The sequence below is a fragment of the Phyllostomus hastatus genome, unplaced genomic scaffold, assembly GCF_019186645.2.
Source record: "Phyllostomus hastatus isolate PE091 unplaced genomic scaffold, TTU_PhHast_1.1 phas_scaffold_501, whole genome shotgun sequence".
NCBI classification, from domain to species: domain Eukaryota; kingdom Metazoa; phylum Chordata; class Mammalia; order Chiroptera; family Phyllostomidae; genus Phyllostomus; species Phyllostomus hastatus.
The window spans coordinates 10516186-11071485 of record NW_025334033.1 but is presented as its reverse complement, the minus strand read 5'-3'; the positions used below and the strand labels follow the sequence as shown (position 1 = coordinate 11071485).

General features: G+C 40.1%; 8 protein-coding genes, 2 non-coding genes and 2 pseudogenes across 19 annotated transcripts; 6 read left to right on the top strand and 6 right to left on the bottom strand.

Annotated features, from left to right (window-relative positions):
- Positions 1 to 4431: 4431 nt before the first annotated feature.
- On the top strand, positions 4432 to 30077 carry TGM5 (transglutaminase 5). Of its 2 annotated transcripts, none has more exons than XM_045823096.1 (13): positions 4432 to 4526; positions 9645 to 9824; positions 9930 to 10175; positions 12294 to 12412; positions 14627 to 14755; positions 15567 to 15744; positions 23288 to 23423; positions 23896 to 23999; positions 24112 to 24351; positions 26857 to 27222; positions 27684 to 27844; positions 29245 to 29378; positions 29569 to 30077. In XM_045823096.1, exons 1-13 carry the CDS (start codon positions 4517 to 4519, stop codon positions 29720 to 29722), a joined length of 2157 nt encoding a protein of 718 aa, XP_045679052.1. In that variant the 5' UTR covers positions 4432 to 4516; the 3' UTR covers positions 29723 to 30077. The 2 variants fall into 2 exon arrangements, with proteins under 2 accessions (XP_045679052.1, XP_045679054.1); XM_045823098.1 differs by having other exon boundaries at positions 27684 to 27848; positions 29569 to 29709.
- Positions 30078 to 41572: 11495 nt separating this feature from the next.
- EPB42 (erythrocyte membrane protein band 4.2) lies at positions 41573 to 58436 on the top strand. The gene is made up of 13 exons (XM_045823397.1): positions 41573 to 41664; positions 43614 to 43799; positions 44424 to 44657; positions 46395 to 46513; positions 47374 to 47478; positions 48387 to 48564; positions 49098 to 49236; positions 49517 to 49620; positions 50413 to 50655; positions 51703 to 52002; positions 55097 to 55257; positions 56398 to 56531; positions 58274 to 58436. The coding sequence occupies exons 1-13, from the start codon at positions 41655 to 41657 to the stop codon at positions 58434 to 58436; spliced, it is 2076 nt and encodes a 691-aa protein (XP_045679353.1). The 5' UTR covers positions 41573 to 41654.
- Positions 58437 to 59902: 1466 nt separating this feature from the next.
- CCNDBP1 (cyclin D1 binding protein 1) lies at positions 59903 to 69693 on the bottom strand. Its single transcript, XM_045822755.1, has 11 exons — positions 69483 to 69693; positions 69246 to 69305; positions 68863 to 68948; positions 67614 to 67695; positions 66755 to 66851; positions 66497 to 66570; positions 65846 to 65922; positions 65242 to 65510; positions 64344 to 64404; positions 60622 to 60668; positions 59903 to 60382 (listed from the first exon to the last, which is right to left on the bottom strand). The coding sequence occupies exons 1-11, from the start codon at positions 69583 to 69585 to the stop codon at positions 60268 to 60270; spliced, it is 1071 nt and encodes a 356-aa protein (XP_045678711.1). The 5' UTR covers positions 69586 to 69693; the 3' UTR covers positions 59903 to 60267.
- Positions 69694 to 69845: 152 nt separating this feature from the next.
- TMEM62 (transmembrane protein 62) lies at positions 69846 to 106792 on the bottom strand. 3 transcript variants are annotated; one of them, XM_045822647.1, is made up of 14 exons: positions 106332 to 106792; positions 105938 to 106049; positions 104758 to 104895; positions 96037 to 96082; positions 92126 to 92267; positions 90114 to 90238; positions 89850 to 89972; positions 87434 to 87589; positions 84488 to 84647; positions 80317 to 80430; positions 78135 to 78219; positions 75198 to 75302; positions 73082 to 73200; positions 69846 to 70688 (listed from the first exon to the last, which is right to left on the bottom strand). In XM_045822647.1, the coding sequence occupies exons 1-14, from the start codon at positions 106509 to 106511 to the stop codon at positions 70362 to 70364; spliced, it is 1932 nt and encodes a 643-aa protein (XP_045678603.1). In that variant the 5' UTR covers positions 106512 to 106792; the 3' UTR covers positions 69846 to 70361. The 3 variants fall into 3 exon arrangements, with proteins under 3 accessions (XP_045678603.1, XP_045678604.1, XP_045678605.1); XM_045822648.1 differs by lacking the exon at positions 105938 to 106049 and having other exon boundaries at positions 106530 to 106645; XM_045822649.1 differs by lacking the exons at positions 92126 to 92267; positions 96037 to 96082 and having other exon boundaries at positions 89850 to 89893; positions 106332 to 106672.
- Positions 106793 to 124646: 17854 nt separating this feature from the next.
- Positions 124647 to 251890, top strand: UBR1 (ubiquitin protein ligase E3 component n-recognin 1). Its single transcript, XM_045822463.1, has 47 exons — positions 124647 to 124827; positions 141956 to 142212; positions 144455 to 144533; positions 154489 to 154599; positions 158337 to 158467; positions 160747 to 160885; positions 162180 to 162242; positions 162491 to 162614; positions 162899 to 163006; positions 163646 to 163734; positions 165500 to 165598; positions 166448 to 166605; positions 173237 to 173336; positions 173904 to 174032; positions 175420 to 175600; positions 177796 to 177857; positions 178144 to 178254; positions 179384 to 179449; positions 179709 to 179810; positions 186063 to 186126; positions 188196 to 188320; positions 193427 to 193479; positions 195624 to 195726; positions 196183 to 196231; positions 196617 to 196771; positions 198155 to 198254; positions 198837 to 198946; positions 201678 to 201764; positions 202706 to 202890; positions 206780 to 206985; positions 208485 to 208569; positions 209345 to 209494; positions 212249 to 212346; positions 218293 to 218386; positions 220224 to 220372; positions 225524 to 225579; positions 226584 to 226680; positions 231631 to 231698; positions 232661 to 232811; positions 233233 to 233320; positions 234941 to 235074; positions 236695 to 236803; positions 238519 to 238575; positions 240742 to 240819; positions 244355 to 244525; positions 245953 to 246054; positions 249313 to 251890. Exons 1-47 carry the CDS (start codon positions 124747 to 124749, stop codon positions 249452 to 249454), a joined length of 5256 nt encoding a protein of 1751 aa, XP_045678419.1. The 5' UTR covers positions 124647 to 124746; the 3' UTR covers positions 249455 to 251890.
- On the bottom strand, positions 135477 to 135597 carry LOC123809099. The gene has a single exon (XR_006783957.1). It is a non-coding gene; the product is annotated as a U5 spliceosomal RNA (small nuclear RNA).
- A 4244-nt stretch (positions 251891 to 256134) lies between the features above and the next one.
- On the bottom strand, positions 256135 to 267123 carry LOC123808627 (annotated as a pseudogene).
- TTBK2 (tau tubulin kinase 2) lies at positions 266673 to 402869 on the top strand. 4 transcript variants are annotated; one of them, XM_045822251.1, is made up of 15 exons: positions 266673 to 266804; positions 287216 to 287351; positions 291272 to 291419; positions 326333 to 326406; positions 329999 to 330139; positions 331146 to 331250; positions 348102 to 348167; positions 352293 to 352385; positions 353067 to 353192; positions 371459 to 371616; positions 379337 to 379553; positions 382543 to 382754; positions 384696 to 385284; positions 392260 to 393527; positions 395804 to 402869. In XM_045822251.1, exons 2-15 carry the CDS (start codon positions 287283 to 287285, stop codon positions 396264 to 396266), a joined length of 3729 nt encoding a protein of 1242 aa, XP_045678207.1. In that variant the 5' UTR covers positions 266673 to 266804; positions 287216 to 287282; the 3' UTR covers positions 396267 to 402869. The 4 variants fall into 4 exon arrangements, with proteins under 4 accessions (XP_045678207.1, XP_045678208.1, XP_045678209.1 ...); XM_045822252.1 differs by lacking the exon at positions 331146 to 331250; XM_045822253.1 differs by lacking the exons at positions 266673 to 266804; positions 287216 to 287351 and adding an exon at positions 302833 to 302944 and having other exon boundaries at positions 291284 to 291419.
- Positions 402870 to 404220: 1351 nt separating this feature from the next.
- Positions 404221 to 426990, top strand: CDAN1 (codanin 1). 4 transcript variants are annotated; one of them, XM_045823377.1, is made up of 28 exons: positions 404221 to 404326; positions 404511 to 405004; positions 405228 to 405431; positions 405626 to 405795; positions 405932 to 406045; positions 406128 to 406206; positions 406625 to 406745; positions 406925 to 407034; positions 407461 to 407550; positions 408228 to 408303; positions 409261 to 409466; positions 419729 to 419849; positions 419990 to 420136; positions 420247 to 420413; positions 420772 to 420859; positions 421099 to 421188; positions 421385 to 421439; positions 421672 to 421805; positions 421886 to 421989; positions 422266 to 422424; positions 422763 to 422826; positions 423002 to 423080; positions 423270 to 423418; positions 424554 to 424661; positions 424783 to 424846; positions 425000 to 425181; positions 425467 to 425574; positions 426225 to 426990. In XM_045823377.1, the coding sequence occupies exons 1-28, from the start codon at positions 404237 to 404239 to the stop codon at positions 426348 to 426350; spliced, it is 3699 nt and encodes a 1232-aa protein (XP_045679333.1). In that variant the 5' UTR covers positions 404221 to 404236; the 3' UTR covers positions 426351 to 426990. The 4 variants fall into 4 exon arrangements, 3 of the variants coding, with proteins under 3 accessions (XP_045679333.1, XP_045679334.1, XP_045679332.1); XM_045823378.1 differs by having other exon boundaries at positions 405225 to 405431; positions 425024 to 425181; XM_045823376.1 differs by having other exon boundaries at positions 405225 to 405431.
- A 1851-nt stretch (positions 426991 to 428841) lies between these two features.
- STARD9 (StAR related lipid transfer domain containing 9) lies at positions 428842 to 545471 on the bottom strand. The gene is made up of 33 exons (XM_045822223.1): positions 545351 to 545471; positions 540066 to 540135; positions 538303 to 538419; positions 494794 to 494910; positions 493657 to 493689; positions 493510 to 493571; positions 491750 to 491862; positions 479503 to 479572; positions 478672 to 478744; positions 474176 to 474243; positions 473503 to 473600; positions 472897 to 473103; positions 472666 to 472763; positions 471668 to 471745; positions 471179 to 471241; positions 468516 to 468695; positions 465153 to 465204; positions 464678 to 464815; positions 463872 to 463954; positions 463644 to 463747; positions 458894 to 459102; positions 457969 to 458440; positions 446511 to 456449; positions 446121 to 446318; positions 444517 to 444700; positions 443991 to 444128; positions 432567 to 432684; positions 432296 to 432417; positions 431995 to 432059; positions 431662 to 431864; positions 431360 to 431439; positions 430973 to 431131; positions 428842 to 430188 (listed from the first exon to the last, which is right to left on the bottom strand). The coding sequence occupies exons 1-33, from the start codon at positions 545395 to 545397 to the stop codon at positions 430087 to 430089; spliced, it is 13860 nt and encodes a 4619-aa protein (XP_045678179.1). The 5' UTR covers positions 545398 to 545471; the 3' UTR covers positions 428842 to 430086.
- Positions 498755 to 498832, bottom strand: LOC123809057. The gene has a single exon (XR_006783932.1). It is a non-coding gene; the product is annotated as a small nucleolar RNA SNORD69 (small nucleolar RNA).
- LOC123808303 lies at positions 510791 to 511395 on the top strand (annotated as a pseudogene).
- Positions 545472 to 555300: the final 9829 nt, after the last annotated feature.

Genomic DNA, 555300 nt, shown 5'->3' with positions numbered 1-555300 from the left:
GGAAGGTCTTGCCTTCAATTTGTAAAAAATAGAACATCAGTGAAGCTCAGTCAAACAGAGCACAATAAAATGAGGTATGCCTGTATGTGAAACCTGAAAAAGCTGAACTTGTAGAAACAGAGTGTGGGTGGTTGCCAGGAGCTGGGGATGGGAGACATGAGGAGATGCTGGCTAACAGATACAATCCTCTAGTTAGAAGAGTAAGTTCTGGAGATCTGGTGTACAGCATTGATACTGTCTACACACTAGTTAACAATACTGTACCATACATGTACTTCAAAGTTACTAAGACAGCAGATCTTAAATGTTCTCATCCCAAAAAAGAAAGAATTATGTGACATGACAGGAGTGTTTCTAATGGTGGTCATCATATTGCTGCGAGTGTATCAGATGAACATGTCGTATACCTAAAATTCACACAGTCCTATATGCCAATTGTAACTCAATGAAAATAAAGCAATCATTACAGATTGACACCTCTCCATCATGGAAAATCAAGGCCACCCAGATACACAGAGAGGAGCACATCCGCCTGTGGCTTCTCGGGTATGGCTTCTTCCTCCACTCCTCACTTGCTCAGTGACTCTGTAAGTTCACTTGGCTGCTGTCACCACCCTCTTCCCTCCTCCTCCCCCTTTCTGTTTTGGATTTCTGTTGTGTTCACAGGCTGCTTCAGGCAGAAGGGCAGGCACCTGCACACCCACACTCCACCCTGAGTGCAGCTGCACCTGTCCCCATTAAGTGTCATGGGCATTTCTATGGGGATATGTTACTGTTTTGTCACTGCTGCATTGCAGGTGGCTCCCTGCCCACCCACGGAAGACCTGGAGCCTGGACTGGTTCCTACGGAAATCTGAAATCTTGCTCCATTTACAGAGTGGTGGGTCCTCTTTTGTTCAGTCCCTGCCTCTCCCGCCTGGTGATGCAAAGCTCCTTGGCTGTGTCACTTGTGTCACTGTGGGCTGGCTTTCTACTGGGCTCCCGGGGTCACGGGATATTAGCCATCTCTGCCTTCCAGGTGACCTTTCAAATATTTCCTCTCCCCAACTGAAAAGTGGCTTTAAAAATGTACTCTTCTGTGTTTTCTTCTTTTCTTTTTTTCATGTAGGCAAGCCTGGCTGGCCTCACTTCCCGCCTTGGTCAGAAGAGCTGGACAATCTCAGAGCTCCCCTCCAGCTCTCACATCCCAGGGCCTAGGATGCCAGGGTTTATGCCCACTGCCACCAAGCATCCTGCATTTAGGTTCTGAACAGCTCTGCTTCATTGTCCTCACCCTCCCCCCACATCTCAAAACAAACCCGTGCTGCTACCTGGCCATGCAGTTGTGCCCAAAGACAAACTCTGGCAAAAGAAATTTGCAGGCTGTGGAGCTAGGAGGCACAAACCAGGCCAGCACTCTTGTCAAATGATTGCTGGTCTTTCCATCCCCTGTGGCATTCATGGAGACCTTGTCCTCATATCCTTTCGGCTGATAGTTTTGGGATCTCTCTGCTATTCAGTGTACAGTGACAAAGCAAAGAGCTCTTGACAGAGTTCTGGCTCCCTCATGGTGTGATGTGACCCTGGCTCCCACATTGCAAAATGATATCAATAATAATAGCAGTGCCAGCCCTTCCTTCCCTCAGAGGGCTGCGGTGAGGATCCAGTGAGAAAGTGTGTCCTGAAGAGCTTTGTAAACAGTGAAGTGCATTCATGTGCAGAGGCCCTCTGAGTGGTTTAATCACCTCTCCTAGGTGATTGCCTCCGCTTCAGGGGCTGGGAGGAGGAAGGAGACAAAGAACCTGCCTGGATCTTCCAATTCTGAATTCCCTCTGCAATTGCCAGTGGGAAGCCTCCCCACCCTGTCCTCAGAACTGGCACCCATGGAGCCAAGGACCCTGATTCTACAGACAAGGAAGCTGGAAATGGCCTAATGGTACACCAGGCATTCATGGCAGGGCCAGGATTAGTGTCCTAGCCTCTCTGCATCTTATAAGGGTCTGGAAGCTCCCCACCCCCACCTGCCAGAGATAGCCTGCCTCAGGGATGACAGGTGCCTCCACACCTTCCTCCTTGAATGTCCCAGGGTCTGCTCTGTGCCCCTTCCCTGTGAATCACAGCCTTGCTCCTGTTCAGTCAGAAAGCTACTCATCAACTCTGCTCAGCTTCTCCTCTGCCTCCCTGACTCTGGACCAAGAGACAAGCTGCTCTGATCAGACCTGCCTCTGTCCCCCAGCACACCCCATCCCACTCACTAATGGTTTGTAGGGATCAAATGACAGGCTGAACCTGTAAGTCAGCTCATTAGCCCCAAGCCGTGAAATAGGTACCTCTCCAGACCTGCCTGTCTTAGCTGCACTCACTTCCTTCCTGTCTCCCCTCACAATTAAGCTCACCTGCCCCTGTCTCTTTCTCTTTTCCATCTCAGCTAGTGTGACAATGGGTTTGGGCCTTTACCCATTTGTTCATGCATGGGTCATTTTTTAATTCACTCACTCCATCAGTCAACAAACAGAAACTGGAGCACCAGCCATGCTTCAAGTACTGCATTGAGCACTTCCATAGGACTCCGGAGTCTGACCGTCTTTGTCCAAATCTGGCTCCACCAGTTCTTAGTGGGTGGCTTGGGAAAACTATTTAATGTCTTTAAACCTTGACTTCCTCATTTGTAATATACAAGCAGTAATAGTACCTAACTCATAGGGATGGTGTAAAGATTAGGTGGGATAATGCACGTAAATAACTAAAACAGTGTCTGGAAGGTAAAAGCTGTTACTAGTTCTACTGTTAGCCACTGTCATTATTAAGCACTGGGGGTATATTGGTAAGCCACAGGCCATGCCATTTAGGAGGATTGGGGGAAAGACAGGTAAGTATTTACAATGTGGAGTATGAGTAAGCTGATAGGAAACACAAAAGGGGGAACCCCGAAAGCCTAGTGTGGAAGAGAGAGTCAGGAAGTCTTTCCCAGGGGGCAATGCTTGATCCCAGATACAAAAAAGTAGGCAAGTGAGAGGAGAACATTTCAAAAAGAGAGAGACCAACCCAGGTGAGAAGGCAGAGGTGTGGGAGAACAGGTCTCCATCAAATTTTAACTGACAGGGTTTGCCTGACCGGACTCCAGGTGAGCAGGGAAAGATCCTAAAGGGCTTTGGGGCTGATGTTGACAAATTTGCACTTAACCCAGCTGTTGGATCTTAAGCAGCCTGGCTGAACTAGCACTTCAGAAAAAAACACTTCGGCAACTCATTTGGGAAAAGGATGGGTGGGAAGCTTATTAGGAGCTGTTGTCCAGGCAAGAGGAAGCTTCAGTGAAGGCAGGGCCAAGGGCATGGAAGGGAAGGGCCAGTTTTAGGAGAGAGTCAGGAGTTGGACTGGACAGGGATTAGTGACTGATGTGCTAAGGGAAGTCAGGAAGATAGAGAAGAATGAGGTGGTACCCAGGTTTCTCCTAGAGTGACTGGGTGTGCACTATCCTCACTCACTAAGACCAGAGATGCAGGAAGAAGGAGAAAGGGAAGGAGTTTCATTTTGGAGTGAGTGTAGGTGAGGGTGTGTTAGGCAGTGAACTCTACATTGCACATGTATAAACATATTTTAAAATATGATTGGGGACAGAGAGAGTCAAAAATACAGGAGAGAGGATAGAAGCTGGTGACTGAAGCTCCTGAGAAGAGAGGATAAGGAACCCAGAAAACAAGGGGACGCAGGGAGAAGTGTCCCACAGGAGGGAAAGAGAGGGTGGATGTGGGTGCAGGGTACTTCCCAGCATCCCACCCAGTCCCTGTGAAGAGCCCTCCTCCCTTTTGTCTCTGTTCTTTTTTTCCTTACACACTCACTCCAAGGACTTGTATTTTTGTCACTAGAATCAAGGTTACTCACTGGCAGTTCCACTATTTCATCTGTTTCCAAAACTCTTCCGTGAATCTTCCCAAGTTTTCTTCCTCTATTGCTTTTATTTGAGAGTCACCTCGGACTGGGCAGGTCTCACCCAAGACAATACCTCTGCTGAAAAACAAATACCAAACAAATCATACCGAAGCGATCCAGAACAGGCTGTGCTGTTTGATGTCTTGGAAGTGACTCTTTAGGATTAAAGAGAGGGCCAGGTGCCAAGAAGAGTTCTAGGCTTGGGTTCCCGATACTCCTTCTTGCAGGAGTGCAGCCTCTCTCCATGACCCTAGAATCCCTATCAGCTTACCTCTCCCACCTGGCTCCCACAGTACAGCACCTGCCAGAGAATACCCCATCGCCTAAGAGCTAGTAAAGGCCCACATAGCACAAGGCCCTGACAGATTATTGGCCATGACACTGTCTTAGCCAAGGAACACTGCCAAGAAAAACCTGAGGGCAAGTGAGAAAACCAGTTGGGATCTGCCCAGTAAGCAAGTGGCTGTGTAACAGCCAGCCCCGCCTTCAGTGTCTCCTGGAGTGTTGGGGATGGAAGGGAAAGCAGACATCCCAGGACCAGTTTCCTGAAGCTCCAGGCCATCCTGCTATTGTGTGGGGAGCAGCCGGGGCACCAGAAGCAGCCACCATGGCACAAGGTAGGGCAGGCCCAAGGGGATGCTGGAGGTCAGGGACAAGGAAAATGAGAGACTGTAGAAAGACGAGAGACTCTATGAAGTCAAGAGAGGGTGGATTCGGAGGGAGAAAGGGGTAAATAAAGAACAGAGGCAGAAGGAGTAGAAACTCCAGGAACCCTAGAATTCATCAGCAGTAGCCCAAGAATCAGGAGACAGGTAGGTGGCAGCAGGTAAACACAGCTAGACAGCTGCATGCCAACATGCTTGCTTCCAAAGCCTGGTGGGATGGGGTAGGGCCAGGAATTAGGGGGTTGGGGTTTCTGCCCTTTTCTACTAGCTGACCCCTTGATATTGAGTAAGTCACTTCTCTAGTGCCCAGCCCCCATGCCTGAAAAATGAGGGGGTCGGACCAGACAATCTTGAAGCTGTCTTCCATCTCCAGAAGTCTCTGAATCTTCATCTTTTCTTGTTCTCCTATTTCAGAAGGTCTCTTCCTCATCTTAGCTAATTTTCCCACCACTACCCCTCTATCTGTATCAACTCCCTCTCTCTATAAAGAGTGGTTATAAAGAATAAATGGTTATTTGAAATCATAAGAATAAACTAAAAGCTCTACAAATGTACATAACACCCTTACCTTCATTTATTGTTTTGTATTAAATTTTTATAATTCTTAATTACACAAGAAATATATCAATACATAGTTGAAGCAAAATAAAGCAGTAATTACATTCCCTTACTTACACCCCACCCTCAGACAGATCTCCAGAGAAACCACTGTTACTGGTCTTTTGTTTATATATTTATATTCATATATATATGCTCGATGTAATACATAGTATTTAGCATGTGTGACTTCTTTTTTCATATATCTATGGTGTAATCATATTGTACATATTTTTCTATAACTAGATTATTTTTCACTCAACAGTATGTCCTGGAATTCTATCCATGCCACTCAGTCCCTGTAGGTTTTCGATTTTTTTACATTGCATTGTATTGTGTATTACGGGTATAAGTAACTTATTTATCCAGTCCCCTACTGATGGCTATTCATGCTGATTCGCATTTTCAGTTACACAAGCAATGTGACACTGCATAGTCCTCTCTGTGCCTCTTTGTGCTTGTGTGGGAGTATCTCTCTAGGATGGAGACTGACAATTATTTTAAAAGTTCTTCCTATAATTTTCTTTCTATTTTATTGATCATTTCACCCCATTCTTCCTGCACATCAAGAAGAACAAGTACACCCAAGGTTAGATGTACCTCCTGGTTGAATACCTGGTGTCTGAGCCGAAGATATTAACTTGACCCGGCATGTATCCAGAGAATGAGCTCTGGCCCCAGTGCTTGCTGTCAGGCAGCTGCTACCACTCCTGTTGAGTAGTTTGGGTCATGTGCCCGGCTTGAATTGGGGCCACTTAGCACACTCGGTCTAGTCAACTGGTCTCCAGAAGGAATGAGCATCTTTTCCACAACCAGCAAAAAGCCAGTTGCTTTCCTGACTGGCAGTGGATTGTATGTCCTTTCTGAACACAAATGAAGGCCAGCAATGGACGGAAGCTGTTGGGTAATGGAAAGAGTACAGGACTTGGGCCTGTAACATTAGGTTTCACCTTGAGCAAGACATTTAATTTGCCTAAACCTTGGTTTTCTCATGCCTCCACTGTTGTGGGGAGGATTCAGTAAGATAACTGTCCTAGGATAGTGCACGGTCACAGAGTAAACAGGCCCGCAATAAGCTGTTTATTGAATCTGAAATTTGAAATAAGGACAGGGTAGTTATGCCAAAGACAGAAAACTTTGTTCAATCTAGCAAACATTCTTTAATACCAACCATGTGCTGACCAGTATGCTTGTATTTCTATGATAAGAGATCCATACCTGTGCCCTGGCTAGTATAGGTCACTGGACTGAGTGCTGGCCTGCAAACCAAATAGTCAGCGGTTCAATTCCCAGTCAGGTCACATGCCTGAGTTGCAGGCCAGGTCCCCAGCTGGGGGTTCACAAGAGGCAACTACACCATTGATGTTTCTCTCCCTCCCTTCCTCTTTCTCTAAAAATAAATAAATAAAATCTTCAAAGAAAAAAAGAAATCCATACTTGTTAGCAGTCATGCCTCATTTTCCCCTCCTCCCAGCCCCTGCTAAACCATAATCTACTTTCTGTCTGTATGAATTTGCCTAGGCTGCACATTTCATATAAATTGAATCATATCACTTGTAGCCTTTTTGCCTGGCTTCTTTCACTCTGCATAATGTTTTCAGCTTCCATCCATGTTACAGTACACAAGGTCTGTCCATCCTTGTGTATCCAAGGATACAAAAAAAAGTATCCATCCATTTATTATGCAAAACAGACATTTATTGAAGAAGCTACTAAATACAAGAAACATTGTACATAGGACAATGACACTGTAGTCACCTTCAAAAGAGGCACCTTGGGACCTCACACAGTTCTCCCAATTGCCATCAGCTGCCCTGTCATATTTTCCTGAATTTCATCAATGGTCTGAAATCTCTTCCTTTTCAAAGGAGATTTTAATTTGGGAAAAGCCAGAAGTTGCAGGGTGCCAAATCTGGGTTGTAGGGGTGCTGAGTCACCTGGGTGATTTGATCTTTCACCAAAAAACTTCAGGAGACATGATGCATGAGTGGGTGTATTGTCATGATAAAGCTGCCAATCAACAGTTGTCCATTGTTGTGGCCTTCAGAATCACCTGAATACTTTCTGTGGAGGAATGTTCAAGCTTAACACAAAATTTGATGCAGATTTGTTGCTCTACTCATTTAGTCATTTTGAATGTGATGGCCACACAGTACACATGCTCACTCAATGGCACCTACTGCCCCCGCTCACTAGTACAATAAAGTCATCATTGTTCATACATGAACATTCCAGTCCACTCTCCTTGGCTGCCAGCTTACATCGATGTCATGTAAGCCATTCTTGTTATGTTAACAGTGGCTGGACTTTTTCTGGACAGACCTCATATTCAGCCTTCCTTTTTTTTGGTTGAATAATATTCCATTGTATGGATATACAATATTTAATTAATTCATTAATCAGTTGATGGACATTTTGGGTTATTTTTAGTTTTTGGCTGTTATAAACAATGCTGCTATCAACATTCATGTACAGATTCTATGTGAACATATGTTTTCAATATCTTGGATATAGGAGTAGAATTTCTAGTAGAATTACGGGGTCATATGGTAACTCTATTGTTTAACATTTTGAGGCACTGCTGGACTCTTTCCCAAGCGGCTGCACCATTTTATAATCTCACCAGCAACGTATGAGGGTTTCGGTTTCTCCACATATTCACCAACACTTGTTATCTTCTCTCTTTCTTGTCATAGCCATCTAGTGAGACCTCCAGTATAGTGCTGAATAGACGGGGTGAAAGTGGACATCCTATGTTGTTCTTTGTCTTTGAGGGAGAGTATCTAGTCTTTCACTATTAAGTATAGTGTCAGCTGTGGGTTTTTCACAAATACCTTTTACCAGGTTGAGGAAGTCTCTTCTCTTATTAGCTCATTGAGTATTTTTATTATGAAAGAATGTTAGATTTTTGTCAAATTCTTTGGTTCATATTTCTTAAAATTTAAATAAAGATGAGACAAAAGAGCTAGGTGTCCATCCTCATAGGTTTAATCTAGTGGTGGAAAGACAGACAAAAAAAGTAACCACAAAATATCTGAACATCTCATGCTGAGCCTCAAACTAGTAGTCTCTCAGTAAAAGTTTGTTGATGTAAGTGAACAAATGAGCATATTTCCTTGTCAATTAAGCAGTTAAGGTTCCCTATGAGTGATGTGGTCATATATTACAGATCAGTTGAAGAAGGGAGGAAGGGTGGGCCAACTGGGACAGGATTCATGAAGAGGGTGGGTCTCAAACAGTTGTTGGAGGACAGGCAAAATTTGGTTCAATAGTTAAGGAGTACTCTGAGCTGGGGCCACAGCAGGATAAAAATACATGGCAGGTAAGGCCACCATTTGCTTGAAGACAGACCGGATGCAGAGGACGACCTATGCTGAGAGTGGTGAGAAGTGAGAGTGTGAGTGTAAGTGAAGGCCACGTATGAAGGGTCAAGAGTGTCAGGTTAAGGAGCTTGCCTTTTGAATGGTGGGCTGTAGGGTATCTTGGAGATTTCAAAGCAAAAGAATGGGGTGATCAAATTGTCTTGGGGAAGTTAATCTGGCAATGTGTTAAGGGGTGGGTGGTGTATAACAGACAGAAAGCAGGAGACCTGATGGAGGCTGTTACAGTCACTAGGAGTGAGGAATTGTGTTAATGTGGAAAGGGACAGAGGGACACCACAGATATTTTAATTGAAGGATTGAAAGGATTTATGACATATGAATGGATAGACTGAGAAGATGGGTGAGCCAACTATGATTTAAAGTGTGATCTCAAGTGCCTGGGGACCATGATAGGACCATGGTCAAGCACGGAGAAGTCAGACACAGATCCCTTCTGAGGGAGGTACTCTCAGAGGACGGTGAGGTCAGTCAGTGTCTCAGCAGGAGCTCCAGAAGGCTGGCAGTGGGCCTTTCTGTGACTGCCCTCAGCATCACAGCTCCCAAAGCACTGGGCACATGGCATCAGTGGTGGTCAGAGAGCCAGCAAATTGCTAAAAGCGCAGCAGCTAACTGAGGGACAGTTAACCCTGGAGCAGCTAACCCAGGGACTTTCTCCCAAACTTGGGTGCTGGTACATGGGAAAGTGAAATTCAACTTGTGTTCAAGAAAGTGGATGCTGGCATGAATATGGGGACATACTAGGTTAAATGGAACAACCAAACTTGCCCAGTGCTCCAGAAGCAATTGGATAGAGAGAGAAAACCATGCATCTCCAGGAAGGTGGAAGGAAGGAAGGGATAAAGAATTAGAGAAGCAGAGAAGAAAGGGAGGAAAAACGTGAAAAAGAAGCACTTGTATGCACGGAGCCTCATTTAATCCGCATATCAACCCTGTAAGGCTGGTATTAAGGATTCTATTTTACCGACTTGGAGACTGAGGATCAGAGAGGCTAAGCTTCTTTCTCAAGTTTGCACAACTAGTAAGTGGTGGACAAGATTGGACCAAGCTCCCTAACCCTGCTCTTTTGTCTGCCCCTGCTGCCCCATCACAGGGCTGGAGCTATCTGTCACAGACTTCCAGAGCACCTGGAACAATGTGCAGCACCACACAGAGGAGATCAGCTCTGACTACCTCATTGTTCGCCGGGGCCAGGCATTCAACATCATCCTGTACTTCAGGGGCCGGGGCTTCCAGCCAGGCCTGGACAACATCATCTTTGTGGCAGACACTGGTGAGGACCCTGCTGACACACAGAAGTGTGTAGGTATTGGTGGGGGGATGGTTCTCTGGGGCTGGGAGGTTACCTCAGAGGGCCTCCGCTCTGCTTCACTTCCAGGACCGCTGCCAGACTTGGCCAAGGGGACTCGGGCTGTGTTCAGCCTGGCAGATCATCAGAGCCCCAGCCCCTGGATGGCCTCACTGGAGACCAACAGGGCCACGTCCCTGGAGGTGAGTCTGTGTGCCCCTCCCACAGCGGCTGTGGGTCGTTACCTCTTGAAGGTTCACATTGACTCCTTCGAAGGGTCTATCATGGCCTACCAGCTTGGGGAATTCATTCTGCTCTTCAATCCCTGGTGCCCAGGTAAGGCAGGGTGGCTGTGTGTGTGTGGTGGGGGAGTGGGGGGTCCCTTGTCTCTGTCCCTTTGTCAATGCCACAGAAAGCCAGGATCAAGGATTTCTAAACCCCAGCTCCCTGGGAACCCGCAAACCTCCCTGGTCCCATGTACTCAGCATCCACTCCCAACCAGCAAAAAGCAGGGCAGGGAGAACTTGCTATTTATTTACTTACTTAGAGTTTTAAAATTATGAACCAAGTCATCTTTACTCAAAAGGAAAACTATTACAATTAATTTTGACCACTGTTAGAATTTATCTTTATCATACCTTTTTAGGTTAACTCGAGTTTTTCATTGCAAAATAAAGGACAAAACAAAAAAGAAGAAAGTAGAGGTGAAAAGTCAAACCTTATCCTAATCTCCAAATCTAGTTAGCATTATCTTGTGTAGCCTTACAAAAATGTTCTATGCTTAATCAAATATGTATTTATCGAATATATGTATATGAGTGTGGGATTATACAATACAAACCATAAATGGGATTATTTAATACAAAGAATGCTCTTTCTTTTTTTTAAATTTTATTTTAATCATTGTTCAAGTACAGTTTTCTCCTTTTTACTTCCAATCCAGCCCCCACCCAACCCTCCCCACTTCCCTCCCATTACCACCCTCCCCCTAGTTTTTGTCCATGTGTCCTTTAAGTTTGTTCCCGTGAACCCTTCCCAATGTCCCCTGAAATTCCCTCTTCTCTCCCCTGTGGTCACTGTCAGTCTGTCCTCTATTTCAGTGTCTTTGGTTATATTTTGCTTGTTTCTTTGTTTTGTTGTTTAGGTTCCTGTTAAAGGTGAGATCATATGGTATTTGTCTTTCACTGTCTGGCTTGTTTCGCTTAGCATAATGTTTTCCAGCTCCATCCAAGCTGTTGCGAAGGGTAGGAGCTCCTTCTTTCTCTCTGCTGCATAGAATTCCATTGTGTAAATGTACCATAGTTTTTTGATCCATTCATTTACTGATGGACATCTTGGTTGCAGAATGCTCTTTTTTTTCATTGAAAAATTCAACTCTGGACATATTTTCCTATTAATACATTCTTCTCAACAACTACAATTACCCCATCATTTGGATGCATCAAATGTCTTTAACTGGTTCCTTATTTACGAACATTTGGGCTGTTTCTATTTGTTGTCTTAGACAAACAAAGCTACAGGGAATATCCCAGCACCACCTGTCCCACAATCCCTGTTCTCTAGATCTACCTGGAGGTCGTTACTTAGACCTACTGCATGTTATGGGCAGAATGAAGGACAAGCCGGAAGAGAAGAGTAGGAAGAGTACAGGAAGAGTTAAGAGTAAAAATGGCTCCAGTGGGATTTGGGGCAGAGGCTAAATTTGGCAAATTCTCACTTCTGACTTAGAGGGTGTTCCTCTTCCTTCCTCCCTCTCATTTTACCTGCACCACCAACCTTATATTAAGGGGGCCTGCTGAGTTGTGTCAGAACCCAGAATACTGGCTAGGTTCTAATATCTCTAACCACCTCCCACTGCCCTATTGGCCCTCACACGCGCGCGCACACACACACACACACACGCACACACCCCTACCTCCTGACCTCCAAGACTGGGTTTCAGATTGTACTGAGGGCCCCCTGGGATGTGGGGAAGAAAATTATATTGGTGGATTTTTCTCTTTTAAATCTTGTGCCCTACAAAAGAAATGATGAGGTCAATGCCAACCCCTAAATTCTGGTTTGCTCTTTTCCAAGCAGGATTGAGTATGGCAGAAAGAGCACAGGGGATGGAGCCACTGTGCTCATATTTCACCCTGTACTTATGTGTGATTTGGGGAAGTTATTTATCACTCTGAGACTGTTTTCTCAATCTTAAAATGGGGCTAGGTTGTAAATGTGCTTTGTAAACCAAGAAATTCAACCAAAGATAAATTTTTCCTCTTCCACCACATGCTGACATTGCACTTGTTGCTGGCTTTGAGGAATGGTGGAGAGCAGGTCTTGCTGCCCCTCTTGGTGTTTGTCACCCAGTGTGCTCTTCAGAGCTCAGTTTCCAAGCCTTCTGGGGAGGGCAATGGGGCGGGAAAGGCAAGATGACTTTTCTGCTTTGTGTTCTCCCATTTTGATTCCTAGAGGATGCTGTCTACTTGGAGAGTGAGCCCCAGAGGCAGGAGTATGTCATGAATGATTATGGCTTCATCTACCAAGGGAGCAAGAACTGGATCCGCCCCTGCCCCTGGAACTATGGACAGGTGAGTCTTAGCCCCACTCTTGGCCCATCCAAGGGAGAGGGGAGCAGGAGTGGGGGTGGGAGGGTGCCCCTCATGCAAGGTTCGTCTAGAACTGCTGACAATTGGGACCTAATGGTACCAGGAAGATGTGAGATGTGACTCCAGGGAACTAGAGCAGCAGCTCTAGAGAGAGTTGGGAAGTGTTCTTTGCTGATCATGTCTGATTTGGGCAACGTGGTTAGAAAGGGAAGGGCAGCTAAAGGCACCCTCCCAGGAACTCCACAGAGTTTGAGATTGAGAATGAAGGGACAACAATGACATTGGCCATAATGGTGCCTGTTTTTTTATTTGTTAACTGTGTTTCCAGTGTGTGTTCCTCAATATTTTTTTCCACACATGCTTGAAAACATGTGATTTTATTTGTAAAAATAGCATCATATTAATCTCAATGCTCTACAACTCCTGTCTTGCTAAAAGCATGCCTGTAAAGCTCAGCCTACAGCAGGTGCTCCGGAAAGCCCAGAACCAGAAAGAGGGTTCTTGAGGCTGAATACCAGCAGTGGAACCCTGTCCGAAGAAGACCAGCCCTGCCACCCCGAGGGGTGTTGCCTGGGAAATCCTGGGGGTGCTTGTGGAGCCTTGTTTCAGTTTGATATAGCTTCCTATCCTGGACTTGTTTAGCATATGTGGCCTCAGGCACAGCCTAGGACCCCCAGGTGGGTTTGGTCAAGATGAGACATAGCAGCCTACACTGGACCCAACTGACCTGCCCAACCCCTCACTCGGCATGGTCACATGGAGATCCTAGAGAGTCCCCGCACAGGAGTCCTGTCATCTGTGAGAAACAGAAGTGAAGAGCTGCTGCTTTCTGAGCCCTGGGTCCTCCTCACTTCTCTTTTATTCAGTGAACAGGTTTTGAATGTGTGCTCAGTGCCAGGCAGCACTTTAGGTGCTAGAAATATAAAAATGAAAAATCACTGTCCCTGAGCCCACAGTGAAGTGCGGACTCAGTCAGTCAGCAGGTCAGTTATCATGCAACGTGATATGTAAAGACTGCTGGACAGGCACAGGGTGTTCTGAGAGCCTGGAGCAAGAGCACTGGCTTGGCCATGGGGCTGTCAGGGAAGCTTCCTGGAAGTGGAGATGCTAGAACTAAGTTAACCAAGAGAAGGAAGGTGGGGAGAAAATATCCCAGGCAGCGGGAAGGGGGAGCAAAGATGCCAAGGCGAGAAATGGTTTGGCTTGCTGCTGGGGTTATAAGGAATCTGGCGTTGCCGGAGGGAGAGAGCATTGAGAAGTAGAAGAAAGCCAGATAGATCAGCGAGGGTCTTATATGTCTTGTAGAGGAGGTTAGAGCTCTGATTCTGTAGGCCACGGGGACCTTTGAACATTTTAAAGCAGAAGAGTCAACTGATGAAACTGTCCCTGGGGAAAGTGGATTAGAGAGCCTCCTGGTCCTGTTTATTGCCCGGTGGCACATGGAAATCAATGCATTCACTGACTCTCATTCAACAAAGATGCTTGGAGTCCCTACTATGTGCTGAGCACTGTGCCAGATCTGAGGTGTAGACTTTCCAGAAAAACTGGAAAGAGACAGAGCATATCCTTAGGCAGGGACGACATCCTTGGCCACACCATTATAACTGAGCTTCTTGAGTAGAAATGTAGCCAGAGCTCTGAAGCTGAACTAAGACTGGGTGAGGGGAAGGCCTCAGAAAAAGTGGCATTCACACCAGGCCTGAAGGACAAGGAGCCAGCCTGCCTTGCATGGCAAGTTTCCATAACTCACATGCTATCATCCAGACTGCAGCCCCACTGAATCACAGGGGCCACGGCCTTAGCAGTAACTGCCAACGCTGATCTGGATCAGCAGGTGGGGGTAGAAGATGAAGCAGTGTGGTTTTAGCAAGAACATTCCGTGAGATCCAAGAGTGTGGAAATTGAGGAGAGAAGAGAGAGAAATAGACTTTTCAGCCAGACATGTTAGAAAAAACTCCAGGGGTTTGACTTGCAGGGCATGCAAACTAGGGGAGTTCTGACCCCTGAGCTTTGAGAACCTGCGCCTGCCCGGGAGGCAGTTTGTGGTTGTGCTACTGGACCCAGTTACTTTCCAAATGGGTTTGTATTCCACAGACATACTCCACTGGAGAGTTAGCAGGGGTGGCTCATGTATTTCTTTCCATATCTACATGAGCCAGGAATGGGTGCCTTGCCTCTTTGCATCGTTTCTTGCAGTTTGAAGAGAATATCATAGACGTCTGCCTGGAGTTGCTAGACAAGAGCCTGAACTTCCAGACTGACCCAGCCACAGACTGTGCCCTTCGGGGAAGTCCTGTCTACATCAGCAGGGTGGTGTGTGCCATGGTGAGGCTGGGTCTGGATTTGCTCAACCAGGGCGTGTCTAGAGAGGGAGGAAGCTGTACCACTCACAGTTGCCCTCCCCAACCCCCAGTAATGGGAGAGTGAAGAGTTGAGAGGCACAGACACTCTTTCAAAGCCATTTTGTTTTTTTTTTGTTTGTTTTGTTTTGTTTTGTTTTTAAATATTTTATTTATTTTTAGAGAGGGAAGGGAGGGAGATAGAGAGAGAGAGAAACATCAATGTGCGGTTGCTGGGGGTTATGGCCTGCAACCCAGGAATGTACCCTGGCTGGGAATCGAACCTGGGACAGTTTGGTTCCCAGCCCGCGCTCAATCCACTGAGCTACACCAGCCAGGGCTTCAAAGCCATTTTGGATAAGACTGATGAAAGAACATGGCTACAGGCTTTCTCAGCTGAGCTCTGAAATAGCTGGGTGTGGGCCGTCATATCTATTAATTCCAAATTGTGTGTTTTAGGAAGGCCTGAGTGTAGCTCTCATTTGTGAAATGCTGCTAATATTTCTAAATTTCCTTTGCTCTGAAGTACTTTAAAAACTATCAGAGCCAAGCTCTAGCTTTGCAGAGGATGGGGAGAAAAGGGGTAAGAGAGTGTGCAGAAATAGAACAATAAACTAATTAATAGTGGGGCACAAGTCAGAATAGCCAGCTTCACATCCTGACCCCTTCCCCAGCTGGTCTAGAAGTTCCCAGGTATAAGTGAGACTAATGCCCCCTCTGCGTCTCAGGCCTGTGGGCCTTACATCTTGTGGAGGAAAAGGATGCTCCTAATTCTTCTATTTGTGGCTTCTCTTCAGATCAATAGCAACGATGACAGTGGGGTGCTTAATGGAAAATGGAGTGAGAATTACTCAGACGGCACCAACCCTGCGGAGTGGACCGGCAGTGTGGCCATCCTGAAGCAGTGGCATGCCACGGGCTGCCAGCCAGTGCGCTACGGGCAGTGCTGGGTCTTTGCAGCCGTCATGTGCACAGGTAGGGAGTAGGCGGGTCCTGGTGAAATTATCAGAAAATGCAATGGCTCATGTACAAGCTCTCCAAATAATTTTTGTCCTCCTCACACAATTCTCACCAAGAGACATTTGGAAGGAAGCCTTTTCCAGCAAAAATGCCTCATCACTAACCTCAGGCTTCATATATCTGGGTTTATTTCAGAGGATGGTTTTGAGGTAGAAATCACACACTTCCCAGAACCTGGTGCCCTTCCCTTTTTCTGAGCATGGGCAACCTAACAGAATATTCCTAAAAACCTGGCTGGAAATTGTCCAGTGCAAGATAGGAATGAGATGAGAGGCCGAGTAATTAAAAAACTTACAAACGGTTGAGCACAAAGAATGGTCTTAATGAAGATGTTCCTATGAGAGTGAAATGTGCATCTCTAGCAGTGGTATGGGCCACGGGGCCAGAGCAAGATGGCAGCCAAAGTACAGTGACATTGAATTTGGAGTTGTCACAAGTTCAGAGGGCCTGGAGGCCTGGCTCAGGCCAGGGAGTTAGGGGATGAGGGAAATGGTAGATCAACTTTTCAGATAGGGAGTAGATGTAATATTAGTAGAAGAAAAGCTAAAAAACAGGTACATAGAACAGAAGGCAAATGGAATTTGTTTTCATGTGGCAAGAGGAACAAGCAGAGGAAGTGCGGAGTGAATTTTGAGGAAACTGACACCAGGAAAGGAGTCATACACTGCAGGTAGCAGGAGGGGGCTCTTCCGCCTCACCCAGTGTCAAACTCTTGCTCCTGGCCCTCATCCTCACCCTGCCCTCCATGCCTGTGACAGCTCTTAGCCTCTTGGCATGCCTACTGTGTACCTGACTTGGGTCGCAGTCAGGAAGTTATTTTTGTTACCTGGGGAGAGATGCCAAGTATGGCTTTCACTCACAGCAGTCTCTGTGCAATCCAGGGAGGCCAGATCTCCCTGCAATTTGGTTTTATTGAGGACTGAGGCCTTTTGTGTAGAAATTCCCTATAAGATAAAGCCTGGTGCAGACCGTGTGCATGTGTGGTCTGGGTCTAGCTTCAAGATCTTGGAGGAAGCCTAGAGAGCCCTGGGCTGCCCAACGAAAGCGAGGCCTCTGTCCAGGGACACAAGGAGGTTTCTGTCAACACCCATAGACTGTGACTTCACTCCGGTTGGTGAGGAGGAGATCCCGAGCTACTCCCCCCTGCAGCGGCACAGCCCTATCTTGAGTTGGATGCTTTGATTGCTCAAAGGGTCCTTGAGATTTATTTGTTTGTTTATTTTCAATAGTTCATTTTTATTGTACTTTTTCATTACCATTTATCCCCCCATACCCTCTCCCACCTGCACTCCCCCCCAATCAGCATACTCTTGTCCAGGCCTTCGAGTTCTTTTTCTTTTTGGTTTGATCCCTCCACCCCCAACCCTCCCCATCCCCAGCTGTCAGAAACCGGTAATTTGACAGTTTTGATACCCAGAGTCATAGACATTTGGATAAACTGGAATGTTTGAATCACCCAGGGAGGAGGCACAAAACTGAGAGGCAGAGGACGGATCGATCTTGTTTGTGCACGATAGAGAGGGAGTCTTCCTGTGCGTGGAAAAACCCCGGAGTCCAATGGGCCAGGTGTATGTGCATGTACACGGAAAGGGCGAGGGGTTGAGGTGTGGCTGTCTGGAACTGAGTGAAGACAGAGGTGGAGCCAGTGAATGGAGATTATGCAACAGAGCAGACCAATTAAAATGTTTATGAGAATAATGGCCCTCTAGTGACCTAGGAAGCAAGGGGTTGGGCAAAGTGGGTCAAATGTGGGCTGCAGTGGGTCCAACTGCTGTTCCGTCACCACCAGTCTTTGCCAAAAGGGCTACCATGTCATATATCAATGAATTTATCAGTTTAAAAACTCATTCATTCATCCAACAGTATTTATTTCATCCTTATTATATGCTAGACACTTCAAATACTTTTAGATGCAAAAACAGGCAAGACCTGGTCTCCATCCCAATAAAAGTAAGGGATTATCAAGTTTCTTAACCTGATTCAGCTGCCAAAGCATTATTCTTATTTCACAGTCATAATAGCTGATGCTTATTGAAGACTTCTTTTGTGACAGGACCTGAGCTAAAACTTTGACAGCATAATGGTGAGATATGTGAGCTCTGGAGGTAGACTGCTTGGGTTCAAATACCAGCACTACCATTATCTGACTGAGTAATCTTGGGCAAGTCACTTAACATGTGCCTCAGTTTCCTCAGACATATGATGGGGAAAGTAATAGTACCTACCTTGTAGGGCTATTGAAAGGACTAGTGAGTTCAGACATGGAGAATTCTCAGACTAGAGCCTGGCTACAGTGAGTGTTCAGTATTAGCTAGGATAGTCTCATCCAGTCCTCCAAATGACCTTATGAAGTAGGCCCTAGCATTAATCTCAATTTCACAGATGAGGAAATTGTGTGGTGGAGCTAAGCTCATGTCCAGGCCTGGCGTGCTCTAACCACCAGGCCACACACTGCACAGACATTCCTAGCAGCAGTCATTTATCCAGCATCCCTGTGCTTCAGGCACCTACTGAGCACTTTCACTCTTTCTCATCCCCCCAACCACATGCAAAGTATCTCTCACTACCATCCCTTTACAGGAGAAAAAACTGAGGCCGAGTAGTGACTCTTGTCTGACTCAGAAGTACATTCCCCCCAGCAGCTCCATCTCCCAGCACTGCCTTTCTAAATGTGAACGCACCGACTTCAAGTTCCTAAAGAAAATCAGAGGAACAAGACTTTGGATGCACCAAGGATAGCGTTATAATTTTTGGATGGCTTGTTTTCTTGACATCCGTTTAACTGTCTGTTACCCTGAGAAGTTCAGAGAAACCCATGGCCTACCCTTCCTATGCTCAGGGCTAGCTGCCCGCAGCTCTCAGTCACTAGGTCTTTCCTGTCCTGGCCATCCGCTCCTTGTGACAAGGCCAGGCCCCTCAGCCCTTGGCTGAGGTCTGTGGAGCAGCCTGGAAGCCTTGTGCTGTGACAAAGGAACAGAGGGGACAATGATGTTCTATTGCCTGAAGATTCTCCCCAAAGCCAGGTGTCCAAAAGCTACCTGCTGCACAATTCCATATATGTGAAATGCCCAGAATAGGAAGATTCACAGAGACAGAGCAGATTAGTGATTGCCTGGGGCTGGGGGAGGGGAGAAAGGAAGTGACTGCTAGTGGGCATGGAGTTTCTTTTTGAGGAGATGAAATGGTCTGAGATTAGATAGTGGGATCTGTTGTACAATCTATGAATATACTACCAACCACTGGATTGTACGCTCTAAAAGGGTGAATTTTATGGTATGTGAATACCAACAAAGCTTTTTTTTTTTGAGCCAGGCATCCCGGAAATGTGCCTGGGCTCGGTAGGCTCCTGCCCACAAGTGCATGGGGTAAAGGGGTGAGGGCAGAAGTGAGAGGCTGAGGGTCGGAAGACTTGAACATGTGACTGTGAGCAGGTCTATGTGGCATCATCCCCTCCCCTGTGAAGTAGGGCCCCAGGCCCCAAGCCACGGTGGAAATGGCGTGAAAATGAGGAGGATGAGTGCTTGGGGCTGGACCCTCCTCTCTTCCCTAAAACTAATCTAAGATTTCTTCTCACTGTGAAGTACCTTATGATCTTTGTTGCAGTACAATGACTCTTCCTCATTATTTTTACCGAGCCCTTTCCTCTCAAAGAAGGAACGTCAGCCAAGGCCCGGGCGTGTTATCTTTCCTCAGCCTTCAACTTAAGCACAAATCTACCATTATTCTCCATGGATTTATGGGGCATCGGCGATAGTATGGAATGTTCCCTCACAGGGTTGTGGGTTAATATATGGCAAGCCCTTAGGAAAATGCCTGGCACGTGTTTAGTTTTATGTAAGTATCAGCCATTATAATTAGTCTCATAATGTTTTCATCTCTGCCTCTCAGGCTCCAAAGGTCTGGTGGGCTCCTGTTTAAAAGATATTTATGGCCATCCCCCAAACTCCAGTTCCCTGTGTTCTCTACCACTTTTTTAGTTTCTTTCCTTTGTTCCTTGGAGTGTTTAGGATTCAATTAATCATATTTCTCCTGTCACGGATTTATCATAATAGGTCTGCTTCAGGCCCCTCATTTTAAAAAATGTAACTAATTAATTGATTTCTCCCATTTATCTCATAACCCACTTCCATCACCTCCCCCCAGGATAGGGAAACATTTAGATGTATTTAATATGTAGCATTATATTTGAAAGTGTGCTCGTGAAAAGTATATTATTATCCTTGTGCAATACTTTGTCCAGCATGTTATCTGTCTTATAGATTGTATTTTTCACCTTTATTTTTTAAAGATTTTATTTATTTACTTTTAGAGAGATGGGAAGAGAGGAAGACGGTGGGGGGAAACAGCTGCTTCTCGCATGTCCCCAACTGGGAAACTGGCCCACAACCCAGGCATGTTGGGAATCGAAACAGCGACCTTTTGGTTTGCAGGCTGGTGCTCAGCCCACTGAGCCACGCCAGCCAGGGCATATTTTCCACCTTTACAAGTTCCATTGGGCCTTTTCTTTATCTTCACTTTTCTTATTATATTCATGTTTTCCTTTACTTTCTCTTGAGCATATTTACAGTGTGTAAAATAGCTGTTTGAAAGTCCCTGTCAGCTCATTCCATTATCTCTGTCATTTCTGAATCTAGTTCTATTGATTGAATTTTTTTCTGATTATGATATTTCCCTGGTTCTTTACATGCTTGTAATTTTTTAAATAGTCTTTATTTTTTAGAAAAGTTTTAGGTTTCATTGCCATCTCAGACAAGAGAAAATAGTTCAAATATGACCTTGTGATAACATATGTGAAAAACCAAGCCATCTTGTTGTGGGGAACAGCTAAAGGCATGGGAGAAGGAGCAGAAAGCAGTACTTTTACCATTTGGAAGCTTAATACAACCAGGGAGAAATTAAAAGTTGTTTAAAAATTATCACATTTAAATGCAATTACTTTCCGTCTACTAGCTGGAGCTTTCACTCTATTTTTCAGTGTGAGCTATGAAAGTGTGGTGGCAAAGTTAACCAAATGAATTTCAATGAATAAATAAATCAAACTCTAACTTTCCAGTAATTTCTCTTATAAAATTGGAGCTACCTTTCTCCTTGGGGAGGCCGGGAAAGGGGTGGAGGGGCAGAACTGGGGAGAGGCCTTCGTGGCCCGTCCTAAAACAGACTTCATGGTTTAACGTACCATCAGGACAGCGTCCACCACCAGTCAGAAGGAAGCCACCTCCTGGAGGGCGGGAATGTCTTCCATTTGTGTGTTGTCTGCATCTAACCCACTGCCGGGTTCACAGCAAGGGCCTGATGCTTGTCACCGAATACGTGCTCAGTGGCTGAGTGGAGAGCTATAGTAATTCGTGCTGGGAGCATGGTGTTCTGTGATACACCTTGGGAACTCTTCAGTTCTTTCCCGACTCTGTCCACCTTTGTCCAAGTATCACAGTGTGAGTGTGTATGCCTGTGGGTGCACACACACAAACACACCCCCAATGGATTTCTCTTTTATAAGGAACTCCGCTCCCACAAAATTATCAGTGAGTCACCCAAGGCTCATGCCAAACTGGGAATCCTCAGAAGTGATAGTCTGTAGAAACCTTGTTCGCAGGTTAAAGACAGCACACACCAACATGACTGAGCGTCTGCTTTGTGCCCACCCAGCCACAGCAAGGAGTTGACACCAGCACTGACATTTCAAGTGGCTATTCATGAACTCATCATCAGGGTGAGAATGGAGGCTTGCTCCCTGCTCTCCCTACCCACCTCTCCACGGCACGTTCTCTTATTACCATAAGTGTTATCCACCCATCTGCCTGTAATCTTAGCATAAGTCCTGGCCCACACAATGCTCCTGAGTCACTTGAACGCTCTTGCATCACTCCTGTCTCACATTCCTTCAGCGACAGCTCTGCTAACCTTCACCCTCCCTGCTGAGGCTGTCCTGTGTCACCTCCACCTACAACTTGCTTGTCAGCTCTGCTTACTCCCTGCCCTTGTTCCTTGGCCCTGTGCAGACCTGTCACTCCAAGGAGAACTCCAGGTTCCCCTTCGGGCTTTCCTCCTCCCTGTCCTGGGCTACATCCAGGGGTGTGTCCACACCCTCGCCTGGGAGAGGCTTTGCACCGAAGTATAAGGAGGAGCTCAAACTAAAATCTATAAGCAATTAAATGTTCAATATAAATAAGTATTTAAACTAAATATTATGAACACTTCTAAAAATGACAGTAGTATCTATGAAGATCCCTCAGAAATATCTATTTTTTTACTCAGTCATTTTTACCTGCTGGAATCTGTCCCAAGGGAGGAAAATATATTGCTCTGTAAAGATGTTTATCACAGCATTATTTACAAAGGGGGAAAAATGGAAACCAACAAAATATGTAGAAATAACCAGCAGTAGAAATCTTGGCAAATGTTTGATAACACAGGAAGGTGCTTGGGATGTGAGGTGATGTGAAAATGCTAGAACGCTGAACTGCGTGCACAGTCCTGGAGGCTGGGCGCAGGACTGAGTGCTGGCGTAGCAGTGGAACCAGGATCTGAGGGATGGCTTTGCTACTTCCTGGCTATGTGGCTTTGGTCAGGGCAAGCAAACTTTTCTTAGCCTCTAATTCTTCATCTGTAAAATGGGAATAATAGCAGCTTCTGTGTAGAGTTGCCCTGAGTGTAATGTATGTAAAACAACACTGTGCCTGCTGGTAGACATTACAGTATGATTATGGTTATGGTTGAATTGGATGGGCTGTCACTGTTAGACTTAAGGGGCCAAGGATCCCCAGGGGATTCGGTGGTAGGATGGGCTAGGGGGACACTGCTGTTCTCAGAAGAGTGCAGAGTGGGAGAAATACAGCAGAGGACAAAGAAAAGAAGTTGGCTGGCAAAGGGCAGGGCTGCTCCTACAGGAATGAAGACAACGTTCTACCTCTTATCCAGAATTTCTCCACCAGGTACAGACTCACCTTTCCAGGCTCTTGTTACAGTTTCCTTCCCTTCCTGGCTGAATCGGTGGTGTTTTCCTTGAGAAGCTGCCAATACGAGATAGTCATAGAAAAGGGGGAGTCCAAACCACAGGACTCTGTGCCTAAGGATCTGATGTCCTCAGCCAACAATCCTTACCACAGAAAAGAAAACGTTCCAGCTATTTGGTTTGCAGATGGAAATTTATGGTCAGGAGAAAAGTGAGACTGAGTCAGGCCACTGAGTCTTGCCAAAGGAGGCATGTCTGGCCCGTCCTGCTGGCCCAGGCAGGGGGACCCATGACGAGCTAAACCTTCTGTTGGCACCGGTAGTGCTTGCCAAGCAACCCACAGCATTTGTGTGGAGTGTGCTCTGTGAGCACCGGGAAGAGGAGCTCAGGAAGGTGGTCAGTCTCACCAACCCAGTGCCCCAGACAGCTCTTGCCTGGTCCTTGAGTTGCCAAATGAATGATTTCCCTGGGCCCAGGGACCTAAATCTAGGAACCCATAGATCTCCTGAATCCACAACCCCAAAAGGTTCTCTGCCTTCTTTGCAGTGATGAGGTGCCTGGGGATCCCCACCCGCGTGATCACCAACTTTGACTCCGGTCACGACACAGACGGAAACCTGATCATAGATGAGTATTATGACAGCACGGGCAGGATTCTGGAGAATAAGAAGGACACTGTCTGGTAGGAGACAACTTCTCAGTCTATTTGTAGGGCAAACCCCACCAGCAGGAGTGTGCCCATGAACCTGATGCCCTCTCATACCCCCTGCACCCACTTTTATCAGCCCCAGGGTTTGGTATCCCCAAGCCAAGGACACAAAGACCATAACTGGCTTGTGAGTCAGCAGGACACACAGGAAAGGGCCGCAGGGACCTTTCTGAGAGAGAGCGAGGGTTTTCAACTTCAGTTGGCTCTGGAAGCCTTCGTTCTCTCTTCACAAATAGAAGAAAGCCTTTTGCAGGGCAAATTGAGGCTCACCAGAAGAGCTGTCACCACTCACCCACAGAGGTCGGAAGGCCTGGGGGTGCCAAGTCTGTCCTTCCATCTGGCAGTCCATCTGCTCGTCGTCCCCTGCCTTCCTCCAGAAGGAACATAAGCCCTGCAAACTCTCCCTTAGCTTATTTAACGCTGACTCCCTTGGCTTCTCCCTAAGGAACTTCCATGTCTGGAATGAGTGCTGGATGGCCCGAAAGGACCTCCCTCCTGGATATGGAGGCTGGCAGGTGCTGGATGCCACACCTCAGGAGACCAGCAATGGTGAGGCTCTCCAGAAGAAAGGCAGAACCCACTCCCACGGAAACTGCCCCTGCCCCTGCCCGTCCCCACTGCAATCGCCCTGGCCCACCGTGGCTCTTCTTTTCTCTTTCAGGCCTGTACTGCTGCGGCCCGGCCTCGGTCAGAGCCATCAAAGAGGGAGATGTGGATCTGAGCTACGACACGGCCTTCGTCTTCTCCATGGTGAATGCCGACTGTGTGTCCTGGCTCATCCATGGAGGGAAGGAGCAGAGACTCCACCGAGACACAAATTCTGTTGGCAATTTTATCAGCACCAAGAGCATCCTCAGTGATGAGCGGGATGATGTCACAGAGAACTACAAGTACGAAGAAGGTACGTCTAAGTCAGCCCCCCTCGATGTCTAAATCCTGTGTGCACCACCCCCTACCCCAGGGAAACTCCCAGCTGGCTGGGATAGGCCTCTGGGGATCAGAGGGCATTTGTGGGGCAGGACCCAGTCTACTGTCTCCTCAGCCCTTCCGTGTCAAGTTACCAGCTGAGGTGTCCCTACTACCTCACTTCCTCATGCCCACCATCCCCCACCTCCCACAGGCCATTGAGTGCCCTCCACAGATGTCCACATTGACTAGAGGGCCATGGACAGGCAGCTCACCAACAGTATAAGAATTCCTCATTCCTGTCTTCTCCAAAATTCGGCCTCCCACTGAAGATGGCGGGGATTTAGTAAATGGTTTCTTATTAATTAATTTAATTAATTTTATTTAACTTATTGTTTAATTTACTGTGTTTTGTCAAGTGTTTGGAGGATAGACCAGACCATCAGCCAGCACCAAGGCTAATATGAGGCCTACGTTCACTCTCACGCCCACCCCCTGCAGAGGATGGCATGGAGAGGTGGGAGGCCTGGCGGGAGTTTCTTAGCCAAGCCAGAGGGGCAAGGGGGCAGCTAGGTTAGTCTGCTGTGGACTAATTCCTGAAAATTGAGGGAGACCAACCACCGGATTTGATCACTAGGGAGCCAAACAAATATATTCAGTCCACGAGGGCCAGAAGCAGGGTAAGGGTCAAGATCTGAGCAGAGACAGGCCAGGAATGTGTAAGGGTAGGGGAGGCGAGTAGCTGAGCAAACCACTGAGAATGCTGGCAAGTGGGTGTCTGTGCTTTGTCTGTGTGGACCTTTAGGGCTAACACAGAGAAGTGCCAGACACCAAGCCCAGGAAGGGGCTACACAGCAAGAGACAGGCACTGAACACAGCCCAGAGGTACCGTCCAGGCTCCCCACTCCCATCCACTCTGGAGTTAACTTGGTTGGGGTGCCCAGAAACAGATCCTGAGGCAAGAATTCAACTGCAAGCGGTTTATCTGTAAGGCAATCCAGGAACTCCTGGAAGGAAGGAGAGTAAGCAAGTGAGACAGGGAAGGGGATGAAGCTATGCCGGCTGTCTCATCAAGCCCATTAGCTCTGTGGGCAGACAGAGCTCAGTCCCGCCAGGGAGCTCTGCCAGTGGTGTTGCCAGGGAAAGTACAGGATGAATTGTGCTTTAGTTTAACCATGTCCTGAATTATTTGTTGTTCACCTGGAATTTAACTTGAATGGCCTTGTATTTTTATTTGCTAAATCTGGCCACCCTCTCAGGGATTCATTGTAAAGTGTAGAACAATACCTTAGATTCATCCCACCCAAGAGGCAAGGGGCTATTATTTATCTACCAACTGCTGTTGGTCAGGGATTGAGGGCTGCACCTGGGGGTTGTAAATTCCCTAGCACTTTTTCACTGCCCCATGCAAGGGCAGAGTCCACTCTGATAGCAGGGAAAACCTCAGGCAAATAGTAGCAGATGCTAGAATTTGAAATTGGGGCATGTGGGCACTGAAATGGTAAATGCCAAGGTGGTGTGGGTGGGACATGGATTGCAACTGCTATAAGGTCCATGGGGTTCCCCTGTGAACTTGGAGGTTCTGAAGCTATATTCTTCAGTGTGATGCTCAGCCAGGCAGTGTTCTGTCTCCTCCCACCCAGCCTGACCAGGTCTGAGGGTGGAGCAGACCACAGATGAACTAAATCTGATCCATACCTCCTTGAGTCCATGAAGCCAGTGACTCAAGCTCCTCTTCTGCCTGAAACAGAGCTTAGAACAACCCTCAGAGCAAAGGGACAAAAGCCTGGAAAGGCTGTGGGAATGCACTAGAGGAGTGGAGCGGGCCCTGGAGACACCAAGTGCTCAGTGACGGCAGCTGCTGGTATTATTAGGATAACACGTTAAGTGTTCCTGCAATTCCCGGCAAAATCGCCTCCCTAGGACTAAGGTCAGGGTGCTCTGGAAACTCAGCTTGCCTGAATTTCTTCTTTTTTCCTCCCACTGGCTTCTCAGTCTCTTGGTTTCCAGGAATTAGTCTACACCTGACTGATAATTTGGTGCTGGAACAGGAAATCGCATCATGTTCTGTTGTCTTTAAGTCTCATTTTCCACACTTGTGGGCTTTGTCTTTCCCATGGGGAAGGCACGATAGTCTTTTAGTCACAAGCACAGTGTTTTTTTTTTTCCGAATTGGGCAGATTTGGTTTCCACCTGAACTCTGACCCTTGCAAGTTGTGTAACTTGGGCAACTGACCTTACCTCTCTAAGCCTTTTCCATGTCTGTATCTAGAATAATAATACATCCTTCTCATGGTTGATGTGAGGTTGAAAGGAGTGATGTGCTCAGCAGAACCTGATACTCAGAAAGCACCTGATGAATTGTAGGGAGTGTTTGTTGTTGGAAATGAAGATTTTAACAACCCTGCAGTGTTGGTGGGACTGCTGGGAAAGATGTTCAGCCATGGCTTAGCCCCCGGGTCAGCCTGGCCCACAGCTCGTGCTGTCTCTGCCCTCCCAGGGTCGCCCCAGGAGAGGCAAGTGTTTCTGAAGGCTCTTCAGAAGCTGAAGACTGGAGGGTCCCAAGGCCACTACCAAGCAGACTCACAGCCTTCCAGGCCCAGGCCCCTGAGCCAGGACAGTCCTCGGAGCCTGGATAGGCCTTCCCTTCGGCCCAGTGATGTTATCGAGGTCTCCCTGAAATTCCAGCTGCTTGACGTGCCCAACATGGGCCAGGACATAAGGTTTGTCCTGCTGGCCGTCAACATGTCTCTCCAGTTCAAGGACCTCAAGGTGAACCTGAGTGCTCAGTCCCTGCTGCATGATGGGAGCCCCCTGCCCCCATTCTGGCAGGACACCGCCTTCATCAAGCTCTTTCCTGAAGAAGGTACGGGCTCTGGGTACAGGCGCAGGGGACGCTGTGCACACACAGTGGGGTCAAGTCAGCCAACAAGGGTTGTGGGGCAGACCCCTGTGACACCTTCTTCCTGGTATCCCTTCCAGCACAGATTCCTCTTCTTCCCCCAACTCCTCCCCTCTGCCTCCTGTCTCCTCTTCTTCCTCCTACCCTTCCTTCACTACCCCAAGGAAAGTAGCCTGGCTTAGTGGGGGAAACGTGAGCGCTGGAGACATCCAAACTTTGGTGAGAATTTCAGCTCACCTATTTATCAGCAGGATAACATTGGGCAAGCCGTTTCACTTCTCAGTCTCTTCATCCAAACACCTGGTACCCACTTCACTGGGGCTCAGCACATGTGGGCTTCCTCCTCTCTGTAAAAGGGTCTCCATATCCACCAGACCCAGCTGACTTCCCCAGCAGTCTCACCTCATCCTTGTGTTCTCTCCTAGCAAAGACCCATCCCTGCCAAATCCCCTATTCCCAGTACAGCCAGTACCTGTCAACAGATAAGCTGATTCGCATCAGTGCCCTGGGAGAAGAGAAGAGCAGTCCCGAGAAGATCCTGGTGGACAAGATCATCACCTTAGTGTATCCCACCATCGTGATTAATGTAGGCAAGAGCCCTGCAGGTGGCTTGGGGACTCCTTGAATCAGCTGCAGGAGGTGGAGCCCTCTGAGAGCCTGCCCAGGAGAGCAGCCCTTCCCTCCCTCTGCCTCTTCTGGTGCTCCCAGGCACCTCCCACCTGGGTCAGGAGGTCTGTCTGAAAACTCTGGGTGATGTCTCCATCCTCTTGCACCATTAGATGCCATGGGTGCAATTTAAGCAGCAGCCATGGGGAGGTCCTTCTTTTGTGCCACCTCCCACTGTTGGCCTTCCCCAAGGTCAACATGAGCTCAAATGGGAGGAATCTGAGAAGGGGGAGAATATTGCCTGACTGTGCATCCTTGGACAAACCCCTGGGTCGCTGCTTCTTGAACTGTGAATTGAGAGTATTACACTAGATGGCTTCTGAGGACACCTCCTGCTCTGACATTCTGTAGGTCCCTTCCTTCCAGTGCTGCCTCCCCACAGCCAAGCAGCCTCCCGGAGCCTGCCACAAGAGCCCATGGCGCCCTCTGCTGGCATGCACCGGGCAAGCCCAGCCCCAGGAGTCTGTTTTAGGGAGGGTTTCCAAAAGTGCCTCTAGGTTTGCTGAGGCACTTCCTTATCTCTACAGCCCTGAATAAACTCTACACATGAAAGAAAAGAGCCAGTCATGATAACAGAGAGGGAAGGGATGGTGTGGAATTGCAATAAGAAGAAACAACAAAAGCTGCCAAAGAATATTCTATCTACTCAAATTATGCAGGGACATTCTTTGGAAGCTCTTGATTACTTTACACTTCGAGATAATCCTTGGAACAGAGGAAACATCACTGGAGACTCCCAATTTATTACTTTTCCATATGCAGGATTGAGTGATGTAAAATACTTTACAAACATTCATACATGTATAAGTGAAGCAAAAGTATCACATAACAATATCTTGTGTGATGTACACTGATTCTTTCTTCTCCTCTATTTCATTTTTTTAATATTAATGACAACCCATCACATTGTTTTTTCTCTTTTTTTTTCAACCCTCACCTGAGGACATGCTTATTGACTTTAGAGAGGGGGGAAAAGAGGGGGAGAAAGAGGGAGAGCAACATCGATGTGAAAAAGAAACATCAAACAGTTGCCTCTCTATGTGCCCGGACCGGGTACTGAACCTGCAACCTAGACATGTGCCCTGACCAGGAATCAAACCTGTGACATTTAGGTTTAGAGGACAACACTCCAACCAACTGAGCCACACTGGCCAGGGCCCATTAAGTTGGGTTTAACCCATAGTTGGAAAAACACAGGCCATGGAAGTCCAGTTCTTCAGGAAACAGATCTAGGGAACAGTGCTCTCCATGAGAGTTTGGCGAATTGAAGAATGAGACTAATTCTCTACTCCTTCCTCTCCTCTGGATTTCTCTATTTAGGTCCTAGGAGCAGCCATTGTGAACCAGCCACTCACCATCCAGGTGATATTTTCAAATCCTCTCTCGGAGCCGGTTGCAGACTGTGTGCTGACCGTGGAAGGAAGTGGTCTCTTCAAGAAACAGCAGAGAGTCTTGTGAGTGCTGGGGGTAATCAGCCTTCTCTTCTGTCTTATCCCACAGTCAGCGCTGATCTTTCTGGACATGGGCTCCCAGGCCAGGCTCTCAGAACACTGGGAAAGGGGAGACCAGCTTGCTAAGTGGAAAAGGGATTCAGGGCGATTACAATGCCTACAGTTTTCTGACATTGTCCTTTCTCCGCTGCAGGATTGGAGTCCTTAAACCCCAACACAGAGCCAGCATCACTCTAAAGACGGTCCCCTTCAAGAGTGGCCAAAGGCAGATCCAAGCTAATCTGAGGAGCAACAAGTTTAAGGATATCAAGGGTTACAAGAATGTCTATGTTGACTTGACATTATGAATTATAAGACAAGGAGATGAATGTGTGGATTCTGAGCTTGAGGAAAAGGAGCAAGTTCAAATGCAAGCTGTGCCATTCCCCACCACAACAGAGGCTGTGTAGGGCTCTGATGTGAGAAGCAGAGGAGATGTCAGTGATGGATAGTCCCTTGTGCCATTTGCACAGCTCCCCAGGATTCTGTTCAGACCCCAGGGATTTCATGGTGTCCCACCCAGAACTGTGAGATGGCACAAAGGGCCAATGACACACTGGTTGGATTTGGCCATGACTAAGTGCCCAGATGTCAAGAAAAGAAGAAGACTGGCTGAGCAGCTCACTGTCGTTTTGTCATTGCAATGGCTAATCTCCTAGTACCAATAAACTTCAGTCTTATCCTCATCTCCTTTGCACCCGTGTAATCATCCCTCTCCCTACAACAGCTGCCAGCTATTCCCCAGATGCTGGGAGTATTCCATTGTTTCAATGCCTTAGTCCATTCATTTTTTTTCAAGAAATATCCCTTGGGTGGCCATCTGTGCCAGGCACTGTTCTGAGTGTAGGGGATAAAGCAGTGAACAAAGCAGAGTCCCTGCCCCCATGGAGCTTACATGGGGAGAGGGCACAGGCAATAAGCATGTCAACAAATAAGTAAGGTACTTAACATATGGTGTTAACATATGGTGTATCAGTCATGATCCAGTTAGGAAAACAAAAACCTTTGTAGGTATTTGTACATAGTACCTATCATCTTTGTGTCTTAGAAAAAAGTTTGGGAGATCTCTCACTTGGCCTTCCTTTGAATCCCTTCTCATATCACATCCAAGAGGTCCCTGAGTGCTAACAGTTCTAGCCTCTTGGCTCAAAGTCCATCAGTGCATTGTGGTCCTGGATCGACCTGGGGTGGCTGTGGTGCCGGGGGTAAAGCCAGCTGAGTACTGCAGTAGAGTAGATTTTTCATAGGGAATGAAGTACTCTCAGGCCTTTCAATTGGTTGCAGCCTTGTGTTTAATGGTCCTATGAACACAAAAGAACTCCCACTGTTATCTCCTCTTAGAGGCACCTGCTTTCTCCTGGCACTGAGAGAAGTTCTGCATAGAGAAAGACATGATGCACCTGCCTTCCAGGCACTGGCTACGTGACCGAGAGAGCTATTTAGGACATACATTAAATGTATTACATTAAAAAAGTTAAATACTTCTATTATATATAAACAAAAGGGTAAGTACATGTGATTAACCAGAGGCAGAGAAGAGGGTGTGGTGGAAATTATATAGTAGGTTGCTAGTCCTGTTAAAGGGCTGAGAATGAGGAAAACCCTGGTAGCAGAGAGCTGAAAGCAACCTATTCAGTAGTTTCCCCTTATCTATGGGGGAATATGTTCCAAGACTCACAGTGGGTGACTGAAACTGCAGATTGTACCAAGCCTTATATATACTATGTTTTTCCCTATACATGCATACCTATGATAACATTTCATGTATAAATTAGGAGCAATAGGTATTAAAAATAATAACTAATGATAAAATACAACAATTATAATAATATATATGTGATGTGGTCTCTCAAAATATTTTTTAATTATTTATTTCTGAACTTTTACATTTAATATATTTAAGCTGGGGTTGAACGTGAGTGACTGAAATTGCAGAAAGCATGGCTGAGGAAAGGGATCTGGGACTGCTGTGATTATTTCATTTTGTAATTTTTGCCTAACAATGAAACATGGTTTAAAGAATACATCATGGAGAGGAACATCTTGCAGTGGCAATAACCTCTGAAGTACTTAGAATATTTCAGATACTGCACCCTTGGACTCTTTCATGAATCCTGATTTTAACTCCACATTCATTAACTCTTTCACTCAACAAATATTCTCTATGAGGGGCCAGGCCCTCAGCTAGAAACCAAAGACACAAGAAGGACCAGGGCCTGCTCTCAGGGAGCTCAAGTCTAAGCATGTGGAGAACAAAAAGTAAACAGGAGGTTATAACACAAATTGGCAAGAACGACCACTGGGGTGAATGCAGGGTGTTGTGGGAGCATGAGGAGGGGCAACTAGTCTAGTCTTGGAATTATGATCAAGGAAGGTTTCCTGGAGGGAGCAGCATTTAAGTGGAAAGATAAAGACTAGGAGTTAGACAAATAGACTCGGGGTCGAAGGGACAGGGATGGCGTAAAGCAGTCAAGAACTGCAAGTTATGCAGATGGCTAGAGATCAGAGCAGGAGTGAGCAAGTAGCAGAAAACAATGAGGCAAGAGCCAGTGGGTGAAAGGCTTAGATGGCAGTCTAAGGGGTCTGGACCATGATTATCTTTAGGCATCTGTTTTCTTTAAGTCTTGGATCATAGTCATTGCCTATAATGTCAGTGCTGCAAGTTGATTCTATTTTGCAGAACTGAGCAGACTACATGTGACTTGAGAAGCACTCAAAGGACAAATAGTTCCCCACCTTGGAAGCCATCTTGGGACTGCCACTTTTTCAGGTGTATAGACAAAAAGAATTTGATTGCAGAGTGCCTCCAGCTTGCTTTGCACCCCATGGATTGAGACTTGTCTTAAGGTTGTACAAGAAGAGCAAGGAGCTTCCTACCAGGAGGCCAGCCACGGGCTTGGCACAGAGAGTGTTTAGGACATGTCTGAGCTGGGATCCTGTGTGCATCTGGGGAATGTGAGAAAGAGCTTTGTCTTCTCTCTTCACCAAGGTAGAGGGAGAAGGATCAAGATTAGAAACAGAGGGAAAATGAAAGACTGATTTTAGAAACACGTTGCTTACATTCCACTTGGGGATTTTCTAGTTATCTTATCGGTACTGATTTCTAGCCCAGATACAATGTGGCTCAAGAACATACTCGGCCTGATTTTCATCCTTTGCAATCTGTTGAGACCTGAGTTGTGGCTAACATATGGTCCATTTTGAAAATGTTTCATGTGCTTTTGAGTGTATACTCTGCAGTTCTGTGGCACATTGTTTTATATATGTCCATTATGTAAAGTTTATTAATCAGTTTCTCAAATCTATATCCTTAGTAATTTTTCTGTTTGTTCCATGAGTTACTGAGTGACATGTTAAAATCCTCCATTATGATTGTGATTTTATCTATTTCTCCTTTTTTAAAGGTTTAATTTATTTATTTTTAGAGAGCAAAGGGAGGGAGAAAAAGAGAGAGAGAAACATCAATGTGCAGTTGCTGGGGGTCATGGCCTGCAACCCAGGCATGTACCTTGACTGGGAATCGAACCTGCGACACTTTGGTTCGCAGCCCGCACTCAATCCACTGAGCTATGCCAGCCAGGCCTTATTTCTCCTTTTAATTTTGTCTATGGGTGGGTATTTTGAGGAGAGGGGCTATACACATGGGGTGAGCAGGTGGTCTAGAACCACAGTAACTATGGGGCACTTAGATCTCTAAGCCTGAAGAAGTGAGAGGAAGGAGAGATTGTTGGAAACAGGAGACAGAAAGAGCCATGTGAAAAGGACTGCCTGCCAAGAACTGACTTTTGATGCTGAATCAGGGAGGGAGTCAGAAGAATTAATACCTCAGTGCTTCTCTTCTCCTACCCTCTGATTTTCTGTTGGTGCCCCCGTTAGGCAAAGAACACAACAGGGGGCCAGAGAGCAGGGAGCCCCTGTGTATGATCCACACTGGTCAGCCTCCAGGGCACAGGGCAAAGTGGAGAAGGGTATAGAGTAGATCTGAAGGGGAAGATGGGAAATATCCAATACAGGAAGTAACTAATCCAACCTCCTGACTTTAAGCCCCACAAGAGGATAGGCCTGACCTGGAAAAAACAGTGGGTGAGATGCAGAGCTGGTCTGGGTGCCAGCCTACGCCTTTTTTTTTAAAAGATTTTATTTATTACTTTTAGAGAGAGGGGAAGGGAGGGAGAAAGAGAGGAAGAAAAATATCAATGTGCAAGAGATACATTGATCAGTTGCCTCTCACATGCCCCCAAAAGGGGACCTGGCCTGCAACCCAGGTATGTGCCCTGACTGGGAAGTGAACCAGTGACCTTTTGGTTTTCAGGCCAGTGCTCAGTCCACTGAGCCACACCAGCCAGGGCCACACTAACCCTTCTGATCAAACATTCACCCTTTAAAAAAAAATGTGACTCGAACCTTGAAAAAAATTGGTCTTCAAATCAGCTTCAGATGACCTATTTCTTATTTATAGATGACAGATTCTATAGCTCCTCCTCCACGGTACAATCAGTACACCCAGAAACTGCCTTGTAAATGCTTTCATTGTCCATTACTTTGTGTTGCACACCAGGCAAGGGAGTCAAGGTTATCACAATTTAAAGGAGCTGTATGTAGCTCAATTAAAAATCTTGCAACAAGTACAGGTGTGCAAACACAACTGAACTGCAGAGTATGTCTGCCGTTCTGCAGGGAAGCCCAGCTGCTCACGCACTTTCTCTGGAAGGTGTCCAGCTGTGGCACGATAAGGTAAAGGGAAGCACCCCCACCCAGAAGCCCAGCTCAGCCCCTTGCCTTTAGTGAGCTGACAGATTAAGCTCCCATCTTATTTAATGCAGAAATAGCTGAGCATTGACCCACAAATTGCTCAGGTTGGAAAAATCCTCCAGGAAATTTTAAGTCACATGGTCTTTCAAGACCTTGTAAACTGGACTGAAGAACTGGCTGGCTAAGAACAGAGTGGCTCGCTGCAGCTCTTCTTTGTAGGGTCTCAGACTAAAAAGGTCAGGGATTATGGTAATTGACTCTTTCCATATATATCTTTAAACTTTCCCCCCTTTTTGAAATAAGGAGAGCCATTCAATTCTATGGGTAATGGGCTTCCATCAAAACCATTAAAATGCTATCAATAATTAATCTTATGCAGATATTAGCATTGTCACTATGATTTAAAACTAAAAACTCTAGAGAATACTTATTCCTAATTTTTCATTCATACATTTAGTCAGTCTGTCCATAAATGTGCCTTGAGCCCCCATGTTTGCTGCTGTGGGCAGAAAAAAGGACAGCAAGGCACGTTTGTTGGTCTGGAAACACTGCCTTCATTTGTTGAAAGATAGTTTATCATATACATAATTCTAGATTAGCTGTTTCATTCCTTAACACTTTTCAAGATATCATTTCATTTGTCTTTGGCTTCCATTGTTTTCTCTGAGATGTCATCTATTAACTTTATTTTGCTCCTTAAAAGTAATATGTGTTTTTCTCTGACTACAATTTTTTTAAATCCTTACCTGAGGATATGTTTATTGACTTGAGAGAGAGAGGGATAGAGAGAGACATAGATGTGAGAGAGAAACATCAATTTGTTGCCTCCCTTATGTGCCCCAACCAGAGATTGAACCCATAACCTAGGCATGTGCACTAACTGGGGATCAAACTTACAATCTCTTAATATACGGGAAAACACTTTAACCAACTAAACCACCCAACCAGGGTTTTCTGACCACTTTTAAGATTTAAAAATCCTACTTAGAGTTCTTAGTACTTCTTGAATTGGTGGCTTTAGTTTTTGGAACATTTTTGGAATTCTCTCTCCAAATATTTCTTTTCTAAATTTTAATTATATTTTATTGATTATGCTATTACAGTTCTCCTGATTTTTCCCCTTTTGCCCCCTTCCACCCAGCAGCCCCCACTTCCTCAGGCAGTCCCCCCATCATTGTTCATGTCCTTGGGTCATGCATGGAAGTTCTTTGGCTGCTCCATTTCCTATACTGTACTTTACATCCCCATGGCTATTTTGTAGCTACCTTTTTGTACTTATTAATCCCCTCACCTCTTCACCAATTCTCCCACCTGACAACCATCAAAATGCTTTCTGTATCCACGATTCTGCTTCTGTTCTTCATTTGCTTAGTTTGTTTTTTAGGTTCAATTTTTGATAGATTTGTATTTTTTTGCCATTTTATTGTACTTTTTATCTTCTTTTTCTTAAATAAGTCCCTTTAACATTTCATATAATAAGAGCTTGGTGATGATGAACTCCTTTAGTTTTTTCTTGTCTGGGAAGCTCTCTATCTGCCCTTTGATTCTAAATGATATCTTTGCTGGGTAGAGCAATCTTGGCTGTAGGTCCCTGCTTTTCATGGCTCTGAATAGTTCTTGCCTGTCTCTTCTAGCCAGCAAAGTTTTTCTTTTAAAAAAAATTTACTCAATTAATTTATTTTTAGACAAAGGGGAAAGGAGACAGAAACAGAGGGAGAGAAACATCAATGTGTGGTTGTCTCTCTTGTGCTCCCTATGGGGGCCTGGCCTACAACCCAAGGCATGTGCCCTGCCTGAGAATTGAACCATCAACTCTTTGGTTTGCAAGCCAGCACTCAGTCCACTGAGCTACACCAGCCAGGGCCAAAGCTTTTTTGAGAAATAAGCTGACAGTCTTATTGGAAACTCCCCTGTAGGTAACTAACTTGTTTTCTCTTGCTGCTTGTAAGATTCTCTCTTTATCTTTAAGCTTTTAATTACAATGTGTCTTGGAATGGGCCTCTTTGCATCCATCTTGTTTGGGATTCTCTGCACTTCCGGGACTTCCATATCTATTTCCTTCACAAAATTAGGAAAAATTTCTTTCGTTATTTTTTCAAATAGGTTTCCAATTTCTTTTTTTAATATATTTTATTGATTATGCTATTACATTTGTCCCATTTCCCCCCTTCCCTCCCCTCTACCCTGTACCCCCTCTCCCACCCACGTTCCCCCCCTTTAGTTCACGTCCATGTGTCATTCTTATGAGTTCTTTAGCTTCTACCTTTCCCGTACTATTCTTGCCCTCCCCCTATCTATTTTCAACCTACATTCTATGCTACTTATTCTCTATACCTTTCCCCCCCCCTCCCACCCCCCTGCTGCTAGCCCTCCATGTGCCCTCATTTCTGTGGTTCTGTTCCTGTTCTAGTTGTTTACTTCGTTTCTTTTGGTTTTGCTTTAGGTGTGGTTGTTAATAATTGTGAGTTTGCTGTCCTTTTACTATACATGTCTTTTCTTTATCTTATTTTCTTAGATAAGTCCCTTTAGCATTTCATAAAATAAGGGCTTGGTGATGATGAACTCCTTTAATTTGACCTTATCTGAGAAGCACTTTATCTTCCCTTCCATTCTAAATGAGAGCTTTGCTGGATAGAGCAATCTGGGATGTAGGTCCTTGTCTTTCATGACTTGGAATATTTCTTTCTAGCCCCTTCTTGCCTGTAAGGTCTCTTTGGAGAAATCAGCTGACAATCTGATGGGAACTCCTTTGTAGGTTACTGTCCCCTTATCTCTTGCTGCTTCTAGGATTCTCTCTTTCGTTTTTACCTTGGCTAATGTAAGTATGATGTGCCTTGGTGTGTTTCTTCTTGGGTCCAACTTCTTTGGGGCTCTCTGAGCTTCTTGGATTTCTTGGAAGACTGTTCCCTTTGCCAGATTGGGGAAGTTCTCCTTTATTATTTGTTCAAATAACTTTTCCACTTGTAGCTCCTCCCTTCTGGTACCCCTATAATTCGAATGTTGGAACGTTTAAAGGTGTCCTGGATGCTCCCAAGGCTCTCCTCGATTTTTTTAATTCTTATTTCATCATGCTTTCCTGCTTGGTTGATTCTATCTTCCTTCTGGTCCACTGTATTGTTTTGAAACTCAGATTCCTTTCTTTCTCTATTGGCTCTCCTCCATGTATCTTCCTGCATCTCTTTTATGGTAACCTGCATCCTTTCATCTAAATTGCACCCAAAATCAACGAATTCCGTGAGCTTTCTGATCACCAGCGTTTTGAACTGTGCATCTGATAGATTGGCTATTTCTTGGTCACTCAAAAGGATGAGTCCTGGGGGACTGATCTGCTCTGTTGTACACATGTCTTATGTCTTTCCCTGTCTCTCCTATTTTTTTTTTTCCGGTCTGGTCGCTCTCGTTGTGGTGGGGGCAGAGCCTTAGGTGTTCACAGGGGCTGGGCACCCCAGTCGCTAGATTGTGACGTTATATGTGGGGGCGGGGGCGCACAATGGCGGCAGTTCAGTTCTCCTGGGCCCAGACCCTTCCCCGGGCTCCTGGGCTGCGAGCTCTGCCCTGGTCCACAATCGCTGCCCCACTGGGTCCGGCAGCCGCAGCTTGCGTACTCAGGGATCACCGCTGCGTTCTTGTGCCCCGGATGGCTGTCGCGCCGATTCCGCGCCGAACTTTCCCCAACCTCCATGTGCCGCCGACCCGCGCCAGCCCCGCGCCCGCTCGGCTCATCGTCTCCTACCGGTCTGGATGTACGGGTCTACTTCAACTTCTTGGCTGTCCAACTTCCATTCAGATAAATCCTCTATCAGTTCTGTGTGTTATGCTGACCGTAATTTATTGTTGTTCTAATCTTGGTTGTGCGAGGAGGTACGGTGCGTCCACCTATTCCTCCATCTTGCCGGAAGAGCTCCGGTTTCCAATTTCTTGCTGTTTCTCTTCTCTTTCTGGCACCCCTATGATGAAAATGTTAGACCTCTTGAAGTTGTCCCAGAGGCTGCTTATACTATCCTCATTTTTTTAGATTCTTTTTTCTTCTTGTTGTTCTGATTGGTTGTTTTTTTTCTTCCTTATGTTCCAAATCATTGATTTGATTTTTGGCTTCATCCACTCTACTGTTGTTTCCCTGTAAATTTTCTTTATTTCAATTTGTGGATCATTTGTTTCCAACTGAATCTTTTTTATGCTGCTGAGGTCTTCACTGAGTTCCTTGAGCACCCCTATACCAGTGTTTTGAACTCTACATCTGATAGATTACTTATCTCCATTTTGTTTAGCTCTTTTTCTAGAGTTTTGATCTGTTTTTTCACTTGGGCCATATTTCTTTGTTTCCTCATTTTTGCAGCCTCCCTGTGTTTGTTTCTATGTATTAGGTAGAGCTGCTTTGACTCCGTGTCTTGGTAGTGTGGCCTAATGTAGTAGGTGCCCTGTAGTGTTCAGTGGCATAGCCTCCAATATCACCCAACCTGGGTACTCAAGGTGCACTCAAGATGCATTTATTTGAACCTGGGAGTTCAATATCCTTCTTTGTTCTCTATATCCATCCATTAGTGTGTCTTGCCAACTTAACCCCCTACATTTCTGTCAAATCTGTTTGCCTCTATCTTAACTAAAAATCCTCTCACCAGGCCACCATCATCTCTCACTTAGACCATTATGACAGTCTGTTACTGGTCCTCTCTCACTTTTTTCCCCACTAAATAATTTTCCCTATTTTCCTCAGTTGGTATTTCTAAAATACAAATCTGATTGTGTTACTATCTTGTTTAAAATACCATTCAATAGCTTCCCAGTGACACGAAGCAAAAAAAAAAAATCAAAATCTTTAACTTGACTCTGCAAGATGTAGCCCTTGCCTTACCTCTCCCCCTCACAATCCATGCTCAGTTCCAGGGACTTCCTTTCCGTGGCTCCCTGCCTTAGGGCTTTTGAACACGCTGTTCTCTCTCCTCCCACCCCACCCCACCCTTTGCCCCATTGCCTAACTAATGGCTATTAATTCTTCCAGTTTCTCAGCCTTTCCTTACCTCCACACCTAGGTCCTAGAACTTGAAACCTCTCTTCTATAACAACTAAATAATTAATGGTGTGAATATGTCATTCTGTCTGTTTCCCCTGCTGAAATATAAACTCCTTGTTGGCAGGGACACATCTATCTTATCACTGCATTACCAGTGCCTAATACAGTTCCTGATGCACAATAGTGTCATCAATGAGTAAATGAATCCTTCTTGGGTACACATCAGTTGACTATTTTTCAGCCAGAGCCTGTGGAGTTAAAAAGTGTGGGTGCAGTAGGAAGCAGGACAGACTTTTAGGTCACTCCTCCCTCTATCCTCTTCACATTATGCACTCACCTTCCCCAGCCCAAACAAAACACAGCAGTATCTGCCTCATCATGGGCTCCCTCAAAAGTGCTCCAAGTGAAATACTGTTCGATCATGGGGTTTTGTGAAGCTCCGTGGGAACTGCATCAGGAAGCAAGAGCTTCTCTTTGCTCATACCAGAAGAACAAACCTGCAAAAGGGGAGGCAGCCCATGAGCTCCCCAGTGCCCTTCCAGGGGGAGCTCACAGTGGTGAAAACAGTTCTTCCAGCCAGCCTTTTCCTTCCTTTCCAAGCTTTCATTTTTGGTTTTTGTAAACATATAATATATGCTTGTGATACAAAGATACACAAGGATATACAGAAAAAACAAAAGCTTTACCCCAGGCACTAATTTCCCAGTCCAGAAGCAGTAACTTTCCAGAACTATTCTATATAAACACAAGTGAATTCAGATATATTATCCCACATGCACACCCTGTATACAAAGGTACCTTATTCCACTTGACAACATAGCTTGGAGATTGTTCTGTATCAGTTTATATAGAGCTACTTCATTTTTTTTCATTCTTGTATTCTTTTGAATGCATGTGTCACAATTTATCTGTCTAGTACCTTATTGATGGACATTTAAGCAGTTTCCAATATTTTGCTATTGTAACTACCAATACAATAGGTATACTTGTAAATATTTTATTTTATACACATTTAGTTACTTGCATGATAGAATGTCTAGAAGTGATTCAGATGTATAGACATTTAAAGTTTTGCTAGATATTACTTGGGTATTATTTGCCATATTTAACACATACTTAATGAGTACATTTGGTCTATGTACTTTCTCAATTACAATACCATCATATGTCTTATTATCTAGGAAACTTGGTCATACTGCATTCCCCTTTTAGAGATTTCTTTTTGAACCTTAGAATCAACTTTTCTAGTGTCAGAGAAAAAAACTTGTTGGCATTTTTATTGAGAATGCATTAAACTTAAAATCAGTTATCTTATCTTTTATAGTCATTTTTAATAGATTCATGTTTTCCAGGTAAACATAATGTCATCATCAAATAAAGAAAAATTTACCTCTTAATTTTGCATGAAGAATCTTTTTTGGGGTGTGTAAGAAGGCAGCAACTTCATTTTTTAATATAATAAGATTCTTTAAATAGGTAATAGTTTAAAGTTTTAAAAGTATAAAAGGGCCAACATGTAGAAAAATCGCCTTCTGACTACCATCCCCCAGCTCCCCTCCCCACAAGCAACCAATGTCCTTTGTTGTTTCTTCTGTGTCCTTCTATAGATACCCCAGCACATGCAGGCCAGCACAGCTGCCCCAGGGGTGCTTCTGGTGACAGTCTCAGAAGCTCAATCAAAAGCTGGATTTTAGAAGGTCAAAGACAGCCAAATAGGAGATCCTCTCCTCTGTCTTATCTCCTTGGTGACTGGACAAGTAGAAATAGAAAACAGAGACTCTGGGTCCCATGATCGTTCCAACCCTTCCCTGATAGAGTGTCCCAGAGCCGGCAGGCTTAGAAGAGCTTGGGCCCTGGCTTCTGCTCTTAGGACATTCACTTTTCACCAACAAAGTCTGCCTCCTTATCTCTTTCACACAGATGAGTCCCAGACACACATGTTCTCTCTCTGTATTATCAAAACAGCCCATGAACATCTAGCAACTTGCAGCCCATGATATGTGTAGGGCCTGAGATTTGGGGTTGGATGTGGGCCTACTGTTTGTGGCGTCATCTCTTCCAAAGTCTTTCAAGTGTCATGCAGGTAACATCTCAGAAGGTCTCTTGAGGCCACTGAAGCAACAGGTATAGGGGTTTCTTAGGGGCTTCTCCAGATGGCAGATCTTCTCCACTTCACCCCCGAATCCAGCCTGCCAGGCATACCCCTGCCTGGGCTTCCTAGCATAAGAGATAAAATGAAAAATGGTAACTCCCAACAGCTGGCCCAGGAGATATCAGCAGGGAGGGAATAGGAGAGAAGCAACTTGTCAGGGAGCTCACAAGAGAAGAGGAAGGAAACTCCACTATTTATAGTTCTTAAGCTAACAAAATTACCTTCATCAATTTCTGTCTGGAAGACAGATTCAGAGAGGGAGCCCTGAGCTACTGTTCAAGACAGGCACTTCCTGTGGGCTCCTGGATAAGAGCAACCTGCAGCCATGGGACAGGGTGAGCCAAGCCAGCCCTCCATGGGGCCTGCTGGACTGTCAGCAGCCCTTCCATCATGATGTGTTTTCATTAAAGGAAGCAGGATGGTGGCAGAGGTGATGTGACTATGGCGAGGAATGGTAGTGAGTGCTGGTAGTGGTGGAGGTGATGGCGGTGGGGCCATGCAGTGGCAACAGGGTAGGTTTGGGAAGTAAGTGGTCATAGTTGTGATGATGGTGGTAAGATGATGATGGTGGTGGTTAACATGGGTTTATATTCTTGTCCCAGGATCATCATAACATGACTGTTCTCCCTGGGTTGTGATACTTACAGGAGATGACCCTGGAAACACATGAGGTGTCATATCTTTGAGGCTAAATGGAAAAGAAGGGAAAGTAGGGAGTCAGGGAATCCAACTAAAAGGGGCAAAGGCAGACATGGAGCAAGAGAACAGGCAGACCCAGGTTAGGCAGAAACTTCAGGGGCCTCTGCACAGGTCTGTTAGCACACTGACAGGTCTCATTATAGACGGGGATTGTCTGTTACACTGTATTAATACTCCCAGGCCCCCCTCCTTGTACAGTTCTTCTGGGCTGTGTGGTGCCATAGATTTGGTGAACCTTTAGGGGAAACAGCCAAGTATGATCTTGGGTGAGTTGGTTCTACTCTTTGGGCCTTACTCTTGTCAATATAAAACAAGAGAATTGGATTTAGTGATTTCAAAACCAGCTCTTAAAATTATCTGATTTTGTTCTAAGAGAAAATGAGTAGGGGTGGGCAAAATTCTGGATTTTATTCACTGCTTTTGGATTGGGACCAAAATAGGAGGTCAGCGGTGAGAAAAAGCACTGTTCTTATTATTAATAATAATAACAGTTTCATTTAATGGGACTTACATATCTGACCCTGTGTTAAGTGTATTACAGTAGTCCTCCCTTGTCCCTGTTTTCACTCTTCATGGTTTTGTTACCTGCAGCCAACAGTGATCTGAAAATATGAAATGAAATATTCCAGTAGTAAGCAATTCATAAGTTTTAAGTTGCAGGCTGTTCTGAGTAGCATGATGAAATCTCACCCCATGTGCTTCCCGGGGTGGGAGCCAGCCTGTGTCCAGTGTGTCTGTGCTGTGCACACTGCTGCCCTTTATCGCTTCATAGCCATCTCGGCTTTCATACAGGCTTTCGAGGTATCTCAGTGCTTGCGTTCAAGTAATCCTTATCTTGCTTAATAAGGACCCCCAAAACACTCACAACTTTTATTACAGTACATCGTTATAGCTGTTCTATATTATTAACCGTTACTGCTGTTAATTTCTAGCTGTACCAAATTTGTAAATTAAACTTTATCATAAGTATGTATAGGAGAAAACACAGTAGATAGCAGTGATCTTCAACCCTTCCATCTCATGGCACACGTAAGCTCGTTACGTAAACTAAGATTTTGCAGCACACCAAAAATATATTTGTTGTTGATCTGACAAAAAATAGGTATGATTTTAATGCATTCACACCAGATGGCTATTGTTGTGTTGGCTGTTGTCATATTGCTACTTGACAATCTAAGGGAAAAGAGGTCAGTGTCCCCAATTCAATAGTCAGGTATTGCAAATTTTAAAAATTCTGTGGCACACCTGTTGAAAATCACTAGTATGTAGTGTAGGGTTTGGCACTGTCTACAGTTTCAGGCATCCACCAAGGTCTTGGCATGCATCCCCCGAGGGGAGAGGGTGGGGGAGGACTACTGTATATACATTACTTCATTTAATTTCCACAACCCTGCAGGGAGGAGTGATTATTCCAAGGAAGAGAAAATTGAGGGTCAGAGTAGTTAAGTTACTTGCCTTAGGTGGCACAGCTAGGAAGTAAGTTGAGCCAAGGATTTTGAACAGTGGTCTCTCTGGCTGCAGGGTCTCTGCTTTTTCTTACTTGTCACATTTACTTCTGTCTCAGTGTTCTCTCTCTTCCACACAGCGCTGGGGATCAAGAGCTGTGACTTCCAGGCAGCAAGAAACAATGAGGAGCACCATACCAAGGACATCAGCTCCAGGCGCCTTGTCGTGAGAAGGGGGCAGCCCTTCATCATCACACTGCACTTTCGGGCTCCAGTCCATGCATTTCTGCCCACCCTGAAGAAGGTGGCCCTCATTGCACAAACTGGTAAGTGGGGCAGGCCTAGGGCCCTTTTGTACTGGGACTGGAGGGTTCTTTCCCATCACCCTCCCCTTCCCAGGGAACTAAGGGGCAAATGGCCTACAGGGTACTGGGCCTCAAGAAGTTTTGCCCACCCAGCAGGGCTGTTGTGAGAAGATATTGTGCATAATAAGTATTGTTTATTATGGTTCAGAAATGGCTCAGCAGCAGCATCTCTAGGGGGTTTCTTTTGGTTGCAAATATAATGCCGATTTTGTAGAAAAGCCTGAATAGGATCTAATCCAGGCTAGATCTCATATTTAATTGTTACTATTTATCGAATCTGTACTACATGTCAGATAATGGGCCAAGGTGTTTACCTGCTGTATCTCATGAAGACCTCACACTGATCCCACGAAGCAGGCATTATCGCGATGCCCATTTGTAGACTGCGAAGTCCCCAGACTCGGGTCCATAGGCACCGAGATCCTGTGTGCTCCGGTCACACTTTATCGACTCCCGTTAATGGGTGGGCCCCTCATTCTCCTCCAAAACTAATTTTTTACCTACTCCAACTTTGTGATACTTGACTTCATTACTCAGTTGTGACCAGGAGGTCCAAATGACCAATACATCTGTGTGTGACTGCAGGAGAGCAGCCTTCCAAGGCCAACATGACCCAGGCCACATTCCCAATTTCCAGTCTGGGGGACCAGAAGTGGTGGAGTGCAGAGGTGGAGGAGAGAGATGCCCAGTCCTGGACCATCTCTGTGACCACCCCCTCAGACGCTGTCATCGGCCACTACTCACTCCTGCTGCAGGTCTTGCACAGGAAACCACGCCTCCTGGGCCAGTTCACCTTACTCTTTAACCCCTGGGTTCAAGGTGAGTTTGGACTTGGGTCAGCCTGGGCTGCAAGGATACTCAGCACCCAGGCTCTGAATGCAGCCTGACAGCTTCCTCTAAAGGCAGCGCCAGCCCCAACGCTGGCTCTTGCGGTATCTGCTCCCTAGACCAATGGCTTCTCCCACCCTGGCAGAAACAGCCTGGGGCTTCCCTGGGAAAGCAAAGGCTTATCTCACCACCAAACTCCAGTGTTGGCTCAAGCTATTTGGTCACAAGAGATAACAGTCTGAGAAGACCCTGGCAGAGCTACCCTTTATTGTGACAGTAGAGGGGGCAAGAACTAGAAAGTACTTCAGGAATACAGGTGACCTAAGGGATTAGCTTCTCTGTTTCCTCCTTGGACTCCCATAGATTATCACCAGGTGACTCCAGGTTGTGTGGGACCTGAGGTTTATATAATTTGGGGAACCCTCTTAAAGAAAGAGAAGACAAAATTTTGAATTGCGAAGGCCCCTCCCAAGTCCTGAAGGGGGTCTGCTGAGAGGCCCCCAAACTTCAGATTCATTGGCTTCACAGTAAATCTGTCCTGCTTCTCTCCACATGTTTGATCTGTTCTTACTACTGATGACTGGAGCTGCAAATTCCACCGCAGGCCTCCTGTAGATCAGCAGGGAACTTTATAAAACGGGGGTTGTGCCTAAGCTGAGAAGAGGAGGATGGTGCCACCTGTGCTCTGATAATGTACTTCCCAGAGCCCTGCAGCACCTGGGTCAAATACCTCAGTTTGAAGTGACTGCCAAAGAAGTGATGTCTAGCTGAATTCATAGAAAGTGCTCAGGATGGAGAGGCAAGAGTGTCCTTGATTTTAAAATCAGAGACAAGAGCCCTCTGATTTCAGGCCCCAGGTTTTTCAGGGCTTTCTGAGTTCTAATATCCTTTCCTGCTGTTGCTCTAAGCACCTTCATCCCAAATGGATGCCTGGGGGGATGGTTTGGTTTGGAGACCATTTTCTCCTTCTAGTCCCCAGGTGCCAGCCTAACCATCCCCCACTCCACCCCTAGCACCAGGTGCAGAAAGAGAGGCACTTGACAAGCAGAGGAGGTCGCCTACCACTTCCAGCTTTCTATAGGGGGCCATGGACTCTTCAAAGCCCCCATCCACCTCCCCAGACAAGCCCTTGGATGAGGACAGCAGGGCAGGCATCAGCAGGGGACCATGGGAGTCCCAGACCCACTTGGACACCCCTGGAATGGAAAGTCAATACTTCGGCTTCCACTTCACCAGCCCCACTGCTCCTTCTGACCCTGTCTTGCCAAGTACTACTCTTCCTTTCCTCTCACCCCTGTCAACCTATGTTGTACTGGTTTCTCTGAAACACTACTTTTTAGTTGAACTTATGAGAAAGACATGACAGGCCACCTGGGAATCTCCCTGGGCAATTGCCATATTCTCTTGTGTTGGTAGCACCCTGACTGCACATGTCTTCTGGGACCGTCAGCTTTTTAAGGTTGGTTTGTTGCTGTCTGCCTGGCTGACCATGAAGGTCACCTTGACTGATGCAAAAGCTCTGGCCCCTTTCTCCAATTTCCACCAGAGAAGAAGTTGGGTCCCAGTGGGGGCAGTGAAAAGAGGAAGTTCTTCTTCAGTCCTCATTAGACCTACAGCTGAAGGGGAGACATGTAGCCAAAACTGACCTGGGCGGGGTAGGCAGAGGCCAGGATGTGAAGAGCAGACCCAGCACCCCACAGGCCCTCATCCCTGCCTGCCTCTCACCAGAGGATGCTGTGTTCCTGGAGAATGAGGCGCAACGCTGGGAGTACTTGTTGAACCAGAACGGCCTCATCTACCTGGGTACAGCTGACTGCATCCAGGAAGAGCCCTGGGACTTTGGCCAGGTATGGGGGCCTCCAGGGAAGGTGAGGGGACAGTGAACCTTTAGTGTTCAGGCCAGACAGAGCTGGCAGGTCCAAAAACCCCTGGTCATGAGACAACATGTTTAAGAGATTTCTGCCATGTGGTACCGCTCTTTCCTCAGGGCCATGTCAGACCATCCTGTACAGTTTCCCGAGTTATCTTCTAAAAGACCATACAAATTAAACTCTTCTGTTAAATCCCCACTGTCTATAGGATGACAACCAATGCCCTGGCACCACACACAGGCCCTTTACAGCCAAACTACTGCTTTCCTTTCCCCAAGAGCCACTCAGGCTCCAGTTCCTGGCCAGCCCATCGATGTGCATGCTGAATGTCCCCTCCACCTAGAATAGCTTCCCTTCTTTGTCACCTGGGAAGCTCCTATCCATCTTTTTAAGACCTTCTGAAAGCCTTCCTCAGCCTTGAAAGGCAAAGCGAATCCCTGCTGCACTCTCTGCCCTGGGTTGGCATCTCTGCTACAGCCCTGACCACGTGGCTGAGATCTGTAGTCTAAGTGGCTACGTGTCCCTCTCCACTCCTAAATGTGGGCTCTGCAAGAGCAGGGGCTGTCTTGGTGTCCTCCACACGTGGGTCAGTGCTGGCAGGAGCAGTAGGAGTGCACTAAATGCATAAAGATAAAAATGAAAGGAAATAAGAAGCCCTGGTCTTCAAGAGTTATACCTTATTGGGATTGGACTGCCAGACACCGGGACCAGGGGGCACTGGGAGACGACAAGGCAAGGGAAGGAGGAGGGAAGCGTGAGTCTGGGAAAAGGACAAGGTGATGGGGCTCAGTTGTGCGATGGGAACCCTTCATTACGGCTCTGTGTGGTCCTTACAGTTCGAGGGGGATGTCTTGGACCTCAGCCTGGACCTGCTGAGTGTGGACAAGCAGGTGGAGAAGTGGGGCAACCCTGTGCATGTGGCCTGCATCTTGGGCAGCTTGGTGAGTGAGAAGAGGGAAAGGGGGAGCCCTCTAACAGAGCTTCCCCCCTCTATGGCCCTGGATGTCTTCAGGGTGTGGGGGACAGTTCCTGGAGAAAGGCATGGAGAGGAGGAGAGGACAGCAGCATCCATGGGAGAGAGAAAAGCAAAGGGAGGTATCATTCCTCAAGACTCAAGCCAATGAGGACTAAAACTAGCCTGGACTTCCTCAGAGCACTCCTCTGTCACCTGCCTCCTCCCCGCAGGCCCCTGCAAGGGAGGGGGTAGGGTCCATCTTAGTCAGTGTTTGCAGCTAAGGTGGTCAAAGGGACTTGTTTTTATTTCTAAAGATATGTAGACCATGAAGGTAGCTTGGTACTTTCCCATTGTTCCTAGAAGTCCTTCCCAGGAATAATGTGTTCTCCATCTCCTCTTGTGCCACTAGACTCTCCTCTGAAGAGGTGGTGAGAGACAGAGCCAGCTCATGAGGAGGAGGGTTAGGATAAGTGGGGCCCCAGACCCCAGGTGCAAACACCCTCAAAGGAATTGGGACCAGGCAAGTGGAGGAGCAGAAAACCCAGCCCCCAGCAAGGGGCCACCCGCATGTTCCTCTTGTGGCTTTCTTGGCCAGTGTGGTCCACAAACCCCTGGCTTCTAGAGGACTTGTTTAAAAAGTGGATTCCTGGGCTCCCCTAGGCTCCCAGAGGTTATAACCCAGTGAGCTAAAGTGGAGCTCTGGAACATGTAAGTTTAACATGGTCCAGGTAATCCTGATGCAGATGATCTGTTCACCATACTTGGAGAACTGTGATGAGCTCTCTCCCCACCCCCATCCACCTTCTCACCCCAGCTTACACCCTCATCCCCACCCCACCCCGAGAGCTGTCTCATCCTGGGACTCACATTATGTCCACATGTTTCCCCAAACAGCTGCACGCCCTTAAGAAGAAGAGTGTCCTGCCCACCCCGCAGCCCCAGGCTACCCAGGAAGGGGCCTTGCTGAACAAGCGCCGGGGCAGCGTGCCCATCCTGCGGCAGTGGCTCACAGGCCAAGGGCGACCTGTGTATGAGGGTCAGGCCTGGGTGCTGGCTGCCGTTGCTTGCACAGGTACAGGGCAAGCTCACCTTGGCCACTGTAGTGTCTGCCTTTAGGGTGCCCTGCGGGAGGGACATCTCCAAAAGCAGGTACTGCCTCCACTCTACAGCATTTCCTCTCCATCTGGTTCAGATGCACCATCTGGCAAGAAACCAACTACTTCTTCAGGGCTGCTCCTCCTGACCAGCCTCTGCTCCTCTCTCCCCTCAGCAAAGCTGGGCCTCTCTGGAGAACTCTGCTCCCATCCCACTTTCACCCTGAAACTTCCCTGGCCCTCCACCCATAGACAGAGCAAGCCCCCAGTGCTCTGCCAGCCTGCCTTAGGCTCTGCCAACTGCATAACTTGTGTGGACTTCAGTTCATGACCTTTATATATATGTGCCTGGTGTCAGTTCTAACTTCCTGGTGCCTATGCCCCTCCTCTTTCCATGGTATCACCTGGCATTTAAGACAGTGCCTGCCCAGAGGAGAGACACTGGAGACACTAGCTGCACCCCGCACCCCTGGCCTCTCTGGGGCCCTCTGACTCGGTCCCTTCTACACAGTGCTGCGGTGTCTGGGGATCCCTGCCCGAGTTGTTACCACGTTCGGCTCAGCCCAGACCACCGGTGGACGCCTGTTTGTGGAGGAGTGCTATGATGAGGAGGGGCTTCAGAACGGAAAAGTCCAGAGAGGAAAAATCTGGTGAGGAGCCGGAAAGGGATAGAGACTCTGGCTGGAAGGGCTCCAAACCCAGTGGCAGAACCCCAAGGGAACCCACCATTCTGAGCAGCCCAGGCACTGAGAGAAGGCCTTCAGGACTCTTTGACGCTAGTGGTCAGTTGTAGCATGCAAGCCCCTTCCTGGAGTGTCACAGCCACCTGGACACAGCACCCTCCCACACCCCAGGCAGCAACTGCTATTTCTAGCATCTCTTCAGGACTCCATTTCCCCGACACTTGAACTGTTCCTTTGCCACCTTCAGGATCTTCCAGACTTCCACGGAGTGCTGGATGGCCCGACCTGCTTTGCCCCAGGGTTATGGTGGATGGCAGATTCTGTACCCAAGTGCTTCTGAGGGAGGTGGAGGTAAAATCTGGGGGTGGGCTCAGAACCACCATGGGCTGGACAGAGCTGTGCAGGCTGAAGAAGTCCCTCAGAGAGGAAAGGGGAGTAGCAGGTGGTCCAAAGAGGGTCTGCATCCCCTAAAACAGGAAAAGTGGAAAGAATGATAGTGGCTGGCAGAATGCTGACCCGATGCCAGTGGGCTCAAGGGGACAAGGGTGTTAGCCACCTCAGTCCAAGGCTGTGGGGAGACTGCCCCACCTCTGAGCAATGGGCGTGACCACTGAACCTCTGGGAAAGGTAGAGGGGCTTAGGAGAGCTGGTAGTGGTGCTGGGTCAGGAGCTTGTAATGTGAGGCTTCTGAGATTCTGGATATGGATGAAGAGGGTATTAAAATAGGTTCATGCTCAGGGAAGTAGTCTTCAGGAGCCATGAAATATGGTTCTTTTTCCCCAAGAACAGACCAGCTACAGAGCCTGGCATATATAAGTGCTCAAAAAAGGGGACCTATTCCTATTATATCCAGAGCAAAGCTGGCTTAAAAGCCCTGTGTACTGTGTTCCCCCAAGGTTCTACCTGTCCAGTTCCAGGCCCCTGTCCAGGGCTCCTGCCACAGGCCATTACCAAAATTATTGTCACTGAATGTTGTATTTCACTCTGTATACCCTTTTAGAAACCCCACTGCGTGCCCACCTCCGACCTTGATCCCCAGGGAGGGCAAATAGGGTCTAGGACAGGAACTGAGCTTATGGAGCTCTGACCTGAGCAGAGGTCTGGGTGTGGCTCCTCTTACTCACTGACCCTTCTGTCCCTCAGCCCTGAAGGCCTGTGATCTGGTCCCTGTCAGAGCAGTCAAGGAAGGGACCCTGGGGCTGACCCCTGCAGTGGCAGACCTTTTTGCCACAGTAAACGCCTCATGTGTGGTCTGGAAGTGCTGCGAGGATGGGACACTGGAGCTGACCAACTCCAACACTAAGTATGTCGGCAACAACATCAGCACCAAAGGTGTGGGCAGCGACCGCTGCGAGGACATCACTCAGAACTACAAGTACCCTAAAGGTACTGGGCAGGGGAGGGCCCCAGGCTTCTCAGCCCCTGAAACAGCAAGAGAGGGGAAGGGATAGGTAGACAGACGCAGGCTGCAGGGAGTTGTCATCCTGTCCCCACCATGTAAAACAGGGTCTCTCAACCTGCTTTGACACTCTCGACATTGGGGGCCAGGTGGCCTTGTTGTGGGGGTTGTGCACCACAGGACATTTAGCAGCTTTCCCAGCCTCTGTCCGCTAGATGCCAGCTCCCCTCTACCACTACCTCCACCGGTTGTGACAACCAAAAATGTCCCCAGACATTTCCAAATGTCTCCTGAAGGGCACAGTTGCCCCCATTTGAGAACTATGTATATAAAACAACACACCAAATACTAATTCCAGCTGCCAGAAATGTTCTTGCTCTCCCCCGCCTACCCAGTCCCTCTCAATCTGTTCCTCCCTCCGTATTAGTTCATGGCACCACTGTCCACCTATTTGCTCCAAGTGTGAGGCTTGCACTGTCGTCCCTCCCTGCTTCGTCAGCCCACATCACTCTCACATCCATCTCCTCATTCCCTGTTGCCTGCGGGTGACCCAGGGCCTCATTTCTCTGGTCCCCGGTATTCCGATAGTCCCCTACCTGGGCCCCCGGCCTGCAGTCCCTCTGCCATTATTCCCATTCCAAACTTTGTTTCCTGAATGAGCTTTCTAAGTCACAAGTATAATTATGTTACATCCCTCCTCCAGAGTGTCCTTGGAATAAATTCAAACTCCTTCACTTAGAAAGATTCAACTCTCTAAACTGTCATCAGAGACAGTGTGACTTGTCCAAAAGGTTACTTTTCCAACTGTTCAGGGGCAAATTCATAGCACTTGGAAAAGAACTTGGTCCTTGAGTGACTTGGAAGGGACACTCTGTCCCTTGGTGGTTGTGCTGAGTACAAGCCCCTTTTTCTCTTTTTAACCTAAATATGGCCTTAGAGGTTTGCAAAGCTTTTGTGACTTTGGCATTTGAGCAGCAGTGGGTAAATGAGTCTTATTTGTGAATAAGAGGCCTCTTTGTTTATCCTTTCTTCAGGATCTCTTCAAGAAAAAGAGGTGTTGGCGAGAGTCCAGAACAAGAAACTGGAACATGGGGGATATGATGGCAACCGTCCTCCCAGTCCTGAGACTGCCGATCCTCTGTACTTGTTCTTGGAAGCACCCACCTCCCTCCCCCTGGGAGGGGATGCCCAATTCTCTGTCACCTTGATTAACCCCAGTGACCAGGAGAAGAGTGTGCAGCTGGCAATTGGGGTGCAGGCAGTGTATTACAATGGCGTCCTTGCTGCTGAGCTCTGGAGGAAGAAGATGTTTCTTGAGCTCACTGGCAACCTAGGTAACTCTCTATGGCCCTGCCAGCTGCTCAAACACCCAGCTCCCACCCAGGGCAGATTGCAGCCATAAGGCTCCCCTGGCAGGTCTCAATAGATGGCTTCTAGCTTCTGGTGCATGCTCTCTCTCTCTCTCTCTCTGTCTCACTCAATATATGTTTATTGTGCTTCACATAGAAGGAAAAACACTGATTATTATGATGGCAGTAATATAACTAAACAGACTATAGCAGCAGTGTAAAAAGTGTTTGGTAAGTTAAACAGAATACAATGGCAGAGGAGCATTGCATCCTGGCTGCAGCAGGCTGCCTCTGAGTAAATCAAACGGCACTGGGTCTTAAAGGATGAGCAGGACAGTGATGGACAGAAAAGTGAGGCATGGGCATTCCAGGCAAAAGACATGTGTTCAGGTTCTTCCTCCCAGAGACTGTCTTTAATTGGTCTGGGATGAGGTCCAGGTGTTTCTCTTTTGGGGGGTGGTGGTGGTTGTTGTTTTTAAACTGCCTACATTATTTTGTGGTTGAAATTTCCTGGACAAGAGCAGATGTTTTCTAACTTTCCTGTAATCAGAATCACCTAGGAAAATTTGATGTTCAGCCTACACCCTAGACCAATTAAGTCAGAAATTCCATGGTTGGAGCAAGATAGAATCAGTGTGGAATAGATCTTGTCTATATTATTGCAACAGACTTCTAGTCACCACCCTCCCTCCAGTCTCTCCACCATGTTTCCCTTCTGAGGGGGTGCTAGGGAGGGGAGCAGCGGGGGGAGTGGTATGGGAGCTGGGCAAGGCCAGGCCACACAGGAACTTGTAGGTCATGCTAACAGTTTGAGTTTTGTTCTCTGGGCAACAGGTAACTGGTGAAAGTTGTTACAGGGAGTCATTATGATCAGAAATTCATTTTTTCAGGGGTTTTTTTTAGCCTCACCCGAGAACATGGTTAGTGATTTTAGAGAGAGAGGAAGGGGTGGGAGAGAAACATCAATGTAAAAGAGAAACACCAATTGGTTGCCTCTCATAGGCACCTGACCGGGGACCAAACCCACAACCTAAGCATGTGCCCTGACTGGGAGTCAACCTGAGACCTCTTGGTTGATGGGATGACACTCCAACCAACTGAGATACACTGGCCAGGCAGAAATTCATTTTTAAAAAAGAACTTGGGAGAATGGAATGGAAGGGGTTTTACTAGAGTAGTGGTTCTCTACCTTGGCTGCACATTGAATCGCCTGGGAAACTTTAAAAATACTAATCACCACCCAAGTCTGATATAACTGACCTGAAGTATGGCCTGGCATTGGGATTGTTTTATAAAGCGCCCCATGTGGCTCTAATATGCATCCAATATTGAGAACCACTGGATTAGAGGTTGAAAGTTTTTGTTATAATCAAGAAGTGAAGGAAAACTATCAGCACTTCAATTGAAGATACATTAAGACGGTTATAGACTGGACTTGTGAATATGTATGTGGGGGTGGGGAGAGAGCTTCCAGTTTGAAGGGGCCTCTAGAACAGGGAAAATGAGGAAGAAAAGGTTTGGAGAAAAGATGATGAGTTCTGTTAAAGATGTTGGGTTTGAAAGCCCGTTACTTAGGCAGTATGCAGCTGGAAACCTAAACCTGGTACTCAACATTAAGGCCTGGGTTAGAGACCAGATATAAGAATCCCAGAAGAAAGGTGTGGCCAAGAGTCATGACGTTGAAGAGCTCAATGGAGCAAGGAGGACTGTGAGAAGAGAGGATGAGGAGGGAACATGGGTGACACCAGCATGTAAGGGGCAGTTAGGGAGAGAACAGAGGGTAAGGGAGATGGAGAAGTCAAAGGAAGGAGGGGGCACCCAGCAAGGGCAACAGAGAGGCCATGAGAGGTCAAGGTGGAAAAGTGTCCATTGGCAGAGTAGTCTTACTCAGAAGTGATGGTGAATGCCAGCTTCCTCGGGGTTAAATGGACTGAGAGCTGAGGAGGTAAGACAAGGTGTGCAGTTCTTTCTGGAAGAATGGATGAATAAAGAAGAGAAGCTGGGGGTTAGTCAGCCAGAGACACTGGGTAGATGGAGGGTATTTGTTTTTCATTTAAGATGAGGGAAAGTGAAATCTGCTTACATGTTGAAAAAAATAATCAGCAGAGAAGGAAAGCCTGAAGCCTCAAGAGAGTTTTTTCATCCTTTTTTAAAAATTGAATTTCTTGGGGTGACATTGGCTAACAAAATTACATAGGTTTCGGGTACAGTTCTATAATACATCATCTGTACCTTGTATCGGGTGTCCACCATGCCAAGTCAAGTAGGAAATACAGGTTTTAACTGATGATGCAAACTTTGGGGGAAATGAGAGTCAACTAGAATAATTATAGCTCACATTTACTGAACGCTTATTTGTGGCAAATGTGATATTAAATGTTTTATGTGCATTGTCTCATTTATCCTCACAACAACCCTATGAGGCAGGAACCATTATTATCCCCACTTTCCAGATGAGGAGACCAAGACATAGTTCACAGCTAGGCATTGGCAGGGTCGAAAACGAGCACAGGTTTTAAAAACAGAGGACTAGACTCAAGCCGGGGGGGGGGGCACCTCATCCTCCTGCTGGGACAGTGACAGTGGGGGTAGATGTCAATGTCTGTAGGTTGGGAATGGGAACATGAACTTGGAGGATTCCTTAAGGATGAAGGATGGCCTTATTTTCTCTGACAAAGGGAAAGAGAAGAAACAGAGAATGGGAAGGAACTAGCATATATTCAGCAACAACTGTGTGGCAGGGTCTGAGATGTGCACTCTGTTTGCATACTTCATCCAACTCCAGCCAGGGGGGTGTTATTAGATAAGGCAACTGTGGCCAAGAAAGCTTGACTTGTTCTAGTTCAAAAAGGCTGTTCCACAACCCCACTGAGGTGGCCTGCCAAGAGTGTTATGTTAGTGGAGGTGGGGATGGTGGTGAAGGATGGGTTCTTGAATGAATTCAAGTTTGGAATTGCTGTGCGGACTGAGGCATCTTTCTGGCTTTGGTGAGATCTTGACCTCTTCGCATTGTGCGTGTAACTACTGCTGGGTCCGGGGCACACATGCTAGCACTGATTCCTCCTGTCATGTGTCTCAGTGAAGAAAATCACCACCATCCTGTCCTACTCCTATTTTGAGCAAAGCCCACCCGAGAACAGCTTCCTCAGACTTACCGCGTTGGCAACGTACTCAGAGTCCAGCCTCAGCTGCTTTGCTCAGGAAGACATCGCCATTGGCAGACCATGCCTCACCATTGAGGTAGGCACCAGTGTTCCCCCAAGTCACCCTCATTTACTATTATTCAGGCCCCCATTTCAGAAAGAATCAGGGCCCATCACACTCCAGGGCAGGTGACTCTGCTGCAGGATTACTGGAAAATGCTAGGTTGAGAGCTCCTTGTCTTCACAGAGATGGTTTCTTGCATATGGTGTTCCGGTTTAAATCTTCCACCTTCTTTAGGTGGTTCAGTAAAGGTGTCTAAAGTTGGGCCTTCCCAGTTGCTGCCTCCATACTTACAGGGATAATAGCCTATGTCTATTTAGCACATTATACATAGGCCAATGTATTTTCACCTCCTTCATGTCTTTTAATTCAAAAGCCCCATGAGGTGGAACTGTTTCCATTATTTAGATAAGGAAACTGTCCTAGAGAGTAACATGTACAAGATCATAAAAATGAGGCATTTTAGAGATTTATGGCTCTTGGTCTGGTCATCTTTCCACATGTCTACCTTGGCCAAAATAAATGTGATGTGGTTCATGCCCTCAAAGAGGTTATAGTTGGGTAAGAGAGACACAACTTTTGGTCTTACATGTAAGTGCTTTAATAGAGCCACAAAGTCACTATGGGATAAGTGAAGTAAAGGGGATTAAGTCCATCTGATTAGTTTGAGGAAGACTTCACGGAGGAGGTGGCATTTATACTGGACCTTGAAAAATGGGTAAGCTTCCAGTGCAGAGGTAGGAAAAGGCCACTGCAAACAGAAGGGGCCTGAAGGCAGGGAACCTGATGGGTGTGCTAGGGATGGGAAAATACCAGATGTGGCTTGGATGTCGTTTAGTCAAGGGAAGAACAAATGAGGTTGGAGAGGTGCGTTGGGGTCAGACCATGAGGGGCTTTGAGTGCCAACTGAAGCTATATTCCCAAGACAATGGGAAAACCTCCAAGGTCTCGAAGTGGAGGAGAGGCACCTTCAGAGGCAGTCTGTGATGGATCAAGGATGAGAGTAAATGCAGGAAGACCAGGTAGAGGGGTAAAGAAGTCAGCTGTGGGGTTGGGATTAGGATGCCAGAGATAGGAAGGTAATGGGGAGGGTACAGGGTGGGCACCCAGGAGAGGAAGGAGTGACTGTGGCTCTGTGTCTGTGGCCCCTGCTCCAGGTGTTGTCTCTTCCCGCAGATGCCAGAGGCGGCAGAGCAGTATCGACCTCTTACAGCCTCAGTCAGCATCCATAACTCTCTAGATGCTCCCATGAAGGACTGCATGATTTCCATCCTTGGAAGGGGGCTCATTCACAGAGAGAGGACCTACAAGTAAGAGACCACAAGTTTCCCATCCCTGTGACGTATCTCAGCTGGTCAGAAAGGCTGGGACCCAACATTAGTAACTAACTCGTTTTGCGGTGTCAATGGAGACAGTGCAAATATGCCCTGAAGTAAAACAAAGGGATTAGGGACTGTCTCATCCTGGGGACCATGTGTGCAGGGACAGGAGTGAAGGAGGCTCTATGCCCTTTAGGCACCCACCTGGCCCCTGGTTGCTGCCCTGATCATACAGGAAGAACCTGATATTGGTGGTGAATGCAGGGGAAAGGGTTGGAACTGGGTGCTGGAGAATATCACAGGGAGGGTAGGCTGCCCCTCAAAAGCTGCAATCTACTAGTGCCCACCACAAGAATAAATTCTGTTTATTTGAATATTCTTTTATTCTTATTCCCTACTTCCATTCCTACCACCCTTCATATCCTTTTGTTAGTATGTGTAAAATGTCCACTGTTGCTTCATGAGCCTGTATTTTTAACTTATATAAATGATGCTGTGTCTAATTCTTTTCCTTTTCACTCAGATCTAACCACATATATATAGTCCATTGCTTCTGTTACATAATACATAATGCACATCCCCTGCTTCCTACCACTCCCCTTCACAGTGATGGGCACCCAGAGGGCTTCTAACTTCCGGATGTCACAAATACTGCTGCAAAGAACATCCCCAAACATGTCCCCTTGTGTACTTGTTTGAAACTGGAGGGGGAGGAAAGGAGATACATGCCCAGGAATGGACCTGCCGAGTCATAGGATGTTTGCAGAGTGGTTGTTGGAGCCTCACTCCCTCCATGCAGTCCCTGACCGTTTCTACATTCCTACTCTCCCTCTGCTCACACAATACCCAACTTTCTTTTTACACCTAAAACAAATAAGATACTATCTCATTCTTGTTTTAATTTAATTCTTCATGTGTTTATTAGCCTTTTTCATTTCTTCCCCTATAAAGTTTTTTGACCACTTTTCTTTTGGTGTTCCTGCTTTTTTGCCTTGTTTATTTGCAGGAGTCCCCCATATAGACTAGGCATTAGTCCCTTGTTGGTTTTAAATGTTACAAGTGTCTTCTTTCATGATCTCGCCCCTCATTATGTCCACTGTGTCCTTTAGTGAATATAAACTATCCAGTTTTGAGTTTCTACTTGCACTGCCCCTGAGGTCCCTGACTGGTTGTCTGGTATTGAGCCACTGCTTCAGCCTCATGAAACTCAGTGAGACACTCTTGCCAGTAAGTTCAGAGAAGGGACTGCCAAGATTTAACCAGACATTTGTGATCTCCCAGATCAGCTGTGGGGCAAAGGTCCTCAAAGGATATCTGCACCATCCCCTCAGTCACCGTAAGAGTCTCCAGGCAGGCGTGAAGGCTGCTGATGGGGCTCCGAACACTGCCTATTGACATACAGATATCTCAGTATACCCGCCATGCCCACTGCATTTAGCAGTGCAGTGTCCCGAAGCTAAAGCTTTTCCACACGTACCCCAATACTGTTACCAAGAGTGGAAACAAACTGAAGTCACAGGGGATAAAAGAAACAACACATGCAGCTTGGAAGCCCTTAGAATAGGATTTTTCTTCTCAGCCATGAAATTGTTCACCATAGAGAGGCTCCTGTCTTCTACCCCCTTAAAACCTCCTGTGTCAACCTCTTCAAGTAGGGAAGGATCAGAATCCCTGGGACCAGCAAAGCAATGAACCTGGGATAGAATTAGCACCTGCCTTTTCCTTTATTTCAGATTAGGTCCTGTACGGCCTGGAGACACCTTGTGCACCCAATTCCGGTTCACACCTACGAAGGTGGGGCTCCAGCGGCTCACGGTGGAAATGGACTGCAACACATTCCAGAACCTAACCAACTACAGAAGTGTCACTGTGGTAGCCCCTGAACTTGCAGCTTAAACGACCAGCTCCAGCATCATGTGCCCCAACCACCCCCTTGTATCTGTGATCTGAACTGAATGTGCGGGAAGGGAACGTCCATTCAGGCTGAGCAGAGAGTGACCAAGAACAGAATTAGATTCTCAGAAATCAATAGTAAAGATATTCGTCTCTGTCACTCCAGCTTAAGGCAGCCACAAAGACTAGTCTTAGAATGGAAACTACTGGGCTTGAGTGATAAAACTTTTAAAAAGGCACTCAGATAAGTACATTCAGATTTTCTGGTTCAGGGTTTTCATAACCATTTCGGTGCTAATGCATTTATTAACTTATAGGTAAAGAACCTAACATTTAAATCATTCTTATATTTCTGATGAAGTGGGGCAATATTAACTAAAAATTGAAGTTTTAGGTAATCCTAAGATTATATTGATTGATGCTATCCCTGACCATTACCCTTAAATTTTCAAAGATAACTGAACAAAGTTATAAAATACAAAACGTAAGGCCTGAGAGGAGAAGGGTCTTCTAGATTCAGCTATAGAGAAGTTCCTGTGAGAGCTCTGTATGCATTAAGTATCCCACAATTAAAGTCTGATGTAGCGTGAATTTGGTCTACTAGAGAAATATGAAAATCATTAAGTATATAGGAAATAGGCCCTAAAGGAAAGAATAAAAGAACTGGACTCCTTTTTGTACAAAGTTATGATTTTTTTTGTTTTCATTATTTTGTTGCTTTGACACTTCCTTAGTTTTAGTTCTTTTCCTTTATGATATTTGTTAAAAATCCAGAATGGCACTTTATGAAGGTAAATTAAAACTCTTTTAAGAATTCCAACCCCAAGGATACACTAGTTGCTCAAAAGAATGGCTGCTGTTGCTATTCATGCCTAAAGAGACTAGGGGAACACCGGGAGGGTAGATGTGATGCGTGACACACAACTGCACAAGGAAAAGGGCCCAAGTCACTACATCACTAGGGGTTTACCTTGTTTCCAATATATAATCTTCCAGACTGATGCAAAAATACAGTTAAGTGGTGATGGTTTTGCAAAAGGACTAACTGAAGAGACTCTTAAAGTTATATAAACTCTTATACGTTAAACTTTTTTTGATATATAAAAATTTTGTATTATCTGGGGACACATATAATATACAACAGAAACAATACAGGTATGTATCTAAAAAATCTGGTTCACTGTAGTAAACAAACCTAACAAATGAATTCAATTACAGAAAATAACTTGAGGGACATGGATTGACCTGAAATAATATTCAGAAGGATTTGATAAGAATAAGGGTATGATATAACATGCTCAAGTACTAAGAGGGGCCTTGGAGTCACCTTATTCACATTAAAGTCAAGTGTTCTGTTCTAAGTATACTTTTGATCAGATCAGATCTTTAGACCTACAAATCCAAAGGAAAGCAATGTTCGAGTTACAACCTGAATTTCTGGTAAAAAGAAACTTTGGAAGGGTACTCAGTTAACCACTAGCCACTTTGCATTTTATTAAGACTGTCAACATCTATTACAAAGAAACAACACACTTTATTGCAAATAGGGAGTAAGGCAGCTTCCCCAGGAATCTCTGGGAGGTGATTCAGGAGCACAAATTCATGCTATTATATTTGTATCTAGCACAGAAAAATATATCATACTCATATATTTTATAAATAATTGTCACTCTGGCTTCACCAACAATCTTTGGTAACAGCATCTCTTGATAAGTATAGACAGAAACTCTCTTTCAAACCAGAAAGCATTCTAGCCCCATTTAAAAAGCAGACATCTAAGCCTGGCTCTGACAGTAAGAAACAGAGAGAAGAGAGGACAAAAGAGCCTGGAAACTCATAATTCCAGTTCATTCTGGGTCAGTTCCTTGATTCTATTCATGCAATGATCAACGGCATTAATGAGTAAAGGGATCCAACTGTCTTCTGTCTGTGGGGTCACATGACTTGATCTGTAAATGGAATGGAACACAGAGAAGTGAAATTTATTACACTGTCAAGGGAAAACCCATCCTCAACAGGAAGCACACAGGAAACTCTATTGAGAAAGGCAAGTTTCTTTGCAGAAACCCAGCTGCTCTGCAACTGAAGTTGAAAGAAAGCTCCACCCCCATTCCTTGAAATGGGAACTGAGAATGGCTGGACAGGTTTATTCTCATAAATCTATTTGGGGAGAGATCCTCATACTCACTTTGTAATTTCAAGTGCCTTCTTTATGACAGAAGCAAGTTTTGCAGACTAGAAAAGAAACAGGAAAGTTTTATTTTTATGGTAAGGGCTCACCTGATTTTGGATTCTTTTCTATTTAGCAAAACCTCTTTTAAAATATATTTCATTGATTATGCTAGTACAGTTGTCCCAATTTGTCTCCCTTTGTTCCCCTCCAGCCAGTATCCCTTTTGCCACCAGCAATACCCCCCACTGTAGTTTATGCCCATGGGTGGTGCATGTAAGTTCTTTGGCTTCTCCATTTACTATACTACTCTTAACCGCCCCGTTTATTTTGTACCTACCAATTATGCTTCTTAATCCCTTCACTTTTTCCCCATTCTCCTCCTTCCCCTCCCAGCTGGTAACCTTCCAAATGTTCTCCATATCTATGATTCTGTTCCTCTTCTATTGTTTGCTAAGTTTGTTTTTTTAGATTCAGTTGTTGATCATTGTGAACTTGTTGCCATTTTAATGTTCATAGTTTTCATCTTCTTTTTAAAAAATAAGTCCCTTTAATATTTCATGTACTAATGGCTTCATGAAGATGAACTCCTTTAACTTTACCTTGTCTGGAAAGCACTTTATCTGCCCTTCCACTCTAAATGATAGCTTTGCTGGATAGAGTAATCTAGGCTATAGGTTCCTGCTTTTCATCATTTTGAATACTTCTTGCCAGTCCCTTCTTGCCTATAAAGTTTTTTTGTGGGGGCAGCTGATAGTCTCATGGGAAAGTCTTTGTAGGTAACTCTCTGCTTTCTTGTGCTGCTTTTAAGATTCTCTCTTTATCTTTAACCTTCAGCATTTTAATTATGATGTGTCTTGGTGTGGTCCTCTTTGAGTCCAATTTGTTTGGGACTCTGGGCTTCCTGGACTTCTATGTCTATTTCCTTTGCCAGATTACGGGAGTTTTCTTTCATTATTTTTTCAAATAAGTTTTCCATTTCTTGCTCTTTCTCTTCTCCTTAAGGCATCCCTATGGTTTGGATGTTGGTATGTTTGGAGATGTCCCAGAGCTTTCTTATACTGTCCTCATTGTTTTTTTAATTCTTGTTTCTTCTTTCTGTTCTGGTTGAATGCTTACTTCTTCCTTATGTTCCAAATCATTTATTTAAATCCCAGCTTCCTCCCCTTCACTGTTGGTTCCCTGTAGATTTTTCTTTATTTTACTTAATGTAACCTTAATTTCTTTCTTTATGTTGTTGCCGTACTCAATGAATTCTTTGAGCATCCTGATCACCAGTGTTTTGAACTCTGCATATGATGGGTTAGTTATTTCTGTTTCATTTAGTTCTTTTTCTGGGGTTTTGTTCTATTCTTTCATTTGGGCCATATTTCTTTGTCTTCTCGGTTTGGCAGCCTCCCTGTGTTTGCTTCTGTGTATTAGGTAGAGCTGCTTTGACTCCACCTTAGTAACATGGTGTGTTATAGAAAAGGCATCTTTAAATTGTGTGAAGTGGAGCCTTAGGTAATCACTAGGTGGGGCAACCCACTTCACCACTTGGTGGCTCTGTGTGGGGGGAAGATTTGGAGAGAGGACAGTACTACTACTGGCTTCTGGAGGTTTGCCCAGTATCTGCCCCATTTCCAGTCACTGCACCCACTCCGCATGTGTCACTAGTATCCTTCCAGTTGTTGCCCTGGTGCTGAATCCAGAGTGGGTGGATTTATATACATTCTAAGACCATGCAGGCCCTTTACACAGAGTCTCCTGAAAATCTGGCAGTTTCTTCCACTGCCCCAACCCCCACTGGTTTTTACAGGCAGCAATTATGGAGATTTATCTTTCTGGTACTAGAACCCTTGGCTGTGCAGTCAGGCCTGGGACTGGGATTGCTCGCTCCCAAGGTATCCTTCCTGATTTTCATCCACCACACGTGAATGAGGGACCGCCTATCCACTGCCACCTCTCCACCCTCACATCTCCTCGACTCTCCACTCGTCTCTATGTCTCCGCCACTCCTACCCATCTGGGTGAATGTGGCTTCTTTAAATCTTTGGTTGTTGGACTTCCATACAGAGGTGAAGCATGTCTACTTCTGCCTCCATCTTGACCAGAAGTCCAACAAAATCTTATTAATATTGTTGCTATAATACTTTTCAAAGGTTTTTAATTTAAAATATTTTTAATTTAGAAAAGAGGCAAAAGGAAGAATATAACCTGAATTTATCTGAACTTCTGATAGTTTAGAGTATATGGTAGAAACAACTAATGTTTCTCTTTTTAAAAATCTGTGTAGTCCTGACTGGTGTGGCTCAGTGGATTGAGTGCCAGCCTGCGAAGCAAAGGGTCTCCAGTTCAGTCCCTGACCAGGTCACATGCCTGGGTTGCAGGCCAGGTCCCTGTTTAGGGGTGTGTGAGAGGTAACCAATGGATGTGTTCACTTCAATGTTTCTCTCCCTCTTTCTTTCTCTCTCCCTTACCCTCTCTCTAAAGATGAATAAATAAACTCTTTTTTTAAAAATCTAAAAAAAAAATGTATGTACTCCTGACCAGTGTGGCTCAGTTGGTTGAGCATCATCCCACAAAGCAAAAGGTTGCTAGTTCAACTCCTGGTCAGGGCAGATACCTGGGTTGAGCTGCAGGTTTGATTCCTGGTCAGGGTGCATAAGAGAGGCATCTGATCAATGCTTCTTCCTCACATATGTGTTTCTCTCCTGCTTTCTTCCTCCCTTCCCCCTCACTTATATATGTATGTATGTATGTATGTGTATATATATACACACACACATTTATATATAAATCAATGTACATAATTTTAAAAACAACAATAACAAGAAAATATGAGGATGTATGTATGTCACCAATGTCTAATACATATTTTAAATTTTTGTTTGGGGTCACTGAGAAGGCATATTGCTAAAGATGTTTACTTCTTAGGAGGTCAATTTTTTAAAAGTGAATACAAATTTTAAAAGTTAATGCCCAAAAGGATACTAAACTCCTTCAAATTGTTTGTACATTATGAAGATACATTTGATGAATCTAATTTCCACTATCTAATTTATTAAAAATTATTAGGATTGATGCAATCTGATTGTAGATATAAGCCATTTGGCAATTTTACTTTTTTTTCCAATAACATTAGAGATAAGAACTTGAGTTTATAAAAATAACAGAACACTCTCTAGCACAGAACCCAGGACTTGAAAGAATACAATGAAATCCGATTTTATAAAGAGCTTGACTCTCCATGGTTAAATCATATAATGTGCTTATATTAGAATAGAGGTTTTCTCTGTAACATTTATTTTTGCCTGTAGTAGTAATTAGAAGCATGTGACTTCGGGATGAGAAGATCCAAAAGCACTGTAATAATGAAGACTTTCTTTTCAAAGCAGCATCTGCTAAGGTCTTTGGGTTTGTCTAAATGATTACCCAAGTGGTTATGGAAGAAAGTACTACCAGAGTTCATGGCTTTTATAATTCAGCAAATATTTATCAAGCACAAATATCATAAGAACTATGTAAGAACTATGATATTACTCTTGTACTTATAACCAAGTGCAACACATATATTTCCTACAGCTTTTTCCTACAGGAAATACTAGTGATTAGTAAAATTCCACAGAATTTTACACATTTAGAATTTACCGGAGAATTAGTAAAATTAGTAAAATACTAGTGATTAGTAAAATTTCCTACAGGAAATACTAGTGATTAGTAAAATTCTACCAGTTAGATCTACCAGTGTAGGTACTCACATTGATGCTCACAGTCCGATGGCACATAGGTGGATATATACTCAGAGCCAAATCATCCACACTAAGGACAGAAAGCAAAAATAACCATTAACACAAAAAGAAACAAAGCACATTTAGGTGGCTTCCAGTACACAACTAAGGATGCAACTAGTAAGAAAACGACTGTCACAGAAATGCCTATCAGTTCCTAAACTGGACAACCAATAAAGACTCAACAGATATTTACTAAACACATACATATATACCCTGTTTCACTAAGAGAAGACATGATTAATTCAGTTAGAAATGTGAGGATCTAGCCCTGACCAGGGGCTCCGTTGGTTGGAGCATCTTTCCATACACCAACAGGTCGCAGGTTCAATTCCTGGTCAGGGTACATACCTAGGTTGTGGGTTTGATCTCCTGTTGGGGTGCATACAGGAAGAAACGGATAGATGTGTCTCTCACATCGATGTTTCCCTCCCTCTCTCTCCCTTTCCCCTCTCTAAAAAGAAATAAAATCTTTTTTTTTTTAAAAAGCTACAAGAGACATTTTAGAGATAACTGGGGAAATGTGAATATTAGATAATATTAATTTGCTCAGTGTTAAATTTCTTAAATGTAGTAAGATTAAAAAGCATTTAGAGCTGAAATGTCATTGATGTCTACAACTTACTCTCAAATGGTTCAAGGAGAAAATGGCTCATTTATCTATAGAGAACTAAATCAATACAGAAAATAATATGAATAAATGAATCTCGATGAAGGATGTATGGGTGCATCACTGCAATACTTTTCAACTTTTATGTAGGTTTGAGGATTTTCAAATTAAGAAACTGGGGAAGAAACCTTGGGGTGACAGCATACGCTGAGATCAGAATGTTGCTGCTTGGATATTTCGAGTGAGGTTCATACTTACCTCGGGCTGATCTCATCAGAAATGTCTACAATGTCATCCAGCTGGGCCACCTGGTCCTTCTTTCCATTTTCTGCTACTGCGACCTGGATTTTCTTCAGGCAGGCTTTGGATGCTCTCACCAGGGCAAGGCATGGGCTTATGAGCTCTTGATCTTCCTCTGACCAGTAGGAGTCCTGATTGTTTGGACACCCCAAAACATCATCCTGTTCAGAGTTGTCCTCCACAATGTCATTCGAGAGGCCACAGTAAGGGTCACATTCTTCCACAGCCTAGGACATACCATGATTTATGTGAATGCCAAAAAAAGTAAAGACTATTGTACTTTCAGCATCATGACTGAGTTGTCCCAAAACCTCTGCCAGTTACTTCACTCATGGTGGCAAAGTTGGATCACTGCATATACCCTCTCACTGTCCTACTCCTGCAATGGGCCAGAGAGGAGTGGCACTAAATCACACACCAGCGTGGGGTAGAGGTGGGGGATGGAGGGCAGGAGTGAGGGTGGAACTTATTTGGCTAATGCTCAGGACATCTCTCCTTTTAACCATTTCTCATCTACTAGTCAGAGTTGCCTTCCACTGACCAGCAAAGATGGAAGTCTTACCCGCTCCATTTCCTCATGTGCATCCTTCACTAAATTCACATTCTTTGTCAGCATTAAAAGGGCTGCAGCTTTGTTGTCTGTAAGTAAAAAAATCAGAATCACTAGAATTAGAGAAACCCGACAATTCTCTGAAGTCTGCAAAGGGCAATCAACAGTGTTCCCATTTGAAGGGAATGCCAAAGATCATCAACAAGACCAGCAGTTTAATGTAAAACCCTCACACATCCTCTGGGTACTAACAGACAGGGGGCTAAAAAGCTTTCCGTCATTCACAGGAAGTAAAATGGTCACAAGTGTTTTTCTTCACGGTCCTCTTGCATGACCACAGCTTTTGGCCTAGCTGTCTCTACCTCATAACTGCTTCTGTGTGGCCCATAATACTGACCCTGGGACAGGACCAGGAGAACAAACCACATTTGTTGAACAAGAGACAGTCACAGCAAGAGGAGAGTTTGAATTTAGAAGTATGAGAACTAAAAAGACTGACAGAAAGTATTAATACCTACCTTTTGATGTTGGCGATAAACTATATATATTCTGCTAAAATCTTTGTATGTTAAACTACATACATGGTACAAAACTGGCAGCTGGTATGAAAGGTCTGGCTGCTTTGGCCAGCAGAGTCAATGGCCCACTTCCCCTCTTACCCACCTCTTGGTATCCGAGGCACCTGCTGGCACACAAGCCAGACATTGTTGCAGGAAATAAGGTCATTGTTCTCAGTGCTGAGGAACGGAATCAATAAGGATATATCAATAAGCTAGTTTTCTGTCTCCTAAAGAGCTCCTTCCTGCTCTTTATTATTCTCCATTATTCTCCATTATCAATAACTTTGCTGTTGAAATGAGTTTTTCCCCTCCCTGAAATAAGGAACCCCATTAGCTGATAACCCAACTGTGGCATCACTACCTCTGGGCCGGAGTGATGGAAAGCACTTCCACAAGCTGGGCCATGCCATCCACGATGTCCAAAGTGGTGCTCCGAACCAGCTTTCTCAGGGTGATTCCTGTAGCCAAATCCAAAGACTCAGCAGTCTGGTCTTCTTTCCAGAAGTCACCATTTGCTTTCCTGAGAGAGGATGCACTACAGAACTTAAGGTAATGTGCACCCACATGCTCTAACTGGAGTGCCCACACAAAACTCTGGTCTGACTTATATTCCCATGTCGTTTTCTTGCCCTTCCTACCATTCCTGAGTGCTGCTCTCCATAAGAGACCTAGAACAAAACCTTTCGATGACATAATGTATTCATTCATTAAGGGCAGTGGTCCCTTGATACTTGTGCATAAAAACACTTGAAGTTTAAGCCATCTTTGAATAACCCGAAGATCCATGAGACATGTATTTATTTATAATTTTGGCATGGTTTTAATCAAGGCATGGATCTACAGGCAAAACAGGAGACCATTTAATGTAGAAGGGAATTCAGAAACAGGGAGTGATATAATACGGGTGGAGTCTGGGGATAGCCTGGGCCCGGGTATGGGGCTGAGACCTAGTCAGCGTCTACGGTGGTATAGTGGGTTAGAGAGTGAGGAGTCAGTGAGAATTAAAAACTCTAGAGCCAGACAAGGCAGGGGAGATGGCCACACAGCATCAATTTCTAAAGGCTTATTTTCAGAGGTTGCTTACATTATAAAGTTATCTTTGCATTTTATGAGAAAATTATAATACATGCTCAAACTGAGGAAAAGTTAAAGACATAATCTATCATATTAGCAAAGATCTGCCCCATAAACTGAATGTTCCTGTGTGCACAGCAGCTTACCCTGATCCTTGGGGAGTGAGTAGTATACTGCAATAACAGCCTTGATAGCAGCATGGACTTGTTCACAGACCCTCTGGGTTTCCTGTGAGGAGGTGGACCAATTTCGGAATGAAAAAAGGAAATGGATTAGATCAAGGTGGCCCACCTTCCACTGTGGAAGACAGCAGACATCTATACAGCATCACAAACACTTTCTGAAGCCCAATTATGAGTTGGACCTTGTGCTATTCTCATCACATACCAGAGAGGAGTTAGCTGGACACCAGGTACTGGGCTGATAATTCAATAAGACATTAAGAAACAGCTGGAAAAACATATTCTCGATTTCTGCCATGAAATATTCACCCTATCTTAGGCAGGAAGTTGGCAAACTATAGCCCGTGGGGAAAATCAGGTACACTGCCAGGTTTTTAAAATAGTGTTACTGGGACCCAGCCACGCCCTTTTGTTTACATCTCATCTACAGTTGTATGTGCACTGCAAGAGCAGAGATGGCCTGCAAAGCCAAAGTATTTACTCTCTGATCCTTTACAGAAAATGTTTGCCAATCCTCTTAGAGTATTACCCAGGTGGCAGTCTCTGTTTCTCTAGCAGGACTGCAGTACTCCTACAGGTAATAATGGACTCTACAATGCTCAGTGTTGACTATTTTCCTTCTAAGCATTCACTGGCTTTCTCTTATTTTCCTTGTCCTCACTTTGCTGCTAAATTCTAAGCCAGTGCTATATAAAATGTACCCTACAGAATATCTACTTTACAGAGATATAAACTTTGTAGTACACTTAGCTTTTATATTTTTTGAATTGTGTAGTGTATACATTATATTATGATTAAACATAAAAATTCAATATAAAAGGGATATGATGTAATATAACAAAAAAAGGTGTAGCTGACATCAGATCCTAATTTAAATTCTAATTCCACTGCTTATTTACCTTATTCATCTGTCAGATGGGGTGATATATATGAAAACAAATAGCCAAGTGCTTTAAAAGAATTATCAGAAGGGAAATAAGCACAATGAACTTTAAATCGAACCAATACTTAGAAGACCAGCCTATTCCATGCTAAGTACTGCACTTGGCAATGTGGTCTTTCCAACAATCCTGTGAGATGAGAACAGCAGTCTTATTTGACAGATAAGAATAATAATAAATCCCCTGGCTTGAGTGTAAAAGGTGGAAAGAAAATGAGAGGATTCCTAAGGAATAATGAGGCAGCACAAGGATTCCAGGAAATTAAAGCGCACCTGTGGGGATGGCAGTGGCAGTGGCAGTCGAGAGAAGACTTCGGTCAGAATCGTGGCTTCCCGTGACACTTTCACAGCTGCATCATCTGTGGGGGGCGGGAGGTGACAGGGGAGGAAGCAGGAGCCAACGTTAGAGCCAAAAGGATAAGGCTGAAGCTGCCCCACAGACTTGAAAGATAGTGCCTTACCTCCCTACTCTTACCAACTAACACATCTCAAAAACATCTCCAAAAATCAATGTTTTTATTTCAACCTCTGAGATGCCAAGGGTGGGTATGGTGAGGTACCCCCTCTGAGAGGATGTGGAGGGTGAAGGCGAGAGGGAAAGGGATCGGGTCACTGGAAGAAGAGAGGTGGGAGTACCCAACAGGAGAGGTACTCACTGAGTCTTATCCAAAATGTCTCTGGATTGAACTCCTTGGTGGTCTCCTGGGCTTCACCGACTGCGTGCGTGTAGCGAGTGCACCAGACGGTGGCAGAAGGAAAAGCAGAGGTAAGCGGGGCCACCTTCGGCCCCCCACCTCCCATGCCCGGGTCCCGTCCCCACCCCACTAGATCTTGGCCTCCTCCGGACCCAAAGTCCGCCCCAGGGGTTGCCCGTCCCAACAGCGTCATCTCACCCCGCACTCGGGGCAAGAGCAACCGCAGCTCCCCTGCCAAGTGCCGGAGCTGCTCCAAAGGCGGAGCCAGGGTGGGGCCTGCAGAGGCAGCTGCGCTCGCCATCTCTCAGTTGATGGTCTGAGGGCCGCAGACCAAAGCCGCCACAGCAACTGCCAGTGCCGCAATGCAGTAGCAACTCCACTTCCGGGTGTCACAGGCCCGGGTTCCTTTCCGGCAACAACCCGCCCCACCCAGCCCCAGAAGCCTGGACACGCCTCCTCCCGCCCAGCCACGCCCCCCCACATCCGGCCACACCTCTCCTCCCTGCACTCTACTTCCGAGGCTTGAGGCCCAGCTCCAAACTTCAGGCCCAGACGTTGTGGTTTCTTATTCATCATTCATTTATTTGATTGGTTGAAAACACGACTAAGGAAGTAGAGCCCCTAGCCCTGAGGGAAATGGGGACGGAGAGTTAAGAGTGCAAGGGTAGCCAGAGTCCAGCCCAGTTCACACTGGTTCCCTGCCTCTAAGCGGCACCCTTTTCTGCTGAGTTCCAGGCACTGTGCTAGGTGCTTTACATGAGGTAGTCCTAAAAACACACTGGGCATCAGATACACCCATACACACCCAGTCCCTGTCCTGTGGATCTAGATATAGGACTTTCTCTTCACAAAAGTAAATCAACCCTTTGCCTTCCTGAGGAAGGAAGGAAGGAAGGAATCATGGCATTATTGAGACTTTTCTGCAGTCCATTCTGCAGGAATCAGTAGTAGGTAATCCCCCCCAATTCCGGGGTAGCCAAGCAGCAGCAGCTTCTGAAGCTTGCTACCAATATTGGCCCTTCACCTGCTGCTAGGGCAGAGGCCTGGGCTGCCGAGGTGGATGGTGAGGCATGGCCTTCAGGAGCTCAGGTGGCTTTTTAACTGCGCTGTAAAGGTTCCAAGCTCCTTGGAGTTCAGTGTCCACACACGATAAATGAGAAGAGGTGTCAGCAGTGTCAACCAGGTCCGCAAAGGGGAGAAAAAAAAGGCCAGAGTGCCATATGACATATGAAGAGAGTAGCAGGAATAAATCTGCCAGATGTACAGTAGTAACATAAGGAGGTGAACAGGTATAATTTTCAAATATTTTCCTTGATGGATATGAGACTTGAAGTTGTGACCAAAGCACCGCTGCAGCAAGCTCCAACACAGGTAAGTCATCAAGGGGATGTTAAAAAATGCCAGCTGGAAAGAGGAGCAGAACAGAACCATTAGCTTACTAGTAAGCCCTCAGCGGGGTCAGGATAGGTCTCACTAATGTATTAGATAGTTCCTAAGAATATGTTGCATTCTCTCTTGGGGATTAACACTCTGATTCTTCATGTTTCAATCACACTTGCTTCTAATACAACAGTTTATTTGTAGTTAGTTGTATATTTTGACCTGTATCCTTTTATTCATTTTAAAGGCAAGTATCATTTCATTTATGTTGAAGCCCTCTATAATGTTTAAGGTGGAAATGAACTGAATATGTATTCCTCTACAGGCACAGATACTATTTTGGATTAGTGGGGGAGGGAGAGAGGGACTTAGGTATCAATATTTTTTTTCTTATCTCTATTTTTATTTGAAGTGGCATGATGATTCCTGGAATGTAAATTAGAAGATTTAAGTTACAGTCCAAGTTTAGCTGCTGTATTGTTCATCCATTTATCACCCATTATGCGGGAGACACTGCTATGCTCTAGGCTTGGGACATACTGGTGAACAAGTCAGAAAAGATGCATCACAGAGCTTGTACTCTAACAGGGAGAAACCAAAAAAGAGAGATAATTACATATTTTGAAACATTCAATAAAGGAAATAACTGGGTCATGAGGGTAACTGGCAGATGAACTCTGAGGCCTGAAGCACAGGAATGAGTCAGTGGGGGGAAGTACATTCCAGGCAGAAGAATCAAATGAAAAGCCCAGAGGTGGGTGAGGTCTCGGCCTACTAAGGCCAATGGCCTAGAACATGATGAGCCAGGTAGAAACTGGGGCAGTCAGCAGGACCCAGATCATGTCACTGCTCTGCTTGAAAGGGTTTGAAGCTGAGAAGTAAGTAGGTTGACTAAGGTTTTAAAAGCACCACAGTGGATACTTGGTGGCAAACTGACAGTAAGGAGGCAAACACAGCAGTGAAAGACCAGTTAGGGGGTCCCTGCAGTAGCCCAGGCAAGAAATAATTCTGGCTTAGACTAAGGTGCTGGTAATGAGATGGAGAGAAGTGGTGGATTCAAGATATAGATTGGAGGTAGAGCAAACAAAGTATTACTTGCTGATGAACTAGGTAGAACATGAGGGAAGGGGAAGACTTGAGGATACATCCTAAAGAAACTGGGTGGATTGTGGAGCCATTTGTTAAAATTGAACAAACTACAGAGGAACAAGTTTGGGGTTAGAAATTAAAGGTCCCATATACTATTGAGATGCTTGGTAGATATTTAAGAGAAGATACGAAATGGCAGTTGGCTATATAGACACTTGAAGTGCAGGGAAGAGATCTAGAAGAGAAGAGATGTAGATTTGGAAGTCATGAGCCTAGATAATAGGTAAGATGCATTATTACTGTACTATCTATTCAAATATGACTATATAGCACCCTTCGGTAAGGCTCAGGTTTACCTGGTATAAGAGTGCTCCTGAGACACAACCTCCATTTACAATTGGACCCAGACCTACACACATATGAAATGCTGCTTTACAGAGAATGTTCTGGCCTATGGTCAGTGTTTGCAGGGGTCTTCCCTGTTTATCTCTAACCCTGCTGGTCACATTTTATTACCCTGTTACAAGACTCTGAGCTCATTTTGAACAATGATTTTGGATCTCTTCCAAAACTTCAGGTCATCACCTCCAGATTTTAGTCCATTAGTCCCATTAAATGAGTAAAATAAATTGTTAAGTAAATACCTTTCAAACCTATTTATAAAGATTTACTATGAGTCAGAGTTTTGCTTGTGTGTTTGTTTGTTTTAAAGGTATCTCAGTCAGAATGTAAACCAAATGTATTAGTGTTTCCCAAAGAAGTGCACTACCAACAGAAAGCCCACTCCTGGTTTTGCCCAGTGCAGCTCCCATTGGATAAATGATCCACTTTTCTTGTGTGTCCATTTTTCCTTTCCTCCTTCGGAAATATTTTCCTGCTTCATTATCATAATCAATTTTGGTTTACTCAGAAATCTATCATTTAGTCTACCATAAGTCTCTTATTTTATTTTCTTGTCAATGAAAAGCACCATGAAACAAACAACAAAAACCAAAGCCTCTTTGCCTCTTATAAACCCTGCCTGACAAAAATTTATTTTAGATGTTTACAAGAGAATGGTGGAATAAAGAGCTTAGGAAGTACTCAAAAGGCAAACAAAACACCAGTTATTAAAGACCACCTGCCAGTAAATTAGAAAACATGATTTATGGTGTTTAATTTGGGATTTAAGATTTAATTCCTAAATGTTACACAATTAATCCAAGTCAAGATTTAAAAAAAATTTTTTTAATTTTTATTTTAATTGTTGTTCAAGTACAGTTTTCTGCCTTTTACTCCCATCCCAGCCCACCCCAAGATGTTCTTAAATTGCATTTCTGATTTCTTACCTGGAGAAGTCCAACTATAAACGTTATACTGCCTTGTAGGAAATGCCCATCAACAAAGATCCCAAAGGAAAAGCAGCAACCCATTTTGCCTTCAGTAATTTCACCAAAGAACCATGGCCCTGAAGTGGAAAGGAAGGGGGATGACTAAATAACTGTGACTCTAATTACATACATCATAAGATACAATTACAAGAATAACATAAATATATGAGACTAGTCATCTACACGCATTTTATTTGCATAGCTTTTCTTCTTTGCTAATCTCTATGTTGCACCAGATGTCTTAGCTAACCAACTATTTGCTCCTTTGCTGCATATTTCTCTGGATTATATCATCTGAGTGCATGCTGTACCTGGAATAGATATGTAGCTTGTAGATTCCAGAAACACACAGGAGTACATTCATAAATCTTAGGAGATTTGGTTGCAATAATAACCTCAATCTAATGGTTTAACATTTCCTTTAAGAAGCAAAGAGGTATTCCTCAGAAGTTAATTTTCCAAATAACTGAGGTTTACTCCTTTAAGCTATAAAATTTCAACCACTTTAACCTCTCTAAAATGTATTTTTTCTCTTTATTATTAATATTAATGAATGGATTTTAACCTTTTCCTATTGATCCATAGGCATTGCTTTGTACATCAACTGCATACTCAGGGTGAACATGTACATAGTTTAACTTGCTGCTTTATTTTAATTTTTCACCTGTGATGCCAAGAATGACTTTTCTCTCTTCCCTACTATTATTTACCGCCCCTTCTCAGTATGCGGGTGTCTGGAACCACTAGATTGTTGAGAGTGATTAAGGGACAGTCAGTCTTCCTTTCTCAAAATGCAAATAGCATCATTTGCTGGTAAGAATAGAGTTCAGCTTTAAAAAATTATAGGTAATTTTCCCAGATGTACCTCATATATTATATAAACTCCATTAGATAGATAGCAGTCTAAAAAAGTGTTTTCCCTTCAAGTTCCAACCTTTGAAAATGAAGCAACTTCTGCTCTCTTAAGGTTTTCTTTTATAGCCAGGAACCCAATCACTCACTTTCTTCCTAGTGTAAGATGAGTGTCCAGAACAGCTTCAACCTGTCTGCCGACAAGAAAACTGACTTTCAAAGGGGAGCTTGTTACATAGTGTGGTAAAGTGTCATATCTTTTATTTCAATACTTTTTGTTCTCTGGTGGGATTAGTAATGAGCAAAGAAAAGTCCAAAGGTGGGAAAAAGTGTAAAACAAAGACCAAGCAACAAATAGCCTAATTAACTTTTAATCACCAATGTATATTAGCAAAAGGCTTTAAAAAGGGACCTACAGCGCTTTCTGTTTCTATAAGTGGCTAAGTGACTTTGTAAGTATTGGGGTATAACAGTTAAAAAACAGAGGAGTTCAGATATGCCTGAACTCACTGCTCGTCCCAGCTTCTCTCTTTCTTGAGTTGAGTTTCTAGGAGCCACACATTAATCAATTATTCACTGAACTACATACTAGGCATTGTGCTTTGTGCTGGGCATAGAGGTGAACAAGAGAGATAAGACATCAATGGATATTCTAGTGAGGGGAGAGATGATGAACATAGATGATAACCATAAATTCTGATAAAGGAATGAAGGACATGAAAAGCATGACGAAATAGAGGATAAAACTTAAGGTAAGTCAGAGAAGGCTGCTTTGAGGAGATGGTAATTAAGCTGAACTACTATTAGGTTTCTACACAAATTCTGCTGTAGACTTCTCAGTACTCTTAAGTAAACTAAATGTCCTTTAAAAAAAAGTTTAGTGATTTTAGAGAGAGAGGAAGGAAGAGAGAGAAAAAGAAACATTAATGTGAGAGAGACATTAAGTGGCTGCTCCCATACATGCCCTGACCAGGGATCGAACCTACAACCTTTTGATGTATAAGCTGACTCTCCAACTGAGCTGCCTGACCAGGGCCTAAATGTCCTTTAAATATGTTAAGAAACAACTTTATTTCCCAGGACCATATGCCAGGAAATGACTTATGAAGGAATCATGTGCCATTCGTTATATTCTCAGAAGCCTAAATAACTCTATTGTCAAAATTTTCAATATATTCCTTGGCAGATTTCTCTACAATCTCAGGTTTCTTAACTGACTTACCCAGCACTGTATATAGAGTCAGCAACAACACAGAATAGTAGAAGATGTTTATTTTGCTCAAGACATGAAGGGAAAATGAGGTCAAATTTAAAAATCCTGGAGGTCCTAAAGAGAATAAATTTGAAAAATCCAATGAACACATGCAAAGTTCAATTTCTTTATAACATCTTCTAGAAGATTTCCATGGGCGATCCTATATGTCCAACAAATCTGTTGTTATATAGCAATTATACAGATAACACTACTTTAAATTCGTAAGTTGGCAGGAATCCTGATGAGTCAATTCCCTTAGAATTGCAACGGGCAGGAAATTCAAAGCAATAGTGCAGTGGAGGAGCACATGCACTCACATGCATGCACACAAGTACTTAAAAAAAAGATTTTATTGATTTTTATTTTTAGAGAGAGAGGGAGGGAGGGTGAAGAAGAGGGAGAAAAATATCAATGTGTGGTTGCCTCTCACTCACCCACTACTGGGGACCTGGCCTACACCCCAGGCATGTGCCCTGACTGGGAATCGCACCGGCGACCCTTTGGTCCACAGGCTGCGCTCAATCCACTGAGCTATACCAGCCAGGGCTACTTTTTTAAATGACTGAAAACAATAGAGAAATACCTGCTAGAGGACCATACTATTTTATATTTATGTATGTTTGAAATATAATACTCTACTCAAAGGATGATCAAGTCTTTGTTTTCTAGGGGACTTAGTATAAAAATGTATGGACTTCCCAAAGGAATATCAAAATATAACAAAGGCATGTCAAAATTTCTCCATTCTAATCTTAAGTATGAGTCTGTTCAAATATTCCTTTCCCATGTGATACAACTCTTACCTCCCAGCTATCCTCTTACTACCCTCTTTGGATCCCTCTTACTACCCTCTTTGGATCCCTCTTACTACCACTGAAAGGGATTCAAAAAGCTCTCCAAATGAGCATCTCTTAAAAGAAAGTACCAAAAAGCCCAAGTGTAAGGTTTTCACACAGAGGAGTTCCATTCTGTGGCCACAGATCCTCAACCCCCACCAGCCATTTCACTCATGTAGGTGGCTGGTCATAAACCAGTCAGCAGAAGACATTGATAGAAAGCTTGGTACACACTGAGCAATGCTAGAGGTGAAAACTATTTAAAGAACTGGTCCCAATGATAAGATAGCCTGATGTAAGTTAATTCGTATGTCTTTCTTCATAAGACAGAATATAACATTGCTCAACCTGCTGACAGTCATTTTCATACAAAGCCTGATAATGCGTGGCTTGTCCCACTCCGTGCATTACCTGCTTGCTACTCAGTCCTCTCTCAACTTCTTTCTTGTTCTAGTTTGGTACTCCTCAAAGTATTAATCTACATATCCATCTATAGTAATTATTATTTATTATAAATGAATAATTCTTTAACCTTAGAGGCAGCTATGCTTTAAACTTTAAGCAACATATTGCTCCTTTGGCTGTACACTAGAGTAAACTGGGGGAACTTTTAGAAAATATTCATGCCTAGGTCTCACCCTCCAGAGGTTCTGATTTAATTGGCCAGAGGAGAGGGGGAGCTTAGGCAGCAACCTGGGTGATTTTAAGGAATCACCTGACAGACATGTTGCTTCAGACAGAGCCATGCTTCTCAGCCTCAACTGCACATTGGAACCATCTCAGCCTTCACTGTACATTGGAACCTACTGAGGCTTAGGTCCTATCCCTGTAGAGATTCGAATGTAATTGGTGCTATGTAGACACCAAGCCCCATGGGATTCCAAGTTGTAGTCAAAGTTGAGAAGTGTTGTTTAAAGAAAAGAACTGACCTGGCGTTGGAAGACTTGGGTTTTCAGTCTCTCCTGTGTCTCTTGCTAGCTATGAGACTTTGGACAACCTATATACCCTCCCCAGTCCTTAGTTTTCTAGTGTTGAAAACAGGAACAATGATACCTACCTCACAGGATTGTCATAAGGCTTAAGTAAGATAATGCAGGTAAAAATGTTGTAAATTTTAAATAAGCTCAGAACTACACAAAGATATTGGCATCTGCAGATAATGGGGGTGTGGCCCTCCCACCAACATTTATTTATTTATATTATATGCAGGAAAAGTATGTGTGCAATAATGTTTCTTGAACTTTTTCATAGAAGTTTTAAAATACATATATACAAGCAGGAAAAAATTCAGTAGGATGTGTACCAAAAATGGATAAGAAAAATTTAATTCAACAACTGTTTACTGTCTATTATGCACAAAGTCAGTGCTGGGTGCTGTGGCAAACAAACAAGAAGACAAAAGATCCTATAATGAGGAGCTTACAGTTTGGCTGAGGAGAAAATGTATATACATTTGAAGTGACTATGTAGAGCCAAGTGATTGGCTAATTATGTATCAATTAATTGTCAGTGAGGAAGGACTATAGGGACTCAGAGAAGCAAGCACTAATTATGACCTGGAATGGTTAGAGAAAATGGTATGGAAAAAGTGGGTTTGAGGTGAGCCCTAAAGGAAGCTAAGATTTAAACAAGTTAAGAAAAATAATTTAAATTAGAGATGGTAGCCTGGGTAAAAGCCCAGACGTGGAAATGAGCATGGTCTGAACAGTGAAAAGTACCTGGGCTGAAATACAGGTAACTGGTTGAAAATGTGGCTAGTTAGATAAGACCAGATTGTGGGAAATTTTTAATGTCTGTCGGAGATGTTTGGTCATTTTGAACTACATTGTGATCTTTTTCCCATTTTGGTTGAGTCTCATGAAGCAGCAAATGATTGAGAGTTTCGTTTTGTTTTGTTTTTAAGAGAGAGTACTGTGGAAGACTTATAGTTTGAGGATAGTTTGAGGATGCACCTCGCAGAGCTCAGGCAAAGATAATTTATGTTCACATTTATCACTTGGTAATAGTGAGGACATTATGTGATACCTTAAAATAAAGTCTTCTAGGAATAAAAGGAAGCATGACTAACCTTTAAGCTCTAGGTATCCTCGATGCCTAAAAATAATGAGGATGGAGAGCTGGATCAACACAATCATCACAAAAAGGACTCGGGCCTGCAAAGAAATAGATGTTAATGTGAACTAGATACATGGATACAGCTTTAGTTAAGGTTTTTAAAATGCTCTCATTAACAAAAATGGAAATGACATTAGCAGAAATGACTATGTAAGAAAAATACATGGTCAAACCCCCCAAAAAAGAAAATTGTCAGTTGCTTTAGTATTACTCTTTCAGAATTTGGATACATAGACCAATGTTAAAACTAAGTAATTTTTAAATTTTTTTATTTATTTATTTTTAGAGAGAGGGGAAAGAGGGAGAAAGAGAGGGAGAGAAACATCAGTATGTGGCTGCCTCTCGAGCATCCCGCACTGGGGACCTGGCCTACGACCCAGGCTTGTGCCCTGACAGGGAATCAAGCCGGCAACCCTTTGGTTCGCCGGCCAGCAGTCCATCCTCTGAGCCACACCAGCCAGGGTGAAACTAAGTAATTGTATACAGTTATATAAAATGATCAAATTAAAATAGTCTACTTTTATTGTTCTAAGAGAAGCATAATTTATTCTGTCTTATTTAAAATTGCATAAGAGTGAAGAAAACCAGTATACAGTACACAGTCCACTGCAGCTCAGGGAACAGAGACCACATTTTCTTTTTGCTTTCTCCATCAAGAAATCATTCACTTGGAGACTAACTCACAATAAAGAGACATGTAATCTAGGCCCTTGTTTCTCAAAGTATGGTCCCCAAATTATCACTGGAATCACCTTAAGCTTATTAGGATTGCAGAATGCCAGGCCTATCTCAGCCCTCCTGAATTAGAATATGGCTTTATGAATATTCCCAGATAATCCATAAGAACATCAAAGTTTCCAAAGCCTGATCTAAGTGGCTATTAAAAATCCTCCCCCTCCAAAATCAATGACATACAGATTTCTAAAAATGAGATGCAAATAGCCATTAGTCATAATTTTAAAAACTCAATCACACAAGTAATAAAAGCAAATTAAAATAATAATCAATTTGCCCTGGCCAGTGTGACTCATACTGGTTAAACATTGTCCCATAAACCAAAAGGTTGCAGGTTCAATTCCTGGTCAGGGTACATGCCTAAGTTGTGGCGTCAGTCCCTGGTCTGGTAAGTGTGAGAGGCAACCAATAGCTGTTTCTCTCTCACATTGATGTTTCTCTCCCACCCCTCCCTTCTCTCTGAAAGTAGGTGGGCATGTCCTCAGGTGAGAATTAAAATTAGTGAATTAATAAATAATAATAATAATAATAATAATTAATTCATATTTTAAGTCTGGGAGGATATGCACTAAAGCTATCTCTGGGAGGTGAAATTAAAGGAGGCTTAAATTTTCTTCTTAACATTATAGTATGTACTTTTGTATATTTTATGTTTAGAATAATGTGTCTACTTTTTCACCCAGCAATTCACTTCTAGGAATCCCCAAAACTACCATGCAAAAACTTAGTTACAAGTTGTATTTTTATAGTAGATGGAAAAACTGGAAACAAACACCAAACAATAGGGAAGTGTTTAAGGTGTATCTATGGCAGTATAATACAGTCGATAAACATCATGTTATTAAATAATATAAATTGATATACAACAATAGTCAAAACAAATTCCTCCATGGGGAAAAAAATCAGACAGCAAAAGAAAATTAAAAGTATATTTACCCTTTTATATTAAAAACTAATATACAAATGTGAGAGAAAAACAGAATATCATAGTGACAAATGCAACAGTTATAATGGGCAGTGTGACAAAAGAATAACATGGGAATGGTTTCACTTTCTTTCTAAAATTTCTAGGTTTTCTACATTTAGTATGTACTATTTATGTAGAAATAAATATTATTTTAAAAAGATCTATAATGCAACTTAGCACAGTTCCTATAATTCCCTAAGTTATCCTAGTTTTATAGCATTGGTTACAGCCAGATGCTAAACCAGGTATTACTTGTCCATGCCTTTGTTTCTTATAATTGCTTTTAATGCTTTTAAAAGCATTTTATTCTTCTAGATGAATAACTAAACTTTTCATTTTATAAGGTTCAGCTTTCTCATCACATGATTGTTTATGACTCTGGACCTACCAAAGCCAGGAAGAACACACATAACATTAAGTTGAATTTACTTACCACCGTGCAGTGGTCAGTAAGAAGAACAAATGATGCCAGAAGGTCAAATCTGAGCTGATTATCCTCTTGAAGAGAAAATATGTGGTGAACACTCTTACTTCTTCCAGCAGAATCCTAGTTAGAAGCAGAGCAGAGAAGGAACTCTCATGCTACTTTTTCTTTTCACTTACTTTTGATTCTTTGTAAGCATTTTACATAAAACTTCATTAAAACCTTATAACTCTAGATGTAAATTGGAAATATCACCATATATTCACAATGTATTTTATCTGTTAAAAAATCTATTATTTCCTTATGTTCACTAAAAAAGCCTAGAAATAACAACAAACCCAACAGCAGTGAGCTAGCTGGACTAGTGCCAACTGTGGTCTCAAAATACCATTTTTCACAGGAGCCAGTGGTCTTTAGAAAAATGGCTGATTCCAGTTCTTGAATAAGAAAGGCTTGCACAAGAAGAGCTTGGAATATCTCGTCATACCAGAAAGCAAGAAAACTAACAAAGATTACTAGGACTGTATCAAAGGACTTAGTGGTCAATTTGAGAGGCTCCCACTAGCCAAAGATGGAACAATTTGAGATAAAAAAAAGAACAGTGGATTGAAACATACCATAATTTTTTTAAACATTGAGTTCAAAATGACACTAAGACTAGGAAATTCATTTGGTTATTTTTGGCAGATGCTAGAGAAGAGACTGAAAATCGGTTTAGAAAAGGAAGGGTGGAGAAAGAATTAAGAATGTGTCCTACCTTTCCTATATGAACTCTATATCTGGGTGCCAAATGCTTTTCTATAGGACTATTCTAATTAATAGTCACATAATAAGGAATAGCAATTTGAATATCATCATTTTATAACTCTAATGAAATAATGGATCTAGGCAAAGATCATCAATAGCAGCTAGAAATCCTTGATGAAAAGTTGGTTGGGTACTTCCTAATGCATGGAGAGATAAGCCAGCAGTATGCTGGAGCTGGCTTGACTGACTCACAAGGGCCAAGTGTTAAGTTTTCAGTAATTGTACAAGCTTGCAAGCTGGTTGATATTGTGTTGGTAGGGATATTTATACCATGGAAATTGGTATAAGTCAGGGAAAGGCTACAAAGCAGCCTCCACCCAAAACATCCTCCAAGTTGGTTGTTAAATATTTACCAGCACATCATTGGTAGGGTTGACAATACTTGAATACATTGATCAATCCTAACATTCCTGAAAGACAGACAAGCAGATATTATAGGCTTCCGGTGAAAGTATAAAACACCAAATACTTTTTTAGCAAGAAGTATTGTTGCTAAAAAACAGACTCATATCAAACAGCAGAAGTCTAGAACACAGGAAACTCTACAGGATAAAATATCCAGTTTCCAAAGAAAGTTGCAAAGGGGAAAAATATAGGAAGTGTGAGAGGTGATCTATATTTTAAAAAAGACTGAAAAGACAAATCAACTAAATGCAATGTAGACCCTTGTTTGGATTCTGATTGGAACCAAGCAAATGCAGTGCGTAGAGGGAGACATACACATATGACAAACTGGGAAAGCTGCACACTAGCTGGACAGTTTGATATTAAGGAATTACTGTTAATTTTTCAAGTGTAATACGGTATTATGGTTACATTTAAAAAAACAGTCCTTATCTTTCAGTGATTCATACTGATGTGTTTACATATAAAATGACATGACGCAGGGAGGAGAGATGTGGGTGGGGTATAGATGAAAAAAGACTGGTCATGAGGTGGTAACTGTTAGAGTTGGCTGATGGATACTAAGGAATTCATTATAGTATTATCTCTTTTATGAATCTTTAAAATTTCCCATCATGCAAAAGTTTTTAAACAATCAAAAGAACTTTTACTGGTATTTATCAAACTGTACTCAAAATATTCTTACTTTAAATGATAAGTTCTTAAAGAGATATCAATTAAAGAGATTTTCTTTAATTTTGAGATATAGAAATTTCTAGTCTTTAAATCGGCAAAGTAGACACAACCATCAAGGTACTGGTTCTCAAACATTGGTGCACATTGGAGCCGCCTGAAGGGATTGACTGTTGAGAGATTGCTGGCTACCATCTCCAGATTTTCTGATTCACAGGCTGCAGAAGGGAACTGAGTGTTAGCATCTCTAACAAGTTACCAGGTTGATGCTACTAGTTCAGGAACCACACTGAGAATCAACCTGAGAATGTTTGCTAGTAGGCTGCCCAGAACCTGTATTCAATGAATATAGTAAGTAGATAAAATGCAAGATAATAAGTTGCTATCTTTCACAGATTTTTCTCTGTACATATGCCATATTTAAAAGGACATAATGTTCCCATTGATGAATGAGGGGACCAGGTTCCCTACTTAACATTCGGTAGACCAATTTTTTAAAGTTATACACATATAGACAGAAAACAGAGCATTTTTTTTTTTGCCTGGAACTGAAAGCGGAAAGAAAGGAGTTACAAAAGGGTACTAGAAACCTTCTGAGGGTGATGCATCATGTTGACTGTGGTGATGGTTTCAAGGATGTACATGTGTGTATGTCAGAACATACCAACTTGTATTCGTTAAATACACAGAGTGTTTTCCATGTAAATTATACCTCAATAAAGTTGCAAGAAATGTTAAACATATAAAAAGTATATGTGGTCTCACACTTCTACTAAGGATTCAAATAAATAGCCAGAAATGCCTCAAGGGATGTGAGTAAGATTTTTTTCCTCATAAAACTACAGAAGCTGAGATTCTGAAGCAATCCAAGGGTGTGGGAGTTCCCCATTCCTAAAGTGAGCAGATCTATGGTTGCTCCTACTTCTAACTCATGACTGCAAACACAGGAAGTATGAGGTGCACTTATACCTTCAAACCTTTTTTAAATGACCAGCTTCTAATGTGAAACACAGTAAGATTTCATCTCCAGCCATCCCTCCTTCCACATCTTTTCTTTGTGTTTCTTCCTCCTCCTAAGCAGAACACCTCAAAGATGGTGGCATTGCAAAGTGACTTCTCTTGTTTCCTCTAGCTATTCACCATATAGAATTGTTATATAGATTAAATAAAATATTTAAGTGTCTGGAATCTCTTCAGGGGGAGCTCAGTAAAAATAAACAGCTCCTACCTGCTCAAAATATTTCTCTGTGACCAAAAAAAGTAATGAAAATAATTTCAAGTGTTTTCTAAAGGATTACTTCATTTAAAAAAAGGATTACTTCATGTTTCAAACTGACTTAATACTAGAAGATTAAATAGTTCAAAACTATCATCAAATCATAAAGTTGTAGAAAATGAGATTTTTTTTAGAAACTAATTTCTGAGCATAATCTATCCCTTAAAGCGTTTTATAATGTTCATGAAACTGCTCTATTTTGGTAATAATGTTCACTTTCTACTCTGGCAGGTGCTAGTGAATTAAATGCCCCCCAGGCTGAATCAGAGTAATGCCAGGCAGACTGTTACTGCAACGCCATGAATGCATACTACTCAAACAAAAAAAAATCCTTTGATGCCTAGCAAATTCCGTCCTAGAGCTTTCAAAATAATGACACAATTTTCTTGTACTTGGAGATAGCAACCAAAGGCATGGACACATAAACACATGTTTCCTGACTTATTCTATTATCTTTCGGTATATTGGTGAATTTCCTCCCATATTAAAAGACACTGGCCAGCCCTGACTGGCATAGCTCAGTGGAATGAGCGTGGGCTGTGAACCAGGCATCGTAGGTCCAATTCCCAGTCAGGGCACATGCCTGGGTTTCAGGCCAGGACCCCCAGCAACCGCACGTTGATGTATTGATGTTTCTCTCTCTCTCCCTCTCTTTCTCTCTCTCTCCCCCTTCCCTCTCTAAAAATAAATAAATAAATTCTAAAAAAAAAAAAGACACTGGCCAAAACTGAAACAAAACAAAACAAAACCAAAAGGATGATCTCCTGAGGTTAGAAAAATGTGGGAACTGTGGCCAGTAGCCATACACTTCTTTTCCTCTGGTCAGTTTTTAGTCTAATAGTAGAATTACTCCTGAGTGCCCATTTTCAGAACATACTATGTCCAATGTATGCAATTTTTTAATTAAACCTAGTTTCATCTCTATCAACTGACTGGAAAAAAAACAAACATACCCAAGTCAGAGTTCGGTGTGGTTGTAGCCTAATCATTTACATAGCAAACTGAAAATTACTAACTTACCTGGACAGTTACTTCTATGTTATGTGTACTATCACTGTAGTTTCTTGGGTTCCACTTCAGTGTGAAAATAGGACCAGATGAATGAACAGCTTGTCCTAAATGAACTCCATCAATCTTAACTGTGACAGAAGTAATGGAGGATAATGAAAAAGCCAAAATTCTAAAATGAGAACATATATAAATTATGGTTTTAGTATTTGTCATTGTTTTCATAAAGAAGAATAGCCCTACAATTACCTCAAAATGTGTCATCACATGGGGCAGCTGATGGGACCACTGTTCATATGATCAGGTTTCTTTCTGAATGGAGATTTTTGGTGCAAACCTGAACTGGTGAGATATTAGGAACTATTCTTTTACTTTTTCTAAGAAAGGAAAACCAAATTTTCTTTTAACAAATCAAACTGGAGTAGATTCAAAGTTTTTTCCTGAAGAAACTCCTGAAGTCCTGGTTTTTCCCAGGAAATATAGGTTAATTATCTCACTTTGTTAATCTAATGTAAAGTCTACCATCTACTCATTTGGTTCCCATCCACTCACTGTGCTCTTCTGTCTACCTGGAAGAAGCAATGTCACAAATAAGGTGAAAGCTACCAGGCCCCACAGAATATAACATCTAAATCTGATATCCAGCCCTGGCCGGTATGGCTCAGTGGATTGGATGTAGGGCCTGCTAACCAGGGGTTGGGGGGTGTCATTGGTTTGGTTTCTAGTCGGGGCACATGCCTGGGTTGTGGGCCAGGTCCCGGGTGGGGGTCACATGGTGGAGGTGGCCACACATTGATGTTTCTCTCTCTTTCTCCCTCCCTTCCCCTCTGTCTAAAAATAAAATAAATAAAATTTAAAAAAAAATAAATCTGATATCCAGCTCCTATCAAAAACCCTGACTGAGAGATACATATTTCACTTCACTAGTGGCCAGGAAATATACTGAAACAACTTGACACCATTTTTTCCAGATTAAGTAGTAAATAAATCTTTTTAAAAGTACAATATCAAGTAATGATAAGGGTGCTATGAAATCAGCACTCATATCACCTGGTAACATATAAATTAGTATCTGTTTTAAAAAGTATTTGGGTACCTTAAACACTGGTGGTGAGATTGTAAAATGGTAAAGCCACCATGGAAAACAGTATGGTGGTTCCTCAGAAATGTAAATATATGATTACCACATGACCCAGCAATTCCACTTCTGGATATATCCCCAAAAGAATTAAGAGTTTTCAAAACAGTGACACAATTTTGAAGGCAGGAGTTTGAACAGATATTTGTATGCCCATGTTCTTAGTGGCACTGTTCACAGTTGCTGAAGGGTGAAAGCACAAGTGACTACTGACAGATGCATGGATAAGCGAAGTGTGGCACATCCGTAAAGTGGAATATTACTCAGGACTTAAAAAGAGGGAAATTCTGACACAGTGCTACAACATGGATGAGCCTTGAGGACATTATGCTAAGTGAAATAAGACAGTCACAAAGGGACAAAGAAGTCCACTTAGATGAGGTAACCGGAGTAGTCAAAGACATAGAGACAGACAGTAGAATGTTGAGGCCAGGGGCTGGGGGCAGGTGGGAAGAAGGGAGTTACTGCTGAAGGGGTGCGGTGTCAGTTTTGAAAGATCTAAGCTCTGGCGATGGTGATGGTGGCACAACAATACAAATGCGCTCAATGCCACTGAACCATACACCTAAAATGGTTCAAATGGTAAATTTTATGTATGTGTATTTTACCACAATTTTTAAAAAAGGAATAATGATTTTATTGATAGTTATAAAAAAAGTAATTGGGCAATCTTTACCAACATTCATATAGGAATTCAAATTCTTTCCCTTAGAATACCACTTCTAGAATGCTATCTAAAGGAATTACTCAAATTGAGGAAGATGTTATATGTATTAAATGCTTATCTCCAAATTAGAAAAAAATCTAAAAGTTCACAAAAAGATAGGAAAATGGTCAGATAAATTGTGTATTTTCTCTGTTAAAAGAAAAAAAAGTAGGAATTCTAATAGACTGTGGCCTGATTACAACTATGTAAAAATATGCCTAAAAGAGAATGCCTGCTACCCTGACTGGTGTGGCTCAGTGGGCTGAGTGTCTGTCTTTCTGCAAACTAAAAGGTCGCCAGTTCAATTCCAGGTCAGGGCACATGCCTGGGTTGTGGGCCCGGTCCCCAGTTGGGGGCATGCGGGAGGCAACCGATCAGGCTTCTGTTCTACATCGATGTTTCTCTACCTCTTTTTCCCTCCATTCTCCTCTCTCTAAAAATAAATAAATAAAATCTTTTTTAAAAGAGAGAAAGAGAAAGGAAAACTCAAAATCATTAATAATAGTTCTGTTGGGGGTTGGGAGGAATAGACATATAACCCCACACCCTACTTCCCAAAAGTGGTGGTCATATTATTTTTCAAAATAAAATTTAAAAGAGTATAGAGTATACACAGGTACATTAAAAAGAGTGCCATTGTGTTTAAGAAAGGTTATTAAGTCTCTTTAATTCACATTGTCAAATTCGTATGACAACTGAATGTTCAATTCCATAAGGTTTATATAGCTTTTGCTCTTTTGGAAGGCTATGTAACCAAATGAAAAAAATATATTTCTAGTATATAATATAAATATTTTAAGTAGGATACAAAAGAATAGGTATAGTATGATTATAGCAATATAACAACATGCAAATAAAAAGTTGGGATAAAACACACAAAAGTAATAATGGTAGGATTATAGGGTTCTGGATGGTTTTTAAACTGTCAGCAGCTTAAAATATATGTTTTTAATTGAACTGGTATGAAACAGTAAGCGATTTATCCTTACACAATGTCTAGAGTGTTCGGACAACTAAAGTGGACATCTCACAGCTGTTACATGGGATGCAGTTACAATGATTTAATCTCCATCAACATCAAACTGAAAGTAAATTCTGAAAAATTTTCACATACCTGATGTGTGTTGACTGAAGGAGTCTTTCTAGTGGTTCATGCTTAGGACAACTATAGAGGAGTGACTTAGGATTGGTGATAAGAACCACAGGCCACTCACCAAAGATCAAATCTGCAAAGCTAAAGAGGTCATGATCAAAAGCAAAGATGCGGTACCTGGAGACCAGAGGACAATGAAGCAATTTAGTCACTCCATCTGTGAAGACTATTTATAGAACAAATGTAAAAATATAAAAGTACACTTTTTGAGATCACGAGTTTGAATGCCAAGTAAATAATACTGTTTCTCTGTCTTCTTCCCTTGCCCCTATCACTTTATACTTCACATCTGTCACAACTGGGAACTGACTAAGCAATGAATTTAACTGCCCTAGAGAGTACATAGCATGCACTCTTTAATTTAAAAAAAAAAAAGTTTGTTGAATTAACTCATTTAATTTCTATACTTTAAGACTATTTTGAACCTGAGATATTCATCAAAGCCTAATATCTGACATTCTTCATACCATCAACATTACATAAAATATTAAATATAATCAAAAAACTTTCACTTGTCTTTTAGATCTTTATTTCTATAATTTTAAAGAAATTAACCACAGTTAAGTTGTCTTGATTTTCTAAATGCACAATGAAAGGTATAAATACTAAAAAAAAAGAGGAAAGGTATACTTATTAAAGAATAACCAAAGTTTTATATTTTCTAACTTTTACAACTGAGAAATGATTAACTATGGCAGAAACAACAGTGCTCACCAAATACTCCACGTGCTCCCCTGCATTTCCCAGTCTCCCTGGTATTAGGTTGGGACCATGTGACTAGTTCTGGCCAATGGGCTGTGAACAGAAGTGACATGTATCACACTTCTGGTCCAAAGTACTTAAGAGTGTGTGTGAGTTCTCCACACTCTCTTCCCTGCCTTGGAATTGAGGTGTTGTAATAGTGGCCTTTTAAGATGGAGGAAGTTTCAATCCCTGTCACCCTGTGGAAGAGAGTGGGCCTGACTCATAACAGCTTTACATAAATGAAAATATAGACATCTGTTGTGGTAAGCCATTGATATTTCTAGGTTTACTTGTATCCACAACAAAGCCTAGCCTAATATTACTAATACACTGTTTTTAAAAACTATTTTACTAATGTAACTTGAATGTTTAGTAAGGGCAGGTAAAGATTAGGTTCTTTCAGTAAACCTCCAGATAAAACCCAGGGTTGGAACACAGGGGAGCAGGTGGAAAGAGAAAGAAAAACAAGGGTTTCATAATTAATATCACTTAACTTGTAACTGTAGTATTTATAAGAAATAAGAGGATGACCAAGGATTAAGAAGGCTATCTGGTAAAAGGCAATCCCAGCCCAGCCCACAGCCTCACAGTCAAGGACAGATAGGTCTCAGCTCAAAGTAATTCCCGTAGCCAACTAATTTACAGGCTTCAAGCACAGCTCTTACACAGATTTTAGAAAAGCCAACTGAAATGAGTAAGTACCACCTACAATGTAAAGCTGCCTTTAAATTAATGGAGGTAGTTAAAAGTGGAAAGAAAACATATTCAGCTCAGCAAATATTTACTGGGTACCTAAATATCTCCAGAGCACTGAGTTTCAATAAATTAAACAGCAACAGATAATAGTTAAACAATGAAATGATACTCATCTATACTTAAACTATTTCACTTAAATTGTTTTTTCAAAATATATGACACTCATCTATACTTCAACTATTGTACTTAGTTATCACAATTATAATATATTTAGTTCTCTCTATGCATTTAATTATACTGTATGCTTTTGATAAGTTATATTTCTTCTGAGAAAGACTTTAACCTTAACAAAACCAACTATCATCTATTTGAAGAACTTAAATCACTAACATCTTATAACAATAACTAGAAAAGTAGATATAAAATTCAGGGGGGAAATAACATATTCCTAGTCCCAGTGTTTCTCAAAGTGTGGTCCATAGCACACCTGGTGTGCTTTCAAAATACAGTTTCTTGGGTCCTAACCCAGACCAACATAATCAAAATCTCTAGATCTGATTAATTATCAAATTAAGCAATTTGATAATTATTGATTTAATCAATAATTAAAATTATTAATAAAATCTCTAGATTTTGATTAGAAATTTTTATTTTTAATAAAATCCTCCACAATTCTTATGCATGCTCGAGTTTGAGAACTATTTCCTAATGGTTATGTCTCGAAAATCTAATATAACATAGTGACAGCAAACATAACTGTTGCCACAAGGATTTTACATGTGACAAAGATTACCAGGTACATATATTACTTCAAAAACATAGAGATATCACAGGTTTTTCTTTGACTGGAATCACCCATGTCAGCAACGAGAAAAATATCATTTCTTTAGCATACATAACATGTATTAAGTTTTCCTCTGTGGAGTAGTTCCCTTACCTTCTATTATTCTTCCAGTCTCCCACCTCAAGTTCCAAAGTGCCCTGGACGTGACGAGTGTGCAAAACAGGCATCAGTCCACCAAGTGTATGGAGGTGCCCACAGAAATAGGCTGTAGCTGAACTAAACAATGAAAAATAAATAGAATAATGAACAAAGATAACTTGTAGTACCAAACTAATAAAAATATTTCTTTAGCTGGATAGGTAGAGCAACATAAAATAATTAAAAACAATTAATTTTGATTTTGGAAGCCTGCATCACCTCATTATTGGCCGAATTCCTGGTGACGGAGAAAGAATAGTGGATGTTGGATAGTGTCCAAACCAAATACTGTGATTGCTCCGACCACTTTCCTTTGCCAGTAATAAAAGCTCCTCCATTCGTTTCTGAAATGAAGAAAATAAAAGATCTTTAATTAGGGCTCAGACTGAAATCTAATGTCAACAGATTACCCTTGAAGTATTATAAGAATAAGTATATTATGTTTCTGGCTGAAACCCTGCTATTTAGTGACCTGTGCAGACCTTTGTAAGTTTCAAGCTATTTTCACATACAGTGTAATTCGTTTGATCCTAAAAATATCTCCTTGCTAAGGAGGGAAGGTATTGCAGTATTACTCCCCTTTGATAGATAAGGCAACAGAAACAATCTTTACCTTAACATAAATTTTTTATTTATTTATACATTTCTTTATATAAATAAAGAATCACTAATCTTTTCAGCCCTGTATGCCACACTGCAATTAATAAAGAGGATAGTGATACTAAAACAAGATGTAAATATGTCCACAGAAAGCCTTGTACCTGAATGTTTCTAACAGCTGTACTCATAACAGTCAAAAATTAGAGGCCATCAACAAATTACATATATCCATACAATGGAATACTACTTATCAATAAAAAAGAAAGAACTAATGATATCTACAATAATATGGACCTCAGAAACATTATACTGAACAAAGGAAGGCAGATACAAGATATATTCTGTATGATCTCATTAATATAAAATTCTAGAACAAACAAAACTAATCTGTGCTGACAGAAAACCAAACAGTTGTCCCCTGGGACTGGGGGTGGAGACTGACTTCACTCACAAGAGAACTTCCTGGGGTCATGGGAGTGTTCTGCCTTGACTGTAGTGAGAGTTACACCAGTACAGACACTTCTCAAAACTCTCTAAACAGTTGAAATGAATGCATTTTATTGTATATAAATCACCCTTCAGGAAGTTGATTTCAAAAACAACTTGCACACATATAAATGCACATTAGCATTATCTGTAAGGTGCTTGTAGCAATAAATTCCTGGGCCCCATCCTCAGGTTTGCTAATCTGATACATCTCAGAGAAAGCCTGGAAATCTTTGTTTTATAAGATTCCAGCTGATTTTTATGCAGATGATCCTTGAATTACACATTAAAAAACATTATTATAAGGAGTATTTTTTAAAATAACATGTTATCAACTTTAAGGACCCTGGTAGGTAGGAAACAAAATACACCCGCATTAAACAAAATGAACACTGTAACACAACACATCAGACAATACTCTGTTCCCTCCATTTCAAGCCCCTCTGAACCCACACATCACTTTGAATCTCTCTCAGCATTTAGCAAATTCTGCCTTTTTTAATAGTTACTTCTGTTGGTCTTATGCTCGACCACTAGATTAAGTGTCTTAAGAGGCCAGGGACATGACCTTATCACCTTTGTGTTCCTATACGCAGGCACATATGTCTTGCATATGGGTACATGTTCACTAAACATTTAATGAGTCGACATTTGTTGTACGAAAGAGCAATGAGAGGTTCTCTGATGTGATTTTCCAGGCAGTTTTATCCAGCAACAGTTTTCTCCTATATTACAAAAAAATACTTTAAAAGAAACTTATTTATTTCAATGGTTGTCTTTCTCTTAAAAAAATACAGACCTTTCAATAAAAATAGCAATTGCAGGGTGTTAGGAATACAGCATACCAAACCTTATGCCCTGTACCTTGCTAAGTGTATCTTGCACTTAGCATATATTGAATAAATGTTTACTGAATAAATATAAAAAGTGAGGTACTTCTTTCCCAAATTTTGGGACAATAATAGGGATAGCAATAATAGTGCTGACACTTCAGTAATTTAGCCTGGCCATACTTGTGACCACAGTAAAATTTTTTCTCAAGCATTTCTAGATGAGGTCTTGTTTACCAAGGATAATTTTAAATGAGCTGCATGCATCTAAGGAAAATAGGTTAGCTACAAAAAGAAGTGAGATTTTTACTGTACCTCATCTAAAATTCCAAAGAAATTATAGGGTCTCTTCGGCCCTGGATGTAAGGTGGCATCCACAGAGATGAAAGAATAGTTGCCAAAGGGAGTACTGTGGACATGATGGAAAGAGCCATCCCTACGTATGGCAGAATACTTCCTAAAAAATACAACACAGAAAAGTTTTAGTGCAATCATAAAAGGGCAGAATAAGTTTAACATCACATTATATTTTGCCTCCTTTGAAAAGGAAATTTCCTGACATGAGAGAGAAACAGACTAAACTAGATCTATAATGGATACATATCAAAAGAAATGCAAAAAAATTTTTCCCATTGTCTCCAAGACAGGAACCAAAACATAAAGTCTCCAAGTAAAGCAGAGAAGTAGGGGGGCGAGTTTAAGCAGTCCACTAAACATTCAAAAGGAGACTGTCAGAATCCAATGAAATGGTACTTACCAATCATTAAAAAATATAGTGAGGTTCTACTAAGTACCTAGTAGAATTCTCAGTGCAGTGAGATACAAACAGTGTTTGCAACAGGACTATAGACACAATAAAACCTTTTAAAGAGTAATACAAGCAAGAGAAAAATAACAGTGTAGGTATAGGTCATAAATCTTTTCCAGTTCCTGAAAGTGCACTGATGACATACACCGGGTCCACATCCAGCAACGGATGTGCTCACCAGAGTCGGTGTCAACAGTGTTCCAATGCCCATAAAGCAGGAGAGGGAAGAGTAGAGAGACAGGATGGGCAGGGACTCAAGTATTTGCTGAATAAATGTGAAGGAAAGTACAGGTTTCATTGGCACATGCCTACATTATTCAAATGTCAGGACATTATAAGAAAATATCTAAGTGTCTTATATGACTTTTTACTTAAAAGCATATATGAAAACATACAAATAAACTCCTAAAATTTAATGTGGTATCAGGGAGCTATATTTAAGTCACAACAGCCATCAAATATATCATGAAATAAATATATTATCATAGGTATTACAATTAATAGTCAATTCTATTGCCTCTCTTCTTGGTATTTTTTAAATATCTACTTCAGGATTTTCTCCTCATTAAAAATCTATTTATATTTTCCTGTTTAATTTGTTTTCAGAGTTTTTCTTCAGGGTTTTATAATCTCCCATGTTGTTTCTATTCCTACATTTTTGACACATTAAAATCCAACTATCTAAAAATAAATCCAACTATTTAAAGGCAGAGGTTAAAATACATGATAGTTAATGACATTTTTTGAATTCTGGATTTTGGCATTGTCTGGAGCACTCTTAAGCTCAAGATTTAACTTTAAGATTTTTTTCCCTTCTGGTTGATATTTCCATAATATCTATATATCTCTAGCAAAATGCCACTTGCTAAATTCAGACAGGTTAGGCAGTTAGAAACAAAAAATATAAAGGTAAGAAATTTTAAAGTGACTAACAACTTTACCTTCCCAATAACCAGTTAGATCCTAAGTCTTGCTAATTTTCTTTGAAAATGTTTCTTAACTCCATTTCCATAGTCACAATAAAAAATACAAACAGTTAACAGGAAGTGAAAGATTTTCATCTCTGTCCTTTTCTTTTCTCACATTAACAAAAGAGGACTGACTACCTCCTCTTCCAAGTTACGGTGACTCTAATTATATGTTAACCAATTTTTTTTTAAATTTTACTTATATATTTTTAGGAGAAGGGAGGGAGAAAGAGAGGGAGAGAAACACCAAAGTGCAAGAGATATCTCAGAGATATATCGATCAGTTGCCTCTCACACACCCCCAACTAGGGACCTGCCCCACAACCCAAGCATGTGCCTTGTCTGGAAATCAAACCCATGACCCTTTGGTTTGCAGGCTGGCACCCAATCCACTGAGACACGCCAGCCAGGGCTAACCATTTCTTTTTGACCTAGCATCCTCAAATTGATACCACCAGCCCCATATCCAGGAACTTTGTTCAGATCAGTTCATCTTCTATTCATTTCAGTCCTTTTCCATATTATGACCAGGCTACTGCAGGACTCTCCTATTTGGTATCTATATAACTCCAATATCTCCCTATTTTTTGTTGTTGTGCAATTGTTTTTTATAAAATACTAGTCTTCTTAGAAAGCTACAATGGATTATGAACTATTTACTCATCACATCTAAATCTCCATGGTTCTCACTTAAGACCTCCCTAAACTGGCCCCAAGCCACCAATGCCCTATCAGTCCTCATTATGAACCTTTTGGTGGTAACTAGTTCCCTTACTGCCCTCAAAAGTTCATTCTAGCTTTTAAAGCCTAGGTTTTTGGCTGTTGGGTTTTTGCTTGGGTTTTTTTGGTGCCTAAAATATACCCCTTGAAGTGTCTTACTTTTCCAAATGCTATCCATTTTTTTAAGACTGGACACAATTTTCACTTCTTTTATGTAGGGAACCACTTTGCAAGGCATGGAAATGTAGCTCAGCACCCATGTGGAAAACCAGTGGGGAGCGAGTCGGCAGCAGGACCCTCAGAGAGGTTCTCCCATGAGAAATCAGGCCTGCGTTATAACTAGGCTGCTTTGTGACTTGCTCTTGCTAAAATTCCCTCCTTCTGAGTTCAGGCAGCAAATGCTTACTGCATATCTTTAAAGTGAGTTCCTGAAGTCTGTGCTAATTCTCCCAAGGATTGAAGTGTAACCAGACCTGTTACTCTCATCATTCCCTTGCATTTGTAATATGTTTTCCTTGTTAATCTGTAAGAAGTAATCAGTAACATCCCTTTTGTTGCTATCTGTAAAAAGTAATTACCTAAAGCAAACCTAAGTATAATGAAAATCTTCTTTGATGTATGCTTTTAGAAAGCCAGTAAAAGCCTGTCAAGGCAAGGGTGAGCACCCTTTCCTCTTGAGAGAGTGGCCAGGCCGCTCCAAGGCACTCTTCCCTTGAGAGAGCCGTGCCACCCCTTTTTCTCTACAGGACTCAGGAGTCCATGTGAATTTGTCTCATCTCATCCATAACACCATGGACACTGAGGGCCAGTGTCTATGTCACTTTCATGCAGCCTTCTCTAACTTGCAACTAGTAAACAAGTAAGTTCTAGAAACTTAATGCACAGCATGGTTACTATAGTTAACAACACTATTATAACTTCAAAGATGAAAAGAGACTAGATCTTAATTTTCATCACAAAAAAAGAAATGATAATTATGTTACATGAGAGAGGTGTCAGCTATGGTGGTAATCATACTGCAATATATAAATGCAGCATATGAACATGCTGTCCGCTTAAACATACACAATACTATGTGTCAATTATTGAATTTACAATTTATTTATTTAGTCTATCTTTAGAGAGAGGGGAAGGAAAAGAGAGAGAGAGGGAGAGAAACATCAATGTTTGGTTGCCTTTCACATGCCCCCACACTGGGGACCCAGCCTGAACCCAGGAATGTGCCTTGACTGAGAATAGAACCGGTGACCCTTTGGTTCACAGACCACACTCAATCCACTGAGCCACACCAGCCAGGGCAGACAATTTTAATATTTGCAAGACATACTGGAATGAAAGGACAAAGCAGCCAGGAAAGACTGCTTGGGGTTTTCAGCCACTCCAAAAGCTGAGAAAATCAGTCATCTCAGCATTCCTAAAACCTACAGTACTCTATTTGACAAGCTCTGATCAATATGACTCCGGCTATGCATCAATGGCAAAAAACAAAAAATGTCTCTGTGGAATATTAAAAAGAACTAAGGGGGGAAAATAATTAAAGGAAAGAAAAAGTTCCAAAACAAAAATAAAAAACTGAACCTGTCACACACATTGAAAAAAAAGTTCCCTTTTCTAAATTACCACAGTTTCTGTAAATAGAAATTTTTGTCTGTTAAAAAATGTTTTTACCCATTCATTGACTGTACCCTTCTTGTAACACATCATGTTCTGTCTTCTGTTCATTACAGTACCTGTAATAATTCTCGACACTCTCCAGACTTGGAAGGTTGAATGTATCTAATTAAAAAGAAAAGAGCAAACATCATCTATATTAAAAAGAGAAATGCAAACATGTTAAAGACTAAAGAAAACTAATTCTTTCAGTAATATTTTAAATGGTAGAATTCAATGAATTAGATTGATAATTTTTAAAATTTGAAAATAGAATTCAGATTATCAGGAAACTTATTTAATCTATCTAGTATACTGGAGAATAAGAAATACTTTGAATTATGGGAGTAAAAGGGAGAAAACTGTACTTGAACAATGATTAAAATAAAAGAAAAGAAATACTTTGAATTATGTACTATTTAAAATATACATTGAGAATCCAAGATGGCAGAGGATCAAGTGGAAGTTACACTAACTTCCTCCTGGAACCAGTCTGGAATTACAGTTAAATTGTAGAGAAATCATCCGGAATAAGGAACTGAACACTTGCTGGAGAGAAGCCTTATAACTACAACAGACAGAAGAAATCACTTCACTACAAGAAGACTGGTAGGGAGTGCCCAGGAGGCACAAGAGGGCTAGCTGGCCTCCCATGGGAGGCAGCTGAAGTGCCACAGGGATATTTCAGCAGTCGCAGGGTTACCCCTAAGAAGTGTGGGATCTAAATTCCAAGCTGGTCTCCCTAAACTACAGCACCAGAGCCAGAAAGGAACCCTGATAACACCCAACTGTGAGAAGCAGGGTTTCTGTCTATAGAGAGAGATGGCTGGAGACTCAGAGAGCCTCTTAAGGGGCCAATGCATGAAATTTCATTTGCAGCCTCTTACCCTGGGCTCCAGCAGAGGGAGGGCAGAGTGGACTAGAGATGCTGGAGGAGAGTCTGGGGTTGGTAGCTCTAGGGAGAGAACTAAAGCAACAGCCACCAGGATCCCTGTGCTGAATCATGCCCCATACTGCAGAAGCCATCTTTCTCAAACAGAGCACTCCTCTCGGAGTGGCATCAACCTGAGGAGAAGCAATAACCCCACCTGCAGGAATTACTCTGCTCCACCCTGTGCAGCTTAAGCTGAGCTACTGACTATAGCTTCAGGCCATATCACTGATTACTTTAACAACTAAGGTGGACCTTTAGGAGCCTTTTGAGACTTCAGCTGACCCTTCCAAGGGCCCAGTGCCTGGGTGTACAGCCTGGTTCTTTCTGCACACAAACAGGTCCAGCAGAGGGAGCTAAAAGTGGTGGATCGCTGATAGCGCCAAACAAGTTGACCAGGGCAAGTCACAGACAGTGTCTGACAAAGGCCTATACCAAAGTCTTTGCAGATACACCTAATATGCAAAAACAAATACAAAGAAGCAGCCAAAAAAAAGAAGACAAAGAAACAAATCCCAAATGAAAGAACAAGAGAATTCTCCAAAAAGAGCTAGATGAAATGGAGGCAAGCAATTTATCAGATAGAGAGTTTAGAGTAATGATTATAAGGATACTCAACAGCATGAAAAAAGCCATAGAAACCATAAAAAAGGACCAGTCAGAAATAAAGAATGCAATATCTGAAATAAATAATACACTAGAAGGAATAAACAGTAGGTTAGATGAAGCAGAAGATCGAATCAGTGATTTGGAAGACAGGTAGAAAAAAACACCAAGGCAGAACAGCAAAAAGAAAAAAGAATTTTAAAAAATGAGAAGAGTTTAAGAAACATTTTATGCAACATGAAGTGTAACATCTGTATCGTGGGAATAACCGGAAGGAGAAGAAAGCAAGCAAGTGATCAAGAACCTGTTTGAATAATTAATGACTGAAAACTTCCCTAATCTGGTAAAGGAAACAACACACATGTCCAGGAAGCTCTGAGTCCCAAACAAACTGGACCCAGAGAGGCTGACACTGAGAGACATCATAATTCAAATGACAAGGCTTAAAGACAAGGAAATAATCCTAAAAGCTGCAAGAGAAAAGCAGGTAGTTACATACAAAAGAGCACTAATTAGACTGTCATCTGATTTCTCAACAGAAATATTTTGGGCCAGAAGGGAGTGACATGAAATGTTCTAGGTGATGAAAAAGTAAGGACCTACAACCAAGGCTACTTTACCTAGCAAGACTGGTCACAATTTTCACATCATTTAAAACCAAAGGAGAAATAAGGAGGTTCCCAGACAGAAAAGGCTAAAGCAGTTTGTTAACACCAAACCAGTACTGCAACAAATGTTAAAAGTCTTGCTTTAAGAAGAAGAAAAAAAAAGAAGAAGAAAAAGCAGAGGAAAACAGTCTACTAATAAAATGGCACTAAATGCATATCTATCAATAATCACCTTTAAAATAAATGGCTTAAATGCTCCAACCAAAAGACATAGGGTAGCTGGATGGATAATAAAACAAGACCCATATCTATGCTGCCTCCAAGAAACGCATATCAGATCAAAAGATATACACAGACTGAAAGTAAAGGAATGGGAAAAGATATTTCATGCAAATAGAAAGGAGGGAAAAAAAAGCTGGGATAGCAATACATATATTCCACAAAACAGACTTGAAAACCAAGACTACAGTAAGAGACAAAGAAGGACACAAAGTAATGATAAAAGGAGCAATCCAACAAGAGGATATAACCCTAGAAATCTTTACACACCCAACACAGGAGCACCTAAGTATGAGAAGTAAATCTTGATAGACATAAAAGGAGAGATCAACAGAAAAACAGTCATAGACAGGGGTTTTAACACCCTATTGACTTCAATGGAGAGATCTTCCAAACAAAAAATCAACAAGGAGACAGTAGCCTTAAATGACACACTAGGTCAAATGGATTTAATTGATACCTTCAGAGCATTTCAGCCCCAAAGCAGCATAATATACATACTTTTCAAATGCACATAAAACTTTTCTAGGATAGATCACATGTTAGGGCACAAAACAAGTCTCAATAAATTATAGAAGATTGAAATCATATCAAGCATCTTGTCTGACCACAATGCAATGGAACTAGAAATCAATCACAAGAACACTAAAAAACACATGAAGACATGGAAGCTAAATAACATGTTATTAAACAATGAACAGGTCAACAAAGAGATCAAAGAAGAAGTCAAAAGATACTGTGAAACAAATGAAAATGAGGCCACAACAATCCAAAATCTGTGGGATAATGAGAAAGCAAGCCTAAAAGGGTAATTCATAGCATTACAGGCCTATCTCAAAAACAAACAAACAAACAAACAAACAGGAAAGGCTCAAATAAATCATCTAAATTTACACCTAAAGGAGCTTGAAAAAGAACAACAAACAAAGCTCAAAGTGAGCAGAAGGAAGGAATTAATAAAGATCAGAGCAGAAATATATGAAAGAATAAAAAAAAAGACACAAAAGATTAATGAATATCAGAGCTGGTTCTTGAAAAAAATAAAAAAGATTGACAAACCCTTAACCAGACTCATCAAAAAACAAAGAGAAAGGACCCAAATAAATAAAATCAGAAATGAAAGAGGAGAAATAACAACTGACACCAAAGAAATACAAAAGTTCTAACTGGATAAGCTGGGTAAAATGGTTAAACTCCTAAACATACAGGCTTCCAAAACTAAATCAGAAAGATTTGGAGAATCTAAACAGACAAATTGCACCTAGTGAAATTGAAGCAGTAATCAAAAAACTCCCAACAAACAAAAGCCCTGGACCAGATGGCTTCACAGGTGAATTTTACCACACATTCCGAAAAGAACTAATACCTCTCCTTCTCAAACTATTTCATGAAATTCAAGAGTTGGGAAGGTTCCCAAACTCATTTTATGAGGCTAGCATGACCCTAATTCCAAAACCAGATAAAGACACTACAAAGAAAGAAAATTGTAGGCCAATATCCCTGATGAATATATGCTAAAATCCTCAACAAAATATTAGCAAACCTAATATGGCAATGCATCAGAAAGATCATATACACCATGATCAAGTGGAATTTATTCCAGGAGTGCAAGGTTGGTACAACACTCACAAATCAATAAATGTGATTCACCACATAGACAAAATGAAGGATAAAAACAACATGATCATATCATATCAATATATGCAGAAAAAGCATTTGATAAAATCCAGCCCTATTTATGATCAAAACTCTCAGCAAGATGGGAATAAAGCAAACATAATAAAGGCCATATATGACAAACCCACTGCCAGCATCATACTCAACAGGCAAAAACTACAAGCGTTCCCCTTAAGACTGGGAACAAGACAAGGATATCTACTTTCACCTCTCTTATTTAACAAAGTATTGGAAGTCCTAGCCACAGCAATCAGACAAGAAGAAATAAAAGGCATACACATTGGAAAGGAAAAAGTAAAACCATCATTATTTGCAGATGACATGATACTGTACATAAAAACCCCAAAGATTTAACCAAGAAACTACTAGAACTGATAAATGAATTCAGCAAAGTAGCAGGATACAAAATTAATATCCAGAAATCAGTTGCATTTATATATGCTGATAATGAACTAACAAGAAGGGAAATTAATAAAACTATCCATTCACAATTGCTACAAAAAAAATAAAATACCCAGGAATAAACCTAACTGACAATGTAAAAAACCTATACTCAAAAAATTATAAAACACTGAAGAAAGATATAGAAGATACAAATAAATGGAAGCACATACTGTACTCATGGATAGGAAAAATTAATATCATTAAAATGTCCATACTACCCCAAGCAATCTATAGATTCAACACAATTCCTATCAAGATTCCAATGATGTATTCCACAGAATTAGAACAAATATTTCAAAAATTTATATGGAATCACAAAAGGTCCCACATAGCAACAATGAACCTAAGAAAGAACTAAGTTGGAGGAATCACACTACCTAATTATCAAACTATACTATAAAGCCATAGTAATCAAAACAGCATAATACTGACATAAAAACAGACATATAGATCAATGGAAGAGAACAGAAAGTCCAGAAATAAACCCACATATTTATAATCAATTAATATTTGACATAGGAAGCAAGCACATACAATGGGCTAAAGATAGTTTATTCAATAAATGGTGTTGAGAAAACTGGTCAGGTAGGTGCAGTAATGTGAAACTAGACCACTTCCTTACACCACACACAAGAATAAATTCAAAATGGATCAAAGACTTAAATGTTCGACCCAAAACCATAAAAATCCTAGAGGAAAACTGTGGAGGGTGGTGAAGGCTGGCGTCATACAGCCAGAACCCACAGGGGTTAAGAAGGAGATAATTAAATAGCTAACCACAAGCTTCAGCTGAATGCAACTGTAACTTTTGCAGAAGAAATATTTATCATTTAGATAGCCTGGGAATGGAGCAATTATGCCTGCAGTTTTTCCCTGAGCCTATGAAACATCCTTGAGCTTTATTTAACTAACTCTTATAAAATAAACACAGAGACCATGTTCAGGGTCATTGTCTCTCCATCAGAGGACGATGTCCCACCTGGTCCCCGCTCTTTCTTAAACTGTGTCTGTGTCTTTCTTAATCTCCCATCGCCCCCCTTCAGGGACCTCCTTCCCATGCAGGTCGCAGCGGAAAACATAGGTAATAAAATCTCAGGCATTGCTCATAGCAGTATTTTATAAGATATATCTCCTCAAGCAAGGGAAACTAACTAACTAGCTAAATAAATAAATAAGGCTACATCAAACTAAAAAGTTTTGCACAGCAAAGGAAATCATCAACAAAATAAAAAGTTAACCCACAGAATGGGAGAACATATTCGCCAATACATCTGATAAGGGGTTAATATCCAAAATTTATAAAGAATTTACCAAACTCAACACCAAAAAAAACAAACACCCAAATTAAAAAATGGGCAAAGGATATGAATAGACACTTCTCTAAAGAGGAAACACAGATGGCCAATAGACATATGAATAGATGTTCAATGTCACTAGTCATCAGGAAAATACAAATTAAAACCACGATGAGGTATATCCTTACACCAGTCAGAATGGCTATCATCAATACATCAACAAACAACAAGTGCTGGTGATGATGTAAAACAAGGGGAACCCTTTTGCACTGTTGGTGGGAATACAAATTGGTACAACCACTACAAAAAGCAGTATGGAGATACCTCAAAAAACTAAAATTGGATCTGCCTTTTGACCCAGCTATCCCACTTCTGGAAATAGATCTGAAGGAACCCAAAACACTAATTCAAAAGGACATAAGCACTCCTGTGTTCATTGCAGTGTTATTTATAATCGCCAAGATATGGAAGCAGCCCAAGTGTCCATCAGTAGGTGAGTAGATAAAATAACTATGGGACATTTACACAATGAAATACTACTCATGAAAAAGAAGAAACTTTGCCCTGATTGGTGTGGCTCGGCAGGTTGAGCACCAGCCTGCAAACCAAAGGGTCACCAGTTCAATTCCCAGTCAGGGCACATGCCTGGGTTGTAGGCCAGGTCTTCAGCATGGGGCATGCGAGAGGCAACCACACATAGATGTTTCTCTCCCTCTCTTTCTCCCTCTCTTCTCCTCTCTCTAAAAATAAATAAATGTGTGTGTATATAATATATACACGCATGCGCACACATCAATTGGAAGTTCCAGTATTGGAAGATTGTTGCTGCTTTTTTAATCACATGACTCTGGAAGCCAGCAAGGACTGGATTCATGCCTGATATATGGATCCATGCCCAGTGCCTCTAAACAGACTGAGAAAGAAGAGTAAGAAGATAGGAAAATTCTTGGGCAAGTGGAATGGGGAAACTGAAGCAAGAACAATAAACAAGAACAAACAGTCTGAGCAATTGACAGCCAGCTGGTAAATAGCAAGACCTTACCTCCCCTAACCAAGGACACTGGAGAGTTAAGTGGCTTATACCTGTTCCCCCTAACCAGAGAATACAGAACTTTGCTCTCCATAAACCACAGGTGTCCTGGGAAGACAGGCATTTTAATGCAGGCAGAAAGATAACAGGGGAACAAAGGAGCCAGCTTGGGAAGAAGCTGTGCCAACTCCCCTTTCAGCTCCTCCTCCCGTTACTTGCAAGAGAAACAAAATGTCTGTGCTCCCCCTAGGGATTTCTCCCTCCCAAATTCCCATGTTTACCCAATATAAACTTGCTTCTGAAAGCTCAAAGCAACGTGGATGTTAGGGTTTTTACTGGCCATCTACTCTGACTGCTGGCCTCTGACATTAATAAAAGTGTAATTATAATCTAACCTCTATCTCCGCTTTTTGGCTGAGTGGTGACAGACAACACGAGCCCCTGACTCGGTTGCCCTCCAGTTTCAATATGACTTTGGTAACATGACCAAAGCCCCTCTTGTCTTAAATCTTAAAGAAGATTCAGTAAGAAAGCAATTATATAATGGTAAAGGTTAAGGTTCAGGACATCATAGAACACTTATCTGGAAATAAGTTGCAATGGCTAAAATTGTTTGACTTCAAGGAATCTACAACATTTCTAATAACCTTAGAAATTAAAATGTAAGTCTGATTAATGCCAAAGGAAATATTAATGTGTGTAATCCTCTTGCTAAGAGAAAAACTGTTATTGATTTTAGCAAAGATTAGTTTCTGCTCCTATCTTAGCACAACATGCAAGTACATATACCTATACCATGAGCATTTATGCCTGTGCAACTCCAATAGATTATTATGAATTCCAAAGGACTATCCAAATCATTTAAACAGAAGAGTCTGTTTATATATATTACGTGAAATAAGTCAACACCCTGACTTGGAAAACTTTTTGGAAAATACACAGAGTTGTTATTTATTGCAAAAGCATTTGACGGGTACCACTAATTAGGATCAGGAAAAAAAGAAATGTAAATATAGCAGAGAAAGTTGTAAGCCAGATGTTCTATTTTCAATTTATAATTCCTAGTTGCTTTGTAGGAGGGCACTTTTTGGTCAAACCAATATCTGTGTATTTCACCAGATAGACTTACCTGTTTAAAAAGGTAGGTTTTAAAAATATATATAACTAGGTATTTATCAGAAATGAATCATCAAATGAACCAGACAAATGAAGTAACTAACCAATGAAAAAAATCAATCAAACAAACAAATCTACTATGATAAAGATACTTTTGGAGTTCATTTCCTTACTAACACAACAATGATAATCTAAAAAACAGGAAGTGATTATCCGTTTTCTCCCCCCATGCAGATAGGGATTTATTTGCAATTTTAATTTTTAAATTTATATACAGTAACATTCATTCTTTGTGATTTACAGTTCTATGGGTTTTGAGAAATGTATAGTCATGTATGTACTACAATCAACAGACTGAACAGTTCCATGACCTTCCAAATTCTCATGATGCCTCTTTATAATCAATCTCTCTCCCCCTCCCCAACCTCTGGCAACTGCAGTCTGTTATCTGTCTATAATTTTGCCTTTTATTGAATGTCATATAACTGGAATCATACAATATGTAGCCTGATGGGTTTGGCTTCTTTCATCTAGAAAAATGTATATTTTTTAAAAAATCACCTGCATGGATTTTGCTAGAAGCTTTTCTTCCATATAATAAAGGATGATACCAACTTTCCCCTCAAAGACCAACAGTGACATCTTAAGTTTTAAAATCACATATTACAGTTGTATTTCAGAGTTGTGACCTTCAGTGCCTCTAAATCTATGTATAATGTCCCATTTTATATAATTTTACAATGTAAATTGGAGAATTTAGACTCCTGGAAGAAATAAAAATATAGTTTTAATTAAATGTGTGTTTTGACTCTTACCATGATTTCCTTTGATATCAAGCCACTTGGTTTTTTCCATGACCCTCGTCTTCTTCAGAATACCGTGGTAAGTTTGCCATTCTACCTCCTGCTGCCTGGATCCCCACAGGTGCTTTGTTCTGGCATCTGTCAGGTCTCCTGTAAATTTATGTAAGAACTGAATCACAGTGCAAAATAAACCCAACGAAGTTCAATTTATGTTAATGCACAATGCAAGGACAGATACTTAAAGCACTCAACATGTGTAAGCATAGCCACTTCTGAGTCCCTTTATGTCCAAAACAAGCCATCTAAATTTTCTCAGCAGGGGCTTTATTTGTTCCTTACAGGGTAGCAAGTGTCAATTTAACCTCCTATGATTTTAGAAATGGGTTGTGAACAATATATCTTTAAAGAGAGCATGGGACTCTAATGAAAACTGTTAAGTCCGGCAGTCTGGGCAGGTGCCTAATATCTATGGCAATCATTATAATCTGACTAAGTATTATTTTTATAGCAAGAAGCAACCTGGAAGGTATAGCTTGGACAATGAAATCCCAAAATTTCTAGAAAACTAGACAGACACTTGAAATTGAAGTTTTCCATAAAATGAGGACTGCTACTCCAGCCAGTAGAGGTGTTCTAGTAAGGTGGGTGGGGTGAATCCCTAAGTAGACAAGGTAGATGCCCTTTTTGCTTCTCCAACAGTTCAGGAGCAAATGGTTAGGGGTTTGAAGACCCTAGGAAACCCAAGTCGCAGATGTACCAAAGAATGAGGAAAAAGTGTCCTGAGTCATGTAAGGCTCAAACAACTAACTGTACAAACGGGGAAAAAATTTTAAATAAAAGGTGACTTTTGATTTGTGGTTAAAGGGCTTTCCCTAATTCTCTCTCAAATTCAGGATTGCAACAACAAAAACACACACAAATACAGCAGACCTTAAGATGAGAACACTGAGTCCTGCTTCTCCTGCTTTAACAAAACCTTGCCATGACAAATCTTTTGGCTTGGATCTTGACTCAGTTATCCATAGGCAAATGTAATTATAATGTGTTATCTCCTCTACAGGAGGAGGGCTCACCTGGGGCTGAGGCTATAATGTTCCCAATGTCCCCAAAGTGAAAAGCTGCAGCCCTGGCTAGCATTCTTTTGTACCTTCCTGACCACAGAACACCAGGACAGCACAGCAATCCTCCCTACCTGTTGCTAGGACGAGAGCTGGTTGAATGATGTCAACAGTTTCAGAACAAAACTTCTCTAAGTCTATAGCTCTGCCTGGATCCTGAAACCTGCTCAGGTGAATGTCGGATATCTGCCGAAAACAGGTATTAAACAGAGATATCTGAGTCAGGAAGAGGCAGCATGGACAGAGCGACCCACGGGCTCCCTCGGGGTGGGGGTTAGCACAACTCAAAGATGCAGTGCATCAAAGAATCCTCCAGGCAAGGACCGAAACCCACCCTCACCACCCCACCACCCCCAGCCCATCGTGTGGGGCTCAAGCAGGCACTGGTCGTGCCCCGCGGAAACTGCCCGTGTCTCACCGAGTCGTGCCAGCTCTGCACCCAACCCCGCCAGGCTTCCCCTGCGTCACCTGCAGACCCCAGAAGATATTGGTGGCTCCAGGGCCGGGCGCGGGGTGAGGCCTCCGGGGAACGCGGGGCTGCGGCAGCTGCGAGGTCTGGCCCGCCAGGCCATAATGCTCCAGGAGCACAGCTGTCAACGCCGCGACCGCCAGGCCCGCAACCACCCTTAAAGCCAGCACTGCGGCCATACCGCACCGCGGACGGACCTTGTTCGTCCCGGGCGCGACGGCGCGGCGCACGCAGCCGCGGCTGCGGCGGCACTTCCGGCCTCGGTCGCGAAGCCTGCGGCTCCGCGTTGCCCCGCGGCTGCCGGCACCAGCGCTTTCCCGGGCACCCGCTCCTCGCGGCCGCCCGCAGCTCCGGGTTCGGTTTGCTGGAGTAATGAAGGTGATGAAAAGCAAACCGAGACCCCCAACGCCAATCACGGCCGCCGAGGGACGCCGAGGAAAGAGCAGGTTCCGGGAGGCGGAGTCTAAAATTCTGACCTTTGTCAGTCGGCTTCCTCACCAGTAAAACGGCGTTAGTAATACCTCCCGGGCACACTTCACAGGCTTGTTGTGAGAATCAAAGTATGCAAGAGGACGCCTTTTAAACTGCAGTACAGATGTGACAGCTGGCTTTCTCTGGCCCTCTCCTGATTATTAACAACATGCTTCCAACATGCTTTTCGGGGGAGGGGGGGTTGTAGGTGTAACATGGGTGTTTTGAGAGAGGTTTGTTTTTTTTTTCCTAAACCCGATTACACTAGGTTACATAATATTCCAATACACTATACACCATTCATTTAATACGTTTTAAATGCTTCCTATGGGCCAAGGACAGAAGAAGAATTAGATTCAGGCCAAGGAAAGGATTGAAGAAATAAAATGAAGTCATTTTTGTGAAGCTGATAACTATAAAAATCAAGTAGGCTAAGGCAGAGGAAACACTTCTCTTCTTGCTTTAACTAGCCTGAGCACTAAAACTTCTGAATTTTTCGGTTGTGCGGCAGTGCCTGGAGGTACCTAAATTTTACAGATAACCCCGGGCAGGTCTTAAGAATGTTCAAGTGCTGAAGATGTATTTAACTCTTACAGGTAACTCCTTAGAATCCTTAAAAAAGAATGTTTCATTATCCAGACTACTGGATGTTTGGCACGATTACCATCGTGAACCAATATATGGACTAAGAATGCAGGTCTCACTTTTCTTGGACTTGGACTTTTTACTGTGAAGAATCACCTTTTCTTTCTCCATCAGAACACTCTGGGTATTGCCTAGCTGTGTTGTGGATTTACAAACCCTAAATCCCTTGAATAAAACTTGGTCATTTTTAATTTCAGCAAAGCCTCCTAATTCATTTACTCTTATTCAACAGGGCCCTGTCATTAATTTATCTAACCATTCCCTTACAGTTGAACTTTTAGATTGTTTATTATGTTTTAAAGTTCTGAATAAACATTTTTATACAAAGTGTACCCTTTTAAACCCCTCTTTGAGTTCTTTTCTTGGAGCTATAACAATTTCAATTCATGAAATAATATTTGAGTACCTTTGGAAGCAAGACATTGATCTAAGCAGAAAACATAAAGAAACATAATGATAAGTAGTTAAAGAGCCATAGTTCATTATCTTAGAAGTCTATTTAGGGGAAGGAAATATACAAATAAGTTTACTATAAGACAGAGTTTATATGTGGCTGTCTCATTTGCCACAAGAGAACCACATACAAAAGGCTAGAGGAAGGTTAGAAGTGGGAGAGATCACATCTTTGGAGAGAATCAGGAAAAGTTTAATTCACAAAAGTTTCAAAGTGTAATATGCCATGGTGGCATATGAAGAATGGATAGTATTTTTGAGTGGCAGAGTTTGGGGGTAGGGTGGGGAGAAGTATTTTCTACCATGACCTAACAACGTGAGCTAGAGCATTAAGGTGATAAAATGCAGGACATGATGAGGAGACAGTACTTCATTTGGCTGGACCTGGGTTATGCCTAGGGGAACTGTAATTAGACCAGATTCTTGGTTAGAGCCATATTATAGACGGCCTCTATAAACACCAAGAGTGAAGATATATCTCGCAACAGCATAGGAAACCAATTGGACAGAGGAGAGTTGTAACAGAGAATCCTGTTAGAAGGATATTGGAATAATCCAGTGCAGTGGTCAGAATGTATCCCCACAAAATCCATATGTTGAAATCCCAGTTTCCAAATGTGATGGTATGTAGAGGTAGGGTTTTTGAATCAGCCCTCATGAATGGGATGACTGCCTTATAAAAGAGACCCTAGAAAGATCCCTGCCCCTTCCACCTTTTGAGGACACTGACAAATCAGCAGTCTGCAATCTGGAAGAGTGCTTTGACCATGCTGCACCCTAATCTTAGACTTCCAACTTCCAGAACTGTGAGAAATAAAATTCTGTTGTTTACAAGTGACCCAGTCGGTCACATTTTAACAGCCTGAACAAGCTAAGCTATCCAGGTAGTGAGAGGAAAATAGGAGGGAAAAGGAGGAAGAAGGACGATGGGAGAATGTGACACAGATTAGAAGGGAAAAATCAGATGTAAAATTGTAAAGCCAGAAACTACAGAATTTGACACCTGATTGGATAGTTAGGGAAGGAAAAAAACTGGTAAACATTAGCATCAAAATTCAGAACGCTGGTGATGAAAAAATGAGGGGCTGTGTTAAGTATGTGGAGAGTACTGTCCATATCAATAAAGTTTTTGGTTTTCTCTAACACTGCACCACTAGAAAACAGCTGGATGGATATTTTTAAACCAGATTTGGAAGATACTGTTGAGATGGTCTTGTTTAAAATACAGACAATGTGGCATATTATAAAATACATTCGGAGAAGCTTTTGAGGAACCTCAAAAATAGGAGAATTATTTCCCAGAAATGGAGTGCCACATGAAGCTGTGTGATAGGTGATAGAAACAGACAAACCGGTGACCCTTTGCTTCTCAGGCCAGGGTTCAATCCACTGAGCCACACCAGTCAGGGCTAGAAGAACATGGTTCAAAGTCACACAGGCCAGCAGTCCAAATAGAAGACCTGAATTGTAACCAAGATATTTCACTCACAGTGCTCAAAGTGAGTAGAAACAGGAATTTATTTATTTAAGGGATGGTTAATGATTCTTAGGAAAATACTTTTGACCAGCTAATAACTACAAATCCACACAAAAAGTGGTTTTCAGTTCCTGACAAAAAAGAAAGGTAGATTTCTTGTTATCTCACAAAGAATGCAAGCAGCAATTCACCATGAAAGCAAAACTTCCTAGAAATAAAGTCAAGGGAGAATTTATTACTTGGACATTTCACAAAAAAGTACACTGTCATAAATCATCACAAATTGAACTATGTTACTCTCATAAACATCAAATGTAGAAATTATCTTCAGATCACTATTTCTTATACTAGACTCATCCTAGGTACCTCATATAAGTGGAAACATACAATAGTTGTCCTTTTGTGTCTGGCTTACTTCACTTAACATAATGTTTCCCCAGACACTAATTCAAAAGAACATAAGCACCCCTATGTTCATTGCAGCATTATTTACAATTGCCAAGATATGGAAGCAGCCCAAGTGTTCATCAGTAGATGAGTGGATAAAACAACTATGGGACATTTACACAATGGAATACTACTCAGCCATAAAAAAGAAGAACATTTTATCCTCTGTGACAGCATGGATAGACTTGGAGAACATTATGATAAGTGAAATAAGCCAGTTAGAGAAAAATAAATACCATATGATTTCATTCATATGCGGAATCTGATGAACAAACTGAACAACAAGCAAAATAGAGACAGATTCATAGTAGAGAGCAGGATGACAGCTGGGGGCGGGGAGGTTAGAGGGTGAAGGGATTGAGTAAAAAGGAAAAAGGGCTCACGGACATGAATAGCAGTGTGCTGATTGCTGGGAGAAGGTGGTATAAAGGGGTTAAATGGTAATGGAAAAATACAATAAAAATTTTTTTAAAAAACATAATGTTTCCAAGGTTCATCCATGTTGTAGCATGTGTCAGAATTTCCTTCCCTTTTAAGGCTGAATAGTATTTCATTATATAAATGTGCAACTTTTTAAAAATTCATTTATCTCTTGATTGGCATATGGGTTATTTCCACCTTTTGGCTATTGTGAATAATGCTGCTATGAACATCAGTATGTATCAGACATTTTTTACAGCTTTTTAAGGAACACTCCTTTTACTCCTTAGGAAAACAGAAATTTGAGGAGAATTTCATGTAAGTAGTTAAGACTCTGCACTGTATAGGGCAACTGAAACACCTGCATAAGTAAGAAATCACTGATCAAGAAAACTCTGACACCTGTCACAATGTGGATGAACCTGGAGGACATTATATCAGTAAAATAAGCCAGGCACAAAAGGACAAATACTACATGTTTCACTAATATCAGGTACTGAGAGTAGTCAAATTCACAGAAACAGAAAGAAGAATGGTGGCTGCCAGGGTGAAATGAGGCATTAGTATTTAATAGGTATAGACTTTCAGCTTTGTGCGATGAAAAACATCTAGAGATGGACCACTCTCTGCATATTCTGGTTTTGACCCTATTAACCTGCTTCGTGAAGCCTCTTTCTTCAGTTACAATCTACCCCGACATAGAGTTGACCTGGTCCACAGACTTCCTGAGAGGACAAATGGCCCCAGCCCCTTCCCTCAGCCCAGAAACTAGCACTCTTGGGGCAGGTCCTTGTGAGTGACAGGAGTAGAAACTGAGAAGGAATTAGAGTCGGAAGGTGAGGACAGGGGTATTAGTCTATATTTTCTTTCTTTGTTGTTTGCTTCTTTAACATTTATATTTCCTTTAGTAAGCACAAAACTCAGGTTTATATGCTTTGTTTTCTAAACTAATCATAAAATTAGGAATGTCTCCCTATCAGGAGAGTCGGAATTAACTTTTCCACCAAGCACCCCAAAACAAACATTCATCAAACAAACCAACAAACGTTCTCCATGCTGTGTATACCTTTCCAACTCTGCAGAGGGAACACAGGACTTGTTTCTGGGTTCCATTTTTACCTCTGTTTTCCAACACTGCAACATTCAAGTTGCTGCCATTTTAAAGTCATGCCCAAGGACTTCCCAATATCTACATACCCAACAGGCCCAAGATTAAGGGGAAACAAGTTTCTAATGTTGAAAAGAAAGGAAATATTTCTTGACAAAAAATATGCCAGGCCCAACTAAGACAGTCCAGGAACTCCAGTCAATAAGGACAAAAAAAAAAAAAAAGGGCTATGAATTATCACACATGTAAAATGAAAGAATACCAGGAAACTAGATGATTACTAGAATTGTAAAAATAATATAACAGCTTTTACAAATGGAAAGCTCCAGTTCAACCTAGATGTTCATTTATACAAGTTTTGTCTGCACAGTTTTATTTTTCTCAACAGAATCTGAAATAATTTTTTAAGCAAAAAATATACTTTTCCCATGATGCAGGACAAATTCATCTTATCATCCAAGAATTTTGGATCTGGCCATGATTCTCTTTGGGGGACATTTAAGTCCTGACAGTCTATACTGTGGAGCCAGGAGATGCCCCTTCTTAAACAGGGGAAAACGTCGGCCTGGAGAGCCTAACTTGCCCACGGTGATAGCGGGAGTTCAAGCCAGAGGAGGGACACTAACCAGTGTTCAACAACTTGTTCTTGCTCTGCCTCATTGTGAGCGCCTCCCCTCGGCCCAAAAGTCCCAGGGCTTCAGTGATATTTTGGGAGTGGGGCGGGGTGTCCGGTAACGAAACCCGCCCCTCCGCAGCTACGCCTCTCCCAAAGGTCCACCCAGTAGGTGCTGGGAGTGTTGGCCTCCACAGGTAAACAGTACTGTTTTCTTTTGTCCCTCTGTCGTATCCGTGATGTGATGATACCCCCTGAACACTGATGTCAGATTGTGAGGAGCCGGTGCTGGTGAGGTGGTGCTCGAGCAATGGGGTCTCAAGCTAGTGCCTCGGGTGGAAGTGGTCCTGGGTGGCCCGCAGAGAGACGGAGTTCTGCACTGAATGACCTCAAGCCAAATATCGGGAAACCAAGGACTGTTGGGATTGAACATTAATGCTTAGTGAAAGAGATGGGAGGTGAGTAGGGTGGACAGGGCAGAGCCAGGACTAACAGTAGAAGAACAAGGACCTGATTGGGATTCAGTAGAGGCCGAACATCTTCATATTGTCTCTATTCAGGTATGAATCAGGAGCTCTGGATAAATAACAGTCCCACCCCTAACCCTACCCACCGGACTCGGGAGGTCTGTGGAGAGAGACTTGAGCTTTCCTGTCAGGAATACTGTTAATGGGACTAAAGCATCCAGTGTGAAGGGACTAGGAGGGAAAATTTCATCTACCTTCTTCAGTAAATGGGAAACTGCGAATTTAATGGACAAAAGACAGACTGACAAAGAGAAAAGGAATATGTTTATCAATATTTTTTACATGCACAGGAGTTCACAAAAAAGAAGTAATTAAAAAAAAGCAATTAGGCTAATGAAATCATGTAACCTTAACAAAGGGGTTGGGTTTAAAGGGAGGTCAGTTGTGGGTTTGTTTATGCAGGTTCATTTGGGTGCTGACTCTCTGACTCCCATGATAAGACTCGTTCTCTGCATCCTGGCGCAGGAGGAGGAAGGAAATTTATGGCACCTTCACGAAGAGAAATTTATGCCCTGCTTTAAGGCAGATAAGGACAGAGAACTTTTCCTGTATCTGTTGATTATTGCCTTCAGTTCAAAGTACCATAATCTTTATGCCACGGTGGCATATTTCTGTGGTGGCATATCCTTATCACCGTCATAGCTGTATTTTCTAATAATAACTTTTATTTTACTCAAAATTATACATGTACTCAATTTAAGGAAGCAGTATTTCAACATATTTGCCACTAAAAATGTTTCTGGGTAAAAATACCCAGAAAATGTTGGGTTCCGGGTGCACCCCATTCCTACCTTTCAGAGGAGCCTTTCAATTCTAGAGCTCACTCCTTTGTTATTAACCTCTATATTTCTCTCAACATGCCCATGGTGATAGCTCGGAGCTTTCAGGGTTAAGTGATATCCTCCAACTCTCATTAAGGTACTAGCCCTTTTTTCACAACCACCTGAAGAAATGACCTCATTGACCTTCATTCATAGTTCAGGGCCCCATCCTCCCACAACAATTGTATCACAAGTGTGGTTAGGACAATATTCAGGGTTGACCTCAGTGTGACTATGTCATCTATGCAGAGTAGAATTGTATTGTATTCTAGAATGTAGTAGACAAACCTTTTCTGTGAAGGGCCAGATAGTATACATTTCAGACTTTGTGGACCATCTGGTCTCTGCAGCAAGTACACAGCTAAAAGCAGCTAGAGACAAATGACAGTACTCCAAAAAAATATTTATGAACAATGAAATTTGAATTTCAAAAAACTTTCCCATTTTATAAAACATTGTTATTTATTTTTATTTTTCCAACTATTTACAACCATTCTTAGATTAGGTGGTACAAAAATTAGTGTTGGACCAATCAGTTTGCTGACCTCTAGTGTAAGCTTTTAGCAAATTATTGCTTCAAATCTCTTTATCTTATCAAATTACTGTGAACCACCATGAACAAAAAGGTATATTTTATTATATGGAGGTAAAAATATTCTAAGATAAATTATTTTGAACTGCAAAACATAAAGCCCATATCTGAAATGCAGTATTTTGGGACCTAATTAGTATTCAAACACCATTAGATACAATTAGGAAAAGCCTACAGTGAACATAAAAGATGAAAAATAGTTAAGTTTATTATTATTTTTTTAATCCTTTCCTGAACACATTTTTTCATTGCTTTTAGAGAGGAAGAGACAGAGAGAAACATCTGTTGGTTGATTCCTATACATGGCAGGACCAGGGTTTGTATGTACCCAGACCAGAGATCAAACCCACAACCCCATAGGTATGTACCATGACTGGGAATGGGACCTGCAACCTTTCAGTTCTGGGACAATGTTCCAACCCACTGAGCCACACTGGCCAGGGCAACAGTTTACCCCTAATAGTTACTGTTAGGATGGGTGGTGATACAGGCTGTGAAAGAATTCACAAAGAGAAGAAAGTGTAGAAAGCACAATTTTCATTCACTCTCCGAGAAAGAAGAGGGGCGTGGTGTGGAGAGATACACCAGCATTGCAGGGTGGGGGCTTTGAGCTTTTATTGGATCATAATTGGGTTTTAAAAGTGTGAAGTGTTGCCCCTGAGCTGTTGGTGCATTGCAAGCAAGGCTGCAGTTTCTTCAAATGTTATCCTCTGCCTGTGGCTGTTCTGTTCTTGCTTTCAGTAATTTCCAGTCCTGGGGACAGAAGCTCAGAAGAGTAAAATGGCAGTCAGGTTTAACAAGGTTCTAGGCCTGCTAGGAAAATGGTGCCACAATAGCAAATGGGGCTGACTTTATCCTTTTAAAACTGGAAAAGACACCGGAGTTAGGGCTGCCTGTCACTACCAAACCCAATAAGCAGAGACAGGGATTGAATCTCTATGGGCATTTTATTCAGATGGCCGGCAATCTGAGAAGATGGCAGGTTCATACCCTAACAGACCATCTTGACTTTTCTTTCCAGGCCAAAGTTTTTGTAGCAGGGAATAAACAAGGTGTGGTTAGGGGTTTTGAAATTCAGGGAAATGTTAATAGGACTAAAAAAACGACTTCAGCATTGTAGTTCTGGGCAGTGGTCTTAAGCTGTGTCCTGGGTGGTCGTCATCTCACCCTGGAGTACATTGGCTCACATATCATCTTGAGTTGCTTGCAGTCCCTCTGAGAACAAAGGTGGAATTGCTTATGGTCTTCTGGAGTCAGGGTGGGTCATACCTTCAGTTCCTGGAACAAAAGCTTTTACGTGTATTGATTACTAATCTTACTAGCTATTACTTAAACTAAAATTTTCCAAATCTTAAGTCCCCTATCACTTTCAGTTACTGAAAATGTTGGCAGAGGCAACCAATACAAAAACAAACAAAAAAATACCACCCACACAAAATAACTTTGATTTATGTTAATGAGGTATGGTATAAGACCATTATAATTTAAAACTAATTATCTTAATTTTAAAGCATTTTGTATCCTTAAAACAAGATTTTCATTTATATTGGTTTCTCAGGAAATTGGATGTCTAGAAAAAGACTGTATAAGTTAAATGACATGGTATAAAATAATTATTATAATACCCTTGCCTTTATGATTACCATAGGTTTGGGTGCATAGTTAGTTCCTGGGATTGTTAAACTATGTCACTTAATTTGTTTCAGTTTTGCTACCTTTTTATTAATGTGACAAAAAGTGTATATGTATATGTGTATTTATAACAGGAATAAGACCTTTGAGTAAATTTTCCTAATTGCATCTTTTTTTTTAAGTCTGAAAATAAGTCAGGAATTTTACATTCCTTTTCTTTCTAGCTCAGCATGTTAAGAACTTATCTTTTGTGATTTTTACTACTTTTCCTTTATCCTCTTCTTCCCTTCACTCTCATCTGCTCATTTCCCCTTTCCTTACTTTGTCTCTAGACTGGGAAGGGCATTAGACTCTCCTATGAACCAACTCCACTTGTTCACTGAGGCCACAAATCCTTGTTTTCTTCATGCCTTACCTCCATTTCTTTCAATCAGTTCTTCCTTTATTCTTTGTTCCTCTCCCAAAGTAACTATTGTGTTTTCACTTTTTCCATTCTTGTGACCTCTTTGACCCACTGTTATCTTACCGCTGAAATGGGGATTAGAAGTAGTAGTCTCTGCTTCACAAGATTGTTTCAAGGACTAAAGGAGATAAAAAACCTTATGGGTTAATGGATTTTCTCATGGGCTCACTGTGTAAGCCCTTTCAATCTCCTTCAGTTTGTATTTCTCATTCCCTACATCTCTGCCCTCCTCTTCCTGAACTTCCTTCTGTTCTGAGATCACCAGTTCCCATCTGAAGAAATTAGTGTAAAAGCTGAGAATTATTGATCTCCTTGGAACACGTTAACACAGAATAGCTCATGTATAATTCAAATACATTACAATTCCTCTGGCCTAAGAAAGTACTACCATGTGCACCTTTGGGGAAGAAGCTTACTACATCCAATATAATAAAAAGTTTTTATTTTAAAGTAAAATAAATGTGACAGAGTAGTCATCTTAGCAGCCTCTTGGATCAATGAAGCACATCCAGCAAGAACTAGATAGGAAACTATACAAAAGAGTTGTAATTGGTGATGCTTTGCACAGAGCAGGTAGAATCAGTGTGGAGAATTCTATTTCATCTTCCCTTACCACCACTGTGAAACAAGGACAAGAAAAGCCCAGTTTGGGCTCTAGCCAACCAGACAGCAGTTTTACTATTCCCACCACTACTACCTCTGTTACCTGATAGTTTTTGAATAGAAGAGTACCAGTTAACTTAATCAATAAATTAAGTATGGTAACAGCGCCATATGGCAATTGATAACTGACAAAGAACTTTTCCATACATTTTCTTGTTTAATTCTTGCAACTACCTAATCAGGAAAATTTTTTCATCACAGTTATAGATGAGAAAATTAAGACTCAGAGACTCTATGTAGATTTACCTAATACATTGCAGGTAAGAAGTGGTGAAATTAGGGTTCAAATCCCAGGCATTTTGGGTTCCACAGTCTTTCCCCAATGTCACACAGCTTCCCAAGAGTATAGGCTAAACTAAAAAGGGTAAGATTTGCCATTGGACTTTTTTAGCTGCTTTTTTTTCCTTTCTTTCTAACCATTCCTATGGTGGCAACTATCATGTGCTGTCCTGATTCCCTTTTGAGGATGAAGGACTTACCTCCCCAGCTGTTGGGAATGCAGCTAGCTGCACTGCTTCAGCAGGAATTGCCTCTTCTGAAGAGAGCTGCCTTGCTCAAGGTGACCCCTCTTGCCAGGGCTGCCCACATCTAATGGCTTATCAATGTGAGTGTGTAAAGGCCTGCTCACCCTGGTCCCAACCTGAGGGACTAGTCCAGTGTAGAAATCGCAGTTGGTTGAGGCCTTCATTCAGATTGCAATGCAGCTCAGCTTCTCCCTCAGCTCAATCATGTTTCCTTCTTTTTCTTTCCCCTCTGTAGGTATTGATCCCAAGGACTCTCCCCAACAAACCTGTATGCTAAACTCTGCTTCAGAGTCAGCTTCTTTTGAAACTCAGCCTCTAATACCATGTACAATTCCAGCATCTGTTAAACTAATGCCACTGAAATGTAACCTGATAAGTTATCCTCCCCAAACACAACTTGTATTTTAATGTCTCAAGGTGAAAACTCCCTAGGAAGGGCTCTCTAACAATGAAATAAATGTAAGTGCTAGTTTCTAATGTGGCTTTGGAAATTATTTGGAGAGCAATGCACATTTTGTGAGTTGATTTTTTAAGACTATCTTAAGAACCATTTACAAATTTCAATTACAGTAATTTGTATATGTGTAGTATTTCAATCCTTTGTGAGTTTTTTTTTTTAATATTGAACATCCATGGTCTAGTAGGCAGCCACATTGCTCTATGAGTACAAAGCTGTGACAGGATTCCTGCTCTCATGAAGCTCACAGTCTAGCAGGTTCAACAGGCACCTACATAATTAAATGTGCAATGAAAGCACAGGGGGAGAAATTCTGCCTATTGGAAAATTAGAGAATCTGAAAACTTCTCAGAGGAAGTCATGTATAAACTGATCTCCACACAATAAGCAGAGCCCTGGCAGGGTGGCTCAGTTGGTTGGAGCATGGTCCCATGCTCCAAAGGGTTGTGGGTTCAGTTCCTGCCTGGGGTGCCTACAGAAGGCAGCTAATTAATGTTCCTCTCTCACATGGATGGTTCTCTCTCTCTCTCCCTCCCTCCTCTCCTCCCTCCCTTTTTCCCTCTCCACCTTCCTCTCTCTCTCAAACCAATAAACACTTTCTTGGGTGAGGATTTAAAAAAAATAAAAAAGAATAAGCAGAAATCACCGTATAGAAAGAGGTGTGGTGGTGGGGGAAGGGGCACTCTATGCCAAGGGACTGACAAACCTCTGCAAAAGCACAGAAGTATGGGACTGTACGGTGTGGGTGAGAGAAACAGTGTGGATAGTTTAAGATGAGGGGTGGCAAGGGACATTAGACCAGCAAAAATGGTTTCAAACCAGATTGAGAAGGGCTATGAATGCCATACTTATGGATTACATTTTATCTTATAAAGCAGCCTAATACATTTAGGTAAGAGAGTCACATGACCAGATTTATGTTTAAGAACAATTCTGACAGGAGAATAGAGAATGAATAAGAGCAAGAGAATGGAAATAGAGAAAGCAATAATAAAAAAAAAAGATTGCTTTTTCCTAATCTGAATGAGGAACATCAAGGATTTGTACCAGACAGGAGGAATGATGTAATATCATATAAGAATATATCCCCAAGAAAGAGGTTGGATGAAATGGAATCAGTCACTGGTTCTCAACTCTTGATTATTTATTAGGATCCCTTGGGATCCTATACTTTTCTTTTAAAAAAAGTATACTCAGGTCATGCCCCTTTCTAATCAAATCAGAACCACTAGAATGAGGCCTGGCATAGGAATTTGTAAAAAGTCCTCAGATGATCCTAATGTGTAATCAGGGTTGAAAACCTCCAGCACAACCCATAAATGAGGAGTCTAAGGAAAACACAGTTTTGAGTGTGGCTGTCCCAATGGAGTGTGTCATCCTGGGGTGTCAAGAAAGCCAGTTAATGTATATTAGTTGTTGTTAATACTTTAAATAGTAAATGGCACCTGCAAAGTGACCTTGTAGCACATTTACTCACAAAAGTTACTGTGAACTCGTGCTAATTAAAAACAGAAGTATGTCTTGCATAAGAATCAAACGAATTCATAATCCTTTTCTAAACCAGGCTTCCCCACACCTTGTTCTAAATCAGAAAAGAGCAATAATTCATAAATTTATATCTACTTTATTTGGTTCATGGCCCATAAAATGTCTAATATAAATGTACTCGGATGTTAAATGTATGCCAGATACCTGAGGAATATTTTTTAAATTTAAAAATAGACATTTATACTACAACATACACAGTGGTAAAAAAGACAAAAATTTTTTTATAGTTGGTAGGAGAGTGAAGTGGTTAAAGGCACAAATTTGGAAGCTAGATAGACCTAGGTTTTGAACCTAGATTTTGTCACTTAGTAACTTCAATTCTTTGAACAAGCATCCTCACTTGTTCAAGCTATACTTTCCTTATCTATGCAATGATTATAATAGAAACTACATCACAGGATTGTTCTGAGAGTTATACTTTAAAATGCATCTAAAGTCCTTAACACAGTTAACATTTCTACATATGTCTTGATTCTTGCACTCAAGAAACTAAGATAGGCCATGACAAACTGCAATATAAGGTAGTAAGTATGTTATATGAGGTCTTCCCAGAAGGTATCCAGCCATATATGAAAAATTTATAAAAGACACAAGATACAAGAAACATTGTACGTAGGACAATGGCACCTCAGTCCCCTTCAAAGTAGCTAGCTACCTAGGAACCTCACACAGCTCTCCCAGTTGCCATCAGCTGCCCTGTCATATTTTCTTGAATCTCATCAACGTTCTGAAAATCTTCCCTTCTAAAGGTGATTTTAATTTTAGGAAATGCCAGAAGTTACAAAGCACCAAATCTGGTCTGAAGAGGGCTGAATCAACTGGGTGATCTGATGTTTCGCCAAAAACCTCTGGACAAGATATGATGCCTGAATGAACTCATTGTGTGATGAAGCTGCCAATCACCCGTTGCCCATAGCTGAGGACTTCTAAATCATTGGGATAGTTTCAGTTAAGGAATGTTCAAGCTTAACCCAAAATTTGATGCAGATTTGTTGCTCTACTTGCTCAGTCATTTTGAATGTGATGGCCACACAATACACATGCTCACACAACTGCGTCTACCACCCCCACTGACTGATACAATGAAGTCATCATTGTCATGCACCCACATTCCAGTCCACTCTCCTTGGCAGCCAGGTTATGTCGATGTTGTGCAAACCATTCTCATTATATTAACAATAGTTGGGCTTTTTCTGAACAGACCTCATAAATAACTTAATAGATAGTGCCTCAACTAGGAATCTTTCAGCTTCAAAAAATAAAAACTGCCTCTTGCTATCTTAAGAAAAAAGGATATCTATTGAAAGGATATCAGGGACTCATAGATTCTATAGGAGGTTGGGGACAGGCTTAGAAGCCCAAGGACTGCAGATGACCAAGAAGCTGGAGGCAATTTTTTTTTAAACAAAGAATAGGTTGAATAGACAATGCTGCCTGAGAATTCCAAGGCGGAATGAAATCTAACCACCTGTTTGGGACACTGTCTCTGGAAACATGACTTCCCCAACAGAAAGACCTCCTTCCTTCCCTGCTTAATTAAGAAACTGCCACTGGATGCAGGACAGAAAAATAAAACCGTAATTGTTCATCCTGAATATCAGCAGGCACTGTACTGAACAACACCAGGCATTTAGGACTTTAGGTGGTGTCTCATTAATCTTCACGACCATTCTATGAGGAAAATAGTCTTATTATCACATCTATTTTTTAGACGAGGAAATCAAACTTCAGTGAAGTTCATTCACCTAAGGTCACACAACCAACAAGTGGTAAAAAAGAAATTCAAATCCAGAAAGTTTGATTCCAGAGGATAGGTATATAGCTAATATTTCCTCTAAGAGAAGGACAAGGTCACATCACATCTGGCTAGATAAGAAATTAACAAAAGGCTTTTTGAGCCGGATGGATTGGGGGTATCAACGTATCTACCTAGGGGTGGGTATTTATTTATCTTTAAAAATATGGGTAGATAAAAAATGTTTTACACAAAAGTAACTACTTATTGTAAGAGAAACTAGAAAATACAGGCCCTGGCTGGGTAGCTCAGTTGGTTAGCTCATTTGGTTAGAGCAGCATCCTAATACACCAAAGTTGTGGGTTTGGTTCTAGTCAGGGCACATGCAAGAAGCAATAAATGAACGCATAAGTAGATGGAACAACAAATTGATGTCTCTCTCTAAAACAAACAAACAAACAAACTAGAAAATACAGTCAAGTAGAAAGTAGAAAAAAATTTCCATGATTTTGCAACCTCAGGGATAACTAAGTCATGTGTTGGTGACTAATATTCTTGGACTAGTCTTTGGAATTTTATCCTTTGGTCTATCATGTGTGTTGCAGACACTTCTTTTCAGTTTCAGTTTACTTTTTACCTTTGTGTAGTTTATTTTTAAAAAACTAGGTGCATTTTTGTCTTTCAGAAATTGAACCATACTGTTTTAGTAACTTGCTTCTTCCACCCAACAACAATATATAGTGAGAATCTTCCCAAGTCATTAAGAATGCCTTTACAACAGTGGCTTTCAAACTGTGTGGTCTCAGGATCTTTTATACTCTTAAAAATTATGGGGGCCCCCAAAGATCTTCTGTTTATGTAGGTTTATCCATTGATAATTACTGTATTAGAAATTAAAGCTGATAATCTTAAATCTATCAGTTTGTCTAAAATAATAATAAAACCAATATATGTTAACATAAATAATATGTTTAAATAAAAATAGCTAGTTTCTGAAAGAAAAAATTATTGAGGTGTGGCAATGTATTACATTTTTGCAAATCTCTTTAATGTCTGCCTTAACAGAAGACAGCTGGGTTGTCATATCTGCTTCTGCATTCAGTCTACTGTGTTATATTGTCTCAACTGAAGCATATGAAGAAAATCTGGCCTCACACAGATACATAATTTTCAGCTAATTATGAATATTCTTCTTTGAAACTACACCCAAACTGGGCAAATAGTAAAATCATATAGATTAAGTCAACGTGGAAGCTGAAGCCATACAATGAACTTTTTGTACTCCATAACTCCATTAATTCTATTGGTCTGTTTAGCAATGTGAATGGGTCTTTTCCCCATGCTTGATTTTGTAACATCCTGCTTTTGTCATTTGGAAAATACTGGCTTACTGAGTTACATAGCTTTCCCAAGTGTCAATATATTTCATTATACAATATCCAAAAAAAATCACATATCAATATCACAACCAATTTCATTGGGACTTTGTCAAATTCACAATGGCAGATACGAATTCTCCACAAAATGTTCACTTGAAAGCTCAAATTCTACCACAGAAAAGAAAAACTATTGTTTTTCTTTAAGAGAAAAGCTTCCTGTTCATAGTTAGGAAAATGCCTGCCAAACCTGTCTGAATAACCTTTGGGTATCTGTCAGTTGTTCTTTTAAGTAAAAATGGTCCTCCATGAAAAAAGTGGCTAGTTCAGCTAGCAACTCAATCACAGACATACTTCTCCTCAAGTCAAACATCACACACAGCAGAGAAGCTTTATGTGTGCTTCCCATTTCATCATACAGAATATTTAAAAGACTCATGGGTTGAGATTGAATAAAATTCTTAATTTTTACTGTTTCATCAAGGGCATTTTTAAGGAAAACTGGTTACCTTCCCAACCCCACCCCCACCCTACACCACCGGCTTTTTAACTTCATGAGCATGGTGGTGAAGAAATTACTACTAGTTTTACTTTGGTGATTAGTTGGTTTGATGCCACTGCCTTGATTTTGTGCTAAGAGGCCAGCAGTTTCACCCACCATGACTCCTGTACGATTCAGTATAAACACCAACATGTTTTTTTTATTTTTAAGGGCACGTAACCACTTTGTATTACTATAAAAGTTTTTTACCTCACAGACTTCCTGGGTCTTGGGAACTCACAGAGGGTCTGAGAATACTGTTATACCACATTTTTAATGGCTGCAGAGTATTACATTGTATGAGTGACCATCGTTTATTTGGCCAGTGTTCTTTGTTGTTGAACATTTGAGTTGTTTCTAATTTTTCTCCCTTACTACAATATAGTTGAAACTTCACTTGCATCCTAAAGTATTTCTCCAGGATACATTCTTAAGAATGGAATTGCTAGGCCAAAGAAGATGCATTTTTAAAAAATCCTTCTGAATATTTGCTACATTGCCTCTCTGTAGGTTTACCAATTTACACTTGCATTTTACAAAACAGTAAGTATCCCCTTGGCTTACCAATGATGGTTATTTAAGAAAAACTTAAACAAATTTGCAGGCAGTAAACAATACCCAATTTTTGTTTGATTTGCATCTTTGCTAATTAAAAGCTAATTAAATTCTTTTTCCTGTATTTATAAAAACTGGTAAGTTGCATATTTATGTATTTTGCCCATTTTTCTATGGGAATAATCTCCTTCGGGATTTTATCGTTTGGGATCTCATGCATGTTGCAGGCATTTCTTCACAATTTTTGTTTAATTTCATGTTTGTGTAGTTTTTTAGTTTTAATGTAATTTTATTAGTCCTTTAACATTATCAGCTTTGCCTCTCATAACCTAAAAAGCCTTCTCCATCATAATATCGTACAAATATTTACTTTACTTTTTTAAGTTGTTAACGCTTAAATTCATTAAAATTATTTTAATATACTATTTGAAGATCTGACTTAATATTTTCCCAATTAACTCTTATTATTTCCTAAGTGTTAGAAACTTTTAAGACATTATTTTTCTTTTTGTTAAAAAATACATTGTAAATGATGTTTTGTAACAATTTAAAAAGATACAGGTGAAGCTACAGTTGCTCTTGACCACCTTACTCTTCTCCTTGTTCTCGAAGCTATGTTTTCTTCCCTTTCAGTCTGTTTCCTGCACATTTAAATGTACATAAGCCTAAATATATAGTTCGCGGAAACTTGATGATCCTCCCCAGCCCCTCACTTAATTTACCTGTATCTTTCCACATAGCTCTATCTTGCTCTTTTTAAGAGCGAGGATTATCGTGTTTGTCTCCCCTCTGCAGATGAATGACTAGGTCTCCAATTTTTCGCTATTTCTTCACTACTGCTCCCCAAAAAACTGGGGCCCGAGTTTTACTGTGCGCGCGTAGGGACCACAGGCTACATCCCAAAGAGGTAGTAGCTTTGAGTAGCTTTTTCATTCTGTAGACTCTGGGAAGCCACTGCAGGTACGTTGAGAGACAGAATACATCCAGACGTACAACACGCCGGAACGGGTTCGCACTTGAAGCCCCGGCAGTTTTTCTCCTTCCATAATGGACTCGGAATTTGTTTTTTACCTCGGAGATGCAACAGTTCCTAGCACCGAAAGCAGATATACGCCCGTCAGCCACCGAGCACTACGACTCCGAAATTAGGGAAGGAAAACCTTCCAGCCCCACCGCCACTGACGCTAGCTTCCGGGAAGGGAACCGGAAACCGCTGTTCGATCCTGCGTCAAATGCGAATTCAGAGGTCGTCGTAAAAGTGTCGTCCCTCGTCTCCAGGACAGGCCACAGGTTTCCGCTAGTCTCCGGCCGGGGGTCTGCCCCTGCAAGCGTCAGTTTCCCTCAAGATGGCGGAGAACGAGGCCGGGGCTCCGGAGAGGATGGAAGTCAGCCCGGACTTGCACCAGACGCCGCAGCAACTGGCATGTGTAAGTCCTTGTGGGCAAGTTCCTCTTGTACCCTCCTGTCCTTCCCTACCGCGCTCAATAGGATGTGGGGCTTTTATGGCGGCTTTGGGGAGGGAGAGTCTTATGGATTGGTGTGGAAGGAAGCCACCAAATAAAAAGTTAGTCATCACCCACGTTCCTGCTGGCCAAGTCTACGGAATATAATGACTTTGTCATTTATTAGTGGTGACGAGTTCAAGCATGTCCCTATCCTGAAGTGGAAAGGACTGATGGTGTTGGTAGATGGAATGGTGTGGGGGCTGAGGCGGGCAGAGCCATTTTCCCATAGAGGCAGCGTTAACCCCTCTTGACGACAGGAATCCTGGATGAAACACCTAGTGTTGCAGAGCAAAGCTGGCTGGGTGGGGTCCTGTAGTGTCAGGGTATGGTGCTACTGTCAGCTCATGTCAAGATATGGGGTATAGCAATTGCTGTCCTTCGTTCCAATATCTTCAGAACCCCAGACCTAATCCTCGATGGAGAAACCTGTCTTCTGTCACTGCTTTTTAAAGGTGGAAAAGAGACTTCCAGACACCTCAGGTCAGAGCAATACCACTAATTAATGTGGAAATCTTATGTTGAAAGAAGAAGAAGAAGAAGAAGAAGAAGAAGGCAGAGATAGTGAGCAAATTTGAGTCAATCGTCTGGCTACAGAAAGAAAGCTGATTGGGGAGGATGAGGTAGGGGGTGACACTAGGTAATGTTCTGGATGCCCAGTGGTATGTAAGGAAATATTCAAATATTCATCACTGCACAGTGTTGAGTTTTATCAGTTTGTCTTTTGGGATGTACACCTCTTTCTGAAGTTTCTCTGGCTTGTAGTTTTAGTGAAAGCACTCTAGCACTATTTTAACACTGCAGACACTTGAGCGTTGTTTTATGAGAGAACAGGGTGAGCTCTAGAAATTAGAGTCCACCCCAGGGACTGCTGAGTCTGGCTGGGAGATAGAAACCAGGTAAGAAGGGAGTTGGAATAAGGCTTTGGCCACCAGCTATGGCAGTGCTTGCAGCTATCTTCTATCCCAGATAGGAATTAAATCTTGCTTCACTGCTGGTATTGAAGAAGGAAACATGTATATGAGATGAGAAGAAATTAGAAGATAGGGAAAGTTTAGAAGCAGTGGAAACACCTGGATTTAATGGTAGCACGTGCTACCATTACACCTTAGAAGTGCTTAGAAGTAATGCGGAAATTGTGAGCTCTGGGTAGAAGGTTTACTATAATTTTGTATTGCTAAAGATGACTAGTATTTATTTAAAGCTTTGATATATTCTTTCCAGGAGGTACAGTAAAGCCTCATCAATGTGGACTTATTTGGGATTGACGACAATGGTACAAGAATTGAGCTAGAATTATGTTGCAAACTCTACGTTAAGAAAGACTAGATTTCTCTAGGCAGCACTTTAGGTTTTCGAAGTAGTAGATAGATGCCAAGAGAAGTATAATAGCTTCAGGGAACTCATAGTCCAGTGACACAGATAAGACACGTGTTCAAATAATTTTAATACAAGATAGGGTGATGTTGGTGGATGAAGATCTGTGACTGTTAAGCTTCATGATTGCTTTTTTGGTTTGGATTTATCTACTTGAGGACCCTAGAGAGCATCCTACTTTCTTTTCTTTTTAGTTATCATTTTCAATTTTATCCTGACAATGGAGTAAGATTCTGGCTTTCCAGATTATTTCTTTGCTATTAAGCAAAACAAGTCAGAGGTTTTTTTGACATTTGAATGATTCGTATTTTTAATCACCATTGGGAGGTCGGAAAAACCAAAATAATAAATATGGGACAGTTACAGAGGTTTAAGAATTCTTACCAACTCCATTATAGAGTCTTACCCATGGTTATAGTTTCTGCTATCCTTAAATAACACTACCTTCTTAGTCCCTAGGTCATTTTTCTGTCATATTGCTATAAACAAGTATGAAGGCTCTCAAATTTGTACCATCACCTAACATGATTAGAGTGGAATAATAGGTATGAGTTATGGGACATTTATAATTGCCATTGCTTAAGAAGAATGATTATTAGGGGAATTGATTCTGTAGGTCTGAGGTGGGGTCCAAGAATTTGTATTTTTCACAAGCATGCCCTGCTGATTCTGAAGTCTTGGTTTTGTGGACCACATTTTGAGCAAGACAGTTAGACATTTGGAAGTTCTCAGTACAGAGTTTACAGTTGACATGGTATGGATAGATAAGAACTTTGAAGAGGAAAGTGTGTGTGTGTGTATGTGGTTTGTCCAGAAAGTATCCAGTCATATAATCATGAAAAATAGAGACATTTATTGAAGAAAATACAAGATACAAGAAACATTGTACACAGGACAATGATACCTCAGTTCCCTTCAGAGTAGGCGCCTTGGGACCTCACACAGTTCTCCCAGTTGTCACCAGCTGCCCTGTCATGTTTTCCTGAATCTCATCAGCAGTCTGAAATCTCTTCCCTTTCAAAGGTGATTTTAGTTTTGGGAAAAACCAGATTTCACAGGGTGCCAAATCTGGGCTGTAAGGGAGCTGAGTCACCTGGGTGATTTGATGTTTCACCAAAAAACTCTGGACGAGACATGATGCATGTGTGAACACATTGCATGATGAAGCTGCCAATCACCAGTTGCCCATAGCTGCAGTCTTCTGAATCATCTGAATAGCTTCTGTGAAGGAATGTTCAAGTTTAATGCAAAATTTGATGCAGATTAGTTGTTGTACTTGCTCAGTCATTTTGAATGTGACAGCCACAGAGTGCACATGCTCACTCAGTGGCGTCTACCACCCCCATTGACCAGTACAGTGAAGTCATCATTGCTCACACATGCACATTCCAGTCTACTGTCTTTGGCTGCCAGGTTACACCAATGTTGTGTGAACCGTTCTAATATTAACAATGGTTGGACTTTTTCTGGAGAGACCTGGTATATATGTAGAAGACATAGACACATGTGGAGAGAAAGAGGAGGAGAGGGAACAGGAATGATTGAGTTTCAGGAGCAGAAGATGGAGGAAAAACCAGGGAAGGACCTAGGAAGGGAGTAGCCAAGCAGGTATGTGTGCGGGGGAAGTAGTATAGTACATAGAGTATAGTTTCTAGGAGAGGGTGGTTTATTGGGTCTAGGAAGAGGAGGACTGAGAAAAATTGGGAATTCAGAGTATATGGGATGGTGTGGCAGAACTTTTGCCTTTTGTTTGACTGGATTTTCTTTCTTATGTCTTTCTCAGAAGATTTTTCCTAGTATAGTATTAAGCTCTGTCGTCCCCCCGCCCCGTCTAAACTTTCTGCCTATGTGATTTCATTCAGTCCTGTGGCTTTAAATAGCGTCTATATGCATTCAGTTCCCAAATCTAGGTCATCTTACTTCTGAGCTCCAGAATCAAAAATCCAACTGCCTACTTCACATATCCACTTGGATGTCTATCTGATAAGTGTTTCAAATGGGGGGGGGGGTGGCAATTAGGAAGCTACTGCAGTAGCTTACCAAGCCATAGTAGATGGTGGCTGGTACTAGAGAGATCACTGGATCTGAAGAGAAGAGGATGGGTTTGAGACAGATTTTGGAAGCTTGGTAGAAACAAAAAGATTTGCTTGTGGATTAGGCATGAGGGAAAAGGAAAGAGACAGATGATATCTGGATCCTCAGTTTTTGGCTTACACATTCATGGCTGTGGTTGTGTCATATACTGAGAGGAAGGACCAGATTTTGGGAGGGGGAAAGAGGAAGGCAGATCAAGAGTTTTGTTATTCCTGTCTTAGTAGATGTCACTTCCATAATAGCTCTTGAAACACAAACAACTCTCTGTCTCCATTCCACCTCTCTAGTCCTAGTCACCATCTGTTGCCTAGGAAACTGCAGTGGCCTCTTAACCCATCTCTTTGCTTCCATTTTTGCCACCTTGCAGGCCATTCTCCTCATAGCAACCACAGTAAATCTTTTTAAAGACTAAATCATATTCATGACAATTTCCTGCCTATATTCTTCAGTAGTTTCTCATTGCACTTGGAATGAAATGTAAACTCTGTACAAGTCATTCAGGATTCTGCCTGATCTGGCCTCTACATGTCCCCTAACTTCTTACTTTCTCCTCTTTCAGTTTTAGCCATCATGTCCTGTTAGTTTCTAAAACAGGTTCTTGCTGTATCTTGCTTCAGGGCCTGTGCCTTTGCCTGCTGTTTTTTTTCTTCCCTAGAGTGTTTTTCTTCTGCTTTTTCTCCATGTATAGCCTGTCTAAAAGATGTGTATCTCTTATCCTTTGTCAGAGCACTGTTTTTTCTTCCACTGCACTTATTGTACTCTAATTACTATATTGTCTTTACTTATTTAAATGTCTGTCTCTCCTACCAGAATGTAACCTCCATGAAGGCAAGGATCATATCTGACTTGTTCACTGATATATCCTAGCATACTATGTGCTTGATATAGTAGACATTTACATACTCTTAATGAATAAGTGGGGATCAACATTAATGATTTTTTTTTAGCAAGATTGTTAGTGACTGGGGGATGGAGCTTATGGGTGAAGGAGGGAGGGAAGAAGAGAAGAAGGAGGGAATGAGTAGGCATATTAAAGGTAATGGGTAGGCTTGAGTCCAGACTGAAAAGGGGACTAAGAAAAGCCAGGGGAATTGATGGGATTTAAGGCATTAAAGTTATGATGTTAACATAAGTGGAAAGACTGAACATTATAGTCAGAAAGGGGAATTTAGGAGTTTAGAACATGGAGTTATATCAGGTGTTTCTGATGGTAGAGCCAGGTTAGATGTGCCTCTGTTCCTATATACCTTTTTCATATTCTTGTTGTATATAGCATGTCTCAGGCTATACTCAGCATTGCCTGTTTACTGTCTGTCTCTCCTTCTAGGCAGTAAACTCCTTGATAGTATGAACTGTTTCCTGTTAATATCTGTATCTTCACTACCTAGCATATTGCTTCAAAATCTTTATTGAATACATGAATGAATGAATGAATGAATAAATGACGAAACATTAGCTGAGGTGAGTGGATGTGGTGGTAATAGGAGCTGAGGAGGTTAAAAGGTAATAAAGCTAAAAAGCTTAAAATTGAATAGGGAATATTTTTTTAAAAATCAACATTATTGAGATGTAATTTATGTGTAATAAAATCATCCTTTTAAAGCATTTGGTTAATTAGTTTTGACAGAGTATACACCCCTATAACTACTAACAAATGAGGATTTAAAACATTTATTTCCATTACTCCCAAAAAGTTATCTCATACTCAAATGGGGGGATTTTAGTTTTTTAAAAAAGTTTAATATTGTTATATTTGTGCAAAGTTATGAAAATCAAGCAAAAAAATTACAATTTCATCTGTAGGAGATCTTTAAAAAATAACAATCTTTTGATAGCTGACTTTGAAATATTAAGATAAAGAGAAAGGAGTGACAAATTACATGCCATTTTCAGTGGAGGTGATTTGCCTTATAATTTATAAGTTATAAATTTTAGTATATTATAAATTATAACTTATAAATTATATAATTTTAGGCCAGTGCACAGCTTTCTGCAGTAAGGACCCACTTAGAGTGAGAAAACTGGGTTGAAAACTAAGGTCTTGTGAGTCTTTAACAAAAGTGCTTTGTCACCAGGTCATTGTAGGGCCTAGTGCCTGTTGTTTTACCTTATCACCTCCCAGTTTCTGTTGTGAATAGCTAGGGAAGATTCTGATTTTCAGTGCACTGTGCTCTGGGAAATGAACAATTTTCTTTAAGCTTCTATCCCATTGCCTCCAATGGCTTAAGACAAAATATCAAGACCTCTTTAGTCCCAGGTGGTTTACTATGTGCTCTTCTAAGGTATTTTGAGTTAACATGCCTCTTATTGAAGAAACAATAGTTAATTTGATGAGTATGATTTTTTAAAGCATTTGGTACAGCCTTTTAAAACACTGTTCTACTTTTAAATGTGAAGTTACACCCTTATAATAAGCTAAGTGCTTATGGGAATATGCTCCACCAAATAAAAGTTACTGAAAGATTCCAGAAGAGTTATACTTACCAAAGTGCCTACTTGCTGTCTGGGAATAACATAAGCCTCTTTCAAGTGGAGTTTACTTTCATCACAGTTAAATTTCACCTTATTACTTTCAATGCAACATCAGCCTAAAGAAATTTTTTTTTATCCCTGCCAGCCTTGTATTTATAAATATGATAAGAAAGTTTACTATGTCTTCATGGCATTGATAAAATAGGCTGGGTCAAATACAGAGTCATCTGATAAACAAGGCCCCTCTCTCTTCTTTCCTGTTAAAATGTGTAAATATGCTGTCAGTGTTTGGCTTTCAGAACATATTGTCCTGCTTAAACCATTTTCTTCCTTTTTCTCCTCTGACCATAGGTTCATGCTCCAATTTTCTAAGCTTTCCTTGACATTTTTGGATGAGTGGAATCTGCTTTCCTAACCTCTGGGGTACATGTCTCATATTCTCTCCCTACAGTATTCAGCATATATTTACAACCTGACTGAAATCCTTTCTTAAATTACAAGGCAGAGTATAGAAACAAATGGATAAATTAATAGATTTTTCCTTCTGTGGCTAAAGTTATTTCTAGCTTACCCATGAATACCAAAAGTTCAAAAGCACTTTAAAAGGTAGCCCATAAAGGCACATTAAGGGGTTATAGCCCCACTCTTCCAAACAAGTCAAATAGACTCTGTTCTGAAGAATGGCATTAAGTAAACTGTTACAAGGTGAATTACTTTCAAGTAATTAACAGTAAATTTCATCTTTCATCACAATTATAGGACTAGGTCTCTTATAAGTGATTGATCTACGGCATTTAGTTGTCTGCAAACTCACTTCAGTCATAATGCGATATGGCTGCCAAAAAAAGAACATGAACTTTTAAAGCAGTTTAGTGTTCTGGATAAGGAAGGTAATAAATAGTTCCACTCCTCTGCATGGAAGCATATTGTACATGTTCCATAAAAGAGTAATGAAGTGTGGTCTGGACACCGTGTCATTAGGGATGGCCAAATTTCTTCAGTTTCTGTGTTCCCAGTTTAGCCCCAGAATGAAGAGACTAATGAGAAGCATAACAGGTATTGTAATTTATTTGAAGGGCTGTTGGGTGAAGTAGCAGAGTAAATTGTATTGAATTATTTTAGGCAGTATAAGCTAAAAGTTACAGGAAGGTAGATTTTACTTCAATTGTGAGCTGTAAGAATGGAAGTTGGCCAAGAGGAAGTGTTTCGACAGGCTTAAAGAGCTAACAGATAGGATGGGGCTTCCCTATGGGATAAGTAGTTGAACTATCAGGGTTGTTGTTGTTTTCTTAATTTTTAAACTTTATGAACCTGCCAAATGGTATTACAAGAAAACTTTGTGTAATCAAAAGATTTCTTGGTGCCTAGAGATGTTCCAATTACTAATTCAGTACTTGCCACATAACCAATTCTAGAGCCTCCAAATTTTGTTACCACTTCAAAACAGAAGACTTAGAAAAAGAATTATACACTATACTTAAAAAAGTAAGTTTCTTTTTCAGAATGATGTTCTATAACAGGCATCCAAGTCCTTGGGGATGAGGGAAATGTTTGGAATGTTTGGGAATTTAAATATTGTGAGAATTTGCTTTCAGTGAACAATTAAGACATTTCTTAACTCCAAATGCTGAAGAAAAGTATTTTGTTTTTCTAGACATTTAAATTTAAAAAATTAATTTTATTCTTGTATTAAATCAGAAAAATTACTAAAAGCAGCCAAACAGAAGAAAAGCAATTCTATAATTCCTGAACATGTTACCCAGTGAAATACATCCTGTGTGGTTTTTCTTATCTGGAAAAAAAAGACATTTTAATTTAAAACATTTTTTCATAGTTGTGGCAGTCATTTAGGAAAAATCTTAGTAAAAGAATATAATTTTATCTTTATAAGAATTATATAAACAAAGTTTTAGAAGGCTTAATGCTGTCAAACATTTGCTTTGTTCTCTCTAGCTGGAAGTCTATAGCATTCAGCATTGATTGAGAATTTTTGTTATGTACTTGTGGTAGGCCTATGGCACACAGGGGTTTGGAAGGCAGAGCTCCTGTCCTCAAGGAGCTGACGACTTGGTTGAAGTGGCTAGATGTGTACATTTAAAGGCAACAAATGTTATCTGGCAGAAGTATAGGTACTTAATGAGTACTTTCCTCTGCAAGTGAAATATTGGAGTTAGAGGGGAGAGAAATTTTTTTAGGCTGATCAGTGAAATATTCAGGAGGTGGGTCTAGAGCTAAATGGACCTTGAGAAATAGCTAAGGTTGGATGGGGATGGAAGGGTAGAGGGCCAGTGGTAAGATCAGTGGAGAGGGCAATTAAGGCATCAACACCCAGACATTCTGCCCAAATCAGCCAACAATATAAAGATAACATTTCAAAATGTCAGTTCTTCACACTAAGACATGTGACAAAGATATACAATATTTAGTAGTATCCAGGAATGTTAGGCAGTTGTTAGCTAAGAGCCTTCATTTGGAGGTAAAATTTAAAAGGAGGCAAAGCTCTGTTTTTTGTTTTGTTTTAGTAGTAGAGTGAAACTGAGCAAATCTTAAGAGTAAATTTAAAAGAAGTTTTATTTGTACTTGGTTAAGGAGAATGAGCACTGAACTCTAGGAGTTAGTATACCTAAGTTCTGTTCCTGACTGATGTTAATTGCTTATTTGATCTTGGTAAAGCCACTTTACTTTTTTCCTGTGACTTGGTTTTCTGATCTGTACTTGAAGGACTTGAATCAGAAGATCCCTTAGGGTTTTAACTCTCTTTAGCTTTGACTCTCAAGTTTCTCATGTTCTTGAAAATATTCTTGAAAAACTTAAACTGGTTTTATGCCTTCCATAATTAGGTGGGACATAATTTGTTTTGTTTTGTGTATAGCACTAAATATACAAAAATTTTTTTCCATTTAATACTGTTTGAAGAAAAGAACTAGTTATAGTAATTGCCAGGCACATGGAGAAAACAAGTTGTTGGTCTGTGAGTACCCTGGAGAACTTGGAGTTAGAATACTGGAAGGTGTGTTGTTTTAAAAAAGGTTTTAGTAAAATATTTTAAATTTTATAATAAAAATTATCTCCTTAATATGAAATCACTGTAAGGATATTATTCATATTAGGTAAGCAGACATACAAACAGATTCCATGAAAATATTCTATAATCCCACTACCCATCACTGTTAACATTTTGGTATATATTCCTTCTGTCCCCCTCACCCCCATATAAATATATATAATAATTAAACAAAATGAGACTTGATACATAATACTTTGTAACCTACTTTACTGAACTGTATTTTATTCATGTCTTTTAATGTTAGTAAATAAACATCTTCATGATACTGAAGATTCAGTTTCTTTTCTAACATTTTATTTTGAACGTATTTTAGATTTACAAAAAAACTTGGAAAAATAGCACCAACAGTTCTTTTATATTCCTCACGCCTATATCCACTAATGTTAACATCTTACATAACCTTATTACAATTATTAGGGACAGCAAGTTAATATTGATAAAACTAAACTATAGACCTTTTTGAATTTTGCCAGTTTTCCCACTAATGCCTTTTTTCTGCTCCAGGATCTTATTTAGGATCCCACATTGCGTTTAGTTATTTTTCCTTCGTCTCTTCCAGTCTGTGCCTCAGGTTCTCTCTATAGTCTCTTTCAGTTTGTAACAGTGTCTTGATTTTTCCTTGTTTTTCATGACCTTGACACTTTTGAAGAATATTGCGCAGTTGTTTTGTACAATGTTCTTCAGTTTGAGTTTAATGTTTTTTTATGATTGGTTTGATGCTTTATATTTTGGGGGGAAATACCACAAAAATGGTACTGATTTTTAATGGATTCTCAATATCAATATTTCTTATTATTAGAGATGTTTATCTTAATCATCTCTAATAATGAGACGTTACTTTGGTATTTGCAGGGTCTTTCTACTTTATACTTACTATCTTTTCCCTCTATTTAGTAAGTACATCAGGGAGATACTTTGAAACTATTCGGCATCATTTTAAATGGATGTATTATATCTTAGAGATTTTAAGAGTTTTTTTTTTTCTTAATTGCAAAAGTACTGCACTTGTTATATTGTCTAAGTCAAGCAATATAACATTGTTTAAAATAAAGTAGGAAAATTCCTAGACCCTCCTCCAGTTTCTTCTCTCCATGTAACCACTGTTAACAGTTCGATGTTTCTCCTTTCAGATCTTTATTCTGTGTTTAGGAAAGCATATGCATAGATGTACATGTATATATGTTGAAAACTAAAATTTGTAGAAAATTTGAAAGTATATATAATATAGACTTTTTAAAAGATTTTTTTAAAATTTATTTTTAGACAGGGGAAAAGAGGGAGAAAGAGAGGGAGAGAAACATCAGTGTGTGGTTGCCTCTTGCATGCCCCCTACTGGGGACCTGGCCTGCAACCCAGGCATGTGCCCTGATTGGAAATCAAACTGGTGACCCTTTGGTTAGAAGGCTGGTTCTCAGTCCACTGAACTACACAAGCCAGGACTACAATGCCTAATTTTAACATAATATTTTACATAAAGTTTTATTAGGTCTTATGGAGGTATATTGAGCTTCAAGAGCGGAAACTCAGAAAACTTTATATGTAAACAGGTATCTGTAACTTTCCTTAGTTATTTGTTATGGAACCTTGTAAATTCTTTTTGTTTTTTTCTCCAGAGTTGCTCCTCTCCATAGAAATCTTTAGTAAAAGCCAAAAGATTTATACAATCTGAAGGGAAACCAGAGTATCTTATGTAAATTTTAAATTCTGTGTCATCTTATAAAACTCCCTGGACAAATTTTATGAATTTATCACAGCTAAATAGAAATCTAATTCCTTTTCTTTGCCCTGAAAATTATTTTTAACACTTCAAGGGACACCTGCTAATTTACTCTAAGATACAGTGAACAAATATCTGTTTACCTTATTAAAACTCTTTATATTTAATTAGTATATTTATTTAATAAATGTTAATTTTATAAGCTTTGTAATTTTATAAGCATTATCTAGCCATTGTTTTTACAGACTGAAGAGTTCTTATTTTTCTTCCCTAATACTTCCTTCTCTTGATAATTTTTTGCCTAGGCAACACTTGGTCTAAACAGTCTCACAGCTTGGGACAAGGGTGTTCCTGTGCCAAAATGGCCAGTGCCTTAGTTACATGATAGATTGTGGGTTGGTGCCCAGTGCACTATTGGCAAGATAGGTTAGTGTATGATTAAGTATACTTCTTAGCTGCCTCCTCTTTCTATGTAAATTCATAGAAAGGTGTATAGCTAGACAGGTTCGAGAAGTAGAGACATGTTCATTTGAAAATATATCTATTCCAAAAATTCATCTTCATTATTTAGTTATATGAAAAATTTGAAAACTGCATAAGGAGTAGCATGAAGAACATCTGGAAGTTTTAATTTTCATTAAATTCAGTTATCCTTTTTCTTTTTCATCCTCAGTGCTTTCTGTGTTCTGTTCAAGAAATCTTGGATTGCTCCAAGGATGTCAAAGAATTTTCTCCTGTGTTTTCATCAAGAAGTGTCATAGTTTTAGCTTTTATATTTAGGTCTATGACCTATTTCAACTTAATCTTTGTGTATGGTGTGAAGTTTGAGTTAAAGTTCGTTTATTTTCTCCATGAGGATACCTCATGGCTCCTGCACCAGTTTTTGAAAATACTGTCTTTTTGTCTTTGGTTTGTGTTGGCTCCTTTTCAAAAATCAGTTGAATATGTACAAGAGGAGACCCCCTCCAAAAAAAATAGGATTATCTTCTGGAGGGTGAGCCTTTGTAGTACAGGATTTCCCCACTAAGTGAGTGTTCTAGAAACCCATCTGTATCAGTGTATCAGCTGGTGGGGTTGTGAGAGGCTGTGTTCAGCTTCAGTGAATTTGGTTGGAAAACTTTTTCAGCACATTTGCCCACTTCATGATAGGTGATTTATGGGTGCACCCGCCCACACCATGCTAATTGTTCAGCAGGTTTTGACCAAAAATGGCATGACTCCCCATACCCCACCCTCCCTATTTACCTGCTCTTACCCCTAACCACTTTTTTTTGTTTGTTTCCCTGGATGAAAAATGTCCTCAGATGGAAATGTTTTGCCCATGTGAAGAGGTAAAACAAAAAACAGCAAAGCACTAAAAGGCATCAAAATCGACAGTTCAAAAACTGTTTTTGAGCAGTGGAAAAAATGTCTCGATAGGTGAATTGTATCAAATGGAGAGTACTTTGTAGATGATTGAAGTTTAAACATGTAATAATAAATACACAATTTTTTATAAATTCTGGAATTCTTTGGGGTTCCCCCTTATTTATGTAGATTAATTTTTGGACTCTTCTGTTTCATTGATAAATATGTTTATTTCAATGCTAATATCACTCTGTCTCAATTAGTATAGCTTTATAGAAAGTCCTGAAACCAGGTAGTATAAGTTTCTTCTAAGTCCTTTACATTTCCATATTCATTTTAGAATCAGTTTGTCAATTTCTATAAAAATCTTGTTAGGATTGTGTGGAATCTGTAGATTACTTTGGGAAGAGTAGACATCTTAATCATATTGAATCTTATGATGAGTGAATATGATACAAAGCTCTTCATTTATTTGGATGTTTTAGAAATTTCATGTTTTGTAGTATTCAATGTAGCAGTCTTACACATCATTTATTAAGTTAATGCCCAAATATTTTGTTTTTTGATGCTGTTATAAATGCTATTTTTAAATTTTATTTTCCTTTTTTTTTGTTGCTAGTATGTAGAAATACAGTTACTTTTTATATATTGATCCTATATATAGTGAGCTTGCTCAATTCACTTACAGGCTTTTTTTTTCTGAATTTTTAGAGAGAGAGAAACAATGATTTGTTGTTCCACTTATTTATGTATTCATTTATGTACCCTAACCGGAGGTCAAACCTGCAGCCTTAGCATATCAGGATGATGCTCTAACCAACTGAGCTACCTGGCCAGGGCTCACTTACAATTTTAATGTGTTTTTAAAAAGTTAATTCCTTGAGCCCTGATTGGCATGGCTCAGTAGATTGAGTGCTGGCCTGCAAAACAAAGAGTTACCAGTTTTATTCCCAGTCGGGGCACATGCCTGGGTTGCAGGCCAGGTCCTCAGTAGGGAGTGCAAGAGAGGCAACCACACATTGATGTTTCTCTCCCGCTCTTTTCTCCCTCCCCTACCTTTAAAAATAAATAAATAAAATCTTTAAAAAATACTTAAAAATAAATTCCTTGAGATTTTCTATGAAGATAATCATATCATTTGTAAATAGAGACAATTTTACTTCTTTCTTCTCAGTTGTCATACCTTTTATTATTTTTTTCTTGTCTTATTACACTAGCTAAGAACTTTATTACAATATTGAGAGACTTCTGGCCAAGATGAAGGTGTAGGTATATACACTTTGCCTTCTCACACAAGCAAAAGAGGGACAATAACAAATTTAAAAATATAACCAGAACTGCCATAAAATCAAACTGTATGGAAGCCCAACAACTAAGGATTAAAGAAGAAACATTCATCCAGATATGTAGGAGGGGCAGAGATGATGAGTTGGGGCAGAGATTATGTACAGCAAGGCAGTGGCTGGAGGATAGGCAGCAGCTGGAAGACTGGGTGGTCCCACATTAACATGTGGATAAACCAGGAGGAACAACTGGGGAGCAAGACAGATCATGCAACTTAGGGTTCCAGAGCAGGGAAATAAAGCCTCAAAACCTCTGGCTATAAAAACCAAAAAATTGCAGTGGTGGGAGAAACTTCCATCCTCACAGGAGAGTTCACTGGAGAGACCCACAGCGTCCTAGAACATACACAGGCCCACCTACCTGGGAATCAGCACCAGAAGGGCCCAATTTGCTTGTAGGTAGCGGGGAAAGTGACTGAAAGCCAGCCAAGAGCCAAGCAAGAATCATTGTTCTCCTTTGGACCCCACCCCCACACAGCAAAGTGGCTTGCCCCGCCCTGGAGATTTTCTAAGGCTTTGACCCTTACAACATAACAGGCACACTGAGGCAAAACAATATGGCCTAAATGAAAGAACAGATCAAAGTTTCAAAAATAGAACTAAGCAATAAGGAGATAGTCAACCTATCAGATGTAGAGTTCAAAACACTTGTAATCAGAATGCTCACAAAAATGGTTGAGTATGGTTGCAAAATAGAGGAAAAAGTGAAAGCTATGCAAAGTGAATAAAGCAAAATATACAGGGAACTAACAGTGAAGGGATGGAAACTGGTACTCAAATCAATGATTTGGAGCAGAAAGAAGAAATAAACATTCAACCAGAACAGAATGAAGAAACAATTCAAAAAATGGGGAGAAGCTTAGGAACCTCTAGGAAAACTGTAAACATCCCAACATTCAAATCATAGAGGTGCCAGAAAGAGAAGAGGAAGAGCAAGAAATAAAAACTTATTTCAAAAAATAATGAAGGAGAAGTTCCCCAATCAGCAAAGGAAATAGATTTCCAGGAAGTCCAGGAAGCTCCAAGAGTCCCCAGGAAGTTGGACTTAAGGAAGCACACACCAAGGCACATCATGATTATATTCTTCAAGGTAAAAGATAAGGAGAGAATCTTAAAAGCAACAAGAGAAAAGGAATCAGTTACCTACAAAGGAGTTCCCATAAGGCTATCAGCTGATTTCTCAAAAGGAACCTTACAGTCAAGAAGCGGCTGGAAAGAAGTATTTAAAAACATGAAAGGCAAGGACCTATATCTAAGATTACTCTATCCAGCAAAGCCATCATTTAGAATGGAAAGGCAGATAAAGTGCTTCCCAGATAAGGTCAAGTTAAAGGAGTTCATCATCACCAAGCCCTTGTTGTATGAAATGTTAAAGGGACTTATCTAAGAAAAAGAAGATCATAACCATGAACAGTAAAATGACAACAAACTCAGAACTATCAACAACTGAACCAAAAAAAAAAACCCCCCAAAACAAGAACTAAGCAAACAAGTGGAACAGGAACAGAATCACAGAAATTGAGATCACATGGAGGGTTATCAGCAGCAGGATGGGGAAGGGAGAAAATGTACAGGGAATAAGTAGCATAAATGGTAGGTACAAAATAGACAGAAGGAGGTTAAGAATAGTATAGGAAATGGAGAAGCCAAAGAACTTATATGTACAACCCATGGACATGAACTAGGGGAGGGGAATGCTGGTGGGAGGGGGATACAGGGCAGAGGGGAACAAAAATGAGAAAAAATGGGACAGCTGTATAGCATAATCAATAAACATATTTAAAAAGCAATATTGAATAGGAGAGGATAGATATCCTTGCATTGTTCCTCTTTTGGGGGGAAAGTATTCTGATTATTATTGCAAGTACAGTATTTTCTCTCATTGTTCTTCCTTTTCATCTTTTAATTTATGTCCTTTTTTATTTACTTTAAAAATTTACTTAAAGTGCCCTGGCCCAGCAACTCAGTTGGTTGGAGTGTCCTGCTCCATGCCAAAAAATGCGTTGGGTTTGGTTCCTTATTGGGACACATTCCTGGGTTGTGGGTTTGATATGTGGTAATGAACAATATTAATTTAATTGTAATTAATTTAATTGGACCTAAATTGCCAATGTTGGGTGATAGACAGTTATGCCTTTAATCCTCTTCTGTTTCCTTGCTTCATTTCACTTAAGCCTGCTGTTACTGAGTGGTATTAAAAATGTTAGGCTGGTTGGATGTTTTGGGGTAATTAGACCTCATGTTTAAATTAAGCCCAGATTGCCAGTGAGTAACCCCTGAATGTCTTTCTCAATTGGGCATTTATTGATATTTGGAAAGCTGTTTTGTTTGATTGAAGATAAGGGTGGAATGGTGATGTTACTGAAATCTTGCAGATAATGTCAGTTAAACCCACCCACTTATTATGGAATCAGCTATTTTGCTCAGAAGCTGGCCTTTGTTAAATTCACATAGATGCTTTCAACACAAACTTCATCCCAGCTGCTATGAGGCAGATATAGCCTTTTGAGTTTGACTTCTTTTGATGCATTTTTGATATTGCATATATTGTATGCAATCTGATATTGCCTATTCCTTTTATTACTGAGTAGTACTCCTTGCTTTGGATGTGTTGTAGTTTATATTTCATCATTTTTAGTTTAGTTTTTGGTAGATACCCAGGAGTTTGGCTGCTGGATCATATAGTAAGTGTATGTTTAACTTTATAAGAAGCTGCTAAACTCTTTATGAAGTGGCTGTCCCATTTTGAATTCCTACCACATTTTCCTTTTCCACTTTTCTGCATTGTTGTTGATACTTGGTATTGCCAGTTTTTATTTTATTTTTTGCCTACATTCTGATAGGTTGTGTAGGGTGATCTTATTGTCATTTTAATTTGAATTTTCTTAATGACTAATAATGTTGGGCATGTTTTCATGTGCAAATAAGCATGACACATAAGCCATCCATAACAGTTTCTTTTGAAGAGCAGAAGGTTTTACTTTCCCGTTTTTTCTTTGATGGTTAGTGCTCTTTGTGTTCTAAAAACTCTTTGGCACTCATTCATCTTGCTCTCATTAAATACATGGTTCCCTAAAACAACCTAAGAGTATGGGAAGTGCTTTGTACAACCTTGAACTAATAGTAGAATCACCTTTACACACCAAAAGTTGGCCATTCCAGAAGGGAAGGATCATTCTCATACACTACAGCTACTGTTCTTTATTCTAGATATCTATGGTATATGTGGGCAATCACTTATTTGCAAAGCTTTTATTATTTTATTTATTTACTTTTAGAGAGAGGGGAAGGAAGGGAGAAGGAGAGGGAGAGAAACATCTATGTGTGAGAGAGACATCGATCGGTTGCCTTTTTCACCCCACCAACTGGGGACCTGGCCACAACCCAGGCATGTGCCCTGACTGGGATTCGAACCAGCGACCTTTTGGTTCACAGGCTGGCACTCAGTTTGCTGAGCCACACTAGCAGGGCTCCAAGGCTTTTTTTTTTTATTGCCTTATTTTTGTATTGCCAAGAATAAAATAAGAATAGATTAAAAATCTCTTTCTCTGAAATTACAGAACTGTGCCATTACTGGTGCCCCTAGATTTTTAAGAAGGAACTTGTAACAAAGTTTACTCTTTCCTTTTCTTTCAGTGGTGGGATCAGCAGCTTGACTTTGATACTGCTTTCTTGCACCATTTGGCCCAGTTGGTGCCTGAAATTTATTTGGCTGAAATGGACCCAGACTTGGAAAAGCAGGAGGAAAGTATACAAACGTCAATATTCACTCCAATGGAATGGTGTTTATTTGGAGAAGATCCAGATATTTCTTTAGAGAAACTAAAACATAGTGGAGCATTTCAACTCTGTGGTAAGGTTTTCAAAAGTGGAGAGACAACATATTCTTGTAGGTAAGAATTAGAAATTTACAGGATTAAATTACAATCTTGATATTTTGTACTTGTTTCATGATGTATTAGCTTTCTTTGTTTATTACATGTTTAATTCTACTTAACTTTTATTATGCACTGATAAGTCTGTTTTTGCTAGTATAGCTTGTTTTTTAGTATGACATAACTAAACAGTTCTCTCATTTTTTTCTTCATGTTCTCCAAAAATGTGTGATAGATTTTTGACTTTTTATGTAGTCCACATACCCTTATTTGAAACCCTTGGGGCCAGGTATATTTCAGAATTCTGAATACTTCTCTATTATAATCAAACACAGCATTTCTGTAAGAAATGTATGAATATTCACAGCAAATGGTATAAATAAAGTCTGTAGTCTAATGACATTTCAAGTCATTTTTTTGCCACCAAGTGAGATTTGGTGCCAAAAGATTATGGACCTATAGGAACAGTTAGAATTTTGTTGGGTAAGGGAGGCCAGTGGTACGAAAACTGGAAGCAGCTTTAGGCTTTTTGCCCTTTGTGAGGGCAGTTGATTTAAATGCCATGGTAACACAGAGAACTTTTTTACTCCCTACTTCTGCCTGAAATTTTCAACTTTTAGATCTTAGCAGCACTTTTAGTTTTCCCCCCCCCTTTATTAGAGATAGTTTAGGTTAGGAAGGTGACTTTTTAGACTTTATAAATACAGAGGATTGGTTTTTGCTGCACTATAATTCCAGGTTTGACTGGTTTATGTGTAATTACTAGCTGTTTAGAATATACTGTGTTATTATCCAAATCTTTTTTTAAAGATTTTATTTACTTATTTTTAGAGAGAGGGGAAGGGAGGAAAGAAGAGAGGGAGAGAAACATCAAAGTGTGGTTCCTTTCATGCATCCTTAACAGGGGACCTGGCCCACAACCCAGGCATGTGCCCTGACTGGGAATCAAACCGATGACCCTTTGGTTTGCAGGCCCATGCTCAGTCCACTGAGCCATACCAGCCAGGGCTTATTATCTAATTCTTTTCTTAGAAAAAAAGGCAGTTTATGTATTTTGTGTACTGTTTTGCTGTATAGCATGGGAAGATTCATTTATCTTATGTATTTTTAGCTGAAGCCCAATCAGTTTCAACTAAAGCATAGTAAACATTGGTAGACCTCATTTCTCCAAAAGTGTCATAGAGACATTTTTAATTGTCATAACTTTGGAAATGGTAGCAGTGGGTAGAGGCCAGGGTTGCTGCTTAAACATCCTACAATGCACAGGACAGTCTCCTCTATTCCTAAAAAATAACTGTCTGGTTCAAAATGTCGTTACTGCTAAGGTTTAGAAATCCTGCTCTAAATAAGTCAGTAGATCACACATATATTAGAGAGTATTATTAGACAATCTTTATTTCCTACTAGCATTTTAAGATTCATTTTTAAAACTTCCCAATTCTCTCTCTTCAACCCTTCTCAATATTTTATTAATTTTTTATTTCACACTGATTTATAGCAGGTCCTCAAATAATGTTTTGTTCAATGTTGTTTGTTATAACGTTGGTGAGATGCCATAGGAACTTAACTCTTGTTTATATCAGTTAGCTTATTGTAAAATTGGTTTTGTTATATGTTGTTTCACTTAAAGTCAAAGAACCTATAGATGACATTAAGTGAGGACTTACTGTATATTGATCTTAATGTTTCCAGAAAATGTTAAATAAACTAGTACATTTTAAAAGTAGTTATTAAGGAAGAGATTAAGAGAGATTAAATTTCATTCATTCAATAAGTATTAGTTGAATATCTACCATGTACCAGGCACTGTTCTAGGTGCTTGGGACATATCAACATATGAAATAAATAGAAATTCCTGCCCTTATGATACTTACATTCTAATGAATTTTGTCTTTGTCCAAGCTTCATTTACAGTGAACAGTGTTAATTATATTTAGAAATACAATAGGGTAAGATGATTGCAAATAATTTATAAAGCTGATCATTTTTCACAAAACTAATTTTGAGTTGTAGCTTAACGGTTTGAAACCACTTGCAAGCTCAAAGTAATGAGGGTGAATTAAGAAACAAAACCAAATATCTAAATTTGGATAAATATAGCTAAAACGAGACCAAAATTATTTGGAATTTTGTTTTTGAAGTATTTTCACATTCAGTTTGTAGGCAATGTAAGAGACTTATTCACATTACATTGTAGTCATACCATAAGCATCAGTGGGAATAATCTAAATTTTGGAATCTGTTTTTTAATCTTTTTCAGAGATTGTGCAATTGATCCAACATGTGTACTCTGTATGGACTGCTTCCAGAATAGTGTTCATAAAAATCATCGTTACAAGGTATGAAAATAGAGCCATAAAATATGTAGATCAGCAGGAATCTGTTGGGCCATCTAGTTCATATCCCTGACCAGTTCTTGAATTCCTGCTATTATAGTTCTGACATGTGAACCTTTAGTTCTGATGAAGCATATCATGTGATGGGACATTTGTCTTAAGAAGTAGCCCCATACAGTTTTTATGTGAGTATATCAAATTTACACAAGAAATTGTGTAATGGATATGAACAGCTTAAAGAATATAAAGCAAATACCCATGTAACCACTTTAGGCCAGAAGGTAAGACATTGCCAACTCTCAGAGGCTTGCCATTTGTCCTTACTAGATCACAGCCTTTCATCCCTTGCAACAACCTCTTTTGTGTTTTGTGATAATGATTTTCTTGATTTTCCTTTCAGCCTATCACTGAAATGATATTGGAAAGTTTTATCTGTTTTTGAACTTTATATATATAGGTGAAGTCATACTATATCTTTTTCTTGTTCAGTAACTTCTTTCACTCAGCATTATGAATGTAGCTGTAATTTATACAGTGGCCTTATAATGCTCAGTAATCTATATTGTCTATTTATTGTGCTGTATGTGAATAATATAGATGGCTTCCGATTTGGGGCTATTATGAACAATTCTGCTATGACCATTCTTATTGTGTGTTTTAGTATACATGTACAGGAGTTTTTCTGGGCTGTATATCTGGAATAGAATTGCTGAGTTCTAGAGCACAGGTGGCAAACACAAGGCCCCCAGCTGAATCCAGCCCTCCACTTTGTTTCTACCCTGCGATAGCACGGAGCTCCTTGCTCCTGGTTAAGGAGTAGTTACATTTATACAGTCCTAAAATTATATTCAGCCCTTTGAAGGCAACCTCGAGGCTGATATGGCCCCCAGTGAAAATGAGTTTGACACCCATGTTCTAGAGTGTAAATCTTTAATCATAGTAGATAATGTCCGCCTGTTTTCCAAAGTGGATATACCAATTTATAGGTTCTCCAACAGTATTTGAGAGTTCTCAGTGCTCCACATTTTTGCGAGATTTGGTATCTTTTTCATTTTAGCCCATCTGGTGGTTACATAATAGTATCACATTGTGATCTTAATAATTTTCCTAATTACTAATGAAGTTGAGGGCTTTTTTCTTTCCTGTTACATTTTTAGACAACCTTGTTATTTTGAGCTGAAATGTATTTCTCAGATAATAGTATGGGTTTTGTACTCTGGGCTTAGACAGACGTAATGACTGATGTTTCTTTTTGTATATATAGCATGCCTAAAGTTTTATGTAAATATAAATAATATCTTTGAGTTATGTAGACTGTGTTTTCCATAGAGTTGAAAGTGTTGAAAGCTTTATGTGTTTGTTTTTTTTTTAATTGATTTTAGAGAGAGTGAAGTAAGGAGAAAGAAATATCGACTTGTTGTTCCACCAATTTATGCACCCATTGATCAGTTCTTGTATGTGTCCTGACTGGGGATCAAAGCCACAACCTTGGGGCATGGGGTTGACACTCTAACTAACTGAGCTACCTGGACAGGGCATACTCTTTATGTTTTTAGACTAGCCTTGACATTATTGCTTTTAGCTCTGGATGTGATGGGCTATAAGTATAGGGTGATGGGGCCACTGGCCCACAGTGTCCTTGGCATTATGGATAAGACAAGACAGATTCACATGGACCACCAAAGTCCTGTGGAGGAAAAGGGACAGCATGGCCACTCTCAAGGGGAGAGCGCCCCAACACTTGCCTTGACAGGCTTTTATTGGCTTAATTTGCCTAGGCATATATGAAAAGCTCATCAATCATTGTCAGGCAGTAACGATCAAACAATAGATAACATTCAGAGAACTCTGAGGGCTAATTCTGAGTCAAGGTCAGATAGTTAAAGGACCATAAAACTTTGGGGAACAAACTCACTTCATGCTTGGACCCTTATCATTTAAATTGAGGGCCTTAGCAAAGCAGGTTTCACAGAATTTTATGCATTCTTTCTTAGGCCTGATTGCCCCAGGGGAACACACCCTTTCCAGCACAGGACCATATCCACCTCCAGCATTGTTTCAGGCTTAAATGGAGCAGGGGAAGTAAGGAAGCCAAGAGATTAGGAGACTTCTTGCAGACAGAATGAGGACTCAGGCTATGTCAAAGTCATGGGGCAACGGTGCATCATCCCCTTTCTCCATGGCCCCCCAAGTCCTTCCCTGAGGGCCCCCTCATGACCTTGCCTGTCTTAGGTCATCTCTCCCTTGAGGAATCTTACCCATCATTGGATAACCAGTCATGCACTGGGGGCCAGGCAGGGTGAAGTAAAGTGGTCAGAGGTGGCGCCCCAGCCAAGGAAATAAGTTTTGTCTCCTTAGTGACTTAGGGTCTCAAGGTCTCTCACTCAGTCTTAGCCATGGGGGTTACAGTTTCTGAAACCAGGCAGAGTGGTTCCCAATAATAGGGTATAGGTATTATTATATAGTGCACAAAGAAAAACAGATTGAGAAGCCTATGATACAGTGTGGTTAAAATGTTTTCCCAAGATTACTAAAGTAATCACTAAAGTGATGGAATTTACATGTTCGATCATTGGTTATGTTCCTCATAACCAATTACAATTGTAACAAATGTTCCACACTAATGCAAGATCTTACTAATATGCGAAACATTGTAGGGTCCAGGGAAGATGGGGTTTATATGAACTCTGTGTTTTCTGCTCAGATTTTCTTCAAACAAACTGCTCTAAAAAGTAAAGTCTATTAATTTTTTTAAATGAACATTTAAAAGTCCTTAATACATTTTGCCAAATTGTTTTAGGAAAGAATTATACCAAATGTAGTACAAGTAGCAGTGTAGAAATCTGCAGAACCTGCAGAAACCTTTTTAAAGATTATTTATTTTTTAGAGAGAGGGTAAGGGAAAGGGAAAGAGAGAGAGAAACATCAGTGTGTAAGAGAAACATCAATCAGTTGCCTGTTGTATGCCTCCAACCAGGGACCTGGCCTGCTACCCAGGCCTGTGCCCTGACTGGGAATCAAACATGCTACCTTTCAGTTTTTGGGACGATGCCCAGCCAGTCAGGGCATGCAGAAACCTTTTAACAGAAACTTTTTAACTGAACTGATTTTTTAAGTAATTTTATCATCACTATTAAAATGAAATTTTAAATTGTTCTTAATGTTGTTTCTCTTTTCTTATTTTAGAAAGGTGAATATGGAATAATGGTATATCCTTGCATTGCTACTTAACTTTGCTCTCTTCCTGGATAATGGGACCAAGGTCTTTGGTAGTTTATTTTGCAGTCATTTTTGCTGACAGGACAAAGGTTTTTTTGTTTTTGTTTTTGTTTTTTCCAGGGGAATGATTCATGCCCTGGCTGAGTATCTCAGCTGGTTGGAGTGTTGTCCTGTATACCAAAAGGTTGCATGTTCAATCCTGGGTTGGAGCACGTGCGGGAGGCAACTGATTGGTGTTTCTCTCTCACATCTAAGTTTTTTTTTTTTCTCTTCCTCTCTCTGAAAATCAATGAACATATCCTCTGGTGAGGATAAAAAAAAGATTAGTGCCCAACCATATATATAATATATATTGATTTGAGAGAGAGACAGATTTCTATTTGTTGTTCCATGTACTGACGTATTCATTGGTTGCTTCTTGTATGTACCTTGAGTGGATATTGAGCTCACAATCTTGGCGTATCAAGATGATGTTGCAACCAACTGAACCACCTAGCCAGGACCATGTATATATTTTTTATTGTAAAATATTGCTTGCACTAAAAGGAAATTTAGCCCTGGCTGGTGTGGCTCAGTGGATTGAGTGCTGGCCTGTGAACCAGAGGGTCTTTGGTTTGATTCTCAGTCAGGGCACATGCCTAGGTTATGGGCCAGGTGCCCAGTAGGGGGTGCACAAGAGGCAACTACACACTGATGTTTCTCTCCCTCTCTTTTTCCTTTCTTTCCCTTTTCTCTAAAAATATAAATAAATAAAACATCTTAAATTAAAAAAACATAAAAGAAAGTTTAGAGAAAAATACCACAAATAGCCACCCACCAAAACATCATAAAATATCACAGTGAGAGCTGGGGATATGCATAGGTCCCTCCCACAGGTGTCTTCCTCCCGTCCCCTGGGCATTAAGTGCCATCTGCCTGCTTCTGAAGGTCTATTGTCCAGCATGTGCTGCAGCCTCTGTCACACTTGATGGAATGTATTGAAGCCACCACTTCTGAGATGCTGGCCAATGTCTCCTGAGAGCTCCAGGGTAGGACAGGTTACTCCAGAGTTGCACTGTCTCCTGGGCCTTCTTGGTCAGTGGCTGGGTGGCCAGTGCCCATGGTGAGTGGGGAACGGGCAGGATAGGTTGCTGGTTTCTCTCCTCGAACCCAGTCTGGGTGCCTGTAGGAGGCAACTGATCGATGTTTCTCTCATCCTCTCTCTCAGCTAATATGTTCGCCAGGTGGGCAAAAAAGAGGACCAAGGTTTTTGATTTGAAGAGTAGATTAAATTCTAAAAAGTCAAGATCAGAGTAATATGGCTTTGATTGAATAGAACCAAAATAGTAGCCGGGTTCACCTAACTAGAGTCTTCTTGTGTCTTGGAAGCTGATACTGAAGACCAAACTGGCTTGTAACCTTGGTACTCTTTTTTTGGAACGCATCATAGAGTCAAAATAACTCTGGAGAAGAAAACAAAACTCAACTAACAATGCTCTTTTTCTCTGTTCCATTCCTTTGCATATCTCTGTCTTTATTTACTAAATGGCAATGATGTATTTATATTTGTGTTTTTTATCCCTACCTGACTATAAGCTTTCTCCAGGACAATGTTCAGATCTCATATATTTTATACTTCCTACTGTCTGTTATAGCACCTGGGACATAGAGGCTTTCAACATTTGTTGAAATAAAGTGTTAGGGTCAAAAGCATTAAATCATAGGCAGAACTGATTGATATCTAAGATTTAATTATAAAGGTAACTTATCAATGTCTATTTTAACATCAGATTATTGTAATCTTACATGATGAGAATTTATATACATATATTGTCTTTGAAATACAAAAACATTAAAAAGTGTTTATTTGCCCTGGCTGGATGGCCCAGTTGATTATAGCATCATCCTGTGCACCAAGTTTGTGGGTTTGATCCCGTCAGGGCACATGCCTCAGTTGTGAGTTTGATCCCCAGTTGGTGCGTATATGGGTGGCAACCAATGGATCTCTCTCTCTCTCTCTCTCTCTCTCTCTCTCTCTCTAATCAATAAACATATCCTTGGGTGAGGATTAAATAAATAAAAAATGTTTATTTACTCAGACAATACAATAAAACCAACCTTTTAAAAATTCAAATAATACATAAAAGTCCTGGCAGGAATGGCTCACTTGGTTGGAGTGTCGTCCCATAAACCGAAAGGTTGTGGGTTTGATTGCTGGTCAGGGCACATGCTGGGGTTGCAGGGGTCCCCAGTGAGGGCATGTGCAAGAAGGCAGCCAATCGATGTTTCTCTCCTCTCTCCCTCCCTCCCCTGTCTCTGAAATCAATACGCATGTTCTCAAGGTGAGGATAAAAATAATAATACAGAAGATTATAAATAAAAATTATAGTTGCTATTCTGGCCCATTGTACTTTCTTAAACTAAGCACACTTTAACATATATCCTTACTGATCTTTTTTAAAAATATATTTACAAATATGCACACAAACATACATATATTTATATATTTAGGAGAACTGTTTGTGTGTGTATAAATCGGTTCCTACTATATATTCCTTTTTTGCAACTTATTTTTATCTTAACAGCATATCATGAGGATAATTCTATATTGATAACATACAGTAACTCTTGCCTTATTTAATTGCTTCATGTGTTCCTTTGTGGGACTATATTACCCTATATTTAATCCATCCTGTTTTTCTAGACAATTATATTGGTTCCAGTTTTTCACTGATTAACAAATATTGGAATGTACATCTGTCTTTGTTTTCATATAATTCAGTGTATATGTTCAAGAATACCTAAGGCTAGATTCTTAGAGGTAGATATTCTGTATTGAACAGTATGTGCATTTAAAATTTACATAGATTTTTCCCTAGTGTGGTTCATCTCATTATTTTAATTTGCATTTCTGTTGTTACCAGTAATTAACATCTTTTCATATTTTAATTATATGTTTAATTTCTTCAGTGTATTGCCTATTTCTACTTTTTATTTATTTTTCTATTGTCTTTTCCTTCCTGCTGTGTCAGATACTTTACAGATACTCTCTTAGCATGTTTCTGTTTTAAAACTTTTATTTTTAAAGTTATATTTATTGAGATATAATTTGCATACAATAAAACCTACCCTCAAGATACAAAACATTTACGATATGCCCAAAAGTTCTCTAGTTTTCCTTTGTGGTTCTTTTTCTCCCTACCCCCAGCTTCTGGCAGTCATTGATCTGTTTTCTGTTTGTATATATAGTTTTGCATTTATATGACATTTTCAGAATGTCATATAAATGAAAGCATATAGTATGGAGTAACTAGTTTCTTTTCACTTAGCATAATGCCTTTGAGATCCTCTCATGTATCAGCAGTTTTTTCCTTTTTAATCTGTATGCCATTATATGGGTGTGCAACAGTTTACCTATTCAGCAGTTGATGAACATTTGGGTTGTTACTAGCTTTTAAATAAAGCTGCTATAAGCATTCCAATCCAATTCTTTGTGTGGGCGTGTTTCATTTCTCTTGAGTAACCTAGGAGTGGGATAGCTGGACTATAAGTTAAGTGTATGTTTGGTTTTATAAGATTTGTTTCTGCCTTTTTAACTTGATTTATGCTATCATTTATCTTATTGATGTTCTAAATTTGTATATTATTAAATTTGCCATTTAAAAAATGTTTCTGAATTTTGTGCCTCACTTCTATGGCATTCCCATATATTAAGATTGTATTTTACCTTCTTTAGCTATAGCTTTATTTTTAGTAACTGTGGATGGTCTAGCATCTTTCAGCTTACTATGTATATAAAGGAAGAAATATTGATTTGTATATGCTAATTTTTTGGTACTTTTGTTCTAGCAGTTACCTCTATATAATAATTGTTATACTACCCATAGTTTCTTTTTATCTCTTTTCTTACTTTTTATTGTCAAGTCAGTCAGTTTTAATGGTATCTTTGATTCCCTTCTATTACGTGTAACCTGTATAGTAATTGGTCATCTTATGTTACCTTCTCTTTTCCTTCTCTCATTTCTTAGTTATAGTCTTTCTGTTTGTGAGATTATATGTTTACATTTTTCTGTCCATGTCCTCACTTTTGATTTGTTCTTAACCCTACAATTAAATATATAAAATTCTTCATCTCTCTGTTTTCTGAAGTTTCCGCAGTTACCTCTTTGTCCCATAGGAGTTGATAAACTTCAGTTTGTAGTTCAAATCTGGCTCACTGCCTATTTTTGTATGGTCTGAATGCTAAGCATGGATTTTACATTTTTAGATGGTTGGGATAAAAGACAGAAAAATCGTATTTTATGATGCATTAAAATTATATACCTGGCTGGTGTGTCTCAGTGGGTTGAACACCAGCCTGTGAACCAAAGGGTCTCTGGTTCGATTCCCAGTCAGGGCACATGGCTGAGTTGCAGGCCAGGTCCCCAGTAGGGGGCGCGTGAGAGGCAACCACACATTGCTGTTTCTTTTCCTCCCTCCTTCCCTCCCCCCCTCCCCTTCTGTCTAAAAATAAGTAAATAAAATCTTTAAAAATATTATATGAAAATAAAATTTCAGTGCCCATAAATAAAGTTTAATTGGAACTTAGCCACGCTCCTTTGTTTATTGTCTATGGCTACTTCTCTACTACAACAGAATTGAGTAGTTCAGTAGAGATTTATGACCTGTAAAGCCTAAAATATTTATTGTCCCTTCATACAGAAAGTTTGCTGATCTCTGCTCAGTTGGATTTTTTAGGAAGGGGTCATGTATACATGTTTTTCCTAAGTTCTGACATGTTCAGAATTGTATTTTTATAGCTTGGCTGGAGATAATAACTTTAGCTTACATTTTCTGTTTTGGAAAATGCTGCTCTGCTATTGTCTTGTTTTATATGTTATTGAGAAGTCTGATGTCGGTCTAATTTTCTTGCTGTTATGTTATTTCATCTTTTCGCCTGAAGGCCCCAGGGCTTTTATCTTTAAAGTCTAATTCTTTTTGTAGGATATATTTTGGAGTTAATTATACTGGGTGAGTTTTTCCAGTTACTCATGGGCTCTTTTAATGTGTATATTTAGGTCTTGTTTTTTCCCTTGGAAGCTTAATTAAATTACAGATTTAAATATGTGCTCTGTTGCATCGTCTTGATTTTCTTTTTGGAGACTCCAGTTATACTTATATTGGCTTTCTTAAGCCTGTATTTTATTTCAACCACTTTTTCTCTGACCCTGTATTTCTTTACTTCATCATATTTTAATTCTCTTGTTTTCCTGCTCTGTTTCAATGCTATTTATTAACTTTCATTGAGTCTATTATCTTGGACACCTTGTAATTTAGAATTGATTTCCGATAGGCTTTTCTTCCTAATTTTTCCCCCCTGAGTTCCATCAAATCTCATTTTATTTAACCTTTTTTCTTTTGGGGGGATGCACTCTCTTCTTAGTTTCTCTATTTCTGATAAAAGGTATTTTAATATGACTAAGGATTTTCATATCCCCAAATGCCTGTTTAAGGCTATGTAATTTAGTTTGGAGAATTATGTTACAGTTTCCTTTAGCTTCATGATTAGGTTTTGGCTCTTAGTTGCATTTTTTGCCCTTTTTTTGTAGTAGTTTTGTGTGGATGTGGTGTACTTTTTCTATTTTTTTACTTCATGGACAGGACTCACAAATGCTCTCTCCTGTCATTTTGCCCTCTTCTGCGAACTTTCTTTTAGAGATGCCGGTGGTGGTAGGGGTGAGGGGAGGAGACATTTGGGCATGTGTTGTTTTTCTCACTTCCGTAGGATCCTCAATTTTCCCTTCTTACTTCCTTACCCCATCATTAAGGACTTAGCTTTGTTATAAACGTGTTTGATTTTCTCCCAAAAGCAATGCTCCTCTGAGGTTGCCACTTCTAGTCTCTTGCTTGCTTTCATGCTCTTTCTCTGCAAACCACTAAGTCCCAACCTGTGTTCAGTATATATTCCTTAGCATTGGGCTTTCTCTTCTCGGGTATGATTTTGCCGGTGCTTTATCTAAGTTATCTGTACTCCTCTGCTCTCTTTAATGGAGTCTCTTAAACTTCCCTCTCTTGTCTGCATCCGTAGGCTTGAAGTGATAGGCAATGGGGACTCTGATAGAATGTTACCTGAAAGTTGAAGTGTTTGTTTTTTGTTTCCTTATTTTATTGCTTCCCTTGTTCATTGTATGTTTTAGAGGGGAAGTTCTGGGGAAAATTCAGGATCAAGGCATTGTCATCATTTTCTATCTGGCTTAGTATATTTTAGATGTTTTTTTGCAACAGTCCTCACAGGAAAAATGTAAATAATTTTAGTTCCTGTAGGACACTAAATAGATGAAACTACTTTATACATTTCTTAAGTATAATATAGGTATCATTATAATACTTTTAAAATTTCTGTTTAATTAGAAAATCTCATCACTCAAGCATTCAGGGTATTGTATAGATAGAATCTTTTGCACACTGTACAATCTGTTCTTCTCTATTAGTATATAATTCTAAAAACTACTGTTTAGGCCCTCCCTGCTTCCTCTCTCTAAAATCAGTAAGTGTTAAAAAATATTATTTAAAAATTAGAGTATGTTTCAAAAATTTATCAATTTTGATGGTCCATTTCTGTTGTGGTTAATATTTAGATTTTGATATATCTAGTTTCCATTAAATTAAATGCAACTCAGGTTGAAATATTAGGGAACATTTATTATTTGAATCATCTGTATCAGTCTTCCTTGCTTTGTAATATGTTTTGAAATCAAGACACTCATTTTTCATTTATTAGATGCATACTTCTACTGGAGGAGGGTTTTGTGACTGTGGAGACACAGAGGCCTGGAAAAGTGGCCCTTTTTGTGTAAGTCATGAACCTGGAACAGCAGCTACTACAAAAGAGGTAAGAATATTAGTTTTTTTTTAATGCTAACTACTTTAAGCTTGATGAAATTAGATAGAAATAAATGTTATGTGTGTGGGTTAAACTGAATTTCATTGAGAATCCTGATAATGAATTCATATTGAAAAGATAACTCAGAATATTTTTTGTTAAGCAGTTTCATAAGTAAGAGTAAATGATATCTATTTAAGCATAAAAGAGCAAATGGAAGTAATTATTGACAGAAGCCAAATGTAATATATTAGAAGACAGTAGAACTGACACATAAACTTAATAATTACTTTTCTTTAAAAAAAGTCAACAAATTGATTATCCACTGTATATCCTAATCAAGGAAAAATAGTTAAGCCAGTTCAACTATCTAGAATTAGAAAGGAGAATGAGGAAATAGAACCACAGAAGATATTAAAAAGATTATAAAAGACTCTCATATGACGCTATAGATACATTTGAAAATGGATTATTTCATTAAACACTGTAAAGTGCCATAGTTTACTCAAACACAGAACACTTGAACGATTTATAACCATTGAAGAAATTCAGAAAATTGCCATGAGACAATACTTTCTAAAAAATGCCATGTTCAAATAGTTTCACAGAGGAATTCTTTTCAAAACTTGAAGAACAGATTTCATACTCTTTAAACTGTTTATCCTTAGCAGTGAACATCCCTAGAGTTCAAATTTTAATCTCTTTCTGTATTGCTCCCCACTAAATGAAATCAGGAATTGCTTGAAAATACTAGATTCCAGGTCTGAGGGAATAGGTAAGCTTGTGAGAATGAGTTTATATAAAAAGAACCTAGGACCCAGCTGGATAGGTCTCTCATTGACCTGAGTTAAACAATTGGAACTTAAAAAAATAATAACAAATAACCACTATAATTGACTGACTCATACTAAATATATAAAAATCCATGAGTTCTGTCTTGGCTAGGTGGCTCAGTTGCTTGGATGATCGTCCTCCACATCAAAAGGTTGTGGGTTTGATCCCCAGCCAGGGTGTGTACAGGAGGCAACTGATTGATATTTCTCTCTCACCATAGATGTTTCTCTCCTCCCCCCTTCCTCTCTGTCTAAAAATTAATACATATGTCCTTGGGTAGGAATAAAAAAACCCCTGAGTTCCCAGTGATACTTGAATGAAAGCTAAAATAGATAGAAATTTGTCACCATGGTAGTGGTTATATCAATTCTTTATTCTAAAAATTGGTAGGAATTGTGTTCCATGGTAAACAACTGTTTCCAGTTGGTGAAGTAAAGCTCTTTCTTTATAGGTTAACACTAGCTAATAGAGAAGGGATAGTATAAGAAAAATTAACGTTTGGCAAGCCCTAAGGAAATATACGATAGATAATGATCATTAATGGATGCTTAAACCATTAAGACTTGAATTGATGAAGAACAATATTCACATGGTTCTAAATTGTCATCTCATAGTTTACTTGCTAGTCATAGAGAAAAGAAATGAAACTTGACAATGGAGGTGTCTAGTGATGAATATTAGCATTATCACTAGTAGTAGGGTGATGTGGCATAATGAGCATTATCTGATGTAAAATGCAATACACAGTTTAATGTCTGAAAATCAGTTAATGTAGCAGACCGTGTAAATAGAATAAAAACCAAAACTACACGAAAGCTACACAATTATCCCAATAGACGCAACAAAAACATTTGACTAAATCCAACACACTTTCATGATAAAAAGACTTAATAAACTTAATAGAAGGGAACTTCCTTAACCTGCTCAAGTACATCTATGAAAATTTCACGGCTGTAATTATACTGTATACTGTCTCCCAAACATCAGAAACAGGACAAAGATTCACCTCTTGCCACATTTATTCATTATTGTACTGGAGGTTCTAGCCAGGGCAGTTAGGCAAGAAAAAGAAATAAAAGGCATCCATGTTAGAAAGGAAGAAGTAAAACTAACTCTATTTACAGACGACATGATTTGATACATAGAAAATCCTAAAGAATCTACTAAAAAATTATTAGAACTAATAAGTTCAGCAAGATTATAAGACACAAAGTAATTATACAAAAATTACATGTATTTCTATATACTCTAATGAATCATCTGAAGATGAAATTAATGAAAAATTCAATTTACTATAGTAGCAAAGAATAAAATATTTAGAAATAAATTTAGGAAGACATAAAATTTATATTCTGAAAACTGTAAAACACTATTGAAAGAAATTTTTAAAAGATCTAAATAAATGGAGAAACATCTTGTGTTTCTGGATCAGAAGAGTTACTGTTTGTTAATATGGCAGCTCTTTGTGTTTTTTCCAATACACCAAGGAATTAACTCAGTTCTTCAGCACTGACCAGGTGTCTCACAGATTTATACTGAATTTCTGTTAGATTTTTTTCTCTTGAATAGCTGCTATGATTTTTCCCTGCTTAGTCCTCTGTTTAAATAGCTTATTGTGATATAATTTGCATACCATATAAGAAAATTCACCCATTTAAAGTGTATAGTGTTTTTTAATATATTCACAGAGTTGTGTTACTATCATCACAATTAATTATAGAACATTTTCATCACTCCCAAAGAAACCCTATATTGATTAGCAGTCACTCTTTATTTCTTTCAAACTCCCCACACTTAGATACCTAAATTGTCTCTAAAGATTTGCCTATTCTGGACATTTTATATAAATGGGATCATACAATATATGTTCTTTTGTAATTGGATTCTTTCACTTAGCATGTTTTCAAGGTTCATCTGTGTTGTAACATGTACTTCATTCCTCTTTATGACCAAGTAATAGTCCAGTGTATAGCTATATACCACATTATACTTATCCATTTATCAGTTGATGGATTTTGGGGTGTTTCTACTTTTTGGCTATTATGAATGATGCTGCTATGAACATTTGTATAAGTGTTTGTGCAGACATAATGTTTTCACTTTTCTTGCATAGATAGCGTAGAGTGGAATGGCTGAGTCATATGGTAACTGTGCTTAATGTTTTGAGCATCTGTTAGACTGTTTTCCAGATTGGCTGCCCCATTTTACATTTCTACCAGCAATGCATAAGGGTTAACATTTTTCCACATCCTGGCCAACACTTATTTTCTGCCTTTTTGATTATAGTCACCCTGATAAGTGTGAAGAGGTATTTTATTGTGGTTTTGATTTGCATTTTTATAATGGTTAACGAACCAGAGCATTTGGATGCATTTTTTTAAGCTGATTGGTTTGAACAAGACTTATTAAGGAGGCAATTTTCTGTAATGAACTGTTTTTTTATGGGAGTCAAAAGACCCAGGTTTTAGTCTTCCTTCTACTAGTTATAGGCTCTTTGGCCTTGGATGGGTTTCTTACCCTTTAAGTGTCATTAATTCTCTGCCTTTCTTACAGAGTGGTTTTGAGGATCATTTGAAATAAATTATGACAAAGTTTTTTGTAAGCTATAAGAGATAACCAGTAGTTCTCTGATATTATCATAATGAGGCTACAAAGAAAGGCAGAGACATTCGTATGGGAGAGCATCATTAAAAGGGGGGCATGGTTCTGCCTCCTTTCCTTTCTGTTATCTGTAGCACTAACCTGGCCACAGGGAGTTAAGCTAAACTGGTATGAATAGCAACTTGATTTCATTCCTGGAGGGTCGTGTAATGAACTCATTAAAGTAATTATTATAAATTAATAGCATTATCTTCCTCATCCACTTATTTGTATACAATGTTGGTAGTGTGGTTTTCTCTACTTTCTTACAGAACTTACGTGGTCCATTGAATGAAGAGGTAATTGCCCAAGCCAGGAAAATATTCCCTTCAGTTATAAAATACATTGTAGAAATGACTATATGGGAAGAAGAAAAAGAACTGCCTTCTGAACTCCAGATAAGGTGGGCAAATTTTTAAAAGGTAGAAGTTTTAGTGATGGTTATTTATATTGCAAAATAAGTGTTAGGAAAATGTTTTTGTTATTTATTGCTTAATTTATTATTACTATGAAAATTTTATAGAGAATTATGTCTTGGGAGCACTTCCAAAATGTCCATTTATATGAGATGCTCTACTAATCACTAACAGAAATTAAGCCAAAAAGAAGAGCATAGTCAGGAGCTTCTGGTTTTTACAAAAAAAAAAAATTGGGGGGAGGGTCTTAATTCTGAATGATATAAGTCCCTAGCAGCCACTTATTTCAGTAGGCAAGTACTAACTTGCCTAGTCTGATATTGTCCTGAACCAACCTCCAGGTTTCCCAGAGGTTTGTGAACAAAGGTAGGGACTTAAGCACAGTGTGTCTTCCTTTACCCGGGCCTTTATGATCAAAAAACGTTTGATAACAGGATGAGGAGGTAGCCCTCTGCCCTGTGCTTTGGCATCTAGGATTATTTCAGTTGTAGATATTTAACATTTTTAAGCTCAAATCCAGCAATTCCTGACAGCCATGAATCTTTCAGTGACAATAATATTTGCTTTATAAATAAATAAATAAATAATAATGATTGATTTCTTTATTTAGAGAGAAACATTAATTTGTTCCCCCTATGCATTCATTGGTTGCTTTTTATATGTGCCCTGACTAGGGATCAGAATGATGATCTAACCAACTGAGTTACCTGGCCAAGGCCAATAATATTTGCTCTTAATGAATGCAAAAGGGAATTCCAGACCAGATATAAGATATAATTTGGGCCTTGTGAGAATTTTTTTATCTGTGTAATCTTAGCAGGTTCACAAAATTACATCACAAATCTAAATACCATTTTTTCTTGGAGTTTACTCCAAATGGTTTTTTGGTTGTTTTATTTTAGGAGAGAGAATTAAGAATTTCGGTTTATAAAGACAATAAACATATTGTTTTGACTCTTGTTGGGCTATAAACTGCTAGGGGAAGTAAAGGTCATTGGAAATTGTGTCCATAAAGTTTTTAATTTCAAATATGTGATAACATCAGTTAAACCCTTTAAGAAATTGTGTTGGTCAACATAATACTAGTTAGCAATTTGCCTGCCTAAAAAGGGAAAGTTGCTTGAGTATGGGTGTGTTTGTAGGTGGCATCAGACTTCATATTCACAGATCTGAGTTCTGGTCCTTCTCACTGCTTATTGGCATTGTAACCATGAAGAAGTCTTTTTGAGCTTCTGTAACCTAAGCTATGAGGCTAAGAAAATCTGCCTTTTCGAGTTACGAGAGTCAATAATTGAGTGTGTTTAAAAGCTTATTATAAACTGTTTAAAACTGATAACATCTAATTTTGTGTAGCCCATAATAAGTGTTTTCACATATTTTATAAGATCTTCATAATATAGATCTTCATAACATATAGATCTTCATATTTTATAAGATCTTCATAATAAGATCTTCATAACACTCTCAAATATAAACATGATACTCTTCTTAGAGATGGAAGAGGCATTGTCATCTCAACAAGATCAAAAAGCTTAAGCTACCTACGTGTCTATGCAAGTCCCTCCATCAGTCAAATGATAGTGCTGGCATTTTAAATCTATACACTTAAAAAAAAACTTAAATGTTCTTTGGTTAGGTGGCTTAGTTGTTTGGAATGTCATCCTGTATACCAAAAGGTTGTGAGTTCAATCTCTAATCAGGGGTCAAGGGGCAGCTGATCAGTGTTTCTCTCACTCACTCTCTCTTTCTCTCTCTCTCCCCTCCCATGAAATCAATAAACATCCTCAAGGATTAAAAAATAAATAACTTAAATGTACTATAATACTAGAAATGTAAGATAAAACAAAAATTCAACAAAAACTAAATGCTAATAAATCTTACTATTATTGCCTGCTTTAAGGTTTTGAGTCTGAGGCCTGTCTCCCTTTGTAAGGAGGGGAGACGAGCAAGAGTTAAGAGTGCCATTAAATCCGTACTGCCACTAAACTGAGGGTAATAATTTATTGTATATCTGGGAGTGGTAAAAAAAATTGAAGGAAAACCATGGAAAAGGCAGTACTTTCATTAGGGTTTTAAAAATTCCACAGTACTATTCCACTTAAAATAATTTCCTATATCTGTAATACAGTGGTACTTTCTTATTTAATAACTTACACAGTGCTGCTTCAGTACAGATGTCATATATTATTTTAGCCTGTTTTTCACATTTTCCTTTGTTTATTTGTTGCAGTATCTCAATGTATATATATCTTTTTTTTTGAAACAGGGAGAAAAATGAAAGGTACTATTGTGTCCTTTTTAATGATGAACATCATTCATATGACCATGTCATATACAGTCTACAAAGAGCTCTCGACTGTGAGCTTGCAGAGGCCCAGTTGCACACCACTGCCATAGACAAAGAGGTTTGTGAGCTTCATTTGAATTACTGTGCTGTCCTACATCAGCTTCCCAGGAGTCAGGTGTTGACTGAGGCCTTGCCAAGTGCCTTAGTATGGTGTTAGATACAACTATTCTCTTCACCCATTCTCTATATCCTACATGAACTGTTTAAAACTTGATTTTTCTGTGTGTGTATCATAGTTGTAGAGAACTATAACTTTCCCCTTTTAATCTAAATTAAAGAAAACTGCTGAATGTATTTGGCAAAGAGTAATTAAGCATGTCAGCTCACCTTCAGTTTCTTTCTGTAATTATTTATTGAATGAATGAATAAATGCATGAATTTTAAAAAGATAATTTCTGAGATTTTAACATTTTTTTCAAACTACTTTTAGAATAATATTGATCTATGGCTCAACTTTTTTTTAATATCCATCCAAAGTAAAATGTATTCCTCAGATATATAGAATATTTAATATAATCCTGCCCTTGCAGTGGAAGAAGCAGCATGGCATTAGTTATTGGTAATTAGAGTAGTGATTCTAGGGCTTGAGGAAACAATACCCTGGCCACCCCTCTGCTCTGCTAGTGGACCTTTAATATGTTATGGGACAGATGCTGAGGAACTTTCAGTTCATTCATGAGAAGTATTTTTTTTTAATTCTATTTTAATCATTGTTCAAGTACAGTTTTCTCCTTTTTACTCCCATTCCAGCCCACCCACCCATCCCTCCCTACTTCCCTCCCATTACCACCCACCCCTAGTTTTTGTCCATGTGTCCTTTAAATTTGTTCCTGTAAACCCTACCCATTCCCCCCTGAAATTCCCTCTTCTCTCCCCTCTGGTCACTGTCAGTCTGTCCCCCATTTCAGTGTCTTTTTGTTATATTTTGCTTGTTTCTTTGTTTTGTTCTTTAGGTTCCTGTTAAAGGTGATATCATGTGGTATTTGTCTTTCACTGCCTGGCTTGTTTCATGAGAAGTATTTTAAAATATAATAGGAGTTTAGTAAACCTAAGTTATTATTATCAGATAGAAGTAGAGTATACTATAAAAAGTAAAGAACTGACATTCTTGCTAAGCAGGAAATCTAAAATCCTAAAGTATAGAAACTCTCTACGAGTGGTATTAAAAGTTCTGAAGCTACATAAAGGTGTTAAACATTTGTGTTTATCTTCCAGGATTTGCCCATCTTTTGACTTTTAGACAGTCAACAAATGATTACTAATTAACCTCTCATTAAGTTTTTAGGCTTAACATTACTTGCGCATTGGGATTGTCATTCTGCGGCTTAATTCTCATATTTGTTTATTATTAGGGTCGACGGGCTGTTAAAGCTGGTACTTTTGCTGCTTGCCAAGAAGCAAAAGAAGATATAAAGGTAATTTTCTGAATTAGGGACAAACAGAATTTAAAAGGGATACACATTATAAGAACCCAAGTAAAAGAACAGTATTTTTCAAGTGGTGTGGAATACTAAGTAAAGTAAAGGTGGGGCATTTAAACCCAGAGATTTGGAACTACAAGAGTTACGTAATTTCTCCTTTTAAAGAATAGATTATTTAGTTAAAATAAAAACTTTTTAACTAGATTTTCTTCTTTTTTTTTTAATATGCCTTTTACTTGTAGAGTCATTCAGAAAATGTCTCTCAGCATCCACTGCATGTAGAAGTATTACACTCTGAGGTTATGGCTCATCAGAAATTTGCTTTACGTCTTGGCTCCTGGATGAACAAAATTATGAGCTATTCAAGTAAGCATATGGTCCAATTCTGTTTTTTTTTAAATAGCTATAAATTTTAAAGTATCATTGAGTATAAAATAAAATTTCCTTTTAAAATACCTTTTGATTAATTTTCAGGGATGCATTTTAAGTACTGTAAGTAACAGTTTATTAGCTCTGATTCTTTGATGTTGTCAGAATTGTGCTTTATATCAGGTATGGGAAGATTAATGTTAATTTTTTCACATTATAAGAAACTATACTTTTGGGAGAAATATTATAAGAATAAAAATTATGTGACTTTTTTTTTGTAGGTGATTTTAGACAGATCTTTTGTCAAGCATGCCTTAAAGAAGAACCCAGCTCTGAGAATCCCTGTCTCATAAGCAGGTTAATGCTTTGGGATGCAAAGCTTTATAAGGGTAGGTGGATCTTTGCTTATGCTGCTTGCTATGAGGCAAAGGAAGATTCTGACCTTACAATGGAGCTATGATCTTTTGCTTATTAATATCAGTGATCTTGGTTTATAAGATATTATACCTTAAGGTAAGGTTAACCAATCAATATGTGTTCTTCTGTGTTAAAACCCAGGGATACTGCCTTTTAATTATAGTGCCTTTTTATTTAGTCAGGGCCAGTAAGAGCAGTATGAATATATATTCATGTAGTAGTGACATTAATAAGCTGTGCTAATATTTCATTTAAAAAATCTAAACAAAGAACAAAAAAGGTTAGAAAGGCCAAAGGGAAGAAAAGGGAAGAATATAGAATAAGAGTTGTTTTGAGTGAAAAGAAATGGAAAGGATTGGAGAAAGTTTGGGAGAGGAAGAATGAAATAAGATAAGGTAGTGAAAAGGGTACAGAAAAAGAGGTAAAGGGCCATGTATGTATGTATTTTAACTTCATCTATTAAATATTAATATAATAAATGCTATTCATAGTTGAGTCCTTGAGGTCTACTAGCATGTGAAATATTTTTATAATATTCTGCCACTTCTAATAGCTGGATTTTTTTTTTGCCTTGGTGATGCTCCCCAACTTCCCCCCAAAATGATCTATAGGTGCCCGTAAGATCCTTCACGAATTGATCTTCAGCAGTTTTTTTATGGAGATGGAATACAAAAAATTCTTTGCTATGGAATTTGTAAAGGTAATTGCTCTTTATAAGTAGATATCAATAAATAGAAATAGAAAACCATTTTTGTAAATGAAGTAATAGAAACAAAGGGGATAATTATGACTCAAGAATTTAATTTTACTATTCATTTTTTTGTCAGTTGTTTTTTAAATTTTCACATTTGGTAGTATGGAGAGTAGTCTTGGAGAATAGAAAGGTGGAAAATGACCTATTATTTGCCTAGCTAGAATGATAGGAACACATTCATTCATCCTTCCTAATCATTTGCCTGTTAGTAAAATTATAAAAAGTAGAAATGACTAGTCAAAAGGCATAGCAGGGAAAAGGAACATATATGAATGCTAAAGGGAGGCAGAAATTAGATGGAGCAAGAATTATACTTAACTGTTTGAGGCTAAAATATAAAGACTAAATTTATAACTTTTTAATATTGTTTTATTGATCTATTGTATATCCCTTTCATTGTTACATATATTTTTTGTCGATCCCTAAAGTTAGATTGCAAGATAATACAGAACAGGGACTTCTTTGAATTTTCTACTTTGCCTTGTACAAGATATCCAATAAATACTTGTTGGTTTCCTCTGATTTTGAGTTGCAGGCAGTTCTACAGACAGGACAGAGGTAGGACCCAGGATAGAATTGGAAGCAGAGAAATAATGGTTGTCAAAAGCAAATGATACTGTAGGGTAAGATCTCTCACTCCCTGGATTTTAGAAGCATATCATTAAAAGCAACTTAAGACATTTGGTAACTTAATTACAAAGGTAATTAAGACATTCTTGAAGGATGATGACAACTCAGGTTGTCAATATTCTTGTAAAACTCCTTAGAGATATAATATTGGATCATATGTGTGATCCAAAACGAACTTTTTCTTATACAAAATCAGTTCTCCTTACTAAGATGATAATTTTTGTATGCAATGGTTACCTAGAGAGCTTTGTGGAAATTTTGGTGGTTAAGATTAAGTAAGTAGATCAAGATTCTTAACATTGTGCTTGATTTATGACTGCATGTATTATTATTTTTGTTCTTCCAATATGTGAGGGTTTATTTTCAGCTGACGTGCAACAATATGGATAAGAAGTTATGTACAGCCAGCACCCATTCTGTTTAAGACTGGATTGAATCTGATTGGTTAATTTTCTGGGTCATATTAGTTTATAAAAACTTGGAATGTAGCCCACATTCTTGGGATAGAATTTGCTAATGATTGCCCCAGATTCTGTCTGGAGAAAGGATATACTGCACCATTGCAGTCCTCTGTGATTTTTTTCACCTGTGTTTGTGCATTTTTTTAAAGATTTTATTTACTTATTTTTAGACAGAGGGGAATGGAGGGAGAAAGAGAGGGAGAGAAACAACAGTGTGTGGTTGCCTCTCATGTGCCCCCTACTGGAGCCTTGGCCCACAACCTAGATATGTGCCCTGACTGGGAATGGAACTGACGACACTTTGGTTCACAGGCCAGCACTCAATCCACTGAGCCACACCAGCCAGGGCTTGCCTTTTTTTTTTTTTTTTTTTTAATAGTTCTCACTTTCAGCTCTGTTAGATTGGGCAGCTAAATTCCTGTTTGGTCTTTTGTTTGTTGTTCTCTTTCTACTGTATTTTTGTTTATCATATTATCTACTCTTAAGAAATAGGAATCATACATAATATGTGGCGTTTTATACATAGAAACAAATTTGCAGCAGCTGTTAAAATTGGGATTTTAGGTTTTGGGAAGTCATTTTTAATTGATTCTCCACTTATTATTTGTTATATCTTTCAGTATTATAAACAGCTGCAGAAAGAATATATCAGTGATGATCATGACAGAAGTATCTCTATAACTGCACTTTCAGTTCAGATGTTTACAGTTCCTACTCTGGTATGTGTTAATAATTTGTTTGCAATATTTCTAAGTAAAACTTGTTTTTTAAGGATTTCACATAGTGTTAAAACAATGTTAGAATTACTATGTTGGGCTAATTTCATTTGAAAAATTGAATAATAATACATAAATGGTATCTGCACGTAAATTTTACATTAATAAATATAAAGACTAGGTAACTTGTGAAGTGGGAATGATAGCACTACCTTTGTCCTAAAGTCCCAATACCTGCAGGGAAGTCCAGAGCTGTTTCTCAACTTCAAGAGTAACTTAGGAGCAGTGCGTTTTCAATACCAAACATTTTTTTGTGTGTTTTTTGGGTGTTGGGTGGTTGTGGATAAATTAAGGTAAAGCGAGAGTTGAATATGACTTCAGCATTGCCTGAGATACAGTGCTGCATAGACCTGAGAGGAGAGTGGAGGATTCTGCTGCCTTTTTTGTGCTACTTCTTTTTCTGTTTCTTTTGGACAGTTTGGTTGTTTCTACTTTCCCATTTCAAAATCCAGAGATAGAGAAGAGACATTGGATTGGGAGTTAGGGGGAGTTGCCACAATAAATAATGATGTTATAAAGTATATCTGTGATTGTTGTACTTTTACTCGCTGTGTGATTATTGATGGAGAACATTATACAGATAACCTGAGTAATGGGCTTGGGGTATCCAGGCAGGTGTTTTCCAGTTACTGTGGAGTAGGGAATTTTTACTTTTAGAAAATAACTTCTCCGAAATTGCTGTTCTGTGAGACTGAGGGCTGTGTTTGATGCTTGGTAAACATATTAAAAAATTACTTACTGACCAACCAAGTGAGTTAATACTAAAGACATTATTCTTGAAATATTCTGCAGGCTCGACATCTTATTGAAGAGCAGAATGTTATTTCTGTGATTACTGAAACTCTGCTAGAAGTTTTGCCAGAGTACTTGGATAGGAACAACAAATTCAACTTCCAGGGTTATAGCCAGGACAAACTGGGAAGAGTGTATGCTGTAATATGTGATCTAAAGTAAGTTATTTGTCAGAAGGTGAGGCTGCTTATTAAACGCAGTGAGCTTGTTTGTTCTGTCTTATAAATAAACCTCCCATGGTTATCTAAAATTTGCTTTATAAAGATGAGAAGTATAAAGAACTGTTAGTGTCTCATGTAAGTAAATGTTTTCAGTGAAGGCACAGTACAGAGTTAAAACCAGGTTAATAAAGAAGATACTGAGGAGGAGCCTGTCACAGGAACTTAGGGTCACTCAGTGCATCTCCATGGTGATTACCCTGCCTTCCACTTCCACTCATGCACTTTGGTTCTGTCCCTCTTGTATAGTCTCTTTGGTCATAGTTTCAGATGATCTGGTTGATGTGAATTAACTCCCTTTTTCATACCTATAACCAAGTTATTGAAATTCATCAGTGGTTTCTTAAGTTTTCTCCCTGAAGAGAGTGGAGAGTTTCCTTTTAAACTAAAGTGGGGATCACATAATAGATCTTAGGATTGTTGCACCTAAAAAGGAAATTTATTTTATAAATAAATTTATAAGGTTTATAAGGTATGTGATATCAGCTGTTCAGTAAATAATAACTCCAAAAAATTCTGTCCTTTTAAGAATATATTAAGACAAAATATATTTCCGTTTTCTATTTAAAATGAAGGGCTCTAAGGTATAATTATTTCTAGTCCCTAGAGCAGAAAAAACAAATTTTGTTCACTTCTTCTAGTGACCATGTAGGGTGTAGAGAGGTGGGAACCAATAGGCTTCCAAACCAACCTAGAAATAGCTTAATTTATTTAAAAAATACATTTGATAGGTTTCTGGAAGTATGCATTGGATCCTTGATATTACTGAGGAAAATGCTTTCCTCAAAATTTGACCTTTTCAAATTTCTCTATTTCTAAGTATGATTATGACATAGAAATCTTTCTTTAAAGTTCAGTGAGTTATTATGTTATCATATCTTTAGTACAAGTGGAAATGGTGGAAGAATTCAGTAGTGAATCACCATTTAGCCGTTGTGATTCACAAATTATGTATGAATGATGTGTTATGCAAAACAAAAATACATAAACACTCTAATGGCAGTGCTTAAAGTTATCAGTGTTAAATCAGTGTATTCATCATTTTTTGGTCTGTATAGGGAAAAAATCGCTTTATTGAGTCTCATTATTGTGAAGTCCTCTCATAACTGAGTTATTTTTATATCCAGAGAAGTGAAGTGATACATAATCATATCATTGTTTTTTCATATTATATGGAACACTGACTACAGTGAATAATTTAGAGTCAGCATATCCCTAGATACTTACCCATATGGTAAAACTTTAGAGATCCTGTTTGGAAGGTAACTTTAAAGTTTTCCTACTCTACTGATGCTTACAACTTCTCTCTAACATCCTTATCTAAATAGAAATATCTCTGATGACAAGAAGAAGGGAGAATGAATATATTTTGAGCACCTGTTCAACAAGTACTATGTGAGGTTTCTCATGTAATTCATGCTCATGAGGATCCTGTGTTACTTTTTCAGTAACTGTTATGTGCTAAAGAGCTTAACTTATTTTACCTTATTTTATTCTTGCAAGGTTTTCATGAGGTAGGTGATATAATCTTTATTTATAGATTATAATTGTTTGCCTAAGTTCACAAAACTAGAACTTGGATTTGAGCCTAGCACTATTTATCTGTAAAACCTGAGTTCTTTACATGGCATTATGTAGCCTCACAAAATAAACATCAGCAAAAGTTTCCCTGAAACCTAGCCTAAAACATCAGTCACATATACCCTTCATTTAACAAATAATTATTGAGCCTCATTTTCCGTCATTTACGGTCGAAATTTTGCAGTCGTATCTTATTTTTACTCTTTCCCCGTATACTTATTTATTTACCACTTCTTGAAACCCAGCTTTTAAATCTGTTAGAAATAACCACAGATACTTAATGTCTTTAATTGTTTCCAGAATAAAGTCTGACTTCTTCCAAAATTTGTAGCTCTCTGTAGTCTCACCTTCTGTGCTGCTTATCTGACTGTAACTCAGCATTTAATAAGTTTGCTGGTACTAAGAGAAGCTCTGTTCAGTCTGTCTCGGGAAATTTTCATTTTTTCAAACCAGTGCATTCCAACCTTTGAGTAGCTGCTTCCAACTGCTAAAAGTTTATTTTATATTGAACTCTGCCTTTTAGTAGCTTTCATGCCATAGTTCTGTTTCCTTTTGTCCATTTGGGACAACTCCAGTTCTTACTTAAGTTGAAAACAGCAGGTATACTTGCCAAATCTTCACTATGTGAAATTGTATTAGTTTCTTTACCCGTACTCATTTCACATTTAACGTTCCTTCTAAATCATTGTCCTTCTCTATTGAACGTGTTTTAGTTGAATGTGTACCACTTAAGGTAGATGTCAAGAAATGAACACAGTCTGCCTAGTAGAAGGGTTTATTATACCACAATAAATTTAAATAATAAACCTCTATTAATTTAGTTTCATTTGTTACTCACTCTATGGAAGGTATCTGTTGGGATACCTTGTTTCTCAGTTGCTAATTCACTGTGCAAATGAAACTTAGAAAAGAGATGCAGTTGAAATTTCATTCTGTGAAGTGAATATCATCCTTTCATTACTCCAGCCTCTTCCTACCTATTTCTGAAAGGGATTACTACTCTAAAACCAAATTGCCTCCTTACTCTCCCATCGTATCTTTGCTTTTCTTTTTCCTTCTACTGCTTTCGCCACCTGTTTTTATTTACAGACCCCTTTTCTTTTCTTCATTATTCTTTAAAAATTTTTTTTTATTCAATTACAGTAGTCCTCCTTTTTCCCACATTACTCTCCCCTGCCCTCCCCACCCCCTCCCCACTGGTCACTGTTAGTTTGTTCTTTATTTCCATGTATGGTTCTGTCTTGCTTATTTGTTTGTTTTGTTGATTAGGTTCCACTTATAGGTGACATTATATGGTATTTGTCTTTCACTGTGTGGCTTATTTCACTTAGCATAATACTCTCCAGTTCCATCCATGCTGTCAAGAAGGATAAGAGTTCCTTCTTTCGTCCTGCTGCACAGTATTCCATTGTGTAAATGTACCATAGTTTTTTGATCCACTCATTTACTGATGGGTACTTAGGCTATTTTCAGCACTTGGCTATTGTAAATAATGCTGCTATGAACATTGGGGTGCATAGGTTTTGTATTGGTGTTTCAGGATTCTTAGGGTATAATCCCAGCAGTGGAATTGCCGGGTCAAAAGGCAGTTCCATCTTTAGTTTTTTTGAGGAAGTTCCATACTGATTTTCACAGGGACTGTACCAGTCTGCATTCCCACCAAAAGTGTACTAGGGGTCCCTTTTCTCTACAACCTTGTCAGCACTTTTTGTTTGTTGATTTATTTGTGATGGCCATTCTAACTGGTATGACGTGGTATCTCATTGTGGTTTTAATTTGCATCTCTCTGATGGCTAGTGGTGCTGAACATCCTTTCATATATATATGGGCTCTTTGTATGTCCTCCTTGAAGAAGTGTCTGTTCAGGTCCTTTGCCCATTTTTTCATTGGATTGTTTGTCTTTCTGGTGTGGAGTTGTGTGAGTTCTTTATATATTTTAGAGATTGAATCCTTGTCCAAGGTATCACTGGCAGATATATTTTCCCATATAGTTGTTTCCCTTTTCATTTTGCTAATGTTTGCTTTAGCCATGCAGAAGCTTTTTAATTTGATGTAGTCCCATTTATTTATTTCCTTTATATCCCATGCTTTAGGGGACATAGTGGTGAAAATATTGCTGCATGGAATATCTGAAAATTTCCTGACTATGTTCCTTTTTTCTATCTTATCCCTCACATCTTCTCTACTCACTAGGTCTGCTGCAGTGGTCAGGCATAGACTATGTGAGGTTACTTAAAACTAGAAATGTATATTCTCTAGAATAGTGCTTCTCAAATTTTAGGTCTGCTGCAGTGGTCAGGCATAGACTATGTGAGGTTACTTAAAACTAGAAATGTATATTCTCTAGAACAGTGCTTCTCAAATTTTACTTCGAATGCAAATAATTTGAGGAGTCTGTTAAAATGCAGATTATTTTTCAGTAGGTCTGACTAGATGCTGATGCTTCTCATTTCTGTACTATACTTTGAGTAGCAAGCAGTGCCCTAGAAAAGAGGCACCAGAAAACTTTAATACCATTTGTTCATTGTGACAGATTTTAAACTTTAGTCTTTCTTGTTACTTTTACTTTAAAAGAAAGAGATAGAAAGGTAATTTAGTGTATTTTGAAGTTATTTCTTTTATAAGGTCCCAATAGATTATATTTTTAATGTACTTTCAATATATTAATGGATATCTAAAGAAAGGGAAAATTAAACTACATTCTTACTATCTTTATACAAATAATATTTTTTTCTATCTTTGTCACTTTGTCTTTTATGTTCCTACATTACTTCCATTGTATTGTATTTTGTTTTGCTTTATTTTATGTTAGTGTTTAGCATTGGACTGCAGTGTCTGGTATATGTAGCTGTTTTCCCCACTGCCCTTAAGATCTCAAGGACAGGGTGTCTTTTTCACGTTTATGTTCCCAATGCCTGGTGTTTAACAGATTGATTTGGATTGACTGAGTGCAAAATAATTTGTAATTATTGTTAGATTTCTTCCCGAGAAGTCATTTCATGATAAACATTGTTCTCATTGGATATGAAACCAGTTTGAAATCTCCTGATCCCTTCCTGCCTCCCAATAGTAGTATATTTATTGTGCTGAAATCGGGTAGCAGGAATAACTGCTCTGGAGAATCAGTGTAGATGTTCACAAATTCCTAGTCATTACACATTGAGCAGCAACAACAAAGCTGTTAGACCAAACTATTCTGTTGTAAGTTTTCTATAATTCTCATGACTGCACATCTTTGGGGTGGAAAGTGTGTAATTTTAGTGCACAATAAGTGTTTTATAGTTTATAAAATATTTTGAAATAGTTTGCACAAACAGCATACATTCTCATACACATGAAGTTTTAACATGCATTTTGAGGCTAAACGTGATTTCTTTATTTTTAAAAAACTTTTATTGTATTTTTTCCATTATCATTTAGCCCCACTATACCCTGCCCTCCTTCCTAACCTGGAATCACCACAGTGTTATCCATGTCCATGAGTCCTTTTTCCTTTTTGCTGAATGTCTGTACCCTCTGGCACCACCCCCCAGCTGTCATCCTGCTGTCTATGTATGAGATTGCTTCTATTATGCTTATTAGTTCAGTTTGTTCATTAGATTCCACAGATGAGTGAAATCATATGGTATTTGTCTTTCTCTGACTGGCTTATTTCACTTAGCATAATGTTCTCCAGGTACATCTATACTGTCACAAGTGGTAAAATGTTCCTTTTTTTATGGCTGAGTAGTATTCCATTGTGTAAATGTCCCATCGTTGTTTTATCCACTCACATACTGATGGACACTTGGGCTGTTTCCATATCTTGGCGATTGTAAATAATGCTGCAGTGAACATAAGGGTGCCTATGTTCTGTCGAGTTTTTTGGAAGGAAGGGATTCCTTCAGGTATATTCCCAGAAGCAGGATCTCTGGGTCAAAAGGCAGATCCATTTTAATTTTTTGAGGTATCTCCATACTGGTTTCTGTAGTAGCTGCACCAATCTACATTCCTACCCACTGTGCAAAAGGGTTCCCATTTCACCACATCCTTGCCAACACTTGTTTGTAGGTTTATTGATGATAGCCATTCTAATCAGTGTGAGGTGATATCTCATCATGGTTTTAATTTGCATTACTCTGATGATTAGTGATGTTGAGTATCCTTTCATATTTCTATTGGCCATCTGTATGTCCTCTTTGGAGAAGTGTCTATTCAGCTGCTTTGCCCATTTTTTAATTGGGTGGTGGTTTTTTTTGGTGTTGAGTTTGGCAAATTCTTTATAAATTTTGGATATTAACCCCTAATCAGGTATATTGGCATATATGTTCTCCATTACGTGGGTTGTCTTTTTATTGTGTTGATGGTTTCCTTAATGTGCAAAAATTTTTAGTTTGATGTAGTCCCCTTTGTTTATTTTTTCTGAAGGCAATTTCATCTGGCCTTTTGGATGAAGGGTATAAATAGTCCTAGGAAATCTGTACTGTGGCTATGCGACAGTGATGGGCTAAATTGCTCCTGGATTCATTTAATCAGAACCAGCTTTTTTTTTTTTTTAAGACTTTATTTATTTATTTATTTATTTATTTATTTATTTATTTTAGAGAGAAGGGAAGGGAGGGAGAAAGAGAGGATAAGAAACATTGGTATGGGAGAGAAACATGGATTGGCTGCCTTCCCCAACTGGGGACCCAGCCTGTAACCCAGGCATCAACCCTGACTTGGAACCAAACCAGCAGCCTTTCCGTTCACAGGCTGGCGCCCAATCCATTGGGCCACACCAGCCAGGACAGAACTAATTTCTGAGTGAAGAAGTCAGGCTTAGCTTTGACATCTGCCCCTTGTGGAACATTCACACTTTTCTGGTATATTGCTAGCTCTGCCCAGAGCTTCTAATTATAAGAAATTAGAATACATAATTTTGATGCATCAGCACTGTTTATAGCCCTGAGTACATTAAACTATCTCAAAATAGGGAAGTCAAATATTTCTTTGTCTCTTAAAATTATAGGTATATCCTAATCAGCAAGCCCACAATGTGGACAGAAAGATTAAAAATGCAATTCCTTAAAGGTTTTCGATCTTTTCTGAAGATTCTCACCTGTATGCAGGTATGGTATAGTTCTATACATTAGTAAGATAAATTTATTTTTTTTATTTTTTATTTTTTTTGATAAATTTATTTTTTAAAAATTCAATCCCAGTCTTTAAAAAATTTTGAGCAAATTTTGGATTTTATTTGAGGTATAATGTATCTAGCAAAGTAAACATAAAACATAAACACTACCTCAATGATCATGCTTTAATAGCTCTTTCCATATACCTTAGTTAACTGATACTGCTGTTAATGCTATTGAATGCTCACCATGTGATACAGTAAAAGTACTTTACATGCATTATCTCTTTTGAGCCTCATAGCAATTTCTTGAGGTAGTTATCCCCTTATTTATCCCCTTATTTATATGTAAGAGAATTGAAGCTTAGAAGTAATTTGATATGGATCACACAGCTAGAAGGAGACAGAGCTGAGATTTGAACCCATGCATTCTGATGTAGTAAAACAGCCTTGTTAAAAAGCTATGCATGTATGAATATGAATCCTGACCATTTTATATTTTGCTAGTAGAGTAGCAAAAAAGAGGGCCCATATACATATGTTAGCCACTCTTTTCTTTCAGGGAATGGAAGAAATCAGAAGACAGGTTGGACAGCACATAGAAGTGGATCCTGACTGGGAGGCTGCCATTGCTATACAAATGCAATTGAAGAATATTTTACTCATGTTCCAAGAGTGGTGTGCTTGTGACGTAAGTGAAATTGTTAGTAGGAGCAGTGCCTTTTTAAGTGCTCTAGTGGCTATTAATAGTGTAGTTTCATGTTGCAAGTTCTTTAATGTAAAGTTTTGTTATCTGAGTAGTTTCTTATATATTTGAATTTGTCTTTTTACTTTTAGGAGGAGAATTCAGTTTTTCACTCTTAATTAGAAAATGTTTTCCATGATAGTTTCATTTTCCTTAGGAATAGTGGGGTTTAAAAAATACAATACACATTTATTTATGTATTTATTTATTTCCTTGGACATGAATATAAATAATATGGAAATTGGGACCACATAACAGACTTTTTTAAGATTTTAAAAATAATTTATTTATTTTTTAAGTGAGGTGGGAGAGAGAGAGAAACATTGATTTGTTGTTCTACTTACTTATTTATTGGTTGATTCTTGTATATGCCTGGACTAGGAATCAAACCAACCACCTTTTGCTTTGCCCAACCAACTGAGTCATGCCGGCCAGGTCAATGTGCTAATTTCTAAGAGGGATAGTCCCAAAATTTATTTCATCATAGTATTTGTTTTTTAAGATAGAATCAGTATGAGAAACACTGTGTTTAAAAAGTGACCTTTGACTTGTCTCTCCCTGCCATACTCACCCAGATTTTAATCTTTCTTTTCCTTAATTTATTTTATAATCCTAACTTATTTCTTATGGGTTCATTTTTTTGCCCTGAATTCTCCCACTGTAGCTAAGACCCTTATCACCTTATACTTACACTCTGTAGAAATCTTCCTATTGTTTTCCTTGGTTCCTCACATACTTTCTCTACTCTGTTGACACACATTAATTCTTCTTGAAGCAATGAGTTGACTATGTTATTGTCCTTCAGACACCATCAATGTATTTACATGCTGATGTCAAGGCATATTTTCAATTAAACAATTGCTTATTAATTTCATCCATAAATCCTTTGATTTATCTAGTTTTTATTTCTCTCTACTGCCTGAACAGGAAGTGTACTTCCCTTTATTTCTCTTTGTTCATTCTGTATCTCTGCTTACAATGCCACCTTTTTCTCATCTTTTCCCTGTACTTAAATTCTACATATTCTTTGGACCCCACTCAGAAGCTGCTTTCACAATGTCTTCCCAGTTGTTTTTGATTCTTTTTTTTGCCCTCTTACTGTAGTTAGTTTTTATCATTTGTGTGGTGCTTACAATTTTTTACTTGATTATAAGTGTGTGCATGTGCGTGTGTGTGTGCTTCTTTCTTATATTTCTTCCTGGTCTGCTGATACTGGTTTGTGGGGGAAGCCCTAGTAATACAAAGAACAATTTTGTGCTTTTATTTAGTAAATGTTTATTGAATAATGTGGTGAAGTAGATAATTTGTCAATTTATTTGCATTTTTCTTTTAGGAAGAACTCTTACTAGTGGCTTATAAAGAATGTCACAAAGCTGTAATGAGGTGTAGTATAAGTTTTATGTCTAGCAGCAAGACAGTAGTACAATTGTGTGGTCATACTTTGGAAACTAAGTCCTACAGAGTATCTGAAGATCTTATCAGCATACATCTTCCACTCTCTAGGACTCTTGCTGGTGAGTGAGGGGGGGTTTTTTTTTTTTTCCCTCATGTTTCTATTAGCTTTATTTCCTAGATATTCAGAGTAATAGAATCATTTGTATTTTTGTTTTGTGCTCAGTATGTATAGACATACTTGGATCAGATGCAGCAGTTAGTATCTGTCACTGTCACTGTCTTTTAAAGAGCTGTCACCCAGCATCTAAGGATGCTTGCCTTCATAGGCCTTCTGTGATCTTAGTCCTATAGTGTACAGTTAAGGACTAACTTGATAACTCATTTCCCACCCAGATTTCAATATAGGGAAATCTCATTGCTGGTTTTTAACCTTTTTTCTGCCTAATTGCACAAGTGTATTGTTGTTATCACTGTTTCTTTCACCACTAAAAGAAAAAGGTCATAGATTTTCTTTATTCCTTCTTTGATTTGCATTTACATGTAAACTGGCCCTGTCAGGTTTTTTTAAAACAACTTTATAGAAGTATTTATATTTTAATTGTGATAAAATATACATAACATAAAATTTACCATTTTACCCATTTTAAGCGTTCAGTTCTGTGGCATTAAGTACACTGTTCTGTGTAGCATCACCAATATCCATCTCCAGAATTTTTTCTCTCTCCAAACTCAAATTCTGAATCCTTTCAGCACAACACCTCATTCCCACTTTCTGCAGTCCCTGGCAACCACCATTTAACTTTCTATGATGCAACTACTCTAGGTACCTCATGTGAGTGAAGTCATACAAATATCTTTTTAAAACTGTTTTATTTCACTTAGCATAATGTTCTCAAAGTTTGTCTATGGGGTAGCATGTATCAGAATTTTCTTCCTTTCTAAAGCTGAGTAATGTTCTGTAATATGTGTGTATCACATTTTGTTTATTCATTTATCCGTCAATAGATGTTCCTGTTATTTCCCACCTTTTGGCTTTTTGAATAATGTTGGTGTGAATGTGATGTACAAACACCTGAGTCCCATTTTCAATTCTTTGAGGTATATACAGGGTCTAGCAGAAGTAATACCTGCTTGAGTGCGGTTGGTAGGGTACATGAATGTCTCCCACAAGATGGACAGCAATTTGAACATTTCACCTAAAATGTCATGTGGTGTGCTTGAGTGTGATATTATTATGTTACAGAATTATATGCTTATGATTTTGTAATTTAAAAAAGGGGGCATTATTTGTGCTGGACCCTGTATCTGTAAGTGGTATTGCTGAAATGTAAGGTAATTCTCCTTTTTAATTTTTTGAGGAACTGCCATACTGCTTTTCATGGCAGCTGCACCATTTTACCTTCCTGTCAGCAGTGTACAAGAATTCCAGTTTCTCTACATCATCATCAACACTTATTTTCTGTTGTGCGTTTTTTTAAAATAGCCATCATAATGAGTATGAAATGGTGTCTCATTGTGGTTGTGATTTCCATTTCTCTAGTGATTTATGATATTGAGCATCTGTTCCTGTGCTTATTGGCCATGCGTGTATCTTCTTTGGAGAAATGTCTATTCAAGTTCTTGGTCTGTTTTTCAGTCAGATTTTTTTGTTGTTAATTGGGTTGCTGGAATTCTTTATATATTCTGGATGTTAACTGCTTAATGGATACATGATTTGCAAATATTCCCTCCCATTCTGTGTGTTGCCTTTTCACTCTGTTGTTAGAGTCCTTTGATGTACAAAAGGTTTTAGTTCCAATAGTCTGATTTATTTTTCCTCTAGTTACCCGTGCTCTTGTTGTCATATCTAAGAAATTATTACTGAATCCAATATCATGAAGCCCTTCCCTATGTTTTCTTCTAAGAGTTTTATAATTTTAGCTTCTAAGTTTAAGGTCTTTGATTCACTTTTAGTTGATTTTTGTGTATTGTGTAATTGATTTGTCGTTTTATGTCACTACTATTTTTATAAAAAGAAATGTGTAAGTCTTCATTTCTTTTGATACATCATTAAGAACAAAATAAGCATGTTTTGAGAGGCAGCATGTTATTTTTATATAATGTATAAGCATATCTTGCACAGTGCAGGGTCTTAAATGTATTAGTAACACTGTTTCAAAATTAGAAATCAAAAGTTTACATTCTCAGGTGTCATTTCTAATTGCAGTAAACGTATATTTAAATCTCACAAATTTCTAAACTTGATGAGTTAACTAAGAAACAAGTTTAATTGGATTTATTGCTTTCTCATCTTCCTCCTTTTTTTAACCCTTAGGTCTTCACGTGCGTTTGAGCAGGCTGGGCGCTATTGCAAGACTGCATGAATTTGTGCCTTTTGTAAGTGACTATGTTAAGTGCTGATTTGTTTATATCCTATTCTAAACATCTCTTGGTTAATGAGTGGGAAGAAAAATAATATTGTGAAACTCAGCTGAATAATTTGCACTTAGTAATTTTACATCTATACATAGTACATTGAAATCTGAGTTATGGAGATTTAGAGTCATCTAGTTCAAGCCTTTCCTTTTTACAAATGAAAACACTGGGGAATATATACTGCCATAACTTTGAGATACATCCAAGCCTTCTGAGAAATAATGAACTTGACTTCACTCTGTTTTAGGAGGACTTTCAAGTAGAAGTTTTAGTGGAATATCCATTGCGTTGTCTGGTATTGGTCGCCCAGGTTGTTGCTGAGATGTGGCGAAGAAATGGGCTCTCTCTCATTAGCCAGGTATGGCAAGGACAATTATTCACATTTATGAATGTGTTCATTTTCTAATTTTGTTTAAATACATAATTTTACTGTGTCCCTGGATTTTGCTGAGTATTTGCTTTCTTTTTTCTCATATAAACTCAGAAGTGACCGTTGTAGTGACCATGTAAACATTTCTCCTTTTTTCCTATTGATTAGATAGGTTAGGTGAAAGCCAGTAGTACCACTAGAAACTTTCCCATTAACACAGATCTTTTCTGAAGATTACCTTACTTGGGGACCTGTAGCCTTACCGTCTCCTGCCTTAATGGAAGGTCACCTTGTAATTTTCCCTTCTGTTTTAGAGCAAATAATGAGAAGTGCATTTCCTAAAAGGTGGGAAAGTAGAAATTATAAATATACCACTTGGGAGAAAATAGGTGTTCTGATTGATTGTAGAAATTGGTTTATTTTTCTTTTAAGTGGGTGTTTTAAACATAGGGGAGCCCTGGCTGGTGTGGCTCAGTGGATTGAGTGTCAGCCTGCAAACCAAAGGGTCGCCAGTTCTATTCCCATTTAGGGCACATGCCTTGGGTTGTGGGCTAGGCCCCCAATTGGAGGCGCATGAGTGTGACCACACATCGATGTTTCTCTCCCTCTCTTTCTCTCCTCTTTCTCCTGTGTCTAAAAATAAATAAATAAAATCTTTTTAAAAAACCTTAGGGGAAATAAATATTTTTACTATTCTTATTGAGAGTAATAACTAATATAGAACATTTTAACTGAAATATTTTCATGCCTCATTTTCTTACAAATTTATAACTAACTTTTTTTTTTTTTTGTGCCACTAAGGAGTTCTTAGAGTTTCTAGTTTAGAGGGAGTTTTAAGAATAGTTTCTGTTGAGGCTGACAGTGACCAGATGGAAGAGGGAATGGAATTTCAGGGGAAAAGGGGAAGGGTTTATAGGAACAAGTATAAAGGACACATGGACAAAAACTAGCGGGGTTGGAAATGGGAGAGAGATGTGGAGGGCTGGGGGAGTTGGCTGGGATGGGAATAAAAGACAGAAAACTGTACTTGAACAAATTAAAAAAAATAGTTTCTGTTGAAACTTCTGTTTGAAATAAAATCATTACTGTAGCTTCTATTCTACCTTTTATTTTATAGGTATTTTATTACCAAGATGTTAAGTGCAGAGAAGAAATGTATGATAAAGATATAATCATGCTTCAGGTACCTATTTAAATTACTTCTGATATTTATTTATGTCTTAACTTTTCTTCTTAGATTCCTTGTAATAAAAGAAGATATTGCAATTATTTTTTATTTATTAAGTTTTTCTCACTGGTAAAATATGGTTATCATAAAAACATAAGGATCTACTACATTATCTTCTGCAGACTTACTTTATAATTTTTCTGACAGTATTACTGGAGACAAAAATGTTTCCTACTTAATACGTAAGAACTGTGATGCTGTGTGTCTTTCACAGATTGGGGCGTCTTTAATGGACCCCAACAAGTTCTTATTACTGGTACTTCAGAGGTATGAACTTGCTGATGCTTTTAATAAGACCATATCCACAAAAGACCAGGTAAGCAACAGAAACTGAGAAGTGATTTAATTCCAAATAAAGTTTATTGTTAACAGTTTTCATCATATTTAAGATTTTTATTCTTTATATGAACAAAAATCACACATACATTTAACATGCATATACATCTGCATATACATACACATACTTTTACACATATATACATATATATTTTTTACTCTAAACATTAGAATATATAAAGGGAGAAAAATCACCAGAAACACTGCCTCCTAGAAATTATCACTTTTAAAGTTTTGATTTCTTGTTTGTTTTTAAACCAAAAATTGGATCTTTTCTATATGCTATTTTGTAATCTGCTTCATGTACTTAGTAAAATATTGTGATAGATTTTTTTCTCACTAAATAGATATACAACTGCATCAATTTTTAACCATCATTTTTAATGGCTGTATACCATTGCACTTAGTGAATGCATTATACTTTAGTTTCTTATTGCTGAAGAGGTTTTTTTGAATTTTTGGTCTTATAAACATCTCTGTACCACAAGGTTTAAAGACTTGCCTAACTATTTTGTTAAGATAAATTCTCTGAAGTTGATTGCTGGAGGAAACAATGTGCTTTTTCTTAAGACTCTAAGACTCTTTAATACAGGGTTCAGCACAAATAACACACCTATTTTTTTTTTACAAAATCTTTTATTACAAAATCATAAGCATGTACTTCTGTAACATAACAATATCACACTCAAACACACCATATAACATTTTAGGTGAAATGTTCATATTGTGGTCCATCTCATGCAAGACATTCACGTACCCTACCAACCACACTCAAGCAGTCCTGCCTTCTGCCAGACCCTGTATATGCTGTCAGATTGCTCTCAGAAAAGTTACTCCAATGTAAGCTTTCTCTAGCAGTATATACAACTGTAATGGCACTGGTTTGTTTGTTTGCCTTCTAGATTGTGTTTATTGAAGTATTTATTTATTTACTTTTTAAATTCAATCTATTGGGATGACAGTGGTTAATAAAAATATAGGTTCCAGGTGTACAGATCTATCATATATCATCTGTATATCATACTTGTGTTCACCACCCTGAGTCAAGTCTGTTTCCATCATCATTTATCCCCCTAATCTTCTACAAACCCCCTGGCCCCCTTTCCATCTGGTAATCACCATACTGTTGTCTCAGTCTGTGAGTTTTCTTTTTTTTTCCCCTTAATTCCTTCACCTTTTTTACTCGGTCTTGCAGTGCCCCTCCCTCCTAACAGCTGTCAATCTGTTCTCTATCTGGATGTCTGTTACTATTTTGTTTTTTAGTTTATTTTGTTTATTAGATTCTATATATGAGTGAAATCATATGGTCTTCTCTCTGTCTTGACTGGCTTATTTCATTTCACATAATATTCTCCAGATACATCATGCTGTCACAAAGAATAAGATTCTCCCCACTGTTTACGGCTGAGTAGTATTCCACTGTGTAAATGTACCACAGAGAGAGTGAGCTGTTGTCTCACTTATTTATGCATTCATTGGTTGCTTCTTATATGTGCTCTGACCAGGGATTGAACCCACACACAATCTTGGCATATTGGAATGACACTCTAACCAACTAAGCAACTTGGCCAAGGGCTTTACCACAGTATTTTTATCCACTCACCTACTGATGGGCACTTGGGCTGCTTTCAAATCTTGGCTACAGTAAATAATGCTGCAATAAACATAGTGGTGCATATGTTTTATTTGAATTAGCATTTAGGGTTTCTTTGGATATATTCCCTAAGTGGAATTGCTGTGTCATCAGGCAGTTCCATTTATAATTTTTTGAGGTAACTCCATACTGCTTTCACAGTGGCTGCACCCATCTGCATTTCCACCAGCAGAGCAAAAAGGTTCCCCTTTCTCCACATCCTCACCAATACTTGTTTGTTGATTTATTGATGATAGCCATAATGATAGGCGTGAGGTGATATCTCATTGTGATTGTAATTTGCATTTTTTTTGATGATTGGTGAAATGGAGCATCTTTACATATGTCTGATGGCCTCTCTGGAGAAGTGCCTCTTCAGATTGTTTGCTCATTTTTTAAGTGGACTGTTTGGTTTTATTTTTGGGTTTTTCTCTGTGTGTGTGTGTGTGTGTTGAGTTTGATAAATTCCTTAAATTTTGAATATTTACCCCTTATCAGATGTATCATTAGTGAATATGTTCTTCCATTCATTGGGTATCTTTTTATTTTGTTGATAGCTTCCTTTGCTATGCAAAAACTTTTTAGTTTGATGTAATCCCATTTGTTTACTTTTTCTTTTGTTTCCTTTGCCCAAGGTGATATATCAGAAAAAAATATTGCCATGTCCAAGAGTTTACTGCCTATGTTTTTTTCTAGGATTTTTATGGCTTCAAGTCTAACATTTAAGTTTTTTATCCATTTGAGTTTATTCTTTTGTATGGTGTAAGAAAGTAGTCTGGTTGGGGTTTTTTTGTTGTTGTTTTTTGCATGTATCTGTCCAATTTTCCCAACACTGTTTATTGAATAGATTGTCTTTACTGCATTGTATGTTTTTGCCTCCTTTGTCAGATATTAATTGACCATCAATTAATAAGGCATGAGTTTATTCATGGACTCCCTGTTCTTGTCCATTGATCCGTATGTCTGTTTTTATGCCGGTACTATGCTGTTTTGATTGCCATGGTTTTGTAGTATAGTTTGATATCATGTAGTGTGATTCCTCCAACTTTAACTTTTTTTTTTTCAGGATTGCTGTGGCTATTTAGGGTGTTTTGTGGTTTCATATAAATTTTTGGAATATTTGTTATAGTTCTATGAAATACTTCATTGGTATCTTGATAGGAATTGCACTGAATCTATAGGTTGTTTTGGGTAGTAGGGATGTTTTCATGATGCTAATTATTTCTATTCATGAGCATAGTATATGCTTTCACTTATTTGTATCTTCAGTTTCTTTCTTTAGTGTCTTATAATTTTCTGAATATAGATCTTTTACATCCTTGATTAAATTTATTTTAAGCAATTGTGAATGGGATTTTCTTAATTTCCCTTTCTGATAGTTTGTCATTGGTGTATGAAAATGCAACTGATTTCTGCATATTTTATATTTTGCTACTTTACTGAATTCATTTATGAGTTTTAGTAGTTTTTTGGTGGAGTCTTTAGGATTCTCTCTATATAGTATCATATCATATGCAAATAATGACAGTTTTACTTCTTCCTTTCTAGTTGGATGCCTTTTATTTCTTCTTGTCTGACTGATGTGGCTGGGACTTCCAGTACTATGTTGAATAAGAGAGGTAAAAGTGGAAATCTCTGTCTTGTTCCTGATCTTAAAGGGAACACTTGTAGTTTTTGCCCATTGAGTATTATGTTGCCAATGGGTTTATCATATATGGCCTTTATTGCGTTGAGGTATGTTCCCACTTTTATTATGGCCTTTATTATTACATTGAAGTATGTTCCTGCTTTTCCCTAAGAGTTTTTACCAGAAATTGGTGCTAGATTTTATCAAGTGCTCTGTAGTGTCTTTATCTGGTTTTGGAATTCGGATAATGCTGGCCTTGTAAAATGAACTTGGGAGTCTTCCCTCCTCTTGAATTTCTTCTAATAGTTTGAGAAGGATAAATGGTCATTCTTTTTTGAATGTTTGGTAAAATTAACCTGTGAAGCCATCCATTCCAGGGCTTTTGTTTGTGGAACTTTTTTTATTACTGCTTCAATTTTACTAGTTGTAATGTTTGTCCAGATTCTCTGAGTCACCTTGATTCAGTTTTGGAAAATTGTATGTTTCTAGGAATGTATCCATTTTTCCCAGATTGCCCAATTTGTTGGCATATAGTTGTTCATAATATTTTCTTACAGCCCTTTTTATATTTTTGCTGTCGATTGTTACTTCTCCTTTTTCATTTCTAATTTCATTTATTTGGATCCTCTCTCTTTTTTTTCTTTTTGAGTCTGGTTAAAGGTTTGTCAGACTTCCCTGTCCAGTGTGGCTTAGTTTGTTGTGCGTTGTCCTGCACACTGAGGGGTCCCTGGTTCAATTCCCAGTCAGGGCACATGCCTGGGTTGCGGGTTTGGTCCCAAGTTTTAAGACACATGTGGAAGGCAACTGGTCAATGTTTCTACTTCACATCAATATTTCTCTCCCTCTCTTTCTCCCTCCCATGTCTCTCTCTAAAAAATAAAATAAAATAAATAAAATAAATAAAGGTTTGTCAATCTTATTTATCTTCTAAAAGAAACAGCTCTTAGTTGCATTGATCTTTCATATTTTTTTAGATTCTTTCATTTATTTCTGCTGTGATCTTTATTACTTTCTTTCTTTTACTCACTTTGAACTTTGCTTTTTGTACCTTTTCTAGTTTTTTTAAGTGTCAAGTTAGATTGTTTACTTGGGATTTTTTTTTATTTTTTGAGGTTGGCCTGTAATGCTGTGAATTTCCCCTTAGGACCCCTTTCACTGTATCCCATAGATTTTGAGTTGTTATGTTCTCATTTTTCATTTGTTTCAAAGTACCTTTTGATTTCTTTCTTGATCCAATTGTTAACCCATTCACTGTTTAGTAACATGTTATTTAGCTACCATGTCTTTGTGTGTTTTTCACTTCTTTTTCTTGGGATTGATTTCTCGTTTCACGCCAGTGTGGTTGGAGATACTCGATATGATTTCAGTCTTCTTAATTTTATTGGGAATTATTTTACATTGTAACTTGTGGGCTACTCTAGAAAATGTTTCATGAGCCCTTGCACATAATGGATATTCTCCTGCTTTGGGGTGAAATGCTCTGAAGATATCAATTAAACCCATCTAATCTAGTGTATCATTTAAAGCCATTGTTTCCTTATTGATTTTCTGCCTGGAAGATCTATCCATTCATGTCCATGGGGTGTTAAAATCTCCTATGCTCCTATGTTGGATGTGAAGCATTTATTTGTATGATATGAGTTACCTTTTAATACCACGCTGCACGTAATTTGGCACCCACCAAAAACAAGCTGCCTAACAGCCTAAAAATTGGGCTTCCTTTGAAAATGAAAAATAATAACAACAATCAAAAAAGAGAAAACCTGTGTGTAGTGAGTAAATATGAATTTCAAAAATGATACCGCAAAATAGCATGCTTAAATTACATATAAAGTTAGAATTAGTGAAACAGTAATTGATCCCTCCTTTTTAGCAATAATACCAATTGACCTTCATGGGCCAATTGAATATAATAAGTAGTAGGTACTTGTGTAGAAAATAGTAAATACATTTCTACAATTTTTATTAGTGAAATTAAAAATATAATAATAATTGAGTTCAAGTATTTGTAATACAAGTCCACTAATAAAAAGAATTTTTTGTTGTTGTTGTAAACATGTTACTTCATTGAGGCTTAATACTAGTGTTCCCTGTCATACAATTGATGACATATGTTTTTCTGTAAAAAACATTCCTAGCTTCTAGGGCCATACAAAACAGGCTTTTGGCTAGATTTTGCCCACTGGCTATAAATTGCAGTTATCTGTGAGGTTGACCATGTTGTCATGATTATTGACCTTTCTTTTCCCCTTTTTGTTAGTGAATTATCTGATCCTGTCCTTTGCCCTTTTTCTGTTTTTCTAAATGTTTCTTATTCAGTAAGGAAATTCTTCGTTTATTATATTTGTTACACCCTTCACAGTTTATAATTCGTCTCATGGAGTTTTGTCACATCTTCATTGTTTTAATATTTGATACCAGCTTATAAAGTAGCTCTTGACTACATCGAATTTATGAATCATGGTAATTCTTTCAAATAAGAAGTTACTTGTAAAGGGCTAAAGAGTATGATATAAAATACAAAGTTAATTTTTTATTCATGTTTTATACTTAGTGAAAATAATATCTAATGTACAATAGTGTTTAGTGAGAGGTGTGTTAGGGAAGGGTGCTCTCACATATATGTTTGGTATCTGTTTGAAGTCACTGCCTCACCCACCCAGGTAAGAAGGAAGCCAGTAGTAGAGGAAAAGTTAAAGATTAGAAGTAGTTTGTTGAGTTAAAGCTCTGTGGGGAATAATTAACACAATAATAGTATTTAACAGTTGTCATTAAGTTCTTTTACATGTCAGGTATACAAGCCTTGTTTTAATTTTGATGTCCAAAGGGAATTATTCACCTCCTAATTTTCTGTTGCTGTGATCTGAAAGAAAATACTGGACTGGAGGAACCATGAGTCTGATCCAGAAATGTATGTTGTGTGAAAGTTTCTGGTTCTTATGCAACTAATTTATTGTTTATCGATTCTATAGGATTTGATTAAACAATATAATACTTTAATAGAAGAAATGCTTCAAGTCCTCATCTATATTGTGGGTAAGATTAAAGCATGTTTTGAAGTAGGACATGGGTTACTTCTTAGAGAGAACATTGATAAGAGCTATAATTTACCATTTCACTCTTTTCCCAATATAGCATAGAATTTTTATTAATGTGACTAATGTGATAAATATTTAGAAATGCATCTTTAAAAAAGCACAGCTATTACATTTTTATTTTTCAAAATCTGACTTGCCATTGTTCGGACTTGTTTATAGAGGTCTGGGATATAATTATCATGGAAATGTGGATGAAAATACCTATACAATGAGTGCTAAAATTTTTTTGTATATATGAAATTTCAATGTAACATAGGTCTAAGTGAAATATATGTCATTGCGTCACTGTATTAAATTACTTCATGCAAATATTGGCCACACTTTTACTTTTGTATATCCCTTGTTATGATCTCTATTGATTTACCAGCTAAGTAAAAGCCCTTGACTACTCATTCTGATTCTCATTTCTTACTTTTTCCAGCAAACTCTGCTTTATATTAATAGTTCCTAATGAGCATTCTAGCCATTCGCTAAATCTGAAAACATGGGCTCATTTTACTTGTTTGTCAGAGTTAGGTGCTGGACTAGCTCCTTATCTCAGCTGGAAGTGTGGTAAGCCTCATTGCTAAGTGAGATGTATATCTTCTTGTCCAGAATATTCCATAAGCAACTGATGACAAATATGGACAAATGAAAATTTGTAAAAAATTTTTTAAAGTTGGTGATAAACTTTATGAAGTTATAAAAACTTGAGGGGAATTTTTCTATTTGTTCTTGGAATGTTTGATGAAAAAATTTCTAATCTGTAATTTTTTGTTTTATATTTTTATTACTTTATTCTATTATTTTGCTTTTATTGTGTTTACTCATATTTTATTGGAATTTTTTTTCTCCTATGTTATTTGAGTTTTAGTTAATGCTTGGATATGCCTAAAATAATTTCAGGAGTTCACATTTAAAAAAAATTTTTTTAAATAAAAATGTATGTAATCTCTGACTTTATAATGGAGAAAACATTAAAAAGTAGAAAAAGGTTCAGATTAGGAGTCAGATGATCTAGTCTTGGCCTTACTATCAACTATCAAGAAAATGCCATTTACCTTCTTTGGGTCTCACATTCCTGATTTGTAAAATGTGAAGGTAATCTATGAGATATCTATGATTCCTTCTAACGCTATAGTTCTAAGGGATACTGTTTTGTTACCAAAAAAAAAAAAAAAAGAAAGGAAAGAAAGAAAATTACAAAGTGCTTTGCAAATATACAGAGAAATGAGTCTGTTGGAAATAAATTTGTTTAACAGAAAGTCATTCTCTGGCTAATATATAGAATTAATCAAGTCTGTTGGCAAAGGATTACTGTCTTTGTAATAAACCATAGTAAACCTTTATATATACTATAGGACTTTGTACATATGATGTTAGAGTATTGAAAAGTATAGTAGTTTATACGGCCAGGTATTCTAAGCCTTGAGGCAATGGGAATTAGATGCTATTAACATCAGTGACATTCTCATTAATTTATCTGTTTTCTCTGTCCATTTGGTAGTTTACTGAGATGGAAAATGGGAATCTGATCATGTGGGCATTTTAGCAACACCAGTCATTCCTCATACATAAAGACATTTTTAATTATTTTGTTTTTCCATTTTCACTTTGTTCTTTTTTAAATAACAAGTTAAGACAAAATTGAGGAAGATCTTGAAAGAAAAGCTATTATTCAATGATGGCCACTGCTCATTCAGTGCCATCTGCCTTGTTTTCTGGATTAGAAACACATCCTAATTTAATGGAGGGGCCTTGTTTATAATGTATGAGAGAGAGTGTGTGTGTGTGTGTGTGAAAGAAAGAGAAGGCCTGGGACTTTTAGATTTCTTCATTTTTCTTCTTCCTTTCTGCAAGTAGACATTTGTTGCTCAGTTTTAGGAACATGTCCAATAATTTTTAGGCCCTCTCTCATAGGCTTAATTTAATGCAGTGTTCTGTGCATAATTGCTCCCACCAGGGGTGGGAAGAGATTTAAATGGAAAGCAATTAATTGTTTTACCTTTTTTTCATTATTTGTATTAGGAGAGCGTTATGTACCTGGAGTGGGAAATGTGACCAAAGAAGAGGTCACAATGAGAGAAGTTATTCACTTGCTTTGTATTGAACCCATGCCACACAGTGCCATTGCCAAAAATTTACCTGAGAATGTAAGACCAATTTTCTTTTTTACTCTATTCACTTCAAAATGGGATAGTTTTTTTTTTTTAATTGGAAGCTACTTTGAAGTTTTAGGGAAAGTTGTTTAGCAAATTATGCAGTGAAACTATCACCATTCATTCTATAGTGGTATAAACTTTAACTCTGGGCTTTTGGGCATTAGGAAACATTTTAAAGACATTCTGGCTATTTAGGAGACATATTAGAGCAAAATAACTATAATAAATTTCAGATAGTGGGCGCTATCTGAAATATTGAGATTATTTGGGTCTTCTGAGAAGCAGATACCAAGAAAAAACATTGAAAAATTTATTAGGAACAGTGCTTAGGAGAGGAAGGGGTGAGGAAACATCCAAAGGCTGGGGTATGCGGACCATCAGACTGTGATTTGAGTCTGACTCCAGGTGAAGGAAAGAGGCAAGAAAGGTTAGGTAGATGTGTCCTAGACTGCTGGAGAGCCTAAAGAAGGTTTTTTTGTTTTTGTTTTTAATTATATTTTATTGATTATGCTATTGTGGTTGTCCCAATATTTCCTCCTCTGCCCCCCTCCACGCAGTACCCCCAACTCTCTTAGGCAATCCCCACACCTTTGTCCATGTCCATGGTTCATGTGTATAAGCCCTTTGGCTACTCCATTTCCTATACTGTACTTTACATCCCCATGGCTATTCTGTAACTACCTATTTGTGCTTCTTAATCCCCTCACCTCTTCACCCATTCCCCCATACTCCACTCTCATTTTTTATCATCTTTTTGTTCTTAAATAAGTCATATAATAATGGTTTAGTGATGATGAACTCTGATAGTTTTTTTCTTCTCTGGGAAGCTCTTTAGATGCCTTCTCATTGCTCCCAGAGTGGGCCTAAAATAGTATCCCTTATTTCCTCTAATTGGACATCTGTAGGGTACATTTTCATGGCTGCTATGGATGATATTTATTTTTTTTGTATATACTGGTATTTAAATAATAGTTCTAAAGGCTATGAGTCTCATATTTTTTCCCTTGAAATTTAATTATGAATTAGAACAGTGATTTTTAAAAGGAAATTGAACTTGTCTGTACTATCAGGGCTATCCAGAGAAGTAGAATAGAGATAAGCTTTGACTGTTGGTCTTATCTGTTTCCAGCCTCATTTTAAAAAATTAATTTATTTTTCAGTTATTGGTGACATACAATATTATATTAGTTTCAGGTATACAACATAGTGCTTAGACATTTATATACCTTGCAGAGTGGTCACCCTGATAAGTCTAGTTCCAGTTTCATTGTTAACTAATTCTTAAACTGTAACCATTTGGCATATCACTTGTATAATTACTGCATATCCATTCACCAATTTTATAATTATGAAAACATTTTAAAATCAATTTAACCATATTTTGCTGTCTATAATGATCTCCCATGTGTAATGTGCACCCACTGTTTTTGGCCCAGACTTTTCAAAAAAAAAAATCTTTTGTTTTAATTTTTTAATTCAATTTATTTATTTATTTATATTTAGAAACAAAACCAATGATCATATTCCAGGGTATTATTTTGCATATGGGTATTGTTATTGCTTTCTGGAGTTACACTTTTAACTCATAGGCATAAATAAGAGAATTAAAAACACTTATATAGATATGGAATTAGTGCTACCAATGTATAATGTGCATCCTTATTTTTCCCTCAAAAATTTGAGCAAAAAAGTGCACATTATACAGGGCAAAATATGGTACTTGCATTTTCCTTAGCATCCTTCTGAGCAATAATAGTAGTGAAATAGTAGGCTTGATGTTCTGAATTTTAAAAAATATATATTAAAATAAGTGAATATTTAAAATTTAAAAATATGTAACTATGTAATTTCACATACTGCTAGTAATATACATGCCATACTATGTTAAAAAAAAAAAAGCTTTAAGGTATACCTAACCTTTCACTGCTTACCCCAAGTGTGTGTGTGTGTGTGTGTGTGTGTGTACATGTGTATATATATATATATATTTTAAAGATTTTATTCATTTATTTTTAGAGAGAGGAGAAAGGAGGAAGAGAGGGAGCAAAATATCAATGTGCGGTTACCTCTTGCATGCCCCCTACTGGGGACCTGGGCCACAACCCAGACCTGGGAATCAAACTGGTGACCCTTTGGTTTGCAGGTTGGCTCTCAATCCACTGAGCCACACCAGCCAGAGCCCAAGTATATTGTTTTAATGGAGTCTTTCTTTCTTTTTTTTTTTTATCCTCACTTGAGGATATATTTATTGATTTCGGAGAGAGAAGTAGAGGGGGAAAGTGGGATGGAGGAAGAGAGACAGAAACACTGATGTGAGAGAGAAACATCTATCTGTTGTCTCCCATATGGGACTCAATCAGGGATCGAACCTGCAACATTTTGATATACAGGACAATGCCACCCAACCAGAGCTAAGGAGTCTTTCTTAATTTTTGGAAGACCGTAGGAATCTATAATCTTAGTTTAGTCTTGACTAGGTCCTTATCATGATTTTACATTACTTCATTAAAAAATCCTTGTTCATTTTGGCCAAGATGGAGACATAGGTATATACACTTTGCCTCCTCACACAACCAAAAGAAGGACAACAACAAATTTAAAAACAAAAAACAACCACAACTGCCTGAAAATCGAACTGTATGGAAGTCCAACAACCAAGGAGTTAAAGAAGAAACATTCATCCAGACCAGTAGGATGAGTGGAGAGGGCAGCTGGGACAGAGAGGATATGCAGCAAGGTGGCAGCTGGCAGTCCCACCTTTGCATGTGGATAAACTGGTAGGAACAACTGTGAATCAAGATACACCATGTAACCAAGGGTTCCAACATGGGGAAAAGAAGCCTAAAAACTTCTGGCTGTAAAAATCTGTGGGGGCTGCAGTGGTGGGAGAAACTCCCAGCCTCACAGGAGAGTTTGTTGGACAGACTCACAGGGTCCTAGAACATACATAATCCCACCCACCCAAGAATCAGCACCAGAAGGGCCCAGTTTGCTTGTGGGTTTTAGAGGAAGTGACTGAATGCTGGACAAGAGCAGAGCAAGTGGCATTGTTCCCTCTTGGACCCCTCTCCCAAATATAGTGCTATAACACAACAAAGTGGCTTGTCCCGCCCTGGCGAATACCTAAGGCTTTGCCCCTTATAACATAACAGGTGCCCCAAGACAAAGAAATATGGCCCAAATGAATGAACAGATCCAAGCTCCAGAAAAACAACTAAGGAACGAACAAATAGCCAACCTATTTATTAAATGCAGAGATCAAAACACTGGTAATCAGGGTGCTCACAGAAATGGTTGAGTATGGTTGCAAAATAGAGGAAAAAGTGAAGGCTATGCACAGTGAAATAAAGCAAAATATAACAAAAACCAACAGTGAAGGGAAGGAAACTTGGACTCAAATCAATGATTTGGACCAGAAGGAAGAAATAAGCATTCAACCAGAACAGAATGAAGAAACGAGAATTCAAAAAAATGAGGAGAAGCTTAGGAACTTCTGGGACACCTTTAAATGTTATAACATCGGAATCATAAGGTGCCAGAAGGAGAAGAGGAAAAACAAGAAATGGAAAACCTATTTGAAAAAATAATGAAGGAGAAGTTCCCTAATCTGGCAAAGGAAATAGACTTCTAGGATGTCCAGGAAGCTCATAGAGTCCCAAAGAAGTTGGACCTGGGGAAGCACACACCACGGCACATTGTAATTCTATTACCCAAGATTAAAGATAAGGAGAGAATCTTAAAAGCAGCAAGAAAAAAGGAGAGTTATCTACAAAGGAGTGCCCCATAAGACAGTCAGCTGATTTCTCAGAAGAAACCTTACAGGCAAGAAGGGACTCAAAAGAAGTATTTCAAGTCGTGAAAGGCCAGGACCTACCTCCAAGATTACTCTATCCAGCAGAGCTATCATTTAGAATGGAAGGGCAGATAAAGTGCTTCCTAGGTAAGGTCAAGTTAAAGGAGTTCATCATCACCACACCTTTGTTATATGAAATGTTAAAGGGTCTCTAAGAAAAAGAAGATAAAAAATATGAACAGTAAAATGACAACAAACTCACAGCCATCAATAACTGAACGTAAAAAACAAGAACTAAGGAAACAAGTGGAACAGGAACAGAATCACAGAATTGGAGATCACATGGAGGGTTATCAGTGGTGGGGGCGGAGAACAAGGGGGGAGGAATGGACAGGGAATAAGAAGCACAAACAGTAGGTACAAAATAGACGGGGGGAGGTTAAGACTAGTATGGGAAATGTAGAAGCCAAAGAACTTATATGTATGACCCATGGACATGAACTAAGGTAGGGAATGCTTGTGGTAGTGGGTTACAGGGCAGAGGGGAATAAAGGAAAGGAAAAAAATGGGACAACCTTAATTTCATAATCAATAAAATATAGTAAAAATGTTTAAAGAAATTTTTGTCCAAAGAAAAGCTCAGGCCAATTAGAAAAAATATATGTAATAAAATTGCAGAAGCCAGAGTACATTTGGGCATCTACATAAGTGTTTTGCTATAGACCCTATTTATTTTGTTATCTTAATTTTAGGAATTAGTACATCAAGGGCATGTGCTTAAATGGTTTGGGTTATGAGCATACCATGTAAAGAAAGGTTCTTAGCTTTGAACTATTGATTGTGTATGTGTACATACATTTAAAGGCCAACTTAGACAAAATTTCTAAGCAGTTTATATATAGCTCTTACCTCTGTTAAGAAATTGTTCCCTCCAAAGAAAGCTAATTTGGTTAGAACTAATTTTTTAAAAATTTTTATTTATTTATTTTTAGAGAGGAAGAGAGGGAGAGAAACGTCAATGTGTGGTTGCCTCTTCCATGCCCCATACTGGGACCAGGCCCACAACCCAGGCATGTGCCCTGACTGGGAATCGGATCAGTGACCCTTTGTTTCACAGGCCAGTGCTCAATCCACTGACCCACACCAGCCAGGGCTAGAACTAATTTTTTATATTGGAAATTGATCTTTTATTTATTGTGTATAAAGTACTTCAGGAATATTACTGAAAATGTATTTTTGTTCACAGTAAGGAAAGAAAAAGTCATTACATGAAGGTAAAAATGACAAAAATATTGTTTCAACAGGAAAATAATGAAACTGGCTTAGAGAATGTCATAAACAAAGTGGCCACATTTAAGTAAGTACTTAATGGTTATACTTATTCTGAGAGTAGAGGAACTTTATTCTTGTACTTTGGATACTGTGTAGAAGTTCTGAAGTTCTTGCCTGAACTCCCAAGAACAAAAATACAGATTAGAAGGAGAACAAGCGACAGACAGTAGGCACTTAGTACATATTTGTTGAAAAAGTGAGTATTTGGGGCAGGTGAATGAGAAATACCTGTATGTGTGATATTAAGTGACTTAGTACATCATAAAGAAACCTTTTCCGTAGTCTCTCCCATCAACTAAGTCATGATTTACTTATTCTATAAATGCTTGTTTTTCTTTTTTTAAAATCCTCACTTGAGAATATTTTTTGATTGATTTTTTTTTTTTTTTGAAGAGAGGAAGGGAGAGAGATATACATAGAGAGAAACATCAGTGTGAGAGAGAAACATTGATCGGTTGCCTCCCATATACACCCTGACTAGGGATCAATCCTGCCACCTAGGTATGTGCCCTGACCAGGAATTGAACCCGCAGCCTTTTGGCGCACAGGATGAAGCTCCAACCAACTAACTGAGCCACCTGGCTGGGGCATGATTTATTCTAGAAATTTATTATAGAAATTTTATTCTGTTAAATTTATTTTATAAATTTTCATTTTATGTATTAATTTTAGACTTTAGTAGGTTCATTTTTGTTTTGTTTTGTTTTGTTTGTTTGTTTTTAAAAAGAGTTGTTAGTGAACCTGGAGCAGATTTGATATATAACCAGTTTTAAATTTACATATTTTAATTTAATTTGGAAATGTTGCCTCATACACACGTGCATGTACACACAAAAAATGGCATGTAGCAGTTGTCCTAAAGCAGCAATTTTCAACTGATATGCCACAGGAATTTGTTATGAGTTTTTATTTACTCATGTAGCAAGTGAGTGGGAAAGAGAAAAACATTGATTTGTTGTTTCACTCATTCATGCATTCATTGATTGATTCTTGTATTCTTCTGTGTGCCCTGATTGAGGATCCAGCCTGCAGCCTTGGCATATAAGGATGATGCTCTAACCAACTGAGCTACTGCAGCCAGGGCCATCAAAAATGTTTAAAACATGCAATACCTGGTCACTTAGGGGCACTGATCTGTTTTCCCTGAGATTGTCAAAAACTAGGACACCAGCCAACACAACAACAGCCGTCTAGTGTGAAAAAGTCAAAATTATTCTATTTTTTAGTCAGATGGGCAAAAATATATATATTTTTTAATGTTCCACAGAATTTTATAATTAGTTTATGTGTGGTATGAAAAATGAAAAAGGTTGAAAAATCTCTGTCCTTAAGGTAAAACACAGTCATCTTAAACTGTTGTATTTCCACCTAAGTTTGAAAAATTGTTTATCATGAAAACCCTTAATGGGTTTCAAACAGTATTTTATTATCCTTCAGTTCTTTGAGATCTATAAAATGGAAATAAGATTTTAAGTGGGTAAATTTTTGAAATTTTAAAAAATCAAAACTGGTAGGGAACTTGTAGTTATTATAGTATTGTATTTATAGATAAATTACTAGTTTCATATAACTTTGAAAATATGATACAGCTTTTTTAGTGCTCTAAATATGTTCAATGAAATATTTGAATTAAGAATTAGATAGAAATAAAATGCAGTTTAAATATGCAGAGGAAATATTGTGTACTCCTTTTGGCCTTGATGCTTTTCCTAGTGATGTATAGAGGATTCAGCACTCTATTTTTACCTACTGTTTACTGAGGACATGATGTCTCACTACCATTTTAGATTTGATCTTAAGATAATAAAATATGCTTTAGTTGAACATACAACCTTTAGGCTTCAGAGGCTAAAGAAGAAGCCTTAGGGATTTATAAAGGGTATGGTGTAAGTTCTATGTAGTATAAAATAAACTTCCTCAGCTTTGTTTGAATTCTGTAATTATGAAACACAGCTTAGCTGTTGTCAGGACTTTGAGCATGCAGTGTGAGTTTTTAGTTTTACTGTTGGAATGAAATTTCTCATTTCAATTTTAGCAAGCAGAATGAGATATAATTACATTTTCTTCCTCTAGATTTTGACTTTTAGATTAATTTTTAGGTTCTTATTTTGTCTGTATTCGATACTTCAAGAACACTGCAGTTCATCTCTGTATTTTCTATTTATTTAGGAAACCAGGTGTATCAGGCCATGGAGTTTATGAACTGAAAGATGAATCATTGAAAGACTTCAATATGTACTTTTATCATTACACCAAAACACAGCATAGCAAGGTAGGAAGAGGTGTCCCCTTCAGAAAACAAACTGAAAATGCTTTATGCTCTCTGACTCCACAGAAAGATTTCTAGTTTTTCTGTAGCTTCATACTGGTTCTCATTAATAGCGAGCATTATCTCACCCAAGAAATTAAAATTGAATCATTAATATCAAGAGTATAGGCAATATTCAAATTTTCACGATTATGCCAGAAACAGACTCTAGATGAATAGTATTGACTGAAACAGTAGGCACTAATTCTTGAGGAGGGATATTACCCGTCTATTTTGTAGTGGCCTTCCTTAGGACAGACATTTTGTTTCTAAAACAAGGTAGCATTTTGAATATACACTTCAGTATGTAAAATATTTTGGTAGGTTGATGGATCTTTCCTGCCTGCTTCACAGTATTCCATTTATTTCATGCTTGACAATCAGTATATTTAAAGATAGACTTTTTTTTTAAATATATAGGCTGAACATATGCAGAAGAAAAAGAGAAAACAAGAAAACAAAGATGAAGGTAAAAAGTGAGATTCTGAATTGACTCATTTTGACTCTTTTATGTGGTTTTGTTATCAGCCAAGTGTGTAGTGTTTTGGTGTTTATTTAGAGTGGGTAGTTAATGCAAGTGCGAAGAACCATTTGTTTCTTATTCACAAACTAAGATATGGCTTACATCAGTGGTGATAGAATTTTAAATTTATAGCAAATGGAGTTTATTTTTGGATGATTTACATAGTGACTTTTTTTTGACATTGATGTTTTCAGTGCTTTACACATAACAAATCATGTGTTGTTTTTGCATGTAATGTATGATTTTGACATTTGTAATTTAGCATGTAGAATAACCCCAATGAAAATGTACCTGCTTATCTCTTCTGCCATCCATCTCCCACCCACTGTAGCATTACCACCACCACCACCTCCTGAATTCTGCCCTGCTTTCAGCAAAGTGGTTAACCTTCTAGATTGTGATATCATGATGTACATTCTCAGGACCATATTTGAGCGGGCATTAGACACAGATTCTAACTTGTGGACTGAAGGGATGCTCCAGATGGTATGTATATTCTGAAATATTTTCTCTACTTCAGCTGTTTTCTCTGCTCTACAGAGTTCATGGTGGTCTTTAGAAGATTCCTGGTCTAACTTTCTAACTTGAGTCAGAACCTCAGCTAGTGCACCGGAGACTCAGAAGTCATCATAAACAGCTTAGGTGTGGCAGAGATTTTCTTAGTGACACATTCTTGTATTTTTAGCTTCCTTATTCTTGGGAACCATTTATATATTTTTTAAAAGTCTGCTTCTTCTAATAATAAAGTGGTATGTCACTATTGTATCCTAATTTTCTCTACTTTTTATTTCACTTGTATTATGAAGAGACAGAATAACAGATTTGATGACACACAGGTCTAGGCTTGAATCTTCCATTATCCCATGTCCTGTTAGGAGGAATGGGTAATTTTCTCATTGGTAAAATAGGTATAAGTGTAGTTATTTCATAGAATTTTGAAAATTAGCTCATTAAATGAAAAGCAGGTATTTTTTTCTTGATGCTATTATAGACATATTACTTGATAATGTCACCTTTGGCAGCTGAAATTAGATATTTATTTTAGCACCTACCTAACTAAATTTTCTTTTGTCCTTGGCTGCTGTTGGTCTGGAGGCTCTAAACGCTGTCATACTATATGTGTATCTTAACTTTGGTAATAATAGTAAATAAATGCAGTAAAAAAATTTTTATACTGTATGGCTATATTTGAAGTCAGAAGTTAAAATTTCTCTCCCTGCTTCTCAGTGCTCTACCTGGGAGATAAGCACTCTTAAAGGTTTATATCTTCTGAAAATCATTCTACATTAATGTGTAGAGACCTATCTCAATCTTAATAGCTGCATATTCCATTGTATGGGTATCTATAATACCTTTAACCAGTCTCCTATTAATAGATATTTATGTTGCTTTTAGGTCTTTGTATAATAGAGAACACTAAAATGAGCATCCTTGTGCAAATATCTTTGTATAGTTAAATGAATGTATCTATCATACTGTTTCCTAGTATTGGGTCTATATCTTTACATTTTTGATAGATATTGTCAAATTGGCCTCCAAAAATGTTATACTAATTGACTCTCCCATCACCAGTGTGGTGAAAAATGCCTGCTTCTCAACACATTTGCTATCTTTTATTCTACTAAATGCTAATTATTTTGCCACTCTATAGGTGAAAAATAGGAGATCATGCTTCAACTCACACTTCTTTAATGTTAAGTGAAGTCGAACATATATCATATATGTATTATTTCTCTTTCTATAAATTGCTGGTTTGTAAACTTTACCTATTTTTTACCAACTGGATTGCTTATTTTTGTACCTTCATTTAAAATATATTTACTTGAAGAAGCACAATTTTAAAGATCTTTTCATATATTTCTCCTTTAGGCATTTCATATTCTGGCATTGGGCTTACTAGAAGAAAAACAACAGCTTCAAAAAGCCCCTGAAGAAGAAGTGACATTTGACTTTTACCATAAGGCTTCAAGTATGTTTTAGTCTGAGGAAATGATAATGTGTTCTTCCTGCACTGTCTTCAACATGGAAGAACAGGATAAGTTTAGATTACATTTTTATTAAATGCTACCTGATTAAGACAGTTTTCAGAGCACGTTCCAGGGATATAGATTATAAGACCAAGAAGAGAAAAGCATCTTATTTCTGTTTACACACTGTATTTTTTAGATCCTTGAAGACATCATAAATCTATTCAATTTATGGATATAATTGCTCCCACTTTCATATTTTTGGAGTTTTGGTTCTTATTTAAGTATCTTTTACTCGACAGCCATGTGGAAGAAAGACGAAAGACAGATTACTATGAGTAGCTTTCACTTAGCAGTCCCAGTGGAAAATAAACAAACCTAAAGTAATTCAAGTTTTTAAGTTGTTTAATTCAATACTTAGTACGTCATATAATTGCAGATTCTTCCATTAAAAACTTAATATAGGTAAGGGATTGATTGTAATCTTTGGTTATCAATGTGAATGACAGTAACTGTAAATTATAGTTTATACATAATTATGGAGATATATATTGTGATATGTAATTTTTTGTGTTTTAAAAAAGGATTAGGAAGTTCGGCCATGAATGCTCAGAACATACAAATGCTTTTGGAAAGACTCAAAGGAATTCCTCAGTTAGAAGGCCAGAAGGACATGATAACATGGATACTCCAGGTAAACCTGGAAAATAACTGATTATATCTTGGTTTAATTATTTGAGAATCCTCTGCTTTCCTCCAAAATTAAACCACTATGTTGTTGTGAGATCATTTACTACTGATTTTTTATGATCACTCCTATGTTTTCATGTTAGTAATTATATTTTCACTATGTTTTACTGAAGTGTTTTTCCTTTTTTTTAAAGATGTTATTTATTTATTCTTAGAGAAGAAGGAAGGAAGAAAGGGGGGGAGAGAAACATCAATGTGTGGTTGCCCCTCGTGTGCCCCTCACTGGGGACCTGACCTGAAACCCAGGCATGTGCCCTGACTAGGAATTGAACCAGTGACCCTTTGGTTTGCAGGCCAGTGCTCAGTCCACTGAGCCACACCATCCAGGGCTTAATGAAGTTTTTTTAAAAAAATAAATCAAAATATGTCACTCAGTTAACATACATTGAATCTTACTATGTGCTGTGCTCCTTTCTAGACTCTGAACGAGACAGATAAAGTGCTTGCTGTCATGGAGCACACATACTAATTGAGACACAGACAATGAACAAGAAAATACCAGGATAATGCAGATGAGTAGATGGTAACTTTAGATGGGTAATCAGAAAAGGTCTCTGTTAGGAGGTAACATTGGACCTTAATGACACGAAGCCAGTCTTATAAGAATCTGGAAGAGTACTCTAGAAAGAAAGAACAGTAAAGTGAAAGCTCTAAGGTAGCCAGAAAGGCCAGCATGACTGGCATACAAGGGGGAGAGGGAGAACAACAAGGGAGAGCAACCATTGTAGGCAACAAGGTCATGGGGCAGCCAGCAGCCAGGTCATATAGGACCTTACAGGTCAAGGTAAAGTGGTGGATTTTATTTTTGAGTACAGTGGGAAACCATTGAAGGATTTTAAGTGACAGTATCTGGTCTATATTTTTACAAGATCACTGTCTGCTCTAGGGTAAATGGATTATAAGGGACAAGAGTAAAATCAGGGAAACCATTAGAAGACTATTGCAGTATTCCTGGTAGAAGTGAGCATGACCTAAGTTAGGATGCAGATGGCAAGAAGCTGAACTGATTTAGGTAAAATTCGATGGTAGAATCTATAGAACTTGCTAACAGATTTGATGGAAGGGGATGAGGGAAATCAAGGAGTCAGAGATGACTCCTGGATCTGGAGCGTGAACTGTTGAGTAGATGGCAGTGCCCTTGGGGAGGAGTGCATAAGGGGTAGGGAGGCAGGCCAGGAGTGTTACTTTAATGGAAAACGCTCCATGTGAAAATGTGGAGCCAAGGTTATGGAGTTTCCCCTCACTGCATTTATTAAATATTCTGATGTTATCAGCTAGATAATTGTTCTGGTAATTAAGATATAGAATGGTTATTTTCCACATTCATATCAGTGGAGATCTTTGTACTAATTTGTACTTCAAAAAGTCAGCTCTTTTTATTAATCAGCGACACTCCTTAAGCAAGCTTAATGTAATCAGATATGTAACTATGAAACAATATTATTAAGCCCTGCTGGTGTAGCTCAGTGGATTGAGCACGGGTTTGTGAAACTAAGGGTCATGATTTGATTCCCAGTGAGGGCATATGCCTGGGTTGTAGGCCACGTCCCCAACTGGGGGCCTCCGAGAGGCAACCATACATTGATGTTTCTCTCCCTCTCTACCTTTCCTTTCCTCTTTGTCTAAAAATACATAAATAAACTCTTTAAAAAAATAAAGTAATATTATTAAGATTTCTCTTGAAATAGATTCTATGAGTATTTAGTATTAAATTTACTGACATTTAAAAATCATTTAAAAATATAAAACTAAAACAAAAACAAAAGAAGTATTTGTTAACTACATCTACCTTTATTAAGAAAGTAAATTGAAGGCCCTGGCCAGGTCTCTAGGTAAGTTGGTTAGAGTGTGGTCCTGATACAACACCATGGTTGCAGGTTTGATCCCTGGTGTGGGCACATACAAGAATCAACCAATGAGATAAGTAAGTGGAACAGTAAGTCAGTAGTGTGCTCTCTCTCTCCCCCGCCCCCCTAAAAATCAATCAATCAATAAAAATTTCAAATAATAAAAAAAAGAAAGTAAACTGAACTATCATTTAATTCAACATTTATATTCTACAGACAAGGCGTTATAAACTGAAGATTTATTCCAAGTATCTGCTCTTACAAACATTAGGTATTTTATCCAAATGTTTAATATAAAGTTGTGTTGTAAGTTCCTTATGGAAGAATTTTCCACATGAGATTGAGGCTCCTTCAAAATATTAGTAAGTTTGTGGATATATCATCATAGTACTGAAACCTTGATATTTGGTAAAAAGAATGAGGTAGCTGTTGTGGAAACATCTCCAAAGATAAATGATGAAGTGAAAATGGAACAGAGAAAACAGCAATCCTGTATATAGCAGGATTGCTTTTTATGAGACTATAGTTAAATATAAAGAATTAAATTTTTTTACTTTTCCTGGCAAAAGCAGAGGTATGGTCACACCTAAAGACTAAATCAGTTGATTCTGCTACCTGCATTGCAACCTCCTTCTTAGCTCGATTACTAACAATTAGGGGAGGTGTCTGTCACGGTCAGGAGTCACTTTGTACACATGGGCGTGTATGTGTGTGTGTGCGTGCGCACAGCTTAGGTCAAAGACATTGGAGATTTGGTGGCAAAATCAGATTAGTGCATTTTTCTGTTCCTGGTTAATGTAACCAAATCTTTTAACACTTACTTTTCAGATGTTTGACACAGTGAAGCGATTAAGAGAAAAATCTTGCTTAATTGTAGCAACTACATCAGGATCAGAATCTATTAAGAATGATGAGGTAATAACATAATAATGGTGACATTTGTCTCTCTGTCTTTGAACTTTGCTGATGTCAGGAAGCTGCTGCTTTTTGTTAGAAGGAACCTGTTTGTTGTAAAGTATGTGAGATATCCATCTTCTATCATTCAGCAATTAGTGGTGCTTGACATGTAGGTATCCAATATAACATATGTATCTTTACAAAGGCAGGGGAAATAGATGTGCCATGGAGCTCTGTTGGAAATACTTTATTAATTTAAACAACATTTTAATATCCAGAAGTGAGATATGCCTTACATTCCACAGCCCCTTGTAATTTAATCAGCAGCACTCTTAGTGGAGCATAAAATAATGATACAGCTTAGATTCAGTGAAATGCAATATTATTTAGTTATAAATTTCCTTAATATAATAAATTGAATTTTGATGACTTTAATCTTAAAATTATTAGAATATTATTACTTATAGTTCTTTGCTATCCTTCATTAAAGGAATACACTGGGCTTAAGTTAGACTGCACAATAAAATAATGCCAGCACATCTTAGTAATATTGTTCAAGTTCTCAGTCTTAGCAACATGTCTAAGAATAACTGTTGAACATCATCAGATTGGCTTAAATTGATTAAATGTCAGTGACTAAGTGATTGACAGATGATTTCAAAATTTTGTTTTATTTAATATTTTTCTTAATTTACCTGCATTGAGTTAAAAAGCAATTTATTAAGTATTTAAGGTAGTTCACCTTTATGTTAAATTATTGAAGTACCAAAGGAGCAATTAGTTGCATGATGCTATGGAGACTGTATGCTAATTTTGAGATATAAGATTGAACCTAGGCATAAGGGGTGCAGTAATCAATTTTATCAGACTTTCACTCTGGGAAATTTTGCCTGGCTGAATAGTATATGTAAATTGTAACAATAGGTCTTACCTAATTTTTGTGGTTTTGTCATACCCAGATTATTCATGATAAAGAAAAAGCAGAACGAAAAAGAAAGGCTGAAGCTGCTAGGCTGCATCGCCAGAAGATTATGGCTCAGATGTCTGCCTTACAGAAAAACTTCATTGAAACTCACAAACTCATGTATGATAATAGTGCATCAGAAATGTCTGGGAAAGAAGACTCCATCATGGAGGAAGAGAGGTAAAACAAAGCAAAACTAAAAATTAGCAACTCAGTTTTTTAAGGAAATATTACATATTCACTTCATATAATGTTTTTCCAAAATAAATTTTATAGTAAGAGAAATTATACTTGGTTTGTATTTTCAGTTTGTGTTTTTAAGGTAGAAAAGGGATAGTGAAGATTTTAACGTATGTATTGAATATAACTTTTTTTGAGAAACAGTTTTAAGTCCTCAGTAAAGTTTGTTGGAGATCTTTGCATAAAAATATACAAAGATGTAAACAGAAGAAATAGAAATTGAACCTGCTATGTTATATACATGTGCTTTTTTAGATATACATTTATACATCAGTTCACATATTCCATATAATTTTTATGATTTCTGATAAAAATGACCGCAGTTATTACAGATTTTAAAAAATTCTTCATAAAGAACTGGCTTATATTTTCTTTTTTTCTTAAAAAGAAGAAGATAATGCATATAGTTATAGTCGTGGATAGCCAGCCCATTGGAATGGGAATTTGTAAATCTGCTTTTCTGAGTCCTGACTATGGTATACTCTTTGGAAAATCAGTTAGCTTTCCAAAAGCCATGGTTTGTGGGATGTTATATATACAACATAATGGTAGTTTGAAGAGCATTCCCATTTGAAATATTGAAAATACTTCCTATGCTTATTTTTTTATATTCGATTTCTTTTTAGAGAGAGGGGAAAGGAGGGAGGAAGAGAAACATTGAATCATTGCCCAACTGGGGACCTGGCCTGCAACCCAGGCATGTGCCCTGACCAGGCATCAAACCAATGACCTTTTGGTTTGTGGGATGACACCCAACCCACTGAGCTATACCAGTCAGGACCCTATGCTAAGTTTTTAAAAATAAGCTTTCACTGCTCTTTAAAGCTGTGTGTTGTAGATACTTTTAGTAAATAGTGGTTTTGTGGTAACGGTAGAAACTCTCCTATACATAATATGTCTGTAATCCTCAAGCTGAGTATGCTAACAAAAACTATAAAGAATGATAACTATATATTTTCAAGATATTTTACAAAAATATGAAGGTAAACTATCCTTGGCTGACTATGGTAATAAAACTAGAAATTAATACAAAACTTTAGACAATAAACAGAAAGTCCCAACCCTCTAGTTAGTATCAGTAGTATGTATTAACAATGTCCTATTTATAAAGTAATGGAAAAGAGACTACTGTATCTTTATCCATACAAGAAAATGCAAGCAAAAGTATGCTCAGGGTTAATTAGTGGCTTTAATGCTTTCATTTATTTTTATTGCCTGATTGATTGTACATATAAAATTATGAATGTGTTCTCATTGAAAACAAACTCAGATTAATATAGTAAGTCCCCTTTGACCATCCTCTATATTTCTGATCTTTCTGCACAGATAACCATTGGTATAAATAACTGTTGCTCTAGACCTCTTCCTATGCATTTATAAACAGGTGTATATGAAATAATGAGTCTTGTTTTTTTTTTATTTTATCATACCTTTTTGCAACTTGCTTTTTCTTCACTCAATGTCTTACAGATTTTTCATGTCAATATATATAGATCTATAGTGTAGATTCTACATCATTCTTTATGAGTGTTGCATAGCTTCCCATAGTGTAGATATATATCCAATATTTTATTGATTTTGGACATTTTCCTTTATTACAATGTGCGTGTGTGCAGAACATTTTCGTGTGTGCTCCCTAATGCAATTGTGCGAGTTCTTCTCAGGGGTGGAATCCAATAAGTGAAAGGCTAAGTCATAATTATATAAGATTTGCATAGATACTGCCACATTGCCTAAGTAATGTTACCCGTTTGTACTTTCAGCAGTGTATGAGTGTCTATTTTCTTCATTCTCACCAATACTTATTACTATCAGTACTTGAAAATATTGGATATAATCAAAATTATAAATTAGTGTCAGTCTGAATTTCCCTGATTACTAGTTAGTACTAGGTTGAACATCTTTTCATATGATCATTCACTAGCCTTTTCCATTTTGTCTTCTGAGAATTGCCTGTTGTTATCCTTTGTCCATCTCTGTCGGGTGCTTTGCTTTTGTCTTACTGAATTGTAAAAGTCCTTGAAAATTATGGATGTTAAACTTTGTCACATATTTTTATATCTATTTCTTTAACATGAGTTACAAAGTTTAGCCATAGAGAAGTATTCAGTGTTGATAAAGACAGATTTATTAGTCTTTTTGAGTTTTAAGTTTTGTGTTATGTTTAAGAAGGCTTTTCTTACCCAGAGTCACAGATATATTCTTACATTTTCTAAATAAAATTTTAATTACACAGTTATATTAACTTACTTTTATTTTAAAAAATCAAATGTTAGATAAGCTAAAGTTCTATTTCAGCACTGACCCAAATCCTGGGCCCTCCTTCTGTCCTTTCTCAGAGATATAAATTTTATATAGATGCTGTCATAGGTTTTACTGTGTTATTACATACAAATATATGTAGCCATAGGAATCATACAGTGTCATTCAGCCTTTTGTTTTCTTTGCATAACTGATATGTACATATTCTGCAACTTCACATTTTCACGTGATAATATGTCTTGTAAAATCTATGTGTTCTTACATATGGTAGAATGAGCTCAGTGTTTCTCAGTCTTGGCACTTGGGCAGCAGTTCTTTTTCATGCCCTGTGAATTGCAGTACATTTATCATTTCTGGCCTCTCCTCCACTAAATTCTGGTAGTGTTCTCTAGTCCTCATGACAATCAGAAAGTAAACCTTACCCACATATTGCTGGATGCCTCCTAGGAGGTAGTATCACACCTACCTGACACCTACCTTTTAAAAACTGCGTAGTATTCTGTCTCATGTAATTCCATTTACATTGATGATGAACATTTAAGTTATTCCCAGTTTTTTGAATGATCTGTGACATTTCAGGGTGCTTCCTGCACAGATAGACAGGCAGTATTGCAGAGTGGTTCAGAGTATGGCCTGGGAAGTCAGATTGCCTGGGTTAAATCCTTTCTCTGCTACTTCCTAGTGATAAGTCATTAGGTAAGTCTGTTACCATCTCAAACCTCAGTTTCTTCATCTGACAAATGGAGGTAACAATAGTACCTACCAGATAGGATTCTTGGAAGGATTAAATGAGTTAATATAATGTAAATAATTTGAAAGAGTGCCTCATGTTACAATTAGTGCTTTATAAATATTTACTACTATTTATTATTGTACACATTGACCCTAAGAATTGCTAAATCATTAAAGTGTAGGTTTTTTATATTAATAGCTACCAAAATAGAATAGAAACTTAAATGCCTAATAAGAGAGAATGTATAAAATTATTATAGCACATATAATAAGAGTGTACTGTGTAGTCATTTAAAAATAATGTTTCTAAGTAAATTTTAATGACAGAAAACAACTAAAATACAAGTGAATAAAAGGATGCAAATTTGCATATGTAATATGGTCTTAATTATGTAAAAAAATGTTATAAATAGAAAGACTGTAAAAACACAAGTGATTATCTCTAGGTTGTGAGAGTGTAATGCTTTTTATTTTCTTTATACTTTTCTAGATTTTCTAAAATTTCTTAATAAGCATGTGTTACTTTTATAATGAGAAAAAAAAAAGAGATAACCCAGCTCCTTGGTAGAATAAATTTAATATAATTATACATTCTACTTGGCGATGTGATTTTTTTGTGCACTTAGCAACACAAAATGTCTTTTCCAATAAGCAAATTAACTGATAAATGCCAAAAAAAATCAGGGGGGAAGATTTTAAGCTAATATTGCTAAATATAATTTTTATTTTGCTTTTTATTCTTATGTGCCTGCCCTACAGTTATATAAAATCTACCAAAATACAAAAACAAGTGACCAAAATATGTGTCCTCATTTCTGGTCATTTCTCTCGGTAGCACCCCAGCAGTCAGTGACTACTGTAGAATTGCTTTGGGTCCTAAACGGGGTCCGTCTGTTACTGAAAAGGAGGTGCTGACATGCATCCTCTGCCAAGAAGAACAAGAGGTGAAAATAGAAAATAATGCCATGGTATTATCGGCCTGTGTCCAGAAATCCACCGCCTTAACCCAGCACAGGGGAAAACCCATAGAATTCTCAGGGGGTATGTATTGTTTAATAAGTATCCTTTTGAACATTTCTTTTCATACTTACATAACTAGAAAAAATACTATTGGAAAGAAGTTTGGGAGAGAGATTGTATTTAGCCTTATTTGGTCAAATCACAGTTTACCTATATGTAAAATGGACTCTTGGTTTTTTACATGCCATGTTGGCTCTTTTGTTTTATTTTTTTGTCTTAATTTTTGTTAACACTTGGCTACATTGCTTATTCTCTTTCTCTCTCTCCCCCCCACCTCTCCTTCTCTGCCTCTCCTCCCCTGTTCCCCCTCTTCCTCCTCCATGTCCCCATTTCTCATTACTCTCCCATTTGAAAGTACTATGCACGTATCATAACATTTCATCCCTAAATTTTCCACATGCATTTTCTAAAACTAAAGTCAGTCTATTATTATATCTATCATTCCATTATAACATTTAAGAAAATAACATTTCAGTAATATCACCTAATATATTGATAAAATCTACATTTGAATTTCCTCAAATACCCTCAGAATGTCTAGTTAACTAGACTTTTATCATTTAGGATACAGACATGTTTCATGTGTTGCTTTAGTTGCGTCTCTTATAATTGATTATAATTTAATCTGGAATGGTCCCTTGCCTTCTTTCTTTCTGTGATACCTTATTTTGAAGACTGCAAGCCACTAATTGTGTACAGTGGCTTACAGTGCGGGTGTGTCTGATTGTTGTCTCATGATTAGGTTCATGGTAAGAATTTTCTTGTCAAAATACTAAGTAGCTGATGTATTGCACTTCTTACAGCACACCAGTAGTTTTAAAATTTATTTTTTAATTTGATTTTTAAAATTTATTTTTAAAATACCCTTGGAGTTATAATGTTGATTTTTTTAAAAACTAACATTTATGAATACTTACCATATGTCAGGCACAGATCAAATCTTTCTGTGTATTTACTCACTTAATCCTTATAATAGCCCTATGAATTAGGTATCAATTTTGGCTCCATTTTATAGATGAAGTAACTGAGGTACAGAGAAGCAGCTTGCCCAAGGCCATGAGTTTTAGTGATGAAACCAGATTTTGAATCCTGTAGTCTGCTTTTATCCAGTAGACTTATAATGCCCCTAAATATCCTTTAAAATTACCCAGTCAAGTTACTTGTAAAATTACAAAAGTAAATTTTCTTGAATCATAGAAAATAACTTCAACAACCAAGATAGTGCAACTTAAATCTAATGTTCAAAATAAAAATGTAAATCAAGAGTAGAACTAGTCATAATCCATACTAATTTTAGAATCATACCTGGAAGTCTAGCTTTATATTTTTCTCTTTTTACTTACTATTAAGAATATGAATCTTGCTATCATTGATATTGTGACATTTTTCTTGGACATTCCTTAGAAAGTTGATGACTAGAATTTCAGACCTGAAAATCTCTTTTTTTTTCCTTTTTATGACTGTGGGAGAGATGAATATAATACCTCTTATTTTTGTTTTCCTATACCCAAAATTCCTAGACCCACTTTTCATGGATCCAGATTTGGCATATGGGACTTACACAGGAAGCTGTGGTCATGTAATGCATGCAGTGTGCTGGCAGAAGTAAGTTGTCCTTCTGACATGTTCTTGAAAGAAACTAGGAATATTGAAGTTCAGTAAAGGCCACAAAAAGGCATGTTTTCCCATGTCTTCTTTCCTTGTTATTTAAATAATTGAAGCAGTTTTCATTACTAATTTTGTTTGCATGATACTCACTACATCATCACCCTTAGAAACTGGTATGTAAAGTTATGAACTTAAATTCTTCACTTAATCAATCATCCCTTTTACTTGCTCTTCACAAACTAATTATTTGCTTAATAGTTGTGTAAAAGAAGCAGTAATCTTTATAAAAATCTCATTCCCCTCAAAACATAGCATGAAAAGTACTTCAGAGATAGAATATGACAAGAAATTCTAGATCTACCTCTGGAAGAGAAAGCAATTCAGAAATCTAATTCCTGGGAAATCTTTTGTATAGTGTTCACCCTTTTGGCATTGGAATAAAGTGCATAATTTTTCTATAATAGCCAGTGGCTACTTCAGTTGATCATTGGAAACTGAAGGAAGTAGTGTCTACATTGTATCTCCATGTTGTTGAGGCAGGAGACAAGATTCAGTAAAATTATTTAAAAAAAAAATTTTCTACCCTAATGAGTCTTCCAGTTTTACCCCAATAGAATGGGCATCCTATTTCTTCTGTAATTATAACTGGTGGATTTTTGCATGTGTATTTAAAAGATGTTTATCAAGGCATAATTTTCAGATTTTTCTCACTTGGATTAGAACAAAGATATCTGTATCATTCTGACGGGACCTGTGTCTTGGAATTTTGCAGGTATTTTGAAGCTGTACAGCTGAGCTTTCAGCAGCGTATTCATGTTGACCTTTTCGACTTAGAAAGTGGAGAATATCTTTGCCCTCTCTGCAAGTCTCTGTGCAATACTGTGATCCCCATTATTCCTTTGCAACCTCGAACGATAAACAGGTATATTTTAATTTATGTTTTGGTTAATTTTATAAAAATCTGTCTAATCTTTTCATTATGCCTGTTTAAGTTAGATTACTAACTGAAGATTTGCTTTTTAAAATAATACTTTTTTATTTTATAACATTCTGCTTAAAACCGTGGTTAAAATTAGCTTCCAATCTTTAGTTTCTGAAACAACTGGACTATCAATTTACTCAAATCTATGTGTTTTGTGTAAATTTTCCAACTGCCATTAAAGCAATAGAACTTCAATCTCTAATTTAGCATTCACAGAAAAGATACAAAGAAGATTTATTCTTTTTATATAGTCCTTTGTCACCAGTAGAGGTGCTGTTTGGAGTTTGGTTTCTCTAAATGTCTTTGTAGTGTTAATTTTAATTCTGTTTTTCTGCAGATCTAAATGCTATAATTTTAGAGACATGGGCAAAATGTTAATTATAAAAGTAGAAAAAACATCAGAGTCATCGCATACCTTTGGATACTTTTTGAGCATTTAGACTAAGTTTATATTCTGACCATCTATAAATGCAATTTAATAGAAAATTCATTAGTTTTTAATGGTGACTAGGATACTCAATTATGTATTTTTTTTATTTTCACTGTTCTACATGATGATAACAGTAATATTTATTGTTACTATTTCAATTTCTTTAAAATTCATTGAATTTGTAATAATGACCTAAGTTGGCTAAAGAAGATGATTTTGTTGATAAAATACTTTTAATGTCTTCCTTCAACAAAAGGATTCAAAAGTGATAGGTTTAGCAAGTAAGGTCAATAAGTACTTGCTCTTTCTGTATCACTCAATGTCATCAGAAAACCCAGTTGGAAATTGTCTTCTACTCAACATATTGAAACATAGAATGTCATCCTTTTAGAAGAAGGTAGCATCAGAAAGATTTATCTTTTTTTTTTTGAGTAATTGTTATGTTCTAGGCACTCTACTAAACACTTGCTTTGCTATTTTGTTAAATAATCTAATGAAGAAGGTAGTTTAAAGATAAGGAATTGAAAACTATGAATAGTTTTTACTTATTTCAAGAAAGACTCAGGATTTGAACCCAGACCTGACTCCAAAGCTGTATCTAACTATATGTAGGATGACAAAAATAAACTAAATAAAATAATCATAATAAAACATAGTGACTTTCCAACTTGTTAGCCTGTACAAGCCCTTTTTACAGTGTTTCCCCAAATAAGGATTATTAAACATGCAAATTATTCTCTAAAGAAATATTCAGCACCTCTTTTCTTGATGTCTTTAAGAATAGGATCCTTCAGGACAATCCTTTCTCAAGTTAAATTGATCCTTACTACTGGTTCTCTTTGAGTCCTGTGATGTTTTTAATCTGTAGTAATAATTTTGTTACTTAGGATCTGAAATACATAAGCATACATAACATTTTTATTAGACACTTAAATGTGTATTTAATTATATTTGCCACTTTAATTTTTGGAAAATCAACATCAGTGTAATCTAAGATATTAACGTTATGAGCATATAAAAAGTTTATCAAAATGAATAAGCTAGTATTTTTAAAGAAAATTGGTTATAATCACATAGTACACTTTGTTTCTAAGAACTAAACAAATTCTTAGGTCAAGTTTGTGCCCAGATACGTGAATTTGGGCACAGTTAATTATATATTTTAATTTCACTCAAGACTCTTCTTTAAATAAGCAAATTTCTATTTTAAGTCCTTTTAATAACACCGTTTGTGGTCCCCCTTGGTTATTAATAGTTTAGGTCAAGTCCCTGCCATTATGGAATTTACATTACAGAGAGGAGAGACAAGCAGTAAACATATATATACAAAGTGTTGAGTGAGAAATATGATGAAAAACTAAAGCAGCAGAGTAAAGGGCTAGAGACAGACCAGTGCATGAGACTATTTATAGGCAAAGTTGTTAGGGAGCTTCTTTCTGAGATGGTGGCAATTCAGTAGAGATGTGAGTGAAGTGAAGGACAAGCAGTGCTGCTACTCTGTGGGTGAAGAGAATTTCACACGCAGGCAGTATCAACAGCAAGGGCTCTGAGGTAGGAACACAATCACCGTATTTGAGGCACAGCAAGAAGGCAGTGTGGGTGGAATGAAGCAAGCAAAGAGCCAGATCATAAAGGGGCTTATGAATGAGATAAGATCAGGAGTTGGAATTATATTTTATGTGTGATGGGAAACCATTGAAATGTTTTGAATAGGGGAGTGATACAATTTGATTTACACTTTTAAAACATGCCTCAGTTTCTGCTGTATGATGAGTACATAGATAATGATGAAACCCCATTGTGGAAGCAGGATGAACAGTTAGTTTGCTGAACTAGTACAGGTGGGAGATGAGGTAACTTGGGTTAGGTTAATAATGGTGGAAGGAGAAAGACGTGATCAATTTAGGAGAAATTAACAAGGTAAAACTTGCGAGACTAGCTGGTAAATTAGAGGGAATTAGAGAAATCAGTGGCAACACCTAGTTTTTGACTTGAGAAACAAGAATGGTGATTTTATTTACTGACATTAATTACTTAGAGTTGTAAGGAGTATGGATGGAATCTTAATCCTTGTACTTTCAAAATTCCCTCCCTCCCCAAACTACTTTTTTTAGACATGTGTGTTCTATGACCTAGGCAGTTAATCTAGAGGAAATTTTCATTCAGTCTTTTATCCAGAGAGTTTAGAAAAATCTCCACAAGTTCAGATTTTCAGTTTGACATTGTGGCAATGGCTTTAACAATTTTTAAATATAATTTTTCAGTGAGAATGCAGAAGCTCTTGCTCAACTTTTGACCCTGGCACGATGGATACCGACTGTTTTGGCCAGAATATCAGGTTATAATATAAAACATACTAAAGGTTTGCTTAAAATTATTTTTTTATTTGGCTCTGTGTGATTTAGTGTCAGAATCTTTATTTTTAGAAAATGTACTTATTGCTCTGAAATACGGTTTGCAAATACATCTTTGTTAAATATCCGAAAATAGAGGATTTTGAAGCGCTGGCTAATTTTGGTTTGAATCACTTTACTTGAGTCAATAATTTTTTTATAATGGGAAGCAGTATACACAGTGATTAATCTGGAGTCACACTGCTTGGACTTAAATCTTATATCCATCACTTAATGTTTATGTGATCTTGGACCAGTTAAGCTCTCTGTGCTTCATCTTATTTGTAAAGTGGGAATAATAGTAGTACCTATCTCCTTGACTAAAGGGTTGAGTTATCTTGTGTAAAGTAGCACCATGCATGATACATATTAAGCACTATGTGTTAGTCATTACTATTACTAATATGATTAATACATTGTCATTAATAGTAGTAACAAAGACAACATTTTTAAACTATTACCTCATGTGTGTATTTTTTACAGTTGAGAGATAAGACTACCTAAAGACTCTGAGAAATAAACAATGGCAGGCAGACTAGGAAGGGAAATCAAAATATAGAGATTTTTGTTCCAGAAGGTGACATAGGTTAACACAGCTTGCCTCCTGGCACAACCATGTCAAAATTACAACTAGCCCTGGCTGGTGTGGTTCAGTGGATTGAGTGTCAGACTGCGAAGCGAAGACTTAATGGGTTCAATTCCCAGTCAGGGCACATACCTGGGTTGTCAGCCAGGTCCACAGTAGGGGGCACATGAGAGGCAACCACACATTGATGTTTCTCTCCCTTTCTTTCTCTCTCCCTCCCCCTCTCTCTAAAAATAAATAAATAGAATATCTTTTAAAAAATTACAACTAAACCACAGAACAACCGTTATTCAGAACCACCAGAAATAGAGCTGAATGGAAGTCCTACACTTATAGAATTAAAGAAGAAACCACATAGAGACTGGTAGGAGGGGTGGAGATGTGGAACAGGCTGGTACCACACCCACCTGTGGTGAATAAAAATCTGAAGCATTATCTTGGGAGCAAGGGGTCCCAGCCCTATACCAGGCCACGCCAGCCCAGGGTTCCAGTGCCAGGAAGAAAACTTGCCATATCTTCTGGCAGTAAAAACCAGCAGGGATTGAGGCTGTAGGAGACAAACTGCTGGGATCCCAGGCAATTGCTCTTAAAGGGGCTGCACAGAGACTTAGTCAGACTTACTCCCTCTGAGCTCCAGTTAGGGAGACAGTAGGTAAAGGCACTGGAAACATATGGGGTAGAACTGTAGCACCTGGCATCAGGGCAAGAGCTGGGGAGCAGCCTTCTCACAGACAGAAGAAGTATAGGAAGAGTCCACTGTTCCTTTTCTGAGTCCTCTCCCAACAGAGCAGGCAGGTGGGCACTATGTCTGAGACTCTTATCAACCTGCCTCACACTGTTTGCCTCACCCTGGTGATTCCAAGGCTCTGCTCCACCAAAGCTGTTTCCAGTGGTTTTTCCATAGGAATGGCTGGTCTTGGCTGATGCTTCAGATTTCCCTAAACTCACTCAAACAAGTAGCATCTGGCCTCAATGTCCCCCCTGCCTAATGCTAAGTGTCTCCAGGCCCAGCACTAGCAGCAGCTGGCCTTGGTTCACGGCTTGGACTTGCTTAGCCACCTCCAAGCCCAGCACAAGTACCAGCCAGCTGCAGATCACTTTGCAGCATATGCCAGGTGGCCCTGAACAGAACACTGGCAGTGACTGACTTTGGCCTGTACCTTCTGGGAGGCCCCAGCAACTGACACCCAGTGAACAGCTACAGACCATGTTGGAGCACCACCACCCAACCACCTCCACAAGCAACACACTCAAGGGGCAGATTCAGTGGGCACCAAAGCCTTGTGAAGTAAGTCCTGCATTGTGGAGTGGGCCCCTGCACAGCTGATCCTCCACAGTGGCTGGAGGTTAGTGGTCAGTGGTCACATCCAGTTCTTGCAGCCGGTCAGCCTGAGTAAATCCCTCCCATTGACCTGCTGACAGCAATCAAGGCTCAATTATAAGAGTACGGTGTATATAGCCCACATGTTGGGTACACCTCTAGTACCCAGCTTGGGTGATAGGGGAGGCTATGCCACTGGACCCTACAAGACAATGGCTACATTAGGCCACTCTTCTAAGCCAGCAAGACATAGCAGCTCTACCCAAGCATAGAAACAAACACAGGGAGGCTGCCAAAATGGAGAGACAAAGAAACATGACCCAAATGAAAGAACAGAACAAAACTCCACAAAAAGAACTAAAAATAGAGACAGTCCACAGCTCAAAACACTGGTTATAAGGATGCTCTGTGAACTTAGTGAGAACTTCAACAGCATAAAAAAAGGGCTTGGAAACCATAAAAAATAACCAGTCAGAAATGAAGAATACACTAACTAAAATGAAGAACAATTTATAAGGAATCAACAAGGGTGGAAGAAGCCAAGAATAAAATCAGCAATTTAGAATATAAGGAAGCTAAAAACATCTAAACAGAACAACAAGAAAAAAGAATCCAAAAAATGAGGATAATGTAAGGAGCCTGTGGGACAACTTCAAACATATTAACATTCACAGCATGGAGGTACCAGAAGGAGGAGAGAGACCAAAAACTGAAAACCTATTTGAAAAAATGATAGAAAACTTCTCTAACTTGGTGAGGGAAATAGACATACAAGTCCAGGAAGTGCATAAGAGTCCCAAACAAGACGAACCCAAAGAGGACCACATGGAGACATATACTTAAAATGCCAAAAGTTAAAGGCAAAGAGAGAATCTTAAAAGCAGCAAGAGAAAAGCAGTTAGTTACCTACAGGAGAGCGCCCATAACACTTCCAGATGATTTCTCAAAAGAAACATTTAACGCTAAAAGGGATTGGCAAGATATATTCAAAGTGAAGAAAAGCAAGGCCCTACAACCACAATTATTCCACCCAGCAAAGCTATCATTTAGAATCAAAGGACAGATAAAGAGCTTCCCAGATAATAAAAAGCTAAGAGTTCATCATCATTAAACCAGCATTATATGAAATGTTAAAGGGTCCTCTCAAAGATGAAGAAGAAAAATATGAACAATTAAATGGCAATAAATACATACATATCAATAACTGAATAAAAAAAACAATAAACAAGCAAAACAGAAACAGAATTATAAATACAGAGAATTTTTTGATGGTTGCCAGATGGGAGGGGGGCCTGGGGAGTGGATAAAAAAGGTGAAGGGATTAAGAAGTATAAATTGCTTGTTACAGAATAGTCATGGGGATGTAAAGTACTGCATAGGGAATATAGTACCCAAAGACTGTATTGATATATGCATGACCCATGGACATAGACAGAGGTATGGGGATGGCCTGAGGGAGGAGGGTCTAGGTGGATGGGTAAAGGGGAAAAAATTGGGACAACGGGAAAAGCTTATACAATAAAATACAATTTAAGTTAAAAAATAGAAAATAGAGGCTAAGAGAAAAAAGTCACAATTTAAAGAATGATTGGTATAGGCACTGAGTATCTTGGGTTGTTTTTTTTTCCTCCTTTATTTCCTAGCTTTGACTTATGGTAACCTTAGTCACAGAACTGTGTAACAGGAACAACAGAATCTCCAAAAGAGGTGCTCTCTTTCTGGCCAGAGGACCAGGAAGAGGAAAAGAAACCCCTCAGAGCTGGAGAGCCTAAAGGGAATTCCTGTTGTGGTTTTTACCCCCTCTTCTGGCCCTCTCTGAAGCTAGCCCCCTCAAAGCTGTCGTAGAGCTGCCTTGCTATGGTAGCCATGTAGACACCTAAAGTCACAAGAGAAAACTAATCTCTCCAGCCAGAAGAACTAGGAAAAGGGACCCCAGTCTTCCAAAGAAGGCGGGATGAATCCTTATTTATTTTTTTCTCGTAGCCTCACAGCTTCACATGTAAGGCTAGCTGATGATAGTGCAGGGAACTAAAACTGAGAGAAACTTGTCATTTTAACCAGAAGAACTAGGAGAAAGGGCTTCTTGGAGCTAGAAAGTAGAGGGGGAATTCCAGAGAGGAAAGAGTTATAGAAGGGTAATCTATTTTTGAGACCAACGCAAGTTCTGGGCTCACTTGAAACTCCACGTTGTCCAGGGCAGGGCCCGAGAAGCTTAGCAGCAGCTCTGAGATCAAAGTTTGATTAAATCACCAGTCAAGTCCCAGACTTACACCTGAGTAGATTGTGTCCTGGCAGCTGCTGACAGCAAAGGCACTGAAAACCAACATTAGAACCACCCACAGTGAGACAGAACTTGTGGAACCTAATGCGGTTAATTGCCTAACAAAACATAGCCTAACAAAATTGCCTAACAAAAAATTTCCAGAGAATTTTAATAGGTGCCAGAAGCTCACATGTAATATTCAAAATATTCAAGATACAATCCAAAATTATTTGATATACCTTGAACCAGGAGAATCGGACCAGCTCTCAAGGACAAAAAAACAATCAAATGCCAACCCTGAAATATTTAAATGTTGAACTTTTCAGGCATAAAGTTTAAAGCAGGTATGTAATTATGAAACAAGATAGCCCTAGACAGGTGGCTCGGCTGGTTTGAGCATCGTTCCATACACACCATAAAAGTTGTGGGTTCAATCCCTAGTCAGGACACATACCTAAGGTACAGGTTCGATCCCTAGTCACATGCATACTGGAGGCAACTGATCGATGTTTCTCTCACATCAATTTCTCTCTCTCTCAAATCAATAAATATATCCTTGGGTGAAGATTTTTTTTAAAAAGTAAGGTAAAGGTGAACACTCTTGAAATAAGTGGAAATATAGGAGTTATCAGCAAGAAAAAATAGAACTATAAAAAAATTAAATAGAGATAATAGGATTGAAAAAATGCTACATGAAATAATAATTAACTGGATGATCTCAATAGTAAAGTGGAGATTGGGAGGTAAGAGTTAGTAAATTTGAAATTAGAGTAGTGGAAATTATCCTACTTATAGAATAGACAGAAAAAGCCAAGGAGTAAAAAGAAACGGCTTTAAGAACAGATAGAATAATTTTTCCTTTAATTCAACATTTGTGCCATTGAAGTCCCAAAATGAAAAAGAATGGTAAAGAAAAAAAAATTTGAAGAAATAAATGGCTGGAAACCACTTAAGAAATTTGGTGAAAGACATTAAAAATACAGACTTAAGAAGTTCAATAAACCTCAGATAAACTTAAAGATAACCACACCCAGATAGATCAAATGCAAACTGCCAAAACCAAGGATGAAGACAAAATCTTCAAAGCAACCAGAAAAAAAAACATTCATATAGGGCAACAATAATTCAAATTTGATGAGGAAATGGAGCCACAAAGAGTTTTAATATTTACTCATGGTCTTCATAATAGTTAATATCAGAGCTAGGATTCAAACCCAGACAGTTTGGCTACAAATCCTTTGCTGTTATTTACTGTATGATGCCTTACTATTAGAATGCTATATATCCATTAAAAATGAAAATAGAGATGCAAAGTTACTGATGTGGAAAGGCATTTTCTGATCCTTTGGTGAAAAAAACAAGAGAAGGAACAGTATTATAAAATGTCCTTTTAAAAAAATCTCAAAGTGTCGCAGGTTCAATTCCCAGTCAGGGCACATGCCTGGGTTGCAGGCCATGGCCCCCAGCAACTGCACATTGATGTTTCTCTCTCTCTCTTTCTCCCTCCCTTCCCTCTCTAAAAATAAATAAATAAAATATTTTTTAAAAATCTAATGCGTGAAACAGTCATAGAGAGAACAGAAGAATATCACATAATGTTATCTGTATGGAGAAATTTTGAATGATTTATTGCTTATTATCATTTTCTGAATTTTTAAAAATAATCACATACAATTTTTATAAGCTGCAAAGGTGTGCATCAGACTAAACTTTCATGATTTTTCTTTTTCCTTTTAATTTATAAGGAGAAAACCCAGCAATTCCAGTCCTATTTGATCAAGGAATGGGTGATTCCACTTTTGAGTTCCATTCTATCCTGAGTTATGGAGTTGAGTCTTCGTAAGTATTTAAACTTTTAAATGGTTGTGAAAATACAGTGGAGAACAGTCCTTCCTTGCTTCCATACTTCCTGCTTTGTTTGTAAAATTGTTTCTTTTTCCCATTTTTATCTTTTTTCTTTTTCCCTGGAGTTTTATTTGTATTAATACAATTAAGTGATTTGAGATATTAGAGTAATATATACTAGGGTGGACCACGCCTATCATTAACTATTTTTGAGCAACAAAAGTGCCATTTCTATTTAGTCCAACCTACAGAAAAGCAGAATTTAAGAGACCTCAGTTTAAGTCACATCTGATTTGCTCTGTGACTCCTGAAAATCCTTAAGTCACCTTTCTCCCTCCCTAATTCATTATTCTTGTTTGTAAAATTGAGACATTTCCTTCCTAACTTACCTCATAAGATTATTGGAAAGATATTTATGTGAAGACACATTGAAAAAATATCTAAATCAGGTATTATTTAATACCTGTGGCAAACACAAGGCCCGTGGGCCAAATCTGGCCCTCCACCTTGTTTTATCCGGCCCAGCACCTTGTTTCTACCTGGTGGCTTACCGAGTGCCTTGCCCCTAATTAAGGAGTAGTTACATTTATACAATCCTAAAATTCCATTTGGCCCTTTGAAGGCAACTGTGAGCCTGATGTGGCCCCCGGTGAAAATGAGTTTGACACCCTTGATTTAATGAGTATTATCTGAGGTAAATATTTCTAGTTGTGATCCTTATTTATATTATGTATCCCACTGCTACTGAAAATACATGTTAACTTACTACAGATAGAAGTTCAGGAAACCAGAAATTATCCCTCCAAATACATGGTATTACTACCACCTGCTCCTGCCCCTCCCCACACATACCTTCTTAACACAAAGGTACTTCTTGCTCCTTTTTCCAGACACTAAACTTGTATGTCAGATCTTTTTCCTCTGAATTTTGTTCTTGCACTGTCTAGTCTGTCCCTTTATTTGGGCTGAAGCCTTTTCTGCTGTGATCATTTACTGCATCTTTCCTAGGAAGTGAAGTTATATAGGTCATTACCATTTTGTAAGGGAGATTTTTTTGGTTATAGGAAACACAGTTCGGCTTTTCCCATTTTTCTTCTTTCTTTTTTTTTTTTTTAATCCTTACCCAAGGACATGCTCATTAATTTTAGAGAGAGGGGAAGGGAGGGAACGAGGGAGAGAAACATCTATGTGAAAGAGAGACAGACATCCAATTGCTGCCTCCTGTACTCACCATGACTGGGGACTGAACCTGCAACCTAGGTTCAGTCTGTGACTCCTTGAAAATCCTTAAGTCACCTTTCTGGGAATCCTTAAGTGCCCTGACTGGGAATCAAACCCATGACCTTTCGGTTTATGGGACAATGTTCCAACCAACTAAGCCACACCAGCTAGGGCTCCAGTTTTTTCTTAACGAATAAATTTTCTGCTGAAGTTCTAATCTGTAACTTGATAAAGAACAGCTTACTTTATCAGCGCCCTGGCTGGCGTCATAGCTCAGTGGATTGACCGCGGGCTGTGAACCAAAGTGTTGCAAGTTCGATTCCCAGTCAGGGTACATGCCTGGGTTGCAGGCCACGGCCCCCAGCAACCACACATTAATGTCTCTGTCTCTCTGTCTCTGTCTCTGTCTGTCTCTCTCTCTCTCTCTCCCTCCCTCCCTTCCCTCTCTAAAAATAAATAAATAAAAATCTTAAAGGAAATTAAAAAAAAAAAACAGCTTACTTTATCAAAAGGAGTTAAATTGTTTATTGCTTCAATGCCTAATTAGATTTCTCAGTAGGTAGTCCCTTTTACTAAATCATGTTATATGTTTTTCCTATTTTATTTTTAGGATAAAGTATTCTAATAGCATCAAGGAAATGGTCGTTCTCTTTGCCACAACAATTTATAGAATTGGACTGAAAGTGCCTCCTGATGAAACGGACCCTCGAATCCCTATGATGACCTGGAGTACATGTGCTTTCACTATTCAGGCAATTGGTACAGCCTATAAGAGAACTGGTTGGGAGGTTTTATACGAACAATGAACATTGACTGACTAAAAATTATTCCTTTTTTCCCCTGATGGCTTCAAATAGTTATTTGTTTGAACATACTGTTAATATTTCCGTAGATTAGTGTAGCCTGATGCCATTTAGTCTGAGAATTTTTGTATTGATCTCTTTTTAACAACAATAATGTCCATATGCAACATAAGCAAAAAATATTTGAAATGGACATCATGAGGCAAGCTAGATTCAAAATATGGCAGATTTGCAGTGCTAGAAGGCCAAGAAGAAAAGGCTCAAAGGAAGAAGAACCACTACAGAAAGATTCAGTTAATTATTATTTCTTTTACATGTTAAGAGAAAAAGAAAGGGATCCCCTAAAGAATTTAGAAAGTCACTTAAAAATGGAAAGAAAGACTGACTGAGGTGGTCAGGAGAGACAGATTAGCAGGCAGAAGCTAACCAAATCTGAAAGGAAGCCTACTTTAAAGTTACCTGCTATATTAAAAGCTTTCTATAGAAAATGTAGCAATCAAAGCGGCATATTGTACACCTTAAATTTACATCAGTTTGGCCAAAATGTCTGTTAATGCTTTTTCTGTACAATGACTCTAGTAGTGCTTAGTTGTCCTTAACGTCATTTGAAACTATTTTGTTAGACTGTATTGTGACAGCTGTCAGTCATATCAGTGTGCATTTTTTAAAAACTTATCAAAATTGGTGAATTTTTGTGCAATCATTTAAATATTGAAGATGAATGAAAACACAACATTTTTTTGAGAACATTTTACTATGAATGAGATTCTGTCATAACATAAAGGTACATTTAATACAAAGTAAAGTCCTAGAAACTTATTCTTTATGTACATAATTTTATATATTTTTCTTTTAAATATATTTTATTGATTATGCTATTATAGTTGTCCCAATATTTTCCCCTTTGCCCTCCTCCACCTGGTACCCCCATTCCCTCCAGCAGTCCCTTCCCTTAGTTCACATCCATGGGTCATGCATATAAGTTCTTTGGCTACTCTATTACATATACTGTTCATAACATCCCCTGTCTATTTTGTACTTACCAATTATGCTTCTTATTCCCTGTACTTTTCCCCCTATATTCCCCCTTCCCTCTCCCAAAGGATAACCCTCCAAATGAATTCTGTATCTGTGATTCTGTTTGTGTTCTGCCTGTTTGCTTAGTATATTATTTGGATTCTATTATTGATAGTTGTGAATTTATTGCCATGTTAATATTCATTGTTTTGATCTTCTTTTTCATATATAATTCCCTTTAGCACTTCATATAATAATGGCTTAATGATGAACTTACTTAGTTTTATCTTGTCTGGGAAGCACTTGATGTGCCCTTCAATTCTGATTGCTTTGCTGGATAGAGTAATCTTGGTTGTAGGTCCTTGCTTTTCATCAGTTTGAATACTTCTTGCCAGTCCCTTTTGGCAAGGGACTTCTGCAAAGTTTCTTTTGAGAAATCAACTGACAGTCTTATGGGAACTCCTTTGTAGGTTACTCTTTGCTTTTAAGGTTCTCTCTTTATCTTTAACATTTGGCATTTTCATTATGATGTGTCCTGGTATGGTCCTCTTTAGGTTCATTTTATTTGAGACTCTGTACTTCATGGACTTGGATATCTATTTTCATCACCAAACTTGGGAAGTTTTCTTTCCTTATTTTTTCAAATAACTTTTCAATTTGTTGCTCTTCCTCTTTTCCTTCTGGCACCCCTATGATTTGGATGTTCATATGTTTAAAGATTTCCCAGAGGTTCCTAAGCCTATCCTTGTTTTTTTAAATCCTTTTTTCTTCCTGCTGTTCTGATTGAGTGCATTTTCCTTTCTTGTGTTCCATATCATTGATGTGAATCTCAGCTTCATCTCCTCCACTGTTGGTCCATGTTGATTTTTCTTTATTTCACCTAATGCAGCCTTCATTTCTGTGTGGGTCTTTTTTATGCTGTTAAAGTACCCAGTGAGTTCCTGGAGCATCCTGATACCCAGTGTTTTGAACTGTGCATCTAATAGTTTGCTAACCTCCATTTCATTTAGTTCTTTTTCAGGAGTTTTGTTCTGTTTTTTCACTTGGGCCATATTTCTTTGTCTCCTCATTTTGGCAGCCTCCCTATATTTTTTTCTGTGTATTAGGTAGAGCTGCTTTGACTCCCTGGTGGTTTTTTTAAAAGATTTTATTTATTTATTTTTAGAGAGGGAAAGGAGGGAGAAAGAGAGAGAGAGAGAGAGAAACATCAATGTGCAGTTGCTGGGGGTCATGGCTAGCAACCCAGGCATGTACCCTGACTGGGAATCGAACCTGCGACACTGGTTCGCAGCCCGCACTCAATCCACTGAGCTATGCCAGCCAGGGTGACTCCCTGTTTTAATAGTGTGGCCTACTGTAGAAAAGGCACCTGTAAACTGTGTGGGGTGGGGCCTCAGGTAATCACCAGGGTGGGGCAACCCACATCACCACTCACTTGCTCTGTGTGGAGAAGGGCTTGGAGAGGGGATAATGTCACTGCCTGCACTCTGGAATTTTGCCCAGGAGGAAGATGTCTCCCGGCACTCCACTTCACTTTCTTCCCATATGCCTCCGGTGCCCTTCCAGCTGTTGCCCTGGTGCTGAATCCCAGAGGGTGGCGGTTCTTCGGGAGTCCTAAGTCCTTTGCAGGCCCTTTAAGAGGAGTCTCTTGAGAATCCCACTGTTTCCTCCCTCACTGATTTTACAGCCATAAATTATGGGGACTTAACTTGCTGGCACTGGAACACTGGTCTGGGTGGTCTGGGCTGTGCCTGAGATCCCTTGCTCCCGAGGTATCCCTTCCATTTTTTATCTACCACACGTGGATGTGGGTGTGCCCATTCCTGTCTCTGTGCCTTTCCGAGTCTCCACCCCTCCTACATGTCTGCGTGAATGTGGCTTCTTTACATTGTCAGACTTCCACACAACTCAATTTTCTGACAATTCTGGATGATATTTGTTTTGTAGTCTAGTTGTATTTTTTGCTTTAGTTGTGTGCAGAGGTGAGGCATGTTTACTTATGCCTCCATCTTGACTGGAAGTCCATAATTTTATATTTTTGTATAAATTGGACCAGCCAGTGTTGTTGTTACCCAGGCAAAGCAGCTGTTCCCAGTGGTGGCCAGCTGTCAAAATATCCACCCAAACACGTAACATTTTTTATATATTAATACTTTATTATTTCAAGAAAGGTAAAAACACAATTGAAATGCAAAAGATTTGTGAAGTGTGTGGAGAAGGTGCTGTGAATGATGAAATGTGTCAAAAGTGGTTTGCAAAAATTTCTTAGTACTATTGACATTTTGACCAAAGAATTATTTGCTGTGGGGCTGTCTTATGCAGTGGAACATGTTTAGCAGCACCTCTGGCCTCTACTGACTAGAAGCTAATAGTGAGAAATAATTGACCTACTCCTAATATCCAAATCAATAAAGTTACTGGTAAAAATGAAAAATGTGTATTTTATGGAAAAACCTAAACAGACATTTTGCCCAGCCCAATACAATGCTATAAATCAATTATACTTCATTAAAGGTGGTGGGGAGGGAGGAGAAAAGTATAACAGTGAAGAATGACTTAGATTTTTTAAATTAGCATTGTTGCTCATTACAGTTATGAGATATGCATTACTACATGAAAAAGAACAATAACTTATTCTTTCATAGCGTCTTTATCCATCCAGTTTCTGTCTTTATTTCCAATATATATTTTTGGTGGTTGTTTTTAATGGGGTCTACCACATTTTATTTGTTTAAATATATTTTTGTAACAAGACACTTTCATGATTTGACTTAAATAGCATGAAATCATTTCAACATCAGTCTCTGTGAACAAATTTCAGGAGTTACTTCCAAACCCGCCGAACTTGGGTCATGAGTAAAATATAATATATGGGTTTATATTTACAGGGGTTAAATAAAATGAGAAATAATAACAATAGGTTTAAATAGAACAAAAATCTAACTTTCTCTTGAAGACTTTCAGTGCAGTATAAGCATTAGGAATCAAGAATTTATATTTAGACACTAAACATAAAGAAAGTCAGTTTTGTCATAAAACAAATGAGAAATTCACTGGAGAACAAGACTAAATCTTTATATATGGTTCTGTATCCTAGTAATTGGACCCTGTTTGATTAATATGGTGTTACATTGTTTTCACTATAGTGCTTTTCCATCCAGTGGACATAATGCTTTACTTTATCCTAGTGCATAAGCTGTTAACTAACTTACCTCTTTCCCTGTGAGTGTGGAGAGACAAGGACAAAATGTATTGTCATAGTTGGGAACATTCAAAGATGGAAACAAAAGAAATAAGCCTTCCCCATTCATAGATGTATCTTATGCTAAGAATCTGTGAAAAAAGAAGTAAAAAGTAATTTAGAAATAATACGCTAGCCAACAAGGCAGAATATAGGGAACAGCACAAATAACATCTCTTTTTTTATTATAAAATATTTTATCACAAATCATAAGCATATAATTCTGTAACATAACAATATCATACTCAAGTACACCATATAATATTTTTGGTGAAATGTTCAAATTAAAATTATAAATTTTACACCCATATTATTGCCTACCAACCACACTCAAGCAGGAATTACTTCTGCTAGACCCTGTATATTTCTGAATTCATTTTTTTATTTTTATTTTTATCTTTTTCTCTATTAATCTTTTATAGTTCTTTTTAATACTACCTATAAGAGGAATAAAGTTATTTGCATCTACTTTGTGTATTATTTTTCAGCACAATAAATTGTTACTTATATGTCAACTATAATAAAAAATGGGTTGCAAATCTATTAAAAATTATTTTAAAATTTTTGCATAGAAGAGATGTTAAAAGTAGAAAAATGAACCAGGAAGCTTTGTTTTTCCCAAGTATTCTTTATAGATTGCTTCAGGGAAATTATTGTTTATATTAGCAATTTGTAAGTGATCTGTCTTTGGCTTCTATAATATTCCCTCACTCCAAAATTTAGAAATTTTGGCACAGACTTAAACATGAAACTTTGAATCTGATGAAAAATGTGATTAGTAAAAAGATATCTGATAGAAGGAAACCAAGTATTGAGGACTTATTTTTTTTGTTTTTCTTACTCTTTGAGAAAACCTCTTGGGAGATGAAGGAAAACCTCTGTTTGGAGCACTTCAAAATCGACAGGTATGTATGTTTGTACAGGGTACATGTGACTCATGGTATGCTTTTTTAGGGAGTCCACAGTTGGTTTATCTTTTAAAAAATTCTTTATTCACTGCTTTTTCTGTTAAATTAGCAGAATTCTATGTTTGGTTGTTTTTTAAGGAGCCACTTTGGTCTTATAAAGAGTGAATGGCCACTGTACACTTTAGAGGTTACTCAGTCTTGGTGGTTCAGTGTAATTCAGAGAGATTTCAGATGATACTGGTTGGTTTTTCTCCCGTTCTCTGTTTTTTGCCAAATTAGAAATCTACATTTTCCCTTCTCACTAATTTTGCATTATCATGTAACATTAATTATTAATGCTGGCTTAGCTCTAAATAAATCATCATACTGAATCCAGGAATAAAACTAAGCCATGCTTCCTTGATGGGCATATCCTGACACTACAGGACTAGGCTCAGGCCTAAGCCTCATAACGTATGGGCCCTCAAAACGACACTCAAGAATGTGCTCAGGAGCCCTGTAAGCACAGAATGGGTGACTAAGGATTTCTTAGACCAACACCTTCCTAGCCAATTACCCTCTTATTTTTCTGACAGCTGGCACAGGGACTTGTAATCCACAATGGGCTTCTGATGAGTTTTTTCTGTTCGGGAAATAGGAGCACTGTTCCCTGAATTCAGGGTTTGTTTGTCATAATTTTAGAAGTTCTATTAATATATTTATTTGTACAGGCCTCAATAGAATAAATTCACCAGGCATTTAAGAAATTGACTCTGGAGAAAATGAATACTTAAGTGAGAATTGAAGTGATTATAGCTTTAATACCTCTTTTCCATGGGAGAGCTGTTAAAAATTTGGCAAGGTTATAAAACTTTTCAGAAGTATTAATATTGAAATTTATTTGCAAGAATGTTCAGTATATAATAAGTCTGCAACTAATTCTTACAGACTGGGATTTATTTTTACAGTGAATGACTTAGGTCTATTATTTTTCCCTTTTATATTCCTCTCTTTACAATTAGCATAATGGTCTGAAAGCATTAATGCAGTTTGCCATTGCACAGAGGAGCACCTGTCCTCAAGTCCTGATACAGAAACATCTGATTCGTCTCCTATCAGGTAGAGCCTATACTGAATTACTACTGCTACTGCTGCTACTACTATTATTATTATTATTTTATTATATACATGTCTTTTCCATCACATTTATGGCAGTGTATTTTGTTAGGAAACCACGCACTGCACTCATTTTGAACCCTCACAAAAACAAAAAATAAAATAAAACATACAGTTGTTTCGTAATACCTGATTTTTTAAGTAGCAGATATTTTGCCCTGGCTTGTATAGCTCTGTGGATTGAGCACAGGCCTGTGAAGCAAAGGGTCACGGGTTCAATTCCCAGCCAGGGAACATGCCTGGGTTGCAGACCAGGTCCCTAGTAAGGGGTGTGTGAGAGGCAACCACACATTGATGTTTCTCTCCCTCTCTCCTTCCCTTCCCCTTTCTCTAAAAATAAAGAAATAAAATCTTTTTTAAAAAGTATCAGATATTTTCAACATATGTCCCTTATACCCTCCAAGAGATTTTGTTGAAAAAGCATCCACAACCACTAACATCCTTGTATCCCAATCTAGTTAGAAAGGGGAGCACTGACATGAAAGATCCTTTTACAGTTTTGCTGGTGAATCAAGACAAAGTAAAAATGTAATCTCAGAATGTGGGTTTATGGCTCTGTGCCTTTTTCTTTGAGAGACAGGCTATATAACAGTTGGTTTTCTTAGGTTCTAACAACTAGAAATGAACCTAGTTCATATGATGCTCTCAATTAATAAAAAAATAAAAGAAGAGCTAGAGATTGTATAGTTGTAGAATGATTTGGCTCTCCTTTTGGTTATCTGCATTTCCATTTGGGCATTTGGATTACAGGAGCTCCTCTGCACCTAAAGAGGTCAGGCTTAAAAATGACCGTTTATAAGTCTGCTTGTTCATAAGTTCAGAATATCACTGGTAGGGTGGTTTAAGTTTGCCCTTTCTAAATACATTTCCACAAAATAAGAGTCACTCTGTTTGTTTACATTTTAAAGCCAGGCAGTTTTCTGCCCGCTGATCTACTGATCTAGCAGGGCTTTCTTTTCATTTTTTTTCAAAATTGACCCGCTACTTTACATTTAAAGTCTGTGGAGACAGGCCACTTTCCTCCTTGTTAATTAATCCTCACAGGCCTCTTAAGCAGCTCTCTCTGAGCAGCTTTCTGCTCCCTCTGATGACATAGGGATTCCATAGCTCCGTCCAATGCTGCCACCTGAGTTTCATTAGAATTTTGATATGCTTAGCTTTTATATTTTCGAATTAACTTCCAGCTTTATCCTGAATTAACCTCATGCTAATAAGTATCTAATATTGATGCTTTTCTTCTAACCACACACTTAAAATGTTTTCCCTTTTCTTTTAAATTTACTTTTTTTCTTATTGGTCGGTTGGATAGGCTTATGTTACATGTACCTGCCTTTGCCATGTTGAACAGTTTGTCATATTTGCATAGTACTGTTTTGGTTTTGTTTTGAATTTTTTGGTATCTCTTCATTTCAGTCATAATTTGGATACCTTGTTATCCTAGCACTTCCATATAATCTCTGCTTTTGCACTTATCACACATTACAGGATTTATGATTTTTTAAATGTCTCAAAATAAGGAGCAAACAAGCAGAGTAATTTACATCATTATGGATGGCAGGGACTATAATAGTAGTGCACCATCTCTAATTTGCAGTAACTAATGGAATTGATGTGCTTTTACTCTGTAGTGTATGTGCCTATATATATGTTTGTCACGTGAAAACTTGTTAGCAGGATCATTATTAGCAAGGCATTAGAGCTTTAAACTGTATACAGGTTGAAGCAAAAATATGTTTACAGTTCACTTGGGAAATACAGTAATAAATAATACAAGCATAAACTGTGTTTCACATGCTCACAAGTACAAATACATGAAACACAGTTTATGCTTGTATTATTATTAATTATTGTATTTTCCATGCCAGCAACTTACTTTTGCTCCACCCTGTGTGCAGGTGTAAGACATGGTCCCTGCCCTAGGCTTATGCTTGAATTATAGAAGCAGAACCTCTGTGAAAACACTTTACAAAGTAACCAAATACCAGATACATGCTGCAGATGTGTGGTTCAAGAATTAAGACGTGGAAGGGATCACTATAGGACTCTGCTGTTCTCTAACAGGGTGGGTTTTGAATTGAGTTTTGCAGGGATGGTTCATAAGAATAATTTGAGAGGATCAGAGAAAGCAGTCTAAGCACAGGGCACAGTTTGAACAGAGATCGAGGAGGTAGAGAAGTATGTGGTGCGTTCAAATAGACAAGTTTCATAGGAGTAGTGGTACCTGTAGATAGAGAAATGTGAAGTTGTTTTGATAAAAATAAAAGTCTTAAATGCCCTAGTAAGAAGTTTGAACTTAATTCTTTAGTTTATTAGGAATTTTTGAAATGTTTTGAGCAACAGTATTCTAGGGTTAATTTCATATTATATATGTTGGATTAGAAAAAGAAAAATTAGAGGGATATATGTATGGAGAGATTCATGTGTATACGGATGTAGTTGCAGAAATTAGGGAAGGAGATGTGTTGGATATGCAGGGGCAAGATTTTGAATTTAAAAAAGTAACAATGGTTGAGACCTGACTGGTGTGGGTTGAGCGACATCCCGCAAATTGAAAGGTCACCTGTTTGATTTCCAGTCCCTGGTTGGGGTTCCATTCCCAGGCAGGGCACATGCCTGGGTTGCAGGCCAGGTCCCCAGTTGGGGGCATGGGAGAGGCAACTGATCGATGTTTCTCTCCTTCTCTTTCTCCCTTCCTTCCCCTCTCTCTAAAAATAAATTTTAAAATTTTTTAAAAATTATTTTTAAAAAATAATAATGATTGAGAGATAGGGAAGTCCACAGTAGAGCTGCTTTGTGTGAAAGCTAATGAAAATTGTGTTTTTTTAAAGATTTTATTTATTTATTTTTAGAGAGGGAAGGGAGGGAGATAGAGAGAGAGAGAAACATCAATGTGTGGTTGCTGGGGGTCATGGTCTGCAACCCAGGCATGTACCCTGACTGGGAATCGAACCTGCGACACTTTGGTTCTCAGCCCGTGCTCAATCCACTGAGCTACGCCAGCCAGGGAGTGAAAGTTGTTTTTAATATATTGATTCTGCAGTAGCAATAGGACATACAGTGCTCACAGCCAAGTACATGCTAGGCACCATACAAAGATCTTTTTATATAATCTTATTTCTTCATCCTTCAAAGAAATCATTATCCCCATTTACAGATGAGGAAACTAAGGCCCAGAGAAGTCATATGACTTTGATCAAGGTCATAAAACCAGTAAGGCCGAACAAATATTTGAACCCAACCCTGATTATAAAATCCCAAGCTTTTCCCACTATATCACATAAGCTTTGCTGAGGTTTTTAATTTACTAAAAAGAGAGAGCTTTAGTATAGATAAAATGAAAATATGCATGCCAAAATTAACTTTTCATTTCAGAGGAATTTAAAAGTAATACATTCAGCAGCCAGGAAAAGGAATTTCACAATTGCCTGTAAGAAAAATTGATGGCAACCCTTACCCATGAAGCTCAGTTGTTTGGGCAGCCTCCCCTGAGGCAAGGGGTCTCCCATTTGATTCCTGGTCAGGTCACATGCCTGGGTTGCAGGTTTGGTCCCAACTGGGGCGTGTGCAGGAGGCAACCAATTGATATTTCTCTCTCACATCGATGTTTCTCTTCCTCTCTTTCTCCTTCTCTTTCCCCCCTCTAAAAAAAAATTAAATTAAAAAAAAAAGAAAGAAAAATAGATGGCAGATAAAGTGGCAGAAAAGGTGATAGAATTCAGGAGGAATTAGGAGTTATTAAGCTGTCCCGAGGCCCTGGCTGGTGTGGCTCAGTGGATTGAGCGCTGGCCTGTGAACCAGAAGGTTGCCAGTTCAATACCCAGTCAGGGCACATGCCTGGGTTGCAGGCCAGGTCCCAAGTTGGGGGCAGAGGCAACCACATATTGATGTTTCTCTCCTCTCTCTCCCTTCCCATTTCTCTAACAAACAGCTAGTTAATGACAAAGCCCTGTGATCACTTTAGTTTGTTTTATAAAGCCAATATCAATAACATTTATTGAATGGTTACTATATACCAGGCTTGAGATAAGTGTTATAAGTGCATGTGTTAATTAATGAACCTCACCAGAATTGTGTGTATACTATAAATTTAGTTAAGTCCCTTGCCTATGACAAATAATCACAGCCAGTACTGGAACCCATTCTGACTCCAACACCTATCTATGCTCTTAGCTTGAATGCTTTTGGTTTAAACTCTTGGACCTGGGATTAAGATATTGACCTAATGTAGAAAAAGTCTTCTTACCTTCCTTTGCAAAAATAATAGCTTTATTGAAATACAATTAATCTCTTCATTTTTATATGTACACAACCCTTACTGTTGTTTTAAATTCTTGATTTTACTTGCCTGTCCCTGTTTCCCTCACTCGTGAATTTAGACACTGACCAAATTAGAAAGACAGTATCTGCGTTTCCTCCCAGTCCTCAGTCCGTATAAACCGTTACCTCGTTCAGGAGGATCTTCTCCACCTCATTTCACTGACTCTACTACACTGCATGCTCTGTCTGCTTCCCACCTCAAATTTGTTCACATATTTTATCACAGAACATTTAGAAATTTGTAGTTAAGGAGAAAAAAGTACTAGGGAACATTGTATAAAACTAATTCTTATTCATTTAGCAAACAGTTGTTGAACAGTCTCTATTTGAGTTAATTTATTTACCTTTCCTCCTCTATCTTATTGTTTAATTCTTAAATTGAAACCAAGGCCTTCTAGGAGCCTGTTCTCAGTTTAGTTTATATTTAATTATGGTTTCCATATCTCAAATGTGTAATGTACCATTGTATCAGTTTCTTTATTTTATGAACAATTTTTGTTTTAGATTTTATATTTGGTTTATATTTAACTACATTGCTATTTTACTGACTGAATTATAATCATTTATTTATTTTAGTTGTTCTTCCTAACCTAAAATCAGAAGATACACCTTGCCTTCTATCTGTAGATCTATTTCATGTATTGGTAAGTGTTCAATAAAATTTTATTAGAAGTCACTCAAGTTTATAATTTTATGTGTTTTCCTCATTCAAATTGATGCTCTTTGTTCAATATTATAAATTATTGGTGTTCAAACTATGAATTTGTCTCTTGTGTCCATTTTGTTTACAGATAGATAGAGATTTCACTGAGACTATCAAAATCACTTTAAAAATGAAAGCATATTTATTCTTTACTTTATAATAGGTCCTACCACAGTTGATTATAATTAGCTGGTGTCTATACAAGCAATTTTTTTCTAATAGATAATGCTTTCCCTTTCCCCTTTTTCCTAATTTATTTATAAGAAGTGAATGACACCATTAGCTATCTTAAAACTATTAGTTATTTGGTGCTAGGGACCAGCCATGGACACAGCTAGGCTTCCCCCAAACACCTATGGATGGGTGGCAACTGTTTTGTGAGTTTCTTGAATGTTTTTATCCCTGTAATGATTTCATTCCCTCAAAAAACATCTCTAGGGAGAACAGTGGTGAGATTGAGAGCATGGAGTTTTTGTTAGCCAGTATCCTCATCCCTCATTTTCCAGGCCTCTACCCATGCAGTCACTAAGAGTGCTGGTAAACCGGGCCCTGACTCCTGAAAATTTGACTTGGTTGGACTGGGGTGAGGCCTGTGTATCAGTGTGACTCCCCAAGTGATCGTAATGTTGAATCTCCTGAATCCCACAGGGTTTGAGACCACTACCTAGAACTAGAATAAGTAGACCCAGCAAAGGGATAACCTATTTGGTGATGACTTTTGTCCTTCATTTGTGGTACAATATATTACAAGGTATTCTGTTGAATAATTTGGAAAAATATGATGGTTATTTTAAAAAACCACACAAACACAGTATAGCTTCTAATGCCCTTTACATTTAATTATGAGATTAATTTGTATTGTTTTCTGTTCTTGCGCATGTTGATATCCATTTTCTCTCATAGGTAGGTGCTGTGTTAGCATTCCCATCCTTGTATTGGGATGACACTGTTGATTTGCAGCCTTCATCAGTCAGTTCTTCCTATAACCACCTTTATCTCTTCCATTTGATTACCATGGCACACATGCTTCAGATACTTCTTACCATAGACACAGGTAAAGTTCTCATCATTTGTTAATTGTACATAACATTTGCCCATGATTTATTGGCAAAATTAATTGTGCTTGTGGTTAATCATGTATTGCTAAGTTCTATATTATGTCTGTTGTTGAAGGATGATTCATTTCTTTATGGATGCTATTTAAATATGTATAATTATAAATTCTTATGTAATAATAAATATTAAATATCCATGTTTCACAAGGCTGTGATTTCGCCCTATTTGTTTCTCCACGTAATATACTGATAAAGTTTACCTAATAGTTTTAATATCAGAATCTACTATTTAGATTGAGAATAAGTGAAAGAACCTCACTTAACTAGACATTATTTATTATCCTGAAACCACTAAATTGAGGTGTAATTTTAAATTGAATGGCCAGTTTATAGATTTATCTTTCAAAATTTCTTTTTCAGGCCTCCCCCTTGCTCAGGTTCAAGAAGACAGTGAAGAGGCTCGTTCTGCATCTTCTTTTTTGGCAGAAGTTTCTCAGTATATAAGCGGGTGAGTAGCGGCAGTCCATGCATTTAATCTGCTTCAGTATTGTTTTGATAATTCCACGTCTTTGTTTAGTTGTTTGACAGTATAACTTTGGAACCATTTTAATTCCAATTTTTAAAAAGGACTTAGGGCTTTTGGAATAACAGCTAGCCATTTATTTGTTTCTAAGACTTGAAACAAGTTTTGGCACATCTTTACTCTTATAAACTGCTATGGGGATATAGGCCAAGGATGATAGAATTTTTAACAAATGACAGCATTTTGAATTTAAATAAAGGTAGAAAATAGAAAATAGGTTTTCCTTTTAAAGCAATTCATATAGTTAATGAACTTAACTAGAGGGGGTTTTTTAAGGCCGTTACGAATGATATGTGAAATATATTGGCGATGCAGAAGTTAAAACAAAGTGTGATAGGAGTGATCTGAGCTTCAACTGTTGCCAAGGTCTCCTTTTCGTTCTCCTCTTCCTCATAAGTCTTTTTTTTTTTTTCCTTACTCTGGGTACCAAATGTTAATAGGCCATTTTTTAGAGCTGTTTTAGGTTTACCAAAAAATTGAACAGAAAGTATAGCATTCCCATTTATTTTCTCCCTCTACCAATTTCTCCTATTATTAATGTCTTGCTTTTAGTATTATACATTCGATAAAACGATAGTAATACGTTGTTATTAACTGAAGTCCATAGTTTACGCTGGGGTTCACTCTGTCACACCATTACAATATCATATAAAACAGTTTACTGCCCTACAAACCACCAGTTAATTTTAATACAGAAATCAGGAAGGTATTAATTATTTTTAGCTAATTTAGCTGCTTTGGTTAGTTATGATAAATATATCTGCTGCACATTTCATCATAAGGATTAGGAAAAAGAAGAAAGTAGCTTTTAGTCTTAAAAATCTATATGCTAAGCTCTGGCCAGTGTGGCTCACTTGGTTGGAGCATCATCCTGTAGACCAAAAGGTTGTGGGTTCAACTCCTGGTGACAGTACATAACCCAGGTTGCACGGTCATTGCCTGGTTGGAGTGCATAATGGGAGCAGCCAGTCAGTGTTTCCCTCACATCGATGTCTGTCTGTCTGTCTCTCTGTCTTCCTTTCTCTCTCTCTCTTTCTCCTACTCTCCCCAACCCCCTTCCTCTCTCTAAAAGCAATGGCAAAATGTCCTCAGGTGAGAATTAAAATAAAGTAAAATAAATTAAAAATCTACATGGTAAAAAATGCAAGATTTGTGGTTTTCTTTAGGAAACTATTAGGAGATTTAAAAACTGAAACTATAGCTAGTTAAATATTTTGTTTTAAATGTTTAAAAATTAAAAGAATAAAAAATTATTTAAATTATCAGGGTGTCTAACCTTTTGGTGTCTGGGTACACTGGAAGAAGAGTTGTCTTGGGCCACACATTAAATATATTGTAACATGTAATCACACACACAAAAAAATATCAATGTTTTAAGTAAATTTACGATTTTGTGTTGACTACATTCATAGCCATCCTGACCTGGGGCCGCAGGTTGGACACCCCTGATTTAAAATACTTAGCTATGTTTTTGAAAAGGTTTTTAAAATCTAGGGTTTTAGTCTCATCAGTATTCTCTTCTGTTGTGGAATTATTGCCTCTTAGCTGCATTGGGTGTGATATTCCTGGCTGGTATTTGTGGGTCTCATTGAAGAATGGCATCATCCCTTACCTTCGTTGTGCTGCATTGTTTTTCCACTATTTACTTGGAGTAACTCCACCTGAAGACCTGTTTACCAGTAAGTAGAAAATGAAATCAGAGCAGTAGATGGAAGACTTTTTTCCTTAAGTTCAGCCTCAAGAATACCAGATGAGAGCACGCAGTACCAGCCCTTCATTCCTTCACTCTGAACCTGTGTGCCCCTGCGCCAGTGTAGGAAAGGTCAGGCCAAAACCCAGATTATAATCTATAAAACCTACTTGTGGCTCCTTTCTATGTATAGTTAATGTGCTAGAATTTATAAAATGTCTGCATGCAGAATATAACTGATAGGGTGAGCTATAAAAGAAATTGGAAACATTGGTTGACCTTAAGGAGGGGAACTGTTTGACTAGGCTAAAGGAAACTTTACTGTATACTCTGTTAAATATACAGGGCCTTGGTTTGATACTGCAGTCCTTTCCTGGGAGCATTTTAATTTTTTTAAAAGTGACATATGTTCAAAATTTAAATAACAGAGTCATTTTCTTTCTCCTTCTTTAAATCTAGATGAAAGTAGAGAAGGCTTCCTTGTGGCTTTGTATGGGTAAAAACCAAACACTCATGATTTTGGAAGAGTCACCAAAATGGCTTATAGATTCTTTCTTTTATCCTTTGAGATTATAATGACCAGGTCAGCTTTACTGGCTATCAGTTTTTTTAATCTTGAACTCAATTTAGTAGGGTTTATGGATCTAGGTTTGTCCTAATCCTATATAAAATAGGATGCTACTTTCCAAGTAGCTACTACCATTACAGATCTGTTGTTTGCAGTTTTAAAAAAATCATGTATATATTTATATAGTTGCTGCTGTAATGTGGCAGTTAAAGTTCTTTGTTGTATTAGGAGGAAACCAAATATAAACAGACAGATTAATAGGTATGTCAAATGGTGACAAGTGCTACAAAAAAAAATAAAGCAGATCATGAACATAGCGAATGCTGGAACCAGGGTGGATAATTCTTTTAGGTAGATAGTCATAGAAGGATTTTTCTGTAAGGAGACATTGAAAAAAGAACTGGGTTGAACTGTGTAGGTTGATGGAAGAGTACTCCTAAGCAGAATGAACAATAAATGCAAAGGCTTTGCTTTGATGAGTCAAAGAATAGGAAAGAGAAGAATGTGGCCGAAGCATAATGAACAGGAGGGAGGGGGGTAGGAAATGAGGCTCAGGAGGCATCTGGGGCCAGGTTATGTAGGGCGGGAGCGTCAAACTCATTTTCACGGGGGGCCACATCAGCCTCGCAATTGGCTTCAAAGGGCCAAAATAATGTTAGGACTGTATAAATGTAACTACTCCTTAACTGTTAAGGAGTTGAAATTACATTTGGCCCTCCAAAGGCAACCACAAGGCTGATGTGGCCCCTGGTAAAAATAAGTTTGACACCCCTGATGGAGGGTCTTTATGCCACAATAAGGACTTGGTATTTCATATCATGTGGTGTTTTCACATAGGAGACATCTCATCAGGAGAATGACTCAGTCAGATTTATGTTTTAAAAGGATCCCTTTGGTTTATTTGCTACCTACTGTTTTAGAGAATACAAGATATACTCTATAGAGAGCACAGAAATGAACATAAACAGTGAAGAAACTGTATTAACAGGTTAACCAGGTGAGAACAATGTGCTTATTAAATGTATGTTTATTCTCTTGCAGATTCTGCAGAAGGAGAGTACAGTGCACTCTGTAGCTATCTTTCTTTACCTACAAATTTATTCCTACTTTTCCAGGAATATTGGCATACCGTAAAGCCCCTCCTCCAGAGGTATTGTGGGGACAAAATATCATTGTTGAGTTAATTATGCAGTTTGGAAATTTTAAATTAAAATTACTTGCCAGCTTTTAAACCGATTAGCATTGATTGAAGGGGATGGCAAAAATATAGGAGATTCCCAATTCACCCTCTAAAGGAATTGGGGATAAGACCATGGGCAGCTGGAATTTCTACTTGCTCCACCATGACTAACATTCATTGTACTTATTTTCCCCATAGCTACTGTCTCCTCATCTGTTTTAAATTGGCAAGGGGCCCGGGGATGTGTTGGAGGTCATGTTGTCAGCAGCCACAGTGTTAAAAGAGTCCCGTTTGGGGCTATATCCAAAACCGCAGCACGTCTTCCATGGTAGCACACATCTCAGGAGGGTGCCTGAGGAGGAAAACAGTGTCGTTTGGTAGATCAAAGAGTGTCCGTTAAACTTCCCCCGGAGGAATGTGTCGTTCTTTCAGAAAAAATTTTTTTTACTCCGTTACTTACTGGCCTTCCTGGCCGCTCTTCACCCTCCAATCTCCAGTCTCCTCACCCTAATCTTTGTTGCCACCATTTTCAATCATTTTTATAATCATCCTTGTGTTACTCTTACTTTATTTCCTCCATGACTTTCTTTAGTCTCTTCAATTTGTCTGTCTTTTTCTTTAACCGCTGTTTTTTCCCCTTCCATGCCCAGGTCAGGATTTGTGTGAGTGTCCGCCTGTCTTCTGTCACCCTTCTCTGTGCCCTCATGTCCTCGTTAGGTTCTTTTCTGTTTTCTCCTTTCTCATGAGGTATTCTGATCTCTAGTCTGTTAAAAATGAATCAAAGTGAGTCAGAAAAATTAGTATCATGCTTTGTGTTGAGTATGATAATCACAGTAGGTTATACTAATTTTACTTTTATATTCTTGAAATTGATACATTTTGAACTTGCTATATCTAGTATAGTAAGTGATAAAAGTCTAAACTTTGAAACAGAAAGCCCTTGCCCTTTTTACCATTCCTGGCTCTGCTTGCCTCAAAATTTTTCCTCCTCATCTCATGCTCTGTGTGCAGGGGACTGACTCCGGCAGACCTTCCCAGTCTCCCTTCCCTTGTCAGTTGGCTTCTGCCTGCGTTCAGTCAGTGGGAAGCACTGGAGGGATATGGGAAGCCGGGAGGCTGAGAGAAGCCTTGGGCTGCCTCTCTCTGCCTTGTGGGGCATCTCTGGTAGCGGCTGTAGCTTTTCTCTGGCTCCATTGCCCACCAGACAAGGCTGCTGTGGTTTCAGCATCCATCAGTGACCCTAGCCCCTGGGCTTCAGCAATACCATTATTTCCCTTTTTTTCCTCCAGCCTAGGAAAGGTGGGGGCCTCTGATTATTGGCTCATTTTTGAATTGCCTTGTCTTTTCATCTCCTGGTTGTCTTCTCAGCCCTTCTGTCACTTTTTATTACCAGTCCCTGTTATTAAAGTCCCTCTTGTTGAAGTACTTAGAACGTTTTTTATTTTTCTAGCAGGACCTTGATGGATAAACTCTTTTAAAAAGAAATGAATAAAAAGAGGGGGTAAATAAATAGGAAGATACAAAAAAAAGTAGAGGAGAAAAGGGGCAAGATATAAAATAAAAGAAGTCTAGAAGAAGGAACTCGGAAAGAAGGGACAGAAAGATTTTGAGAGAGTAGTGCGGTGATGAATTTTGTACTAAAGCTGTGATGACCCATTTGCCTTTTCTCTTGGCTCCTCATACAGGTGGTGTGCAGATCCTGCCTTACTGAACTGTTTGAAGCAAAAAAGCGCTGTAGTCAGGTTGGTTTTACTTTTCAGTTCCTTTCCCTGTATCAAGAAGTTGTGCTTCCAAAACTATTTGGCTTTTTGAGCATGCTTTCTAGTTGTCTTCTTCATTCTCGCTCAGTACATTGTTTCCTCCATTTCTGTTATGTTAGTTAGGTCTTTGCCAGAAATCAGATTCTTCCTACATTTGTTCTTTCTTGGAGTGGCTGCCTATTTCCCAAGTAGTTTGATGCCACCAGGTCCTCTTCCTTAAGCTAGTGCAAGCCTATTAAAAGGCAAAAGAAGGGACGGCATCTTGGAGCAGTTGGTATATTAAAATCAGAGGGTACTGACATTATTCCTGTAAAGTATTTTTTCCCTTTGAGAATACAGTAAGATATAAATAGAACTATTTCCCCTCCTCTTCCCTTCCTATCTATGTGCTTTAAGACTACCCAACAAAACTTTTCTTCAGCCCTCCTATCTCCCTTAAGTTATGGCTTGGTCAAAATCCACTTCTTCAAGAACCAATTTAAATATCAGCTCCTCCCAGAAGCCAATCCTTGCATATCGTCCCTCTGCGTGTTGACATGTGAGCATGTGTATCTGCAGACACCCTACATCACTAAGGGTAAACTCAACAAGGGCCAGAACTGCGTGCTTATTATCTTCTGTGTATGCCCTCCAGAGCCTGGCTTACATGATGTACAGTGTCTGATTTTTATTCAGACTGAATTGCATCAATAAACAAGCAGAGGAGTTGACCCCCCCAGCCTTAAATACTAACACCAGTACCATTCTTCTATGGCTAAAGCAAACATTGTGACATAGTCCATGTTTGCCAGCTTCTTTTCTTATCTTTTCTCACCCCTTGAACACGTTTACTGTCCCTGTAAGTGTGCATTTGCTACCCATCCTTTAACCCAGCGTCAGTGATTTAGAGATTATAGATCCAACTCCTGTGCTCGGATATAGTAATATTCACATCACCAAGAAAAGAAAGATCCTGGAGCAGAGAGAAAAGTTTAAAAGATGAGTACATATTTTAGGACTGTTCATGTCATACCATTTTCCTTTATTCCAATTCATTGTGTGCCTTTTAGACATCTGCTATTTCCCCAGTATGGCACTTAATACTCTGGGAGAGTTCAAAGACATAACACATAGAGTTTTTGGTGGTGGGTAGTTTACAAATGAATTATCTACATAAATTTGAGACATAAGATAAAGTATGATAATGCAGAGGTTGGCGAAAGTAGGTTTACAGTTATGAGTATGTGAAACAATTTATTCTTTTATTTATGAATAAATTCTATTATTTGCATCATTTATCTTATTATTATTTTGTAGCCTTACTTATTATTTATCTTTTAGGTAAAGATGGCTGATAACAACCTACTTTTGCACACCCCTAGTTATGTAATATACTGTTAATACTATAGAAATTTAAAGAGTAAAAGATTCTTAATGATACAAAGTTAGTCTTAGAGGAGATAATTTTTAGCTGAACATAGAAGGCATTATAGAGTTTAAATTGCTTGAGGTTTTAGAAAAGAATTTTACATTATTCAGATGACTTTCCCCAAGGCATGCAAGCAAGGTTTTTGTTGTATCTACTGTGGTGACAGTGAATAATAACATTTACAAATATTCATCAAGTACTGGGTATATTATGTTTCACTTCAGTTTCTTACTGAGCCTTCAGCGGCTCCTTGAGGTTCCTTGATATTCATATAAAATTTCTTAAATCATCATGAATCTGTTATGTCTCCCCCAAAATGTGTTATTAAATTAATAGTATGCCTTATGTTTAAGAAAGTATAATATATTAGTTCTCAGTTTCAGACCAGGAAATACAGGCTTAAGTGGCTTCTCAAGTGTTACAGAATTTAGGATTTGTAACTGAGTCTGTCTGATTTCAAAGGTTGTGTTCTTAACCACTACTTTATGTTACCCTCCTAGACAGTATAGAAATCTAGCTGGAACAATTTAGTCTTAAGAAATAGTGGAAGTTGAGTTGGGAAAGGAAGCTAGCTGATGAAGGGCTTGGAATTCTAGGCTGAGAAATTTGGGTTAATCTAGCCAATAGTGGGAATTACTGTGGATTGCAAGTGTAGATCCTTAAGACATTCTTTATTGGTCAATTTTCAATCTGGGCTTATTTCCTGATAAATAAAATTGCCTTTAAAATTACATTTTTAGGTACCCTAGAAAAAGAAATAGATTGATAGAGCTTCCTGATGACTATAGCTGCCTCCTAAATCAAGCTTCTCATTTCAGGTAAGAAGAAATATATATTTTAAATTTTTTGAGCTTGTAGTTGGTATACATCACCACTAGCAAACTTATTTTATTTTTTCCTTTAATTTTATTATTGATGCTATTACAGATGTCCCCATTTTCCTCCCCTTTGCCCACCTGCACCCAGCCCCTGCAATCCCTTTCCTCTGGCCATCACCACACTGTTGTCTGTGTCCATGGGTTGTGCATATATGTTCTTTGGCTAAAGAACCCCTTCTTTCACAGTGTCCCTCCTCCTCCATCCTCTCTGACAGCTGTCAGTGCAAGGGTTTATCTGTACTCCACAGTTCCAAAATAGTTGCTTCAGACAGTTCTTGCCAGATCAATAGTTGTTTCAGGAGAGCAACTGATTACTGAGTTCCCTACTCCACCATCTTCTATGACATCCCTCCTCAATTTTTTTAAAGATTCAAGAACTTTCTCTCTCTCTTTCTCTAGCATTCTAAGAATGATTGTTTATTCATATATCTTTAAACACTGTTTTACATGCATTACAGTATGGTGACCACATTCATTCACTGAAATAACACTGAAGAATCTTTTTTTTCCAAACAAAATCTATATAGACTTCCATTATAACAGTAAAACAGCTCATAGCATTGTAACTCAGGTTCATGTCTGGATAATGGAAAGAGGGAGGACACCCCCTTGGCCTTTTTTGGTACCATGTCCCCTCTACTTCAATCAGTTTAAACACTACTATAAAGCAGTGTTTCTCAAACTGTCCTTTATCTTCCTCTTCCTTTTCACTGATCACTTTCAAATTAAAAAAAAAAAAATAACTGGATAATTGGGACTGATGAGAAGCAAAATAAACAAGTTACATTCTGCTTGTTACTAATACCATGTGTGAATTACCTCTCAGTTACTTTTGTAAGAGAACAGCATGAGCTTAAACACATGATTCTCTATGATAAAATAATGCCCTGTAAAGTTAATGATAATTTTTTTACACTGTCTTGCTGTAAGTTATTTGAGTAGCATAAATTAGTGAGCAGAACACCACCAGTGAAATGTCACTAAGTGAAGAGGTACAATCATACTTCGCATCTGCTTTAGCCATTGGTATGTGAGTACTTCATATTTGAATCACAATGTATCATGCCTTGAAAATAAAAAGTCAAAATTGCTGTTGATGCAATTATGTGTCCTTGATACTCAGGTGGCATCACACTACCACCCATAGCAAACCAGATTGATAATGATGACATGAAACTAGCAGTGACTAATTAAAAGGCAAGAATCTCAGCAGCCTGAAAGTCGAAGCCCATTCAGCACTTTATTGATGATGTACTTGGTAACAGAGCTTCCTTTCCCCAAATTGCAGGAATTCCAAAGCTCAGTTAGGAGTTTTGTAATGCTACAAAGCATTGTCCTGCAGCTAGACTTCTTTGTAAACTTAATTTAATTAGAAATCCCCCCCCAAACACAACTAACTCTTAAACTTTGTTTTAAAGATACCAATTAGTGTACAAGGTAACAATTAGTAGTCCTTAGTCATAGGTTAAATAACCTGCTTTCATTTGAAAGAACCAAAGTAAGGGGTTGCAGTTTAAAATCATTTTGAGGAAAAAGTAAAATAAAATAAAATCATTTTGAGGGCTTAAAGAGGCTTTCTTTGGCCTACTTTGAGAATCTCTGCCCTACCCAAATGACTAAGGAGTGCTTTGAGCCATGTAGCCAGGGGGTTTAAATGGCCTAGTCAGGGCTTGGGCAGCTTTATATCCCAGCCTCTGTTACCAGATAGAATTGATCTTGGTGTTGGCTCCTTGACACCTGTCTCATACAGAATTAAGATCAACCAGCTAAAGAAGTGGTTGAGTCACTTTATTTCTTAGCCCTCAAAAAATTACCTGGCTTATTTCACAGATTGCATCTAGCTCTGGGATCGTGATTGTCCTAATCTTAGGGTTGCATTGCCACTGCCGAAGCCCAGTGAATAGGTGTTATCTCCCAAGCATTGAAAGGTGTCTATCATGCTGTTGGCTCTTAGGAGGATCTGAAAAGAGTGTTAGTCATTAATCACAGTGAAAATCCTCACGGATGATATTACCACTTACTGGTTTCAAGTAAAAATGAAAATAAACCTTATGATCTCTTCCAGTTTTATTGTCACCACTGGTTTACATTAAGACTGCACCATCTCTAGTATAGGGTGGCCGCTCAGTTATTATATTTTAGGTATCACCCCCATTTTCTTCTGTAAGATGGCTAGAGACTCAGACTTAGCCACCCTCTGCTAAAAGTGAAAGAAGATGTTGGCTTTATTTAAAAAAAAAAAAAAGCTATAATTACATTCTGCAGCAACCCCCTGGAAGTGAAAACAGTCCACTCATCTACAGGAGACAGGAAGGGAATGCCTGTGTATAGAGCCCCTTTACTCCTCTGTAGACAATGGTGGTTTTCTTATCTTGCCTAAGAAACTGAGGGTCAGAGAATAGATTGTTAATACTCTATTGGAGAATCTGATCTCACTGTGGGCCTTTCTGGATGTCCACTGTGGTTTCATTTACTTTTTACTGCCCAGATTAAGGAATTCTTGATATTTCCATTATGTCCAATATGCAGCAGAGATAGGAGCATAAGAACCCCCTTTTTAATTTTTATTTTCTTTTAAAGATTTTATTATTTATTTTTAGAGAGAGGGGAAGTGGGGGAGAAAGAGGAAAAAAAAACTGTGTGAGAGAAACATCAATTGGATGCCTCTTGCATACCTGCAGCTGGCAACCTGGTCTGCAACCCAGGCATGAGCCCTGACCAGGAATTGAACTGGCGACCTTTTGGTCTGCAGGATAAATCCACTGAGCCACACCTGTCAGGGTGGGAAGTTAAAAGAATAAACATTATCATTTTCATTCAGAGAGTGGTACCCCCTTTGGAGGGGCATTATAGCAATGCTGTACCATGCCATTATGGAAAATAGTTGGATCTCAACGTACTACTTGGTTCAAGTAAGTTACCTCTATCACTTATTCTTTCCTAAGAATTACTGTGTTTCCAAGTGGAAGGGACATCAACTCAAAGACTGCAGTCTCTCATTTAAACCCTAAAAATTTCAGTACCTCAGATAAATGGGGGAGAAATGTGTTTGAACTCTTACTGCAAATTGTGATTTTAAAAAAATGTACATCTATAGTTCCTCCAACACAGGACACAACCTTGACTAAATCAATCAAGACTAGGCAGTTGACTATAAATTGGTCATGTCAGATGAAGACTGGGCTCTATAAATACATCTCAACCAAGGCATATTTCATTGCCAAACTTTATGAGAATTGTCAGGACACTATATCTAATAATACATTTTCTTACTATGGATTAATCAGAAGGTTTTTTTGTTAAGTCTTTCTAGGGGGGAGCATTAAAGAGGAATCATCCATTCAGTGTTTCCTTGTGTTTTAAGAGCTTTCTTTGCTACAAAGCATCCAGTGATGAAAATATGTTTCACTGCTAGCTGGATATATTATGCTTTTTTTGTTTCTCCATCATACTGAATGTTTTCTTCCCTTTTGAGATGCCCACGGTCTGCAGATGATGAGCGGAAGAACCCCGTTCTTTGCCTTTTCTGTGGGGCCATACTGTGTTCTCAGAACATTTGCTGCCAAGAAACCGTGAATGGGGAAGAGGTTGGAGCTTGCATTTTTCATGCACTTCACTGTGGAGCTGGAGTCTGCATCTTCCTGAAGTGAGTAGTGTGTGATCTGGAAGCCTCATACTAAATTGAGGAAATTTGGATTCAATATGGAGGACAGTGTGTTGGTAGCAAATGATACCAGAAGCTAAGAGACCAGTTGTTCACATGAGATTGCACTTGAGAAGATATCACAGAATAAGTAGTAAAAAATAAAAAATAAAGTAGGATTCTACTCACATTTTCATTATTTATGGAAAATCTTAAATATGATAAACTTTATATTGATTACTCTGATATTATATAATACTCAGATATAGTGAAAGAGCTTAGAGTCCTAAAACTTACATTTTAGAAGAACACAAACTCTGACTGGTGTGGCTCAGTTGGTGGAGCCTCGTCTGTAAACAAAGTGTCATAGGCTCAGTACCCGGTCAAGACACATGCTTAGGTTGTGGTTCAGTCGTCAGATGGGGCACATATTGGAGGCAACCTATTGATGTTTCTCTCTCACATCAGTGTCTCTATCCCCCCCTTCTCTCCTCTCTAAAATCAGTAGGCGTGCCCTTCGGTGAGGATGAAAAATAATAAAATAAAAAATAAAAATGTATGTAAATGGTTACTTTAAGTTGTCCTTTGAATATTTTAATTTTCTTCATTTCCTGTATCAATCAACCATTGTTTTTCCTGGTCTCTCAGAGCAAAAGACTGAGAATAGAACAATAGTCACTTATTTTATGAAAGAAGAATACAGGTTGCTCTTGTGAGAAATTCAGAAGGATTCCTGTGCTTTTCCCCCCCTTCTGCCCATGTAATACACTTTCCGTTTACATAAGCACAGCTGCCCACCGCCTGTGGCGTAGGTAGTCACTGTTAGCGGGCATGCTTTGGAATAACAAGGGGAATGACTACACGGAAGCCAAACCCCAACACCTGTTTTCTTTTTCTAGGGGCCCTACAGCTAGTTCATCTGTTTATTTTATAGTTTCTCTCTTTAGTAATTACCACATCTGTACACAAGCCTTTTTTTTTTAAGATTGTATTTATTTTTAGAGAGAGGGGAAGGTAGGAAGAGAGAGAAACATCAACATGAGAGACAAACATCCATCGGTTGCCTCTCCTATGAGCCCACACTGGGCACCTGACCTGCAACCTTTCACTTGTAAGGCGACACTCAACCTACTGAGCCATGCTGGTCGGGGCCACAAGCGTTATGTTTTTATGTGTACATTTATCTGCTGTAAGTTCCCAAATACCTTCAAAGTGGCAGTGATTCTTTATAATCTATACTATCGGAGGCTGGTTCTAACCAGAAAGCCTTGCCACTTTGCTAGCTGACCTAGACAGGTCATCAGACTGGGAGATGTGGTTCTTCGTTCAGTTGAACCCCTTTTCCTTTCTCTAGATTAACTCTGATGCAGTACCTATTATTTGCACACATGCACTTATTAATATTTCCCGTTGGTTGTTCTGTGCTTCAGAATCAGAGAATGCAGAGTGGTCCTAGTGGAAGGGAAAGCCAGAGGCTGTGCCTATCCAGCTCCTTACTTGGATGAATACGGAGAAACAGATCCTGGCCTGAAGTAAGTTTTGTGTTTTTTTTTTTAAACTTTAGTCACATTATTATATGTAGATGGTAATAGTTCTTTAAACACAAAAGTTAATGCTAAATATTGAGAGAGATTTTTAAATAGCTGCAAATTAAAAATATCAAATATGTCATCCTAAACATAATATATAATTTTCAACAACTTTATGCTTCTCTAAAATTTTTAAAGATACCAACTATTCTAATGTGTTGCATGCTCTATTAGTTTAATCAACTGTTCTTCAGAATACTTAGGAGGTTTAATTGACACTGACATATGAAAGAAAGAAATCTGGAGTGTCCAGCGAGGGACTTCGGTTTAAAATTGATATTCATTGCTTCTACTGCAGTACTTGAAATTTTTTATTGCCAAGCTATATCAGCCTTCTTAGTAGCTTTAGCAAGGCAAAATACTTATAATCTTTATCCTTCCTGGTGTTGGGTACTAGACGACTACTTACTACTTCTGAGAAAGAGGTGTTAAGGGACAATGATCCCAAAAGTACATATAGATAAAGATTAGATCTTCCTATCATAAACTATGTCTTTGTTTAACTGAAATTTTGTTCTTTTGAAATATTAATTGGAATAAATAGGCTTACTTGATGGGACTTGAAACCCCTTTGATCATACAGAGATTTGTTTTTATTGTGACAGCACTCCGCCACCTTTGGAGATACTCTCTGGATTTAGGGAGAAATAATCTGAGTCACAAAAGTTGTTAATGACTAAAGATAAGAGGTCTGAGTTGTTCCAGAAAGGTATAAAGAAGCAGAATTTTAAAATTAATTAGGCAATTTAAAAATACCCAACTAACTGAGACACTTGAGTTCCTCTGTGTCGCAGAACAGACTGCAGGTGGCGGGGGGCCGGGGGGACGATGAATGAATGATACACTATTACCTAATGGACCCACCCTTGTGCTCCAGGGTCCCCACCCACTACTAGGTTCACCTTGCCTGCTGCCAGGGAAAGACGTCTCTCAATGCCAGAGATTGGTGGAAAGGAAAGGGATTATTTATTTTAAAAGTTATACAGACTTAGAGTAATGACGTAATATCTTCATTAAAAATACTAAAGTCCTTTAGAATACCCACAAACACACAGTCCTTTCTTCTCCCTCTACCCAGACCGGGGTACCTTATCTCAGGAAAAGAAGTAGAAGTCCATGGCTCAGGTTCCCGGTGCCACCAGCTGTGTTGCCGCCACATTCTCCAGTTAATCCAAAACCATGTGGCACCTTCTCATGGCCCACCAGCAAGAATCCTTTCACCCCTTTTCTTCCAGGCAAAGTCTCTCCTGCTTCCTAAGCCACGTGGCAAAAGGGAGCACCCCAAAGCCTTGTGGTCCCAACCTTCCTTCTTTTTTCTCTCATGCTGGCAGTGGTGCTATAACCAGGGGGAGTTGCCTCCCAGTTATATTCTGGGTTGAAGTCACTCCCATCCCCCCTGCTCAAAGCATGGCCATAACTATGTAATATATCTATGAAACCAGTTAAAGGTTATAGATATATTCAATGACCATTCTAGAGGTTATCTGCAAAGCTGTTGCTGTACAACACAGTTCTCATTGGCCCTGCTCCATGTGTCCCATCCCCCAGCTCAGACTTGTGGGAGTGAGGACATCCTATATATATATATATGTTTTTTCTAATATTTTCTGGACACCCTGAGTTCTGTACCCCATTACAAATCCCCATTTGGGGCCCCCCCTTGGCTTTACCCTGTTACATCTGGAATGAGAATCTCTCAGTTCTCCATTATTACCAATAGCTAACCTTAGTCATTTTGGATTAGTTGTTACACAGTGTTGCAAACTGTGCAGCCTTAGAATTATTGTGGAATAGTTTGATTGAAATATTTGCTAATCACCACCAAACTTGTTGTGTCATAGTGTTACCAAACAAAAGTGGGGTTTGACTGCCCACTGCCAAGCACAGGTATAAAGCAGAGGTTGGCAGGGACAGAAAAAGGTCTTTATTAAGAGTTTCCACAATTTCTGGGACCGGGGAACTTCCTGACACCAGGTTCCTCTCTTCTGCAAAACACAGAAATCCCCAAAAGACTGAAACCCAAGACCAAACCCAAAAATTCCATTCCATCCTTACATGTGTGCCCTTCTGGAGCACGAGGCTGCTAAGCAGACAGCTATCTGGCTTCAGGTTCCCTCCTGGCAGTCTGCGCATGTGGGGCCAGTTGCCTTGCCGCAGTTTCCCACTCCAGGGCCCAGGGCCATTGCCAACTGCTGCTGCTGGACACGCAGGGGTTCCGTGTGGGGCCTGGCACCTGAGGCTGCCCCAGCACCCAGGGCCTGCAAGTGCCTCAGCCTGTGCATCTGTGCACAGATCTCAGAGGAAGAGAAGGGGTGAGTTTTTGCCTTCCCTCCATTTAAGTCTCCAGGCCCAAAATTCTATTTGCTCCAGAAGTGTCCGGTTTCCACAGGCAATCCCTCCCGCAGGTTAGACTGCACACTCCCCTGCTGCCATGTTAATCTTTTGGTACACCTGCCTCTCGGACCTCTAGTTTCCCCTTCAATCAGGAACTGGAGCAGGATAGGAGGGCTAGCCTCTGTCAGTCACTCTGGCTAGTTGGGGCAAGGCTTCTCCTGCTGAGTCTCAGCTCCTAATGGGAATCTGTGATCTTGTGCCATACTAGCTTTGTTGCCAGGGCAACATGAGCAGCCACACTGGCTTGTTTACCTTTTACCTGGGGAATATAGCCTGTCATGTGCACTGCCTGGAGTTTTCCTGTGGCCCCTCCCTCACTCTGGGCACCACACCATGATTAATAGTAAAACTATAACCAAGTATTTCTGAGGAATAGAATATAATTTGAGGGTTTAGTGTTGCATTTTAGATCTAACCTGTACTATGCAAATTCGGAAATCAAAGCTAGGTAAACTATACGTAAACCCAAAAAGTCATTAATAGCTCCACTCAGACTAACCACCCAGAACAGAATAGAGCTGCTTCAAGTTATCGACCTCGATGGCCATTTAAATGAGGCCCCATAATGCTAATGGTATACTTGACCTATTTTCTGAGTAATCAAGGAGTAAATTTCTGCTACCTTAGCTAAATAATTTATCGAGTTCTTAGTTATCAATGGTGAAGGGAAAATCTTCCTTTTAAAACCCTCTCCTGGTGATTCCTCTCAGTTCCAAGAGCAACTCAGGAGTTCACGCTAACATGGGCAATAAAGTGTGGCAGTTATTTGATCAAACTTACATGTTGTTGTTTTTTTTTTCCCTGAAGGAGGGGCAACCCCCTTCATTTATCTCATGAGAGGTATCGGAAGCTCCATTTGGTGTGGCAACAACACTGCATAATAGAAGAGATTGCTAGGAGCCAGGAAACTAATCAGATGTTGTTTGGATTCAACTGGCAGTCATTATGAGCACCAGCTCTGCCTTGGGACAATCACGAATGAAGACTATGTTGAAGACTGATTAAAAATTATGGAGACCTTTCTGAGGGCTGGGGAAGGGTTGGAGGGTGTTTTGCTCCTTGTCCAGTTGTTTATATTGATAGAAATCAATAAAATATTCCTTAATGGAGTATTGCTTTCAATTAGTGAATATATCCTTAAAAGGAAAAAAGAACATAGACTAATCTATTTTATGTTCTAGAACACTAAAGAAATGCTTCTTTACCCCAAATGTCTGATTCTGCTAATATATACAGAAAACTCATTTCCCTTCCTAATCTTTCCCACTTCATTTCATCTCCCTGATCAATGAAGTTACATCAGGCAGTTGTGGACATTTTTATGTGTTAATTGGATCACCAATAAAATTCTAATAATTTGTGATTTACTTCCTTGCAGCTAAGAGAAATTGCAGAAACCATGCAGTATACTTTGAGAAAGTTCTGTAGCTGAGGAAAATTTTCAAAAAAGTAAATTTTTTAATCATTTCTCTTAAGGAAGTACCCATAATGTGCCATTTATTATTTCAGTCAGAAATTAAACCAAATCTCTATATGGACAGAGTTGCCATTTCTGAGGTAAATTTTTGCCAGCATAAAAAAGGTTTTTTCCCACTGTAGACCTCAGTAAGAGTTAGGATAGTACATTCATTATTCATTCCTCATGAGACAGAGTCTACCTACGATCCTCACCTCTGACCTCAAATAGCTTTGTGGAGTTTTGAAGTTACACTTTCCATTTTCCAAAGGCAAGTTTCCAAAATGAGTTCACTTATCTCATGATGTGGTACCATCCTATTTGGTTCTTAGAAACCTGATGCAGTTCTGATGTAAACTGTCTATAGAGTGAAGAAAATTCCCTCAGTGAATGGAGCATGACTGCTGTAAATTAGAACAATCAGATTTAAGCCAATTCTGCAACCTCCTGTCTTTGTACAAGACTGATTCTTCATTTGTTATCTGTGTACCTTTTCATAAACTCTGGTTTTTATGACTAGTACAAACTACGAAAAAAGCCATGTGATCAATAGCCTGTGTCCTGCTGTAACATGCTGTGGTTGAGCCGTTTTGTTTATAAATAATCAGACTCTCCAAAATCTGTGCAATCTTTAACTTTTATCAAGAACGTGTGATATAAAACAGCAGACAGAAGATAAGGTGAAATCTTCCATTTTAGCTCCTGTTATCTCTGGGGTGACGTTAGGGGTTTGAAAGATGCAAAGACCGTCTTACTTTGCCTTTGGTGACTACTGTCGTGTGTGTGTAAATGTTTTCCTGCCTTCTTTGTGCTCAGCAAAGGCAAGCAAATAAAAATATGTTTGAAGTGACTGATGATGCACATTTGGGGTTAGTTTTTTTTTTTCCTATTACTACATAAAATAAAAAAGAGGTGGATTTTGCAGTAAGGGATTGAATCACGGAATCACAGTCATGATTTTCTACTTGAATAATTATTGAGACAGTATCAGGAAATAGATTCAACTGCACTGAACAATTTGTAACAATTGATGGGTGAGGATCAGGAAATTCAGTATTCAGTTTGCCAAATTTGCCAATATGATTAAGTGATTAGAACATTTCCCTTTATTTCTTAAATAATTTTGTTGGATGGATTGGCTGACTAGGAAGCCTGAGCTAGAGTAGGCAACAGAAGACTCTGGCTTCTGCCCTAATTGATTGCCCCCAGTTTAGCAAAGAAAAACTGACTTTTTATTTCTAGTCTTTTTCTACTCACTTCATAAATTCTGGGGTTAAGCTCTCAAACTGCCAGAGGGACTATCCTGCAATGGCCAGTCAGACCTTTACTGCCAAAGAACCTATTTCATTCTGAGTTCCACTTGTTGAGATTGATTCAGATCTCTGCACTATAGATGAGCATATGTCTCTGTGCTGCCCCCAGCCCAAGGGATTTCTAAGTATGCTCAAATATCCTAGTGGTCTGCCTGCATCATTGCAAGCAATTTAATTATGCTTATGAAGTTTACTGACAGTGAGCAAAAAGTCACTTTACTTTCTTTAAGGTAGAATGTAGAGGAACTAGTTCAACAGGATGGCTCCAAAACTGTGTTTTTTTAATGTTTGATAAGGAGCTGGCAGGAATTTTTATGATAGGGTGAAGAAAAACACATCTGTATAGTTAAATTATTATGTTGGTATATGGGCTGTGAGTTCACCTTTTAGTGGTTATTTGTCATTTCATAACAACTATGCATTTGGTTCACTGTGATGATGATCTATATTTAGTGACTGCAACATGTTTATACCACTGATTCAAGTTCCATCCATGATGAAGTTATACAGATAATGCATATATTGATATCTTTTATTGCAAATGTAAATTTTAAACTTGTATAATGTTCTTGTGCTTTTTGAAATAAAATATCTTATATGTGTATATTTAAAAAGATAAAAAGGAACTTCTCATGTTTGGGGATTGGGTTTTAAGTACTAAAAATCTATACCTAGAAAGGAGCTCTAAACTTCAAAAGTTATTGTCATCAGCCCAGACAAATTCTATTTTTTTAAAGACTTTATTTTTAGAGAAAGGGGAAGGGAGGGAGAAAGAGAGGAAAAGAAACATCAATGTGTGGTTGTCTCTTGAGTGTCCCCTACTGGGGACCTGGTCCACAACCAGGCGTGTGCCCTGACTGGGACTCAAACTGGCAACACTTTGGTTTACAGGCCAGCACTCAATGCACTGAGCCACAGCAGCCAAGGCCAGACAAATTCTTTAAAAGACATAGGTATTTAGTGCAATTGTCTCCAAACTTTTTAACCATACAGTCTATCGGTAAATAATTTTTCAGCGTGCATTATATATTTCTATATTCATGGATTACTGCACTAATACATTAAGTACATTGCCCAAAAATTGAATTTTTAAAAAAAATCAGTTGAAAAATAGAGTATTTCTATTTAAATATTTTCCAAGTAAATTTGTACATCCCTTTGGGTAGCACACCATAAGCGGAGACAATTGTCTAAAGCAGCACTATATACAGAATAACTGCAGTGATGGAAATGTTTGCTGCATTGTGGCACTGTATGTGGGGGAGGGGTCCAAGAGGGAACAATGCCACTTGCTGAGCTCTCAAGCTGCTGCTGCTTTCAGTCACTTGCATCGCTACCCTCAAACAAAGGCCCTTCTGGTGCTGATTCCCAGGCGGGTGGGTTTGTGTACATTCTAGATCCTGTGGGTCTCTCCAATGAACTCTCCTGTGAGGCTGGGAGTTTCCCTCACTGCCGCCTCAACCCCCACAGGTGTTTTCGATGAGAGGAAGGAGCCCTGGAACCCTGGAACCCTGGGTTGCATGGTCTGTCTCGCTCTGCAGTTGTTCCTCCTGGTTTATCCGAACACAGATGTAGGACCGCCCCATCAGCCATCTGCTGCCTCACCCACCTGGTCCTCCAACTGCTGCCTTGGCAGTGTCCTCTCCACCCTGACTGCCCATCTCCACCCCTCCTACCAGTCTGGGTGAATGTTTCTTCTTTAACTCCTTGGTTGTTGGACTTCTACACAGTTCAATTTTCCAGCAGTTCTGGCTATTTTTTTTGTTTTTAAGTTTGTTGTCCTTTTGATTGTGCTAGGAGGCAAAGTGTATCTACCTACACCTCCGTCTTGGCTGAGAGTAATAATAGTCCCCTTTTTAAAAAATATATTTTATTGATCATGCTGTTATAATCTTCCCATTTTTTCCCCTTTATCCCCACTCCACCCTTGCATGCCCCAAACTACCAGCCTCCACCCCCCTTAGTTCATGTCCATGGGTTGTACATATAAGTTCTTTAATTTCTGTTTCCTATACCATTCTTAACCTCTCCCCATCTATTTTATGCCTACCAATTATGCATCTTATTCCCTGTACCTTTCACCCCCCCATTCTTCTCCCCCTCCGCACTGAAATCCCTCCATGTGATGTCCATTTCTCTGATTCCATTCCTGTTCTAGTTGTTTGCTTAGTTTTTGTTTTTGTTTTCTCGATTTTTTGTTTTAGGTTCAGTTGTTGATAGTTGTGAGTTTGTTGTCATTTTTCTGTTCATAGTTTTTTATCTTCTTTTTCTTACATAAGTCCCTTTAACGTTTCACATAATAAGGGCTTGGTAATGACGAACTCCTTTAACTTGACCTTACCTGGGAAGCACTTCATCTGCCCTTCCATTCTAAGTGATAGCTTTGCTGGATAGAGTAATCTAGGATGTAGTTCCTTGCCTTTCATGACTTCAAATATTTCTTTTAGCCTTTTCTTGCCTGTAAGTTTTCTTTTGAGAAATCATCTTAAGGGATCTCCTTTGTAGGTAACTGTCTCCTTTCCTCTTGCTGTTTTTAAGATTCTTTATCTTTAGTCTTGGGTAACTTAATGATAATGTGCCTTGGTGTATTTCTCTTTTGTCCAATTTCTTTGGGACTCTGAGCTTCCTGGACTTCTTTTCCTTCACCAGGTTAGGGAAGTTTTCTTCATTATTTTTTCAAATAAGTTTCCAACTTCTTGCTCTTCTTCTCCTTCTGGCACCCTTATGATTCAGATATTGGAATGTTTCAAGTTGTCCCGAAGATTTCTAAGCCTCATTTTTTTAAAATTCTTGTTTCTTCATTCTGTTCTGGTTGGATGTTCATTTCTTCCTTTTGTTCCAGATAGTTGATGTGAGTCCCAGTTTCCTTCACTTCACTGTTGGTTCCCTGAATATTTTGCTTTACTTCACTTTGCATAGACTTCATTTGTTCCTTCATTTTGTGACCATACTTAATCATTTCTGTGAACATCTTGAATACCAGTGTTTTGAATTCTGCATTATATAGATTGGCTATCTCCTCATCACTTAGATCTTTTTCTGGAGTTTTGATCTGTTCTTTCATCTGGGCCGTATATCTTTGTCTTGGTGTACCTGTTGTGTTGTGGGGGAGGGGGCAGTGCTTAGGCATTCACCAGGGTGAGACAACCCTCTTTGCTGCGTTGTGGCACTGTCTGTGGGGGAAGGGTGAGAGAGGGAACCAATGTGGCTCGCTTGCTCAGCTCTAGCCCCACTTTCCAATGAATTCTGTAGTGTGTGAGACTGGGAGTTTCTCCCGCTGTGGCCACCCCTACAGTAGTTTCCAGCTAGTTTGAGTCTTTAGTATCCTGTTCAGCCAGCCCCGCCTGGCTCACATGGTCCATTGCCTTGCGGATCACCTTGCTGTGGGTCCTCTCCGTGTGCCCAGCTGCCTGTCCCCATCCCTCCTACCAGTTTGGTGAATGTTTCTTTAATTCCTTGGTTGTCAGAGTTTCATGCAGTTTAATTTTCTGGCACTTCTGGTTGTGTATTGTTTTTAGATTGGTTGATATCCTCCTTTTGATTGTGTGAGGAAGCAAAGGGTTTCTACTTAGGCCTCCATCTTGGCTGGAACTCTTTCAATAAGTCTCTTTTTAAAAAGTATTATTTCCAAATGAATATTACATAACATCAAAAAAGAATGAGGCAGATCTTTATGAAGAAAATATTACTAATGAAAAAAAAGGAAGTTGTGAAACTGCATTAAGTGCTGTTTGCTCTTGTGTAAAGATAAAAGGATCACCCAGGCTGGTATGGCTCAGTGGATGGAGTGCTGGCCTGTGAACTGAAAGGCTGTAGATTTGATTCCTAGTGAGGGCACATTCTTGGGTTGTGGGCTGGTCCCTTTCTGGGGGTGTATGGGAGGCAAGTCATAGATTTTTCTCTCATGCATTGATGTTTTGGGAAGGAGGCTTACTCTTTACATTACACCTTTTTGGTGCATGTGCGTTATGTGCCATTGAGTTAGTTCCTGGAGACCCCATTTGGATGAATGATGTCCACAGTGTCCTGTCCTCAACAGCTCTGCCGAGCTTCTGTAGACTCATGCCTATAGCTTTTTTAAAGATCTCGCTCCCTCTTACATTTGGTCTTTCTCTTTTCTGCTTTCTATTGTTCCCAGCATTATTGTCCCATCTAAGGAACCTTGCCTCCTCATGAAGTGACCGAAGTAGAACAGCTTCAGTTTTTTCATTTTTGCCTCTAGCAATGTTTCTGACTTATTTTGCTCTAGGACCCTCTTGTTTGTCTTTCTGGTGGAGTCTGTAGAGCTCCCTGCCAATACCATATTTCAAGGGAATCAGTTTTTTTCTGTTGGAATCATTTTTAATATTTAAATGCAAAAGTGAGCACTGATTTTTTTTACTCTCTTAGATACACACATAGGCCTAACAGCCAAAATGGGAAGAGAAGGTAAGCTCCTGCTCTGCCCTGCACAGTCCCTACCCTGTGGTTTAAGCTGCTGCCAGCCCTGCCTCCTTTCCAACATACATAGAAGTTCACAGTGGCTGCTCATACACTACAGCAGTGATACATTTTATATTTCATATAGTATGAACATCAAAACAAAGCAGTCAATAATAGTCAGGGTGTGCACAATGGTGTGCACAATGAGATGCTGAGGAGATCTGGTCAAGAATCAATTTAGCAAAAGACATGGAATGGCCAGAGCAGGAGTAACACTGCATTGTCGCACTCTGGTTTCAGTGAGGACAGAAGAGGTAAGTCACGATAGCTTGGAGAGCACAGTTACAAAAGGGGAGTCTCTCTGTGAGACAACATGGGGAAAGTTCTCCCAACCAGCTTTAGATAGGTCAATGTACTCAAGGTTTTGTTTTTGTTTTTTTAAATCAGCAGTTCAAACACTATTGAATGTTCAAACTTCTGCCAAGACAGGTCAGATAGAGCAGTAACGATGTAGATCTTTCCAGGAAGTGAAGGTAGAGCCCCTGGCACTCCTCCTGACAGCCCTGTGTTAGGCCCCGGAAGTATCTGTCACTGCTGCTGTTGCTCCATTTGCAACTTAGTCTCAAAAACAACAGGAATAACCAAGATCACGATGGAAGTTGTCCCAATCCACAAGGCAGCCCTGGAAAACCTGTTCATTTTTTGAGCCATAACGAGGGAGAGATCAAAAGTGTCTTGGCTGTGGAATGGTTCCTCTCTGGAAACATCTCCATCAGACCCGAGTCTCTTTAACAGGGTTTCATCTAGTTCCTCGTCATCTTCCTCTTCCAGCTCCTCATCGGTCCTCTCAGCATCACCTTCCCAGCAATTCATCCAGGGACAGGGGAGCCCTACAGCCACAGCAACACCGGTGGCCATGGCTCAGGAATCAATTTTGTTCTATCAGTCTTCTTGTTCAACTTACATTGGTGTGGATGGTATTTGATACCTTTTGAATATTGAACCATGTGTGTTTATTCTCTATTAAACACAAACAAACAAAAGCAGAAATAAAGAAGATGGACTGCCAAATTATCTCTCTGACATTTTAGAGTGGACAAGGGTTTTTTCTGTCAGGAAAGAATAGGTGAGGGGCAGCCAAAAACAAACCAAACTGTGCTGAGATGCTTTCAGGAGGAGCGTTGGGGGAGAAGCAAACAGCGCAGTGAGGGGCGAGGGATAGTGAGCCTGGAGCCCGGGCGGGAGCCCTTTCATGCCCGTCAAGTTGCCCCATCCAGTGGTCTCTCCTGAATCTGTCCCACTATCTGCCTTTTAAATGTTCACTTTTTTCCAGGTTCCTGTCTTGCCCTATTGCTTTCTTGCTCTCTGTGTTCTTCCTTGTGGATTTGGAGATACTAGAACTCAGTTTTATGGTCAGTGAGGGCTTAATACTTGGGTGAATTGGTATAGTTTAAGGCAGGGGACACCCGCAATTGTTTACTTCTGGATTCTTGTCATTTTCTCATTATTGTGTATGCATGACTTTAGAGTAGGCACTATGAAAAGGGTAATAAGTTTACTCCTGCAGGGTAGGGCTTTATAATTTGCAAAAGGCCAACACAGTTACTGTCCAATGTATAAAATGGCATGAGGTCAAAGCAACAATTGAGGGAGCATCAAAATAAGCCTGATTTGATTTTTTAAATTTTTGGTTATAATTCTTAGCAAAGATTATACAAACTATAGGGATTCACAGCTATTTCTTGAAGGAATCCCTAACTTTTAACATAAAATTAAATAATTGACGCTACAAATTTAACAAAAGCAACTGCTGCTGGAACCTGAGTCTTGGCCTCTCGCCTTCCTCCCTAGACAACACAAGCTTCAGTGCTCACTCCAGCTTTTCCACAAACTACCGGACCCTGGGCTCTGTGCAGTTGTTCAGTCACCAAGTTCAGCTGGCCAGCAGTGTAGCCAGTGTTTATGCAGGTGCTGGGGCTTGGGATCCTGGATCTCCATGTCCCACTCCACCAGCATTTGGAGCAGCTGGGGATCCAGTGGTCTGACTGTGGAGATGGTCAAGGATCTGGCAGGCATAGGGGGCATCCAGAGAGAGGAGACTATGCAATGCCTGAATGACCCCTTGGCCTGCTCTCAGGAGAGGGTGAGAATTCTGGAGACTCATAATAGGAGGCTGGAGAGCAAAAGCAGGGAACACTTAGAGAAGAAGGGATCCCAGGTCAGAGACTGGGGGCATTATTTCAAGACCATCGAAGACCTGAGCGCTCAGATCTTTCCAAGTTCTGTGGACAATGCCTGCATCGTAATGCAGATTGGCAGTACCCAGATTGCTGCTGCTGACTCCAGGGTCAAGCATAAGACAAAGCTCGCCAAAACCAGTGTGTGGAAAGTGACATCAATGGGCTCTGAAAGGTCATTGATGACCCTCCAGCTGCTAATTAGGCAGCAGCTGGAGACAGAGATCAAGGCTTTTAAGGAGGAGCTGCTTTTCAGGGCCATGAAGAAGAAGTAAATGGTCTACAAAACCAGACTGCCAACTCTGGGTTGACTGTGGGGTTGGTTAGCTCCAAACCTTAGGTCTTTGGCAAGATCATGGCAGACATCGTGGCCCAGTATGATGAACCAGCTCAGAAGGAGCTATTACGTTGGCCAAAAAGTTCATTTGGTTTTCTATAAGCTGGCTCTAGTAACACTTAATTGTCCTTAACTTCATTTAAAACAATTTAGTTAGATTGTATTGTGACAGCTGTCATATCAGTGTGCATTTTTAAAAAACATCAAAATTGGTGAATTTTTAAAAAATTATATTTTATTGATTAAGTTATTACAGTTGTCCCAATTTTTCCCCCTTGCCCTCCTCCTCCCCCCACAGCCCCCATCCCTGAGGCAGTCCCCACACCGTTGTTCATGCCCATGGGTCATGCACGTAAGTTCTTTGGCTTCTCCATTTCCTGTACTATACTTTACATTCCCATGACTATTCTGTAACTACCTTTGTACTTCTTTTTTAAAAAAATTATATTTTATTGATTATGCTATTACACTTGTCCTGATTTTTCACCTTCCCCCCCCAGTACCCCCCCAGCACCCCCTATGGCCTCAGGCAATCCTCACCTTGTTCACATCCATTGGTCATGGGTATAAGTTCTTTGGCTACTCCATTTCCTACACTGTGTTTTACATCCCCATGGCTATTCTGTAACTACCTATTTGTGCTTCTTAATCCCCTCACCTCTTCACCCATTCCTCCACATATCCTCCCATCTGGCAATCATCAAAAAGATCTCCATATCCATGATTCTGTCTCTGTTCTTGTTTGCTTAGTCTGTTTTTTTTTTTTTAGATTCAATTGTTGCTAGATACATATTTATTGCCATTTTATTGTTCATAGTTTTAATCTTCTTTTTCTTAAATAAGTCTCTTTAACATTTCATATAATAATTAATAGTTTGGTGATGATGAACTCTTAGTTTTTTTCTTGTCTGGGAAGCTCTTTATCCGCCCTTCAATGCTAATGATATCTTTTCTGGGTAGAGCAATCTTGGCTATAGGTTCCTGCTTTTCGTGACTTTGAATATTTTTTGCTCATCCCTTCTAGCTTGCAAAGTTTCTTTTGAGAAATCAGCTGACAGTCTTGTGGGAACTCCCCTGTAGGTAACTAACTGCTTCTCTCTTGCTGCTTGGAAGATTCTCTCTTTATCTTTAAACATTGGCATTTTAATTCTGATGTATCTCAGTGTGGACCTCTTTGCATCCATCTTGTTTGGGACTCTCTGTGCTTCCTAGACTTGCTTGTCTATTTCCTTCACCAAATTAGGGAAGTTTTCTTTCATTATTTTTTTCAAACAGATTTTCAGTTTGTTGCTCTGTCTCTTCTCCTTATGTCACTCCTATGATGCAAATGTTGGAATATTTGAAGTTGTCCCAGAGGCTGCTTACACTATCCTTGTTTTTTTGGATTTTTTTTCTGTTTGTTGTTCTGATTGGTTGTTTTATTTCTTATGTTCCAAATCATTGATTCAATTATTGGCTTCATCTGCTCTACTGTTGTTTCCCTGTAAATTGTTCATTTCAATTAGTGTGTCCTTCATTTCTGACTGGATCTTTTTTATGCTATGGAGGTCCTCACTAAGTCCATTGAGCATTCTTATAACCAGTGTTTTGAACTCTTCGTCTGATAGATTGTTTCTTTCCATTTTGTTTAGTAATTTTTCTGGAGTTTAAATCTGTTCTTGTATTTGGGCCGTCTTTCTTTGTCTCCTCATTTTGACAGCTTCCTTGTGTTTGTCTCTATGTATTAGGTAGAGCTGCTATGACTCCCTGTCTTGATCCATTGCCTCTGCTCCCTTTGCTGTCTGGAAGAAAGCTGTCCCTAGCTTTTGCCTTGATCCAGACACTTCAGTTTCTCCCTGTATGCCACTGGTGCCTTTCAAGATGCTACCCCAGTGCTGGAGCTCAGAGGGAGTGAGTCTGGTTTAGTCTGTGTTTGGATTCTTTAAAAGGAACTGCTTGGAACTCCAGAAGTTTCTTCTACCAACTCAATCCCCACTGGTTTTTGAAGCCAGAAGTTATGCGGACTTACCTTCCTGTCACTGGAACCTTGGTTGGGGCTGAGACTCCTTGCTCCTGATATACCCTTCCTGAATTTTTTGTGTGTTTGACTTATTATTTTATTTTTGGTTGGGAGGTGTCTCAAAACATTCTTTTTTTTCTCTCTATTTTTTATTGTTAGTTCTGTTACAGTTGTCCTAATTTTTTCCTTTTTTCCACCCTCTACCCAGCCCACCCCTCTTGCTCTCAGTCAGTCCCCTCTCCGCTGTCCAGGTCCATGAGTCTTCATACATGTTCTTTGACTAGTCCCTTCCCCTTCCTTTCACCATTCCACCCTTCCTCCAACCCACAGCCATCAGTCTATTCCATGTTTCCATGTCTCTGGTTCTATTTTTCTCATTAGTTTATTTTGTTCATTAGATTCTAGTCATAAGTGAGGTAATATGGATTTGTCTTTTGTGGACTGTCCCTCCCAAATTTTTATCCACCACACATGGATGTGGAACCAACCTCTTCTGTGTCTGTGCCCCTCTTACCAGTCTGATGGATGTGGTTTCTTCAATTTCGTATTTGTCAAACTTCCATTCAACTCTATTTTTGACAGTTCTAAGTGGTGGTGGTTCTATATTTTAGTTGTAATTTTGATGTCATTGTGTGAGGAGGTGAGCCATGTTACCTATGCCACCATCTTGAGAAGTCAAAATTGGTGAATTTTTGTGTAGCCATTTTAATATAGAAGGTAGAAGAAAATAAGCGGCACTTTCAGCATGTTACACTTTATTATTTCAAGAAAGGTAAAAATACAACTGAAATGCAAAAGAAGGTTTATGCAGTATATGGAGAAGGTGCTGTGACTAATCAAATGTATCAAAAGTGGTTTGTGAAGTTTCACACTGGAGATTTCTCACTGGACAATGCTACACAGTCAGGTAAACCACTTGAAGTTGATATCAATCAAATTGAGACATTGAGAATAATCAATATTATACCAGGTGGGATATAGCCAAAATACTCAAACCAATAAACTTACTGGTCAAAATGAAAAATGTGTCATATATTTTATGGGAAAAAACCCATGAACTTTTTGCCAACCCAATAGACAAGGACTTGTCTCAGTAGAGCAAGGAACGAGTGGTCACCTCGCAGACCACTGTGATGGGAGCTGCTGAGATGACACTCACAGAATTGAAATATACTGTCCAGTCCTTGGAGATAGACCTGGGCTCAATGAGAAACCTGAAGGCCAGTTTGGAGAACAGCCTGAGGGAGGAGGAGACACACTGTGCCATGCAAATGGAACAGCTCAGTGGGATCCTGCTGCACCCGGAGTCATCTGGCCCAGAACTGGGCAGAGGGCCAGTGCTAGGCCCAGGAATATGAGGTCCTACTGAACATCCAGGTCAAGCTGGAGGCTGAGACCACTACCTACTACCATCTGTTGGAAGAAGGGGGGAACTTCAATCTTGATGTTGCCCTTGACAACAACCACTCCATAAAATCTACTAAAAAACTCACCACCGGCAGGATTGTGGACTGAAATGTGGTGTCTGAGGACACCACCACCAAAGTTCAGCAGCATTAAAGGCAGTAGAAGTGTGGTACCCATTCAAGGGAGGGCAGGAGGCCAATAAAAAGTTCAGAGATCATTGAAAAAAATTAATAAAAGATAGAATATGTAGAATATGTAAATGAATAATATAATGAATGCAAATTAAAAGTTACAAGAAAATTTGAGAGTGAACTCGTTACTTTTTCTTGAAAGTTTTTCTTAACTCTCCCTGGTGGTGGTAGGCAGAACAATGTTTCCTTCCCTACACAAGATTTCCTTGTAACAACCTGGAACTTACAAATGTGTTACCTTACCTGGCAAAAGAGACTTTGGAAATGTGATTAAGGGTGTGGACTTAGAGTTGGAGAGAGGATCCTGGAATACCCAGGTGGACCCAATCTAATATGAGTCCTTAAAAGTTGAAGAGGGGGGCCAAAGAGTGGGTCAGAGGACTTGGCCCACTGGTGCTGCTGCCTTGGAAGATGCAAAAAGAGGGACAAGAACCAAAGGATATTTATTGGCAGCCTTTAGAAAGTGGACAAACTCTTTTAGTTTTCTAATATATTCAAGATATTTGCTCTTTATCTGTGATATACATTCTAAATATTTTTCTTAGTCACTTTGACTTATTTATGGTGCTTCATGCCATGAAATATCTTTAAAGTTTTTGTAGTTGAGTTAAATTTTTTTTTTCATTACTTCTGAATTTTGGGTCAGAGTTAGAAGAAAGCCTCTTTTCACATCCAGGTTTAAAGGAATTCATCCATGTTTTCTCATAGTAATTGTATGGTTTCATTTTTTACATTTAGATCTCTGATCTATTTGGAATTATTTCTCCCTGTGGTTCAATTTTATATTTATATTTTTTCAAATGACTTGTTATCTGAACACAATTTCTATAAAGGAAGATTTATTTGAGATGCCACTTATATATTAAATGTATTTTAATCTATTTATAAACTTTCTATTCTAGTCAATGGGAATTAAAGGTTTTAAATTTTAGTTTTTTCAGCAATGGAAAAAGCAAAATCTCAGAAGACCCCACAGAGTTGGCCTGCAGGGGCATTTGACCCCTATTCTAGAGCATCTATATATGTTACATAATATGCATATATTAAAGCAGTTATTGCATTGTATTATGATAGAATTTGCATGTTTGCTAATCTATTGTAAAATTCTTAGGCAAAGAGACTGACTTTATTCATATTTGTTTTCCCACTGTCCAGAAGAGTAGTGGCATTAATAGTTTCTAAAATTTTTTGTTTAGGAGATTAAGTAATATTTAAATAGAAACTGGTTAGATTGATAAAAGGTTGAAAAACAGGGCTGTTTGTTGGTTTGTGAAAGCACTGGAGAAGCAGTTTACTATTGAGTTTCATGTTTCAAAGGACTGTGCAGTTTTTATACAGTTTTATTGATCTATAAGTTACCATACAATGCACCCATTTAAAATGTACAATTCTGAGATTTTTTATTGAGCGATAATTGACATATAACATATATCAGTTATAGGTGTACAACATGAGATTTTCTTTTCAAGAGTGAAATGGAAAGATCTAAAGATAGGTGGAGGAGGCCATAAATGGAAGATAAGGGAAAGAAGAAAGGGATTCTCCAGTGTGTTCTTTATTCAGTGCTAGGAGAAAAGCTTTTGAAAGCTTTTCTGTCCCATGTTAGAACTCAGTATAAATCCGAACTTTGCTTATTGTCCTTCAATATGTTCTAAGACTGATCCGAGATCAGAGTATTGCTCTTTCAGATTCAGTTATCCAGGGCACACATCTATAGACTTGAATCATTTCTCCCTTCATCCTCACTTTTTTTTGCAAATCTTACTCTATTATCAATTGCTGGATGACAAACTGCCCCCAAAAGTTAATGCTTAAAGCAACCGTACACATTTTTTATTATCACATAGTTTCTGTATGTCTGGATTTTGGGAGTGGCTTAGCTGGGTGATTCTGGCTTATGATATCTCTTACAAGGTGGCACATGGGATGCTAGTTGGGCCTGCAGTCCTTTGAAGGCTTGGCCAGGGCCGGAGGATCTACTTCTAAGAATGGCTTATTAACATTGCTTGCAAGATGGTGCTGATTACAGTTGTTGTAATGACCGAGGTCCTTGCCAGGTGCCCACTGCAACTGGCTGCTTGAATGTCCTCATGTTATGGCAACTGGCCTCTAAGTCAGTGATCCAAGAGAGAATAAAGCAGAAACTGCAAAGTCTTTTATGACTTAGCTTTGGAATTTACACATCATAATTTGTGAAAGAACATACTGGATACACAAGTCAGCCCTGTCAGTCCGGGAAGGTCTATTGTGTACCAGGATGCATGAATCATTATGGGCCTTAGAGGCTGACTACCACATTTCTCTATTTTTAAATATATTTTAATTCTGGTACCAACTCTTGAATAATATATTACCTTTCTATTTAGCCTAACTAAAAAAAATTATCTATCTGTATCTATCTGTATCTATCTATCTATCTATCTCTATCTGTATATCTATATGTCTATATCTATATCTATATCTGGGAGCACCAGAAAAAAAGAGAGGCCTGGGAAGCTGATTTCCTTGAGCAGTCCACCATCCCAAGAGTCCTACCAATGTGGCATTAACTTTCACGGTATGTTCGTTCTTAAACTTCCCATCCTGCGATACACTGCAGCCCTATTCTCAAAATACTCATGTAGAACACTTCCCTCTTCACGGCACTTTTAAGACTTTTACATATAGCTACTGGACCACTTTCTCACATACTCTATCTTATCCTTCGTGGATTTGCATATGGGAGTTGGTCATAAAATAACAATTATAATAATCATCTTTCCATCATTTAGAGTACCTACCGACTCATTTAAAATAAACAATAATGGTTCTGTGTGTAAATTAATTAAAACCCTTACCTATGATAACATATATTTGGATAGCTTGAAGAGGACACACTATATTTGCTGAGTGAATGTAAAATATTCTCTTCAAGTAGAGAATAGCTATTTGAAATATTGCTGGATATTTACCCCTATAATCTTCTTTAGTTTAAGGAAAAGTATTTACAGAAACTCTAATCCTTTCCAATTCAAATTACTTGCCCAGACAATACTCTGAAGTGATCTATATTCTCTTAGACAAAGTAATGGAAAAAGCAACTGTGGTTTCAATCAGTGGAAAAGCAACAATTTGGCAACTTCTTTAAGCTGTATCAGCAACTGCATTTAATGTACATTTTGTCCTGCTTTTTATCCAAGGATCTAGACCTGACAGACAGTAAAGGTGCCTGCTGTTGTTTTAAAGAATGTCAAGAGGCTGTGGCATTTCCTTAACAAGAAACAGATTCTGTAACCATTCTGAGATTGAATATAGTATTCATATTTAACCCTTTTATATATATATATTTTTTTCAGCGCTAAATTTTATCTACATGCTCAAACCCTTTTATCTTCTTAATCGGTTTTAATTGTAATCTCATTTGAGTGAAGAAAATGATTTAAAGTAAAACAAAGATCATAATTCATTGAATTCTTTCAGTCCACGGTAGACTCCAGGGAGTCATTGTGATAATAAAAACAAACAATTGGACACCAGAGGTTAAAGAGACCTGAGTTTTGGTTCTGCCACAAATTAGTTTTCTAGTCTTGGGAAAGTTTTTTAACCTCTTTGGGGTTTTTTTTCCTCCTCCTGTAACTTGGTGGGTAGGGATGGGAGAGGGGTTTCATTTTAGGGCTTCCTGTTCATACCAAACAGCTTAACACAACACCAGATACAAATGTATCCCACGTAGTCTCATTGATTTGCCCTCTTCACTTTTCTTTGAAATTCTTCAAGGGACTCCCTCATTCTATAGCTTAGAATCCCATACCGGTCCCCAGGGGCTTGCTCATTGAAACTTTGGCAGGCGGTGTCTCAAAAAGGGAATTAAATCTCATTCTTCGTGGGTTGTATAAACCGTAAGAATATTCCGGGGTCCAGGCTGACACTCCTTTCCAGGCTCTTGGTCTCTTTTCCTCCTTACACTTTTAGGCCTTTCCCCAGCACCCACCAGCAATTAGCTTCCCGTGAGGCGGTTCTGGGCACAGCGCCAATTTGCCAGATCCTGGCAGCTCCGGTTCTGAGGAAGACGCACGGTAGAGCCTCGCGATTTGGGGCCCTTCGCGACTGCCTTAGAGTATGTCAATTCGTATCGTGACAAGACATTACCGATTTCTAATCAAAAGCCCAACCCTGCGGTCACAACCACACTTCTACAGAACAACCACGTAAGTTGTAAGACACCACTGTGCGCCAACCACTAGTTTCAGAAACCCTATTTCTCCCCTCTGGACCGGTGCGTAGCTGCGGTTGTGAATGGAACTACGAGGCCCAGAATGCCCGCGCGCATGAGCACAGCTATTGTGATGCTCCTTTCTCGGTAACTTGGCCTCTCAGGCAAACCTGAAGATAGCGACGACTCTCCGGTGGGGGGCGGATACGCTCTCTGCCTGACTCTCCGCCCCCTTCATGATAGGCAATGGGGCCAGCCAAACGACGTGGCAGGCTTGTGCCCCGCTCTCCAATCAGCACCCGTGATGGAGAGGTGGGCGTGCGCACTGGCAGGCCTAGTGGGCTAGGTTGTGCTGGCTTGTGAAGGGGGAGAGTAACGTCGGGTCGGGTCAGCGGGCGCTGCAGTAGTCGCCGCAGCGGCGATGGGAGCGGTGGGGACGAGGCGGCGGCGGCGGCGGCAGAAGGAGGAGCGGGGGCTGGAGCAAGAGCAGCGACGGAGGGTGGCCAGCAGCAACCGTACCAGCAGCAGCCGTCGCCGCCGCCACCAGTAAACGCGGACGGTACCCGAGGGGGGACTGCCCGGACGGCCGGCCGGCCTCGAAGCTGCTCTCGGGTCCCGCCGCAGTTGGCGGCGGGGGATGGGCAGGCGGCGGCGGTCCCTCCAGCGGAGGGTTGATACCTGCGGCTCCCGGTCCTGAGCCGACGCCAGCCCTCCGCCCGAAACCCCTGCGTTCGCCCTGGCCCAGGTAGGACACACCCCCTGGAGCCCCTGGGGCGCGGCCGGTGGAGCCCAGGGCCCCGCCCTCCCCCAGTTCTGACCCCCTCCTCTGGCCGACTCGCTCGCTAAGGGACCGACCCTGGTGGGAAGGGAAAGGGGACGGGCGACTGCTCGGGCGCTGCCCACGCCCCGGACACGTGCCAGACCCAGGCACCTTGGAGATCGTCTCCTTCTCTCCCGTGTCCCCGAAGGCTTGCGTTCCGTTTCCCCAGAGGCTTTGATGTCTTCATTGAACTTGGAGGGTCATGAAGCTTCGTTTTGTTTGTCTCTCTGTGAGTGACCCACATATCACTTGTATTCTTGCTGCTTCTGGTACCAGGACTGAGCACAGGCTTCTCAAGCTATACTGAGCGCTTCTTTCCTACCCCGCCTCCCCAAATGTAACAAGAGGGGGCATGGGCCTGTAAAATGTTTGCTGTGTAGTAGCGGCAACGAAGGCCCTGACTTTGTTACTTAGGGTGCTAAGTATTGACCTGAGGGATTTGCTAGCCATTTGCTTTGATTGACTAAGATTATGTAGAACACCTTGAATTACTGTGGGAGGGACCCCATGCATACCAGAAAAGTAAATAGTCCATTGGGATGCCAGGATAAAGTATCCCATAGCGAAGTTAATTGTGTTCCAGTCGTGGCTGCATTAGAGGTAAAAATGACATTGAGTTGTACTTTGCTTTGAATTAAAGTTGATAGGTGGCAGCAGTCCCGGTATTAACTCCTCTCATCGCTAGCTTTAGAAATTGTTCTTTCTTTGAACATTAAAAGAGGGCAGTTTTATTGTAACCCGTGTATTATGTAAAGATGTTTTGGTATTAAGTAGAAATTGAGTTTTTGTATACATATACGAGGATCACATTATTATGAATGGGCACATGTACACATACACTCGGAGGTTTCCATTCTGTGTTTTGTTAGTGTTTGGTTCTCAGCCATTAATAACAGTTGCATTGGTTTCTAAAACACGGATTTGCCAGGAGAGACCACAAAAATGTGTTTGCTGTTTTCTTTTGACTAAATGTAATAGAATAACGTTCATTTGGAGGGGAGGGGAGATGGGAGGTTTATTTTAAACTATTGAGGTGATTGAGTGCTGTGTTATTTTTTTTTATAAAGAATCAGTAAGGATGACAAATATTACTTAATATGACTAATCTTGAATTCATCTTAACTCTAAAAAATTTTCAGATACTAAGTGCATATACTTGGATGGCAGTTTATGAGCTATTTAAATTGAAAACATACTGAAAGGAATTTCCCTTAATTTAGAAGCTTATGTTTTCCTGTATGGTGCATTTTTATCAAGGCACCAAAAGGATGTTTGAGACATGGCTATAAATGAAAGTTTCTGTAACATTTTCCCTTTTTGATGGAATATTAGGAAACACCTTTTCTTCTTTCAGGAAAAGAGAAAGAATCTGAAGTCCCTAGCTGTCTTATCAGATTGAAACAAATTTGATCTTCAGTAGAGGGCTAAGAATAATATCTCTTGCTCACTTACCTTGTACAATGGTTAATACATAATTTAGTGAATTCTCTATTGTATTATATGACTTAAGATTTTTGTGTCTTTTCACTTTCTTTTAAATACTGATAATTTTAATGCCTCAGGAAATCTTCACGAGATTAGGCTCATTTGCATTAGCAAATTGAACTCAATTATATAGGCCTTCAAATGTCTTTAAGTGTAGTGTTAGAACTGAAGTGGTATAATTTAGACAACTTTTGAGGATATTTAACATTAAAAAATGCCCTAAAATGTGACAATTAGCAATAGAATGCTGGCTTTTCAAAGTAAATGAGTATTCTGGAGCCGAGTTTCCCGATCATGGAATTTAAATCTAACTTTGGTCAGGGGGCAGGCAATTCATTTTAAGTTTTATAACTTTAAAAAGTAATGTATAGACATAACTACCTGATTACAGCTCTTGGGAGACTTTGAGCTGGAACCATCCAACTAAGACACTTATTGACCGTTATTGAATTAGTGGGGGCTGAATTGATTAGCAAAATAGAACGGCCTTTGAGAATTAATGGGGAATATAGTTCACTTCTTTCCCCCACTTAAAAAAAAATCTTCTATAGCCCTAGCTGGTGTGGCTTAGTGAATTGAGCACTGGACTGCAAACTGAAAGATCGCTTGCTCAATTCCCAGTCAGGGCACATGCCTGGGTTGTCAGCCAGGTCCCCAGTTGGGGGTTTTTTGAGAGGCAACTGATTGATGTATCTCTCACCCATTGACGTTTTCTCTCCTCTTTCTGCCTCCCTCCCCCTCACTCTAAAAGGGAGAGTGAGAAACATTGAGAGAAACATCAATGATGAAGAGAAGCACTGATGGGTTGCTTCCCCCCAGACCTTGGGTCAAACCTGCACTATAGATATGTGCCCTGATCTGGATTTGAACCTGCAACCTCTTGGTTATGAAATGACACTCCAGCTTAACTGAGCCACATGTGCCAGGGCTCCAAAATGGTTTTAACAACATTTTTCAATGACATATAAAGCACAGATGAGGGGGCATAAAGTAGGAAAAAATGAGTAACTAAAGAGAAAAATATGAGCCTTACCTCCCATGAAATTTGATTTGAAAAAATCATCTGGAGGCTAAATCACACGGTAGATATAAGTAGATTAGGACTTTGTTTCTGCTCCTTGTCTAACATTTGAAAAAGTCAACAGGTCCAAGGCAAAAGTCAGCTGTCTTTTAATTTCTTTAATTCTATAAATGAAAATATCACTGTTTAATCAGTTATCTTACCTCAAAAATCTCATACCTTTATTTATTTTTTGGCTTTCTGCTCTTGGTTCTACAAGCAGAAAACGTCTCCTTTCCATTTCCACTGCTGCCACCTTAACTTAGCCTTTCTGAACCAGATTATATCACTTTAGAACCATTGCAATAGACTCATCCATTTATTATTAATATTTGTTAAGCATCTGCCATGGAACTGTGCCAGGGGTTAGAGATTTAGCAGTGAGGAAGACAAATGATCTCACTTTTGGAGCTTATCAGACAGTGGGAGCAGACAGTTATAGAAGAAGGAATTATAAGTGTTCCAAGTATTATGAAAACAAAATGCAGACTACCACATGAACATATTAACAGATAGACCTAACAGTCTGGGAGGGAGGTGGGTTCAGGGTGGGTCCCACTTCTTTTTTTATTAACCACAAAAACAGTATTTTTTAAATTTATTCTACCAGATTCAGAGGTTAGTGGATATATTATAAGTAGTTAAATAATTTCAAATAAATATTTTTTTAAAGATTTTATTTATTTATTTTTAGGGAGGGAAGGGAGGGGGAGAGGGGGAGAGAGAGAGGGAGAGGGAGGGAGAGAGAGAGAGAGAGAGATAGAGAGAGAGAGAGAGAGAGAGAGAGAGAGAGAGAGAGAAACATCAATGTGTGGTTGCTGGGGCTTATGGCCTGCAACCCAAGAATGTACCCTGGCTGGGAATCGAACCTGGGACACTTTGGTTCCCAGCCCGTGCTCAATCCACTGAGCTACGCCAGCCAGGGCTCAAATAAATATTTTTAAATAAAAATTTTTTAATAAAAATTAAATGTTCATGGAACTCCTGAAACAGCATTAGACAGATCCTTTTAAAATGCCAGAACACTTTGAAAACTTTTGTCCTAAGCAGTCCACATCTCTCTCCTGTATGGGTCTCTTGGGTTCTCCTAGGCCTCATTGCTTGAGTCCTGACACAGTTCCTATGTTAGCTTTCACACTCTGTTTGAACCTCAGAAGTTAAGACTAGGCATTACCAGTAAGAGGGTATGTGTGGTTACAATAAAGGTCTTCCATGTATGAAGTTAGAGTCTCTGTAGCTCGAATCTGGCATTGTATAGGGGAGTAATTAAATGTAGAAGCAATTAGGATCTAATTTGAATATCTTTGTAAGTTTAAAAATCATAAATGCATTTGTAAATCAGAAAATATATATCCCTTATATGCTGGCATATACTTTTTGGTTTAGAAAATGAGGTTAGTATAGCCACTAACCTCTTAATGTTTACTAAACAAATGAACATGAACTGTTTATTATGCATCAAGATGAGATTTGAATTTATTTTCATCTCTACTATAACATATGATTGGACCTTATTACTTAATCTATCTTTGCCTCAGTTTTGCTGTTTTTTAAAAAGGGAAAATTAAATACTTTAAATCCAGTTACAATGACTGTCATTACAGAGAAGGTTCTGTATTGATTTTTTTCTTTGTCTTAATGGGAGGATCATAGATACATGCTTTGTTTGGTTAAACTGGCCACAGTAGATTTTACCCAAGGAAGGGTCTTATTTATTTAGTATTTTCCTTACAATCTAGACATGTAAATTATACTGTATTTTCTATAAGAGAAGAATTTGTTTATGTGTTGTTAGGATGGTAGCCAGGCAAAGGAGAACTAGATTGTTTGCACTTTTTTCTGTTGTCAGTAATTGTAACCATGCTGACTTATAAAGTTTCTTTGTAATTGCTATTTCATTTTCTTGAATATATTTATTGAGTTCAGAGATACCCTATGCTGATGGAAGTATACTTTACCTCCTGTGAAAGTTTAGAAGGAATAGTGGAAGCGTTCACTAAACACTTTAGTGTTCACTAAATTTTCTCTCTCTTTTGCTATCAGCAACATAGAGTTATTCACAGATCTTCATCTCTTTTTACTAATTCTTTAGAGAAGCTCTTGCTAAAACCTATGGGTTAAAACAAAAACAAAATTCCACAGGGGTTTTTCTATTTTTACCCTTATTTCTGTTGTTTACGTTAGTATTATAATAGATATCTTGAAAAATTTAGCTGGAGTGTACTCTTTGTAAACATGTGTCTGTACCTCAGATTCTTTTATTTTAAATCATAATTTAAATAATTTTTATAATGTGAAAAATGTATTATTTTGACTTTTGAGATATATGAGATAGTCACTCTGCATCTAACTATATTTTAATCTAATTTTGGAATGTGGTTCAGGTATTCCAAAGACTACTTATTTGCATAACAGACCATGGCGACTTTGAAAAGCATCTGATCTTTTACTTTAATGATAGCAGGGTGGGGTGGTATTTGGATAGTATTTAGAATTTTCATCAAATTTGGAAAATTCAAGATATCTTTTTCTTCAGTATGGACTCTCTCTGGGTTCAGTAAGTGTTTCCAGAAATTAAAATGCGTATCTACTAGGAGTGGAGAGAAATTTTATATAACACAGCATGATTACGATAACTGACAACAAAATAAAAGGGTAAACATGTCTCCTTCTGGGACTCTATGTTCATATATATGTACACACACAAATATATGTCAGCTTTTTGATGTTGCCCCATAGCTCATTGATCCTGTTTAGTTTCTGTCTTTTTCTCTTTCATTTTGGATAGCCTTTTTCTGTATCTTTAAGTTCACTAATTCTCTTTTCCACTGGGGTTAATCTGGTGTTAATCTCATACAATGTTTCTTTAATTTCAGAAATATACTGTTCATGTTTAGAAGTTAATTTTTAAGATATCTTCCATTCCTCTCCTTATGCTCATGCTTTTCTGTTTCTTTTTAAAATATTTTATTTATTTATTTTTAGAGAGAGGGGAAGGGAGGGAGAAAGAGAGGGAGAGAAACACCAATGTGTGGTTTGCCTTTTGTGCACCCCCAAATGGGGACCTGGCCCACAACCCAGGCATGTGCCCTGACTTGGAATTGAACCAGCAACCCTTTGGTTTGCAGGTGTTGCTCAATCCACTGAGCCATACTAGCCAAGGATGCTGGTTTTTTTTTTTTTTTAACTGTATTGAATATATTTATAACAGCTATTTAAAGTCCTTGTCTGCCAATTCTATCATCTGTACTATTTCTGGGTCTTTTTTTATTGAGTGATATTTCACCTTGTTTGCAGCCCTGGTAATTTCTGTTTGGATGCTAGACATTTATGATGTTAAATTGCTGTGTGCTGAATATATTTGTTTGTTTTCCTTTAAATATTTTTGGGATTTGTTCTGGGATGCAGTTATTTTTTAAAAACCTTGATTCACTCAAGACTCAATTTTTTAAAAATACATATTTTTTTAAAGATTTTATTTATTTATTTTTAGAGAGGGAAGGGAGAGAGAAAGAGAGAGAGAGAGAAACATCAGCGTGAGGTTGCTGGGGGTCATGGCCTGCAACCTAGGCATGTACCCTGACTGGGAATCGAACCTGCGACACTTTGGTTCTCAGCCCGCGCTCAATCCACTGAGCTATGCCAGCCAGAGCAAAATACATATTTTTTAATCTTCACCAGTGGATATGTTTATTGATTTTGGAGAGGAAGGGAGAAGGAAAGGGAGAGGGATAAAGGGAGGGGGGAAGAGAGAGAGAAAAAAAAACCCCAGAAACATTGATGTGAGAGAAAAATATTGACTGGTTGCCTTCCCTCTGCACCCTGACCGGGGATTGAACCTAGGTATGACCTGGGTATGTTCCCTGACCAGGAATCAAACTGGCAACTTTGGTGCACAGGATGATGTCCAGCGAAGTGAGCCACCCAGCCAGGGAAAGGCCCTTCTTATACTCTGGTGAGCATACAAATTATTCATGGCCCTATGTGAGCATCACAAATTTTCTGTCTGTCTGTTTCTAGTGGTCCTTTCCCTGGCCTTGATCATTTCCTCATATACGTGCACTGATAAGTACTCAGCCAAAACCTTAAGGGGAACCCTCTCTAGATATCTATAGCTCATTCTTTGTGCAGCTCTCCTTTCCAGTGTTCTGCCCTGCCTTGGTCTCCCCCAAAACTTTGAAATCTGTCTCCTAAACTCGTGGAGATTCCAGGGCTCTGGGTTCCCGATTCCTATGCTGTGGCCTGGAAACTCTCTAGGGCCTAGAGTCTAGGCAGTGAGGTGGGGGCAATTACAAGGCTTAGCTCATTTATATCCCTTCCCTTAGGGATCCCTGTTCTGTACTGCCTGTTGCCTCATGCCTAAAATCCATTGTTTCATTTCATATAATTTGTCTTTCTAGTTGTTTGAGGTAGGGGGTAAATCTTATCCCTGTTACACTGTGGAGGCCAGAAGCTGAAATGGTATTGTGGGTATATTAAAATCTCAGAGGAATCATATTTCACAGTTATGGAATCATTAGAAATCTCTATATTATTCTTATGTTCAAATATAGAGTAAAAAATATTTTCTTACCCTTTAGACACGTCATAAGCTTGTCTGATGATTAATTCTAGCACTGTTCCCATTGAGATTAAAATAAATTTTCTATTTTTCAGTTAAAGAGCAGAGTCTTACATAAACTATATGTAGCATTTATAAAGCCATGCTCTTATCTATTTAGTGAATTATCAAGCTTCCCCCCAAATGTAGGAGAATTTTGAATTTTATTGCTTCAGTCTGTCTAGATTATAGTAGTCCTAACTGGACTTCCTTTCCTCTTGCATTATGTCCTATCCTTGCTCTGAAGTCCTTCAGTGGCTCCCCCTTGTCTACTGAAATAGAATAAAATCCATCCTGTTCCTAGCCTGATTTTTAGTCTTAACTCAGTTTTCCTTTCAGGTCTATGTATTCTTTGTCCACAATCAGAACTGTTTTTCCATTTAGACTAATGTATACATTCATTTACCCATACACTTGTATGTTGTGCTCATTTCCTCTTCCGTGGCTTTCCTTACCTCCTCCATCAGTTAGCTTTTGCTTTGAAACAAACCATTCCAAAGTTCAGAGGCTAGAAAATAATAATTTATCAACTATTCCATGGGTTGGCAGTTTGGGCTCAGCAGAATGGCAGTCTTGTCTGGGCTCACTCAAGTGAGGCAGCTTAGATTTCTTCACAATCTGGGTCCCAAAACCAGCAAAAGAGGGCAAATTTCCAGTGCATAAGTGCTTTTCAAGCTTCTGGGTCATGTTTGCTGATGTCTTGTTGGGTAAAGCAAGTCATAGAGCCAACCCCAATTTTCAGGATGGAGAAAGAAACGCTATCTCTTGATGGGATTGCAGCAAGGTCACATTGTAAAGGGAAGTATACCAGGTCTGTTCAGAAGGTATCCAGTCATGTGATATGAAAAATAGAGACATTTATTGAAGAAAATACAATATATAAGAAACATTGTACATAGGACAGTGATGCCTCAGTCCCCATCAAACGCATCTTGGGACCTCACACAGTTCTCTAGTTGCCATCAGCTACTCTGTCGTATTTTCCTGAATCTCATTAACAGTCTGAAATCTCTTCTTGTTCAAAGGTGATTTTATTTTGGGGAAAAGCCGGAAGTCACAGGGTGCCAAATCTGGGCTGTAGGGGGACTGAGTCACCTGGGTGATTTGATGTTTCCCCAAAAAACTCTGAATGAGATGTGATGCATATGTAGGCATGTTGTTTTAATGAAGCTGCCAATCACCAGTTGCCCATAGCTGAATCATTGGAATAGTTTCAGTTGAGGAATGTTCATACTTAATGCAAAATTCAATGCAGATTTGTTGTTCTACTTGCTCAGTCATTTTGAATGCAACAGCCATACAGTACACATGGTCACTCAAGGGCATCTATTGCCCCCACTGACTAGTACAGTGAAGTCATCATTGTTCATGCATGCACATTCCAGCCCACTCTCCTTGGCTGCCAGGTTACATCATGTCACACAAGCTGTTGTCGTTATATTAACAGTGGCTGGACTATTTCTAAACAGACCTGGTATAGAGGAATGGAAGGAATTTGCGGCTATTTTGCAATTTACCAAACCACTGTGAATCATGCCTACCTCTTCTGGGAAACTTTGTATGATCACCCTGTCCAATGCATTATACTTCTATTCTTTAATGTATTAATAACATTTATTGAATGACTATATGTTGAATTTTCAAATTGACACTCAATTATTTGCTCGAGGACTACTTAATTTCATTCAGTCATATAGGAGATGAAAGACATCTCATTCTTCCATTCATTAAAAATTTATTGGAGGTTGTTCTGTAATAAGTATTATGCTAGTACTAAGAATACGAAGATGAGTAGTGTTCTGCTCTTGAGCTAAAAAATTCATAGCCTAATAGGCAGACATTGTAAATTGTGTATGTGATTCTAAGCCTATTTCTTTACTCTCAGCTTAGATTTCTGCCTCATGCTCAAATCACAGGTTAACTGGCTTTTCACCTTTACATAGGTGGGACAGTCTCCTGCTGTCTGTCTCACTGCTAGGTGGTTGTTGCCTATTTGTATCTGCTTTCCCTACCTCTTGTTTATATGATTATGTTACTTGTTACTGTTTTTTTTGTATAAGATATATTACTCATAGAGTACCTAAAACATATCTGAAAGAATAATTGTAAAGCCAAATTGTGAAGAAATTGAACATTACCAGCATCTTAGAAACCCCTTCCTCTGATACCATCCCCCTTTTTTACCCCCAAAGAATTCATTCTTGTGATTTTTGTGAAAAATCATGTTCTTGATTTTTTTATGTAGACTTAACTACTACCTATGTTTGTATCCCTATTTAACATAGTTTAGTTTTGCTTATTTTTTAACTTCATATAAAAGGTCTTGTATGTATATTTTTGTTTTGCTTGATTTTGTTTTCAGTACCCTTTGTGAGAGTCATTCATGTAGTTCAGTGTAGCAGTAGTTTCTTCATTTTCAATTTAGTATATTTTTTTGTGGTGGGTAGGGTAATGGTCCCCCCAAAATATTCATGTTCTTCCTGAAACCTGTGAGTACAATACGTCCTTATATGACAGAAGGGACTCTACAGGTGTGATTAAGGTAAGACTCTTGAGATGGGGATGTTATCTTTGATTATCCAGTGAGTTTCTTTTGTTTTTTTTCTTTTTTCCTTTTAATCATTGTTCAAATACAGTTTTCTCCCTTTTACTCCCAATCCAGCCCATCCACCCAGCCCTCCAAACTTCCCTCCCATTACCACCCTCCCCCTAGTTTTTGTCCATGTGTCCTTTAAATTTGTTCCTGTAGAGGTGAGTTTCATGTAATTACAAGGAACCTTATAAGAAGGAGGCATATATATTTTGTCAGAGAAAAATAAGATGTGATGATGGAAGGAAGCAGAGGTCAGAGAGAGATATTTGAAGATGCTGCAATATTAGCTTGGAGATGGAGGATGGGGCCATGAGTTTAAGAATGCAGGCAGCTTCTAGAAGCTGGAAAAGGCCAGGAAAGGTATTCTCCCCTAGAGCTTCCACAACCTTGCTGACACATTGATTTTAGCCCTAGGGAAGCCAGGACTTCTGATATCCAAAACTGCAAGATTATAAATTTGTGTTGCTGTGCCACTAAATTTATGGTAATTTGTGTGTCAGCAGTAGGAAACTAATACTTTTTTTTTTTTTTACTGTATGAATACACTACAATTTATCCATTCTGCTCTTGCTGGACATTTTGGTTGGCATCTATGGACAGTATGGCTATGAACATTCTTGAATATGTTTTCTGGTACACAAGAGAAAGGAGTGTTGGTAGGATATATACCTAGGAAAAACGTTAGTAGGTCACTGGGTGAACATATTTTCAGCTTTGCTTTATAATATAGAACTGTTTTCCAAAGTATGTTCCTACCAGCAGTATATGAGAGTCTAATTTTTTATTTTTAAAGAATTTCTTGCCTTGGCTGGTGTGGCTCAGTGGATTGAGTGCTGGCCTGCGAACCAAAGCATTGTTAGTTTGATTCCCAGTCAGGGCATATGCCTGGGTTTTGGGCCAGCACTGGCGCCCAGTAGGGGCTCACAAGAGGCAACCACACATTATTGTATCTCTCCCTCTCTTTCTCCCTCCCTTCCCTTCTCTCTAAAAATAAATAAAATAAAACATTAAAATATTTATTTGATGTTCACTATGGTAATGCTTCCTTCCTTTAGGTAGGCAGGTACTCAAAATTTGCCTCAAGCCAAAACACATTTGGGATCTAATTTATACTTTTTCCAATCTAGAAATATAGTAGGTGGCATTGGTTTTTTTATTCCCTTTTTGATCAGCTAATTTTCTATTAACTTTAAAAGCAAAATTATAGTAATACAAATGCTATAACTTAATTTGATATCTCAGTTGTAATTTTTCTCTTGTTGACAGAAACACTTTTATATAAATTTGATAAATAGTAGCTATATAATAGGTTTAAATGCTAAGCCCCCCAATCAAACATGGTAATTTCCTTTCATTAACATTCAGGCAGTACAGTTACTGTTTTAGACAGTATTATGTCTGTAAATGTGACTGTTTTCCCTTCTGCTGGATAAGAAGCATGCAGAATGATGAACTACTACTTATTGAGCACAGTCAGTGTGCCAGGCACTGTGATAAACACTTTACAGATATCATGTACTAGTATTCTCACTTTTAATCTATAGCCACTGTTGTTCTCCCTTTTTTATAGATAAGGAATCTGAGGCACAGAGACAGTAGGTGATGGGCCCTTGGTTATACCGCCAGGATTTGAATCTAGGTAGTCAGGTCTCAGTCACCATTTCACAGAGAGGGCTGGCCCCTGAAGTTAGAAGACAGTAAACACACTGCAGTGTTATGTTAATTTCTCAAATAATATCTTACAAGGGTTTCTCTCCATTAAGTGTAGCTTGGTCTGGTTTATGTTTTTGGAATACTTATACAGTTTTTTATCCATTTGCTTTTTGTGCCTCTTATTATTTTCATTCTCTGTTTATTTCTCATTTTCCTTTCATCTTTTTATTATATTTTTGTATGCGTATCTATGACTTTTAAATTATATACAGTTTGATGTTTCATTCTCAGCTAATTAGTTTACTTCATCAAATATCTATTGATAAAATGTAAAGTTTATAATTTTTATTTTGGCAGAGAATGTAATGATTGTGATATAGTCTTCATCTTGATGGAGTTTGTAATCTAGGGGATTGTCAGTGCTTACTTATTAATTTGCCAGCCATTTTCTTCTCAGTCTTTTTCTACCTAGCAAATGTTTCAAATGATTTTCACCACATGTTATTTTACAAATTGAATCTCCATTTAGTATATTCTTTCCATATTTTGATTTTATTTGGGTCTGTTTTGGCAGCACCTCCAGATTTAGCATCATTGTCTGAATTCATTAGCATGCTCTTTACTCCTTTATTTTAGGTCATTGAGGATATTGCCAAGGAAGAAGATATTTAGTTGCTCTCCTGTAGTATCTGGATTATTGTACCAAGATTGATTAATTTTGTTATTAGCATTATTGAAAAAATGAATCCCAAAGAATTATTTGAAAGCATTGGTGCTGCAGCCAGTTACATCGATTTTTCAGATATACTGTAATTCATGATGTGGAATCAAAAAGAACCTATACTTTAGGTACAACTTTAAGATGCCGTTGCCCATACCAACAAAGCCTATTATTATAATAGTTATCTATTGCTGCATAACAAATTACCCAAGCAGCACTTACTGATTTCACAGTCTTTGGGCCAGAATTTTGGGTGTGACTCATCTAGGTAGTCTGTTTCAGGGTTGGTCACAGGCTGAGATCAAGGTAGACTGTAGTCATCACAAGGCTCAACTGGAGAAGGATCCATTTCCAAGCTCACTCCTTGTGGGTGGTTGGACTGAGGGCTTGGGTTCCCTGCTAGATGTTGATACAATACCTATTAAAAGTGGAATCAGCACTGCCAGCAAAGGCTGCCTTCAGTTCTTTGCCATGTGGGCCTTGCCTTGGCTGCTCACTTCATCAGTGCAAGCAAGTAGGAAGAGTCAAAGAGAATGTGAGGAAGGTAGATGCTACAGTCTTCTATAATACATCTGGGAGGTGACAGCCTATCACTTTTGCTGTATTCTGTTCATTAGAGACAAGGCACTAGATCCACCCACACTCAAGAGAAGAGGATCAATAGCACAAGATGGGGTTCATGGGGAGCCATTTCAGAAGCAGTCTAGTGTACCTTGGTAGCTTAAAGGATTCTGGGCTTTTCCCCTAGGGTTCATTTCCTAGTTGGAATAGGTGTATTCTTAGATTTACTTCAGTGTTCTGAAGGATTCTATGTAAGATACCACTTTGTTCCATGATCTTTTCACTGGTAATTTCAAATGAGATAGATCTTGGAGTCTGTGGAGGCCTGCGGGAACAGGACTTGTATAACGACAAATACTGTATGTCTGGAAGGCTGTGGTCCAAGGCCATTTTTGCTGGCTATGAGTAGGGTCTCTGGAACCAGAGGGAGCACACAGCTCTTCTTAAACTTGAAGATGTTTATGCTCAAGAAGAAACTGAATTCTTTCTATTCCAAGAGATGTGCTTATGTGTACAAAGCAAAGAAAAACACAACAACTCCTAGCGGCACAAAACTGGAGTAATCTGGGGAAAGGTCACTCGTGCTCATAGTAACAGTGGCATGGCTCATGTTAAATCCCAAAAACCTTCTTGCTAAGGCCATTGGACACAGAATCTGTGTAATGTTGTTCCCTTCAAGGACTTAAAATTAATGAAAAGTAAATAAAATGGATTTGTTTTCTTAAGGAAAAGAAAAAGAAATAGAGATAGTGATAGTTATTTGATATTGTACTTATATCTGAGGGGTACCTAGTAATTTTATTTAAAATTTAAATTTTTCTTTGTTAAAAATATACATATTTACCATTTTTAAGTGTATAATTTAGTGGCATTAAGTACATTTACATTGTTGTGCAGCCATCACCACCATCCATCTCCACAACTTGTTCATTTCCCACAATGAAACACTGCATATATTAATCCCTAAATTAAACACTGTTACCCGCTCCTTGCAGTTCCTGGCAACCACAAGACAGAAACTGCTTTCTGTCCCTAAGAATTTGACTAATCTAGGTCCCCATTATAAATGAAATCATATATTTTACAATACTTTTTGTGACTGCCTTATTTCATTTAGCATATCTTCAAAGTTCATTCATGTAGCATGTGTAAGAATTTCCTTTCTTTTTAAGATTGGATAATATTCCATTGTACGTACTACATTTTGTGTATCTATTGATCTGTCACTTGAATAGACATCTTGTATAATTGAAGAGCAATATATACTGAGACAAAAATTTAAAGATCTAGTAAAGAGTTAAATATCAAATAGATAACTTCTAAATTTCACTTTGTTACCCACACTGAGCTGTAATTGAACAATGGCTCTCTCTTCAGGAAGCCCTGTGCTGGAAATTCTGGAAAATTGTAAATTATATTTGGATGAGTTTACAGTTAATGATATTTTCCATATATTTCCTAATGCTGCCTTAATATGAAGTCATATTTGGTCTGCTTCCAAGTAAAATTAACTGTAAATTAATCTATTCTTCCAGATTACAAAAATGCCCCCAGCATTTTGCTGATGCATGTAGATGTGTCAGGATTAAACTACTGTTTAGAGAGTAAAGAGAACTAGAGCAGTAGTGGGAATCCCTTTGCTTTTAGCATAAAAATATCATTAATTTTGAAGTGAATTTATGGTAGAAATCATATTCATCTTGATAATCTTCTCTTCAGTGGTATGTTTAGGCCATTTCTATTTATTCACTTTTTATTGATTTTAATTTCTTAAATTGATCATTTTTAGAGAAAGAGAGGGGAAGAAGGTAGAGAGAGAAAGAAACATTGATTTGTTCTTCCATTTATTTATTCATTAATCGGTTGATTCTTGTATGGAACCTGTAACCTTGGTGTATGGGGATGACGTTCTAATTGACTGAGCTACCCAGCCAGGGCCTTTTTTTTTTATTGATTTGAGAGAGAGAGACAGACAGACATCGATTTGTTGTTCCACTTATTTATATTTTCATTGCTCTTTGCATGTGCCCTGTGTTCAGGGGTTGAACCCCCACAACCTTGGGATATTGGGATGATGCTCTAACCAACTGAGCTTTCCAGCCTGGGACTTACTCATTTTTTATTCAAGTTGATGCACAACATACTAGTTTCAGGTGTATAACACAATAGCTTATCATCTATATACCTTACACAGTGATCACCGTAAGTCCAGTGGCCATTTGTTACTGTACAGTTATTACAGTGTCACTGCTCATATCCCCTTTGCTGTGCATTGCATTTTCGTGACTTATTTATTTTATAACTAGAACTTTGTACTTCTGAATATCCTTAATTTTTTTGTTTTTGCTCTTCCTTCTTACACCTTTCTCTCTGGCAACCATCAGTTTGTTCTCTGTGTCCATGAGTCTGTTTTTGTTTTGTTTCTTTTTTTATATTCCACATATAAGTGAAATAGCATATTATTTGTCTTCCTTTGTCAGACTTATTTAACTTAGTATAATACTCTCTAGGCTTATTCATGTTGTTGCAAATGGCAAGATTTCATTCTTTTTATGGCTTAGTAATATTCCATTATATATTATTTTAGTAACATTCCATTATATATATTTGAGTAATATTCTGTTATATATAATACTGGAATATTTTATATATGTAAAAGAATATTACTCAGCCATAAAAAGAATACACACTTATACCTCACATCTTCTTTATCCATTTATCTATCTGTTGCTTCTGTATCTTGGTTATATTATATATAATGCTGCAGTGAACATAGGGATGCATGTATCTTTTTTAGTCAGTTTTTTTGTTTTCTTGGGATAAATGTCCAAACGTGGAATCACTGAGTCATATGGTAGTTCTGTTTTTAACCATACTGGTTTCCGTAGTGGCTGCACCAGTACAACGCCACCAATAGCACATGATGGTTCCCTTTTCTCAAAAACACTTGTTATTTCTTGTCTTTTTGACAGTAGCCATTTGGCAGATGTGAAATAATATCTCTTTGTGGTTTATTTTGCATTCTCCTGAGATTAGTGATGTTAAATATCTTTTCATGTGTCCGTTGGCCATCTGTATGTCTTTAGAGAAATGTCTATTCAGATCCTCTGCCCATCTTTCAATCAAATGTTTGTGTTTTTTTGATGCTGAGTTATATGTGCTTTTTATATATTTGGATATGAATCCTTTATGGGTTATATCATTTGCAAATACCTCATATCTTCTCCCATTCAGTAGGTTGTCTTTTCATTTTGTTGATGGTTTCCTTCATTGTGCAAAAGCTTTTTAGTTTGATGTAGTTCTATTGGTTTATTTTAGCTTTTGTAGTTCTTGCCAAGGAGTCATATCCAAAAGTGTATTGCTATGACTGCTATCATAGATTTTACTTCCTATGTTTTATTGTAGGAGTTTTATATTTCAGGTATTACATTTAAGTTTTTAATCCATTTTGAATTTATTTTTGTATATGGTATAAGAAGATGATCTAGCTTTTTTTTTTTTTTTTGCATGTATCTCTCCAGTTTCCCTGACACCATTATTGAAAAGACTATCTTTTCTCCATTGTCTACAACTATTCCTGCTTCCTTTGTCATAGAGTAAATTGGCCATATAACTGGATTGATTTCTGGGATTTCTATTTGGTTGATCTATGTTTCTGTTTTTGTGCAAGTACTATACTGTTTTGATTACTATAGCTTTGTAGTGCAGTTTGAAATCTGGTAGTATGCTACCTTCAACTGTGTTGTTCTTTCTCAAGATTGCTTTGTCTATTTGGGGTCTTTTGTGTTTTCATATAAATTTTAGGATTATTCTAGTACTGTGAAAAATATCATTGGTATTTTGATAGGGACTGCATTGAATCTGTAGATTGCTTTAGGTAGAATGGACATCTTAACAATATTAAGCTCAGTCCATGAGCACACTATATCTTTAATTGGGTTGGGGTTTTTTTGGTGTTGAGCTTTATAAGTTCTTTATAAATTTTGGATATTAACCCCTTATCAGTGTATTGGCAAATATGTTCTCCCATTCTGTGGATTGTCTTTTTATTTTGTTGATGATTTCCTTTCCTGTGCAAAAACTTTTAGTGATATAGTCCCATCTGTTTGTTTTTTCTTTTGTTTCCTCTGCCTGAGGAGATGTATCAGATAAATATTGCTGTGAGCAATGTCTGAGATTTTGTTGCCTATGTTTTCTTCTAGGATTTTTATGGTTTCAGGTCCAACAATTAAGTTCTAATTCATTTTGTTCTAATTTATTCTTGGGTGTGGTGTAAGAAGGTGGTCTAGTTTCATTTTTCTGCATTTATCTGTCCAATTTCCTATATTTTCTTATTTTTAGTTTTATAAGCCATTAATAAAAAGGATGATTACAGATATATTTGGATTTAGGTCAAACATTTTATTATTTTTTTTATATTTGTGCCCTCTGTTTTTATTCTTCTATTTCTCCTTTCCTACCTTCTTTTGGATTATTTTAACATGTTTTGGTGTTCTACTTTATCTCATCCGTTTTTGCTTTTCACTATGTCTTATTGAATAGTTGTATTTTAAGTGGTTGATGGAGGGTTTGCAAAATACCTACCTAATTTTTCACACTCTACTAGAATTATTATATTTACCATGGCAAGGGGAATGCAAAAACTTAATCACTATGATATAGGTCTCTTTAACATTCCACCTTTATGTTGTAGTGGTCTTATGAATTATATGTATATACATCGAAAATCCTTTCAGGCATTGTTATAATTTTTGCTCCTAATTAGCAAGCATATTTTGAAGAATGTAAGAGGAGATTGGTCTGTAATATTTATGTAGGTTTCTGTTGTGCTCTTTCTTCATTCCTGTCATCCTGTCATTCTAAGTTTCCCTTTGTACTCTTTTCTCAAAATAAATTTCTTTGGTAATTCTTTCCCAGAAGCTCTGCTGAGATCATGTAATCTTAAATTTTCATTATCTGAGGATGTCCTTTGGGGATTATCCCTCATTACAGAATTCTGGGCTGACAGTGCTTTTTACTTTCAGTACTTTAAAAATGTTGTTCTCTTTCTCTCTAGGTGTTGCCATAGGTTGTCATATATCTTCTTTCTTGTGATGTGTAGTATAAGTATAAGCTCTTTTATTCTCTGTGCCATTTGTTGGAGAAACTGGGACTTCCTGTTCTTTAGGGCCGAGGTCCCCAGCCCCTGGGCCAAAATATTGCTCTGAGGCCTGTTAAGAACTGGCTGTGAAGGAAGCTCTTCTCTCCTCTGCACCCCCTCCCTTATCACCCCCATCCACAGAGATGGAGAGCACTGCTTTAGGATATTGAGCATTATGGATTTAGCTCATTGTATCCTTATGTTGATATTTAACGTATGCTCCTAGTCCCCTTATTTTTATAACCTGATAATTAAATATAGACGTTTGATTTGAGTTAGGTTCTTCTCTTTTTTTGGCAGGATATTTTATAGGTGGTACTGAGAATATTTTGTTGCATCATATCAGGAAGCACTTATGTTCCATTGTCCTGCTTTTTAGTGATGTTAAAATTGATCAATGGGTTCAACTTGATCTTTTTGTATTAAAGATCCCCAACTACCTTATTTACCATATGATTTTAGCAGTGGTTGATGGTTGTTGTGTAGATTCATTATTTAACCAGGGATTGGAATTCTTACCTCTAGGTGATTTCTAATTTTATAATTTCTTATGCATTTATTAGCCATGATTGAATAAGCTGCCCTAATCTATTTGTTTTTTCCAGAAATACTGTTCATATCAGAAAGAAAGGATAAATGCTTATTTCTACCTATTTTCCGATCTTCAGAATAGTTATTCCTTAGCAACCTTCAAAATTTACCAGAGAGGAATTTTTTTTGAGTGTCATTATAAACTTATGGACATTTATATTTTTGATGTTTTCCAATCATTGTAATTACCTTTCTTGTATATGCTCAAATTGTTTCATGCTTGGCAAGTGAGAATTCTGTTAGTTGTCTCTGATTTCCTTTTGAGTTGCCTGTAGTAGTATTGTTAACATTTTTACTTTCTCATTTGACAAGATGTCCTGTATTTAAGGGCATCTTAAGCCATTTCTTTAGGGGACTAAGCCATTTCTTTAAGAAGCCCTGATTTGTTTTAGTGGGAAATGATGTTTAGAGTCTACAATCTAGAAGCGGGGGTGCTCACTGCTACTGGGCAATCATTGCTTTTGGGCTTTTTCAGGCTAATCCTCATGCCAAATCTTCTACCATAATTTCTTGATTGTCTGATACTTGTTATGGAGTTGATTCCTAGGGGCATTTCCTGGGAACAGTATTCTTTAAGTTTTGTGACTGCTTATTTCATTTAGTCTTGAAGGTTAGTTTAGCAGGATATAGCATCCTAGGCTCACATTTTATTTTCTTGGTATTTATATACATATACCATTGTCTACTAACATAAGCTGTGTGTACCAGTGCCTATTGTCAGTCTGATTTTCTTTGTGTTATAAGTAATTAGTACTTTCTGCATGATGCCCAGTGAGTTTCTTCCCCCTTTAAAATCTAGTTTTATTAAGCTGTGTCTTGGTGTTGAACTCCTGAGTTGTGTTCTGAGGTACATGCTATACCACATTTCAACATGCATATTTAGCCTTTTTTATTTCTAGAACATTTTCTTGAACTACAATGGCTAATATTTGTTCTAATTTATAGCTTTGATTTTCTATTTTGGGGCCTTGTAAATATGTATTTTGTATTTACTTTGCCCTTTTAAAATTACTTTTAATGTTTAAATTTTTTAAAAAATGTTTTTTCATTTTTCTCCTTTCTCTTTTTCTCTACTATTTGTGTGGTATCTCCTCTTATGTCTCTTCTAGTTGAGCCTTCATTTCTGATTCTTTTATGGGTTCACTCAGGTTTCCTTTTGTGTTTTCCTGTTGGCTAGCTCTCTCAGTTAAGAGCTGCTCTACTTACGATTTATGTTGCCTTTTTTCTTTTCTATTTAATTTTATTTATTTTCTTATTGTTGTTCAATTAAAGTTGTTTTAAAGCTTTTGTTTCTTACGTTAGTTTGTTCCATAATATTAGGTCACAGTTTTTATCTCCTTTAGGCCATATTTTTCTGCTGTATCTTAATTTTCTGTAGGCTGGCTTTTTATGTTGTTCTCTTTTTCTTACAAAAACATTGTATTAGGTTTGATCAACAGCCCTTTTCTATGGCTCATATTTATTTCCTATGCATTTTAAGTGTGCACTATGTAACATTTTAAAATTTCATTAGCTCTGATGATTATAAGCTCTGCCTTAAAACCTATTAAATTATAAGCTGTTGTAAATTAGGCACTGTATCTTTTTCTTTAGCAGTATGTTGTACTCAGGATAGTGGTCTGTCTGGGTCAACTTCTGCTGACACTGTGCTTTCCCTATAGGTTAGCAATCTCAGGTATTGTAAATTATATGTGTTATAATGTAATGTTTTATAATGTTTAGCTATGTTATTGAGTATCTGTAATGGAAAGGTAAGTACTTTTTAAAAATATGCACTAAACAGCTTTCAGAACTGAATTTATGGGTTCCCCCCTCCTTTCCAACAAAGCAACCTAATTAATGTACAGGATTAGTAGTGCTACTCGGTACTGGAATGTTTGTATTAATTAGGTAGCCCTGATATGCTGTTGCTGTTTCCTTCCTTTCTTCTAGGTTAAATGGAAACCACCCTTGGGAGCTGGATGCTTGTGTAGCCATTCTATCATATCAGTGAATTGCAATGAGTGGAGGAGGAGAACAGCCGGATATTCTCAGTGTTGGAATTCTGGTCAAAGAAAGATGGAAAGTGGTGAGTGTACATATCAGAGGTTGGGGAGAGTGCATTTGGGGGGTAATTTTTAGTGTCTTGATTAAAAATAACATTTCATTATGGAATAATACATACATTGCTTTCTAAAGCAGTTATTTTCAGTTCTTTTTTAACCTATGATTAAGTTTGGTTTATGTTTTAATTCTTACTCTTGCTTTATATAGTAGTAAATTTTTCTAACCTCTGATACCTAATACTGAGTAATGTAAATAATAGTACACTTAGGAAAAGAACAAATTTTTTAAAATATAGTACAATGAACTGCTTTTTCTTTTTAAACCTTTTATTAAGGAAAATTATAAGTATACATAAAAATAGTGACACTGATATAGTGCGCCTCTTATGAACTCATGCTGCAGCTTAAACAGCTATCAGTTTATGGTCAATCTTGTTTTATCTTTTTATCCCTCTCAGAATATTTTTAAGCATATCTTTTCCCTTAGCATTTTTCTATATGTACTTCAGTATGTATCTCTATTGATTTGAGAGAGAGACAGAGAGACATCGATTTGTTGTTCCGCATATAAATAATGCATATTTATGCATTAATTATTTGATTCCTATATATTCCCTGACTGGGGATCAAACCCACAACCATGGCCTATTGGGACAGTGCTCTAACCAACTGAGCTGCTGGGCCAGGGCCCAGTGTACATCTCTAAAACATAAAGATTTCTTTTTAAAATATAATCATAATATTATTATTAGTATACCTAAAAAAGTAATAATGTTTTAATAGCATTAAGTATCTTTCTCGCTTTCACATTCCCAATTGTTTTCTTTTAAGATTTTATTTAGAGAGAGGGCAAGGTAGAGAGGGAGGGAGGGAGAGCAACATCGATGTGAGAGAGAAACATCAGTTAGTTGTTTCTCATATGCACCCCAACTGGGAACCTAACCCGCAACCTTGGCTTGTGCCCCTGACTGGGAATCAAACCAGTGACCTTTGCTTTGCGGATTAATGCCCAGCCAGCTGACCACACTGGTCTAGGATGCCTTGATTGTTTTGTAAATTATTATTGTTTTAAATTGACTGCGTTAGGCTGACATTGCAAGGTAAAATTATATAGGTTTCAGGTGTACAATTCTATAATACATCATCTGTATGTTGTGTTATGCATTTATTGTCCTAAGTCAAGTCTCCTTCCATCACCATTTATTCCCCCTTACCCTTTTCTACCTGCCCGTAGCCCCCTTCTCTTCTGATAATCACTATGCTGTTGTTTGTGTCTATACTGTTGTCTGTCTTTTTTGTTTTGCTTAATCCCTTCACCTTTTCCACTCAGCCCTGCAACTCTCCTCCCCTCTGACAGCTCAGTCTGTTCTCTGTATCTATAGTGTTTCCATTTGTTTGTTTGTTTATTTTGTTCGTTAGATTCTACATGAGTGAAATCATATGGTACTTGTTTTTCTCTGACTAGCTTATTTCACTTAGCATAATGCTGTCCAGATCCATCCAAGCTGTTACAAAGGGAAGATTTCCTTCATTTTCACTTCTGAGTAGTATTCCATTATGTAAATGTTCCATAGCTTTTTTATCCATTTGTTTACTGATGGCCACTTGTGCTACTCCAAATCTTGGCTATTGTAAATAATGCTACTATGAACATAGGAGTACATACATTCTTTCAATGTTTCTGGTTTAATGTTAAATTAAATTAATGTTTCTGGTTTCTTTGGATATATTTCTAGAAGTGGTATTACTGGGTCTTATGGCAGTTCAATTTTTAATTTTTTTGAGGTCACTCCAAACTGATTTAAACAATGGCTGCATGAGTCTGTGTTCTTACTTACAATGCATGAGGGTTCCTTTTTTCCTCATCCTTCACAATACTTGTTGTTTATTGATTTATTGATGATAGCCTTTCTGACAGGTGTGAAGTGATATCTCATTGTGGTTTTAATTTGCATCTCTCTGATGATTGATGATGTTGAGCACTTACCATATGTGTATTGGTCATCTGTAAGTCCTTTCAGGAGAAGTGTCTATTCAGGCTGGTCCTTTGCTTGTTTTAATTGGATTGTTTGTTTTTTTTGGTGTTGAGTTTTACAGATTCTTTATAAATTTTGGATATTAACCCCTGATCAGATGTATCAGTGAATATGTTCTCCCATTCAATGTGTTTTCTTTTCATTTTGTTGATGGTTTTCCTTTTGTGCAAAAACATTTTAGTTTGATATAGTCCCATTTGTTGATTTTGTTTTTTGTTTCCCTTGCCCAAGATGATATATTGGAAAAAGTTTTTAATGATTTGATCAAATTAACAAATGTTTGGATTTTGCAGTTGGTGATATATCACTTAAGTTTTTTTAATTTTTAGGGTTTTTTCATTTTACTTACAATTTATTAGTTGGAGAAATGAGACCATTTGCCTGTACAATTTCCCATGAGTTGGATTTTTCTGATTGCTTCCATGTGGTGTTAACGTGTTTCTCTGTCATGTGGTTTATGTAAATTGTTAATTATATAGAGAGGCTTGATTAAATCTGAGATCAGATCTAATCTGAGGTGGCAGTTTTTCAGAAAAGGTATTGTAAACTTTCAACAGGAGGCACATAATGTTAGATTGCCCATCATTTTGTGGTATTAATACAATGGATCATCATTGTCTAGGTCCGTCAGTTCATTAGAAATTGCAGATTGGTGATACTCTAGCATTCTTTCATTTATTAAAGTACATTTATAAAATACATGATGATAAACATTTCTCATCATCAACTATTTGATTACTTGAGTTACAATTTGATTAGGAAAACAGAATAAGTGCTTGATTCTTTTTATTAACTTACCAATTTTCAAAATAATGAATTGGGCCCAGGCTGGTGTGTCTCATTTGGTTGGAACATCGATGGTCCCATAAACTGAAAGGTAGCGGGTTCGATTCTCAGTCAGGGCACATGCCTAGGTTGTGAATTTGGTCACTGGCCAGAGCATGCGTGAGAGGCAACTGACCAATGTTTCTCTCCCTCCTTTCCCCTCTTCTTAAAAAAAGGAAATCAATAAGCATGACCTTGAGTGAGGATAAAAATATATATAATGAATTGGTTCCCTAGTTCGTCTGAAAATGACCGATGAGATTTTTAAAAATATAATTAAGAATCATGGATTTCAGCCCTGGCTGGCCTAGATCAGTGGATTGAGTGCTGGCTGCGAACCAAAGCATCGCAGGTTCCATTCCTAGTTAGGGCACATGCTTGGGTTGCACGCCACGTCCCCAGTGGGGGCCACGTGAGAGGCAACGACACATTGATGTTTCTCTCTCTCTCTTTCTCCCTCCCTTCCCCTCTCTAAAAATAAATAAATAAAATCTTAAAGAAAAAAAGAATCATGGATTTAAAACAAATTTAATGTGTTCTAGTTCATTGTATTTATTATCCTTATTGTTTGCTCAAATTGTCTCATTTGACTAAGCGGACACTCTTCAGGTTGTCTTCTGAGTTCTCTTAACATGATCCCAACAGTCTTTTGATGGCTTTTTTACCCTAGTCTTGGAAACCAAAGTTTTCTTCCATTAGCAGGTCTAGCAAAGCTATTTTAATTGTTTCCTTAATCTAACAGACTAGAAAAAGAAAATTCTTCCTTTAAAAATAAAAATTTTGTTTTTATGGTACAGTGTTTTGCTGATTGGCCAAATCAATAGGATTTGAAAATTTACTTGAGTAAGTATAAGTAAAGGACCATGTTATCATCATGGACTGGTGCAGAGAGATTCCAAGAATTGGTAGTCTTTTATGTAAATCAGGAATGAGTATTGCTTAGGTGAGAGCTTTTAGTAAGTACTTACCATAAAATAGAAATAGCAAAATTATATATAATTTTCTAAATATCAAAGACTAATTAGTTTCCATTTAGAATTTTCTAGTAATTTTGTGTGTGTTTATTCTTATTTCCTATACAGTTGAGGAAGATTGGGGGTGGGGGCTTCGGAGAAATTTACGATGCCTTGGACATGCTTACCAAGGAAAATGTTGCATTGAAGGTGGAATCAGCTCAACAACCAAAACAAGTTCTGAAAATGGAGGTTGCTGTATTGAAAAAACTACAAGGTAAGTTGCTTTGTATGATATATCAAACAATTTATAATTTCTTGTTATCTTTCTGAACCTAAATTATATTCTTTAATTATTCATTAATATTCTGGTGTCAGATTGGAATAAACATGCTGAGTACTTTTTTCTTAGAAATGTTATCATTAACTAATGATAATAGAAATATTCATTATGTAGAATAATTGGACTTTGAGAATTCATTTTCATGGTAAGTAAGGATGAAAGAGAATGAGTTTCCTGAAACATTTTGTTTTAGAAAGTGTTTTCATAAGTCTGTTGTAGTAAAATATGCCTTAAAAAAACAACCAAACATAAATAACTCTGAGTTGTTTCTACTGGTACCTTTGGGTGTTAAACATGCTTTTGTCACACGAATAAAACTGCCTTCAAATCACACTGCAGAATGGAATGGAAATACTACTGTTTGTTACATGTTGAATTCATTAAATTCAGTTTCATAAAATAACTCTTTCTGGCCCTGTCTTTATTTTTGAAGTCTGTTTTACTATATGTGTTCCTATTTCTTTTTTATTAAAAAGATAAATAATTATTTTTCTGACATCAGTTCAGTGATTTCAACCCTGAATATATTGCTAGTTTGTGTTCAATCTTTGTATTTTCAGTTTAATGACATATGATATGATATTTAAATGTTTTATCTGAACCAAAATTAAATAAAGGTGATTAGCACATTAAGTGATCTTGTTAAGCTCAAGAAGGACTGATATTGTTATGAGACTTTCATCAATATCTAAGAGAATTTAGTACTAACATATAGAGCAAAGGAAGTGGCTGTAATTGGTGGAAGTAACTGTAGATTGTAGAAATATCAAGGGCAAAATACTATGTAGTCTAGACCCTCACATTCATGTATAGTCTTTTGGGTGAATGTGTTCTCTTTGTGAATTCCTGATGTTTGGAATTTTAGTCAGTTAATTTCTATTAAGTTAATGAAATATGTATTATGTATTCTGGCAATGTCTCTTCTTTTAATTTTGCCCTTTGCCTTAAGCTCTCTGATTATCCTTGTTTTTCTATCAGTTGGCTCATTTAATTAGAATGCGATGCTAATAAAATTATAGATTTAATAGTTATTTTTGGTGCAAACTTAGCTCTATTGAAAGATGGGAAATCAGAAAGACAGTGGATAGGCAACCCATTATCACTACAAAAAAAAAAAAGGATAATTGGAGAAGGAAGAATAGGGAAAAAGATGGCATTCTCTTTTTCTCACCTTTTCTCCTTTCTCTCTATTTCTTTTGAGCTGTTCTCAGCTCAGTCACATAGAAACCACAGATGGGTACAGCTGGAGTTACCTCTTCCTGAGGTCACAGATCCTAGGAGATCTGCTTTACTCTCAGCCAAGCCCATGAAGGGTATGTCAGCATCAACTTGTCCTGGACAACTTCACCTGCCTTTCTCCTGCTTGACCCTTCCAGGTGAGGCAGGATAGCTTTGTAGCCCTTTCAGTAGGTTGTCTAGACTGTTTTGACCATGTTTTACTCAAGATTCTAAGTGATAAACCGTGAAGACCAGTTTAATACCTTTTAATAGATGAATTAGAGACCCTTGGATGCTAAGTTTCTCCTTTATATTTTATACTATTACCTAAAAATATTTTTCCTGTCTGCTTATAACCGCATGACATCCTATTTCTCAGAACCCTGCACTTTCCAAAAATTAATAGGTTTTTAATCTGCTGGTAGGTATTTCAGTGAGCAGCCCTTGACTTTCTGTTCGGCTTCCTAACTTATGCCTTCTGTGTACTTATATGCCTCACAACTTCTTTTTGTTGAGCATGCTTTGGAATCTAGACCCTTTTATGAACAATTTTATGGGCCTAACCTGCTTTTTTCTTTCAATGGGTATAATTACTTCTTACTCAGTGACCCCAAGAAAAAGGCTAAGTATTTAAGGGAAGGGTGTGTATATATGTAAACCAGAGGCAAACCCTTTATAGCAGGGGTGTCAAACTCATCTTCACCAGGGGCCACATCAGCCTCTCAGTTGCCTTCAAAGGGCTGAATGGAATTTTAGGGCTGTATAAATGTAACTACTCCTTAACAGTTAAGCGAGAGCTAGGTGCTGCTGCTGGGTAGGAACAAGGTGCGGGGCCTTGTAAAACAAGGTGGAGGGCTGGATTCAGCCAGTGGGTCTTGTGTTCGCCACCTGTGCTTTATAGGATTGGTTGCTTTGAAATTGATACCAATTTTTGATAGCTGGCATAAGGATTTGTTTCTTTATAAGATAAAAAGATACTTCATGATCAATTTAGCCCAAACCCTAAATTTTGTTCCTTTTAATAAATCAATCCCCTTTTCCAAACTTCTCATAATGTCTTTTCCTGGATTCCCTCAGTTCTCAATTTTCTCTCTGTTTTTCCTGTACTTAATAGCTCTAGATTTCTTCAGGTCATACATAACTTTCATCACAAGTATGTTCGTTTCTCATTGGTCCTAAAGTGTGAAAGCCTTAGCATTCTACCCTATCTTGTCTTCTGAATGACCTTTCCTATGCTACTACATCAGATTCTCTTTTCAAAGCTCTCTGAGCTATTCTAGATGTATCTTACAATTCTCTATTGAATCAAGATAGAGATGTGTTTGAATGTTTTAGTCACTTAAAAAAACTAAACCATTTGTCGATAGGCCTGTTAGGTAGTGCTTCTCCTGTACTCAGTTATTCTCTAAAGTATCTCTAGTAAATAAAACCATAAAAGTTATTAGTCTTTTCCTCTTATTAATATCATTATTCATAGATACATTTGGTGTACCCATTTATTTATGTTTCTTCCTTCTCTCCATTTGTGATTACCCTACCTTCAAACCTTTACTTTTCAATTTATTTGCTTTGAACTTTGTGTAAAGGGGAAGGCTAATTGCCTCCATAGTCTGATTCTTGACTCTCTCTTCTCTCCCATCTTAAATAAATGTTTTATAGTGACTTCTTATCTATCTTCTGCGTTTTTACGATCTCTTGAGCTGTATGTCACCATACCACTTTAAAAAATACAGTTTTATGTGTGGTGCTGGTGTAAGAGGAAAAAATACTCTGTTCTATGATTTTAACTCTGATCACTAGTAATTGTGCAGTATGCCAGGAACCTAGTACCATCAATACTTTTAAAAAGTTAGATTTCCATTACAATCTTGATAAAATTTGATACATATTTAGAATCCTGCAAGTGAGATAGGCAAATCTTAAATTTTATTTTTCTCCTGATTTTTTAATTATGAAAAATTTCAAGTATATCAAAAAATGAATTATATGATAAACATTCATATATTTACTACTCAGTGTCAGTAAGTATCAGTATTTGACCAATCTTGTTGCATCCCTGTCCTACTCCTTTAACATTTCCCCCTACCTTGCCTAGAGTATTTAAAAAGTAATTCTAAACAAACACCATCTATAAATACTTCATTATATACCTCTATCTAATAGTTAAGGGCTCCTTTTTTTAAAAAAAAATGAAAATATTCTTTATAGAATTATGAAGTATCAGACAATTAGGGAATTTGAGGGTTTCAGGTGGTGGGTGTTTGGAGACATATTAAAATTTGACAGATATTACAGTGCCTGTGAGAGCTTTGTTGATGATTTTGTGGGTCCATTAAATTTCATCTCTTGGAACATAGGAAGTCTTAGCCACCTACCCTCACACACACAAGAAATGGTTTGAGAATATATTAGATGTAGTTTATGTTATATTTTATTGGTTATGCTATTACATTTGTCCCGTTTTCCCCGATTTATTCCCCCCTGCCCTGCACACCCCCTTCCACCCACATTCCCCCCCTTTAGTTCATGTCCATGGGTCATACATATAAGTTCCTTGGCTTCTCCATTTCCTATACTGTTCTTAACCTCCCCCTGTCTATTTTGTACCTACCATTTATGCTTCTTATTCTCTGTACCTTTTCCCTCCATTCTCCCACTCCCCCAATAACCTTCCATGTGATTTCCATTTCTGTCATTCTGTTCCTGTTCTAGTTGTTTGCTTAGTTCATTTTTGTTTTTGTTCTTTTAGGTTTGGTGGTTGATGGCTGTGAGTTTCTTGTCATTTTACTGTTCATATTTTTGATCTTTTTCTTAGACAAGTCCCTTTAACATTTCATATAATAAGGGCTTGGTGATGATGAACTCCTTTAACTTGACCTTATTTGGGAAGCACTTTATCTGCCCTTCCATTCTAAATGATAGCTTTGCTGGATAGAATAATCTTGGATATAAGTTCTTGCTTTTCTTGCCCTTGAATACTTCTTTGCAGGCCCTTCTTGCCTGTAAGGTTTCTTTTGAGAAATCAGCTGATAGTCTTATGGGAACTCCTTTGTGGGTAACTGTCTCCTTTTCTCTTGCTGCTTTTAAGATTCTCTCCTTTAATCTTGGCTAATGTAATTATGATGTGCTGTGGTGTGTTCCTCCTTGTGTCCAACTTCTTTGAGAGTCTCTGAGCTTCTTGGACTTCCTGGAACTCTATTTCCTTTGCCAGATTGGGGAAGTTCTCCTTCATTATTTTAAGTTTTCAATTTCTTGGTCTTCCTCTTCTCCTTCTGGTACTCCTATGATTTGGATGTTGGACATTTAAAGATGTCCTGGCCTAATCCTCTCCTCATTTTTTCAAATTCTTGTTTCTTCATTCTGTTCTGGTTGAGTGTTTCTTCCTTCTGGTCCACATTGTTGATTTGAGTCCTGATTTCCTTCCCATCACTGTTGGTTCTCCGTACATTTTCCCTTATTTCACTTAGCATAGCCTTCATTTTTCTATCTAATTTGGGACCATATTCAAATAATTCTGTGAGCATCTTGATTACCAGTGTTTTGAACTGTGCATCTGATAGGTTAGCTATCTCTTCATCGCTTAGTTGTTTTTTTCCTGGAGATTTGATCTGTTCTTTTGTTTGGGCCTTTTTTTGGGGGGGTCTTCGTGCCTGATGTGTAGAAGGGGGCAGAGCCTTAGGTATTCACCAGGGCGGGACAACTCTCATTGCTGCGTTGTGATGCCATTTGTGGGGGAGGGGTCTGAGAGGGAACAATGCCGCTTGCTCCGCTCTCTGCTTGTTTTCAGTCACTTCTGCAGCTACCCACAAGCAAATTGGGCCCTTCTGGTGCTGATTCCCTGGGTGGGTGGGTTTGTGTACATTCTAGGACCTTGTGGGTCTCTCCAGTGAACTCTCTTGTGAGGCTGGAAGTTTCTCCCACTGCATCCTCAACCCCCACAGGTGTTTTTGATCAGAGGTTTGAGGCTTTATTTCCCTATGCTGGAACCCTCGGTTGTGTGGTCTGTCTTGCTCCCCAGTTGTTCCAAATGTGGGACTGCCCAGTCCGCAATTGGCTGCCTGACCATGTCCACCAGCGCTGCCTTGCCCAGAGTCCTCTCCGCTTAGCTGCCCACCTCCACCCCTCCTACCTGTCTGGATGGATGTTTCTTCTTTAACTTCTTGGTTGTTGGACTTCCATACAGTTCAATTTTCTGTCAGTTCTGGTTGTTTTTGTTTTTAAATTTGTTGTTGTCCTCCTTTTGGTTGTGCGAGGAAGCAAAGTTTATCTACCTATGCCTCCATCGTGGCTGGAAGTCTTTAGAGGTAGTTTATGTTAAGCTTTGGGAAAATTTGTAGGATCTGTATTATTTTTAAAATTATTGTTATTTTTTTAATCCTCACCCAAGGATATTTTTACTGATTTTGGAGAGGGAGACAGACAGAAAGTGAAACAGAAACAGAGAGATAAACATTGATTGGTTGCCTCCCGTGTGCTCCCCAGCCAGGGATTGAACCCACAACCCTGACCAGGAATCTGACTTCAGCCTTTTGCTGTACAAGGTGATGCTTCAATCAGCTGTGCCATCTAGCCAGGGCAGGATGTGTTACATCTAGCCATGTGTTACTGAAAAAGTGAAGTAGCAAGGCTGTGGAAATGCCTCAGATGACCAATTTTAAGAATGGTTTATAGGGTCTCATTGGAGAGGAAGCCCATGTTCCAGTTTTTCTTTAACTTTAGTTTTTAGAACTATATTAGGTTCACAGAAAAATTGAGCAAAAAGTACACAGTTCTCATATTAACCCCCTCACCTCCAGTTTCCCCTATTATGAACATCTTGCATTAGTATGGTACATCTGTTATAATTGGTGAACCAATATTGATACATTGTTATTAATTAAGTCCATAGTTTACATTAAGGGACTCCTTTTTTAATAACAAACAGTAGTTTTAAACACCTAACAAAATTATTTCTTTTTTTATTTTTTATTTAAAATTTTTTTTAAAAGATTTTATTTATTTATTTTTAGAGAGGGAAGGGAGAGAGAAAGAGAGAGAGAAACATTAATGTGCAGTTGCTGGGGGCCATGGCCTGCAACCCAGGCATGTGCCCTGACTGGGAATCAAACCTGCGATGCTTTGGTTCGCAGCCCGCACTCAATCCACTGAGCTACACCAACAAAATTATTTCTTAGTATCCTCTAAAATCTAGCCATTGTTTAATTTTTCACAATGTCTAAAAATTTTGTAATTGACTTGTTCAAATCAAGATTCACATACACAATAGGCACATTACATTTGATTGGCAGATCTATTAAGCGTCTCTTAATCTATAGTCTCCCTGTCTTTTATTTCTTCTTTGGAGGGGAGGGCAGGGAGCACTACCATTTAGTTGTTGAAGAAATTGTTGAAGTTCTTCCTCCCTGGGTTAATATGGCTCAGATGGTTGGAGCATTCTCCAGTAGACTGAAGGAAGGGTTGTGAATTCAGTCTGTGGTTGGGGCATGTATACGAGAAGGCAACTGATCAAGATTGATCCTCTCTCTCTCTGTCATTCTTTCAGCAATGAAACAATATCGTTGGGTGAGGATTAAAAAAAATTTTTTTTTAGAAGGAGGAAATAGTTGAAGTTCTTAGTTTGATAGAATAGTCCAAATTCTGGATTTGGCCAATTGCATCCTTGTGGTGTCTTTTAGCATGTTCCTCTGTCCTCCATGTTACCCGTGAACTGTGGTAGTCAGATTAGAGGCTTGATGAGATTCACATTATTTGTTGTCAAGACTACATTGCCTAGATCCATTGTTTCCATAGGATTTTTTAGGATTTTTAGGATTTTTTTTCATTCCTTCCAAATTTCAGAACTGGACTTAATTCCACAAAGTAGAATTTTATTTTGTAAGTTCTTTATTCCCTCTGAAATATAGTTACTATAGAAGGGCAGAATGAAGCCTTGATTTGTCTTCTGTATTATTTACCAATTTTCAGAATAATGAATTGTGCCCTTATGTGACCAGTGAGTTGTTTTTGTTTTGAGTATCATTATGAAGTCATGGATTTTTAAATATTTAATTTCAAATCATTGCAGTCATTATTGTTTTGATGCTCAAATTTTCATGTCTTTGGTTAGTGGAAGCCCTTTCAAGTTGGCTGCTGTATCCTTCTGACATAAATCTAGTGTTACTTGATATCATTCTTGTCTTCTGGCAAGAAATGATATCAGGTATTCACATGTTTCAGGTATTCTTTGAACTTTCAAAATTGTAGTTGGGATCAGGATCCCTCTTCTTCTAAGAATCCTGTTCCTTGTGTCGGGAGACAGTTGAGACCACAGTATGGGCACCAGAGCACTAATTGTTATTGGAGCAGCACACTTTTCTCAATAGGTCTTAATAAATTCTAGATTTTGCCTGGTTTATGCTTATGTGGACTTTTCATCTTCCTTGCATTGTTTATATTGCTTCATTTAATTTCATTTCTAATTAATTAATTTTTTCATTCAGGATATTTTTATGGATTTTAGAAAGAGAGCAAGGGGTGGGGAAAGAGAGAGAGATGCACATACACATTGATGTGAGAAAGAAATATTGATAGGTTGCTTCTCATAAGCATGCCATTGAACCTGCAGCCTACACATGTGCTTTGACTGGGAATGGAAGCCTTTTGGTGTACAGGACGATGCTCCAAACAACTGAGCCAGCCACCTGGCCAGGGCTGTTTATTTTACTTTTAAAATACTTTCATGTTCTCCTTTAAATTGCAAGCCTCTTAAGGGCAGGAATTACATACGTATAAATTTGACTTTTATTTTATGCTCAGTGGCAAAATGATAGCACAAAGCACCTTTGTATTTAGTGATAGTACACATTTGTAAATAGAGATGTGGGAGAATAGGATAACATAATTCTTCTATTTCTAATTATTTTTTCAAAAGGTTCATTGTTTTCCTAAGAAAAAGAAATATTGAGGTTCTAGAGTAATCTATTAAAAATGCTATAAATACCAGTCACTTGTGGGTGACTAGGGCTTAGATTCTCAAAACTGTGTTACATAGATGTCAGCTCTTCATTTGTATAAATGATATCATTTGAATCTTCCAGAAAATGATTTCTATTTGGCTCAGAAGTTTTTAAATCTTTGCATATAGGTGGGTCTAATGTTTTGGGAATTCAGAATATTGTAAAATTACTATAATTTACACTTCATGTATCTTTTCATCAAAGGGAGTTGTTCTAAGATCTTTAAAAGTTTATATTTTGTTAACTTGCTTCTAATTGGTTTATAAATACATGCCTAAGCATAAAAAATAGTTCTTCTTTAAAAATGCTCTGTAGATCATATATCTCACTTTCTTATGTGTGTTCTTTCCATAATGTGTTCAATCTAAAGAAGTCTATTGTATTTAAAAATCACTACTTCAAATCATTGAATGACTAGAACGTCGTCCTGCCTTTCTGTTCTGTTTTAGCCCTCTATGTCATGTTGTGAATGATCAGAATATCTTATCTCTTGTGTTCTTTCAAAGCACCAATTCTCAGTCGAAGTAGTTGGGAATTAATTTGTCTTGCCCCATGTAAATGCAGAGAAAAACAACACAGCCCATAAAAAAGTGATTTTGTTTTGACTTTTGAGGACTTTTATTTACTCTGAGTTGTTGGTCTTAGAGAGAGAGAGAGAGAGATGATTTTATTTTATTTTATTTATTCATTTTTATTTTTATTTTATTTAAATTTTTTTTTTTTTTACTTGGAGACTGCAGAACACAAGCCCTCCTTGCTTAAAGTCTCCAGCTACTGCTGGGAAGTATGACTACTCCCTTTCCCTAGTATTAAGAATGTAAGAAATATGTAATTTCTTTCCAGTATAGAAGACTGTCTATGAAAGTTACTCCAAAGTTGCTTGCCTTTGTAAAGGTTCATTTGTTCCATCAAGATCCTTGATTACTCCTTTTGTGAGAGAGCCTAGTTGTCAAACTCTGGGACCTAAAAGGTTAGGGAGAAACCCTTAACCCCCTCTTCATTGTATCCTTTAACCTACCATCTGCCCTTTTGCTTGCTTCATCCTGTGTTTTTATCCCCCAAGGTAATTTTGCTTGCCATAGTTAAGTTTCACCTGTTTTATTAAAGAGTGTTAGGAGATCTCTGAGAACTTTATTTGTTCAATGTATTCATTTTAACATTTGCCTAGCTGGGATATTTAACATTATCTGCCAGCTTGGGGATTTATCTTTTCATTATTCTACTTGGGTTTAGAAAAATGACACATAGGAACCAGAATAGGTCTAGGTTATTTTAAGGAGCAGAGATTCATTTCCTTGAAATAAAATATAATGTATATATGTATCTTTGTGAGTACATATACACATATGTTTATATGGGGTTTATATACACAAAAAAGTATGGAATCATACAGAACTCAGGAAGCCACTGGGAATAGTTTTATTTGGGTATTGGAATTAGAGGTACCAGAAAAGGAAAGAATCTTTTACTTTCTTCTTTTATACTCTTTGGTGCTTAAATTAAAAAGAATAATGCAAACATTTTTATAGTAAAAATAAAATTATAAATATCTCAAAATTTATCCTTATTGTTTATCTTTTCTTTAAATTTCTGAATGTTTGAAAATACATGGTAAATTAGTGTAATGTAATCTAATTTAAAAGTTGTTTTGGGTTGTGAACATACTTTATAAACGATTGGAAATATTTGTGGGAAGATCTATAGCAGTGTTTGCTTACTGTATACTAGGAACAGAGCTATTGAATGGTAAACTCATTCATTCCTGTTTTAATATCTTATATCTATCTTCTATTTAATGCATGTATAAGACTTCCCTCCATTTTGTTTACAACCTTTTTGAAGGCTATAAATGTTCACAGTAAAAATTTAAAAATAAAAAAATGAAAAATCAAACAGAAGAATAAGGTAAAAAATAAAAGTTTTCTTTCTTGCCCTGGCTGGTGTAGCTCAGTGGATTGAGCATGGGCTATGAACCAAAGGGTCACCAGTTCAATTCCCAGTCAGGGCATATGCCTGGGTTGTGGGCCAGGACCCAAATAGGGGCACACGAGAGGCAACCACATGTTGATGTTTCTCTCCCTCTCTTTCTCCTTCTGTTCTCTCTAAAAATAAATAAATAAATGAATGAATGAATAAAATCTTTTTTAAAAAGTTTTCTTTCTCTTAGCTTCTTACTCTCCTCCAAAATTAACCACTGTTACTGGTTTCTTGTGTTTTTTCCAGACACATTCAATGCATATTATAAAACTATTTATTTATTGATTTTGGAGAAAGAGGAGAAGGGAGGAAGGGGAAGAGAGAGACGTTCCACTTATTTATGCATTTGTTGGTTGATTCTTGTATGTTTCTTGACCAGGCATCAAACCTGCAACCTTGGTATATTGGGACAACACTCTAACCAATTGAACTACCCAGCCAGGGCTATTGTAAATCTGTTTATCCGCACGCGCGTGTGTGTGTGTAAAATCTCCCTCCTTTACTTATATCCCCCAACAACATGTGGACTTGTACTTGTATATATACTGTTCTGCAACTTGATGTGACTCCTTAGATTCAGACAGACTCATTTTCTGTGCATCTTTATGTTCTGCAGTAGAACATACAATGATTGGATCATGTCACTCCCCCGACTTTGCTAAAATATTTCAGGGCCTTCCCTTTTCTCAGGTAAAGACTATCCACCTTAACATGGCATGTTTATTTTTAGTTTCTAAACAGTTTATCACCTCTTCAATCTGCGTCTTCTGTCTTATGCTTTGGATAACTCCTACTCTCTTTTCTCCTTTAAAAAATTTTATGACAGGCCTAGTATTTGTAAAAATCCACAGGAAAAATAAGATTTAAAGAAATGAAGCAAAGTGCGATTAAGAGCTTCACTTTTTTCCTAAGCATGCAATATCCAAAAATATATATGCTTAAAAAATGTGATTCCACTAGCTTGCCTATTCTCTTTTCCTAGATAAAGTTATTACAGGATTTACTTATTTTTATTTTTTAATTTATAATCAAAGTTATACAAATAGTTTAAATAGTCAGTTCTACAGAGTTTTTTTTATGAAAAACAGTAGTCCAGGTTCTGGTTCCAGATAAGATGGAGTAAGCATACTTCACCCTGTCTCTCCCACTGAATGCAGCTATAAAACCTGGACAGAATGCTTGGAGTGACTATTTGAGGACTCTGAAAAATAAATAGTAGGAGGCAGATTGAGGAAGAAGACCAGAATTCAAAGTACCAGTGAACCAGTGGTGAGTTTATAATTTTTTTTCTTCCAGTATGCCCTGCCTGAACTTAACGTATCCTGAAACTTGGAAATGAGCCTTGTTAACATGGACAGAAAAATCAACCGACGTCCTCTAGTTCTGACTCAAGGAGCAGGAAAGAGTTTTCCTAATGCTCAGAGAAAATGTGGCAATCCCACATCCTTTTCTTTTTTCTTCCTTTTTTCCTTTTCTTATTCTCTTGCATCCCAGGCCTCAAGCAATCCTTGGCAGTGGCTGTAGTGGCCTTAATGGGGGCAGTTAGGAGCCTGTTCTCAGAGGGAGGGGAACCTTCCTCTAAAATTGGAGGAGCTGTGGTCTCAACAGAGTGGAACAAATTCCATTGCTTTTCTTCTCCCTCTGCTCTTCTGCTGATTAGTCCTTCCTTCTGTCATAGTCCTGGGAAGTATACAGCAGAGTGTGGTTAATGAAGCCCACCTCTCTGTTGGAAGGCTGAAAAAGGGGAGCCCCAGGGAACCGGAAGATTACAGGGAAACCACTTAAAGTTGATGATGGACTGCTGAGTGGACTTCCAAGTTGTGCGTGTGTGAGCCTGATTCTAAACAGCATAAATAACTGTTGAGGGCTGAATTATGGGGTAGACCAACCCTGAGCCCCAAACTGGACACTACGTGGGACAGTTATGGAGCACAAAACTGAATTGAAATTGGAAACACAATCCACAGAAGACAGAACTTGAAATGTGAACCCAGCTGGGTCAATTACTGGCTAAAATAAATATACAAACATTCTAAGATGCAAAGTCTCATACCATAGTATTCAAAATGTCCAGAGTACAATCTAAAATTAATCAGCTTAAAAAGATTCAGAAAAATCTAACTCTTTTGGGAAAAAAACAACACAGATCCTAATGCCAAGATCACAGTGATGTTAAAATTATGGCAAAGACTTTTAAAATCAGCTATAATGACCATGTTCCAGTAATGAGCAGGAAATAAGTTTCAGCAAAGAAACAAAAGAACTAAATGTTCCAGGAATGAGTAAAAAGATTAAAAAAAAACTCAGCAAAAAAAAAAAAATAGAAGGTATTAAGAACTAAATGGAAATTTTAGAACTGAGAAATACAATAATGGAAATAAAAAAACTAAGTAGCGGGCTCAGTAGCAGAGTGGACGTGACAGATTAAAGACTCAGTGAACTTGAAAATAGATCAATAGAAATGATCTAGTTGGAACAATATAAAAAAAAGGTTAAAAATAAGTAACTACCCTGACTGGTGTGGCTCAGTGGATTGAGCACTGGCCTGCGAACCAAAGGATCTCTAGTTTAATTCCCAGTCAGGGCACATGCCTGGGTTTCGGGCCAGGCCCCAGTAGGGGGTGTGCAAGAGGCAACCACACATTGATGTTTCTCTTCCTGTCTTTTTCTCTCCCTCCCCCCTCTCTAAAAAAGTAAATGAATAGAACCTTAACAGGAAAACAAATAACTAGTCTTGAGGACTTACGAGACTATCAATAGTGTCTAACATTTGTGTCATCAGAGACCCAGAATGAGAAGAGACTGTGTGTGGTGTGGCATACAGATTCGAAAGGAAGAAATAAAATTGTCCCTATTCACAGATGGCATGATTGTCTACGTAGACAATCCCAAGGAATACCACAAAAAATTACTAGAATAAATGATTTTAGCAAGTGATTTAAGGTCAGCCCACAAAAGGCAATAATAATATTTCAACGTACTCATGATAAACAATTGAAAACTGAATTTAAAAAAATTGACAATTGCACCCCCAAAATGTAATATTTAGGTTTAAAGTTAATAAAATATGTATTTCTATGCTAAAAATTATAAAACCCTTATTAATAATAATCAAAGGAGATCTAAGTGGAGACATGTCATATTCATGAATTGGAAGATTCACTGTAGTAGAGATGTTCATTCTTCCCAAATTGATCTATAGATTTAAGATATTATCAAAAATATACCAACAGTACTGTTTGTAGTTACTGATAAACTGATTCTAAAATTTCTATAGAACGGCCAACGATCTAGAATAACCAGAATGATTTTGAAAAATAAAAGTGTCGGAAAAATCAAACTATGTGATTTTAAAAATCAGTACAAAGCTACCGTAATCAAGATTGTTGTATGTATTAACAAAGAGATAGACATAAGATTGATGATGTAAAATAGGGGTTCCAGAAGTAGAACCACACCAATATGGCCAATAATATTTTCCAAGTTTCTTAGTGATATAGGAATAGTCTTACTAGTAAGTAGTTTTGTAACATTGGACAACTACATAGAAAAATAATGCATCTTGACTTAAACCACATACATTATACAAAAATGAACTGAAAATCTTTCACACATCTATGTTTGAAATATAAGGAGGTATTAGAAGAAAACAAAATTAAATGATGGCATTTCCTTTGATGGTTATCTAGAATGAAGAGTTTGGAAACTTGCATCTGCCTTTGGCTCCTGGTTAAGCTACTTAGAACCTAGGGGATTGTTAGATGGGCGTTCTCATGAGAGCTGGAAGGATCCTTTGTATTTTAGATTCCTTGGTGGAATTGTTTTTCTTAGGTGCTTTGTGTAGAGGTACTTTGTCTACTGTTCACTTCTTTTTGTATCATCATTAACTCAGTCAAGCTCCAAGCTCTATGATGCATTTTAATCCAACTAATCTATTGAGTTCTCTGTAATGCTTATTCTTTGTTCTTATGAGCTATCTTTATGCTTGTTCTTTGTTCTTATGAGCTATCATTTTATCTTACATTGTCTATCATAGTCTTATAATATGTTCATTTCTTTCAACAAGGCTGTAAATTCTTTGAGAACAGGGCCTAGCTTTATTATGCTTTTCTGTCTCCCATGGTGTGTTGGTATTTCATGAGTTGTTGTTATTCGGGTGGGTGTGGTTTGTTTGTTTTTGGTGAGAAGTAGTTAAATATAAGGAGTCAAGGACAGATGTATAAGGAAACTAATACTGATTTTGTGGTGTCCTTATCAGGATAGTAGTCCATCTCTGCAGAATCTTAGTGTTTGCTAATTTGTAAATGACCTGGAATTTGTTCTTTGAATTCTAGAGCATTCCTGTGAGTAGATTTGGGATTCTTTTAGCTCAGCTTTTCACTTTATTACTAAATGGCTTTATAATTGAAAACAAAATGGTTGATACCCCTTTATGATTGTTTTACTTTCCTCTAGCAGCAAGTGATGTAAAATTACTTGCCTTGTGCATGACATTGTTACTCTTATTAATATTTAATGCTGGGAGGTAGACTACTGTACTCCCACCTGCCATAATTTTAAGCTCTTTTTTAAAATTAATTAATTTATTTTTTAATTGATTATGCTATTACAGTTGTCCGATTCCCCCCTCCCCTCCACCCTGTACCCCCTCTCACACCCATGTTTCCCCCCTTTAGTTCATGTCCGTGTGTCATACTTATGAGTTCTTTAGCTTCTACATTTCCCGTACTATTCTTGCCCTTCCCCTATCTATTTTCAACCTACATTCTATGCTACTTATTCTCTACACCTTTTCCCCCTCTCTCCTCCTCCCACCCCCCTGCTGCTAACCCTCTATGTGCCCTCCATTTCTGTGGTTCTGTTCCTGTTCTAGTTGTTTACTTAGTTTCTTTTGGTTTTGCTTTAGGTGTGGTTGTTAATAATTGTGAGTTTGCTGACCTTTTACTATACATGTCTTTTTCTTTATCTTCTTTTCTTAGATAAGTCCCTTTAGCATTTCATAAAATAAGGGCTTGGTGATGATGAACTCCTTTAACTTGACCTTATCTGAAAAGCACTTTATCTGCCCTTCCATTCTAAATGAGAGCTTTGCTGGATAGAGCAATCTTGGATGTAGGTCCTTGTCTTTCATGACTTGGAATATTTCTTTCCAGCCCCTTCTTGCCTGTAAGGTCTCTTTTGAGAAATCAGCTGACAGTCTGATGGGAACTCCTTTGTAGGTGACTGTCCCTTTATCTCTTGCTGCTTCTAGGATTCTCTCCTTCGTTTTTACCTTGGCTAATGTAATTATGATGTGCCTTGGTGTGCTTCTTCTTGGGTCCAACTTCTTTGGGGCTCTCTGAGCTTCCTGGATTTCCTGGAAGTCTATTTCCTTTGCCAGAATGGGGAAGTTCTCCTTTATTATTTGTTCAAATACATGCTCAATTTGTTGCTTTTCCCCTTCCCATTCTGGTACCCCTATAATTCGGATATTGGAACGTTTAAAGGTGTCCTGGATGCTCTTAAGCTTTTCCTTGATTTTTTTAATTCTTATTTCATCATGCTTTCCTGCTTGGTTGATTCTGTCTTCCTTCTGGTCCACTGTATTGTTTTGAGACTCAGATTCCTTCCTTTCACTATTGGCTCTCCTCCGTGTATTTTCCTGCATCTCTTTTATGGTAACCTGCATCCTTTCATCTAAATTGTGCCCAAAATCAACCAATTCCGTGAGCTTTCTGATCACCAGTGTTTTGAACTGCGCATCTGATAGATTGGCTATTTCTTGGTCGCTCAAAAGGATGAGTTCTGGGGCACTGATTTGTTCTTCTATTTGAGCCATCTCTTTCTCTCTCCCTCTTTTTTTTTTTGGTCTGCTCGCTCCTGTTACAGTGGGGGGCGGAGCCTTAGGTGTTCACCGGGGCTAGGCACCCCAGTCACTAGATTGTGACGTTATATGTGGGTGCTGGGGCGGGAGTGGGGACGGGAGGGAACAATGGCGGTAGTTCTGTTCTCCTGGGCTCAGACCCTTCTCTGGGATCCTGGGCTGCGAGCCCTGCCCTGGTCCACAATCGCTGCCTCACTGGGTCCGCCAGCCGCAGCTTGCATACTCAGGGATCACCACTGCGTTCTCTCGCCCCGGATGGCTGTCGCGCCGATTTCATGCCAAATTTTCCCCAACCTCCGCGTGCCGCCGACCCGCACCAGCCCTGTGCCTGCCCGGCTCGTCTTCTCCTACCAGTCTGGATGTACGGGTCTACTTCAACTTCTTGGCTGTCCGACTTCCATTCAGATAAATCCTCTATCAGTTCTGAGTGTTATTCTGTCTGTAAATTATTGTTGTTCTAATCTTGGTTGTGCGAGGAGGTACGGTGCATCCACCTATTCCTCCATCTTGCCGGAAGTCTAATTTTAAGCTCTTGATTTGAAAGCATTGAGAAGGGAATAGAAGAGTAGGCAGCAGCTCAGTTGTCAGAACCAAAGAATGAGGTCAAGACAAAACTAACAGTAAGGGTGAATGCATGATGGCATCCAGAATATTGTTCTGGATAGAGCTCCATAAATGGTTCCTGCTGAACATAAGGGAGAGAGGGAGGTGGGCTTGAATCTGTAGGTGACAATTAAGTGGCTCCAGTATTATGGAGAGGAAGAATATAGTGGCAAGGGAGTTAGTGAGGCCCTTAAAATATTTGTAGAACACAGAGACAGAATTCCAGTGAAACACTCTGTGAGATATCCTGGGTCTCGTGAGTGATGTCCTGGGTCAAGGTAGTCAGTCACAGGAGTGGACAAAGAAGGGGTAGGCAAAGGATAAGAACTAGTAATTCATAAAAAAAGGAAACCTAAATAATCAACTGATAAAAAGATGCTCATCATCACTGGTAATGAGAGAAATGCAAATTATAGCAAGACACCAATTCATACCCATCAGATTGGGAAAAAAATTGACAGTATTAAGTGTTGAGAAATGCATAGAGAGATGAGAACACCCTTGTGTCCCAATAGTAGAAGTATAAATTAGTACAACCATTTTGGGAAGCAGTTTGTATCTATCATATAATGATGATGTTGGCAACCATTTATTACTATGTATGTGCCAGGTATTGAGTTAAGTGTGGTTTTAAAAAATACTATTTAATTATGGTAAAAGTTACCATAATTTATACATCATTTTATAATGGAGGAAATTGAGCCTAAAAGTGTTAGTTTGTCCATAGTTAAAAAAAAAAAAAGTGAATAGTAGAGCCAGGATTTTTAGCTTAGATCTATCTCATTCCAAAATAGTGCTTATTACCACTAATCTTTAATGGTAATAATATAGAGCATATATTGGAACACTTCCTATATGCTAGACAGTATATTAAGTATTAGACATACTTTGGCTGATTTCTCCTGTACAGTAGCCCTTTCAGTTAAGTGCTATAGTTACTCCTTGTTACTTGTAGAGCTTAAGTAACAAGCTAACAAGTAAAAAAAATCTGTTATTTAACTTAAGCAGTCTTTAGCACGTACAGTTTCCTCCACACCAAACTGAAAGATCAAGAGGTAGATTAGGTTTTATGTATATTTTGATTTGGGTTCTGACTCTTTTCTTCTCAGTTTTATTGAGATACAATTGACATATAACTCTATAGTTGTTAAGGTGTACGATGTAATGATTTGATATATTGCAAAGTGATTACCATAAATTTAGTTAATGTCCATCATCTCACATAGTTACAGTTTTTTCTCTTATGAGAGCTTCTAAGATCCACTCTTTTAGCAGCTTTCAAATATATAATATAGTATTGTTAACTGTAGCCACCATACTGTATATTACATCCCCAGGACTTACACTTATTTTACAACTGGAAGTTTGTACCTTGTAACCACCTTCACCTATTTTCTCCCACTCCTCATCCCCCACTTTTGGCAACCACCAATCATGTTTTTGGGAGCTTATTTTTTTTAGATTCTGTGTATACGTGAGATCATACAATATTTGTCATATCTTATTTTAGCATACCTTCAGGATCCATCCATGATGTCACAAATGGAAAGGTGTTATTATTTTTTATGGCTGTATAATATTGTGTATATATCACGTTTTTCTTTATTTATTCATCTGTCAGTGGACACGTAGGTTGTTTCCATGTCTTGGCTATTGTAAATAATGCTTCATTGAATGTGAGGTGCAGGTCTCTTTGAGATAGTGATTTCATTTCCTCAGGTCTCTACCAGGGGGTACCCCGAAATGGACTACATTTATATAAAATTGTGTATTTATTTTTACATGTTTAAACTTCAGTCACCTTCAAAGTACTCTCCATTTGATGTAATACACCTATCAAGACTTTTTTCCATGCTCAAAACAGTTTTTGAACTCATCGATTTTGATGCCTTTTAAGTGCTGCTTTTGTTTTTTGTTTTACCTCTTCCACATTGGCAAAACATTTCCCTTTGAGGACTTTTTCATCCAGGGAAAGAACAATGAAAAAAAGTTGTTTGGGGCAAGATCAGGTGAACACGGGAGGGTAGGGGTCGGAGGGTCATGTTGTTTTTGGTCAAAAACTGCTGAACGCTCAGCATGGTGGGGGCAGGTGTGCTCATAAATCACCCACATGAAATGGGCAAACATGTTGAAAGAGTCCTCCAAAAAATTCACTGAAGCCAAACAACTGCTCACAACAACACCAGCTGGCACACCGATACAGATGCGTTCCTAGAACACTCACCTAGTGGGGGAAGCCTGTACTACAAGGGGCCTGCCTCCAGTAGATAATTCTGTCTTTTTCTTTTTGGTCTCCCCTTGTATATACTCCAAAGGGTAATTGCTGGATCATATGTTAATTCTATTTTTAATTTTTTAAAATTTTTAAAAGACTTTATTTATTTATTTTTAGAGAGGGAGGGGAGGGAGAAAGAGAGAGAGAGAGAGAATCATCAATGTGCGGTTGCCTGGGGATCATGGCCTGCAACCTAGGCATGTACCCTGACTGGGAATCAAACCTGTGACACTTTGGTTCTCAGCTCGTGATCAGTCCACTGAGCCATGCCAGCCAGGGCCCTATTTTTAATTTTTCAAGGGACCGCGATACTGTCTTCTGTAGTGGCTGCACCAATTTATTTTCCCACCAATAGTGCACAAGGGTTCCCTTTTCTCCACATCCTTCTAATACTTGTTATTCCTTGTCTTTTTTTATATTAGCTGTTTTAACAGGTGTAAGTTGATAATCTCACTGTGGTTTTGATTTGCATTTCCTTGATGATTAGTGGTGCTGAGCACCTTTTCGTGTACCCATTGACCATTTAAAATCCTTAGAAAAATATGAGAGAGGATCCCAAAAAAACCCAGTATTACCAGTATCTTCTGGAGGGCAGGCCTGTTGTAGTACAGGCTTTACCCACTAGGTGAGTGTTCTAGGAACCCATCTATATCAGTGTACCATCTAGTGGTGTTGTGAGAGGCTGCGTTAGGCTTCAGTGAATTTTTTTTGGAAGACTCTTTAAATATGCTTGTCCACTTCATGATGGGTGATTTACAAGTGTACCTGCCCACATATTGCTGAGTTTTCAGTAATTTTTGACCAAAAACAGCATGGCCCCTATGCCCCCATCCTCCATATTCATCTGATCTTACCTGAGGAACTCTTTTTGTTTCCTGGTTAAAAAAAGTTCTCAAAGAGAAATGTTTTGTGTATGTGGAACAAGTGAAACAAAAAATGGCAGAAACACTGAAAAGCATGAAAATCAGTGAGTTCAAAAACTGTTTTAAGCAGTGGAAAAAAACATTTTGATAGGTGTATTGCATCAAATGAAGAGTATTTTGAAGGTGACTGAAGTTTTAACATGTAAAAATAAATGCGCGGTTTTTATAAATCCACTTTTGGGGGATTTTTCCCCTTGTAACTATTCAGGTCCTCTGTTCACTTTTTTGGACTTCTTTCTTTTCTTTGTTATTGAGTTGTGTGAGTTCTTTAAATTTTTGGGTATTAACCTCTTATCAGATACATGATTTGCAAATATTTTCTTTCATTCAGTAGATTGCCTTTCATTTTGTTGGTTTCCTTTGATATGTAGAAGCTTTCTAATTTATTGTAGTCCCACCTGTTTATTTTTGCTTTTGTCGTCTTTGCTTTTGGTGTCAAATGCAAAATGTCATCCTGAAGACCTATGTCAAGTTGCTTACCCCTTATGTTTTCTTTTGAGTTCAATGGTTTCAGGTCTCTGTTTAAGTCTTTAGTCCATTTTGAGTTGATTTTTGTGTATGGTATTAGATAGAGTCTAGTTTTCATTCTTTTGCATGTTGCTGCCCATGTGACTCTTTTTTTTCTGTAGTTACCTTTTTTTAAAGATTTTATTTTATTTATTTATTTTTAGAGAGGAAGGGGAGGGAGAAAGAGAGAGAGAGAGAGAATCATCAATGTGCAGTTGCTGGGGGCCATGGCCTGCAACCCAGGCATGTACCCTGACTGGAAATCAAACCTGCGACACTTTGGTTCACAGCCCACGCTCAATCCACTGAGCTACGCCAGCCAGGGCTGTAATTACCTTTTCATATTGTAGACTTTATCCTCATGCTGGTTTTATTCATGGTTGAAAGGTGGTTGCTGGTAGCAACTAGAAAGGAGCTACATTCTTTTCATTTTTTTAAAATCTCATAATTATCATGGAAAGTATTGAGTTTTGTTCTGATTTGAACATTCCTGAAATATTTATACTTGTTAGAGTAATGTCATACATTGATTGTCTTAGGTCTTAGGTCTTGAGTATCTTGTTTTCTTCCCATTATCAAACTGATCTTCGTGGCAAAAGAAAAATTTCTAGATTACTCTGATTGGTTTAGAGCAGTTAATGCCCAACCTTAGGCTTGGTAGGGGATCAAGTCAATTGAGTCAGTAGATACGTAGCTGAGGAAGATCATTCCTCAAGAGAAATTTAGGTGCTGTTAGTAAGGGAGAATGAATATTGGATAGTTGATCGAGTAAATACTTTGTAAATGTATTATCTCTTTTAATTTTTCCTAGTAGCTCTTCTGACTAAACTGAAACTTACTGAAGGTCCCACAATTATTAAGTGGCAAAGTTGAGATTTAACACTAAGTCAGTGCTTTTTCCCCTTTCTTTTGGGCTTGTGACTCCTTTAAAGAAAAACAGTAGGTTGTCCTGTACGGTGTATGACATTAATGACCCTACCTTTGAGATTCCAAAGTGATTTTATGCAGATTCAAAAGTTATGGGTATAGCTTAAGCAGTGCTTAGAAGGAAATTTGTATCAGTAAGTGCTTATATTAAGAAGCTGGAAAGATCACCAATAAATAATCTAACTGTACAATTTATGACACTAGAAAGAGAAGAGCAAATTAAACATAAGCAAGCAGAGGAAGAAAATAATAAAGATTGCAGAAAATTAATGAAATAAAAAATAGAAGACCAACGGGGAAGACAAAAACAAAAATTGGTCTTAAAAACAAACAAAACACTTAAATGGACAAACCTTTAGTTAGACCAAGAAAAAAAGAAGGCTCAAATTACTAAAATCAGGACTGAGATCATCAGCATCCTGGTGGACTGAAAAGAGTATCTTTTTATCTCATCTTAAATTTACAAGTCAGACATCTGTAATCCAACAAAGTTTCCTGTGTTTAACTCACAAACATGCCCGAGAAATCTATCAGTTGCTACACCTGAAGATGGGTGTTTTTGAATGTGTAGAGGAGTGAAGGGGAAGGGGGAGAAGGGACCTCTGTGCCCTCGAATCCTGCTTCTTTAACCCCTCATATTGAGTCAGAACCTGGTAGTAGCTGTAACACAGTGGTACTGGCAGCCATAAGGAACAAGGTAGTAGTGCTGAGGACTCACAAACCCAGCTCCTCCCCTCCCCCCCAACCAGAGTGATGGTGCCCCAAGACTGAGAGGACTCGAATAGGGGAGACACCCACCACTCCCATCAGCCAGGCTTCATTTTCCACCGCTGAAGAGAACCCCCTCTTCCCCCCACAGAGGCACAAGTAGTGGAGGTAAAACAAAAACATGAGCTGTAGCACCACCTACTGGAAAACAAAAGAAAGACCTGTATCAACCTCCTGAATTGTTAAGATGAAAAGGCTATCTAAACAAGAAAAGAGTTTATTACCTCCAGTGCACAGGTGGAGAAACAGTCCATCAAGTACCATGAAACAACCAAAGTAACATGTAACACAGAAGGAAAAATGACAGGTTTCCAGTAACCAAAGTCATGGAAAACCGTGATTTAAGTGATAGAGAATTCAAGATTTTAGTCATGAAGAAATTCAATGAGTTATAAGAGAACTCAGAAAGGCAGTTCAGTGAGCTCAGGGAAAAAAAAAATTAATGAATAAAAGGAATACTTCACCAAAGAGATTGAAATGATAAAAAAGAACCAAACAAATTCTGGAGCTGAAGGAATTAAAGAGGGGGCATTTCTACTGATCTTACATAAATAAAAAGTATTTTACTATAGAAATATTATGGACTACATGGCGACAAATTAAATAACTTATATGAAATGGATAAACTCCTAGAAAGATGTAAACTATGGAAACTGACCTATAAGGAAATATAAAATCTGAATAGACATATAACAGGTAAAGAGATCAAATGTATAGTAATAATAAAAATTACCTACCCACTGTGGAAAGCCCAGGCCCAGAAGGCTTCACTGGTGAATTCCAACAAACTTTTTTTTAAAGGTTTTATGTATTTATTTTTAGAGAGGGGAAAGGAGGGAGAAAGAAGGAGAGAAACATCAATGTGTGGTTGCCTCTCACACGCCCCCAACTGGAGACCTGGCCCAAAACCCAGGCATGTGCCCTGACTGGGAATCAAAATGACAGCTCTTTGGTTTGCTGGCCGGTGTTCAATCCACTAAGCCATTCCAACCAGGGCCTAATAAACACTTAAAGGAGAATTAATACCAATTTTTTTAAGCAAACTCTTCCAAAAAAAAAAAGGAAGGAATATATCCCAATTTATTCTGAGGCCAATATTGCTCTGATAGAGAATCCAGGTAAAGATGTTAGAAAACTACAACCCAATGTCTCTTACAAGTACAGATGCAAAAATCCTCAGCACAACACTAGCAAACAGAATTCAGCAACATATAATAAAAAGGACTATTCACTGTGACTAAATGGGATTTATCTTTAGAATTCCAAGTTGGCTCAAAATATGAAAATCAGTTAATATAATACACTATATCAACAGAACAAACAATAAAAATCTTGTGATTACGGCAGTAGACAAGACCAATTTAACAAAATTCAGTACCCCTTCATGATAAAAATACTAAACAAACTAAAAAAAGACAGAAACTTCCTCACCCTGATAATGGGCATCTATTTAAAATAGACCCACAGCTAATGTGGTAAAAGACTTACTTTTCCTACCAAAGTTAAGGAACATAACAAGAATTTCTCCTTTGCCACTTCTAGTCAAGAAAATGAATTAAAATGCACCCCAATTGGAAGAAGTAAAATTATCTCTAGTTGCAGATAACATGATCTTATATACAGAAAATCCTAAATAATTATTAGAACTTATAATCAAGTTCAGGAAGATTGCAGGATACAAGATAAATATAAAAAAGTCAGTTACATTATTAGACATTGACAGTGAATAATCCCAAAATGAAATGAACAACAATTCCATTTATAACAGCATCAAAAAATAAAATACGTAGGAATAAATTTAACAAAAGCAATGTAAAACTTATTTCCTGAAGTTTACAAAATATAGTTGAAAAAATAAGGCCTAAATACATGGAAAGATTTGTTTGTAGATTGGAAGATAATATTGTTGAGATGGTAGTATTCCTGAAATAGACCAGCAAATTGAACACAGCCCCTACCAAAACCCCAGCTAGCTTTTAATGGACAAGCTGATTTTAAAATTAATATGGAGGGGGCAGGGGGACATAAGGGGACTGAATGGTAATGGAAAAAATACAATAAAATATTGGAAAATGCTAAAAAAAATACATAGTCTAAATAGATACAACATATTCTAAATAAATTACAGGTTAGAAATAAAAAAAATAAAATTAATAAGGAATTGCAAGAGGCTCTAAATAATCAAAACAGGTTTGAAAAAGAACAACAAAATTAGAGTCTTATACCTCCTGATTTCAAAACTTGTTATAAAGGGGCAGTAATGAAGACATGGTGGTATTGGCATAAGGATAGAATTATAGATGGAATAGAATTGAGAATCCAGAATTAGTTCTCACAAATGGTCAGTTGATTTTTTTTAAGATTTTATTTATTTATTTTTAGGGAGGGAAGGGGGGAGAGAGGGGGAGAGAGAGAGAGAGAGAGAGAGAGAGAGAGAGAGAGAGAGAGGGAGAGAGACATCAATGTGCGGTTGCTGGGGGTTATGGCCTGCAACCCAGGAATGTACCCTAGCTGGGAATCGAACCTGGGACACTTTGGTTCCCAGCCCGTGCTCAATCCACTGAGCTACGCCAGACAGGGCTGGTCAGTTGATTTTTAACAGGGTTGCCAAGTCAACTAAATGGGGGGAAAAAGTCTTTTCAATAAATGGTGCTAAGACATCTGGATTGAGGATTATACAATAATAGAAAATATGCATGCACAGTTTTGGCATAGAGCTCCTAAATTCCTTGAAATTTCCAGTGTTTTTTGTTCTAATGAAGCAACTGTTGGTGGCTTCCTGAATAGTTTCAGCTTGGTGGAAGATCACTAGACAGACAGAGTCATGATTAGAAGTTTGGAACTTTCAGCCCCACCCACTATCTCCTGAGAAGTGTACAAGGGTTGGAAGTTAATTTAATGATCGATCATGCCTATGAGATGAAGCTCCATTAAAGTAAAATAAATAAAATGAAAAAAATCTTTTTCAGATGTATGGAGTTTGGAGTACCTCTAGAATATATAAAGATTCTATCTTTATATATAGTCTATAAAGTCTATAGTCTATATAGTCTATTCTAGATTTTATCTAGAATATATAAAGAACTCTTATAACTCAATATAAAGAGACAATCCAAATGAAAAATCAGCAAAGGATTTGAATAGACATTTCTTCAAAGAAGATATACAAGTGGACAAATAAACTCATGAAAAGGTGCTCAATATTATATAGATAATAAGAGTAGGTGAGAGTGGAGAGAAATTGGAATTCTCATATGTTTTGATTGATTGATTGATACTGTACATAGAAAACCTCAGAGACTCCACCAAGAAACTACTAAACTGGTAAATGAATTCAGCAAAGTAGCAGGACACAAAATTAATATCCAGAAATCAGTTGTATTTTATATGCCTATAATGAAATATCAGAAAGGGAAATTAAGAAAACAGTCTCATTCATGATTGCCTCAAAAGGTTAGAATACCTAGGAATAAATCTAACCAAGGATGTAAAAGACCTGCACTTGGAAAATTACAAGACACTGAAGAAAAATTAAAGAAGATACAAATAAGTGGAAGCACATACCATGTTCATGGATAGAAAGAATTAACATCATTAAAATGTCCATGCTATCCAAAGCAATCTATAGATTCAGTGCAAACCCTGTCAAGATTCCAGTGACATAATTCAAGAACTAGAACAAATATACCAAACATTTATGTGGAACCATAAAAGGCCCCACAGAACAGAGTGATCCTGAGGAAGAACAAAGTTGGAGGAATCATGCTACCTAATATTAAACTATACTACAAGGCCATCATAATCAAAATAGCATAACACTGGCATAAAAACACACATAGATGAATAGAACAGAGTAGAGAGCCCAGAAATAAACCCACACCTTTATAGTCAATCAATATTCAGCAGAGGAAGGAAACACATACAGTGTGCTAAAGATAATTTATTCAGTAAATGGCATTGGGGAAATTGGACAGATACGTGCAGAGAAATGAAACTAGACCAACTTTTCACATGTTGCACAAGAAGAAATTCAAAGTGAATTAAAGACTTAAATGTTAGACCCGAAACCATAAAAATCCTAGAAGAAAACATAGGCAGTAAAAACTAAGACATTGCTCATAGCAGTATTTTACCTGATGTATCTCCTCAGGCAAAGGAAACAAAAGGAAAAATAAGCAAATGGGACTACATCAAACTAAAAACTTTTTGCACAGCAAAGAAAACCATCAACAAAATAAAAGACAACTCTTGGAATGGGAGAACATACCTGCCAATTCATTTGATAAGGGGTTAATATCCAAAATTTATAAAGAACTTACCAGACTCAACACCAAAAAACCAAACAATCCAATTAAAAAATGGGCAAAGGACCTGAATAGGCACTTACCCAAAGAGGACATACAGATGGCCAGTAGACATATGAAAAGATACTCGATGTCACTAATCATCAGAGAAATGCAAATTAAACCACAGTGAGTTATCATCTCACACCAGTCACAATGGCTATCATTTGTAAATAACAAACAAGTGCTAGTAAAGATGTGGAGAAAGGGGAACCCTTTTGCACTGTTGGTGGACATGCAGATTGGTGCAGCCACTGTGGAAAGCACTATGGAGATGATACCTTAAAAAATTAAAAATGGATCTGCCTTTTGACCCAGCAGTCCTGCTCCTGGGAATACACCCAAAGAAATCCAAAACACTAATTCAAAAGAACATAAGCACCCCTGTGTTCATTGTAGCGTTATTTACAATTGCCAAGATGTGGAAGCAGCCCAAGTGTCCATCAGCAGATGAGTGGATAAAATAACTATGGGGCATTTACACAATGAAATACAACTCAGTTGTAGAAAACAAGAAAATTTTACCCTCTTCAATAGCATGGGTAGACCTGGAGAGCATTGTACTAAGTGAAATAAGCCAGTCAGAGAAAGACAAATACCATGTGATTTTGCTCATATGTGAAATATAATGAACAAACTGAACTAGTAAGCAAAATAGAGACAGATGCATAGATAGAGAGCAGGATGACAGCTAGGGAGGCAGTTAGGGGGGTGGAGGGATCGAGCAAAAAAGGAAAAAGGACGCTTGGACATGGACAGCAGTGTGGTGGTTGCAGGGGTAGGGGGGTGCCAGGGAGCTAAATGGTAATGGGAAGTACAATATAAATAAATAAATAAAATAAGAAAAGGTGAGAAGGGAGAGAAATTAGAGCCCTCATTTGTTTTGATTGATTGACTTTAGGGAGGGAGGGAGAAAGGGTAAGGCAAAGAAAAACATCAATTTGTTCTATTTATTTTTTGCATTCATTGGTCACTTCTTATATGTGCCCTGACTGGAGATTGAACCCACAGCCTTGGCCTATTGGGATGGTGCTCTAACCAGCTGAGCTACCTGGCCATGGCAGAACCCTCATATGTTGCTGGTAGGAATATATAAGTTGTACAACTCCTTTAGAAAACACTCCTGAAGTTCCTGTTGTTTGGTTAAGATTAAACATGAAGTTACCATATGACCCAGCAATTCTACTTTCAGTTTTGTAGCCAACAAATGAAAACATATGTCCACACAAAACTTGTACTTGAATGTTTATAGCAGAATTATTCATTATAACCAAAAGTATATACAATGCAAATGGACAGTCAGCTGATCAATGGCTAAACAAAATGTGGTATATCTATACGATGAAATATTATCAACAATGAAAAAGAAATGAAACGCTGAGACATGCTACAACATGGATGAGCTTTGAATACATTATGCTAAGTGAAAGGAGCCAGTCACAAAAGAGCACTTAATTGAATGATTTCATTTATATGAAATGTCCAGAACAAGCAAATAGAATGTAGATTAGTGATTTCATAAGGCTGGGAGAGTGGGGTTGGGGGACAGGAAGAGACTACTAAGGTGTATGGGTTTTTTGGTGGAGTGGGGTTGTGCTGATGGAAATGCTCTAGTATTGATTGTCATTGCAGAAGTTTGTGAATGCACTAAAAAAACATTGAATCTTATAATTTAAATGGGTTATTTTTTTGATATGTTAATAATGTTGCAATAAAGCTGTTTCAAAAACTTGAATTCAATCATCTGTTCATTTAATATGTCCCCTGTGCAGAGCTGGGTACTAGAGTCCCTGCCATTGAAGTACTTACAATCTAGGGAGTTAAACAAGCAAAACACAGACAGCATAGGCTTAAGATGCTGAAATCAAGTTCATTTATCTGTTATATTCTGGTGTCTTTATATATAAGTATGAGAACCTATGGGCATTAAGCAGGTAGACATAAAATGAAGGTTGGCTTGGGTTTGACATTACTTCTGTGTAAGAGAGCCCTCCTTTAGAGTGCCATTGAGATTATTTAGGTGTCTCCTATAGTGAGAGTGACTAAAAGTTTATAAAATTGTTTACCCAAGGACTTTGAATTGTTTCTATAATACTTTTGGCCCTTTCCTACTAGGTCATGATCAGATCTAGTAATGCATAATGTAGGAGTGTTTGCTTTTTGTTTGCTTACCAACTGGTTAGGACTTAGTAGACTGCCTAATTTACCATAAAAGTTGCTATAGTTCTGGTGTCTGGATTCTACTTAGGACTTTTACCTGGTTCTCTTTTTTTTTCTCCATAGCAGTTGTTTTGAATTTGTTAACATTCTCTTCAAGTATAACCTACCCTGCTTCCCTCATTTTTAGAGGCCATTTTGCTTAGTTCTTTACAGGAAATGTGGAAGTTGTGAGGTATAAAACTCCTTGGGCTCCACATATCCTTCTCAGTCTCCTTCATGGGTTCCCATTTTCCCCCAACATGTTGGTGTACTGGCATTGATCAATCCCGTTTTCTTATACTACTCATCTTCTGTGGGCAATCAGCCCTTATCTCAGACAATACACAGGTCTGTTACCTTCTATAGTGGACCTCTCTGTTAAACTCAACACCTACATTTCTTTCTTTCCTTTTTTTAAGATTTTATTTATTTATTTTTAGAGAGGGAAAGGAGGGAGATAGAGAAAAACATCAATGTGCGGTTGCTGGGGGTCATGGCCTGCAACCCAGGCATGTACCCTGACTGGGAATCGAACCTGTGACACTTTGGTTCGCAACCCGCGCTCAATCCACTGAGCTACGCCAGCCAGGGCAACACCTACATTTCTAACATAACTTTCATGTCCTGTAGATAAACCAGTGCAAAATCCCCAAAGTGGAAATTGTTATCCTCTCTCATTTACCACAATTTTTGTCTTTATGTATATTCACATGGTTTATCTTGTCAATTTAGCTTCAGCTAAAAGTCTTCCTTCACTTTCCTCTCTCTTTCCCATAATCTATCTATTCTGTCTTTAAAAGCTTAATTTGAAATCTTTCCTTTTTTTTTAAATTCTCACCTTCTTCGCCTTTTACCTGGAGTATTGTATTAACTTCCTAATTGATTTCTCTGCCTTTCATCTCCTCCACAAATTAGCGTATAATGGTGAATACTGTTACCTTTCCAAAACACAGGCCAAATCGTGTAGCTCTCATGCTTGAAAACCTTTGAACTATCCCCCACCCCTGCCCATTATCTAATAATGAATCAGATGTGAACTCCATTATGTGGCATGCAAAACTTTAGTGTACTTTTTGTGTGGCCACCTTTGAACCCTTATTGAGCCCTCTAGCTTATTAACTCTTTAATCATCTTTGATATATACTTGGCTCCTTCAGACTTTGTGGGTGTCCTGCTCTTAAATGATCTTCTCACCTCATATTTTAAAATCTAGTGATTTAACTCTCATGAAAAGCCTCATAAACAAAATTTTCCAATCCTCTGTGTATCCGTAGTACACAGAGCCCATGATACTGTATTACAGTTTTTTGTTTACATATCTGTGAATTCCTTGAACGTGTGGACCTTACTTAATTTATCTTATATTTCTACTGCCTACTTTAGTGTTTGGCACATAGTAGGTCTTCTTGTCTGTGTTTTGTCACACCTGAAAATCTGTTTCAATTGTTTATGTCATAATATTAAGAAAAAAGATTCTACAATCAAACTGCTCCATCATTTTCCAGCTGTGGGGCCTCGGGCAAAGTATTTAACCTTACTAAGCATCTATTTTTACATCTGAAAAATAGGAAAAATAATAACACTTACATTATTAGGTTGTGAGGGTTAAATGCATGTTAAAGCACTTAATATAATGCCTAGCACAGTACACTTGCCTATTATGCATGCTTTCTTGGCTATTATTATTTTCATGCACAAATAGGTGGAGCAATTCACTATTTGCCACATACTGTGGTAGGTACCAGAATAGAGAGCTATGGTCCCTGTACATGTGGGGTGATACCAAGTTTGTACTAGTTATTACAAAAATTACTTTAATAATTGCTGTAAGTGGTGGTGAAGTTGCTGTTCCAATTAAATTGTAGTTTCTCCGTGCTTCCCAAAATTTGTACATGTTTATTGAACTAACTATATTAAGTAGTTTAATTAATTGCATATATCTGAAATAGAAGAACAGTAGTACACTATGCCATGAAGTATGAGATAAGAACTCATTAAACTCTTACCTAAAGCAATGAAGGTGTATTGGTGATCCATCAAAAATTTGCTACTGTAGACTTTGTGTTCTGGTGACCCAGGAAATGGTTACAGTTTATTGGATGCTTTTTTTCTTTTTAAAAGTAGTGTGGCTTTAGTATCAAGAGATAAATAGTACTTTAGTATAACTTTAATATAAAGATATTTTTTAAAAGAATATTGTAGGAGGAGTTAAATCTAGTGTGGCCTTTTGTTTTTAGATGGTTGAAATGTCTTTGTAGTAGAGATACTGCATTTAAATGTTACATGATAGGAAGGTAGAATCTTGAAGAATAGATAATAAGAAGAAGATATTTTTAAATTGTTTACATGAAGCTGAGGAAAACAGTAAGTTGCTAATTGATTATTTTATCCTTTTATTCTTTTATAATTTACAGCTTTGCAAAATGTAAAGTGTTGAACATGTATTGTATACATTGTGAATTATCGTTCCCATTGTACCTATTCTTTCTTTTTAACAAAGCACAAAGAATGAGAACAATGCGATAACTTAGATGCAAAAGAGAAATGTGGAATTACTAACTAAAGTCTGCATTTCATTTATATTTTACCTCAGTGGACAAATTTTTTTTCTTGTTAAGATGTATTTCTCATCAATCTACCAAATCTTGCTCTCTAGCTATTGATCTGTGACTTCCTCAAGCTTTTTCAAAGGTTGCCTCATTGTCTCACATGCCATTTACTCTTTAACCCATTACAGATTGGCTCCTGCCCCTTCCACTCACTAGTGACCTCCTAATGTTTTATGTTAATGAGCACTTTTCAGCCCTTTTATAGCTCTTGTGTAAGCTACTTTCACCTTAAAATCCTCTTTTCCTCTGGAACCTCTTTCTCATAATTTCTTCGTGTGTCTCAAGCTATTACTCTGTTCCTTTCATGGGCAAATTTTATTTTTGCTCATACTTTAAATGATGCATTTTCTAGAATTCTGCTGTTAGGTTTCTTCTCATTCTGTATTCTTTCAACTTGGCAATCTTCCACCTATGTTTGTAGGTCCATGTATCTTCCATGAACTAATGGTTACCTAATGTTATTTCTGGACCTCAGTTTTTGGTTTCACTACCGGGCTTGAAATTATAATGTCGAGGGACTTCCGGCAAGATGGAGGCATAGGTGGACGCACTGTACCTCCACGCACAACCAAGATTAAAACAACAATTTAGAGGCAGAATAACACCCAGAACTGATAGAGAATTTATCTGAATGGAAGTCGGACAGCCAAGAAGTTGAAGTAGACCCGTTCATCCAGGCCGGTAGGAGGGGCGGAGAGGAGCAGCCGGGTCGTGGCACGGGTCGTGGCACGGGTTGCGGCGTGGAGAGCAGAGAGCAGTGGGTACATAAGGCAACTGGGAGTGCATAAGGCATCTGGGGTGCACAAGATCACAGCGGGTGGACCCTGAGTTCGCAAGCGACAGCTGGCAGACCCAGTGAGGCGGCGATTGTGGACCGGGCAGAGCACGCAACCCAGGATCCCAGAGAAGGGACTGAGGTCCCAGGAGAATGGAGCTACCGCCATTGTTCCCTCCCGCCCCCGCTCCCGCCCCCACATACGTCACAATCTAGGGACTGGGGTGCCCAACCCCAGTGAACGCCTAAGGCTCTGCCCCTCACCATAATAGGAGCGACTGGACCAAATAAAAAAAAAAGAGAGAGAGAGACATGTCTCAAATAGAAGAACAGATCAATGCCCCAGGACTCATCCTTTTGAGCGACCAAGAGATAGCCAATCTATCAGATGCACAGTTCAAAACACTGGTGATCAGGAAGCTCACAGAATTGGTTGATTTTGGGCACAAATTAGATGAAAAATGCAGGTTACCATAAAAGAGATGAAGGAAGATGCACGGAGAACCAATAGTGATGGGAAGGAAACTGGGACTCAAGTCAATGGAGTGGACCAGAAGGAAGAAAAAAACAACCAAACAGGAAAGAATGGAGAGATAAGAATTCAAAAAAATGAGAAGCTTACGAACCTCCAGGACATCTTTAAACGTTCCAACATCCGAATTATAGGGGTACCAGAAGGGGAAGAGGAAAAGCAACAGGTTGAATACGTATTTGAACAAATAATAAAGGAGAACTTCCCCAAACTGGCAAAGGAAATAGACTTCCAGGAAGGCCAGGAAGCTCAGAGAGCCCCAAAGAAGTTGGACCCAAGGAGAAACACACCAAGGCACATCATAATTACATTAGCCAAGGTAAAAACGAAGGAGAGAGTCCTAGAAGCAGCAAGAGATAAGGGGACAGTCACCTACAAAGGAGTTCCCATCAGACCGTCAGCTGATTTCTCAAAAGAGACCTTACAGGCAAGAAGGGGCTGGAAAGAAATATTCCAAGTCATGAAAGACAAGGACCTACATCCCAGATTGCTCTATCCAGCAAAGCTTTCATTTAGAATGGAAGGGCAGATAAAGTGCTTCTCAGATAAGGTCAAGTTAAAGGAGTTCATCATCACCAAGCCCTTATTTTATGAAATGTTAAAGGGACTTATCTAAGAAAAGAAGATACAGAAAAAACATGTATAGTAAAAGGACAGCAAACTCACAATTAATTAACAACCACACCTAAAGCAAAACCAAAAGAAACTAAGCAAACAACTAGAACAGGAACAGAACCACAGAAATGGAGATCACAATGGAGGGTTAGCAACAGGGGAGTGGGAGGAGGGGGAGAGGGGGAAAAAGTACAAAGAATAAGTAGCATAGATTGTAGGTTGAAAATAGATAGGGGGAGGGTAAGAATAGTACGGGAAATGTAGAAGCTAAAGAACTTATAAGTATGACACGTGGACATGACTAAAGGGGGAAACGTGGGTGGGAGAGGGTGTACAGGGTGTAGGGGAGTGAAGGGGGAAAATGGGACAGCTGTAATAGCATATTCAATAAAATATATTAAAAAAGAAATTATAATGTCTACTGAATTCAGCTGGTTATCCTCAAACACCATATTCTAATATCTGTTAACTTCTACTATACCACCTACTGTATTCACTTATTTTGGTACAACTTTTTATTGTACCAATTTCTAGTCAAAAACTACATCTTTGATATCTCTCAGACTTATCCTATTTTTTCTGTCTCTACTGTGATACTTAAGATTCAAACTCTTATTCAGTCCCTTGGAATATTATAATTATTCCCAGGGTGACCTTTCTGCCTCCTGAAATGACCTCTCTCTAGTCTGTCCTTTTTATTGCCACCATACCTATGTTCTAAAATGCAGAGTTTTAAGTACATTTTTCCTTATCTCAAAAATTTTTAGGTGCTTCTCATTACTTAGCAGTAGTTTTCAAACATTCTTTCATGGCCCACCTGCTTTTGGTCATTGAGAGGACTTTTGAGAAGCTCATATTGTATATCTTCCCCCACAGATTCTGGGTCAGTACAGAGTTTAGGAATTTTTTAAAAGTTTTCCTGATTATTTTTAATAAGCAGCCAGGGTTGGAAAACATTGACCTATACATATGGCTCAGATTCTTTATTGTGGAGTCCAGGCCATTCAGGACCTGGTGCCTGCTTGCTTCTTTTGTGCCATCTCTTTTTGGTTCCCTTCTTCTACTCACTGTGCTCCAGCCAGATGCTGTCTTCTGGCTCTGGAACCCACCAGTCTTGATCCTCTTTTAAAAACTTTGTTTGCTTTTGTTGAATCAAGGACATAACCCTAGATTTCTACCTGTTTGGCCTCTGCTTCCCTCGGCATCCTATGCCTAGGCAGCACCTCCTTGGATTTCACATGTGGAACTCAGGTTGAAAACCATTGTACTAATTCAGGTCATTGAGGCCCAGGCAGATTAAGTGACTCACTGAAGTCTTATAATGGTGAATGGCAGACTATATTAAAATTCAGGATTTATATTCCTAACAAAGTTCTTATTTATTGTTCTTCTGTGCTTTCATATGAGTATGTATAATGAATGGGTTGCTTGATCTGAAATGACCTCTTAATTCTTTTCTTTCTAATTAAATTATCATTTATTTCTGTCCATTCATTTGCTTATTTATTCATTGAATAAACATTTATTTGACTACACAAGGAGCTGTAGGATCTGGGAGGAGGTGGATAAAATATTTGAGTAATATAGATTTCCTGTTCTTAAGCTTCTTAAGACAGGTTCTTTGTATTCAATCATAAAATACTATACAAAAAACAAATATTAATTTCTTAGAAGAGAAACTGTATATAACGTTTCCCACTTTTTTTTTTTTTCTTCAGGGAAAGATCATGTTTGTAGATTTATTGGCTGTGGGAGGAACGATCGCTTCAACTATGTGGTCATGCAATTGCAGGTAGGTTATCTTGAAAGTGTATCTTGAAATCTTTCAGGTTTGGTCAAAGTACCTAATTATTGTAGAAAATAATAACAATATCCTTAGTATCATCTCAGAATGTTTGATGTTAATATTATGCAGATGACAGTTTATTTAAACAGACTTGATACAGATATTTCCAAAGATGAAAGAGTTTTCACTGTCAGCTAATTTAGTTGATCCATATCTTCATTGATTGTCATCATTGCAAAGTTTTCAGTCTCCACATGGATTGCTGGATAATGTGAGTCTTGTCCTCTGCCTGTCCCCTCCCTCTCTACCCTTTGTTACCATAAGAACTGTAGTTTTCCATTTATGTGCTCAAGCACTAGCCTTAACTGCTTGAAAATTTAAGCACTAGTTGAAATAGAGGAGAAATGCTACCTTCTTTCTCTTTTCATCCTTTAACACTGCTCTCTCTGTTCCCTATCCTTTATATAGACAGTGGGTTGGAGCAACAAGAGAGGAATTCAGAAGGGGAATATTGGAATAATGACTCCAGCAGGGATGAGAGGGAAACCATCCCCCTCTCTCTGACACTGCCTCTTTCCCTGGACACTCACACACCCCTCTGACTGTAGTCACCCTCATGGACACTCACACACCCCTCTGTCTGTAGTGATTCTCAAAGGGAAAAAGCATGGTTCACCCTGCTGCCTAACTTAGAGATCTCAAGCTTTTCTTTTATCTTTAAAAAAATCTGTCTGGGGTATTTGGTTCTTTTATTTTCTTTCAACTTAACTACATAGCAGGGATTTCACAGACTTAGATCCTGGCCTAAATGCTTCTTCTCCTCAAAAGGCTTTTCTTGTTTCCATCAACTCTCCTTCAGCATTCAATTTAGGTTTAAAGATATTAATCTTTCTGTGGACTATATCCTTAAAGTCTTTGAGTCATATGTTTCATTATCTCTTGAGCCAGCACAATTTTATTTCTCGAAGCAGCTATTCCTAGACCTTTTTGGGTTATTAATATGGACCTTGCTTTCTCTCACTTTGGTCAATGATAATGTAATTTTTATATTTTAAACTATGATGTTAAAATTATAAACTCTGATAGTTTGATTTCAGATTTATAAACATTTTACTTGATTCTTACCATATCCCATGGAGAGGATAGGACAGCTTGGATCCCCATTTTGCAAACGAAAATGTTGAAGCTCAAGGAGGTTTGTGGTTTGCCTGGGACTGGATACTGGATGGGCGTTAGGGATTAGGGGAAGGCTGAAGCCAGTGTTCTTGGCACAATTAGAGAAGACTCTTTAGATTTGTCCTCAGGTTGCTACTAACTGGACAATATGGATAGAAGTCTTTTCAGTCTGCAGAGTGTTTCTCAGTGTTAGAACATACTTGTTTTTATTTTAAATCATTGCAATTACCTAAATCTCACTTTCTGGAAATGAGAAGGCTCTTAGTCTGGGAAAACTAAGGAAATTGGTATATATCAGATAACGATGGCTTTTATGGCCTTTGGCAATGTCATATGAACCCATCCAAGCACTTTTCCATGACTTCTTGCTGTCTTTCTTTCTGTCATAAGAAAATTAACCCAGCATTAACTACTTTCATCTCTACACTTAGGGTTGACTTGATTTGGGGACAAAGCTAAAGTTAGTATAACTACCTATAGCTAAAGGTAGTTTTTTTACATATTAAAGATAAATAGTAGGATTTTCCCATATACTTGAATTAAAATTTACATTCTCAGACCCAGCTTCTTACTGACATTCCTAATTTCTTCAAAAAACCTCAAATTCATTATTTTTTAAAGATGTTATTTATTTATTTTTAGAGAGAGGGGAAGGGAAGGGGAAAGAGAGAAAGAGAAACATCAATGTGCAGTTGTTGGGGGCCGTGGCCTGCAACCCAGGCATGTGCCCTGACTGGGAATCGAACCTGCAATGCTTTGGTTCGCAGCCTGCGCTCAATCCACTGAGCTACGCCAGCCAGGGCCTTATTCTTAGACATTTTAACTTTAGTCACCTTCCAAGTACTCTCCATTTGATGCAGTACACCTCTTGAGATGTTTTTCCATTGCTTAAAACAGTTTTTGAACTAGTCAGTTTTGATGTCTTTTAGTGCTTCTGCCATTTTTTGTTTCACCTCTTTTACGTCAACAAAACGTTTTCCTTTGAGGACTTGTTTCATTTGGGAAGAAAAAGCAGTCACTCGGGGCAAGATCAGGTGAATGGGGAGTGTGGGGCATGGGGGTCATGTCGTTTTTGGTCAAAAACTGCTGAACACTCAGCAGGGTGTAGGCAGGTATGTTCGTAAATCACCCATCATGAAATGGGCAAATGCTTTGAAAGAGTCTTCCAAAAAAATTCACTGAAGCTGAATGCAGCCTCTCTCAACACCACCAGCTGGTACATTGGTACAGATGGTTTACTAGAACACTCACCTAGTGGAGGACCCAGTACTACAAGAGACCCACCCTCCAGAAGATAATTCTGGCTTTTTGGGTCCTCCCTTGTATCCTACAAAATTTGGGGAATAAAGAGATTAGGATATTTAAATGTCCTTGAGATATAGGGGCCAGTTTTCATTCTTTGGAAGGTAGAACTGCAGCATTGTAACCTGTTCTTCTTATCAGATTACTGGTTGTTACCTAGGCAAGAAGGAACCTTCTGGATGGAACAGCACTGTGAAGTGGAAAAAGAACACTTTGGAGTCAGACAGACTTAGATTTGAAAGACAACTTTACCTTAATAGGTTAACGTTATTTAAACTCTCTGAGCCTCAGTTTCCTCATCTGTAAAACAGGAACAACAACTTCTATTTAGGGTGCTGTAATAATTAATACAATCATGAATGTTTTTTATCTGGCACAGACTAGATCATTCATTGCTTTTATCTACTGTTAGAAGTAATTGAGTGTTTCATATCATTTTTTGTTCACAGTAACAGTAATCAGCATTTATTGAGGTACCTACTGTGTGCCAGACAGTATTCTAAACACTTTACATGGACCTTTTTCAGTCCTCACAAAATATTGGCCCCATTTGTAAGGAAACTGTGACACAGAAAAATTAAGTAGTTGTATGGAAATATATGTTAGGCAGTAATGAGGAATTTGATATATAGGGTCCAGCAGAAGTAATGCCTGCCTGAGTGTGGTTGGTAGGTAATAATATGGGAGTAATAATTTATAGTTTTAATTTGAACATTTTACCTAAAATGTCATATAGTGTGCTTGAGTGTGATATTGTTGTTACAGGATTACATGCTTATGATTTTGTAATAAAAAGGGGTGTTATTTGTGCCAGACCCTGTACATATTTACATATAAAAATGTCTTTTTAAATAATCAAGACTATACTTTGTTATGACATCAGAAATAAAGGGAATTAGGACTTGAAAATAGTAGGTTCAATAACTGGTTATTAAAGTTGTCTGAAACATTAATGCATTGTATTAACAGAATCTCTTCTTTTGAGTGAGAGAACCATGATTTGGGTAAAATCCTTGCTATTTCATTCAAAACATTTTAAATAGTAAATGGATAGTTCCCCATCTTTTCTTGTAAAGTAGTTTTAGTACCATATTTGAAACTGTTTATTTGGTTTCCATAGGGTCGGAATCTGGCAGATCTACGCCGTAGCCAGTCCCGGGGCACGTTCACTATTAGCACTACTCTGCGACTGGGTAGACAGATTCTGGAGTCTATTGAGAGCATCCATTCTGTGGGATTCTTGCACCGAGACATCAAACCGGTAGGGGGCCTTTTCCAGCCAGCGCACAGAATGAGTTTGCTTGGTATTCTTAATCTAAAGATGGGACACTATAAATTACAAATGTAACTTTCTATATTTGCTTTGTATATTAAATACGGGTAATATTTTAATATCTGTAGCAAAAATGTAACTAGAAACAGAATGTAACTTGCCTCTGAATTTTTTAAAGTTGTTTTGATAGAGATAGAGAGATTGAGATTGATTTGTTGTTCCACTTATTTATGCATTCATTGATTGATTCTTGTAATTGCCCTGACCAGTGATTGAACCAGCAACCTTAGTGTATTGAGATGACGCTGTAACCAACTGAGTTTACCCTTCCAGGACACCTCTTAATTTTTTAAAAAAATGGTAGTTACAAACTACAACTTATATTCAAGAGGTTTTCACATACAATGAAAATGTTGCTCAGCAGCCAAATTAAAAATGATTAATGCTAATGCTTAACATTATGTGTGTTAATACTGCTAATTACCTAATTGGTACTTATTCTTTAGATTTCTTTTTCCTAATATTACTTAAAATATGTACATATGTTGCTTTAAGATGTTGGTGTGGTGTTCTTTGAACTATTTTTCAAGTGACAAATTATTCTGATAAACTCTCAATTTTGAAAGACTTATTTTTTCCTGGTGAGTGCTACAATGCACTATGTAGTATTTTTTCCTGTTGTTTTCCTTAGAAATTGCCCTTTCCATAACTGTGAAATACATGTTTTAAATTTTTTCTTCTCAGTTTTTTTTTTATTGTTCACAAGGAAAAATTGCTTAAATTGCTTGTTTCTCAAAGTTCACCAGATTTAGGCATTAATGGAACCCACAATGAAATTATGTATTAATTAAAGTAAACATCAATGACTATAATAGTATACTTGGGACATGTGTGTTATATAGAATTTAAGTAGAAGAATTAAAATATGGGAAAGATAAGATGTAAGGACTGGTTATCTATCATAAGAATATGTGTATTTTCTTTATTTTTCTAGTCAAACTTCGCCATGGGCCGCTTTCCTAGTACATGTAGGAAATGCTTCATGCTTGATTTTGGCTTGGCACGACAATTTACCAATTCCTGTGGTGACGTCAGACCAGTAAGATTTTTTATGTTATTAAATATTTGAGAATAAACCTATTATTTATTGTATTACTTTATTTAAAGAAATGCCAATTATGTATCAGAATGGATGTCATTCAAGAAGTAGCATATGGTTTATGATTAAATCACAGAAATTAGTTAATTAATTTTATTACTGAAAGTTGTGGATTTAAAGAAAAACCACATTGGATGTAGACTTAGAGTTATAAGAATACACATGAACTCTCTAGGTTAAGGAGTCTTTTTTGCAGTCCAGGGATCTTTCCACATACTACAGTTCTTTTGTTTCAATTATTGTACTTTTCATATCCATTTGATTCTTTAAAAATTTCTCTTTAGCCCTGACTGGTGTGGCTGAGTTGGTTTGGTGTCATCTCCCAAAGCAAAAGGTCACCAGTTCAATTTCTGGTCAGGGTATATGGTTAGGTTGCAGGTTCGGTCTCCGCCCTTTCTTTCTACCTCCCTTCCCTTCTCTCTAAAAAATAAATAAATAAAATCTTTAAAAGATTATTTTTATTGATATTTTCTATTTGATATGATGTAATTGTTTTCTTCTTTTTATCAGGCATTCCTTTAGTTCTGTGAAGATATTTATAATGGCTCATTTTAAATCTTACTATTAAATCCAACATATGGTCCCCCTTACAGGCAGTTTCTCCTGTCTGCTTTGTTTTTTTCTTTTTAAATTTATTTTTAGAGAGGGAAAGGGAGGGAGACATCAAGGTGTGGTTGCCTCTTGAGCACCCCCTACTTGGAACCTAGCCCACAACCCAGGCATATCCCCTGACTGGGAATCGAACCAGTGGCCTTTTGGTTCTCAGGCTGGCATTCAATCCACTGAGCCATACTAGCCAGGTTGCTTTTCTTTTTTAATGTATGGTTCATACTTCCTGTTTCTTTGTATGACTTATAATTTTTTCATTGGAAACAGGACAGTTTAGATAGTATATTGTAGCAATTCTGGGTACCGGTCCTCCCTTCCAGTGCTTATTATTACGTGCTTGTTTAGTGACTGTATTATTTTCATAAAGTCTGTTTTTCCCTACCCCCAAAACACAGTGTTTATGTCCACTAATTGATTGCTTTATTGTTTACAAAAATGCCCTGGGACACAAATTCCTTTGACAAATTAATAAAATTATGCCTCCTCAAATGGAATAGTTTCTTTTTTTATTGAATTTATTGAGGTGACATTGGTTAATGAAATTATATAGGTTTCAGGTGTACAGTTCTATCTATATACATCATCTGTATGGTATTATCTGGTCACCACCCTGTGACAAGTCTCCTTTCCATCACCATTCACCAATCTACCCTCTTCTACCTGCCCCGCTTTCCCTGTGGTAATCACTACACTGTTGTCTGTGTCTATGAGGGTTTTGTTGTTTTTGGGGTTTTTTGCTTAATCTTTTCACCTTTTCCACTCAGCCCTGCAACCCCACTCCTGTCTGACAGCTGTCAGTCTCTTCTCTATCTATGAGTTTATTTCCGTTTGTTAGTTTATTTTGTTCATTAGATTCCACATATGAGTGAAATCATATGGTACTTGTCTTTCTCTGACTGGCTTATTTCATTTAGCATAATGATCTCCAAGTCACAAAGGGTAAGATTTCATTTTTTACTGCCCAGTAGTATTTCATTATGTACATGTACCACAACTTTTTTCTATCCACTTATCTACTGATGGGCACTTGAGCCACCTCAAAATCTTGGCTATTGTAAGTAACACTGTGGTGAACACAGGGGTGCGCATATATATTCTTTTGAATTAGTTAGTGTTTTGGGTTTCTTTGGATATATTCCCAGAAGTGGAATCACTGGGTCAGAAGGCAGTTCCATTTTTTTAAGGTTTTATTTATTTATTTTTAGAGAGGGGAAGGGAGGGAGAAAGAGAGAAACATCAATGTGTCTTTGTCTCTCACATGGCCCCCACTGGGGACCTGGCCTGCAACCCAGGCATGTGCCCTGACTGGGAATCGAACTTGCGACCCTTTGGTTTACAGCCAGAGCTCAGTCCACTGAACTACACCAGCCAGGGCGGCAGTTCCATTTTTAATTTTCTCAGCTAACTCCATAGTGCTTTCCACAGGGGCTGCCAAAATATGCATTCCCACCATCAGTGTACTAGGGTTCCCTTTTCTCCACATCGTCACTGGTGCTTGTTTGTTCATTTATTGATGATAGTCATTCTGACAGGTGCAAGGTGATATCTCATTGTGGTTTTAATCCGAGATCAGTGTTTAGTATTTGTTCTGACCTCAGGAGAGCTTCTCTCATCTGTCTTACTTTCCTGGTTCTTCCCTGGAGAGCTTGTAGTCTAGGCTATGTCTTTATTAGATCCACCAGTCTCCTCCCAATTTCTTTTACTACATTCTTCACTATTCTTGAGAGGGGTCTTGTGTTTAAACTTAACTGTTAGAAATGAAAGAATTTCCTGTAGGAAGGGATTAAGAATTACCTCTTTTTTTTCCTCCCTTTGGGCCACAGGCAAAATCTCTGAGCCAGGGCTCTGGATTTTTGGATGAGGGCTATTGCTAGCTCTTTTCCAAGTGACTTACTCACTTCAGGAGCTGAGCCTTTTGGTTGAGCTGGGGACAATAGTCTAAGGTCCCTTGGTGTGGAACCACTGCCTCATGAGGCAAGAGAAGGGCAGTTGGGGTCCCAGTATTATCAGCATGCCATGCCCAAGGTAGAGCTTCTGTTTCATAAGAGAACACTGGGAGCCTCCACCTCTCTACCTGCAGGCTTGCTGAGCAACAGACAGCTTGGAGAATATAAGAAATGCTGAAGTCCTGCTCTTACTGGAAAAAAGCCCTTTGTCTGGGGAGTGGGGAAGGAGGGAGCCCTGTGTTTTTGGCTGCAACAGTCTGAAGTGGAGCCACCCTCACTGATCCAGAAGAGAGAAGGGAAAGATCAGTTTTGGTTTAGATACCATAGACTCTAGCCTTTCTTACTAAAGAATTTCATAGGTTTTCTTAAATAGATGTTTCTTCATTTGTTTGCCCTAAGGACCATTTCCAGAGGCTTTTGTGGTTATTGTTGTTTTTTAATTGTATTTTTTTCCATTACTATTTAGCCCCCTTATACCTTCTTCCACCTCAAGCTATTTCCCTCCCTTTGTAGTTGTTTAAAAATAATTTTCACCAGTTTTACAGGGGAGTAGATCTGGTGGAGCTCCTCATGTTGTCATACTGGATGGCATTTGGTCTCCCACTACAGTTCTTACACTTATGTGTACTTTTTACCTTTAGTTTTAACTTGCTATGGATCATGACTTTCAATCCTAGCAAATTGGTTGCACAGAAGTTGAAATACTAGTTTTAAATGAGCTAACTATACAATAATAGAGCTATATATAGAAATGTAAATTGTATTTAAAATATAGGCACATGAGAATTTAAGTACCTAGAAATTATGAGAGAACCTTTTTTGTTTTGGTGAAGGTCTTCCATTATTAATAGGTTGCAAGGTTGTGTTACTAGTCCAAAGTCTGTGTATACTGGTTTTTTTTTTTTTTTTTGAAAGGCTGAGCTCAAAACATCAGACTTTAGAGTAAGGAAAGGCTTATTGATCAAGAAGGTGCCAGCTGAGAAGATGGGAGACGTAGTGGTTCCTTAGGCTTCCTTTGTGTCAAGGGAAGGGGAAATGGCAGGGACATTTGAGGTGATTGACCACTGTAGATATCTGGACACTAGCAGGGGTCTGAGGAAGATAGTGCTAGTTGATTTGAGTCTGGTGACAAGGTTCCTGCAAATCTTTGATAAATAACACATACTTTCCTATCTCCTTAAGCCACAAGCAGAATTCCTCTAATGATTAGCATGTCTATATCCAAAACTAAGCAGAAGTTGTTGGTCCTGAAGGCCATGGGAACAAAGCAGGCTTGATCATGGTTGTGCCAGAGAGACTGGGCATTTCACTGTTACAGAAGGTGATGAATTTAGTTTCTGTTTAGCTTATTAGATTTGAATATTATTCTGGCATTCTATTTCTATTCCAAGTATCTTTTTTTTAAATTTACCAATATTTAAAGATTTTATTTATTCATTTTTAGAGAGAGGGGAAGAGAAGGAGAAAGAGGAGAGAAATATCACTGTGTGGTTGCCTCTCACATGCCCCATACTGGACACCTGGCCTGCAACCCAGGTGTGTGCCCTGACTGGGAATTGAACCTGCGACCCTTTGGTTTGCTGCAGCCCATGCTCAATCCACTGAGCTATACCAGCCAGGGCTCCAAGTATCTTTTTTTAATTTTTAGAATATTATCAGGTTATTTTTATTCTTTCATATAACATACTTAATGAGCACATATTATGTGTGAGGCATGGATGTAGGTGCTGGGTCTACAGTGGTGAACAAGAAGACCAAAACAAGGCTTTCATGGAGATTATGTTTCAGTGGAGAAGATGGATAATACACAATTAATTTACAGTGAAACACAGAGTACTGACATACAGAGTGATGGGAAGTGAGGACAAAAGACTATTTTAGAGGTATTAAGTAGGAAAGACTCTTTGAGGAAGTATTGAGAGGTGAATGAAGCGTGAGAGCAAGTCACATGAGTATTTGTTAAGAAAGTGTTCCAGGCAAAGGAAACAGTGAGTGCAAAGGCTCTGAGGCAGAGTAAATTTAGTGTGTTCAAGAAGAAGTAGGGGGGCCACTGTGGCTATAGCATAGCATAGCTTAATGAGGGGGTTTGTGGAGAGAGACAAGGTTTAAGAGGTTGGTAGGCCCCTCAGGTTGTGTATAATTTTGCAAAGAGATAAATTTTATTTTAAGTGTGATTGGAAGCCTGGAAGCCATTGGAAAATTTTGAGCAGGGTTGTCATATAATTACATGATCTGTCAATAAACTAACTATAGTAGAGTTATATAAAGAAGTAGATTACATTTTTTAAAAAAGCCACATGAGATTTTAAGTGCCCAGAAATTGTGAGGAGACTGTCTTTGGCTTTATTAATGTTCTTGTGTTAATTGGTAGCCAGATAGGTAACGAATTCAGGTTCTATGTAGTTTATTGGATTTGAATATATTTCTAGAATTCCATTTCTATTCCAAGTAACAGTTTTTCAATTTTTAGAACATATTTTTTAAATATGTCACTCTGACTGTAAAGAAGAGACTATTGAGAGCAAGAGTGGAATCAGAAAGATAAGTTAGAAGGCTAACACCATGGTCCAGTGATCACTGATGGTGGCTGGGACATGGGGCATTAGGGTGGTACAATGAGGTTAGTAAGAAGTGACCATATTTTGCATTTATTTCAAATATAGATTTAATAGGACTTCCTTTAGAATTTGATATTGGAATGTGAAGAAAGAAGAAGAGTCAGAAGTGACTCTTCTTCTACTAAATTTTCATCCTGAATGAATGGTCATTCTGTCCAACCATGATGGGGAAAGATGAAGAGCAGATTTGATAAGGGAAAAAACCCCACAAGTTTCATTATCTATAAGTTAAGTTTGAGATGCCTGTTAGATTCGAGATGAAAATAGCAAGAAAGTGATGTGATTTAGTAATCTAGTATTTGGTAGCTCAAAAAAATCAGGGCTGGGGATAATATAAATTTAAGAATCATTCATTCCCAATGTTTAAAACTAAATGGTAATTTTAAAAAGTGGAACTAGATTAGATCAGCTAGGGAGAAGGGATAGCTAGGTAAGAAAAGAGGTTTTGAGTCTGAGCCATTGGGTGACTGTAGCAACTTGATGATGAAGAGAGAAAACTATGAGTTAGCCAAGAAGAGTGAGGTGGAGGATCAGTGAAGTAGGAGAATGTGGTATCTTGGAAACCAAGTAAAGAAAGTGCTCCAAGCATGCGGTGATGGTTGTCACATGAATCAGATACTACTGATACTGGTCAAGTAAGGTGGGAAATTAGAACTGGCCATCTGGATTACCTAATTGGAATAGATTAAAGAGAGAGTTGGGGAGAGGAAGTGAAGAAAGGAAGTGTAGACAGCTCTCTGGATGAGTTTGCTTTGTTCTAAAAAGGAGTGGTAAAATGAGAGAGTGGTTGAAAGGTCAGTAAAATCCATCCTTCCTTCCCGAGTTAACAAAAAAAAAAAAGGTAGTTATTATAGCATTCTTGTATACTAATGGCAATGCTCCAGGAGATGTGGGGGGGAAAAAACCTGATAATGTAGGACAGAATAGGAACAATTATAGGAGCCAAGTTCTTGCATAGCTGACAGGGGAAGTAATCCTGGTACAAATGGTGAGGTTAGTCCATTATATAAGAGCAAAAACACTTTTTCATTGTAACTGAGAAAAAGCAGAATAAGTGTTCACAGATATAGGTAAATAATATTTTGATTTTTTTTGTCTTGCTATATGTATTCCAAAAGAGTTTTAAAAACACATATAAATTTTAAATAAGACTATGAAGACATCCATGGTCTCCATCTAGGTTAAGAAGTAGCTGATTACCACCTTAGAAACATGCTGTGGTCTTTTCCTAATGGCATCCCTTTTCCTTCCTTGAGCAGCACTGTCCAGTGGAACTTACCATGAAGATGGAAACATTTTGTATCTGCACTGATATGGTAGCCACTAACTACATGTCCCTTGTGAGCACTTGAATTGCAACCAGAGCAAACATGGAACTCAATTTCAAATTTCATTTAGTTTGAAGTTGCTATTATATTGGTCTTTACAGCCCTAGACAAACTCTATTCTTACTTTTGCATTAACCAGTCCCTTGCTTTTTCCTCTTATCTGTAGACCTGAGGGGAGTTGTTCTGGAGTATGGAACCGTTTCAGGGAGCTTTGTAAAATTGAGTTGAATTTCTATTTGCTTAAAGATCTCAATCTCCATGCTCTCCTGGTTTAAAGCATGCCCCAGTTTCCCTAGCCCTTCAGCTGGCATCTCACATTGGACCTTTGTGTCTAAGCTCTTGGAATACCATGTTTTCTCCTTCTTGATCATTCAGCTGAAACTTCCAGTGCCTAGGGCTGTAGTGACCTAATTAAGAACAATATTAAAAGTCTTTTTCTCTGTTACCTTTCCAGAATTTCAACTACTTATTTCCACTGGAGGAAATAAGTTTTATTACAAAGTTATCTGTGCTGTTTTTCCCCCCTGGATCCCCTTCCTCTGATTAGCAGTAAATCAGGGCTCATGCCTAGAGTCCTTCCCTTCCCCTTTTAGATTTATTCTTCTAGGAGCTCATTCTATCTCTAATATCCATACCCTTCTTCACATTCATATTGCTTCTGTCTTTGTACAGATCTCCTGATTTCTTGTTTGGATTATTAAAGTAGTTACTCACTGGTCTCCCTACCTTCTCCTTCCAATCTAGCCTTTATACTTACAGCAGAGTAAACCTGTCAAGCACTTTGACAATCATATCACTTTACTACTAAAAATTTTTTTGATGAATTCTATTTGACTGCATATTATAAACTAAACAACTTAATATTCCATTCAAGGCCATCTTTAATCTGATTTCAACCTATTTTTACATTATTTTCTCTTACCATTTACTTCACTCATACCAAATTCTTTTGCCTAACATACTAATTTTCCCCCTTTTAGCATTGTTCATTGTATTCTTTTTACTTAAAATACATTTCCTTCTTGTAATTCTGCCAGTTCTTCCAGGCCCAATATACTTTTTCAAAAGATAATACTGTATTTATATGTTGCAAAAAATAAAAGAATTAAAAATTCATGAAAATTTAACACTTGTACCCTGGACCAGATGGTTTCATGGGCAAATTATACCAAACATTTAAAGAAGAACTAACTCCTGTCTTTCTCAAACTATTCAAAAAAATTCAAAAAGAGGAAAAACTCCCAAACTCTTTTTACAAGGCCAGTATTATTGTAGTTCCAAAACCAGGTAAAGACACAACAAAGAAAGTAAACTACAGACCAGTATCTCCAATGAACATAGATGCTAAAATTTTCAGCCAGATATTGGCAGTCTAGATCCAGTGATATATCAAAAAGATCATACACCATTATCAAGTGGGATTCATCCCAGGGGTGCAAGGATGGTATGATATTTGCAAATCAATAAACACAATACACCACATAAAATTGAGAGAAATGACATGATTATATTAATAGATGCTGAAAAAGCATTTGATAAAATTCAGCACCAATTTATAATAAAAAACACTCAGCAAAGTGGGAATAGAGGGAGCACACCTCAACATAATAAAGGCCATATATGAGAAACCTACTGCCAACATCATACTCAATGGGCAGAAACTGAAAGCTTTTACCTTAAGATTAGGAACAAGACAAGAATGTTCACTTTCACCACTCTGATTCAGCATAGTACTGGGAGTTCTAGACACAGTGATCAGACAAGAAGAAGAAGGAAAAGCCATCCAAATTGGAAGGAGGAAGTAAAACTCATTCTTTGCACATGATATGATAGTGTACATAGAGAACCTTATAGTCTCCACCAGAAAGCTACGTGACCTAATAAGTCAATTTAGCAAAATAAAATAGCAGATAAAAGTCAATATTCAGAAATTGATGGCACTTTAGTGCATTAACAGTGAACTATCAGAAAGAGGAACTAAGAAAAAAAGTCCCCATTTACTATAGCAACAAGAAAGATAAAGTACCTGGGAATAAATTTAACCAAGGAGGTAAAATACCTGTACTCAGAAAACTATAGAACACTGAAGAAAGAAACTGAGGAAGGTACAAATTAATGGAAGCATATACCATGTTCATGGATTGGAAGAATTAATATTTAAATGTCTACACTACCCAAAGCAACCTATAGATTCAACACAATTCTTATTAAAATACCGATGGGACCTGGCCGGTGTAGCTCAGTGGATTGAGCGCAGGCATGGGAAGCAAAGGGCTGCTGGTTTGATTCCCAGTCAGGGAACATGCCTGGGTTGCAACCCAGGTCCCCAGTAGGGGACACAGGAGAGGCAACCACACATTGATGTTTTTCTTCCTCTCTTTCTCTCTCTCTTCCCTTCTCTAAAAAATAAATAAAATCTTTTAAAAAAATACCAGTCGGGTGTTTCACATATCTAGAACAGATATTTCAAAAATGTATATGGAACAAAAAATGACCCTAAATATTCTCAGCAATCTTGAGAAAGAACAAAGTAGGAGGGATCACAATACCTAATATGAAATTATACTACAAGACCACTGTAATCAAAACATTCTGGTACTTGGCATAAGAACAGACATATAAATCAATGGAACAGAATGGAGAGCTCAGAAATAAACCCATGTCTCTATGGTCAATTAATAATTTGAGGACTTCTGGCCAAGATGGAGGCATAGGTGGACGCACCGTGCCTCCATGCACAACCAAGATAGGGACAACAATTTAGAAACAGAATAACATCCAGAACTGACAGAAAATTGTTCTGAATGGAAGTTGGACAACCAAGAAGTTGAAATAGACCTGTTCATCCAGACCAGTAGGAGGGGTAGAGTCAGGTAGCCAGGTGCAGGTCAAGGAGAGGAGAACAGAGAGAGTTGTGACTGGGCGCATAAGGCATCCGGGGCGCGCAAGACCGCGGCGGCTGGACCCTGAGTGCACAAGTGGCAGCTGGCAGACCCTGTCAGAGGAGTGTCAACTGGCAGACCCAGTAAGGTGGTGATTGTAAAGCAAGGCGGCAATTGTAAAGCAAGGCAGTGTGCGCAACCCAGGATTCCAGCGCTGGGAAACAGAGCCTTGGGACACTGATTGAGGATACCTGTGGGAGCTGAGGCACACGGAGAGATACCCAGCCTCACAGGAGAGGTCCTTGGAGGGTCCCATAGCATGCAGAAGCCCACCCACATGGGAATTGGCACCAGAGGGGCCCAGTTTGCTCAGGGGAAGCAGCAGAAGGGACTGAGGTCCCACAGAGAACGGAGCAAACACCATTGTTCCCTCTCAACCCTGCCCCCACATACAATGTCACAACCCAGCAACTGGGGTGCCCCGTCCTGGTGAACACCTAAGGCTCTGCCCCTTACTGTAACAGGTGCGACCAGACCAGAAAAAAAAAAAGAGGGATGGCTCAAACAGAAGAACAAATCAAAGCCCCAGAACCCATCCTTTTAAGTGACTAAGAGATAGCCAATCTATCAGATGCACAGTTAAAAACACTGGTGATCAGGAAGCTCACAGAATTGGTTGATTTTGGTCACAAATTAGATTAATAAATGCAGGCTACAATAAGAGAAATGAAAGAAAATGCACAGGGAACCAATAGTGATAGGAAGGAAACTAGGACTCAAGTCAATGGAGTGGACCAGAAGAAAGAAAAAAACAACCAAACAGGAAAGAATGGAGAAATAAGAATTCAGAAAATGAGGAGAAGCTTAGGAGCTTCCAGGACATCTTTAAACGTTCCAACATCTGAATTATAGGGGTACCAGAAGGGGAAGAGGAAGAGCAACAAGTGGAAAAGTTATTTGAACAAATAGTAAAGGAGAACGTCCCCAATCTGGTAAAGGAAATAGACTTCCAGAAGTCCAGGAAGTGCAGAGAGTCCCAAAGAAGTTGGACCCAAGGAGGAATACACCAAGGCACATCATAATTACATTAGGCAAGGTAAAACTGCAGGGGAGAATCCTAGAAGCAGCAAGAGATAAGGGGACAGTAACCTACAAAGGAGTTCCCATCAGACTGTCAGCTGATTTCTCAAAAGAGACCTTACAAGCAAGAAGGGGCTGGAAAGAAGTATTCCAAGTCATGAAAGGCAAGGACCTACATCCCAGATTGCTCTATCCAGCAAAGCTTTCATTTAGAATGGAAGGGCAGATAAAGTGCTTCTCAGATAAGGTCAAGTTCAAGGAGTTCATCATCACCAAGCCCTTATTTTATGAAATGTTGAAGGGACTTATATAAGAAAAAGAAGATAAAAAACATGTATAGTAAAATGACAGCAAACTCACAATTATTAATAACCACACCTAAAACAAAACCAAAAGAAACTAAGCAAACAACCAGAACAGGAACAGAACCACAGAAATGGATATCACAGGGGAGTGGGAGGAGGAGAGAGGGCGAAAAGGTATGGAGAATAAGTAGCATAGATGGTAGGTAGAAAATAGACGGGGAGGGCAAGAATAGTATGGGAAATGTAGAAGCTAAAGAATTTATGACACATGGACATGAACTAAAGGAGGGGATGTGTGTGGGAGACGGTGTACAGGGTGGAGAGGAGTGAATGGGGGAAATGGGACAACTGTAATAGCATAATCAATAAAACATTAAAAAATAATTTGACAAAGGAAGCATGAACATACAATGAAGTAAAAATAGCCTCTTCAATAAATGATGTTGAGAGAACTTGACTGGTACATGCTCCCCCCCCCAAAAAAAAGAAAGAAACTAGACCACAACTTACATCATACATCAGAATAAACTCAAAATGGATAAAATACTTAAATTTAAGTTGTGACACCATGAAAGTCCTAGAGGAAAACATAGGCAATAAAATATCAGATATCCCATGTAGCAATATTTTTGCCAGTATATCTCCTAGACAAGGGAAATAAAGGAAGAAATAAACAAATGGGACTATGTCAAATTAAAAAACTTCTGCAAAGAAACCATCATCAAAATGAAAAGGGAACTGAGTGTATGGGAGGACATATTTGCCAATGATACATCTGATAAGGATTTAATCTTGAAAATATATAAAGAAAGTGTACAGCTCAACACCAGGAAGACAAACAATTCAATTAAAAAATGGGCAAAGGACCTGAACAGACACTTCTCCAAGGACGACGTACAGATGACCCATAAACATATGAAAAGATGCTCAATATCACTAGCCATCAGAGAGATGCAAATTAAAACCACACTGAGATATCACCTCACACCTGTCAGAATGGACATCGTTAGTAAATCAACAAACAACAAGTGCTGGCAAGGACATGTAGAAAAGGGAACCCTAGAGCACTGTTGGTGAGAATGCAGACTGGTGCAGCTACTGTGGAAAACAGTGTGCAATTTCCTCAAAAAATTAAAAACAGAACTGCCTTTTGACCCAATGCTTCTACTGCTGGGACCATACCCTTAGAGTCCTGAATCACCGACTCAAAATAACTTAAGCACCCCTATGTTCATAGCATTGCTATTTATAATTGCCAAGTTCTGGAAACAGCCTAAGTGTCCATCAGTAAATGAGTATATCAAAAAACATACATTTGTACAGTGAAATATTATGCAGCAGAAAGAAAGAAGGAACTCCTATCATTTGCCATAGCATGGATGGAACTGGAGAGTATTGTGCTAAGTGAAATAAGCCAGTTGGATAAAGATAAATAGCATATGGTCTCACCTATAAGAGGAACCTAATGAACAGAATAATGAGCAAAATAGAACCAGAGGCATGGAAACATGGAACAGACTGAAAGCTGCCAGAGGGGAGTGGGAGAGGGGGATAATAATGGAAAGAAGGGGAAGGGACTAGTCAAAGAACATTGATGAATTACTCATGGACATGGACAACAGTGTTGGGATTGGTTGTGGGGGTGGGGCGTGGGCTGGATTGAGGAGGGCAAAGGGGGGGAAATTGGGACATTGTAACATAATAAAAAATCTGAAAAAAATTAACACTTGCGCTCTTTGAAAGGCACTGTTAAAAAATGGAAAATCAACTAACAGATTTTGAAAAATACTTGCAAAACACACATCTGACAAAGGACTATATCCAGAATCTATAAACAACTCTCACAACTCAATAATTAAAAAAAAAAGGAAATGAGCGAAAGTTTTGAATAGACATTTCATGAAAGAAGAGATGCTACAGATGGCAAATAAGTGTATTAACAAATACTGAGGACTCTTAGTTATCAGGGAAAATGAAAATTAAAACCACAATGAGCTACTACTACACAGAAATTAGAATGGTTAAACCTTTTTTTCTTTAAGATTTTATTTATTTTTAGAAAGAGGGGAAGGGAGAGAGAAAGAGGGAGAGAAACATCGATTAGTTGTTCTCACACACCCCTAACTAGGGACTTGGCCCTAGTATAACCCAGGCATGTGCCCTGATCAGAAATTGAACCTGCAGCCTTCCAGTTCACAGGCTGTTGCTCAAACCACTGAACCACACCAGCCGGTATGTAATAGTCTGTCTATATTTTGATTGCAGAGGTAGGTAGCTACTTGACTATACAAGGTCTGTCCAGAATGTATCCAGACATGTGATATGAAAAATAGAGACATTTATTTAAGAAGATAGATGATACAAGAAACATTGTACATAGGATAGTGATGCCTCATTCCCCTTCAAAGTAGGCACTTTGGGACCTCATATTGTTCTCCCAGTCGCCATCAGCTGCCCCATCATATTTTCCTGAATCTCATCAATGGTATGAAATCTCTTTCCTTTCAAAGGTGATTTTAGTTTTGGGAAAAGCCAGAAGTCACAGGGTGCCAAATCTGGGTTGTAAGGGAGCTGAGTCACCTGGGTGATTTGATGTTTCACCCAAAACTCCACACGAGATGTGATTCATGAGCAGGTGTGTTGTGATGAAGCTGCCAATCACTAGTTGCCCATATCTGCTGCCTTTTGAATCATCTGAATAGTTTCCATGGAGGAATGTTCATACTTAATGCAAAATTTGATGCAGATTCATTGCTTTACTTGCTCAGTCATTTTAAATGCAATGGCCACACAGTACACATGCTCACTCAAGGGCATCTACTGTCCCCACTGACTAATACAGTGAAGTCATCATTGTTCACACATGTGCATTCCAGTCCACTCTCTTTGGCTGTCAGGTTACATCAATGTCACACAAACATTCTTGTTATATTAACAATGGCTGGACTTTTTCCAGATAAACCTTGTATATCTTTGTGAAAACTCAGAGAACTGTGTATACCTAAGTGTGAATTTTACTGTATATAAAATTGTGCTTCAATAAGTTTGACTTTAGAAAACTTAAAAGGTAAACAGTGAAACAAATCTCCATTTCACCTTTATTCCAAATTCCCTTTTTCCTGTCTGCCTTATCCCTCCCTTCTCCTTTAGGGAATTGTATTGTTATTAGTTTCTTAATGAATTCTTCCAGAATTTCTTTATGCATATACAATAAATATGAATGTATATTCTCATTTTTTTCCTTTTTGACTGAAAAGGTAGTATGATGTACATTCTTCACTTTTTATTCACTTATCAGTGTATCTACATCTTTCCATATCAGGATACAGAAATTCTTCCTTTTTTTTTGCAGCCATAAAGTATATTCCATTATATGAATGTACTGTAATTTATCCAATCAGTCCCCTATTGATGAACATTTGGGTTACTTACAGTCTTTTGCTATCACAAACACTAATGTAGTGAATGAATTTGTACATTATTTTTGCATATATAGTATATCTGTAAGATAAATTTCTAGCAGTGAAATTATCTAGCAGTGGGTCAAAAGGAATGTTATTTTGATAGCTATCAGCTGAAGTGCCATCAGTTAGGGAAGTTTCAAGAGATCACCTCTGTCAAGGCCCAGTTAACAGTTGCCTGATTCTTAAAACTTTTCCTTTTTGCATAGAGCTTTTCCTTCCTTTTCACCAAAATGGAACTATTCCTTACCTGCCCTAGGCTTTTGTAGCTCTCTGTTCTTTGCTAATGATATTCAGGTCTAATCTGTTTTGAATTACAGTTACTTGTGTATATAGCTGTTTTCCCCAGTTGATTGAATCGTGTTTCAGCTTTTTCAGTGGTAGAGGTAAGGTCAGAGCCAGGCCAGGGATGCTCCTAACTGGAAAGCCTCCTGGGCTTATATTGGCTAGAACCTATCAGGGGAAAGTCTGGGTGCCCAATTAATCATGGACTTGGATGCAGAGTGTGATAATAGGTCTGGGTATTTAGGTCTGGGTATTTTGATCCTAACAGTTATTGGAATAAAAACACTTGGGCAGTATTACATGCTACAAAATATTTTTATGTTACTGAAGACTCTTATCAACTAATGAATAAAAGTACAACTTCTGAAATGTTATTTAGTGAAAAGGGCTTTGACGTATATCCTCTTACACACTTTTCTTCTAGAAAGAAATCTCCAACCTCAGTTCTGTCAATCAAAGTGAGAATATTAGCTATTCCTGTTAGTCATGATGTTTTAAGAAAATATTGAGATATATGATTTTCCATGAATGGCAGCTAAGAAAAGAAAGGGGATTTAAATAGGTTGCAAAAACTTTTGATTATTGAGACTTGGCATTAAATACAAAAAAAATATTTTTGATACAGTTAAATCTTAAAACAAAAGTTAAAGGGGAAGAGAGAATTTTATGAAAGAAGAAATAGACAACTAATTGGAATAGATTAAACATGGATGAGCAAACAAATAATATACAGAATATTTATCTTACATCATAGCATATGACCAAACAATTCTGGTAACTAAAGATTTTAAAAATATCATTTGTTATACACTTTTTCTGACTATAAAAGTGATGCATGTTAATTGAGGATAATTTAAAATTACTGAAAACAGGTAAATTCTACTAATGAAATTATCAACTGTGATCATTTTCAAATTTGTCAGTTTTCATATTAAGCTATTATTGTGCCATTGATGACTCTTTAGGTTAGTGACTTGGTCCTTGTGAAGCAGTACACTGGGAACAGTGTATGCTTTCCAAAAGACCTCAGCTGATGCCTGATTTTATCATCTGCTAATTCTGTGTCCTCAGACAAGTTCACTTACCTCTCAGAACCTGTTGCTATGTCCATAAAATGAGCAAGACAAAGACCCTGCCATTACAGAGTATATATTCCAATGGAAGAAGATAGGCAGTGAACAAGTGAAAACATAAATAGAATTAATTTTAGGTAGTGAAAGCTGTTACGAGAAAAAATAAAACAGTAAAAGAATAAAGTGGCATCGCATGGGTGGGTAGTATTTTTCATAAGCATAAGTAAGGAATATTTCTCTGAAGAACTGACATTTGAGCAGAAATGTTAGCAATTAGAGACAGTAATTGCACTTGGTAGTCTCTTCATTAGGATAAATCACAAATAAGTCCATTTTGGAATGAGGCCAGTGCCAGGTCATAGAATGTCTTCTAGGCCAAATAAAAGAAGTTTGTACTTTATTCTAAATTGATCTGAGAACTGAGATCATGTGTTTTTCATGTTTGGATTTATTCCCAGTACCTGGCACATAATAAATACTCATTAACTTGAATTTATGAATACATGAATTGAATATATAGGGAGGGATACTAGTTGTCACCATCTTTGAGTTGAGTTTGAATGAAATAACTAAGACATAAAGAGGTTGGCATCTTAGATTACTTAGAGATTTCTCATGATCTTAATATACTTGTAACCAGAGCCTGAATATTGGTGTATATACTGTGACGCCTGGTGTGATTCTGGGTATATGAATGCATTTAATGATTTCTAATATACAGAGTTTGGTATAAATGCCACTTTATTTTAAAATGTAGATAGAACACTAGGACTCATTGATAACTAAAATGCTATTACTGTTTTAACATGCTCTCTGGTTTTCTTTTAATTTTAATTTAAAAATTAAATTTATTTTTTATTTATTGTTAATACTATTCAGATGTCCCCCATTTTTCCCCTTTGCCCCCCTCCTCCCACCTCCCAGTCTTCACCACATTGTTGTCTGCGTCCATGGGCTGTTCGTATATGTTCTTTGGCTATTCTCTTCCAGTCCTCCCTCCCGTACCCCACGCCCCTCTGAGATGTCATTCTGTTCCACTTATCCATGATGTTGAATTTTTATAGTTGCACAGTAAAAAGTTAGAATTTAAATGGTGTTTTATTGTGACAATAATGGACATTTCTCACATCTTTATGGGCTCAAGTATACTGAATCTTTTGCTATTTGAAGCTCATTTATTATTTCTTTCTTGTTTTTGTTGTAGCCTCGAGCTGTGGCAGGTTTTAGAGGGACAGTTCGTTATGCATCAATCAATGCTCATCGGAACAGAGTAGGTATCTGAACCAGAGTCATATCTATGTAAGCATGCTGATGGCTTGAATTAGGTTGACTTTTTAACATTAAAGTGCAAAGATGTGGGAAGTGCCTTGGAGCAGAGGGAGAGCATTAATACTACATGGTAAGATGGATAGTGGGGAACAGATGTGTGCAACTGCATAGAAAATAAAGTTGGATTTGCCAGAAAAGAGAATAATGAAATATGTTTATGGGAATCTTGTGTCCTTAATAGGTGTAAATGTTAATGGATTTAATGTAGAATCTTGAAGAAATAAAACATTTGTATTCTATTTCTAGAGGTTATTTGGGGGTATCAGACTGTCAATACCCAATGAACTGTAGGGGTCATCAATTTGTGAATATTCATCTAATCTGTGATAACTCTTCTCCATCAAATCTTTTGTTTTCATGAATATCTGAAGTGCAGACAACTTTAACATTTTAAAAATCCCCCCTCCTTTTTTTAATTTGGTAATTTTGTTAGTTTTGTCCTTTTGTTCTACTGACTTTTTTTTCCCTTAACCTAAACCTTAATTATGAGTAGAAAAGATGAATATTTTATAGGTTCTCAGTCCTTGAATTTGTTTGGATGGAGTTGAGAAATTTAACAAGTGATTCCTTGATAAAATAAAGGTAAATCTTTTCTGATCTTTTGTTAGCTTATTCTTGTTTTGTGAAGCCAAAATTGCTTTAATGAAAATGTGACCAGTGCTAAATGTATTAGGAAGAGTATGCTGAGGTCTTATATGCTATGCTTCAGTTAATTTGGTTTCTTATGATGTGATTGTAAGTTGAAAATACGAAAAATATTTTTATCAGTGGTAGCACTCTAGCAAGCATTTTAACTCATTTGGTTTGATTCAGTATAGCTTTTTTTTATGGCAACTAACCTTGAAAAGAAAGTACTCTTATTTTCCAGATAGTCTTACAAAATTTTGTAAGTGTTAGGTTTTACAATTAAATCTATTCAAGGTTTATGTCAACTTCAGATCTTTGATATAGGACATTCTTTTTGAAATAACATAAACATGTTCAGAAGTCGTATTAGCTGTGTAAGCATTTCCAAAGTTGCTAATAGAGATTATATATACATAAAATATATGAGATTATATATAAAAAATTATATATATATGTATTTTAATTTGAAGAGTAGAGATTTCTTCTAAAAGCATCTCCAGCACAGAGCACTCTGAAAGTTACTCTGTTAACTTGCCTATTTGTTATCCATGTGATCTTGGAACCAAGAGGAATTTGGTAGTGTATAGCAGTGGTCCCTGCTATACACTATCTTTTTGGCTCCCAACTCACCAGAGGAGTAGAATGCTTAATACCACTTCACAATGATTGTCAGTTTATGTGATGATATGGGAATGCAACTAGTGAAACTTTCACAGGTGCTTGTCTAATTTAAAAAGATTTCCCAGATAATTCTGGTATACTTCTTTGTTCCATACTCTGCAGTCCTGATTTGATAATTTCTAAGTATAATACACTTGATTTCTGGGTGTGGGTTGGTACCTTAAACTTTTAACATAAATAATTCCCAAACAAACAAGGACTCTTTAGAACACTTGAACTCTGTTCATTTCATCTTACTGTTGTCCTACATTTTAATCCTTTGTTCGTACTTGTTTTATCTCAGTACATTGAAGAAATTACTTTACTTTTTTTCTGGTTTTCTGGTTGCTATTGAGAAGATAATTGTCCATTTAATTGTTATCTTTTATTTTTTACTTTTTGCCTACTTTTGATATTTACTTTTGTCTTGGGTGTCCTGCAGATACATTCAGATATGCCTAGGTGTGGACATGTTTGTATTCTGTTTGGGAGTTGTGCTTCTTAGGTCTGAACATTCATGTCTCAGTGATTCTGGAAAATTCTCAGACATTACTTTGTTAAATGCTGCCTTCCCCTTTCTCTCTGTCTTTCTTTCTCTTTTTGTATATTTTATTGATTATGTTATTACAGTTGTTCCATTTTTTCTCCCCTTTATCCTCTTCTGCCTTGCCGCTCCCCCCACCCTCTCACCGCTTAGTTCATGTCCATGGATTGTACATATAAGTTCTTTGGCTTCTCCATTTTCTATACTGTTCTTAAACCTCTGCCTGTCTATTTTGTATCTACCATTTATGCTTCTTATTCCTTGTACCTTTTCCCCCATTCTCCCCCTCCCCACTGAGAACCCTCCATGTGATCTCCATTTTTGTGAATCTGTTCCTATTCTAGTTGTTTGCTTAGTTCGTTTTTGTTTTTGTTTTTTAGGTTTGGTGGTTGATAGCTGTGTATTTGTTGTCATTTTACTGTTCATATTTTTTATCTTCTTTTTCTTAGATAAGTCCCTTTAACATTTCATATAACAAGGGCTTGGTGATGATCAGCTCCTTTAATTTGATCTTATCTGGGAAGCCCTTTATCTGCCCTTCCATTCTAAATGAAAGCTTTGCTGGATAGAGCAATCTTGGATGTAGGTCCTTGTCTCTCATGACTTGGAATACCTCTTTCCAGCCCCTTCTTGCCTGTAAGGTTTCTTTTGAGAAATCAACTGATAGTCTTATGGGCATTCCTTTGTAGGTAACTGTCTCCTTTTCTCTTGCTGCTTTTAAGATTCTCTCCTTATCTTTAATCTCAGGTAACTTAATTATGTTGTGTCTTGGTATGTCTGGCTCTTTTTCATATCTGCAGATTGACATATGTTAGACCTTTTTGTTCTGTCTGTCCTCCATGCCTCTTAAGTTCACTCTCAGATTTTCTAACTCTTTATGTCTCGGTGTTGCATTCTAGATAATTTCTTTAGATCTGTCTTCCATTTCATCAGTTCTTTTTTCTGCTCTTTGATCAGCTTTTCAACCTGTCCATTGAGTTTTTAATTTTTATAATTGTATTATTTATTTCTGGGTTTTTGGGGGGGTCTCTTTCCAAATCTAATTGGTCTTTTTGTTTATTTGGATAAAATATGGTTCCTTTTTCATGACATTTTTGTTTTAACATTCTTATTTCATATTCTGTATCCTATAATTGTATCTCTGAAATTTTTGAGTATCTAATTCTGTTATTATAGTTTGCCTTGTCATTAACTTATGATAGCCTATTTTCTAATGTATTTTATAATTTTACATAATGAGCTTATATTTGCTGGGCCTCATAGAAGTCCTGAATTTAAGGGTATTTTTGTTTTGAGAGGATTTTCATTGGTATCTATCATCAGAATCCCACAGAAAACACTTCATTCCTGGGATTGGTTGCCTAGACCACAAAAGTGGTGTAAATTTAAACACCAAATCTGAGTGAGAGGCAGGCCTGCAGTAACAAATTCTTTTTTAACTACTCTCTTTATTCCTTGATAGTGTTTCAGTTCTACAGAAAGATATTGCAGTATAATGTAGATACCAAATGTTGCACTACAGACAGCCCTCTGAGGGTCTACTTGTATGGTGGTGGTAGGGGGAATTGCTCAGTTACAACTTCTGTCTTGTGTAAGCTCAGTGCTTTTATATTTGTCCCCTTCCTGAGTGATAAAACTCGGGTTGATAAAGCCTATGACAGATAGCTCTACTACAGCCAGACCTGAACTTTAGCATCATCTGGCTTTGTTTCTTTCCAGCTTTCCTTTAATTTTGGCTCTTACTATTTCCCTTACTTTTTGTTTAATTGTGGTAAAAATGCATAATATTAAACTTACCATCTTAAACTTAAGTGTGCAATATGTAGTATTAATTATATTCACATTTTTGTGCAACAAAGTTCTAGAACTTTTTCACTCTGCAACACCGTAACTCTGTATGAACTAAATACTAATTTCCCACCTCCCTTCCCTCTGCCCTTAGCAGCTACCTTCTCTTCTTACTGAATTCATTTATTAAGTAATAGGCTATTGATTATATTTCCAGCATGTTTGGGTTTGGGGGTATTCTTTGTATCAGAAGGTTCTTCAGTATATCTGTTCTGCCATGTACATTGCTATATAGCTGTGTAGATATATAGTTATCAGATAATTTGTTGGAAATATATATAAATTGTAGGCCTTATTATAGGATGAAACATGATGGTTAGGCCTTAGTGTAATAAACGCACACGGAGTGGTAATACAATGTGATTGAATTTTGTTTTGCTCATGAAGGAAATGGGAAGACATGATGACCTTTGGTCCTTATTCTACATGCTGGTGGAGTTTGTGGTTGGTCAACTGCCATGGAGAAAAATAAAGGACAAGGTAATTTTGGAAATGGGAAAGTCAATTTTGGGTAGGGGAAGGAATAAAAATTTCTCCTTGTTAGGAGCTTTTGTTGAAAATATATTTACATGTAAGAATTAAAATTTACAAGCATTCTAACTATATCACAACCAATATATATGTTTTTTCTCTATATAAGCTGTTAGGAATCTAATTAGTTTTTCTTTTTCTGTATATACAGAGAATAGATACTAATTTTAGTACAGTTATTACTTCTGATTTGATTTCTAGTCCTCCCTCTTAGTTTTTATTTTCACTAGTTCTTTCTCCTTTTTTATAAATCAATGAAAGTCTTAATTTTATTTGTCACATTATATTTTATACAGAAAAACTGGTGTTTATAAAACTGTAAACACTTGTGTTGATAATGAACTGTAGACCAGATTTAAGATCAACTTTTTCTTTGGGGGATCTATCAATTTACTGATGTAGAACTCTGTGTCACTCTTTGACTCTGCATTACAGTCCCTCTCTTCTACCCTCCTCCCCAACTTGAAAGCAGTGTGCATTAAGCTGTTAGTATGAACTCTGTTTTAGCCTTATACTTAATTATCCATGATCTCATTCCCCAGTACATACCCTTGAGACTGTTACTGAGAGGCTTTTAAGTGTAGCTGCCAAGAGAAATTGATTTTGGTTCTATTTCCCTTTTCTTCCCAGGAGCAAGTAGGCTCTATTAAGGAGAGGTATGATCACAGGCTTATGTTGAAACATCTCCCTCCAGAATTTAGCATCTTTCTGGACCACATCTCCTCTTTGGATTATTTTACAAAACCAGACTATCAGGTAATCATCTTTGTGAGTTCTGTGGGCTAATTATTCTCATTCATCACTTATTGTAGCTTTTGAGGGTGTTGTAAATGACTATGGGAGGTCCCTAGAATAATACTATTTTAATACATTCTGAGGAATGTGGTGAAATTAACTGATGATGATAGTGTCTGTGTGTGTGTGTTTCCTTCCTTCTGGATAAACATACTTCATTAGAGTTTTAGGTTTGTTCATCATATAACAGATTTTATTGTTCTTACTGTGATTCACTTTATTGTTCCTGCTGGTATAGAACTGCTGATAGTTCAAATTATGTAAATCCTATAGCTAATGTTGACCAGAAGGAAATGTTCAACTAGGTAATGTATCTGCCTAGGGCTTGAGGGCTGCATATAATATATCAGTATACTGTGGGACAACAGTCAGTAAAGATTGTTGGCTTTGTTTGTCTGTCATCAGAGAATCATTTCCTTAGAGCATCAGTTACTGAGGCCATATAAGGGTTGTCTAGGTTTACCACAAATTGCATTCCTAACCCAGCCAGCTATGTTTCAGAAGATTCTAGTGTATTGGACTCAGGGGAAACTTGGTCATGTTTAATGCGAAATACTCACTACCACTGAAAACTTAAATGAAGCCACATATAGATGAAAAATAATAATAATATAACAGTATATCATTTTTATCTACAAAGGACAACACATAGACAGACTTTATTGCCTGTTAATGGAAGTTTTATATTCTAAAGTGTCAATGTTCCCTAGTCAGAATACTAAGACCACCCATAGCACAGTGACCCATTCATTTTCTGAAATGCAGAGAGTTCACATTACTTGCGATAAAATAATGAAATTATACCTGTAAAACTAGATTCTGGAAGAACTGGAAAGTGTTCCAAGTTTCCCATCTTGGGTGTTGATAATTGTTGTATTGACTAAGTTTGTCTAGCAGTTTAAAAGTTTAGCATAGCAAAATTTTTTTTCACATACTCCACTTATGTCTATAATCTTAAGAATGCTATCATATTCACCAGCTAAGCTTGAAACCTCGACCTATAATTAATTTAGTTTAAATTAACATTATTGTTCTCATTGTCCTTTGTTTGTATAATCACATAGTAACATAACGTACAGTGATACCTCAGTACTCATTGTTCAGAACTTGTAACAAGTGCCAAAACTGACAAGTACTAAGCAAGAGACAAGTGGTGAAGCATTTTCTCTTGCAGGATAGCGTCGTGACTCATACGTGTTCTAGGAAATGCAGTGGGTCCCAAACAAGTGCTGAGTGCTGAAACATTTTTTCTCGTCAAATGCAACAAGTATAGGGTTTGATGAGTTCTGAATCTGACGAGTACCGATGCATGACTGTGTAGTGATTTTCCTGTTTTTGGAGGAGAGAGAGCAGGCATAACATTTTCTTTGTTTCAGAGATTCTGTAAATAATATTTCTTGCTCTTTGATCTTTCATAAGCAGTAAGTGAGAGTAGGGCCAGGTGGATGGGAGAAGAATAATTGGAAAAAGGATGTTGGTGTGACTGTGTGTTCTGATGCCTATTAACAATTTGATATCAGGTTCCAAAAAGAGCTGAGTTTTGTAGCTTCTGTCTCTTGCTTTCCTTATAGAGGTCTGGTTTGGTCTTCATTTTAAGTAAAATTACTCTACTTTGAATTTCACTGTTCTTAATGGAATTTATTTCTGGATTTGAGTTTAATTACTGTTTTTTCAAAATTTTAAATTCCTCATTGGACAACCACTACAATTAAAAACGACAACACACATCCTCCAGCAACAAGCAAAAAAATATCAATATTTAATTTGAGTGCTTCCTTAGCTACATCAAAGGGCAAATCATATTTCTCCAACTTTGCATTTTCTGAGCCAAGACCAAAGTGAATATATTTTATAATCAAAATGTTTATGATTCTGTTTTATAGAGTCACTTTCATTTGAATGTCTATATTTTATAAATCTTTTTAAAGTCATAGTTCCTTGCTAGAGAAAATTATCTTAAGTTGTGCACAGTCACTACCTCATCCAGTAGCCTGCTGCTGCTCGCTGTGACAGCAGATTCAGACCTAGAGAGAAGAGCTGTTTTACTCTCTACCAGGAGTCTTTCATGCATGTCTCATATAGAACAAAGGCTGACACTTGCTTTTGGGAAATATTATGGTGTTTTGGGAAATTACGTCCAACAAGCTTATCAATAAATACAGGGTGGTTTAAAACTAGGTTTACAGTTGTTTGTATGGAAAATAATAGAATAATTAATGGATAATATCACAAGAATAAACTCTGTTTCACATACAACTGTAAACCTACATTTGCCCCACCCTGTACTATTATATGCTGTATACTATAAGTATTATTTTCTGTCTGTTAAACTAAAGGTGACAATATTAGAATTATGTTCAAGATTTTTTTATATGTTCAAGATTAAAGAAGGTATCTTCTTATACATATGGCTTTTATTATTAGATGATGAAAGAGTGTAGCGACTGTAAGAGACAAAAGGGGGCTAGGCCATGAATCTCCTTAGGTAGTAGCACTGCATAGATCTCTACACACACACACACAGGAGTACATATAACACTGGTAAAATTTAATAAGCTCTATGGATTGTACCAATGTCATTTTCCTGGTTTTGATATTGTACTCTACTTATTTAAGAGTGACCATTGGGGCTAACTGGGTGAAGGGGACTTTTCTGTAAAGTACTGTACACTTTCCTATGAATCTTTAATTACAAATTGACCCTTGAACAACATGGATTTGAACTCTCAGGTCCACTTATAAATGGTTAGCAATCAGCATATGCGAAAGGCTGACATAAATTACACATGTATTTTTGACTCAGGGTTAGAGTCAGTGCATCTAACCTTGAGTTGTTCAAAGGCTTACTGAATTTCAAATTAAAAGTGAAAAAAGTGTTTAAGCCAACAGTTTCAGAAATGTAGATAGTGATTGTGAAAGTGTGCCTACCATATAATTTAAATAAATCCTTTTAAGGTGCTTTAAGAAAGAAAAACATCTCTTAGGGCTGCCTAGGAAAATCTTTATCAACCTTAACTTCCACCACAGGACTCCACCTGTAGGTGTCACTGTTAATGGAAAACTAGTATAGCAGCGTCAGATTGCATAAAGAAGAGCCCCTGGTGCCTTTACACATTATTGTTACACACAGCAATGTCACAGTAATAATACCCGGGCAGTACTATTACCCCTGTCTTATGGAGACCTAATAACCTGGGAAAACTAGTGGTGCTAAAAGTGATAATCTGAACCCATTTCTGACTTATTCAAAAAGGCCCAAGCTCTTTCCGGTTCGCCATCTGCTTTCCTTGGAGAGGTGCCTGCAAATACAACAGGTACTATAAGGTAAATACTAACATGACAGGTTGAAAATACAGTGAAAGAACTAAAAAATTATATGAAGAATTATCTGAAATTATTGTTGATAGGATCAAATAATTCTGATGTAAGAACACAAAAATAATCAGGAACAAGACAAGGCTGTCCACTTTCACCACTTCTATTCAATATAGTACTGGAAGTTTTAGCCACAGCGATCAGACAAGAAAAAGAAATAAAAGGCATCCAAATCGGAAAGGAGGAAACAAAACTGTCACTGTTTGCAGATGACATGATAGTGTACATAGAAAATCCTATAGATTCCACCAAAAAACTGCTTGACCTAATGAATGAATTTGGCAAAACAGCGGGATACAAAGTCAATATCCAGAAATCAAAGGCATTTCTGTACACCAACAATGAAACAACAGAAGCAGAAATCAAGAAAAAAAATCCCATTTAAAATAGCAAAAAGAAAAATAAAATACCTAGGAATAAACCTAACCAAAGAGGTAAAAGACCTGTATTCAGAAAACTACATAACACTGAGGAAAGAAATCAAGTAAGACACAAACAAATGGAAACATATACTGTGTTCATGAATTGGAAGAATTAATATCATCAAAATGTCCATACTACCCAAAGCAATTTACACATTCAATACAATACCTATTAAAGTACCAATGGCTTATTTCACAGACATAGAACAAACACTTCAAAAATTCATATGGAATTATAAACGACCCCGAATAGCTGCTGCAATTTTGAGAAAGAAGAGTAAAGTAGGAGGGATCACAATACCTGACACTAAACTATACTACAAGACCACTGTAATCAAAACAGCCTGGTACTGGCATAAAACAGGCACATGGACCAATGGAACAGAACAGAGAGCCCAGAAATAAACCCAAGTCTCTACAGTCAATTAATATTTGACAAAGGAAGCAGCAACATAAAATGGAATAAAAATAGCCTCTTCAACAAATGGTGTTGGGAGAACTGGACAGCTACATGCAAAAAAAAAGAAACTCGAGCACCAACTTACACCTTATACAAAAATAAATTCAAGGTGGATAAAAGACTTAAATATAAACTGTGACACCATTAAAGTCCTAGAATAGAATGTAGGTAGGAAAATCTCAGATATTTCACGCAGAAACTTTTTTGCTGACATGTCTTCTAGAGCAAGGGACATAAAGGAAAGAATAAACAAATGGGACCTCATCAAAATAAAAAGCTCTGCACAGCTAAAGAAAACAGTATCAAAATAAAAAGAGAACCAACTGTATGGGAAAACGTATTTGCCAATGATACCTCAGACAAGGGTTTAATCTCCAAAATATATAAAGAACTTACACGACTCCACTCTAAGAAGACAAGTAACCCAATTAAAAAATGGGCAAAGGACTTGAACAGACACTTCTTTAAGGATGACATACAGAAGATCCAAAGACACATGAAATGATGTTCAATATTGCTAGCTATCAGAGAGATGCAAATTAAAAACCACAATGAGATACCACTTCACACCAGTCAGAATGGCCATCATAAACAAAGCAACAAACAACAAGTGTTGGAGAGGTTGTGGAGGAAAGGGGACCCTAGTGCACTGTTAGTGGGACTGCAGACTGGTACAACCACTATGGAAAGCAGTATGGAACTTCCTCAGAAAACTAAAAATGGATCTGCCTTTTGACCCTGCAATTCCACTGCTGGGACTATATCCTAAGAACACTAAAACACCAATACAAAAGAACCTTTGCACCCCGATGTTCATAGCAGCACAATTTACAATAGGTAGGTGCTGGAAGCAACCTCGATGCCCATCAGTAAATGAATGGATCAAAAAACTATGGTACATTTACACAATGGAATTCTATGCAGCAGAAAGAAAGAAGGAGCTCCTGCCCTTTGCAACAGCTTGGATGGAGCTGGAAAGCATTATGCTAAGCTAAATAAGCCAGGCAGTGAAAGACAAATACCATATGATCTCACCTTTAACAGGAGCCTAAATAACAAAACAAAGAAACAAGCAAGATATAACCAAAGACACTGAAATAGAGGACAGACTGACAATGACCAGAGGGGAAAGAAGAGGGAATTTCAGGGGAGAATGGGTAAGGTTTACAGGAACAAATTTAAAGGACACATGGACAAAAGCTAGGGGGAGGGTGGTAATGGGAGGGAAGTGGGGAGGGTTGGGTGGGTGGGCTGGAATGGGAGTAAAAGGGAGAAAACGGTACTTGAACAATGATTAAAATTAAAAAATGGAAAAAAACACAAAAATATCTTTTTAAATATATTTTATTGATTATGCTATTCCAGTTGTCTCATTGTTCCCCCCTTTATTCCACTCCACCCTGTACCCCTTCCCTTCCACCAGCATTCCTACCTTAGTTCATGTCCATGGGTTGCACATGTTAAGTTCTTTGGCTTCTCCACTTCCCATACTGCTCTTAACTTCTGCCTGTCTATTTTGTACCTACCATTTATGCTTATTTCTTGTACCTTTCCCCCTATTTTTCCTCCTACCTCTTCCCACTGATAATCCTCCATGTGATCTCCATTTCTGTGAATCTGTTCCTGTTCTAGTTGTTTGCTTATTAGTTCATTTTTGTTTTTGTTTTTTTTAGGTTCAGTGGTTGATAGCTGTGCATTTGTTGTCATTTTACTGTTCATATTTTTATCTTCTTTTTCTTAGATAAGTCCCTTCAACATTTTATATAACAAGGGCTTGGTGATGATGAACTCCTTTAACTTGACCTTATCTGGCAAGCACTTTATCTGCCCTTCCATTCTAAATGAAAGCTTTGCTGGATAGAGCAATCTTGGATGTAGGTCCTTGCCTTTCATGACTTGTAATACTTTATTTCCAGCCCCTTCTTGCCTGTAAGGTTTCTTTTGAGAAATCAACTGATAGCCTTATGGGAACTCCTTTGCAGGTAACTGATTCCTTTTCTCTTGCTGCTTTTAAGATTCTTTCTTTATCTTTCATCTTGGAGAATATAATCATGATGTGTCTTGGTGTGTTCCTCTTTGGGTCCAGCTTCTTTGGGACTCTCTGAGCTTCCTGGACTTCCTGGAAGTCTATTTCCTTTGCCAGTTTGGGGAAGTTCTCCTTTATTATTTGTTCAAATAAGTTTTCAATCTGTTGTTCTACCTCTTCCCCTTCTGGTACCCCTATAATTCAGATGTTGGAATGTTTAAAGATGTCCTGGAGGTTCCTCAGCTTCTCCTCGTTTTTTTTGAATTCTTATTTCTCCATTCTTTCCTGTTTGGTTGTTTCTTTCTTCCTTCTGGTCCACTCCATTGACTTGAGTCCCAGTTTCCTTCCTATCACTATTGGTTCCCTGTGCATTTTCTTTAATTTCTCTTATTGTAGCCTGCATTTATTAATCTAATTTGTGACCAAAATCAACCAATTCTGTGAGCATCCTGATTACCAGTGTTTTGAACTGTGTGTCTCTGATAAGTTGGCTCTCTCTTCATTGCTTGGTTGTATTTTTTTTTGGAGCTTTGATCTGTTCCTTTGTTTGGGCCATTTTTTTTTTCTCTCTCAACATGCTGGCTACATGCCTATTACATAGTGAAGGTCAGAGCCTAAGGTGTTCACCAGGGCAGGGCAACCCACGTTGCTGGGTTGTGATGCTATATGTGGGGAAGGGGTCCAAGAGGCAACAGTGCTGCTTGCTCCACTCTCTGCCCTGTTTCAGTCACTTCACCCACTACCCACAAGCAGAGTGGGCTCTTCTGATGCTGATTCCCAGTGGATGGGCTTATATAAGTTCTAGAACCCTGTGGGTCTCTCCCATGAACTCTCTCATGAGGCTGGGAATTTCTTCCACTGCCTCAACCCCCACAGCTGTTTTCAGTCAGTGGTTTGAGGCTTTGTTTCCCCACTCTGAGGCCTTGGGGCATGCAGACCATCCTGCTCCTGAATTGTTTCTCCCGGTTTATCTGCACACGAATGTGGGACCGCCCAGTCCTCAATCCGCTGTCTCTCTGGGTCTGCCCGCTGCTGCTTTGCCGGCCAGCCACCACCTTGCATGCTCTGCTCTGCAACCCACCACCTTGCTAGGTCCGCCAGCGGCCGCCTTGCCTGCCCGGGTCCTCTTGCCATAAGTCCTCTTCCCTGGCTGGCCGTCTCCTTCTGGTCTGGAATGTTTCTTCTTTAACTCCTTGGTTGTTGGACTTCCATACAATTCGGTTTTCTGGCAGTTCTGGTTGTTTTTTGTTTTTAAATTGTTTTTGTCTTTCTTTTGGTTGTGTAAGGAAGCACAGTGTGTCTATCTATGCTTCCATCGTGGCCGGAAGTCTGAAAATAATCTTTATTGGAGTATTCAGATTATGTTAAGCATTGTTTAGCAGGTTAAGACTAATGAAACTCATAAATATACACACCACTGGTGAGCCTGAAACTAAAATGTGTATATTAGCCAGTTCACACACTACCACAAAATTGCTAAAATCAGAGGATATGATAGAGAGGAAATCCAAAGCCAACCCCTCTTGCTTTGGGGACTAGCTTTTTGTAAAGCAAATAACAGTTTGAGCTAGAGACTGAAAATGAGAAGCTCTGCCCTGGCTGGCATAGCTCAGTGGATTGAGCGCGGGCTGGGAACCAAAGTGTCCCAGGTTCGATTCCCAGCCAGGGTACTTTCCTGGGTTGCAGGCCAGAACCCCCAGCAACCACACACTGATGTCTCTCTCTCTCTCTCTCTCTCTCTCTCTCTCTCTCTCTCTCTCCCGCCCCCTCCCTCCTTTCCCTCTCTAAAAATAAATAAATAAAATCTTTAAAAAAAAAAAAGAAAATGAGAAGCTCCTATAAAATATAAGGTTAAGGAAGGTTGTTTTCTAAAGCTGCCATTTAAGCCAAGCCCTTTTAGCAAGACTGTGTTGGCCACATTAAGAGCAAAAAATAAGAGGAAGAATATTGTAAGCACCAAGAAAAATAATGTGTAGAAGTTCTAATTCAAGAAAGGAATGAAAAGAAGACACATGGCCAAGACATAGTAACTGAGGGGAGAAAGTGGTTTGTAAAGAAACCTGTAATGGTTTGTAATAAACCATTGTATTTTATTACAAACCAGTGGTTTGTAATAAAACTGTAAAGAAAGGCCGAGACTAGATGATGCAGGGCCTTGTAGTCCTGGTTAAGGAATTTGGATTTTATTCTGTATAGCAGGAAGCCTTGGAAGTCTAACAAACACAGAGCATCGTGATCCAGTTTGTGTTTTAAGAGGATTATTTTTGCAGTTTTGTGCATTCAAATGAGGTAGAAGAGAAATAGAGACTACTTAGGGAAATACTGAGAAAGCCTGACCTCTGCCTTGGAAAGAAAGAACTATAAAAGAATGTTAACATCACAGAGATTTATTTTGGGGTCACAAAGCAGTGTAGTTACTGGGTGGTTCTCTCCTAGGCAACTCTTAAATAGTAACTTGGACTTCCAGGCTCCATTCATATTTTGACACTGCTGTCTATAATCCATAGCCTTTACAGTCATCAGGAAGGGGAAGAGAGGGTGTGGATGATTGCTTAGGGGTTTCCTGACCAAGCATATACCCCTGTGGCTAGAACCCATTGACACTGGCCCAATTCTAAATCCAAGGGGGCTGGGAGATAGGGGCTTCCCTTGTGGGCAGGAACAATGATTATCTTGACTTGGATATAAGTAGTAGAGATGGAGAAAGGTGGATGAATTCTTGCTCTATCCCCCTTTAATTTTCTGCTTTCATTTCCCATTGTACTTGTGTGATTCACCTGTATTCGACCCTAGATGCAGTCAAGTGGGACTACCAGTGCTTCTCCCAGCATGCCCTGCCTGGAATGCCTGCATTTCGTAAACCTGCTTGTCTTGTGAAATGGAAAGCCCTGAGCCATGGTCTTACACATTTATTTCAGTTTCCTCAAGAAATTAGCACAGTACTATAGGCATTTAATAAAACTTTGTCAAATTGAATTCTATCTGCTTAATTTGATTGTTGCTTCTATTGAATGCCAACTCTCTGAAGATAAGACTCTGTTTGTTCACTTTTACATCCTAGCGCCCAGGACAGTAGGCATTCAGTGCATGTCTGAACCAATGAATGGGTATTTGATAAAACTATAGAACAAGTAGTCACAGAACCTCCTTGTTTATTTGATTTGCTTGAATTCAGCTGTATATTCAGGAAATAGAAAATCTTTAACGTGTCTGTGTTTTTGCCTGCCTTTTGGCTCAGTTAGCCATGCCCTAGGATGAGGATGATGGTGATCTTGGTATTCCCTTGGTCTTTCACTCATTGACAGTAGCCCAGTTATCTAGAATCAGGCTGCATTGAGCATGATTCTAGTATTTAAAAGACTAGTAATTTGAGAGGTTCAATATAACCCCCGAATGCAACCAGCTTACTTCATTCACATTCATTTCAAGAAAGAGAAGTCTAAGCCCTGGCTGGTGTAGCTCAGTGGATTGAGCACGGGCTGCAAACCAAAGTGTCACAGGTTCAATTCCCAGCCAGGGTACATGCTTGGGTTGCAGGCCATAACCCCCAGCAACCACACATTGATGTTTCTCTATCTCCATCTCCTTCCCTTCCCTCTCTAAAAGTAAATAAATAAAATCTTTAAAAAAAAAAAAGAAAAGAAAGAGAAGTCTATGCCAATGCTGGAGGAAAAACTAAGTTGCACCTAGTGCAACTACTGTCCTGTACTTTATGGGCATTATAACAGGCTTTCCAGGATGATTCAACTATATGCTGTGTTTGCCTTGCCTGCTAACTAGCTCTGTCCTCTATAGTGGAAATAGCACTGCACTTAAAAGACCTGTTTCATTTGTTGTTTTGCCTTTCACCATTTGTATGACCTTTCTTGTCTGTGAAATGGTAAAAAGAATACCTATCTACAACGTTGTTGCTGAGATTTTAATAACTGTAGGAATGTTTTGTAAATTATAAAGCATTATGTAAATATAAGTGGTATTACATGCACCTCAGTAATACTACATTTGCTTATAATTATCTCACTTTTCTTCATTCTTTTGTTCTACTCAACATTATTTCTGTGATAATAGAACTTCTTTCTATTTTCTTTATGCTGTTTGTCCTATTAAGGCCAAAAGGGGTTGCTTACCTTTTCAAATGACCTAACTAGGAGGCATGGAGAAGCTTATTACAATGAAGTTTACTGTGTGGGCTGACAGCACATTAAAGAGGAGACATTGGTGTCAGGCAGCACTGTTGACTGAGCAACCATGCTGCATCACATTGCCTCAGGTCCTCGAGCCGCTGGCCAGGGCCACTCCTGAGTCCTCCTCTATATCTTTATATAGGTGGTGAAAATAGCTAAAACCTTGGGCTCCTTGAACTCATTCTCTTTATTTAATCTAATTTTCTGGTTCTATTCTCCAAACTGTGGGTGCAATTCAATTTTTTTCTCCTCTACCTCTGCTGCTAAAAAGCCCTGGCATAGGAGAGAAGTCTAGAGCATGTTAATTTCTTTTCCTCTAATGCATCTACTTACCACTGAAGTGAGTCAGTTTCTTTTGCAGTAAATAATGTATCTTTGAATCAGCCAAGCCAGCATTGTCATTTTACTCTGCTGGTTAGTGTTTTATTGATCCATTAATTTACCACTTATTTACTGAGCATTTGGGTATCAGGATTCTTAGTGGGTCCTCATTATCATACTACAAATAATTCTTGTTTTTGTAAAGACTGAACTTAGTCTGCATTCTCTTTGAAAGGACAACTGGGATTTCATGGGGAAGTAAATATCATTAAGCTATTGATTGCTTTTGTGTTAAGGATTAGAGAAGGGAGAGTTGGTGCTTCCCTAAGACATTAGGTCTGTGTCAGATGATCAATTACTATAAGAATAAGGATATTTCATGTGGTGGGAGCTAGCACCAGGCATTTCTGTGGCGTACACATGCTTACATATACAGCTATTTTATTTAATTGTATTTTTGATGGTTATATTATTTCTCATTATTTAATAGTCATTATAAAAATTTGGAAGTTACAGAAAAGTAGATCCAAATTATTAAAATCTCATCACCCAGACATATGTACCTGATCTTTATGTGCTTCTTTTGTGTGTGTCTTTGAATAATTTGCATTAGAAAAGTCATTTTATTGTGGACTACTTCTTTTTTATTCATGAATACAAGTAGAAGGGAAATTGACACAGATAATCCACAACAGTACTAAATAAAAAATAATATTGCATTGTTGCCTGTTCAGGCCTTCCTCGGGTTTTTCCTCCTCTTTTTTTCCATTTCTACTCAAAGTCTTCTTCCCCAACCTCCTCCCCTTTTATACTTTCATTTGAGGAAGATTCACCTTCCTCATAATATTATGCTTCTACAGTTTCTCACACTATTTCACCAGTCTCTCTTATTTCAGCAAAGTATGAGCATATATCTCAAGAGGTCTGGGAATAGTCTTCCAGTATCAGCCATAAATTCAAAATTTCTGTGCATTCTCCTGATTTATCTTAAAGGTTCATATGAATTTTGCTTTTTAACTTCATTTACTGTGTTATAAAATATATTAAATGTCTTACCTCTGAGTAAAATTCTTCAGGAAGCTGTGCCACATTTATTAGGCGACTTGAAACCCTCTCTGACATATAGCTGCATCCCCTGGGAGTACATGTTGCCCTAATTTGAGAAACCTAGATTCTTGAGATGAGTTTGTATTTCTAAGAATATATTATTAAATAAAGTAAGTGAGTTACATGTTTACTAGATTCCCAGTGATTCTTAGTGGAGAGATGTGGGACATGCCTTCCTAGAGGGGAAATGTCAGAATCATCTGGAAAGTTTTGTCAGATTTTGCTCTGTCACCTTCTCAGTTTGAGAATTACTGCCACAGTAACCTCTTGTTCTGATTGGAAAGCGCTTTCTCAATTATATTGGGGTAAAAAAAAGATGAGGACCACAAGTTTATATATATATATAATTTATAAGGTGACTAATTTATATTGTTCTCTATTCTATTTGAGTAACTGAATGGGAGGGGTTTTGTTGTTGTTCTTTTATTATTTATTTTAGCCAAAGGTGATGTAATGAATTCAGTGCCCTCCCTCACCATTCCCCAAAGACTCCTTGACTTGTCCTGTTTCTATATGTCAAACATTAGGATTTAGAGCCACCCTGGTCTCGAATTAGAAACTTATTTTGCTACATTAGAAATGCTTTTTGGGTTGTTTTTTACTTTTATTGTGGACACTATTACAGATGTCCCCATTCTCCCTGACCCCCTTGCCCATCTCTACCCAGCTGCCAATCCTTCTTCCTTCTGGCCATCACCACACTGTTGTCTGTGAGTTATGCATATATACTCTTTGACTAATCCTTTCACCTTCTTTCATTCAGTTTATTTTGTTCATTAGATTCCACATGTAAGTGAGATTATATAGCATTTATCTTTCTCTGACTGCTTTGTTTCACCTAGCATAATAATTTCCAGGTCCATCCATGCTGTCACAAAAGGTAAGATTTCCTTCTTTTTTTATGGCTGTGTAGTATTCTGTTGTGTAAACATACCACATCTTTTTTATCTACTCATTTACTGATGGTCACTTGGGCTGTTCCCACATTTTGGCTATAGTAATTAATGCTGCTATGAAAATAGGGGTACATATAGTCTTTCAAATTGGTATTTTGAGATTCTTAGGATATATTCCCAAAAGTGGAATGCTGGGTAAAAAGGCAGTTCCATTTTTAATTTTTTGAGCAAACTCCATACTGTTTTTCACAGCACCAATCTGCATTCCCATCAGCAGTACACTAGGGTTCCCTTTTCTCCACAACCTCAACAGTATATGTTGTTTTTTGATTTATTGATGATAGACATTCTGATTAGTGTGAGGTCTATCTCATGGTAGTTTTAATTTACATTTCTCTAATGATTAGTGATATTGAGCATCTTTTCATTTATCTTTTGGCTATCTGTATGTCCTCTTTGAAGTAGTATGTATTCAGGTCTTTTGCCATTTTTTAAGTGGATTGTTTGTCTTTCTTGTGTTGTTTTATAAATTCTTTATATATTTTGGAAAGTAACCCTTTATCAGATGTATCATTGGTGAATATGTTCTCCCATACAGTATATTCTTTTTTTATTTTGTTGATGGTTTCTTTTGCTGGCAGAAGCTTTTTAGTTTGATGTAGTCCCGTTTGGTTTTTTCTCTTTCTTTGCTCTAGGAGACATATTGGCAAAAATATTGCTTTGAAAGATATCTGAGATTTTACTGCCTATGTTTTCTTCTAGGATTGTTACGGTTTTGCAGCTTAAGTTTTTTCATCCATGTTGAGTTTATTCTTGTGTACGATGTAAGTTGGTGATCTAGTGTCATTTTCTTTTGCATGTACCTGTCCACTTTCCCCAATGCCACTTATTGAAGAGACTGTCTGTACTCCATTGTAAAGCTCTTGCCTCCTTTGTTAAATATTAATTGACCATATAGGCATGGGTTGATTTCTGGGCTCTCTGTTCTGTTCCATTGATCTGTATGCCTATTCTTACACCAGTACCAGGCTGTTTTGATTACAATGGCCTTGTAATATAGTTTGATATCAGGTATTCTGATTCCTTCTACTTTGTTCTTTCTCAAGATTGCTGAGGCTCTTCGGGTTCTTTTTTGGTTCTGTATACATTTTTGGAATATTTATTCTAGATCTGTGAAGTATGCCATTGGTATTTTAATAGGAATTGCATTGAATCTATAGATTGCTTTGGGTAGTATGCACATTTTAATGATATTAATTCTTTCAGTCCATGAACTTGGTATATGCTTCTACTTACTTGTATCTTCCTCGAGTTCTTCAGTGTCCTGTAGTTTTCTGAGTACAGGTCTTTTACTTCCTTGGTTAAATTTATTCTCAGGGACTTTATTTTTTTGTTGTTGCAATAGTAAATGGAATTGTCTGTAGTTTCTCTTTCTGATAGCTTGTTATTGGTGTATATAAATTCCACTTTTTTCTGAATATTAATTTTGTACCCTGCTATTAATATTTTGTCAAATTTGTTTATTAGATCTATTAGCTTTTTGGTGGAGTCTTTAAGGTTTTTGATGTACAGTGTCACGTCATCTGCAGATAATAACAGTTTTACTTTCTCCTTTCCAATTTTGATGTCTTTTATTTCTTTTTCTTGTCTGATTGCTGTGGCTAGGACTTTCAGAAATGCTTTGTTCTTTAAAGTATCTACAGGGCTGAATCTAATATGACAATTTAGTGCCTCAGTGTTTTTAGCTTTCCTTCTTTTTCTTTTGTTCTGTGCCTTCTATCCTTCTGCCTCCTGCTGGTCTTTCAGTATCACCATCTTAGCGAGAGACTGAGGCCCTTTGGCATATACTACATTCTTATTTGAGGCCCAATGGCATAAACTATATTTTCTAAGACATATAATACTATGACAAGTATAAGAAAGTAATTCCATGATAAAAGAACATCTGACATAGCCCTGGCTGGTGTGGCTCAGTGGATTGAGTTCTGGCCTGTGAACCAAAGGATCACCAGTTCTGTTCCCAGTCAGGGCACATGCATGGGTTGCCAGCCAGGTCCCTAGTAAGGGCACCCTTACAAGAGGCAACCACACTTTGATGTTTCTGTCACTGTCTTTCTCCCTCCCTTCTCCTCTCTAAAAATAAATAAATAAAATGTTTTAAAAAGCAAAAGGATATCTGGCATAAAAACTATTTAGGATTGTTCCTATTGCAGCCAAGTTCATGCAGAGCATTTAGCAGGAGTGGTCTAAGTTCTCACACAACAACACAGTTGTTGCCTCATGTGTAGGAACTCCACTTTTAGGAAGCATACATCTCGCTCTTTGAGAACCTGTGAGAACCTCAATTTCCAGAATCAGAAGAGAGGTCAAAGATCTGCCACTCAATTCCTATATGCTGAATCTCAATCTGTCTTCTTCCTCCTTTGTGTTTTCTACACCCTCTACCTCTGACAATTTGGGAAAGTCTAAGCTATAACATAGGTAAGTTAACAGCAGTGCCCTGGCTGGTGTGGCTTAGTGCATTGAGTGTTGGCCTGTGAACCAAAAGGTCATTGGTATGATTTCTAGTAGGAACACATGCTTGGGTTGCAGTCCAGATCTACAGTTGGGAGTGTGTGAGAGGCAACTGATCAATGTATTGTGCAGTGTATTTCTTGTACATCGATGTCTCTCTCCCTTTCTCCCTTCCCCCTCTCTAAAAATGAAAAAAATATTTTAAAAATTAACAACAAATATATGACCAAAATAAAAATTATCAGGTTTTATAACTATATCTTTTCCAATTTCTTTTATCTTTTTAGTTTCCTTTTGTACATTTATTATTTTTTTTTCCTTTGGGACTAAATTAAAGGTAGGGTTATATGAATCTTTCAATAAATATTATTAGAAATAAACATTTATTCTTGAAATGATTTTAGAGTAACTTAAGGATTCTGTGCCAACAATTCCAAAATGGGTTGTTTTGGTTTGTTTTTCCATACCACCAAGCAATTCTCTGGTATCACCTGGGTATCCTACAATTCAAGTCAATTCTAACTCTGTCCATCTAGAGATAGATAATATCAGATTCCACAGGTTAAGGACTCAGCCCTATTAAGACTGTCCTCCACTTCAGATGCAAGTTGCAAATCCTGGTTGTTACCTAGTCTTCTGATTGATTGGCTGTAAGTCAGAGGTTCCCACAACCCCCTCCTTGGGTTCAGTTAATTTTCTAAAACAGTTCTAGGACTCAGGAAACCAATTTTATCACTAGATTACTGGTTAATTACAAAGGATATAGTTTGGGAACACCGGATGGACAGGATGCATAAGGAATGGGTGCAGAGCTTCCATGCCCTCTGTAAGGGCACCACTCGGTCAGCACTACCATATGTTTACCAACCCAGAAGCTCTGAGAACCCTGTCATTTTGGGGTTTTGTAGAAGCTTTGGTACATAGGCATGATGATTATATTATTGACCATTGGTGATTGATTCAAACTCTAGTCCTCTCTTTCCTTCTCTGGAGGCCAGAGAGGTGAGACTGAAATTGGCAGATTTATAACTACGTCTTTGCCAATCTCTTGAATCACGTTGTGGGTTCTTCTGGTGACCAGCACTCATCTTTCAGTGCTTTATAAAATTCACCTCATTAACATATAAACCCAGTTGTGTAGGAAGGGGGCTTGTTATGAATAAGACACTCATTTCACCTTTATGGTCCTGAGGTGATTTCAGAAACTGAGGACCAGGCCAGATGTTAGACAAAAGATTCTCTTATTGCTCTTATCTCTCAGGAAATTCCAGTGGTTTTGGGGGCTGAAAGCCAGGAACTGTGGACAAAGATCAAATATATATGAGTAATATATTTTGATTATCCAGGTGACCAAATATATATATCTTTCAGATACCAGTGTTACACTCATACATAAGGCATTCTGTTAGATATGATAATGAGCAAGGTCAGACATATACTGACCTATTGGAGCTTACTGTGTGAATGAAAGAGAGACAAATGAATTAAATAACCAGAGATAGTAAAAAATTTACAGTTGATAGCATTTGACCCTTTTCTTGTTGAGACTGTTCAATTGGCATCTAGAACACCACACACTTGGTTTTCCTACCTCACTCACTGGTCATTCTGTGCTTTCCATTGCCGAGTCCTTTTCTTCTTTTCATCTAAATGTTAGAATGCCCTAGGCCTTAGCACTTGGGCCTCTTTGCTACCTACTTCCCTTAGGTTTATCATTCAGTCCTATAGCTTTAAATACTACCTGTTAATATCTGTATGCTGATGACTGTCAACTTGTACCTGTATTCCTTATTCGTCCCTAAACTCCATAAAAATTTCAGTATCCCAATCCTCAAACTCACTACTTTTCATCTCAGTAAATGACACCACCATTTACTTAATGGCTCAGGACAGAAATATAAATTACACTTTTTGCTTTTTTTACCTTCATAGTTTTCATCTCATCAATCAGCAAGTTTTGTTGGCTGTACGCATTATATCCACATCCCACCACTTTTTATCATCACCATGGGTACCTGGCTGGTTCACTTCAGTAACCTCCTAACTGATCATCTGTTCCCAGCACCCTCATCCTCACCCCTGTTTATGGCATCTGTTGTCCACTTAGTAGGCAGAGTAATCTTTATAAAACCTAAAACAGACCTTCACAAAATCCTTCAATGAGGAAATGCTGATTTCAGGTCTGGGGTGGGAAATGTATAAGATAAATCTCTGAGGTTAGGATAACAGAGTAGGAGAAATGGTGATGAGAGAATGAGGCCCTAATCATAAAACTGAAAATGGTTCATACTGTCAGAAACAGTAAAGAAAGATCTTTATCAGATCTTTCTCAAGATAACATCAGACTTTTGGAATTTAAAGGCAAAAACAATTGAATTTATACATATTATCAAATAATAGGGCATTTATCTTTTTGATAATTGTGTGTATACACACACAGTTTAAGAATTTTTAAAACTCACAAAAAAAAGTTGGTAAAAAGCATAGTGAACTGCTGTATATCCCTTAACCTAGACATACTAGCTATTAACACTGGTCACTTAAGTTAAACCATATAAAAATGCCAGTTTTGACAGAAAAATCACATTGATGGTGAAACTGAATACACACATACACATACAACATACATTTTTTGTTGCTAAACCATCTGCAAGTAGGTTTTATACATAATACTTCATTATGTATCTTTCTAGAACAAAGACATTCTACTATGTCACTACAAACCAGTGCCTCACTGAGAAAAAATAATATTAATTCAACATCATCATCTAAATATAGTCCTTATTCATATTCCCCTCTTCATATCATTAGGTTTTAAAAAACCTATAAAAATAATTTCTTAGTCTGGGGTGCTTTCTTTTAAAGAATAAAGTGACTTTGTTTACTGTTGTCTTACTCTAGTTTTTTTTCTTTGTGGTTTAGCTTCTTACATCCGTGTTTGACAACAGCATCAAAACCTTTGGAGTAATTGAGAGTGACCCTTTTGACTGGGAGAAGACCGGAACTGATGGCTCCTTGACAACCACCACTACTTCCACCACCCCTCAGTTGCACACCCGCTTGACCCCTGCGGCAATTGGGTATGTCCTCAGCAGCCCACTTAGTAGCCTTCCCTGGAGGCATTGTATTAGCAAAAATGTTTTCATCCAGATTCCCTCAGATGTAGGTGAAAGCCTGTGGATTTTCTTGAATTAATATAGCTCTCATATATATATGCTTTTGTTCAGGTTTACTTTTCTTAGAAAGTGCTTACAGATCATCCTGTGAGATGGGAGCTTAGAGCTGTGTGACTTGTTGATGTCAGATTTACAGTGGGTTTTCTCATCTTTAAAATAAGAAGGAGTATTTGTTGCATTTACTTCTAAAGAATGTATGGGACCCTGGACAGAATGAGTCACAATTGTATGTAATTATATTGTGTTTAAGTTTAGTGGGAACAAAACATGTAGCTTGTTTCTCTTAAGAGAGTGATTTAATTTTCAGAGTATTAGGAACAGGTTGTGCTGTATTTTCACCTTCTTGGGTTTTTGTTTTATTTTCTCTACCTGCATAAATAGTTGCCTCTGGCGAGCCAGGTTGTCTGTTTTTCTGACCCCTTTTTTTAATCTGCTTTGGTTACTTTTAAACTGTTTGGTTTAAAAAAAAATAGGAAAAATCCTCATACAGTGTGAACTCATAGGAACTTTTTATCACTAATCCATTGCTTTGATTTTATATTGAAAGATGGGATCACTAGAGCTTATTGAACAGAAAAACTTACATGGACTCATAACTGAACACATCCTTGATTAGCTAGTCTAAGAGTTCTTAAATGTGAGACCCTGACTAGCTACATCAGAATCACCACAGATATTTGTTTAATATACCTATTCATAGGACTCTCCCTAGACCTCCTGAGTCAGAATCTAGGGATGTGGCACAGAAGTCCATATGTATAAGATATTTCTCATGCTTACCTGAGTTTGGGACCCCCAGCCACCCCATTTTATAAATGAGGGAAATAATCCTGATACTGAGTGAATCATCCAGCTTTGGATAAATATTTCTATAGATCAAGTTACAGAGCTTGAGCTGTCTAGAAATTTTGATTCTTGTTTTAGTGCATTTGTCCTCCTTCTCCTTTAATTGTTGTTAGAAATTGATAAGCTCCAACTTGGAAAAATCTGGTGATAGGACTTCAAGATAGCTGAAGTCCTTGAAGACAGTATAAGTTCCCATCTTCTAATGTTTTCTCCTAAAATAAGATAGAATAACACAAAAGAAAAAATAAAACTACACCAAAACCATGTCCTTAGCATAATTGGAAGACCAAGGATGACCAAACTTCAAAATAACTAAGTAAAAAGAGAAAAAAATAAAACATTAAGTCCCTGTGTGGTATCTCTTATGGTCCTTCCTTACCCAACCCTACCACAAGGCTTTATAAAGGCAGATCAATAAAAAACTGTGGGGAAGAGAATTAGCAATGGGACTTAAAGTTGATCTAAGACGAACACTAGACTACATCCATCCCAAGAACAGAAATACTAAAAAATGTCCAAGTAGGTCAGATCATGAACTAAAGGGAAATACAAATATGCATGATTCAAAACACATAGCTTTTGGGGAAGAAAAAAGACAAAAAGAAGGGAGAAGTGCCCTTTGTCAGTTGAGTTGAAAGAAAAAACGTGTATTAATTTTGGTTCAATCAGGAAAGAGAAACTACCTAGTAATTTGAACAAGGAAAGATAATATAAAGAATCATTACCTATAACATGGAATTGGAGTAATTGGGATTGAGTAGTAAGAAATAGAGAGAACTGTAAAGAATACAGGAATAGCAAATATAAAGTGCAACTCCTACTCCTAGGGCTGAAACTAAACATCCAAACAAAGAGCTCCCAAGCCGGGACCCCAGGGCTGAGGTACTGATCTTGTTGAAGAATGTATGTCTGTCCCTCTTTGGATGGCAAGGAAGTTGCTCAGATGCCACACTGGTAAAATTTGCTGAAAATCTGCCCCCTGGAACTTGGTGGAAATCTGCCCTCTGGGGTAACATATTTACTGTGGGCATTTCACTAGCCACACACTGTACAAAATTTCTGAGTAGTGGGGATTGCTCGGGAAAGCCATTGGTTGCTGCTATCTGTGTGAGATAGGCCCTAAAGATACTGTGATGCAGCTGGAGCCTTGCACCAGGGAAAGCCACGCAGGCTGGAGAAGCTTGCCAAGCTATATTCACTAGAACCCAAAGCAGAGCACTTTTCTCCTGCAGTTTCTTCCCAGTGCTCTGTACTGACAAAGCTCCCTTGTCAGCAGGCAGAGGGAAATATTTAAAGGGCTCAGATGCACTTTCATGGAACAGGCAAAAAGGATTAATTTGGAGCTGAAAGGCAATAAATCAGTAATTGCAAAGGAGCAAAAGGAGGAAAAAAAGTAGCTATATACAAGAAACAAGAACTATACAGAAGATACATATCTACCCTGACCACAAAACAAATAAAAATCCACTTGCATGTTTGGATTCTGCTATATTGACATAAGTGGGCACTAAATAACTATGAATCTTGTAAAACACTCCAGTAACACAAAAAATGAACAAGAAACAGATTTTAAAGTTCCTTAAAGTATTATAGTAAAAAAATCAGAAAAGAGAATCTAATACATATTAACTATGGAAATTTCCTCTCAAATAGATAACCAAGAAGAAGAAAACTATAAACAAAAACAAAAAAGAAAATGATTAGACAAAACCCAAAATAGAATTAAATATGTTTATTCATATGAAGATATGGATAATAACCTTAAATCAGAAATTTAAAAACTAAGAATAGAAATAGGAACCCCCTCTCTGGGATGGGTGGAAAAGGTGAAAGGGTTTAATAAATTGCTAGTTATAAGAAATAGTCACGAGGATGTAAAGTACAACATAGAGAATAAGTTGATGATCCTGTGGTAACTGTATGATGTCAGGTGGATCATTGAATTATTGGGAAAATCACTTTGTAAGGTATGTAAATGTCTAATCACTATGTTGTACACCCAAAACTAATATAATATTGTATGTCAACTGTAATTGAAAAATAAATTTAAAAACGTTTTTTAAAAGAAAGAAATAGACCACAAATCGGGGTGGGGGAGGGAGAGAAAAAGGGAAAGGAAAACAGGGGAAGAAATGAAATGAGAATTGTTCGAAGTCAGGAAAAAATGGAAGAAAAAGGTATCTCAGAATTGAATAAATTACAATGTGCCCAAAGAAGAGTAGACAAGTGAATAATAAAAGACATTGCATAAAATTAGAGGAAAAGCTTTAAAAGGAAAAAAATACAAAAATCATTTAAAAGAGCTAGAGAAAAGGGTAGTGCAAATGGGAGGGAGACAGAGGAGGACTAGGATTCCTAGTGTAAAAGTTTCTGGAGAAGAAAAACAAAACAATACCAATTAAAACTGAGAAACTCGTTAGCAAAAGGTTAAATAAGAAACAGGGACTAAGCATTTAAAAAGGTGTGTCCACAGGTGACTGTTAGAACAAAAAGGCAAACTTTCTAAAATACCATAAGAAAATTGATAAGTTAAAGTGCAAATATAACAAAATACACATAATTATAAAATACTATGACAATGTTGAGGCAAAATATATCAGTCATAACAATAAATATACATAGATTTACCTCATCTATTAAAAAGATTTTCAGTTTGGTTTCCATAGCTGTAATTATGCTAATACAAGAGACACACCTAAAACTAAAAGTGGTTTAGAAAGGGATGGAAAAAGATATACCAGGAAAAAATGGAAACAGTAAGAAGAGAATAATGATCCTGATGTCAGACAATGTAGAATTCCAGACCAAGACCAAAAAGCATGAAAAGTTGTAAAGATGGAAAGGTACCTTTTAATGCTAAGTGTCAAAGTTCACAAGTGGGATATAGTATTTATTAATATTTAGTCACCAGAACTATAACAGTCACCTTTAGGGAACAACAACTGTAGGAGATTCAAGGAGGCATAGATAGAAACACAGAGTAATGGGAGATTTTAATAGACAGTTGACTCAGTCTGAGACAGATCAAGTGAACAAATAAGAAATAGAAGACAAACAGCATGGTCAATAAGGTAGATATTATGCATATTTTTCAAACTACACCCTGATGATAGAGATTGTAACCATTTGCTCAAATACACCAGTAACATTCACAAAAATTGATCTGTTATTAAGGCCTGGCCAGGTAGCTCACTTGGTTAGAGTGTCATCCCAGTACACCAAGGTTACGGGTTCAATCCCTGGTAGGAGCACATATAAGAATTAACCAATGAATGCATAAATAAGTGGAACAGCAAACTGACATTTCTCTCTTTCTCCCCTCACTTCTTCTCTCTCTATAATCAGTAAATTAGAAATTTGATCAGTTATTAAGTCATTTAGAAAAAATAACAGTTCCGTAATAAAGCAGAAATATTACACTATCTGATCACACTGCAACAGAACTAGAAATTACTGATAAAACTGTCAACGGCCCTTCCACCTGGAAACTTAAAAACCTGTTAAACTACTCGGGTGAAAGGGAAAATACAAACTGGAATTATAGGGAAAATAATGATAATTAATATACTATATCTGTGGGATGTATATTAATTGTCTGTGGGATACACTTAAAGCCAAGATCAGAGAAAAATTGATGACATTAAACATGGAAGTACATAATGTCAATGTGTCTTGTTATTGATAATATTAATGTTGATAATCTGGTTAAGGTCGCGGTAGCCAAATTTCCCCACTGTCAAGTTACCGTTTTTCTCTTTGTAAGCAATAAATGTCTTGTGGGACAATACTTTCAAATTATTCATGATATCTTTCATGAATTTTTTTCATGATATTTTTGCCCACTTATTTATCTATCTGTGAATCATGCCTGCAAAGTATTAGGCCCATACTGTTCAGTGCACAGGTGTTGTCTGGTGGGATATCCCTGTGAGCAGGAAGAGCAAGAAGGCAGAGGCCGAGCTACAGCTGCTGGCCAGAGGCTGAGTAGGAACTTATTGATTGGGTGTTTAACTTGGTCTTATTTCCCCTGCTGGGCCCCTAGCATGGTATTTATAAGTTGAAGTGCCTTTAAAAAGGCAAACCGAGAATTGTATAATACATATTAGCCCACAGCTTAAAGATTGCATGGAATTTAAACCAGCTGAACTAGGGGCAAAAAAGGCCCACAAGCCTACCATTTTCTGTCTGTCCCTTTAAGAAAAAGTTTGCTGACCTCTGAATTCTCTGTAAATGATATGGGGGAATAACTGGAAACCCTTAGAGAGTCAGTGTTAAAAAAAATGATAATGTATGTTCCACAACTCTGAATTTCTTAGTAGGAGAAAGTAAGTCCAGGAGAAGGTAGGAGAATGCTTTCAATCAGGAGTCAGCAAACCTTATCTCTAAAGGGCCAGATAAATATTTGTGGGCTCTGCTATCTCTGTTTCTGTTGTCACTGCTGTTGTAGTGCTAAAGCATCCATACAGGGCAACAATTGAGTGTGGCTGTGTGCCATAACACTGTGTTAATGAAACATAGGTGAGTGGGCCAGATTTGGCTCATAAGCCCTAGTTTGCCAGCCCCTGACTTAGATTATGGGGAAGGGAATACAAAAAGGATGTCCATACTTACTACTTTTCTAGTTCTCCCATACACCTTACCTTTCTCCCTGATCTGCTTCTATAATTTATACCTTGCCTGCAAAAACAGGCCATGTGCTAAAAATACTCCCACATATACTTTCTCACTCATTCTTATTCCTTAACATAATTTATCTGGAAAGGAATTCTTTCTCAAAGTCCAGATTTGGATCAGAGTTTTAAAAGAAAATAATATCAGGAGTGAAAATGAGAAAATAAATGCAGAGATGAACCTGAGATATGTGGAAGACAGTGTGTGTGCTGAAGATGGAAGAATTCCATGTAGTGTGTGGTGTACGGAAGCATGAGATACAAGGGAAACAGTAAAAGGAAAAGCAGTTTCAAGGGTGGAGGTGTGGTTTGTCTCCTGAGGTGTGGAAGAAGAAAATGCCAAAGAATTGTGGTAGTTGTAAAGAAGCAGAGTGGTAGCTGGGCATAAGGAAAAAAGGATTTGGAAGAACACTGAGTGATTAAAATGGGGGGAAATGTGGGGCTAGTAGGCTGAGCTTTCTGAACGCAAATGTTTATCCTTTGGCCAGTCCCTCTCCTCAGGAATAGAGGAAATTCTTTCGATAAACATTTGGGCTACCACGTAACACGTACATGTTAGTATCCATTGTAATTCCTTGCATCAATAAATAAAGAATTTACACCTGAAAAATCTTTTAATAGTCAATTTATTTCTGAACTTTATTTTTATAGTAAATCCTTTCATTTGAATGATTTTAGGCCAAACTACCTTTTAAAGATGTTCTTATAAGGTTCTACTTTACAAAGGCTTTAATTTTTTCTTTCCTGGGAACCATGGTCAGTGCTTTTCTAGATTACTTACCTCTAATCTATTGATAAAGAGGTACATCTTTTAGCCTTGACCTTGATAGGGAGAGGTGGTAGTGAAGGTGGTCATCAAGTCAGGTGAAACAAGTACCTGAAAAATGACTGAGGTTCTCACAGCATGACATATGTATGCCACCTGGGCCAGGACGTAACTGCTGCCAGTAGAGTGGTTCACTGAGGAGATGCCTGTTTCACCACTCATGATAATTGTGTCAGTGTAATCTACTGAAGATTGGTTTTTCTGCTTTTAAATGTTCCAGAACACTTCTAAGAAAAAGTTTCATTGTGTGCTAAATACTGAGTTCAGTCAGAAGTATTAAAAGAAATTGAGTATCGTGTACAGTTCTGGAACATTAGAGCTGTCAGGGGCCTGATCATTTAGTGGGTGATAACAGAACTAGAAAAGCCCTTCATGGGCCAGAAGTCGAAGGGAGAGATGGCCAACCATGTAAACAGGACATGAAGTTACTTTGAAAGAAGTATATAGAGAAAGCGCCAATTTATATTTTCTGTATTGTTCCTGGTCAGTTCATGCAGAATGTACAAACTGTGCAATTGTGAATTTTCTAGTTTCCCATCGAAGGCAAGAATTTCCTTTATCATCTTTATGTTCTTAGGGCCTTGCATGGATTAGTAAAAAGTCTAAATGAAAAAATAAATGCACATTTCACACTATTAAAACATATAACTTATGATTCCTATTTATATCAGTATGATACTTAACACTTTCCTGTCTATAGTTTATGTTATCCTCTAAGGAAATGGGTAAAGAGCCCTGGCTGGTGTGGCTCAGTGGATTGAGCACTGGCCTGCGAACCAAAGGGCTGCTGGTTCAATTCCCAGTCAGGACACATGCCTGGGTTGTGGGCCAGGTAGGTCCCCAGTAGGGGGCACATGAAAGGCAACCACAAACTGATGTTTCTCTCCCTCTTTTTCACTTTCCCTTCCCCTCTGTAAAAATAAATAAATAAAATATTTTAAAAAAAGAAAATGGGTAAAGATTGAGAAAGACTTGTTAGACAATAGACCAAATGTTTCTAACTTTTAAAGTAATTGTTAAATCAGTGAATTATTATATTAGAATTTTTGTTTTTAAATCAGGTTGAAAATTCTGTTGATAAAAATGTAGAAGTTTTATTTTGTAGAATTCTCATGACCTGTTTCTAAGGCTTTTGTTTTTGTTTTTTGTGTTTTCTTTTTATTCTCTTAATGATATATAGACTTCACTGTTTAATTTTAGAAACAAAATGTAAAATAGTCTCACAGTAATTTTTGATTCTGATGTTTTTAATTTCTACCTTTTCTTCACCCCTCATTTTTAGAATTGCCAATGCCACTCCCATCCCAGGGGACTTGCTTAGAGAAAATACAGATGAAGTGTTTCCAGATGAACAGCTTAGTGATGGGGAGAATGGCATCCCTGTTGGTGTGTCACCAGATAAATTGCCTGGATCTCTGGGACACCCTCGTCCCCAGGAGAAGGATGTCTGGGAAGAGATGGATGCCAACAGGAACAAGATAAAGCTTGGGATCTGTAAGGTGTGTATTTCTTACATAGTAAGTGATAACTGTCTGTGTGCTTACTATTGCTCACCTGTTTCTTTAGCAAAGTATAATGATTCTCAGTTTTGAATGAGGAGACAGAACATTATGTTGCTAGTTATTTTTATATTTGTAATTGCAATATTTTAGCTAATTTTGTCCACAACATTGAAGAATGGACACCGAACATCAATCTTCATCTTGTATTTTGTGGACAAGATAAAGGCATTTTAAAAAAATAACCAGACATTGAGACAAAAAGATGAGATCTCTGTAGCAGTTAATAGTCTTTCTAAATAATGTAACAAGACCCTGGGCTCCTCCTTTGGTGTGGATCGATGGAGCTCTGAGAACCCATTCAGAAAATGTTCTCAATGTGGAGGTGGGGAAGTGAGGGTTGGAAGTGGGAAGCATCATACAAACTGTTTATAAATGGACAAAGTGGATGTTGAACAAATGACATGAGTTTTTCTTCATTAGGATTGCAAGCAGGTTCACCTGCAAGTGTGGAGAGAGAGAACAGACTTCTGAATTAAATGATTAATTTTTAGTAATCTGTGGGCAGATTTTTCCTAAATTTCTCTCTGATCTTACTGTTCCTTATCATTTCCATTTTCACACAGAAGATCACATGAAGATAAATAGTATAGAGGGACAACAAATTAGAAATCAGTTAGTGTTTGGTGCTTCCTATGGTTTTATAAAGGTTTAGAGGCAAAGGAGGTTAAGTTTTTAAATGTGTAAAACAAGACTTTGAGCTCATACCTGTTAAGGTGATTGATAGAAGGTTGGCTAGTCACGCTTTAGGAATGGAGAATATATCTTGAAAAGAATCACTTCTGAGGAACTTGGCCCATTGGATAATATATACTACATTATTAAACTGTATAACTAAAAAAATTGACAGTATATCCTTGCAGTCATGGGAGTCATATGCAAAAGCATTCTCTGCATAGATGTGATAAGGTGCACTGTGGTCTGGCTATTGAAAAAGCACTATTTGGGCTAATAGTAATCCAGGACTAACGAATGAAAACGTTGTCAGAAAGTCAATGTCAGATTTTCAGAATGTCAGCTGTGCCATCTTTATGGCAGCAGGAGCACACTGTCCTTATGGGGAAAAACGGTCTAGTTCGAGCCCTTATGGAAGTCTGTGTGTGTGAGAGAATGGCATAGCACAGGAATAGATCTTAGTCACTTAGTTCTCTTTCACCCATCATCACTATTTAATCTCTGTTAATTCTCTTCTGTTTTTTAATTTCTTCTTTTTTAAAAAAGGTACTCAGATTATTGGTGGTGTTGTTTTTTCATATAAGTAATGTTTACATGATTTAAAAAAAATGTTTGCCGTTTTCTTGCATTTTTGGAAGTCCTGGACTCATTTTTTTTCCTCAGATAGTTCCTTTAGAAGTTCTTTTAGTTGAGGTCTTTTGGCGGAGGGCTCTTTGAACTTTTACTTAGCAGTAAATGTGTTTATTTCGGCTTCATTCTTCAAAGATAGTTTATGCTGGATTCAAAGTTTTTGATTGACATCCTCTTCATCTATTGGTCATATTTTTCCTCTTGCTTCCTCTATTGGTATCAGAAGTCTGCTGTTTTAATTTTTTTCTTTGTTGAGGATCATTCCACCTGTCCTCCTTCCCCAACTACTTTTTAGCTTTTCTCCTTGCCTTTAGTGTTCTGCATTTGAACTACAAAATGACTAGGCATATATTTCTTTTGTTTATTCTTCTTGGGATATCTTATGTTTTCTGAATCTTTGATTCATATTTTTTTAATCAATTCTGGGAGATACACAGCCATTCTCAGGCTAAATATTGTCACCTCTTTATTCTTTCTGTTCTCTCTTTCTGGGATTCCAATGAAACATACATTACGCTTCTCTATTCTATCTGTCATATCTCTTAATATCTTTTTTCATATTTTTCTCACTTTGTTGCTGTGCTTCATTTTAGGTAATTTTTCTATGTCTTCTAATATATCAATTCATAACTTTGGCCTTTATGGCTAATTTGTTTAACTTGTTAGTTGAATATTTAATATTAAGTTCATCAGTTAATTCCAGATAATCCTTTGTTGATCTTTGTGATAATGACCTTCATTTATTTAAACATTTTATGCATAGCTGTTCTATATTCTGTATTTGAGCAAATTTGATAGCTGAAGTTTGGGGGCTATTTATATTTTAAAAAATTACCACTTCTGCCGACTCTTAGTCATGGTGGCATGCTTCTCATGTGTTTGTCTTTATTGTTTTACTCTTTAATTAATAATTGGTAGGAGTTCTATAGACCTAAATTGGGGGAGTGAAGAAACCTCCCTTTAGAGAAGATTGCCTTTTGCTTCTGCTGGTAGCCAAAGTGTACCCCTTCTTTAAGACCAATTGGGCATCTTCTTCAGGGCCTTTTCTCAGAAAAGATGTCTCAGCTGCTGCCCTCTCTCATCCCACTAACTGGTGTAAGTCTTAATTTCCCTGATAATTGCACTGCTGTAGGCATCTGTGCTTAGGTGGTTCCACCCCTCTGCGCTGCCTCGTGCTTAGCAGCCCTCTGCTCTACACAGCTTCTTGTTGTTTTTTTAGAGAGGGAATGCAGCAGGGGATATTGAGGCTTGGCAACCTCTCCTACATCTTGTGAAACCACTTGTCTCAAAGAGAATGTCCTTTCCAAGTTTTAGTTTAGTGCATGGGGTCCTAGAAGCTTCTAGTTAGACATCATACAAAAGGCAAAGGTTGTTAAACATTTTTAGACTGTTTATCTTTGTACCAAAAATATAAAAAAAATAATACTGAAACTGGGAATAAATTAATAAAACTCAATAAAGAGTAAATAAACAAGTGTGTAATGACATAAACTAGCCAAAATATCCCAATCTTCTGAGAACACATCCTAATGACTTGCTTGTATTTTATTGAAAGACTCAAATGATTACTACCATGTATAGTAACTGGAATGTTCTTCATGGTTTTCTTTCATATTTTGTCTAGGCCGCTACTGAAGAGGAGAATAGCCATGGTCAAGCAAATGGTATTCTGAATGCTCCAAGCCTAGGTTCACCAATTCGTGTCCGCTCAGAGATTACTCAGGCAGATAGAGATGTCCCGTTGATGCGAAAGTTACGTTCTATCCACAGTTTTGAGCTGGAAAAACATCTGACACTGGAACCAAAGCCAGATACTGACAAGTTTCTTGAGACCTGGTATAAAATAGTTTTTCTTCTTTTTTAAAAAAGTTACTGAGATATTATTATTATTTAAAATGTTTATTTATTTCTAATATGTGAAGTCTTTCAAGTAAGAAATTCTTGTATTTTTGTAGCACTGATTTAAGTTCTCATCTTCACCCATGTTTTAATTATCATCCTGATTTTTTATGTGAATTGTTTCCTAATATTGTTACAACTTCTTTGGAAGCTGAGCAGTGGGAGCTGGTAACTTCATAATACTAGATACAAATCAAATGAACATTTTGAAGTGATTTTGTTTGTAAGGTGATTGCTTTTATTTGGAATAGAGAAGGTGCAGTGTAGAGTTGGAGAAGGCATTAAGCAGGAAAGAGGCTATTCAATTCATTTTAATGGAGGCCTTCTGTGAATAAGTGCCATAGGAAAAATAGACATGAATAAGTTTATCGTTCTACCTAGAAAGGAAAGATATAGAGTTTCAGAGAGCTCACAATCTACACTGAGAGAAGGAAAGGTGGAATTTAGCAAGTCATACATGCTAATAATTGTTTGCAGTTCATGGTTATGAGGCCATTATCCTTAAATTTTGATAACAGAAGATAGACTAAACTTTTAAAATACTTCAGGCTATATTTATGAGTTATAGAAGGCTTCAATAATATTAAGACCTGAGCGACTTTGATAATAGTCACACTCTTCAGTGTACATCCCTGGTGGCTACCGTTGACAACGTACTATTAGGTTAAAAAGGTTGTGTATTTGACACCGTGGTTGCTAGGTCCAAAGACAGTTCAGGGGCTCTGGCCAGGTTCAGTCTGGCTTCCATTTTAAACAGTCCTTCATATACATGTGTTCTTCTCATATGTCAATCATTCTATCTCACAGCTGTGTGATGTAAGCTCATGTCTACATGTTGATGTGCTCAAAAAGGTGTACCAGGGTTGGAGCAGTGTATAAACATTTTGAGTTGTGGCTAAGATTGGGAATAAATATAAAGGTACAATAGGGATAAAAGCTTAGTTTGGTAAAGAATTAGTCTAACCAAAGAATGGGACTTTTTAAAAGAGAGTCCATGCTAAGGGAAGAGCTGAGAGGTAGGACGGAGTTGAAAACAGAAATAATCCAAGAAAACGAACTCAAGCTAGAACCTAGAGTGGACATGGAATTGAAGCATGTAATTACAAACTTAAGGAAAGGAAAGTGTATTGCTTAAACTGCTTCCCTACACATGAGAACAGTTCTCAGAAGCCAGTGCAGCCAAATACCACCAGTCACACTATGTTGCCTGCCCCTCAGGCAGCAGAGAAATTTGTATATACAATGTCAATTGCCTCTTAGTTCAACAAAACTGAAAATGCATCCTGAAGCTTATACCACCTTATACCACCCTTACTACCCCCACCACCATATATGGAGTTCTGGGGGCTTAGTGGGCTGGACGTGTGTGGTTGAAGCAGATACAGCACCTTCTCTGCTTCAAAGCCTGCCTCTGAAAGAGTGTAATCAGATGAGTATACATTTACATACATCTCTAGACACAAACAACTTCATAAAGTATTTTCCTTATTTCCACTAGCTTATTTACTTACCTCTTGTAGGGATTCAGATGAGGCAAAAGTCCCTTGAGTAAGTTGTTCTCAGTCGCTCAGAGAGCAGAGGGCAGTGTGATTCAGTTGACAAAGCAAACATGAAGTGAATCATATAAATCAACCCATTTAGGCTGCTCTCCTGTCCTGCAGCCCAGTAGGGGAGCCATCTTCCTCCCATGGGTTCCATCTTCCAAAACAGGGCTAAGATGAGTGGAGAAGAGTATTACCAAGCTGTGAAACTTTCTTTGTGCTTTATCCATATTTTTCTTCTCTAATCTGTGTGTGAATATTAGTTCTGTATAGAGCTAATAGGGTATGCAGCAAGTATTACCTTTGAGCAATTGAGTAACTTTTCTGTTTTCTTAAGCCTGGAGAAAATGCAGAAAGATTCCAGTGCAGGAAAGGAATCTGTTCTTCCCGCGCTGCTTCATAAGCCTTGTGTTCCTGCTGGGGCCCGTACTGACCACATCTGGAACTATGATGAAGAATATCTTCCAGATGCTTCTAAACCTGCCTCTGCCAATACCCCTGAGCAGGCAGATGGCGGTGGCAGCAATGGATTTATAGCTGTTAACTTGAGTTCTTGCAAACAGGAAGTTGATTCTAAAGAATGGGTGATTGTGGACAAGGAGCAGGATCTTCGGGATTTTAGGACAAATGAGGCTTTAGGCCATAAAACAACGGGGAGCCCTTCTGATGAAGAGCCTGAAGTACTTCAAGTCCTAGAGGAATCACCTCAAGATGAAAAGCTCCAGCTGAGTCCTTGGGCAGAAAATGTTCATTTAAAGAAGGAAACCTCAGGTGTGATCTTAGCACTTTCTGGGGAGTGCCCTGCCACTGCTGCTTTAGAACAATACACAGATAGGCTAGAACTCCAGGCTGGAGCTGCTGGTCAGTTTATTGCAGCAACACCCACAAGTCCAATGGAGGCACAAGCGGAAGGACCCCTTACAGCGGTAAGAGATTTGTTCCTGTCATTCATCTCTGCTGTGCACTCGAGGCGTTATTAGGAAAGGGCTAACAGTTGACCAACTAAGGTTCTTCAGCAGAGGCCTAAGTAGGAAATGGGTATAGGGAGTCACGTCTGGACTAGTCGGTCTTTCAGGATGAAATTTGGAGGTTTCCTGTCAGGATACCAGCTCAATACACAAAATGTCATTATAATGTAATTTCAGAATGACATTTATAATTAGGCCACAAAAACTATCTGTGTGTGTATGTAATATGATTTTTAAAAAGACTTATAATTCTAGATATTTTATATCTACATTAGAAATATGGTGAAGAAGGCATTTATTTAATCATTCATGGGTTGTACTTTATACTGTTGCTAAGTCTAGTTCTTTTTTTCCCTTTCTCTTTTATAACCTCTACTTAGACATTTCTCATGTTTTACATTTCTCTTAAGCAGTTGTTTTACAGCTTTGCTGTCCATTGTTTAAAATACAGTGTCCCAGGCAAACTTCCAGAACTCCTGCTTCAGTAGTTCTGGGATAGAGCAAGCCCAGGAATCTGCATGTTAACGAGCAGTTGAAGGCCATTGTGGTACAGGTCTTCCTCAAGGGAACATTTTGAGGAAACTGCTGTTTACTCTCAGTTTGGGCATCTCTCTGGAGACTCCTGTTATACTGTTGTTTCTAGTAAAGCAGTGTGTTCCCCTGTGAGTGTGTGAGTAGCAGGAGCTCCAGAAATGCCAGATATGGAGACAGAAAGGAACTGTACAGAAATCTTAGGCACCAGCAGGTACATGTGTCCTTACATGGGTGGAAATACCAAGTTTTCTTCCATTCCATCATCACCTAGCAACCCCCTTTTTCAGCTCACCAGAAATAACATTGTTCCCCAGGCTAAAATGTTTTCTTACTAGAACACCATTCCTCATACAGGTGTAAAACACTGAGAAGAGGTAACAAAATTTGGTTTTGTGAATAGTTCTGTACAAATTTACCTGCACTACAAAATAGGAGAATAAATTCCTACTTCTTTTTTAAAAATCAGCTAGTTGGTCTTTCCTTCTTTCCCAAAACAACTTTGTATAGTTACACAGGTTGCTTACTGAATGCCTAGCCAAGGAAATAGGGCAGAAATCCAGCCCAAATTTTGTGAGCAAAACTGTGCATCTTTGTTTAGGGCTACTTTCTCTTTGAAGAGCATTCTTTTCCAAATTGTACAAGGGTACCCTGTGGGCTAGAGACAACCCTATCACGCTATATCCCTTTTCCACCCATCTTTCCTTTTCCATTCAGTCCCTCTTTCTACCTTCCCAGGTTCAATTGCTTCTTTCCTTTGATTCTAGGTGCTACATGCTCACTGTTGCTCAGGTATTTTTCCAATAGCATTTGGATGTACTTCCCTTCAAAGGGCTTTCTAAAGCCTTGGCTTCATTTCTTCTAGTATTTTTGGCTCCCTCCCATCAATGCTGTCTTGTCCACAGAAATTGTTCTCATGGTTCTCTTACACTATCTGCATCACTTTCTCTGTCAAGTTGTTGAAAGACTTGTATTTGTATATTTAATAAGTTTGACCTTAAATATTTTTAAATAAAAATATTTTAAAATATTTTTTTTGAAAATATTTTTTTAACTGAAGGTCTCTAAAGAACTGTCAGCTGCATCACTTTTTTACTTATGTCTAAGGTATTAAACTTACCACTTCCTTCATTTTGGGGGCTTGGTATAAAAATATGTTTATCTTGGTTCTCTTGTTGAGACTTAAATTCAGAGTTTATTTTTACAAAGCAGATGTTACCACTTCCTTAACTTATCACAGGCACATTGGGTACTGCCAAGTAGTTTCTCCAGATCTCTTGCAGCTCTGAGTATATGCTCTAGGCTGGATGTTATGATAAACTATATTACCATTCTATATGAGTATTTTAAATTAAGATATCTTTTGATGGGAAATAGTGTGTTAGTCTGTGTCTTTTTCACTGAGGTTTGTTTCTTTTTTATGATATGAAGGAAAAATGTACTGATATCTTAAAACATGTAGGAACTATAAAATAGACAAAGTACAGAAGGCATATTAAACTAACTGATACGAACTTCAGCGCTCTTTTTTTTTTTTTAATCCTCACCCTGGGACACGCTTATTGATTTTAGAGAGAGGGGAAGGAAAGGAGAAAGAGAGCGGGAGAAAAACATCAATGTGAGAGAGGAACATTGATCAGTTGTCTCTCATATGCCCCAACTGGGGATGCATCCCAACTGGACACTGAACCCGTAGCCTAGGCATGTACCTTAACCAAGAGTGAGCCACACTGGCCAGGGTGAACGTGAGCACTCTTTAGTTCTCTATTTCTTAGTACTTATTTGTGATCCTTGTTTAGAACTTCTCTTATCCATATACATGAAATCACTAATTATCAAATAGTATCTATAAATTTTTTAGAAAATATATTTTGAAAGATAGATAAATTTGTTACATTGAAAAATTGTTTTTTACAAATTAGATTTTCCCCAGGGTAAACAGTGATGAAATTGGCCCATTATCAGTCATTTCTAAAATGATGCTCATCAATATGGTAAAATAAGACCAAGTATTGGCTTATATTAAATTCTGTTTTCATTAGCTAATTGAGAGACAAAATCAGGCTGGCATAAATGAACAAGTACAAAGAAGAAAAAGTAACTTGATCTGCTTCCAAAAGAGATCTAGCCTCTAGTCCAGAACGGCAGGGACTAGAGGAAGAATGTGACCTGTTTTATGTGACATTGGTAATCACTCTTGGTAGGGAAAAGGTTGTACTTGAAGCAGTAATATAGAAATATCCTTACAGAGTATTATGGCAGACTGTACCACATGATCTCTTGGTTCTAGATAGTTCTTTAGAAAGACAATGCTTCATTTTACTATTACCTTTGAAAATAGTATAAATGTGATTGGGAAATAATAATAGCACCTTTGTTACCTACTGCTGTATAACAAATTATCTAAAATTTATCAGCTTTAGACCACAGTTATTATTTTCAGCCCTGTTTCTGAGGGTTGGGAATGCTGCAGTGACTTAATCTAATGGCTCTGGTTCAGGGTCTCTCATGAGTTTCCGGTCAAGCTGTCAGCCAGGGTTGAATTCCTTATAAGGTTTGACTGGGATGGGAAGATCCACTTCCAAGCCTATCACGACTGTTGTCAGACCCTAGTTTCCCACTAGGAAACTAGGGACCAGGCTTCAGTTCCTCAGCATATGGGCCTCTCCACAGTTAACATAGCAGCTGGCTTTCCCAGTGAGTGAGGAGAGAAAGAGACAGATGGGGGAGGGAGAGTTTGGTAGCGAGAACACACCTCCATCAAGGTAGAAGCTGCAGTGTCTTTTTTATAAGCTCATCTCAGATGAGGCATACCATCACTTTTCTCGTATTCTTTGGTCACACAGACCGGTACTGCCACGATGTGGAGAAAGGGACTGTAGAAGGGTATGAATACCAGGGGGCAGAGGTCATGGGGGCAATCTTAGGGGCTGGCCACTGTCTTATCTTACATTTATTCAGGGCTGGGCAAAAGTAGGTTTATAGTTGTGAGTACATGAAACACGGAGTTTATTCTGGTTTTGATTGTATTATTGTCCGTATAAACAACTGTAAACCTACTTCTGCCCAATGCCGTATTTTACAGAGTACTTCCATATTTGATCCTAACTGCAGCTCTTGTGGAGAAAACGGGGGGATATTTTTGTTCCTTTTTACACTGATGGCACCAGGCCTCAGGACAGCGAGATGATCTGTTAAGAGTCAGATGGCAGATAGATTTGACCCTGTTTTGTTCCTCACACCAGGAGATTGTCAACATACTATAAGACTTTCCTCTTTGTCCTGTTTCTCAGACATTGAGAAGAAAGAGAGTATAAAATAATACACAAAGAGAGAGCAGGGCAAAAAGAAAGTCAGGTAAATTTTTTTTAATCTGTCTGTTAGCATCTATTAAGAAGATCCCTCTGACTACATTTACAGGAATACCAATACCAGTACTATAAAATTCATTTTAGCAGTTGATTGTGTTGCCTTAATGCTCTTCTTTTTATTCCTTCAGTTTTAAGTTTCTGCTAAGTTCCAGGCTGTGCTGTATCTCAGGGATACACTGTACCGCAGGGATAAACAGTTGGCAGGAACCTGCCGGGTCGGCAGTGAAGGCCTACATCTAACAACGTGGAGTGGGTAGTAGTGGAGCTGTGTGCACAAACGAGGACACCGACGAATCCGCCTTGGACTGAGGAGTGCGATGTTGGGTGTTTTTATTTTCTAATCTTTTTTTTTTTTTACCGACAGTGAAGATACATTACTTTCATAAGTGGGAAAGAAAGAAAAATTAAAATCTTTCTAGGATGGCTAAAGAGCACTTTAAAAATAAGAGACCTTTGAAGGATAAGTAAATTTGCTGGAGGGAGATGCAGGGGTATGAACACAGCATATGCAAAAGCACAGAAGCTTGAAACACAAGAGTTCAGAGTATTTAAATAAATGGTCAGGAAGGTTAAGGCAAAGAAAAGATGCTGAAGCAAGCCACAAAAGGTGAGGTTTGATAAAGGGCCTTGGCCTGCCATGCTGCCATGCTGCGGTGGGACAAGAAACTGTGCTAAGATTGAAGGTAGAGAGTGACATGCTCTTTGGAAGCCCAGTGGGGGGGAATGGGCTGGGGCAGCAGCCAGTGAGGAGGCTTGATCATTAGTCCATGCAAATATGATGAGGACTTGAAGTGTGACAGTTGCAATGAAGACTTGAGAGCCATTTCAGTGACAGCTTACTTGAAATAGTAGTTTCATATGGCTTTTCCAGAGAGATGTGTTCCACTGAATATTTGGAGCCCTTGTGTAGACAAAAATAACTGCGTGAAAGCTCATGGAGTTACTCAGAGCCTCCCTTGAAAAAGGAATGATCCATGTCATGTATTAATAGATGTATGCTCTAATAATGTGAAAAGGTGAATACTTTTTGGATTGATTTCCACCTAACTCCTTGAATTGGTTTTGGGGAGAGACTTGAATGCATGTATGTTGACAAGAGAGTGATCAGCTGTCCTCTACCTGACCATGGTTTCCTACTTTTGATCTGGAAAATCTGCTCATTGTAATAATAGAAAAGTTTTGTTTCTCTGACATTACATCTCTGGAATTATGTATGATAGCATAATTCAATCTATGAACAGTCAGAAAAGACTGAGATTGAATGGACTGAGTTGGAAAGTGAAGAAAGCCCACTTACGAAGTGTTAAATAATAGATTGGACTGTCACTTGGGAGAGGCTTCATGGAAGGAACCCAACATCCAGTAGTTGATTCACTCAGGTATTCAACATTTACTGAGCATCTGCTCTGTGTCAGATGCTGTGCAAGGCATCAAGAATTCAAGCCCCAGTGCCTTCTCATTGCTTCCAAGGGTCTTCAGTCTAGTAAAGGAACAAATTTGTGTTACAGATGCTGATAGAAATATATAGGTTGTGGAAGCTGGGGATAGTTGGACTAGATTTATGCCTAAAGTACCTTTGAGTATGGCATAAAGGGGCTTGAAAACTATTAAATCCTCTAGCCATGTATATGACCTGTAATTACAGGGCAGCCAAGAAGTATTTTTATTTTAGTCTGTCTTTTTTGGGACTTAATCTTTTGGTGTGAACTGTGGCTTGCTTATAATTTTTAGTACTCACACAAAATCTCTTAAATTAAATATACACTACAGTATTAATAGTGAATGGCTGTCTCTGAGGAGTGGAGTAACAGGGGAAGGAAAAAAGCAACTTTTACTTTTCAATTACTTAGGTCTTGAGGCTTTGGGTTTTCAGTTTTACCCACCTGTGTAGCAAAGATTGCTGCCCTCTCTATTCCTCATCCCCATAAGCCACCATATTAATACACATAAGCTAAACCACAATTTAATAATGTCTTCAGCAAAGTAACCAACATAAATGCAATCAGAGTAAGCAACAGGGATAAAGAGTGAGTGGAAAATTCTCTTAGCATGTTTGTCTCATTAATATTTAGATGTTACTGCTGCTGTGTATTTCTTTAGAAATAAAAATGTGCTACATACAAATATGATTCAATAATAATATTTTAGTTTTATTTATAATTTTGAAGACTTGTATAAAGTATTATATAAAGATGCTTGCAACAAAAGAAGTCTGTAGTAGATTTGTAATGACCCAAAGAAATTTGAATAGTTAAAATTCAGTTTTTTAATAGGCCAGGGATTTGTTTCTATAACTCAGGTTTTCTTGGCTATAGTAGAAACCTGTAAATTATTCTACCTATCACTCTTCTAAATTATTTATTGAAAAAACAACTTGAGGTATAGGTATTTTACATACCACATACCTTTCATTTGGAAGAGAGATTATTATCCTGAATGAGAGAGAAGTAAATGGATTGCTATTCTTGAAAGAAATTATTACCCATGAATGAGAGGAAAGTAAGTGGATAATTTGTAAGTTCAAATGCAAATCATAGTTAGTTTGCAGTATACTATACTATCTCTTGCCACATGGCCAGTTCTAAACATGGAGTAACTATAAATGATGAGGCTGCTTTATATGAACTAAAAATAATGAGACTGTCCTTTCCAGTGTGGCTCAGTTGGTTGGCGTTGTCCTGCAAAGCAATAGGTCTCTGGTTTGATTCCTGGTCAGAGCACATGCCCAGATTGTGGGTTCTGTCACTGGTCGGGGCACATTCAGGGCACATTAATTCTTGGTGTCGTTGGAGTAGAAATGGGCAGGGATGAACCTCGAGTGAGTCTGTGCTTTACAGTTCCTGAGTAGGGGAGCGTGCGTGTCATGCATTTTATTCAGAACTGTTCGTTTTAGGTATGATTAGACAGACCTGGCCAACATCAGTGTCCCTCTTATAAATTAGAATTTGAGGTGTTAAAGCTCAAATCCCACATCTTCATTTATATTCTACATTATTGCATTTTAACTTTTTTTTTAATTCTCTGTCTTCAGATTACAATTCCTCGACCTTCTGTAGCATCTACACAGTCGACATCAGGAAGCTTTCACTATGGTCAGCAGCCAGAGAAGAAAGACCTTCAGCCCATGGAGCCCACTGTGGAACTTTATTCTCCAAGGGAGAACTACTCTGGCTTGGTTGTGACAGAGGGAGAACCTCCTAGTGGAGGAAGCAGAACTGACTTGGGGCTTCAGATAGATTATATTGGTCCTGACATGTTACCCAATATTGGAGAGTGTGACAAATCCCAAGATCTGGGACCAAAAGACCTTCCTGACCATAACAGACTGGCTGTGAGAGAATTTGAGAGTCTCCCTAGGGAAACTGAAGAGAAAAGCCTTCTAGGGTCAGATAATGAAGATGAGAAGTTGAGTAAAGGGCAGCGTTATATTGAGATCTCTCTCCCAGGAGACTTGGCAACTGTGGAAAAGGATCACTCAGCTACTACTGAACCTCTTGATATGACAAAGACACAGACTTTTAGTGTGGTGCCAAATCAAGACAAAAATCATGAGATAATGAAGCTTCTGGCAGTTGGAACTTCAGAAATTTCTCCCCAAGTCATTGACCCACATGAGGAAGGACAGATCGTCCAGGTGGCAACAATGCAGAAAAGTAAGATAGCTAAGGATGATGAAATTAAGAGTGAAGACTTGCTGGATCATCAAGGCGACCTCTCTAATTTTTTGCACCAAGAGGGTAAGAAAGAGAAAATTGCCCCTAGAAATAGAGAACTGTTTCATTGTGTTTCAGAGAGTGAACATTGTCCCCCATCCCGGAAGGATGTCGTCAGGTCATCCTTCGTAACTAGACACAGCCGAATCCCTGTTTTAGCACAAGAGATAGACTCAGCTTTTGAATCATCCTCTCCAGTCTCTGCAAAAGAAAAGCTCCTCCAAAAGAAAGCTTATCAGCCAGACCTAGTCAAGCTTCTGGTGGAAAAAAGGCAACTCAAGTCTTTCCTTGGGGACCTCTCAAGTGCCTCTGATAAACTGCTGGAGGAGAGACTAGCCACAGTTCCCGTTCCCTTTTCTGAAGAGGAAGTGTTCACTCCTTTTTCAAGATTGGCCATAGACTCCCCCCTGAGCAGGTCAGCTGAAGATAGCTTTCTGTCACCCATCATCTCCCAGTCCCGAAAGAGCAAAATTCCAAGGCCAGTGTCATGGGTCAACACAGATCAAGTCAGTAGCTCAACTTCATCTCAGTTCTTGCCTCGGCCACCACCAGGAAAGCCACCCATGAGGCCCGGAGTAGAAGCCAGGTAATGCTGTGTGCTCTCCCTCTGTAAAGTGTGCAGCGCTGTTTCTGTGTCTGCTTGACTGTGATGTGTCGGTGGTTTCATTTCTTGTTGCCTGCTTCTGATTGTCTGCTTCCTTCCCTGCCTTTCCCAAGCCTTATGTAGCAGTGTAGTAGAAGGGGTCAGATCGATCCAGGTTAATTCATAGCTTTCCTACTTTCTTGCAGCATGAACCTCAATTTCCCCACCTATAGAATGGGTTGAGCATTTGCCTCCTGGTTTGGGAGAATGAAATAAGGGAGTGATGTCTAAAGCTTCTTGCAGTACTGATTAGCCTGCAACAAAAGTTACTTCTATTCCAGTCCATTCTAGCCAATTTTCTGTCTTTGGCTAGTCAGAACCCTGCGATAACAGATGTCATTGTGATGTCAGATTCTAGTGAAGAATACTGCATCCATCATTTGATGACTGGACCCTGGTAGCACTGCTGTTTATCTGATTATAATGAATTAAACAAACCCTCCCCCCCCAAAAAAAAATCCTATAGATTTCCCTAGTTGTCTGCTGATAGATAGCAACTATACATAATAAAGTTACTGCTTTAATATTTACTGAATGTATACTTGTTTATTGAATTTCTCATGTATAGTTGACCATCAAATGATTATATTTTGAAGAAGAGGAGAAAATATTAGGAGGTGATGAACCAGTTAAGTGTGCTGTCCTTGGAACCGTTGCTCACTTGCACAGAGTAGAATGGTCTGAACCCTTGGAGAAGAGGAAAAGGACTGTGTTTTAACAAAAATAAAGTGAAAGAGTACATTCACATGAAAATCATAGCCTGTTCTAGATAATACAACAATAGGCCTCCACCTGTTACAGGATTTCTGAAGCATTAAAGTGAGACTCTATCTGTATCGTTGTCTAGCAGAAGTTGCTTACCCCTATCTAATAGTTTTGACTTGCCCTAGGATTTCAGGTTCAAGGGTAACTAAACATTGGATTCAAAGTGCTAGTGGGACTAGACTTCCACAGGAGGAATTGTAAACGATAAACAGCAGTCATTTAACTGAGACTTTTAAAAGGTGACTCCATGAACAATATTCACACATTCCCCTTTTTCTTCTGCTCCGCACCTGTGCGTAACAGAGATGGTGTGTCTGTGGCTTGAGCGACTTTGAACTGCAACAGACAAATCTTAATTATCATCATGTGTTATTTAGCACTTTATGTGTCCCCTAAAATTAACACTTGGTAACTAAGCCAAGCCTGTGGCATTTTGCCAGATATTAGAGCCAACGAGCTTGGAACTCATCTGGAAGCTCAGAGGGAACTCAACTTTCCCACTTAGGTCCTGGAACAAAGGAATTATTTTTTTCCATTTTTCAATTTTTACTATAAGATCCATGAGAGTAGACTTAACTTGAATGAGTTTCATGTCATTTTTCTGAATAAGTAGGTGGTAGGGACAGGGGAGGAGAGAAAATTCAGAGAAAAATGAGTGATTTGTTGTGGACCCATGGTAATGATGATGGCTGTTTACGTCCCTGTGTCCTGCGGGCACCAGTGCCACACTGAAGGCTCTTCTCCCACTTCCTCCGTAAGGGGGCGGGGCATGTCAGCAGTTTTGAGGTTTAAGTTCTTAAACTGAATGGATTTGGGGCTACAATAGAAAGGCATTTAGGGCAAAGAAGACATTGCTATTCATATGAATACTGTCTTCTCGATTTAGAATTCTGAGTTGCCAATCAAGAGGGGCAGTCAGTCCCCAGACTCAGTTTTCCTAAATCTTAGGCTGTTGTTTGGGCTTGAAACTGAGGTCCAGAGAAAGCAGTGACGACTTTTTTTTTAATCATTAAATGAAGCTGAAATATACTTTTATCTGTAGTCCCTGTTGTTGGTGAGTATAATTCATGTTGAAGACTTACATGGTGGGGTTTGATATCTGCATATATGAATGCAGAATTCCTGTCCTAGGAGCCTTAACATGTGCTGACATACTAGAGACATTATATTTTACACTAAAATCAGAAGAGTAAACATGCCATAGAAGGAAGGGGACTAACAACATTTAAGTGCTTCTGAATGGCAGGCATCCAACTAAGCACTTTACTTGGGTTATTGCACTTTAATAAATATCCGCATTAAAAGCTAGAAGAGATAAATCATTTGTCCAGGGTCATATAACTGGTATGTAAAAAAGTAACTCCATTTCCTTTGTTTCCTGATTTGACTTTGTGACATTATAGGCACACTTGAAGTGAATTAAAATGAAAGTAATTCTTCTTTGTACTTTTAAGACTCCGCAGATACAAAGTTCTAGGAAGCAGCAATTCCGACTCAGACCTTTTCTCCCGCCTGGCCCAAATTCTTCAAAATGGATCTCAGAAACCTCGGAGCACTACTCAGTGTAAGAGTCCAGGATCCCCTCACAATCCAAAAACACCACCCAAGAGTCCCGTCATCCCTCGCAGGAGTCCCAGTGCCTCTCCTCGAAGCTCTTCTTTGCCTCGAACATCTAGTTCTTCACCATCTAGGGCCGGACGGCCCCACCATGACCAGAGGAGTTCATCCCCACATCTGGGGAGAAGCAAGTCACCTCCCAGCCACTCGGGATCTTCTTCCTCCAGGAGGTCCTGCCAACAGGAGCATTGCAAACCCAGCAAGAATGGCCTGAAAGGATCCGGTAGCCTCCACCACCACTCGGCCAGCGCTAAATCCCCCCCAGGGAAGAGTAAGTCAGCCAGTAAACTCAGCAGATAGGAGCGAGGCTGCATCTCTGTGAAAGGGTTAAGATCTTCCTCCTAAATCTGATGCATGTGTGTCCTTGTACTGTCAATTTAAAAAAAATCTGTGTTGATTTTTTCTTGCAAAAGAAAGTAACATGATAAATTATTTATAAGGAGACAAATATATGATAAAGAATTAACCTAAGGCAGGCAGCAAGCAGATCAGGATTCAATGCCTTTGCATAGGAAGGGGCAAACTAGCAAATCCAAAAGGGATAAATTGATTAAATGAACTCTCATTATTTTAGCTCTGAAACAAAAAAGTCAAAGGTGGGAGATGGAATGGAATTTTAAAGGGTTCAGCCTACTTATTCTTGAAGGCTCTACTCAAACATACAGCAAAAGTGAAACTTCCTATTTTAATATTTTCACTCAAAACTTCCCAACCTTGGAGAGTCAGAGTTGCTCCAATATTTAAGTGTGTAAGAAGTCTGTGCCTGGGGAGCCAGTGCCGATATACGTATATTTGGCTTGTACGTGTGTCTGTATTGAGAGTTCACACCTTCACGCTGCCTCATTCCTAGTACCCTCTCCCTGGTTTCACATTTTTTAGTTAGTGTTTCTCACCTGACCCAGCCTCTCTTCTTTTATTTTAACAGTACATTCCAATATGCTTTTAGCAGCACACATTGAGAATTTCAAATACAGTAACTTTTTTAGTCCTAATATATTTCTTTGGAGCACTATATTCTCAGTATATTTTTGTGAGAAATAACTGATGAAACTTAGGTAATGGAAGGACAAGTCTAAGAGCTAGAGCTAGCTTGCAGGCTTTAGTACTTTAGGGAGAGAGGGGCAGAATAGGGGGTTCATACCCTTCAAGTTAGAACTTTCTCCCCTGCCCCCCACCCCCCTTTAGTTTCCTCTGTGTGGAAGGGAAACTGATCAGAGTAGACCTTGCTTCCTCAGTTCTTCTAGGTACCAACTATTTCCAATGTCAACCTCCAAGTTGATACCAAGGAAGTACAGTGCTGTGGAATATGACTTTATGCTTTTAGAGATTTAGAAAGAAAAATAGAAAGAAATTAGATATGTTGTTGAGACTTGTAATCCTCAGACTTTGTATTTTATACATTTAGCCAATAAGGAATGAGTATCTGGGGAAATAAATTTAGGTTCAGTATTTATCTTTTAAAGTTTTATTACCTGCTTCTCCTGTGCTTTAGTTTGAACATTTGGGTTTCTTGACCTGATTTCCCTGTAATCTCAATTTATAAAGCTATAAAGAGGATTATATTTGTTCTAATCTTACTCCTCTGCTAACAGGAATCAGGCAAAATTAAATCATAGTAGACTCTGAAAATGGGCTCTTTTTTCTGGTGTTTTTGTGTTGTAAAGACCTTATCAAGGTCAGGTAAATTGGTCTGCTTGCTGTTGAAATTTGCCTTCTAGCAAACATCTGTGCTTTCTCTTTGACCTTGTGTTTGCTGCCAAATCTAATATGAATTGGAAAAAAAATATATTTTCTCACCAAGTGAACATATTCTAATGCTGCATCAAAGTTGCCCTGAAGCTGCACTGAACTATCTTGTTCTCTTTATCTGTGTTGAGCTTTAAAAAACAACAAAACAAACAAACAAAAAAACCCTCAAAACACTATTGAGGCATATTTGGTCTCCCATAAAAAATGTAGCACAGTGTGGAGTCGATTTCTCTCTGGTTTTAAGCACTACAGAGGAATGCAACAGATAAGACATATTTACCATTTACCTAAAGCAGCTCTAATATTGGAAGACCAGTCCTTCTGTATTATATTGTATAATAGTTGCTGTAACACTATTTGCATGTCTTCATGGTAAATTATATAAATATTTATAAATATATAGAGAAACATATGCTTATATGAACTCATTCTTCCTCATTCTCCATTTGTTTAAAGATCACAGATGGTGAAATTTTATTGTGTGCCTCGCGTACACTTGGGCCTTGCCTATCTTCATTTTCTGAAAATATGTTCTTGGCATGTGACACTTAAGATTCTTCTTGCCTTCCTTGTATATAATGCGAGGGTTGGCAGTCCTTAAACAAGCCAAGATAGGTTATTTAATTTTCATTGTAAAAAGATTTTAATAGGGGAAAAATGACTAGGATGTGCTTGTAACACTGGTTAAAAGCTTTGTCATGTCGATCACGTGATGCTGTCGGCGGAGTGAGAGTGGACAGACTGAGATGATAATCATGGGTCCGATGTAAACTGGTTTTTGAAAAAAATCTCTTAAAATTACCATTTTACTTTACTCTTTTAACCTCACCTTTTAAGGGGTGGTGGGAGAGTAATCTACAATTAAGAAATTATCTTTTTTTTCTGTTGTATTACCTAAATTGTGCTAAAAGTAGCCAGCTTTAAATCCTGACCCCTTTAGTCAGAATGTGTTCATGGTAACCCACTGGAAAAGCTGATGAGGCTGCAGTTGTGCTGTATGTGTTATTTTGTATCTTACTGGCATTTCTCTGCTAGCAGTCAAGACAGACAGTGATGGCAACATGGCAACTTACTGTTTTTTCTCTTTCTTCTTAGTTCCTTTCATTTTTCTCCCAACTTTTCCACTGTGTTGCTCCCTTTTCTTAATGATACCAACAAACTCAAGATCCAGAAACAGCCTCGTGTAAAAATATTTTATTTTGCATGTAGAGAAAAGAGTTAACCAAAGATTTTTCTGCTTGATACTTTCAAAAGAACACAGACTAATTATATCTTACGTATCAAGAGGTCCACTTAAAGGACTACTGTCTTATACAGGGTGGGAGACAAAGGTAGTTTTCCTTGTTCGTATGGAAATTAATACAATAATTAATAAATAATAATACAAGAATAAACTCTGTAAGCCCACTTTTGCCCCACCCTCTGTAGAGATTTACTTATGATTTTTAAATGCAGTTTGTGCTTTCAGGTGCTCCATGTCTCAAGCTGAAAAGAGAATTCACAGCCCTAAGCACAGCACTTTGGGCACAGGGATTTTCCTTTTTATTTTTTTATTTTAAAGTATGTTAAAGTATGATACAGAGAACGAGTAGTGTTGTTTTTGGTTCTCTCTCTCTCTCTCTCTGTCTTTTTTTTTTAAGTGATGATATGTTTCAGTGAAAAACATAGATTATCCAATTTTAAACCAGTTTGGTCATTCTACCTAAGATGAGGGACATGGCCATTAATTAACGTCAAGCCAAACTACACTAAAAGTATTTTGGGGCAGAAATTAAAATTAACTTTTGAAAATCAAGTGCCTCATCATTTCTCCTATCATAACAAAATGGCTGGTTACCTAGTCACTTGCTCTTCCCTTCCCTTCTAATCTCTGGAGTATTTGGGTGGAATAGCAGATGGAGTTAGCGACAGTTTAGTCCCTTTTAGGTAGCATTTTCTAAATTATGTTACCAAATCTCCAGGGCATACAGATGGGTTAAAAGATTTAAAAATTCCACATAGTAATCTTTTGCACAGCTTTTAACTTTAACGTATAGTTTAAAAAAAAAAGGAAAATTGGGTCATCAAATTTAACTTTAAAGCACGGTTTATAAACCTCTTTTAAGTGGTAAGTCTTAGGCAGGCACTGTCATTCTTGGTGTGCAGGCTGGTGACATAGCTACATTTACTATTTTTTAAGTTGCATGTTGTGAAGTAAAAGATGCCAAGTCCTAAATAAGTAGCAAAATGGTCATTGAGACCCACTGGTACTATCCACATTATTTATTTATTTATTTATTTATTTATTTTTGCTTTAAAATACTAAGCCGATTTCAGCTGCTTACTAACACAGTGGACTAGTTGTACAGTATCTCTTTCTGTTCAGTTCCTCCTAGCCACAGTGGGAACTTGAGGTTCTTTGGTAATCATCAGAGATTCCTTCTAAGCCACAGATTTTTAAATGAATGTTTTTATGGTTATATTCAACATATAAGGAAAAAGGGTACATTGGTGCATGTTTTATAAACCCAAACACAGATAGTTAAAACAATAATTAGTTTTTCTATGCCCAATAGCTTTGAATTAAAAACAGATGCCTTTTCTCCAACCTTGTTCTAGGAACCACATTGTGTATCTAACATAAGGAACTGGTGGTAGGAGAAACAAGATCGAGAATTCAGAATTTAGGGGGAAATGCATCATACTCTGTCTATTTGAAAATATATTTATTTGTAGATAAGTCTAGATTTAATCTTGGACATCGAGGTTTTCACATTTTAAAACTTTTTCATTCCTTTACATCAGTCAAAATGTGGCATATGTTAAGGGACCATTTCTCCTGTCATGTTCATGTATTTTGGAATTAAGTTGTTTACATTCATTCTCTTAACATCTGCCCATTTCTGCTTATGTGCATTTACCACAGATGTGTTGGGGCTTTGCCTAAAGGGAGAGAGATTTTAGCACCTGTTTTACTGAGGCGAAAGAATGATTGACAATTCCTCCATTGTTTAACCTTGAGTTTGGTTGTATACAGTTTATTTACAATTATGTATCTGTGTTTTAATACAAAAAGTCTATAGGATTAAGGCATGGTAGTCCTCACATGTCAATATTTACCCAAGTTCAGAAACCATAGGTGCATACTTAAACTATAACTTAGAGAAGGGGATAAGATGGTTCTAGTTCTCAGACCACATGGAAGGATGTAGTACATTGCACACCTCAGGTAGTTGTAAGGACATCCTGCTTCCCTGTCTCATCCAGCAGAACTCTGGTGTGGACTTCAAGGATGTGGGAGTAGAACATTTGATTGAGATCTTGCCCCCTAGCAGTTGTCCTCAATTACGGCTCAAATAAACTCTTGAAAAAATTGGGGGAAAAGGGATGTAGGAGTAGTGTGGAAACATCTAACCATAGATATTCTTAGTATTTTGGCTGTCCCTTTAGAATTATGAGAAATTTAATCCAGATAGTTTTGAGAGCCTGAGGAATCTGTTGCCAACCTTGCCAGAGAGAACTACAGGAGGCATATGGGGAATTCCTTCAGTTCTTAGGTAGCTCCAGGACGTGGGATAAAGATCCCCATTCATGCAAAAGAGAACTTGGATGCTGCACACCTCAGTGCCTACATTTCCCTGGCTTGACATGTAATGAGGACATTCAAGTCTTGACCCATGAATACATTTTCTAACTCAGTTGTGATTATCAGCTCTGACATTTTAATTACTCCCCTTAAGCAAATCTGGGTCAGAAAATTAAAGTACATGACACGACCAAGATCATCTTTAGGTTATATGCAATCTCAACACACTGAGTAGCCAGGAGTACCATTTCCTAAGTAATGATTTGAATATTTCCTTAGACTTGGCTGGATCCTTGATCTTAAAAGAAGGGTAGCCGTTTCCTTCACTGTCCTGTAAAACTTGAACTGGGTCTGCCTCTTTAATTGGAAGTGACAGTTACCGGGGATAATGTGTATTCCTGGTGATGCTGATGTCTCTCTCAGATAACCTGGACCAAGAGTTCTTGGTTCCTGGACCTAGAGAATAAGGTACACTGAGGCAGACTTTGAGCCCATGTGACTAGAATTTGCCGATGACATAATTTTACACATTAGTGATGGATGGAATTTTATTTCTTTTCATTTAATATTTCATATTGTGTACAGAAGTGTTCACTCACAGTTAAAAACATTAAGTAAATCACATTTTTGTATAAACTGCTCTTGCCATGGCTTTCCTGCTATAACATACAGTTTAAATCCTTCAAGTTCCGTGTGCAGCACACTCGGCAGACCTGGAATCCATGTGGGTGTTCTCCACTCACCTCCAGGAGTAAACAAGGCTACCAAAGCTTGAATGTGATTTTTTTTAGGGAGCACCCCAGAGAGGGGATGCCCTTCGGACTTTTTCAAAACTATTTTATTTTTACGCTTTTCACACCAGATAGGTAAATCAGTTCACTAAGATAAAAAGCATTCAGAGATACGAATAGGAAGATAAAGGAATTATAACAGTGTGCTACTTGGGGCTCTGAAGTCAGATCGGGTGAACCAAATCAAGAAGAGAACAGGTCTGATGACCCAGGCTTGAGCCTCCTCACCTCTCTCCCCCTGATACACAGGCCCTGGTCCTCCTCCTGACTCCTTTCCTAAAATAGCCAGTGCTGATTTAATTAGGCCATTTACTTACAAATTTACAACTTTTAGGAAAAAAGGAAGGGAAAAATACCTAGTTTTGCGTTAGATATAAATCTTGGAAGTTATGAATTATTGGCAGCTGTTTAATCAGATTGAACCACAAACCAGAATTCACTCTCGTCGAGCAAGACCAATAAGTTAGCATAGAGGACTTTAATAATTCAAGTTTTCTCCCTTTCTTCTCCTCTTCATGAAATCAGAGTGTTGAGAAATTGCTCTTGGAAATGCCTCCAAAGGTATTGTGTCCCTTTGCCCTCCAAGCAGCCCTCTTTATGCATTTTTGCTCAGGCAACCAAGGACATAGAGTATTGGAAGAAATATGGAGTGCTTTTGTATAGGTCATCTGTACATAAAAGTGTAATTATTTATTTAATTTTACCATTTGTATCATATTAAAGCTTTGTACAGTGTTTTAAGTTCTGTTTTAAAATTATTTTGTATTTTATTTTTATAATCTAGTAATAAAATATTCATTCCGCATGCAACTCTAGTTCTGTTTGTATGATGGCTTGGATTTAAAAAGTGGGAAATATTTTTCTAATTTTAATAATGTTATTAAATGCACAGAAGTTCCAAGATCAACAGGGCATAAAGTGTTATATAAATGTAGTACCACATTTAGAAGGCTTAGAAAAGCACTGGACTGAATACAAACTATCAGTATCCCTGCAGATGAAAACCCAGGGTTCAGGGATATGAGATGGATTCCCATGTGATAAAAGTGTTAAAAGCACCCTTTCAGTCCATCATTCTATCTCTGGCTGGAAGTATTTTTCCTTCTGTGCAGGGACCACCCCTCATAGCACTGGAGTGATTCTTGGTCCCCACCACCCTCTCCTTTCCACTTATAATCATTTTTGAAGGAGAGGAACTCTTAGGAGACATTCACATGGGCACTGCTTCACGTCTCCCGGTTTGGGCTGGCCTGGAGTGTTGGTGCTGTATGTCTTTCTCCCCCTGGTTTTCTTCCTTGATTTCCCAGTGAGCAGCAACATCCAAAGTGCTGGCTCTCAGGTTTTCAAAATAAGAGAAATTAAGAAATAACTCAAGCTCCCAAAAGCTAATCATGAATGTGACTATTACCATCTCAATTGCAAAGTAGTTGAAATATTAATCTGGTGTAAACCCATCATTACAACATGTAAGGGATGTAAAGATACAAACTAGCGATTCTGTGTGCAGGGGAGCCTGAGGCACTTCAAGGGTTATGGGTTGAGGATTGTAAAAAGCCTCCCAGCAAGAACTCGGGCTCAAAGTCTTTAATGGTCAACCTGCTGAGTGCAGAAAGCCTATAGGTTCTGCATGGGCAGGGGAGATTGCAAACTTAGCCTCTGAAAAAGGTCAAATGAGGTTAGGCCAACTTTGTCGTAACTTTTTTAGGGTGATGAGGGTCAATCTAGAAAACTTAACTACTGGGAAAAAGAAAAAAAAATGTGCTTATCGAGGAAGGTATAGGCAGGCCCTCTCACGGCAGAATTTTGTTCACCTTTACCGTCTGGCCGGTCTCCGACCCTTCTGTCTTTCCTGCTGCGTCCACGGCAGGTCGGCCCCACCGGCAGGACATCCCGGCCCAGGGCTCACCCAGAGCGGTGCGGATGCACTTTGCAGACTGCAGGGCCAGTGGTCCGGGCCTGCTGACCCAGCCGCAGCCCAGACTGGCGGCCAAAGCAAAGCTTCAGTTCGGGGAAGTCCCGCGGCCCAGCCAGGCCCGGCCCCACCCCTCCGCCCCGTCCTCCCACCCCGAGACCCAACAGCCGCCTTTCGGCGCTAGCCCCGCCCCTCCTTGGCCGCCCGCGGCGCGCTAGCGCCTGCGCAATCGCCCTGGAGCGCCCGGACCGGTATGGCGGCCGTTTTGGAGTCGCTGTTGCGGGAGGAGTTGTCGGTCGCAGCTGCCGTGCGGTGGATCGCGCGCGGCGCCAAGAGTTCGGAGGTAACGATGTCGACACGCCCCCAGACCTGACCAGAATCTACTTTCTGCGGGAGACACCACCTCTTAGGTCCCCTTTCTCTGGGTGACTGGCTGTCAGCCCGGGCCGAGTGCGCTCCAACTGGGGGCCGCTGTGCTGCTCGTGGCCCCGGGCTGGCAGCTGACCCTTTCGCCGCCTTTCCCTCAGGATGACCCCGGAGAGGCGGCCGCGCTGAACTCACTCCTGCCCCTACGGAAAGAATTCGTGCCGTTCCTGCTGAACTTCTTGAGGGAGCAGAGCAGCCGTGTCCTCCCGCAGGGCCCCCCAACCCCCGCTAAGGTCCAGGGCTCCACGGCAGCACTGCCAGGGAGGCCTGGGGGCCCGCCGCGGGGAGGCCGCGGGGCGCGCAGCCAGCTCTTCCCTTCCACCGAGACTTCGAGCGCCGCCGCCGCCGCCGAGGCCTCTTCGGCCCGCCGTGGGGGCAGGAGGCGGGGCCTGGGGCTAGCCCGCGAGCGAGGTGGCCGCGGCCCCGGGAGCCTAGAGGAGGGGGTCAGCGGGGAGAGCCTGTTCTGGGCAGGGGGCCGGAGGCCTAGGGCCTGTGGCAGTCCCGGCAGCCCCAGCCTCTCGCGCTCTCATCCGCCAAACCTCAGCAACCTGGAGGAGTTCCCTCCAGTAGGCTCGGTTCCCACCGGCTCTGCAGGGTGAGAATCAGCCCTCTCATCTAGGAGATGGGTGGTGGGAAGACTGTGCTAGGGGAGTCAATAAATTAGGGCTGGGCGCTCCTCAGAAGAGCGTGGGAATAGCTAGAATGTTGAGGATGAGATAACTACAACGATGGGGGGGGGGGGGTGTTGCAAGGGCTCCAGCTGTTGTGAGGATGTTTGATGATGGGAATTTTAGAAAACCTGTGGCTACTCTTAGCAGAACGAAGCCTTCACGCCGGATCAACCCAACTCCGGTGAGCGAAGAGCGGTCACTCTCCAAGCCCAAGACCTGTTTCACTACACCGCCAATCAACTGTGTCCCCAGTTCCCAACCCTCAGCCCTGGACTCCAGCCCTTGGGGCCATGGCCTTCCCCCAGGGTGCAGAAGTCTGCAAGAAGAGCGGGAGATGCTCAGGAAGGAGCGGTAGGGCCTTGCGGCTCCCTGGGATGTTAGTTTCCTTCCTGTGGGGGTTCTCCAAGGCTTTTCCCTGGGATTAATTGCCCTCTGGGAACCTTGGGTCTGTTCTGGGGTGCGGGTGCCCTCTCTGGAGGAACCTGAGTGTGGCTGTGGAGGGGAAGCCAGGCTGACTGCTCATGACATCTCTTTATCTCCAATAGCTCTAAGCAGCTGCAGCAGTCACCTGCTTCCACCTGTCCCATCCCAGAATTGGGATCTTCGCTTCCCACCAGGACAGGAAACCTCACAGCTGAACCTGCTGACCCTGCTAAAGTGTCTTCCCGCCAGCGCCTGGAACTGGTGGCCCTTGTCTACTCTTCATGCATTGCAGGTGAGTGACAGCAAAGAGCACTGGAGTGGAGGGAAATACTTGTAAAACTATAGGGTAAGGGAATCGATAAGTCATGTAGAACTGAGTTTTGGTTCTGAATGGTGCCCAATGTGCTGCGATTTCTTTTTATATCCAGAAAACCTGGTGCCAAATCTCTTCTTGGAGCTTTTCTTCGTTCTTCAGCTCCTTACTGCCCGGAGGATGGTGGCTGCCAAAGACAGTGAGCCTGAGCCTAGTCCAGGAACCCTAGGTCAGTGAGCAAGCCTCTTTTTGAGAAATGGGGTCTGGAGAGAGAATAATTCTTACCTGACAACTTAATGTTATCCTTCTAGATTCCCTGGAAAGCCCACTATTCCAGAGTGTCCACGATTGTGTCTTCTTTGCAGTGCAGGTTTTGGAGCATCAGTTTCAGTGAGTTTCCTTAGCTGAGGCACATGAGCCTTATCCCCATTTTCCACTTGGTGCTCTGGCCATTTGGGGTATGGGCTTGTGCTTATCACAAGTGTGCAGTGACATGGACCTTTCCCTACATGTAACCCTTTAATTTTGTGTCAGGCCTACGAATTTAGCCCGTGAAAGGATCAGGCTGCCCACTGTGGTCTTGGTGACTGACCTTTGGGTTGATGTCCATGTTCCTGTCGTGTTCTCTTCCACTCTGCTCCAGAAGGTCTCATATCTTCTGCTTTTACCTCCGTTACCTTTAATCCTTGGCCTGTGGTTTTGCCTTTCCGGCCGGCTCCATGCTCCATACTCTGTGTGGTATGCAGGTGCCACTTCTTATTTGAAGTGTGTGTCCCATTCTCAGTCATATGTGCTCTTGACCCTGTAGAGTTCTCTCCTACCTGGACAAAGGGACCTTGAAGTTGTTAGCTGAGAATGAGCGACTGCTGTGCTTCTCACCAGCCCTGCAAGGCCGCCTTCGAGCTGCCTACGAGGGCAGTGTTGCCAAGGTACTGACCCCATCTTAGATGCCTACTGGCCCAGACCTGACCCTTCCCGGTCTCATAATTCAGGCAGCCCAGCTCATACCCCACTACTGTCCTGTGGTCTAACTCTGCACAAGAATATGGGGGTGAAGTTTTCTGAGTATGCAGGCTTCTCTCTTCCTAATGTCACTGCCATATTCTAGGTTTCTCTGGCGATGCCACCCTCTGTTCAAGCTGTCTCCTTTCAGCCAGAAACTGACAATCGTGCAAACTTCTCCAGTGACCGAGCCTTTCATACTTTTAAAAAACAGAGGTGATAAGAAAAGGGAATTTGGAGGGTCGGGGGTGAGGGCACATTTTACTCTGTGATAGGCAACCTATGTCATTTTCATAGAAACCAGAAGTTTGATACTAACAGGTGTTTTATGCCCATAGACTTGAAACTCTGACCTTAGCAGCCTTCTCATAGGTGTTTGATCTTAGTCACAGGGTTCTCAGTCAGGAAAGAGCTGGATCAACTCTCAGACCCTGCAGAAGTACATCCAGCATGTGGTGTGCTGCTGCTTGGTTATAGCATAATCATCCTATAGAGCACATTGGAGAACATAGGAACAGGCTATGGGAAGTCCTGTCCTCAGTTCTTCTGAGCTAGGAAAGGTGCTTGTGTGAATAAGTTAGGTCAGCTGGGAATGAGACCAGCTGTGCCTCAGTGCACCAGGCATTCTTGTGTGTCTGTCAGGGATGTGTTCTACGAGGTGCTTCGAGAGTGGGAAGATCGCCATGAGGAGCCTGGCTGGGATTTTGAGAAGGGCTTGGGCAGCAGGATCAGGTAGGTGCTCAAACGCTGGTCACCTTGTCCTGCTTCCAGCAGCGAGCAGCTCAGTGGTGCTTGTGTAGCTGATGGCAGGAACACTTTTCTCCCACTGCTTCCACCCTGAAGTTGTTATCTTCTTTCCTCCTTAATCTCTCCAGTTATTGCCAACTCTGCCTCTCCTTGAAGGGGTTGTCTTTCCAGCTCCTTCACCTCAGCGATGACTTAGAGTTGTTCTGTGGTGGTGAATGCTTGGAAAAGTGCAAAGCCCTTGCTGTAGGTTGCTTGAGTTTTGGCCCAAGTTACTGTTTAGGCTCTTCCCGACCCCATTTTCTCCATCGTCTAGTTTGGAATTCTGATATCTTTGCATAGCTAGATAATAGGATGCAGAAAGCATATCCTCTGCCCAGTGATCTTCCTCATGGGTCATGATGCTCACTGGCTTTCAGTGTGGACTAAAGATTAGAGGGGTGATATTGTTTCTTGTTTAGCTAAGTGCATCTCTAGCCTTGAAGGGATCTCACTACTGGGGAAAGTGTCCCTTACCGTTTCCTGCATGCTTGTGCTGGCCAGCTGTAGCAGAGGTCTGCTCAAAGGGCCTGGGAAAGGTCTGTAAGGCCCAAGCAGCGGCTTGTTCTGTCAGATCTGCCCCCTGCCTCCTTCCTCACACTCCATTCCTGCCTCTTATTCCTCAGAGCCATGATGGGTCAACTCTCTGCAGCTTGCAGCCACAGTCATTTTGTTCGGCTTTTCCAAAAACAACTTCTCCAGGTAATAGCCCCAGCAGGAGATTAATCTACAGTGACCAGTAGGCGTTATAGACAGCCAGGTAATGGCTGGTGCTGTGGGATAGAGCAGGCAGCCAGGTGGGTCCTGGGCTGGAGTTTGAACAGGAGTTCTCCTTCTTGAGTGGTGGTTGAAACTCAGGCAGCCAGAGAGGAACCAGGGTGCTCTTTCCCACACCCTGCACCCACACCTGCCTGGCCTCCTCTCATGCCGTGTAGCTTCCTGCCTACCTTCAGCCTCTCACTACTTCCTTGCCCTTCTTTTCTGCATGGTAGAAAGAATGTGGGCTTAAGACTCAGGTGGGTCTGGTTTCAGATCCTAGTTCTATTGACCCTAGGCTGCAGGTGGCAAACACAAGGCCCGCGGGCCAAATCCAGTCCTCTACCTTGTTTCTACCCCATGGCAGCACCAAGCTCTTGCTTAACTGTTAAGGAGTAGTTACATTTATACAGTCCTAAAATTACATTTGGCCCTTTGAAGGCAACTGTGAGGCTGATGTGGCCCCCGGCGAAAATGAGTCTGCCAGCCCTGCCCTAGTCAGATGTTTAATCTTTTTTTTTTAATATTTTATTTATTTATTTTTAGGGAGGGAAGGGAGGGAGAAAGAGGGAGAGAGAGAAACATCAATGTGCGGTTGCTGGGGGGCGTGGCCTGCAACTCAGGTATGTGAACTGACTGGGAATCGAACCTGTGACACTTTGGTTTGCATCCTGTGCTCAATCCACTGAGCTACGCCAGCCAGGGCTCAGATGTTTAATCTTGCAGTTTCATTTTCTTTACCTGTAAAACAAGGACATAATCCCTACCTCAAAAATGTATCTATGGCACCTGATAGAGGGTTGGCATTCTATTAATGTTTATTACTTCTTATTTATTTTGTTCAGTCCTTCTTTCCAGAAAACCTTACTGGTATTTTTATTTCTTTTCTCCTCACTGCCCCAGATGTGTCAGAGTCCCGGTGGTGCTGGGGGCACTATCTTGGGTGAGGCTCCAGATGTGTTAAGTATGCTTGGAGCTGACAAGTTGGGCCGGTTGAGGCGCCTACAGGAACGGCTTGCAGCTCCTCAGAGCAGCGGGGGACCCTGTCCACCACCCTCCTTCCCAGGCTGTCAGGGATTCTTCAGGGACTTCATCCTGAGTGCCAGCAGGTAAAGGTTCCTCTCTCTTGCAGGGAGTGGGGCACAGGCCAGGAGAGGTTTGTCTTCCCAGAAGGGCAGACAGTTCTCTCTCCTTTGTCTGCAGTGTACAGAGTGGGACCAAGGGATATACAGGTTCCTTCTAGCTCTCACTTTCTGTCTCCGTTTTCCTTCTTATTCTTTTTTAAAATTAATTTTTATTTCTTTGTTTTTCAACTTTTACATTTGACATTACATATTAGATTAGTTTCAGGTATTCAGCATAGTGGTTAGAAATGTGTGTAACTTACAAAGTGATCACCTGGTTAAGTCTAGTGCCCACCTGAAGCCATACATAGTTATCACAATATTATTGACTGTGTTCCCTGTGCTGTACTTTACATCCCTGTGACTATTTTTATAACTGGCAATTTATACTTCTTAATTCCTTTACCTTTTTTGCCCATATCCCCAACACCCCTCCCATGTAGCAACCATCAATTTGCTCTTTGTATAAGTTCTTTTCAGTTTTATTTATGTTTGTCTGACTTCATTTAGTATAATACCCTCTAGCTGCATCCATGTTGTCACAAATGGCAAGATTTCGTTCTTTTTTTATGACTAATATTCCATCTGTATATCTATCACATCTTTCTTTTTATCCTCACCTGAGAGTATATTTATTAATTTTAGAGAGAGGAAGGGAAGAGAGAGAAATGTGTCTGTGAGAGAGAAACATTTATCAGTTGCCTCTTGCACACACCCTGGCCAGGAATTGAGCCCATGACCCCAGCATGTGTCCCAGCCAGGGACCAAACCCACGCCTTTCTGGTGTGTGGAACAACACTCCAGCCTGGGGCACCGGCTGGGGCTGCAGCGCATCTTCTTTATCCGTTCTTCTATCATGGACACTTAGGTTGCTTTCATACTTGGCATTTGTAAATAATGCTGCAGTGTTTTGGATTTCTTTTTTAATTTTTTTAAGGAACCTCCATATTGTTTTACTTGATGGCTACACCAGTTTACAATCCCACAAGCAGTGTATGAGGGTTCCCTTTTTGCATATCCTTGTCACCACTTGTTTGTGGATTTCATGTTGATAGCCATTCTGAAAGGTGTGAGGTGATATTTCATTTGGGCTTTAAATTTCATTTCCCGCTATAAATGTGAGTTCCGGCTAAGATGGAGGCATAGGTAGAAAGAAACCCTTTGCTTCCTCGCATAACCAAAAGGAGGGTAACAACCAATCTAAAATCAATAGACAACCAGAAGTGCCAGAAAATCAAACTGCATGGAACTCCGACAACCAAGGAATTACAGAAAGTCAACCAGACCAGTAAGACGGGTGGACTGAGAGAACCCACCGCAAGGCAGTGGACCGTGTGGGCAAGGCTGGCTGCTGGGAGGCTATGGACCCCGCCGTCAGGGCTGACTGAACAGGAAAGTGAGACTCAGACCTGGCTGTGGACTATGCAGGGGTTGCTGTGTTGGGAGAAACTCCCAGTCTCACACGAGATTGTTGGAAAGTGGGCTAGAGCCTAGCAGGCAAGCTGCATTCTTCCCTCTCTGGCCCCTCCCCCACAGACAGCCCCACAGCGAAACAAACAGGGTTGCCCTGCCCAGGTGAATACCTAAGGCTCCGCCCCTTTACAATTTAACTGCTGTGCCAAGACAAAGAAATATGGCCCAAATGAAAGAACAAATCAAAATTCCAGAAAGAAAGCTAAGTGATGAGGAGATGGCCAACCTATCTGATGGAGAGTTTAAAGCCCTGGTAATCAAAATGCTTACAGAACTGATTGAACTTGGTCAAAAAACAAAAGAACAAATGAAAGATACCCAAAGTAAAATAAAGCAAAATATTCAGGGAACAACAGTGACAGGAAGGAAACCAGGACTCAGATCAACTATTTGGAACAAAAGGAAGAAATAAACATCCAATTGGAATAGAATGAAGACAGAATTTTAAAAAATGAAGAGAAGCTTAGGAACCTCTGGGACAACTTTAAATATTCCAATACCCAAATTATAGGGATTCCAGAAGAAGAACAACAGCAAGAAATCTGACCAAATAATGGAGGAAAACTTACCCAGTCTGGCAGAGGAAATAGACTTCCAGGAAGTGCAGAGAGTCCCAAAGAAGTTGGACCCAAAGAGGAACACACCAAGGCACATCGTCACTAAGTTACTCGAGATTAAAGATGAGAGAATCTTAAAAGCAGCAAGAGGAAAGGAGAGCATTACCTACCAAGGAGTGCCCAAAAGACTATCAGTTGATTTCTCAAAAGAACCCTTACAGGCAAGAAGGGGCTGGAAAGAAGTATTCCAAGTCATGAAAGGCAAAACCCTACATCCAAGATTACTCTATCCAGCAAAGCTTTCATTTAGAATGGAAGGTCAGATAAAGTGCTTCCCAGATAAGGTCAAGTTGAAGGAGTTCATCATCACCAAGCCCTTATTTTATGAAATGTTAAAGAGACTTATCTAAGAAATTGAAGATCAAAAACTTTGAACAGTAAGATGACAACAAACTCACAACTACCAACAAATGAACCTAAAAAACAGAAAAACAGCATAAACAAAAACTAAGCAAATTACCAGAACAGGAACAGAATCAGAGAAATGGACATCACATGAAGGGTTTTCAGTGGGGAGGGGGAGGGGAGGAATGGGGGGGAAAGGTACAGGGAAGAAGAAGCATAATTGGTAGACATAAAATAGATGGGGAGAGGTAAAAAATGGTATAAGAAACAAAGAATTCAAAGAACTTATATGTACAACCCATGGGCATGAACTAAGGGGAGGAATGCTGGAGGGTTGAGGGGTGCATGGCGGAGCGGGGCTAAAGGAGTACAAATTGGAAGAACTCTAATAGCATAGTCAATGCAATAATACTTTAAAAAATTAAAATAAACAAATTGCATTTCCCTGATAATTAAGTTTGAACATCTTTTCTTGTGTCTATTGGCTGTATGTCCTCTTTGGAGAAAGACCTGATCAGGTCCTTTGCCCATTTTTTAATTGGGTTGTTTGGTTTTTTTGGTGTTCAGTTGTATGAGTTCATTATATATTTCGGGTGTTAACCCTTTGTCAGGTGTGGTGTTGGTGAATGCCTTCTCCCTTTCAGTAGGTTGTCTTTCTGTTTTGCTAATGATTTTCTTCACTATGCAAAAAACCTTTTAGTTTGATGTAGTTTAATTTTTTTCTTTTGTTTCCCTTGCTAAAGGAGACATACCAAAAAAATATTGCTAAAAGTGATGTCAAAGAGTTTATTGCCTGTTTTTTATCTAGGAGTTTGTGGTTTCAGGTCTTACATTTAAATCTTTAATCCATTTTGAGTTTATTTTTGTATGTGGTGTAAGAATGTGATCCAGTTTCTCTTTTATTTATTTATTTGCATGGATCTGTCCAATTTTCTCAATACCATATATTGAAGAAACAGTCATTAACTCATTATATATTCTTGCCTCTTTTGTCATAGATTAATTGACCATAGATGCTTGGATTTAGTTCTGGGCTCTGTTCTGTTCCATTGATCCATATGTTTGTTTTTATGCTAGTACCAACCTGTTTTGACTACTGCAGCCTTGTAGTATAGTTTGATATCAGGTAGCGTGATACCTCCAATTTAGTTCTTCCTCCAGATTACTGTGACTATTTGGGATCTTTTGTGGTTCCATATACATTTTAGAATTACTCTGGTTCTGTGGAAAAATGCCATTGATATTTTGATAGGAATTGCATCGAATCTGTTAGATAGCCGTGGATAGTGTGGACACTTTAATGGTGTTAATTCTCCCTATCCATGAGCATGGTATATACTCCATTTATTTGTATGTTCAGTTTCTTTCTTCACTGTCTTAAACAGTTGTTAGAGTACAGGCAGGTCTCTTACCTCTTTGGTTAAATTTATTCCTAAGTTTCTTCTTCTTCTTTTTTTTTTTTTTAAGAGGGGAAGGGAAGGAGAAAGAGGGAGAGAAACATCAATATGTGGTTGCCTCTTCCGTGTCCCCTACTAGAGACCTGGCCCACAACTCAGGCATGTGTTCGACTGGGAGTCGAACTGGTGACCCTTTGGTTTGCAGGCTGGCGCTCAGTCCACTGAGCCACACCAGCCAGAGCTATTTTATTCTTTTTGATGCAATTGTAAATGGGATTGTTTTTTCAATTCTCTTTTTTTATAGTTTGTTATTGGTGTATAAAAGTCAAACTGATGTCAACATTAATTTTTGTATCCTGATACTTTACTGAGTTCATTTATTCTAATAATTCTTTGATGGAATCTTTAGGATTTTTTTATGTGGAGTATCATGTCATCTGCAAAAAATGACAGTTTTACCTCTTCCTTTCCAATTTGAGTGCCTTTTCTTTCTTTTGTCTCATTGCTGTGGCTAGGACTTCCAATACTGTGTTAAATAAAAGTGGTGAAAGTGGACATCCTTGTCTTTTTCCTGATGTTAAAGAAAGAGCTTTCAGATTTTCACTGTTGAGGATGATGTTAGTTGGGAGTTCATCATATATGGCCTTTATTATGTTGAGGTATGTCCCCTTAATCTCACTTTTCTGAGAGTTTTTATCATAAGTAGATGGTGGATTTTGTCAAATGCTTTTCCTGTTGATATTGATAATACCATATGATTTCTATCCTGACTTTTGTTTTGTGGTGTATCAAATTTATTTATGGATACTTAACTAACCTTGCTTCCAGGAATAACTCCCACTTGATAATGATGTATGATCTTTTTAAGTTATTGCTGAATTTGATTTGCTAATATTTGTTGAGGATTTTTACATCCATGTGCATCAGAGCTATCAGCCTATGATTTTCATTTTTTGTAGTGTCTTTGGTTTTGGTATCAGGATAATGCTGGCCTCACAAAATGAGTTTGGGACCTTCTCCCCTCCACCCCCCACACTCCCCCACCCTCCTGTTTGACTTTTTAGAATAGTTTGAGTATAGGCATTAATTCTTCTTTGAATGGTTGGTAAAACTCGTCTTGTGAAGCCATCTGGTCCAGGGCTTTTGTTTGTTGGAAGTTTCTTGATTACTGATTCGATATTGTTAGTAGTTCAGTCTGTTCAAAATATCTGTTTCTTCCTGATTCAGCCTTGGAAGTTTGTGTGTTTCTAGAAATTCATCTGATTCTTCTAGGTAGTCCAATTTTTTCACACATGATTGTTTGTGGTATTTTCTGACAATCATTGGTATTTCTGTGGTGTTGGTTGTCACTTTTATTTCTGCATTTATTTATTTGACTCCTCCCATTGTTTTTGGTGGTCCAGCTAAAGGTTTATTGATTTTTTTTTTGTCTGTTTTGTGTTTATCTTTTCAAAGAAATACCTCTTGGTTTGATTTTTCTCAATAGTTTTGGAGACTCAATTTCACTTATTTCTGTTATGATCTTTATTATTTCCTTCCTTCTACTCCCTTTGGGTTTTGTTTTCTAGTTCTCCATGTGTGAGGTTAGATTATTTCAGACTTTTCTTGTTTCATAATATAGACTTGTAACGCTCTGAATTTTCCCAATAGATCTGCTTTGTCTGTGTCCCACAGATTTTTGAGTCATTTATGTTTTCATTTTCATTTGTAAAAAGGTGTGTCTTTTGATTTCTTCCTTGATCTCATTTTTAACCCATTAATTTTTTAGTAGCATGTGATTAGCCTCCATGTGTTTGTGTGTTTTTTCAGTTTTCGTCTTGTAATTAATTTATAGTTTCACACCATTGTGGCCAGAGAAGATCTTGGTATGCTTTCACTCTTAAATTTACTGAGACTTGTTTTGTGGCCTTTAGTCTGTCCTGGAAAATGCTCCATGTGCACTTGAAAAGGATGTATATTCTGCTTTGGGTTGAAATGCTCTGAAAATACCAATTAAATCCATCTGGCCTAGTATTTCAGTTAAGGCCACTTTCCTTGTTGATTTTCTGTCCAGAACATATATATCCATTGATGTCTATGGAGTGTTAAAATCCCCTACTATGACTGTATTGCCATCAACACAGTCATATCCATCAATATTTGCTTTATATATTTAGGTGCTCCTACATTAGTTGCATAGATGTTTGCAAGGGTTATACCCTCTGATTGGATTGATCTGCTTATCATGAAATGATAAGCCCTTCTTTGTGTCTTGTTACAGCCCTTGTTTAAAAGTCTATTTTGTCTAAGTATTGCTACCCCAGCTTTTTTCATTGCCATTTCCATGAAAACTTTTCCATCTCAGTTTGTGTATGTCTTTAAATCTGAAGTAGGTCTACTGTAGACAGCATATGTTCTGGTCTTAATTTTATATAGTTATCACAACATTTTATTGTTTCCTGATGGCTTTTGTAGTTATTCTCTGTTCCTTTTTTTAAAGATTTTATTTATTTATTTTTAGACAGAGGGGAAGGGTGGGAGAAAGTGAGGGCAAGAAACATCAAAGTGTGGTTGCCTCTCACAGTGCCCCCCAACTGGGGACCTGGCTTGTAACCCAGGCATGTGCCCTGACTGGGAATTGAACTGGCGACCCTTTGGTTCGTAGGCTAGCGCTCAGTCCATTGAGCCACACTAGCCAGGGCAGTTCCTTTCTTACTCTCTTCCTCTATTATATGTTGATGACTTCCTATAGTGTCATATATGAATTCCTTTCTTTTTATATCTTGTATATCTCGTACAGACTTTTGGATTTTGGTTAACATGTGCTTCATGTATACCAGATAGTGTTTATAGCAGTCTATTTTAAGTTGATGGTCACTTAAGTTTAAACATACTCTAAAATCACCACTAAAATTTTTACTCACCCCATCCTTATTTATTACATTTATGATTTTGTCATTACTTTTTTACTTCTTTTTGTATGTGATTGTATATATTTTTTATTGTTGCAATTACACATGATCTTCCTACTTTTGCCTTTTAACCTTTGTACTAGACTTAGAGTTGGTTGATACACTGCTTTTTTGTCTTTGTCAGTAAGAATTTTTTCTTTCCTGTTTTTTATTCATATTTTTATCTTTTCAGTTTTTCTTAAGTCTTTTTAACATTTCCTGTAATACTAGTTTAGTTGTGATGAATATTTTTTGCTTTTTCTTGTCTAGGGAATTCTTTATCACTTGATTCTAAATGGTAGCCTTGCTGGGTAATATATTTTTAGGTCTTTGATTTTCTTCACTTTGAATATTTCTTGCCAATCTCTTCTGGCCTGCAAAGTTTCTGTTAAGAAATTAGCTGATAGTCTTTGGGGGCTCCCATTAAAAAATGACTAATTAACCATTTTTTTCTTGCTGCTTCTAAGATTCTGTCTTTATCTTTAACCCTTGACATTTTAATTTTGATGTCTTGTGTTGGCCTCTTTGGGTTCATATCATTTGGGCCTCTCTGTGCTTCCTGCACTTGTATGTCTGTTTCCATCACCAGGTTAGGAGAATTTGCAATCATTATTTCTTCAACTGGATTTTTAATTCCTCGCTTGCTCTCTTATCCTTCTGGTACCCTCATGATGTGAATGTTGGTACCCTTGTTGTTGTCCCAGATGTCCCTTAAACTAAAAAAAATTTCTTTATGTTTTCTGTTCTGAATGGGTGTTTTTCTCTACCTTGTCTTCCAGATCACTGATTCAATCTTTGTTTCATTTAGTTGTCTGTTGATTCCCTTTAATATATTGTTTATTTCAGTTATTGTAGTTCTCATTGCTGACTGGCTCTTTTTTATAGTTCTTGTCTCTTTGTTGAGGTTCACCTGTTCTTCCCCAATGTTCATTGAGCATTGTTTTTGCTTGTTTCTTTTTGTTTAAAACAGTCAGTCTCTGCTTGGCCTTCTCTGTTTGGCCTCCTCTGCCATGGCCCTCTTGCCGCATTGAGCTTTCCCATAACCAGTGTTTTGAACTCTGTATCTGGTAAACTGCTTCTCTGTTTTGTTTAGTTCTTTTTTTGTAGCTTTTTCCTGTTATTTCATTTGTTTCATTTGGGATATTTTTTTTGTCTCTTCATTTTGGCTACCTCTTTATGTTTGTTCTTATATATTAGGCAGATTTGCCATGTCTCCCTGTTTTGGCACAGAGGCCATAATTACGCAGGATGCATCCTGTCAGGCCCAGAGGTGCAGTCTCCCCATTAACCTGAGCTGGGTGCTGCAGAGCTGTCCCTCGTGTGGGCTGTGTGTGCCTTCCTGATGTAGTTGAGCCTTGATTGCTGTCGGCCCTTCAGTGGGTTGGGATCAACCCTCACTCTGCTGGCTGTTCGGGCTGGCCTTCACTACAATGGACAGCTTTTTTTGCGAGAGTTGACCCCATGGAGCAAGAGTCACTTTAGCAGGACTCTGGTACCAGTCAAGTTCCCCTTCAAGTGTGTTGTTTGTGGAGCTGGTTGGCCTGTGCTCTGTTGTAATCTGAAGCCAGCCACCTAGTGTGTTAGTTTTGGAACCTCTTAGAAGGGGCTTTGGTTCAGGCCAATGTCAGCTGCCCTTTGTGCTTGGCTTGGGGCTGCCTGGTTGGAGCTACAGAGTGATCTACATTTGGTTACTGCTTATGCTGGGCTTGGCAGTGCTTGGGAGAGGCTATACTATGACCCAAGGTCAGCTGCCCCTAGGGCCCTTTGGTGGGCATCCCAGTGTGTGCTTAGGCTAGCCACCACTTGTTTTAAGCTTTAGCCACTTTGGTGGAGCCATGCTTCCGTTTAAGACTGGCTGCTACCTGGTGAGAGATACAGCACAAGCTCAGACCAGTTGCCGTTTGTGCCAGGCTTGGGATCACTTAGCAAGAGGTACAGGGCACACCAAGGCCAGCCTCTGCATGTTTGGGTTTTGTGGACCTTTGAGAGAGTTTAGGGAAGTTCACAGTGTAAGCCAAGGCAGACACTTGTGTGGAAAACTGCTGGAAGTGGCTCGAGCCAGGTATGTGAGTAGGAGTGGGATGGGGTCTCAGGAATCACCAGGGTGGGTGAGCAGTATTACCCTGAATAATGGAGAGCACAGGTTTCTGGCTGGGTGGGATTGAGCTCAACAAAGGAGCAGTGGTGCCTGCCAGCATTTCCATCCCCAGACAGAGCTGACCAGATCCCCCCACCCTAGCCTTTGCCTTGAAGTTAGTAAAATTCAGTACCTCTCCGAATGCCCTGGAGCTTTTCTACCTGCTGCCCCTGCTCTGGAGTCAGAGCAGGTGAGTTTGTAAGTGAACACGTCTGTGCACTGGCTCCTAAGGAGGAGCACCTGGAACTCCAGTAGCCCTTTGTCTCAATGGGATACAATCCCTGCTAGTTTCCACAGCGGGAGTTACGGGGACTCTTGCCGGCACTGGGAGCCTGGACTGGGGAGCCTGGTGTGGGGAGCCTGGTGTGGGCTGTGATCCCTTATTCCTCACGAGAGAACTCCACAACTGAAATATCTTTCCTGATTCTTTTTTTTCTTTTCTCTTTTCTTTTCTCTTCTTTTCCTTTTTTAACTACTGGTAGTCAATTTATTAAAAAGGTTGATTTAAGCATCTGCAGTGGTGACTTCACACTCAACTCCTGGCTCAATACTGATGGAAGCGATCTGCTTACCAGTCTCAGAAGAGCTGTGCAGGTCAATGAGTCACTTGTGAGTCCTCATCTGACATGGACCCTAAGTCTTAGAACCCTCCCTGCAGGGAGTTTTTCTTGTAGTGATCCTGAGAATCTTGTTAGGTATCCGAACTCGTCCTCTCATTTTGAGATTCTTTTCCTTTGTACCTCTGATCAAGTCAGCATACACCTTCTGCAAAGACTCCACGTTGCAGATGGTTCTAGTAATTCTTATTCAGTGATTGTTTCCTCTGGTCCCATGGTCTTTCCAGTACCTGTAAAAGCCATCGCTACGGCATAGCTTCCTGAGTCAGGAGCAAGAGCAGGCGGGATGGCCCTATACTGTAGCTGCAACTACCTCTTCCTCAAAACGCCCTCCTGAGTCTTAAATATCACACGATGGGGTGGAGTCTGCCCGTTCAGTGTCTCCACCCCTCCTACCAGTCTCAAAGTGGCTTCTTCTTTACATCCTCAGTTACAGAGCTCTTGTTGAGCTAGTTTTCAGGTGGGTCTCAGTGATGGTTATTCTGTAATTTAGTTGTAATTTTGATGTGGTCATGGGAGGAGGTGTGCACAGTGTTTACCTGCCCCACCTTATGTGGTAGGAAAAGAAAGATCTCGTTTTCGTCCCTTCACCCGTGTGAGTAACCTCATTGCTCCTTGGCTTCCCCTCTCAACACCACTGAGCCTTTCTGTCTGGAACATCTCTTATCTATTCTGGTTCTCCTTCCACCTGTTCCAGTGCCATTTTTTTTCTTTCTTGCTCCCCTTCCTAGCTTCCAGTTTAATCAGCATCTCATGGATAGTCTGAGTTTGAAGATCCGGGAGCTCAACAGCCTTGTCCTGCCTCAGCCTGAGCCCAGTGATGAAGATGGGGAGTCGGATGTGGACTGGCAGGTTAGAAAGCAGAACAAGGAAGTTGAAGGGGTTCTGACCTAGGAGAGCAGGGGTATTTTCAAGAGAAACTTTGTAACAGATTTGGATTTTTTAAAGAAATCTTGGGCTTAGGACCTTTTATGTCCCTGATCCCCTTGCAGGGTGAGCGGAGGCAGTTTGCTGTGGTGCTGCTCAGCCTGAGGCTTCTAGCAAAGTTCCTGGGCTTTGTGGCTTTCCTTCCATACCGGGGACCTGAACTGCCCCCAACCCGTGAGCTCCAGGACTCCATTGTGGCCCTGAGGAGCCAGGTGAATAGGGGCTCTGGTAAGGAGGGAGCTGGGAGGAGCCAGAAGACACCGTAGATAGAGGGCACTTTTCAGCCCCTGGGGACCTGCCCACTGATGTCTGGCCCTGCCAGGTGCCCCCAGCCCTGGATGTACGAGCTCTGCTGCAGCAGGGGCTGCGGGCCCACCGAGCGGTGCTCACGGTGCCCTGGCTGGTGGAGTTCCTTTCACTGGCTGACCACATTGTTCCCATGCTGGACTATTACCGCAGCATCTTCACTCTCCTGCTGCACCTACATCGGTGAGTGGAGAAAGGGCACGGCTTAAGAACAGTGTGGGGAGAATGTTGCTGAGGCTGCTGATTGTGAAGAGAGCTTCCTGTGTGGAACCACAGCCATAGTGGACCCTCAGGGGAGAGGCTGGATTTGAGCCACAAAGAAAGACACTGGGTTGTCTTTTGCCCTTTTCTATTCCCACTGTGGCCCAGCCGGGAGGGAGTGTAGATCTGGGAGGGGCAGTGAGGAGACAGATCTGGTCACCTGGATGACAGCAGTCTCTTTTTGGTCTGCTTTTGAGAATTACCTTCTCGGCCATGGCTTTCTTTTACTCCATTTCATTTCTTTGCACAAATTCAGTTGATACCCTCACTGACCTTTTAGGAGCTTGCTTCTGTCGAAGGAAGGTAAAGGGGAGATGTGCTTCCTGAACAAGCTGTTGCTGCTTGCTGTCCTGGGCTGGCTTTTCCAGGTTGGTGGAGTGAGGGTCCAGGCTGGAAAAGGAAGGGAAGGGGGCAACTACTATGGCTGGAGGTGGGGGAAGGGAGAATGTCCGAGTCTGATCAAGGTTGGGGCTGGAAAATGAAGGTGCAGAGGTGGTCTGGGAATTACCACCGTTTCCAAGGAAAGTTGCCTAAAGCCTGGACCACGAAGTAGGTGTGATGAAGCTCTCGAGTGCTGACTGGAGCTTGTACTGCTCAATCTCGTCAGATTCCCACAGTTCCCGAGGACCTGTTCTTTCTGGAAGAGCATCAGTTGGATGCCTTTGAGCTGGATACAAGAACTTCAGAGCAGAGTTTGGTAAGTGCTGGAGTCCAGCCAGGGCCATGGGGTCCGCAGGGACAAAGGAGGCAGGCTGTCTGAGGCCCCGGAGGAGACAAGCCAGGACAGAGACTGAACTCTTTATGGTTCTTGGACCGGACTGTCCCATTTCTGGCACACTGGGAGGGAAGAGAAGCCTGCCTGCCTTCCTAGTTCTGGCCTGTTTCCTCCCCAGGATGGCATGCCTGTGGTGGACCAGCACCTGCTCTACATTTGCTGTCCCTACATCGGTGAGGATACTTGTGTCACCACCCACTCCCCACCAAACAGTCCTTAGTCCTTGACCTGTCCCTTCATGAGGACCCAAAAGGCACCCCATGGGCCTAACACCCTAATGTTGTGTTCTGTTGTCAGGCAATCCCCAGGTTCCTCAGCCTCTTTGCTCCACAAATGCTTCAATGTGTGGTTGCGGGGTTGGGGGGGCGGGTTCTGGAACTAAGCACTTGGTCTTCCCTGATGCAGGAGAGCTCCGCAAATTGCTGGCTTCATGGGTATCAGGCAGCAGTGGGCGGAGTGGGGGCTTCATGAGGAAAATCACCCCTACTACCACCACGGGCCTGGGAGCCCAGCCTCCTCGGACCACCCAGGGGCTGCAGGTGAGGGGCAGGGTGGAAGTAGGGGGCCACCCAGTGGGGAAAAGGGAATCCTTCACTGCATTACTCCCTCCTCCCCATAGGCACAGCTGGCCCAAGCCTTCTTCCATAACCAGCCACCCTCGCTGCGCAGGACTGTGGAGTTTGTGGCAGAGAGGATTGGTTCTAACTGTGTCAAACATATCAAGTGAGTGTGGGTTGCGGGGTTTCTGAATGGAGGTATTGAGGGTCCCTGTCTCATTCCCTTACCATTTTTTTCCCCTTTTAAGTCTTAATACTTTGTTGCTAAACTGAGGAAAGTCAGTTGTGAGGGATTGGCGGGCAGAGCCCAGGGTGGTGTGGGAGGGGGGATGAAATTGCTAACTTTCTTTGAAGTTAGTTCTGACCAGATTTCCTTGAATTTGCAGCCCCTTTTTGATTCAACCCTTCCAACTACCTCCAAACATTGCTGTCCCTGCTACAGGGCCACGCTGGTGGCAGATCTGGTGCGCCAGGCAGAATCGCTTCTTCAGGAGCAGCTGGTGACGAAGGGACAGGAAGGGGGAGATCCAGCCCAGCTGTTGGAGATCTTGTGTTCCCAGCTGTGCCCCCACGGGGCCCAGGCATTGACCCAGGGGCGGGAGTAAGAGACACCAGTCTGTTTGAACCCTCTCCTCTTAGCTTTTACACTCATGTTCCTTATTCCATATCTTCTCCCCACTCTGCTTTTTTTATTTTTTTCTCCTCTTTAAAATGTCTTTGGCTGTAGAATTTTGGGGAACCCAAAGTCCAAGTTATATCGGAAGAGTAGGTGGTTAGGGTTCCTATTCCTCCCAGCGTCTGGGTGGGGCCAGAGGCCTAACAGTGTTCCCCCCTGAGGCAGAGCCCTCCCGCTCACATGATTGGCACACTCAGGACACATCCTTCTGTGAGTCAGGCTGAACTAACTAGACATCACTGACCTCCTCTGTCTTCTTATAGGTTCTGCCAAAAAAAGAGCCCTGGTGCCGTGCGGGCACTGCTCCCTGAGGAGACCCCGGCAGCCGTACGTAGGAGAAGGCCTGGAGCTAGCGGGCTGGGTGGTTGGTATGGGAGAGTTGTGCGCTTGTGAACGTGCATGTGCAGCTGCTGGCACTGGGAGGGTCAGTTGCAGCCTTGGGCATTGGTCATCATCCTCAGCTGTCCCCTAGCCCCTGACTCTGCAGTCCTCTGTGTCACAGGTGCTAAGCAGTGCAGAGAACATTGCTGTGGGGCTTGCAACAGAGAAGGCCTGTACTTGGTTGTCAGCCAACATTACAGGTAAGGTCCAGGCAAGAGGAGTGTCTGGCCAGGTTTTTCAGAAGCTGACTGGCGTGAAGCTGGAAGACATCTGGGGGAGACGGGACTCAGAGCCTGCCGGAAACAGCGAAGGGTGTGCGTGGGTGGGCATGGTGAGCCCATGCAGGGCTGTTCTGGTGACCTCTTTTCTGTTCTTCCTCTGACCTCCAGCGCTGATCAGGCGAGAGGTGAAAGCAGCAGTGAGTCGCATGCTTCGAGCCCAGGGTCCTGAACCGGCTGCCCGGGGGGAGCGGAGGGGCTGCTCCCGTGCCTGTGAGCACCATGCTCCCCTCCCCTCCCACCTCATCTCCGAGATCAAAGTACACAACTCCCTACTCCCTTCGGCTCCTCTCCCCCACTCCCTGCTCTTTTCCTGGCCTCTTCCTTTTTCACATCAGCTCCAGTTTGTGTCGCAGCTTTCTGTGTTGTCCAGCTAGCTCGAGTTCTGTTTGACACTGAATGGGATGAGGTAGGACAGGGCTGAACTGAAGGGCTTTCCTAATGACTACTCTTCTTTGACTTTTGTGCTTGAATCACCTGAGAGGAGGAAAGGGCAGATACGAACATTTTTTACCAGATACTGTTCCACTGATGGCAATGGGGAGGGCTGCGGTTACAGAGTCTTTATGGGGCAGGTGCCTGGTATTGGCATGCGATTTCAGAAGTGTTCTTTGTGAGAGGTGAAACTTGTTTAGTTACAGGCAGTAATAATAATCTATCAGTGCTTTTAACTTGATTTTTTAAAAATCATACTGTCAAGATCCAAGGTCAGCAACAGCTCATAGGCCAAGTCCAACCTGCTCCTTGTTTTGTCGGTGAAGTGTTGTTGGAACACGGCCACCTTTGTTGGCTCACGAGCCGCCCAGGGCAGTGTTAGTGCCGCGGAGCAGAGCTGAGTAGTTGGGACACAGACCTCACGGTCTGCGGAGCCTCAACTATTTACTCGTTTGCCCTGCTCTAGGACAGTAGTGTAGGAGTGAAGGAGTGGACAAGGGACTGAAATCAAAGAGTATATAGGAGAGAGAAATAAAGGTGAAGTGGCCAGTAGCTACTGGTTTTCAATATACAGAGAATTTCTGTACTGAAACCTCAACAAGCATGAAATATAGAAAATATTGTGTGTATGCAGTTGGGTGCTTCCCCTAAATTCTTTCAAAATAAGATGTTCTCTGGAAATTGGCTAGGTGTGGCTTTGTCCCCAAATGAATGGCATCTCAAACTCTGTGGCAGCATGTTCCTCGGCTTACCTGCTCCATCTGTTCCCTCTGTCATCGTCCACTTGGTTGCTTCTCCCAGCCGTGCTGTCCTGCCCCAGCCCCCAGTCCAACGGCACCTCAGCCCGACCACTTTTCCCCCAGCGGTCCTGCCTTCCTTTTCCTTCTGCCTCTCCCCGCTGGCTGATCCCCACTCCAAGCCCCATTCTCTGTGGCCTCACTCTACCCTTGCTTTCTCTAGGATGTGCTCTCTGTGGCCACAGGGCCCCGGGACCCTGAGGAGGCAGTATCCCCAGAACATCTTGAACAGCTCCTCAGCCATCTGGGCCAGACACTGCGGTGCCGCCAGGTAGGCAGTGGCAGGATGCTCTTGTATCTTTGTCTGTGCCCGATAACCAGAGCGGTGTTGGCTCAGGGCTGCTACTCTAAGGATGGTGCTAATGTCCACGGTCTCCATGCTTTTTCCCCAGTTCCTGTGCCCACCTGCCGAACAGCATCTGGCCAAGTGCTCTGTGGAGTTAGCATCCCTCCTTGGTATGTCTTCTGTCACCTCACTCTCTTGCCAGACCCCCCAATCTCGGGGTTGGGTATAAGCAAGATGAGATCTTTTGCTCTTCTTCCTCCCGGGGGCTGGCCAGGTGACCCTGCCTCTATTTCTTTAAGTTTGGCTTTCCTCTCTCCCCATAGTTGCAGACCAAATTCCTGTCCTAGGGCCCCCGGCACAGCACTGGCTGGAGAGAGGGCAGGCTCAAAGGCTCCTGCACATGCTGCTTTCCCTGTGGAAGGACGACTTTCAGGTGCCCGTCCCCCTGCAGCTGCTATTGAGCCCAAGAAATGTGGGGCTTCTGGCGGACACTCGGCCGAGGGAGGTGAGTCAGAGGTGGTTGGATGGATGGATGGATGGATGGATGGGGGCAGGCAGGCTTCTTAGCCCTCTGGGGTCTTGCTAGGGTCATGTTCTGACATGTACCACTCTCACCCCAAACATTATGAGCTCATTTCCTTTGTTTCCCCATTTTCCCTTCCGTGCTGAAATGGACTCCTGTAGAGGCTAACCTTAGGTCTTTTCCCTCCTTGCAGCTCTGTCCTTTGTATCAGTCAGGGTCACTGTGTAGTCCTCCCAGCCACCCTCACCTCCTGCATGTGTGTTGCAGTGGGACCTGCTGCTGTTCTTGCTTCGGGAGCTGGTAGAGAAAGGTCTGATGGGGCGGAGAGAGATAAAGGCCTGCCTGGACAGCCTCCGTGAGGCCCAGTGGCCAGAGGTAAGAAGTCCTCATCTCCCCTTACCTGGAAAAAGAACAGGTATTATATGTCCCTTTTTTCCTGAAAGGGAGCAAGTGGTGGTGCCTGGCATTCTTAGCAGTTTTCCAAAGCTCAGTGGATTTTGTCAGGTGTCTCCAGGACCACCCTAAAATGGAGTGGCTGTCCTGGTATGTGCCTTCTTCACACTTGAGCAGCTGCTGTATGAGGAGCCGTGTCAGTGGAAGAAGGGAAGATGGAAGGCGGGTATAGTGAGAGAGCAGCATGGCAGAGTGAGTGGGTTTTTAAAATCAATAACCTAAATTTGTCTCATCTAGTACTTAATGTTGTGATTTAGGGCAAATAATTCATCAGTTCAACCATAAAATGAGAAAAATTTATATATTCTAAGCTTTGTCAAGATGAAATAATGTGCATATTAAGTACTCAAGTGGTGATTAGTACTCAGCAGATAGTTCTGAGCCTCTGGTCAGTTTACTGTCCCTGCCGGAACTTGGGCTCCCTAGGGTACTTAATGGGGCAAGGTTTCAAGTCCTTTTCAGTGTAGAAGACATTAGGAAATACAAGATACGAAGACATTTGGGATTTTTAGTAGAAAAGATGAACCATCCAGAATTACGTGTCTGCCTTTTCTGTTATCTGCTTGTTGCAGGACTTCTCTGAAGAATTAGCAACACTGTTCAGCCTGTTTCTAGCTGAGCCGCAGGTGCCAGAACCTCAGCTAAAAGCTTGTGAGCTGGTGCAGCCAAACCGGGGGACTCTGCTGGCCCAGAGCTAGGGCTGGGAAGGGGCTCTGCCCTGACGTCTCAGCAGAAGCCTGGAACCCTGCCTGAGTCTGCCTCAGGCAGAGGCCCCAGAGCCTAGTGCCACCAAGTGCCCACTGCCGACCCTTGCTGGTGCAGGAGCAGCTGAATCTGCGACTGGACTTCGTGTGGCTGCGTGGCCTCTCACTGACTGCAGGCTCGGCACCCTGAGTCCTAGGAGGAGGAGGGGGGTTCGCCTGAGTCAGGATTATGGTGGCAAAGTCTAGAGACTCCAGTCCCGGAGCAGAAGAGTTGGCTTTTATTACTTGGACACTCGATGGAATGACGGGAGTGGGCTTAAGCCCCCCTTGCTGCATTCCAGCATCTCTCAAGACTGTGGTTTGGGAAATCATGACAGAGGCAGATGACTTTTGGCCTAACTTGTGAGTAAAGTTAAAACACGAATCTTGGGAGCCTACATTTTCTTCACCAGCAGCTGGACTGCCGTCTCCTTAAAAGTGCGCAACAGATGAGGTGGGGTGCTCCCGACAGAAGCCTTCCACCTCCCTTCCTTCGGCCTCTGCAGGTAACCCTTGACCCTGGCTCCAGCCAGGGGCGGCCAAGCAAGGACCAGAACACTAGAGCTTTTTAAAATAAACTCCTCTTTACTGAGGGCGTCATGTCTTGTTTTCACCCGGTTCTTCCCTGTAGAAGGCTGCAGCGTGTCAGGTGGGCTTGGAGGGGGGCTTGACAGGGCCGAAGGGTACTAGTGGCAAGTGTTCTGGCATATGAGGCCCTGCAGGCTACAGAAGCCAACATACTGGACTCTGTGCAACTCCCTTGAAAGGTTCAGGGTTTTTACTCACTAGGTACTCTGTACTAACCTAGATGGTGGGGCTGGGGGTAAGGGGGAACAATGACCCATTGACTTGACCAAGCCTGCACTGCCTTGGCAATGTGCCAGAGATTCAGGCTTTTGGGGAAGAGGGTTCTCAGCCCTGTTGAAATGGCCTACAAAGTCTCTTCTGTGCCTACTTGTGTATTTCTTGGGAAAAGGTAAGAGTCTTTGAGCCTAGAGTTGTCTGCTGTGTGACCTCAGTAAAGGAGGTGAGGAGAGTCACTCAGTCCATCACATGGGGTTGTCTCTTAATGACCACTTTGTTCTCAGGCTTCTGCCCATGCCTGTGCCTTTCCCTTCCTCTCAGCTCATCCCAGGCACTCCTTTAACAGGTTTCTACATCTGACCCATTTTTCTTAATCTCTTCATTTTCAAAGTCCTTTATCTTTGTCCTTTAAATCCAGTTAATACTATAGAATTTCAGGAAGTTCTGAATGCTTGGGAATCAACTTTCTGCACCTTTACAGTGGCCGAACAAAAGCACTACCTCGGGAAGTGGAGCGCCCAGGGAAGCAGCGGCTGTCCCAGACACCCAGCTCTGAGTGAGGTGAGGTCGGCGGGCAGGTGGAGGAGGAAGCCTGAGGGGCCACGGACGACGGGTTAACGGCCACTCAGTTAACCTTAGCACAAGAAACTGTTTCCCTACTAAATGCTGAGGCCTACTCAGCAGTAAGATAACACTGGAATTAGAGGCACTAATGAGCTGGTGAACTAATTAAGTTCCTTTCTATATATCTGTTCTCCATCAATTATTAGAAACAGTGGTTTTCAATGTGTGGTCCTCAGACCAGCAGCCTCGGGCTCACCTGGAATTTTCTAGAAATACAAATATGTAGGCCGCTCTCCAAGCTCACGGAATCAGAAACTCTGGGTGTGGGGCCTGGCCTGGGGTGTTAACAAATCCTTTGGGTGATTCTGGTGCACAACGAGTGTCTGTCAGTCACTCCTCTAAACCTAAATCTGACTTTATCATGGAAATATAGGTCTGTGGATTATCTTTAACACTTTTGCATTTTGCTGAACTATCAGCCTCAGTTAATATTCTCTAGGTTGTTGACTTACAGGCCTGGGGTGTGGCTTCTCCAGTAAGGGGATAAGGTCCCTTCTGGGCTACTCATGCTCAGGTGCGTGTTGCTGTCTCTGCCGCGGAAGTACCAGAGGCGCACACCTGTTACAGCGCTGCCCTCCAGGGGACTGCGGTCACTGTTAGGTGTGGTAATTATAACTGTTCTGGACTCCTCCCTCGTTGGTATTTGGGCTGCAACTGGCCGTAATTGGGCATCTAATCTGGTTGCTATTTGTGTGCTTTAAAGCAAGTACTGAGCTCATGGAAAGCTCTCAGTCCATCTATGGCAACTGTGTAACTTGAAACCTGGCCGTGAGTAGGTTTTGCCATCATTACCTCCAAGCTAATTCTGAGCTCAGGTGACACGCTCAGGCTATCCCAGGACAGTGGACAGTCTTCACTAATAAAAGTGCACGCCGGGACTTCTCACATGCAAGTGCCCTGACTCGTCAGTCAGCAGTCTCAGTGAGAGATTTATAGGAAAAGAGATGAGAGTCCATAAACAGGGTGTTAAATATAAAAACTGTCACCAAACAGAAAAAAAAACCCAGGAAAATAAAAGTTTAAGGACAATTTTTAAAGTTTCATTCAATAATATATAAATAATTTGAGGTAAGAAGAAAAAATCCTGCAAACAAAATGCTTTTAGAAAAATAAATCTCTGCTGTAATCTACAGACATTTACCTATTTCCCACATCTTGATCCCCCATATGGTCACCTTCTTCCACCAAAGATTCTGAGCAGAACGAAAGCTGGGAATCTCTGCCACCCCCTACCACTTCCAGGTAACTGTACAGAATATTCAAAAGCTTGCGTTCAGCCAGGCTAAGACACGAGAAAACCCATCCTAGAATACGTGTGGCTGCAGCAGCATGAAATGCTAGTGAGCCATCTGAGTGTGGTAAGAAATGGAGCTGAGCTTCCACTTAACAAATCACTTACCTCCTCTAGGAGTTCCAATATGTTCTCTCTCATCTTCAAGAGTTTTTTATCTCTTCAAAATTCCTCTTGCCTTGTCAGCAGCCAGCATCTGGCTACCTACCTCCTAACCGCCCCATCCTCCCTTAGAGAGCTAGGCCCCCACCTTGAGCCCAGATCTGTCCAACCTGCTTCTACAGTGGTCGTCTCATCCTACTGAGCTCTGGAGTGCGGCTCCGTGGCAGAGCACTGGTCAGCACTCCCAACTGAGGCAAAGACCCAAACGTCCTCTCTTGTGAGGAAAAAGAAGAAGGGGGAAAAGTAGAAGTTAATAATAAAGCGCTTGGTCACAATTCAAGGAGAAACAATTCTGAATCACTGTTCTGGTTTGTGCAGCTGTTTTTTTAAACCAGTTTTCCATTTTGGCAACACTCCATACATCCCGCCGTGGAACTGAATGCTGCAGGCAAGTTTCTGAGCAGTCCCAGCCAATGGCTGCCTCCCTACCAGCTCAAGGGATGGGGCACACTAAGGAAGCACCATGTCAGAGACTGCTGCCTCTCAGCTCTGTTGGCTGTGTCCAGTCCTGGTCTTTGCAGGGCCTGTCTGCCATAGGGTCCCAGAGACAAGAAAGAAAGGTGAAAAATCCAAGAAGAGTTGAACTTCATTTGCTCTGGAAGGCCAGGAGCTCAGCTCCCCTTGGTCTGCCGAGGTGACCAAGGGCTGACAGCTTCGCTGGCAAGTCGGGGCTGAGTGCCATCTGCTCAGTTGGCCACAGCGAGTGGCCTTGCCTCCTCTTGCATCAGGGTACAGAGAGTAACAAGAGCTGCCCCAGCGTCCCTGGAGCATCCTGGGCCTGAATCTCAGCAGTATCTTGATGGTGAAATGCTAACTGCCAAGGAAGGAAGCCAGTCTGGCTATAACCAGCGGCTGCTGTTTGGTGAAGGAACCTAAGAGGTGAGGGGGTAAACCTGGAGCACCAAGTTCTATCTGAAATAAAGCAGAAATGGAAGAGTCAAAGGTACAAAAAGGCCCCTGTTGGTGTGGCTCAGTGGCATTGAGCATTGTCCTGCGGAGTGAAGTGTCGCAGGTTGAGTTCCCTGTCAGAGCACACCCCTGGGTTGTGGGCCAGGTCCCCGGTTGGGGGCACGTGAGAGGCAGCCAGTTGTTTCTCTCACATGTGGATGTTTCTCTCCTTCTCTCCCTCCCCTCTAAAAATAAGTAAAATCTTTTTTAAAAGGTACAGACAGACCTAGGAGTGTTCCAGAGCACACACTTCAGCCACAAGTAGCCCCCACCAGGTGTGGTGAGAGAAGCTCCTCAGATGGTGCTCCTAGGACCAAAGGCCGAGCCCTGCTGTTCAGATCTAGGCGTTGGCTTCACCTCCCAATGACAACGGTCAAGTCAGGGCTGGGAGTAGAGAGCCGAATAGAATGGGCCGTGCCCTCTCTGCTCTGCTGAGGCTGCCTCCTTCGCCTCGCAGTGACCAGTGACTCCTGTATCTCCTGAGGGCCCGGGACCAGCCAGAGGAGGTAGCCTGCTGGGCCTCTGGTACTAGCAGCTTCAGAGGAGGTCGATCTGCTATTTTCATTCTTCTGATTCCCCACTGACTGCCCTTACTGTGACCCAAAAAGCCTGAGTCTTCACTCTCAGACCACAGAGCCTGAACACTAAAGGATATTGAGCAGCTAAAGGATATTGAGCAGCTAAACAAAAGAACTCCATGGGGCTGTGAGGCCGGCTGTGGCGGGTGGGGGGTGGGGGGTGGCATCACCTGGGCCAAGTAGATGACTCTGGTGATCTCCTTTCCTTCCACGACGAGGGGCTGCAGGATCCAGGCACTGGGTAGGATCTCCCCTCGGACCATGTCTCTGCTGGGTCTCGGCATGGATGTGTCATATACAGACTGCGCTGCCATGATAGAAAGGTGGCCCTGGGGACAGAGAGCGGTGTGAGTCCTGCCTATGGGATGGGGATCAAACAGGGATGGACTCCAGTGCAGTCAGTACCGGGGAAGGCAGCCGGGGCCAGCCCGTCATCCCCTCCCCCACCCAAATCACCTTCCTTCCCCCAAAGGACCCAGGGCCCACGAAGATTGCCTCTCACAAGACTCCAGCCCAAGTTCTCCCCACAATATCTCTACCACCAGCAAGGCAGGCACCTCTCTGGCTTCCACGCAGACACAACAGAAATCCCGAGGCTGCTTCAGTGCGCAGAGGGCAGGGTTGCACACCAAATACACTGGAGGATCAGGGGTGGGGAGAGTCAGCAGGTGGGTAGGCAAGACCTACTCCTAAATCCTCATCCAGGGCCCCCAACACCCCATCATTCCACAGCCCACCACACAGCTGGACCCAGCCTGAGGGATCTGGAGGTGGTCTGAGTGCCCAACCTTCTGAAAGGGCTGCTTCTGACTGCTGCCTGTCCCCTGGGCAGGGCCCACAGAAGCCTCCCTGGGCTTACCCAAGTTGATGCTGTTGGTTACCCGCTGATGCAGCCTCGCTATCTGGATGGGCTTGTGGTACAGGGGCCACAGGGTGGGGTCACTCACGGCTGCCCACACATGAGACAGCGGCTGTGACACCACACCGGCCCCCAGGAAGCCATGCCGAGTAGAGGAGAATGCCTTGTAGTAGAGCTGCACCTCCTGTTCCTCACCCTGATAGCTGGGGCACCAAGGATAGGGAGGAGGACGTGAAAACAGGCCCCAGCGTCGAGGAGCTCAAGGTGGGGAAGGGAAAGGAGAGGGGCGAGCCGGACAACAGGGTCAAGACAAGACGCCACAAAAGAACTTACCTCCAGCCGGCAGCTGCCTGGCCACTGAAGAGGTTGTGCAGATCGTCTGAGCAAGCCGCCATCACCTGGGAGCACAGCGACCACACCCCATCAGCAGGTGTGGTAGAAACCAGACGCGTGGCTTGGTCACCCAGGCCAGCGTTTACTGAAGTCCCCTTTTGTGAAGATGGATGGCCACCAGAGAAGCCACATAAGCCTTGCTGGCCCCCAGCCTACTTTTTCCCATCTTTCTCTTCCCCTCAGCCAAGATCTGTTAAAGGAACCGTGGGGAACCGTGGGGACAAGTGGAGCAGTTCCTCACGTCAGCCATAGAGATGTCCACGATGTGCTTGGCCAGATCCTGGTAGGAGGAGGAGAAGGAGGTCCCCAGGCTGGACACACTGGATGAAGAACAGCAGCAACTGCCCAGAGAGGCTCTGCGGCCTGCAGGGAAGAGGTGGAGGCTCTGACAGCGTGAGCCTCGGGGCCGCCAGACGGCAACAGCCTCTGAGGGGCAGTGACTCCCTTGGACCCAGTTGACCTCAGCCCCCAGCACCCCCAAATCAGGCAGGTAAGACACCCCCACCACTCACTGTAGGCTACGCTCTTCCAGGCAGACCTGGCCAGATTCGGGTGACTGTTCCTCATTGCAGATCGACCTCGCACGTCCCCCATCCAAGAGTCTCCAGAATCAGGCAAGTTTGTGTCCCCCTACAGAAGGAAGACACTCAAGACTGGAGCAGAGGACGAGAGAACGCAGGCTGCAGAAAGCCAGAGCAGAGGAGTCTCCTCCACCTCCGAAATATACCAGCAGTTTCCATCATAGAGGCTGAATGAACAAGGCCTTCCCTGTTGGGACTGCAGGACCCTGGATGCCCCGAGCTGTCAACAGCAATAGGAACCAGTCCCTAGACAATCTCCCACTCTTCGAGTCACGGGCTTGAATGCTGCCTGTAGGAAAGTTCCACAGGGATCAGAACAAACTGGGGCCTGAGATGACCAAGTATCAGGGGTCAGTGGGTGGGCGACCCTCTGCACCACTGTGGCAACAGGAATGAGGCCGTGGCTGGAGCTGGGTTTAGCATGGGCAGCAAACAAAACCCAAGTGGGAGGTGGGATGGGAGGGAAAAGCAACAGGCTGGGGAAAGCTTGACCCTAGCCCCAGCCCCAGTCCCAGCCCCAGGCACAGGCAGCAGTTAAGGCTAAGGTCCTAATTTGGAAACAGAGGGATAATCCTATAGATCTGAAATACAGTCAACTCATCTTTAACCTCAGCCAGTTCCTCAGTGACATGACCCTTGACCTCTGATGGGTCTACAGGCACCCGCCACAGTACTCATCCGTTCCTAACCTAGCACCACTTTAATAAGAGGTGAACAAAGACAGTTATCTCCTCGTCTCCCTTCTTCCTGCGGCAACATACAAGTGGCCTCTCCAACTTTAGGCTGAATGAGATCTTGTTCCCTTTCAGGAAACTTTCACTACTGACACTTGTTTCTTCACCTCTCCTTCACTAGATTTATCCTGTTAGCATGTAAGCATGCAAATAGTCTCCCACCTTTAAAAATGTTTCTCTATAGGTGTCTGCTCTCCCGCCTTTCACAGATAAAGTTCCTGAAAGGACTGTCACCATTTGCAGCCTCCCACCACTCTCTTCTGAGCCGAATGGAGTCTGGCCTTCACCTCACTGCTCCACCAAGCAGCAAGTGCCAAGTCTCCGGGCGGTCCGTGTGGCCAGATCTAGTGAACAACTCTCAGGCCTCACCTCACTGAGCCTCTCACCGGCCTCTCCCTTTTACTTGAGATAATTATCACTTCCCAAGTCTCCAGGCTTCCCGCTTCCTATCTCTCTGCTCCTTCCCAGTTTCCTTTGCTGGCTTCTCCTCAAACACAAGTTGATATTTGGGGATTTTTTCCAAGGCTCAGGTCTCGCCCCTCTTTTCTCACTCTATAATATTCTACTAGGTGATCCTACCGGCTCACAGTGCTGCATTAATAACTTCCAAAAATAAATCTCTGTTAATCAATAAATGTCGCTGAGTCAATGGAGTCACTATCTGCAGAAAAGGTTATATCCCAGACCCACTTCATACATCATGTCAAAACAAGTTTTTTATGCTTTGTGGCTCAATAAGGGGTAAAAAGTAATGACAAGAAAATAAAATATTTTAAATCTCACAGAGGGTAAATGATTTCCAAAACAGGGCACAGAATCCAGAAGTCATGAAAGAAAAGGTTGATTAAAAACTAGACTATACAAAATCAAAATTTTCCATGTGGTAATAAATGTAAACAAACTAAAAACACACAACTAGGAAAAGCACTGGCCTCTCAAATGACCAAAAAATAAAGTAATTGTCTTACTATAAAGAAGGGCCTCCAAAAACAAAAGGAGAACTGAGCAAAGAAACAGGTGCAGAACACCAGCTGTCAGAGCAAAAAGACCAAAGGGCTTTTAAACACCTGAAAAGGCACTTGATCTCAGACATGAGAAGAGAATTGCAAATTAAAACTAAAATGAAATACTATTTACACCTGTCAGATTGGCAAAGACTGAAGAAAAGCCTTCAGTCTTTCTTGATAGCATTCTGTGCAGCAGAGTGGCGTAAACAGGCACCGTAATGCATTGTTATTGGAGAATGTAAATTGATGTATTTTGGATTTGAAATAGAGAACCTAGAGAACACAGTGCCCTTGAGTCTTTCTTGAAGAACTTACGAGAAGGAGAATTGCTGGGATGGAAAAAAAGAACGTGCAGCAAAGAACTGTGAGCGGAGGCCATTTAACCCAGCGCAAGAACGAAAACTCCAAATGCAAACATCAAACTGTTGAAACACCATAACAAACAGTAAAGAGAAAATGGAAATACACTGATCTAATGTTTTATAGGCAGGATGAAAAGAAAACTGCTAAAACCAGAAATAAGGATATTTAAAGACATACAAGTGATAAGAAAAGAATTTTAAACATAAGATCTCCAATTATAAGACACATATACACCCCCAAAACAAAGGAAACAGACCACATAATGAAGATAAAAACAATTTTTAGATACCCATGGTATATTCACGACCATGAACACCCTCAATATAAAAAATAGAAATCATACTTTCCCTGAAATCATGCATCCTCTTTTCACAGAGCAACTAAACTAAAAATTAATCACAAAATCAGAAAACACAAGGGCCTTTCTACCAAAAACATTTAAAAAAAACTTTTCTAACATTGGATCAAGAAATGAGTACAAACTAAAATGCAAAAATATAAAGCAAAGATAATAAAAATATATATCGCAATTTATACAACTAAAGCAGTGCTCAGGGAAATTTTAACTATAAATAGTACATTGATGAAAAAATAAACAAATTACTGCTATAAACAACCACTTGCCAACAAATTAGATAACTTCGATGAAACAGACACATTCCTAGAAAGACACAACTACTGAAAATTGACTCAAAAAGAAATTAAAAATCTGAGTAAACAATGAACAAAGATATTTAATTATCAAAAAAATTCCAAGGAACATTTCGAGATAACTTCATTAGTGAAATCTACCAAGCACTGAAAGAAGAATTAACACCAATTCTTCATAGTTTTTCAAAAAAATAAAAGAGGGAACACTTCCCAACTTATTCTATGAGGCCAGATCACCCTGATACAAAAACTAGACAAAAACATCACATGTAAACTACAGACCCACACCCCATATGCATATATACACAAAAGTCCTCAATGTCTTGATACTAGTAAACTGACCTGGAAACACATGAGGATGATACACTATGAGCAAGTGGGATGGACGTATCCCAGGAACACAAAGTAAGTTCAACATACAAATATCAATCAATGTAATACACCATAGTAGTAAAATTTTTAAAGATCCTACATTATCATCTCAATAGATGCAGAAAAAATATTTAAATCCAGCACCTTTTCATTAATTCCTCAATAAGCTAGGACTGGAAAGAGATTTCCTCAACCTGATAAAGATTATCCACGAAAAACACACAGCTAACACGCTTAATGGTAAAAGGCTGGATGGCTTTCTCCTGAGGTCAGTAACAGGACAAGGACGTCTGTTCTCGGTGTTTCTGTGTGACACTGTACTGGAGATTCTAACTGGGCAATGAGGCAAGAAGACTACAGCAACAAAGGCAGATGATACAGTCTTATATACAAAATATTCTAAAGAATCTACTAAAAAAGCCATTAGAACTAATAAGTAAGTTAAGCAAGGGTACAGGAGACAAGGTCAATGTATAAAAATCAATTGTGCCCTGGCTGGTGTAGCTCAGTGGATTGAGTGCAGGCTGCAAACCAAAAAGTCCCCAGTTCGATTTGCAGTCAGGGCACACATGCCTGGGTTGTGGACCAGGTCCCCAGTGGAGGCCATGTGAAAGTCAACCACACATTGACATTTCTCTCCCTCTTTCTCCCTCCCTTCCACTCTCTCAAAAAAATAAATAAAATCTTTAAAAACAATTTTAAAAAAAAATCAAGTGCATTTCTGCATAGCAGCAATGAGCAAACTGAAAATAAAATTAAGAAAACAAATCTATTTATAATAACATTGAAAGAAATAAAATAGTTAAGGACAAACTTAACAAAAGAAATGCAAAATTTATACTCTAAAAATTACAAAAACATTGTTGAAAGTAAAGAAGACCTGAATAAGTGGCAGGAAATCCCATACACGTGGATCAAAAAACTTAATAGTAAGATGGCAATCTTCCCCAAATTGAACTACAGGTTCAGTGCAATCCCAGCTCATTTCTTTGCAGAGATTGACAAGATGATCTTAAAATTCATATGGAAGTTCAAGAGACCAAGGATGGCCAAAATACTCTTGAATAAGAACAAAGTTGCAAAACACACACTCAGATTTCAATGAGTGTGAGATTCAATGAGATTCACAAAAATACAATGGGGCAGCTGACAGTGATTCCAACAAAGGATTTTGTAGTGTTTTGAATGGTAGAAGAGACTCTGGGAGAACTGTGTGCGGTCCCAAAGGCACCTACTTTGAAGGGGACTGAGGTGTCACTGTTCTATATACAATGTTTTTTTTTTTATCTCAAAAAAAATTTTTTTACAGTTGTCCCATTCCCCCACCTTTACTCCCCTCCAACCTACTCACCCCCTCCCAGCTGCATTTCCTCCCTTTAGTTCATGTCCATGGGTCGTACATATATGTTTTTTGGCTTCTACATTTCCTACACTATTCTTAACCTCCCCCTGTCTATTTTCCACCTACTATTTATGCTATTTATTTCCTATATCTTTTCTCCCATTCTCCCCCTCCCCCTTTCCGCTAATAACCCTCTGTGTGATCTCCATTTCTGTGGTTCTATTCCTGTTCTAGTTGTTTGCTTAGTTTGTTTTTCTTTTCGTTTTTTTTTTGTTTCGCTTCTCTATAGTTATGAGCTTGTTGTCATTTTATTGTTTATATTTTTTATCTTCTTTTTCTCAGATAAGTCCATTTAACATTTAATATAATAAGGACTGGGTGATGATGAACTCCTTTAACTTGACCTTAGGTGGGAAGCACTTTATCTGCCCTTCCATTCTAAATGAAAGCTTTGCTGGACAGAGAAATCTTGGATGTAGGTCCTTGCCTTTCATGACTTGGAATACTTCTTTCCAGCCCCTTCTTGCCTGTAAGGTCTCTTTTGAGAAATCAGCTGACAGTCTGATGGGGACTCCTTTGCAGGTTACTGTCCCCTTATCTCTTGTTGCTTCTAAGATTCTCCCCTTCATTTTTACCTTGGCTAATGTAATTATGATGTGCCTTGGTGTGTTCCTCTTTGGGTCCAACTTCTTTGGGACTCTCTGAGCTTCCTAGACTTCCTGGAAGTCTATTTCCTCTGCCAGAATGGGGAAATTCTCCTTCATTATTTGTTCAGATGTTTTCAATTTCTTGCTCTTTCTCTTCCCCTTCTGGTACCCCTATAATTCAGATGTTGGAATGTTTCAAGATGTCCTGGAGGTTCCTAAGCCTCTCCTCATTTTTTTGAACTCTTGTTTTTTCATTCTGTTCTGGTTGAATAAACTTTCTTCCTTCTGCTCCAAACCATTGATTTGAGTCCCAGTTTTCTTCCCATCATTGTTGGTTCCCTGTAGATGTTTCTTTATTTCACATAATGCAACCTTCATTGCTACCTGGGTCTTTTTTATGCTGTTGAAGTACCCAGTGAGTTCCTGGAGCATCTTGACAACCAGTATTTTGAACTGTGCATCTGACAGGTTGGCTATCTCTTCATTGCTTAGTTGTATTTTTTCTGGAGCTTTGAACTACTCTTTAATTTGGGCCATTTTTTTTTTTTGTCTTGGCATGCTTGTTACATAGTAAGGGGCAGAGCCGCAGATGTTCACCAGGGCAGGGCAACCCACGTGGCTGTGCTGTGACTCTGTATGTCGGGGAGGGATCCGAGAGGGAACGATATCCCTTGCTCTGCTCTCTGCTGGTTTTCAGTTACTTCCTCCACTTCCCAGAATCAAATTGGGCCCTTCTGGTGATGATTCCGGGGTGTGTGGGCTTGTGTACATTCTAGGATCCTATGGGTCTCTCCCATGAACTCACCTGTGAAGCTGGGAGTTTCTCCTGCTGCCTCAACCCCCACAGGTATTTTTAGTCAGAGGCTTTAGGCTTTATTTCCCATCACTGGAACCCTGGGTTGCATGGTCTGTCTTGCTCCGTAGTTGTTCCTCCCAGTTTATCTGCATGTGAATGTGGGACCACCCAGTCTGCAAGCTGCTGCCTTGCCTCGAGTCCTCTTCACTTCGATGCCCGTCTCCACCCCTCCTACGTGTCTGAATGAATGTTTCTTCTTTAACTCCTTGGTTGTTGGACTTCCATACAGTTCAATTTTCTAGCAGTTCTGGTTATTTTTTGTTTTTAAATTGTTGTTTTCCTTCTTCTGGTTGTGTGAGGAGGCACAGTGTGTCTACCTACCCCTCCATCTTGGCCAGAAGTCCAATGTTTCTTGTATCTTCAATAAATGTCTCTATTTTTCATATTACATAGCTGGATATATAATATACTTAATGTATTTGTGTTATACTATTAATTCCAGGACTATAAGAATAGTTCAATATTAGTTCCAAAATCAATCAATCAAATGATCATCTCCAAAGACTCTGAATAACTATTCTCGATAAGAACACTCTATGAAAAAGGAATAGATGGACGCTTCTTTAATATTACATAAGAGTATCTACCTTAGCTCAAAATTCAGTGTCCAGCTTAAATGGAGAAGCACTAGAAAGATCCCTATAAACCCTAGAATTAAGACAAGGATAGGCTCTGGCTAGTGTGGCTCAGTGGATTGAATGCTGGCCTGCAAACCAAAAGGTTACTAGTTCGATTCCCAGTCAGGGCACATGCCTGGGTTGCAGGCCGGGTCCCCAGTAGAGGGCATGCAGGAGGCAACCACACACTGATATTTCTCTCCCTCTCTTTCTCCTTCCTTTGCCCTCTCTGAAATGAATAAATAAAATCTTAAAAAGACAAGGATGCTCACTGCCATCACTATTATTTTATTTATGTTGGGGATACTATGTAGTTTGATAAGAGGGAAAAAATAGTGGTTCAAAAATTGGGAAAAATGGTAAAATGATCACTTATTTGCAAATAATGTGGTTGTAACACCTAAAAAAAAACAAAACAAAAGCAGAGGCTGTACAATATGGTAGCCACTAGCAACATGTGGTATTGAGCGTGTGAAATGTGGCTCATGTGACTTACAAACAAAAATTTTAATTTACTTTTAATTAATTTAAATTATGAAAGCTACCTCTGTTATGGCTACTGCCTTAGTGTGTATCTAAAGAATTGACCAAAAACAATACAGACACAAAATAAATATACAGCAATCAATAGCTTTCATACATATAAAATAATAACCAGAATATATAAAGGAAAAGAAAACCTATTTACAAAATTAATAAAAAAAATAAAGCATTTAAGAATAAGTCTGACAATAAATCTGAGCAACATATGAAGGAAACTTAAACATAAAAAGAAGGCTTCAACCTACTATGTTCTTGGTTAGGAAATTCCACACATAAGATATGATTTCTCAGTTGATTCATAAACTGAACATGATCTCATTAAAAATACTACCGAATACATTTTTATAGTTGAACTAGATAGACAAGCTGATCCTAAATTTCATATAAAAATAAACAAGAAGGAATTCTAGAAAAATGTCAAAAAAAAAAAAGAGCAATGGGCAGTAGAATGTTTTAGTACAGGAAAAGCTGACACCTTCATCTGGTGAGGCAGAGGCGAGCCGCCCAGAGGAACCACCTCACTAGCATTACAGGCTCAATGGAATAGCCACCCAAAAAGAATAAAGTTGGATCCACACCTCATACTATATAAACTTTCCAAATGGATCAAAAACTTAACTATGAAAAATAAAACCATACAAGTTCTAGAAGAAACCACAGGAGAAATTCAGAATACAGAATATGGGTCTCTAATTATGATTAAGAACACAGACACTAGACTTTCAGCCAAGATGGAGGCATAAGTAGACACGCTTTGCCTCTTCGCACAACCAAGATAGGGATAATAACAATTTAGAAACAGCATAACAACCAGAACTGACATAAAATTGAACTATATAGAAGTTGGACAACCAAGAAGTTAAAATAGACATGTTCATCCAGACTGGTAGGAGGGGCAGAGTCGGGCAGCTAGGCAGAGAGGGGTTGTGGCACAAAGAGCTGTGGGACCGGATGCATAAGGTATCCTGGGTGCTCAAGACCACAGCAGGTGGACCCTGGGTGCGCAGGCGGCAGCTGGCAGACCCTGGCCAAGGGGTGGCAACCGGCAGACCCAGTGAGGCGACGAATGTGAAGCAAGGCACTGCTCGCAACCCAGGATCCCAACGCTGGGAAATAGAGCCTTGGGGCACTGATTGAAAACACCTGTGGGAGTTGAGCTGCAGGGAGAGACTTCCAGCCTCACAGGAGAGTTCACTGGAGAGACCACTGGAGAGACCCACGGGGTCCTAGAACGTGCACAAGCCCACCCACATGGGAATCAACACCAGAAAGGCCCAGTTTGCTTGGGGAAGTGGCTGAAGGGACTGAAGTCCGACAGAGAGCGGAGCAAGCACCATTGTTCCCTCTCAGACCCCACCCCCACATACAGCATCACAACCCAGCAACTGGGTTGCCCCGCCCTGGTGAACACCTAAGGCTCTGCCCCTCATATGTAATCGGCACGACAAGACAAAAAAATGTCCCAAACGAAGAACATATCAAAGCACCACAGCAAATACAACTAGTGACCAAGAGATAGCCAACCTATCAGATGCACAGTTCAAAGCACTGGTGATCAGAAGCAACCAACCTAGCTTCTCAGATAAGGTTGGTTGAAATTGGTTGCAAATTAGATGAAAAAATGAAGGCTACAATAAGTGAAATGAAGGAAAATTCACAGGGAACCAATAGTGAAGGAAAGAAAACTGGGACTCAAATCAATGGAGTGGACCAGAAGGAAGAAAGAAACAATCAAACAGAAAAGAATGAAGAAACAAGAATTCAAAAAAAATGAGGAGAGGCTGAGGAACCTCCAGGACATCTTGAAACATTCCAACATCTGAATTATAGGGGTACCAGAAGGGGAAGAGGAAGAGCAACAAGTGGAAAAGTTATTTGAACAAATAATAAAGGAGAACTTCCCCAATCTGGCAAAGGAAAGAGACTTCCAGGAAGTCCAGGAAGCTCAGAGGGTCCCAAAGAAGTTGGACCCAAAGAGGAACACACCCAAGGCACATCATAATTACATTAGCCAAGGTAAAAATGAAGGGGAGAATCCTAGAAGCAGCAAGAGATAAGGGGACAGTCACCTACAAAGGAGTTCCCATCAGACTGTCAGCTGATTTCTCAAAAGAGACCTTACAGGCAAGAAGGGGCTGGAAAGAAGTATTCCAAGTCATGAAAGGCAAGGACCTACATCCAAGATTTCTCTGTCCAGCAAAGCTTTCATTTAGAATGGAAGGGCAGATAAAGTGCTTCTCAGATAAGGTCAAGTTAAAGGAGTTCAGCATCATCAAGCCCTTATTTTATGAAATGTTGAAGGGACTTATCTAAGAAAAAGAAGATAAAAAACATGTATAGTAAAATGACAGCAAACTCACAATGATTAACAACCACACCTAAAACAAAAAGAAAAACAAACTAAGCAAACAACTAGAACAGGAATAGAACCACAGAAATGGAGATCACATGGAGGGTTAGCAACAGGGGAATGGGAGGAGGGGAGAGGGGGAAAAGGTACAGAGAATAAGTAGCATAGATGGTAGGTGGAAAATAGACAGGGGGAGGGTAAGAATAGTATGGGAAATGTAGAAGCTAAAGAACTTATGACACATGGACACAAACTAAAGGCGGGGAATGCAGGTGGGAGAGAGTGTGCAGAGTGGAGGGGAATGAAGGGGGGGGTAATGGGACAACTGTAATAGCATAATCAATAAAATATATTAAAAAAACACAGGCACTATAAAAGGATAACTGTTTGGAACTAAACACAATTAAAGTCAAGAGAGAATGCAAGACTGGGAAAAAAACAATTGTAATTCACATCAGCCATAGGCACTACCTTGCTAATACATAAAGAACTCCTGCAAACTGGTGAGAACAAAACAGAGAAATGAGCAAAGGATATGAACAGATGGCTCAGCAACAGCCAAACATTTCATAACACGGTGGCGAGAATGTGGGAGGAAGGTGGACTCTCACTTGCTGCTGGTGGGAGTAAAAATCAGTGCATCTGTGAGGGGATATTTGGTAGTATCTGTGGAAGTTTCAAATGCCTTTGCTTGTTGTCCACGTCCACATCTGGGAACAGGCCCCGCAGGTACATTTGCACATGTAAGGAATGATACACACACAAAGCTATTTACTGCAGCATTGCTTATGACAGCAAAAGGCTGAAAGCAATCCCGGTTGGAGGATTAGTTAAATAAATTACAATGCATCCTTATAATGGAATGCTATGCAGCAATCAAAAAGAAAAAATGCTCTACATTCTCATGTAAAGATATACTGATTGGAGAAACTATAGAAAGTACAGAACAGTGACATAATATACTTTATTTTATCTGCATAAAATAAACCTAAGAAGATCCACCCCCCCAAAACGCACCACTGTTTCCTTGGGTTGAGTCAGGGACATGGACAGGTCAGGTGGGGATCAGGATGGGCATTTCCCCACGTACCTTTCTATATGTACGTAATTTCACACTATCTATACAAATCATCACATTTAAGAACATGTAATTAAAGAATAAAATGGAAACACTATACAACTGTTAAAAAGAATGAGTCAGAACTAGATTTACTAATATCTATGGGAAGCTTTTGGAAAGTAATATGACCAGATGGATTAGAAAGGGGCCAGAATTCTCAACAGAGTCTACACGATCTTGACCTTTCTGGTCCTTTTTTACGTCATTCTCCCATCTCACTCTTTACATTCCAACCATGAGTCTTCTTTTAGTTCCTTAAACTCTTCCTCCCCCAGAGCCTTCCTTGCAAGGCCCCCTGGAAGGTTGTCCTCTTGCCCCCACATCCCTGGAGACGCCATCCGCACTGAGCTTTCACTGAGTTAATCATCTCCGCCCCTTACAGTCTCCATTTAAATGCACTTTCTTCAGAGCACCTCTACAGAGCTTCCAGACTAGGTCAGGTCCCCTGTTTTATGCTGGTTTAGCATCCCTTCTTCATAGAACATAATGAAACAATAATTAAATAATTATAAAATAAACTGCTTAATATTTACCCTTCTAATAGTCCATGTAAGGACAAGAATAGTTTTGTTCACTGCTGTATCCCTAATGCCTAAAACACCTACAATATAACCACGTGCTGAATGAATGAACAGGGAGATAGAATGAAAGACAGAACTAGAGGACAGACCAAAGGCCACAGGTCATCAGATGTCAGCAGTGGCCCCCAGGAGGAAGAACTTCCTGCCTTATACTTAGCATCTGCCTACTCACCACACTGCCTGGGGACAGGAGCTGGCCTGACAAGGCTGGGCTGCTGCTGTAGCCAGAGGTGACACCAGAGGAGAGGCTTCCATTGGAGCTGGTGCACAGGGAGCTAGAGGTGGCCAGGGTGTGCAGTTTTTCCTCTTCCTGGGAAGGACAGATCACCATCAACCAGCTTCTGGTGCACCCTCACTACCCTTGACCCCCTGCCCTGAAACCCCTTCTCACCTCCCCAGATCCTATCACCCACCTGTGCCTCCCACCTCCGTCTCACAGCCTCACACCTTCCCACACTCCCACCCAACTATATGCCAAAGCAGCCTCCTCCCAGACTCTGGCCCAGGGACAGGAGCTGGTCTGATGAAGATGACATGTAAAGAGAGAGTGAACACAGCTTTGACCTGGTACCAGGGGTTCAATGCTCTCCTCCAAAGGCTACATCCCATGACTGACAGGCAGCCCCAGTGAAGACTGACTTAGTCTGAGGTCAGCCTCCAGGCCTACCCTGAAGTCAGAGGCTGGCCCTATTCCCCACCTTCAGCAGCTGGGAGATGATCTGCTGGCGGATTCTCAGCTTCTCCTGTTCCGTTCGCTCCCGCAGTCGGTCACGGGCCCGTGAAATCTCCACCTTGGCCTCCTCACGAGCCCGCTGGTATTCTTGTAGCATCAGCTCTATGTCAGAGGGTGGCTGAGCAGACCTCGATGCTGACCCTGGGCTCCTGGAAGGACCGCAGGGACAGAGAAATGCCTTCTAACATGGGTGGGCAGTGGCCCTGGCCGGCTCACCCCAGGCCTGCTCAACATCACTTTTTTTTTTTAAATATTTTTTTTATTTTAAAATTATACTTGGCATACAATATATTAGTTTCTGGTACATAACCCAGTGATTAGACATTTCTATAACTTACAAAGTGATCACCTGATAAAGCTAGCACCCATGTGACACCATACACAATTACTACGATAGTACGGACTGTGTCCCCTGTGCTGTACTCCACATCTCTGTGCTGCACTGTTTCATACTTCTTAATCCCTTCCCCTCTGGCAACTGTCAAAATGTCCTCTGTATCTAGGAGTTTGTTTCTATTCTGCTTCTTCTTTTGTTTTTCAGATTCCACATATAAGTGAAACCATATGGCATTTGTCTTTCTCTGACTTACTCCACTCAGCACAACACCCTCTAGGTCCATGCATGTCTTGCAGAAGGCAAGATTTGATCCTTTTTTATGGCTGAGTCAGATTCTATTGCACATATGCACCACTTCTTCTTTATTCACTCATCTACTGATGGACACTTAGGCTGCTTCCACATCCGGCTGTTGTGAACAGCGCTGCTGTGAACACAGGGCTGTATGTGTCTCTTTGATTTTGTTTTGGATTTCTTTGGGTAAGTGCACAAAGCAGAACTGCTGGGTCCTCCTCTGACTCCTGTTACAGTCTCTGTGTTAAAGTCTGTTCTGTCTGGTGTAAGCAGTGCGAGCCCAGCTTGTTTGTTTGCATTTTCATGAAATGCCTTTCTCCACCCCTTTACTTCATGTGCAACATGACTGTTTTTTATCCTCACCCAAGGACATGATTATTGATTTTAGAGAGAGCGGATGGAAGGGAAAGGGACAGAAACATCCATGTGAGTGAGAAACATCTTTCGGTTGCCTCTCTCATACGTGCCCTTGCCAGGGACGGAATCCGCAGCCTAGGCATGTGTCCTCACCAGGAATTGAACCTGCAACCCTTTGGTTTACGGGGTGACGCTCCAACCAACTTAGCCACACCAGCCAGGGCTGTGCAACACCACTCTTCAATGACCCATCCTTTCTTTGCCTGCAGGGTCTTAAGTTTGGTTTTATATTCATCCTGATACTCAGACCCACAGTCCCATAGTATGTCCCAGCTGTCCTGTTTGTCCTCTCCCAGGACTTCTCTGTGTGCCTCGCCCCCTCCCGTTTGTTCCCTCTGCCCCAGTCTCCCACAGCCGCCACCACTTGTCCGCAGGCACAGTGGACCCTTTTCTGGAGTCAGTCCTGTGGGAGGAAGCCACAGCCTCCAGTCTCCAGGACACTGAGATCCAAGCCCTGCTCCCCACCACCCTCCCGCCCCACATGCAGCCTACTTCCTACAGGGTTCTGGGTCCGCCCATACCTGGTGGTCTCCACAACATCCTTCCTCAGCTGCTGCAGGTATTCTCGGCGCCTGCTGGGTAAGTCAAGGTCGCGGGTGGGGAGATCCCTGTTAGGCTGAAGGCTCAGTTGCTTCTGGGGGCTGAGGCTTCGCGCCCGGCGGAAGTTCTGAAGTCGCTCAGCCCGCTGTCTCTGGAGGGTCTCAATGGTTTGTTTTTGCCTGAGATAAAATGTGAATAATTCACTGAAACTGGCCCTGAGCACCCTTCTCCATCCTACGCTCTATCGCTGACACCCCAGGAGATCCCAGAACTGAGCAAGAGGAAAGAGAACGGCCAGCTTGTAGCCTTCCTCACTGCTCTTTCCTCTCAGGCCACCCCTTGCCCTCCCACTCCAGGCTGGGGGCCCTTACCGGGCGTAGATCTGCCCCCAGGTGGACGGTGCAGGGTCCTCGGCAGCCAGCGCCTCCCCCGTCCCGGTCTGCAGCACCCGGAGCAGGGCATCGGACTCCCCAAAGCCTCGGTGCAGTTTCGCTTCTGTGAGTTCCACGCTGAGTGAGAGGTTCTGGGACCCAACTTGCAGGGGGATCTGCTCTCCCTGGGCCCGCTCAGGGTCCTGGCTCTGGTCGACGACGCGATGTTGGGAGGGGTTCTGTCCCCGCTCTCCACAGCCGAGATCCTGTCTGGACCCCAGCATCTCCACTACCCCTCGCTCCCCAGGAGAGCCCTCCTGAACCCCGCACCAGTTACTGAATTTGTTATGCACTGGGAGGTCCCTCAGGCTGTGATGCTGGGGCTCAGGTGTCACGTACTTCTGGGAACTGGGGCGCGGCAGCCCCCGAGGTTGGCAGGCCTCAGCTGGGCCTGAGGCAGAACCCTGGACAGTGCAGGGGCTGAGGTGCTGGGGGCCTCCCCACGAAGAGGGGCTGTCTGGGGCGGGCTGTGGCTCCCCTGGAGATGCTGAACTCTTAGCCTCATTTTCTGTCCTCTGCCATTTTTTCAGCCCTATGCTACTAAGTGGGCCACACTCCAGGGCAGCCACGTCCTCTGGGACAAAGCTCGGAGCCAGCCTCTGACTCCTGACCTTGAGCGGCAGCAGCGGCATTCTGCTCTGGACCCAGGCAGTGGTCCGGGGCTGAAGCTGCTGATTCGGCCGCTCTAAGAAATGAACTTGGATTTTCGAGCTGTGCTGTAGGCTGCTTGGGGAGCTTGCCTCAAGGATGGACTTGCCCCCATTCCTTTCTAAGGAACTTCTGTCTTCTCCGCATGGAAGCCCCACACTCTGGGCACCACCTGACTCATCAATGGTTTGAGAATAACTATCCATCAGAGGCCTGGGGGCATCCAGGGGAAGGTCTGGGCTGGAGACTAGCTTCTGGTGACCTTCAAGAGGGTGTGCTGAGGGGGCCGAGAGAGGCAAAGAACCTAGGGGGAGCCCCAGCCCTTGAGTGCTAGCACTGAGTGTGAGGATTGGGGAGGAGGCCCTGTCCACCAACAAGGCACCCACGGGGCACAGCTCCTTCTGGGCCCTAGGCTCCCCAACAGACTCTGCAGCACTGGGGCTGGGTCCTGGGGAGTGAGAGTTGCTAAGGTTAGGGCTGCTGCCAGCCAGGCTGGAGGGCTCCTCTGGCTGGGAGCCAGGAGGCAGAGAGGCATCAGGAGAAACCTGAGGGCTCACAGAAGGGAGGTTCTGCCCAGAGGGAGCCTTCTGAAACCCCTGATGGTGCCTTGTTGGTGCCTTCCAGGAGGGTGCTGGAGGGCTCTGCAGCCTGCCATGTGTGCTTTCCTCACGAAGATCTGGGGGTCCTGCCGTTTCCCATGCTGTCTCCTCTGCCTCGCTCTTCTGAAGTGTCTCTGGGACATGTCCCTTTTCTCGAGACATAGTGGAGACATCTGAGCCCGGCATTTCAAGGACCACCCCGACCTCTGGAGGGCTGACCTCTGGGGCCTGGAGGTGTAGAGGTGGGGAGGTCAGGTCAGTCTGGATGCCCTTGTCCACGGTGGTCTGAGTACAGCCATCCATCATAAGGGTCTGGGGTGCCTCTTCTGGAGTCTCCCTCTGGGTGTTTCGCTCCATTTCAACCACATTTGGCTGGGAGAGACTCCCCAGCAGTTCTGAGGTGCTGTGCAGGAGCTGCGAGAGGTGGAGAGACAGGTTGTGCATACTGGTCCAAGAGGCCAGATCAGAGATTGGTGAGGAGCTGGCTTCCGAACGAGCGGAGATGTCAGTGTGGCTGCAGGCCAGGGTCTGTGTGCCCTGTTCCAAGGTGTTCATCCTGGACTGTCCCACAGGGCTGCCCACCTCTGATGAATACAGCAGCACAATCTCACCCACTGGACCTGCGGCACCTCCTTCAGCCCAGGGCGGATCACTCCTCACACAGCCTGCTTCAGCAGGGGTGCCCGGGAACAGGACTCTCTTGTCAGGACCCTTAGTGGGGGCTGCTCCTTCAGGGCCCGTCAGGATATGAGGGTTCCCCAAGGCCAGGGAGGAGTCCCATACTTCCCAGGCCTCATGTGAACCTTGGGCATTTTCAGTGCTGCTACAACGGCTTGCCAGGCCCCGGGCATTGGCATAGATGCTGAGGTGGGAGTGGAACGAGTTCTGGTCCTCTAGGCCATGGTCCATGCTGGAGCACTGGGACATTGTTGATGGTACCAGGCCCTGGGATGTCTGGCTACAGGACACATCGACTGCACTGCCAAACACAGACTGCCTCCAGCCAATGCACACAGGGCCCTCTGGATGGCAGCACAGAACGTGGGGACTGATGTCACTGGAGCCAAAGCATGGTACTCCTTTCTCTGCCTCGGGGAGCCCCTTTTCTGGCCTGGCCTGGCCACTCAGGCTCTCTGCCTTTCCCTGCCGGGCCTGCTCCTCTGTACCAGACATCCAATGGGTCATAAAATCGGGGGCTGGCATGCATGAGGGAGCTGAAGATGATGGGTAAGGAGGGCTGGCAGATTGAAGGGGCCGGTAATCAACAGAGCTACCGTCCAAGTTAGATGAGCCCTCAGCCTTCAGAGATGCTCCCACTGCTGACTTTTCTGAGGAGTGGTCCCTGGAGCGTGAGTTCCACAATTTGTTAGGCTCTTGGGTCTCTTCATCTGTGGGGGAAGGAGGCTCCACACTCAAGTTCAGCTCCTGAAGAGATAAGGAAGAGGTGACTACAGAGAAGTGTGGTCTGGGGGAGGACCTGGAGTGTTTGGGGCTGGAGACGATGGCGATCACAGGAAGCGCAGGCCTGTGGTGGGGAGCCGGCTGCTCCCTGCCCGAAGAGGGCTGGCCAGGGCTCTGGGCCACAGGCCCCAAGGGGACACTGGCTGAGTCATTAAAGCCTGATGAGAATGTCTTGGACACAGGGGCCTTGGCCGCAGCCCCCTCCCCTCCACGTGCATCTCTAATCCGACAGCCATCCAAGCCGCCTTCATTGGAACGTGAGGGACGCGTGCCCTGGGTGGGGTCTTCACCACCACCTGACGCCTGCTCTCTCTCCTGCTTTTCCTCCTCCCAGGGACTGCCAACCTGGGGGCTGGAGATGGGGTTTAACTTCACTCCAAACTTGTCTTGGGGATCCAAGCCACCGTGATCCTTGGACTCAGTGGAAAGTTGTGGCTTTTCTGGAAGGCAACTAACGGCATTTTCTAAATGTCCATGTTGTGGTTCCACCAGCAGCTCACTCTCAGCAGGCTCTTCACTTAAATTCAGGGTGCGCTGTCCCCTGGTTGTTGCGGGTAGTTCTGGCGTGGTTTGAAATTCCTGTGCATTCTGGCCACCTACTGAGCTATCCTGAAACTTCCTCAGTGGCTCCGAGCACACACCTTTAAGAAAAGGGGCAGCCTTGGGCTCTGTACTGGCTTTCTTCTCAGCAACCTTTTTCTCAGGATCCCCCCCAGCAACTGAGTAGCTGGGGGAACTTGTCCTCATAGCAGGGGCAGAAGGGGAGCTGCAGCCTTGAGCCAGAGATAAGACAGCAGCAGCAGAGGGCTCCAGAGTGCTGCTGCCTGTTGGCACAGCTTCCAAATGAAGGCCTTCGGGCTCAAGGCCACGAGCCAAGAACACATCAGGTTCGCTGCAATAGCTCTCTCCTCTCTCATCCATTCCACAGGCCCTAGAAGGCACTATGCAGGGTGGGTGGAGAGTCTGTGCTGCGGTCACAGACGGGGAGGAGCAGGCATGAGAGGCAACAGGTTGAGAGTTACACAGCTGTTGGCAAGGAAGAGTTCTGCTGTCTCCTTGCTCCCCAGACGGGCTGAGAGTCCTACCTTCAGTGATCCCTGAGAAGACAGTACAGTCTGAAGTTTCCTGTGGACACCTGCACAGTGCCTCCTCCCTAACTCCCCCAGGGTCTGGGCCAGGTCTTCGATCTGGCAGTGGAGTTGGCCTGGGATGTTTGCTGCCAGGCCTGCAGGCTTCTGCCAGCCCAGAACCAACAGTCCCCTTCCTCACACACTGCTGCGAGGGGGCTTCCAGGTCCATTCTTCTCAGGACTCCAGCCAGGACTGTACTTTGTTTGGGATTTGTGCTTCCTTTTTCTGAGACCTTGGAAGCCTCGAGGTCTTGGCCATGGTCTTGGTTAGGCCCCGGGAGACAGGCAGAATTCTGAACATCACAGAGCACAAGCTGACTCTCAGAACAGGTTGCTTTTCTGCCCTGTGCAAGCACCATGCAGTTACCTGAATCTCCTCCATAGGTGGGGTCCAGAGTTCTAGGTTCCTGGTGTGCCTGGCTGCTCTCCTGACTGCCAGGGGGCGCACCCTCTGCAGCCTCCCGGGGAACTGACTGATTTTGCCCTGGCCTGCTCACTCCAGGACCTTCAGAAAGGTCCTGAGAAGATAAGGTAGCCATTACTTTCTCTGGTACTACCCTCCTGTCCTTCTCTAAAGCTGTTGAAGGAGGACTGTCTGAGCCTACAGGATCAGCAGAAGATATCCCGGTTGCTGCTCTCTTTTCCTCTATGGTTTCGAAAGGGCCAGAGTAACAAATAAGCTGCTCGCCTGCACTCAGGAAATGCCTCAGTTCTCCAGAATGACGGCCTAGAGCAGGGGCAGCCGGAGGGAAAGCCTGTGAGGGCCGCCGGGGCCCTGCGTTAACATCAGTGTTGGGCAGAGGCTGAAAGCTGTCTGCAGAGAAGGGTGTGGTCTTCAGGACCTTCTCATCAGTCCACAGGCGTCCTGGTCCCACACAGGGAGATGCCCCATGAAGTCCCTGTGCTTTGCTGTCATTCCTGGTCCTGTCTGACACTGGCTGGTTCACTTGTTCACACCGAGGCCTGCTAGGGGCCCCTGAAGAACATTCAGGTTCTAATAAAGTCTCACAGTGAGGAAGGACTGTGCCCTCAGCCACCAAGTCATGAAGCTGCTTTCCATGGGCCCCCATCTCTCTGATCTCCTCCAACACAGCTGGGCCCACGGGCGTATGGGCACAGGGCTCCAGGTGCGGCCCGGGGGACACAGGTGCTGAGACAGTAGCACTGTTAGGACTAAGGTCCTTGACCTTCTTCTCTGCCTTCTGCCTTACCTCCCAGCCTTGGTCGTTACCTTCCTCTAAGGGACAGGTGGCCCTCTTTTCAAGTGGGCTGGAGACCCTGTTTGGGAAATTGGCTCTTTCTGTTCCTTTTTGTACAGCTGCCTCGGCCTCAGCAGCAGAACCCACCCTAGCACTCAAGCTTATCGAGGTATTTCTGGGGCCCCATCCTTGGTCTTGGGGACTGGGGCTTGCTAATCTCCTGCCCTCAGCTCCCACCAAAATGCTCTCCCATGCACTGGAGTGATCCCAAGAGCCCATGGTCGTGAAGCCTGCAGACCCACACCCAGCAGTGTGTGCCCTGGAGGGGTTCCCTCGGACTGTTCCCTGAGGGCTGCGGCTTCTGGGCTTGCCACACTGGCCCTGACATCCGGCTTCAGTTCCCCAGGGACTGCTAGGCATTTTCAACACTGTAGGATCCAGCACGTAGTCAACTGAAGAGATGCCTATAGCACCAGGCGCGTGAAGATAGCTTCTTGGCAGTCTTGGGGAATTTGAGGGCAAGGTGTTACTCAGGTCTTGGTGAGGGGCCATAGAGGAACATGACCAGCTCAGCAATGGGCCAGTCTCCTGGCTGAAAAATGTGCCCATACAACGTTGGCTTGGACCAAGAAACTTCTGAGCCGGTGAGACCATTCTGTATTCCTCTCCTAGGCTCTCTCTTCTTTGCATAGTCATTTCTTTAACTCTGCCTTGAACTTTGGGCCCCTCTGGGTCAACACTATTTATGTGTTTGGCAAGTTGGCTTTCCTGAAAACCTTTCACAGTCTCTGACTCCTCCAGACTTTCCAAGTCACAGGGCTGCCCCCTGGGGCTTACTGATGCATGCACCACCTCGCTTTCCTTTGCAGAAGACCACTCGGGCCTGGCTGGCAATGGTGCAGCTCTAGCCAATGCCTTCATTCTCCATGGACTAACAGAAGTTCTGGGGCACTCACTGTGAGTTGTACATGTCCCTAAATACTCACAAGTGTCCCTGCCGGGCGTGTCTGATGTAGCTGGGGGGCTGTGCTCTCTCACAAACCTCATGTCTTGCGCCCATTCTCTTGACTTGAAGGAACTCAGGGTGACTTTCTGAACCTGGGCATCTTCCCCACTGCTACTGTTAGCCTTCATCTCTCCGGCTTCCCCACCCCTAAGGATAGCATCATCTGTCTGTTTGGGAGAAGACGGCTGATCCTTGAAGGACAAGTGGTTTCTAGAGCTGCCTGGCCCCAGGACATGGTCAGCCATCTCCTGCTCCTGGAACACAAGGTCATTACTGACTCCCAGAGTGTGAGAAGCATATAGCTGCTTATTCTGCTTGGATTCGATTTCTAAGATATCATTTTCTAGCTGCATTACACTCTTAATTAGCCTCGCCATTTCATCAGCATTATTAACTCTTTCATTCTGCTTTTTTCCAGAAGGTGGTTCTTTGGGATTTAACGTTACTTGTGACTTTCCAGGGTCCTTGCATTCAGCGAGGTTTCTTTCCTGCGAGTATCTCACTGACTGGAATCTTTCACATGCAGACGCTGTCCATGGAAGCTCACGCTCTTCTGCACTGTCTTTGGGATGGAGAGAGATGGTTTTATAGAGGAGATCAGACCCGGCCCCAGAAGGGAACCACCTGCTCATATCAGAGGCCAAGGTCGGTCTGAGGATGGCACTCTGACCCCACTCCTCTTCCCCACCTGCCTCAGATGCACCAACAGGAAGAGGCTCCCCAGACCCAGCACTGTCTGAGGAGAGATTGCAATGGGACTGTATAGTGGCCTTCCCTTCCTCCTTGAGTGCTGGAAGACTGTGTTTATTTACATTTCCAACTTGATTTTCATAATCACATAGTTTTGTGCTGGCAGATGTAAGAAAATGTCTGTTCTGAGCAACAAAAAAATACACTGAATTATGGCTTTTTTCTTTAACATTTCCAGGACATGTCCACATTTCTCCACTAACTTCCTTGGTGTTCAGGTCAGCTGGCCTCTCTACTGTGACCTGCTGAGACGAGATCATCTTGGAATGCTGTTTTTGTAATGGCACTGATAAATTATTCTTCAAATAAACATTCTGGAGGACCTGGTAGTCATGGCCAAAGCCCCAGGCTTCCCTGGGGGGCGGGGAAGGCAGTCTCCCTTCTCTGCAAGCCGGGATCTCTAAGGCAGTTTCTGTCAGGGCGTCCCGGCTTTTGGTCACATAGAACGTCTCCAAGGGAGGCGGCTGCAGGGGAGATGGGAATGAACTCCAAGGAGCGGAATGGAGGTGCGGCTCTGGACCTGATGGAAAGGCAAAGGAAAGGTTGGTGTGTCTTCCAACCTCCTCCTTGGAGCTCTCCTGGCAGTCTGCCTCCTCCTCCTGTCGGGGCTGGTGGCTGTTGTGATTTAACTGGCCTGCCTGGCCTACACTGTTCTTCCTGAGAGGAGCCCAGCCGTGGGGCCAATGGTCTTCTTTGGTGGCTCTGGTGACATTACTACAAGGGTCCTCCAGGAAGAACTGTTCATCGGAGGAAGTCCTCAATCCGGGCTTCCTCCTGCCACTCTGAGAGGACTCCTCCAAGCTGTTCTGTTTGACTGATCCTGCTTCTATTATGCAGCTTGCTCCCTTGTTCTCCACTGCAAAGACCTGTGCATTTGCAGTTCCAGAAGTCAGTGATTCTATGTCTGCTGAATAATTTCCGCTGTAACTCACCTCTTTCTCACTAGCTGTACAGAAATCTGAAGTACCTTCCAACTCAACAGTCAGACTGACAAGTTCCTTCTCTGACTTCAAATGCCTACTTTTGGATACAGGGATAGGAAAGCTGTGGAAATTCAAACTGCTAGGTACCCCAGAACCAACTGCCAATAGACTATCTCCTCCTTTGCCAGAAGCTTGGGCCAGGGAACCAGCGTCTTCCTCAAGGGAGGTGAGAGCTGGCCTGGGCTGTCCTGTGGCCTCCAAAACAGGGTGAGATAGTTCAAGGAGGTACTTTTGCTGAACAGCAGCCCAGTCCCTCTCACAGCCACTGCCTACGTGAGTCAGTGAGACTGCAGAGGCAGCCAGCGCACTTGACACACGAGAGCTGTTGGATGTCTCTGAGTTGCCCTGCTGGGCTGTGCCAGGGACACCTGTGGCCTGAAAGGTGCCATCAGCTCCTGGCTGAAGCAGCCTGTAGGACCCCCAGAGTGACAGCCTGGATGTGTCAGAAGCAGGAATTGTGTACACAGCTCTTACACTGCAGGGCAGCTCGGCACCGCCTGGGGGCAGTGTGGAGGTGTAGGGCAGGACGGCTTCTGCACCTGATGGCTCTAGTCCTTCCATCCTTGGCCAGCACCCAGGCCTCTCCCGACCACAGGCCTGAAATTCCTGGACATTGGGACTTGGACATAAAGAACCTACTATTCCTAAGGGGCTGCTGGGGTTGACCTTAGAGTCACAGGAAAACCAGGAATCCAGGGACAACAGCGGGCTCCCCCTTGAAACCTGAATGCCCGGCAGAGTGCTGGCTTGCTCCGAGGAGCTTGCCTCGACCTTTGACTCAGGCCACTCACAGTGAGGCTGGGGCTGGGAATCAAGGCAAAAGGAACTGCTCATTGGCAGGATGGTATCCTGCCTGTCCCCTGCTCTCTGGGTGATGGGATCAGGCCTGCACACTGCCTCCTGGACCACTACGGGCAGGCTGGAGGTCTGCAGGTGCCAAAAAGTCTCTGTGGGCATCTCGTCAGCTGAAGTGAAGAAAGGCTCTTCTTCCCGATCTTCCTCCAGTTCTTCCTCAGCGTCGATCAGGCTGTCCAGCGAAAAGCACCTGTGAGCCAGGGCCGATGGTCCGCTGTTTGAGGATGTGGTGAAGCCCCTCACAGAGGCTGTAGCTCTGGCCCTGTGGTGGCCGTGGCCACTGGTGAGATAACTGCCCCCTGGGCTGTCCTGGGGGCTTTGGTGTCCCTTCTCGGCCAGAGAGTCCTCAGATATTTGGCTGTTGTCACTTTCAGTGTTCTCTGGCTCTGGGAGGTCCCGCTCCTTCCCCTGGCGGGGCCCTGGCTCCAGCGGCTCCAGCGGGGCTTTGGCATAGACACAGGAGAGAGAATCCACTGAGTAACTGCTGTCTGCATCCGACAAATCCCCGTCTTTTTCTGTTGTGTGATCTGCTGCTGGGCTGGAATCAGTGAGTGAGGCCATGGAGTCTGGGTCGCCTGCCCTGTGCTGCCTCTTCAAAGGGCTGCCACAGGGCAAACGAGAGGACTTTTTGATAATGTCTCTGACCCTGGCTGCTGGCACCCTCCGTTGCCCTTTTGATGCCCGACTTGGAGAAGGTGGTTTGGATTCTGCCCAAAAAGTCTTGGCTGCCTTTCCACACCCAGCTACTTGTTTGGGTCCATGGGGATGCGAGGAACTGCAATTGGCTCCTTTAGCAGCCTTGTGGGTCTCAAGATCCCCTTCTTTTCGCCACCTTGCTGGTCCGTGGCCAGAGTCTGACAGTCCCTTAGCCCTCCTGGTCTGGGTGGAAGGGGTGAGGGCCTCTGGTTCATCCCTTGGCTTCAGCTTGTGAGCCAGTGGGCCCACACATGCTAAGCCCTGGGGCACCATCCAGTGGGGCTGCTCACCCACTCTCTCCTGGGTGCTGGACGACCCAGAGCTCATTGTGAAGCCTGGGGCCGCGGCTCTCCTCCTGGCCCAGGCCGCCCTGGCTGTGTAGAGCTGTCCCTCACCTGAGGAACAGAGAACGTTCCTGCCGAACTGCCCTGTCCTTGGAGGGTAAGAAGCAGCCTGGGGCAAATACTCTTCTGACTGGGTCTTCTCTGATGTTTGATCGGTAGAGCCAGGCATAGGAGATAGTGTGGCAGAGGCATCCTGATTCAGGAAAACACTGTGGGGACAAGGAAAGCCATCTCAGAAAAGCAAGCAGCTCCTACTTCCTGCTGACAGAGGGACTAGAAAGTCCCACCTACCTGGTGTTGAAAGAGGATAAAAAGTGGGCAATGTCACTGTCCCCATAGTCTTTGGTGTTGGAGAAAAGCTTTGTAGGTAAACCATGGACTACAGTCGCCCTAGCTCTCAGAGAGGCCTCAGGCATACTGTTTCTCTCTCTCTTTTTTTTTTTTAATCTTATAAAGAGGTTGAGCTATCTGAATCTAATCAGGCCCTTAAAGAAAACTCCCAGTTAATGGGTAATATGAGGAGGATGGGAACAATTTAAGTGACATAAAGGAATCAAACAGACAAATCTAGAACATGGCATATTCTAAAGAACTGACTAACAAATCAATGATATGAAGAAATAAAAATAAAACAAAAAATTTGATTAAAAGAAGCTTAAAAGACATAACCACATGCAGTGTGTGCATCCTATCTAGATTTTAATTTGAACAACTAATTATCAATGAAGCAATGAGAGAAATTTGAACATGGCCAAGGTTTAGATGATATCAAATAGTTAATGTTAATTTTGTTAGGTGTGACAATGACAATGTGGTTATAAGAAGAGTCCTTATGCCCTAGAAGCATACACCTGATGTAGCTTTGACACGACCCGATGTCTCAAGTTGCTCTGAAATACTTCATTGGAAAAGGAAGGAGATAAAGGAAGCATGGTAAATCTTGGTAATAGCTGGATGAGTGTTATTCTTTTTACTTTGTGTGTGCTTAAAATTTTTTAATAAAAAGTTTTTTTTAAAGCTGCCTACTACTCTACAGACCAGAGAGGTGAGCAAACATAATACCAACAGACATTAATTGTGCACCTACTGTGGGCAAGGCCTGTGCTAGGCCCAGAGGATGTAAAGCGGTAGACACAACCCCCTGTTCCAAACAGTCCGGGAGAGAACACAGCCTCACCTTGACTGGCGGTGAGGAGTCAAAGAGAAAAGAAACCGGGATGACCCCAGATTGGACCTGGCAGTCAGAAAGACAGTGCTCCACTCGCTCACCAGTTGGGAGGTGCGGTCAGGAAGCTCACCTGACGTGGCAGGTCAGGTGGGGGGGGGATGTGTGGCAACAGTCTGAGCTGAGGCAAGATGCGGTGGAGGTGAGGCCGGAATACACAAGGAGAGGTAAGTGGATAGTCGGGGTGTAAAGACGAAAATAAAGCTCACACAGAAGATGGCACGAAAGGAGCAAGAACTGCCACTCTAAGTGGGAGAAGGGACAAGCCTGAGTCTTAGGAGATGGTGACTACAGAGAAAGAGGAGGAGAGTCAGACGAGGGAAAAGGTGGCGAGGAGGAGAGGAGTAAACACCTCTTTCCATTTCACAGACTGAGGAAGCTGAGGAAGCTGAGGAAGCTGAGGAAGCTGAGGAAGCTGACGCACTGGGAAGCAAAGAGCCCGGCCTGGGCCACGAGGCCACAAACTTCCGCCAGTGCTCCCAGGGGGCAACTGCTGGCTGTACCTGCGGAGCTGGGGCAAGTACCGGAGGCAGAGCCTTCGGAGGCTCAATGAGCTGCAACTTGTCGATTTGCTTCCACATTGAGGGCCTGGGACCATGGCATCAGAGCTAGGGGCCTGGTGTGGAGACTCCTGGGGACAGTCATCCTGGAGCCAGCACAATGCCTTGAGGTGCTCCAGTCTCCTGTGGGCCTCCAGCAGCTTCTGCTTCTTGATGATTCTCTCTAGCTGGAACCAGACCTTTTTTCGCCGGATATTCCGCTCCGCTGCGCGAAGAGCTGGTCTCCGCAGGAGCTGACGTGGCACCGCCCTCTTCTGGCTTCGGGCCAGAGGGGATGGTTGAGTCACAGGATCTGTCTGAAGCCAAGAATCAATTGGCACAGAGGCCTCAAGTTCTTTCTCTGCCACACAGTCTTTCTGTTGCTGCTGCGGTGAGCTGGCCAGCCAGGTCTCTTCTCTGAGCTGCCACTGCTGGTCTGGGAACAAAAACACCCTGAGAGAAGGCCAGCTCCTCCCTCCCTGCCTGTGGCTCCTGGACTCAGACACCTCCGGCCATGGCTGGACCTGTGCAGAGTGAAAGGGCTGGCCAGGGTGACGTCCCCTTACCACAGGGCAAGGGAATGGAGCCCCAGGCCTTGGCACAGCAGTGGGCACGTGCTAGGGCAGGCAGCAAAGCATGGACAAATGGGCGCATGAGAAGCAGTGAGCAGAGGGCCATCATTGTGGGGGCCAATAGGAAGCTGCTTCCTTATTTTTGTTTCCAGCCCCTTGTAAGAGCCTCTGGTCTCTAAAAGAGAGGAGAGAACGCCTAATACCCAAGATTCCATCATATCACAAAGAAAACAAAGGAGAGAACACAGAAGGCTGAGGAAGCAAGAAAATGAAGAGATGGGACAATGAAGCAGACGTTGTGAGCACAGGGCACCTACTGTCTTTAATCTGCCAGGTGACGTGTGCCTGGTTGAATTCCAGGTCCCGCTTGGCTCTGATGTGTCCCGCTAGGATTTGCTGCCTCGAATCCCCCACGTAGCGCTGCTGCTGCTGCTGCTGCTGCCGCCGCCGAGCCTTGGTCCCAGGCAGCGTCTCTCTGGTCCTGGGTAGCCGGTGGTCCTCGCCACTCTCCTCCCGCAGCTCTCTCCTGTCACAGAGGGGCCGAGGTGACCCAGGGGAAATGCAAACCCAGCTCAGTACAAACCAGTGGCCATCTAAGCCCCTCGGAGAGAGTCCCTGAATTCAACAGGGCAGAGAGGGCTTTGGGCTTCTGGCAACTTGGGACACACAGGCATGGTGTCACAGGCAGTTCATGATGTCACAGTGCAGGAGCAGAGAACAGGCCTGAGACTGACTAGCACATTCTTAGACTGTGGGTTCAGCAGAAACACAAATACATTTTGGTTAAAGAAAATAACGGGGAAAGTAAAGCAGCTTCAAAAAGAACAAAAAAGAAACATTTGAACTAAATCAAGAAACTTTGTCCTTTAAAACAATGGTATCTGCTGGAAACCCAGTAGAGCGGGAGCCCCAGGGACACTGCAGGGATGGGAAGTCTGCGGTAGGCGTGTGTTCACAGCCGCACCCCCAGCCGCAGACAGAAACCCTCTGTGGGCTGGCCGGCCAGCAGCAGTCGGAGGCGCCGTCCAGAGGAGAGGGACTTGACATGCACCACAGCTGTGTGAACCAGCCCTGGACAGGGTTCAAGAGTTTTAGACTCTGGCATACCTTTCAGAGATACTTGCTGAAGCACTTTCTGGTGAAATTGCCTGGGGTTTGTTTAGATTCAGTGGGGAAAAGTAGAGGCGGGGAAGAGTGAGAGGGGATGAATGAAACAAGATTAGCTATGAGTTGATCACTTGTAGTGTTCTTGGAAGTTTCCATAATACAAAGTTTAAAAAGAATTCTAGATTACTGTCATCCTTTATTCTGCCACCAGGTTCCTCCATGAATGAGCATGGATGAGTGAGCCTTCCTCTGAAGATGGACAGCTTCCACCTGCATGCCACCCCCGCCCTGGGTCCCACATAGCCTCCTAGAGCGGGCCTCGTATGCTGTTTTTGCAGTGCACTCCATCCCTGTCATTGCGGTCCCTAGAGGTGCTCCAGGGTGGTGGTGGGAGGGGTCATCGTTGGGAAGGGCTAGCACCCACCAGAGGCTCAGAAAGCCTGAATGCAGCCTCCCTCAGCCCTGACTCCAGCCCAGCACACGGCCACACCATTCGCTTATGCGTTGTCTAGGCGGCTTTTGCGCCACACTGGCAAAGTTGAGTAGCTGCAGCAGAGACTGTTAGTCCTGAAACGCGTAAAGTACTGTCTGGCTCTTTACAGGCCGTTTGCTGCCTCTGTCTTAGAAAAAAATAGGACTTCTTAATATAGCTTCAGGAGGACAGTGAAGGACGGATGGGTGGGAGGGCGCACAGATGGATGGGGAAGTGCGTGGGTGGGAGCTGACACACAGCAGTGCCTTCTCTGAAGGACGCCGTGAGGTGACCCGATACGCAGTGGGTCCAAGGGCCAGGAGAGGCCTGGGTGCTCAAGCGAGTGCGCTCCGGGGAAGGCTTGTGCTGAGTGCTGCAGGCGAAAGGCCAAACACGCACAGTGGAATGTACAGACAAGAGGAGAGACACTCTTTGACGCATGTGAGGCAAAAGGCTAGGGAGAGCAACTGGAATTAAAAAAAAAACAATGCCACACAAATAGAAAAAGCAGTTAATGCGAAACATTTTACACATGTGCCATGTCTGCAGTACTGTGCCAGAATCCGTCTGGCCACAGACATGGCTGAGGTATAAGCTGCCCATCTGAGGGCTTAGACAAACCCAGCAAAGCTCCAGACCGTCAGGTGCAAGGGGGCGGGCAGGGGTCTTCATTCTGAATTCCCTGACAGTATTTACTGTAGCTTCCTCCTCTGCCACCTCAAACCCTCCTTCACAATCTCCGTAAACAGAGGAGAGCGCCCTCTAGCCTTCCTCCTGGAAAGTGGCAGCTGCCAGTCACTTTCTGAGACCCTGATACACTTCCCTTCACAGCAGCATCAGCACCGGCACCCGAGGAGGAAAGGCAGGCGAGGAGAGGCAGTCCGGGAGGACTGCGGCAGACACCGCACCTTCACCCAAGGTGCCACATGCTGTCTGATGGAAAAGGGCTCCTCTGCTAAGTATGTCAGCCAAGGTCCCAAAGAGCAAGTGAAAAAGAAAATACCAACCTTACGCTACATGTCTGGGTAGATTAGCAAGGGTGAGCCTTCGGGCACCTGCCAGCCAAGGACCTCTGTCTCTCTCAGATGGCTGCCCTCCTTCTTGGGTGGCTCCTGCCTCCCCCTGCTGCTGCCCGGTGCCCTCCTTGCCAGCACTCCATGGCCCCGTCCTGGCCACCTCAGGGTCTGGCAGCTTCTGCAGCAGAATGCAGCAGTGTCTACTCACTAGGGCAGCAGGAGCAGTGGCGACAATGACAGTGTCTCCCAGCCACTGGGCACTTAAGGCTAAGCTCCCAAAATTCCAAATGGGAAACTGCAAAGAATACGGGCAACAAATTTCAAGGACAAACTCCTCTCTGGTCCAGATCCCTGCTGCAAGAGGAAAGGGGGCAGACCAGCCAATTTTCCCTGGCTCTGGGGTCAGCTCCAGCTTTGCAGGCTCCCCACAAGTGCTCCTCCAGAGAGAAAAAGGAAGAGGAAAAAAGCTTCGGACAAGGAGAGGCTTGGGGACAGCCCCACCTACGAGCAGAGGAGAGACTGTCTTGGAGATAGAGCCACCAGCCAACTGGGAACCCAGCTGACAGCATGCAGCTTCCTCCACTCTCACGGGACGGCTCTCCAGACCCTCTGCCCAATCACAGGCAGGAGCCAGCACTACCCCACCTCCACCAAGCCTGGCACATGATGCTGGCTCAGGTCTGGGCAGGACCAGCCCAGCCCACAGGCTCCTAAAGCTGCTGCTGAAGAGTGGAGGCAGCGAGTGGGGGAGGCCTCGATTCTCTAATCCCTCCCTGTCTTCACTGAATGAAAGGGTGCATTCTCGGTCTTACTGAAAGGTCACATCAGTGCCCATGGGCCTAGAGAGCCCAAGAGGACCTTAGCAAGGCAGGAGACAGCACTCTCTGGACAGCGGGGGTGAGACGGGGCGGACAGGGAAAGGGAGGCTGCGTTCCTGGACAGTGCCCCACCCCCGCCCTCCCCAAGAGCCTCCCAGAAGCAGAGCTGTGGGCTGTCAGGTACTTGGCAAAGCACTCCACATGTTCTAGCTCCTTTAACCCGTATCACAAGGATCTGGGAGGGAGAGGGCAGTATCCTTACTTAGAGGGGAGCAAACAGGCTCAGAGACTCAATAACTTGCCTAAGGTCACACAGTTTTTCTGTCACAGAGCTAGGAGGGGGAGCAGCTTTACCCAGCCCCATCATCCTCAGCTCTTTAAGCTGCAGAGCCATTCTCTGTAAGCCTCTGACCTCTAGGAAAAACAGATCTTCACTGCGTCCTTCCGATGGAAATCTTACCTAAGGCAAGACCTCCTTTCCCGGATCCACAACTAAAAGGGAGGGCCACACCGGCAAGCCAAGAGCCCCAGCCTCAGTCCTGAGTCCATCTTGGCCTTTGTACACTTCACCCCGTGTTGCCTCTCCCACCTCACCTGTCACCTCCCCGGCCCACTCAGTCTTCAACACCTGGGTCCGTCCGCCCTGAAACTCGGGCGCACCATCCTTCGGCCCTGGGCAGCCCTCCTGTGAGCACCGCCTGCTGTCCGCACTCCCTGCACTAGAGCACCTGTGCGCCCGTGTCCAGCGCCCCTCACCACCAAGGTCAGACCCACAACTATCTCCAGCTGCCATTAAATTCTCCTGGTCTTTGGAAGGAGGAGCTGGATGCCTCTAAGGGACCAGGGGACCCAGAGCCATCACAAGCCTCCCGGAGCCCTGTGCTCCTGGCTCTGGCACCGGATCCCCAGAGGACATTTTCTAAAGGAAGGCGTCAGGCCAGTGGCCACTTTGGCCATGGGAACGGGAGGAGACCAGTGTTCCCAGTACCAGACCCACAGGGATCTGGGTCTGGGAAGGAATTCTATGAAGCCATGGCTGAGGAATGACTGTGAAGAAGGAAATGCATGTGTCAAACTCGACTCCCTGCTTCACAGTCACTACACTGGTGAAGGGGGTGTGAGGGGGCAGAACCCCAAGATATTTTCATATTGTTCTTGGGGTTCTGGCCCTTGTTATGTATAGCTCTGGATACTTGGTTTTAAGGCCGGGAAAGGATTGTCAGTTCCACACCACATTTGAGAACTCAAAGAAGGCCAGAGTCCCGGGAGCCGACTCACACACTGCGCTCACACACAGGCAGCACAGCATTCAAGGAGGTGACAGGAGGCGCCTTCGGGAGCTGTAGCAAAGCTACCTGCAAACACACCACAGCTGAGTCTTGTTGACAGTGGCTGTAGGACAACAAACGCCAAACTTCTCAGCGTTGAAGAGAGTTGCAGTACTGAAGAGGAAATAAATGAGGGCCGAGACCACTTCTCTGCCAACCGCCAGCTGAGCAGCTGGCTCGGTGTCTTCAAGTCCCTCGCCAAGTGGGTTTGGACCAGCTTCATTCAAACCTTGGCTGCTATACTCACCTCCTCCCGGCTCCATGTTGTAATGGCCTAAGAAGAAAAACTAGCAGGTTCTACAGCAGAACAAGAAGCTGTTTCTCACCTTTTTTTCCAAAGCGAAGGGCAGAGACCCAACCTGGAGGCAGTGACATCTCCATCCAGGTTCAGCCACTCCAAAGAGCCACTGCCACCAACAGCCTCACCAACCTGGGAACCAGGGAAGGAGCACAGTGAGGCTGCAATCATCAGCCCTCCCTCCCCTCCCGAGAGAACCAGACCAAGCTCAAACTCCTCCCCCAGAAAGGAGAGCTCGAGCAGCCAGCGTGCTGACCTGCCTTCTCTGCCGAAGGACAGCGGCCTCTGCTGGGTGGCTGAACCGGAACGTCTGTGCTTTCCCCAGAGTTATGACCGCTCCTGTGGCACAGAGACAGATGAGAATCCAGTCCCCAGCGCCTGTTCTGGGTACACACTACGTGCAGGGCGCTGTTCTGCGAGACAGAAGTCCTGCCCTCAACAAGTGGATAATTAGCTCAGTCAAAAAGATATGTATTCATTGGAGACTGCACAGAGTATATATCAAACTAACAAAATGAGCAGGAAGAGTCTAGTACCCCAAGGAGAAGCCAGATGGATTCCAGGTGGAGCAGTCAGGGAATACTTCAGCAGTCAGAGGGGGAATGTAAGCTCAGCCTCAAAGGACAGACAGAATTGGAACAGATTAATACTAACAGTGACAGTGACAGTGCTGCCGACCATGAGTGCTAACTAAGCACCAAGAACCCACTGAGAACAAAAGTACATGGTTAGCTCATCGAACCCTCACGTTTCCTGCTATTCAACCCTATTATTATCCCTATTTTACAGATGGGGAAATTGAGGCTCAGAGACTTTCCCAAGCACATAGAACTAAGAAACACAGGGACAAATTTCAGAGTCATTCTCCATTCTGGGGGCCAGCAATTACGGCTTCTTCGTTTATGGGAAGAAGATGGTTTTAGGAAACCTTCAGATCTCTGGTGCAGGGGCTGGGTGTCCCATCTTTAAAGGCTGCTTCACTGAGCTCTCTGGGCCTGGCCCATGAGACAGGAGCTGGTCCCTCACTCATCCCGGCATAAACAGGGCTGTGGACAGTCCTACCTTGGGTCAGACGGCAGGAGGCAGTGACCTCCCGGCCGTTGACTGTGCAGCGGGCGCCCTGGGCAGGCCGCAGAACGACGACCCCACAGGCACTGGTGATGGTGCAGTGGTCTCTCTCAATCCACTGACCCTGCAAGACTAAGGAAAGGTGGGGGTCACCTGGGTGGAGACACGGACCAGGGAAACACCTCCTCCATTCTACCCATGAGATCAGAATCCACATCTAGGTCTCATATCCTGACAAAAGAGGAAGAGCCACCAGCTGAAACCACCCAGACCTGGGTCCTCCCACGTGTGGGTCCCCTCCTATCGTGTCCCAGACAACAGCTGTAGTCCCCCAGCCTAGCAGCAAAGGGAACAGCCCCTAGGACTCCAGAGATCCTTTCCTCTCAGAGCACCACCGGCATCTTGTGAAAAAACCTGTCAGGCAGGAGTACCTGCCACAAACTGCCAGACCACATGCTCGGTCACTCACCAATGTCCTGTTCCTGTTCTGAGTCAATCCTTCCTATTTTTGTTGTCCCCTCCTACAGGGAAAAACAAAGCCAATTAAATGAGCTTAAAAAGGGAGACTGCCCTGCCCCCAAAGGAGAGTCTGCCCAACTGAGTGTTACCATCGTCACCCCCCAACCCGTCCCAGCTGGTCCACATAGCTTCTCCACTGTGGTCCAGGCTATTCTGACTGCGACGCCCACTCACTCTGCAGCCAGGAAGACCCTGAGAAGGTGGGGGCAAAAAATACGTGACAAAGCAGCATCAGATCTCGGCAAAGTCCAACAAGGTTGGCAAACTCCCACAGCCTGAAGCTAGGGAACAGCCACGGCCGTCAGTCAGAGGTTCTTTGGTCTGAGGAAGCGGGCACACAGAATGGCTTTCTCCCAGGCGCTAAGGTTCGTCTGGCCCAAGTTCGGTCCAGGCAGTCCCAGATACACGTGTTCTATGGAGGTGTATGGGAGCTCAGGATTTTTACCTTCTTGGTCCGCAGATGAAGTTTAGCAGACACCAGATTGTAAGAAGGGTAAAACACGAATAGGAGAAAAGCACATCTAGAATCAAAAAGGACTGGAAGAGAGTACGAGAGAGGAGGGGGAAATGGGAGTTAGTACAAATGAATCACAAGGTTAGTAGAAGACAAGGCCTTCTGGCCTTCGATTGCAGCATTTCGGACCACAAAGCCTTGTCTGGGAAGGTGGCAACGTGGCAACAGAGACGCTGGGTTCAGATGTGTACTTACCACCCAATGAATAACCACTCCCTATGTCCCAGGCACTGCGCCGAGTGCTTTACAGACATCTCTTATTTAATCCTTAACAACCCAAAATGTAGGTGTTATTATCCTCCTTTTATAGACAAGGAATCTAAAGCTGACAGGGGACAAGACGCCCAGGGAACCCACAAACTAAATAGGAGAGCTCTGCCTAGATGTCAGGTCTTTCTGGGTCCTGAGCCTTGCTCTTCCAACGCGCACAGCACCTCCCCACCACCTGAGGTTCACAGGGTGACAGAGTTCCACACTAGGCTTCACTGTTAGCAGCCAGAGGGGTGATCTCTGTAGTGCCCCCAAAACTGCCTGTGAGAAGGAAGACTCCTAAAAGTGATGAATGAGGCTCTGTGCCCCCTGTGCACACATACCCACAGATGGCCAGAGCCCAGCCTTTTCTGCTCAGCCAACAAGGGTCACACCAACCGATGGATACTGGCCTCCAGGCACCACCAGACAGGATCAAGGGAAAGGGGTCAAGACCCCTCATGTGGGTTCAGGGTCAGCCCTGATGAAGAGGCACATTCCTCCCCAAAGGATAAAGGCCACAGCCTATCACAACTTCTAGACCTGCAGTGCAGAAATGACCAAAAAACATGATGGCATCTGTTTAACAGGGACTGAACAGGCGCCTGTGGTTGCTGCCCCTCTGCCTCTTATGCAAGGAAGGTTAGCAGCACACAGGCACTCAGGAGGACCAAGTCCAGGATACCAGTAACCTGTGCTCTATGCATCCTTTCTCCAGGCCCCCTCCCTCCCAAGGTTCCTGCTGAGGTGGCCCAAGGGGAAACAGCTCCCAGCACATTGCCAGGGACTAGTTCCAGGTCTGTAGTCAAGTCAGCAAACAAACAAACAAAACAGAATCTTGAGTATTACTGTTATACTACTACCCAAACCAGGTGTAAACAAATAAAAAGAGGGAAATCAGTACAAAAATGGCAGGATTAGCACCACTTGGAACACCCCCCCAGGTTCACTGGAAATGCGCCAAGCAGGGAGTGCCCTGCATCAGCAAGGAACGCCAGCACTTCTACATTCAGATGAGGCTGGCCATGACCTTTCACCCTCTGCACTTACCCCAAGCTCTACCACTTGATTTCTAGCTTCATCCACTTACTCCACATACAATCAATATATCACCTCAATTCTACTCAAATACTGACCATTTTAATCCACCTGGTCTCTTCCTGACTTCCAACCTTTCTCAGTGGTTCCAACAATCTGAAGGATCCACAGCCTTTGGTATTTAGATCTGTTGATAAGGTAATGGCCCCTTCTGCCTGAGGCATTTTCACTGAGAGTTATACTCTGTGTATCAGAAAATAAGCTTCTTTAGCTTTCTGTCTGAGAGGCTCAGTCTCTGACAGCTCCCTCAGGGCTTATCCTAAGAACAGAGACTTTTTTTTTTAAGATTTTATTTTTTATTTATTTCTAGAGAGAGGGGAAGGGAGGGATAAAGAGAGTGAGAGAAACATCGATGTGTGGTTGCCTCCTGTGTGCCCCCTGCTGGGGACCTGGCCCACAACCCAGGTATATGCCCTGACTGGGAATCGAACCAGCAACCCTTTGGTTTGCAGGCTGGCACTCAATCCACTGAGCTACACCAGCCAGGGTAAGACTTTCTAAACATGGTGGGCTTTTCTAACATCTCACTACCACATGCACTACAGCACTAGGAGTCTAATTTCTCCAAGGATAATAACAGCATTACATATCCCCCATAAATGCTGTTCCTTTTAAATGTCAGCAGGGGACAATTCTGAGAATGAGGACTGGGTTTTCAGTGAGCATAGGGATTTTGGCCATGTAAAGTATATTCTGTCATCTGTAGAGATTGTCCTTCCACAGCAGGACATTCTTGGGGAGGGCAGGATATAAGACTCTATCTACCATGAGTCACTAACTCTCAAACAGTTTCATTTAGAAGTGAGGACCTCGCCTCCAGATGATGAAGAGCCAAGGGAGACAGGTCCTTTGTGGAAGGCCTTAACTTCATTCTGTTTTTTCTAGGTGGCTGCAAGTCATGCTTTGTCCCCAATGCCCCCAGCCCCTCCAGCTCCTCGGACTCTCCCCCACGCTTTCTCTAGGCTTCCTTTACCTGCTTTCTCTCCTCCCTTCTTTCCCCAGTGAGCCTAGTCATGGACAATTCCCCCTTTAGCCATCTGTGAGCAGCCTGTACGGCACGGCTCAGAGGTACTAATGGTGCTTTAAGGTTAGGATTTCACTTCCATGACTGCATTCCTGTGTTTTGGGAAGCCAGAAAAGGAATACAAGCAGCATCATTATCATTTTAAAATGAGAAGATAAGGCTCAGAGAATAAAAGCAAATTATATAAGAGCAATAGTAGCCATAGCTAAAGAAAAATGATTGTTCTGATTTCCAGTTTTCTGCGCTATTCACACAAGAGCGAAACAGCTCACAACTGGTTGGCTGGCCCAGTTTCCTGGGGGCAACCTGAAGGTGGCTCTGCAGCATCTGTCAAGCTCACTGAGGTGTAGCTGCTGCCCCTGGCTTTCCCCTCCTTGACCTCTGCGGCCAGTACCTCAGCAAGAGAGGGAGTGCCCCTGCCTACTTACCTTGAGGTGATAGAGTACGACGCCTGTGCTGAGCACGTCCTCCTCCAAGGCCATCAGGTGTGGCAGGCTGGAGTCGATGACAACCCCAGCCCTCCCCTTGTTGATGTCCACTCTGTAATGCTCCACTAGGGCCTTCCACTCATCCCACTTCTGGACCCAGTCTTGGGTCAGCCGGTCTATCTGCAGAGAGGGAGGAGGCACCCTCAGAGGCTCAGCACGAGAAGCCGACCAAGTTCATACGTCCTCCTGGCCTGCTCCCTCCCTGCGCCCATATCACTTCCTTACCCTCCTCACTGTTACTGTTGAAAGCCCCACAGGAACCCTTGCACCCCCTCTGTGAGAACTCTGTGTTTTTAAAGTTTTCTTTAAGAAGCAAGTGTTACTTTCAAAAATAGAAAATCCCCCAGAAATGTTATTTTCAAAGTTTTCTGCAACAAGCATGTATTGTTTTTTTATTGGAAAAAATGTCATAAATGTTATTTATTTATTTACTTACTTACTTATTTTTAGAGAAGGGAAGAGAGAGAGAAACGGCAATGTGTGGTTGCCTCTCACGTGCCCCCTATTGGGGACCTGGCCCGCAACCCAGGCATGTGCCCTGACTGGGAATCGAACTGGAGACCCTTTGGTTGACAGGCTGGTGCTCAATCTATTGAGCCACACCAGCCAGGGCCATAAATGTTATTTTTAAAAACTGATTGAGATGTTAGACATCTATAATTCCCCTCTCCCCTCTGCCTTCTACAAGAGCCATACTGGGAATCCTTTTGTGACCTAACACTTTTCTCAAGTGCAGCACGTTGAGCTCTAATGTATGAGTGTGTATGTGGTTCAAAGACCACAAAGCACCAGAGGAGTCTCCCCAGGGAGAAATATATGAAGCTGGTCTGAAATACCATACAGTAATAAAATAACAACCACAATAATAAAATCCTGAAGCTTTACAATGCATCAGGATCAGAGTTTTAAAAATAAATATACCAAGACTTAGAAGCCTTAAGACCACCTAGGATATGAAACAAACAATATTGAATGCAGAGTCCCTTTTCCTTCTTATGGTGGAAATTCATGCCTAGGCAGGAAGCTTATTATCCTGGAAATGGAAGAACTGGGAAACCCAGGAAAAGAACCTGGATTCAACTAAATACTGCTCTCACAAATGGAATACTTAAGGAGGAAAAAACTATGCCAAGTTTAGGTACCCTACAAACATTATTTTTAATGTCATAATTATTGAGACTGGGACGCAGCAGAGGTGAGAGGTGGGTCACGCTGACTTACAGACTGACCGACCTGCACAGCAGCCTGGAGGCACTGCTGAACACACCTCCCCTCTGGCTGGCTTTGCTGTCCCCGAGACTGCCTAAGGTCATAAGGCCAGCAAGTGGCAGGTTCCACTCCACCTGAATTCTGCCAGCCTGTGTAATACAACCATAAGCCTGGGATGATTTTGACTTTTCCACTTCATCTCTTATGTATAGAGGTGTGATGTTTTCTGAACGCCAAATCAGAACGTATGGTTAAACACAGAATTGAGAAACTTCTGAATATAGTCCTAGAGTTTAGTTTGGGTAACAAAACGTTGACGTAGCCAGATACTTTAATAACACATAGACTTTAATAACACATAGGATGATATAATAGAAGATTGGAAATCGAGACCTTTGGTTGCAAGATCTAAATCTAACCTGTCACCAAATAATGCCTGCCACTTCTTTCAAGTGTCTCTGGGAATCAGCATTTAATCTAATCTCCCCAAATGCCCCGTCCTTGCTCTCACAGGGTCACGACAGCAGTCCCTTTCCTGGGTGGTCTCTCTGCTTCCAGGTTTCCCTCCCTTCAACCCACCCTGCAGACAACGTCATATTAGTTTCCCCACTGCCCTCCTTTATTATGTCACTGACCTGGTTCAGGAAGCTGTGGTCAATCCTGTTTATGTCAAGTTCAAAACTCCTCACATGGCCCTTGTCTTACCTCCACTACTCTCTACCCAGAGTACCCACTCCAGCCAGCCTAGTCTTCCTCCCACTGTGAGCTGCCCCATGGCCTTCCCACACCAGTTCATTCTCTCAGTCCCATGCCTTCGCTTATGCTCCCCTCTCTCGCCCCGAATTCCTTACCCCTTCCACATACCTAACAAGCTACTATCATCAAGGTCTAGTTCAAGATGTCTAACTTTCCGCTCCAGCAATATAATGCCTGCCCTGAAAATTCCAAGCCATCATGCTTTCTTCCTTCCTTCTCTAAGCTCTTTCATCTAACTCATATGGTTTATTGCATTTAACCATTCTCTAAATGTGTTTCCAACTCTACTGCAAGCCGCTTGCAGACAGGGACTACACTGTGTCTTTTGCAGCATCATGAGCTATCTGGTGCTCAGTGAATGCATGTTGGGCAGTTGATTTACTGATTGGAAAGTATGTTTTATTTTCTAAGCTATTGTCACTATCCAAAGGGAGTTACCATGAATTTTTGAGAAAACAGAATAGTCAGAAGGCTGGTCAACAGCCCTCCAGACAAATGAATCCCCATTCGAAACTCAATGGCGGCAAAAACTGTCTGTAAATTGGACAGAACCCCTCTGTCCTGTCGAGGGAGCAGCCCTGGCCTGGGAATGTCAAAGGGTGGTGTGAAGCACAGCTGGGCCCACCCCACACACCCACCTTCGATTCATTCTGGAGGACCAGCTCCTGCAGGTTTCTGTCCTTCTCCTCATTGAAGTTTCTCTGCACAAAGAGAGAGATGTACTCAGCGGGCCCCACCCTTACTCTTGTGAGGGAAGACAAGGTGCAGACAAGGGGAAGTCTTTATCTTTAAAATCATAAACAAATCAGAAGTCTAAGTGTTTGGGCTCAGAGTGACACAAAGAAGGTGAATTCAAAGAACTTTTTCTGGAGGAGCCCATTCCCATATCTGCCCACACACGGAATAAGGGCCAGATGGGCAAATGCCCTTTGGATGAGAGATAATGTAGTGAGGGGATGTCCACCCCACCTGAAGCTACACAGGAAATCAGAGTAATCCCCTTCCTGCCTTTGCACCTGCCCCTGCTCCACCGGTGTCACTTCACTGAGAATACAGCAAAGCTGGGCTTCGAGTCTACGCAGGAGAAAAGGGGCTCGAACACACACTCATTCTGGCTGCCTGCGTACCAGTTCGAAGCTCAGCAGCAAGGCTTTCAGTCTTCTAATCTCTTCCCTGAGTTCTCGGATCAACTTTACGTTTGCATCCTGAAACACAGAGAACGCAGTCACCACTGACGGATAGCAGGCTCCAAACAGCTATGAGATGCTATGTGCAATTAGCTTGGAAGAAGTAGATCACTCCTTTGGAGTACCTTCTGGGGCAGTCTTCCTAAATGTGGTCCCAGGACTAACAACTTGTCAGAAATACAAGTTCTGTCCCTACCCAGCACCTACTGAGTCAGAAACTCTTGAGGGCTGGGGCCCAGCTGTGGTTTAATGAACCTCCAGGAGGTTCGGCCGCCCACTGAAGTCTGAGTCACTGTCCTACAGCAGGAGGGCAGGCAGGTGACACGAAGGCGGGGCGTGCACAGACAGCAGGTGCTAACCTCTTGGTGTGGTGACTAAGCTTAGTGTCTAATTCCACTGCCTTTTAAAGTAGTCCGTAGATGGGCTAGACCTGTCCAGCCACTGGTTTCAATCCCTGCTCTACAACCAGTCACTGACATTACAAAGCAGGTAAGGAATTTTTGGAATATTCTCATTATTATTGAGCATTCAAAACTAATGAATTTACTACATGCCTCTTTCAGCCCAAAAGAGAGGCATAATGACAATTAGCATAGAAAAAAATATAAGCATACGTCAACATAAACTCGGAATAAAATTAGTAAATACAGAAATTTTAAAATAATTTTGTCTTTGAGTGACAATAGTACACCAAGGATGTTAGGAGGAATGGTCTTAGAGAAATATCTAAAATAAATTATTCATAAAAGGTTATAGATGAAGTCAGTAGAGATATGAGAGAAGAGTATAACACTAGAAGAATTTCACTCCCTTATCATTCAGAAAACAAGTTTGGCAAGTTGGGGCGAGCACAAAAAGAAAGACATCAATGAGGGGAATAAAACAGGGAGAGGTTTGTGTAAAGTATAACAGGTCAGGACTTCAGGCGAAGGTCTCACCTCATTTACCCGTGGCTTGTTGATGATGTTCTTGGCGTTGGAGGCATACCTCAGCGTGCTCATGGTCTCACTGTAGCTAGTGTGTGCAGGAGACACAGCTGAGGTACAAGGAGAAAGTTAAACAACAAGCCAAGCCCTCTAAGAGACCCGTGACGAAATGGGGGGCCACGGCCCTCTCTCTGAGGCACAGTGCCAGTCCCAACACAGAACCAGCCCCAGCACAGCACTCACTGGCAACCATGATGGTTTTGGAGTTGCCTCCAAGGCTGTCCTTCAGCAGCCAGGTCAACACGGAGTCCCGGTACGGGATGTAAGACTGCCTCCGGGAGGGACCCCCTCCACCACTGGTCCCAGGAGCGCCAGGGATCCCGCTGTCACCACCGGTGCTGGTCACACTGTTGAGGCTCTGGCAGCTGCTGAAAACTTGAGAGTTCTGGGCTTAAAAGACAAAACATAATAAAAGTGGAAGAAAAAAGAAATTGACACAAATGCATGAAAAGAAAACAAGGGTTGGAAAGTACAGACTGAAGTACCACACTCCTTAATCTGTTTCTGCATGTGACAGGATGCTTAAGCTTTGCGCCCTGAATTAGACTTTGGACTCAGGACATGGAATATTTGAGCCAATTTTGTAGTCTCCTTTCTCAAATGAGAGTACAGGGATGATGGCCAAGTTGTGTTCTAAAACACAGATAAATATCCATTTTGATGCCCCAAACCAGAAGGTAAACTATATCACAAAGGACCTTGCATCTACCCCATTTCGACAAAAGGAAAATGCATGAGTTACTCTCCAAAGCCCCCTCCCTCTCTGATGGCCCATCACCGGCCAATTACCTAAGGTGGAGATGACGATTCCTAGAGTCACAAGGGACTTGTTGATATTGGCTCCTTCCGTAATCCGGTCCTTACAGTAACTGGGGTCGGCTCTTTCACTAAAACAGTCAGAAAAACGGAAAAACAAAAGCAAACAAGGCAACACTATCCTTACGATATTGCTCAAAGGTACTACCCATTAATGCTACACATCATGGAAAGACCCACATAATAAACTCCTTTCAGACTTGGACTCCAGAAAAAAAAAGTTACCATCTTGTAATGAACTGTCATTCTTCTGCTTCTCAAGCATTAAAAATCAAACAATTCATCACACTTGTTTTTATTTTGGCTGCCAGAGTATTACGTGTAGTGCTTTCAGCTACACGTAATACTCATTTACAATAATTATATTAGCATAGCTTTAGTTTAATGTGCAGCCTAGGCACTGGGAATTTCAAAAGACCCTAGTGATTTTAATGGACAGCTAAGACTGAGAACCCCTGGCATGGAACTTTTGACTCCTAGAAGCTATAATTTCTTAATTTAGCATTCAACGAATGTGTTTCTTTTGTAATTTCCTCAGGATTAATGAAATATGAAAAGGTTGGAACAGGTTTATTTCCTATAAAATGCACAAGAACAAGGTCATTGCCAAGAAGTCATTCCCCCTTGGCTTTGAAATCCTAATTACCTGCCTGCTAGGTCCACAAGGTTGATCTTGCTGGAGATTTCAGAGGGGAGGTTGTTCTCCAGAACTGCCTAAGGTAGAAAATACATTTAAAGCTTACCAGTTGGAAGGACGTAGTTTCTTTCCCCCTTAGACACCCTCCTAACCAAGGTGACATTTTGGACTTTTTAGCCAGCTCATTCAAAAAAATCTGTATTCGGATGTACCAGATGAGATCTCAATATCCGACAGATACAATCAGTAAGTTCAGGGTAGTTACTCCACTAAAAATATGAGCAAGGCTTCCACAGAAAAATGGGGCAAATCCCTGCAATGTCCTCTGAGCACAATTTTCAGGGCACAAAGAATTTCAGTACAATTTAGCAGGCAAATCACCCAGTCCCCTCCAGGGGACTCTGACTCTCACAGCAGGCTGGGCCCCTGTGGAGGTTTGGCTTGTCTCTCGTTAACCCGAGTCACATCAGGCTAACTGGCTAGGGCAGCAATTCTCAACCTTTTTTGTGTCATGGGACACACAAACTAATTACTAAAATTCTGTGGCATACCAAAAAATATTTTTTTTTGCCAACCTGACAAAAAATATAATTTTGATTTATTCACACTGAGTGGCTATTGTTGTGTTAACTGTTGTCACTTTTTAAAAAAAAATCTGACAATCTAAGGGAAAAGAGGTCAGTGCCCCTGACTAAGCACTCAGGTACTGCATGTTTCAAGACTAATATACTAATATACTCTCTAATAGTGTATATCAAAGAACAGAAGTTTTAAATTTTAAACACTTCCAAATTTCAATTTGTTCTTTTGTTCAATTTGTAATGTTAGTGTCATATCTTAAAAAAAAAAAAACTTTGCCTAAGATCACGAAGGTTGTCCCATATTATCCTCTACAAGATTAATAGTGTGTTTTACATTTATGCCAATGATGCAGTTTGAGTTAATTTTTAGGTAAGTACAAAGTATGGATCAAAACTGTCTTGTTTTAGTTTTTTCTTTTAAATATATGGATATTCAATTGTCCTACTGCTATTTGTTGAAAAGGCTAGACATTATTGAATTGTTTTTACCACTTTGTTAAAAGACAGTTGCTTATACGTGTGCGGGTCTGTTTTGGACTCCCTTCTGTCTGTTCCACTGACCTATTTATCTATCTTACTGTTAATGCCAGGCTAGCTTGATTGCTTAGCTTTGTGCTGTGCATGGTTTATCCTAGAGAATGTTCTATGTGCACTTGGAAATGCATGTTCTATGGATGTTAAGTGGAGGAGTCTTTACATGTAAGGTCACGTTGGTTGGTAATGTTGCTCAAATCTATATCCTTACTGATTTTTTTCTAGTTGTTCTACCAATTTTCAAAGTGGATCATTGAAATCTCCAACTATTGTTATTGAATTGCCTGTTTATTTTTCTTTTCAATTCTGTAAATTTTTCCTTTTGCATTTTGGGTCTCTAGTGTTCATAGGACATACATTTAAAATTACTGTATCTTCTTGATGTATAAACCCTTTATCATTATGAAATATCTCTCTCATACTTGTCTTAAAATTTTTTTTGTCTGATACTAATAACGTACTCTTGCTCTCTTATGACTATTATTTATATGGTGTATCTTTTTCCATCCTTTTACTTTCAACCTATTTGTATCTTTGAATCTAAGGAGTGTTTTTTGCAGACAGCATATACTTGGGTCTTGCTTTTACTCTGATAATTTGTACCCTCATCCACTTACACTTAGTGTAATTATTTATCTGGCCAGAATCATATCTGTTGTTTTTCTCTTTATTTTCTGTATGATTCATGATGTTTTGTCTTTGTGTTCTTTCTCTGCCTTCTGAATGTTAAATAAGTATTTTTAGTGTACTATTTTAATTCCTGATTTTAAAATTACAATCTTGAGCTACTTTCTTAGTGCTACTTTTGCTCTCCATATCAGAATATGCATCTTAACTTACCATGATTGACTTCAAAATAATACTAACTTATTTCTAACTAGAATATAGAAACTTTAATCTAATATATCTTCTTTTTCTGCTCACTACTTTATGCTGTTAGTCACAAGTAGGACAATGTGTGTGTGAGTATATATATATGATGTACAGTAATATAGCATTATATTATTGTTGTATACAATTTTATTATTTTAATGACATTAAAGGAAATGAGAAAGACTACACCACTTTATTTCAGTCTGAAATATTTCATTTAGTGTTCTTGTAAGGTAGGGCTGCTCACAATAATTCTGTCTTTTTTTTCTTTATTCAATGTAGGAATGTTCTTATTTCATCTCCACTTTTGAAAGCTAGTTTTGCTGCAATATAAATCTTGGTTGACAGCTTTATTTTTTTCATCAGTCTATTTTCTCGGGTCCAATGTTTCTGATGACAAGTCAGCCATTAATCACATAATTGTTCTCCTGTACATTGTGAGTCATTTTTCTCCAGCTGCTTTCAAGAGTTTCCCTTTCTCATTCAAAAGTTTGACTGTGATGAGTCTGGGCATGGCTCTTTCTTTGGGTTTATTTTACTTGCAGTTCTTAAGCATCTTAGATCTGTAGATTAATGATTTTGAACAAATTTGGGGATTTTTTTGTCCATTATATTTCAAAGTTCTCTTATGACTATTCCCTGTTCTCTCTCTCTGGAATTCCCATTACACTGATGTTGGCAGACCTGACTCTGTTCCCCAGGTCTGAGTGTCTCTGTTCATTCTTCTTCATATTTTACTTGTCTTCTTCAAATTCTTCTGCCATCTCAAATCTGCTGTTGAGTTCTACCATGAATTTTTCATTTCGATTATTGTACATTTGGATTCTAATCCCCATTTAAGAATATAATTTATATCATTTTAGCAAAATTCCCTAAAGTCATTGTCATCATGCTTTCCTTTCATTCTTTTGTTAAGGTTTTATTTACTTTAGAGGCGGGTAGAGGAGGGAGAAAGAGAAGGAGAGAAATGCTGATGTGAGAGAGAAACATCAATTGGTTGCTGCTTGCGTGCACCCCCACAGGATAAGAATCCCAACCCAGGCATGTGCCCCAACTGGGAATTGAACCGGCAACATTTCACTTTGCAGGACAATGCCCAACCCACTGAACCACACCAGTAAGGGCTTTCCTTTAATTATTTAAAATCATTTCTTTCAGTTCTTTAAACGCATTTATATTAGCTGCTTTGGAGTTGTTGTATGCTAAATCCAACATCTGGGGCACTTAGAGTCAGTTTTTATTGGCTGATTTTTTTCTTAAGCATGGTTCACACTTTCATGTTTGCTTTTCTATGTCTAATCATTTTTGGTTGAATACTAAATATTTTAGATAATATACTGTAAAAACTCTGGATTCTGATTTTTTCTTATTGAGGGTGGTAGTGTTGGTTGTTTTGTTTGGTAACTTGCCTGGACTAAATCTTTAAAATCTGTCTCCCCCACAATATGCAGCCAAAGCATTCTCTGCAGTTTTTTTCCATAGTCATTTTCAGTTGTAAGCTTGGCTTCTTAGGGGCCAACCTGTGTCTACACAGCTTAGTGTCCAGCCAAAGATCGGTCAGAAGTTGTAACCAAACACCTTGAGCCAACAAGACTTCTTCTCTGTTGATGGATCTATGTGTGAGCTAGGGAATAAATGAAAAGTTCTAGCAGTTTTTAAGTTCACCCCATCATCCACTAGCCACAGGGCCCTCTTGTGTCTCCTCTGTACACATGTGTAGATTCTGCCAAGTCAGGGCTGCATGGCTGGCTTGAGCCCACTTAGTCTCTACTGTGTGTGCACAGCTTTGGTTCCTCAGGGTATGAGAGGATCTCATCAAAAGCCCCTATGGCTGTGTCATCTCTCTGAACCCCTGTTAAATCCCCAGATAATCTGCCAGTTCATTTCTTGCCTGAAACAGACCCCAATCACAAGCTAACGTAGCCACTGGCCCTCCTCATTCACTTACCACTGAGATGACCATTTTAGCTGACAGTGCTCCAATCAGCACCTCTGGGAGTGGCAGCAACGAAACTGCTGGTTCGCATAACCTTCCCTCCCCTGATCGAACTGCCTCATTGACAGAGATTGGGGGTGAAGAGGGATGGGAGCAGTCCAAGACAATATACTATACATTTGAGCTGTTCTTACTTGCAATTCTGTAGTTTTCTTGAATATAGCCTTCTTAGTTCATTATATGGTTGCTTTGCACAGTTTTGTCCAGCTTTACAGCTGCTTTTTGGGGACAGGATTTATTGACTTTTTAACTCTATCGTAATAGAAGTGAATCTTTTACTCATTCATTTTAATGCTTGTTTTACTTCATTCTTGCTTTTTGTTTTAAATGGCCATACTGATCACATAGATATAAAAGTGCTTTGAAATGTTAAAAGTAAAATGTAAGTAGAAGATATTTTGATTAGTCTTATTAAATGCCTCTACCCTTTCTAGGTACACAGCTTAATAGACCTGTAAATGGATGAAGTCAAAAGGGACAAGGAAAGGAAGAAATCTAACCAAGTATAAGAAGTAACCCACCTGAGTGTAGTGGATAGTGAAGATGGCATGGGATCTGCTGCTGGCCTCATGAACATGGGTGGCTGCTGTGATTCTGTGTATACAAGGCAAGAAAATCAGAATGAGCATTGTTTATGCACGGCAAGTCTCTGAGGATCTAACACAAGAATGTTAGTGCTGAGGATCACAGATGAGAATCATGAAGCATCCGTACTTAGTCCAGTACACCTAGGAGAGCAGCCAATGGGGGCAGCAGCAGTGCTCTAGTTACTGATATCTGAGAGTAAAAGGTAATGTATCTTCATGTTAAACTACATTAGAACTTTTTTTAAGCAACAGAAACAAAAATCACATTTGAAAAGGGAAATACTAAAGAACACTCAGCCTGGAAAGACAGACTTATTAAATAAGACAAAGGGAGGTAAAGAACTTGTTGGAGAAGAAGCCTCGAAGACAGAGAAAGCTGTGATTAAACATAGAATATTAATCTCATGGTCCCAGAAAGACCTTTGAAATGAGATCTGGAATTATGTCAAGGTCAAACTTAAACCAGATGGAATTAACAGTCTCCCTTAGAAATTCATTCCAATGTGAAGTCAGGAGAGCCTTCCCTCCATCTAAATCTAAGTCAATAATTCTTTAGTTTAAGACCATCTCATTATTAGTGAGAAGATTCCTAAATCTTAAATCAGTGCAGCTTACTGTGGGTACATCACTGGTCTGAGAAAGGCCTCCTGACTATGAACGTGGGGAGCTGCAGAGACAGGCACCGCACACATGCCAAAGAGGTAGGAGAACACAGGACTGGAAAATGAGGCTGCAAAGAATGACAGGGACAAACAAATCTGTTACCTGTTTGCTATTCCCTCCTCCAAGAGTTGAATTACTTGCTTATAGTTGGTAACTACATGTTGAGATAAACCTATCAGATTTGTGAAGGAGAAAAAAATCAAATAAAATTTTTTGGTAAAGTTTAACCTTTTCCTGTAGGTCTTTAACTTTATCATTTCCATTTTATATTATTTAATAGATATGAGGAAACTTGCTAAATCCTTCGGATAATAAATTAAATCAACAAATATTTATTGGAAGCCTACTGTTAGGCATTGTGATAGGCTCTGGGAACGTGGGTCTCTGCCCTCACAGAGATCATAGTCTAAGACTAATTCATACCGCTTTTATGCCAACAACAAGTAAACAACAACAAAATCCCTTACAATTTTACTATGTAGGTTATAAAAAAAGTTCTCATATATTACTTCATTTGGCCCTCACTAAATTCTTGAACTATACAGGGACTATCTTCCTACAACATGGCAGACTCAGTTTGTCACACAAAAATACAGCACACGTGACCCTGTCTTCCCCACAGGTTACAAGCATGAGAAGTGACACCATACACGACAGTCTGGCCACATGCCACAGGAGCTAGGTAGTGGATCAGAGAGGTGGTCAGGGGAGGCTTCCTGGGGGAGGGCAGACTTGAATTTGGCAGCTGCAGAATGGGGAAGATTTAGACAGGTGGAGACTTGCCTGAGGACATGAAAGCAAATTTTATGACTGCTCACTGACCAAATCAGAAAGTGTCTTCATAACTGCACTGTAGAATCTCTATAGTAAACATTCAGGAGCAAAGTATCTATACAGGCTCATTGCTGAGTACAATTGCACTAAAAGGTAGCAAAGTAATTTGAACATTGACTAAAGATTTTTTGTTTTAAAGAATTATTGTTATTATTTAGATGTTGATACTAGTTTTGTGGTTATGTTTTATTAAAACATAATCTTTAAACATAATCCTTATCTTTTAGGGCTACATACTAAAATATTTACAAATGAGTTAATGTGATATCTGAAATGTGCTTCACAATAATAGAGGCTGGGGAGAGTGGACAGGAATGTATATGGAGCAGAACTGGCTGAGGGTTGATGGTTATTGTAACTGCATGGTGGATACATGGGGGTTCATTACAGTAGTCTGTTTTGTGTATGTTCAAAACTCTCTATGTTAACAATTTTTTAAATGTGACCAAGGATGGAGACCTTCTGCTTTTGGTAATAACAAATTAGATAATATAAACCAACCCTTCGACCACAGACTGTTTTAAAAAGCTGGACATGGGAATATATCCAAAGGAAATGAAAACACTAACTCAAAAAGATATCTCCACCCCCATGTTTAAAGTAGCATTATTCACAATAGCCAAGACATGGAAACAACCAAAGTATCCATCAAATGGATGAATGAATAAATAAGTTGTGATATACTGGGTCCTGCAGAAGTAAGGCCTGCTTGAATGTGGTTGGTAGGACAATAATATGGGTGTAATACTTTATAGTTTTAATTTGAACATTTCACCTAAAATGTCATATAGTGTGCTTGAGTGTCATATTGTTATGTCATAGAATTACATGCTTTTGATTTTGTAATAAAAGATTTTGTGATTAAAAGGGGCATTATTTGTGCCAGACCCTGTATATATCCCCCCAAAACAGAATTTCCTGGAGGGCAGGCCCCTTGTGGTACAGGCTTCCCCCTCTAGGTGAGTGTTTAGAAGCCCATCTGTATCAGTGTACCAGCTGGCGTTGTGAGAGGCTGCATTCAGCTTCAGCGAGGTTTTTTGCAAGACTCTTTCAATGCATTTGCCCATTTCATGAGGGGTGATTTAAGAGCACACCTGCCCAAACTGGGCTGAGTGTTCAGCAGTTGTAGATCAAAGAAGGTATGACCCCTGTGCCTTACCTCCCTGTTCACCTGATCTTGCCCCAAGCAATGTTTCTTTTCTGTTTCCCCAGATGGAAAAAGTCCTCAAAGGGAAACATTTTGCTGATGTGAAAGAGGTGAAACAAAAAACTAAAAGCACTAAAAAGCATCAAAATTGATGAGTTCAAAAGCTGTTTTGATGAGAGGAGAAGATGGAGACCAGGTAGGTGGAAGCTGAGTCCACGTGCTCTTATCCCAAATTGGATTCTTGGCTGATCTTCTGAAAAAATCAATTGATCTTAGCTGAAAAGAAGTTTGGAAGCCAAGGAGTAGAGAAGACGCTTCACAACAAGTGGTAAGGAGATTTTATAAGGTAAAGGGGAAATGCCCCATATGTGGCACCTGCAGCCATGGAGAGACTAGTCAGAAATCACAGCTTTGTGGATCCCTCCCCTCCCAGGACAGGGAACCCGCAGACCTGGGCCAGGAGTGACTCAGGAGGATATACAAAGTTGGGGAGATCCAGGCTACACACACATACGGGGAGCAGCACGTCCACAGCTGCAGCACCAAATGCCAACAGGGAGAGTGCCAGAGAGAGAGAGAGGGACTTTATCTCCCAAAAGGATCAGGGGCCGCACCTGGGTTGGGTGGAGACAGACTGCAGCCAGCCATGATCATGAGAGACTTCTGGCTTTTTGGAGAGGTGTGCATGGAAAACTGGACAGGGACTCACTACTGCAGTGGGACTGCCACAGAGAGACTATTTAAAAGGAGCTGAAGCATTCGGGGCAGGGACCCCAGCGTAGCTGCCCTGCCAGCAATGGAACGAGACTGAAGCACAGTTTGCTCCCACTGAATACAGCTGAGCAGAGATCAGAAAGTTAGGCAGCAAAGAGGTTTCTGGGCCCAAGCCCAGCGTGGCTAGCAAGCTGGGGTCTGTGCAAAACGGAGAATTAGGTACTGTGTCTACTGCAAGGGCAGTGGTCTGGGAATTAGATGGGCAAGAGTTGAGCACCTGAGATTATTTATAGCCAGGCATAACCCTCTTCCCCTGCAGAGTTCAAACCCCTGGGAAGGGAAGGAGTACCCAGCCCCCACCTCCTGCAGGACTGCAAGCACCGTATCCAATGGGGAAGCTCTGCAGAACAGGCAGGACAGGCTCAAGAACCCCCTGCAGGGTGCACATCCGCAGGAGAAAGGCAGGAAGAGAAATGTCACAAGGGTGCATTTTATACTGCTCTCAGGGAGACAAAATACACTAGTTCCTAGGGCGCTATTCCACTGAGGCCAGCAAGGCAGGGAGATCAGAAATCAGTGCAGCAATGGGAGAATCAGGGCTTTGCCCAGCCTCGGCTGGCACACAGAGCTGCCATCACACCAAGTAGGATGGAGCTGACCCTCTTACACAGATTGGTCCCTCCCTTGAAATGGACAGGTAGATCATCAGAAACTATACATTATTGGAAATAAGCTGAGACAGACCAAGATGGGTGGTGCAGAGGCAGGGGGAACACATCCACAATTTTCCCAGAAGACTGAACAGCGCCTCCCATGACAAACCCAAGGGTCTTCTACCTCAGTTGCAATAGAAGCCCCCTCTAGAGGCAGGTAAAGGTGATACATGCAGTGCTGCCAGAAGCTGGATGACCTTTCAAGGTCCCCCTGGACCTTTAGCTGACAAAAAGCCAAAGGCAGACCCAGAAGGAGAAGACAGAAGACAAACACCAAACTCTGCTGAGACAAATTCCACCTCATTCTTCTTCAGATTTTGCATTATTTTTCTCACATAGCCTTTTAACATTTCTTTTTCTTCAATTGTATTCCAACTAATTCACTATATTTTCTTATTTAGATTCTTATATTTTTTATTTTATTTTTATTTCAAATCCCACATTGTACCCCTCCCTTGTCTTACTCCACTTTGTCTTCTTCCTGCCCTTTCTTATAGAAAAAGTCTTAAACTTTCCCCTCCTTTCTATGCCTGGTGCCCGTTCCTTACTGTCACTGTTCCGCCTCCTGCTTATCCTCTCAAAATCACTTTTTTCCTTCAGTCAGCTCACAGTCTTTTCCCCTTTCTTATAATACTCTTATTGTCTTTCCACCTTTATTAACTGTTGCTTGTTTGGTGTGGATATTGTGGTTTTGCTGTTTTTCTTCAATTTTATTCTTATTTGCTCACTTTTTTTTTTACTTCAAATCTCACAGATTACTTCCTCCCTGTCTTACTCCATTTTGCCTTCCTCCTGCCCTTGCTTATTTAAGTTTGGAATTTTATTTTTTCCCTTCCTTAGCCTTGGATTCTGTTCTTTACTCTTGTTAATTTTCCTCCCTCTAGCCTCTCAAAATCATTTTTCTTTACTGTAGACATCTCTTATTCTCTTTTTATCTCTTATAATATTCTTATTCTCTTTCCACCTTCATTAATCTTTGCTCAGCTGTCATTGTTATAGACCCTGTTGTGGTTTCTCTTCAATTTTGTTCCCATTGGTTCACTATTTTTTAAATTTTATTTCAGACCTCGCATTATATCTTCCCTTTTCTTACTCCATTTTGCCATTGACCTTTCCTTTTCTACTTATGTTTTAAATTTTATTTTCTCCCTCTCTTCACCTTGTTTCTATCCCTACTCTTATTATTTTTCCTCTCTCTTTCCTCTCAAAATCATTTTTCTCCTTTGGTCATTTCATATTCCTTTTTCCTATCTTATACTACTCTTAATTTGTTTCCTGTATTACCTTTATTAGTCTGCTCATTTGCTGTTGATATTTCTGATGTGGTACGGTATTTTTATTGGCATAGGTTTGGTTTTTGGGTAGTTTTGCTTTTTTCTGCCAGTACCTGTACAACAGCATACAAGGCATGGTGGGGATTTTGACTCTCAGTCAGCCAAATGGGAGAACCCACCAATGAATGAGCCATCAATAATCAAAGCCCAAGTATAGCAAGAAAACCCATATAAACTGAATAAATGGTAGCCCCAGGACAACTAGATCAGGTGATCAAAAAGACTGTACCACTGAGTCCCACAAAACTCCTACCACAGAGCTTCACCCCATGAAGACAAGGCAGTCAAAGCAGAGCACTCTGAGAAGCAAAACAAACAAAAAGAATTACTTAAAATGGGGAGACAAAGAAATAACCCCCAATCGAGCTCTGGCTTATGTGGCTCAGTGGGCTGAGTGCTCACCTGTGAACCAAGGGGTCACCCATTTGATTCCCAGTCAGGGCACATGCCTGGGTTGCAGGCCAGGTCACCAGTGGGGGACAGGTGAGAGGCAACCGCACACTGATGTTTCTCTTCCTCTCTTTCTCCCTCCCTTACCTCTCTAAAATTAAATAAATTAAATCTTTAAAAAAATCAGAAACCCCCAATTGAAAGGAAAGGAGGAATCCCCCCAAAAGCTAAGTGAAATTGAGACAAGCAATTTTTCAGACATAGAGTTCAAAATAATGGTTATAAGGATATTTAAGGAACTCAGTGAAAACTACAAGGAAATTTATGGGAGCTACAAGGAACTTAGTGGAAACTACAGTAGCGTGAAAAGGACACAGACACTATGAATAAAAACCAGAAGGAAATGAAGAATACATTAGAAGAAACTAAAATCAGGCTAGACGAAGCAGAGGACTGAACTAGTGAGCTGGAAGACAAGGTAGAAAAAAAATACCCAGTCTGAGCAACAAAACACAAAAAGAGTCAAAAGGAACAAGGACAGTTTAAGACAGCTTCAGGATAGCATGAAATGTAACATTTGCATCACAGGAATACCACAGGAAGAAGAAAAGGAGCAAGGGATAGAAAAGCTATTTGAAAAAATAATGACAGAGGACTTCCCTAACTTGATGAGGCAAAAAGTCACACAAGTTCAGGAAGAACAGAGGGTCCCAATCAAGACGGGCCCAAAGAGGCCCACTCCAAGACATATTATAATTAAAATGGCAAATTTAAAGACACAGGGAGAATCTTAAAGGCAGCAAGGGAGAAACAGCTAGTAACATAAAAGGGAGCTCTAATAAGTCCATCAGCTGTTTTCTCAAAGAAACTCTATAAGCCTGAAAGGACTGGCACAAAATATTCCAGGTAATGAAAAGCACGGAGCTGCAACCAAGACTACTCTATCCTGCAATGCTCTCATTTAAAATGGAAGGTGAAATAAAGAGATTTCCAGACAAAAGAAGGCTAAAAGGGTACACGTTCACCAAAACAGCACTGCAAGAGATGCTAAAGGGACTGCTTTAAGAAGGAGAAGAAAGAGAGAGAGGAAAAAAAAAGGGAGAAATGGCAATGACCAAGTACCTATCAATAATAATCTTAAGTGTAAATGGATTAAATGCTCCAAGCAAAAGGCATAGGGTAGCTGAGTGGATAAGGAAGAATAATCTGCATAAATGCTATCTACAAGAGATCCACTTCAGAACAAAAGATCTTCACAGCCTGGAAGTGAAGGGATAGAAAAAAATATTCCAAGAAAATGGACATGAAAAAAAATCTGGGGTAGCAATACTTATATCAGACAAAATAGACTTCAAAACCAAGGCCATAACAAGAGACAAAGAAGGTCACTACACAGTACTTAAGGGAGTGGTCCAACAAGAGAATATAACCTTGTAAACATACAAGCACCCAATGTAGGAGCACGTAAATACATAAGGAAAATCTGGGAGGACTTTAAGAAAGAGCTCAACAGCAATACAGTCATTGGAGGGGATTTTAACACCCCATTGTCAACAATGGATAGATCTTCCAAAGAATCAACAAGGATATTGTGGCACTGAACAACATTTTAGATCAAATAGCTTAATTAATATTTACTCACAAAGAAACAAGTATACATCCTTTTAAAACACACATGGATCATTTTAAAGATAGATCACATTGTAGGACAGAAAATAAGCCTTAACAAATTCAAGAAAATTGAAATCATATCAAGCATCTTCTCAGATCACAATGGCTTGAAGCTAGAAACCAACCTCAAGGAAAAAACTCAAAAACATTCAAATACATGGAGGTTGAATAACATGTTATTAAATAATGAAAGGGTTAACAATGAGATCAAGAAAGAAATAAAAATGTATCTGGAAACCAATGAAACTGAACATACAACAATCCAAAACCTATGGGACACAGTGAAGGCAGTCCTGAGAGGGAAGTTCAGAGCAATATAGGCCTACCTAAAGAAGATAGAAAGAATATTAAAAAAACAACCTAACCATACATCTACAAGAACTAGAGGAACAACAACAAACAAAGCCCAGAGTGAGTAGAAGGAAGGAAATAATCAAGATTAGAGTAGAATTAAATGACATAGAGACTAAAAAAAAACAATCCAAAGAATCAATTAGTCCAGGAGCTGGTTCTTTGAAAAGATAGACAAAATTGACAAACCTTTAACCAGACTCATCAAGAAAAAAAAAAAAGGAGAGGACCCAAATGAATAAAATCAGAAAGGAAAGAGAAGTAACAACCAAACAATACCACGGAAATACAAAGGACTGTAAGAAATTACTATGAACAATGATATGGCAAGAAACTGTTATCCTAGGCAAAATGGACAAATTTCTATAAACATAACAATCTCCCAAAACTGAATCAAAGAGAAGCAGAAAGCCTGAACAGCCCGATAACAACTAGCAAAATTGAAACAGTAATAAAAAAAACTCCCAGCACACAAAAGCTCTGGACCAGATGGCTTCACAAGTGAATTTTCCCAAACATTCAAAGAAGAATTAACCCCTGTCCTTCTCAAACTATACCAAAAAATTCAAGAAGAGGGAAGACTCCCAAACTCTTTTTACAAGACCAGCATTATTATAATTCTAAAACCAGGTAAAGACACAACAAAGAAAGAAAACTACAGGCCAATATCTCTGATGAACATAGATGCTAACATCCTCAGCGAAACATTGGCAATCCAGATACAGCAATACATTAAAAAGATCATACACCATGACCAAGTGGGATTCATCCCAGGAATGCAAAAATGGTACAATATTCTCAAATCGATAAACATAACACAATGTAAACAAAATGAAAGACAAAAACCACATGATCATATCAATAGATGCGGAAAAAGCATTTGATAAGGTAGAGCATCCATTTGTGATAAAAACACTCAGCAAAGTGGGAATATAGGGAGCACACCTCAACATAATAAAGGCCATACATGAGAAACCTACAGACAACATTACTCAATGGGCAAAAACTAAAAGATTTACCACTAAGATCAGGAATAAGACAAGGTGCTTTCACCACTTCTATTCAACATAGTACTAGAAGTTGTAGCCACAACGATTAGACAAGAAGAAGTAATAAAAGGCATCCATATTGGAAAGGAGGAAGTAAAACTGTTAATATTCACAGATGACATGCTAGTGTGCATAGAAAACCCTATAGTCTCTACCAAAAAAATTACTCTACCTATTAAGTGAATTTGGCAAAGTAGCGGGATACAAAGTCAATATTCAGAAATGGATGGCACTCTTATACACCAAAAATGATTATGAGAAAGAGAAACTAAGAAAAAATCCCAATTAATATAGCAATGAGAAGAATAAAGTACCTAGGAATAAATTTAACCAAGGAGGTAAAAGACCTGTACTTGGAAAACTTTAGAACACTGAACAAAGAGATTAAGGAAGATACAAAATAAATAGAAGCATATACTGTGTTCATGGACTGGAAGAATTAACATCATTAAAATGTACATATTACCCAAAGCAATCTATAGATTCAATACAATTCCTATTAAAATACCAATGGCATATTTCACAGATCTAGGACAAATATTCCAAAAATCTATACGGAACCAAAAAGGACTCTGAATAGCCTCAGTAATCCTGAGAAAAAGGAACAAAGTTGGACAGATCACAATACCTGATATCAAACTATTATAAGGCCACACTAATCAAGACAGTCTGGTGGTACTGGCATAAGGACACATAGATCAATGAAACAGTATAGAGAGCCCAGAAATAAACCTAAGTCTCTATGGTCAATTGATATTAAACAAAGGGGACATAAAGCATAGAATGGAGTAAAACCAGTCTCTTCAATAAATGGTGTTGGGAGAACTAGACTGGTACGTGCAAAAAAAATGAACCTAGACCACCAACTTACACCATATGCCAGAATAAAATGAAAATGGATAAAAGACTTAAATAAAAGTTATTATACTATAAATGTCCTAGTGGAAAACATAGGCAGTAAAATTTCAGACATCTCACATAGCAATATTTTTGCTGATATATCTCTTAGAACAAGGGAAACAAAGGAAAAAAACAAATGGGGTAACATCAAATTAAAGTTCCTGCATGACTAAAGAAATCATCATCAAAATGAAAAGGGAACTGACTGTACAAGAGAACATATTTGCCAATGATACATTGGACCAGGGTTTAATCTCCAATATACATAAAGAACTCATACAACTCAACACCAGGAAGACAAACAACCCAGTTTAAAAATAGGCAAAGGACCTGAATATGCATTTCTCCAAGAAGGACACACAGAGGGCCCAGAGACATATGAAAAGATGCTCAGCATCATTAGCCATAAGAGAGATGCAGATTAAAACCACAATGAGGTATCACCTCACACCTATCAGAATGGCCATCATTAATAAACCAACAAACAAGTGCTGGTGAGGATGTGGGGAAAAGAGAACCCTAGTGCACTGTTGGTGAGAATGCAGACTGGTATGGTCACTGTGGAAAACAGTATAGAATTTCCTCAAAAAATTAAAAATGGAACTGCATTATGATCCAGGGATTCCACTTCTGGGAATATGCCCTAAGAATTCTGAAACACCAATTCAAATGAACTTATGAACCCCTATGTTCATAGCAGCACTATTTATAATAGCTAAGTGTTGGAAATAGTCCAAGGGCCCATCTCTAGATGAGTGGATTAAAAAACTGTGGTACATTTATGCAATGGAATACTACATGGCAGAAAGAAAGAACTCCTACCTTTTGTGCAGCATGATTGGAACTAGAGACTATTACGCTAAGTAAAATAAGCCAGTCAGTGAAAGACAAATACCATATGACATCACTTATAACTGGAATCTAATGAACAAAATAGACTAATGAGAAAAATAGAACCAGAGACATGGAAACATGGAACAGACTGATAGTTGTAGGAGGGTAGGAGGGAGGGAGGATGGTGGAAGGAAGGGGAAGGGACTAGCCAAAAAACATGTACGAAGACTCATGCACCTGGACGATGGACAGGAGAATGACTGTGGGTGAGAGGGGTGGGCTGGGCGGAAGGGGTAAAGGGGGAAAAATTGGATAACAGTAATAAACAATAAAAAATAAAAATAGATCTGAAAGGGAAAAAATGTTTTGAGCAGTAGAAAAACATCTTGATAGATGTATTGCATCAGATGGAGAGTACTCTAAGGTGAATGAATTTTATTTTATTTTTTTTAGATTTTATTTATTTATTTTTACAGAGGGAACAGGGGGAGAAAGAGAGAGAGAGAGAGACATCAATGTGCAGTTGCTGGGGGTTGTGGCCTGCAACCCAGGCATGTACCCTGACTGGGAATCGAACCTGCAACACTTTGGTTAGTAGCCCGTGCTCAATCCACTGAGCTACGCCAGTCAGGGCCAGGTGAATGAATTTTAAACAGAAATATATATGTGTGGTGTGTATGTATATATACATATACATACACACAATGGGATATTATTCAGCCATTAAAAATGAGGAAATCCTGCCACTTGCAACAATATGAATGGAACTTGAGGGCATTACACTAAGTGAAATAAGTCAGACAGAGAAAGACAAATACTGTACAATCTCACTTACATTTGAAATCTAAAAAAAAAACCCTCACAGAAAGAGATCAGATGTGTAGTTTACCAGAGATGGGGTGGGGGATGATTAAAGGAAGGTGGTCAAATGGTACAAACTTCCAGTTATGATTCAGTACCTGGGGTGTAACAAGGTACAACATGATGACGACAGCTAACATTGCTGTGATATGTGTGAAAGTTAAGAGAATAAAACCTAAGAGCACTCATCACAAGGAGAAAATCTTTTTGCTCTTTTAAAAATTATACCTATATGAGATGATAGATATTAACTAAACTTACTGTGGTAATCATTTCACAATATGTGTAAGTCAAACCATTATGCTGTATACCTTAAATTTATATAGTGATATATATCAATTGTATCTCAATAAAACTGGAAAAAATTAAAAAATAAAAGAGGGTCCTGAGACAAACAAAAGAGCTGGATGAAATAAAAAAGACATCAACTTGAAGGCAGAGTGATAAGCAGACAGTAAAAATACTTCCAGGCCACATCCCGGGGGAAGTTGGAAGCCCAGAAAGATAAGGCCAGCATCCGGGGAAAAGGAAACTCCAGCTGGCTCCCAACAAAGTAAATGGTGTGTTTGTTGTTTTCAAGCTGCCATTTATGATGGAACATTTGGGAAAAGACACAGGTAGCAGAATCATGACAGGCACAGCCCCTGAGTCATCCATTAGCCCTGCCCTGTTCAAAGAAGAGATCAGCTCTTAACCTTTCATGTCCCTTACTTTGTCAGGATTTAAATGCATTACTGGGGAAATAAGAGCATAAAATATATATGTTACTTCTTATGAGTGGCCCAAAAGGGTAAAACTTCTTCCATCAAAGAACCAAACTGTTCCTGCTTAATAGCAAGACTGAGCCTAATGCAATAAGACTGATGGCACTAACCAAATACCACGTATGATGAGGAAGCAGCTCAGACCCTTCCCCATGTCTGACACCCCCATCTCCCTGTCACCACCACTGGGAGAGAAGGTACCCTGAAAGGAGACTGACTGGCCTGTGAACCAGTCTAGGCCCTGCTTGGTCCGGCAGCACAGACCCAGCCTTCTGCTACTCTCCCCCTTATTTGCTCTGCTTTAGATGCATGGACCTTCTTGAAACCGCCACACCCTCCTTTCAGGGATCCAGCTCACGCTGCTCCCTGTACCTGAAGCACTATTCCCCTCATGACACCACTCTTCATGTGACTGGCTCCTGTATCCCTGCAGGGTTCAGCTTAAAATGCTACCTCCTCAGAGAAGCTTTTCCTGACGGCCCGTGCAGATGGGTCACCTACAGCACCCAATGTTCTTTCCCATCACTGAGTCTATTTATTTTTTTACAGCCATCCACACAATCTGTAATTGAGTGCTTGTTTTTTGACTCACCCCCCCCCCCACCAAAATTAAGCTTGCCTATGTGGCAGGACTGTCTTTTCTAGTCATTAGTACATATCCAACATCCAGTACAGTAGCTGGTACAGAGTAAGTATTCATTATACATTGCTGAATGAATTAGTGAGCATTGGGAGAGCTTCCTTGGCTCTGATTCAGTCTCAGACCTCCAGGACCACAGTGGCTCACCTTGTACATAGGGCCCCATCTCTGGGTGCTCCCTGACCCGCAGGGTATAAGACTTTTTTTGATCAGACTGCTTCAGCAGATCCCTCACTCGTTCGTTATAGATTTCCAGAAAACTAGAGACATGTGGGAAAAGGTACACAGTTAGCTTTTGAAAAATGGGGACATGTTTTCAAATTAGATTTTGAAAGAAGGCAACATGATTAGATTTTCAAATAAGTAGGAAACACAGCAAACCACCAATCAGAAGGTCCCAGGTCTTGTTCTAGTTCCATCTCTGACAGTCTCAGACCTTGATCACACCAGGGTTCCCCCGTGAGTCTCTTTCTACGTGTGTACAACACGGTTTCAGCATTGGCTATCAAAACTGCAGTTTCAGGGTTAGCACATTTTAGCATAGTGTCAGTACTGATTGAAGTTTCCCCTTCAAGAGGCTATTTCAGCATGGTTTTGGGGCATGCTGCGGCCAGCCTGTGCCGTGATCAGGCCACCGCAGCGTGGAGTCTACAAGCCTACTTGTTGAAGTGGTTTTCAAACATGATATTTGGGCTTTCTTACTCTGTGAAGGCATCTCAAGGGCCACTGCTGAGCAACAAACAAAGCTAAGTGACAAGGGTTTGGTCCCTACCCCTAACTGAAGTAGGACAATTCTCTCTTTGTCTGTTTTACATACTGGGATTCTGTTTAAGATATGCTCCGTTGTATAGAAATCTAAAGTATTTTATTCCTTTTAAAAATAATAACAGGCTTTAATTCATTATTAAAATCAGTAAATGGTGGGGGGTATATGCAGACAACTGTACTTGAACAACAATAAAATAATTAAAATTTTAAAAAATCAGTAAAGATTTTGCTAAATAAGAAAATACACCACCCACAGAAAGGACTTCCTCATCAGAACACGGATGCTTGTCTATGGAGTCAGCAGTCAGAGAAACAGGCTGCAGTGCAAAGCTGTCCTCCATGTGCACCTCGCCCTTCTCACGTCTGGACACAGGAACCCTAGATGTCTCTTGGAATAGTGGTTCTCAGGTTTCATGGGCAATAAAACATTGAATACATATGTATACGTTTATACACACACACATACAAACACACAGGCTTGCACATTTTTACCTTGCAAACTTAAAAAATGTAAAAATATCATTCATAGTTATTTAATTTTAAAAAAGGACATTTACTCTTGGGATGATAAAACTGTTCTGGAATTAGATAGTAATGATGGCTGGACAACCTTGTAATTATCAGGAAAAATCACTAAATTGTATTCTTTAAACGATAAATTTTATGGTTTATGAATTATATCTCAATTTTTTTAAAAAAGGACATTGAACACACACACACACACAAAAGAGCACAGAGAATTAAGGGCATTTAATAACCTTTGGCCAACGTTTTCACTACAGACTGTTTAAAACTTCACCTTGGAGTAGCCACCACCAGTCTGAGGACAGAAGAGCAGGGGGCTGGTAGAGGAATTCTAAAAGCCAGTATGAGGCTACACGGAGAGCGAAGGAAAGGAAACCAGGCAGGCAGGGCAAACTGGACAAAGGAGACACCTGCTTGCTAAGCTTGAGAATGGGAATTATGTTTTCTACAACCCAAAGACCTATGCTTCTCATCTCCCTACACTGCATGATATTGCTGCTATGGCTTTTCTCCATCCTTCTAGATGACTCTGGAAGCAAAGAGAGCGCCTGAACATATTAGAATTTGGAGTGGAAATAGAAACATTTTAGGCCCCAAAGCCTGATTGTTCTTACCTTACTTTTATCCTACAGGAAGAAGGCAGTGGGGCATAGTCTTCCTCCCTGACAAAGAGACCCTGCATAGACCAGAGGGGTGGAATCTCAGTGGAGCATACAAAGGAGACCTACTTTGAGAAGATCCAGTCAAAACAGAGTCTATACCTCACATATCCGCGGCGTCAGCCCAACAGAGGCCTGGAAGACAGAAGAAAGGAAAGCATTACTGTTCACTCACGGTGATACTCTCACCTGGACACCCAGGAACTGTCCTCAGCAGGGGCACAGGCACCCAGGCTCCTTGTGCCAGCCTCTCCACTTCAGGGAGTTTCACTGCTGGCAATGCAGAAGACTCGATTCGCTGACACTTATGGGAGGAGCGCACCGGAGGAGAGGCAGATCACCACCACAAGCCAGCAAACCCAGGTGCTGGCTTTTGTGAATGAAGGCTTCATCCTTCTCGGATAAGCCCACTTTACCAGTGTGGTTCCTCTCAGAGCCTACCTCCTGTTTCTACACACACAGGAGTGTTAGAGCACCAGGGGGTTCAAAAGACACATTTAGAGGAAGTGGTTTAACTTTTTTATGTCAAATTCAGTGCTAACCTGGACTCAGGTTAAAAGCTTTATACCCCTGGTTTTATGGGCATTTTCTTCTTTTACTTTCAAATATGTAAAAATCACACTAAACATGGGCACAGTAAGGAAAAAGCTGGGCCCCAGGCAGCAAGGACCATCTTTCAGGAGGAACAGTGTTCTAGAGAATGTCCCCATGCAGTGTTGTCACCAGTTATCTCACCAGGGAACTTCTGACCCTAAAGTCAAGAGGTTTCCTAAGGAACTCTGCCCTTCTAATTTTCCATGACAAAAGAAGGCTCAGCAAGTCCTACACACTTTTGAAAGGTCCCATCCCAGCAGCTGGTTCTCCTGAGTCTTCCTAACACTCAGGTCTAACACAGCCTCATTTCTGCTCAGCCTTAGCCAGCGCTTAAGATTCAGTCTGAGTCAGATTCAGTCTGAGTCTTATCAGTGATATGAGAAATTTAGAAGGACTGACAAGGTCTGCTTCATCAAGAGGAGTTGTAAAATTCTGCAGGGTTTAATAAAGAGAGCTAATTATTTAAAGTTTACCCTTCATTAAAGTGCTGAAAAACCTATTCTTAATACAGAAGAGGGCCCATTCAAACTTGTTAAAGTTGACTGACTATGAAACTCACATTCTGTCTCTCGGTGGCAAGGATAAGGCAAGATTCAGGCTTGCCGTGGCATTGGGAAGACATCCCATTCCCACACCAGTACTCACTGGGGTCCCCAGCATGGTGTATGTCTTCCCAGAGCCTGTCTGCCCATAGGCAAAAAGGCATATGTTATAGCCTTTGGCAGCTCCAGACAGTACTTCCGTCCCCAAATCCTGGAACACCTGGAACAACACAAGGGAAAAACTCGTCACTGTGCTCCCGTTGCCCAGAGTAGATCTGTTTTTTAATCTACAATTTTTACAAAATGTTTTAAACACACGTGACTGTAAGTTCTCCACCATTTCACAAGAATCAATTCAATTTCAGAAAAAGGTTGCTAAGGAAAATTCATTCAGTCAGTCAATCATTCAAATACTTTTTAAAGTGCTTACTGTGTGTTAGACACAATGCTAGATGCTGAAGGCACAAAATTGATGTGATCCCTAATATGAAGGCAAAAAAAGGACAAGACATGCAAGCAAACTACTGAAGAAAGACCATGAGCATTCATTTTCCTTCCCATTATAAGAAAGTGTTTCATGCAGTTAGTCAGGTAAAGCTATAATGGAATATTGCCCAAAACATACATAGAGTCAGGGTCACCACTGTGGAGAAGTTAAACCCAGGAGTTAGGGGGTATTTTCCCTGCAGATCTCTTTTCCACATGCTCCCTCCTTAGGGTGACCCTGAGGACCCTAACATCTGGCTGGATCTGTTGGTCACTCATTTTTGTGGTGGTCAGTTTTAGTGAATCAGAAGCAGCCATAGGTCCTTAGGTGAAAACCCATAGACAGTATTTCGTGTAGTGCCTGAGAGTTCTGTTGGACTCTGTTAAGGAGACCCTGGTCTCAGGAAAAAAAACAGCCTGGTTACAGGGAGGACACAGCTTCCCAGCTCGACCAGACCTCAGTAGAATGCCACACGGACATCTGGACCCTGCGGCTGTATGTGGGCATCCACCCTTTGTATTACTGTTGCTCAGCACCGAAATACCCTTCCTATTTGGGCGGAGTCTCTGATTGCGTCAGTGTTGGTGGGAAGCAGAGCCCAGCCCTTCACAGCAGAAGCCAGACAGGCCAGAAGCTCCGCTCCACCTCCTGGCAGCGACAACACTAACGTGTGAAATAAGGCCCGCCAACTAGGTGCTCCAACTTGGATTCTAAGAGAATGGCACAAAAACAAAGGAATAGTTGGTAAGTTCTCCATGGTGGCATCAAGAGCCCAACAGTACTGAGCAACCAGTGGTACAAGTGCCAACTGTGGTGACCAAATCAGACTAGTCTGTGATATGCCGTCCCTGCTACCCAGGATCCCACAGTTTTCTACCCATTTTTCAACTTTCCCTTCAATTCTGTGAATGACCTGATATGGTTCCAAACTGGAATGTGGCTCTCATGCTTCATAGCGTGTGATCTTGAGCAAGTTACTTTGTAAGCCTCGGTTTCCTTAGCTGCAAAGGGGATGTTTTATATCTCTATCACAGTCCTTATATCAGGACTGTTATGAAGATTAAGTGAGACGATACACATAACTAGGGGCACCAGGACAAAGACAGAAGTTGCTGACTCAAAACCACACCACCCTGTTCTTTGTTTTAGCAGCTGCAGTTAGGCTTCTTGGCCAGTGAACTGTTTGTTTTGCTTGTTCATTTTTTAATGCTTCTAATCAGAGGCAGGGCCAAAAGAACCCAGGGAGTGGTGAAAGACTGGGGCCTTGCACCGTTCTGCCCGCCCTCCTAGCTCTGGGCTTCTCCCTCCCCGTCTGTTCACTCCTACATTAGCAAAGCTAAAAACCTGGCACGGTTCTCTTTGATTCCTGACATCTGTCTGGGTTAAGTTCCCAAGGACTGAAAGAGGGGTCATTTCTCTTCATCAGACCATTTGGGTTGGCTGTCATCCATTTACTAGCTGGAAAATGTTCCACAAAACTCAACCTTTCTTTCTAGTGCCCCGGGAGGAAGCAGGAATGGAGATGCAGACAGAGCCGGGCCACATCTAGTCCTAATGCCATTTCTTTCCACCGTTCACACACAGCTCAGCAGAGGGAACCAGTGGGTTGTGAAGGAAAACAACAAAATGTTACTCTGCTCATGTCTTTATCCAAATTCAAATAGTTGTGTGGAGGTTTTATGAAAACCATCCTTGAACATACCATTTTCACTGAACAGTAAAAGATGTCAACAGGCAAAACCAGTAGACTCCAAACCTGCAATTGGTGGGAACAGTTCAGATATAGCTACCATCCTTCAAGAACTGGGACACTCAGCTCGTCATAAGTTCTAGGAAAATGCACAGCCCTAGACAGAGTACAACAGGGCCAGATGATACCATGGTTCACTCTCACCATGATCATACAATGTTGCAGTTGCAGTGAACACCAAAAAGAGTTTGGAAGCTAAAATAAGTCACCAAAAGGAATCTAAAGCTAGAGGGTCCAGTTCAGGAGGAGAGATGAGCAGTGTGACTTTTTTCTCTGGAGTTTAAGTAGACGAAAGTGTGAAATAGGCAGATAAGCATATGTCATAGGGTACTTCCAGTCTTCTTAAGTACTAACTAGAGAGGGCACAACCCCTTGAATGCTGCTGTATGGGGACTCCCAACACCTGAAGCCAAAACCAAAAGCCCTGCCGTTACCCATTTCCTAAGGGCATCTGAATCTAAGAATCGGAATTTTGTAAAAAAATAAGTTCTCAAAAGAATGAGAAGACAAACCACATATTAGGAGAAAATATTGGCAAAAGATACAACTCATAAAGGACTTCTATCCAAAACATAAAAAGAACTCTTAAAACTCAACAATAAGAAAATGAACAATTCAATTAAAATATGTGCAAAAGATCTCAACATATATGTCACCCAAGAAGATACACAGATGGCAAATAAGTATATTAAAAGATGTTCAACATCATACATTATTAGGGTTGCAAATTAAAACAAGGAGATACCACTGTGCATTTGTTAGAATGACCAAAATCCAACACACTAACACCACCAAATGTTGGCAAGGATGTGGAGCGACAGGAACTCAAGCGCATTGCTGGTGGGAATGGAACAGTTACTCTGAAAGGCAGTTTAACAGTTTTTTTACAAAACTAACCATACACTAATCATAAAATCCGTCAATCACACTCAGTATTTACCTAAAGGAGCTGAAAACTAAATCCACACAAAAACTTGCATACAATGCTTATAGCAGTTTTATTTATAACTGCCAAAACTTGGAAGCAACCAAGCTGTTCTTCACCAGGTAAATGGATAAGTAAGTGGGGTTATATCCAGACAATGGATATTCATGCTAAAAAGAAGTGAGCTACCAAGCCATGAAACGACACGGAGTAACCTTGAATGTGCATTACTATGTGAAAGAAGCCAATCTGAAAATGCTATATACTGTATGATTCCACATATGTGACATTCTGGAATAGGCAAAACTATGGAGACAATAAAAAGATTAGTGATTGGTGGGGATATGTTGGGTGGAGCACAGAGGGATTTTTAGGGCAGTGAAACTATTCCGTATGATTCTATAATGTTGTATGCATGTCATTATACACTTGTCAAACCCATAGAATGTACAAAACCAAGAATGAACCCTAATGTAAAGTATAGATGTTGGGCGATAATGACGTGTCACCAGTGTAGGTTCATCAATTGTAACAAACGTAACACTTTAGTGTGTGATGGTGGTAGCTGGTGGGCAGAAGGTAAATGAGGTCTCTATACTTTGTACTCAGTTTTGTGGTGAATCTAAAGCTGCTCTAACAAAATCTATTTTTGAAAAGTAAGATCAAAATAAAATAAATCTTAAGGGATAGACTTCCCCCATATCAGCAACATTATCAGATGTACCCTTCTCAAAAACAGCTAGAATCAACCACATCACTGGAGATTTCATGATGACTGTGTAAGGTCCAAGAATAATGGCTGCCCTGAATTTTCCTAAAGACATTTTTCACTGACAGTTTTTTTCTGGAACAAGAGCTGGAAATTGATGGGGGTACTAGTTTATCTGGAGGACAAAAGACAGAACACGAAGCTCAGGACTGGATTGAACAAACTCAGCACAGTCCATCAGATCCAGTTTAACATCATTTGCTGACAGACTTTTGTTGTTGTTTTCAGTAGTTCTGAAGTTCTTTCTATTATGAATTATGTTCTGTAAACCCCAAGTAGACTCATAACAAAAAAAATCTGTGACTTCAATTTACGATAAGAAATTTTTCAAAACAATGAAATAAAGACTGACTTCAAATACAGGTCTCAGGAATTGTCAAATGAATGAGAAGTAGGAGGGACATTTCAACTGCTGGAAACTATTCACACACGTTTTCACTAATGCTGTTTGTTACTTAGGAAAACCTCAAGTAACTCAGAGTTCTACTTACTTACACTTCTCATCACACAGAGGTGCTGAGGGGGTAAGGTTGATAATATTTGTAGATCTATTGACCCCTCCTCTCTCCAAACTTATGGTAGAATGTATAGAAAAGTAGGGTTCAGGATCCACAATTTGAAGAGAGAACATTCATATAAAATACATAACTTAATGGGGCCTGCAGTTGCATAAGGGCTTAGAATGATTTCTCTTCCTCTAAACAGCTACATATAGTTTAGAGGTTAAGAACACAGGCTTTAGAACTTTGTATGTTCAAAAACATACAAAGGCTATTTAGGCAAGTAAACTTACCTCAGTTTTTACATCTATGAAATGGAGATTTTAAAAGCACCTAAAACTCAGAAGGATTTTTGAGAAGATTAACTGCACTAATACATGTAAGGCCTTTAGAACAATGTCTGGCACAAAGTAAGCATTAACTAAATGCAAGCTTTTATTGTAAATATATCCCCCCCTGCATTTTTCTATATAAGGACTACTCAAAAGAGTTACTATCCTCTCTACCCTCACATATTTTAAGGGGAACCATGTATAGTACTTATTTTGGAAAACAGATACCTGAATATGATAGGTGACTTAAGAGTTGGAAATTTTTTAGGTTAAGGTAAATAGTTAATAAGCCTAATAGGTAATGCATATGTTTTTTCTTACTTTTTAAAAGATTTTACTTATTTTTAGAAGAAGGGGGTGAGAAAGACAGAGAGAGAAACATCAACGTGAGAGAGAAACATTGATCAGTTGCAACATGCCCCAGCCAGGGCCAAACCTGCAACCTAGGCACATGCCCTGACTGGGAACTGGACAGGTAACCTTTCACTTTGCCCAACCAACTGAGCCACACCAGTCAGCGCCATCATATTAATTCTAGTTAACACATTTAAAAATATTATTTAAAATATAGTCCACATTTAAATTTCTCTAATTGCATCAAATATCTCTTTTTATGGTTGATTTGACATACATATTATTTGCTTTATTTTAATCTAGACCAGTCTCACTTTTTTCACTTTTTACGTATATTTTATTGATTATGCTATTACAGTTGTCCCATTTTTCCCCCTTTATCTCCTTCTACCCTGTACCTCCCCAGTCTCCAGCATTCTCCCACCTTAGTTCATACCCATGGGTGGTACATATAAGTTCTTTGGTTTCTCCATTTCCTATGTTAAAGCTATTGTTTCAGGAAATGCAGGCACGTCTCACCACTCCCAGGAGAGACAGCCAGCTTCCTGGGGCACAACTAAAGGCCACTGCCTGGGGACAGCTAACCACCCAGGGGGAGGACGATGCAGTTTTTAAATCTAATTTTCCCTGAATTTCAAAATTCCTCACCACACTTTGTTCTCTGTTACAAAAAGGCTGGTTTGGAAGGAAATGTAAGATGGTCTGTTAGGGTACAAACCCACTGTGTTCTTAGATCCCCAGCCATTGCCCATGAAGATTCAATCCCTGTCTCTTCTTATTGGGTTTGGTATGTCACAGGCAGCATGAACACTGGCTTTTCCGATTTCAAATACAGATGCCATAGTTTATGTCCCAACTCCAAACAGATACCCTTTGAACAACTCCTACCTTCTATCCCAGTGATTTTCAACCGGTGTGCTGTGGCAGGCACACTGGTGTGCTGCAAGAATTTTTAAAACAGGCAATACTGGACTATTTAGTCAGGAGCACTGACTTCTTTTCCTTTAGGTTATGAAATTAAAAACTGACAACAGCCAACACAACAATAGCTACAAGGTGTGAATGAATCAAAATTAAACCTATTTTTTGTCATATGAGCAAAAAATATATTTTGGTGTGCCACAGAATTTTAGTTATTAGTTTATATGTTCCATGAGATGAAAAAGGTTGAAAATCACTGTTCTATTGAAAATTTATCTCCAAAAAAACTTTCACAAACATTAATGTAAAATAATAGATTAAAAATTTTCATAGCTTAAAGAATTTCCTAGAGCCTAGGGATTATTCTTTTCCTTTTATAAGGAAATAAGAAAATCATGTCACTGAGAGGGAGGTTATCTATCCAAAAAATATATATAACATTCTTGGCCCTTAATACTTTCCCACAGAAAGGCTCCATACATTTCTTTTTTTTCCTAATACATTTTTTAAAGATTTTATTTATTTATTTATAGAGAAAGGGGATGGGAGGGAGAAAAAGAGGGAGAAAAACATTAATGTGAGACAGAAATATCAATCCTTTGCCTCTTGCATGCACCCAACTGGGGACTAGCCCTGCAACCCAGGCATGTGCCCCAACCAAGAATTGAACTGGAGACCTTTTGCTTTGCAGTACAACGCCCAACCAACTGACCATACCAGTCAGGACCATACATTTATTTTTCTTTTCCTGGCTTTTTTTTTTTTATAAAGAAGGTGAGGGCTTCCGGTCAAGATGGGAAGGTAGGCATGGCTCAGCTCTTTGCACAACCACATCAAAATTACAACTAAAATATAGAGCAACCATCCTCAGGTACATCAGAAATCAAGATGAATGGAAATTGACAATAATGAAATTGAAGAAACCACATCCATCTAGGCTGGGAGGAGGGCCATGGATACAGAACAGGCTAGCCCCACAACCACATGAATAAAAATTTGGGAAGGATATCTTGGGACCGAGGAGTCCCAGACCCACAACAGGGCCCCCAGCCCGGGGTTCCAGTGCCAGGAAGATAAGTCCCCACAACTTTTGGCTGTGAAAACCAGTAGAGATTGAGTCATTAGAGGAAACTGCTGGAGCCTTAAGCAGTTCCTCTTAGGGAAAACCACACATGGACTTACATACTCAGACTTGTTGCCTCTGAGCTCTAGCACCAGGGTGGCAGCATGAAGGGCACCAGTGGTATAAAGGAAGAGGTGAAGGCTATGCAAAGTGAAATAAAGAAAAGTATGCAGGGAACAAACACTGAAGGGAAGGAAACTGGGACTCAAATCAAAGATTTGGAACAACAGGAAGAAATAAACATTCGACCAGAACAGAATGAAGAAACAAGAATTCAAAAAAAATGAACAGAGGCTTAGGAACCACTGGAACAGCTTTACATGTTCCAACATCTGAATCATAGGGGTGCCACAAGGAGAAGAGGAAGACCAAGAAATTAAAAACTCATTTGAAAAAATAATGAAGGAAAACTTCCCCAATCTGGTGAAGGAAATAGACATAGAAGTCCAGGAAGCTCAGAGAGTCCCAAAGAAGTTGGATACAAGGAGGAACACGCCAAGAAACATCATAATTAGATTATCCAAGATTGAAGAGGAGAGAATCTTAAAAGCAGCAAGAGAAAGGAGACAGTTCCCTGCAAAAGAGTTCCCATAAGACTCTTAGCTGATGTCTCAAAAGAAACTTTACAGGCAAGAACATGCTGGAAAGAAGTATTCCAAGTCATGAAAGGCAAAACCCTACATCCAAGATTACTCTATCCAGCAAAGCTTTCATTTAGAATGGAAGGGCAGATAAAGTGCTTCTCAGATAAGGTCAAGTTAAAGGAATTCATCATGACCAAGTCCTTATTATATGAAATGTTGAAGGGACTTATCTGAGAAAAAGAAGATCAAAACTATGAACAGTAAAATGACAACAACCTCACAACCATCAACAACTGAACCTAAAACAAAACAAAAACAAAAACAAACTAAGCAGACAACTAGAACAGGAACAGAATGACAGAAATGGAGGTCACATGGAGGGTTATCAGTGTGGAGGGGTAGAAAAGAGAATGGGGGAAAATGTACAGGGAATAAGAAGCATAAATGGTAGGTACAAAATAGATAAGGTGGGGTTAAGAATAGTATAGGAAATGAAAAAGCCAAAGAACTTATATGTACAACCCATGGACATGAATTAAGGGGGAGGAATGCTGTTGGGGTGAGGGGAGTAAAGGGGAGAAAAAAATGGGACAACTGTTATAGCATAATCAATAAAATACACTTTTAAAAAGGATATACCCAACAGTCCTTCCATACCTTTCTCCATATATACAAGAATATGTAGTTCTTTGTTTGTGTTTGTTTTAACTGAAAGACACATATAATATGTATCAACCTACAACTGCTTTTCATCACATAATATACCATGGAACATACAGGTTATTTGCCATAGATACAACTCTTCCCTTTTTCATGCATATACACACAGCCACAGATACACAAACACAATGTAAAATAAGTTTTAGGCTTACAGAAAAATTGAACAGAAAATACAGAGTTCCCACATACTCTCTCAGTCCCCTCTCCCCTCCCCAGTTTTCCCTATGAACATCTTGAATTATTATGGTACATTTGTTACGATTCATGAGCCAATATTGATACATTATGAACTAAAGTTTACATTGCGGTTCATCCCTTGTGCTTCAAGACTTAAGAAATTTGGGGCTAGAAATGAAGTCTTTATCATTCTAGGTAATCCCTAAACATGTGATTTCCCTGATTCTTCAACCTCTTGGCACATTGTGTCCCAAATGATTTTCCCCACCATCCTGTAAAATACTAAAACTTCTCCCCATTAGGATAACTCATCTGAGTTAGCTGTAACTTCATAGTGCCCCTTATTAAAATGCATGTGATACCAGGGAGGACAAAAGGATACATTATTCTGAATGAAAAGGAACTAAAGAAGTTATGATGAGCTGAATAAGATCTTGATCAGGGATCAGAGAAGTTTAAAACAACAATAATAACAGTTATCCCTTTGTAGTATTTATTATCGGCTAAGCACTATTCTACATGTTTTATATTTATTTATTCACTTATTCCTCACAACAACTCTAAAGTATGTATCATTATCATCCCCATTTTACAGATGAAATAACTGAAGCACCGAGACATAAAGGGACTCGCCTGGGATCAGTCAGTGTTGTAAATCTGAGAAATGAAACATACGTTTAATCACTTCACCTTTCACCTGAGGAGGAGATGGGCTGTCAAGGAGAATAGTCTAGGGACTCTAGTATCAGACCCTAAAAAACCCAGAAATCCACCCCAATAAATTCAATTAAAAAATATATACAAGACACACATGCACATATACACACACACACACACACACACACACACACACACACACATATGGGTATATATATATATATATATATATATATATATATATATATGGTTAATGTTAATTTCTGAATATGCTCATAAAAATATTAAAATATCCAAAAAATCCTGTCTGTCTCTAGGCAGTCCCTCAGTTCATTTGTCTAGGGTTTCTTTTTTTGAAAAATAGAAAAAGAGGGGGACTTCTGGCAAGATGGAGGAATAAGTGGATGCACCGTACCTCCTTGCACAACCAAGAATAGAACAACAATAATTTACAAACAGAATATCACTCAGAACTGATAGAGGATTTATCTGAATGGAAGTTGGACAGCCAGGAAGTTGAAGTAGACCCGTACATCCAGACTGGTAGGAGATGACGAGCCGGGCAGGTGCGGGGCTGGCACGGGTAGGCGGCACGCGGAGGTTGGGGAAAATGTGGCTCAAAATTGGCGCGACAGCCATCCGGGGCGCAAGAACACAGCGGTGATCCCTGAGTACGCAAGCTGCGGCTGGCGGACCCAGTGAGGCAGCGATTGTGGACCAGGGTGGAGCTCGCAGCCCAGGAACCCAAAGAAGGGTCTGAGCCCAGGAGAACGGAACTACCGCCATTGTTCCCTCCCGCTCCTGCCCCCACCCCCACACATAATGTCACAATCTAGCGACCGGGGTGCCCAGCTCTGGTGAACACCTAAGGCTCCACCCCCCACCATAACAAGAGCGACCAGACCGAAAAAAAAAAAAGGAGAGACAGGGAAAGACATAAGACATGTTTCCAACAGAACAGATCAGTCCCCCAGGACTCATCCTTTTGAGTGACCAAGAAATAGCCAATCTGTCAGATGCACAGTTCAAAACACTGGTGATCAGAAAGCTCACGGAATTGGTTGACTTTGGGCGCAATTTAGATGAAAGGATGCAGGTTACCATAAAAGAGATGCAGGAAGATACGCGGAGGAGAGCCAATAGTGAAAGGAAGGAATCTGAGTCTCAAAACAATACAGTGGACCAGAAGGAAGATAGAATCAACCAAGCAGGAAAGCATGATGAAATAAGAATTCAAAAAATCGAGGAAAAGCTTAAGAGCACCCAGGACACCTTTAAACGTCCCAACATCTGAATTATAGGGGTACCAGAATGGGAAGGGGAAAAGCAACAGACTGAGCACGTATTTGAACAAATAATAAAGGAGAACTTCCCCAATCTGGCAAAGGGAACAGACTTCCAAGAAATCCAAGAAGCTCAGAGAGCCCCAAAGAAGTTGGACCCAAGAAGAAACACACCAAGGCACATCGTAATTACATTAGCCAAGGTAAAAACGAAGGAGAGAATCCTAGAAGCAGCAAGAGATAAGGGGACAGTAACCTACAAAGGAGTTCCCATCAGACTGTCAGCTGATTTCTCCAAAGAGACCTTACAGGCAAGAAGGGGCTGGAAAGAAATATTCCAAGTCATGAAAGACAAGGATCTACATCCCAGATTGCTCTATCCAGCAAAGCTCTCATTTAGAATGGAAGGGCAGATAAAGTGCTTCTCAGATAAGGTGAAGTTAAAGGAGTTCATCATCACCAAGCCCTTATTTTATGAAATGCTAAAGGGACTTATCTAAGAAAAGAAGATAAAGAAAAGACATATATAGTAAAAGGACAGCAAACTCACAATTATTAACAACCACACCTAAAGCAAAACCAAAAGAAACTAAGTAAACAAGTAGAACAGGAACAGAACCACAGAAATGGAGGGCACATGGAGGGCTAGCAGCAGGGGGATGGGAGGAGGAGAGAGGGGGAAAAGGTATAGAGAATAAGTAGCATAGATTGTAGGTTGAAAATAGATAGGGGGAGGGCAAGAATAGTACGGAAATGTAGAAGCTAAAGAACTCATAAGTATGACACATGGACATGAACTAAAGGGGGGGAACGTGGGTGGGAGAGGGGGTACAGGGTGGAGGGGAGAGAAGGGGGGAAATGGGACAACTGTAATAGCATAATCAATAAAACACATTAAAAAAAAGATTTTGAAACACACACACAAAAAAATAGAAAAAGAGACAGAATCGTACAAAGCAGCAAGTACTTATATCCAAGTTAACACATACATGTACTTACTTATACAGGCATATATACATTTAAAAAAAAACCATAAATTTGCATTCCCAGTTTAAGCACCAGATTCCTGAAGGAACCAGAAAAACTGAGCTTTGAGATCACCCTAACACATATCTTTGTTTATACAAGATTCTGCTATTGCTAACAATGCTTTTTTTGGTAAAGAATGTTTCCATGGACGACTGTCCAAGTGGCATGTGAGATCTGGTAGGTTCCATATGTGGCTGTCCTACTCTGGGGACACAAGCAAGGAATTCCTAAAACAGAGAGATGGGTATGTAGCCCAAATGTTTCCCTCCTTACAAAATTATGGATTCATTAGGCAGGATCCTGGGAGAAAAAAATGAAAGATGGCTTCATTAAAATAGAATCTAGAGACTCTAAGTTTTTGCCATTCCCATAGCCTCTTCTAAAAAGCTGAGCACAAGTGACTCCTTGATCATAACTTGCCATATTTTATGCCATTTGACCCTACTTTCCAGCCCATCTTACTGAACTCCAAGCAAAAGGAAGCACATTCTATGTGTTAGGATGGGCATAAGAGAGACTGTCAGCCATTATATGACCCAAATGAGAGTGCTAGTAAGAGTGTGCCAAAAGGAAAAAGATTAGCTGACACAATCAACTCTCTTGGGGAGCTCTGACTAGAAAACAGAGCTGCGTTGGCCTCCTGTAGCTCCCGTTGGATTCTGAGCAGTAATGAACAATGCTCCAGGGTCACGTGGCCTGGCTGGGTGCCTGCTGACAGTTTCCAGTTTCCTGTTTTACCCACACAGCCTTACATTCATGACCCTACATGTGAGATAACCTAATCATCTGTCTTCCATGCAGCCTGAAAAATCCCTATCACCATGGCAAATTCAACTGTCAACAGCGACAAACATAAAGCAGAATCGCTGAGCAGCAGTCAGTCGCACAAGAAGTGGACTTGTTAGCAATTTGCCCAGCTGCTGGTCTGGACAAAGACAATGAGAGTGGCAATATGGAAGATGGTTTGAGTATCAAGGTTGAGAAAGTCTTTGCTTTATCATAGGCAGAGTCTAAGAGGCGTGAGCTGTGTCACTGCCTTGAGGATAGTATATAAATAAGAGTACACTGGAGATCCAGGAGAAGGCCTCCATTCCATCAGGTAAAAGTTCTGGGAGCTAGTGTGTCTGCAACAGTTGAGGCAAATCACATGGGAATCTTTCCATTCCTAAGCATTAAGGACCCTACAGGACTGGGATCAGCAATTTTTTCCTATTATGGGCCAGATAGCAAATATATTAGGTTTTGTGGGCCATGTGGTCTCTGTTACAACTACTCAGCTCCACCTTTGAAGTACAAAAGGATCCATAAATATTATATAAACAAAGGGGCATGTCTACATTCCAATAAAACTTTACTAAAACAGGTGGTAGCCAGATTGGCCCACAGGCCATAGTTTGCTCACCCCTGCTATAAGACAAAAGTCCTTTTTAGAGCCAACTTTTTCAAAAATAGAAGTGAGTTTGTAGGTTCCAAAAGGACAAGGGAACAAAGCAAGCCTAAAGAGAGTCCTGCACATGTAAAAGGCATTCTAACCCTTAGAAATACATTAAAACCATTTGTCATAGAAAATAAAATGACAGTACATGTACAGACCACTCTGACCTATTTTCTTACAATGACTGATGCCATACCAAAGTTAAAGTCATTCAATAAGCTTCACATTGAATAGTCTATCAGTCAGGGCAGGCTAAGTTAGGTTACTGTAGTAATCCCCCAAAGCACAGTAGCTTAAAACAACAAAAGTTTACTTATAGCTCATGCTACAAATATGGGTCAGTAGGGAGCTGTGATGGCTGTAGCTCCTCTAGGACTCAACTGATGGAACCACCTCTCTCCAATGGTGCTGATCACAGTGCCAGCAGGAAAGAGGGCTCTGGAGCATCACAGCCCAGCGACAGAATGCTCAGACACACGAGACAGAACTAATCACATGGCCCACCTCACGCTACAGGGCCAGGAAGTGAAGTTCTGTCACACAGCAGAAGATGAAGAATGATGATTATTCAATGAGCAGCGTGAATGATTATTACATAGTAACAGTTAAGCCACTTACCTAAATAATCACAAAATGAGACTCTCTTATTTAAAAAAAAAACCACAACCCATTTCTGATTAATTGGTTAGCCAAAAACCACTGTCAACTTCACTTAAATTAAAACTTCAAATTGTTTCATATATTTTTCCTTAGTGTCTAAGGATTTTGAAATCATGCATCATCATTATGAATATCAATTCTTAATGCCCATATCGGTAGACACAGAGGATATAGGAGACTGAGTGTTTACTGAGCATAGGACATAACCAGAAACTCATGAGGAGCAGGGCTCTTCCAGAAACAGGACAGGACACACAGTGGGGTTTTGCCACATCCCACACTGGCACCAGCAGATATTTCACAACTCTTTGGTTCCCTACTGTAGTCTCCTACTGTGGATCTCCACTGACCGTGCAGCAGGTGCTGTCAGTGTTCCTTCACCATTTCATGCATACCAGGCAGCTGGTGTACTTTCACTCCCAAAAGCCAACAACTGTGTCTCTTTTTTGGAGGACTCCCCTCAGGATACTGGAACTCCATTTGAGAGCCAGATGTCCTGGGAGGCAGCCTTAATCGATGACTGACTGATGCAGCAAGACTCTGATTAGGAAATTCTTGATCAGGAAAACTCTACACACCATCTTCAAAGCAGCTCTGTGGAGCTGCTTGGCAGCCTTCCCTTGCTGGCCTCACCTCCCCACCTCACTTACCACTTCTCTCCTGGCAATACTTCCTAATAACTTATTTTCACACAAGTCCTCATCACAGGGTCTGTTACTGAGGCGGCCAGCAGGGAAACAGCCCTCCCACTGTCTGAGGATAGTGAGCCTACAAGGTGCTACAAGAAAGACCAGGATTTGGACTTGGAAGACTCCAAATGACAAAGTGCTATCTCTACGACTTATTAGATAATGACAGTCTCTATCAGCACTTCCAAACTTAGAAATAATGGTACCTACCACAACACTTTAGTGACAAATACATGTGACTACGATAATATATGTGAAAGCATTTTGTAAGCTAGAGAATGCTACACTATGAAGAAGTCAGTTCATTTAAAGACAGCTGTTTCTCAACTTCAACCTGTAATTGTGACTATGTCCCGCCTGTCCACAAGCAAAAAATTTGTAGAGTGGTAGTTCTCAAATTTTAGCATCACACTCACCTGGAGGGCTGTCAAAACAGTTTGAAAGTCTCCACCCCCAGAAGTTTTGATTCAGTAAGCCTGGGGTAGAGCCCAAGAATCTGCATTTCTAACAAGTTCCCAGTGACTACTGATGCTGCTGATCTGGAGACCTCACTTTGAGAGTCACTGTTGTGAGGAAAACTTTGACCACCTCTGCAGAGTGGAACTGATAAAGGCATTCTACCTTTCTCTAGAAAGATTTTTCTAGGAGACCATTCTGCATGGCATGGGCCCAGCTCCCACTTGGAAGGCCAGTGAAAAGCGAAGTCCGATGCACAGGACCCACGCCCACAGACAGGTTCTCCCATAGGGAATCAGGCCTGCGTTGTACTTAGGCCGCTTTGAGAATTGCTTTTGCTAAAACTCTCTCACCCTGAATTGAGGCAGCAAATGTTTACTGCATATCTTTAAAGTAACTTCCTAAAATCTGTGCTAAACCTTCCAAGGATGAGTGTAACCAGTTCAACCACTTTTCCCTTTGCATTTGCAAATACCCTTCTTCGGTGATGTGATTAGTGGCATCCTCTCCTTTGTTTTCTGTAAAAGGTAACCACCTAAAGCAAACCTGTGCATAGTGAATAAGGACCATCATGTAATGTGCCCAGAAAAGCAATAAAAGCTTGTCAAGGCAAGGGTCAAGGCACTCTCCCCTTGAGAAAGTGGCCCTGCCATCCCTCTTCCTCCACAGGACTCAATAGTCCATGTGAATTTGTCTCATATCTCATCTACAATGTCATGGACCCCACAAGCCGGGGTCTGCATCATACAAAGACTAAGCTTTAAAACACCTGTGAGATTTTGTTTCCCATGTTATGGATATCCTCATTTTATAAAATAAACGTGCAAACAAAGTTGGCTATAAAGACATTTTCTCTAGAGGAAATGCTATATTTAATCTCAATCCCATAATAACTTTCATTTAGTAAAAAAAAAAAAAGAGGTTCAGATAGTTGCCAGTCTGGTGTCATGAATGACAGATGTTAAAGCAACAAGAACAATAATTCATTTACTACTGAAATGTACCAGGTAATGTTCAAAGCATTTTACATGCATTAATAATTGACTTATCACAATAACCCATGAAGCAGATAATATAATTATCATCTTCATTTTATAGATGAGGCAATTGAATCAGAGAGAGATCAAGAAAGCTGCCCAGAGTCATACAGTTGGGAAATGTCAGAACTGAGCCACAGGCAGACAGCCACAGTCTGCGCCAGCCTCGCTGGTCCCCTGGGGGCAGGTGTTCACTTTCTCTCGGCTTCGGGATGATCAGCCAGAAGATGCTCTACTCCTTCTTCTCCTTGAGTCCTGCCAGGAAGCAATGTGTCTGCAGCCCCAAGCCAGGCGACCTGGGCAACCTGGGGACTAGTGTGGTGACCGTAGCTAAGGAGAGCTGGGATGTACTAGGTGGCCCAGCCAAGAAGGCCCAAGTGGAGCAGGAGGAGATGGGCACACTGCCCTCATCACCACCAAGTGCCTGAGCAGTTGGTCTGCATCCAGAAGACCAAGGTTGTAGCCCTGGTGGCTCACAACAGGCCTGTGGGTTTCTGTGAAAGTTGGAACAAGCACCTCAGTGAACAGTTCTGAAAACTGTACTTTATAAAGCTAATGGGATTTGTTGCAGAAGAAAAAAGATATCACACTGTTTATCCATCCCCACACCAAATCTTCACATGGACCCAAGTGTGTGACATGAGACATGAAGGTTGTCATCCTGCGACAGGATCCACACCAGGGGCCCAGTCAAGCTCATGGGCTCTGCTTCTGTGCTCAAAGGCCTGTTCTGCCCCCATCCAGCCTGGAAAACTTTTATAAAGAGCTGTCTGAAGACATAGATGAACTCTACATATTGGGCAGAAGGTTTCGGTAAAGCGCCATGAGCCAGACTGCCCAGGAGTGGCAGGTTTGTCCAGCAAAGACTGTTCCCTGTGACCACATGTCTGTCTTTGCAATGTGGTTTTGGCCTAGAATCTGTGTCAAAGTTCTTGGAAGGGAGAGGAGGTCAAGTACTCGACTCTCCTCCCCTCTGTTTGCTGTATGGTTAAAGATGGGGAGATTGGCACCTTTTTGGTGTATAAGTCTCTGCTACCCGTTTTTATCTGTAGGTCACACTTTAGGTTGTAAAGTGTTGGGTGTTTATATTTACAAAGGCTCCCTTTCCACATCCTGGTGTTCCAGTCTGGGCCAGGTTCATCCTTGAAGAAAATAGGATTTTTTTTTTGCCAGTTCCCAGAAATTAGAGCTTAATTTCCTGATTGTAGCAGAGGTGAAAATTCTTTAAAAAACAACATATATTTTATTGATTATGCTATAACAGTTGTCCCTTTTTTTTCTCCCTTTTATTCCCTTCTGCCCTGCACTGCCCCCACCAGCATTCCCCCCACCCCCTTAGTTCATGTCCATGGGTTGTACATATAAGTTCTTTGGCTTCTCCATTTCCTATATTATTCTTAACCTCCCCTATTTTGTTCTCCCCACTAGCCCTCCACACTGATAACCCTCCATGTGACCTCCATTTCTGTCATTCTGTTCCTGTTCTAGTTGTCTGCTTAGTTCGTTTTTGTTTTTGTTTTGTTTTAGGTTCAGTTGTTGATGGTTGTGAGGTTGTTGTCATTTTACTGTTCATAGTTTTGATCTTCTTTTTCTCAGATAAGTCCCTTCAACATTTCATATAATAAGGACTTGGTCATGATGAATTCCTTTAACTTGACCTTATCTGAGAAGCACTTTATCTGCCCTTCCATTCTAAATGAAAGCTTTGCTGGATAGAGTAATCTTGGATGTAGGGTTTTGCCTTTCATGACTTGGAATACTTCTTTCCAGCATGTTCTTGCCTGTAAAGTTTCTTTTGAGACATCAGCTAAGAGTCTTATGGGAACTCTTTTGCAGGGAACTGTCTCCTTTCTCTTGCTGCTTTTAGGATTCTCTCCTTATCTTTAATCTTGGATAATCTAATTATGATGTTTCTTGGTGTGTTCCTCCTTGTATCCAACTTCTTTGGGACTCTCTGAGCTTCCTGGACTTCTATGTCTATTTCCTTCACCAGATTGGGGAAGTTTTCCTTCTTTATTTTTTCAAATGAGTTTTTAATTTCTTGGTCTTCCTCTTCTCCTTGTGGCACCCCTATGATTCAGATGTTGGAACATGTAAAGCTGTTCCAGTGGTTCCTAAGCCTCTGTTCATTTTTTTTGAATTCTTGTTTCTTCATTCTGTTCTGGTTGAATGTTTATTTCTTCCTGTTGTTCCAAATCTTTGATTTGAGTCCCGGTTTCCTTCCCTTCAGTGTTTGTTCCCTGCATACTTTTCTTTATTTCACTTTGCATAGCCTTCTCTTCTTCCTTTATTTTTCGACCATACTCAATCATATCTGTGAGCATCCTGACTACCAGTGTTTTGAACTCTGCATCTGATAAGTTAGCTATCCCTTCATCACTTAGTTCTGTTTTTGGAGCTTTGATCTATTCTTTCATTTGAGCCATATTTCTTTGTCAGGGTACATCTGTTATGTTGTTAGGGGCAGAGCCTTAGGTATTCTCCAGGGCAGGGCAACCCACTTTGCTGTGTTGTGATGCTGCATATGGAGAGGCATCAGAAAGGGAACAATGCCACTTGCTTGTCTCTCACCCTGCTTTCAGTCACTTCTTCCCACTTCCCACAAGCAAACTGGGCCCTTCTGGTGCTGATTCCCAGTGTGTGGGCCTATGTATGTTCTAGGACCCTGTGGGTCTCTCCAGTGAACTCTCCTGTGAGGCTGGGAGTCTCCGCCACTGCTGCCTCAACTCCCACGGGTTTTTACAGTCAGAGCTTTTGAGGCTTTATTTCCCCACACTGGAACCCTGAGTTGCGTGGTCTGTCTCGCTTCCCAGTTGTTCCTCCCAGTTCATCCACAAGTAAATGTGGGAGCTCCCAGTCTGCCAGCTACCACCTTGCCCACTGGTCCTCTAGCTGCCACCTTGCCATGCATCCTTTCCACTCTGGCTGCCCATCTGCACCCCTCATACCAGCCTGGATGAATGTTACTTCTTTAACTCTTTGGTTGTCAGACTTCCATACAGTTGGATTTTCTGGCAGTTCTGGTTGGTTTTTGTTTTTAAATTTGTCGTTGTCCTTCTTTTGGTTATGCATGGAGGTAAAGTGTATCTATCTACACCTTGATCTTGGTGGGAAGTCCAGAGATGAAAATTCTTAAAGGACAATCCTTGGTTAGCATTCAGACAGGCAGAGGCCAAAGAAGTGAGCTGGATCTTGTTTATACTGGTCTATGAGTGTTTCTAGGAATAAGCAATAGAAGTTGAACAGGAAGGAGGATAAAGGGAAAATTTTTTTAAGAGGAAATAGTTTGCTTTTCTCCCAAGTGTATCCTCAGTTTGGTTTCTAAGGCAGCATAGTGCCAAATGCTGTTTTATATGGACTGAAATCACGTTGGGATATCTTCTGCAATACTGGAGAATTTTGCTTTTTAAAAAATACTCATGCAGACGTATTATATATATTTTTTAATTATTTGGTTAAAAGATGATCTTTAGGTCTACACCTCCATCCTAGATCCTGTTAGAGATGCTGTTTTGCTGTTAGCTGGGTTCAAAATTAAACCTGCTGGAGTTTGGTAATAAAAGGTTTTTGAAGTTTCAAAAGAAAAAGTACCGGGACTCAAACCCAGGCAGTGTAGCTCTACAGTCCACAGTCTTAATTGAAAGCAATATTGCATCATGGATGATTTTTAAAAATTCTGCCCAGTTTACAAAATTTTAACTCTATAATCTCTCTTCTTGCTGGCTCCCCTTTCCAAAGGCACCTTCCAGTCCTATGTGGGCCATGTGAGCAAGTGTGGAGCTACCCCAAAGCATAGACATGGATTCTAGGAAGCTCCAGATGCTTTTCCTGCAGGTGAATAGTAACTCACAGTGCTGGGCTGTAATATAATCCTACAAACAACTACTAAGTATGGCATGCACTCAACATAAACAGTACCAAAACTGAGAAATAACTGAAGAATAAAAATAAATTTTTAAAAAAAAGGAAAAAAAAACTGAGAAGGGGTGATAAACAGCAAACATACTAACGTCACTGATCCACTCTATTTTATATTTTCTCTTATTTTATTGTTTACATTATTACAGTTATCCCAATTTTACCCCTTTACCCACCTCCACCCATCCTGTCCCCCATTCCCACAGTCAATCCCTTCACTGTTGTCCATGTCCATGGGTCTTGCATATACGACGAGTATGTTCTTTGACTACTCCCTTCGCCCACTTTCAGTCAGTCCCCATCTACCTCCGTCCCTCTTACAGTTGTCAGTCTGTTCCATAATTCCATACCTCTGGTTCTATTTTGGTCATTAGTGTGTTTTGTTCATTAGATTCCACCTATAACTGAGATCATATTGTATTTGTCTTTCATTGACTGGCTTATTTCACTTAGCATAATAGACTCCAGTTTTATCCATGCTGTCACAAAAGAATTCCTTTTTTCTACTGCATAGTATTCCCCTGTGTAGATGTACCACAGCTTTTTTATTAACTCATCTACTGATGAGCACTTAGGCTGTTTCCAGATCTTGGCTCTTATAAATAACACTGCTATGAACATAAGGGAGCATATATTCTTTTGAACCAGTGTTTCAAGATTCTTAGGATATATTCCCAGAAGTGGAATCACTGGGTCAAAAGGCAGTACCAGTTTTAATTTTTTGAGGAAATTCCACACTGTTTTCCACAGTGGCTGTACTAGTCTGCATTCCCACCAATAGTGCACTAGGGTTCTCTTTTCTCCATGTCCTTACCAGCACTTGTTTGTTGATTTGTTAATGATGGCCATTTTTGGCAGATGTGAGGTGATATTTCATCATGGTTTTAATTTGCATCTCCCTGATGGCTAATGATGTTGAGCATCTTTTCATATGTTAATGGGCCACCTGTATGTCTTCCTTGGAGAAGTATCTATTCCAGTCCTTTGTCCATTTTTTAATTTGGTTGTTTGTCTTCCTGATGTTGAGTCATATGCGTTCTTTACATATTTTGCAGATTAAACACTTGTCCAATGTTTAATAGGGTCTGAAGAAAGACAGAGACTATTCTCCATCATTTTTACAAAACTCCCTGCTGAGTCTACTGGAAAGCAGCATAATGAGTATCATTCTTAATCTGAGCTGAGAGACCCATTCACAAGCAGCTTGCCTCTCAGCATTTTAGAGCATGCACTGGAAAAACACCCCAGGAAAGAGCTTTAAAATATATTTTAACAGCACATGTGGGGCTTCTGAGGTGTTAGTAATGTTCTGTTTCTTGATCTGGATGCTGATTACATGGGTATGCTCAGCTTGTGAAAATTCAAGTGGAGAGAAAATTTGAGCTGTACGCTTATGTGCATTTTTCTGTATATATATTTCAATAAAATTTTAAAAAGTAGTTCCATTTTCTCTCTAGCAAAAATAATGACACATATCTGTGAAAGAATCTTTTGACCACATAGTTTCTTCTACTACAGAAGCTTGCTCATGGCATCAGTTGAGATAGAGAAGAGATTGTGAACTTGAGCTGGAGCAACAGAGAATGCTTGGGCCATGTTTGCTGAGGGCTTCAGAAGCCTTCCTCAACACTGGTCTACTTAGGCAGAGTGACAATAACATGGGGAAGGAAGGAAAGAAGAGCATTTCTTCTCTACCTTTTACCTTCCTGTTTGTCACCAGTCCCTGCTGCCAAAATGCCCATACCCACCCTCATTAACCTCAGCCTCATATCACGCCAAAGAGCAGCAGTCCCAGGACTTGGGGCCTTAGGTCCAGGGATGCCCTGGGCTACCACAAGCAAACCTGAACATGTCCCTGTGGTACTAAAGAGGAAAGAGTATTACACATCTAAGGCTGCAGCTGGGACATGGTGGCCACACACAACACATAATACGCACTCAGGTAACACTGAATAAAAGAATACATCATCTATGGGCTGATTCCAGAATATGCAAGTAAATGTGTGCTAAATAAAGTTAAATGATGGCAGTTTATCTAAGTCCTGCCTGCATTAATTCTGCATATTTGATCTTCAGCCAATATGAACATCACCAGGTCAGTATCCTCCACATGGCACTGTTTTCCCAGTTTTGAATGTGCCCATGAGGGCTCGTTACCCGCTTTTGTAACGGGTCCCATCAGGTAGCACTCTGAGAGGCAGTCACATAGGACAAAGCTGCTTCAAGTTGTTTGAGTTGCTAACACTTTTATATGAGAAGAAAGCAAGCCTGGAGGATGAAGTTTCTGTTTTTAAATCTCATTCCTGCTTAACTGGAAAAAGTTTTCCTGCAACCATGCTGCTAGGAGCAAATTTCCTGTTTTTAATATTGTTTAGTCTCAAAGGGTCTCTAGAGACCAATCTTAATGCTGGAGAAGCAAAACAGCTGAGCCCCCAAGAAAGTTCCGGTTTCATAGTTGGGCTCAGCTGGCCCAGCCGAAGCCCATAGCATTCTCAGTGTCCAAGGTCTAGGTAAAGAGATTAGTTTTGTGTTGATCTGAACAGCATACCTCTTGCATACTACTGGCAGGGGCCTTCCTCCCCAGAGTCACACTTCCCTCCTCCAACCTTGAAGACAAGTTTGCAGAAGAGAACTGCATGTGGGAATCTTAAAATCTCCACCCACACTGGTCTTGCAGCACTCTTGCACCTCAGACCCTCACATCAACTCACTTCAACCAAATAGACAAAGTGTGACTCCAGTCTCAGCCAATTGCCCTTAAACAAAGTGCACGCAAAAGACAAAAAAAATAAAATGATGGAAAAGAGACTTGACAGTGGTAAGCACTTAGATCAACAATTACCTGCTGGTGACACCCAGGAAATGTACCAACAAAACCTGGACAGTAACTCAGGAATTGGGACTGATTTTCAATGAGGCATAGTTAATAAACCTCTAAAAATCCTAACAGAGCTGATAAATGCCTAAGAGATTCATTCTCTCTGGTGTATAAATGCTTCTATGTGAAAGATACTGAGCAGATGGGGTTCATCTTCACTGAAAAATAAATACTTAGAAATTAAAGCTGGTGGAATTTAGGATAAACCTAGAAAACAATGTAGGGTTTCATTTAATTAAAAAACATATATTAAGATTTTTCTGGATTCGATCCAAAGGTCCTGCCCTCATTCTTTCCCTCCTCAACATGAACCTGGATACTGTAGGACACTTCACAGATGAAAAAGGACCTGCTGGGAAAAAGAGGTTCTGGGAAATGCCGAGTTGTGCTGGGAAAGACGCACACAGGCTGGAAGGGTGAGTGCACAGACCCCTGACTCTTTTCTGGGCATCTCTGCTTACATTTCACTTTTAAAATCCACTTCAACACCTGGCCCCTGGGTCAGAATAGATGAAATGAAGCATCCATTTACTATGAAGTGTGAGTCTTGAGTCCCAGAGAGTGGCTGGGTCAATTAGGGCTATTCAGGGAATTCAGAACAAAACACCCTGACTGCACCTGTAGACAAGCATTTGCTTCAGGTACAAAACTAAAAACAGGTAACGTCCACCATATCTCAGAGAGATGCATCAAGGGAGTCTTGGAAACACATGTTCCTTATTCATGACTCTAGTCCTTTCCTATAGTAAATGCAAAGCTTAACCATACAAATTCTTCCAATTGTCAGCTAATTTATATTCTACTTCAAATACTAGAGGCAAACACATAGGAGGAGTTAGCTCACATAGCAGGGAGTAGTGGAAAGAGCAAGGGCTTTGGAGGCAGCAGATCTGGGTTCCAGTCTAAGCTCTGCCTCTTAGTAGTGTGGCTGTGGACAAGTTACCTAACCTCTCTGAGCCCCAGTTTCCATGTGAGTACAGCAGAGAGGACAATAACCCACTATACAGGGTTGTTGTGAAGGGTGAATAAGTCAGGTACTTAGTTCAGTACCCGGAACAGAGTACATTCTCAAAAAGCCCACTTAAGCAAGTAGGTCATGAGAACATTTTCCAAACCCTGAAATCAAATCTCTAAACTGGGAATGTTTCCAGACACTTATGAAGGAGGAAGTTGCTTCTATTTTCTTAAAACCTCTGCTGTGGGAGACAAGGAAAAACAATACCAGCAAAAGACCACTACATATTTGAATTTTAAACCACAAAACCACCACAAACAAGATGGGGTTATTTTAATGTGGGAAAAATAGTAAAGGGGAAAAAAGTAATTAAGGGTTTCCATTCCTGTCAGATCTCTTCTCATCCTAACAGAATCACTATGCCAACTGTGGGGAAGCTGTATGGATCCACACATGTCCCCAGAACGCACTTGTAGTTTGTCTAATTGCCTAACTACAGAGACAAGAGTTGAGCAATGAAATGACTGACAAAGGAATAATCCTCCATTTCTAGAAAGAAAAGCAAGGAAGAAAAGTTTGAGCACACTCTTCTTTTTACCTCTTCTACTTCTGGGGACCCAACATAAGAAGCTGTTGGTATACAAAAGATGATCTTACGAGAGAGTCCATCTGCTTCTGCTCTGTGACCAACTCCCCAGGGGCTCTGCCTTTTCCAGCTTTTACACACAAACTGAGGGGTACCTAGGCACACCTGGCCACCATTTGATTTCGGGCTTCTAGTGTGTTTGATCTTTGCATGGGAGTGAGTTTATAAATAGCTCATGTTCCTCTGCCTCACACTTGAAAAATGAGAAGCCATCAACTCTGCCTTTCCTGCAGAGAGAAAAGAGGTTTTCACTGAACCCGGCTCCCTCCATAATGATCACACATCACGTTAATGTGCTAAGTAGCCAGTCTCACTCAAATGATTCATATACCTATTTTATTATGACTAAATGGTACCTAGAATGAAACCTAAGAGGGAGCTCCAAGTTAAGATTAGTGAAGGATTTTTAAATGATGCTTTGAGAAGTCTCTGACCTTTTTGGAAACTCCCAAGCTACGTGGTTAAATCTACTTATGCGAAGCACCACTTTCAAGTCGTAAGAAATGTCTTTCCTGCCCTTAGACAAGAACTACAGGCTTAAATCCTATTCAATCCTGAATAAAGCAATCATGTTGTGAACTAGATTTTGACAATTTCCTCTCTCCAGCCCCAACAAAAAAGGCCTAACTCCCTCTTCAAGTTTTTTAAAACACTTGACTAAACTATTTATTATAGTACTTGCCACACTGTGAAGTAATTATCTTTTTATGTCTATCTCCCTCAAGAGCTATGTGTTTTATATGGGTAAGTATGCACAAGGTAAAATAATCACATATTATATGACCCTAATGAATTCTCACAAATAAAAAAACCCATCAAATTTAATGTTGATTTAAGGAAGAGGTGAGAAAAAGGGACCAACCAAGTAGAAGTAGACAGAAAAAAAGATACAAACAGATAGTTTCCTCTTCATCTCCACACCTGTTCAGAATTCTGAAAAGGCTATTGTTGCTGAAAACTGACCATATGTAAATGTATGTACTTCAAAGAATAATTAGAGCCAGTATATGGTGTTGACCACCCCTGACTTCAGGCCAAACTCCTGTCCCAAAAAACGTGGTTCTGAAAGAACAGCAAGCAGCAACAATGATGTAGAATAGCCAAGATCAACAACTTGAAATGCTCTAAAATGTTCCATAGCAAATTATCAATTTCTCATTTTGTTTGGCTTTAAAATATAAGGAAAAATCTCCCATCCATACTCCTGCCCATGGAAACCACAGCACACCGCACGCTGTTACTGTGCCTGGCAAAGGCTTGGCTTGCCTTGGTTTGGGAGACAACGCTAAGTTAAAATTAGCCCTGCTAGCGTCCCTAGAGTACATCACAAGCCAGTGTGGGTCATCTGCTGACACCAGACTTCATGCTATGTGGTTTTTGAGATATAAATCAAATACAGTCTACATTTTGTAGTGTCCAAGCTATGTAGCTGAATTAGAATATACTAACAGCCAGAAGGAAAATGACACCAGATGGAAATATGGATCTACACAAAGAAATGAAGAGCATGAGAACTAGTAACTACATTGGTAAATATATAAGATTTTTTTATTATTTAAAGTCTTTAAAATATAATTTAGTGTATAAACAAAATTATTAATATTATGGAGTTTGTAATATATGTAGACATAAAATATATGACTCGATAGTACAAAGACTGAGAAAAGAGAAACAAAAATATTCTAGTGAATCTTAATTGATGTGGGAAGTAGTATATTATTACTTCCAGGTAGACTGTGATACGTTAGAAATGTATACTTTAAACTCTAACACAAACACTAACAAAACAAAGAGTGGTAGCTAATAAAACAACAAAGATAAAATGAAATCATCAAAAATACTCAGAAGAGCCCTGGCTGGCGTGGCTCAGTGGATTGAGCGCAGGCTGGGAACCAAAGTGTCCCAGGTTTGATTCCCAGCCAGGGTACATTCCCGGGTTGCAGGCCATAACCCCCAGCAACCGCACATTGATGTTTCTCTCTCTCTCTCTCTCCCTCCCTCCCTCCCTCTCTCTCTCTCTCTCTCTCTCTCTCTCTCCCCCTCTCTCTCTCTCTCTCTCTCCCCCCTCCCTTCCCTCTCTAGAAATAGATAAATAAAATCTAAAAAAAAAATACTCAGAAGAGGGCAGAAAAATATTAAAAAGGGAACAAAGAACAGATGACACAAATAGAAAACAAATAGCAAAATGATTTTCATAACTGTATCAGTAATTGCACTAAATATAAGTGGTCTAAATAACCGTAAATAAAAGGCAGAGATGGTCTGATTAGGAAAACAAAACAAGACCCAACTACACATATGATTTGAAATGTCTCCAAGATACATTATCTGAACAGGGAAAAATACAGAATAATATGTGTGCTGCCATTAAAAAAGAATAAATATACAGCTACATGCTTATATTTGCATGAAATTCTCTAGGACTATATATATAAGAAATTGATCACAATGTTTGCCTCAGCATAGGGGAAGGAGATGGGGATAGAAAGATTTAATCTTCACTGTATAATCCTTTTGTACTATTTTTTCTGACATGTGCATATATTACTTATTTTTAATTAATAAGTTACAGTATTTCTAGACAAATATTATTATTAAAGAATTAAGAGAAGATACTTTCATTGGCAACATGAAGAACTCTGTGAAGACGTCTTTCTTAGTACAGAAACAACAGAGAATGTAATACAATAGTAATAATACCAATTGATATTTACTTAATATTTCTTTTTCCAAAGTTCTCTTTGAGCCTAATACTTCATTTTATTCCAACAGCATTCCTGTGATGTTGGTAGGTGGAAAATGATCACTCCCTCTTGAAAGATAAGAAACCCAAGCTATTTAATCCACATAACAGAAAGCTGTTGGGGTTTGCCTGAGATGGCAGTTCTATAAGTGGATGTGTCAGAGTCTAATTCGGCTTCTCCAGCCAGTCAGACAGACACATCTGTCTGTCAATCAGGGAACAATGCACATCTTACAGCCAAAGCAAAAGCACAGTTAAGTGGGCCTTGGGAAAAACTGTCTTAATTCTTCATCAAGGTGGAATCTATCATTTACTCCAGAATCTTATTACTAAAATGTGGTCCTCAGCCCAGCAGCATCTCAAGCTCTACCCCAGATCTCTTGGCTTGAATCTTCTTCACATGCACGTATTGCCTGGTGATCTTTTTAATAAGAAGGCTTTGATTCAGTACATTTGGATGGGGTCTGAAAGTACACATTTGTAACAAGCTGTAGGCAATACCAAGGTCCACACTTTGAGAAGCCAGGCAGAACAACCCCAGGCTCCACCTCCGTGTTCCCAAAGAATAGGAAGCACATCCTCTTCCTTTCACCATAAGGGGGTTTCTGGACATGCACAGACTTAGTAAAGTTCAATGAGCATGCTCATATTGGGTTGGCCAAGAAGTTCACTTAGTTTTTCCCATACAATGGCTCTCCTAATGCTTAGTTGTGTTTTTTAAAATATATTTTATTGATTATGCTATTACAGTGGTCCCATTTCCCCACCCTTCATTCCCCTCCACCCTGCACACCCTCTCCCATCCACAAACTCCCCCTTTAGTTCATGTCCATGTGTCGTAAGTTCTTTAGTTTCTATATTTCCCATATTATTCTTGCCCTCCCCCTGTCTATTTTCTACCTACCATCTATGCTACTTATTCTCATACCTTTTCCCCCTCTCTGTTGCTAACCCTCCATGTGATCTCCATTTCTGTGGTTCTGTTCCTGTTCTAGTTGTTTGCTTAGTTCATTTTTGTTTTTGTTTTTTTTTTTTAGGTTTGGTGGTTGATAGTTGTGCATTTGTTATCATTTTACTGTTCATATATTTTATCTTCCTTTTCTTAAATAAGTCCCTTTAACATTTCATATAATAAGGGCTTGGTGATGATGAACTCCTTTAACATGACCTTATCTGGGAAGCACTTTATCTGCCCTTCCATTCTGGATAAACCAATCTGGGATGTAGGTCCTTGCCTTTCATGACTTGGAATACTTCTTTCCAGCCCCTTCTTGCCTGTAAGGTCTCTTTTGAGAAATCAGCTGACAGTCTGATGGGAAGGCCTTTGTAGGTTACTGTCTTCTTATCTCTTGCTGCTCCTAGGATTCTCCCCTGCATTTTTACCTTGGCTAATGTAATTATGATGCGCCTTGGTGTGTTCCTCCTTGGGTCCAACTTCTTTGGGACTCTCTGAGCTTCCTGGCCTTTCTGAAAGTCTATTTCCTTTGCCAGAATGGGGAAGTTCTCCTTCATTATTTGTTCAAATAAGTTTTCAATTTCTTGGTCTTCCTCTTCCCCTTCTGGTACCCCTATAATTCAGATGTTGGAATGTTTAAAGATGTCCTGGAGGTTCCTAAGCCTCTCCTCATTTTTTTAAATTCTTGTTTCTTCATTCTTTTCTGTATGATTGCTTCTTTCTTCCTTCTGGTCCACTCCATTGATTTGAGTCCCAGTTTTCTTTCCTTCACTATTGGTTTCCTGTGCATTTTCCTTCATTTCTCTTATTGTAGCCTTCATTTTTTCATCTAATTTGCAACCAAATTCAACCAAATCTGTGAGCATTCTGATCACCAGTGTTTTGAACTGTGCATCTGATAGGTTGGCTATCTCTTGGTCGCTAGTTGTATTTGCTGTGGAGCTTTGATCTGTTCTTCTGTTTGGGCCATTTTTTTTTGTCTTGACGCGCCTATTGTGTATAAGGGGCGGAGCCTTAGGTGTTCACCAGGGCGGGGCAACCCAGTTGCTGGGTTGTGATGCTGTATGTGGGGCAGGGGTCCGAGAGGGAACAATGGTGCTTGTTCAGCTCTCTGTCAGATTTCAGTCCCTTCAGCCGCTTCCCCCAAGCAAACTGGGCCTTTCTGATGCTGATTCCCAGGTGGGTGAGCTTTTGTATGTTCTAGGACCCTGTGGGTCTCTCCAGTGAACTCTCCTGTAAGGTTGGGAGTCTCTCTCTGCACCTCAATCCCCACAGGTGTTTTCAATCCATGTTTTGAGGCTTTATTTCCCTGTGCTAGGACCCTGGATTGCACAGTCTGTCTCATTCCCCAGTTTCACCTGGTTTATCTGCAAGCAAATGTGGGACCACCCGGTCAGCCAGCCTCCTTGCACACAGTGCCTCACTTCACAATTGCTGCCTTACTGGGTCTGCCCATTGCCACCCCACTCCTGGGGTCTGCCAGCCTCAGCCTGCAAGCCCAGGGTCCGCCCACTGTGGTCTTGCACACCCTGGATGCCTTACTCGCCTGGTGCCACCACTTTTTATGCTATGACCCCTCTCTACCCAGTTGCCCAACTCCACCCTTCCTACGGGTCTGGATGAATGTGTCTATTTTAACTCCTTGGTTGTCCCACTTCCATACAGTTCAATTTTCTGTCAGTTCTGGTTGTTATTTTGTTTCTAAATTGTTGTTGCCCTTATTTTGGTTGTGCGAGGAGGCACAGTATGTCTACCTACACTTCCATCTTGACTGGAAGTTCGTGCTTAGTTGTCTTTAACTTCATTTGAAACAATTTTGTTAGATTGTATTGTGACAGCTGTCATATCAGCATGAATTTTTTAAAAAATCAAAATTGGTGGATTTTTGTGCAGCCATTTTAATATTGCAGATGGAAGAAAATATACATTTTTGGTGTATTATGCTTTATCATTATTTCAAGAAAGGTAAAAATGCAACAAAAATGAAAAGAAGATTTGTACAGTGTACAGAGAAGGTGCTATAACTGACCAAACATGTCAAAGGTGGTTTGTGAAGTTTCTTGGTACTGTTGACATTTTGGCCAAATAATTCCTTGCTGTGGGGCTGTCTTTATGCATTGAAAGATGTTTAGCTGCACTAGAAGCCAATAGCTGGAGACAGCCAATGTACTCAAAATGTGAAAATGAAAAATATTTCATTTTAGGAAAAAATTAAATGGACTTTTTGGCCAACCAACTACGTAAGGAAAAGCCAGTAATGTGCACCTAGGGCTATTTTTCTACAAGAAAGTGGCTTAAATGTTAAAATAAGCACACTTCTACCATTTGCAACAACAACAGATCTGTAAGATGGCCCATAGGCAGGCTCCTGAGAGAGTAGCAAAGATGAGGTACCATGGCTCCAAGCCCAGGGTATGGAAACAGAAAGACAGTAACATCCAAGCAACAATGGCATGGACAGAAAGATGATACAGGCACTGCAGACTATCAGAACCTCTAGACAAGAAGGAACCTTTTAAAAAGACATTAGATTTGCTTGAAATCTGGTCTGCAGAAAAGGAGATATATCAAGTGAGGTAAAGACACTGAGCAAAACTCTGTCATACATATGCATTCTCTCTCTCTCTCCGCACCGCTCTCTCTCTCTCTCTCACACACACATACATACACACACAGTTCGATTACCCAGCACCTAGCATACTCCTGACATACAATAAGTAATGTTTGTTGAATGTGTAAATGCTGTTTTTATAACCCAGGATATCCTGCCTCCTGTGCTCAGGTTAAAAATCTTCATGGCTTCCAAAATTATCTAAAGTGAAAGTACCCATTTTCCTTTCCTTGCTTCTGGAATGGGAGTGATGATGTGCCTGTATCTGCTAGATTCAGCTAAGTATCAAGGATGCTCCTGAGGCCACTTTGCCACTGTGCCAGAGAAACTGTGTTTAGCTTTCGTGTCCCCCAGGAGTCTGGGCAGCTCAGAGATGGAATGTGGGAGTCTGGACTCCCAGAACAGTTGGAGAGGTGGACATTGTGACTCCATCCTCTTAACTTCACCCTGTACTGGCCCCACCTAACCCCTTGAAAACAGCTTATACATCCATGTCCTGGAATCTTTGCTTATGCGTTTCCCTCTGACTGAAATGGCATCCTTTAAATTCATTCAGTGTGATCTATGGATGGTGTGTTATTCCTCTGCATTCCTGAAGTACTTACTGTAGTTATTAATCATTTAACACTGGAATGCTTGGCACTGTCAATTATTTTATGTGCCTAAAGCCTGGTATTCTCAATAAGATTGTAAACTTTCTGAGGGCAAGGATCATATCTTAAGTTATTCTATATTTCCCACAGCATTCAGGCCCACTGTGTTGCTGATGGTAGTTGCTTCCTAAATGCTTACTGAATGAATGAAATGTCACTGTTCTAGGGAATGGGGGCTATTCAAAGATGGATGAGGCCTAGTCTGCCTTCAAGGATCACTTAGTATAATAAAATAGGTAAGTCATTTACCCAAAGAGCACTAATTTTAGTTAATACCCAGAAAGTGTCACAAGGGTGTAACAGATACTATGAGAATCTAAGGGTGACAACTTCAAGAAGGAAGTCTCATTTTAAATGACTCTTGAAGAACATCTTGAATGGCAGGAACTGGGGAGATGAGATATTTTAATATATTTTAAAAAGAGGAGCAGGCATGAGCAAAAGCAGGGAAGTGCATGGCATTTGGGGGAATAGCGATGACCGAAATAACCAGGGCAGTCTAAGAAAGAAATGGAAAGAATTAATCCTGTCCAACAATAAAAAGCAGTGAAATAGTATGGTATGTACCTTTATGTATATTTGAAAACTTCTGAAACCATGGTTCTGGTACAAGAATACAAATAGATCAATGGAACAAAGTGGAATTTTAAGAGTCCCCACTGGAATATAATACATGATAAAAGTGGCTTTTTACATCAGTGGAGAAAGGAAGGGTGTTCAATAAATGATAATGGGACAACTGGCTAACTATCTGGGGGAAAAATAAAGCCCTGTATCATTTCAAATGGACCAAATATTTAAATATTAAAGAGATAAATCTGATATCATACCAGAAAGAAAAAACATGGTGAATACAAGGGGGAACCCCCTGCAAAAATCCTGGAATTACCTTCTGGATGACAGGCCCCTCATAGTACAGGCCTCCCCAACTAGGTGGGTGTTCTAGAAAACCATCTGTATCAGTGTACCAACTGGTATTGTTGTGAGAGACTATATTCGGCTTCAGTGAATTTTGGGGGAAGATTTGTTCAACACATTTGCCCATTTCATGATTTACAAGTGCACCTGCCCACACCACACTGAGTGTTTAGCAGTTTTGACCAAAAATGGCATGACTCTTGTGTCCCACCCTCCCTATTCACCTGATCTCACTCTGAGAAATTATTTTTCTGTTTCCCCAGATGAAAATAACGTCCTTAAAAGGGAAACACTTTGCCAATGTGGAAGAAGTGGAACAAAAAATGGCAGAAGCACTAAAAGGCAGCAAAATTGACAAGTTCAACTGTTTTGAGCAGTGGAAAAAATGTCTCAATAGATTTATTGCATCAAATGGAGAGTACTTTGAAGGTGACTGAAATTTAAACATGTAAGAATAAATACACAGTTTTTTATAAATAAATTTCAGGATTTTTTGGGTCCCCCCTTGTATTTTTATAATCTCAGAACAGGAGGCTTTTTAGGCTTCACACACCAGGAAGCCATAGAGAAAGGTTGATAAATTCAATTACACCTAAACACACACATGGTGGGAGGATTATCATAAAGAGAATAAAAACAAAAGGAAAAGCAGGGAAAATGTTTGCAGTATGTATGACATATGGATCAAATTACTTAATGTGTTAATTTCTCTTAAAAATAAGAGAAAAAGATAAACAATACAGTAGAAAAATGGGGAAAATACATGAACACATAACTCACAGGAAAGAAAAGATACAAATGGTGAAGAAACAAAAAATGCTCAATTTCAGTTATAATAAAGAAAACGCAACAATAAGATACTATTTCTACATATCAGATAGGCAAAGATGAAGAAGTATGACCTAGTATTGACATGGGATGTGGTAACGTATTCTGATACATTACTGTTAAGGGTGTAAATTGGTACAATCTTTTTGTAAGGCAGACAAAATTTACTGAAATTTCAACTATACATACTCTTAGAATCTGAAGCTGTACTTCTAGCACTTTATCTTCCAGTTATACTTGTAAAAATGCAAAGATGTTCATGCCGGTATTATGTATGATAGCAGAAATCTGGAAATATCCTAACTGTCCATCACAGAAAACTAAACTGTTATACCTTCATACAGTGCAATTCTATGCAGTATTAAAACAGTGAGGTAGAACTACAGGTACCGCAAATGAATTAGGGTCAAGATAAGTGGAGTAGAATAAAGCGAGTTGAAAAACAGTATATACAGTGTAAGGCCCTTTTAAAAAAAAAAGATATATACTATATGCTTACTTATCTTTAGAGAATGCCTGGAAGGGTATCAAAAAAATGTATACAGTGGTTACCGCTAGAGCAACAGGTAGCAAACACAAGGCCCGTGGGCCGAATCCGGCCGTCCACCTTGTTCTATCCAGACCGGTACCTTGTTTCCTAGTTAGGGAGTAGTTACAGTTATACAGTCCTAAAATTACATTCAGCCTTAGAAGGCTGAATGTGGCCCCCAGTGAAAATGAATTTGACACCCCTGCTCTAGAGAATGAGACTGGTGGGGAGGCATAGAAGAGGAAGGTTTTTTCACTTTATTTTTTATCAATTTTTTAATTAATGTTCAAATAGAGTTGTCTCCATTTTCCCACCACCACTTTCCTCCACCCCACCCACCCCTACCTCCCACCCTCAATCCTACCTACCTTTGGCTTTGTCCATGGGTCTTTTATATATGTTCTTTGATGACCCTCTCCCTCCTTTTCCCCGTTATTTCCCACCCCCTCCTCTCTTACTGTCGATTTGTTCTTAATTTCCATGTCTCTGGTTATATTTCGCTTGCTTGTTTGTTTTATTGATTAGGTTCCACTTATAGATGAGATCATATGGTATTTGTCCTTCACTGCCTGGCCTATTTCACTTAGCATAATGCTCTCCAATTCTATCCATGCTGTCACAAAGGGTAAGAGATCTTCCTTTCTGCTGCGTAGTATTTCATTGTGTAAATGTACCACAGTTTTTTGATCCATTCATTTACTAATGGGCTCCTGGGCTGCTTCCAGCACTTGGCTATTGTAAATTGTGCTGCTACAAACATTGGGGTGCATAGGTCCTTTTGAATTAGTGTTTCAGGGTTCTTAGGGAATAATCCCAGCAGTGGAATTGCCGGGTCAAAAGGCAGATCCAGTTTTAGTTTTTTGAGGAAATTCCATATTGTTTTCCACAGTGGCTGCACCAGTCTGCATTCCCACCAATAGTGTACTAGGGTTCCCTTTTCTCCTTTATATATATATATATATATAAAGTTTGAATATATATATATATATATATATATATATAGTTTGAATATTTTACAATTAGTTTGTATTACCTCTATAGCAAAATATTTTAATAAACAAATTAATTTGCTGACACTCGTTGTGCAGTTATCCACTTTCTGCTAAGCACAGAACTACAGAGAAACAAGCCCCATTCCCCCCCACCCCAGTGTCTGAACCCTTTTCAGAACACTGCACTTAGAAGGGTCCTTTTGTTGGCCAGCTGGACTGGCTACCCCAAACAGAGGACCATTGAAATGGTGCTGAGAGGGTACTTGGACACAGGCTTACTGTGCAACTATGTGGGAGAGAATTTAGCACCTAGAGAAGCAGACCAGGTGGCCTCCTCGGGAGAGGCCTACTGTTATCAGTCAGTCAGCGCACAACTGTGGTGAACACAGACCTTTTGTTCAAAGAGCTGCTCTTCATTTTATATCCTCCTGCTTACGTGATTTTGCAAATCAGTTTTTCCAAAGACTCTCAAGGTTATCACCGCCATTATCATACTTCTCTTCTTTAAGGAATTAATTGATAATTCTTTTAAACCCCAGGACAAATTCAAATGTAAAAGGAATGGGAATACAGGAGAAGGTCTCAGCATTGCAGATGCAAGTAAGAAAACTGCTGGGCAATGTGAAGGACAACTGACTCAAGACTCAGGCTGCCCAAGTCTGCAACTGATTACCAAGCTTAGGGCTTGCCTCCCCTACAGACAATCTCTCTTTTTCGCCGAGATCTCAAGGACTCCAGCTATTACCAGAAACTCCTATTACCCTTGTCTCACACAGGAAAAAAAATCCAAACAAGCTTTTTTTGCATTTAAAAAGATTTCTCTAGTTTCTGCTATTCATTTTTGTATAGGCATCCAGCACCAGCAGCAAACAGTAAGTGTTAAGGCTCTCTGTTTTACAGATTTTTCTGTCTTTAAGGGTTCATAATCTATTTTCTAGAGAGGGGAAAAATTAGTTAGATGAAGCCAAAAAAATGACCTTATTCCTTTAAAATCCAGCCCATGGACACGCTTATAGAGCTGAGCAGCTGTGGTGCTGGCAGAGGGACCACACCGAAATGGAATGCTCATGGTGCTCACCCTCCCCCCACTCATGCCTGCAGAGCCCCATCCAGTTATTGCACAAAAAGGCTTTTTCTTATAAAGTTTCTACTTCTGTCTCCATCTTGGTTGGGAAGAAACAGCACCAGCGATGGAATGTACACAGCTCTGCAAATATTCATGAGAAAATGCTTTGACGCCCACATGTTCTCCAGCTCCCTTGCACATACATGCATTAGGGAAAGGGGATGCACAGAACTGAGTCCATGGTTCTCTAACTTAGGCAAACTACAAGGCCCTCTCAAAACAAGCAGCAAGATCAGGAAGGCAGAGTCCCAACTTGTCCCACTGAACCATAAGTTGAATCATTAATTCAATTAGCATTAATTTAAGATTTGTAGCACTGGAAATGCAGAAATAGAGCTGTGTGTGGCTCAGCATTTGAGAGCATGGACTTTGGAGTCACACAGTAAAAGGTTTGAATGCTTGTTTCATCACTTGATTGTGAAACCTTAAGGTGAGCTATTCCACCTAGATGAGCATCTCCATAAAATGGAGATAATATTGATAATGTCTACTGTAAATAGTGATAGGATCCTAATAGCATCTTCCCCTCCGTGAACTCTCAAATTCCTTCTCACCTTCATTTCTTCCTCATGTTTCCCCTCTTCAATTTTAGTAACTATTCTGATTTCTGTATTCTTTCCCTAAAGCCTTCATTCACACTCCAAATTCAGAAGAAGTGAAGGCATAAAAAGAAGTGAGGGTCATATTCCTTCTCTCAAAAGGGCTGGGTGGCTTTTTGTTCCTAGACGTGCTTGCTTTCTGTTGACTCATCCTACTCACTTTCTGAGGCAAGAGGTAATAGAACATTTGTCTTCATCTTATAATGGGTTTGAGTCCCTAGACAGAAACTGCTCCTAACTGCAGCCTGCTCAGATAATAATAATAATAATAATAATAATAATAATAATAATGATGATGATGATGATGATGATGTCTGGAAAAAGTCTAGCCATTGTTAAAATATCAAGAAATGGTTTACACAACATCCATGTTACCTGGCAGCCAAGGAGAGGGGACTGGAATGCACTTGTATGAACAATGACAACTTCACTGTACTAGTCAGTGGGGCTTGTAGATGCCATTGAGTGAGCATGTGTACTGTGTGGACATAGCAGTCAAAAATGACTAAGTGAGTAGGGCAACAAATCTGCATCAAGTTTTCTGTTCAGCTTAAACATTCCTCCAGAGAAACTGTTTGGATGATTGAGAAGGCTGCAGCTATAGGCAACTGGTGATTGGCAGCTTCTTCACCACAGTGTGCCTGCATGTACATCGCACATCATGCAGAGTTTTTTGGCAAAACATCAAATCACGCAGGTGACTCAGCCCTGCTGCAGCCTAGATTTGGTGCCCTGCAAGTTCTGGCTTTTCCCAAAACTAAAACCACCTTAGAAAGGGGAGAGATTTCAGACCACTGATGAGATTTAGGAAAATACAATGGGGCAGCTGATGGTGACTGGGAGAACTGTGTGAGGTCCCAAGGTGCCTACTTTGAAGGGGACTGAGGCATCATTGTCCTATGTACAATGTTTCTTGCATCTTGTATCTTCTTCAATAAATGTCTCTATTTTTCATATTACATGGCTGGATATCTTTGGACAGACCGTGTAGGCACTCAATCCTCCCCCATACTACTAGATGGCAATAGTACAATTGCCTCATCTGACTGAGTACAGGGCCAAGAAGTCCAATCTAAAGAAAAAGATCTTTCCTTGTGATTCTGCTAAGCGGCACATTTCCTGCCGTGCAGGAACCTCCACGGTGCAGTTCATGGTCTCTGTCACTAGAATAAATAACAGGCATTTCCCTGCAACATAAAGCACAATTCTGGACTGGCCAAAAAGAAAAAAAAAATCTGTAACTGTTATTTTTGTTTCTCTAGACTTGCGTCTTTAAAATAAGTGTCTTGAATGTTCTCTAGCATTTCTTCTAATGTCAACACTCTGGAATTCTAAAATCAAACTATTTAGAAACCATGTAACAGGAGTCAAAAATTCTGCACAAGTTACTTTTCATGTCCTAAAAACATATCATCCTCTGCAGTTTAATTCAAAATATCGAAATCCTGTATTTTATCCTAATGGCAATGAAGACCAGCTAGTTCTAATGCTCCATAAACTACTAAAATCATCATGTTCTGTACCTGCAGAGTGTTATTATTGCTTCCCTATCTTCCTACCTCTGGACCAACATTCCTTCATTAAATTATCCCATGTAGAATGCATACGGGTATGCCACGCTGGCAGTGGTTTTCCTCTTGGTTCCTGTGGGGAGCCCTTTAATCATGTGGGGTGGAGGGTGCATTCCTCTGAAGCCTGTCCAAGTTCTTGACATCCTCAAGCTGAAGTTCGGAACTGGAGAAAATATTCACCAAAGAATCTCTCTCTCTCTCTCTCTCTCTCTCTCTCTCTCTCTCTCTCTCTCTCTCTCTCTCACACACACACACACACACACACACACACAGTCTCTCTCTCTCCCCCGCTCTCAGCTCTTTGAGGGTAAAAAATGGATATACTCTGTGTGCCATTTAATGCTCAGTGTATGTGGAGACTAAACATATTAAAACAACAAGCATGAGAATGGTATAGAAAACAGAGAAGCTTAAGAACTTATATGAACAGCCCATAGACAAGGGGCGGGGATGGTTGGAGGGCTGGGGGAGTGCAGGGCAGAGGGGGACAAAGGGGAGAAAAAAACTGGGAAAACTAATAGCATAATCAATAAAGTATACTTAAAAAACAACATGCATAATCACATCGCTGCTATACTTTCAGTTTTGTATTCATTGGTTGTGGGGAAGAAATCTGCTCACTCACATGACTTTTATCTGGAAAAGCTACAAGTGTTTTAGGTATTGTGTTTTAGCTAAATAACAGACCATTTTAAAACAAAGATTCCCAGGAGAATAGGAGCAACTACTTTCCAGAAAGGGCTGGGTGGCTTTTTGTTCCTGGACGTGCTTGCTTTCTGTTGACTCAGTCTGCACTTGTTTTCACAGCCAGTTACAGTCCTTGGTGGGTAAAGCTGAGCTAATGGTCCTCACGGAAAGTTTTACAAACACACAATCACCCAAACACAATACACTTCAGCAGAGGACTCTGGCTCCAACAAATGTTCCTGACCCACAGGAAGGAAGGGAAGCTAATTTTCCAAGTAGAGCATGCTGATCCCAGAAGGGATCACAACCAGATTCAAAGAAGGGATTTTCAAATCTAGTTCAACTCTTAGAAGCATGGGCCTTGATTCTCTCATACTGTGACAGTGGTAATCACACTAGGGACCCAAGGCCTAGCACTCACGTCACTGGTTCGATTCCTGGTCAGGGCACAAGCCCCGGTTCCCTGGCTAGGGAGCATGTAAAAGGCAACCGATTGATGTTCCTCTCACACTCTCTCCCTCCCTTCCCTTCTCTTTAAAAAGAATCAATAAAATCTTTAAAAAATAAAAACACAATTTAGACCAGTAACAACCTGCCTTAAGAATGAGAAGCTGATTACCATTTGCAACAGCATGGATGGACCTGGAGAGTATTATGCTGAGTGAAATAAGTCAGCCAGGGAAAGACAAATATATGATTGCACTTATGTGAAATCTAATGAAAAATATAAATAAATAAACAAAACAGGAAGAGAATAAGAAAGAAAAGACTGAAGTTTGCCAGAGGAAAACAGGGTTCAGGGACTGGGTGAAAAAGGTGAAGAAATTAAGAAGTACAGATTGGTAGGTAGAAGAAATTAAGAAGTACAAAACGGTCACACAAACATAAAGCATAGCATAGAGAATATAGTCAATAATATTGTAATAACTATGTATGGTGCCAGGAGGGTACTGGAAATATTGAGGGGAATATTGTAAAGTATATGATTACCCAACCACTATGCTGTACAGCTGAAACTAATACAAAATAATATTGAATGTAAACTATAATTGACATTTTTTTAATTAAAAAAAAAGAATGAAAGGCCAATGACCCCAGGGTCATGGGGTGATGGACAAGACAGTTGGCATGATTCCCTGCCAGTCCCCACCCACTACACTCTTTTCTCTCTCTCTCCCTTTGCCCTTCACCATCTCTCCTTTCCCCCAGTTTACATTCCCTCCTTTTCCTATAACCCTCTTTTTTCCCCTTTTTACGCTGTAGTATAAAAAGAACATGAACTTTGTATACAGATGATCTTGTGTTCAAATCTAAGACCCATTTCTGACTTTGGGTGGATCATGTAACCTCTCTAAGCCTAAATCTCCTCAACTATAAAAGAAGGATAAAATCTTCTACCTTTTAGGGTGTTGAAAAGATCAAATCAGATAATATTTCCAAAGAAATGGCCAGGTCACTAGTCGAGTAAATGGGATTTTTTCCACTTCGGGAGTCAGTGAGGCTTGGTGGAGGTGGCATGCAATTCCGAGTTGGACAGTCGTGGGTTTGGATCCCTGCACTACCATTTACAGACCAAGTCTTGTGAGCATTCTGTGCCTCAGTTTCCTTATCTATAAAATGGAGAAAATAATACAGACTTAATAGATTTTGGGAGATGATCAAAAGAAAGGATAAATACCTAGAAGACACAGGTATTTAACAAATGAAGCCACCCCTCAGCAGGACCTGCGGTAGCTGAGTGTCTCTGGAGGCCCGTGTGTGCTGGCGCCTGGTCTGTGTGCTCCAGTGCGTCACCACTAAGGACAGGGAAGGGCTAACACACTAAGGAATCTTAATCTTGGACTTACCTTTTGAGGCTGTAAGACATAAAAGAGGGAGGTAGAATGGTACAATACAGTGCAAAGACCAACATAGGAAGCATGGGTCTAGTCCCTCTTATGAATTTACTGCCTGTATAACACCCTGTAAGTCACATGGCTATTTCTAGAACATGAGGGGGTTGGCATAGATTGGTGGGAAGTGTCTGGAAATATTTTTGATTGTCATGACTGGGATTGCTACTGGTATTTAGTGGGTGGAGGCCAGGGACGCTACTATACATCCTACAGTGCACAGGCCAGATCCCACAACAAAGAATTATCTGGCCAGAATATCAATAGTGCTGATGACTGCTAAGTTCCCTTTGAGCTCTCACATTCTAAGAGACTATGATGAGGCAGCACTGATATCAAATAGGTAATGGTCTTGTCAATATCTGTCAAGCAATGGTTTATAATGTTGCTCAAAATTCCTCTAAGGTCAATGGGGGAAATTCTTCCCTCAGATATTTGGCTATTCGGAAATCAATGTTGTATTTCTGAGAGTGATGACAGTCCTTCCTTTACAACAAGAGACTCAGACATGGAGGAGGCACAGACCTGCAGGGACTTAGTCCCTCTCTGCAGTTAGAATCAGTGCTTTCAAAGCCATGAGATTCCTTTTGGGCAAGATGATTTAAATAATTCAGAATCAAGGTCAGAATAAGACATGATATATACAACAGTTGAGATGACTCTTGTCTATATCATATTGAATGAGAAAAGCCAGACTCAAAAGGCTACATACCATTTTATTATACTGATAGACATTCAGGAACAGACAAAACTGTAGGGACAGCAAACAGGTCAGTAGTCACCAGGGGCTAAGAGAGTGGTTTGACTGCAAAGGACAGGAAGGAATTTTGGGGTGATGCACTGTTTTATATATTGATGGTAAACTGCACAACTGTGTTTGTCAAAACTCATAGAACTGTACACTAAAAAGGTGAATTTTACTATATCTAAGTTGTACTTAACAAGACTGATCTCTTTCTCCACCGCCCCCCACCCCACATATGATCACAAATGCTGCAGAGAAGACAGCTATACTTTGGGAGAGGATAAACTCGGTGACCTCTAAATTCTTTCCCACCCCAAGTCCTATGCTTTTATGATAATCTGCTTCTCCTGCCCCTGGTGACCTCAGGGCTGTAGTGATTAGGATTACATCTGGGGTCCAGTTTCTATGATACAGTAATCAGTCCCTCTGACCACATCATATGGATGTGAGTCCTGACACCATTCTGGGACCTCTGGCTCTACTCCAGCCTGTAACAAAGTTTCTTTTCCTTTTCTCTACTGTCCTGACTCCCCTTGGGACCAATGACAGCCTTAGACAATTAATAAACAAGCCAGAATCAACCTCAGGAGATTCTAGTTTTATCTCTCTGCACAGGCTTCCTGTCCAAATCCCATTTGATCTTTCCATTGAACTTCAAATCAGGCAGGAAGAATCATACTTATGAATTCTCCTCATCTATGGTCTTCTGGGCTTCTATCAGATTACTTTTATACACTTAAGCTACATAAATGCAAAATGTGACCCACACACCAAAAATCATATCCAAGCTTGTTGATATAGAGACAGACATGTGGTTTTGTTCTGTTTATACACACATACACCCCTCCCAGATGTTGATCAAATGTTACACAAAATAGTTTCTTTTTCTTAGCTATAGAACAGCCAGCCCTAGGAGTGTGATGACCTGGGAGGACTGAAATAGCCATCAGTATGCTCACAATTTCCGCGAATAGAAAGAGCACTGCCTCCTACACCACAGATACAGTCCCAGCTGCTGGAGATAACCCATCCTCTGATTTGAGAGTCAGTTTCTTTCCTGGCTCTTCTTGGAGGATCTCAGTAAAACAATTACAAACACCAGGCACCAGATACCTCAGAGATACTTGAGTGCTAGGGTAAAAATCAAGGGCCATAAGACAAGCCTGGACCTGCCAGTGCCCTTGAATTCCAAAGGACAGGGGAGGTTCAGGAAGGGCCATCCAGTGCCCACACTGCCTTTTCCTGCTGAGCATTTACAGCAAACGCAGTTTGATGACAAAGTAGGGCGCTTGTATTATAACAGAAGGAGCCCTCAGAGACAACAAATCCCACAGTGGTCTAGGGTCCTGTTTCCACATGTTCCATGCAGAAGGGAAGAATGAGGGAATTCTAGCCCTCTATACTCAGCCTAGGAGCACAAGCCTAAGGCTCAAAGAAGGTACTAGCCTCTAGGATTCCTGGACCCTTAGGTTGCATACAACACAAGGCCAAATTTGAGATGAGGCCATTCACTTACCATAGCAGCAGAGCACTACCTAAACTAACTTGTACACACCTGGATCACGCTGAGGCCCAAGCATAAATAAACAACTAGCCAACTCCCATGCCCTGAGCAAGCAGTCCTTTACTCTTTTTACAAATTGATGCCTCTCACTACCACTTCTCAGATCAAATATCATTGGTTTGTGATTAAACTACCATAAGTAAAAAATAGGCAGGGCCCAGATTCCATGTTAATTTCCCAATATGAGGTCTGTCCAGAAAAAGTCCAGCCATTGTTAAAATATTGAGAAATGGTTTGCGCAACATCCACGTAACCTGGCAGCCAAGGAGAGTGGACTGGAATGCACTTGTATAAACAATGACAACTTCACTGTACTGGTCGGTGGGGGCAGTAGATACCGTTGAGTGAGCATATGTGCTGTGTGGCTATTGCATTCAAAATGAGCAAGTAGAACAACAAATCTGCATCAAATTTTGTGTTCAGCTTAAACATTCCTCCACAGGAACTGTTTGGATGATTCAGAAGGCTGCAGCTATAGGCAACTGGTGATTGGCAGCTTCATCACCACAATGTGCCTGCATATGCATCACATCTCGTGCAGAGTTTTTTGGCGAAATATCATATCACCCAGGTGACTCAGCCACCCTACAGCCTAGATTTGGTACCCTGCAACTTCTGGCTTTTCCCAAAACTAAAATCACCTTAGAAAGGAAAGAGATTTCAGACCACCGATGAGATTCAGAAAAATACAATGGGGCAGCTGATGGTGATTGGGTGAACTGTGTGAGGTCCCAAGATGCCTGCTTTGAAAGGGACTGAGGCATAATCATCCTATGTACAATGTTTCTTGTATCTTGTAACTTCTTCAATAAATGTCTCTATTTTTCATATTATCTGGCTGGACACCTTCTGGATAGACCTCATAATTATACAGTTATAAAAAACTGAGAAGAATGAAGGAAAAATGACATTACCACTTCCTGAGATGCATACTGGGGGTCCTCTGGGTTGACTGACCAGTAGCAGTAATCAAAGCCGAATGCCACAACCTTCTCCCGGGAGTCGCCAAAGCCATCTGATCGACTGTCCACCTAAAATCAAACATAGGATCCAGTGTCCTCTCTATTACAATATCAAAATCTAGCTAGTGGCACTTGATTCCTCTCTGCTGTAGCTAGAGAGACCTGGAATGGTCATGAGAATCTTTTTGATATCTATCTAAAAAAGAAAAAAAATAAGCTCTCTCCTCATTTTGTTAGGTTCAATAAAGCCCCAGAGAATTAATTAAATGTCTATCATACTATCATATATCTACCTACATGTGAACCAACCAAATGAGGTGTAGGACAACTTGAGAGAGAAAACCTTTACCACTTTGGACATCTTTTTATCACTATCATTTTTTCTCTAAGCATTTCTGTAGCAGACACAGAAATGCATGAATACTTTAGTCCCTGGGCCTGACTGGCTCTACCAACCTACGGCTTTCACAGAGGTCCCTGGGGACCCACCCCAGTGAATCAGAAGCATATTGGACAGAAGAGCTAGGATCAACCCCAACTGTCCAAGGTAGATGAGGGCAGAGCCAGAGGCTGGAACTGCACTGACCCCCAGGTACTGTACTGGGGAGAATGGCATACTATTTAAAATTTAGACTCTGGAGAGGAAGAGACAACCCCTAGCACTAGGATCTCACAAACCACAGTAGAATGAGGCTATCAGAATAACTAAGGGATTCTTAGAAGGGAACTGACCTCAGGGAAGTAAGCAGCCAGCAAAGTGTGGGAGGCCTATTAGAGTTTGATCTGGGCCAGAAATTATTAAGAACCAAAAATATGATCTCTCAGAACAAAGCAGCTGAAGTTATTAGGCAAGAGACATAAGTAAGAGACAGCAAAGAATAAAAGGTCTTTTGTCCCCAGGGAGCTTCTGTTGACAGGTGGTGGTTCCTGTTTTCTACCCCAGGAGAGCTACTGACAAAAGGAAACAGATTGCATCACAGAAGTGACACGGGAGTGGGCATGGCTGGGAGGACGGGGGTCCAAATAACCCTCACTCTGGAGGTCACCTGGCCAGCTCCCCTGTTTCCCTTGACTCCCCAAGGCCCAGAAAGAAAGAAACCCTTCCACTTCCACTGGCCTGGTAAAGGAGGAATGTAATGGAGGAAATTAGCCCTAGGAGGGCTAGGGAAGGGATAGGGAAGGAAGTTCCCAGAGTTAGTCCAATTGTGACTCAAAGATCAGTGAAATCTGTGGAAGAGATTTTGTAGCAAGACCCAGACTAGTGACTGACTCCCTCCTGAGATAGGAAGATTCTTTCTTGGTCCTCACTGTGGCCAAAATGAATCCTGCATTAGCAAATGCACACTCCCCTAGACAAAGGGATAGCAAACAAGAGGTTCCGCACAAAGTCTGACTGGGCTCAGGTGAGTTAGGTGTCCACATGGGCTGTCCCCAAAATGATTTAAGCTAGCCACGCCCCACCCACTCAGCCTTTGTGCTTACTTTCAAAGAAGCTACTGACTAGTTTCCCAAATAGCTGCACTCTGTTTGATAGAACTTGAGCTGCAGCAGCAATATCCCCTGTACTTCTTTCCTGCTGTTTTATATTTGCTTAGTGGTCAAAGCTCTTCCACTGCCCCTCTCTAAACACATTCACATACCTACCCCCACCCTAGAAGCCCCTGTAGTAACCAGCTCCTCAGTGGAAAGAAAAAGGGAAACAATTTCAGGCTTACCTTTAAATTCCTGATTTTTGCCAGTTTGCCATCAACTTCCACAATAATTCTTCCTCCTTCTTTGGTTTCTCTAGAAACAAGACCCAAAGCCATATGTGAAGAAACATTGCTTTTTTTTTTTTCCTAATCAAGGAAAGAGAAGCTGAGAACAGTGCTATTGGGACAAAATGTCTCCCTACTCCTGTCTCCAAACCTGGGGTGCCTGAATCCATAAGTTGCTGAAAGCATCACATCAAACAGTCCCCCACCTGGAGTGTTTCTCTGGATCATTAGAATTTGGCTCTGGACAGCAAAGTGTCCCCATTATTGGACGCCCTCTACATGCTGGACACTGTATTAGGTACAGTACCTATAGTACTTCATCTTATGCAACCCTCTTAACACATCCTCCTGAGATACCTTCCTCACATATCTTCATCTTTACAGACTAAAGGCTAAAGCTGAGAAAAATTATGTAAGTTGTCCAAGGTCATACAGCTAGCAGTGGCAGAGCTGGAATTTAAACTCAGATTGGTCTGACCACAAAGCCTGGGCTCTTAGCTATACCTTAGAAATCAAGCTTGGAAACCCTGGAGAGTATCGTTGGTTCAGCACACAACATGGCATCACCTCTTATTTTCTCTGGGATTTTAAACATGAAAAGGGCTTTGGGGTCCTCTCTATTGAGATCCTGAGAAAATACTTCCCCAATCCTTTCCTTATATGAAGATGGGCACCAAGATCTTTAAGAATCTTCCTATGTTGCAGTTATGTGGTAACACTTAACACTTAACCAATCCCTAATTGTGCTTTAAGGGGCTTAAGCCAAGTGACTCGCACACCTGAAGCCTAAAATGAATGTAATATACTAAATATAAAATTCTTTCACAGTACATAAAAAAATTTAGCTAAAGTGCTCACAGCCAAAATGTTAATAGAAGAGAAATTCATTAGCACTTCCTCCAGTATAAGGAAAGTTAATTTAATTACTCCTAGCCTAGGACCTGAAAACTGAGAAAATACGTTCAGTTTCACTTTATCCTTCCTCTGAATTCCCAGGATGCAACCTTGAGGACTAGAGGAGGGTGACAAGTGGAGCTGGTTGGGGGTGGGGATGTCTTTAGATTTAAGATTTTTTTTTAACCTGTCAATGAAATAAAGCCTGGATAGAAATTTTTTCTATCCCAGGTAATGACATTTTTGTTACTTAAATTTCCCCAAGGCCCTGATATAGTTTCTTTCACATTTCATACTGATAATATTTGAATGAGCAGAGATATATTCTTTGTCTCCCAGGGTCATTGAACTGCACTCACCCTCCCCCTTCCCCACCCAAGACAGCCCTCAGCTCTCCTAAAAAAAAAAAATCTTTCATCTTTGGTGTTAACATTTTACAAGATATTTATAAGATTCTTTTCCTTTCTGAGTTCAAAGTAAGTTTTATTATCCCTCCACTCACTATAAAAGTAATACACAGATTATACTTTGTAAATTTGAACAATAAAGAAAATAAGAAAAAAAAGTCACACAATAACTGTGCCAAATCTATTATCTAGGACCCTTTGGCATAAAGCAACCAAAAAAGAAAAAAAACTTGACATCTTAGTAAACAAAATATAACAAACACTACAGGAGGGTGAGATGTTGCTCCTCCCTTACTATTGGTAACCTAGTGGTTCCAAACATTCTAGAACAAAATGAAGATGAATTAAGGTTTGGCACAGCAGAAGGAAAGGGCACCAACCTCAGTGGGGTAGCTGGCAGCACATAGCCCCGAAAAGCGAACCGAGGAGCAGCCTTAAACACAGTAGAGGGGAGTACCTGCCACTCACCTCAGTGTCCTCAGTTCCACCACCAGCCACTCACTCCTTAGGGTTGAAGGGTTTGCGGGGAAAAGTCCTCACTTACACATTACTCCCAGGACAGTGTTTCTCAAAGCAGTCCACGGGCCACTTTCATGAGAAACATGGGAGATGCTGGGGCTAGTTAATTCAAATTCCTGTTAAGAAGTTGCAGTGTAACAAGCTCCCCAGGTGGACTGTATGTATGCCTACCATAATTTCAGAATCACTGTTCTAGAGGAGAAAATAACCAAACCATTACCATTCATTTATTCATTTGTGAAACTTTTTTTTTAAAAGACAGCTAGCTAAGTATAGGGAGAAATAAAAATAGTTGTTAAGAATTAGATAACTAATACTCTATTTGGACACTTAAAATGAGCCAAGCTCTATTCTGTTCTATGTATTTTAAGCACATTCTTTTCCTTAATACTCATAAAAACATTGAAGTAGTTATTCTACTTTACAGATTTTTTAAAGCACAGAAAGGGAATATAGCATAGGAAAAGTAATTTTTGACAGGGCAGTGGGAAGTGTTCCAGGGCCTACAGTATTGGTGGACGAGAACGTGCTGTCTCAGTGATGAAGGATTTTAGATAGACAATGGGCAGCACCTATGCTGAGACACTGACTTGCTGACATGGGAAACAACTATGAGGTAGAGATGAGGGCATCAAACCCATTTTCCATAGTATCATTTTACTGATGGATGGTTGCTTCTAGTGCCACTGAGCAAACAGGCATTTGATGGAGAAGTGCAACTTTTCTGTAATCTCAGGAAGGAACAGTTTAGTCTAGTTAATTGATTTTTGGTTCTACCTACTTTTAGACCTTACACAAGACTATTTCTCACCTGGAAAATCAGAAAGAAAAAAAAATGGAAGCTTAGACCATATGACCTCTAAGATTTTGTCCCAAATACAACATCAGATCCAATGACTTATTGAAGTTTGGAATAAACTATTGGGTTGCCCAAAAAGTCCATTATGTTTTTTCATAAAATAAAAGACTCATTTTCATTTTCACCAATAACTCTATTGACTTGGAGATTTTGAGTATGTCAGCTATCTCCTGCTATTGGCTTCTAGTGGGTAGAGCTCAGGGGTGCTGCTAAACATCTTCCAATGCATAAGACAGCCCCACAGCAAATTTTTTGGCTAAAATGTCAATAGTACCAAGAAACTTCATAAACCACTTTAACATGTTTGATCAGCCACAGCACCTTCTCCATGCACTGCACACACCTTTTTTAGTGTTGCAGTTATGTTTTTACATTTCTTGAAATAGTACAGCATAATATGCCAAAAATATTGTGTATTTTCTTCTATCTTCAATATAAAAATGGCTGCACAAAAATTCACCAATTTTGATAAGTTTTTTTAAACAATTGTCACAATACAATCTAACAAAGTTGATTTGAATGAAGTTAAAAGACAATTAAGCATTACTAGAGTCATGGTACAGAAAAAAATGTAACAGACTTTTTGGCCGACCCAATACATAATCAGCAGGTTCCCTATATTAAGCTGAGCCTCAGTAAAGAAGCTGGAAATTATAACAAACCTTGGCATATAGCTTCATCTTTGCAGGATTCTATGAGAAAAAGGGAGTAGTCTCAGCTTCTTAGTTGGGGCCACCCTGGGTTTCGCCATACCTTCTCCTGAATCTGTGCTCCTGAATCTTCAGCCTGCAATAATCAACTAACACCTGGATATCTGCAGTCTTGGCATTCTACTGCTTGCTGCTCAAGGTTCTTCACATGAGCTCAGTAAATGCCCTTCTTTCCTCTTCACTTTTGTTTAATGAAGTCTTATTGTCTACTGTGCCTGCAAATAACATCTCAATTTCAACAGTCTTTTCTTAATCTAATGTATGCTATTGTAAATTCCTAGTTCCCAGGGAACAGAAAAGTTACTCTGAGGAGTGGTCAACGTTGTTATGCCAAGAACCCTTAACAGAATAGTTTTGCAGGTAAAGGGATTAGACAAAGAACATATGTGCATGGCCCCTAGACATGAATAACATTGTGGGGGTTGACTGCGAATGGGGGTGGACTGGGTGGAAGAGGGCAAAGGGAGAAAAATCGGGACAACTTTGATAGCACAAACAATAAAAAATAATTTAAAAAAGAATGGTTTTGCAAAAAGAGGTTCTGTCAGCGGCTACTCTCATGGTAATAGTTGCACCAATGAAAACACCCAACCTTGAGCCACTACACTTAGTAATACAGAAGCCCGATGCTGTAAGCCATCTACCAATCTAAATACAACAGTTCAAGCTACTTTCCTTTTTTCTTCGTTGTACCTCCTTTGCCTTTTTCCTACCTTCTTTTCTGTTTTTCTTGTTTCTTCCCCCATCTCATTCCTCTCCTCATCACTCTGTCAACTGCAAGACTTTTCAAAGCCAATCACCTCTGTATTAGGACAAACATAATCCCTGATAGTACCAAATTTTATTATGGGACACAGTGCCTTTTTCGACCCTTTTCCCCAATTTTCAAGCCATCTTATGTCCTGGAAATTTTTAACTTCCCAAACAATTCCAAAATGTGCCACTGGTCCCAAATCACACTCTCCACAGCTTTATGTCCCATCACTCACCTCCCTCCACATACCCTCTCCCCAAACAACCAAAACTTATCTGTTTCCTAACAGCCTAAGTCCTTTGCTTTCAATATTTTTACTACCAAGTGCTTTTTACATCTTCTCCACCTGTCAGCAAACTCGAATAGATCTTCAAAAAAAACAGTTCAAACACCAACCCTTCTGTGAAGCCCTCCCTGACTTTCCTAACCTGTGAGTGGAGAATTAGTGAAAAGGGGAAGAAATTATGTGGCTGGACACTGGAAGCCTCCACAGCTGAGGGGTGCAGGATCAGATTTACCCATGAGGAAATGGGCACTGCGGACACTGAGAGGAGTTACAGTAACTTCCCCTATTTCACAGTTTGGCCGTCCAGACCAGGATGAAACCACGATTTCTGTCTCCCGTGTCTTACACTCCGCCTTTCTCCACATCTTCGCAGAGAAACCCACGTGCACACACAATTCTGCTTCAGTCCTCACAGGTACTTTAGAGCCAGCAAGAAGAGAGAGGAGACTGACAATCCCTATCCCGGAGTAAAGATATTTTCCCAGCCCTTTTCTACGCATCCAGTGAGAAACGCCCTATCCGTACGTCAAGACTAGAGCCATGGACCCTCAAAACTCCCGGTGGCAGCACTCCAGGGACGCCGAAACAGGGCAGTCCACCTCTGAGGCCAACCAGAAACCGCTATTCCCCAAGGCACGACGCAAAAGCCCGACCCGAGTTCCCAACTTGCCAGGCCCTTAAGGTTTCCGGACCCTGGCCCTCTGGGCCACTTTGTGTCTGATTTCTCCACGCCGGAATCACTTGACGGGGAGGCGGGGACCTCGCCCTACTAACTCACTTGCCGCCTCAGGCGCCCCCTCCCGCCCAGACTCACCTCTTGCTGAGGGGCCGGACCCTCACGGCCACCCGCACGTTCGCCATCCCTTGGCCTCTGCCCAAGCCTGACAAACCGGCCCAGCTGCAGCATCACCAGCCCCCAAATTCAGCCGCAGCCCTGGTGCAGCCCGGGCGCAGCCCCACCCGCCCCACGAGCCTCCCGTGGTGGCCCCGCCCATGAGCACGCCCCAGGCTGGCCGGGGTGGTGCCTGATGAGCTCCGACCAATCCTGAGCCCAGTTGGCGAGGTGACGTCTAGACAGGCCCCACCCATCCAGCTTCGCCCCGCCCCACTTCGCTTCCCACCCCCCCCCCCCACCCCCGCACCCCCGCACCCCCGCCTCGCCGGCCCCGGGGACCTCCCGAGAAGTCCTGAGGCGAATGCTCGCCCGGGACAGGCCGGGGCGGTTCCGGCTTAGCCTAGGCCAATCCTGAGCCCGGTCCTCCGCCCCCGAGGTGGTGGAGCGCAGCGCGGGGCAGCGTCTGGCCAGACTTGTTGGGACCCTCTTACTGGGAGCTGGCTTTTCTCCGCGGACTGCCTGACAAAGCTTGTAGAGTCAAGCAGATCCGTTAAACTTGGGTGAATGCCGACAGTTTACAAACTGACTTGATACATACTTCTATTCACCTCATTGGCCTGAGCTGTCAATGCTTTGGTTAAATTTTAAGGGCAGAAACGAAATGGGGAACACCGATGTTTTTTCAGTTCCCAGCAAAAAGCAGTGTCTTTCTTTGAGGAGCCATTTGGGGTGTGAAGGAATTGAGTGCTCACGGGCGAGCTCTCCATTGTGCTAGAAATATCATGAACCTCTGGCAGTGTCGGTGGTCGCTGGAGGGAATGCTTTCAGTCAGAATTGTTTCACTAATTACCTGGAGAAATAACCATTGATTACCTACCAAGAGTTAACTGCTCTTCTAAGGTGTTAATGCTACAGTCTCTACTTTCCTGGAAATTGAAATCTACAGGGAAGCGAAAAGAAACAATAAATACCGTATTTGTCCGTGTATAATAAGCACTTTTTAGCTCAAATTTTTGAGGGAAAAACTAAGGATGCGTATTATACATAGGTAACATTCCATAAATGTTTTTAATTATTTTATTTATGCTTAGGTGTTAAAAGTGTAGCTGTAGAAAGCAATAATGATATCTGTATGCAAGATAATACCCTGGAATACAATATCAGTTTTGTTGAATTTACTACGAACTTGCAAGGAAGCAGTTTTGGCCAAGTATTGTTATCTACTTGATAAGATAGGTGATGCAGACTTTATTACCATAGGGTGAACAGTGTGACATTTCTCTTTGTACACTTTAGGCAGGAGAAATTATTGGAAAAATCCCTTGGAAAACATCAAAACTTTTTTTGTATACTGCATGCTTTTAGCTAAAAGTTATTAAATATGCTAAAAAAGCCCTGGCTGATGTGGCTTAATGGCTTGAGCATTGGCCTGCGAACCAAAGGGTCACTGGTTCAATTCCCAGTCAGGGCACAGGCCTGAGTTGCAGTCCAGGTCCTCAATGGGGGGCACTCCAGAGGTAACCACACATTGATGTTTCTCTCCCTCTCTTTCTTCCTTCCCCTCTCTCTAAAAATAAGTAAATAAAATCTTTTAAAAAAACCCGAACATTTAAAAAAATGCTAAAAAGCATGGCAATAGAGCTGCCGAGAGACACTTTAGACCTCCTCCTACAGAGAGTGTCATCAGATTACGGAGGCAACAGAAGAAAAGCTTCTTTAGACACCAAGACAGAAGAAGACAATGCAAGGGAAACCTCCAAAGTGGCCAGAGGTGGAGACCTGGATTCTGGAGCAGCGTCAGACTGGGATCTCTGTTTTGATGAAGATGATACAAGAAGAAGGTAAAAGGACTGCATGAGAGAAAAACATTGATGATTTCTCAGGGACACCTAAATGGTGCTTTAACTTTTTTATGAAGAGAGAAGGTTTGAGAATGAGAACACAAAGGAAACTTTCCCAGAAACTTTCAGCAGCCTATAAGAATCAAGTTTTAGAATTTCATTCTTTTGTTATCAATCTTCAAAAGACTTACAACTTTGAGCTGTCCCAAACTGCCAATATGGAAGAGATCCCACTCACATTTGATGTGCCATCCAACAGAACTGTGGACATCAAAGGAGCAAAGACAGTGGTTGTTAAAACTAGTGGTCATGAGAAAACACATTTCACTGTTGTTCTAGCCTGTTGTGCAGATGGGACAAAGCTACCACTTATGATCATCTTTACAAGAAAAACATTTCTGAAAGAAAAGGTTCTAAGTGGAGTCCATGTGCATGAAAAAGGTCCATGTGCATGAAAAAGGATGGATGAATGAAGAAGGCATGAAAATCTAGTTTAACAAAGTCTGGTCATGAGGGCCTGGAGGATTACTTAAAAAAACCCAGCTTTGCTTGTTTTTGATCACTTCAGAAAAGCCCATGTTACACAAAGTGCAAAAGCAATTGCAACAAGCTTGAAAACCCAAATTGTTGTGATACCTGGTAGGCTAACCAGCCAACTGCAACCTCTTGATTTGTCAGTAAACAAACCCTTTAAGGCCCTCATGAAGAGTGGACAATGCAGTCAGATGGTAATGGTTTAACACCTACAGGCAGAATCAGAAAGCATCCATGGCTCAGGTTTGTGATTGGTTCCTAAGATCTTGGAATGGTGTCAAGAAAGAAGTGGTGTGAGATCACTTAAAAAATGTGGCATCAGCAATGCTACAGATGGAATTGAGGATGATGAAATTTACCAGGATGAGGAAAGTGACTCTTCAGAAGATACTGGTAATGTAGAAATTGAAGAAGATGACACTTTTGATGTTGACAGTAACGAAGAGTTCTTCTATGATGTGTAAATATTTAAATTTGTTATTAGTACATAAAATTTCTCGTACCTTGTATCTGTTCTTGTGTTTTGTAATTATTTGTTACATAAAATTTCTCGTACCATATGTCAAAAATAAATGCTAAAATTCCCTTATAATACAAAAAACAAGTATCTATAAATAAAAACATTGAATTCAAAAATTAAAACAAGAGTTTTTTCCTGAAAGTTTGGGCTAAAAACATGGGTGCACATTATACACAGTGAGATATGGTAAATAAATGTATACTATATCAAGTGGTGCTAAGTGAAATTTTTTTTAAAGCAGGATAAGAAGATATAGTAATGATCTCTGTGTGTATGTAGGGGGAACATGCTATTTAATATTGGATTTTCAAGAAAGACCTCACTGAGAAGTGGTGCTTGACTAGATTTCAAGGAAAGGAGGGAACCATGCAGGAACTCACTTATTTAACAACATTTCCTAAGTAAGTACCTATTATGACAAGCTTTGTTCTAAGCATAAGGGACAAAAGAGTGAAGTAAACTGGCAAACCTCTGATCTCACAGAGCTTGATGAGAGAGACTAACAGATAAGTACAACAATTTAAATTAAATGTATATCAGATTAGCTAAAGAGAAAAAACAAATAATCCAGGAAAGGGGATAAGAAGTGAGAAGAGAGGGTGTTGAAACTTTAGATGATATGACCAGGGAAAGTCTCACTGAGAATGTGACACTTGAGAAAAATCTGAAGGATGTAAAAGAAGAGTATGCAATTATCTAGAAGAAGGGCAATTCCAGACACAGGGAACAGACCATGTAAAGGACCGGAGCTCGGAGACAGCCTGGAATGTTAGTGGGGATACCACGGAGTGACAGAGGGGGAGGGCCATAGAGGTAACATGAGGCCATGGTCATTTTTGGATTTCATTCTAGGTGAGCTGGAAAACCACAGGGAAGTCTTACAGATAAAAATAAAATAGGATTTATATTTTTAGATTACCCTGGCTACTTGCTGTTTTGAGACTTGACTATTCTGAAGAGTGGGGAAGGATGCAAACCCAAGAGAGACCCATCAGGCGGCGAGTTTCATGCCCCAGTGGTAGTAAGAGAGGCAATGAGTCATGCCGGACATGTCCCAATAGCAGTTTACCTACCCAGTCTCCTCTCTTTCACCTATTTGAAAGTACCCTTCCCAGAATAAAGTACGGTGGCAGCCAGTTTACAATTCAAATGCACCTGGAATCCTAGTGTTCTGGATGACTTCGCTACTCACTGTGCTTTGCAGTGAAAATAATCACCGTATTAGGGAAAACAGTATGGAGTTTCCTCAAAAAACTTAAAAATAGAACTACCTAATGATCCAGCAATCTCACTTCTGAGTATTTAACTCAAGGAAATAAAATCATTTTCTCAAAAACATATCTGCACTTCCACGTTCACTGCAGCATCATTCACAATTAGCCAAGTCATGGGAACAGGGAACAAACTAGGTTTGCAGAAACAGGAATGAAGGCTGTACAGTGCATGTTTCTTATAAAGCACAATAATATCACAGGGTTGCAAGGTGATAATACTCTAATTTTATCATTGTTCATTTACGAGTTGAAATACTTCTTTAAAAAGCAACTTTTTCTCATCAACTATTTGATTGCCCTGAGGTACGGTTCACGTGGCAAAGGCAGCACAAGTGCCTGTTTCAATGACCAGTTTTCAAAATAAGTTGGTTCCCTAGCACTTCCAAAGGTGGTTAATGGATGTTGTTGTTTTAAATGTTGTAAACTGATGGATTTAAGCCTACAGTTAACTCTCCCCAACCCTCGGTTTCATATCCGCAGTTAAGCAACCATGGATCAAAAACACCAAAAAGAAAAAAGTTATGTTGTTGCTGATGTGTATTGTGTAGTCAGACCTACAATGGCTATGTCTTTGTTGAACATGCATAGGCTTTTTTTCTTGTCTTCATTCTCTAAACAATACAGTATAGCAAATATTTACATAGCACTTACATTGCATTAGGTATTATAAGTAACCTAGAGATGATTTAAAATACACAGGAGGATGTGAAGGAGATTGTGCTAGGTCATATGCAAATTCTATGCCATTTTCTAAAAAGTTTTATTTATTGAATTTAGGAGGAAAGACACAAAGAAGGAGAAACATCAATTTGTTGTTCCACTTATTTATGCATCCACTGGTTGATTCCTTATGTACCCTGACAAGGGGTTGACCCACACACAACCTTGGTGCATTAGGACAACGCTCTAACCAACAGTGCTTCCCAACCAGGGCCAATACTATGTCATCTTATATGAGGGACTTGAGCATTACATAAAATGCGGGGAGACCAGTTACTCCACAGATACTGAGGGACAACTGTGTTTGATTTGCTTCAGTCCATTTAACTATTCTTTTGTTCACATGAGGAGCATTTATTTGAGGTTTAACATGAATTCATACAAAGAAAAATTACATAAACACAAATCCACATTGAGTCATAGCACAGATAGCAAATGACAAAGTAAAAACAAAGAAAACTAGTTGGTAGCTATATACACTTGGACACCGTTGTGCCTTTTATACTGAAAAGTCTTACAAAGTAATCATCTTAGATCAACAGGAGACTGATCTTCAAGGTTGTCCTGAAGATGGGTTACTTTAGCAGTCTCCTCCTGTTCTCTCCAGCATCTTCCTTTAGTGTGGCTGGCAGTTGTTCTGGTGATTGTCACCCTCAGAGATGCCTTGCCATAAGTACTCCACTGGAATGGGCCATGACCCCATCCACCAGCTGCAGCTCCTTTTCTTCCTGTATTGGTCATAACTGTTCCTGCCTATACACCTCTTTTAGTTGTGCACATTTGATTTCACACTTGCCAGAAACGGTCTGATAGTACCTGCTTTCTAACAATTTCTTCACTGGCTCTTCATCTGTGTATGTGATAAAATAAAATCCTTGTCTTTCATTTGTGTTTGTATGCATAGGAAGTTTGATATTTTTAATCTCTCCAAAGTCTCCAAAATAGTCTTTCTTTTTAAAAGATTTTACTTTTTTTTTTTTTCCCGAAAGAGGGGCAGGGAGGAAGAAACAGAGGGAGAGAAACATCAATCATTTGCCTCTTGCACACTCCCAACTGAGAACCTGGCCTGCAACCCAGGCATGTGCCCTGACTGGAATCAAACCTGTGACCTTTTGGTTTGCAGGCCAGAGCTCAATCCACTAAGCCACACCAGCCAGGGCCAAAATATTCTTTAATTTATTCTTCAGAAATATTTGAGCTCTATCTAACCCTCAAAAAAACTTTTAATGGGGGTTCCTTCCCTTTTAAAACTTTGGCTCTGTGAAATTGAAAGACCGACTCAATTTTACAGGGAATATACAAAGAACCTAAAGTAGTTAAAACAGTTTTCTGTTTAGTAATTCTATGAATTGCTAAGAGTTAAGAAAAAAAAACAAGGAAAAAAAAGAAAAAAAATCTTTGGTCCATGGTGGATGGGGGCATATATCAATTTGCTATCCAGTTTGTGTTTTCAGTTCCAAAGCCTCATTAACACAAGTAGCATCTTTGAAAAGCACAAATTCAAATTCTCTTGCTCTTTCAGTGACTAGATCTGATTTAATTGTACAGTCTACAACTTCCCCAAATCGAGACAAATAGATCTTCCTTAGTGTACCCCAGGTCAAAACCTCCAAAAAACGTTTTCCTGCAGATTCTTGATGGCATTGATATTGGATCCCTCAGCAATCCCTCTATGTTGCCATACTGTTTCACACCCTCCATGGTGGGAAAGTGTGTGGTGCAAGGGTCCTGGCAGCAGCTGCTGTAGAGTGTTGTATGGCACTGGCTTTAAAATAGTGGTGGAGCTTTTCAGCCAGATCCACCACCTTCCAGTAATTCACCAAAATGACTAACACAAAGAGAATGAAGAGAGGTACCCACTATATGTTCTCTAGGCCTTTTAGAAAACATAGAGCTGTGCCCTGGCTGGGTAATTCATTTGGTTAGTCCTGATACGCCAAGGTCATGGGTTTGATCCCTGGTCAGGGCACATACAGGAATCAACCAATGAATGCACAAGTGTGAAAAAATAGAAGACCTCTGTACCGCTAAAAAATAAAATAGTGGTAGAAGAGCATTACTATTCTTATTGAGAGCCAAACCGTCCCAACTTGGACATTGACTTTGGACTCAGCTCCAGTCGTCTTTGCTAGCTTCTTGTATTTCAGATGTGACAATCAGTTCTCGGTTTACCTTGAACGTTTCCTGCTCCTTTTTTGCCCCCCCAAGGATTTCTGGTTCCTTTTAGTATGGAAAGCTATTTAGAGATAATAGCCTTGGTGCTTATTGTTTTGGGGTTCTTCATTGGTTTTAGGCCATTGTAAAATTTGGATACTTTCAATTCAAATTCAGGACCACAGAGCACCTACTTAGCCTCACTGAAATCTTATATCTGTATATACTGACTCCCATAACATACATACTGCTACCTTAACTACACCAACATAATTACCCATTTGCTTTATCCACAGTGTACTCTGTCTCAGAATAACAATATGAATGCTAACAACAATAGGAATACTGAAGATAGTAAGGATTTTTTTTTTAGGTGATTTTGTTCAAAGGGAATATTCTAATAGGAATAGTCAAATTTCCTGACTTTTAAAGTCACTTGAAATAATTCCTGTTTCATTAGGCCACACAACTTGAAATGCAGTAATTTATTTTACTTTCAGTTTTAGGGATGCTTTATTTTAATTTTGGTTTATAATTATATTTACATGGTTCTAAAGTCAAATTCACCAAATGAAATCTGTTCAGAAGTCCACCTTCTCCCCTGTTCCACTCTGTTGTCCCTCTTCCCCTGTAAGTAACCATAATTTTTAGTTTTCTGATTGATTGATTGATTGATTGATTTTAGAGAGAAGAAGAAAGAAAGAGAAGAAAGAGAGAGACATCAGTTTGTTGCTCCATTTATTCATGCATTCATTGGTTGATTCTTGTGTGTATGACCAGGGATCAACCTGCAAGCTTGGTGTATTGGGACAATCTAAACAACTGAGCTACCTGACCAGGGCCTTAGTTTTTTACATATATTTTATACCCCTCTACCCCCACCTTTCTTACATAAGCAGCAACATACCATACACACTGTTCTGGCTTTGTGTTTTTACTTTACAGTGGATCCTGGAGATCACTCCGTGTTAGTATAGGGAGCTACTCTCCATTCCTTTTGTACAACTGCATAGTACTCTACCATGTGGATGTTCATAGTTTATATTAGTCCCTTACTCATGGCACATTTGGTTATTTTTAAAAGTCTTTCAAGGGGGAGGAGAACATAAGGGGGATAAATGGAAATGGAAAAAATACAATAAAAAAAAGTCCTTTGCTATCTTGGATATCCCTGCTATGAGGAGCCACATGCATACACTTTTCTCATTTTGCCAGTATATCTTCGCAATAGGTTCTTACAAGTGGAATTGCTGAGTTAAAAAGCAAATACTTCACAATTAAGCCAAATATTCCCAAAGTCTCCCTGTAGGATCCATATGTTTGACTTTTGCATTCCCAGCAGCAATGCTCAGCAGGCTGCTTTTTCCACAGCCTAATCAACACACTGTCTTGACAAACTTCTACATTTATAACAGGTGAGAAATGGCAACTCAGAAGTTTTAATTTGCATTTCTCTTGTTATAAGTTCTGTATTTTAACAAAGCTTATTTTCTTCCTTTCAACTCATTAGAATGACTTTAACATGATCCATATGGTAAAATTTCAGAGGGTACAGAAAGGCCTTTTTAAGTTCCACTATTATAGCCTTTTATTAATTTTATTTTTAATTTTTGGAATTTAGTGCCTGATGAAATAAAAGGAATAGCTTAGAATGAAAATTGGCAGGTACTAAAGTCATCTTTGCAATTTTATCTAATAAGAGCAATGGCTTTCATTTATTATGTACTAAAGCAGATGGTGTTTCATGTATTATCTTATTTAATCTTTCCAAGAATCCATAAAGTATTGTTATGTCCACTTCAGAGATGCAGAAATTGAGGCTGCTATTAAATAAGTTAGATAGAATACATAGCTAGTAAGTGGTGAAACCTGTATTCAAAAATCAGGTCTAACTCTAAAGTCTTTGCTATTAACCTTCATACTTTAGTAGCTAAAGACAAGCCCTGTCTCCTAAGTCTCCTGAACTTGTGGGGTGGAGATAGAGAAATATAAGATTAGGATGAGCCTGAAGAAAAAGCCAATTCCAATTGCTAATATCCTGTTCCATGATCTCAACCTATCTGCAAGTATTCTATAGAAGTAGGTGGGGAATGCCAGGTATTTCAGGTATCCAGTAAAGATTTTTAAGTAAATCCTTGTTAACCAAGGTAAATTCTGATGTCCGACAGAAGCTAAGATTCAGAAAGGATAAGTTACATAAATTTTTATTAGCATCTTCCCTGGCTAGTGTGGCTCAGAGGTTTGAGGGCTGGCCCGTGAACCAGAAGGTCTCCGGTTTGCCAGTCAGGGCACATGCCTGGGTTGTGGGCCAGGTCCCCAGTAGCAGGTGCACTAGAGGCAACCACATATTGAAGTTTCTCTCCCTCTTTCTCCCTCCCTTCCCCTCTAAAAATAAATAAATAATTTTTATTAGCATCTACGAATCAAAGTAATGCATATGTTGCCATCTTGAAGTAAGTAAACTGATTCTGATTAAGTGTATTCAGATCCTTGAAATGTAATTTCACTTCAACTTTTAGAAAATTAATAGCTTTCACTTTTACTAGCCTTCCACATAGAGAAAATTAAGCAGTTTAAAGTCTCATAAGATATTTGACTCCTATTTTATCACCCTAGATTCTGGTATAGCAACATTAGTAGCCTATAAAGTTAGTGTCCCAGGAAAGGTTCACTGATAATGGGACTCTTGCTCTTACCATACCCTAATGCAGGGGTGTCAAACTCATTTTCACTGGGGGCCACATCAGCCTCAAGGTTACCTTCAAAGGGCTGAAATAATTTTAGGGCTGCATAAATGTAATTACTGCTTAACAGTTAAGGAGTTGAAATTACATTCGGCCCTTTGAAAGCAACCATGAGGCTGATGTGGTGCCCAGTGAAAATGAG

Bases quoted from the DNA above. Each gene is read 5' to 3' on its own strand.
- TGM5 (XM_045823096.1), top strand. The intron at 10,176-12,293 runs GTAAGGCAGGGT...TTTGATTCCTAG, and splicing joins CTTCAATCCCTGGTGCCCAG to AGGATGCTGTCTACTTGGAG. The intron at 27,223-27,683 runs GTACGGGCTCTG...GTTCTCTCCTAG, and splicing joins CAAGCTCTTTCCTGAAGAAG to CAAAGACCCATCCCTGCCAA.
- EPB42 (XM_045823397.1), top strand. The intron at 48,565-49,097 runs GTACAGGGCAAG...CCTTCTACACAG, and splicing joins GGCTGCCGTTGCTTGCACAG to TGCTGCGGTGTCTGGGGATC. The intron at 52,003-55,096 runs GTAACTCTCTAT...CATGTGTCTCAG, and splicing joins TGAGCTCACTGGCAACCTAG to TGAAGAAAATCACCACCATC.
- CCNDBP1 (XM_045822755.1), bottom strand. From the start codon at position 69,585: ATGGCGAGCGCAGCTGCCTCTGCAGGCCCCACCCTGGCTCCGCCTTTG. The intron at 68,949-69,245 runs GTGAGTACCTCT...CGCCCCCCACAG, and splicing joins GACATTTTGGATAAGACTCA to ATGATGCAGCTGTGAAAGTG. The intron at 60,669-64,343 runs GTGAGTACCTAC...TTTCTTTTCTAG, and splicing joins ATCGGACTGTGAGCATCAAT to TCTGCAAAACTTGCTTCTGT.
- TMEM62 (XM_045822647.1), bottom strand. From the start codon at position 106,511: ATGGCCGCAGTGCTGGCTTTAAGGGTGGTTGCGGGCCTGGCGGTCGCG. The intron at 92,268-96,036 runs GTACTGTAATGA...TGTATTTTTTAG, and splicing joins AGTGTCGAGAATTATTACAG to GAAGTATTCTGCCATACGTA. The intron at 89,973-90,113 runs GTGATGCAGGCT...TTCATTGTTTAG, and splicing joins GGAATTCGGCCAATAATGAG to TTCAGCTACAGCCTATTTCT.
- UBR1 (XM_045822463.1), top strand. From the start codon at position 124,747: ATGGCGGAGAACGAGGCCGGGGCTCCGGAGAGGATGGAAGTCAGCCCG. The intron at 142,213-144,454 runs GTAAGAATTAGA...AATCTTTTTCAG, and splicing joins GAGACAACATATTCTTGTAG to AGATTGTGCAATTGATCCAA. The intron at 212,347-218,292 runs GTTTGCTTAAAA...TTAATTTATAAG, and splicing joins TAATATAAAACATACTAAAG to GAGAAAACCCAGCAATTCCA.
- TTBK2 (XM_045822251.1), top strand. From the start codon at position 287,283: ATGAGTGGAGGAGGAGAACAGCCGGATATTCTCAGTGTTGGAATTCTG. The intron at 287,352-291,271 runs GTGAGTGTACAT...TTTCCTATACAG, and splicing joins TCAAAGAAAGATGGAAAGTG to TTGAGGAAGATTGGGGGTGG. The intron at 326,407-329,998 runs GTAGGTTATCTT...TGGTTTCCATAG, and splicing joins ATGTGGTCATGCAATTGCAG to GGTCGGAATCTGGCAGATCT.
- CDAN1 (XM_045823376.1), top strand. From the start codon at position 404,237: ATGGCGGCCGTTTTGGAGTCGCTGTTGCGGGAGGAGTTGTCGGTCGCA. The intron at 406,207-406,624 runs GTGAGTTTCCTT...TTGACCCTGTAG, and splicing joins GTTTTGGAGCATCAGTTTCA to AGTTCTCTCCTACCTGGACA. The intron at 420,860-421,098 runs GTTGGTGGAGTG...CAATCTCGTCAG, and splicing joins TCCTGGGCTGGCTTTTCCAG to ATTCCCACAGTTCCCGAGGA.
- STARD9 (XM_045822223.1), bottom strand. From the start codon at position 545,397: ATGGCGAACGTGCGGGTGGCCGTGAGGGTCCGGCCCCTCAGCAAGAG. The intron at 493,572-493,656 runs GTATAGACTCTG...TGGTCTATGCAG, and splicing joins TGACGCCGCGGATATGTGAG to GGTCTCTTTGTCAGGGAGGA. The intron at 473,601-474,175 runs GTAATTAGGATT...TGACTGTTTTAG, and splicing joins CTTGTGGACCTAGCAGGCAG to TGAAAGAGCCGACCCCAGTT.